General features: G+C 42.9%; 4 protein-coding genes and 1 pseudogene across 10 annotated transcripts in view; 2 read left to right on the forward strand and 3 right to left on the reverse strand.

Annotated features, from left to right (window-relative positions):
- Window positions 1-94,593: 94,593 nt before the first annotated feature.
- Window positions 94,594-388,258, reverse strand: LOC133345619 (heparan sulfate glucosamine 3-O-sulfotransferase 1-like). Of its 5 annotated transcripts, XM_061556546.1 has the most exons (4): window positions 134,542-134,556; window positions 123,769-123,804; window positions 106,155-106,794; window positions 94,596-97,229 (listed from the first exon to the last, which is right to left on the reverse strand). In XM_061556546.1, exons 3-4 carry the CDS (start codon window positions 106,689-106,691, stop codon window positions 96,783-96,785), a joined length of 984 nt encoding a protein of 327 aa, XP_061412530.1. In that variant the 5' UTR covers window positions 106,692-106,794; window positions 123,769-123,804; window positions 134,542-134,556; the 3' UTR covers window positions 94,596-96,782. The 5 variants fall into 5 exon arrangements, with proteins under 5 accessions (XP_061412528.1, XP_061412530.1, XP_061412532.1 ...); XM_061556544.1 differs by lacking the exons at window positions 123,769-123,804; window positions 134,542-134,556 and adding an exon at window positions 388,053-388,258 and having other exon boundaries at window positions 94,594-97,229; XM_061556548.1 differs by lacking the exon at window positions 123,769-123,804 and having other exon boundaries at window positions 106,155-106,771; window positions 134,542-134,877.
- LOC133345426 (procathepsin L-like) lies at window positions 174,609-175,243 on the forward strand (annotated as a pseudogene).
- Window positions 388,259-404,497: 16,239 nt separating the features above from the next.
- LOC133345621 (DNA nucleotidylexotransferase-like) lies at window positions 404,498-480,742 on the reverse strand. Its single transcript, XM_061556549.1, is given in 13 exon segments — window positions 404,498-405,804; window positions 417,222-417,305; window positions 425,397-425,522; window positions 425,524-425,685; window positions 425,687-425,812; window positions 434,428-434,530; window positions 445,908-446,040; window positions 447,186-447,309; window positions 456,744-456,815; window positions 463,689-463,859; window positions 475,242-475,352; window positions 477,819-478,005; window positions 480,308-480,742. Coding segments are annotated over 13 exon segments (1,671 nt in total). The 5' UTR covers window positions 480,493-480,742; the 3' UTR covers window positions 404,498-405,717.
- Window positions 480,743-493,688: 12,946 nt separating this feature from the next.
- Window positions 493,689-505,477, reverse strand: NRBF2 (nuclear receptor binding factor 2). The gene is made up of 5 exons (XM_061556550.1): window positions 505,236-505,477; window positions 501,802-501,886; window positions 500,579-500,619; window positions 500,004-500,226; window positions 493,689-497,386 (listed from the first exon to the last, which is right to left on the reverse strand). Exons 1-5 carry the CDS (start codon window positions 505,254-505,256, stop codon window positions 496,827-496,829), a joined length of 930 nt encoding a protein of 309 aa, XP_061412534.1. The 5' UTR covers window positions 505,257-505,477; the 3' UTR covers window positions 493,689-496,826.
- Window positions 505,478-505,952: 475 nt separating this feature from the next.
- Window positions 505,953-576,716, forward strand: part of PEBP4 (phosphatidylethanolamine binding protein 4) — a 257,438-nt gene continuing 186,674 nt past the window's right edge. The window contains exons 1-4 of one of the 3 annotated variants that reach the window (XM_061556551.1): window positions 505,953-506,103; window positions 508,916-509,045; window positions 510,440-510,572; window positions 542,161-542,259. In XM_061556551.1, the coding sequence (XP_061412535.1) occupies window positions 508,921-509,045; window positions 510,440-510,572; window positions 542,161-542,259 (357 nt within the window). In that variant the 5' untranslated portion in view covers window positions 505,953-506,103; window positions 508,916-508,920. Of the gene's footprint in view, window positions 506,163-508,915; window positions 509,046-510,439; window positions 510,573-542,160; window positions 542,260-576,716 lie in introns of all 3 variants that reach the window. The other 2 variants (XM_061556553.1, XM_061556552.1) reach the window with 2 other exon arrangements.

Raw genomic sequence — 576,716 nt, forward strand, 5'->3', positions numbered from 1 at the left:
AGCATAGCCAGTGACATGCGACTCGGTGTGTCACCACGGTGAGAGTACCAATTCTCACAATTTCAGAGTCCGTGAGAATTGGTATGGTACAGCACTTTAGGAAACCACTCGCCGCCACTTGTCTCCAGAGCTATTAGAATGCGACGAGAGTCGGAGCAGAGTCGTACTCAACTTCAGCTTAAGGGGGCGAGGTGTTTAAGTGAAGTGGCTAAAATAGTCACTGCAGTCTTTGTAGGATGTGATGAGTCGAGTATTGAGGGGCAACTCGACTACCAGCTGTTCAAATATTGGTGCAGCTTGTAGGGTAAGACAACATAAGTGTTTTGGCTCCAGCTATTCATGAGTGGTCAAACAAGATATAACAAGACCGTTTTTAATGTCATATCAGCCTTGGGAATATCTTGAGGCACACAAGCTGCTTTATAAATGTATATTTACGGTAAGAGTCATGATACATAATTGCAAAATTAAGTAATAGAACGTGTGTAATAAGAGTGATTTTGCAAAATGTTAACGTGCAATTTCTAAAATTCTTGACGGTTTAATTGGATGTCATGAAATATGGCAACAATATTACATGCATATATTCCCACAGGAAATGTAATAATACATATATATGGGGTGGAAGCTTGTTATTTCGCAAGGTGAAGTTCTCTGCCACTTAATTTGCCACATCAGCAAATGTTCATGAATTACAGCACTGTCTTTTGTATGGCTTCTGTTGCGTTATTGTATTCTGAAAATTGCACAAGTACCAGCAATTAAGTTAATATAATGGAACCCCACATTCTGTATTTACATGTGTCGTACAACAGACTTGGTAGACCTTAAGAGTATTTTTAATGGGAACTTTGCAGGCTCAGATGATACTTGAAAGGCTTAGATAACACGCTTGCTAAATATGCATCTTGTTCAGGAATCAAACCCACGCCACTGCGTTTATAGTGGTGTGCACATATGCATACATACTGTACATATTCAATACCATGCATCCATATAAATACAGTACACTTGATTATCCACGCTAATGACGGATAATCCAAAAATTTTAAATTTCTGAGGATCTGTGCCAAAAATCACTGCAGTAGGTATAAATTATATTTAAGTGAAGAAAATTTAGTTTGTTAATGAACAAAAAATTTGCAGTATTTTTTTTATTGATTTTGTTTTTAATACAAAAGTCCATACTAAACACACTTACTTAAACATGTTTGAAAATTACATATAGTATCTAGTTTCTGATTTAAAGTAAAAAAACGCTTACATTTCTCTGCCATCGGACAGTTTCCTCAATTAAAACTCACGAAATAAATTATCGGATGAACCACTCAAAATGAAGCATAACTACAATTTTGATTGTAACTATTTCAATTTATAACGATGACTATCAACACCGGTCGATGCACATGCTCAGTGATGACTCTTGCCTGCTCCCCGTGCAGAAGATGAGGCCCTCTAAGTGGACAGCAGCAGTGCCACGCCAATCAACATCAATCAAACTCCGCCCACTGTTGGAAAGGTATGCGACTACTGTACTGTAGAGGCGATCACGTGACTTGTAATACTCATTTTCAAGAATATTCTTGGGTCTTTTGGTAAAATCACGTAGATAGGTTCAAAGAAAATAACAAAAAACTACGACGTTTCGATCGCAAGAAAAGGGGGGTTAGCGTCCAAGGCAAACTGTTTATAAGGGTTTGAAATGGGCAAAGCCCAAATGTCAGCAGCCAATGATAATGTACGTGGTGGACAGCCAACCCGACGGTGGTTAGTTTTCCACCAATTAAAGGGCTGCCAGGTGAAAGTTAGCATGTTAAAGAGAGATTAGCATGTTAATGAAGATTGCAGCGCCGCAACCAAGGGGTCGACGCACGAATTGACTGTGAAAGTGTAAGTTTGAAATGGGCGTAAAGGACAACTGACATCGGAATGTGGTAGGATGGGAACATCATAGCCAATTATGACTTCAACTGGTTGATAACGTACTTCCAATGATTGCTCAGTTTGTACCCATCTTCTTGGTTGAAAATGTGTCTGTGTCTATATATATAGATGGCTTCATGAACGAATCTTTGTTGATAGCCAGTGGGCTTGCAAAGTACCTTCGTCTTAGAGAAATTAATTTCGTGTGAGCCCACCACATTGGAACAATGATCAGCCACGGCCGAGGTATTGGTCCTACCTAGTTTCAGATCTGCCTCATGTTCACGAACACGGTCCGAGACATGTCGCTTAGTTTCCCCAATGTAACTACTGCCGCAGACACAGCTTAGTTTGTAGACACCGGGTAAACCGCACGCGGATAATCGAGTCTACTGTAGACACGTATGCAATATGTCCACACATATGTACGTATAACGGGATGCAGGGAGTGGAGGGCAGTGGTTAGTTGCCGTGCGATATAAATCTGGTTGTCTGAGTTAAATCCCTGGACACTGCTAACACCAGTGGAATTTGTTGTCTGAGCTGTTCCTAACCCCTTGCCTTCACCAACCAACACTGGCCAGCGTGGAAGTGTGGTCATTCAACTGTCATGAGCGGCATCGTGTCGCGAGGTCTTAATCCAGGTATTAATTGCAAAATAGTATACTCCTGCATATGATTTGTCATAAGCAATGTGTTTTACATGTCGCCAGTTTAGGATATTTATTTGAAGTAGCTTCATGTCACGGAGAAACTGGAATTAGTATGTGATGAGCCATAATGGCTATGTCCGGATTTAACAGAGGGGCTTTAAGGGGCTTACAGCCTAGGGCCTCAGCATTTCAGGGCCCCCATGAATACATATTGATTTAGAATGGTTGCTATGCAATACTGTAGCACTATGCTATGTCCTGCAGATAATTTGTTAAAGTAACACCGATATTACTACAGTACCAAATGTGTGGTGAAAGTAAAATGGTTTTGTTATTTTTTACTTTCAATTTTATGTTTCATATCACATTTTATAAACTACCCAAGTTAAATAACAATGGCGTGTTTGGCGTCACGCATGGATGGTGGTCCAACGACAAAGAGAAGAAATGGATTACTATACTGTAATACAAAGAGGGGTCCCCCAAAAGTAAATACAACAACCCCAAGGCCCCTTCACAATTAATCCAGCCCTGCTTGACGGTAATGTACAGAGCTGGATTTAATTTTAATAAAAAATAAGTTTGCAGACAATCCTGAATTATTATCTCGCTAAAAGCTGGTCCTCATTTTTCTCATTTCCTTTTCACAATGGGCAGAGGTGAAAAAAAACATTCCAAGAATGAGTTTCATATGGGATGTCGATGGCTTCTCTCCAAAGGCAATTGCACTTGTTTGATGGTGTTTATCTGTTTATTCACAGGCCCATGCAGGGATGTTTGATTCACTCATGTGACTATTATCATTGCTTCTAAAGCGTGCAAGCATCTTCACAACAATTTTCTTCTTTCAAATAGGCGCAGTCTGGCAATAATGAGCCATTGTGTGACCAGAATCTATTGAATACGAATATATATATGTACAAAAAGAGCAGTTTCTGTGCCAAAATGGCAATGTTAGAAGTGCAATTCCCTATTCTAGATTTGAAGCTTTCGTGACTGCAAGGATTCATACTCTTTGGTTTTTTCACGTAGGTAAAAAAAAGAAATAAAATAATAAATCACGACGTTTCGGAGGCAACACAAGTCTCCGTCATCAGGTGGGACCGTCACTTGATACAGTAAATTTAGCCGTGACGGAGACTTGTGTTGCCTCCGAAACGTCGTGATTTATTATTTTATTTTTATTATTATTTATATATTTTTTTACCTACGTGCCTTTACCAAAAAAACGAATTCCCTACTCTATATTTAAACCAACCTGAATTTGTATAAAGAGGGAACGGAATGGTGAAAGGAAATGTAACTCCACTCATCAGCTATCAGTGATCTTTGGCTATGAGTGCTCTACTCGTCATCAGAAAAGAGGTAGACTTGAGTTTTGGCAATGTTGACATACTCAAGAGTGACTGGAGATTTTGGAGCAGTTTATTTTCCGTAGTTGTTTGTCCAGGAAATGCACATGCTGACATTGTGTGTGTGTGTGCGCCAAACAACTGGTAAAGGTTGTTGCGGCAATTCATGAAAATTCTCATCTCCCATCCTACCCATTCTATAATAAATTAATAAATTCAACACAATAGAGTACTGCATAAATGCAAAACTTCATGTAGATGATAAATACTGTAATAATATTTATATAAATTATATTTAGCCTGTTGTCAATTCACTACTAAATATAGGTTGGACAGGAAACACGACGAAGAAGACTACAAAATAAAGGCCAACCCATGCCGTGTCTCTCCAGCATGTTATTTGACAGCCATATGTCACAACGTTGGTCAGTGTGAAGTTGGTGAATATTGTTTCTGCTTTTGTGACTTGAATGAGTGTATTGAGTGAAGAGTGATGTCGTAAAAAAAGTATGGATCAGATAGTAAGAATAAGAAAACAAGTCATTTAATGGAGAGAAAAATACATCTTATCAGGACAGAATTGAGCCTTGCAGTGGACCAGAATAGAGGGTGTCAAATTATAATTGTGGTCATGTGTGCTGGTACTAAACTAAGTTCGTCGTCAACTTAGAAAATAGATACATTAGTTGCGTGGAAGTTGTGGCAAATGTTTCCTCCTGTATTTGTCTTTGTATCCGCACTTTTATGTGTAGATAAAATTAGTCTTTTTTGGCATGGATAAATGTGGATTATAGGATCTGCCACTACTCATCACTCCCCAATTTGACCTTGAATAAGACGTTTTACTGTAATGAAGTTAAGATGGTCAGTCCATCAGTAGGTCAGTCCTATTAAAGACTGGAGCAAAATAAGTTGCCTGTATCCTACTCATCAAGAATGCAAACCCAGATTGATATGATATTGATGGAAACGTCTTGCAGAAGTTGTTGGAGACTGCTTTGGCAAAAGATGATAGCCACCTACTGTAGACTTGATGACATTATCATGCATTTGCACTTGACATGATTATGAATCTTGATTTAAAGCTTTCGTGACTGCGGGAATCCATACTCTTTGGTTCTTTTGGTAAAGTCACGTAGGTAGACAAAATAATGGATCACGACGTTTCGATTGCAACGCAAGCAACCGTCTTCAGGTGAGAGGACCTGAAGATAGTCGCTTGCGTTGTGATCGAAACGTCGTGATCTATTCTTTTGTCTACCTATGTGACTTTACCGAAAGAACCAAAGAGAATATTTATGCATGTTATAGTTGATATGAGATAGAGGGGGGAGTGATTGACTTTAATATCATATTTGGAAGGCTCTCATTGCTTTACACAGTGCAAAAGTTGGGACGGTAGATTTACAATGTCATTGAGAGCTGAGCCACGCAGTTGCAATATGACCAGTAATGCAAAGGTAAGTGAGACTGGAAATCATGTGAACCATTATGATGTGTCTTTGTAAACATCAAATTGAGCATGTTGGTTTGCTGTTAGGTTTCAGAGTAGAGGAGTGTTTCACAGTGACTGGACAATGGTTGGAAATGATAGTTGATGCATAAACTGCAACAATGAAGAGTAGGGTCAGATTTTAACATCCAATCTAAGATAAGCTGTAGAAGGTTTGTAGCGCAGCTCACTTATTGTTCAAGGTTGCTCATGACAGATTTTTTTTTGCAACTGCAGTAAAACTATTATCCAGAAGAGGGCAAGCGTCGTTTATGTCAAGGTTGCGTGAATAACGTTATGCTCTCGTATCGAGTGTTTCAACTTTCATCAATAATGCATTCTTTCAAATGATTATGCATATTGCTTATATCGATCTGTCATGGAAGTGCTCGGGTTTAATTTGATCGCTGTGGCTTTGCCTCTAAGTGCGTACTTAATGAAAGCAACACATTTTTGCTTCCTGCACAAAGGAAACCGAGAACTGACATTAATATAATGTCAATGAACAGAATGTAAAGATATAATAAAATAGCACTAAAAATATCCTTTTAGCATCTGAGCCAGTGGTATTGCAGATGGACTATGTAGATCAACATGGAATTATTGCAGGGATAACTTAATTTATGACCTGCTTTATGTTTAAATGTCATCAAATGGTGTTGGCTTTGCATTTTATGTAAAATGTAAATAGTTCTGCTACATGCACATGCCAAGTATGTCGGCACGCAACCTTATTGATAATTCAGGGCAACAATAAGTGCATCTGAACTAAAGATAAATGACAATTTGCAGTTCAAAATATCACAATACTGCATTCAATAAATATAAAATGATCGTGCTTTTTGTTCTATGGTAACCTTTGTAGGCGCTCCCTCTCCATGTAATGCACTTGCTGCCGTATCAGCCATTTTTTTTGCTGGGTCATCATCGGAAAAGAGATTTTGAGCTCAATGGGCCTTACCCCGAAATAGACCGACTACGGTAATGTTATTACAAATAATTGTGCGCGTGTTTTGTGTAATGGGACAACCTTTATAACCCCAAAACCCTAAACATAATAGGACATTTTATTTTGACGAATGACATCCGGTTAACCATTGCAACCCACAAGGACGTGTTATTCACTGTGGGTAGCACAAGTAAATTAATCAGCATTACAATGGAACCAATTCGCAGTACGTTTTGATTCAATCATAAACCACCACACAGGTCTCATTCTACAGTGCACTTGTTCGAGGATATGTACTTTTAAAATCCACGTTCATAACTCAACTCAACCACTGCCATTGTACCTCCAACCTCACAGCATTGGTATTGGTTAAATCACTTCCAATGAAACTCCCAAAAATACCTTAGCCCCATTTTCGCAAAGCACCCAGTAAGCAGGCTAATCACCGCGTCGCTTCCTCAAAAAAAAACTCGCCGCTCGCTCCACCATCAGTCTCTAAAATCACTTGAAAATCCTCTAACACCTTGAACTCTACATTCCCACTTGACAACCACGTGCTGTATGTATGTATATGTCGAATTTTTTTCGCACCGTACGTAGCCAACCGTGCAAATCAGAGGTGTGGTCCTCAACACCACTGTAAAGGCAGGCCACTGCCATCTCAGGGCCTTGGGGCACATTCGCCCAATACTGACCACTGCCACTGATTACACTCTGGTTTGTAGCATTGTCAACACTCGCCTTGGTTATTGCAACACAATCCATACTAGGACATCAAAAAACATACTTCAGCAAATTACAGCGACTTACAAACCACCTGTCACGTACCACCTTGCGCATTAGTGACCGCAATATGGCCTCCATGATGTCACCAAAACTTTGCATTGGCTCCCCCATAAACGCTCTCTTTCAAAGTCTCCCGCCATACCTCTGCACCATTCTCACTCCACTGACCACAGCAAATCACTGCGTCCCATGGACCACATCTAAACGTATGATCGCCGTACTCAGAGCCAGGACTGTCCTGGCTGAGTGGCTTTCTCCTTAGCTGCACCGGCCATCTGGAATCCTCTCAAGCACCATCCACCTTCAAGCAACAGCTCAGGGCTTACCCCATCCAGTTTTACATGTTCAGGATGAAAGAGGCACTTGAAGCTTTGGCTCCACACCTCGGTTCACGATCCAACATTTGTGTCTAGCAATACAAATTGTGCTCGTTAATATTGTTATTAGAACCAGAGTCAATTACAAGTTCCCCATTAGGGCACGTGCAAGTTGTTTTTACTGATTAAAGTTTGGTGCGTTCACGATACAAACATGTGTGAGTTAAAATGGAGGAAAAGAAAACAAACTGCATTTGTAGTGCATAGCAATATTGCCTGGAGACAATGGTGATATTTTAATGCACATCTGTTTTTAAAACTTCTGATACCAACATCACTTTTTCTTTAAAGGGAAAATGAATGAAGCAACAGAGCCTGTTCCTGGTGAGAAGAGCTATGCACATGGATTTAATTTAGCCTGCATTTGAAAACTACAACGGTTCAGGATAAACATGATCATCTAGCAATGAAATGCTGTAATAGGAGTGATCATATGTATCATTAGTTTCCCATTACCTTGTGATTTGTTTAGAAAAACCCGAAATCGATGGGGCATGTGATTGGCTACATGGCTCCTCTTTGCAGCTTAATACCTTTTTTCGTGTTCATGCACAACTTTTAAACATTATTTAATTTACCACAAAGATGAATCTAATTTCCTGTAAGCTGGTAACGTGAACAACTTTGAAATTGAGCTGTAATAGCGTGATGATGCCCTTTAAGAATAATTCGTCCTGACTGCATCTCAGCATTCCTCAACAGCGAATAGAACTGCCGCACTGCTCTCCCCTCATTCATATGTTGTTGGTGATGGCTTAATTGGTTTGAGAATAAAAACAGAGACAGGACAACATTCGTCCCAAGAGTTTTAACAAGAATGCATCGGTGTAAGCTGCAACACACGTGTTTGCTTTATGGTACGGGTGAAAGGAATGACTTATGAAGGGAAAGTGAAACAACAATAAAAGTTAACTTTATTGTTACAATTAATTGCGCCATGTATCGGCGCAACCAATGCAATTTAGCCCTCCACAATACACGGCGTCTTTATCGCCAACTTCTCTTTAAAACGAGAAGTCTGCATGGAGTTACATCCACGACTTCACCTTCGCACGGTTATTACTTCTGAACACAATTAAGAAAGCTCGTAACAAGCCGGGGGCATTTTGTGATGTCCCAGTTCACAATTTCTCGTACCCAAACATGTTTCGCAGCAACCGCGGAATATGAAGCTTTTTTTTTCCAAAAGTGGAGGAGATTGCTTCAGAAAGGTTAGTAAAACTATTAATCAGTATATGGCAATTTGAAGGTTTGCTGGGTAAATTATTTATCGGTTCATAAATGAATTCATGAAGGTGTGCTGTTACAGTGCCAACAGGACTGAAAGGTCTGGCAGCCTTGTTCATCCACTGCTGACACCACAGCAAGCATTGCGATCTAAATAATATATTGTGATATAAATTACAACGCAATAGCATTTCAGAGTAACGCCAAGAGGACCGACCATTCCCTTCTCTGAGGTACACGAGACCTTTGCCACGTTAGCAATCTATCAGCCATGTTTCTGCTGTCATTTAAATTCAGTGCTTAGCATTGTTTAAACTTTGAACACGTTTTTTTTATTTGATGAGAGCGATTGCACTTGCTCTAAGACTTTGAAATGCTCATGAAGTAAGTGCACTAAGTGATTAGTGCCATTGCACGTAATGGCAATTTTTGGAAAGTCCACAATATATTTCTCCCCAGTGATGCATAACACGAATATCATTGTGCAATGTGCTTGTCTTTGAAAGGGGATAGAAAACTAACCTTACCAGGTACAAATTAAGCTACTGTATATTGTACAGGGAAAGATACTGAGACATATAGGCGTCTCATTAAACGTAATTTTAAATTCGGTAATAACAACCCGCATTTTACACGCGCGCGTGCAAAACAAAGGCCACGAAATAGCGCGGCTCGCAAAGCAACAAAGGCCGCCAGTCACGATATTACCCAAGTTACATTCCCATTCCAGAGCCCACTCATCCATTCATCTCGTTGAGTACCACACGGTGGGCACAGTATGAAACCACACGGCAAATTCAGACAAATATAAAAATGTACCTAACTATGGAGATGCTCGACATCCGTACACACTATTATAAGTGTGCGCTGTTGGAAATGGATATTTAATTTTAGATTTTTTTTTAAAAAGTCGTGTTTCAAAAGTTGAATGGAATGCGGGATAAAAAAAAAGATCTTTTATGGTTCATATTAATAATTCAAAGACACAACATGTTTTTAGCAGGGGGTAAAGGTGGCGTGTTAATCAGTAATGAGCTGCATCTCTGGACTCGGAGCTGGCATATCCTCCTGAATGAATAGAACATGCCAAAAGGTCATAATCGCTTTTTTTCCTCTCATGGCTCTGTGGCCCTTCGTGAGTGTCCAGGTTCTAACAGTTCAAACCAGAGGCCTGTAAAGAAACATGAGTAGAGGTGGAGAGGGGTTTAATGCGTGTCCTACACTCAAACTAGGTTCTGAGGGTCTAAAGGGACGTGCTGTGTCGAGTTATGATTTATCGCGCTTTAAACATGTGAACTTTATTTGAAAAGATTTTAATTCGAGACCATTACTAGGATGTAACTTTATTCCCAGGGGTAAAATCCATATTCCACAATTGCTTTAATAAACATCCTGTTTGCATGAGTTAACAACGTTTTCCTTTGTTTTTAGTAATGGTAAAACTCTTCTTTCATTTATTAGTAACTGTTAATGTTGCAATTTACAACTATCTTTAACTTATTAGTAGACCGAATGTATGTTTTTCTAATGGACTTCGAGAAATTGTGAAGCAAAATTTCTTATGATATCTCTTGTTCATATATTGAGCTGTCGTGATATATCTTGTGAAATTAAGCAACAACACGATTGGCCCTTCACAAAAATGCACTGCAGTATTGATGATCTCCATAATGAAGACAGGTCTAGAAATTAATTGGCATAAACTTTATTTCTATAAAAAAACATACCAATTTAATAATGCCATGAAAGTATCATTGAGTTTCAAGACTTGCATGAGAGAATAATATTCTTCACACTCGTCAATTATGTCAGCATCCAGCATAGTGTACAAAATGTATTTTACACATCACCAAATTGCCATAAATTCACCTCGTCATATCAGATCTCTGAAACCGTGCAAAGTGGAGCCCGATTAACACGTGTATGGATGACCACCAGCTCTTGGCAGATGTTATAAGGAATGAGGCTGCAAGGTGGCCCAGGAATTGACAGTGCCGAATCAATCCCTTGTACAGTATTTGTGGGTTTTCTCCAGGTACTTAATTCCATAATGTCAAACACTCATGAATGCTATTGGCCAAATGTCTCAATGCAGGGCCCTGGTGAAAACGAGTCCTGAGACTCGGGCAAAGCTTTGCTGAGGAAGTAATTGGCGTTATGTATAAGTGGTGAAACGTAACTTTTCCTTTTAATTAACACTTTCATTGGCTGTGCTGTCTCGTGCTGCAGTTCACCATGCAGACACACACGATCCAAAATTATGAACAATAAGAAGAGGTGTTACTTTGTCTGGTGATAAAATACATATTAAGATGTTCAAACACCAAATATAAACATTTTGCAAGGCATCAAGTCTACATTAACCACACAGACTTGTGGCAAAACATGCTAAACAAACATGCTCTAATAATACATACATTCTCGTCGAAAATGATTGGTCTACACCAGAGACAGCCTACTTTATGGCCTAGCCTCACCAATGTTAGACCATAGAATGCCAAATGGCGAACAGTACAAAGACAATGCAAGTTTCAGAACACTCATAGCTCGGATAGCTCGGGTCGAGCAGTTATATTTATGGGACCCTTTTGCCAGTCTCCAAAATGATGAAAAATAAGAATAGATTTTACTCTTATATATTCATATGCATATATTATCAGAGCATATTTGTTTTAATGTTTTTTTGCCACACAAAAAAACCTAAGAGCATATTTGTTTTAATGTTTTGCCACAAGTATGTTTGGTTAATGCAGACTCGATGCCTTGAAAAGGGTATCTCTTTGGCATTTGAGCATCTTAACACCTGCTCGAAAGGGCAAAACCTATTCTTATTTGTCATCATTTTGGATATTGGCAAAAAGGTAGCATAGATACACATGATCCACAATTGTAACCTCCCAAGCCTCGACATTATAGACATTCTCCACTACAGGTGTAAAGCTCTTTATGGGCCAGTTTATAGTCTCCTTAAGCCTACTCATGTCTATACTCACAAGTATACGAAGCCATAACAACCGCCGTTGGCCACTAAGTGGTGGTGATGGTATCACCACGGCACTTGTGTCGGCCTAGGTGCACGTTGAGGCCACGTGACGTGTCAAAGGCTCGCTGGCAGGATGCCATGGGACATGCTCAGATGTTATAGGTTGACTGACAGATGACTGGGAGATGCACCACCTGTGCTCCCCACTTTGCCAATCTGCTGTATTTTAACCACCCTGCACTCGTTGTCCTGAATGTCACTCCTCTGTCTTCCATTGTTGTTGGAGAACGACTGCCTCCAACTGCCCAGTAGCGTCCTTCACGGGCCTCCTCCACAGAGGCCGATCTTGACACTGCTGGTACCAGACATCGAAAAGTCCAATCAGCTCCACGACCTTCTGTACCACATCAATCCATCTCTTTTCTAGCCCATGCCACACTCATTTAGATTTAGCTCCCTCTGTCCAGCCAATCAGAAGCTGCTTGGATATTCGGTGACTAAGCATGCGGGCCACTTGACCCAGCCAATGCAGTCTCGCTTGCCGGAGGAGCTCACGAAGGTCTACGAGCACCTTGCACAATCAAGTCTAGTTAAACCCAGGATGGATCATAGGCAGGCCAGCCTGAATGTTTCAAACCGGCGTAGATGTTCCTTTTAAAGGGTTCAGCGTTGTATAATCAGAGAGGTCACAACTGTGGCTGAGAAGATGTGAAGCTTCATATGGAGTGAGGGAGCAGGTCACTTCCAAACCAGAGCTAGTCATTAGCACACTGCTAAGGTACAAACACATCTCTCGTCTCTCCACAACTGCCCCATCATTCATGGGGAGTGGGTAGGAGAGGCGGAATATTTAATGACATCAAATGCTCAGGCAGGTGTTTTGTTTTTGGGTAGCTGATGGTAAGTCCTCTTCTCTAAGCAGCATGCTCCAGATTCGGCAGTAGTGTCTCCAACTCCTCAGAGTGAGCAGACATTACCAGATCAACAGCATACATAAATAACATGGCTGACCAATAGGGAGCCATCCCTTAACCACACCCAGACATTGATCAGATTTCCCATTGTATCTGTACCATAAATAAATTCCACTAGTATAGCCATTGAAAGGTTTTCGAACTATGCGGTTAAAGCAGATGTTAAAGAGTGAAGGCACCAGACACCTTCCCTGCCACACCCCAAGATGAACAGAAAATTGGTCTGACTCCCGGCCACACGGTTTTAACCAGACCTACCCACTATCATGAAGGTCCTACCCATCATGATTGTGTGCAGCGGATCTGAAACTCGGAAAGCACAAAGAATAACCTAGAGCCCTTGCCGATGGTATCATAGGCCTTGACCAGATCAATAAAGCAAAGATGTAGGTCATTTTGGAATTCCCTATACCTCTGCTGTAGCAGACAGAGAATATGGCATCTGTGTAGGACTACCCTGGTCTGAAATAACACTGGGGCTCTGCAAGCTTCTCCTCAGCGTGTCTGACAAGGCGATGTTGAATAATCCTGGCTACGACCTTTCCCGGCACACTAAAGAGGGATATGCTGCAGAAGTTATTGCAATTAGTGTGGTGCCCCTTCTTAAAAATGGGGACCATCAGGGCATCCTTCCAATCCTGTGGAACCCATCCTATAGACATAAACCCATATCCCAGTCTATGACAAACGTTATCTGGTGGCATATTTGGTCTTGGTTACATAATGCCTTATGGGGTAAAGTTATGCAAACCTGTTCCGAGTGAAATAAGATTGACTGTATGGCCCAATAATTATCTTTTTTGGTTGGTGCTGGTCCATGAACTATAACGTTGCCACTGGTTGGGATGATTTTGCTAACTCATAAGAAATAATTGTCTGTGGTTTCATCAAATAATGCACTATATATGCAAGTTTAAAGTTTTAAAATTAACATTTAGTTTTTATTCATTTGTAATTATTTTAATGTTGTTAAGCTGACAGCTGTAAATGAGAATAAGGCATGCCAATGTCTTTGCCATAACGGAAACAGCTATCGCAAGCTATTAAAATTGTCATGCATTGATTCCCACAGTGTCTTCATAGAAACATCCTCCCAATGTGATGTATGTGACATCTGATGCAATTAATTATTAATAGTCATTGCATGGCAATGATTTTTCTATATGCAACATTTATTGCAGCCTACTAAAATGAAATCCCCATGTTATATTACAGTACTCCTCATATGAGCTTGCCTGTTGTTGGGGACATTTATGGAGCAGTTAGATTTTATTTGCCAAATTACAGCCCAAACTATGGTCTGATTATGATAATCATGAGCCACAATCAATGTACCGTTGGATGAGGCCTTCTCCCAAGCCTTCGCTATCTCTCGTGATCTTGCGACATATTAAACAAGGGGTCGGGAACCTTTTTGACTGGGAGAGCCATAAAAGCCAAATATTTCTAAATATATTTCATTGAGAGCCATATAGTATTTTTAACGTATAATAAATTAAATATGTCTTACTTTTAATGCGACTTCTGGTCACGGGACCCGTGACCCGAGACATTTTTATCTTCAAAACTAATTTCTGTTTACTTGAAAATGACACAGTATTATTAAGCAATATCACAAGTATTTTAAAATCAGTTCCAAACAGATTTTATTTTTATTTTTTTATTTTTATTTTTTTCAACTCAAAATTGTCTGGGAGCCATATGCCGTCACCGGAAGAACCATATATGGCTCGCGAGCCATAGGTTCCCGACCGCTGTATTAAACCACCTCGCACCTGCGCAACATGAGCTGATTTCATCACTTTATCTCCCCGGTAGACGGCCTCTCTGACGAATTTTTTATTCCTTGCTCTGTCATTATTCTTTACCATTGGCTGTCATTGCTTAGTGGTGTGATCTGCTCAATCTCACTTGCCTTTTTCATCGGTGTCAATTACGTCATTGCGGTCCAATTCTAGGTGTTTTAAAGCACAGAAAGTTACACAAGTACGACACATCATACCATGAGTTGAGGCTGCATATGGTATTTTAATTGTATTTGACAGTAATAAAGCGATGAGTCTTTATGGTATATAGTATTGTATTGACTATTATTAGTTTCCACAAGACACTTAGTTACAAATAAAAAAAATCCCTTCCGATATTACTACACCAAATAATTGTAGAGCAGCCATAGAGCCTTCAAGGGACTGAGGCCCGAGGAGTTACATCTGAAGTAAATTAGAGTAATGATTCCAAATGAATGACCTCATGGTATTTTTTCACAATGCTATACCAAACATGGGCACCACACTTTCTTGGAAACATTTATGATACTTTAAACGTGGTCTCCCATATTATTGTAATTGTTTTAAGATGTGCACTGGGTACTGGACAAGTGGCCACACCATCGCAGCAGTCTTTTGCAATTCCTGTCCAAAATCGGAGTATTTATTTATACTGGAGAAATCTTATGAGCTATAAGGCTATTTTTTTTACTGGTAGGAACCTCCTGGTTCCAGCAGCCCACAGGGGATTATTGTGTCCGTCCGTCGTGCAGGAGGGGCTGGGTGGGGCGGGAGGGGCTGGGTGGGGAAGGGAGGGTGGGGAGGGGCTGGGTGGGGAGGGTGGGGAGGGGCTGCGTGGGGAGGGTGTAGCTGGGTGGGGGGTGGGAGGGGTGGGGCTGGGTGGGGAGGGGCTGGTCACCCCGTGGTGCCCTTATAAAACTCAACGTTTAACCGACTCACGCCGGCTTGTGCCCGCCCTCACAGTCGGGCATATTTGCGGAATACACCACGTCGCCGTTGACCCTTGCCATTGACCGAGCAACCCAACGTTCCTACCAGCTCCCTCCTCAGGAATGTGTTACAGATGTCCAGCCGGGGAGGGTAAGAACGTTATAACAACAACACCTCAAAAACATGATAGGAGTGCAAAGTACAAGAAAGGTAAACAAATCACCTAAACACATACAAATAAAACTAAACCATCCCCATCCTGCCAAACAAAGCCCACTGAGCTATTAACATATTTTTCAAAAGTGACCTGGACACAAATAATAGCGCAACAAAGTGGCTCATCATTTGGACATTTATAAGAGCAATATAATCTAAATAGTCAAAATGCATGTTTCTAAATGTGGAGGGAAACACCGGAGGACCCGTTTGTTTTGAGTCACAGGATTTAGATAGACCTGTGGGGGTTATATTCTTGGTTCTTTCGGTAAAGTCACGTAGAATGGAAATAATACAATAACAAAAATAAAACAATAGTGATAATTCGATTTTTTTTCCCTTCTACGTGACTTTACCGAAAGAACCAAGAATATGAATCCCTGCAGTCACGAAAGCTTTAAACCTGTTGGAGTTATTTGAGCTTTGCTTCTTTTTAACCGAGTTGATTGCTATTGATGGATTTTATGCTATGTATCCTTTATCTTTAAATAGTTATTCGTACATTCAAGAAGAAAGACTGATCAGATTCACAAGGCCTGAGTCCATTGGCACATGGGGATATTATTGCAGCAGTGGGTAGAAAATGTTTGTACTGTATTATTATTTTGATAATACTATTAAGAACATCTTAAAATTAAGTTTTGAGATTATTATGTGCTGCTTTGATGCAGCTAGGGTGATATACTTTTTTATTCATTCGATGCAATACATTATCACCGATATGTTTAAGTTATGGAAATATAAATAGACCATTATACTCATTGGTTCTTTCGCTAAAGTCACGTAATATAAAATACATTAAATCACAATGTTTCGGGCGCAACAGAAGCGTCCGTCTTTAGGTGGGACAACCACAGCAAGAAACAATTGCTGAAGTGGCCAAAAGGGCTGCTGTAGCAAGAGGCTATATAGGTAAGAGAGGGGGGAGGAGCCAGGGAGGAGAGATAGAGAGGGGGGTGTGAGGTAGGGGGATGGGGCGCTGCCAAGTGATGCGCTGCGAGAAGGGATTAAAGGGCGAGTACGGCAAAATGCCTGGGGGGGGGAAGTAAGCATGCAAAATATTGACTTAAAACTTTTGTGACTGCAGTAATTCATATTCTTTGGTTCTTTCGGTAAAGCCACGTCTATATATGCGACTTTACTGAGAGAACCAAGTAATATAAAACGATTCTAAAAATATATGAATTGATATTTTTAAAAACTCACCGCAAGTAATTTAAAAAATGTTTTTTTTTTTCGAATAATCTAAAAGGACCATCGGCTGCTGGTGTTTCTGATTCATCATTTCCCGGTAGAATCTGCTTAAAAAATGTAAAACCTCAGGTTGTGTTGATTTTTCACGGACTCAAATCAGCATTGTGGCCCATTGAATAGGTTTGGTACTGGATGTCCTGATGCCATGGATAAGGTCCACAAACGTTATTTGATATTGGCCATTTAACAAGCCCCCTTATTTATGTGTTTTGGTTGTGAACAATTCACCAGGGTAGTGGATACATATTTTATTGGCGTGTGTGTGTTTATACACCACAGCGTGTTTACATGAGCCGATGTTAGGCTGTAGAGTGGCTCTTGGTGTCAAAACAAGATGGTAATTAGTGTCCATAGGTCGGCGATGGAAGCTGAATTAGTGCTACACATGCTTGGCAGGTTTCAGCATTGCTTTCAGATAGCAGTAACCTCAACTTCTGCATGACAGATGGTACCAACCTTCACATACCAGCCGGGGAATCCTAGTATCTTTCACTAAATAAATCATCGATGACATGTTTTGCCAGTCCCTATATCACACTGCTTTCTGCAGGTAAATTCTACTACAGCTATGACCACGCTCAGAATAAACAGTGACTCAGCTGGGATTATGAAACCTCCCCAGGGATAAAAAAACACTCCAATGTGTAAGGTTTCTCTTTTATTTGCCCTCCCTGAATAATTGTCAAAATGGTTTCTCTTATTTATTTTTCTAGACGTGTATACAACATTGTAATGCAAAAAAGTCTCAGTTGTTTGTGTATTTATAAATAAAACAATATACAGTATGATACATATCAATGCTGGGTTTGCAGCTGGTTTTCTAACAGCGGCAAGCATTCTATGGAGCACAAACTGCCGCTCAAATCTTCTCCAATCCCCGGTTTTGCTCTGAATAAAAATTCGAACAGCAAACCAAGTCCATAATTGGCAGCCACCTCTGCTCCTCTGACACAAAAAGGTCAACGTCATTTTATGATTTTATGTGAAATCTGGATTCTGCTACCGAGAGTAAACCTTGACGATGCTCTCAACACCACCCTTATCTTTGTGGAATGACCGTGAGTGGATGACTCCACCATTGAGTGGATTTCCTCAATACTCCTGGCCGTGGTAATGGCGACCAAGAACGCCGTCTTCATTATTAGTGATTCTAAGGACACGTTGCCAGAGGTTCCAACAGGAAGGTGTCTTCAGAGGTAAAGAGAGGTCCAGTGGGTGCTGCCTCTGACCTCGCCTGAAAAATTGCCTGCAACAGATTTGTGACTGGACTAGACAAACCAACTAATTTAATTTTTCAACTCAACAAAACAGGCCAAAATCCGCAGCTACTCTTGTCCAGAGTGAAGATGGGGCGTAACCCTCTTCTCAAAATTCTCAAAAGAGATTTACAAGATCATAGGGCTGTGACCCCTACCCTCCATTAACTGAACACCAGACCCCAAATGTGCACAAATGACTGTAGTAGAGCCAACTGGTGGGTAGGGACCCTTGCTGATTTTCATAACAAGTCCTGCCAAATCTGGCACGAATTCACATCCATGATTTCTGGAAAATGCTGACAGCTAGTCCATTGCACACTTCATAGGTTTGCGATATGTATCAAATCCCAAGCAACTAAATCAAAACATAAACAACAACAAATAGGGTTTACTCAAGGCCTTATTTTTAACAAAATTATCTCAAATAAAATCTTAGCTGCTGGAATTTGCTTTATCTGTTCCAGCATTTTACAAGGGTGTTGAGAGCGTACTGGTTAACGAGAGATTTAAACTTCGTTAATGTGTTTTGCAATCTCCGGGTAATGTTGTGAGCCATAAACGTAGCACTAACCTGAAATTATTCACGGTCGAATATTGAATGCCGTCGGGTAGAGTATACTGTACATTCAGTTTGCATCTCAGTACCGTTGTTACAATACTGAGCCAATGTAAACACGTGCAGTCGTGCGTGCACATCACATTATACTGCATGGAAGCTATGTTTATTTGTTTGTGGCGATATGAAGCAAGTGGGCATTTTTCCAGAGGGGGGGGGGGGTGGGGAGGGAGGCTTTTATTCACCGTCTGGTTAAATAAATGTCCTTTGGTGGTGACAATGAGGATGGAATGTGTTTGTGAATTAATTACCTTAATGAGACGACCATTGTCAGACAAAAACAATGTGGAGCTTGTTTTAAGTGCAACAAATAACCGTTTCAGCAATGTTGCATTGAAAAACACACAAGTGCATTGTCTTGCTACAGCAACTGTGAGGCTGTGATGGTCGTCTGATATTAAATGGCTATGAGAGCTCTTGAATATGTAAAACAATGCTGCTCGCATGTTGTCCTGGTGCTGTCATTGGTGTGTTTCGCCCTCCCACCCATCCACCGCTCCTTGAATGAGAGTGAATTGGGGCGGCTGTAAAGGCTTGATAACACGAGGTGACCATACGAATATGTACGCACTTTTATTTTTGTATTTGTCAATAAAAAAACCCAATTTATTTCCAAAATAATTGTAATGATAATGTATCTTCCCCATTCGAGTGCAAGACGTGCCTTTAAAAAAAAATTGCATTTGCAAACCCATTTTACTTGTGTGGGTTTTTTTATTTTCTCTGTTACTGTATGATACAAACAATTTGCGAAAGGAGTAATACAAATCTATTTCGAATAATTCAAAACATGATTAACCCATGTGTGTGGGGGTGTGCTACGTACGTGCACTTGCAATTACCTGATAACGGGGAAATTGTAAGTTTACTGATAGGTTAGACAGCAGAATGGCTCAACTTGAAAGTACATTTATTCTTCCATTACAGTTGATTAGTGATACAGTGTATCTCAATGGTGTATTAATTAGTTTGTATACATTTGCAAATTAAATTTATATTATGGTAAGATAATGACCATAAATGGATTAAGGTACTCGTGCAAAGCGTCTGCACATATTCATCATGCGCGTACCTTTGCAGCTTTCGTTATTAAATTACTAGCTTTACTACCCGGCTTCGCCCGGGACTTGGGTTTCATCACGCCCGGCCACCTTTGTCTCCCCAGTGGCGATGTTCACACACCACACCAGTTACTCGTTTGAGGCTGAGTCGACCTAGGGGAGGCCCAGGACCGGTTGAAATAATCGTCACCGGTGGTGGCCGTGAGCGGGAATCGAACTCGGGTCGCCGGGTTCGTGTATGGTGCACAGTCTTTAAAGTACCCGCATGGAAAATTTTAAGTTTGTTGCTGAACATTTTGAACAGACACATAATCCCAACTTTGCCTTTTACATATATGGAGATTATACCATTTCCTTCGTTGACTTTTTTTATTGGACGTTACAATGACGGAACATTTCATAAGTTGCGCAACTGTGCAGGAAATTCGCCGAACAATTGTACGTAGCGAACGTCTTGCAAACGACCTCCCAGATTTCTTGACGCAATCCATCTCGCTCCAGCGCCTTACACATGAGCTAATCGCATTTGTCCATCTCCACGGAGGCCGTTCTCTCCTGTGTGCTATCTCTTTTGGCTGTCATTCCATCTCCAATCTCATCCTTTCGCCGTCATCCTTTACAGTGATTTGTCCTGCCTAAGCCCACTTGGTCGACAGGGTGTCCCTCTAATTTGCATTTGTTTTCTGACTCACATCCGTGTGTTCTTCTTTCTACCGCAGACTGTCATTCCCAACATGGACCTCTCACTGCTTTTTTTGTCATAATTTGTCAGTTTTTTGTTGTTCCATTTTCTTTGTCAGTGTTAATGTTAGCGATCCGTGTCGTAGCGGGCAATATTGCTCTGATTGATAGCGTGAGGTAGGTTCCTTTTGAGCGGTGACATGGGCCTGCGGTAGCACTTTCGGCACTTGTTGTAGAGATATGGCCATTCCTGTGGGTGCATTAACAATAAAATATCGTGCTGGCTGCTGTACGTGTCATGCTCCATATTCGCCAATTTTCACAAAATTACCTGCAAACATTGTCCCCTTCTTGCAGACGAATACCTGATTGCAGCCTAGGTGAATAGTTAACTTCTGCCATACAGGGACAGCTGCCGCGATGGGATGTCCTTACAAATGTTTGAGATGAGATGCGATGTAAGCCAATTATTGCGTGGAAAGCGCTCTGGGTAAATGTTTTTGTTTTAGAAATTTACCAGAACTCCGTTACTAGTTTTACGACTCTTTCTTTCAATTATGATATTGTTAAATCTTGCTCTGCAAGAACTGATAATTGTGAGTTACCAATCATTGTGTATCTCCCTGTGCCTCCGTGTCTGCGTCTCTGTGTATTTCCTTGTCTGTGCATATCGGTCTCTATGTGTGTGCCTATATCTCTATGTGTTTCCATTTTACTGGTAGGAACCTCCTGGTTACACCAACCCACAGGGGATTATTGTGTCCGTCCGTCCGTCGTGCATCCAAAAATGGGAGGGGTGGGACTGGGTGGAGAGGGGAGGGTGGGGAGGGGCTGGGTGGGGAGGGAGGGGTTGGGTGGTGAGGGGAGGGTGAGGAGGGGCTGGGTGGGGAGGGGCTGGGTGGGGAGGGGCTGGGTGGGGAGGGTAGGGCTGGGTGGGAGGGGTGGGGCTGGGTGGGGAGGGGAGGGTGGGGAGGGTAGGGCTGGGTGGGGGGTGGGAGGGGTGGAGCTGGGTGGAGAGGGGCTGGTCACCCCGTGGTGCCCTTATAAAACTCAACGTTTAACCTACTCACGCCGGCTTGTGCCCGACCTCACAGTCGGGCATATTTGCGGAATACACCACGAGGCCGTTGACCATGGCCATTGACCGAGTATCCCAACGTTCCTATCAGCTCCCTCCGCAGGAATGTGTTTGTGTGTTTCTGTGTGGTACATTAAAAAAACCACTGTGGATAACTCCACTGATAATGTTTTTACCATAGAACTACTCTTATTCACAAACAATCATGATTCATATGATGCCATTCTGTAAAAACGTAATGGGAAAAGTTACCTTGCCGAGGCCTACCTACAGTTGCCGTGGTTAATAAGCATTGCAAATATAATCGTAGAAAAGAGTTATACACCAGATTGAAATGCCCAAAAAAATCAATATAATGAAAACGTGTTTATTTTCACATTATAACACAGCAACAATGGACATGATGTGTAATATATGTAACTAGCGGAAGTACCTGGCTTTGCCCGGGTGAAAAATATATTTCTTAAAAACCTTACATATATATACACAGACCAGGCTACAGTCTACATTATAGACTGCCAGTACGCTCACCCAGCTTAATGACTATTTGTACAGTCAACATTTAAAGAATCGATTCTTGGCGTGTCGGGTTAAAAAGTAATTACACAGTTGTTTTTTCATTGGTATGTAACGCTTGAAAGTTTTCAGAAGATTTTAAATGTATTTCCCCCCCGGGCAACGCTGGGTATATCGAGTTTATACCACAAAGTCGTCGCTTGACACGGGTGGGGTGTCGAGGCCTAGTACCATGCAGAGCCTCCGGCCTCACCTAAATTGCCCACCCGGCTGAGGCTGGGTACTGGGGCCGTTAACCCCCCCCACCCCGCGCTACAATAATACTGTCTAATTGCTCTAATTTTATTATCTACCGACCCTATAATAGTAATTGCACACATTGGGGTGGGGGGGGAGTGAAGAGGACGTGAAACTTTGATGAACTTACCTCAGAGTCGCGTGTTAATGCGTGCGCATATTTTTAACGGGAATTAAAAATGGCGTCCACCCCGCAGCGAATGCGTCGCTACCCGTTGCCAGGGGCAACCGCCGTGGAAAACCAAACGGACCAATCGCGTCTCACAAATCCCTCACATTTCGTCCAATGAAACTGCGTATGGTCCGGCGACACACAGACAGACAGACAGATTTGCGATTTTATATATATATGAGCGACTTCCGCGACACATCGTGTAGAGGGTACCCTTGTTTATTTCACAATTGGGCACAGCACAGGCCAACATTATCTTCTCCCTTTTCCGAAACACACACTTTGGATATTAACGTTGTTACAGACTACACACACGGTTGATCACACGGCGGGGCTCCAACCGTCCACTCCCGGCCTCGGCGCTGGCTGACGGCGTGCTGGTAAGGGCGGTGGAACTCCGTAGGAGATCCGCCACGTGGCCAAACGACGGAGAGAGATGACGGCGAGCAGCGACGCAGTCCGGATCCAAGACTCCACACACCGACCCCGAGTCCTCCTCCGCCTCCGCTTATATTTCCGCAGGCGCGGCTAAGCTCCGCCTCCGGCCATGCCCTCTCGTGGAACTTTCTAGCCGGTTCTCGGAGTTTCTCGGCCAGCCCCGCCCTTCACCTTTGGCCCAGATACCTCTCCCTTGGGGATTGGATAATTTTTATAGTGGTGCCTGTACCCGTGCTGTTGACCGACTCTCTGTGTCGTTTTACATAACATTTCGATACTTTGCTAGGTTATTTAATTTAGTGTGTTCTGTCTCCCTCTAAGCCTGCTTACCTTACTCCCCTCCCTTCGTACTCATTGACATGTAAATGTTTTCCCTACCCCCTCCCTCTCTCTGCCTCCGCCCCCCTCTGTCTATTTAAGGCCACCCCACAGAGACGATCACCTCTCTCTGTACCTGGGTTGCTCTCTCTATGTATCTTGGTGATATCTGTCTGCTTATATGTCTGTCTATAGTTTTCTGGTTATATTCTATGTCGCTATTTCATTATACCTGATGATGATTGCTTGTGTTGCAATCGAAACGTCGTATGCTATTATTTAATTTATTATTTTATTTTTATACGTGACTTTACCGAAAAAACCAAAGAATAATTCCTGCAGTCACGAAAGCTCCAAAATTAAGATTGAACCACTTCTACGGGGAAGTTCCAAGTTTACCTTTTTCTCTCTCTCTGGGTTTCTTGTTCTCTCTCTCTGCCTGTATATTTAGTGTAATTTTCTCTGTCTACACTCGTTTTGTATCGTTCTTAGGTTCTGCTCTGTGTGTCTCCGTTCCTCTTTTTTTATGTTTTGTCTTTCTTTGGAATTTTCACACTTAAATTCTAACTTAGCAATCTTTGAAATACGTAATCGACCAGGCAATGCGTTAATTGTGTGTTGACCGACTCTCTGTGTCGTTTTACATAACATTTCGATACTTTGCTAGGTTATTTAATTTAGTGTGTTCTGTCTCCCTCTAAGCCTGCTTACCTTACTCCCCTCCCTTCGTACTCATTGACATGTAAATGTTTTCCCTACCCCCTCCCTCTCTCTGCCTCCGCCCCCCTCTGTCTATTTAAGGCCACCCCACAGAGACGATCACCTCTCTCTGTACCTGAGTTGCTCTCTCTATGTATCTTGGTGATATCTGTCTGCTTATATGTCTGTCTATAGTTTTCTGGTTATATTCTATGTCGCTATTTCATTATACCTGATAATGATTGCTTGTGTTGCAATCGAAACGTCGTATGCTATTATTTAATTTATTATTTTATTTTTATACGTGACTTTACCGAAAAAACCAAAGAATAATTCCTGCAGTCACGAAAGCTCCAAAATTAAGATCAGTCTATGTCACTATCTCATTACATCTATAAGGATTTTGCGACCTTGTTATCATCTAATTGCTTTACATTTGTTATATCAGTTTACTACTAATACATTTGAACATAGAAAAACAGATGTTCACATTTTAATAGAACTACTTCCTGTGCACGGTGGCATGTTTCACATCTTGTATAGAATATTTGTCAAATTATGTCCATGGATTATGTCTATTGATATTTAAAAGCCCTTGTGATAGTGGTTTTCAGGGGGGTAAATAATCAGATGAGATGGCATTGCTTGCATTTCAATATGGTTAAGTTATGTTCACGAAAATAAGTCTGAAATATTTTAACAGGACTCTGTATTTTCATGCCCAACTTTTCTTGTTTACATATTTGAAAGCATGGTTTATGCATTGGAAACTAGATATGTTTCCGGAATCTAGCTAGTAAACATGACAAGACAACCAAACTGATATTGCATGCCCCATTTAATAACAAATGGTCAGTGATTTTAACTTCCATCCATCTGCATATTTGATTATTCATTAATTAAAGTAATTCACTGCAGCAAATAAGTCAATAAGATTTGTACCATGCCAAAGTAATTGTGAGCAACATTCTATTCAGGTAGTTACTGTATTGTAAACACATGCAATATGTGACTTAATTAAATCTCTTGTGATTAAAATATAACGTCCTTTATCAAGTACAGTATCACTTAGTATGCCAACGTATACATGTGTAATAATGTTCAGGAGGACTTGGACGCCGGGGTTGGAGGCACACTTATTTATTCAGTACAAGGTACAACACAGACCGGGACGTACAGCACTGGAAGGGGTGTCGGCCCCTTCACCCGTCTAACTGGGAAGTCACGCTCTAGGCTACACCTAGCCTACCTCTAGGTCCTCCACTATCGGGCTAGGGGAGGCTAGCTAACCCAGCCCTGGTTAAGCTGGGATTATGGCGCCCGGAGTCCCCAGACCGGCTCTGACAAGAGCATCGGCTCTGGCTCTCGGGGCCACGCCACTGGCTCGGTCCTGGTCGGCCCTGAGAAGGGCAGCGATCCAGGGGAGTCCCAGGGCTCTATCTAGTAGATCTTCCTTCTTCACTGGTTTAAGCTTAATACATACTGCCCCGAGCCCTCCGGCTCACCCCTTTATATATCCCTCCCCTGTTGAGGGGTGGGGCCGCGGGGGATCCCAGCTCCATGTCAGCCCCCCAGGCTGAACGGTGCGGACGTCGCTGTGAGCACCTCCCCGCGCACAGACATAGCCACGCCCAGTGTGTTTGTTTACCGTCCGACACAACTGTATAACACCCCCTCCGTAACACCCCTACACATGTCTGACACGTTCTGTCTGAGGGTGTTTGACCGGAGTAATTATCTTGGGAGGATATAACGAGAGTCGCAGCAGAGAAGCCACCACACAAGGTGAAGATGCGGAGATGCATGTGTTGCTGAAAGTAACTAGAGTCACATCTCACCACAATCCAAGATATCACATTTGCATTTTACTTTTACTAAATCTGTTCATTATCAACCAATATGAAATACAGACAAACGTATGTAGGTAAGTTGACATTTTTTTCGCAGAGAATGTAGCCAACCATGCTAATCGGAGGTGCGGGAAATGCACACAGTCTACAAGAACAAACGCGATAACCTTATTTTAAAACCGCAACTGTTTATTTTTTATATATGAAAAAAATGAATACTTAAAAAAACGTACAGTATGTATTGAGGCGAGTGGGCGTATGCAGAAGACAACATTTCTCAGATTTATTTCTGAAGAAGACAATTGTTTTTGACAACAAATCAAGGTGAGAGGGACATCGCATTCCCTCCGAAGAAAAGCAATGTGAACTTGGATAGGACAAGTCATTCGAAGAGTCCACGACAACCACCAAAATCGAGCAACGTTGGCGTGATCTCGATTACGGAGAACCATCTGGGAAATGGATTGATGAAATGCGGACAACATGTGGAAGTGAGATGGATCGTAGCTGCTCGTGACCTGAGGCACTATAGCGTTACCCTCTAGGTCTAAGTTACCCAGACTTTTAATTCAAGGTCTCACCCAGCCTCACTCTCGCATTTTTCAACCCTTGCCCCCTTGAATTCCTGTTGGTTATCACACTGTGCGCATAAACTATACAAAATGAAATACCGCTTTGAATACACAAAGTGTCTCTGAAACAAAGCAATGCTATCACCATCTGGAGAACCCAGCCATGATAGAGAGTTATGATAATTGTGTACATACTGCTTAATAACGGAATAAGGGTGGTTTTTATAATACTCTACCCTAGACATGTATCCTTAATACAGAACTCTGTGTTACATTTGTATTTACAACGTCTCGTTTTATAGTCATGACTGAATTGGCTGTCTATTCGCGGTTATATTTGCCCATGTTATACGCAATGAAACTAATTTGGTTTCGTGCAGTTTATTAGATCCTAGATGTGGATATTTAATGCAGCGTAGCAGCTGTTGTACATCATGAGAAGGACATTATTAGTCAACTGTGTGTGTAGATACCATCAGCATTTCTCTTATTTGTATCAACTTGAAACTTCAGAAGTATTCAACGATGATGGCGAAACATAGTCAATTACGTTTGGCCAGATGTCGACCTGGTTCTGTTATGAATTGTGCGGCAATAAAATGCAATTACGACCGAGAGTAATTTTAGAAAATGAACACTGACACCTGCAATTGATGAAAGGCATGCAAAGACATTGAAAAAAAAAACATTAAAAAGTGAGAACTCCTTTGGTTATATGTTTAAACACATTTCTAAACGTGCTTTTCAGGTGCATTAAAGCAGGCCACAAATTGTGAATATAATTGAGTTCTGAGTTGTCAGTACCAGCAGCTGAAAAAAATGTGTGACGTGACATTTTATGCTTGGTATATGCTAGAGCGGCCTCCATATGCACAACTGTACCATATCATATGAAATAATTCACAATCTATTTAGAATCATAGTAATACGGTAAAGATATAATTATTGCCTTAACAATTCAGTACAGCAAAATACATGGGTTCATTAACAATTAGTCCTGAAAATAGTGTGTAATTCGTATCACTATCCTACTTGGAATTGTATTAAATTGTTATTGTATACAATATAGGTTAGTGCAGAGTACATGTAAAATTATTAATTTCTCAGTGTGCTATTTGGGAGGAGCGGGGGGGGGGTCAGTAAGTACCTGGAGAATATAAGTTAAAAAGCAACGCATTTCAGAGACACGCTGACATTATGTGAAGGTGTATGCAGCCGTGCACAAGCGCTCGTCTGTGGAACTGACATTTGCCGTTGAGCTGTCTGCTTTGAACAATTGCAAAATGAAGGGTTTCATTTTTATCTTGTTTGTTTGAGATATTATTTCTGTCCCTGCAGGAATATGCTCTTGGAAAATTAATGACCTGAGACATGTATTGAAGAATGTGTATATAATATGCACAGACACCCATGCACATGAAGTGTATATATAATGCAATAAAATATACACAGTATCCCATTTTGTTGTTATATGATTACGTGTGTTTATATACAATTGTAGATTTACAGTATCTGGAAGTGTCCTGACATGCTAACCCGAGACTATTGTAGTATATTTAGACTTACCCGTGATATTATCTAGCTTAAAAAATAGCTACATGTTTTTTTATGATTTTAATCAATGAATAAATATACCAAATTAGACGTGGTCATAAGCTCTTCAAACACCAACTCTTTATGTGTCTCTATATTTCAACTTATTAAAATATATTGGTGGTGAAAGGTGGAGAAGTGGTGAGTGCACTGCGCTATTAATCCAACGACCTTAGTTCAATTTATGATCACGGCCAGTATCAGTGGTCATATTGGGACCAGTGCTGGTCATCACCCTCAACCCCTTTAACCAATCCACAGGAACCTGTGCGGTGAAATATGGTTAAAACACCCCCCCACCCCCTACCCCCAATGAATACCCATATTGTTTTAAACGAACAAATAATATCAAACCTTTTGTCATTGAGGACAACATGTTGTGAATACGGGTAGAAAATATGGCGCTTTTGTTGAGGGAGATTGACAGCAAGTGAGTGTCACAAATGTGATTGTGTTACTGGGAAGGAGACGGAGTGTTAAAGTGTGTACCCAGTTCGTAATCAGAATGAATGTGATGCTGCCACACGGAGCAAGCGTACACGCGATCAGTATTGCACACACAAGTGTTATAGCACTTGACCGCCAATAAACGCACGGGGTTGCATACCCTAAGCGATACAGCTGTAGGTTGATTTCACCTGAAACGGAGTTTATACGAACCGCACCTCATCAGTAAGTGGCCAGAGACAAATGGATTTAACAAGAGGGCCAAAGTGAAGAACATTATTTGGAAGCTGTCACATTGCATATGTCTGGATGTATTGTATATATACATTGTGTGGGAAATGGTAATGCAGTAGTTAGCGCTGCACTGCGCTACCAACCTGGCGAACCCGAGTTCGATTTCCATTCATGCCCGAAAACTGGCGAATATCTGAATAGGTCCTGTGCATTTTCTCAGTCGATTTGTAAACATGAGCACTGTGGAGACAAAGGCGGCCAGGCATGTTGTTGGCCACCCACCCCCTAATGGTCCAAATGCTGTCCATCATAAGTGCGGAAATAAAAGCACTTGCCTCAACATTCTTTTAAAGGTTATATGGGGAATATGCGCCTTTGTTTTGTATATTGTAGGGGAGTTGTGTCATAGGGGTTTGCACACTGCTGTACAAACCTGAGTTCAATTCCAGGTTATCATCACATTAATGGTGGTTGATATATAAACTGGTTCTCAGCCTCCCCTAGGTCATGCGAGCCTTAAATGAGTATCTAGTGCAGTGTGTAAACATGGAGTGATACTGGTGGCAAAGCATGGTCCTGGCCACAACACTGTTGTGGTATTTTGCCATAACGGTCTAATAGGTTGGACGGGGGGTCTTTGTGTGTATGTGTTTAAATAATCAACGTACGGTTCAGAAACATGGACACTGACAAATAAATTTCAAAAAAAATCGGAAGATCGGAAAAGGAAGCATGGAGAGATGCATTCTTTGATAATACAATTAAGAGACAATAACATAAACGCACGGATAAAGTAATTCACACGCACCTTAGATATTGACTCTTATGGCCAGTTAGTGCGCTTGGGCCAGACACTTTGATCGAGAGGACTTTGGTCAATGGACGAGATTGCTGGTAGAATTACAGCCAAAGGTGAGAATACACCTGAGTGGACTCCACTTGCGGAGATGGAGTGACGAGACATGCTCGTGTGCAGACCTGAGGTGGATTGTGTTATCGTCACGCCAAGAGTTATCGTGGCGGTGGGGAAGGCTGTCATCTAGTAGTAGATAAGCCATAGCCCACGACGATGTTGGCGAAACACAATTTTGAACGTATTTTAGAGTGGACTTTGTCTTCATTGTGATTTTGCTGCATAGCCACACTGCGAATTTTACTCAAGTATGGTGTCTATTCATTTGCCTTTTCCATTTAATTGCATTACAATCTGAGTGCAGTAACGAGTGACTATCACAATTACAATAAGGTTATGATTTGTATTGCATCTGAACGCAGCCACCATCTCAATGCGCGATTGTATAAAAGAAGGTGGCACGCTTGGCTATTTTGACTTATAATTTATAACAATCTGCTACAAATTAAACGATTGGAAGCTCTTGATTTGGAGTCCTTTGATGGTGTGCTCATAGGCCTCACTCAAGGCTGAAATAGAGAAAGTGGACTGCAGCTGGCAAGGATGCAGTCATTAGCTGGGTAATGGAGCTCCTCGTATTTAGCCTCCCGTTTCTACCCCCGTTGCCATTATTGGAAGATAATAATAATATGATCAATCATTCCTTTTGGATTTTATTGACCATGATGGTTATGTCAAGAATCAATTAACTGGAACTCTGCAAGCATGTATTGTTGTAAGCTGTATTATAACGTTTGACTCCCACCAACGCATTTATGTTTTTAAAGTCAGTAGATTTTTGGGGGGGGGGAGTTTTATATACAGTACATACCACCTTTTGACCTATTGAGTATATGGATAACCGTTGTAAAACATATGCCCAATGATAGCTTCGTTGTTTTAAATTGCATTTCCCCCTAATATACCAATTGTGCAATTGGTGCTGTGTCAACGGGTTCTCTACTCGTTGCAATTATAATAATAAACTTTCACTCTACGGGGCACAACTCTTATATTAGATATTCTGATCACACACCAAGCTGTTTCTGACCACCAGATTTAATCCTCAAAATGCAGCAGCCCGTAGCACCTATTAGGGCCAGCGCTCGGCACAAGCAGAATAAACAACAGCGAAGACCCCCAAGCAACTCGAAGCAGTTCATGATTGATGACAGCAAAAATTAGTGCATCAAATATCAACATTGAATTTTAATCCGGCAGAAATGCAATATTTTTTTTGGACTGTTATATAACAGCACAGGCCATACCATTTCATTGTAGTAAATTAATTTGGACCGTTAATGCAACTATCTACTTGGCCCACCATAAAAGGTTTGTAAGCCTCTTGACACGTCGGGATGGGGGGGGTGGCAAGACAAGTGGGGGTTGTGTGTGCAGCTCGGGGGGCGGCTGTGTCCACAGGGCACACACCGCGCGGTGTCCACGGGCCACCACACCACGTGGTGTCCACGGGGCACACACCACGTGGTGTCAATGGGGCACTACACCACGTGGTGTCCACAGGGCACACACCCCGTGGTGTCCACGTGGCACCGCGTGGTGTCCACGGAGGCGCGCGCGACTTTCTCTCTCCCCCTCCGTGTGCCTCATTGTTGTTAGCGAGCGCAAATTCCTCCCAGATTTGAGCTGCATATTTGCTTCAGCCTTGCCCAATTTAGTGGCAATGCTGCTAACTGCATCTGCAAATTAAAGAGCTCTGTGGTTTTTTTTTTGTAGGAACTCTGTCATATCGGTTGTTACGTGCCTACGCCCGTAGTTTTCAACAGAAACAGCTGAAATTGCACCAATTGCTGAGATGTGAACGATGCCCTTTTATATATACTTGTTATGCTCTTTCACTTTGTAATATTTTCCTTACGTCTAGTGTAATGGCGCTTTTTGTAAAATATATTGATTTCATTAAACTTAAAGAAAACACGTTTTTCCAAAGTACTTTCTCCAATAACATATAACCCGTCCTTCAAATAGTCTGCACGCACACCAGCATCTCCACAATTGTTTGCATTATCACCGCAAGCCATGTGCAATCCACTGCTCGATGAAGACTTCCCCAGGGCTTCGCCACTTCTCACGATCCTGTGATGCAATATTCCACCTAGCACCTGCACGCAAGCCAATTTCATCGATCCCTCTCCTCCGTGTGAGTGCTTTCGTGTTCCCTTCATGGTCGCCATTCTGCAATATTTCCTGACCAATTGCCGTCATCCCTTTTTAGTAGATATTTTTTTCAAAGGGATATCAGGTGCTTTTGGAATATTTTAAGCCTGGCAAGCTGGCTGGCTGGCTGGCTGCATTTATGTCAGGGCGAGCACATCTCATTTGCTCTTGCCTGTTGCACATAAAGCAGTGAGAAAGATTTAGCCACTGGGCAAGATGACCACTGCAGGCATTACGAGACACTCAGATTTCTTACCCCCGTATCGCTGAGCACAGCACTAACGGATAATGGGTCGTCAATTAAAGCAGAGCGACTGAGCGCACGGAGGATCTGGATCCCATTTCCCCAGTGGAGAATTGAGTTGCAATCCACTACAGCAGGGGCTCGCAAACCAACTTATGGCAGTCAGAATACATACATTTGCAGGCAGTCCTTGTTACCGAGAGGTTGGGGTCAAGGGTGAGTGTGGGTGGGTGAGAAAGCTCTGCGAACAGCTTGCCATTACCTTTGCAATCTCCCCGAAGCCTGCCTAAAAGCACCTGCTTTTACTTGTATTCTGCACAGACCACTGTCTGGGTCAGCAAGGGTGATTTGCCATCATTTGGCATTGCTTCATGGCACGCCGCATGTCAGGTGCAGTCATTTGCAGTCAAGGCTCAATTTGACGCAGTAAATTCTGGCAAAACACATCGTGAATGTGATTCCATGTAAAGTTAGTTTTGTGTAAATTACTATGTATATGGGGTGGAGAGGTGGTGCAGGTGGCTCACGCACTGTACTACGAGCAGAGCTACTTCGTTTTGATTCCTGGCCACGGCTAATAACCGACATCCGAACCAATCCTGGGTTCTTCCGTCACCAACACACTAAACAGCGCGATGACGTTATGGTCAATCAACCCTCGTGAGCAACACAGGGTGGGGAGGCCTTTATCCTGCAGTGGATTAACAAAGAGCTGTTAACAATAAGAATGCTTTTTAAATTGGCATGAAAATAATTGTGTATGATATCTTACACAATTAGTTTAATAACGTATGCCACGTGGATATTAATTACATATCGACCCTCCCAACATACATTTAAACACCAAAAAAAATAGTTATACTGTGAACTCTAAAAGACGCAACTGATATCAAAGAGTTGCTAATTGTAGTAAGAGAATGAAGCCTAGAACCATTGACGTGACACGGACGTAGCACAACTGTGTGAAATACAACGTTTTCTGCGCATATATATGCGTAAAATTACATCTTGGCTGCATAATAATAGATATCTCACCAAGATTTGCGAAATGAAACTATCCATCATTCAATTATCTGTGTTTGCTGCAGTAGATCTGCTCCTGACGGTGAGAAGGCACACGGTTAAATGCGCATTCATTACTGAAAGCGCTAACTTGCTTCGGGAGATGGATGGTGTCGCTTTGCTCACGGTATCAAACCAGTGCATAAATAGGACAATAAATGTACGGGGATTTTTTTACAACGTAGTATTTTCTGTTCTAACAAAAATGTATCAGCTGTCTGCTGTTGAGCATGGCCTAACAAATGTATCACATTTTCGATAGGAACACGTAAGATCAAAGCAAGCTGCGGCTGAGTTTCTTGGGGAGTTACAGGTCTTGACCCAGACACAATGATGATCGTAAAGCCCCTTTGTTCAAGGAAACTTTAATGAGTCCAAGGGTCTCCTTTTCAGAAGGAACCTGAAATGGGATGTTTGGCCAGTAATACGTTTTGCCATGAGCGTGCAAACCTGAGTAACCCGGAAAAAAACTCACACACATGTAAGGCGGTACGAGGGTAACACTTAAAGCTCCACACAGTTAGCTTCACCTCGAGTCCCGTGTTGTACTTCCATCTCCGAGTCACCTCACAGCCAAAGCCTACAGTGACAGGTATTCTCAGGTAGCCTCCGTTCCTGGGGCTATCAAAGATCAATGAATCCAGGGAATTTAATTGCTAAAATTCAAGCAGCTTTGGAATGATGATGATGATGATGTTGGGAATCAACACTGCAGTGTTATTATCAGAGTGGATTATTTCCTTTCACCTATGCCTTGACACTAAAATAAAAGTCAAATAACAATTTGTAATGGCTTTCACGAAATTCCTACTTATGTTATAAACTCATTTAGAGGATGATGGGCTGATATGACTCTCCGACGTAATTTTTTACTTGGACGCTTCCGAGTTTACCTTGCTAGATATTGACGCCTACGAGCTTTCACTTGAGTTAATATTAACATTTATAAAGCAACATGTAGCAGAATTAATAATGACTATTGCAATTTGAAGGATGTCAAATTTTATCATTTAAATATAGTTACAAAATTATATTATCAAATGTGGAATTTGTTTTTATTCACATAAAATACATATTTACTTGGTATAAAGTGTAATGTATGTTAGCTCTTTCTAAAACAATGTCACGAGAGTTTTAATTTTGTAGACTTGCCTTAGGCTATTTCATTTGTGACCGGTCATGTGTTAAGTAGATGCTTCTCGCCACCATGAGAGTTGTTATGATCTTCTTGGTTCTTTCGGTAAAGTCACGTAGAAGGGAAATAATAAAATGATAAAAATAAAACATAATAGAATACAATTCTCACGACGTTTCGGCCACAACGCAAGCAGCTGTCCTCAGGTGAAGAACAGGTATGTTGGAAAGACAGCGTCTGAATGAACTCAATGAACTCATTCAAACGTCGTGAGAATTGTATTTTATTATGTTTTATTTTTATCATTTTATTATTATTATACAATTCTCACGACGTTTCGGCCACAACGCAAGCAGCCGTCCTCAGGTGAAGAACAGGTCTGTCGGAAAGATAGCGTCTGAATGAGTTCAGCGTCTGGATGAGTTCATTCAGACGCTGTCTTTCCAACAAACCTGTTCTTCACCTGAGGACAGCTGCTTGCGTTGTGGCCGAAACGTCGTGAGAATTGTATTTTATTATGTTTTATTTTTATCATTTTATTATTTCCCTTTTACGTGACTTTACCGAAAGAACCAAGAAGATGAATCCCTGCAGTCACGAAAGCTTTAAATCGAAAAAATGTTGTAATGATGTGAGGATACAATTTTAACAGGTCTCGTGATAATTGCTGCAGAAAGTTCATGGGAATGTGGATAATAAAAATCAGATTTCCTTGATACTCTGGCCTGAATACACTAAAATGTGTTATACTGCAGACAGCACTGATCGTTAATGTACACTGCTGGGAATGTTGCCAAATTATTATGTAAAGGAATGTCCAATATTACGACTTGAAAATTCAGGACCAAACTTTACGGGATGCAATGCGGTAATGAAGCCCCAAGTGCTGTGCTCACAAGCAGCGTATTTCTTAAACCCCATCACCACTCAAGAGGTCACAGAGCACATGCACTGGCCTTTCTCATAATCCCTTATGAAGGAGTCAAATCGGTTAAAACATTTAGCAAGTTCAGATTATGATATTGCTCTGCAGCATTTCCTTTCCGTTAAGAATTGCTCATGCAGCGCCGACAACGTTACTGGTGGTGAATTAAGTGCTTATTAGTATATCAGGAAGACATATTGTCACATAAATTCTATTTATGTATTAATGCAAAGCTTGCAATTAAGTGCAGCGTTAAAGCATCATCCGTGAATTATCCTGGTTGATTGAATATTTTTAATTAAGGGCAGCTAGGGACTGCATTGTGCCCTTGGGTAGCTGCAGAAATGTGTTGAGGTATTGGAGAGCCGAAGTGGGTTAAAAAACTGACCTCATCTTTTTTATCCTTATAAATCATTGCTCTTGAAATCTATGCAGCTTTCCCACCTGACTCCCTATATTATTCACAAGGGTGACATTTGAAAGAGCATGATCTATTAATGCTCTAGCCTTAATATCCTTTGCCAATATGAGTGCCAGTGCCAAATTCTAAATATAATTATTTTCTGCATACTATGCATGCATTATATAAAATCTTGAACTGGATTTAAACTCCCACGCAGAGTAATTATTGTTTGACTTTAACCTGACTTATATTAAAAGCAATAAATCCAACGTTAAATTATCATCATGGAGCGATTATAAAGAACAAATGAAAGATACTTTCTAAGATTGTCATGTCAGAGTACCAAAGTAAAGTGTCCCTGAATTCAAAGAAGTGTTGGGAAATGATTTTCTCCACAACCCATGAACCAGAAATTAAAATTCCACGTTCAATTTATATACAACAGTATCTCCAAAGTACGATCACGGTTGACTTTCTGCATGGTGGTTACTTAAGATTATCATCTCCAGTCTAAAGAATGATGGGCTTAGCCAACCCCTGACTGAGATGTTGAAAAGCTGCTATAAAGACACGTCTAGTTTAATCTGTAACGTTGATCCAACCTCCATACTGCAATGCAACAGTTGCATTGTATGTGTCTGAGAGAGAGAGAAATAAGTGTGTGCATGTCTGGGCAGACCCCCAATATTAAGTTGGGGTGAACATAATTCTTTGCAATGCCATCCCAGTTTGACCCAAGTCTGCACTGTCATCCCAGATGAATCAGAGGCAAGCTGGGTCGATTCAACCATCTGGCTCCATATACCTCAGTGGGATTTATTTATATCAAAATCTTCGTACAGGGCAGCATCATTACGGTGTATAGAGGTAGCATAGTTTCAAAGGAAGCCAACACTGTGATTGTGGCAGATTGTTCTTATTATTTTTCTATTTCCATAGATGCCTTGGATATGGGAGTGTCATTCGGGTGCAATGTGACATCTTTCCAAATTGACTCTGTTTAGATATCTCTGCAGAGGTCAGGGCCATACATCTACCTGCTTACAATTTATACGAAGGAATGTTTGCATGTGTAGTGGGACATTAACATGACAGGAAAATCCAAACAACTGGAATATGTAAAACTAAAAGGGCCACACAATAAGTGTTTGCTATTAGGCCTTCCAGGAAACATAATAGCTGTCATAGCAATCAAGAATAAAATAGGTTTTTACTTGCAACGATATTAATGCCCGTGTTGCTCACTCACCCATCACTACACGCAAACAATGCAGTGATAATTCTGCAGTGTCTTTTTTTTATCTCTGAGATATTAATGCTTATTGTTAGAGAGATGCTTCCTGAGCCCAAAACTCTTTTATCTAAATAATGGCCGTCTTGCTTTGCTGTGGCAAAATATAACTATTGACATAGCATGAGAAGTGCAGATTCTCTTCCAATAACTTTCCTCACTATGATGCTGCTTTGACAATTCTAAAAGTTTTTTTTTTATCCTTGCCAAAGAAAATTGATCAGGTGTAAAATTAAGTTCATTGAACTGTGGGTGACTGATTCACCTCATACCTTGGACAACATTCGGAGATAGTGGGATTTTCAAAGTGTTTTTCAAAACCCTCCCAAAAAGTCTGGCAATCATATTTTCAATGTTTCCATTTTTGTCTGTACAGTATTAGTGGTCTGGCACGAGTTTCATAGCAGAGAAAGTATCATTGGCAATTGCTGGCTATTTGCACTTTTGATAGTAAATTAATTACTTAATAAATTGCAAGATCTTCTTCCATTATGGAAACGGATTGTAAATAAACATTTTGCAATGGATATTGGCTGTGAGTACAAGATAGTACATTATATATATCAGTACAGTACTGTAATACGGCAATACTGTTCAAGCTGAAACAAAATAAAAGCGGATCTATTGATGGTTTGTTTTTCTTTGTTGAGTATGCATAATGAATAATGCGAGCACTGTCAATGAAGGTTCAAAACTATCAATGGCATCTTGAGTTCATAAGGGGAATGTGCTGTTTACAGCAATAAGGAAGTATATTAACATTACATTCTGACTTCATAGCATTGTTGTTCTGATTTCCTGGATCTAGTACTGATGATGTTTGAGTAGACGCAAACAAAACAATATTCCATTGCTAAATTTAGTCGGGAGGATTGTTCTTCAACTTACGAGTGAGCTGAAATAATAATAATAATTGCCTCATTAAATGCTTGGAAATGTGGCAATTAATTTGTTTGGCTGTATCGTGTGGTGAAGGGCTCTTAACCACGCAGAGTTGGTCAAATCATTACGTCGCCTTACCGAAAAATCTTTTTTTAAACGTAAATAACGTTTTTATCGCTGAGAATCCATTGAAATTCATGATCTATTTTGCAAGAGAGACCTGGAAAGCTGTAATTACATGAGGACATACACTTTTTGGGAGGAGTTTAGATTGCGAGAGCGCCATGCAATGACTTAATCTTGGAGATGATTATTATCACAGCGTCTTTAATACCAGTTTTATTGGAAGTGTCACATTTGGGTAGTTCCCAGTGGAAATTAAAGTGCAGCTGCAGTGATTCAGCCTCCGACTTCACACACGTTTTTTTGTCGGTGGAGAAGGCTCTGGCCCACTTGGCCGTCTCACCACTCTAAGCTGAAGCACCTTGAAACAACTATTGACTTTTTGGGTTATTTTAAACAAATCTCATTCCTTCTGGCATCACGTTCACTCACTGTGTTATTCTACATCATCGTCGTCATCATCCTTCATCATACATCGTCTATTAACTCACGTATGAAAGCCTCTCGATTCCACCACCAACCCCCACGGTTCTGGAATGTCACAATCTCTTTTGCTCCTCCTGCATTTATGAACTGACCTAGTTGCTACATCTCCACAGTGGTTGTCCTCAGTGGTACCTTCTATTCTTTATTCATAATAAACGTTTTTGGGTTAGGTCGCGTTATTTATAAATGTGTCGTAACCCTCCACCACCCGACACGGCCAATCAGCAACAAGAAAAAAGTGTCACGTTGACAAAAGACAAATAGGTCACTACTTTAGCCCACCGGTGTGTTGACGAGTGAAACCACAACATTTACTATGTTTTCAGTACGACGTTTCGCTGGTGATTACATCCAGCATCATCGGGCAATTCGCCAGAATGGTGAGGCTCTGCTCTTGCTCCCGGTCTTAAATAGAGCAGCAGCAGGGTGACGTCACCATTGAACTCATCAGGTGCAATGATTTATAAATAACGCGATCTAACCCAAAAACGTTTATTATGAATAATATTGGTCGCGAAAGCCTACGTGGTAACCTTCTATTCTTTGTATGTCATTCCACTATTATTCTTGTGCCTTGGCCATAATACATTCGAGGGATGTGTGGCTTTCACGAGTGCACTGTTTAACAGGCAACAATGTCTCCACTTTGTAATGATCAAATTTTCACCAATAAAGATCACTCATGGCTTAAGAATTCCCGTGGCTGAATTCAACAGGAACTTATACATTTAACATATACCGTACAAATAATATCTTTGTCAGATGTTGGAGGGTTAATGACAATAATTTTGACATAAAACTACCACGTGGCCTAACTCAAAAACAAATGTGGACCATTGTATTAGCTACAAAAACCCAGGTTTTAAGACTCCGACGTGTGGTGTGTGTGCATTGATCTATCTTCCTTCACAATGATGTAATCTTGGGCATGCATCAAACCCAGCTTGCACTTTTCAGCTTTTATTCATGTCTTTTTCAACGTCCATATTTCATATCTATGCCACAGCTGGTGGTATGCACTGATTGAAAACATTCTTATTAAGGCATATCAGTGTGCTGCCTATTATTTTAAAGTGGACTTTTTCAAAAGCACTCCATCCTGATATGTTTCGGTCTATTAATGTAATAATTTTGATCGCAATAGATCTTCAACAATTGCCCCAGGTATATCCATTCGTGTCCAAATGACAGTTTAACTTCATTTAGCAAACTTGTGCTATGCTGCTTTTGTCTTTATTCATTTTTATCTTGAACATAACGTTGAATTCTCTCTGTGCAATGCTTGAATATTTTCTTGTAATACATCTGCATTGGTTGCTATAATGAATAACTTGTCAACAAATCTGAGATGACTGCTTATTTCTCAATTTACGTCTATGCTTTGTATTACTCTGATCTGTTTTCTGGAGCAAAAAACAAATAACGTTGCAGGTTATAACCCTAGTGAGGTTACTTCTTTGTAAACTGTATTGATATATGATTTTTTTTTCGAAGGCCTGATATTTAAAAAAAATCTTGGATATACTGCTTTAGTTTATACTGAATCAAGGAATTTCCATTATAAATCACAATGATATTTGAAACACATTGGTCTTTTCTAGGATCTGATTGATAGTATTGTGTGGGCAGTGGCAGAATATATTCCTAAATATAGCTGGCAAGTGTTGTTCGTTGTTTGCATTTAAAATGTCTAAAATGTTTTTTTATGCTCTTTGTTTAGAGTTTTTTGTATGTATGTTAGGAAGCTAATGGTCTGTTTGTCCACATAAATGCATCTTATTAAATGTGGCTCTCATCCTGATGTGCAAATGTATTACACACGACTCTCATGTTCAGGGTATTCAATTAAGTAGATTTAATAAGGTAGTAATACATTCATATTTAAAATTAATATCAATGCTCGGAGTAATATAACAATGAGGGCTTCAAATGGATATCCAATGAGTAATTTTAAAAACAGGGTTTTTTTCCTTCTATGCAGTTATCATTTCAAATGTTTTATATAATAATTGAGGTTGATATTGTTTGATGTAACTGCAACTATGATACCTGAGAATGTACACCAATTAGCCAATGCAATTGTATTTTTTTTTAAACTTAAAGCATAATGTTCCATTTGAAAATTAACATCGATTTCTTAATTAAATACTGCTAACGATATTATGTAAAAATATTTGTATTCTGCTTTCTGCTTAATTGCTTGTTTCATTTTATGAATTAGCAATTTGCATAATTAGCTGAAACACAAATAATAGTTTTGATCTTAGTAATGTGTGCTTTGTTTATAGTATTGAAATTCCGATCAGCTATACCTTCTATGGAGTGTGTTTTTTCCCCCTGCATCTAAAATGCCATTCCCTACCAGAGCAAATGGTCTGTACTCAGCGTGTGAATGCCTGAATCGTTAAAGCAACAGAAAACAGCGGTGGTGCTATTGTCAATGGGGGCCTAAAACAGAATTGTATTTTGTATGTGTCACGTGATTCCAAACATTCTATTCTGGGCAAGTTGCAACGCGTATTATATCACAATTCTGAACTAATGACGTCTATATACATATTGTTATATAAAATCACATTTTTTGCAGTTTTATTAGACTTGAGATCTTTTTTTTTATAACAATATGAGCTTGAGCTGATATTTGGTCCACACCCCTATTTTCCCATGAATCCCGGGCCCAATCGAGTTTGTTGGGGCCCTACGGTGTTGATTCGTTTGCTTAAGCCATCGAACTGCCTCTACACAGAACTATCAGTTGCTATGAGAGCGCATTATAAGCATGACCTACTTGAATTAAGAACCCTAGCAATCGTCACTGGGAGTGTAATGACGCATCCTTTAATCGATATCAATTCCTAAGGTCACAATACATGCATTAAATCTCGTGGTAATAAGTAATATTTAAAAAAACTTTATTTTACACACGCTTTAATGAAATGTACCCGTGCTCGTAATGGCAGAACTCCACGACTCCAAGAAGTGGCCCCGAAGCTTGCCATAACGTAAGGGACCGTGGTGATTACAGCCAACGTCAGTTGAGCGTGGACAATTAGACCCAAGACGAAACATAACATATGAAAAAGAGGTTTAAATGTTTTAATTTTATTTTTTATTATAGAATATAGTATTGTCATCAGTATGATATAAGTATACGAAGTTTGCTGTCGATACCACATTGGGAAGTGGGTTACAATTGAGTTACAAGATTTGAGGATACGACAACAACAGAGTGAGTTAATAGAAAGCGTGTAAAAATAATGTTTAAACATATTTTTATTTTATTTTTTATGATAGAATATTGTATTGCCATCAGTAAGACATAAGTATACGAATTTTGCAGTCGATACCACATTGGGAAGTGGGTTAATATTTAGTTACAAGATTTGAGGATACGACAACAACAACAACAGACAGAGTGAGGTTAAATAAAAGCGTGTAAAAATGCATAAGTTTCGTTTCGTATATACAGTAGTGTATTGTATATGATGGGTTCACACGACGTCAACCAACCATTGAATTAGGCTTAGGCTTCATTCCCCACAATGTAAACTAAATAAATATTGTTTCTTCAAACAAATCTTTTCCCCGAATCACAACAATTCATTGAATCATGAGAAAGAGAGAACCACTGCACCCTACTCAGGGCAGATCCTGGCATTGCCTTGCGATTATATTGTACGTTGCTACTGCGTAAGTAGACAGCATGGATATTATAATGAGATGTTAGTACAGTCGTGCACAAAGTACACTGGGAGAGACAAAACATGGAGATCACCTCCCCGCCCCCCTGTATCACGCCATTGCAATGCTCCTGTGCGCGCACACAATTTTCACGATGGCGTGATTGAGCAGTTAATGCAAAGACGATATGATGCTTTGAACGCTGGTCGCACTTAAAGCCTCTCACTCCGGCACCGGCGATGACGCATCGTGCGGATGACTCTTAATATTCAGCCTGAGCATGGCAAACTGACAGCGTGAACGCCTTTGCCCATCGCACGTTTAGGTGAGAGGACCACAGCGCTAACATTGTGATGTGCGTGCCATTGTGCTGCCGGTCGTGACAGATGAGCTGGTGGAGAGCGTGGCAGCTAGCAGTGGTGATGGTGATGATGGTGTGGATGGGGTAACAGCTGCATGATTAATGGCGTGGCCGCAGAAGGGTGTGCAATGTTACAGGGGTTGTCACCATTTCACTTTGTTTTTTCCCATTAGGGCATTTGCGTCCCACCATCGGCACGCCGAGCTGTTATCATGCTATCCGCGAATGCCTTCTGGCGCAAGACGCCCAAAGACTTTACAAATGCGGCTCTTGGCCAATGTCGTGCTGCTGTGCTCTGCCATGATATCTAGCGTGCACTCAAATGAACCCGTAGGGATGCATGACCAGGCCTGACAGAAGAAGCAGAGTTTCCAGTAGTGTGATAACAGCGTGGGATTATTGCCTTCTTCATGCCGTGGACTTGCAAGCCACAATTTCCAATTAATACGTTGGCAATGCTCTATTTCAGATATCGGCAATACACATTTAACAAACGCGTAACTGTTATGCGCTTGTTAATATCACATCAAGCCTTAACGGGGTTGTTAACGGCCACTAATTAAGCTTTTTTTTGCAAAAATGCTCACAATATGCTATCTAGCAATCTTATTTTTTTATTATTATTTTATTTCCTTTCTACGTGACTTTACCGAAATAACCAAGAATATCTAGCAATGCTTAGAGTAATTAACGTTACGGTCTGCATGTATTTATATAACCGTGCAGCAAATGTGTTTTGGAGTCTCTGAGAGTGAAGCGTGTCTAATATGTAGGGTCAAGTTGTGAAAAATGTGAAGTTGTCAACAGTTTCCATCAACTCAGCAGTTCACATCCCAAAATGTCCTCAATGTTTGCAGAGGTTAATCAGCTGCAGATGCTCGTAGCACATCACAATCCTTGGCAGGAGTAATGTTTACAGTGAATATTTCCACAATGTCTAATGCATTCTCATTTATAGTGCCGGAGCCATTGTTTGCTTTGGAAGTGCCGATGTAAGATATAATGTATAGCGATGGAATTTGCTGACGCTGCGAGACCTTTTCGAGGCTAACGGAACCATTACAGAATGAAATAATATTTGCTTTTTGATGCGCAAGATGTGCTGCTTTCAAAGAATAGCTGTTGTGATCATCAAGCTATGGGTATATCTACTCCAGGGAATAATATGAGTTTAAGTTACATTGCTTCCCTGCTAAAGGATGATGCGTGATGAATAACGATGTGGATGACTTAAAAAGATAAAAGCAGTTTACAGGTAATTTATGTCCAGTTATATCCCATTGCATATACTGTTAAATTACTCTCAAAATGAATGTCAAAAACAAAGTTAATGTCAAGCATCTCGTTAAAGCGCCAACAACATCATACATCAATACACAAAACGACGTTTCATCATCACGACTGAATTGCAACTCAAGGTCACTCAGAAGCAATAAGCAATCTCTCAAATACATCTTAACAAGTTCTTCTCGGTGTTGTCTGGCCTGCCATGGTTTGTTATTCTCTTTGTTTAAAGTGACCCCAGGGATGGTCCTTTGATGTTCTGGAGATCTGGCCAACCTTGCAAAATCATTGACTTAAATCATTACGCTGCGTAAAGTCTCCTGAGACATAATGCAGAGCTCATCAATGGACATGTCATTCCTTTGGTTTTTAGGAACCATTAAAATACTGGCCATTTGCTTTGCATCTAACTATGTCACCACATCACCATGACATCTCGTAATTAGCTCGAATTGTTTTTTAACATTGTTCAACCCATTATTGGATGGCATTAATGAGTGGCCACTATTTCAGTAACGCTTTAAGTGTATCATTAGAGCTGATATTATCGCGTAGGACACTTTTGATATTTCAATTTCACCACAGTGCTTTATTTCAGAAATATATGCAGTACGTTTTATCTACTTTAAAGAGGGTAAGAAATGTAATCTGTTGATTTATACACACGTGGTGTTGTTGGTAAAAAGAAAACAACGTGCTACTGCTGCTGCAGAATAAACTTCGTATAACAAAGATAACAAATACAATATTACAATCAAGCAAATCCACATACTGATTAAAAAAACGACAAAACATTTTAAAAAACAATTCATGTCCAGCGTTTTAGGGAGATTAGAGGGAAAATGTTTTGGGGATTGGGTCTCTCTCTTTTTTTCTGCCTCTCAAGCATGTTTCATTAGCGTCCTTTGAGGATCAGCAAGCATCTGTCCCCAGCAGATGGTCATGGCTTGCTGCAACGAAAGGGCCACTCCGCTGAGACGTCTCTCCATTACACTACCAGCGGGACCACTGCGCTCACCAACAACGAGAAAACCTGTCTGCACTCAACTCGCACGTTAGATGGATTGGCCCCTTGCACTTGCTTGCCAGATTTTTGCCCGGAGCTTCCATATCGGTGAAGTTTAGCCGCGGTATTGACTCCAAGCAAGTCGTGTCAACGCTATGGGGAACGTGCATGTTCTACTGTTTCAGAGGTATGCACAAGCTATGTTAGACACCCATTTGCTGAACTACCATATCCTGCGGTATCTTGTGGTCAGGCAGGTTTTGGAGTCTCACAAAGCGTGACCCCTGCTTCTAAAGCTATGCTGCAGGTGTGTGCTGTTAAATGAATGATTACTTTGTCAGAATTACTTTCTTTATACTGTTTTAGGACTGATTTGTTTCATATCTCTGAAAGTAACGTTTTTCAGAGCCATTTTCAAAGCTTCATCAGTCATCTTCTTAAAAAATTGTCACTTATTTAAAAAAAAACGTAAAAACAAGTAGAATTAAATATTGAAATCATATTTTTTTTATAGTTTCAATTATTTGCAAATTACTAATGAAAGGTATGTATGTGACAAAGGAATTGTGAATTCATCACGGTTTAATGGCACCCATTACAGATCGCTTATCCATTTCAAATTAACTTTTAACTACCCTAGCCCAAATCAATTCTTAACCACAGAGTAGTATCCCTTTACTACTATCACCATTGCCACGTTTAAAATGTTTATGAGGGTAAAATTTAACATAAGCTCATAGCCAAGGCAAACACAGTGCTTTCATTTGCTGAATGAGTTTGTTTTAAGCTACATATTTACAAAACTTCCAGTGCCTATTTTTCTACAGACAATAGACATTTCGCTGGTGCAGTACTAAACACAACTTTTAATTAAACCTATATATGAATATTGGACAGTTTGTGCCGTCTTTGATTCATCCACAAACTCATGTTTCTATATTTGTCTGTTCTCTGAAATAAATGTATGAAGGGCAAAGGAGTGTCCTTGCAACAGCAGCTTCACGAGGGGGCTATTGGGTGGGTGGGAGAGGAAACGATACCGTGGTTATGAGCACCAGCTCTTGATCTACAGAATATTTCGCATAGAAAAAGAGTCCCCCAGTGCGAACATGAAAGTGGCTGTTATATGCAAAAAAAATGTCTGTACCTTCACTTGTCAGGGCTGACCTTTAGACTATAACTGAGAACTGAGAATTAAGCCGACACACAAACCAACGGCATCCAGCATGCTCGCAGCCACAACCGCATCGTGCAGCAAAAAAATGTGATTAATAGTTTACGTTTGAAGGGGGTTTTAATAAAAGGTGGGTTTGATACGTGGGGAATAAATCAGATATCAGGTGATTGTAAACGAATGTGGTAAGTAGCATTCGTAGATAGTTCCTGCATAGAATGTGCACATTGAGGTTCTGTGAGCCTGTCACTTTCCGTGAAAATTCATGCATCGTGCCTGTAGCCTTGCACAGACAATCTTACACAGGCAAAGCATTCAATACTAATGTTACTAATGTACACACAACCATTTTTTCGCTATGGAAAATAATATTTTTTGATTTATAGCCACTAAAATTAGAGAATAAAATCAGATTTTAGAATTTTAGTTCAATAGAATTTATCCGAATGTAATATCAGGAAATATCATTGCGGCATATCTTCAGTAATCGTTTTGCTACCAAATAACCTCCAATTTGTCAACATTTAATTGTCTCTGTAAGAGTAGAAGCTTTAACAGATACACATTTTGTGTGTTTGCAATGAGCGTGCTGCGCTACGAATCCGAGTTCGATTCCCGTTCTTGGTCAACACCAGTGACGATGATCTGAACTGGTCCTGGGCCTCCCCCAGGTTAACTCAGCCTAAAATGAGTACCTGGTGTGATGTGTATACATGACCACTTAGAAGACAAAGGCGGCTGGGCTTGGTGTTGACCACCCACCCCCTCGTGTGTCATGACGCCCTTGACAGGTGCTCGCTAACAGCATTTGCCCCAAAAGTCTGTTAAAACTCTATGGGTGGTCTTTGTCTTTTGTAGTCAAATGGAAAGTCATTAACCTAATATAGTGAACATACATTGAATTTCCCAGAGGCCCTATGACCTAGATTACTTTTCAATGAAACAACTATCAAAAGAATGCACGCTTCTGAAATTCTTGCGCAGGTGGAGAGCACTGAAGCATTTTTGCCTTTAATTGGCCTTAATCTATCACGAGGCTAGGGGATGTAAACCTATAATCTTTTTTTTTGTATAAACTCGAGTTCACCTCCACAGTGTCACTGTGAATGCGAATATGAATGCTAAACATAACTATGCTTCAATGACTGATATTATTATTTTGTCCATGTTTTTTAGCAAAGCTCTGTTTACATACTATATTCGTTGCACTTTCCGAGGCAGTTAGACAATTATTTAAAATGAGGACACATTTCATAATTTTCCTTCATTTTCCCCTCCCTCCTGAAACAATACGCTTGACGCTGCCTCGTACTTTGTCAGTGGTTCGCATGTCCTCTTAGGCCATGGTGAAATGTAACTTGCAATCAACTGCTGGAGGAATAGTGGTGTTGTTGTTGAAGTTATTGAATATAGCAGCTTTTACTATGGTCACTGTCACTGGAGTTTTGTGTCGTCAGGAGGCTGCCTGCATGATTGCTGTTCGCGCTGTCAGGCAGCGTATCCTCACCAATCCACACCCACCACCCCATACTTTCGTGACCAATATCATCCGTACTATTTACGCGATCTAACCCCCAAAAAACACTATAATTTGTTCAGTACATTATCTTTTTATTGGTCGTTAGAATCGATCGTATTTAAAATTGTTCATTAGTATTATTTGTATGAAACAAGATAAAATTAAGTATTTTATTTATCTCTATCTGGATTATATATCCATCTTTTTAGCAAGGACTAAGAGCTGTGGCAGTAAAATGTACAAAAAATAAATCACGAATATGTTGTGCTTATATAAAAAAAATAGTTTTTACTAGTTTTAAGACTCTAGATTTTAAGTGTTCGTGACTGCAAGGATCCATATTCTTTGGTTCTTTCGGTAAAGTCACGTAGGTGAAAAAAATAATAATAATAAAATCAGGTGACTTTACCGAAAGAACCAAAGAGGATAGTTTTAAGACTCTTAGTCATGAACTGAAATACTCACATGTAAGTACTGGCTGGATTAATGTAATTTAGCATGGTTTACATATACCACGTTGCTTATGGTGGGTTGGTGATGTATTGCCACATAGCCCCCTCGCATGGACATTGAGTCTGATCCATGGGTCCATTCCCCAGCTGCTCGAGTTCCAGCATCCATGGCATTGGCTGGGTAGCTGAAGAAGCAGAAGCTGCTCAGAATAATTGAGTTCAAACAAGACACCTTCTGGGTTTAACTCTGTCTACATATTATAGGGACTCGTCTGGTGAATCGAACCCTGGTCTTTTGACGTCAACGCAAAGGTAGGTCAAAGGTGTGAAAATTCCCAATCAGCAAAACCATGGAGATAACTGTGACCCTTTATTTGAAAATTGATTCTGGAAAGGGAATGTGCACAATTGTAAATCGAGGAAATCGAAATTAAACTTACTCGACTCTTCCGCACAAACCACAGAATGTTCAAGAACTGCTTCGTAAAACAAAACATGCATAGTTAAGTGGTTAATTGGAACCTTTTATAATCACTTTACGTTGTTCTCACAAACGTATAGTAATGGGGGTCAAACGTGCAATAATATTATCTTAAAACACACTTTTTTTAAATTAATTGCAAAAGGGATATAAATGCATAAAAAAAAGAATAGGTTTGACCATTTCTGGCAATAAAACAGGAGGTGTTAAGATGCTCAAACACCAAATAGAAATTATTCTTGGGTTCTTTCGGTAAAGTCACGTATAAAGATAAAATAATACATTAAATAATAGCATACTACGACGTTTCGATTGCAACACAAGCAATCATCATCAGGTATAAAAGAAATAGCAACAAAAATCTAACCAGAAAACTATAGACAGACATATAAGCAGACAGATATCACAAAGATACACAGAGAGAAATAGAAACCTTTTGCAAGGAATCAAGTCTGTATTAGCCACACATACTTGAGGTGAGCATACAAACAATCATTATTTTTGAAACGAATTGGGTTACACCAAAGACAGCCTTCTTTATGACCTTGTCTCACCAGTGTCTGACCAGAGAACGCAAAAGGCGAAGAGTACAAAGACAATGCACTATCAGGGCATTTATAGTTCGGGATGAGCAGCTCCAAAATGGGACCTTTTTGCGAGTATCATACTGGCAAAAATGGATCAATGCACTTGCGTAGCTGTTTAAAACACACACGCACAAGTCGTACAACCTTGGGAGCAGTTACAGTGTCCCTGCTTTTCTCTCAGTCCTCTTCTTGCCATTTATGTAAGTTAATTAAAATCGTTCCATTAGTGGGGATTATCTAAATCTTATTCAACAGTTTAACACGTAGGCTTTCGCGACCAATATTATTCATAATCAACGTTTTTGGATTTAGATCGCGTTATTTATAAATGTGTTGTAACCCTCCACCACCCGACACGGCCAATCAGTAAACCCACCTGATGCAGAAGACCTGAAAGTAACCTACTGACCTCGAGAAAAACACCATTCAGCACGATTTCATTATTGTGGATAATCAAATTGCTATAGTCTTTCATTATATAGATTAAAATCACTTGTTATATAATTCAAAAATGCTTCAATACTCCCTTTAATGGTTACAATGCATTAAACGATGTCATTTTCGTGGTATTAAATTGCCTACTGAAGAAAATATGCGTTACAATATGCGTATAATAATATCACTCAGCACTCTATATTTTTGGCTTTATATCCGAAATATAATTTTACACTTCTTCCATTGAGAGGCATTAGGTTGCTCTGTGTAGTTCATGATCTGGTGCAAAGTGGAAACGTGAAACACTGAAAACTCAGGTCATGCAGATATAACAATTCCTTCTATTACACATGGCATAAGTGGCAAAGCCCATCTTCATCTCTAATTAAATTGTCTCTCCAGTTACTAAAAAACACTTGAAATTGTTTAATATTACTCCTTATATTGTATGCGTGACAGAGTGCCACGGTGGCGAGATGTTAACTACCTCGTCTGGTATACAAGTGGTCGTGGGTTCTATCCCGACCCTGGCGCGTGTGCATATTTGGAGTTTGGGTGTTCTCCCCATGGTCAGATGGATTTTTCTCCGGGTCCTTTGGTTTTCCCCTCCACATTTAAAAACATGCATTTAGAGTATGTGGCTGCTATAAATGTCCACATGCATGATGAGCCTCTTCGTTGAGCTATCATTTGTGGCCAGGTCGCTTCTGAAAAAGAGCTCAGTGGGCCTTACCTAGTAAAGAGATAAACAGACAAATATGTAAAGGTTGTACGCTTATATCTGTCCCTCAATGTTCATCCTTTCAATCGCATGTTCAGTCATAGTCCACCTAGGAATATATGACTGGAGCGCTATTTGTAAGTGAGCTGTCTGCTTGCTACATTCTTTGAATAATTGAAAAACCATAACAGCATCATGACCAAATTATCCACGAGAAAATAAATCATGTAGGATGCTTTCGTGATTGTGATCTAAGCAGCTACAATTGGCTATCTGGAAGCATCTTTCCAGGCAAGTAAATAAATAATATCACAAAAACTATGATGCCTCGGAATGCCATTTCCATGCCCTGCGGTGGTTTGAGGCTTTTCGCCAACGCGACAATTGTCTGCAATATCCCATGGAAAACTAATGGTGCCATTGAACTAACATCTCCAAAGAATGTTGGGCAATGTCATTTTAATGTCTTGTCTACTTTAAAATAGTCACGTCTGCTCAGGATTCCACTGGCACAATGTTAAGTGGCCTTTACTGTAGCACCATTCACTACTTATCTTGCATAGCGTGCACTACCTTGCAGCCATTTCAAACCACATTAAGAGCCATTTAATTTGGCCTTGATTCATACAGATGTTGGACCGATATTGGCACATATTAACAGAAACTAAATAATTTATACAGCCGTGTGCATTGTAATTTGTTTCGGAATGTTCATTTGCTCCTCTGGCCTGGCTAATCTTCCTTATGTCGAAGAGAAAATTGAAATGCTGATCATTTATCCATGCCCTGCAGCAGGTTTCAGGCCTCTAACCCATGCAATCACTGCATTCTGCCTCCTGAGGGACCCTGAGAGTGCGTTTTTTAACCCAGCTGAAGCAACCTATCCTTCACTGGTCGTGTTACATGTTAATGAGTGTAAAGTCACAGACGGCGTCATCGCTCCGGGCTGTAACTGCCAGTCACGGTGTGTGCGGCTATCGAACATTCACCGTGCGTAGAAAGACTCGGAGAACAGGGAAACAATGGCATTCTCACTTAACATGTGGTCACTTTAACTCATTGCATACAACAAATAACTTGTCTAAATATATGCAATGTTGTAATTATCAACATTACTTTAGCACATCGTATGCAAAGCTGTACGGCAACACCTCAATTTCCCGTTCATGTTTTTTTTAATGTATATAATTACTTGTTGTCTGTAGAGTTTTTGATTTAAGTCAAATAACCTCCTTGCTAAAATGAGTGTGAAACAGTGATCATCTCCGTTAGTTGCCCAGACCCAGTGGTGAAAAATGACACATTGTTGTGGTGTGGCACAGTCTTGCTGTGCAACAAACACTGTTGACTCCCAACGGAGGGGTACTGATGAGTTAACAGTCTTGAGCAGTCTCCTGACAACTCCAAACCTTCTGATTGAAAGTCCATCACTCGAACCACAGTGCTGCTACCCAGTTGAATATCTCTATTACAAGCAGAAAATGTCAGGACAAATACTTATTATATTTTTAAATCAGATAAACTATCATGTGTGATGTTAAGTCGTGATAATGTCAGGTTCATAAAAAAACTATTACCTGCAATAATGCAAAATTACAAACCTAGCATTTTACCTCGGGGGTGCAAAACGAACCACATCCTATCTACTTAGCACACCCACAGAACTAGATTTTGTATATCCGAATGTCAGGCCGTAAAGAAGCGAACAATGTAACCTTGCAAAGCAACGCATTAGTCACCTACGAAGTGCTGTATGCGTCGCCCCCTGAGCCGATCATCTTCCCAAAATTGCTTCTCCATCATCTCCCATCAATCCACCACTGAGCGTTTGAGTGCCACGCATGACAAAAAAAAATTTGTAGGGGCATGTGCATTAATGACTGCCTTTGTGAATAAGCGGGATTACAATTCTCAACCACATTTACACCAAATAACCATTTTAGAAGTTTCAATTGGTTTCCTACCAAAGACTTATGAGTGCATGTGTGGGTGGGGAGCGGTAGTGTAGCGGTTAGCGCACTGCGCTATGAACGATTCCCGCTCAAGGCCAACCAGTGACCATTATCTGAACCGGTCCTGGGCCTCCCCTAGGTCGACTCTGCCTTAAATCAGTACCTGGTGTGGTGTTTAAACATCCCCACTAGGGAGACAAAGGCGGTCGGGCATGGTGTTGGCCACCCACCCCCTCGTGTGCTGTGCCGGCCTTCATAGATGCTCCTCGCTAACAACAGTCTGTTCTGGCTATACGGGGATCTTTGTTTCTGATCTGCACTTCATTTGTGGTGTGTGTATGTGCATATTTAAAATGTGTGTTATATTCTGTGACATTGCCATTCATATACAGCATCCTCTTTGCCTATCATACATATATAGCAGTGTGTGTGTGTGATTCCCTCGATGGAAATTTACTACGTTTACAATGAGACAGCTGCATTTGGAGGTATATTAAGTATTCACATTGAAATTTCAAAATTCAATTTGATCATCTCATACTGCAGCATTGGCTCGCTCGAGTGAAAGGTGTGGGAGTTTAACATCTGCAAGCAAGCAGATGGATGGTGCACTTTTGATTACACGCATCTCTCCAGGGGACAAACGAGTAACTTTCATGCTTGCTTGTTCGTCTTTGTTTGCATAACACTCTGTAATCAAAGTTGTCTTTGATGTGCCCCTGGCTGGTTATGTTGGTTTATATTTGTTCAAAGTGTCTATTTTGCCGAGAGCATGGTTGATTCACTTTCTTCCGTGGATCTTGACACCCAATGCTGGATACTGTAATGACACGCATTACATAAACCATGTGGGTGTATCATTGATTCAATTTGGAATCAGATCAGATAATTGGATCAACTGAGCATGGATCGGAATGTGACCAAATCAATAACGGCTTTTGACTTGATTGAATTGGATTTTTTACCATATTTAATCGATAGTGGCTGCAGGGTTTCGATGATGCGATCACATACATGTTTCCATTCATTGCAAATGGTCAATGCAAAGTTTAAGGTCTGGTAGATATATTGAGAAACAAGGAATGTTTAATAGTAAACCTACATTATAATTTTGTCAACTTAAATGTGGCTTCAAATCAAGATTGTGGCTGATATTGTTGGTATTGTTATTTAAGTTTTACGGTATTGCAAAATTAAAATGTGATCCAGGCCAACCAATCATGTCTATTGTGTGGTGGCGAGATGTCAACTCCCTCGCCTGGTATGTAGGTAGTCGTGTTTTCGATCCCCACTGATGCACGTGTAGAGGAGTAGAGGCGAGTGGTGGCGTCGTGAGCGCTGTCCGGTGCGGTGGCATCACGGGACGTGGGGTCGCGCGCGCTGGGCAGTGCACGTGACGTCACCCCTCCTAGGGTATTTAAGGGAGACCCCGTGACCTAAGTGGGGTCACTGGAGGAACGGGGATAGTAGAAGGGGTAAGAGGGAACCAGGGATAGTGATACGTGTTAATAAACCCTGGCGGAAGCCCCTAACTCACCTCCGTCTCCGAGTACGTCCGTCAGAACTACTCAACAACTGTATATTTGGAGTTTCAATTTTCTCCCCGTCGTTGTGTGGATTTTCTCCGGGTACTCTGGTTTTTCCATCCACATTTAGAAACATGCTGCTTTGCCGAAAGAACCAAAGAGTAATGCTGCTATAAATTTCCACATGATAAGCCACATTGTTGAGCTATCATTTGTGGCCAGGTTGCTTCTGAAAAAGAGCTTTTTAGCTCAGTTGGTCTTACCTGGTAAAATAATTAATAAATATGAATTTTCATTTAGTTTAACTATGGCTGTGGAATCGTGGATCTAATCAGTTTGGAGTTGGATTTGCATCCTGATGGAGTAAAATTGGACTGGAAACATACATCCCGAAACACCAGGACTACTTTCATGTACTTTTTGAATCGGATTATTACAGAACAGGACATTTAATTTCCGGCTGTGGATAAAACATAGCTGATGATTATGATTACTCTTTACAATACTTTGGTTTTCAGGTAAAACATATTCTGTAATAGTTTCAATAATTGAATGCGCGTAAAATGTTAAATAGCAAGTTGATATAATTTAAGGCATGCAGAAATTGAATATGCATCTTGCATTTTTTCAGGGGAATGAAATGATCAGCAGAAATATATGACACATTAGGGATACATTTAAATATCTATCATGTAATCAGTTACATTACCGTCTTGAGTACTGAAACAGGTTATGTTGCAGAGTACCCCGCCGCAATTCCAATTAATATTAAACGGAGGATTGATTACTTGTTAAAATACCAGCCATATGCATATGATAAATACGTTCCAGAGTTGGTGTTTGGCTAGATGTGCCTTCCTAATTCCCTTGCTACAGGTGTGTACAAATAAATATACAACTATCCGTACTATATATTTTTATAACAAAACACCCCTGAGACCTACTCTGAATCCTTCAAACCCCTGCTCATTGAAAGCGTACCCTTAATAATGAATGCCCAATTGCGCCACTGAATATTACCAAGCAGAGTATAAAACGTGAATGAATAAATAACAATCCTCTTTGTTTTTTCTGTCAAGTTAAAAAGTCAGTGTCTCACTGCTGAATCAAACATGAAGCCGCACTCATCTCTCTTGGTGGCCCTGATCCAATGGTGTAAATTCCACATTCTTTTGAACAGGAGCCACTATTACTAGGGCCATGCCCACTGTTGAGTTACTACAACGTCCAGAGCACGTCCTCTGGTCTAACACCTTTTTAGACGAAGAAAGCTGTCTCTGGTGTGGACCAATCAGTTTCAAAGACAATGCAATATATTCTTCTTGGTTCTTTTGGTAAAGTCACGTAGAAGGAAAATAATAAAATAGAAAAAATAAAACATAATAAAATAATTCTCACGACGTTTCGGCCACAACGCAAGCAGCCGTCCTCAGGTGAAGAACAGGTCTGTCGGAAAGACAGCGTCTGACCTGTTCTTCACCTGAGGACGGCTGCTTGCATTGTGGCCGAAACGTCGTGAGAATTATTTTATTGTTTATTTTAATTATTTTATTGTTTATTTTAATTATTTTATTATTTCCCTTCTACGTGACTTTATCGAAAGAACCAAGAATATGAATCCCTGCAGTCACCAAAGCTTTAAATCGAAATTTAATGCATATATTATCAGAGGATGTTTTTTGTTTGCATTCTGACCACAAGTATTGTGGTTAATGCAGACATGATTCCTTGTAAAAAGGTTTCAATTTGGTTGTTTTAACATCTTAACACCTGTTTTGTTGCCAGCAAAAAGGGGAAAACCTATTCTCACATTTTGGTACTGGAAAAGGAGGTCCCATGATGTAACGTGGTACTTATTCTCATACCCTGCAGAGTCGATACTCAACCAATTGTGAGCGAATCACTCTAACCTCTTGCCTTCTGGCCAGCATTTTAGTACTCAGGTATGGTAAAGTTACTCAGCAAATGCAAAAGTGATGTTTTCATGGCCTGTCTTAATTATCACGAGCCACAGTCGATCTATTACTGGAAAGAGGCCTGTCCCCAGAGTCTTTATTCCTCATGGTCTTACATTGTAACACAACCCATATCACTCCTACACATGAGGTATTTTCAATGCCCCATCTCTGCAGTGGTCATCCTCTCTGTTGCATTAATCCTTTGGCTGCTACTCCATCACCAGTTTTGTCCATTGGCTTTCACCTACAGTCACGTGTCCTGCCAACGCCAAATTACTTTTTGCGACATTTTGAACGATGTCATCAGAATCGGAATCAGAATCTTTAGTTAGACTGGAGGAATCCGATAAGCTATGAAGCTGTTCTTCACAAATGTCCAGTATGGGTGGGTCAGCAACATTAACCTTCGTATGTTCTCTAATTCATGTGCTCCTATTTATTTCTCTGAGTGCAGGTCCAAGCATTCGTATTTCCATGCTTCTTCATTGATGCCAGAGGATAATATACTCAAATTGTATAACTTTCTTTTTGCACATACGTATTTTGCTTTTCATTATAGAATTTTTTTTTCCATAAGCACTTTCCTCATCATCTTTTTTATCCCAACCGACCTTCAAATATTACTCGAGGTATTCCACTTTGGTTTACAATTGTTGGAGGGGTCCAACAATTACTTTGTTTTGTTCAGCGAACTTTCTTTTGTGACACTGATATCTCTCAAATGTATCATGAGCTCAACATTTTCAGCCTTATTTTCTAAGTTGCTCAAACATGTCCTGTAGTTAATGTCCATTGGTTGTTACATCTGACTGTGTCGTCGGCGAAATTGAATTGACCAATACTTTTTTCCCACGTTGTATTTATGCAGATTTGTGTCGCAATTGAAAATCAAATACCATGGCTTATAGTCAAATACAATGAACTCTGTGGCAGAGTTTATTTTCAGGCATTCCAGCACCAGGTATTTCAGGCAAAATGCAGTAGGAGCTATTGCATTGCCAGACCCTAAGGTATGGTGACATATTGGGGAGGACTTCATCCAACAGTGGATTGAACTTGGCTGACAATAAAGGAGAAATGCTCTCAGTGCAACTAGGCGTCCTATGACCTCAATATTCAGAATCATAATATTTATTTATTCTGGAGGATTTTCAGGAGGGTCATGAAGTTACAACAACAAACAATACAAAAACATGATAGGAATGCATAGTCTAGGAAAGGTACAGTGAGGGAAAAATGTATTTGATCCCCTCCTGATTTTGTACGTTTGCCCACTGACAAATAAATGATCAGTCTATAATTTTAATGGTAGGTTTATTTGAGCAGTGAAAGACAGAATAACAACAACAAAATCCAGAAAATAGCATTTAAAAATGTTATAAATTGATTTGCATTTTAATGAGGGAAATAAGTATTTGACTCCCTCTCAATCAGAAAGATTTCTGGCTCCCAGGTGTTTTTTATACAGGTAACAAGCTAAGATTAGGAGCACACTTTTAAAGGGAGTGCTCCTAATCTCAGCTTATTACCTGTATAAAAAACACCTGTTCACAGAAGCAATCAATCAGATTCCAAACTCTCCACCATGGCCAAGACCCAAGAGCTCACCAAGGATGTTAGGGACAAGATTGTAGACCTACATAAGGCTGGAATGGGCTACAAGACCATCGCCAAGCAGCTTGGTGAGAAGGTGATAACAGTTGGTGCGATTATTCGCAAATGGAAGAAACATAAAAGAACTGTCAATCTCCCTTGGCCTGGGGCTCCATGCAAGATCTCACCTCGTGGAGATGCAATGATCATGAGAACGGTGAGGAATCAGCCCAGAACAACACGGGAGGATCTTGTCAATGATCTCAAGGCAGCTGGGACCATAGTCACCAAGAAAACAGTTGGTAACACACTACGCCGTGAAGGACTAAAAACCTGCAGCGCCCGCAAGGTCCCCCTGCTCAAAAAAGCACATATACATGCCCGTCTGAAGTTTGCCAATGAACATCTGAATGATTCAGAGGACAACTGGGTGAAAGTGTTGTGGTAAGATGAGACCAAAATGGAGCTCTTTGGCATCAACTCAACTCGTCGTGTTTGGAGGAGGAGGAATGCTGCCTATGACCCCAAGAACACCATCCCCACCGTCAAACATGAAGGTGGGAACATTATGCTTTGGGGGTGTTTTTCTGCTATGGGGACAGGACAACTTCACCGCATCAAAGGGACGATGGACGGGGCCATATACCATCAAATCTTGGGTGAGAACCTCCTTCCCTCAGCCAGGGCATTGAAAATGGGTCGTGGATGGGTATTCCAGCATGACAATGACCCAAAACACACGGCCAAGGCAACAATGGAGTGGCTCAAGAAGAAGCACATTAAGGTCCTGGAGTGACCTAGCCAGTCTCCAGACCTTAATCCCATAGAAAATCTGTGGAGGGAGCTGAAGGTTCACGTTGCCAAATGTCAGCCTCGAAACCTTAATGACTTGGAGAAGATCTGCAAAGAGGAGTGGGACAAAATCCCCCCTGAGATGTGTGCAAACCTGGTGGCCAACTACAAGAAACGTCTGACCTCTGTGATTGCCAACAAGGGTTTTGCCACCAAGTACTAAGTCATGTTTTGCAGAGGGGTCAAATACTTATTTCCCTCATTAAATTGCAAATCAATTTATAACATTTTTTGACATGCGTTTTTATGGATATTTTGTTTGTTGTTATTCTGTCTCTCACTGTTCAAATAAACCTACCATTAAAATTATAGACTGATCATTTCTTTGTCAGTGGGCAAATGTACAAAATCAGCAGGGGATCAAATTCGTTTTTCCCTCACTGTAAGCAAATCCCCAAAAAATGCAAATAAAACTAAACTATTTTTTATTTTAACAAGTAAAGCCCACTGAGTTTTTAGGTTCTTTTTCAGAAGCGACCTGGCTACAAATGATAGCTCAACGAAATGGTGTAACATGTGTCAACGTATGACACCAAAATCATGTAAATAATTATGTGGTAGCTAATCTGGTGAATGGGTTCAGGTAAACAGGACAGTACTAGATTGAAAACGCATATCTGTTTTTGTGTTTAGTTTGTTGTCCTTCCCCCGCACCTTCGATTATCACGGTTGGCTTCGTACGATGCGAAAGAAGTTCAACATACGTACTTGGCAAAGTCGTCTTGTCATTCACATTAAATTCCACATAATATACAACATAAAGTGCTTCAATTAAATCTTTGCAACCCTTTTTTTCCGAAGTTCTTAGCTAAACCATGGTTGGGTAGTATACGCATACATAATTATGGAAGTGAATTCAGTTTTCATGTAAAACTTTATTTCTTTTTGGCAATCTGTAATAAAAGACAGTTTGTGTAGGCTCATCCATCACTTATAATAGTGATACACTTCTTAAAGCCAGCAATATATTGCTTTTTCAGCTTCACGTGTACAGTGCATGTAGATGGAGGTGCACAGTAGTAGTCTTATACCAGGCCGGATTAACCAAGTGGCTTTCGAAGCTGCAGCCTCGTTCCTCGCATTTTGAGGCATCCCTATATACATCGCTTTGTAATGGTTGAAATACAATACTGCAGCACTACGATAAATCTAATAGTTACAGTAATTTGATCATTAAATCCATCACTATGCATGCTACTACTGAGTTATCTGCCAAAATTACAATTACAACTGGCTCATTTTCATTTTGATTTAGCTTTCCTATTCGTAAATTACATCTAAAAACCAGAACTGCATTCTTCAGGGGAGATAATTCGAGTGTTTGACATTGGGCCATGGGTGGGTGGTAAAACGCTCAAGGGAAGAAACTGAAAATAGCAAGAGAAATTCCTCAAACTCTAACAGTTCTAGGCCCCCCATCAAACTTAAGCTTTGTCCAATAAACAATTGTTTGAACATTAATTAAATTGCTGCATTTAAATATATATTAATAAGAACAATTGCCGATAATCGGTAATAGCCGTGGCTAAATGACAATTGAACCAATCCTGGGCCTCCCTTTCACTAAACCATTGCTGACAAGTGGTGTTCTTCCTGCCAGAGGACTGTGGCAGTGGCCTGAGGTCGCTGCGAACAAATGCCATGTTAAAGCACCAAGCTTGTACTCCTGAAATCCTGGATGGAAATCTGGGCAGTTACCGTTGATTAAACTGGGTTCCCGTGCACTACGAATTAATGGTCTCAGTATAGTTATAAACCAATATATAATACTAATTTATATCATAATTTATATCTATTCAATTTACGCATTTAATGTATAACGTTGTCTTGTTCCAGTTCGAAGATAAACGAAATTATGGTTTAACAGGGCTGTTCCCAGACTTAGTGTACTACACTATTAGTTACAAGAGTTTCTGAATGGAGAATTCCCCTCAGGCCATGTCATTTCGTGACGTTGATATCGTTAATGCACCTGGTTTGATTACTTAAATCTAAATTAGAAGGGTTGAGTTTAAATTATTGCGAGGGGTTGGCTCAGCTAAGAGTGATTAGATAATAATTTTTAGATAATAATTTCTGTAAAAAAAATTAGAAGCTTCACCACGACTCAGGGATGTAAACACTGGTTTAAGAACCACCCCAATGCTTGTTTAAGCAGGAGTTCTTCACATGTGAATGTTTTCTTTTTAAATAGCTACTTTGGTCTAATTGTAATAAACAATTAAGATGTGCATCACGTGCCGCATTCACGATAGATTGTAGGTAGGGGAGCAAGAACAACGACGAGATGGAAGGACAACATGAAAGGGGACTTTGGAAAGTGGCTGGAATGAGAAGAAAAGGTGCAGAGGGAGGGGGCCTTTGACGGCCACCAGTGGAGAAGCGGGACCAGTTCAGCTGAACCCATAGCAACATGGGGAGCAGCGGCCGTACGAAGAAGAACAAGAAGACAGTACGTATTTATCATGGAGAGAAACAAAACACATTCTGGAGTGGATCAATAGAGTTGGCAAGCCCACTTCATATGCCTAGCACAATTCACATTTAACCTATGTTGTCACCTTGAATGGAGATGAGAGAGAAAAAATCGCCGAGCCAAACGACTCGCGTCGGTTTTTGGGAGCAACAATTTGAATCTGGCCATTCGTGACTGCATGCATGTGGCCAGATTAGGTAGCCAGACTTGCAGTGTCACTGCAATTTCCATACAACACCTTCCACAACATTGGGGCCAGGTTGGTCATCACCCTGTATCTAATCAGTGCATAACTACACAAGGACACTGTTAGGTCGATTATGCGTGTAAAGGATAAATACTGAAATATGTGCAGCTTTTTTCCACTTAACAAAACATCCTCCACAAAATCAAAAACCGTAGGCTGCATTAGTTGACAAAACATGCCACTGGGAAGAGGCCACAGGCCGAGAGCCGTGCTTTCCTTAGCCCTGCCTTCATATCTTTGCCTGCCTATGATCCTCCTGATCCAATAGTTATTACTTGCCGCTCTTGTGTCCACGGTACTGGGTCCCACTGGGTGCTATGTCCTATAGAGTTGCTCTGTAGAGCTTTGATAAACAGCTGCACTTTTTGACGCATTGTCTCGCCTCGCTTAAACGCACAGGACACATTTGTTCAGCGCACAAAATTGGAATTGCATGCTTCCATATCAAAAAGAGAAGTGCACTTTTCTTTCATAACCACATATTGTGTGTGTATATATGTGTGTCTATACTTGTACAGACTCTATATTTATCTTATTTCGGACGTATTAGAATGCTTCACTTGCAATCAGGTTACAGGTTCAAATCCCAGTTGGGGAGAGACTAGGCCTATCTATCCTTTTAGGGTCAATAAGGTGCGTGTCACTATTAGTAAATTAAGCCGGATCCCGAAATAGGATTCTGGAATTTTCCATTAGCTAAGGCATCGGCAATGAAGATTATGACCACAATGTCCTTGATCGAATTGAGAAACTCTTCCGAATTTGACAAAAGGACATTTTATCATTAAATTCAAATATCTGAAGGGTCTCAAAACCGCAAGCATGTCTCCTTTTATGTCCCGCATATAGTTATTTTATACTCCATGTTCTTAGTCTAAAATCTTTAGCTATTGGGAAATTGATCCAGACCATAAAGCGGCCCACGCTATTTTAAATCTTTCTAACATCTCATTTAAAAATTTGTCCAAGGCTCCCCAGTCTGCCATTTTCATCTCCCAGCTCCCATACTGGAAGCTGTAAAGCTCGCGTTCCCTATAAACCTTGTCTGCCATGCTGAGTGGTAGCTCCTAACAGAAAAAATGATAGGAGCATTGACGCGGCAAATTGAACCCAGCGGCCGCCTGGGCGTTCAGGCACAAGATGCCAGCAGTATGTTGCTTCTTGGTCTCTTTAATGTGACGGTAATAACTTAAGAGCCAGGAGTTAAACGCTTGCGTTTGTTGTTATCCCTGCTAATGTATGGATAATGCCGTAATCACATAACGTAATGGCGATACCAGTGACCCTCTCGAACTACCCCCCCAACACCCACTTCCCTCCCAAGAGGTAGCCTGGTATTATTTTGCCTGTTCCAGATGCTTAATGTGGCTGTAATACCACAACGGCCGAGAGCCAAGCCACAGGGCTTTTCTGGGAAATTGGGTGCTCAAGCCCCTCACTGATCTCTGCTAATGGCTGTGAAATGTGGCAGAACCCTCAGGGAAAGCTGTGAAGCATTTTACCCTTTGCCACAGAGGGTGGGGGGGGCTTGGAATATGCCTAAACCTTAGCAACACATTTTTTTTCAAGAGCGTTACTGTATTAGTTTAAAGAATTCTCATCGTGGAACTCTCTTTACACATTTACTGTCAAGTGTGTTCATTTGTTTTTATGAAGTTATAGGTGACAGAATAATGTTTAACACGTAGGCTTTCACGACCAAAATTCACAATAATGTTAATTTTTTTGGTTAGATCGCGTAAATATTAATGTGTCGCTAACCCACCACCACCCAACACAGCCAATTAGTAAGGTTTGTCACGTACACAAAACGTACCAATTAGTTACTACTTGAGCACACCCACAACCTTTACAATTTGAATACTATGTTTCCACTGGTAATTACAATCAGGCAATTTGTTAGACTTGTGAATAAGTCTTCCTGTTTCAATCGTTAATAGAGTAAAAAAGAATGTTGTTTTGATATGCATTGCTACAGATCAAGTTATCATTACATCAACGCCATCTCAATCACTGATATTATCAAAAATTGATGCAACAGTCTAAATGTGTGTGAATCGAATGCTGAGCTTTTGTGAATTGAATTTATATCCGTGGGTTTTCCTTTGCATAAAATTACTACATATAGTATGTATAGAAAATAATGATTTTAGCATGCATGGTTTGCTTTTAAAATTCCTCTACACCCCAAAAATAAATCATTACCTCAGGGAGTCACCTACTTTGGCCTTCTTGAGAATTAACCAAACAAGTGAAATTGTATGTATTGAATATAGCAGCAAGGCGTTGGGTACATGAGGGAGCATAAAATATATTTTTTTCTGGCAACAATCATCAAATACACATCATATATACATCTGTAAGTTAGATTGAATGGGGCAATTTCAAAGGTACAATATTTTTTATAATATTGCATGTAATGCTTTTATATTATTTCAATATTTTGAATAGTTATAGCATTCATCTCCCCCCCCCCCCCCCATTTGTATTCCCGATGTGCGATTGGCATCATGTTTTGATACAAATAATCCATTTGGAAATATCACACAACAGCATCTCCCATGTGTGAAAGAATGAGCCATTGAAGATATTTTCGAAGCAGTTCTAACAACGATCCTCCAATTGGCCTTTTTGCTCCTTTACACGGGAGGGGGAAAACTTTCTCATGGGTTTTGCAGTGAGATTGTCGCACGACAGTACAAACGATATTTGTGATTTTTAGATTTGAAATTAGCTAAATCAGTAGCATATCTATTGTTATTGTTTTTTTCTTTGTACAGTCATGAGTGGTCAGGCTGAGAGCATCAACTCGCTAGCCTTAAGAACTTGTTTTAATCACGGATGATAGCCTGCCTGGAGTTAAAACCAAGATCTCAATACCAATGCGTTGGTTTGCAGGTGATGGACAGATACATCTGCAGCATAAGCAAGAAATATCACTTTGTTGACATGTTTCAGCACTGATTTGTGATTATGAATATCCATCAGGCATGCGTTTGTTGCCTTTTAACCTCAATAACTGTGTTAGCAATGTTGACTGCAGCACTTGAAACAATGTATTACAAACAGAATACCTAGCAAGATGAAATACTAGCTGTTTCTGGATCTCCACACTAGCATAGCAGAGACAATGGAAACATCTGTTGCTTGAGCTCATAACACTTGAGCAATAGTTTTCAGTCTAAATTGTGGAGCAGTACAGAAAAAAGTATATTGCATCTAAATGGAAACGTTTACGTTTATAGATTACAGATTTTATATGTAGCACAAAGCTTACCTCTGGGAGATTTGCAGGATTACAAATGTACAATGTTATTTTTAGATATATTTAGCAGATGTTACACTTATTCATATACTCGAACCCACTCAAAGACGTTAACCATTTTGTCGATGTATTTACTTTGAGTCCGTGAATGTATCTAACATAAGATATTGTAATTAGCATTGATGCTTTTTTTTTACTGACCTTTACAAATAACAGGGTGCTTTTGTTAATTCATATGTATTTCGCGTCGCTTATTTTGAAGTCATTTTTTAATGTAATGTATTAGCCACATTTCAACTGCAAGATCCACTAATTGATACTGTATATCGATCATTTCGCTCTGTACACTCACCTTGTATTTGCTACCACTTGGCTAATTTCAGAGAGGTAGCGTACTCAACCGCCATCACTGTTGGTATATCTTTCAAATGTGTTTTTCCCTTCTGCAGTTACATTAAAGGCTGTTCTCCGAGGCCAGGCGCCCAGTTTTATTATAACCTTACAATTTTCCTCATGGATTTCAAGACCTACACCCCCCCCCCCCTCTTCTGAGCAGCATCAAGTACCAAATGTTTGTAGCAGTGTGGTTTTTGTTGTACTGCCATATTCACGGTGCCATTATTTAAAACTTGCACACAGCACCACATTTTTGGTTACAGATGTGACCATTGCTTCCTCTCATCTATTTCATTCACCTTATCATCTCCACCATTGCATTCATATGTACCGGTGTTAATTATGTGTAAGGCAGTTCATGGATTCCTATAAGATAAGATGTAATGGAAAACAAATGAAGGAACAAAAACTTAATTCAACAAAATATATGGTGAGAATGAAATGTTACTGTTGTTGACAAACGGTGCTAACACCCCTTAATAGCATGGCATTTACAAGCGGGCACGGTTAAGTGAGGATGGACACATGTCGGTAAACTAATATAACTTCACCGTTAATTTATTTTCAGACCAGTCCTCACAGGGTCACCGAGGAGCAATTCTGAAACTTTAATTGATCTTGGCTCATGAACATGAAGGCAACCTTTAGACGAGTGTGGCGATTTTGGAAGTAGAAGAAAATGTTTGAGTGGAGGTGAGTTGGGTGCAATAAAACACGCTCTAAAAGGCAAGTACCGTAAGAGCTCCTGCGGGTTGATGCATTCCATCAGGGGATGACGACAGTGACACAGGAATCCCAGAGGAATGCTTTTAATCACACGTTCTCGCATAGCGAATTAATGCTCGTTGCGGTGCTGCAAACTCCCATTTGTAACTATATACTTTGGAGACTTTCCATGGATATGCCTGAGGATGCAACAGCATGGCAATGGACCGTGGCGTTTGCATGCAAATGGCAGGCACTATAAGCTGCAGATGTCCAGCCATAAAGACAGAGCTCCCCATCTGTTACACTAGATGCTGCCAAGTGCTGGAAATTATGATTATCGTGGTTTAAGAAATATTCCCACCAGTATGGATAATTGAAACGCTTATTACAGAATGTTATGCAGTATTATTTTGCCATTTATAAAGAGAACGGTTCACTGGCAGACTACAGTACATTTTTGTCAAGTCAAATTTGATCTTTCTTAAAGAAAACAAATGCAAGCAGGTGCGATCTATTTGGGCAGCATTTAAAATTGAGAATTACTGGATGTGATCACCAGGATATTATTTCAAGACAGGATTGCCAAATGGTCAGACCTCATTTTCCCATCAACTCACGATTTTGCATACAACTCCAGATAAGATTAAACTATCAAAAGATAGTTTAGAGTTGTTTTGCCTGCAGCTGTTTTGAAACCTTAAGTAATGGCAAAAGCGTTTAGTTGGCTTTCCCACAATAATCTAAACGTTGCATTATTTACTCTGCTCAGAGTGACCATTAAAGGGTGCAGTTCGGTGAAGTATTATAGGCTTGTCGTGAATAATGGTGTACAATATAAGTTCATCCATGCTGTGATCCACCTTTCAAATAATTATTTTTCTTACTTCTTTTCCTTCTTCATCATCATTATCATCATCTGTTTTTGGTCTTTCCCCCCCCCCCCCCAATTTATTCCATTTATGTTGTTGACATCATGTGATGAGATGAAGAAGTCATGCGGAAAATCCCTTAATATATTGCTGCTCTGTTTCCCATCGAAAATGGCTCTAGAGGAGATTTTTTTTGCAGGATTTCTCCAAAAAGGAATTCGTTTGGCCTGTTTATCCTTCACACAGTAGTGGCCCCACTTTCCGACCACACTCTGCTATTAATTTGTTGTAGCACGACAGTCAAACAGATATATTTAATTCTCATATCTGGAATTTAGCCGAGTAAAAATAAAAAACTAAATTTAATGTAACCATTGTTTTGTTAACTTATCAGGCTGAAATAATTAAGTTGCTACACTTGAATATGGGTGGCTGCCCAGATTTAGTCCCACGATCTCAGCTGTGCGAGCATGGTGCTGTGACCTTTGAACCACTCGACCCAACGCTCTTTTTACTATTCCTATAAAGTAATGTTAACATAAACCAACTGAGATGGGTGACTCTTAGCAGTGTTAATATTACTGGTGGAAATTCACATAGATAAAAATAAATAAATATATAAGCTCAAGATACATGCATTGGATCGCGTGTACGAATCACACTTTTTTCAGTTTGTATGTTATATGTTCGTGTTAAATTATAATTAAATCAATTTCTAAATGGAATTAATTTAATGTTGATGAGGTGTCGAATTCTGACTCCCCAATGATCACGTGAAACTTTAATCCCATGATCTGAAGAAATGTGTTTGTATATGCCTGACCATGATCTTGCGTAAAATAGGCTGCAACCAGATGGCATTCAATTTTTATTATTTTCACTAGATGTAAAATAGGTCATATGTTGGCATAGCGAGGCTTTCTTTGTTGGCACCTGCCGAGAATTATACATTTGGCTTAAATTATCTAAACGAGTAATATGAATATGTGGGAAAGTGAGTGTATGTTCTATCACATGCTACAATTTCCTTTTAAATAATAACATTTCAAATGAATGTTCAGCTTTTTTAAGGGTGGCATATGGATGCAGGGCTTAGGGCCTAAAGGCCACAGGATTCATGCACAGTCCATCTTGTCACATCAGCCAGTATCACCCATTCTTGTGTAAATTGTGCAATACATTTACACATGCAACATCTGTTCATTTGGTGCAAGTGGAAATGCTTGCTCTAAGTTTGTTTTCTTCTGGCGAATCCAGGTGTTCGTCATATGTATACAATGTGCACATTCTGCATACGCGTCACATGTATTTTAACAATAATAAAATATTTTAAAATACTTTTTAAAAAAGAACACGCTTTAATCAAATGTACTGTCCGAGCTGCCCCTTCCCCTGCCCCCTTCCCCCATCGCCCCTCCCCTCCTTCCACATCCCCCGCCCCTGAGCGTGGCTCCCCGAGGCTTGCCGTGGTGTAAGGGACCGTGGTGATTTACAGGCAACGTGAGTTGAGCGTGGACAATTAGAGCCGTAAAAAAGATTGTTTAAAAATATTTTTTTTAATTTGCAATGATAGAATATAGTATTGTCATCAGTATGACATACCTATACCAAGTTTGCAGTCGTTACGACATTGGGAAGACGATTGCAATTGAGCTACAAGATTTGAGGATACAACCGACAGAGTGAGTTAAATATAAACATTTAAAATGTTTAAAAATATATATTTTTAAATTTGAATGATAGAATATAGTCCTGTCATCAGTATGACATAAGTATACCAAGTTTGCGTCGATAGCATATTGGGAAGAGGGTAAAAATTGAGTTAGAAGATTGTTTGAGGATACGACAACAGACGGAGTGAGTTAAATAAAAGCGTGTAATAAAAATATATAAGAATCAATGCTTGTCAACTAAATCGGTAGATATGAAATGCTTTACCACCCAAACAATGAAATGAAATGCCCTGTTTTGGGATTGTAATTCAATTCAATAGTGAATTTTTGGTTCCATATTTATCATCTCATATGTATGTTTGTTTGTTTCTATTTTGTCTGTTGTACGAGGTTGTTTCTCTCACTAAGTCTAATTTAACAGTCGCATATAATTTCCATAAATTGTGAATATCAATTAAATTCCAATTCTTTAATAAGCCCTTGGATGCAAAAGCATAAAAGTAGATATTAATCAACACATTGATGCCCAGTGGATTAGATTAAATCTTCTTTAAAGGTTTTCTTGTTCCTTTTTGATTTGCAACATGTATAAATGGTTATGAAATCAGTCGCTTAAGGTTGTATTAAGAAGCTCTTGAGCTAAGGAGACCAGCTGAAGGTGTTTATCAATTCTATCGAAACATTTTTACTACTTATTTGTATATCCACACAAAATGCTCTATTGCAGTGCTGCTACACAATACAGTGCCATTTTAAAGTGTGTAGGGTCATGGGATTACAATGATTAACACACATTGTGTTTATCATGCCAATGATACATATTTTGCATGCACAGTCTTCTATAGATAATGTGTTCTGTGGATCGGATACTGAATTCATTGCAAAGATACACAGTCAAGTATAAACAGCACTGGTAGCTTCCTCTCCGTATTCCAAGATCATATTGTACCAGCCGTGTCTTTGTTCTCTTTGACGATGGCAATTACATGCATAGCTTTACTGTTGAAGCATCGCAAAATGTAACGTACTCCACCATAGTTTGATTCTGCAACCGTAGAATTTGTACAACCCTGCAGGAAGCCTCTTCACTTTGTAAGATGGGTTTTTGGCAATGTCACCAATATGCATTTACATTCTGGTGTTTCCATTTAAATGGAGGAACAACTTGGCCATGTTACACTGACTTCGTGCCCCTATGTCATTATAGTCTTGCAGTGACTCTGACTTGCCCAGTCGGTGAATGTAGACCTGAAAATTATGTATTCCTACATGCCACTCTCGCATGCTTTAGTTACTGTGGCGTTTCGGAGATGAGAACGATGCATAAAATACCATATTGGTTCGACCTGTATGCACATCAATTGTGGCTGCAGATTTTCAATTTTCCAAGGTGCAAGGAAAAAAAATTGAAAACAGAAATTATGACCTGACCCTGCCTTTGCTACAGAAGAATATCGTGATGCAAAGAGAGATTTTGATGAGATTTTATCTCCTCCCAGAACTCTTCTGAGGGATTAAATTATATGACAGTTATACACTCTAAATAAAGAAATAAAAACTAACGTTGTTATTACACTTTATCATATAACATTACTATATTATTTTTTAGGCCTTTACAGGTAGGCTTCGGGTGACGCAAAAATGGACAGCATTTTTTGGATCATAAACATCTGTAATGCACCATGATGACATTTCTTCCAATGTTATTAACCTCAGCTCCCTCATTACATGTCAAGGCATAGCTCCTCTGCACACCATCTTGAAAAGATTGCCACTGAAACATCATTGACAATATAATGGAATCAGTGTGGGGTCAGAATTTTCCTAAAGAGTTGGTTTAGGATGTGTGCTTTGATTTAGCCAAACATTTTCAGGAGAATAGTCAGGATGTACTGTATATGCTTATGTATTTGGCATAGGTTTTAAAGGAGTCCATTACAGAATGCATAATTCAGTATGTACACAGATAGTAGGAAAGGCTTGGTTTTTTTTTGTTCACATATAATAACACATTCAGGAATTTAGATATTAACTTTTTAAACTCATGATCTAAATCAGACCTGCACTTTGCATATTTTTTTTTCATGTTGTCATCCATTTCGGTCTTAAAATGGCATTTAAGTTTCAATTATGCTTCTGAGTGGGTTGTATAAATTGCAATGATATCTAGGGCAATATAACATTTATTGTGATGCATATTAAAGGTTACATGAACGTTTCACATCAACTCTTCTTTGCAATGTATGCCTGGATAGCTTTTTTAAAACACAGTTATGTGTGGAAGAGACTAAGAAAAAAAATTAAAATTGTTTTGAATCTGCCCATATTTTCAATGCTTTGCAATTTAGGTTAAACGTTTTAATGCATTCACTTTGTCCGTCTGTCTGATATCTCTCTTAAAAGTATTAAATACGCACGAAACTTGAGTCTGACGTTGTGTTTGTTTAGGGCCATATCTAGTATGAAACCAAACACATTGATCAAAGGATTATCCACTGTCAGAATCCCAGAGTTTCAGCGTGGCCTATGGATGCCTGGTCCGAGCGCTATCATTATTATCACTGATATCATACTTCGGAGGATAAATCCACGTTGGAAAATGTGACAAATTCTATGCGAATGCAGAAATGTTCTTCCCTTGTTAATGCTTTCCAACGCTGGTTGAAAATTTCGAGGACTAGTTCCGTCCGTACGTCAGTAAATGGGAGTAAAGATGAGCCAATATTAGTTCCATTTTATGAGATAGTTGTCTTGCTAATTGGGGCTTACCCTAGAGACAAATTGCAAATGTATCAACAGGTTAACCAAAAGTTGGTGATGTCATCTTGCAGCATCGTCTGTCCTGCGAGGTCATCTCGTCATCTGGCTCGAACACCAACGTTATTCGGCATCAACAGCCATGATTAATCCACTGCTGGTTGAATGCCTCCCCGAGCAGTCACCATCTCTCGGCTAATTTGACTGCTCCATCTCCTTTGTGGGTGTCCTCTTGAACGCATTCCATCTCCTTGGCTGTCACTCCATCGTTATTCTTGACTATTGGCCATCATCCTTTTTTTAGCCACGTGTCTTACCAAAGCAGACGTACTGACCAGTTTGAACGATGTCATGAACCTGCAATTTTCCCGTCTCTCAATGTATTTCAAAGCATTTATCAGTTTTTTTGTGAGCTTTCAAATTTTTGTTGCGTTTGTTTCATTAACGTACATGCCTCTCACCCGTATTTTATCGCACGTAGTATATATTAATGAACATAAACAACATTTCAAGGACAAATGCATGTTGGAAAGTGTCACATAAACCATGCATATGCATGATTTTTCTTCCGTGTTAATAGGATACAGTCTTGTTTTTGTGTGTTCACTGACGGTATGTGTGTTCAAGCATTTACTGTCGGCTTTGGATATGCTGTATTTTATTCCAAGAGACATTAAAGAGTATTCCTATTGAAATGTACAACTGCGTGATTAAACCGTGCGCACGGTTTGTTTACCAGCGATGTCCTTCTTTGGGGGGGTGGGGAGCCATGACTCGTGGTGATTAATCACCCCGTGACATCAAGGCGCAGTGGACACAATCACATTTGCATTAAGGTGCCACCGCATCCCGAAGTTAGCAGTTATATTCGTATAACACGTTATCCCCAAAAGACAAATTAATCGGTGGTATATTGCCGCAGATGTTGTACCAAGGTCTCAATAATTCCTGAGTTACGCTTACGCGCCGCCAAGATTCGGCTTCTCGTTTACGCAGCTTTGCTGTGTTGAAGCAACTGTCAACTCGAGTGAACCACTCACTCCTTTTTGGCCTCCTTTCTGCAGTGCCCCCCAAGGGTCCACAGTGTGTGTGTGTGATAGCGGCTTTGAGTTCCAGGTATTTTGCATTCCCTCTCGTCAAAGACGGCGTGCGCTATGGGATTAAGTGTGCTGCCTTCAAAATGTTGATAGTGGGCTTTGCTTTTAAACAAATTGACTTTATTCCAGAAACTATTCGCTTAAAAAAATGAACAAACTATCATCTTCAAGGGTCAGCAACGAGCAAACCATTTCATTTGTTCATTGTTTAAAGACAGATTGCCTGAAGTACAGGATTCAGCTTTACCTTTATTACGTGAATTATATTAAAGCAGTTGAATGAATGGGCACGATTCTAAAATCACTGTGCCCACACTCAATCGGCAGGCCATGTGTGGTGGGGTAAAGTGTGGGTACTCCCATCTCTTCCGAGATGTTTGACCAGCGTAAAAAAGGAGGCGAAAATTCTGTCTTTCGGGGCTCTCCTGAGCTCCCTCGAGTGGACGCCCTTTTGCCAACAGTGGCGTGAGCGAGACATTGCAGGACTGCGCCTTTACATTCAAATGCAGCTCATGCAGTATTTGCAAATGGAGTACAAATTTTTGCAACATCAGCAGGAAGACGCTGTAAACATTACACTGCATCTATGCTACGCACATCTATAAGCTGAAATAAATATACCGGTACCGGACTTTGGCCATATATGCGGTATAATACATTTTCTCATCACGCGGGGAATATTTCTTCTATGGGAGAGAAAAAAAATCCTAAATTGTGACATGGTTTGATATGCGTGCGAAGATGCCATGCAATGAATCTCAATGCAAAGTCAGAGGAACAGACTTTATATGGAGAGTTGATTTTAATACGTTTGTGGAATTCCAGTGTTAGCCTCATTAGCATCATCATTCTCGTCATCAGAATCTATTCATCTTGGAGGAATCCGATGAGCTATGAAGCTCTATTTTTTACAGATTTCCAGTCATTGTCATTCCAAGCAGTAGCAGCAACGTCAGTAACAGCAACATCATTATCATGATTAAAATCGTCCTCGAAATCAATTTTATAAACAGCATTAATATATTGAATGATATGATTATCACTGTCATCACAATCATCAATGGCATCATCAGCATGCTTATGGAGATCAGTCCCATCTTCTTTGCCTTCATCATCACTGTAACCTTGATCTTCACGGGTTCCTCCGTTCTGTCACGTAGCACGGACCTCTAAATATTACGCTTAAATGCGGACGAAATGTTGTGGTGTGCAGGTGATGCCTGAATTATGGTGGAAAGGGTCACTCTAAGTACCACCACAAGCAACATCCATCGTGTTATTGACGCAAGTCCACACGACAGCAAGAGGGTTTTCCGCTATATGCGGAAACTTTTCGCCGTCATCGACTAATTGCACCCTCACTCAACCCTGCCCACTTGGGGTCGTTTCGCAATTGCGGTGGCCGTGAGTGGCGCAGAATGGGCATGCCGGTTTTTTTTCGTGGAATTGTTCCCACGGGAAAAGCAAAATGTGCATCGGGGTTGATTTCCCCGCCAAAATATGTTGCTTATAAAGTGACGTGACTGCACAAATCAGGCCCAAATAAGCTTTGAGCCATGCTCATTTATGTTAAGGTGTCTGAAATAGTGGTACCCATTTACTTGTTTGTTTATTTATTTGATTAGGTAAGGCTCACTGAGCTATATAGCTCTTTTTTTCAGAAGCGACCTCAATGCATGTTTCTAAATGTGGAGGAAAAGAACAGAGGACCCGGAGAAAAATCCAGGCAACCACAGGGAGAACATGCAAACCTCAAATGTGCAGGTGTCAGGGTCAGGATCGAACCCTTTGTTTTCTGTATACCAGGCAAGGTAGTTAATATCTCGCAACCATGGCACCCCAACTTATGATAGGGCCATTCTTTCTATATAACCGCTATTAACAGAGGAATTATGGGTTGAGTCAGCCCCCGACCATAATCTCAACTCACGCACTTTAAATTGTGATTTGAGTGATCTGTCACAACTTACTCAAACATCAGGGTCATTACAAGTACGATAAAAAAGGTATTCATTTCAAATCCATTACATGTGCTTTTTACGCAAAAAGCGCACGGGTAAAACTTTACTTGTTTTGCATTGTCGAGGTGAACTCAAGTTGCCGTCAGTGTACACTCATTACGATCCGTCGCACTTCGGCAGATGGCAGGCAATGAACGCACGTCGTCATTGCGCTATGCTATGCCGGATTGGTGCAACAGGATGGATAGAACAATTGGTCGACAGATGCTGCCACGCGGGTGGCGAATTGCGTTTAATAAAGCAAGAAGGTGACTTGTGATATCCTACCAGGAGGGAGCCGCTGCACTCCTTTGAGGTTCCATTAGCAGCTTGTGACGCTCGCTACGGCACACCAGTAGTGGCTGCTGGGATAAGCTGCCGATGTTTGACAAATATTTGAAGCGACGTTGACTGCTTCCAGCACCTTGCTAATGGATGATTTTCGCCGAGCACGAATTGGCAAGTCGTCGCAAAAAACCCAACCGCCGAGCGATGCCAAACTCAGGGTGCGGAGAGTGAGGCAACCCGCAGGCTTGTTGAAGCAACCACTTTCCTGACTATGACAGCCCGTCACGAATCGCCAAAAGGTGCCAAGGAAATGTTTAAGGGATGAGTGTCCTAAAGTCAAAAATTGTAAGTTCCCAAAATAAACGCTGCTTGTTTTAGACGCTCAAGTTAGAACCGTCAACTCTAATTTCCTTTTTTCTTTCATGTGGCAGTCTATGAACATAACAATAAGCCGATTTCAAAAAGGATTGGGCGCTAAAGAGAACTGCACTGTATGTTCTGAATCAATCGAGATGAATTCGTTAATTTGACAGCATGTGATATGTAGCTTGGATCATCTGCAGAGGCAGATGGATGGACTGCAGAACAAGGCCAACCCTTATGAACCAATTAAAATAGCATCAGACAGAAAAAGAAACCATATTTAATATCATCATCTGAGCCACCCGTTATATCATTATGCCGTTAAAGCAATACATTCTTTTCTTTAAAGCCTATTTGATAAAGCCAAAGCACACTTCCTGCCTTTCAGACATGCAGTGGCTGTTTTTCAGAAATCAATACTTACGCTTTTGGTTCACTGAACTTATACATGCAATGTTAAATCACAACTGACAAGCTGGGTTTCGTATTTTGTGGGGTATAATCATATCATTGCAAGCAGTCTGTCCAAGGTACGGTATTGAAAGAAAAGCACATTCTACGCACAGTATACACAAGACGTGAGAACGTGATTAAAATATAATGCATTCTGTACATACCACTTTTATTTTGTATATATCGCAACGCAATGGTCACGTAGCACGGGTTTCCCGAGTGGCGTCTCTCCATTGCATGTACACAGCATTGAAGCACCGTCCTTTTGACAGCAACTTTAGAAGATATTTCAGGGAAATTGGCATGTCTATATATTTAATTCAATGTATTATTTATTACAAAAATACGATTCAGAACACAGTTATTATTACTCTTTAGTTCTTTCGGTAAAGTCACGTAGGTAGAAAAATAATAGATCACGACGTTTAAATCGCAACACAAGCAATCGTCATCAGGTGGGACAACCACAGCAAGAAAAACTGCTGAAGTAGGCGAGATATCTGCCGTGGCACGAGGTTATATAGTAGGCATCGGCTGTAGTGGGGGGAGAGAGGGGGCGGGCCAGAAAGTGTACCCCGCAGCATCACCCAGGCCACTGGAGTAAAGTGGGCCACCGCGGCAGCACTGGAGAGGTCTGCTGCAGGGGAGGAGAGAAAAGAGGGGGGGGGGAAGTGGGGCAGAAAGTGGAAGTTTACTCCAGTGACCCGGGTGCTGCTGCGGGGTCCACTATCTGCCCCGGCCCCCCTTCTCTCCCCCCCCCCCCTACTGCCGAGGCCTATATAACCTCGTGCCACGGCAGATATCTCGCCTACTTCAGCAGTTTTTTCTTGCTGTGGTTGTCCCACCTGATGACGATTGCTTGTGTTGCGATTGAAACGTCGTGATCTATTATTTTTCTACCTACGTGATTTTCCGAAAGAACCAAAGAGTATGGATTCCTACTGCCGAGGCCTACTATATAACCTCGTGCCACGGTAAAATAACTAAAAAGAAAAGAAGACTGTAAATTGGGGCTAAATATAAATATGATCGAAGCTAAATTAATTCCAAACAAGTTGGCTGAATAAAATTAAATTATGGAAGGGTCAAAAGTGGAATATGGCAGAATTCACGTATGTTTATACATCTAGGACACTTCCTGAAAGCAGACTAGGATCAAAATACATCTATGTTGAATTTGTTTCGCATCGTACGTAGCCAACCGTACTAATCGGAGGTGCAAAAATGATGAAGTATAGACGTGAGCAAGGACTTTTGAAAATGCACAGTTGGTAATGAAAGCATCAGAACAATGCACCTTCAAAAAGTTTTCAATATGTGCATGTCACCTTCCAGGACATGAATTGCATAGACGGACAAATACCGTGGAAGAAAAGTTGAAAAGTATACATATAATCATGAAGAGATGCATGCCGGGAATTACAACGTGAGATAGAATGAGGAAAAAAACACATGGGTCGTAGAACAAACCCAAATTATAGACATCATATTGACTGCTGAGAAAAAAGTGGGCTTTGGCAGAACACATGGGATTACGGCTGATGAATCACATTAGTGATGGAATGGCACCTGAAGGAGAAAACAAACCCAAGGTGGACATCCACGGCATGGTGGAATGAGGTCGTCTGGCATGCGTGAGCAAGACAGATCGTGGCACTGAAGAATCGTGAGTGACAGCATCAGCATGGGGAGACATTTGTCCAGCAGGCGTTAAGACTATGGGCAGTCTATCCGATCCAAACCATGCTGGACCGACTGACTAATCCTGATAGATTTTTTTTTTTTACGTGTGGAATTAATCAGAATATTGGAATGAGTCAATGTTCTAAATCGCAATGTTTCATATGATGTGGGCTACTCGATTATATCAAAGCCCTAGCCCCCCCCCAGACACCACAGTCCCATAAGTACATGCTGTGTAAGCAAATTGTAAGTAGTGCACATGCATTGGTAGAATGTATACGTGTGCACGTATGCAGCATCAGTGCACTAGAATCAGGGTATGAAAATACACTCAAATGAAATATAAACTGCAGTACATACTCCAATTAAGGACGCTGCTTTTGTTATTATTTGATAAAGCTGTAATCTGTGTGGAGAGAAGGTGTTGACACAAGCCATTTGAGTGGCTCAGGGGACTAATAGTGATGTTAGGGTATTGAGCTAGCGCCTCTGTGATCCCGGGGTTAAGCCGCCAGAGGCAAACAAGTAGGGGGGGCGGGAATGAACGTTGTTCCAATGTTCCCCGTTGTCTGTGACAATTGTGACACGCAGTGAGTTTGATGGCCTCGGCCTCATTGGTCACGAGAAAAAAAAAGTCAACGTTGCTGATACGTGGAAAGGAACACGTGTTGTTTTGGGATCAGGAAGAACACTGAGATCGTTCAATGAGGTGCACTGCTCACGACGCCTAAATAGAGCAGTCTGGATGCCGGTTTTGCTCATTCACATGCATTTTATTTTCTGAATGCAGCCATGTTTTGACTTGAATTAGCAGCCAATTTTGCTGCTACGCAACGTGTCATTATTAAAAATGCATTTCAGAAGCCTAATAATGCATGCTAGTTACATAACAGCCTTGTAATAAAACAAGCCGTTTTGTGTGATATGTTTTTTCAGGTCTTCTTAAAGGCGTTTGCAATATGTGCTCCCTTGTCTTGATATTTTTAACCAGTTTTAAATATGTATCAAATAAAATATATAGATTTACACAACTTGTTCACAAACACAACGGTAACTATGCTCTCAGCCAAGCATAACATTGCCACTGGATCATGTATATTTAAAAAAAAGATGTTCACACTTGCAGATACGTTCATATCGAGGCCACATATGCGATTGGTGTGTGTTGATTGGGAAAACCCGTTCCGCAAGTGTGAACATGCTGCCATACAACTGAAACATGTTGAGAACATTTTAACTAAATTCAAAAGGAGCCCTGGCTGCAATTCCAAAAAGCTCAGTGTACCAAGATCCAATAGATGTTTATTCAATCTTCACAATTATGCATGGGGACTTTGTTCTCAAATACTTATTTTAGGTGTAGAGTTACATTTATTGCGCTCAAACTCTAGCGTAATAACACAAGCATTAATGTAATGGTTGTTTTATTTAGTGATCCATGCAATTTAAACCTGGCTTCCTGTATGTTTCTGCACCGATGGCAGCACTGTGAAATAATTACAAATGTAATCACCGAACTACACGTACCGTAGTCTACTTCATGCCAAACACGATTACGCCTGAGTTTTGAAGTGTGAGTTGGTGATGTCACAGGAGTAGTCGTAGTAGTAGTCACCAAGCCATGTCTAATGTTCCTCCAGGTGTGATGATCCATCGCCCCCAGACAGGCCTCTTGTACGGGCATGGGTCAGCATCATCGGGCGCGCTAATCGGTGAGCACCAGCGAGAGCGTGGACGTCCTCTTGGGTGGTGAGCCCACGGACGGGTTGGCTTTTGTTCCGGATCTATTTTCAACACTCGACCGCAGGGCCACAAGGTGAGCCAGAAGCGTCTGATTGGAGGCGAGCAACGTACGCGAATGGAGCCAGGCGGTGGTGTCGGATGAGGTCCTAGGTGATGTACTCGAGGCTAAATATTGTACAGCGTAAAAAAAGAAAAAATAGCTGAAATATATTTGTATTCCTTTACTTTTTTTTTTCCGTAGTATGTTTAATAGTGGGGTGCAATTGATCTGCCTCAACAGTTTGAGAACGTACAGGTTGGGCTTGGCTAAAATGATTATTTGTCTGGCGTGCAAGTATATTTTGAGCCGTTAAAGATTCACAGTTTTGGACTGTTTATTTTACCTTGTCATGGCTCTTCAAGATTTGCTATTTGGTTATTTTGGATGGTGTGATGAATGATGTGCACTTTCCTGAGACAAATGATTTAACTCTGGCCAGCGCCTGAAAAAGATCGCTGGGGTTTTTTTCTTCCCTTTTTTCCCAGTAACTTTGCAAGTTTGTGTACGTTTAAATTAATTATAACACGAGTAAATCTTCAAAAACTGCGGAGATGTGTAATTATTTTAGTGCTCTGTTTTTTTCCAATTTGGCATTTAGCTACTTACGTAATATACTCCCTGGTGTAGGCCAATCAGCTTTAAAGACAATGCCCATATAATATCAGAGCATGTTTGTTTGCATGTTCACCACAATTACGTGTGGTTAGTGCAGACTTGATTCTTTGCAAAAGGTGTCTAGTTTGTCAATTCACAGTCGAGGGACTTACTTTATAAAATTATCGTTATATTTTCTATCAATTAAAGCATATGTACATCACAGAGTGTTTTTTTTGAAGGTGCTTTTGGTAGTTTAACGCTTAATTACACTTCGTGCATTTGTTTTTAATGTGTGGCGCTTGGGTGATTGATTTTGAGAATTCCTGAGCTGCACTGATCTTGTCAAAGCGGTGATGCAAGGGGTTTTGTAGCAGGGAGACACATGGCTTCATTTCAGCTGGGCCTGTACATGCAGGCTACTCAGAATAGATGTCCGTGCCTGGCACTCCACATCGAGTATACATCTATATAATATGGTTGTGGCTAATACCCGCGTGCTTACTCCAATAAACTGGTAACCCGTAAAATATTCAGTGGGAAATTGAGCCCAGAGCGTATATGTACTCATTGCGCACAGTGCAACTTTTTCCAGTACGCATATCAATAGTGCTGCCGGATATATTTAGAGGTTCGAATGCACTGCTGCAATTCAATTCTGGCATTTCAATTAGATGTTTACAACCGAAATACTGTGACATCATGTGCGTAAATTGACAACTTCATGGTGACAAAGGTTCTGCTTAGTTTCCTTTGGAAGGGTCTCCCGTGTCCAATTATCAGACATTTTCTGCATCCCAATATATGGCATGTTATATGTACCGACAACATGCCTAACTGAATAACATATACAATCCTACTTCCATATATCTTAGTGGGCTTCTGCTTAACATTCTCCTGCTCCATCGACACTCGTGAGTTATTTATGGATCTTATTGTTTAAAAATGTAGCTACATTCTGCCGTTTTGTTGCAAATGTCACCATTTACTTCCAATGCAGATGCATCAACACGAAATAAACTGGCTTTTACAAAGAGGGGGGGGGTTACTTTAGTTTATTATTTCTTCCTTTAGCACAATACAATGCGAACAAAGTATATAACATTCCACATAAATGGAGGAAACGACACAAAGGCATTTTGTTTTGTGCACAGGAATATGCAATGTATTAGGTGCCCTCTGTTGCTTAGTACAGTATTTCAGTGCTGTCACCAATACATACATATACCGAATGTGGTGTCTTAGACTGTGTGAAACCGTGGAGTTGACATTGACACCTCATGTTCTTTCCACACATCTCAACTCAGCACAATCTCATGCTTCCATCCGTGCACCATCTTCCATAGCAGCCATCTCATTACAGTGGCTGCTGCCAAGACTCATTCATTTTTTCACCATACCCGACTCGCCCTCGTGCAACTCTCTCCTCTATGGCTTCCTCAAACCCCTCATCTCTAAACTCCAGTTGATCTCAAACGCTGCTCCCAGACTTCTCACCCACACCCATAAATCCGAGCATATCACTCTCATACCCCTCCACTAATTCCCATTCCAATCCTCGATCAACTTCAAGATCACCATCGCTGTTTTCAAATTCCTCCATGGGCTGACCCTTACCTATCGCGTCTCACTCTACTCCCCTCCGTTTACTCTCCACTCCGGTAACCAAAGGCTTATTGTCAAAGCTGCCAGTCAACATTTACTCAATTGGAGGTCACTCATTCTTCTCTGATGCCTCCATAGTCTGGATATCCCAACCCCTCAGTCATCCGTGCAATTGACTCCCTGCCCCTATTCAAGTCCAGGCTCAAGACTTTACTCTTTCCTGTCTATGACTGACTACCTCTCCTTTTTCAACAATATATTCACGCCGATTCTGGACAGCGTGCTGACATGCGATCACATCTTGACGCTATATGAATACACTTTGTATTGCCTTGTTAAAATATTTATACGGGATATACTACAACAGTTAAAAACCTAAGACGCCCACACCTAATCTCACATCTTGCAGAACCTCGCATATGGTTATCACTGTTGAAACATGTCTCCTGGTCCATTGTTGATAAATCCATCAATTGCAACACCATAGAACCTTTTTTTTGGCTGCGCATTCCGTTCTATTCAACCTCTGCCCTTCTGCTGTAGCAGCTTCCGTCATGTACATTTAAACCGTGTCATGCAGATAAGGGACACAATGGCATTACGAGTTATTTTCAGATGCATTATTTACCTATACAGGTTACTGCCAATTGGTCGACAATAATAACGCTACCTCTTAAAAACCATGCATCCTTTTCGTTCCCTGACGCTAATATCAAGTGAGGCTCTCATAACATGCTGACATTGCAATCATGTCAGCCTGTTGGTAATATCACAATGTACAATTGGGTAATTTCCAGGAACACCATCTGAAGGATTCCATTTTCAAGATTATGCTAATAAAAGATTGCCAATATCATTCGATTTTGTATTGCGTCGGTATGAATTCACATTTCCACCATAGAACTTGGTCACAATGTTGAGTTTTATATGGCAAGTATCTAATAAGTTTTTATTCAACATTTACTGCCACTGAAGTCACAATGTGCGTACGCTTTTGTGTCCAAAATAACTTAAGCGCAAAATGTCTGCATTCTATATAGATCCAGTATGGATTTTTGTAATGTGTAATCCGCGTAGGTTTATGGATGGGGGGGCTGCATACCTCGCCAGTGATGTATGTCGCACATTACTTAGTTCACACAGCAAGGTGTCGTTTTTTTAAACACAAATATTATGATTTACAGACACATTAACTAAAGTACCATGTAATGGATATCTAAATTGCATTTTAATCTGATAAATAATAATCAAATTATTTATCGCAATACATCACACGTTCAGGCAGAAGTATTTTCGTCACTGTGTTTCCCCCCCCCCCCTCAATGATCTGTGCTGTCATTCCCCACAACACACGTGACCATTACACGTTGCCTCCTACCTCTGTGCAACAAGTACAACGTTACCGCGATACAGAACCAATTCAACCAGTGTGGACTTATGTCTTGGTCAAGAGTGGGGCTTTTATGAGCACTGCTTGGGGGTAACATCTTTCCTTTATTTGCGATTATTACTGCAGCCAAGACGCAGGGTCTGGCAAGGTCATTGCTGCAGTGGTTCAGGTCCTTTCACAGGTCTTTGACTGTACAACATATCCAGCTCCATCTGAACATTGACATTTCCTGCAGCCTTTGTTTTATTTCAGCTCTCGGCGTTTATATAGAACGCACCAGCACTCTGGCGAGTGAACCTTATACAAGACACGCATATCTACGATCTACAACATATGGGAATTGGTGTAATTTAAATAAATTTTACCACTTCCTCACCTCCTGTAAACATGAGTGAATGACCTCACTGAGGATTTATATTACCGCTTGTTTTTGTCCAATGAACATTACATCCTGATTGCAATTTAGCACATTTTCTTGAGCTCTTTATTTCGTCTGTTTTTTCTACAAGGAGTGCACGATGTAACGTGCAGTGCCGTTTGCTACTAATGCTCACAACCAGTAACATTATGCATTACATAGTTGATAAACGTTAGCTCGGGTAATTCGCTATTCTGTGTTAATTACAGAAAAAAAATCAACTTTGAATGAAATCCCATTGCTTTTCACTAAAACTATTCTAATTTAGTTATTATAAAACTCTGTTGATTTCCAAAACTTTTGCAATCAGAATGTTCCATGATTCATAAATGAAATATCAGCTCATTCGATCTTCATGCACCTAATATGATATAATGCAATTCGGTTTAACCTCGTAGTGTCTCAATGCAGCTGCATCTCAAGATAATGTACAAACAAACAAGACAAGCACATCACACAGAGCTAGATTTGAAGTCTTTCGTGACTGCAAGGATTCATACTCTTGGTTCTTTTGGTAAAGTCACGTAGGTAAATAAAATAATAATTAATAAAAAAATTAAATAAAAGATAAAATAAATAAAATTAAATCACGACGTTTTGATTGCTTGTGTTGGTAAAGAAAATGATAATAAATAAAAATAAAATAAAAGATAAAAATAAATACAATTAAATTACGACGTTTTGATTGCTTGTGTTGCAATCGAAACGTCGTGATTGAATTTTATTTATTTTTATCTTTATTTATTATTATTTTCTTTACCTACGTGACTTTACCGAAAGAACCAAAGAGTATGCATTGTGGTTGTTTGTTCAGCATGCCAGGTGCACACCTTTGGCTGTGTTTTCATCGAGGAGCTCCAGGCTGTGTACAGGTCCACGCTGATGACTTCCAGTGTGTGTCTGTGTGTTTGTAGAGCAGCGGTTAGCTTGCTGCGCTACGAATCTGGCGACCCGATTTCAATTCCCGCTCACGGCCAACACCAGTGATGATTATCTGAACTGGTCCAGGGTCTCTTCCCCTAGGTTTACTCATCCTCAAATGAGTACCTGGTGTGGTGTGTAAAACGTCGCCACTAGGGAAACAGATGCGCCTGGGCGTGATGTTGGCCACCCAGCCCCTAGTGTCCCATGCCGGTCTTCATAGGCGTTCGCTAACAGCACTTGCCCCAACAGTCCGTTAAGGCTATACGGAAGATCTTTGTCTTTGTGTGTTTCCCATGCTTGTACCTTGGTCATGCTCATTGGCATTGTAACATAGTGAGCTGAACAATGTTTTCCGGTGCCCTAATACACACAAGATTGTGTTTGTTGTTTTTCCCGTCCCAAATGAGTATGAATCATACTGGTGGAATTTTGTTTTGTATTGTCAATGCAGTGATATTCCATTCCCACAACACAACTCAGCACTGCTGGAATTTCAGCAGGTGACGTCAATGATTACCGACTCTCTGTAACCTGCCCAGATGTGAGCACATGTCTTCAGCGGATTGATATCCCAACAAAGGCTTGTTTTGTTTTGATTGGAGGTTTCTGAGTGGGACGTTATCTGCAAAGGACAACGCTCAACATCAGCGTATATCATCCTTTCTCAAATCCACTGCTGGATCCAGATCTCCCCATGCCGTGTCGGTCATGCTGGTCAGCGTGAGTTGGTGAAGTGGTGCTGGGGTTGGCCAGGACGAGTCCAGGTTGGCTATAAGTGGGAATCTAGCTAGGATCTATTGATTCATAGAATTTCTCCACCCAAACATCAGTGTGGGTAGATGGTCTCCTTTATAAGGAGTTGATTCATGAATCTGGGTTGGATTTTTCAAATTGATGTTGGACTTTTCATACGGCAATTCTATCACACCAATGACATACATCACATATACCCTATATATTTAAATAGCAAATGTATTGTTGGATTCATTCGGAAACTGTTTAAAAGGTGTTGGCTACAAAAAATTGTCATTTTTCACTGATTTATGCGACGTGGGCTGATTTATTTTTACAAATGTATTTAATTGGTTTACGCGTCGTCTGTGTGCTTCGAATTTGTCACATTGGACATTAATCAAGTGACAGTTTTTTTAACGCATGGTAATTATTCCATGAAGAAAACTCTGCTGAGTGGTATTCATTTCACATAACAACGTGCTTAAAATGAAACAAAGGTACATTTGGGAAATGTGTATAACATCATTTAAGCTCTTTTTGGCACAGAAAAGTGATTAAAATGCGCATGCAATAGTGGACAGATTATCCCACATACAGGGAGCTTGAATCCAGTGGGAGCTGAAACATTTGCCAACTAATCAACAGTTTTGTATATTCATTCTCAAAAGCAAGTTAATTAAGTATGTAAGCTTTGAACATGCTAATATTGCTTTGTGGTTAATTTAAGCGCAAATGCTGGATTAAAGGGCAAGGCAGCTGTGGCTCTGATATTTTAGTGCAATAGGGGCCTTTCAATTAGTTAATTACATAGCTGCACGTTTCAAGTGGATATCGGTGTTAATATTTATTTTTTATTATGCATAAACAATGTCTTTGAGTCATTCTTTTACATTCACACAGACATATGTGTAGTTTCTCTAAAATACCATATAATGTGAAAGTTACCTTTGGGTTACTGATCGCTGATTTACCAAGGGAATGCTGCAGAATGCACGACTGTGTTGCCAAATATCAACACGTGTCCCTATGGTACTCTTCTAATGGAAAATGCAAATCACACATTGCTTTTTCAGTGCAAAGTTGTAAAACTTCCAATGGGTTAATCAGCCACGACACTGTTCGCAAACTGTTTTGAAACAATTCACAATGATGCTTCTGAATGTGCTGATATTAAATCAAAATGAGATCTGCAATTTAGAGGAGATGGATGGGGGAGTGTGAGTGAAGTAATTGTGTGTACGTGCGTACATTTCTCAATTACGGTATCGATAAAGTGCCACGTAAACAGAAGCCGTGCGTTTGATGTTTAATGGTGGCGGTGATAATTCCTCCCACCGACTCTCTGCGGAGGGGAGACTTGTGTGTGCTCTTCATTGAACTCGGGACAATTAATTTTTCGTCTTTATTTTTACTCCAGCGCGTCTGCAAATTATTCCAGTAGCTGATTGCTTTTTTATTTTTCGCAGCATTCCACACGTACGTATGACCGAGGACAATGCATCGGCGATGACTATTAAAACGAAGTAATTTAAGAGCATTGTTCTGTTACGTGTATTGCCCGCCTTGTTGCTGATGTGTAGTTCAAGTTTGGATACATCAGCACAGTGTCACAATGTCAAAGTGATGGCAACAGATATATGAAGAAGTTATTCCCCTGTGCTGACTGGTTGAAATGTAATGCTTCATATCTTTAAAAATGTAAGAACTGCAGCCTTCAAATCCTGAAAGAGCAACACAATAAATCTATATTCAGCCTACATGATGGATGATGTCATATGGAACAATTTATAACCCGTCAGCCAATGTGTTCAATCTTTCGTTTTTATGCATTTAAAAAAATTCAATTTTGTTCTAAATGTGTGTTAATAATAGTAATTCTATACATATGTACAACAGCTTGTAGAATAACTTCTCATGCTGATATTTCATTTGTTTTTGCCCCATCGTATTCGGAGATAAATTGTGCCTTCGTGAAATCACATTTTAATGTTAATATTTACAGTAACTTTAGCGCAATGCTCATTCGTTAAATGTGAGATCCCAGCAGTTACGTTAATTTAATTTATTGAACAACATTTCCAAGAGTTTACGTTCTATATAACTTGTACATTTAGCCATCAGCGTTGACCAATACACAGAACTGCATTGTCCTAAGTCTGCCATTCTCCCCAAGTCTCCCATGAAAAAGAGAGACTTGTTGTGTTCTAGACTTGAAGCTTTCGTGACTGCAAGGAATCATATTCTTAGGTGTTTTCGGTAAAGTCACGTAGGTAAAACATCAAAATTAATAATAAAATAATAAAATAAAATAAAGATCACGACGTTTCGGAGGCAACACAAGTCTCCGTCATCAGGTGGGACAGTCACAGCCAGATTAGCTGCATTTATTATTTTATTAATTTTGATGTTTTACCTACGTGACTTTACCGAAAACACCTAAGAATAAGACTTGTTGTGCTCATACCTGGCTATATATGAAACATGAATGAATGAAGGAATAATATGGGTTCTCACACTGTTACAGTATATTGCAAAAGTGAATGGCGTAAATATGATTTCTTCAAAAATGGGTCAACAATACACCTCAATTCCACGACTTTAGAAAACGTTACGCTGGAACTACTGGCTTTTTTATTTGAATCTAGCGATCACGATTAATTCTGTTCAGGTTGAAGCAAACAGCAAAATAATGTGATTGTTAGATGTTATTTTAGTCCAAGATAATGTCCAATAGCAATCAGTCTGTGACCTTGAAAAGTATTTCTTGTAACAACACTTCAACATCTATTAGAGTAAAACTGTGGTCAGATGTGCCCAAAAGTCCCTAAAAGTGCTTGGAATCGTGTCTAAGTCAAGGAAATTCACTAAACTGGTCTCTAAAGCACTTGTTTCAGTGCTCACAAAATAAATAACATTTGGACGTGTATGATCCAAAACTGTGGATTACAGGCACTCATCTACTTACGAACTAGTTAGGTTCCAGAGGTCTGTAAGTTTGATCTATTCGTAAGTCCAACTTTACTCCTGTCGATTCCAAACATGTTGTACAGCATGTAGACTAAACACGGGGAATGGATTTAAGCGTTGTATAATCTCCTGGAGATGTAGATGCCACTGGTTCTTCATGTTCTGCAGATGTAGATACCCCCACTGCCATCTCATTATGCGGCAAATGAACTTATAACTCTCGATTCAAACGGGCAAATGGACATACAGACGAGTTTGTTCTTATCTCTGAAAGATCGTAAGTCGAATATTCGTAAGTAGAGGAGTCCCTGTACATTGGTAAAAGGTACAGCACTGCAATTGCATGCTTACACAACTACTGGCAGAAGAGCCTCCACCCCAAGATTGTTTTGTCGATTCTTCCACTCTACCCAGATACTTCTGAAGGGGTGACAGTACCCACATGTTATGCCACACACAACGTTGCCGATCAACCAACTGTGTGTGTACCCATGTATACTCCTCATGGGGGCTATGGCTGCAAATATTTGTACATCCATACTGTACCTGTAGGTAAAGAGCATCACCAATCTAACGGTGTCTTTATTTTTTATACATATAAAAAAAAACATTTATTGGCGTGATAGATATAATTTGGTATAGAAATTAATGGCACGTTCATAATGTGCACTCTCCAAAATCACGTTACAATTGTTAGAAGATGCGTGGGATGTTTTTGTATTGGCTTTTCTTTTTAACAACAAAGACATTAATAGGCTTAGTCTACGTTCATGGTACAGATTTATGCCTGGTTAAAGAAAAAGGAATGCCCCAAGTTCTATAATATTGAGCCCTTCTAATGGGATCATGTACCTTCCGCTAAATGAAGCATATAGTGAACGCACATTAACCGTAATGTGTACAAAAGGAAACTACTAACGGTTGTCAGTGCTAGTTTATCATACAATAATTTACAACTTTCATTCTTGGGTGGCCATTGTAAGTGTTACACAAGCGAGGATTGAAGCTAAGCTCTGTTTAAAAAAAAACTGCTTCAGCATATTCTTCTCAGTAGGTGGCTAAGTGGACGCGCGCTCAGAGACTCGCCTCAAAAGCCAAAGTTTACCGATTTAAACGTTTGGCTTGACCTGTCCGCTAATTGTGCTGTAGGTGTCGTGTGAATAATGTCGGCTTATTTTGGGGAAGTTTGCACCAATTTCCTGCCCCCCCCCCCCCCCACAGTTTAACGGGATTTTTTAAAATCCTTTATATTAAGTTCGCTTGCTTGCTTGCGTGCTTGCGTGCTTGCGTGCTTGCTTGCTTACGACCGTGCAAACCTTTCGGTCGTTTTTAAACCCACTTCCCTTGATCCAATCGAGCTGACATTTTGCACACAGACTCGTTGTGCGAGACAATTAATGTTCGTGAAAATTTTTTTCACTGTTTAGGGAAAACAAATTAAATATTTAATTACCAATTGTTTAATACTTCAGACAATCATCTGACCCATAGGTGGCAGCCATCTCAAGCCAGAGGACGAGAGGACTCTAGCCGCCACGCATATAAAGGATTTAGAGTGAAAAACTTTGTTTTTACGGGTTATACTTATATATCCAGCCAATCTGTGTGTGACTCGTGGTCAGTCACTGTCCGGGATTTGGCCCTGATTGTCAGCCAGCTCTGCAGTAGACTCGAGACAGAGAAGTTCTCTATAGCAGTGGTTCTTCTTTACCTGGGGTGCACGCACCCCCTGGGGGCGCGAGATGCTCTTTCTGGGGTGCCAGACATGGCCAGATTTTTTTAGAAGGTAAATCGTCGAAAACACAAAATTAATCATGGGCACGTAAGCACAACGACGTTGTTTCATCAAACCCCTATGTATTTATTAACATACATGCATTTATATCTTTGGATCTTGCGGTAAAATCACGTAGAGGGGAAATAATAAAATAATAAAAATATAAAACAATAAAAAAATACATGAATTTATTTACGATTGAGAACCGAAGGGGTGCAGGCTGCAGTAAAGGTTAAGGACCACTGCTCTAGAGCTTCCAAGGCGTGATCGTAGTGCCTTCAAGGTAGCCGTAGTTCCTCCTGGTATCACGATCCATCGTACAAAGCCAGGGCATCATCGAACACCACGATCCGTGGACACAAGCTTGGGCGTAGGCGTCCCCTTGGGCAAGCCAACGCACGGTCAGGTTATGTACTGTGAGAATTGGAAGAATACAAAATGTTCTTATTATTATCGCCTGAGTTGAATTGCTTTCATGATTTGTGTATGGGAAGTGTGCTCGTAACTTTTTTCTCGCCACCTAGTTTTGAACAGACTTTTGTTTTAATGAGCAGTGGGAAATCAGAACTGCTTTGTCTGGTATGTGAATATAAACGTAATGGAATTAACTAATAATAGCGATAGAAACTAATACTGTACTGCACAGATATGCAATATATATGATACCCACAGAGTGAACGTGAAGACCACAGAGTGATTTGTCATATCTTTTAAAGACCTCTCGACCTAGTGTGACAAATTTAAGTTAATTAAAGTACTGCTGTATGCCAGTGCATAGTGACCCTATTTGCTATAATTAATGTGGGAATTAAACACGTACTGAACTTTAGCTCGAATGGCTGTTAATGGGAGTTCCGTGTATTCTTCTGGCAGTAGTTACATATCACTGGCGGGATGTTGGTGCCCTTGATAATATCTTCTTCTTCTTTATCCATCAACCGTCTTGCGATTGTCAACGCAGTCGCATTGCATCTCCAACGTGCAACTCGTCTGAGCATTACGGGAAGAACAATTCTGTTCGTCATTATTTCACGGGTAATTCTCGATGGCTGATGACGGGCAATGATAATTTAATATATATAAAAAAAATTGTGAGTGTACGTTTGTGCTGAAATATAGTGCAGAGTTGTTTTCTTGTCAATTTAGGAGTGGTCCACTTCCTATTTGGATAGAAGCCATATTGGCTGTTATGCCGAGGGTTTCACTCAGGTGAATGGCAAGAAATTATCTGCACATAACGTTTAGAACTGTAGAACAGTCGGTGCAATGACAAAACGGCTGAATAATTAATACTGCCATTAACACGAACTTTTCCTCAAGTAACACAGTTCGTTCTCAGGGGTAAATCTGATCTTGAGTTTGCAGCAAACGTGATAAGAAAGTTTCGTGAATTATACGGATAGAGTGCCTATTTTACAATAGCATTTCTCAACGATTTCTAAAAGTGCAGCAGTGATTAAAATATATCTCTCCGGAGACTATAGGGACATGAACACACGACTATCTCTGCTACTTTATCCCCCTTATTTGGCCAGAGTGAAATTTGAAAAGGTGAATCTTGAAATGTTTATTATTCACAAAGAGAAGAACATTGGTGCCAAGAAACTTCCTTGACTTGACCGAGAAGCACAACGCAAGATTGTCTGTCGCTAAGCACTGTTCAAGATATACATCTGAAGTATAATAATGTGTTTTATAAAACACTGACATTGTTTGGTTGTTATCATTTGAAGTTTTAAAATACCTTATCGGGGTAAGGGTGGGTTCTATGACAGTTGCAATGAAGATGCAGCAAACTAAATCTACACTTGTATGTCGATTACTTTTATGAAGAGAGGCATGATCTGTATGCCGGGTGACGTACCTACACCCCCCTAGGTTAACTCAGACGTAAATGGGTCCTAGCTGCAGTGTACACGTGCTGCATGCAATCCATAGCTGTATATCTCTACTGAAAAATAGCAATATTGCTCAATGGGCCTTACCTGGTGAAATAAAAATGTATATATTTTAATCATCATCAGCAGCAAAAGAAGCAGAAACATAAACAAAAATATGTAACAAAACGAATATCTCGATTTAAAGCTTTCGTGACTGCAGGGATTCATATTCTTGGTTCTTTCGGTAAAGTCACGTAGAATGGAAATAATAAAATAATAAAAATAAAATCATTAAATTCTCACGACGTTTCGATTGCAACACAAGCAATCATCATCAGGTGTGAAAACCACAGCAAGAAATTTTAGAAAAAAGTGGCGTTTTTTTCTTAACGTCAGCACCACGGACAGCAACTGGCGGTTGTTCAGACGGGCGAGTCCATCTATGCTCCAAATGGAGGAGGGGGGGGAGAGAAGGAGAATGGAATGCGGTCTGAAAGTCACCCTAAGCGTGAACACAATCAATTAAGACCCGAAATGGTGTATCAAATCCTTACAATAATTGCTAAGCCAGAATCCATCTTCTCGGTTGAAATTGTCTCTGTGTTTGTATATGTGGATAGCCTCATGAAAGAATCTCTCATGGTAGCCAGATGGCTTGCAGAGAACCTCTGTCTTGGAGAAGTCAATGTCATGTGAGCCCACTGAATTATAACAGTGGTCTGCCACGGCTAAGGTGTTGGTCCTACCGTGTCTTAGGTCTGCTTTGTGTTCACGGACGCGGTCCGAGACATGTCGTTAGAATTTTATTGTTGAATTTATTTTATTTTATTATTTCCCTTTTACGTGACTTTACCAAAAGAACCAAGGAAACGAATATCATTAACAAAATAATCATCATTGCAATCAAATAAACAACATCATCACTATCCTATCATAGGCATGAATAATTACTGTCGTATTCTGCATCTGCATGTGTTCCTCCATTCCACCTTTTACCAGAAAGTTTTGGTCAACAAATGTTGCTTTTTTTTTGCATAACTCAGGCGCTGCTGAATATGCACGTGAATTTGTGAGGAACGAGCCGTCAGGAGCCATACATTTAGTACGTACGCATGGAGGGGGGTTAACCCAAATGCGTACGCTGATAATGTGCGTACGCATAGGAAACGTGGGGGGAGGGGGTGAAGCCTCGATAATAATTTGTCTACATCGGCCTTCAAATGAGTTAGATAGTCCAGCGGTGGACTGTTTGCCTAAACACGTTAATATTATTCATCCTTGATCATTTCTGCGTGGATTAAATATCGGCCGTTCTATAGGATTCGGAGGGGTGCGTCAGGCGGTACGTACGCAGGTGGGGGGGGGGGGGGGTAAAAAGTCCGCGTGCGTACAGGGAGGGGGGGAGGGGTCAAGTTTTGACAGATTTGTGCGTTACTTAATCAATAGATGGCCCCTCACACGCTCAGGGCACAGCCCAATTAACGCGGTTCTGCACACCATGGGCAAGTTGCAGTGCATTTGTTAATATGCGAAAACATTCCAACATTGTGGGCTCCGGTCCGAGCCTCGCCAACTTTGGCCAAATGTCCCACAATTGTGATGGAAGTAGCGGTGGAATGGGGTGTATTTTCGCATGGGATTGGCCGTGCATGAATTTTTATGTACAGATGTGGGCCGGTTTTCCGTGGATCAACAAACGAAGACAAATCATAGGCGCATTATAACGGCTGTTAAGGAAAGATAATGGGCTTAGCCCCGACATTCCCTCTCAATGAGATGATGGCTGATGGATGGAATAGGGGTGACGGTATGTCAGCCATTGGAGGGAATGTGGCTGAAGCGATGGGATAAGCTCACGTCCGGAACCGAGGTGCATTGCGGCTTTGCAAGATGAAGGAATTGCAATGACTTCATCCAGCAGTGGATAGATCATGGCTTGTGATTGTAAGGTAAACATTTTGTATGAAGAAACAAAAATACAGTCGACGGCAAGACCACCTTTACCACCTGAAGGCAAATTACTTGCCTGTAAACGACAGTATATTGACTGTGATGTTTGCATTTCTCCAAGTAATTTACATTTTTCTTGTTTATATTTCCTGTTTAATTAGGCCAATATCATTAGTCGTTTCTACTTAGTGTGTTAATGATTTTAAGCCGTAGCATGAAGTGAACGAATTTCCTCGTGATAAATGTAAAAGAGTATGGATAATGCCAGCAGGGTAAACATTACAGCCTTGCATCACATCCTCATTTACATGTGCTTAGTCAGCAGAATCTATCCAGACCATTAACCACGAATGTGTGATCATTTTGCAAAAAATAGCCATTAGGCAAGCAAATGCTTACAAAAGTCCACATACTATATATCATGCATTGCATGGTGATAATATGTATAACATGTAAATATAATTTATGAAAGTGAGATGCTGAGCTTCATTTTCAGTATAAAATGCATATTATTAATATGTAATCTGCCAGCCAATGCAGTTAGAATTTAGAATTTTTTGTGAACGTTAAATTTGATTTATGCAGAGAAGAACTTTCTCTTGATACGGAACAAATTTATTTTCAGTCCTACAAACGAACAAGCGTAAACGTGTGTGTGAATAATGGGGTGCTTGCATACCAATTAAAATGTGGGTGTGTGTACCTACGCGGGTCTGAGCAATAAACAATGTGGGGACGACGTGTGCAGTGTCACTGAAATTGGAAAGGGTCCTTAAAGAAAGGCTCAGATCGTGGTGTTATGCTCCACAGAGTGCCTTTGGGACACCTCTGTTTGCTACTGACTTTACTGTTCAGCAGAACTTTAAAAAAAATAGTTTGATGGCCGGTACTTCTTTTGTACCATAAGTCGTCGTGAACTTATCCTGCAATCGATTTTATTCTTGCTGATTAACTCTTTAATATGAGCCAACCATTATTATTGATGGTAATGTGAGCACTGTACAACATAGCCTAAATGTATGGTTGGTTGTACTATAAACCAAGGAGTCATAATGACCAAATTTCATATCGATATTTAATTTGCTTCATAAAATGTCTCATAATCCTTGTATTTATTATTAACGGTCATTTGAAAAAAGATCAAAACGCAAATCAGAATTTGTAACCTGCTAAGGTTTTACGGCCAAAAAAATAACCTGCACATAATTTTAAAATAACAAATGGAATATGTTTGATGGTACATTCAAACTATACATTCAGAATGATTTTAAATGTGGCAGCTGGTTAGGAAATATCTTAAGGATGCAATTGCATTTCAGACTTTCATTGTCTGTTTTTGCTGACTTTTCAAATGATGGCCCTGCCGGTCGCGTGCTATTTTCATGAATTATCTCACTCTTTATGGATATTTATCCGTTTGGAATTTTGTCGCGATGTACACTTGTCAAGTGGCGCAGTCTCTAAGAGGTTCGGGGGAGGGGCGGGGGCGGTGATATAATTTGAGGTCTTTTGTTTTTAAATCCTTTATATTAAGTTCGCATGCTTGCTTGCTTGCGTGCTTGCTTGCTTACGACCGTGCAAATCTTTCGGTCGTTTTTTAACCCACTTCCCGTGATCCAATCGAGCTGACATTTTCCACACAGACTCGTTGTGCCAGACAATTAATGTTCGTGAAAAAAAATTCCCAAAATTTTACACTTTTTAGGCAAACATTTTTTATTTTACATATATTCAAATAGAAATCATTCATCGCTTTGGCTGAACGTCACAGTATAGGAGCCCAGAGCGTGACACCTCCACAGGCCGTGGCGGAGTAGCGCAGTTGGTAGCGCCCTCGCTTCCCATGCCAAAGGTCGCGGGATCGATCCCCGCGTCCTCCACAGGCGAATATATTTTTAAATCCTTTATATTAAGTTCGCTGCCACGCATATAAAGGATTTATAGTGAAAAACTTTGTTTTTACGGGTTATACTTATTTACCATGCTACAATCAGGACAGTTTACAAATTCTGAACGGTTCAGAAGGTTACATTGCATGTAATGGAAATGGGCTGTCATAAAGTAAACCCAGGAATAAGCAAATGCAGTCGTGGGCAATTCTGGTTTCTAATTCCACTGCCGACCTTTTTATTTACTTTCAAGTACCTTTTCTGTTAATCACCAATGAGATGATCTCACTTTCATATTTGTTCAGGCCCGCACTGAATAACAATTTTTATGGGAGATTTAGTCATGTCCCCCCCCCTCTCCCCCCTTAATAATCTGAGAGTATAGAATGATATCTCTCCAACAGTGTTGCTATTACCGGTCGATGAAACTGCAGTAATTGAGATTAAAAAGGTCCTTTCCATCCACCCTCGGAAAAAATGTCCCCCCACCCCGGAATTTAATCTCATGCAAGGCTTCCCAAAAGGGACTCGAGATGGCTCAGTAAATGTTGATTGTGTGCACGCAATGATTGTCTTCCTCTTGAGTTGTTTTATGCTGTGAGATTATGTTGTGGGTGAGCAATCAAAACTTTGAATGTTGAGAAGGCATGCAGCGCTGTCATTTATTGCTTCATTCATCAACAAAGTAACTTTCAACGTCAATAGATATACAAAGCCCCCTTGTAACATGTGTCGGTACACTCTGCAGAAATCTGCTACGAAAAACATCGCTTTGGTCATAAATACGGATTGATTTTCACGTGCACGATTCCACGTGGGCATAAGCAGATTAATTGATTCTCGTTAATGAATTTTGCTAAACATCACGGGAGCTGCATGGAGTACAGTGCCTCTACTGTAGTCTGCTCATCTTGATTGTGCAGAATCTTTACGGTGGGATGTATGTTCTTTAATTGTTTTATACATATTTAAACATCATGTTAATTGGTGAAATTGTATAATCATTATTGTCATTATTGGTTTCGTATTGTCTAAAATCCAATCCAAACTTCGCCAACGGTGCCAGATCTCATCGACTGATCAATCCTGATCGATTCTGTGGAATCGTGGATCACATACATCAGTTTCACGTGGAATCATATTTTCAGTACAACTATCATTTTGTCATGCCAATTTTTTATACAGTAGTGGGCGATGTTGCGGTGTAATTCCAATTGAGTAATTTGCAGGTATTTTTTTCAGTATTGGAATGTTTAATCAATATCAGCTACATTGTATAGTTTGTTTCGGAGTTGTTCTGTGGATAAACTGGTCCCTGTTGGAATGTGGAATTTCCATCTCTGGCTCAGGGCCACGAGTGCAAGAGAGCCCTGAGAATTGAGATGCCTCCACCCTTGTTTTTTTTGTTTTTAAAATAAGTTTGTTTATAGTTTTAGAATAAAACTTCATTATATATTTAAGTTCCTTTTGTGGTCACATACTGGGCATATATAAAAAAAATTGATTGCTATGGAAATAAATGGTAGGAAATAAAACAAAAACATTTGTTACTCATCTTTTCATGTCCTTTACTGTTTTTATTTTTGATAAAAGCATACTTTGACTGATATAATCTAAAAATGTTGAATACATACAGTACAAATGAAAGAGTTATAAACGTATTACATCCATTGTTAGCAATTAAGGGATTATAAATAACCAATGTTTTTTTTAGCAAGCGTTGTACACAAAACTTATTACTTTAAGTGAACTGCATTTGGCCTCCGGTAGGAGTAAAAATATAAGGTTAAATATAATGTACATTTTTAAAACTTTTCTGGTTTTCTTTCAATTTACAATTTACAAAAGGGTAGGTGTACATAAATAGATATGGTATTCACACACACACTGACCCTCGAGATCTTCCTGGTTGTTTGGTTTCCATTTCTTTTTGCCCATTTAAGCCAAGCTGGTGTTGTTGTGATTGTGTAAGCGCAGTGCATAGGCATTGACTGCAAATCTACACCAAAGTTCTTCAGCTGTATGTCCAAAGGTGACCAGCAGGAGTCTTGGTATTTATGAGATTGATTGGTCCTTTCGTTGGTGACATCGCTTGCCACTGTGCTGTAGGCAATGGCCAAAAAAGGGCTCGAGTTTAAAGCGGGTCCATTTAACATACATTTTTTGCCTCGGGACACCATGATGAAATAATTGACACGTTTAACCTGCCCATTAACAAGAGGATCATTAATCTTGTCAAGGGGTATTGGTAAATGCACTCCCCGTGTTTGAATTGGAACTACTGGCAATACAAATAAAGCAGATCAATCACAACATTAAAAATGCTTTATCTAGCTTTTCATACCATCCAGGACACTAACTCTTCTGACATTCAAAAAATCAAACCAATTTATTCCATCGGCAGCAAATCAGTCCTGTTGTGCTTTAATAACGTAGGTATCATATTGTATCAGGGCAAGGCCCTTTCTCTAGGCTGTAGCATTGCTCTAGAAGTTATCATAAGTGAAGTGCTGCTTAGAAATAGCAAGTGCCCTTTTGCAATTTGGTCCGTTGTGTATATATATATATTTTTTCTGCTTTCGCCCCACGTCAAACGCGAGTCGAAGTCTACTGCCACGAGGGGACGAGCGTCGGCAGGAGCAAGCCTCTCTCGACGGCTCACGGCCAATCAAAGGTCCTGCCAATCATGCCGAAGAACCGCCGGTTGTGCTCTCGGAAGAAGGCGTGGAGGAGGCGCACCACATCGGGCCGCACACTCGGGTGTGGCCGCCCCTTGGACTTGTTGAGGCAGCGCTCGTGCGTCTGGTTGCGGAGGCAGTAGAAGCCACGCGTCGCGTTGAAGTAGAAGTTGTCGGGCCCAACGTGCGGCGAGAGGCCCAGGAAGCGCTCCACGCGTCCCACCTCGCGCGGCGGATCTTGCACCAGCCGGTCACCGTCCACCACGTGGATGCGCTGCGCAGGGAAGTGCGCGAGCCAGCGGAGGAGGTGCAGGTCGTACATGCTGCGCTGCACGGCCTGGTAGGCCAGATTGACGCGCCCGTCGCGCACCGCCATCTCCTCGAAGGGTCTGGTGGGCTTGCCCCTCTCCAGTCGGTTGTAGTAAACCTGTGGGAGGACCAGAGCAGTCGTTTATGAGATTCACTAGAATGGATTGACAGCGAGATCATAAATCGTTGCAATATTGGAATTCAAATTAAATCCAGCATCTTGCCGCTTCCGTGAGCCAGGATTAGAGCTTTTGCACCTTCAAGCAATTTGTGAATACAAAATGTCTGCAGTAAGAGACCACGACGACTGTTAATATCTTGGGGATTACTCATGTTTGTGTCTTAAAAGATGTGATGGGCTAAGTAAACCCTGGATCGGGATTTGAATTTGTAACCTTTTCGCGGTGCGTACTCAGCCACAGCACCAGCCATATTTTACCACACATACATTTTATATGATCTTTAAATATTCGTTTAATAAATGTCGGTACAACTTTCCAAAGGTTCCCACTGTGAGCTGCAGGACGATAATTGTTTTATTTCACATTTGTCCCGACTCATCTTGATGATGGGGATTTGTTACTTTGAGGTTGAGCCTTGGAAGTTATGCATTGAAAGTTTCTTAAAACGGTTTAAGTCTAGCTTTGTGAAATGTGTCATTGAGCACCCCAATTTATATGCAAAGGTTTTCAATCGACATGTATTTCAGATATCTGCATAGGAAACGTGACTATATTAACTAGATTACCACTTGATAAAATGATGCTATTATTGACTGCAACAGATACTTCTGAACTTAAGATATAACGAGGCAATTTAAAAGAAACAAACTACATCATTGCATAACCATTTCCTACCGATTTCCTTTTTATTCTGATAACCCTACGAAGTCTGAGGACAAATGCAGCAAATGTAATATATATTAATAAAGTGTTGCTCCTAATATGCATCAGAGCACAGTTTTATAGACTTCATATTATGCTAAGTCCTGACCAACAACTTTTTAACAACCTTATTATAGCATTATTTATTATCATCGCTGTGCTACCGAGTGAGCAAACAAGCCTTCGGGATATGTTTTTTTTTTGCTTTTCATGACCATGCGAGGAGAGATATGCGTATGGGCCCAGTGGATTCGAAAAAAATAGCGCCTCGTGCAGAAAAAAAAAGTCCCACTGCCTTTGCAATATATCACGAGAACAGCCATCGGCAAGTCGACAGATACTTCAACTTAAAAAGGTGGCGGGGGGGGGGAATAAAATTCCACGCAACATATGGTCACACAATTATTTTTGACCGGAAATATCTCACCCAGCGGGTGCGCAATTTACAGACAGGTTTGTTTGTTTATTCAGCAGTTAGTGGGCATAGATAAAATTACGTGTCCCAAAATAATCAAAGTCGCAACCAATTCACACTTTTGACAGCCGCTTCCCCATCGTAAGCTCCAGGAGAGCTGATGACTCCAAACTTTTTAAGAATCGGGTCAAGGAATTGTATTCACGTTATATTGTAGTTGCACAGTTGGTTTCAGAGTTTGTGGTGACACTTAATAGATCTGCTACAAAGCAAATGTAACTTCTTGTAACCCTGGCCAACAGTGTTCAACAGAACATACAGTCTTGATGTAAAATGTAAAGATATAAGCCATGCAATTGTTTGTTAATGTCACTGTTGGAGGAAGGACCTCCAACTAAAAGAGAAGTTCCCGGTATGGCCGCTCATTCTCCAGGAAAGAAGGGAGGCATCGCTTGACCAGGCCGCTCTGCTCGCTCATCTGGAGTCCCACGGAACGCATTATTAAGGTCACACTCATTACACACAAAGTGCTTGCCACAAATGAACCACAATACCTTGCCGATCTCGTCAAGGAGCATAAGTCATCATGCAAATTCCAGTCATTCTCACACAGGCTTTATGCTAACCATCGAACAAAGACGGTCACTGCATGGCGTGCTTTCAGACGGAACTTCTGCGGCCATCTGGAACGCTCTTCAGATATATTCGGAAGCCACTGGAGCTATGCACTTTTCAATGTACATTGAAAACGAATTTCTTTATAACTGCCTTTTGTGTTTAGTTTGTTGTCCTTCCCCTGCACCTCCGATTAGCACGGTTGAGCATGTAGAGTTGAGTATGTACAGTTGCGAAAGATGTTCTACATCCATACACATGCAGGAACTCTGTGTGTTATGACATCTCACTACATTGGGGGATTGCAATGGTATGCGGAGACCTTTGTACGTCAGTGGATAGAACATGGCTGACGATGACATTTCGATACACAGTCCTGTAGCCAGCAGCCAGGATGTAAGAGATTCGAACATCTGTATTATATCGGATCAACGATTGCTTTGATAATGCAATTAAATATCACCAAATAGCTTTTTTTAAATGCAGGCTTCCTTCGTCTATCACAAGGGGGTAGGTGGACAAAATCAGCAACTCCCTCGTACCACTCTGGCCAGACATCTCAGAAGTGGGAGTGCCCACACTTTACGCCACCATCCACGCTGCGGCGTATCCATTTATAATGCCGGGGTTTGAATGAACTTTGCCCATTGTTTCAACTGCTGCGCCAGGAGTTCAAATCGGTAACCTCTGTATTGCAAGTCCAGCGTGCTAACCATGGCAGCTAGCCGTGGGGAATTCATAATTCATTATTGAATAGCTAGGAAAATACAAAAGTGTACACTCCAGTGGAAAAAACAATATTATATCTGACTACACCTGAATTCAAATAAAGGAATTGAGCCATTGATCGGATTGGTTTGTTTTTGCTTCAACTTGGGTCTGCAGACTTTGTTAAACCTGTTGGCATAAACAACTCATGACAGTTTCTGCCCCCCCTTGCGAGGCTAACTTACAATCATTAAACTTTTTTTTTTTGCTATTGAACCATTTGTCAAAACAATTTTGATGGTAAGTGCAGACTAAACTAAATCGCATCAGCTTTTATGTACCACATTATCATATAGACGAGGAACAATAGTATTACTTTTCACGTGTGTATAACAGATATACGCAAGAACACAATGTCAGCATTTCTAAAGTGCTTAACTCATTACATGTTGCACAAAATGCCATGTATCTTTGTGATAATTTCATTGGAAATTGTTATAAAAACACTAAAGTGGAATGTTTAATGGTTTTATTGTACTGAAAAGAAATACTAATAAATAAATGCCGATGTAGTTGCTGTAAGATACAAGATTCAATTCCACTGAAATAGAAATGCATGGGATTAATGTCACATGCTTGGAATAATTCCCAAGCTCATTCTAAATATACCTTTACACTCAGTTCTGTAATGGATGGGATTTCTGTACATTTCTGCATTAAGGTTTTTTTGTGTTTTGGTCAAGTTTACAAATGGTGCCACATACATAAATAAAAACTTTTTTTTACGTAATATACATCTACCCTGTATTATAATGGAATGCATTCTAAGTATTGAGCAATCTCAAATAACATTACTACAGATCATTGTTCACTCTTAAAATAATTCCCATTAAACATGTAATATTACACTGTCCTGTTCTTTTATTTCTTATATTCTAACACATTCATAAATGCCATTAGTTATTTTCAGAAATGGGTCTTATTTTGTACGACGTGTGCAATTACATTTGAGTCTATATAGCATCTAAATGTGACTGCATCTCGAGACGCTCTACATAAACAGTGAGGATACTTATGTTATAGAGACAGGCAGTCTCTCATGGACTGAACTTAAGCAGGTGCAGGAAGTCCACAGCATAGACGGCTGCAATTCCCAGACTATGTAGTCCACGAGCCCGGACTAGATGTTTCACTTGTCTGTATCCCATGAGGTGACATGGTTACTGGGTCCAATATCTTTATGTGGCCAATAACACTGGATTATGTGATAATCATTTGACATTAGGAGATTATCAGGTACTTTGCTCGTATTTGCCGTGTAAATACATTGGTGCGAGCAAAGTTTTGCCACCTTCGGAAGTGGCACTGCTCTGGCCCATGGCCTAGGAGGCAACAGAAGGGAATGAGCACCCTCCAGGTTGTATGAAATGAAAATGTCAGTGGACAATTAAAATGCTAGCCTTTCCGTTATTTGAGGACAATGTCATTAAGGATGTAAATCTCAACGTGCGATGCCAATTACGGTGTTGTAACTGAACGAGGACAACATTTAAAAGGTCACTCGGTTGAACTCAACAGGATGACGTACAAAACATACTTTGGCAACGTTGTACACTAACAACCTTTTTCAAGAGTGGAATGCAAAGTATGGCGCTTGGGTGGCCGCAAGTGGTTAGTCCTGCATCGGATAATTGAGCTGGCACTGCAGAGTTCCTGAATTTTAATCAGGGTGACCATCCAAATTCTCAAATTTCACGTGATGATGGTCTCATTCTTGTCACCAACTACTACGATTACTATTTTTACTACTATTTGTATTTTACCAGGTAAGGCCCACTGAAGCTTTCTAGATCTTTTCAGAAATGACTTGGCTATCGCAAATGATAGCTCAAAGAAGTGCCTTAACGCGTGGAAATTTATAGCAGCCAAATACTCTAAACGCATGTATCTACAATGGCGAGAGAAAAACCGGTGGACCCGGAGAAAAATCCATGCGACCACGGGGAGAACACTCCAACTCCAAATATTACAGACGTTGAGGGTCTGGATCGAACTCACAACCCCCTGTATACAAGGCAAGATAGGTAAGATCTTGCCACCGTGGCACCTCCAAAAATGTACACCAAACTCATGACATTTCGTTATTTACATACTATAATTTCGCAAATACCAAGTGCTGAGAACTCAAACTAATTGGTTTGATGGCCATATCATCCTTATGGCGGTACCCCGGGGTACCAAATAATACAAAATGGCCGAGGCAATTAAATGTTATTTCCGGGACACTATTTTTTCCAGGGGTGTACTTAACTCTGCAACTGGGGTACCAATCAATCCGAAATCAGTGCTACTCCGCGATGTCGAAACGGAGCGAAGATGATTGCGCAGAAACCCTGAAGGCTCGCGTACGCACCATAGTGGTGCATCGTGTACAGCTCATCGAGATGAGTCGATTGCCGCATCGCCGACCATCAACAGACTAAAGATGACTGCATCACGGACATCGTGCGAGAGCCGGGGTACTATGGTACCCAGGGGTACCACCATAAGGTTCATATGAAGAAGCACTCTATGGTAAGGCACTGAGAAGGCACACCACTTGGTGTGACAATGAAGCAATGGATTTGACCTCTGAACTAGTTCTGTGATACTACTGTATCTTCCGGAGGCTGTTGCAAAACAAGAGAGATTGCCACAGCGCTCGTTTACAAATTAGCAAGATACAATTTCCCAAGGTGATTTGCTTTATTACTTTTGAATTTCCCTCCGCTTACAAGAACGAACGTGTAAATCATTACGGTATCTGGAGATAGTCGTTCACAAAAAAAAGTTTAACATTTCAGTTGTCACAGCTCTGGATTTTGCGAACCTCCTGCTATTCTGAGAGTTGTGAGAGTGCGAGGGTTCCCCGTATTAGTCAGCGGCACAAAATGTTTCAGCAGTGTAATGACCTGATGGCTCGTGGGCATAATGGAAAGTGAATTGCACTTCGAGGTCACTGACCACACACTCTCCTAGCGCTAACTGTACAGAGCTGCTTCAACCGGTCAGCGGAATAACTCGAAATGCACCGTGTTCCGTTCAAAAGAATAAGAGTTTGGCACATGTCCGCTGGGCGGATGGTGGCCACCCACATGTCTGTACGTGGGGCCCAAAAGCAATGAAGTGGCTACGATCTGGACATTTCTTCTGGTGGTCCTTGAGAGCTTTATAGGAGGCCCCCTTCCTCATTTTCAGCCGTAGTCTTTCAAATGCATTCTTTGTGTTTAAAGCCCTATCGCCAGCTAACGAATTAGTGCACGCCAGGTCCTTCGGTTCACTCATTTCCATGCTTGAATTGTTAAATGGTCAGTGTGTTTTCCAAACGTGAATAATTTTGAGTAAATCCAGAAAAGGTTTTTTTTCGTTCTCTCAAACGCAATATTGTATAACTGTATACACCTTATTTATGGACAGTATAATGTGTTTATTTATGTGCTATGCAGGGTGTATGTGTGTGCCATTTTTGATAACTTGTTTTGGAAACGCTTTGAGACATGACATATTGGTATTTGCTACAGAACGTTCACATTTTCAGACATAACAGAACCTGTCTGACATTGAAGCCATTTCATTTTCAAGGAAAACGGTGACAAACATACATCATTCCATTATAAATGTCTGCAGTTCTATATCAAAAAACAACAACAGATGTCTCGTATAAATCTCCAATATATCAAAACGCTTCATTGGGACTTTCTTTAGAAATTCCTTCCTTCAGGCCACTCGCTATCAATGCAAGCATTGCCTTCTTGTGTAATCAGAAAACGGATTCACAGTTTGAAATGTAATTTTGATTTCCATTTATAATGGTTTAATTAAATGACTATATATCAGATGAAACACAATGTAACATACGTTGATGTGTTCATTTACATATCACAACTGGCTCTTTAGTCAATTATGACACTGACGTAAATAAATTATGTGTACATATGGAGGCTGGTTTTGGGATCCCACCTTCACAAACACACACTGAACATTGTGGGTGAAGTATAGTCAAACAACCCCCATGGGGAAGGCCTGCATCACATTGAATTTGAGAAAGCTGTACATTATTATCCTCATAATTATGATTGTGAACACATGTAATTTAAATTAATTAGAACTATTGTATATCATATCAATATTGCAATGAATGCAAAAACATAGGTCTTGTTTCTCATTGCAAGATGATGTTTTTTTTCTTTATTTCGCAGATAAACTTTAATTGGTAGTAATTAAGTTAAGTTTGTATACAAAATTACGTCATCTGTGAAAAATGCACTACTGCAAGAATTAACACACGAAGATTGTTGCTCCAAAAAACTACCTCTGTAATGCCGATGGCTTTTTAGATAACAATTCCCAAAGGCTCGTTAGGACTGGGGAGGGGGATTCGACTGGGTCTCATCAGCAGCAGCTGAAAGAGGTTTTGTTCATCATAAATGCCGTTGGATTGCCATGTGTTGTTATTGGCGAGAACGATCTATTACACAAAGAGTGACCATTTGCAAGCAAAATAATTACCAATAAAGTGATCCACCAGAAAGTAAAATGCTCGCAAGAAGTTACATAGTCTGTAAAAGATCACGATTGTACTTTCAATGTCGGTACAACACAATGCAGAACTCTTGTGAAAGATTTCCACACACCTCTATTTTCTAAACCAGCACATTTGTATAACAACAAGCCCAGACTTCCGGCAAGATGGCTTTAGCACGTTCGCGTTAAATGGTCATGTTCCTCAGTAAAATAAGAAAATTCGTTTTTTAAAGACCAAACTGAAGAATAATACTCTCTCCGTCCTTGTACTCAAAACTTTTGCCGCTCAAGTTCATGTCTGTCCTACAAGCAGCTCTACGTTTTACGTGCACACTAATGTGTGTTGCACAACCACACAGCGTGCATGCCAATTCACTTTACTACGTCAACAATTTATATCAGTGGCAAATATTTCAGGACCATTAGCTTCGTGCAAACGTGAAATGCCCATTTAATGTACAAGCAAAATAAACCACTAAACAGAGTTAGTTTATTTTGGCGACTGCTGACAAAATGTTTTGCATATCTTAGGTCAGTGTTTTTTTTTTTGGACAACATGACATGCCTGTTTGTTTTTCCACAATTAAGGTCACTAGGTTGATGCTCAGGCATGGTTTATTGCATGGTGGACATACTATGAGCACCACGAGCTCAAATCCGTGATTTGAGTTCAGCTTCCTTGGGTGAAAGTTGTTATCCCAGCTCCAGTATCGGTTGTTATTTTCCAAACAAATAACAACCGATGCTGCAGCTGGGATCTTTTTGGGGCTATCGATTCTGGATACCCTTCAGAAAAAAAGAACATTCAACCACCTTGTGTTGACCAGATAGAGCTTATCACATGGACCCTGCAAGTGATGGGTAGTTTTATGTTCAAACGAGCGCCTGAACCACTTCAATCCTCCGTAGCACAAACTTTAATTAAGCCATGACTTCAAACAACAGGCTATGATAATCTCCATTCGTTCAACATCATGGCCATTTAGATACAAAGCATTTATTATTGTTGTTATTGTTATTTAGAGACGGTAGACTACATTCATATTGACCGGTACATATAGTATGTTGACCCTAATATCGAGTTCTAATAATCTGATGTGTAAACAAGAACCTTCTGTACCACGCCACAGATATAGCACAGAAAAGTTTATCAACCTTTGCCACGTGTAGGAAATGGTCAAAGCGGCAGGATAAAGATCTTACTCAAGACAAGGCTACGAATCAATTACAATCAGACAGCCCAGCAGCCCCTTCCTGGTTCTGGGTGGCAGAGTAGGCTCAAAAGGTAATGTTTGTTTCTCCGATTCCAAGATTTGCTTGTTGGAAACCGAAGCCCTGCCTTCAGGCTCAGTAGTAGCATGCCCATTACGTGGTGTGTATTCTCTTGAGGCGATGTTAAGCTGGCTGTCTAATAAAGTTTGAGATGATAAAAATCTTGCAGCCAGTCTGGATATTCTACACTGGTCTATGGGCCGCGCATTATTATGTCTGTGATGTTTTCTGAAATAAAATCTGTAAATGGAAAGAAATCATAGCATAACAGTAAAATAGTATAGGCTGGAAAACTGAGTAAAAAACACAGAAATGTGTGCAAAGAGCTCTTAGCAACTGTGTGCATTATGCAAAAAGCATCAACCGTTGCTGAAGAATTGCATTGTGGTCCTCTTGTCCGAGGTGACCATCAAAATGGAGTCAGAATCCGGTGTGCTAAACATTACACCACATCAGCATCATGTAACAGAATATGTCCGTGACGAATTCAACAGCAACTCAAGTGAAGTTTGCCCAAAACCGAACGGTGTGTGTGACATTGCCAGCGTATTTCCAGCAACTGCATTAAGCACTTACGTACACGTACCTGCGTATAATCAGAGATGACCCTCTGAGTCGGATCTCGGACGATTAGAAGCAGCCGCATGCCGGGATCCAATTCGTGGATTCGACGCGGAGCCACGGGCGATGAGAAATACGCTGGCGTCTTCTCCACAGTCATCTGCGCCTCATTGGTCAGGGGCATCTGCTGGCGGTACCACTCCAGGCCCTGCGCATAGTTTTTGTCATCGTCGAAAAAGTGCACCTCGTTGTCTGCCGCCGCGACGTCGGGGTGCAGGTTGAGCATCTCCAGGAGGGCCCGGGTGCCACCTTTCCGCACTCCGATGATGATGGCATCTGGCAGCTGGCGGATCTCTCTCGACGGCGTGTGCTGCTCGCCAGCGGCGGTCGGCTCGAGGTCGCCTTCGTGCCATGCGTTTGTGAGCGTAAGGTTTTGCAGGCTTCCCGGCGACCCAGGCGCACGCGTGTCGCCCAGGAGGTGAGCAGGCAGGCCCGTGCATTGCACGATCGCCACGAGCGCCACCACCGCCAACATGAGCAGCGTCATGATGCGCTTCGCCATGTGCACGGTCGTCCTGCCAGGGTTTCTCTGTGGCTTGCTGCGAGCAAGGATGTGGCCTCCGAGGATCCGATTTGCTGCACCTGCCGCATGTAAGTTCAGCTCACTGCAAACAATATTATGACAGGGCACGTTGCTTTGATGACAAAGCGAGACACGGATCATTTTACATGTTTTAATAAAAACACGTTCCGGATTTAATTGCCCGGTGTATTACCATTAATTATATATATTTTTCTTCCTGTAAAACGATTCTACATTTTAGAAAACGTTAAAATATTAAACATGTTTGCATGCTTGGTTCAACATAATGGTATAATGTTATGTAAAAAATGCACATAAACCTAATATGCCATTCAACTTATTTTGAAGCCGCTTTTTCACATTTGTAAATTAATATTGGATCTTATTCACCATGGCCCTTGTGATATTGTGGATCGCACAGTCTTCTATAAACACCTGTTTTAGTGATGGTAAAAGAAGGTGGTAAAATATAGATTGTTTGATTGGCCAAGTCAGCGAATTCTCGTTTACAACACGAAAATCGAATCCTGTTGGATTTTGGATTCAGATCACGGTTTCTGAAAAGTCACTCCGTATTTCCTCACCCTAGGAATTCAACAACGGTTTTCAGCAAGGAACTGCACAGGTTTGGTGGCATACAGAAGGCAATTGCATTTTGCTTTTGCATAAAATCACGCGTTAATTTATTTGTGTAAAATAGAACATTTCTAGCCCACAGTCGGATTAGCAAATGGCTTTAAAGTTGTACATTTTTCTGCATTTCTTATTACCGTGTGAAATTGTCCCCGCATACATTTTCACATCAAAATGCTTCTTGGCTATAATTTTCTTCCAGATAAAAAAATTACGTGTGGAGGAGGCACATTTAATAATTAGTAATAATGTTGAATATTAAATATATAAATTCGCATTTCTTGAATTTTACCCTATTTGACGTTAAACGTTAGTTATATGGTTTGTTCTTTTATCACCTTTTTGCTTCTATTATCACGATTCTTTTGTTAACACGGTCTAAGTTTGAAAAAGTGAATGCATCACAGCTATGTCTTTCTGTCTATTTTTTGAGAGGGGGGCGATGGGGTCACGGTAATGCCAGTAAATATGATTCACTAAAAACATTGACGTTGAATATAAAGTGGCATTTTTGTTCGGGACTTGCCCGATTGGCAACAGGGAAGAAATATTGAAGGTTCGACCAAATATTCTTAGTTGGAAGTTGGTAGCTGGCAACATTTTGTACATTATTCATGTTTTATTTTCTTTTCTTTTTTAAGCTTCACAGTAACAAAAACAGCATTTTATTTTAGCATTGTCTTAAATTTGTATGTGTATGTTAATATATATATATATAAATGTGACAATACGAAGAAAAGTGTATATATGTAACATTAGGCTTGGGCAACAAATAAATGCTCTGCTTTATAAGTCGTAAACATGTGGCAGAATTGAGGTTGTTAAGGCATAATATTGTCCCTTCCTATAAATTAATCATGGGTTTTCTTTCTATCTATCGTACACTGCATCAGCAGCAAATAATTAGCACTTGAGTACGACCACAATATACGAATATTAATCCTGGTATAAACACTATAAAATGCATTATTCGATTCTACTTTACGAAAGCAAAAGGTATAAAACACAATAAGGGAGAATATAATTGGTTTTCTCAGGCTGTTGCTTTTGCAGAAACTGCTTGCAGCATACTCTTACGCTGACACCAATACATCTTGGTTCCATTAATTCCCCAGATGTCTTGTTACTGCCAGAATTAAGGTAAAATATACATTCCAATTATAGATCCCCAAACTGCAATGCTGTTAAATTGGAAATGCAGTATACGTTTCCATCTGATAAACTACGCCTCACTTTAATTCTGTTAAATTAGTATGGAACTCTGTAAATTATGGCAAATGGGTGATGGGCAGTAAATGAAATAATTTTGTTATGTTTGAGCCAATGCACAATTTCCAAGATATTTGTCAAATTATTCACGATTGGTTTGCTGTGCAAAATTACGTAAACGTTTGGTTTCATAAAGATGGAGAGATTGGTACTATTTTTGTTCTGTTGCATAATCTATGTCCTACAGACAATGCTTAGTCTACATGAAGATATGTTCCTCTGAGGATATTAAAAGCATTTTCGCATCAATGCTTCTAAAATATAGCACCATTTTGCCTGTATCCTATATCCTTCAGGATAGAATGTAACTTGTAGAGAACAAAACCATTGAAAAGAGCGCCGAGATAGCTCGGTGAGATTATCACCGTGACAAAAAAAAGCATGTAAGTAGAATAAGTTTTGGAGGATCCGGGAGAGAAAAGTGTTTTGCAGAAATAAGACAGGCAGCCTCTGTCTCCTTTGGTCCAGTGGGATAAAGGGTGCTCACGTGATAACATTGCTAGACAGCTCACATCAAAGCAGGCAATGGCTGTCTGTCAGCTTTCTGACGGGCCCCAGGGGATAACATATCAGAAATGATCATGATGGAGAGACTCTCAGTGGCTCAATCTCTCTCTCTTATGTTGTGTCTGCCATGTTCCAGTAACCCCTTTATAGCATTTGCATTTAAATTCCATCCTACGTGTGCAAGGCCCTTGCTTGGTGGTTTGTTGGCTTTCTGTGTTGACTCTGAGCAATTTCGCAGTTTAGAAAGCTCGTCATATTGGAGGAGCAGAAATAAAAAAAACCCGGACTCATTATTTTTTAGTACACCGCGCAAATGAGTCGATGCTCATCGAGAGATTATTGAAGCATTTTCATTAATTTTCTGAGGAAAACGTAAAAAAAATTGCCCACAAGAACCATATACCACGCAGACTAGAAAAAGGAAGAATCCAAATCCAAATTTGTCCTTATTCTTAAAATGATTAAATTACAAATGCAGCTCTATAATAGTATAGGTTATTTTTCATGTTTGTATTTTGCATGTGTGTGAATCGTGCAGTAATTTCACAAAAAAGTGAGAATGTATCATATCATTATCATTACCGTTCACAGAAAAAGGAGAACCTACGTTTACAGCTCCGGGCAAGAGAGAAAGCACAGTACAAATGGGATTTCCTCATACATTGTGAGAAAATTCACTCGACGTTTTGCTTCCGTTTTGATTATCAGTGCTGATGTAATAGCAAGAAGAATCACACTTCCACAGGTATTCCCACTATCCTAAAAAAACGGAGAGCTCCGTAGAGTCAAAAAAAAATACAATTTTGAATTGCAGAATCATGCAACCACAGGGAGAACACGCAAACTCCAAATATACAGACATCAGGGTCGGGATTGAACCCACGCCCTCCTGTATACCAGACGAGGTATTTTACATCTCGCTACCATCTCACAGTTTGTTTGTGTAAGGAAACACTTTGATTTACCTTCACGATATGATATTAAATGTCACTGTATACATTCAGCCTCCATAGAGTACCGAAATGCGTAAATTTCAGTTCATGAACAAGCGGCAGTAAAACTAGTTGAAAAACATCTTTATTTTAAGGTAGTGTATTCACGATTAAAAGTTTGTAATCTTTGCTCGCATGGCCCTTAACATATGTACCAGAAAAAATTTACTGAACTTTCCCATGCTTTGTATGTAATTATATTAATATCCAGGATGTACAATTGTAAACACAACTACGATGTGCATTGCTTTGAGAAATATCCTAACGTGTTTGTCGTGACTTTCTAAATACTATTTGAAAACTATGATATGTTATAATTGAAAAAGGCTAGTAAAAAAATGGCACCATATTATGGAGGTGGAATAAGTTTAAATTTAAATGCTATGTCGCACATGTAATTATAATCATAGTGTGATTATTTATTTAATTGTAATTAGTTACTAACTGCACTTTGAATAAATTGCAACATGTTTTTTTTTTATCTACTTGAGCATTCCAGTTTCACCACCCGGCTGGATATAACTGTGCATATAATCACTGTTATATGCACACTTCTACTATGCGTAGAGGGTGCATATAACAGCGATTGACTTACAAATGGAAGGTTGCAAGTTTAATTTTACTCGGCTTATTTTCCCTTCATAGAGCAAGGATCGGGGTTTTCGGCATTATAGGAATATCATGGTTCACTTCTCTGGCATTTAATTAGTTTCACGACTCGGGACCATAACGAATTGCACGTACGTTGCGTAGCAAGTGAACCTCATGGCGGGACCCCGGGGTCCCATAAGCCCCCACTTTGCTCTTTTTCACCAATGGGTTTGAAAGATGGTGGCAAGTGTTGTCTTGTTAAACTATGCCTTTAAAACTCAAAACCACTTACCTGCAGTACCTCTATTTAAATACACTATAGAAAAATGATTTACACCCCTCTGTCAATCATCGTGTTTCTCAGTGTGGATTTGTGAACACACTTTGTAAACAGCACGTAAAATATAATATTATTTGGTTCTTTCAGTAAAGTCACGTAGATAGGAAAAATAAAAATAAAGTGAATAAAAATATCACTACGTTTCGATCGCAACACAAGCGGTCGTCATCAGGAAAAGGGGTTAGCCTCTAAAGACAAACTGTTGATAAAGGTTTGAAGATGTGCGTAGCCCAAGTGCCATCAGCAGCACCACCAGCACTGGTGGGGCGGCAATGCCAATGCAGCGGCAGGCCGCCAGGAAATGACTGCACCCCGCTCCACACACCCCACTGCTGACGGTGGAGGTTGATTGACAAGAAAACACAAGTCAAGTCATGACCCAAAGTGGTTGATGACATCTTTCCAGTGATTGCCGAGTCTAGAACCTTTCTCTCCGTTGAAATTGTGTGTGTCTGTATATATGGATGGCTTCATGAACGATTCTTTGTTGATAGCCAGTGGATTTGCAAAGTACCTTCGTCTTAGAGAAATCAATTTCGTCACAAATAATAATGAAGATTAAGAGAGCATACTCTTTGGTTCTTTCGGTAAAGTCATGTAGGTATAAAATAAAATAAATCACGACGTTTTGGGCACAACAAAACCGTCCAGACCATGCTTTCCCACCTGATAGACACTTGTGTTGCGCCCGAAACGTCGTGATTTATTTTGTACCTACGTGACTTTACCGAAAGAACCAAAGAGTATGGATTCCTGTAGTCACGAAAGCTTCAAATCAAGATAAAGAGAGCAGTTTCACCGTATTATGCATACCGTGATGACAAATAAAGAACTTAAGTCGTGTAAGCAGTTTGAGCAGCTTTGGATGAGACTTATGATCAAGCCCATACCCGAGCATGGAGGGCATTCGCTGGTTCAGCTGTTCTACGCATTCGTCCTCGCTGCTGCACTTGGACGACATGACTACAGAATGATCTGCGCGGTGGGACTGAGTCGCCAAAAATAAATTAATTACGATTTTGACTTCCGTTTATTCGGGACCCCGGGGTCCCGCCATAAGGTTAAAGTGTAGCTCAAATGCACTGCCCATGATTTATCATGGTGTGTGCCTTCTCCAGCTGTGAAGTCCGTCACTGCATTCTGGGTGGACTGGTTTCCCTGCATGTGCTGGAGGAGGAGGCTGTTACATGGCTCTGTGACTATGTGGGGGCTGACGTACACTCACACAATATATAACATTGGCAAACATTTATTTTTCATGCATATCTGGTGCTCTAACTGTACGACAGTTACGTGTAAAAGCGTTCGCTGAATAAATAAATAGTTAATGTTCAGTCCAAATTATTATGACCAATTAGGCATTAGTACCCCAATCATAGGCCCTTTAGGATGAACGAACGTTAGAGACCTGATAGACGTTTATCGCAAGGAATTAGACTTTACAAAAAGTCTGAAATCAATAAATGTGGCTGCCGTGTGGTCAACAAATAACACTGCAGTAATTTTTTTTACATTTTGAACACATGCAATGTCTTGCCAAAATGCTGGCTGTTAAATACAGTTGCTGGGATCCAGGGTCATACCAAAATCCACCAACAGGTGGAAGGAATACCCAACAATCAGACCAACCCAGCTTCAAAGAACGTCAACATTGAACTTGAATAGGAACCAGAGGCAACCTAGATTTGAAGTTTTAATCTAGATTTGCAGTTTTCGTGACTGCAGGGATCCATACTCTTTGGTTCTTTCGGTAAAGTCACGTAGGTATAAAATAAAATTAACTAATCACGACGTTTCAGGCGCAACACAAGCGTCCGTCATCAGAGGCAGTCAATTCGCTCTAAACCAACCCACTCACAAGTGCTCCAACAACGCACAAAGAACAACGTAAAACAGGTGCGAAATACGATTTCCAATGCGAATTCTAAAAACAGGACACAATCGCATGCGTGTCCTTGAATTGAAATACAAGAAAACCACCGTGCACTTGAGTCCCGAGCCAAGCTGCAGGAGGAGGACGAGGCAGCAGAATGAGGAGAGTTAAGATGAACCTCAGAATCAGAATCTTTACTTAGACTGGAGGAATCCGATGAGCTATGGAGCTCTTTATCACACATGTCCAGTATGGACGGGTCAGCAAGTTACAACAGTAAACGCTACACAAAAAACGATATGAGAGCAAAATAGAGAAAAAGGTAAGCAAGTCACCAAATATTTATATAAAATAAATCACATGATTAATTATTTAGCAATACTTGTTTTATAAGGCCGATTTATCAAGCTTGGGCAAGGCAGCAAAAAAACAACAACCTCAGATCACACCACCCAGTGGACTGGCCAAAGCACCAGCCTCAGACCCGAGCAACAAACAATGGCACACTCAGTTTGACTCTATTAATACTCAAATGATACTTAGGTATGACAACTACACACCAGAAGCTCAGGAACACTGCAGGAATTGTTCTTATGAATAGCCAACACCTAGTAATGAAGCCACGTAACAAAAGCGACGAGAAATGTTCTTTCAATTCCTACTTTGAAAACTGCCTCTCTGATGCAAAACTTTCCTCCCCAGCCACGGCCCACAAACCCTTGTGGGACGGCTCATTCATAAACATTTTTGACATCTTCTACTGCAAACAGCCATTGTGTGTCCCTTGCGCAGCCATTCAAGTATAATCTTACGCATTTATGCCAAATGAAATTGTCCTTGTTGTAAAATGTATTATTCATTTGTAGGGCTGTGTTGGTTTCCCTTGCCCGCTCTGACATGTATTTCGCTCAGACCTGCAAAAAACGTAATAAAAATAATTATTTAACAATAATACTCATAATGTTTTCACTTTAATAGAATTGAGTAACTATAATTGTTTTTTTTTCCTCACGACTTCGTGAATTCACATGTTTTGCAAGTTCAATTATTCAGATTAAAGATGATTTCGCTTATTTGTCCATATAATCACGACAACAAAAAAACGTTCATTTAAATGTTTTACCGGCTATACATCCAAGCTGTGCCGATGGAATCTACAGACCTCTGAAGTAGTCCCACACACATTCAGTATGCAGCTCTCGTGACAACACTGCCAAGTCTCATGCATGAAGATCGGCGGGACTTCTTGCGTAAAAAAAAAAACAATTGATTCCCCCCCTCCCCGCCTTCCCTCCCTCTCCCAACAAGACGAGCCAACACCACAGCACAATATTCCCACCCCGGCCGTCCACTCTCAGCACGCCCACCACTGCCACTCATCAGTCTCACTGCATGCGATGGCCACTCGCTCATTATCCATCTCCCAGCTTGAGAGGTCTGCATCTGCAGTTAAAGGAGGTGCAATTGCGAGATGGCCTGCAACAGTGGAGGCGTATCTCCGAAAATACCTGTAAGCGACACCAACTGGTTTTTACTTAACATCCATCAAGGGTTCGGTTTTGTAAAAACATTAACCCGTTAGACTGCGCTGTATTTCGATTTGACTATCAGTTGCTGGCTCGGGACCTATTTGTGAAAGTACATCTTTATTTGATGCTTACATAATTCTAATTTAATCCCAAACATTTCCCATCATTGCTCTGCCAGAAACTTTAGTACCCCACCAAAAAGCAATGCAGTTTAAAAATGTGTTCACAACTGGTTAAGCCTACTTCATTCCGAGGTGGATGATTTGACCACATTTCCTGTTCAGTGACCTCATAACATAAACGCATTAACTTTGCGAAACCGGAGTTCTGCTTAAATACAGTACAGTACATGCTTCTAGCGAGTGTTTCGCAGCAACGTGTAATTAGTTTGTATACAATGTCGCTCATGGTTAATTGAGGTGCTCTAGCCTGTAACGTTTCGCAACATCAACATTTTCATGAAATAAACCTGACTGCCACTGAAACCCTCAATGGTCAAAACCAGTCCGGAGGTTGCTAGCTTAAAATCATTATTTCATTGAGAAAGATGATACACTGGTGAATTAAAATGTTTTTCTTTTCTTTGTGGAGACACAAAATGCAATGCTGCTTATATAGTCCCACATGGGTATGCAGAGACCTCCAAGAGAGTCCACAGTTAATACTCTTAAATTACTGGTAATTGTGGATACACCATGTCAACACATGTTCTAGCTCTGCAAGGTAAATGTAACGGCTACCAATGGGCTTACACCAGGAGCATCAGTGCAGGAGCACTAAACTGTTACACTCAAGGCTCTGCAACAGCATTTGGTGTCATCCGCAGATGCATGCACGTGTGCCGAACTTCTTTCACACTGCACGTAGCCAAACCGCGCTAATCGCAAGGCGGAGGGGAAAAAACGAAACACAGATTCGATGGATCACTGAACACGCTTGAGCTGAACCTTCTCAAACAGCATATGCAATACCCATTGGGAAGAAGAGGTTTTATTATCTGTCCAGAAACTAATTTGGTCCGCTGAGCCGCATTGCTTCCAGCAAATGTGGCGATGCTCTGGAGATGCCGGTCGGAAACTCGGTCCTGCCGAAGCACTTTGTTTCTCTGCCCAAGCCGATAAATCAGCGACTGGGTGGCACCTAAAAGAGAGATTGTGCATCAGGTTGCGTTGTTGCTTTACAACTGGCCACCTTTGATTTTATCCCATCAGCAGGTGTCCTTTAGATGTATTGATGCGAAAGGTCTGAGTCTTCATGGCATTGACCTCGCAGAGATGGATTAGTGCGTTTCAAGCACTGATGATCATTGAACCCCTTACTCTGTTTTCATCTGGGATAAAACTACACTTCACACCTCATCAAGGTTTAAGCCCAGGGCGGTGTCAGCCTTCCCTGGCAACCGAGACATAGATCTGCAGACGCCTTGTCTGTGACCTTGCCGCGAGCCACCCTTGGCATATTGAGGTGGGCTCCCTCACCAGCCGTCCTCTTATCTAGCGGCAAGTCTGCAGGCAGCGCAGAGTTTCTACTCTTCGCCGCATGGTTAAGGCCGATTGTCACTTTGCGTTAGGAGGAGTGAGTGTCACCTGATATTTGTAGAGCTTGTTCCATGCACAGTCTTAAGTGTCAAAGGGTAATAGTGTGACCTTTGTAAGGCCACACTTTAAGAGTGGTGTCTCGATCAGGCTGCTGTGCATGTGTTGAAGCCCATTTTTGGCCTCTGAAGGGATTGGAGTTTTTTTTTCTCACAATGCTGTGCGGTCTAAACATCTTTCACTTTGGTTCATTGTTTGATATTTTATCTTGACCAGCACATTATGTTCTACTTGATGGCTAGTATGTTCAGCTGGGGAAGGTATTTTTCCAGATAATTTTTTTTTAATTTTAATAAAAAAAAAACATTGTGAAATCACATATCACGTGCACACAGTCATATTTTTTTCATAATATTTTTATGGTATAAATTACGTAATTCCTCTAGAATAACAGCCCATACTTCGTGTGTTAAAAAAAAACAGCATTCTGCTTTTGAAGAGTAAACACTGGAATATACTCAATTAAATGAGTTTGCAAAATGATACATTCTGACAGGTTTGATTTAATGTTACAAAGTGACAGAAAAATCCATGTAATTATTTGACCGTGCGATGCGCGTGAACAGCATGGGAGCCATGGGAGCAACTTAAACTTTATCACATATTTCACAGAGCGGCTAAAGCGGCAATCTTGTCCAATCTGATGGGATGCTGGACCCCGGCTCGTGCGAAAGGGATGTACGATGATTGGCATAGTGCAGTGATTGGCGAGTGCCCAGCGGACTGGAACAGTCCGATGGGTAAACTCAAATGAGTCTCCGTCAGGGCCGAGGTAGTTGACTGGCACTAAATACAGAGGTCCAAAGGTCTTTAATTATGCCTGGTTGGCCACTTCTGTGATGAAGCAGTAGTCGGCATCGCATTGGCTTTCCCAAACACTATTAACCCTTTCCCATTCCGAGACGTCTGCAAGTTGCAGGGTGGGTTCCGTTCACCGCTGAATCTGGGAACGCGCAAGCAGTTCAGTGTTAATTTTATTCAGAGAGCCGTAGTGCCATTGTTTTTAAAATGCATTTTATTCACCGCAGAGAACTGTAGCGACACGACCGCACTATGATAGCTCGCGCCAAACTATGCCACAAGCCCTCCAGAATAGCCTTGTGGGAGCCTCGGTACCGATGAAGTTATTTAATTTTTTTCTTCCAGTTCCGTTCTGTTGACGTACGCACATGTCATCAGAAGGGGAAAGGGTTAAGCCGCCATAGATTTTCAGAACAACAGTTAAATGGCAGCAAGAATTGGGAAGGAGGAGAAATGCCTATCGGCAGGGGATAAGGAGCGTGACTGTCTGAAGGGAAGCTGGTCAAGAGTGGCAATTTGAGCTAGGCTTCCGGTCCAAGTTTCAAAATAATAAGTCATTGCCTCTGTGGAATATGGATAATAAATACGAATGAACCGGGAAGGTGTGTTTCATCACCATCATCATCAGAACTATCGAGTCATGTTCAATCCAGAACAATACGTCGCGCTATAGTGTAAGTGGCTATCTATCACTCTCACACAGGACACTGGGTGCAACAAGAACATCCTGCTGGTAGGAGCCTCCTGGTTACACCAGCCCACAGGAGATGATTGTGTCCGTCCGTCCGTCGTGCATCCAAAAATGGGAGGTGTGGGGCTGGGTGGAGAGGGGAGGGTGGAGAGGGGCTGGGTGGGGAGGGTGGGGAGGGGCTGGGTGGGGAGGGGCTGGGTGGGGAGGGGCTGGTCACCCCGTGGTGCCCTTATAAAACTCAACGTTTAACCTACTCACGCCGGCTTGTGCCCGCCCTCACAGTCGGACATATTTGCGGAATACACCACGCCGCCGTTGACCCTGGCCATTGACCGAGCAACCCAACGTCCCTACCAGCTCCCACCACAGGAATGTGTTTTGAGCAGGCCACATGGCTCGGTGAAAGTGAAACCGCAGTGTGATATATGCCTTCGTGTTCAAGCTTTCGTAACTGCAGGAATTCATATTCTTTGGGTCTTTCGGTAAAGTCACGTAGATAGGTTCAACCTATCTACGTGGTTTTACCAAAAGACGGATATAATCTGATATGCCTTGTTTAAATTACCGCTGCTCGGATACGTTGATCCAAAAATACCAATTGGTTGAGTAAAATGTTGCATGATTTTGACAATAAAACTATTAATCTGTGAAATAAATGTAGTTTTTTTTTTATTGCCGGTCCTGGTGGATGTGTGCACAACACGTACACATGGGTCATGATGGGTAAGTGTAACTATAACGTGATGGGTATCTGATGAGCTGGTTGATGCATAGCTTTAGAGTCAATATCCTTTCTTTCTTCTAGGAGAGAGCCCACAGCCTTTGTGCATTGTCAGGGCTGAAATGAGAGGCCATGAAAAATTCCATCTCTCGGAATAGGTGATCTTGTGGGGTTTTTTGTGTAACACTCATAGGACTGCTCCACTGAGCAGTGCCACGAAAGTGATTGACGCCCATACGTCGATACGTTTTTATTTGGAATTCATGGATCGAGTGGGCTTACCATTTTTCTACTGAACCTCTTGGCTTGGGGTGGGGAAAACTGTTGTCTCGGTAATGCGTCTCATTTAATTATTATGGGTAAGCTTTGCAAGTTGAATCTTCTTTGCTAGAACAGCATAATTGAAGAGTCAAGCTAAAGAGTGGTTTCAAAGTATATTTATTGGTGTTTTTATTGGACTCAAACTTTAACTTCAACATGTCGAAATAGGACCTTATTTTTTTTTCACTAAAATTGGCAACTTCAAATAAAATGTTCATGCAGTTCAATTGATCCGATTGTTCATTTATTGACTTTAAACATTGGTTATAATGATGATAAACTGCTCCTTTATTGGCCAGAGAAGTGTTAAAATGTTGGCTGAAACCACTGCTTATTTAGCACAAGTTTATTGTTCAACATATACATAGGAGGTACCTGTTGATTTGTAGATGACATAGATGGTTAGTGGTGGGACATTTCAACAAAGTACGTATTGAATGTATCCAATATGTTCATGACTTAACTGGCAGTGAAAACTAAATAGGATTTCACTGAACTCGAGTCTGTTTAAGCGAGCATAAGGTGATGACCTATCTCCATTGATGGACCTGAGACAAATGCAACATTTCTAAGGCAGAGTCCATTCATCCACCAGAACATCCAATGACTTTTCACAAAGTGGTATTCATTTTTATCAACCCAGAGAGATGATGGGATAAGTAAAAAACAATCAAACTGGATTTGAACTCCAAATATTCTGACCACAAGTCAAGTACTCTGACCACAACTCCACCTGTAATACATTACGAACTTAAATAACGATTACAGAACAGAATGTAGAATTGCTGCAGGATATATTTTGGCAATGAAAAGCAAGTCATCAAGTAGCCAAAAACAGCATGTGTAATACATAATTCTAATATACATCCAGTAACACCTGCGAATTTCATGCTTTTATTAATAATTTGTATTAGGCTATTTAATTATTTACTTTGGAAGAGGAAAAAAAATGCCATTGCAGTCTTATTGTTGCTGAAAAATAGACACCCTGAAGAGGAGCTCATTTTAAGCATTGCAAACAGACCATTGTTAAAAAGTAATGATAAGCATTTGCCATAGAGACGTCTTAGTCTGAGAGCAGCAGCATTCTCTGCTTCGAAGCACTCAATACGTGCGCGGTTATGAAGCAGATATTTAAATCCACTTGCATCCGTGGAGCATGCCGCAAGGACCAATTTCAAAGTGAAAGCTGCCTCCACGAACACATGGTGGCTCAATTGTATGAATTCAACATAATGGCATATGTGTATTGGACAGGTGGATTGGGTTGTAATAGCAAAACATTATAGCGGCTTTTAGACATACACCAGAGCAATTTAAGTATACTTTAAGCATGTTTTTAATACAGCACTATACTTGTTTCATTGTCAGTAGACATGGGAAAGGATCCTCATCATAATATACACTACAGTTTAATGCCACCTTATTCCAATAACATTGCATTTTAAAAGGATCTCAGCACGTTTTTGTGTCAATTGTTAGGTCAAATTTACGGCACTTTCAGCATATCACGATCAATACAGTATGCGACAATGCGATATGATGGAGTGTAGGTAAATCTGTAGGCATGAGTTTATTATGTTTGATGTGCAATCACAAAGTATGCATTTAACGTCCATGGAAATGGTTGTTTCCATTAAAAATAATAAATAATCAAACACACGTGACAGACAAAAACCACAGTGTGCATCGCATTACCACATTCAGGAAAGTAGTTATGGCCTCCAAAATAAATTGATAAGAAAAGTTACACAGATAAGAACATTGCACCAATCGGTTCCAAATGTATGTAACTTTTTATCATTATTATTTTTCGCATTTCACTAAGGTGCAAACCTACATGTTACATCATGTAGGCTTTTCATGAATAAAAGCAAAGTACATTCATGATTTAAAATTTTCGCCACTCCTAATGTAATGCGATTTCCCTCTTAACGCATTATACAAAGTGTGTACCGTCCATTCAATATAAAGTAAATACTGGGTTATATTTTTAAAAAATGGAACGGATAACTTGTATACGTGACATTTGTGATTTGACATGTTGGTCTTCAGTGCAAATATACAACATTATGATCGTAAGGATTTTGTATTGCATACCAGCAAGCTGGAATCGAGTAATAGCAAATGGTATATAACAGGACACTTCACACAGAATAGAGTCAACTTAAGAGCGTTGTTAAAGTTATTCGAGAATGTTCACAATTCAGTAAAGATTTGTTTCTCTTAAATTCTCAAAACGTGTCCAGCATTGAAATGACACACGTTTAAAACTGTGGGTGGTTGCAGGACGATTCAGAAAAATAAGTAGTTTTTGCAGATTACATTTATATAAATATAAAAACCCCATCGCAGAAATTTCAATCAAATTCAGATACATAAACCTTTCGAGACTGTGAAAGAGAGGAGTTGCCATTCTTTTGTTAAACATCTGCATGGCTTGGGCTGGATCACTGCATTTGAGAAACAGTTTATATTTTCAGCCTGCAACATAAAGCTCAGCTGCTAAGCAGCCATTACCCACCGGTATGAAGAATCACGTGACCACAATAAGCATTTATTGAGTGCTACAGTGTAAATACATTACTAAACGCTATTTGCTTTGCTTCCCCCTTACGTCTATTGAACATACACTTAAGGTCACGAAGCTTGGCTTCTGTATATTTTTGTTTGGTGTGTGGAATTAATGGCTTCAATTAAAGTGCCAGATTCTCCCAGAGGTACAAGGCTATGAGTGTACACCCACACAAACAAGCAGCTATTAACCCTTATTACATACAACATTGCTCCCTCTGCACATTGCATATGGAGACGTGCATGTCAGAGTATGGAAATGAACTTTAATATTTAACTTCCATGAACAATTCCAGAAAAAAACTATATTGCCTCTTTTCATATAGGGGATCATTGTCTATGCTTGACCCTATATCTAAAATGCAGTTTTTATTTCAGCAGCATCTTTTTTTAATTAAATACTGCAGTTGAAAGTTGTAAATAATGAATCCCATTTTTAGTATTCCTTTCACATACAATTCAACCCACAGCATCTATAAGCTATTTCGTGTGGTGAATAAATAGCCTGAAGTGGCATTGCTTATGAGCTGGCACATCTAATGGAATTCTAATAATATTTACTTTCAGCCTGGTCAGGATTTTTTTGTAATAGACAGTGATAATTAGTCCTGAAGTGATTTTTTTCCCTTTTCAAAACATCACAATCAGTATTATCTTCCATTACTGAAGACTTCTGAGCATTTCATAATCTCAGCACTCGGGCTTACAAGGAACTCTTTTCTGTTTTATCCAAACGATTATGCATCGTATCATATGGCACACCTTCTTGGTTCTTTCGGTAAAGTCACGTAAAATGGAAATAATAAAATAATAAAACATAATCAAATAATTCTCACGACGTTTCAGCCACAACGCAAGCAGCCGTCCCCAGGTGGAGAACAGGTCTGTCTTCAGACAGAGTCTGAATTTCAGACTGAATTTCAGACTCGCGTTGTGGCCGAAACGTCGTGAGAATTATTTAATTATGTTTTATTTTTATTATTTTATTATTTCCATTCTACGTGACTTTACCGAAAGAACCAAGAAGATGAATCCCTGCAGTCACGAAAGCTTTAAATCGAAATATGGTACACCTTTACACTCCGCTGAATGTCAGCTGGAGGAAAGAGTGCCCCAAAATGAGAATTCTTGATGTGGTTGATAATTAATGCGTGTCACAGAAACCAAACTTAGCATGGCTGTTGCACATCCAATCACAACTTCATGTATCACATGAAGTATAACAATATCAGCCTGCAATGAAATATGATGGAAGGATTAATGCCTCTCACTTGCCTATCCTTTAATAAGCACTTGAACAATATATTGAGACCCAAACTGAAAGTAAAAATGTCGTGACAGATTTATACAGCGAAAGCCTACTTCTTAAAAGAGATTTATAAAGAATGTATCAGCGAGCTGATTAGCCATTTGCATCGTGATGCAGAATGTACATCCAAGCTCCTGCTTTCAGTTGACAACTTTATTCTCTCGTATGTCTCAATTTATTTTTATTTTACATCAAAGTGTGGAAACTAGAGCAATTTGTCGCGTGTCAGAACATACCGTAACTGAACAATATTTTTACTGTATATTTTTTTTTTTACCCAAAGGTTCAAGAACACTTAATCAATAATAACACCGATATCTATTCGGGGGTGATGCGTCACGTTGCCTTTTAAATGTTTAATGTCACGCAGATACTTTAAAATGAAAGAAGTTATGCAATATGCCCGGCATTGCAGACGTAGCAAAGTGTAGTTAGATGCTACCAAATGCTAATGCCGTACAGTGTATAATTTACGTGTAATTGCCTAATGACAGGAACCGAGCAGACATAAATATAGCTGCGATGAGAAAAGGTTTCTCCTCACCACAACTCATTATTTTAATAATGTACAATGTACATAGACTGTATTAATGCCATTTATTTTTCCATGGCCATATCTGCAACATGCGATTCGCTCACAAAAACAGGCCTAACCGCCGAAGATGAGTCAATTGTTGGATAATGCATGGGTTGCATTTGTGTAGATAAATCATTGCGGATAAATGCAGTTTACCATCAATATGCCCATTCTATTTTCATAGCCAGTGGACTACATCACGGGAGTGGCCTGTATGGCTCCCTGTGCATGAGCAAAGTAATACTAAAAACATTTAGACGGATGCACCAGTTCAGTGTACCGCAATACCCCGGTTTACGTTGGGAATGTAAATATTGAAACGACGTAAATTGAATATGTTTTCGTTCGAAATCACCAAAATACTGTACATAGATACAATAGTGTACGGTATAATACAGTAAATATATATACGCAACGCAAAGTAGCTGGTGTACAGGGTAGCTGGAGGCGAAGGCTGAGAGGCGATGGAAAACGAGAAAGGACGGACCATGATGCTGCCAGCGACGTAAGTGTGGGGTTGAGGCGACGCAAATCGGGTCGCGGTGTTGATAACAAAGTGGCGACGTAGTTGCGAAACGACGTAAGAGGGCAAGACGTAAATCAGGGTATTGCTGTATGAACGGTCATCATCGCCGTACGTATATAGTAGGCAGTGAAAGGTGAAGGTGGAACTCAACCCCGCATATAGTTGTCAGCGGATAGTTGGTTGTGCCGCAGAGAGACCGATCCTCACCTCAAGAACGCGAACTTTGCACCAACTGGCTCAGGCCTGCCAACAGACGCGAGTAAGCCGTCTTATACAACGACCTCTGTACACGGCAAAGATGTGCACATCTGCTAATGCTGGTGCACACACACACACACACACCACGGCGGCCCATGAACGAGCGCTATTCAAATCACTTTTAAGTACAAATCGCCAACGTGGTATGTGTCATTGGCATGCACACACAGCACACACTTTGTCTGGCTTCACCCGCCCTTCACAAACAAAGACTAATCGTGCATATCAAGCAAAGTGCGTCCAAAAGAAAATTCTTATGCACAAGGCCATATACAAACTCTGGCAGTTGACAATAATATTATTTAACCTTGTAATGTAATGGCCTGGCATGGTACACATCCAATGAGTGGAGGTCAGGGGTTGCGAGTCACGCAATGATGGAACCGCCATCTGCGAGACCTCCACCATGGTGTCTGTAGATGGCAGTACAGAAAGTAAGTATCTGCTTGGGATCACGTGTGAAACTTGAGTTGTTCCCTGCTTGATATGGGTGGGTTATCCACCTCAAGCAAGACCCCTCCTACAAAGGTCTTGAGATTCAGTGAGATTTAATGGAATAAATTATTAAAAAGTGTCTGACTGCGTTGGCAGCAGCTCACAAGCACAAATAACAAAAACTCACATTCATTAATTACGCTGCCCTGAAGAGAAACACATTAAATGAACTATGTTTTGGGCAAAATCTCTATTTACCTGTGGGCATTAAGGTGTGGCTGTTATATTTATTAAAATGTGCTTTATTTTTTGTTAAATACATCTAATCCAGTCTAACCGAATGTGGCCAGGCTTTGGTGAGGTCCTTTTATCAGGTCACCATACCTTTTGCGTGTCCAATAATGATGCCACACTGAAATCGAGGAATTGCTCCCGCAAGATAATTCCCACTAACGTCACTCACTGGCCATCGAACCACCTAACACTTTTTATAACCTTTTGTCACAATGAAGCATGTGCTCTCCCTCCTTGTTGGAAGTGCAACAAATTGTATAGAAATGACACCCAATGCCTGTATATAGAAGATATACAAATTCACTCAACTTTTCATATAACGCATGTATGAATGGCTGAACATTAATATATCTGAAAATGCAAGTTTGCACGACTTAGAGGGATGGTTGTTTTCTAAAAATCAGTGCCAATAAGTAGGCATTTTAATTTGTTTTATTTGACTTTTTTTAATTTAACATTTTTTACCTACCTGACTTTACCCGAAAAAACCTAAGAGTATGAATCCTTGCAGTCACGGAAGCTTCAAATCTAGAATTTTAAAAAATGTCTGCTTAATAGAAGGTCAAAGTGTTGTTGTAGTAATTGGTGTGTTAAACGGAGACAAGTTAAGAGTGCTTATCCTATTTTATAGGCACTTAACATAATGCACCTTCCAATGACTACTGTAATTATGTTTTGTATTGTGTAGTTGTGTAGTTCCCATCGATGACAGCACAAAAGCATTTGTCTAGACAAAGAGTTCTATTTAAACATTTTATAAAATCACGTAGCACTGATAGGTAATTTACGACCACAAAGCTGATCGGTTTGGGAACACGAGTTGGCAAAAGTACAAGGGTGTGAGATTGTCCGATTGTTTTCAAATATAGTTGTGCATCTTTTGAGACAGTAATGCAGGCCACTGGGCACCGATCGCAGAATTTTTCGCGCAATCTCCGTCTGGAAATAGAAGGATGGAAATCATTCTGTGAAATGCAGGGGGGCATTACGGGCAATGAAAATGCCTTTCCCACCTAAGCCAGAAAACTCTTCAAAAGGCACAAAACCTCAACAGGGCTTGATAAAAGTGCACATTCGGGTCCCTGAAGCATTCCGAAATGGCCAGCAAACAACATTTCCCACATCGATTTGTAATTACGGGCACAGAAACACAACAGACGTCCGGCTTGCCACCGGCCGCCCACAGACACTTAATCCTGTAGTGGTGTGAGGCATTGATCGCAGCGGTACACCCTGGGGGGGAGGTAGAGTGAGGTAAGGGACGTCGTCCAGCCTGTCACCACTCTGCGCTCTTAATGGAATTCTCCATATTAAATCTCCTACACCTGCAGTGGGCCTCACTATAACCTCGAGTGCAAGCACAGGTGTTGGGAATTAAATTGGAAGCATTCGGTTTTTGTGTGCGCGGGAGGCGACAACCTTGATGAATGATCTTGCTTATGGGTCAGCCACTGAATAAGACTCAATGACTGTCAAAGCGAGATGCGTGCCTTGCAATGCAGCCATTCGAGAGCCGTGGATTCATTCATTCACCTGCAGTAGCTTAAGGCAGTGTGTGTGTCAAGTAGTGGCTATATGTTCACCACAAAGGGAGCAAAAATATATGACACGAAGCATTTCCAAAGCAAAATAAAGTGAAATGTGCATTAAAGTGTTTAATGGCAGGGGAAGCACAAATGTTTTCAGTCTGTCCATTCACATTTAATATAAAATTATTTTACTTGACCTTTATGAAATCGTGCTAGCTGCCCTTAATGATCAGTTTTATTTTTACAATAAATATTGCATTATTTCTTTTTTTTTCTTCATATAATTGCTGCACTGTTCCATGTACGATATTGTATTGGAAAGGTAAAGGTGCAGCCTTGTAACATCTTCATGGGACCTCCTTTGCCAGTATCAAAATTTGAGAATAGGTTTTCACCTTTTTTTCTGGCAACAAATCAGGTGTTAAGATGTTAAAACACCAAACTGAAACCTTTTGCAAGGAATCATGTCTGCATTAACCACATATACTTGTGGTGAACATGCAAAAAAAAAACCTCTGATAGTATATGCATTGTCTTTGAAACGGATTGGTCCACACCATAGACAGCTTTCTTTCGAGCCTAGTCTCAAACAGTGTTAAACCAGAGGACGCCAAAAGGCGTACAGCACAAAGACAACGCATATACTAACAGAGTATGTTTTTTTGTTTGCATTTTGACCACGAGTATTGTGGTTAATGCAGACATGATTCCTTGCAAAAGGTTACAGATTGGTGTTTTAACATCTTAACACCTGATTTGTTGCCAGAAAAAAAAGGAGAAAACCTATTCTCAAATTGTAATATTTTGTTCACACCACTGCAAGCGGATGGGCCTCCACTGGAGGGAGATCCAGAGAGCCCCTCCACAAGGTGTTTAGCCTCCTGTTCCATGCTCGCCAGACAAACGTACTGTAAAGCATGTATATGATATGAAACTGGATGATAGTGTTGAAATTCTGTTACTCTTGGTATTCTGGTGTATTAATTCTGGTAACTCCATGTCATCCTAATGCCCTGCCTGGTAAACCAACGTGTCCGCAGAGAGTCGAGGAGTTTAATAATGAAATAAATACATTTACCGATAAATACCCAAATAAATATGCTATTTTTCGAAACCTTCACATATGCAAGCAATATTTTAATCCATAACGAACATTACAGATTCAGTAGCAGAGAGACGCATATATGGCACTATGTAATACTGGTAGGAACCTCCTGGTTACACCAGCCCACAGGGGATTATTGTGTCTGTCGTGCAGGAGGGGCTGGGCGGGGAGAGAGGGGCTGGGTAGGGAGGGTGGGGCGTGGGAGGGTGGGGCGTGGGAGGGCTGGGGCTGGGTGGGGACGGGCTGGTCATCCCGTGGTGCCCTTATAAAACTCAACGTTTAACCTACTCACGCCGGCCTGTGCCCGCCCTCACAGTCGGCCATATTTGCGGAATACACCACGCCGCCGTTGACCCTTGCCATTGACCAATCAGCCCAACGTTCCTACCAGCTCCCTCTGCAGGAATGTGTTTAATTTTCTGTCAGAAGGTAATTCCAACTTTTAAACTATTATGCTAAATATTTGTTTCCTGATACTTCACATGGGTTAGACTTTTAAGATTAAGTGCCCTTATTAGATGGTGGCAGTGTTCTGTGCTTGATAACCCAGTGGTGTTTAAAATGGGGAGATTGTTTCCATTATCTCTAGGTCTCTCTGAGCATGTGTACATTCCTGTAAGGAAATAGAAGAGTGAGCTACTCCACATTTTAATATAATGTTATTACAGTCTTATATCAGCTGCAACCAGAGAATTTCTGCCGTGGGGGGAATTATCCAGAGCCAGCCATAAGCTTGACAGATAGCTTTAAGCAGATAAGCTTGAAGGAAATTATACCACTTTCAGTTTGATGATGATTGATGATAATAGTGATGACGATGATTGGTTCTCCCGTAAGATAATGATTTTTTTAAGGAATATAACACGCCACATGCTTTTTGTTCACATTCAGTGTTGAAACATTGCGATATTAATGTTATTTAACTCGTAGTAAGGACAGACATAAATCACACACAACCATAAAAAGATACAAATCTCCCCCTATAGCCTTAACAGACAGTTAGAGCAAATGCTCTTAAGCGTGCACCTATGAAGGCTAGCAGGGCACACGAGGGGGTGAGTGGACAACACCACGCCCAGCTGCCTTTGTCTCCCTTGTGGCAATGTTTACACACCGCACCAGGTACTTATTTGAGGCTAAGTCGACCTAAGGGAGGGAAAGAACCGGTTCAGATAATCGTCACTGGTCTTGGCCGTGAGCAGAAATCGAACTCGTGTCACAGGGTTTATAGGGCAGTCTAGCGCTAACCACTGCACTGGCGCTTCCCAGATAAGTAAACGCAACAACCATTAACAAACATGGAATTACCCCAAGGGACAAGAGGAACACGTGGATTATGGAGCAAATGCAAATCAGAGACATTCACCTATTGACTAATAAGCAAAGTAAAAGGGGCCTTGGACATGACACTTCACTGGAATGGATGATGGCTGATGGACAAGACTGGTGATGAAATGGCAGCCAGAGGGAGAAGCGCACACACACACACACACCGAGGAGAAAACTGCTGTCGAGATGCGACGATGAGATCAGTTCACAGGACCATGAGGGATGGAAATGGGGGGGGGCTTCATCCAGCAGTGGATAGAGAGAAAAATGATGACGATGTCAAATATGAACGAGGGCAGCGATGTGCTGTAACGGAAATATCGTAATCTTAACACTTTGGGAATTGCCCATGTTCAGAAAAGGAGAAGGCAGGTAACATATTGTCACAATTGAAGGGTGTATTACTGGTACAACAAATGTGGAATGTTGCAACAAAAAATATTCGTAATCAAAGATGATGGGACCGAGTTGAATAAAAAGTTTGCTAGGAGTCGTATTTTAACAGGCTAACCTGGAAATGTGGGAGACATTACTTCAGTTGGCCATCTGTTGTAAAGTGTACAATTAATATTTCTTGTCAATGTGACGCAGGCAAGAGGAGGCCGTAGTATGCCAGCAACCACTTCCTGCGTTTACAAATGCTTTGTTTACTTGCGGTTTGTGTATTTTTTATTTGGCTTTCAGCTGGTTTTAAATATGCTGCATTGCTTTTCAACGTAGCCAAATTAACACAACTTGCGAACTATGTTTGAATGTGTAACAATTACGTTATATGCCGAATGGCACAGTGGAAGAACATCTGCAATCACTATGTGAAAGTTCTGCTTCTAATTTCAGTCATGGGTCAACTCAGCCCGTGTTCCTCCTCTGGTCAGAAGAATGAGTACAACTTTGTGAGAAATCAACGGAAATGGGAAAATTCCACCCCTGACTCAGAACTTGGATATGAGAACTGCTTCATGCTAATTCAAACGTTTCTACACACACACACTATTGAGCCAATTGAGAAATGTATTGTCCATAATAGAGGTTTCTGGGTTAGATCACGTAAATATAAATGTGTCGTTAAACCCGCCACCACCCGGCACAGTCAATAAGTAAGGTTTATCACGCAACCCAAAAAACTTCGAATATGGATAATATTGGTCACGAAAGCCTACATGTTAAACTGTGTCATTATTCTAAACAAATGTGCACGATGCGTGGGGGGGGGGGAGCTGTGGCACAGCAGGGGGCGCAGTTCTGGCCATCGCTGGTATCAGAACCAACCCCCGGCCCTCAATATAGTTTGAGGAGCCAAAATCATGATTGGGCTGAAAATAAACACTCCGCTACCATCATCACCATTATCTTAGTGTCACAACTGAAAAATCTGTCATTACATATATAGTGGAACAAGTGAGTGGAACGAGCAGCGACTGATATCTAAACCGGTCCTGGGCATCCCTCGCTCACTCTTTTCTCCAAACTCGCACTGACCAGCCCGGTGAAGTATGGTGCAACAAAAAAAACTCCCATGACTGACAACGGGTTTGAGGAGGCCTTCATTCTGCAGTGGATTGACAAAGGGCTGTACATTTCCATGTATTTATATTATTCATACGTACACTGTGAATGCTGTATGAAGTTCTGTCTTTTGTTTACAAGTTCCAGTTGAATAGTTTAGCGATTCCCCCACCGCACACTCATGATCAAAACAATGATCTCAGCCACACAGCGTGACAACTGCACCTTGTGGTACGACACAACACATGGAGCAGCACGCTCTTTGTGAAATAAGGCAGCGTCTTTGCTCGTCAGAGGCAGAGGGCCAATTCGACAACTTTGAAGATGAGCCTCCCTTTGAAAGTTCCGTTCCCTGACCACCAGTGGTAATAATTCAAGATATGAAGGCAGGAGGTAGAGAATGGTTATCCACCGCTGGGATTACCGGCATCACTGGGACCGCCTTTCTCTCATTACAGTTGTGATTAACAACAAGGTGCATCTTAGTCCTTTAAAGTCGATTTCCATATGGTGTTTTAGGTCTACTTGTGTTGGGATCTTACGTAACGTTTTTCAGACAGCATTTTTACATATAAAACACTACCATATGGGGTGCGTACATTTTTTTTTCTACTGGATGGTTACTGCTTCGTCGGAAGCGAAAAAAATAGGTCATCCTATAAAAAGGCTGAATGCGGATGTAGAAATGTGAATTTCCACCACGTCGCTGATGAGTGCCAATGGAGATGATTCCCACTAGATTCCCAATGGTAAATAGTGGACAATTAATTTGATAAGACTTGTGCTTAGAACTAATGCATGGGCATTTAACATTGTGATCTCGCTTATTTTAGCACAATACATTTTCGACTTAAATTATATAAATAATGTAGATGTGTACTCAGGCTTCAAATTAGGTTTATAAGTATTTTAATTAGGGCCATTTAAGGACGTACATTTTAAAGTGTATTACATTTTTCACTTCAGAACGTGATCAGGAAGCCTGCAAAGCTTGACTCAAGATACATTAGGAAAAAAATCATGTTTTGCTAGACGATTGAAAATCTGCTGGCGGAGGAGAATGAAAGTGATGAAAGAGAGGCAGAGGAGAGTACGTTGGGAGTGCTTTTGGGAAGCTGAACGTGGTTATTAAAAAGCAACATGCCATTTGTGCCGAAAGAAGGTCGTGTTGTATCCATTGTACGCCATCTTTTGCTGCCATGGATTAGAAACGTGAATTTTAACAAAGAAAATGGAAAACAAAATTAAATTCGCACAAAGAAGCATGGAGAGGCACAGGCTTAGTATTACTTTGAGAGAATACTAGCCAACCGTGGCAACCGATTAGCACGGTTGACTACGTGCTGTGCGAAAGAAGTTCAAACAGACGTACATACATGGATTCAAGTACGTACACAGGTTAAATACATTATGAACAGTCAGTGGGCTTGGGCAGGACCCACCTTTAAATGGATAATCGCCAGTGGACAAGTCTAATCGTGGAGTAGCTGCCAAAGGAGGGAACACACCCATGAGAACATTTACCATGGAGATGGAACAATAACATCAGCTTGTGTGCAGCAGTTAGGTGGATTATTACATTGCAATACTTTGAGTGATGGCTGCAGTTTGGTTTAGCCTTCATCCAGCAGTGGATAGATCATGGCTGATGAAAGATTATGAGTTTGAGAAGATAAAATGGTGGTGCTACACGAACGATCTCTAAAACAAGTGTGTGCCATGTGTGTGCCTGCACGTGCAACTCATTTCAAACACACAAAAACTGGATAAGAATGGAGTCTTGTTACAAAAAAAACATATGATGCACATAAAACATTTTCGTAAAATACATCACACTGAGAATATTCATGCTCTACATAACTTTAAAGTAATTGTACCGCAGTGTTTTATGGTTTCAAATAAGTGTGGGGAAAAATATAGAGGGTTTTGCAGCACAATATATTAAAAACGGTTATCCTTTAATGGGCATATCCTTTAGAGTTCAACTTTGGATTAAAGTCATAGATACTCTGAGCTTCCTTTTCAGGCCACTACGCTTGTATCAAAGTTATAAACACATGTTCAGTCCATTATGCAACAGAAAGAGAAAATAAACAGGGTCGTTTGGCTTTGTCTAAGAGCACACACAGCATAGCCCCCAATGCTTTAACGGAACTGGGCAAGTGATGTTTGTGGGATTCCCACGGGTCCAAGAAAATCCAGCGTGGCCTTATAGGGTTAAGACTCACAAAAGAAACATGCCAATTGATAAACCACGTTCGTGAGATTGGAAGCGACATTTTGGCAAAAACATAGGGACCAGTCAGCCTTCTTCAAAGCAACACAAAGGAAACGGGCTGCAGCATTAGGTTGTAATAGTATGAGTGATTCAATAAATTGGCGGTATGTTGGTAAATCATGCTACGTGTTGGGTTCTTATGGTCTAATGTGTTTGTAAGACCAATTAGTGCATCTGGCATGCATATGGGGTTGGCATCTGGCACGGTGTATTATTAACTTGTAAAATTTCACCGGCCGATATCAGAGAATTTAAAGCCAATCTTTTTAGTTCAGTCTGTCTGTATGTTTGCAGTTTAACTAATCGAAAGAACATGCGATATTTTCAAATCTGAAGCTCATCTGTAGCTCGTTGGAAACAGAAATGCACTCTTGCATTGAGCCTGCTGGTATGCCATGTGTAATATTGCCACATATACAGTCATTTACCTTTCATGTGCCAGCTGTTACAAATCATCACTCTCATCACTATCTTTCCAGCATCAGCTGCCTCCCAGCATCCCAACCACCTGCTGACTCCAGATTACATAATCCTTGGTGGTTTGACTCGTGTTGTGGGATCCCGTATAAGTCCAGGTTGCTGGACAACAATACTTTGTTTTTGAATCCGCAGGCACATTTCGAAATACCTAAGAAAATATTAAATAGATGGCAGCAGGTCTGGTGGATTAAATCAAACCTGACGGTTTTCAGGAAGAAGTTTTAAGCGTGTGCAGAGAATGAGGAACAAACGCAGGGCATTCAACAGATAGTTTATAGGCAGAGGCGCCGTGGCTTTGTGCTGCTATTTACGCCTCCTCGTCTCTTTCCCGTCAAAAAATCGTAAAGAAAAAAATGCTGCCGATGCTGCTGCCAGTGTCTCTCGCAGTCAGGAAACACGCGTGCAGCTTTACCGCCACAAAACTCGACGCTCATAGAATAGTCGGTGCGTCAAGGAGAAGCGTCTGTCCCTGCACTGTAATACTGGAGGCGACACGGCGCAATTGTGCACATTTCCGAGGCGTTTTATGCCAAACAATAATCTTGTGACAGAGAGTAAAATTGCAGAGCACTGGGCCTGCGCAAATATAAAATTATTTTGGAATGTTCCGAGGATAGCAGGCGGGAGCTCCGTGGAAGCCCACTGTGGCTCCTGACAGGTCATTTATCAATAATAATATGCTGTATGGGCTGCAGAGTAAAACATTTTTTTTACGTAATGACACAGAGTGACAGCCGTTATATTTTACGTGTGTGGAAATCCTTAAAGTGCAAGCTGTGCGCGCCTGCTGTTGTCCATTTAAAATGCGGATGCATACTGACGAACTCATCGGAAAGTGTAGCCGAAACTCTGGAAGTCTAATCCCCAGAATAGCGATAATGACATCACCGCAAGTCAAATCGTACATTATAGAATGAATGTGGTGCCGATGGTAAAATCGCAGTCACGAAACGCTCGTTACAATGACCGTTACAAAGTTGTAAAGGAATGACCAAAAATAACTGAATAGGAAAACATTTGATGGTAATGATGATAACGAGGAGTATAATCTTCTACCGCACACATGTGACAATGAGCCCGAACTATTCTGTCAGCTTTATTAGTAAAAAAAAAAATGTGTTGTGGCTTTAGTCATACGTCAAAAAAAATCAGTGATACTAGAAAATTGTGAATAATACAAGGGGAATTTATCTCGGGTGTTGTAAATAATAACACCGATCTCAGTAGGTTGTGTAATACTTTATGAATTGCGCGGTATTCATAATTGACCAACTGTTCATAAATACATGAGAACGTTGATGAATATGAATAGAACACTAAACTATATTTAATGCCACTCAATAGCAACTTTAAAACGTATCCTAACTACGCACACAACCGCGACGATGCTGCTTCTGGGGACAGCTGAACGAGACCATCCTTTCCCATTTACTGAAACGTGTAATTCAGTACAGCATGAGCGCATGCAAAACTGGCATTAGCAGTACTGCACTTGTAGAGAGGACGCCTCTTTTGGTGAATTAAACACGAAACAAAAACGCGCATTTTCAGTAGTTTTTTTTAAACACTACCGCTGAACTTGATCTACAGCAGTTATTCATGCAGCAGCAATCGTTTGCAATTAGGCATTTTTAAATATTTCTGTTTGCATCAACTCTTATATCTCTTACATGGAATGCTTCAACCCCAAGAACAAAATGCATAAACCGACAAAAAAAACCACAATTCTCACAGCTAGCTAAATATATAGACGAGAGAAAACTTACCCAGGTGCTGCTGTTGTAGAGTCCCCTTCAAGCCATATGGGCTGCGACACCGGAATAATTCAGCACCCCCCCCCCCCCCCCAAAAAAAAAGATGCGCCCGCTCTTGCGCTGGGGCTCGCTCGCTCACTTCACGCAGAGAGTGAGGCCAGATCGACCGCAGTCGACACAAGGTAAGAAGTGGGTGCCTGTCGTGAACAGGTGCAGCGCTCTCTCCTCCTCCCTGCGTGGCGGTGCTGCCGCTTGCCGCTTCTTGTCACTGCAGCATTTGAGAACAGCAGCAGCAGCAGCAGCCGCGCTGCGCTCGCTCGCGGCCGCGAGCCTTAGACGGGAGCAGACGCGCGGAGCGGTCGACCTATACGCCCGCACTCATGGGACGCCGACAAACCAATCAGCACATCCGTCGACTGCTCTTGCCTCCCCACCCCCTACCACCACCACCGCCACCACCACCACCTCGCTCACTCGCCATCAACCCCACCCGCCCACCCGCACGCCCGCACTCCCCCCCCCCCTGCACGCCCGCCTCGCCTGCACCCCCTGCCCCTCTACCACTTTCCATTTGTCTTCGTCTTGCTTCCTTCTCCCTCCCGCATTCTTTTTTTGACATTTGCGAGATATGCTACATTTATTGCAATCGGGTAACATTCCCCGCTTTGCATTTTGTACGATGATGTATATATGCTGATGTCCGTTATTATCATTATGTATGTTGCAGTTTGTGTGCACCCTTTTGATGCAATACGGTTAATGATATTTAAATGGTTATTTCGCAAAACGTGATTGTGTATATAAACGGATACTGTGGGGATTTGTAAGTGTATGTCAAAACGTCTCTGATGAAATGTGGGTCCGTGCAAATCTTAATTGTGTACCTGAACCCCTGGTGGAAATTCAACATTCTTGTAGCAGGGCCCAGTCTCTCAATAGGTTATCTACTGGTGGCACGTATGTGAGTTAAATAATATACTCTATATGCTTCACAATAGATATATTTGATGAGGATACATTAATAAAAGATGGACTCACGTCAACCTTTCCAACTCAGAGGCAGATCTAGCAAACTCTTGGAGGGGGGTGTGAGTCATCTCAACTTTTTAAATCGGGCCTTACATTAATAATAATAAAAGCGATCTCAGTATTTTTCTTGGTAAGTATGAATAAAATACCAATTTTAGTTGTCTCTGTGGGGGGGGGGGGGGGTCACCCCTATTTCCCCCTGCATCCCCATTGGATCCGCCACTGTTCTAACTTTGCAAATTGTATTTTCCCACTACCTTACTGACTGCCAGCGCAAGATGGTAAATGCATTAGGTTAGACTGAATCCGCTTCCAAACATTTTATCCACTTTGGAACATTTGGTTTAACGTCGTCGTCAATACATAATATTCTGCTTGGAAAGGGAATCGTGGATTTGTTTTATTTATTGCATGAACATACGTCTCGCTGTGTGCAGAATAGAAAGCATTCCATGTTTAAAACGGAAAGACGCATTGCCTAACACTTATTGACTGTGAGAGGCACATCAATGTGAAGGTAACTATGTTTTGTTTACTTCCAAAATATGAATCTGTGGCGACCTTCCACCAGCAAGAGTGATAATGGCTATTCCAGTTGGGGTAAAAAGAAAGTGCTTTTCACAAATGAACCACGATACCTTGGTGATCTCGTCAAGAAGCATAAACCGAGATTCGGTCACACCCCGCCAGCAGATTTTGGCTCGCCATCGAATAAAGACGGGCACACTTCATCGTTCGCTTACATACATACAGGGTCAATTTCCATACCTGACCGCGTGGAAACAACTGGATGCAAAAAAGTCTGCGCTGGAGGCTTTCCCCCCCTATTAAGTTGGAGGCGAGCGTGTGCTGGGAAATGCAGACCCACAGGCGTTGAGCCGGATAAAGTGCTGCAGCCACAGTGCAAATCTGCCAATGCAATTGCAGTGCTTATTCAAATCCAATCAAAGGAGCTGCTGATAAGTTCAAAAGCTCGTCCAGCCAATCAACACGTTCATTAAACTAATGCAGATGCGTCCTTCATGTCAAAAGATTGCAGTCATGAAATTGAAAGAAAAAAATGAATGCAGAATAGCCGTACAATTCAACAGGCAAACCAAATAAGATATGCGATTGGAATTAGAAAATATAAATTCTGGCTGAAAAAAACTGTATTTTTCTGAAATATTTAGTGTATTGAGTTATTAGGTCGCTAATAAAATATCACCCTTAAGAAAAACGATGATATCCAGTACAGTATATACAGTCACATGTATTCAGCCCTCTTACATTGCATGTTCATCCATACCCCAAAGCTTGTCATGCAAGTCACATTAGCCTCATAGTCCAAATGGAATCCACATCTTGTCTACAAATGCACATCCTTAAAGTGTCTTGTAAGTACGTGGGGAGAATTCATGTGAAAGGCAAAAAAAAAAAATCTACAGCAGGAACCCAATCAATGACACACTAATGGATTCCAAGGGCTTATATCATTATGGCACACATTTGAACAAACGCTATATATGTAGAAAAAAGGGAGAAAAAGTTGGAAAGATTGTGGGTTAGAATTAATGCTTATGTGTGGCACTAATTAAGCCCGTGCTAAGCTTGAACACTTCCTGTGTGTGTGTGCATGCGTGCGTGAATGCATGTGAATGCGAGTGCATGTCAATGCGAGTGCATGTGCGGTGGCATCCAGATTTGTGCGTGAAGCGGTGGTGCTGCGGTAAGAATGCGTTCCGCTATCGAACACAGCGACTCGAGTTCAATTCCCGCTCACGTCCAACATCGGAGGCAAATATCCGAACTGGTCTTGGACCTTCCCTAAGGTCAAACGAGCTTAAACGAGTACCTCGTGCGGTGTGTAAACATCAGCACTCGGAAGACAAAGGCGGCCGGGCGTCGTTCTGACCACCCACTCCTTTGTGTGCACGCGCCAGTCTTTATAGGTGCTCGCAAACAGCACTTGCCTGTGCAATAGGCTATACGGGATATATTTCGATTTAAATCTTTCGTGACTGCAGGGATTCATCTTCTTGGTTCTTTCGGTAAAGTCACGTAGAATGGAAATAATAAAATAATACAAATTAAACATAATAAAATAATTCTCACATATTTTATTATGTTTTATTTTTATTATTTTATTATTTCCATTCTATGTGACTTTACCGAAAGAACCAAGACGATATACGGGGTATCTTTGTTATTGGCTTTTCCCAGCCTCCTCTTTCACGTGTTTTTTTTCCGACACTTTTCCCCCATGCAACTGCGCTGACACGCGTGTGATCCGCGCAGCCTCCACCACCCTCTCCACTGACCAATTCACGATCACTCCGCCCACAAAACATGTTCAGCTTTCCAACAACCAATCCCATAAAAGTAGGCTAATTTACTGAACAAATGAAATTACCGTTCTCCTGGGAAATCCCTTAACAAGCTCTTTCTGGAGAATCAGGTCTTAAGGAGGATTAATTGCTCTTATTTACCATTATTGGTCGGGGGGGGGGTATATTTTTTAATAATTTGTCATTGACGTTATAGAGTGCAGCATTTTACATGCAGGGCATATTTTGTGAACTCTGGAGTAATTAATTATAGGTAATTGCGTGGCCTGTGTTTTCTGTAATGTTGAGGTTTTCTTTGTCGACATCTTTAAGAAAATTAAAAAGTAAACCGGTTGAGTAATCACTCGGACGCCCTCCCTCTGGGATGCACCTCCGACGGGATGTGAATGTCAGTAATTGTGTGTCGCAGTAAACAATGAAGAGGTGTATTTTGTTCACTAATAATCACTCCTTGTATTCAGAAAAAAAGTGATAATTAGTTGAATTGATCTGACAGACACATTTAGCTTCATGCATTCGGAGTGTCACGCTTCGCTGCTGGCCATAAATGTTTAAATCTGGCAAATTGGCACCTTTTAATTGAGTAAAGCTATATTCTCTTGCATTGTATGTCTTCAACTATGGCAATTAAAGCATGAGAACCCACTCATAAGGCACAGGGAGCGAAATCTAACGATGCAATACTTTCGCAGTTATACACAGCAACACGTACCTATACATTGCGTATGTTAAAAACCAATGTAATTGCGGAAATGCATCAATTAATAAATTAAGTAAGACCTAGAACATGGCGCTGTTAAGAAAATAGCTTGAGTCCGGACACAAGATGCCTTTAGAAGGGAGGACAGCTGATGATTAACACCGGTGATGAAGTACCAGCCACAGGAATTATTTTCTCAAAAAAAGGGGGAGGGTATACTGATGAAAAAAAACCTCAGTACATGCAGGGGGGGAAATAAGCATTACATGTGTAAGACGCTGCATATATGTCCTGCAGCGATTCCATCATCGACAGGGCTTTATCTAACAGTGCGTTGCATGTGGCTGCTGCTGCTGATGTATGCAAATGCTACAGATAACCCTGAGCTATTGTAGGCTAGTTGGAAGTTTGTGAGTTTCAATTGCAGTCGGGGCGGAGAGAGGAGGTGGGGGGGCTGACTCGACAGAGAATCCTTCCAAAGTCAGTGAAATGCATGGGCACCACTGTGTGGAGGAGGTCGTCGTGGAGTGATCATTCTATTGAGGGGCTTGGTCTGTGGCAGCGCTGACTCCGTAAGACTCTCATTTGTGGGCAGGTTGCTTTTGAAAAATAAGTTAATAGCTCAGTGAGCTTTGTCTGGTAGGATGGGGATGGTTCAGTTGTGCTTGTTTGTGTTTGGGTGATTTATATTCTTGGTTTTTTCGGTAAGTCATGTAGAAGGGAAATAATAAATAATAAAATAATAAAACAATACAATTCTCACGACGTTTCGATTGCAACACAAGCAATCGTCAGTCAGGTGATGATCATCAGGTGATGATGATTGCTTGTGTTATTTCCCTTCTACGTGACTTTACCGAATGAACCAAGAATATGAATCCATGCAGTTACGAAAGCTTTAAATCGAAATTTGGGTGATTTGTTTACCTTTCTTGTACTTTGCACTATCATGTTTTTGTACTGCTTGTTGTGGTAAGGTTCTTACCCGCCCCCCGACTGGACATCTGTGAAAGGAGCTTCATAGCTCATCGGATTCCTCGAGTATAAATACATCTTCTGATTCTGTAGTGTACGCTGCCCAATGTTTTTTTTAAGGACGGGGGGGGGGGCACCGACTTGTTTTTTTTTTACTATTGTAGACTAAAATCATTTACACTATACAAAACAGTGTAGGGCTCAGAAAGGAATTGCGAAAATCCAAAATCAATCAACAAGCATGTCAGAAAGTGGCCTTGTAAGGTTAAATGGATTTTTTTTCTACACCCAAGAAACACGACCATGTCTTTGTGGCAGCAAGATAACTTTGGCGAGCCGTGTTCCCTTTTCACGCTCGCTGAGGATCATCCGCACAAAGCCACGTGACCATTTACACACTTCACAGCATCGTTGTGACAGTGTAGTCTGCACGGTTGCATTTTCTCGAACTTTCATTGCAGGTGAGATCCCAAATGGAAGATGCTTCATCTAAGCTTGTATCTGCAGAGTAAGTGTCTGGGGTGAAGTTGAAATGGATGTTGATAACTGCTTCAGTCGAACTGTGTCCAATACTCAAAATGACAATGTTACTGTGTGGTTTCATTGTTGTTATATACACTGATGGAAAAGTACATGCTCGTAAAATCGCCCACCCCGTACAGAATGTAGCATATACTTTGTGTTCTGCCAATATGAGTTGCTGCGAGACCGGCGTGTTTTGAATCAGCTATATAACCTGTTTTTATTTCACCTCTGCTTTTAACAGCTTACCTATATTTCAGGGGTACTTCCGTTAGAAGTGGATAGAGTGATGATGGATTCAAAGGGTGGTGCCTTGCCCTGAAATATATCAATTCGTATCTCATTATAAGTTGCTGTAAAGCATTCACATGGAAGGGGTGATTATAGGCTTTTGTACAATTAGAGACGTTTCTGTTTCAGATACACCCTGACTTCCAATAAATTCTACCTTTTTGCCCCTTTTTTCCAGAGTTATTGAACCAATTATATTTTATCTGCAGTTTTTTTTATTTATGCTAACACAACTATTGTCTGTTCATTCTCGCTTGTTTTGTATAATTCAGTACTGCATTGTGCACATTGCTTGTTTATTTTTAGAACGCGTAGGCTACTGACATAATTTTAATGGTTAACCTAAGTCATACTCAAAGTATGGCCCTGCTGTCAAATGAAGATGTGAATATTGCAAGTGTATTTGGGCGGCCCTAAACCAGTGATGGACGTTCCACATCCCTATAGCTGGGACCAGTCTCATCAAAGGGCAACGTTTGTTGAATAAATTTCGATTTAAAGCTTTCGTGACTGCAGGGATTCATATTCTTAGTTCTTTCGGTAAAGTCACATAGAAGGGAAATAATAAAATAATAAAATAAAACATTATAAAATTCTCACGACGTTTCGGCCACAACGCAAGCAGCCGTCCTCATGTGAAGAACAAAGACAGCGTCCTAATGAACACTGCTAAGCTTGGCAGCGTATTTTAAAGTTTGTTGAATACCCACAGAGTGGTATTTTATTTAACAACGCCAGTTGGTGATTGGCTGAGTCGACCACTGATGGGGATTCGAATTTATTAATTTCAAATGGTGTGTCAGGTGCTCTGCAATGCAGCTTATTCAGCCAGATACATAATTGGCTTGGTGTTAATTATTTAGAAGAAAAAAATGATAGAGTACTGACGCTACTAAAACAAGTGCTATGAAATTAAATTATCCTCATTCATGTCCCAGTTTTCACACAATTCCTGTTGAATTCCAAGAACAGCAATGATCACATCCCTATGGACAAATCGGCCTGAAATGAGCACCTGGCTTTCGATTTCCGAGCACTGGAGTAGAAAAGCACCCAGGCATGATTCACCGCTTCTTCCCTTATGTGCTAAGCAGACCGTAACCTTTCAGCATCTGCGTAATTATAGAGGGAACTCCTGCTCTCAGACTCATCGTCTGGTTATATTTACCAGATATAATGTAGCGTGCACCTGCCTTGCACAGTGTACACGTATTAGTGCAAAGGTAAAGGCGCAGCACTGAAAGTGTTTGCTGGCGCCACTGCTGACGGATGCAAGGGGATTTACAAAATGTGCCTGGAGATAGAACATCAGGATTGCAAGTCCAGTGTGCTGCTAACCATTACGCGACTGCAGCGTCATCGATATAAAACAAACCTCAAATACATTTTACGGATGTAAAAAGCATCGGATAACTTCAATTAAGCTCGCTTCTCCTTTGACTGCCTTTATACATACGGGACTAATACTTTGTCATCAATTGTCAGGGTTTTTTTATTCCTTAAAATAAAAGCGGTGTTAGTGTTTCCTCACACATATCCTAGCTGTATTTTTGAACCCACTTTATCGCTGCTATAAACGATGCTAAACTGTCCTTCCCTGCTTTTTTTCTGTGCCCGCTTGTTAAAGGAATGGTGTGCGACTGGGTTAATACAGTGCATTGTTCATTATCAACACTATACGGGGCAGCATCTGTAATTGGCTTGTATAGCAAAACCATTCACACTATTTTGTTCTTCATATATGTGGTTGTTAAGACCATATGTGGTGACATGAATTAAACATGTTGCGAAATTAAGGACACCTTTCAAAAATAATAATATCACAATGCAGTACATGTATATGCATGCTAAATTATCCAAAATAAATCCATCCCTCATTGTGATTTTGGCAACATATTAAGGAGCATAGCTGTGGAGTGGTGGTGCAGTGGTTAGGACACTGTGTCATGAACCTGGAAACCTTCGTTCAATTCCCGGCCACGGCTAACGCCAGTGGTGAGTGATATCTGTACCGGTCCTAGAGTCCACGCTCTTCACCAACCCGCACTGATCAAGTGTGGTGAAGTATGGTCAAAAAATACTGATGATTGTCATGGTATGGGGATGCCTTCTTCCAGCACAAGAGATTAACTGACAAAGTAAAGAACTGTTAATAATTATTATTAAGTAACAGCATATTGCTCAAAATATCAGTTTTATTTAGAAATGTTTTAACGAAAATAACAATATATGTGTGAAGTACATGAAATCCTCAAGTTAGCCCTCGCCCAGAAGGCAAAACGACGCATCTCATCGCACCAAATTCAAACAATCAGAACACAATCTCTCTCATTATCTATTAATATGTGACCTGCATAGCCCAGGACCCACTTTGACGTGGCGAAAGTAACATTTCCTCTGCCAAAGTGTCTCTTATTCCATCAGCCTGTCAAATTACGAATGGGGGGAGGGGGGGTTAGCGCACAAATAAGATTTGGAATACATTGTCCCGTTTGATTCTCGATAAGTTCAAGAAGCCGTTAATGTTTAAGCTGGCAAGCCTAAATCTCAAGAGTAAGGTTTGCAACCATGCAGTAGGAGCAGCTTATTTTGCAGGAAATGCCTATCTAATGTCATTACTCGATACTTTACAAACTAAGGCATTACTGTCCCGTTGAAAAACACACTGTTAGTCCCAAACGTGTTCCATGGGGGCAGCTGTTCACTATCCTATAGGTGCACGTTTAGTTTTATCTGAATAGCATATTTACCCTCAATAATCGCCACACGGTGAACCCTCCCAAGACAAATTGAAATGCTCCGGTGAAGCCACATCTTTGAGAGTAGTCTTGTTGACAATAGTCTTGTTCACGCGAGCATTTTACAGGAAGGAGTAACAGCATTGCCTTTCGTGTCATCAACAGCCACATTCCTCTTGCCTCCAGTGGCCCTTTATCTGCAGAGCATCAATTAATCATTGACCAGAGAGATGTGGCCTCTATCTTCTCGGGACCAAACGCTGCCAGACATATTTTGGCCACGTGTAAACACAGACAGGTGTGGGTTGCATGAGCGTGGGGGATATTTCCCCTTGGAGTATTTTGCTAAAATGCAGCGACGGTGAGTAAGGCTGTGATAGAAACATTTCTAGATTAATTGAGAAATTAAAAATATGAATAATCTACATACCCATAATAGAGGTCTTTGGGTTAGATCGCGTAAATATATAAATGTGTCGTTAAAACACGCCACCACCCGACACAGCCAACTTGTAAGGGTTGTCACTTAAACAGAACATGCCAATTCGTCACGAGTACAGCACACCGGTGTGTTGGAGAGCCAAGCCACAACATTTACAATCTGAGTACGACGTTTCGCCAGTAATTACAACTAGCTTCATCAGGCGACAGCCATATTTGTGGAGAAGTCTTACTGTTTCGTTCCTTATATAGAGACGCAGATGTGGTGACCGCGATTCTGCGCAACACATTTCTATATTTATGCGATCTAACCCAACAACCTCTTTTATGGATGATATTGGTCGCGAAAGCCTACGTGTTAAACTATTAACATACAGTATGTGTAATGTCAAGTTCTGCTGGACTTGAAGTGTTTTGGTTTTCATGCACATTAGCATTCTCCAACATGTGAACTCACAGCATACGCACACGCCCGTTTGCCTGCCTTTTATTCTCGGCCGCGGCAAACGTGCAATTGAAATGCCAGCCAACTCTCTGGACATGAGACAAGCGGGGGGTGCCTTCTTGGTGCTTTGTTTTATTTTGTGCCACGAGTGATTCTTTGCTGTGCCTTTCTTTCTGTTCATTCCAGGTCCCGTAGTTAACCACTGCTGTAATGTTTTATGACCCATTAAATGGTGCCACTGACTCTTTAGTAAAACCAGCAGTTTTTTGTTTGTTAGTCTTGGAACTATTTGTGTACACGCGGACACACACACATTTGGCATATATTGATTTGGATGCATTTGTGAAAATGCAAATTAAGAGTGGAACACAATTCAAGTCTGCGTTGCAAACATAAATTATGCATGTATATTTTATAGCGAGATCCATATATCAATTAAAATTGACTAACTTGGGCATCGATTATCAATGTAAAAGGTCTTCAAATAGTTACGACCCAGCAGTGGAGAATAACGTTCACCATTTGCTATTTCCATTTCTTCTTTCAATATCTTTTGAACGATTTGACCAATTTTGATGAAATTTTAAGAGATGGCCCAACACCACAATATCTGACATGAAATTGGTTTTCTGGACAAGAGTTCAAAGTTCAAGGTTACAGGACGCTCAATAACTGTGGACAGAGGGTAAATAAATGTGTAGTTATTTTCCGTAAATGTTATGTTTACAGTAGTATGTATAGTACGAGTAGTACTGTGCAGTCATTGTTCTAATATGCAGTATTTTGTAGGTTATATGAAAGTTCTCATTGTTTTTTTACCACTTTCACGTCATAATATTCAATATCCATTCATCATGAACAACATTCACAAGTTAATACATGACCACAACAATCAACAGCCGTGGCCTAAATAAAATTGGTCTCTTCCTTCAAAATAAATATTTTCAGTTAAATTAATGTAAGGTAATGTGCATTATATATAAACATGCATTTTTAAACGTTTTGACTCCAACATAACATTGCATTACACGTAAGAAATATATTTTCAAATAACACAGTAGCTTCCTGTTGCAGTTTACAAATGCATAATTCTGACATTCCCAAATCGATAAGAATATTCCATCGCATAAGAGCCAGAAAGCGTCCAATTCAAGATCAAGGTATCATCATGGCCAAAGCTGTTGATGTCACCACTCCTCGCCAATGCTTTCTATCTCATCACAGAATCTGCAGCTGCTGCACCGTGGACATGCGACCTTTAAGATTTGTCTAATTGAAACAGAGTTGAAAATATCTTGCCACCATTATCATGACCAATGAGTTTGGCCCCAGCATTGTAATTCACAGGGATGACTATGAATGTTCAGTATAATTGATAAGCAGTGATTGCACCACATGGAGTGTTAAATTATATATGCGTTGCCTTGCATTGGTTAAACATGTATATGTTGTATATTAATATTTTTTCTTAGTACACTTAAGCTTATGAGCTAACGTTTAATAATGGACAGAATTCTATTTTGGGGATATAATGTATTGTTTAAAGAAAACCATGTCCAATGTGATCATAGTAGTTTCCCTTTTCTAACATTATTAAACCAAACAGAATCCCAATGGAAAAAAAAAACAATCACATTGAAAATGTTGCAACATGAGCAGTCATTAAATGTTGTTATAGACACTGATTTCTGTTATAGAAATGTTGAATTTCCACCACTGGATCAGGACTTCCAATCCCTATGAACACTAATCCATGCTCTTTTAGGCACTGAGACAGATTGGGGAAAATTCAAATACCATAGAGCATTTGCATCTTTTTCCACTGTTTTTTTTACAGGAATTACATCCATTTATCCTTACCATCGCTGTCATCACTTCCACGCTTTCATTATCATCCTTACTATCATCAGCATCGTCATCTGAATCACCATTACCACCGTCATTGCTTTTAATTAGCCCAAAGCCAAAGATGACTTAAAGATGCAACTTTATGCATTGGTCTTCTTGGTTCTTTCGGTAAAGTCACGTAGAAGGAAAAAAAAATAGAACATAAGAAAATAATAATATAAAAAAAATTGTATTATTTTATTATTTCCATTCTACGTGACTTTACCGAAAGAACCAAGAAGATGAATCCCTGCAGTCACGAAAGCTTTAAATCGAAATGGATGCATTGGCATTGTGTGTGTGTGCCTGAGATTAAATTAGCCGTATTGGTCAGGGTGGTCCACCTGCTGTCAGCACACAAAGCCCTCATTTCACTTAGCACTCATCCAGAGCTCCACCCACTCTACCCAGCAAAATTAAGCCCAAACACTTGCACATTTTATTCTTGCATATGGCAACATGTTCAGGAACTAAATGGCAATATCGAGGTGTGCTAGCCACACGGGGGGCTTCAAGAGAGAGCTCGTGTAGTGTTGCCATTCATCCGTCGAAGGAGTGCAGACTGCAGTGATTTACTCTACAGATTGGGTTGCATGGCCATAGTCGCACTACTGTGCCTTGTATCTTGCATTTTCCATACATGAAGGAGATGTACACATCGGCCTGTTGAAGGTTCCACCATTGTCTTCAAGGAATGTCCAAGCCAGGAAGTGCGATGTTTGGGTCATTAATGAGGTGTTTAATCTGGACGTCCGCATTGCTCCACTCTTTCCCCAGCATTCTTCCAGGTCTGGGTGAGATTCTAGAATGGTGACAGCACGAACCCAGAATCGGGACTTGAGTTGGGGTACATTGTCGAGGTCCTGATTGATGGGTAGGTGGTTGTCGTTTGCAAGAGCACTTGTGCATTCCTTTGCTGTCTACGTGTTTCTGCGGATTGTTGGTGGCAGAATGTTCGTCAGGGAACAGGGAGTCAGGGGATTGGTGTCAGATTTAGTGTTTCTGTTATGATGCGCATTGCATTATTTAATTGTGCATCGAGCAGTTTTGTGTATGAGCAGCTCTCGACCCTCTCATTTGCACATTAATTTGAATGGAAGTACTTTTTGTGGAATTTTTATTCATTAGTAGAATTCCGCAAAAGCCTGAAACCAAATTATACGTGAATTGTGCCCTTGAACGTTCATGATTTAACTAATTCATGTTTGTTATATAAAGGTATATGTAATTGTATGCAGAATCAATACATATTTTCAATGGTGATACATTGTGTGTGTGCATATATATCGTTAAATGTTTTTCACTATGTTGATCAATAATGCCAGTGTGGATCTTTAAAAAAAAACATTTTCAGAAATTGTAAAGAAACCAGGAACGAAGGTCTATATCAACTGTAATTCTACACCAATAACTTTATTTAAACTGTTAGTTTTATAATTAAGGCAATTCACCTTCAATTTACCAAAATTATAACTTTGGAAATGTGAATAAAGTTGAAGACATTGTAAAGGTGAATCAGTTGCCCTAGACTATTGGGTGACGATATCTCCATATTTTATCCAGAGACATTCAATGAAATTCAATTTGAGCATTTTTATTTAATTTCTGACTAAGCATTCTTTTTACGAGGCAGAGTAAATGTCTTGAGTAATGTCCCCAATAAACTCCGAAAGCCCCTTGACCCTATCCACAGAGGAAAATTCGGGCAATCATTTTCGAAGCTTCTATGGCCCACTGCTGACCCATTTTTAGAACAAGGAACATTCCTCTGCTGCAAGCAATACTACAAACTCCTATTGCATATAACGCAAGAATGTTTTATGAGGTGCTCATCTACAAAACTGCACTGAACTGTTTAAACGGGGACTTTTGAAGAAATCAGGCCCAAAGACATTTTAGGACAAAGTGTGCCTAATGAAGGGTAAAAATAAGTCTCGATCCTGTGATTTGTCTTCATGCAAATGTGCAGATTCCGCGTCCATCCTGGCTGATGCCCTGCTGCCCCATCTGCTTTCAATTCAAAACTTAGGAAGCCATTACGTTGTTCCATTGCTGCTTGCTGTAACCCTACACTTAATGGCTTAGAGTGAGTGCCAGTGCCATTGCAACCTCTGTGTACATCAAGAGCTTATTTATTGGTACCTTTAAGTCACGGTATTTAACGGACGCTTGGGTTATGGATATTTGTATGTGACCAATTCATGTTACAGCCACGTATTTCTAATGTCCAAAGTGTAGGAATGATGCTTTTAAATAAAATAAAGTGAAAGGCAATTAGAGGAAAAAAAGGCCCGACTTCAAATTAAAAATCCGTGAATTGGCTAAGGATTATGATGCAATTGATTTCATTCAGCGTTGTTTAACTTTCCGTTGTGCAAACTCGAAGGATGTTAATGGAATTTTGAAGTCCTAGAGTTTCAGACAAGCACAGCTGGGATTCCGGTTCATTTTTATTAACAGATGACCCATGAGTGCTCTCATTTCCTTGAGCACCATAATCAAAACATGCCTTTTAACCCCACCGCTAGCAGCCATTCTCCCGAACTCAAGTTGTCCGTCATTGCTAATCATTATATTTACACATTGCACTGCTATGAGCATCTCCAAACATAATTAACCCTGTTGTGGCTCGCACACTTCTCATGGATGGGTAAACAACTCCGAAGAAATTACAACTATTTAAACCGAAAACAATATTATCGATGCGTTTGTGTGAGAATGGCATTTTCTCAAGAGCCTGCTATTCTCGCAATAACGTGCCAGTGGAGGTTTCGTGTTCACTGTTGTCATTTTGAGATTCAAGTGTAAATAAATGAGGAAAGCTTCTGCTAAGCCTCTTGCTTGGCTAACTCCCTTGTATCCGGATTTTTTTTCATGCGCTACTCCTTAGCTTCTCTCCTGCTGTTACTCAATCCATAACTCATTACTTTAATTGCTTTCCTCGTGTTCTCGATGTGTATGTTCACAAGGTGGCCCAATGTACACGTGCAATACATCAATCGATAGTCAATCCAGATTGGTTGAAGGTATTTTTTATGTACAGTGATATATATATGTACTTACAGTATATAGATATCCTCGTACAGCCCTTTAGCAATCTTCTGCTGGATGAGGCTTTTCCACACAGTGCATCTCACGGGGGTTATTTCAGTATACTTCACTGCGGGAGCATAGACATATAGTACAACAAATGATGCTTGCTGATCTGTTCTCTCCGATACGCCATGGCGTCTGTTTTGCCTAAACTCCCGTTGCGCATGGTGGTCACCCATCCAAGAACTCACCGGGCTCAATTCCTGCTTAGCTTCAGAGATCTGATGAGAATCAAGCATATCCCGGGTGATTTGGTCATAGGCATACCGTGCATATAGCCTCGAATATCAAAACTGACTGGCCCATCAGCATAGCTTACACAAGCACAGTCTGTAGGAAGACATAAGCTTACCGGTTTGTTTTTGTTGTATATGTGTGTGTTAGAATGGAAAACATTTTAAAGAAGTGCTTTCAAATGTGTGGGAAAAAAATTGTACTCGACTTATATTTGAGTATGTGTTTTAATTGGTAGTTAAAATGTTTCGTGTTTTCTTTTAGCTGGTTTTAATCCAGTTTATTTTAGGTTTTGTTTGAAGTTCCGAGATGATAAAATTGAAAAAACGATGCAAAATGTTTGTGCAATAGTGGCTTTGAGTTGAAAAACACTTCAGTAGTGAACATAATACCTCTTAATAGCCTGTATTCCTACATATATATACGCAACATGTGCATTTTCATTCACAATATATCTAAATCAGACTGCCACGTTATTAAACCCACAGCAATCCCATCAAAACACATGCATAGTTTGTTATTTCATTGAATACGGTTACATTTAAGATTCTAATCATTAATGTACAATATCTGAAAAATATATTTTTTTGAATCCCCAAGTCACATCATTATCCATTATCTATCTACTGCTGGGAAAAGACCTACGTCACACCTCTGGCATCCTCTGTCTCGTGCTACCACAATCTATCTCACTCACTCATGAACTGAAATGTATGATATATATATAGTGTATATATAGTGAAATATAATACGCAAGTGTCCGTCTCGCTCTTTGCTTTCGAAACGTTACGTCGGAGGAAACCAAAAATGCTTCTCTTGCCCAGGACATTCGCGAAAAATTGCTGCCTTTCCAAAATTAACAACATTTTGCCCTCAAAATTGCAGTAAATAACGTCCAAATATACGTGTTGAACCTTTTTTGCACCATACGTAGCCAACGGTGCGGAGGAAGGACAACAAACTAAAGACAAAAAGCAGTTCTAAAGAATCTTGATTTTAAGTTTTCGTGACTGCAGGAATCCATACTCTTTGGTTCTTTCGGTAAAGTCACGTAGGTATAAAATAAAATGAATTACGACGTTTCAGGTGCAACCCAAGCGTCCATCATCAGGTGGGGGCTTTTTCTGATGGACGCTTGTGTTGCGCCCGAAACCTCGTGATTTATTTTATTTTATACCTACGTGACTTTACCGAAAGAACCAAAGAGTACAGTTCTAAAGAAATTAGTTTTCAATCTATATTTAAAAGTTCATAGCTCCAGTGGCTTCCTAATATCGGAAGAAATATGCAATGCAAAGCAGAAGGATGTCTGGCGGTTTAATGGTAGATCTTACAATTAATGAATGAGTTTTCATACACGTGGGAGAAAACCGGAGCACCCGGAGAATAAAAACCACACGTGTGAAAGGGCAACACCCAATCCCCATACAGATGGAAACAGATGGTGATTAGTCCACTTGTTTTACTGCCTTCTTTCTGGCGAGCCAAAGTATGGCACCTGTAACGCCCATGGGAAGGCAGTTTCACAACAAAATGTTACGAAACAAAATGTTGTGAAACTGCCGATGCACGTAGCCTGGATTACAAGCCACGTGCATACATCCACCACTGCCTGGCTTATATCTTTAGTGCCACATCACAGGGCCAATGGCTAATACTTTAAAACAACATAGCATGATGTTACGTCTCAACTAAATGGCATCTAAACATTGGCACCCCCGGATATTTTCACCAGGTGAGTGTTGAGCACCTACATACCACTCTCCGAGGCTAGGTTTCATTAGATATTTGATACACACTGCGAGCTGTATTTAATGTAACGTATGGAATAACCTCTGGTGATTGAGATGTTTGACATAACAAATTTATACGTGCTTCTGGAATTAGAATATTCGGCTTTTGGAGCAAGGAATCTGTTTCAAACTAATGGTGACACAGATGGAGAGATTAATAACATAGCTTCTGAAATACTATGCTATTGATGCACTGTGCTCTATCTGTCTGTTTTACGGAGTGATTGCATTGGTTTTGCAACCTACTTGCAGTTAGATCTCAACAGAAATATTATTTATTCGGTCTCCACAGCAATGAGAAATGTGTACCATATATAATTAATGTGTTATAGATGTAGTCTTAGCATATGTTCATTTAAGGGGGTGGAGTGGTGGTGGCAGTGGATACAGCGCTGCACTATGAACCAAATGATCTGAGTCTGACTTTTCTCCATGGCTAATATCAACTTCAAGTTTGACACCCCTCCTTCACCAACCTGCACTAACCAGCATGGTGATTGTATGTATGTTGAACGTCTTTCGCACTGTACGTAGCCAATCAGAGGTGTGGGGGGAGAAAAACAACAAAATAGAAACATAAGCATAATAAATTTTGATTTAAAGCTTTCGTGACTGCAGGGATTCATATTCTTGGTTCTTTTGGTAAAGTCACGTCGAAGGGAAACAATAAAATAAAAAATATATATGAAACAATAAAATTCTCACGACGTTTCGACTGCAACACAAGCAATCATCATCAGGTGTGAAAACCACAGCAAAAAAATGTTTCTCTTCTACGTGACTTTACCGAAAGAACCAAGAATATATAACCATAATAAATTACAGCAATTGTAAACTACAGCAAATAAGTAATATATAGGTTCGCACCATGGTATAGCAAAAATAAGCACAATTACACACATATCAGAGCAATAGAGTGATACATTTTTTTAAATTAATTTTAAATCTAAATTCAATATTCAATATAGCGAAATTCAGAAATGTTACGTGGCTACCTGTGTGCATTGGTCTGATTAAGGAGTGAGTCCGAGGTTGCTCTGGAGAGTCAAGACACAACAAGGAAAGTGGCGACGAAGATGGGATGTCGACTTACAATGGCTGGTCAAGATAGGAGTCCTGGATCCGGTTCCACATAGTGAGTGGGAAACACCCATAGTTCAAGTGATAAAGTGTGATGGCCCCGTTCGCCTGTGTGGAGATTTCAAGGTAACCGTTAATCTGGTACTAAAGTTAAAACAATATCCACTTCCCATCATCGAGGAACTGTTCGCTGGGTTGGCTGGTGGGAAGAAATTCAGCAAGATTGACCTAAACCAAGCCTACCTGCAGATGAATGTAGATGAGGAGTCACAGAAGTACCTCACGATCACTACCCACAGAGGACTCTTCAGATACCACCGCTTGCCTTTTGGTATTACTTCGGCACCCGCCCTGTTCCAGAGGACCATGGATCAGGTTTTGAGTGGTTTCTCTGGGGTACAGTGTTACCTTGATGACATCCTTGTCACAGGAAAAGATGATGAGGAACATCTACGTAACTTACAAAAGACTCTAGAAAGACTTGAAGTGTACGGTCTGCGTATTCGCAAAGAGAAATGTGACTTTTTCAAGCCTGCTGTGGAGTGCTTAGGCCATGTGATCGATGCGGAAGGTCTCCACACAGCGCCATTGAAGGCGACAGCCATTGCAGAGGCTCCTGTTCCCCAGGATGTCAGCCAGCTGCGGTCTTTCCTGGGTCTCCTGAACTATTATGGCAAATTTATTCCACAGCTGGCGACACAGCTGAAGCCTTTGCATAGGCTACTGAAAGAGGACAAACCATGGTCATGGGCCAAGGAGTGTGATATTGTTTTCAAGAAGGCAAAGGCAGCGTTGATCGATGAGAAAACGTTAACTCACTTCGACCCATCCTTGCCAATGCAACTTGCGTGCAATGCTTCTCCATATGGAGTTGGGGCTGTTTTGTCGCACATCACACCTGCTGGAAAAGAAAGGCCCATCGCGTTCGCGTCAAGGACACTGAGCAAAACGGAAGTGAAATACCTGCAGATGGAAAAAGAAGCATTGGGAATTATCTTCGGAATCAAAAAGTTTTATTCCTACCTGTTTGAACGGAGATTTACCTTGCTGATGGATAATCATCCTCTGACTTCCATCTTTGGTCCGTACTCTGGAATACCAACTCTAGCAGCGAGCAGACTTCAGCGTTGGGCACTCAGGAGGAGTGTTCACAACTATGACATCAAGTTTCGAAGGTCTGAAGAACACACCAATGCTGATGGCTTGTCACGACTTCCTCTGCCTGACTGCTCAAAAAGTAGTGAACGGAAGGTTTTCTACTTCGATATGGTAGAGAACACGTCTGTGACTGCTCAGCAAATCAAAAAGGAGATCCAACACTGTCCAGAGTGTTCGACCGAGTGATGAGAAGTGACTTGCCATGTGTCTCTGACACGCCGCCTGATCTACGACCTTACCTTTCTCGGGGGAAAGAATTGACGGTGACTGCGGGATGCCTACTGTGGGGTATGCGTGTCATCATACCGCCAAAGCTGAGGAAACATGTCCTAGATGAGCTCCACTCTGGACATTGTGGTATCGCCCGGATGAAAGAATTAGAGCGTAGCTATTTCTATTGGCTGGGGCTAGACCAGGATATTGAAGCCATAGCCAGATCCTGAACTTCATGTCAAATCAACAGAAACACACCAAGCTTGGCCCCACTGCATCCTTGGGATTGGCCAGCGAGCCCGTGGCAGCGTGTTCACCTAGATTTCGTAGGACCAGTGGAAAGAACGATGTTGCTGGTTGCCGTTAACACCAATTCAACGTGGCTAGAGATCTCAGTCATGTCCACCATAACATCGGAGAAGACAATCGAGATTCTGAGGGAGATGTTTGGACGTCTAGGACTGCCTGAGCAGATAGTCATGGACAATGGGCCATCTTTTGCATCTAAAGCAATGCAGAATTTCCTTCAGAACAATGGAATCAAACACATCCTCTCAAGTCGTTATCATACACCACTGAAGCAGCGACTCGACACTTTCCTGCTCAAGTATTGCAACACTCCGCATGCAATAACTGGAATGTACCCGGCTTACCTACTCATGAAAAGACAGCTTCGAACTCGCTTTGATCTATTGAGACCAACACCCACCAAAATGTTGGTCCAAGACAAGCAGCAAGATCAAGTACGAGCAAGGCAGTCTAAGTACAGACAGTTCTCTGTCGGAGATCCTGTATATGCACGGACCGACACCACGAAGGAAAAATGGGTTCCTGCAACTGTTCTTCAAAAGATTGGACCTGTCTCATACAGAGCCAGCACCCAAGATAACCAGACCTGGAGGAGACATGTCGACCAGTTACTTCCTCGTGAACCTGCGGCTACAACCTCTGAAGTAAATACGCCAGCGTTTACCTTCACAAGTGAGCTGACACCCGACTGGAACATGTCAGCAACTATGCCAGCCTCTTCTACACCACTGCCAACGGAGACCACTCCTCCAAGTACGCCTGAACCTACATCTACAACAGAGCCTGTTCCGGTGTTACGGCGCAATCCACCCAGAGAAAGAAAACTTCCAGTATGGCATCGTTAGTGCTGACCCTGGAAGCTAGGGGCAGAATAATCCCCTTTGGGTTTAGCGGAATGTTGAGGCTGTCTACCTTCTCTTCCAAGTTAGTGAAAGTTATTGTTTGTGTTAATGTGGACATTACCATCTAAGGGGGAAGATATGTTATGTTTCGTTGTTTGAGTGTAATTGTCTGCAGTGCCGAACATTGTCAAGCTTCGCTAGGAGCTATAAAGGACCACGGTCCCTGGGGTTCAGGGGCCACTTCCGGGAGTCGTTCAGTAAAGCACTCATTCATGTTGAAGTTTCTCTGCCTCTGGTCTGATTAAGGAGTAAGTCCGGGTTGCTCTGGAGGGTTAAGACACAACAGTAAGGATGGTTTATCATGAAAATAACAAGAAAAAAATGCGTGTTTTATAATGACCGGGTAAGACGCAAACTGCTCCATGAATTTAGTCGCAACGGCATTTAGAAACAAAACTTGACCAGCTGCCGCAGGAATTGACATTTTAATAGCCTGAACTGTGTCCACCAACTGCTATGTTATTGCATCTATGGGGAGACTATGAACTCTTGCATATGTGCATTGAAAATCACGGTGCATTGGAGAGAGAGAAATAGATGGCTGGCTTGGATATCTGTCAATGATTAGCTGCATATTTCCGACAGATGCATACCACAGATGCACGCGGTGCATGGGAGTAGTGTGCAATTCTGAAGTACATTCAGGCGTGTAGATTAAAGACTCCGTGATACCATGACTAGATTTGGGAAATCAGAACTTTACATAAATATCCACTCTCCAACCTAAAAAAGGCAGTCCATGGTGGTTTTCGGAGAAATTAAGTTTCAAACCTGCTGAGGTAGTGTTCAATTCTCATGTGGTGCAACACTGCCATTGTTAAAGGAGGGGTTTTTACCTGCATGAAATCCTGAAAGTTAATCTACGAATGCAAACTTATTTTTAGTTAATATGCGGACACTGTCGTCACTATGGGTTGTGATTATACATACAGACAAAAAACATGAGTGTATGTAGTTATCATACAGCTAATGTGTTTTAAAAAACAGCATGGTATAATTAATAACATGGATGTGCATATAGCTGTTTTTATTCATTGCCACTTAACCATTTAATCATATATACCTCAACATGTTTAGACCTCAGTGCAATCCAATCTCAACTCCAATTCACATTAGATATTAATTATTACATGTGCAACATACACTGTCCTGCATCTCTTCATTAATAGGCATAAATCTGTTTCCAAGAACCAATAACTTAAAATGGTGTGCCTTGTGCTGCTGACATTGGTTAGAACTCTGCTGACATTAATTGTGCAGCGAGCGGCTATCATATTTAATTGAACGATCAATAGTTATGTGTACGTGCTTTTCTAATTACATTGGTCATGAACGATGTTGGCACTCTGCTAAGCCTTCCGTAGCCAGATGGGCTCAAATGGACGACCGGGCAATTTAAAAGAACTGACTTATGGGGAAACTAATAACAGAAAATTAAAAGAAACTGCATAGACGAACAGCATGTTAATTATTAAGTTTTATTTAGCTCATGTTTAGCGAACCATTATTTCAACAATATAAAATACTTTAGGGTACAAAACAGTACAAGGAAAATAATTAACATATCTACATATGGAAATCATTCAATGCGTGGCATCTGGAACTGACTCTGGCCTAATTCTTCACAATTCGAAATACAAAAGTGTGAAATATATTTGAATACAGTTGTTTTCTTTACAACATAACTCGTAGCCTCATTTGGACGTGACCATCTGTCCATCCATCCGTCCAACCAGCAAAACTTACTGAATCCAGCATGGCGCACACCATACCGTGTTGAGATGAACATAAATGCATTTCAGACAGAGTTCATCTAGAAGGGACACATCCTAGATCCACGAATGTACACAGCACGGAATTAATTAATGGTAGGTTATAAGACGTGATAAATCGCACGTTGCTTCTTAAATGTATGTATATACATGCAGTTTGCCAAATGTTGAAGGCTTGTAAATGAAAAGGCACTCCTGGTGGGTTCCATTGATTTTTTTTACTGTTTGTATAAAGTAGGCAGGCTTTTAATTAACTTTTTTTTCTTCCTAACAGCGTTCTAAATGTGCACATGTTACTCATTGTACCACAATTAAGCAGCTAAGTTATCAAAACGCTCTGATTGTTTAACTTCAAGTAAGACTGCAGTACGTTTTAAACTTTGCCAGTAGCAATGATGAGTGTAACGATCACAAACGTGTGAAACTGCACCTTTCAATTCACCCAAATGACATACACGTTTTCTGAAATTAATTGATAAGTCTACATTGCAATGCGTCTTGCATTTGTAAAATAACTATTCAAATGTAAAATGAAGAGGTTGGTGTCCTTGAAGAAGTATAACGGCTGAAATGTAATGATGCTTGAACAAACATCACAGCTCTTTTCTTTTTGGTGTAATTACACGGAAGTTCTAATCATATACATACCGCGTGAATTTTTTTTCAGAGGAGTTTGAAAGCTGATCTTGTGTGATGGTACGAAGTTGTACAAACGTAGCATGCATACCAAAACCTAAAGTCAGTGTTGCACGTACATACATGCTTATTTGATGCACTGATTTTGTTTCCAAACCAGGCAGTTGCTAAAATGTCACCTCTTGGCCTTGAACAGCAATGACCATATTGAAAAAGAATGCATTCCTCATGCCCTTCAACTGTGGACAAAATCATTTACCTCTTTCTGTATGGGCTGTGGATTGCACTTGGCATTCTAGACGCTTTGTATGGCAAGGTAATTTTGTCGACGACATTGCTTCCCGCGTTGCACTTGGTGGAATGAATAAAAAAGGATAAGCTGTGAACTGGTAACAACTTTTGATTAAGTGGATCTTGAGGCTAAGGCACAAATAAGATAACGGAGCCTGTCTCCTTGGTCAGGGCGTTCAGACCATGAACTCGGTGTCCCGACAGCTGAGCTTCTTAATTCTATTCCTATATAACAGCACCGAGCCAGTAACATTTACATTTTGTGTTCAAATTCCAGGCCTCTACCACAGCTGTAAATCCTGTTTTCAAGTGTTCAGTTGTAGGTTCTCAACAGTCACCGTTGACCATGAGGCAAAAATAAATAAATGGCAGTTCAATAAACAAGTCACTGTTATGTAAGATGTCTGGACAGTGTAGAAGTGCAGAGCAATATTCTCTAGAGAGGGTCTTTAGAGTCCCCCATATCTGGACTTATTGAGAATATCCGTTTGGGAACATGATGTTACTTAAATAATAATCTTAGCCATTACCAGATGTCTATTTCCTGCACTTTCTAAAGCTGGCCGTAGTCAAGAGCTACACGTATAAACAAGTTTTTTACATTTTACTAGGTAAGGCCCACTGAGCTATATTGCTCTTTTTCAGAAGTGACCTCGCCACAAATGATAGCTCAACGAAACTGGCTTTTGTGGAAATGTATGGCAGCCAAATACTGTAAACACATCTTTATAAATGTGGACGGACAAACCGGAGGACCCGGAGAAAAATCCATTTAACCACGGGGAGAACATGCACACTCCAAATATACAGCCATCAAGGTCAGGATTGAAACCACGATCTCCTGTATACCAGGCGAGGTAGTTAACATCTCGCCACTGCAGCGCCCTATAGATTAAAACAATTGTATTAACTGATAGATTTTAATAAAAACATCTATTTTTTGTTCAATAGTTTCTTATTTATTGGTACACTCTTAAGAACCCACCAAAAATGGAAAAGTATTAACCCATAAAGAGACAGCCAAACAGGATAAACAAAGTCCAGTATTAACAGTGATTATTTTGTTTTCTTTTAACATTCTAAATAATATGCCCCTCTAGCAACTTGTTTTTCTCAAGGGTAGATAATAAGATGCACAACTTTCTGGGAAGCCTTCAGGATTTGTGCTCTGCAGACTACTGGTCTATACAATAAAAGTGTGGGGTTTTCCCGGCTGATATGTGTACTGTCCAATGCTTGTTTGAGCAAGGAGGCTGTTTTAGCTAAACTTTTTCTCAAGAAAACGGCAGTACACCTCACAGAAAAGCACGTATTCGTGAAATATGTTTGAAACATTAAACATTCATCTTATATGCAGACTTTTGTCCAAAAAACTCTTGCTTTTCAACATTCCTATGTTTCTGATAAACTAAATCAATTGGCATGTTTTCCCAATGTGGACATCTGGGATTTGATTGGCTCGGTTGGATAGTGGAGGGTTATAGGTAAACATTTCCATCATATTTCGATTTAAAGCTTTCGTGACTGCAGGGATTCATCTTCTTGGTTCTTTCGGTAAAGTCACGTAGAAGGGAAATAATAAAATAATAAAAATAAAACATAACAAAATAATTCTCACGACGTTTCGGCCACAACGCAAGCAGCCGTCCTCATGTGGAGAACAGGTCTGTCGAGAAGACAGAGTCTGAAATTTCAGACTCTGCCTCGACAGACCTGTTCTCCACCTGAAGACGGCTGCTTGCGTTGTGGCCGAAACGTCGTGAGAATTATTTTGTTATGTTTTATTTTTATTATTTTATTACTTCCCTTCTACGTGACTTTACCGAAAAAACCAAGAAGATTTCCATCATACTTACACAATCTAACCCAAAATAAACTAATTATGAATCATAATCATCTATTGCACGTAACATTTTGTGCATTCATTTTCAGAGGTATATATATATATTTTTAAAATGTTTATTATATTAAAACAAATTTACACACCCTGTTTTTCTATTCAAAATGTGTGATATTTACATGTTGTTTAAGTAAAATAATAATAATGTACAACTCCTTGTCAATCTGATTAGAAATATCTGCTTGCTGGATAAAGGTTGGCAGTTATCATTTAACATCTCTTTAATAGTTGATTACGTTTTAAGTTGCTCACAATAAATGAGGAATACATTTGTAATGTTAATATGGCATTCAAGAAAAATGTAACATAGCATGAAACGCGATGGTTATTCAAAATATAGAGGGGAAGAATTTTTTTTTTTTTATGAAATAAGAAAATAGAATATTGAAAGCTCCCTCTACAGCAAATAAGCAGACACACCAGTTTTACCAGTAGGGTTGAAGTATGGTCAAACATACAATTCTCACGACGTTTCGGCCACAACTCATCTGAGGACGGCTGCTTGCGTTGTGCCCGAAACGTCGTGAGCATTGTGGCCGAAACGTCGTGAGAATTGTATTTTATTATGTAGTATTTTTATTATTTTATTATTTCCCTTCTACGTGACTTTACCGAAAGAACCAAGAAGATGGATCCCTGCAGTCACGAAAGCTTTAAATCGAAATTTTCATGACCTACATATTATTTCATACCATAATGGAAAAATGATATCCTGCAATAACACGAATCAACACAATGAGAAGAGGAGAATGTGAAAGCAGATTTGATTAAGTTATGCAGAAAATAAGCCTGTCACAGTGGAGCCAAGTGCTAGGGTGCATGCTCAGAGACCTATGTTTTATTTACAATCCGTTAGTAATTATTAAATCTCCCCTTGAGGGCCTCGACCCAAGGTTTTGGCAAAGTACCGCATGACAGACGTGACGAATGGAAGCAGTGATTTGGACAGACACCGCTCAGGCGAATGCAGCGTTGGTGCCACGATTGGCTGTGGATGAGGTGAGGCGAGGAGGAGAAGGCCACGAGGGCAATGGGTGGTGAACTTGCCCGGGCCCTGAGCCTGGGAACCATGCTCGTCTGTGGGGCACATGTTGCAGGTAAGACCCAAAACTCTCCCAATTAAATACCCACAGTGTGAAGTGTGCGCCGACATGGTTGCGTTTGTGAGAAGAACATATATATGGCTTAATTACACTTTAACAAAAAAATATTTTTTGATTCCTGGGTGGTGTTATTTCTAATTGATTATGCCTCAAAAGTACATAACATGGCAATTATACTCTACAAATTTTGCTTTTGTGACCAGGACAGTGATATTTAGAAATGTATCTATTTTCAATGAGAAAACGTGGTGTGCATTTGTGTCATTCCTTCACATAAAGTCCTGGTCACAAAAGCAAAGTTTGTGGAGAATAATAGCCATTTTCTATACTTTTGAGGCATAAGCAATTCGAAAATAACACTACCCAGGAACAAAAATCGTGTTACATAGTGCTTTTTATGTAGAAATAAAAATGAAACTGCCCACGAGAAGGATAGACCCATTCGCATTGACTGTTTTTTGTAATAGAAACTGTAATTTTTGGCTCAATTTATTTTCTAAACTTATCACGTTTACTCAGCCACATAATAAGATATGTGTTGCAGGCTTTAGTCCAATCCTTTCCCCCCCCACCCCCCTTAATCCAATAATAATGTCTGGATGCCGTATTGCTGTTTCAAGATTATATTTTTTAAACATCTGTACAGCATGGCTGTTATATTAACTTTTTTCTCTTTAAATGATGTAAAATAGCTCTTAGTAATTACAGGAATCCTTTGTAACTATTTCATTGTACACTTTTACTGTCGAAATTGCAAATGCATTACATGCCATGTTGTACACTTTAATTGAGAAAAACAAACAATGCCGTGGAATACAATGATCGTTCAAGTCCGGTAATATAAACATATTTCTTTCCTTTCCAGATATAAAACATGCATAGACCTATACCTTCAGGATATCATCACCAATTGAAATAATAGCAAATATAGGTGATATTCTTAACAGTACATTATGTTAACTGTTAGTATGAATAAACAGTTTCATTATCGACTACGAGCCATTTTTGCAAAGCATTGCAACTGTTCAAAGTGAAAATTGCTTTGGCCTACATTTTCCTCTTTCCTCCGATGATGGCCTTGCAAGCGGTTTGTACTTTTTTTGTGTACAACATAATTGCGCAACACAAGCTGTCTCTATCAGAGTGGCCGATTTGCTCGGTGGTATCCTTTGGTAGGGAAGGGTCACCATTTTTCTGTCATGGCTCACTCACCATTTTTTTTGTTACCTTTACATTCGACAGTTGATGGGCATCGCCGTGCAAGCGAGAAGTATGCAGCAAGCCTCCTTTCGTGTCTCAGTGTAATCCTGAACAAACAGCGGCTGGAAGTTGTGACTGTCTCCCAGGCTTGGGCATGAAAAGGCCACTTTGAGGCTCTAACCTTGAGTTGTGCTTCAGTGACAAAAGTTATGTTACTCAAGGTCTATACTCCCCCCCCCCCACCCTTTGATTGAGACGGCAACAAAAAGAAAATGGACGTCGCATTTCAAATTGTTCGGTCGCACACAATGTGTGAATTTAAAATTTCATCGATTTCAATATGCAAAATTACACCCGTTTCCATGTATGCCAGCACAATATTATATTCTCTCAACGGTCTAGTTATATAAAGGGTACATCGTAACAACAATTTATCAAATGTCGCATGTGTGGACATGCGACATTTTAATTGCTTGGTTGCACCGTGGGACCAAGAGAGAGGACTGTAATTTCATCTGTGTTGTATGTCATGCATGTAACACACTTGACAATAAAGTGACTTTAAGACCTAAGAATTGTTACACGCTGATTAGATACAAAGTGTCTGCTTACAGGAAAATGTCAATTCAAATCCATTCATTTGTCAACTTTCTTAACACTCCCAGTTTTATCAGGGCACCACAGTTTAGCGTCTGTTCGACACGGGTCTTAGTTGGACACGAAATTTGATCGCATGGTAACATGCTGAAGAGTCAAACTGCCTCCTTGACCAACAACAACATGGAAAGGCCTGCGTTTAGCAGCGCATTGGCAAATGGCTGTAAAATTAATTTAATTCACTGGGTTTATTACACATGGACAGGCATTGTGACTCTGGTGCAGATGAATAAACTGGCTTACTCTGTTGACGTGTGTCAGGGGAATCTTAAACTCCAGTAAGCCACTCGTAGAACATGGCTCACACTGTATTCCCTTTAATGGATTGCACATATTTAGATGCCGTACATCATCACAGCTCTACTTCTAGGGAAATTAATACACAGAGGTGCAGCATTCTGTTATCAAACCTATACATACTTCCAACTGAAATACAGTAATTGCACCCCAAACAATAACTGTTTCATAAGACCAAGTACATTACGGAAACATAGTAAACCATTACAATTTTGAAAATAATAGATAAAGTTCTAACTTATTTTTAGGATTGTAATTTGGTATTGATGATTTGATATATACATTTGCAATGACTTCAGCATGGAAGCTACGACTGCATGAATCGTTGCAGTGGATCTTCATCGTACAGATACTGCAGATATGTTTGTACCAAAATGCCCTGTATATTAGCGTAGTATTATTCATACTCTTTGGTTCTTTCGGTAAAGTCACGTAGGTATAAAATGAAATAAAATAAATCACGACGTTTCGGGAGCAACACAAGCGTCCGTCATCAGGTGGGAAAGCATGGTCTGCTGCTGATGCAGACTGTTTTAAAAGGTTTAAAATGGGTGTAGCCCAATGGTCATAAAGAAGTGGCTGGGTCTAGTGATGTTAATGTGAGAATTTAGCATGTAACTGGGTACGGAAGTGGCTATGTTAATGTGAGAGATTAGCATGATGTTAAAGTGAGAAATTAGCATGTAACTGGGCACGGAAGTAGCTATGATAATGTGAGAGATTAGCATGATATTAAAGTGAGAAATTAGCATGTAACTTGGCACGGAAGTGGCTATGTTAATGTCAGAGATTAGCATGAAATATCAGCTGACATAGGCAGGTAGCATGGAAACATAACAGTCAGTTAAGACTTTACCTGGTTAATAACGTCCTTTCAATGATTGCTCAGTTTGTACCCATCATCTCGGTTGAAGTTGTGTCTGTGTTTATATATATGGATGGCTTCGTGAACAAATCTCTGAAGGTAGCTGGTAGGTTTGCAGAGTACCTCTGTCTTGGAAAAATCAATTCCGTGTGAGCCCACAGCGTTAAAACAATGATCGGCAATGGCCGTTGTATTGGTCCTACCATGTTTCATATCTACCATGTGTTCATGAACGCGGTCCGAGAGATGTCGTTTCGTTTCCCCAATGTAACTGCTTCCACAACCACAACTCAGTTTGTAGACACCAGGGTACTGCATGGCAGGAATCACATCCCTTACAGATGGGATTAAATCACGGATTTTGTCTACTGTGTTGAAACGAACCTGGATCCTGTGTTTGTTTAAGATTTTAGCAATATTTTTGGTAACGCCTGCTAAGTATGGCAAAGTGATGGTTTTGGTTGGCTCCTCAGAAGGTTGTCTCCCCATGGCTGGGAAGGCAGCTTTGCGAATTGTACGGTCCGAGTATCCGTTCATCCTGAGGGCTTGGTGTACGTGCTCCAACTCACTAGCTAGGTGGTGCTGGTCAGAGATGCAACGGGCCCTATGGTGTAGTGTTTTGATGAGGGAATCCTTCTGGGATAGATGGTGGTGGGAGTCAGGCTTTAGATAGGCATCCGTGTGAGTGGCTTTCCTGTAGACCGAATGTCCCAACGAGCCATCAGGTCTCTTCTCGATCAAAGCATCCAGGAATGGTAGCTTGCCATTTTTTTCCACTTCCATGGTGAATTTGATAGACGGGTGTACGGAATTGATGTGGTTGAGAAATTGGTTCAGTGCTGGCAGGCCATGTGGCCAGATGACGAACGTGTCATCTACGTATCTCTTCCACAAGGAAGGACGTAGGGTGGATGTCTGGATGGCATCTGTTTCAAATGTCTCCATGAAAACATTCGCTACCACTGGTGATAAGGGAGAACCCATTGGTGTACCCTCATTTTGTTTGTAGAATGTACCATTCCAGGTGAAGTATGTGTTGGTAAGACAGACCTTTTTGGACCAATTCTTCAATGATTGCAATGGTGTCAAGTACAGGTACATTGGTGAACAGAGAGACTACATCGAAACTGACAAGCAAATCATCTGGAGACAGTGAGATGTCCTTGATTAGAGAAACCAAGTGAGCTGAGTTAAGTACAGCTGAGGTGGACTTGCCCGTGATTTATTTATTTTATACCTGCGTGACTTTACCAAAAGAACCAAAGAGTATGGATTCCTGCAGTCACGAAAGCTTCAAAGCATTATTATTCGTTGCACTGAAAGTAATAATATCCGTACTACCGCTATGATGAAGGTCTATAAATACTTCCAAAAAAAGAGTGAGGCGCTACACATATATACACTATATATAAAAATACTCAACGGATTTCCAAGACTGAAGCTCTCAATCAAACGTTGAGCCTGTTGCACAGTGCACTGGCTCACCGTTGTCTTCATCTCTACAGGAGCTGGCTGTTTCATCGGGATTTCCTGCCCTTTATACGAAGCAATAAGAACATATATATACAGTACATACTCTCTGGTTCTTTCGGTAAAGTCACGTAGCGTATTTTCAGTCAAATCCCAAATTGCAACGCTCATTTACAATGGGTCGCATGCTGTTTGACTATCTGAGAGGAATTGGCATTCCAGTGTAAACAAGTGGAAGTTGTTTTAAATATAGACACAAACTCACTAATTAAAAACTAGGTGCGTTGAATGTCATAAAGAGTTTCTTGTGCAAAAACCATGACAGGGTGAACAAAAATACCACCACAATCGTGGTGGTATCACTGAAAAATATAAAAATGGCACGTACTGCACTATACAAACATGAGCGGAAGGATAAGTGATAAGGGGCCGTCTATAAATCCATAAATAACGTCACGCGATTTTGGACGATTTTTGACCCCCCCCCCCCCCTCGTCACACGGCGTCACAAAAAGTCAGACCCCCCCCCCCTCAAATATGACGTCACAAAGCTCTGCCCCCCCCCCCCCCAAAAAAAAAAACATGCTTCAAATCGCTGTAAACTATTGTCATTGTAGTGCGTATTTAATGTGGCGCTGCACTCGGATGTTGTAGGATAAATAATTTATTAAAAGTCTATTTAATTAAGTGGAACGTGTTGTCTATATTTATTTAAAGTTGCGCATTTTGATGTGACGTCACATTTCTCCCCCCCCCCCCTCGACACACATCGTCACAAATGTCTGACCCCCACCCCCCAGGTGCGTGACGTCATTTATGGACGGCCCCTAAGGCCACGTGTTGCTCGCGATATGCCAACCAATCGTGGGCACACTGCTCTCACTCGCCCTTCATCAGCATGCACTGGCCAGCGTAGGGAAGTGCAGCGTGCGGGGACACCTTTATCGAGGAGGGGATTGATTAAAGGATAGTAATTCTAGATTTGAAGCTTTCGTGACTGCAATGATTCATATTCTTGGGTTTTTTCGGTAAAGTCACGTAGGTAAAAACATTAAAAAGTAAAATAAAATAAAAATAAAAATCACGACGTTTCGGAGGCAACACAAGCTTCCGTCTTCAGGTGGTACCGTCACAGCCACGACAGCTGTATCAAGTAAATGAGAGATTGCAGGAGTTACCACTGCGTTTATATAATGGTTGGAGAAGGTGGTGGGGCAATGGCCGCATACTTATTATTAATATGGTAAGGTGAGGCTTGAGACTAAGAATAGTCTCAAGCCTCACCTTATTTTATTTTCCTTTTTAATGTTTTTACCTACGTGACTTTACCGAAAAAACCCAAGAATATAAAGGACAGTACATTATTAATTTTCTGACTCACGTAAATATGTAATGAGCCATTCAGGGCCAACTGCAAGTTAATAACGATGGCTCTGGTGAAAAAAGGGTTTTCAACCGCTGCTTGCACACAGTACCATTCGCACTGCGAGTTGTATGTATGGACGGTTCAACTTCTTTCGCACCGTACGTAGCCGACCGTGCTAATCGGAGGCGGGGCGGAAAGGGCGAACAGTTTTCCCATCGTACCCACATTCACAAATGCCACGAACGTGATTTTGTAAAGACACTGCGTAATTAATTCGCAATCAAGAAATAAAAAATTGTGCAAGATTACACGTAATTAAATTGAATGCCAGCGACTGTGCTTTGGACCTTAAAGTAAATATCAATAAGGAGACAGTCGCAAGCAAGCGCCCGCATTGCTGATTAAATTAAAGTCACGCATTAACCAGCAGTTCAAGTGTATTAGAGCGCCGCTGTCAGAGCAAGGTGCTGCGGGTTTCATCTAACAGCACGTGGCATTTCGCTGATTGCGTTTCAGACTGAGATTAGCTGTCACGCTTACTCAGCTCTGCCTGCCGTCTGCCTGCCACTTTCCGGGCGAAACAAACTTCCTATTTTTTTACCCCACGTTCCAGTGGCATTACACGTCTCTCCGATCGCACACCTTTTTTTGGCAGCGTAAGCTGTCCGAGAAGGTCCTCGTGTGTGCAACGTCTAACATCGCGTTTCGGCACAAGCCTCTTGCTGCCAAGGCGGTGCTCGAGACATGCTGGCGTTGTCGCGCGCAGCGTGTGGAGTTATTCATCTTGGCGCTGTTGGCCGCATCCGGGATCCAAATGCTGCATAGCCCAGCGGTCTGCTGCGGTTCTTTTGAATGTCACCCCATCCTCCTCCTCGACAGGTGGTGACCAACAAAGTTAACAATTATATTTAAAGCTTTCGTGACTGCAGCGATTCATCTTCTTGGTTCTTTCGGTAAAGTCACGTAGAATGGAAATAATAAAATAATAAAAATAAAACATAATAAAATAGTTCTCACGACGTTTCGGCCGCAACGCAAGCAGCCGTCCTCAGGTGGAGAACAGGTCTGTCGAGAATACAGACTCTACGTGACTTTACCGAAAGAACCAAGAAGATTAATAATTATAATGTGCGTTTATTTGTACAATGCCGCGCCTCCATTTCCTTCGCAACCACCTCCCTTATCCCCATGACATGTGCAGACGGAGCGGGGAAGATTATTGGGTAGTTATTGCCTCTGCTGAATAATGTCAGCGACGTCGAATTAGAATATCGCGTGCACCTAGCACAATTGTGGACCTGGGTTGTGATTTTGGTCACCTGATGTGGTTTTTTTTCATGCAGAGGTAAATCAGTCAATGATGTATCTCTTTCAATTCGACGATAAAAATGTATTTGTCAATTATGAATAAAAATTTGAAATAATGCTCCAACGTAGATTTATCGCTTGACATAGAAGCAATATATATTAATAGTTGTAATTCTACAATAGATTTTTTTAATGCATGTAATGGGAAAAAGCATGAAGACATTTATGCTGGCACTCACTCTGACTGAGTAGAAGGGTTTAAAGAGGTTCTTCTTCTTTGCTAGCATTTAACATCTCATCTGCTAGCATTTATAATTGTCACATTAATTGCTATAAATAGGAAGCTGCTTCTCGTCTGTCACTGTGTGTCATCATAATGGAAGAAGACACGCCAAACTCTAATTGGGTGGATCGTATATGCAATTTTTTTATTGCATACAATACTTGTATTTTTACAGATAACTTTTTGATTATTATGCTTATTCCAGACGACACATTTGTTGTCAATCTGCCAACCAGTGACTTGGGAAACCTTTATCAGGCTGGAGGATTGGTAGCGAGTGACATTCATGATGGGTAGGTTATCATGCATGCAAACACGCACATCACCACCGTGTCTCGGCATAGTAACCCCGAGCATGAACCGGCTCATTACAATGCACGATCCATACAATAAATCTAGAGCCTTAAAATAAGTGTAGCATTACACTCATCAACAGTTCAGCGGCAGGTCGTGCATGGTGGGGTCAACTGTAAGCACGCCCACCTCTCTCAAGAGGTCTGGCACCTTCGATGGGCACGGTTGGCTACGAACGGTGCGAAAGAAGTTTAATATACGCACACACATGTCTGGGCCAGTGGTATGAAGGAGTAGGGCACAGTACCCTCCATCGTGGCTGTCTAGAGCTCCCTCTAGTGGAGTAACATTGTGCCAGGAGTGGCGTGACCGCCGCAATTTAGAGGGCAGCGCTTTTTATCCACATTTGTGTGTTACTAAAATACATTGTAGAAGTGTTTTTTCTCGAGTACGGTCTCCAAATGTTCTCCGCTCAATTACCTCCTGGCTTGTCTGTTTACGTGCTATGAAGAAGGACCTGTTGGCCAAAATGCCGCCTATTGTATAGTTTATTATTTTATTTTTGGGCCACGGTGTTATTTACGGACGTGTTGCATTTTTTGTTTTACTTATTTGTTCTTGTGCACAACTGCCAATGCAGTATCACCAAATAATGCATAATTAACTATTTAGTTTATTTACTGATGAATTGGCTACTTTGCTCGACATGTTGCTGGCAACTCGTTTGGATTAGAGTTCATCAAGACGCGGAGGGAGCCAGCCACTGCCCGTTGTCTTGGTGAGAGATACATTATCGCCCCAGTTGCTCTGGCTCGTGTTACAGTGAACTGCAATCCCGATGCATGGGTAATTATTGCACATAAGGGCATCGTGCTTCACATCTGTAATCCGGCACTTTGGATGCAACGTTTGTGGATCATGGGCATACAATCACGTGCGTATGTGAAACTCAAGCATAGCTACCAACTGGCCTCTATAAGGCTGTGCAGAAAATCCGGCTGTTTTTTTCATGACATTCCAACTAGATGTAAAAACACCCAATAAGCAATTGACCAAAATGTCCAAACGGGATCCTCCTCAAAATGTATCTTGAGACTCCTCAGTTGGGTACGTAAATAGTTTGATTGTCGCCTATAGCTACCATTTACAATGTGTATAAAGACAGAGGTGCAGCCCTGTAATCTCTTGCCACTGTTGCAGGAAGAGCCTACAATAGAGGGAGCTCTGGAGAGCCCCTCCAGAAGACGTGTTGATCTTCACTTCCACATTGGCCCAGACGTCTTGAGAGGTGGGTGTACCCACACTTTATCCCACTACATGTGAGCTGCCGAACGACTATTCGTGGTGAACCCATTTTCACTGCTGGGTGGACAGAGGTGGGGAGGTTTTACTGGTAGGAACCTCCTGGTTACACCAGCCCACAGGGGATTATTGTGTCCGTCGTGCAGGGAGGGGCTGGGTGGGGAGGGAGGGGCTGGGTGGGGAGGGAAGGGTGGGGAGGGTGTGGAGGGGCTGGGTGGGGAGGGTGGGGCTGGGTGGGGGGTGGGAGGGGTGGGGCTGGGTGGGGAGGGGCTGGTCACCCCGTGGTGCCCTTATAAAACTCAACGTTTAACCTACTCACGCTGGCTTATGCCCGCCCTCACAGTCGGGCATATTTGCGGAATACACCACGCCGCCGTTGACCCTGGCCATTGACCGAGCAACCCAAAGTTCCTACCAGCTCCCTCCGCAGGAATGTGTAATAAAACTTGCCCCATTGTTTAAACTGCCACATCAGGAGGTCGAACCGACTTGCAGGTCCAGTGTGCCGACCATTACACCACCACAGCATACCAGTGTGCATAAATAAAATATGACGCTTTATATTGTAAGATACACGTCCGCAATATGCTGTAAATGTGTTAGATATAAACCAATAAAAGTTTTGACTAAGTTAAAAGGATTGAAACACATTTATCTGAGCTAATATGTTCTTGTAGGAGAGGCTTTACGAAGCTTCAGCAACCAGGTGATATCTCGGCAAATTCACACGGCAGCTATCGCTGGCAAATAAATCCAGTCGCCAGACACCAACACGCAGCTGTCCCGAGAACATGAATTAATCAGCACGTATTCTAGGGCTGCCTGCTATTGGAATAACAAGGTGATTACATTTGTGATGACATAGTGCTTTGTCACATGCAAAAACAAACCGGTGACAGTTTGTGTATCTATACCACAGGGCAGCCTTCCTGTAAACATTTCCTGAGTAGTTTCTTGGCACATGAGCTTTCCTGTCCTCTGCAGATGTTGATTGCCCTTGTAATCTGAGGCATGAGAACATGTCTTTGGTTGATGCGATACAGAAAGGTTGTACACTGTTTTATAGTATGACTTTTATTTTATTTTACACACAATCTAGCTGGTGCTGTGATGGAGCCGCTTTCTCGTGATGTATCATCATTGCCAGCCACGATCCATCTGCTGCTGTACGAAGGCGTCCCCTAAACAGCTAGCGGATCTCACGGCGTTGCGTTGCAACCAATCTACCTGGCACACGGGGTGAATGTTCTGTCATAATTAAAAGGCTGCAATTTCTTATCCTCACAGTGGGTTGACTCAGCCCATCATATGCCTAGGGGAGATAAAAAATAAGTGCCACTTAGCAAGATGATCGTCCTTCAGAGATGTCAACCCACACAAAAGGAATGCCAACAGACATGAGCTTTGCCCGATGCTCATTTTAACAAGAAACACTTGACTTGTTTTTACATGTTTACAATATTTAATAGGTCAACATTGTCATTTCATGACTCAGTACGTTCAGACCAAGGCGCATATGCAAACAATGTGTGCAATATTCACATATTCTATGCATTTCCAAATACATATCTCTGTAGGTATGATAGAAAAACAGTGTTGATGTTATCAGCAAGAAGTTGTTTAATTTGTAGGATTCATTCGCAATGCCTTGAAGTGCATTATTTGCTATCAGTTTTATCTGATCAAATGGGATGCAAGTTTTTGGATGGCTTGTAATAGGCCGTAGCTTGTCTGATCAGACTCGCGATTTGTCTGATTGAAACGACCTCTTCCATCAGAATAATCTGATTGAACAATCAATGAACATAAACTTTTCTGTAATGCACCATTTTTTCTTCCAAAAAATCTATATGATCCCACACCCACGTTGCATTTTTACGTGGGTAATTATGGAGTGTTTTTAGTTAACAAAATTGTATTATTTATTAGTACAGAAAAAAAAGATTGCTTGATATAAATGTCCTCACTATCGTGGAAAAAATTAGTTTGTGTGGACTATATATGTATTATAAATCATTGTCAATTATTAAATCTGGAGGGAGCCCATTGAGATTTGCTATCTATTTTTCAAAGGAGGCATTAGTAATCACGTAAATTCAGGTTTTTCTAAAAAAATACAATTTATATGACAATTATATATTTAAATTTAGGATTTCGGCAATGATATAAGCTTGTAATGGCCAAGAATTGTGAGTGTTGTCACATGACCTGTTTTGTACTGAGCAGAAGTTGGTGTGATTTTATGATTCCCAATGGATATTACCGCAGGAATTGAACTGTTGACTCAATATTATACCTTAGAATATGGAGCATCAAGAGACTATGAGCTACTTGTATATAACATGTCACGTGTCCAACCCCCCCCCCCCCATCTCATTCATTGTCAGGTTGTTTAACATGATGTACTCAATTCTCACATTGTATGTAATCACTGAATAAATGACACTTTGTGAATTCACTGCTGAATGAAACCTCCCGCCCCATGTCATGTTACTCATGGGGGTCTTCTGACCATAGTTCACCATACTGGTCAATGTATGCCGGTAAATGCTGTGTCCAGTTTATAAACTATATAGAAACAAAATCAAATGTCAGTCAACGTATTTTTGCATTGTTTTAGAACTCCGCAGAGGTGTGGAAATGACAAGAAAGTTGTTCTGCCATATTAATGAACATGACTTTGGTCCCATTCACCAAGAGGAATGGGTGGAGCCCCATTCCATTCAACACTCCACAGCCAATCAACAGCTGGGGGAGTGCCAAGGAGAGTCAGGGCTGTGTTATTCTGACATCATCAGCACACTCAACCCACCAGCGACCCAAGCCGACCAATCTGGCTTCGTTCATCTCACAGACAAACACGCAATGTGAAGATGATGATTTGTGTTGTCGCTGGAACTTATTTAGTTTTAAAGAAAAGGGTGTATGTCAAGGCATCACCGCCTCCATGCCGAGTGAACATAAATGCTGTCTACGGGAATGGTGGAAATGCATACCCTGCCCTGGCAGTTAATCACCGACTCAGCGCCGCACACATGGGGTCAGACAAAGATGCATAAAGTCAGACCCACATTCCAGACAGTCACCTAAAGGGATCAGACTAACGTGATCGAAACCTTTGGGTCCACAATCCAACGCCATCGCGAATGACGGCATGTAAGGCAATACAGCCAATAATAGCACCTCACAAGCGCCAGTATGCACACATCCTGGATCAACAGGCATAGGGGACTTTACGAGGTACCTGGCTCACCGCGAACTAATCAACACACGACTCGTTAAGTTTGATGACGACTTTGAGAACAATTGAGCCTGGAATGCAATAAGGAATGCAGAAATATCTGCAAGTGAAGAACTTGACCTGTTGGTGAAATGGTTAGGAAACGAATCTGCAGAGTATGCAAAGAGGATCCTGTCTCAAGCCTGCATGCGGTGTGGGAGAGGCTCGATGAATGCTATGGTAGCCCAGAAACCATTGAGAAGGGTTTCTTCAAAAGGTTGCAGAACTCTCAAAAAATCTCTGGTCGAGACAATGAAAGGTTACCGGAGCTTGGAGATCTTCTGATGGAGCTTGAGTCAGCCCAGGCTGACCCCTACTTCCCAGGTCTCATTTTCTTGAATATCGACCATGGAGTGAACCCCATCGTAAAGAAATTGGCATTCGACGGGCAGGAAAAATGGAGAACAGATACAAGTCAGAACATCAGGTTGCATCCCCCCCATTCTCGTTTTTCTCAAAATTTATCCGCAACCTGGCTAGGACCAGAAATGACCCGAGTTTCATGTTTGGCACCACGGGGATCTCCAGTCCAGATCTCCCAAAAATCGAAAGAGCAATGGCGAGACGAGGAACAGCGAGAGCGCCAATCTTCGTACACAAGACTGAGGTCTCTCCTACCACATTCGCAAACTCCGTCCACACAACCACCACAAAGAAGAAGATGAAAGAACCAGAAAGGCAATGCCCATTCCATGATAAACCTCACTCCCTCCAGAAATGCCGTGAGTTCAGGAGGAAGCCATTGGAAGAGTGGAAGAATATGCTGAAAGAATTTGGAGTGTGCTTCAAATGCTGTGCTTCTACAAACCACCTTGTAAGGAATTGCAAGGAAGATATCAAGTGCGAAGAATGTGGCAGCGACAAACACGCAACTGCTCTGCACACATTTTACTCCAAACCCAGTGGCACTAAGGCTTCCGATCCTGAAGCAGAGCACGGCGGGGAGTAAGGTGAGACTGCTGCACCCACTTCGTCAGTCACAACCAAATGCACAGACGTCTGTGGAGAAGGCTTCAAAGGAAATCTTACTCAAAGATATGCCTCGTCTGAGTGTATCCCAAAGGACATCTTGAGAGGGCAGTAAGGATGTACGCCATAATGAACGATCAGAGCAACAAGTCTTTGGCAAGGTCAGAGTTATTTGATCAGCTAAGCGTATGTGGGAATTCCTTTCCATACACGCTCAGAACATGCTCACGACTGATGGAGACAATGGGAAGAAGAGCGAGCAGCCTCATGGTGGAAACCATGGATAGCACCATGAAGCTAGTCCTTCCTACGGTGATAGAGTACAATTAGATACTGGACGACAGGAGCGAGATTCCCATGCTCGAAGTTGCACGTCACCACCCCACACCATAGCAGAGTTCATCCCACCATTGGATCACGGGGCACAGATTTTACTTCTGCTTGGCAGAGACATGCTGAGAGTCCACAAGGTTCGCAATCAATGCAATGGACCTCACAGTGCTCCCTATGCCCAGAGACTTGACCTAGGATGGGTCATCGTAGGTGATGTCTGTCTCAATGGAACACACAAACCAGACCGCATTAGCACATTCAGAACAAGTGTGTTCACAAATGGACGCACGTCGCTCTTCAAGCCGTGCTCTAACCACTTCACAATGAAAGGGAAACTCGAAGAGAGAAATCAAAGCTGTACCATGCAGACTTACAAAGAAACCTCCATGCTGGAAACACAAGAAGATGATGTTGGACATACGGTGTTCGTGACAACAAAAGACAATGACAAACTTGCTCCATCGCTGAGGATAAAGAATTCTTCAAAATAATAGACAGAGATTTATTCCAAGATGAGTCAAACAGCTGGGTTGCCCCTCTGCCATTTCTCAAAAATAGAGAGCAAGCCCTCTCACGGCTCAACTCATTGCGCTGTACCTTGGACAAGAAACCAAAGATGAAGCTGCTGCTCGTCGCTCTGCTGGGGGTCGTTGCAGTGGTCGCTGCGGCTGTGGCCTCTCCATTCATTGACCTGGAGCTGTCGTCCAAGTGGGAATCCTGGTAGGATTTCCACGCCAAGGCCTACGACCAGAAGGAGGAGGGCTGGAGGAGGATGATTTGGGGGAAGAACCTCAAGAAGATCACAGTGCACAACTTGGAGCACTCCATGGGCAAGCACACCTGGCACTTTGGCATGAATAGCTTCGGTGACATGACTAGAGAGCAATTCCAGCATACCATGCTGGGCCTCAGGGGCTGGAACAGCATCACGTTCATGGCCCCCACCTTCAAGGCTCCTGAGTCCGTCGACTGGAGGAAGCAGGACAATATCACCAACGTCAAGGACCAGGGCGAATGCAGCTCTTGCTGGGCATTCAGCACCATTGGCTGCCTCGAAGGGCAGCACAAGCGCAAGACGGGAGTGCTTGTGTCGATGAGTGAGCAAAACCTGGTGGACTGCTCTTCTGCCGAGGGAAAACGGCTGTGGTGGAGGGCTCATGGACTTGGCCTTTACCTAAAATCAAGGAGAACAGTGGCATCGACTCAAAGGTGTCATACCTGTACACGAGCAGTGCACATCGAAGTTATTGAGTCCATGGACTCTTTGAGCTTCATAAACGCACTCTGTAAATTCTTCGCCATCAGAGGGCTGGCCAAGCAACTCCGTTCTGATTGTGGAGTCAATTTCACTGGACCATGTAAAGAGCTTAAGATCAATATGGAAAATGTTGAAGATGATTCTGTATGGAAATACCTTAATGACCAAGGCTGCACATTGATCTTCAATCTTCCTCACTCTTCGCATATGGGTGGAGCCAGTGAACGAGATTGCTCGACACATTCTTGACTCCATGCTGTGTGATGTCGGGTCCACACGGCTCTCTCACAAGGTCTTGCCCACTCTCATGACTGAGGTCTCAGCTTCAATTAACTCAAGACCCCTGATCCCCATCTTAACCGACCCGGAGTCACCATTCATTTTGACTCCTGCTACAATTCGTACCCAGAATATAGACGTGCTCACAGCGCCCACCGAGGAGGTCAGCACTGCAGACCTCTACAGACGTCGATGGAGACAAGTGCAAAGCTTCGCCAACACGTTCTGGCATCACTGGAAAAACGAGTACCTTGCAACACTTCAAGTGCGCAGCAAGTGGCAGTCGAGCAGACCAGACATCCAAGAAGGTGACCTTGTCCAACTAAAGGACAACCAAGTCCAACGGAATGAGTGGCCAATGGGCCGCATCCTAAAGATGATTCCCAGTGCCGATAGAAATTTTAGAAAGGTTGAGGTTATGATAGTGAAGCAAGGTGTCACAATAACTTTCGTCAGTCCTATAGCTGAGACAGTACTACTTCTCTCTCGCAAAGATATGGACAAATAAGTTGACCCATTGAAGTTTGTTGTACATTTGTTTATGAGATAGGAAAATAAATTGTGGTATCTCCTAGATACCAGAGAGGGAGTGTTCTGCCCCATGGCAGGTATGTGGGTGTTGATTACACAGGAACTTTCTGATATAGTGTTAAGTTTGGTCACGTGACCAGGAAGTTACGATTTAAGAGTCTCTAAGCCATGCGGCATGGTGTCAGCCATTACACAGAGTACGTAATGGAGGCACAAATAGCGTCTCAGTGAAGACAGGTGCATCTGTTCATTGTGGGACTTTAAGAAGCATTGTCTGTGAGTTGTTTATGTTCTTATGATACTGGGAATGCTGTTATAATGTTAGGACTGCCGTTATAATGCTCTAAATGCCTTTATAATTATGTTAAATTGTTATGATAAATATGAGGCCTAGTTAACAACGAAGCCTGCCACTTGCATTATTGTGAATGTTATTTGTAGTTGGATACGTCGAGCCAGATTTGTACCCATGTAACTTTAATGCGATCTTGAGAGCAAGGATGAAGAGGTATCTCATCCACAGTTCAGTGTTATGAGCAGCGCTGTACATTTAGGCTGCAGTATGGTGATTACACGAAGTGACCTTATTTAACACAGTAGCTTATTCTCTTGTGTCGCTATTCAGTGCTAATGTAGGTTCCTGGTCCATCCAGGACCTATTGTTGAGTTTCATGTTATCTAAGATAATGTCATGATGCTGCAGTGTTCATTCATTGTATTGATATTCCAAGTATTACCAGATGCTGGATTTTTTGCTGTTTTTCCATCAGTTTTACCTCGTTCTATTCATTAAATACGTTTGGAGTCGGATGTTCACCCTGGCTCTGAAGGTTTATTGAATGCGAGGTTAACTACTCGGATAGTGATGCAACGCAGTGCACAGCGAGGCCGAGACACTAATATACATGTACAGTATGTGTAGTATTTACCTATTAATGTACATTTTTGTAAAGAGAGCAGGCCTTGAGCAGGATGAGCCTGGCCCTGCTGGGTTTCCCCAATATGAGGGGTTTGTAAATGGACTGAGTCGATCGCTGGTAATGAATTAATCTCACAACTTGCAGATTGTTGGTGAAATGCTTGAATAAAAGCCTCGCCGAGACAAATACTATGAATGTATTTAATTGTATTCTCACAGATAGGCTTACGTTTCGGATAGGCCATGGCTTTGAGGGTCATTGGGCAGCTTTGGAGAAAGAAAAGAAAACAGCTTGTGTCCTACACATTGAGCGCTGCATGTAAACAAGATAACTTCAGAGAGATGGAAAGAACCTGTAAAGTATAATAAAAGAAATGTAACGTAGGTATGGCTCCATTCATTCTAAACCATGCCGAGCCCGTGCCGTCTGGCCAGTGGCCATGCGTTATTCACATTCATAGTTTCAGCAGAAACGATCCCCAGGGGATCCCTTGCTTGTGCCACATTTCGTTTCGGTCATTATTCTGCTCTGATACTCGCATACGTTTCGGTAAACACTGCAGAATGGAGTGTGCAATTCATTCCATTCTGTTTCCTGTTCCTGCAAGTTATCAGTGAGTTCAAAGTAGGCTCCATTATGCACCGATTCACTTACCTAATTGAGCGTATAACCTTTAACCTTCAAGTTCACCCACCTTTCACCTTATAAAAGAGCTCTGCCTTCATTAATGCTATCTCTCCTCATGCATGTGCTTTCCATTAAGTGAGCTAAACCCAAGTAACTTTTATAACGCGATTCTCACACGTTTGTGTGTTGATGGGCATGGATTATGGAGTAAATATAAAAACATATTCTCTTGATGAAAAAAAAGCAGGTACATAGTCCTCATACGTTAGTGTCTATGCATTTATATGTTATGCATATTCCTGTGAGTATGTGTGCAGACACATATCCCTGAAGTTACTCCGCCTGCCCTCGGTCGACAGCCTTAAATGAGTACCCGGTGTGGATGTATAATCACCAGTAATGGAGAGACAAAGGTGACCAAGCATGGTTTTGGCCACAACACCCTTTCATGCGTCATGCCCGCCTTAATAGGTTCTCACTAACAGCACTTGCCCCAACAGCTGGTATGGCAACATTGGAGATTATGTTTTGTCTTCGTGTGGAGTGATCGCCTAGTGCTGAGTTACTGTGCTGTGATCCCAGTGGCAAGAACAACACCAGTGTCAATTGATATCCAAACATCTCCTGAGCTGCCTCCAAGTCAGCTCAGCTTCAAATTAGTACCTGGAGCAGTGTGTGAAAATGATGAATGGGGAAACAAAGGCAGCCAAGCGTGTTGACGGTCATACCACCCCGTTATGTGCCATGCCAGCCTTCATAGTTGCTTGTTTTTTTGTCTATAAAACTATGTAAATTGGAAATATTTGTGCGTGTTTTTGGTATATTAATATTCTAGAATCAATATTGTTCTCACACTTAGATTACTTACAGGGAAATCCGTAAGTATAATCTTTGTTTTAAGGTAACAATGAAATATAAATTGAGTGAAAACCTCTCCTTATATTCCAGTTTGTATTGAACCTAAGAACAGAACTTTGAAACAACATTACAGAATAAATTCCATCAGATGTCATTACCTCAAGGGATGCGTTTTGGCTATCGGTAGATGGAAAAGGAAAGTGATCTCCCTGCAGAAACACGGTGTTTATTTGTCCTGGCATACAATGGCATCAATGAATGCCATCCCTCAGCCACACTATTATATTTCCTTTCAAAGAGGAGGGTAGTAGACAGGAAGAATTTTAGAGTTGGAAGCTAAAGGGCGTGGAGATACCGCTCCACAACGCGCGGCATCAACGTAAAAAGAAAAATACTCCTCTTTCTCAAAGCTGTCAGTTAGCACGGCTCCCTTGGGATCCCACACAGGCACATTCATATTTTAGATTGGCAATTATCCAGTCATGTGGCACTGCGGCGGAGCATACACATCTCACAATCGGGAGGTCGCGTGATAGAAACCTGGTCAGGGGTTGACTCAGCCAGTCATCCCGCTGGGGTTGATCATATTAATACCACTTTGTGAAGTCAACAGTGGTTGTACTGTTGAGAAATTTTACACCACTGGCTCGGTGCTTGGAATTATATTGGGAGGCAGAGAGGGCAACACATATATCACATATATCAGAGAACATAACCAGTTTAAAGATATAAAACTCAAACTGTTAAGAAAAGTAAGTGGGCTTTGGCAGGACACTACGATGGAAGGAATGATGCCCAATGGTCAAGAATAATGTCAGTGGCAGCCAAGGAATGGAAACCATCCGAGAGGATGTCCCCCAAGGAGATTGAGCAATGAAATCTGCTCGTGTGCAGGTGCTGGCTGGATTATTACATCGCAGGATCACAAGGAGGCCTTCATCCAGCAGTGGATTGACCATGGCTGATGATGGTTTAATTTTGCAAACAGAGACAAGTGATGTTTACTATTTATTTCGGCATCAAGACACTTTTATTGGTGGTTAATCGTACAGCAGAACATATTGTTTTGTATGCACAATCACCAGATACCTGTTTCCATGATCCCAAGTAAAAAAAATATGACTTCGTGTTCATATTTTTGCAGACAATTGCTAGATTTCAATTACTAATTGCGCACCATTTGGAAAACTTGTGCCATCTTACCCAGATCACCGCAAAGGACGTTTTTTTTTTAATAGCACCACTCACTTGCGTTCCCAAAGCTGTGGCGTGTGTCTCACGAGTGCGACGTAAGCATCCTGCACAATACACGAATGTGCAGGGAACTTTCTTAAATGCAATGGAGAGGAGAAGGAGAGCTGGCTGCAATGCGGGTTTTAAAGTAATCTGACAGGCAGACAGCTAAATCGTTTCAACCTCCTGGAGTCAAGAAAGGGCGGTGCGTGTATATATATAATTGCGTGGTGACGTTAGCACACAACACAACGCTGCAGGAGTGGAGACACATCCAGAGGTTCTGTGACAATCGTGGAGGATTGAGCCACGTAATGTGTCTGATTCATTGCTTATGTAACCTGGAATTGAATACTTGCTGTGAGAACAACAGGATCCATGACCTTGTTTATACACGGTGGACACAATGCCCGATTATCGTAGTGGCATCTGCTACGGGCCCAACACTTTGAAGGGCACCGCGCTAAATGCTTTCAAGCTATCAATTCCGGTTCAGTGATTCTGCACTTGCTCTATTGCTATAATACTATACTGCCTTCAACTTTTATGAACGAGTGGGTGTTTAAGGTTAGCGATTTGTTGTATTATCTGGCTGCATGGCAAATGAAAATAGTACAATTACTTTACTATGCAAGTTTAAAATGTGTGTTTTAATGTTAATGTTTTTTAGGGCTCCTTTATAGCCATTCAGACGCTGTCTTTCCGACAGCCGGACGGCTGCTTGCGTTGTGGCCGAAACGTCGTGAGAATTGTATTTTATTATGTTTTATTTTTATTATTTTATTATTTCCCTTCTACGTGACTTTACCGAAAGAAGCAAGAAGGTGAATCCCTGCAGTCACGAAAGCTTAAAATCGAAAAGTGTGTTTTAATGTTAATGTTTTTTTTAGGGCTCCTTTATAACATATGCTACAGGCCCCACACTAGCTTCATCCGGCACTGGGTGGACAGTGTCATGAAAGTGAATGCCTGTTCGCATTGTTTGGCCTTGTGTTCCCATCGTGCGACATGATTTAAATGGCAGTTGGTTTGGAGTTTAGGAGTACAAAAGCTTGAGGTTATTGTGACACCAGGCCAAGCCAAAAGCAGCAGATCGTGAGGTTAACTCGTGAGCTCTTGTATTTTATAAGCAAAGTACAACAAGCTACCTTATAATGCACTTGCGCAGGATTGATTAAGCCCATTCAATACACTCAACCACAGCAGATATTTTACTTTTTGTTATATAATCGAGTGCTTATTGCTTATAATATTCATTGGATTCTCTTTCATTGGCATGGATATGTGAGTATGGAAAGTTAGACGGAATGGATTTAATGAAATTTGCATCAGAGGCAAATACAAACTAAAATGTCAAACCAGTTGAAATGTGCAATGATCATGACGTAACATACACCTAGATAGGTGTAATTAAATATATTTCATCTATTTATTGAACCAGGTGTGCTAGTATTGTACGATGTGCTCTATCAACCTCGCATGTTTGGAGCTAAAGTCTCTCAAATGCGTATGGGCATTGTGGTGAGATCAACAGTTATAAAGCACAATTGAGTGAAAAATGTGGATGTACACACAAACAACACTGGTTTGGATACAGTTAGCTAAATAGCCATTTAAACGAATGTCGAATGTTGCTGCATGGATTGCGAGCTAAAAAGCATCAAACCTGTCAAACCCGCTGCACATCATATCTGCCAAAAGACATTCGAGTGGCATTGGTGTATCAAATGTTTTTTTTGCGAGTGGCCCATTTTTTTGTTTACATCTTTTTTCCCCTCCTTGGCCCAGTGTACAAAGCGGTGAATGAGAGTGCATTGCCCACCGGTGCAGTGATTGACGCACAGTAAAGCAAAGCCAAGGTGCCGTTTTTCGAGCACTGAAAGTTGAACCGAATTGGACGGGTTTTCTGTTTTGCAATTTGCCTGTGTTGTTATTCAAGTCTCATTTGCAAAAGGAAATTGTGACTCAACAGGGTCGAACACAGTTGCAAGCGCAGGGCTTGTTTGATCGATAGCCATATCATAGCAGCAAAAATAATGAGAGGGGGAGGTAGCCGGGTGACACGGAAGGCTAGAGCACTAGGCCTGCAACCACTCGAGCCTTGGGTTCGAATCCAAGCATCTGTTTGTGATTAAACCTGCTTCTCAAGTGAACTGAGTTTGTGGTCTCGGCCCATTCACAAAAACAATTGCAAACACAAAAAATATCCGCGACATTAAAATTTGGAACCTGCAACTTAATTTGACTAAAATGCAGTTCTGGGACTATCACTATCATGGTTGACTGTCATGCTACGAACATTACCGTTGCATGCAGAGCAAATGGCAAGTGGTGCTGCCCCCTTGTGTGTGGACCAGAGGTCCGTGGAAGTAGATATCGCAAGAGTGACTTCTAAATTCCTTTCAAGTGACCTCTGGTCCACACACAGGAGAGGGCAGCACCACTTGCCACTTGCTCTGCATGGGAAGCTATTTTGCACCTCCGAATAGCACGGTTGGCTAGGTACGGCGCGAAAAAAGTTCAACATACATACAGACATACATACAGGGATAGTTGCACTGCTCTGCGAAACAACCCAATGCATGCTAAGTCTAATGTTGTCACACTGGCAGCATGATCTGAATAATGTGAGGGTCACACTCGTAGGAAGACCTAGGTAAGGCCGGTGAATTTGAATGTTCCAAAAAACCTGGATGACGCGTTGTGAAGCTCAAGTAAAAGCGCGTCTTTTCAGATGAACACTAGGGCAGTGCTCATCTCAGCTGGAGAGCTTTGAGCCAGTGGTGCAAATTCAAAATTCCCATAATCCCCGTAGCACAAACCACTGTTGAGTTCCATGGCAATGGTTACTCATTGTATCGATGGCAATGGGATGACTCGCCGAGTCGATCCCCATTTCGAATTTGAGCTCTCATTATTCCAACTGTGAGCCGAATGCTCTGCTAACAATGCGAGGTGGTAAGTATATTACGCACACTTTTTGGAGTACAACGATCTGCCATCACAACATGAGGACGCTGATATTTGCGTGGTTCCATATGCTGCGAGGTATATACAAGCAAGCAGAAAACACTGGATTTGGTCCATAAATTGTGGGTTTCTGTAAAACTAACCCAAAGACAATGATGAAATTAAACAAAGAAAACAATTTCATTAAATTAAACAATGAGTTAAAAGTAGGGTTTTAAAAAGATCAACACGCGTTCTGAAAGTATAATCCCATTAATGAATCTAGAATGCTGTAATTATCTCGTTACAATACGTCAATTCTGCTCAGAATACACGCAGTGCAAACAAGCGTGTAATGTATAGAAATACTATACAATATTAAAATAATTTAGATACAGGCTTGACATCTATACGTTTACTCCAGTGTCAGCCGGCACCGTTATTCTATACATTCTTGGCCATCATCCTTTCGATCATTATTACTGTATAACTGTGAGAGTGTTTTATTATTTTGTAGCCAATGGCGGTGCTGCATTGGTAAATGGTTTGACATGCCTCGATTTGTCCTACTGACGTGAACTGAATGAAGCATGGTGCGGACGTCTGTATGGCAGCCACTCGGAGGCAGGTTTGGTGAATCATAAGGAGATGGAACCATCATAAGTTTTAAACAGAGTTCTAGTGTTGTTCTCGCGAACGTATGGGTTTTCTTTCGATTTAAAGCTTGGGTTTTCGCCAGGCACATCCCTGATGTTAATGGTGGTGGCTCAGAGATATCAACATTACGATAATATTGTTGATACCAAGTAATGTTGGATTTTCAAAGATATTTCTACATGATGAGCCACTTCGTTGAGCTATAATTTGTAGCCAAGTCGCTTCTAAAGAAGAGCTTTATACAGTAGCTCAGTGATCCTTACCTGGTAAAACATAGTTTACAGTTTAGGTTATTTCTACTGATTCAGCTCTTGTCGGTATAATATCAAATTCTTGACAGCAATCCTCGACCACACAACATAGTCAATCTAATGAAATTGTCACGTGAGCAAACCAGAATTTTGAAATGCAAGGAAAAGTGTTGATCATTTTATACAATATTGTCAAAAACCAAATCAATTTGATTATTTTCCCACGTGATATCTTGATTGGATTGGCTCTGTCAGATGGTCGAGGATTACCGTTAAATAATGTATATCAAACGGACACGATCTAACCTAAAATAAACTAATTATTTATAATTATATTGGTAGTGGAAGCCTAACATATAAAACGTATCCGCTATGGGTCTGACTTCCAAGCCATAGAGAAGATACTGGCCATTACCCTTCTGATCCAGTAGCAGCCTGATGAGGGTATTAATAACAGAGTGCAATGTGGGTGTCTTTTGTAAAATGATGACGCACACTGAAAAAATACATGTCAAATGACCAAAAAGGCAGGGTTCATGGAATCATTTTTCAATATTTAATGAGATGCTATTGAAACATTATTTATTGACTTACAAAAAATATTACATTGCTCATGAAAAGATACATTTTATCAAGGGAGAAACTCTAACACCGTATTTTTTATATGGCAGTTTTAATATATTTCATGGTTTGATAATAAAAAATGTGATTTCAGTCTTCTGAATTTCAATTCCTAACCCCCTCGTTTTTTAAATCATACCAAATCACTTACATGTCAATATAAGTGCACTGTTATATTGCACGCAGTTTGAAATGTAACCAAATTATTTCTCAAAAATGGGGTTGTAAAAGTTTAGAGAACACCCAACCAACGTGTGCTTATATATTGTTGTATTTAATTAATATAAACCTAATCCTAACACGCTGACTACTGCATACGCACGGATATTGTGTTCGCATATTATGGGGGTGCTGCCATTGTCCAGCAGTATAAATGGGTCAACCACAGTTCGTCGATGTGTGGTCGGGCAAAGTGTGGGTGCCTCCAAATTCTCTCGAGAGCGGCTCTCTAGAGCTTACTCTGTTGGAAGGTCTTTTACCAACGGTGATACGAGCAAGATATTTCAGGGCATTACCTTAACTTATTTTTTATATATATACAATTTATGAAGCTTGGGGCAGTGGCCTAGTGGTTAGCAACGCTGCGCTACGAACCTGGCAATCTGAGTTGGCCAGAGATATTGGAACCAGTCTAGGCACACCCCAACCCTGCCCCCCCCATCGCTAACCAGCTTTGTGAGGTATGGTTAAAACAAATACCCTCACGACCGATAGGACATGGGGAGACCTTGATCTGGCAGTTGGAAGAAAAAAAGAAGGGGCTGTACATTATGTACACAGCATAATGAAAATCTCAAGACAATTCATTGTCCCTGATACTCAATAACTTAATTAAAATACCGTACTGTATATGAAAACTGGAGAACCCTGTTAATGCCCCTTGACGTCGCTTAAAGGCATTACTGTTTTAAAGCTACTGTGCTGCAGTGTATATAGCAATACATATTTATAAGGACTTGATCGGTCACTGAAGTGCTTGTATTATATAAGCAGTGGAGTCCCTGCAATGCTCTCTGGTGGTTAGGTAAAGCCTTTACTCTACATATAAAAACATCCCACGCCCTTGCTCATTCACAAGGCTCTTTGCGTCCAAGAAGCATCCTATTTTTGCCTTTTTTTTCGATGGAGGTATTTTGCAGAGGCGCTGCTGGGATGCACGAAGCCGGGTGGTGCGTTTGGCATGTGCCGCTTGTGAAATAAAATGCAGCTGGATGTGCATGCCAAAAACATGCCCCAAAGCAATCCCTTTGATGGCAAACCAAAACAAGGGAGATGGATTTGAAGATATCTATTCATGTTTCATATATGTACTGCATTTTATTATTAGCATCTCGTTCTGAAACGTAGATTATTTAAAAAATTAACCAATTGTATGTGTTTATTTTGATGGCAGGTGCTTGACAAACCGTGTAGTTTACGCATCAAAGATAATGTTGTGCAAGAACACAAACCTTTCAATATAGGTCGATAGTTTAAACAATAACTTCTAAGAAATTTGCATTCAAAACATTAATAATAATCATCATCATCATCATCCAGAATTAGGGTTATATTTAACATTGATTTTGCAATGTAAGGTTTTTGTTTTTCAATTGTCAAACCATGGGAATATTAAATGTTACATCTACTGTACATTTGTAAATAAAGAGCTTCATAGCTCACCAGATTCCTCCACTCTGAATAAAGATTCTGATTCGGAAATAAGGATTCTGAAATGTCCCTGGCAGTGGATTTTCAGTTACAGTTTCAAAGATATGTATTTTCATTTTTAACCACAATTTCGCAATGTAGCTTTTGCAGTGTTCCACGTGTTTTGATTCGAGGTTAAGGGCCACATCACACCTTCATCCAAAGGGCTCAAGATCATTTCCTTGATTTCTTGGTAAATGGGGCTGTCGACAATCCCCCCCCCCCCCCCCCCGCAAAAAAGTGTGAGGAAAATGAACATTCATCAAGATGTGAACCAGCGTGACTTTCCCACTAAGGAATAGATGAAATCGTGGGATAAAGAAACATATCTTTATATAATGCAGGAGTTGACAGTTTCCTTAAGTTATTCTAGGTTTCCATCCCAGACGAAGAAAACACCGCATTGGCCAGCCCACGTGAGAGAGCTGAGCCAATCGGTGCGTAGAACCAATAACACGAACACCAGCCGTGGCAGGCAGCAGCCACAGCAGCAGAGGTCGCAAACGGGTTTTGATTCCTTACCCGTACCCGGCCGCACCAGGGTCGCAAACGGGTACCCGTACCCGTACCTGGCCGGGTACGGGTAGCCGGCTATCCGGTAGGGTACGGGTATCGGGTACCCGGTTGCGACCTCTGTGCAGCAGGCAGCAGCAGCAGCAGTACTCGGCAACGTGATCGGAGGGAGAAAGTGAGCTTCTCAATTCGGGTCCTGAAGAAGGTCCCAGCACGCAGAGCGAAACGTCAGACATCGTGCCGAACAACGTGCGGCACAACCCGACATTAAGTCGGAGAACAAAACAAATATTTTTGTAACTTGCAATCAATTTGAAGGACAGTGCATGCATTATCGGAGTTGTGTTTTTTGTTGTGGTCAATGCAAACATGACTCCTTGTAAAAAAAAGGTGTCAGTTTTGTTGCCAGATTAAAGGGTAAAAAAACAATTATCATATTTTGCTACTGGCAAAGGAAGTTCCAATGGTTGCATGAAGTACTTCTAGAACTCGGTTTGAGAATTCGATTCTTATCAATTGCATTTTTTGATCAATGCCATTTTTCCACTTACTATTTCTAACCATTCCATTCCAGTGACATCTTATGGTTTTGTAATCTTACAGTTTTAGTTTATGGAGCTGTAATTTTTTTTCAGTTGACAATGATTTCATTTATGGTTAACAAATAATCACATTGCTGCACCGTTGCTTGGCCTCTTGGCTGACCCTACTCAATCATGATGCTGTGCCTGGTCATCAGTGATACAGGGATGCAAGCATTTTGGTAGATATGCAATGATCTGCCAATCCCAGCCTCCAAGCGGTCAGATTGCAGCTGTTTCACTGCTGCCTTTGGCTCGCAGATAAATGTCATTGATCTTGTTTTTGTGTGCCTGAAATCCTCCTCCCTCGTCTGTCTTCCTTGCCTCACACATTATATCCAGATTCTCTGACACGGGGAATATTGTCGACTTTGGCGGGACTGTTGACTTCAAAATCCATTGGCTGGTGCTCATTTCCATTCGCAGCCCACAGTGTAAATTCCACATTCACGTGGCAGGATTGGTAACTCCGTAGGAAAACCACTGCTGTTTCTGATTTTGAGATCAATCTGAAAAATATGAAAATGTACCAAGATGCTAACATTTGTGATGACTAAAAAAAAAGTTTTTTCGGGTTTTATATTAAAATGTGACTTCACTTCAATTATTACACATTATATTCCTTCCGTTACCCAGATGGCCATTACACAGTGCCCATGGTGTGCCCTTGCTCTGAGGGACATGGGCCTCCCGGTGACCTGCTCACCTCTGCTAAGTACCCTGAGTAGGGTTATTGGTGATTTGGTCTCACCTGTGCCAGGTTTTACGCGTAGCTGTGAGTCTGTGGGCGGGATGTGTGCAATTATGGCCCCAGGGAGCTGCCCATTCCTGTGCACAGCTGCAGTGGCTCAGCCGTTAATAAAGACACAGGGCAACATAGGGAGACACACAGAAGGACAGAACACACAAAGAGGGACAGATAGCCACGATGGCACGTTGCCACGAACATAGACACGGACAGACACAGAGAAGGACACAGACACATAGAAGGACACGGAGGAACGAAGAGATACAGAGCAGCAGAGATACAATTGCAATGACAAAAAGAGGGGCATTGAGAGAGGCAATAACAGAGATGGCAAGACAGATGACAAAGACACGTAGATATGATTCGGGACAAAAAATCAGACTTAGAAGGGAATATGGAGACACGTGGATATACTCAGACAAATGTATTCGTGTCTGGTTTTGGCCTCATAACAAGAGGTAGGACCAATCATTTTTATAGTGTTCAGGTCTTCGCTTGGTTATAACCTCTTGGAAACCACTACAGCGTGTGTCTTGGTACACTACCCTTCGCCATCAGGCACAATCCACCAAACAAAGACGTCACTTCTGGACTTCCAATTTGCTTACTCCGCATTGTCATAACATTTATCGCACCCTCAAGCCCTTCTACCTCAAACTGTTGACTGCATATTGCATCACCACGCCATTGCAAATGGCTTCTGACATGGGATAATATTTCTAGACTATGTTTAATTTCTTAGTCTTTTTTTGCTGTATTAAACGATCTGAAAGTATAAAACATATATCTGAAATTGGTCTTAAAAAAAAATCTGCAATCTGAAACTCAACCCAGCATTATGCATAATCATTCACATTACGCGACTGAAAATCAGCAATTGACTGTTACGATTAGGTGGCATGGGAGCCTTTTAAATAACTATGTCATGGTTTTCTCCTTCCGTCTGCATAAGTACAAATATCCAGGACTAGTACTGCTGTTTGGCAACATTTAGGAGAGTGGTGGCAAAGTAGTTAGCGCGCTGGCAGCCCTGATGACCGGAATTGATTCCAGGTCATGGGTGACATCATTGGTGAGTGATATCTTAACCATCACATGCTCTCCCATTCACCCACCCATACTTATCAGTTTGATGAAGTATGGTCAAACAACCCCATTGACTAAGATAGCGGGGAGAGGTCTTCATCCAGCAGTCAATTTATAATGGCTTTAAACCGCCCACCACTGTTTAACACTATCAGGGCCACTGCTACTGTGTAGGTTTTGGTGGTTCTACCGTACAGCTCTCAGATGTGTTTTTCAGTTGTACTGCGCGTTGTTCGGTATGATGTCCGACGTTTCACTCCACGTGCTGGGATTTGCAGAGGCTTCCTTCCTGGTTTATGCGACCAGAACATTGTGCGGACTGTCATTCTCCCACCTGTACAAGCTTATTTTTCTGACAGTTAGTTGATGCATTGTCTCTTTGACCCCTAACCATTTTCAGGCAAAAGACAATTCCTTCCAAAGTTCCCTAATTCTCGGACCATCCCTTATATGTCATCCAGATTGGTCAGAGTTCAAAAAATATGATGAGTGTACACGCACTACCTTTTGGCAATGACAGGTTTTAGTAGAATCGTGACTTTGATCTTTGACCTTGTGACTTTCAGAGTTATTGTGGGCATGGACCGTCCCTGAAAATGTCAACATTGGTCGAGCAGTTCAAGAGATATCACAGGAAAATTGAAAGAGAGGTGTGATCACATTTTCCTTTCACCTTTGGTGAGAAAACCTTATGGAGAGCCCTTTTGATTGGTTATAAGAATTTATCAATTTTCATTACAGTCCAACTGTCTGGCTCTGCACCGACAGCTATATTCACCTCAACCCAAAAATACCAGCACATATACGGCCTAATGGTGTTCATGAGAAGGAAGATTGCAGTTGTCAAGGTGATCTGTCGTTCCTTACAGGAACATTATATTTCTTCATTCGGTATATTTTGGATTGAGGTACGTAGAGCCCATTTGTGATGTGTCCTTCCGAGTCAGGACATATGGTAAACGGTAGGAAAATTCCTATTCTGGAACGATCCTAACAACTGCTCACACTGGCCTTGTGTTTGTCACAAGAATTCGTAATTGTCCATAGGTTGGAATTATCACGTCCCATCTTATATAGTACAGCACATTGGCCAGGCATTATTTCATACAAAAAATAATATATCGGTCTAGTCATATTGGAGGATTATTTTTGTTGTAAACTATTCACAATATTTAAATAATCAGATGCCGGCAAAGCTAACTTGTATTAACCAAATTGAGTACCCTGCCAGCTACGAAGGCTGGCAATCAACTTGGTTGCGTTGGGTGGGATTGCGAAGCGCTTCGTGCTACATCCACCTTCATGACGCAACTCCCCGGGCAAATGAAACATCACTTCCCACGTGCGCACGGCGTTGTGCTATAATCCCCGTTTATTCCATATGCCGCAAATGGATGACAACGTCAGCTCCACTGCAGACGCAATAAGCAACGCTTAAGATGAAACACTAAAGAGTAGAGTGCCTATTTGTGTTTTGTGCTTTTGTGCATTCGAGTAAATCACCACTTGTGGGCTCTTCACACGGACAATATGATTACGCCATCGTTTTGGGGGGGAACAAAAACCCCACCGGTAAAGCGTGCATCCACCCCTCCTCGCTGGTTTTGTAAGATGACAGATAAATTGCTTTTGGCTTTTCCATCATGCGAAATTTACTAGGCTCTTTGTAACTCTGAATGAGTCTGCCATCAGCAGAGAAAAAAGAAAAACACAATACTGACTGAAATGTAAATCCTGGTTTCTGCCGGCAAATGTAATGCCATCCATTTCACACGTCCGATCAGTAATGGCTACATACTGCTTGTGTGGCCATCTTCTGTAGAAGTGCATTTCGTTAAGAAAAGACAATAAAGATTCGAAGAATTGCTGCGAAAAGGGACAGCTGTTCTAACATAATTGCAAACATCGTACAGAGCCGTGGTTTCTCAAGCTGGTTTGAGAAATTGCTTCACAGAAGTTTAAAACATGTAGTTTTCAGGGGGAAATGGTAATTTGTCAGTGTTTCAGGCTAGGAGCATGCTGACAGGCCATTCAGGAGCTGTAATAACAGTGCGCTTGAGTGATTTCCTTATTTATACCCGCATACCGGTAGGGCCCATTCGGGTGTACGTATAAGTGCATGCAATACGAGACACACACAAAGGTTGTGTAATGCCGATCAGCCGAACGTCACAATACAGAGATTATAGCGCAATCTCACTCTTCAATTGCCCGAAGTGCTTAAATAAATGCGCGCGTAATTTGTTTCTGTTCTTCTTATATTTCTTGGCACACAATAAAACAGAAGTGTCTCCAGAATTGCTGTGCAGCATTATGCTTTTCAGGTTTATCTTTGAGAGCTGTCTCTTAAAGCAGGCACAATGGATTTTTCAATACAATATTATACCTTTTTCGTTACTGCCAGATGATGCACATGCCGGCAATTGAGTGAGTGATGGAGATGGTGGGAGGAGAGAAACTAAAATTATAACTCTGCGTGCGCAAGGTTCGTCATATTTGAGGTTTTTTTTATTTTCGTCATCACAAAGTAATAAGATGGAAGCTCATCCAACAGCACCATTTAAGTCAAATGAATGCAATGTGACCTCCAAGTCATAGAAAAGGAGTCTCATCATTTTGAGAATTGTAATTTCATTTTTTGATCATTGTAATATTTAACGCGTACATATCATTATTATCCTCAATTAATGGTATTATTTGAAATAGACATATGGAATACTGCTGAAGTATGTGGTATATATGATAACCTAACTTCATGGCATTGTGGTAAGAGTGCTGAACTTGCAAGCGGAAGGATGCAAGTTCAGGTACCTGTCAGGGGATGAATTGGTCTATCATTCTTCTGAGGTCAATATAAAGTAAATCTCCTGGTATCCACGACCTTGGATATGCGCGACTGCTATTTTCCGCCACCCGAATTGATCCGCAAAAAACGCCTGTTCTGTACATGAGTAGATTCTTACTATTTTTGGCAATTCCATTCATGACAATTCTATTTTGGAATTTCTTCATGAAGAAGAGGAGTCATGGGAAAGTGATCTCATGTACCAGGCAGTAAATTAATCCTGTTATGTACGAATTAAGATGGCTACGGTGTTGATGTTGAAGACACCAACACCGACGACGATGACCTTCATGCTGTCGCTCCCATTGCCGTTTTTGCTGCTGCTATTGCTGCTGCTGCTGCCGCTGCTGCTACTGCTATCGATGATTATCATGCTGCTGCTCTGGCTGCTGATGCTGCTGCTGCTGCTGAAGACGAACACATAATTTGTCCATCCCCAAAACGGTTCTCTGAGTCTCGTGACTTTTTCAGCGGGGTCCTGCATTGAAAAAAAAGCCAAATTCTGTTTTAAGGAGTTTTTGCATGAAAGCAGGCGTTTACACAGAAAATGTTACGCATGCAAAGTGTTAACGCTCAAAGATCTGCACAGATTACATCGGACGTACATTTCAATGGATGATGTTGTGATGTTACCACGCCAGACTTTCGGAGATTTCCATTTGTAATGGAGGCCCTTCCACCGGCAGTGCTGTTTACCAAACAATTGTAGGGCTGCACCTCTACATATCCATGTTTATTTTAGATATTTTTTACTTATCACGTACGAATGCAGATAATAGGATGGGAATTCCTCTCATCCGTACATTTGCTTATTGGTGCAGAGCACTCCACCGATTTCAACGTGGATAGGAGGCATTTCACTGCATTGAGCATCACTTTGTCAGAAGTCCGATGTCAGAATCAGAATTTGTATTTATCCTGAAGAAATCCGATGAGCTATGAAGCTCTTCTTCACAGATGTCCAATAGGGGCGGGTCAAAAAGTTACAGCAACAAACAATGCAATCCGTAATAGAGGTGTTTGGGTTAGATCGCGTCAATATATATATGTCGTTAAACCCGCCACTTCCCGACACAGCCAATTAGTAAGGTTTGTCATACTCTTTGGTTCTTTCGGTGAAGTCACGTAGATGAAAAAAAATAACTAAATAATTGTATTATTCTTCTTTTTCATCTACGTGACTTTACCGAAAGAACCAAAGAGTATGATCCTTGCAGTCACGAAAACTTCAAATCTAAGGTTTGTCATGTAAGCACAGCATGCCAATTCGTTACGAGTACAAGTGTGTTGGAGAGTAATCCCTGCTTGAGCGTATAGGATTGGGCCATGGTAAGCTTACCTTGCTATCTATGGTAGAACGAGCAATGTGCTTTGATAAGAAACACTCCTCCGACTCCTGATAATGTACTACTCATAAGACGACTGATAATATTTTGACCAATTTTGCTTTCACGCAATAACAAAGCGAAGCAAGGCCTCACTTAATGCACTGGATTTCTCGATGTTTTCCAATGCTTTTGGTATGGATTACACCATCATGAGGTCATCTGGTGTTTAATGTTAACGTGTCGATGATTGCAGAGGTTTACATCCTTTCAAAATTCACGCTCAAAATTGGTATGCATTGCGCTAAGCGCGGGTTCAGTCAAGAGATGTAATTCTTCTAACAAAGCGCGCTTTTCGTTTAGCTTGAAAAATTCGAGACATGTCGAACAAAAGAGCTGAATGGACCTCGCCTGTAATTTCGTAAAACGCTTTCTCTGAGATGGTGGAGTGGTTATCGCAGCTTGTTTGACATGGCTTGTGACTTTTGGCCACTTTTGTGATATCACGTGTATCTGCACGCAGGCACGGTTATGCGGGAAATGCACCCGGCACATCGAAGCTAAACTCGCATATGGATTTACAGCAGAAGATAACCTATTTGTTACCAACTCAATCACACGAAGAAGAAAAAAACCTCACTTTATAACGTGTTACATTATTTAACCTGGCAGCTCTGCTGGGTATATGCTAAAATATGCTAAAGGTATCATAAAATCATTACGACATAATAAAAGTGTATTTTTTCAAGTTATTATTACCAGTTATTGATTTTAAGATGGATATGCCATAAAAAAAAGAATAGTCTAATAAATCATACTACGAAGTGAGTCAACTGTTTATGGCTGGTGAAATCCACCGTTTAAAACTGAGAGAATGGGTATTGAAGAGCTTTCTGATGGTACATCCCCGTTTAAAATATCTGTAAAGACCAGCCCTTTCATGTGATCAATATTTTTTTTTTGTGAGCGAGTACAAATGAGCGCAGCGGAATTGAAAAAAATCGATCCCACATGTGCGCCGAGAGGTATAGTACGAAAAAATTTGTACTCGTAACACGATGGTGGGAAACCTGAGGTGGCCCGCGTGTTTGGTTGACGTTGCACGCCGCGGCAGAGTGGAGCGTGCGTCTCGCTCGCTCGCTCGATCGATCCTTTGTTCAAGACTCGAGAACCCGTAACACTAATCTGCTGCGGGCGCAACATCCACCGGTGTTATTTTCCTGCATTGCCATTGTGCAGAGTCAATCCACGTGAGGTTTATTTTTTTTCAGCGGAGCTGTTTGCAGCGTTAATAATATCAACGGCACTACTTAATAATAACGTCCCTTTGTTTACCCACTGCTGGATGCATCTCTTTCCACAGCACGTCAGTCACGGGCATCGATTTGACCAGACTTTACCATGCTGATTATTGCAAATTGGTGAAAGGGTGGTATAATAGGATGGGTTTTAGATATCTCTTGCCACTGTGGCCAGGAATCGAACTCAGCTTTTGCCAAGTTTAGGCCATAGCACGATAAATACCAAGCAAGTGCTCCAGCCCCTTAAATAGCAGTGTCGGTGTTGCGGAACAACCTTGTTAAGTGATGCTTTTAAAACTCGCATAATTTAACGTGTTACCTATTGCAGTCCGTCCCTTAAATGACAGCCCATGGTGCTGTATTAGTCATGTCGGCCTGTGCTTGTAAAACAATAAAGTATACAGGTCGGTTCATTTTAAGCTGAGTAGTGCTACATGAGGAGTGCTGCAATTCACAATTTTCTGTCAATCCACTGCTGGATAAAGGCCTTGCCATGCCTCTCAGTGTTCGGGCGTAGTTTGACCATACTTGGCCAATGTGGGCTGGTGAAAGGGGGGGTCGCCCAGGACTGGGCTCAGTTATCATTCGCGTCCGATGTTAGCCACGGCTGCTAATTGAACTCAGCTCACCGCGTTCTATGCAATGCATTGCATTAGCCACAACATACGAGCACACCACCCTATTTACTGCTGCATATGTTTTTTCTTCTTAAAAATAGTTCTGAAGCATAGCTTGTAAACTATATCGTAACTCAACAGGACTTGTTATGTTTATGCTACTGTAATGTAAATATAAAACATACCATTTAAGTCTGTGCGGTTACAAAGAGCTTAATTGAATGGCTATTGTACTGACACCCATGCACCAGATATGGAGACAAAACTAAAAAGCGCCATGTGCTGTCTTGCAAACAATAGTGTGCAGGTCCAGGTGTGCCGAGGCTGCTGGCTGCTGTGTATTCATGTTCGTATTTTCTACACAGACAGTATTCCATAGAGCAACAGGTCCCTGTTGTCAACCGACTGGCATCTAAGAATAATAATCGTTATCTGCATCTTCTTGGTTCTTTCGGTAAAGTCACGTAGAATGGAAATAATAAAATAATAAAAATAAAACATAAAAAAATAATTCTCACGACGTTTCGGCCACAACGCAAGCAGCCGTCCTCAGGTGGAGAACAGGTCTGTCGAGAAGACAGAGAATTATTTTATTATGTTTTATTTTTATTATTTTATTATTTCCATTCTACGTGACTTTACCAAAAGAACCAAGAAGATGAATCCCTGCAGTCACGAAAGCTTTAAATCGTTATCTGCATGTTATATGGAAGAGTTTGCGTGTTCTCCCCATGATCGCGTGGATTGTTCTCAAGGCCCTCTGGTTTTTTCCCCTCCACATTTATAAAAGTGCGTTTAGAGTATTTGTCTGCTATACATTTCTACGTGATAAGCCACTTCGTTGAGCTATCATTTGTGGCCGGGTCGCTTTCTGGAAAAGAGCTACATAGCTCAGTGGGTCTTACCTGGTAAAATACAAATAGTTTAAATAGCGTCGTAGTGTATACGTTTTTAGAGTCAAATAAACCTCACACTGAGTTGCAAGACTCGCTTCTGGAAGGTCCTGCATTGCGATGTTTTGACAATTCCGTTCATTCACGTGGAAGGTAAGTGGAATACATGGGAACAAATCATGCATATGAACGGATGACATTCAAAAGCACAGGGAGTTAATACACCAATTTGTTGTACCGTCCTAGTCCAGTGGATACGTGAGTCTCCCAACTTTTGGAAATGCCACCAATTTACAAAGTATGGGGGTTACGTGTAACAGTAATTTAAATGCATTCGGCGTCTGAATACGAATGGTGTATCGGGACCATGTACAGAGCAGTCGACGAAAATATAAATGGAAAAAAATTGTAATAAAATATCATGAATCAAGGAAAAGTTTGGCAAATTGAGCTGGTGTGCAACACACTGTACACGAGTCGCTAAAGCCATCTCAACCTTCATGCAGATGGTGATCCAAGGTCTAATTCATCATTAGCAGGCATGATCAGTTCACCACTGGATGAAGGCCTCCCCAAACCGACACCATCTCTCATGGTCCCGTGGTGCGACAATCCATCTAGCTCCTGCACATCACTCCATCTGCATGTGGAAGTCGTCCTCTCGTGCATACTTCACAATGAAGAGTTTAAGGCAAAATATGTAGGTAACTAGTCAACAGCAGGGGAGAGATGCAATATCTTAAGACTGGCCTTATCACTCGGCCTTAAGATTTGCATTGAACTACCCATATAGGACTCACTGTGATCTCTACATTGGGTCAAACTTAACATCTCTTAATGTTCGACGGCTTGTGCACCAGATCTTATTTACTCACGATGTACTTACAAAAAAATCCACAGACTACCTGCTGGATCTCCTCTTTGTTTCAAAGAACAAATTTGACCTAAGGTCTTCGCTCATGTGCCAGCTTCACATTCCTTATTGCCGTACAATACTGGAGGAAGGGCCTTTGCTATTGATGCCCCCAGGGTCTGGAATGCTATTGCCAATAAACTGCAACTTGAATCACTACCTATGAGATCTTCACTCAAAACTGCTCTAGAGGAGTTGTACACCCCTAGCTGCCACTGCTATTCAGTGGCCTAAAATAAAATAAAATGTTTCACTCCGGATGACCGCTGCAAAGTATGATTTGTGTTTTTATTTAGTGTGCTCATCTTAAAGGTGTATTGAAATGTTTTGATACTCCGACTAATGCTCCTGCTGTTGTGGAGTGACTCATGCAGCCAGCTATGGCTGCAGGGTCTGGGGGTACATGTTGTTTATGTCGTTTATTGTGAAAATTCGGTTACAGTTCCTATGATCACTGTTACATTGCTTTTATGGCTTTATTTTGGTGATTTCAAAAAGTTTTTTGGTTTGGCCATGTTTGTTGTAGTACGGAGTTAGACTGATGGCCTTAATCTAAGTTGTCTTGTGGTTGTTGTTGTTGTTTGACTTGCATCCCACTGGGATTTTTGCACACAGCATTGGTGTACGGTGCTTTTGTGGAATATGTTGCTGTCTTTTCCTGGATTTTCTGCTTGCACATAGTCATATAGTCACTTTAAGATGTTTTCTTGTTCATATTTTTGTTTCATGCTTTTGTTTTTTGTTTGTTGCAGTTGCACCCGATTCAAGAGCCGAATGGCTCACAGGGCTATACCAAATAAATGAAACTGAAACTGAAAGAGGAGGAGAAAATCAGCAACGGTGATATTCAAGAAGAGGGAGTACCGGACACCAAGGGAAGGAACAACCCCCCACAGTTTGGAGGTTGTTTTTAGGTTTTCCCAAGAGGCTTTAGTCAATAGAGGAAAGCATACGAAGGGGGGTAGATTAGACATCGTTCAAACTGTAAAGAAAAGTAAATGGCCTTGTGCAGGACACATCGTTAGAATCAATGGTGCGTGATGGTCAAGAATAATAGCAGTGGCAACCAAGGAATGGAACATGCCTGAGAGGTCATCCACCGAGGAGACAGAGTAATAAAATGAGTTTGTGTGCAGGTGCTAGGTGCTAGGTGGATTATCACGTCGCATGATCAAGAGAGGTGGTGGCGACTTGGGGAGGTCTTCATCCAGCAATAGATTGATCATGACTGGTAAAGGTTTCATTTAGATGAGATGAGCATAGAGAGCGAGACGAGAGAAAAAACCACGTAGGATCTTAAAAACAGCGAATGTGATCCCGTAACTGATTCTAGATTTCATATGGGAGCCATGCAGGACTTTTGAGAATGAAATGTGATCTCATTCGCGGGTGAGGGTCAAATGTCTGCCACCCTCCTCGAGTGTTGTTCAAAATGCTCAGGGATTTTAGTCGGGCAGAGGAGAGGGGTTGCAAATGTAAATTTAAGAAGTGAATAAAAAAATCTATGACAGTCTCAGAAGCATAGAGGCTAAGGAAATCGTGTAAGATATTGCACAGATGGAAATAAGAAGTTGTGTAAAATGAGAGTTATGAGGCGATAAATAAGCTCTGGATTGTTGATGACACCAAGGTTACAATTTTAGAGACCGATAAGTCAGAATTCATGACCAAGGGCAGACTTCTTGCTGATAAAGATGAGCTTGGATTTAGGAACATTCAGTTGTAGACACTTTGAACAGATTCAAGTTGAGATGGAGCAGAGGCAGGATACGAGAACCGATCGTGAAGTGTGGGATTAGTGGAGTCAGTGGCAACATGTTTGACTCCACAGTGCTGGAAAACCGGGGTGTGGGGGGGGTAATGGAGCATGAGAGCAGAGGCAATGCCAAGTACTTCTCAGTAACTTAAAGTAAGAGAAATTACCCGACAATTCTCATTGAAAAGACACTGCAGCCGAGGGGGTAGAACAGTGGGCAGCTTTGATTTACGCAAAATGATCACAGGTTCGATTACCTGACTCAGGTCACAAAGTGCGTGTTTAACGCGATAAAAACTAAACTTTAATTTTTTCATTATACATGACACAAACGTATTCCCCCAAGCGCGTACATGAACCCAGGTCATGTCAATTCTCCCACCCCTCACGAGCACAGCACCTCTTGACCAACGCTGTGCCATTTTATTTGAAACACCAACTCGATATTTACGGCACCCGAGGACTTGTTTTGAAGTGGCAAATTGTGCACATCAATCGGCTGTTTATATTGTGCCAGTTGTCCTTTGCCTCCTCTTCAACGACCCCTTGTTGTTGCCCTCACTATAAGTAGTGGGGGGGGGGGGGGGAATCGGCTGGAATGTTTGTCCTGTCCACTCTCCCACCACTCCCAACGCACAATCTGCAATATGGCAGTGCGAGTTTCCGCTTAACTCTCCCTCGTGGCACCAGCTATGATCACAGCAAATAGAGAAAGCTGCTGGAGCCACTTGCCCCCATCTCCACAAAAGGCGCAGGATTACAGGCAATGTGCCACTGCTCAGTTATCAATACAACAACAACAACAAAAACATTCCTTGCACAGACAACAACTTGGAATGGATAGCAAAACAAATCGACAGAAGCGAGGCATTTTTTGTATATAGCTGGCTCCCTTGCCTCCAAATGGTAATCTTGGCTCCCCTCAGAATACACCCCAGTGACATTTCCTGTTTGTTATGCTCTTTTGGAAGAGTTTATGGATTGAAGGAAATATATCGTGGTTGCTTTCATGAGAGGATATTATGTTCAACGGTATAGTAATATTTACACATTGTTTCTTTCCTATTGCCCGTGCTCATAATCCTACATATCCTAGGCCATACAAGTGAACGTTGCAAATGATAATAATAAATTACAGCTCTTTGTCAGTTCACTGCTGGATGAAGGCTTTCCTCACACCGTTTTGATCATGGGTGTTGTGACCATGATGTCTGTTCCCCCTCCTCCTTGTGCCCAATCACGGTTCCGTTCTTTCTCGCTTCTGGCCCAACTCACACTGGAACATGTCAAACAATAAGCCTCACTGTCTATGTTTCGTTTTTTTCCGTCAAAACTAATCTATTTTCCCCTCCCTTACCCAAACACATCTTCCCCCTCCTTTCCCCGTCACGAACACTGCCCCCTTTCCCAACTTTGCTACCCATTCGTCACACTCACGAACCGTAACCACGCATTTTCACTTTCACCATCGTTTATTTCACGCATCATCATATCCATGTACTACCGTCCTTCTCATCAACGCTCTCATCTCGTATCATCACACTGGACTGCTGTCCACATTTCTAACTCTCTGTTAAGCGCCTTGGTTAAGGCGCTATATTAATTTAAATGAGATAAGATGAGGGGATACAAGACAGTTCAGATATCACTCGACACTTCTGCAAGTCAAACTCAAGTCACCCAGTTCATGGCATGGTGTTGTAACTATTGCTCCCCATGCAGCCAAGTAATGCAACAAAATTATTTCATTTGGATGGGGAAAAAAACGAAATAGCTGCCCCTCTAATAGTTTTTATTTGCAAAAGGTAAGATCACCAGTGAATCCACGACCACTGCAAACATTAATAACTGCGAGTGTGGATATTAAAAAATATATAGTCTTACAGTATTGCTTTTTGGCTCATTAAAGTATTCCCATTATATTATTTTTATCGTATATAAAAGCTGGGAATAACCAATATTGTACTTCTAAAGTAATGCAGGAGTAATATAGTTAATTGTATGATTTATTATTGGCCATTCATTTTAATTAAATCAATTGGTGAACCATGACAACACAACCACTTTGGAAAACGCAAGTTATATGTGCCAGCTACATGGCTTTCCCTGTGGACTCTTCAACAACTAGCATATTATCTGTCACCACATTAATGTCTGCCAAACACATCCAAAAAAAATATGATTGAGAATGCAATGGAGAGACGCGTTTAACTCAGTTACGGTTTTTAGTTTGATAGCAAGTGTAAGGCAATGGCTATTTATTTAACGGAGAGTGGGGATGGTGTGGAATGATGGGTTCCAAGGAGAGATGGAGGTTATGGCAGTTGATCAAATCTGTGTCAGCTATTAAAGAAAAACAAGAGTGCTCTCAAGTGAATTCCCATTCCCTGAAGAGTAACAGCAATAGTGGGTACAGCTTCAGACCCCTGTAATGTATTAAATATGAAGCTTTTGATTCTGCTAAGGGGCCGCACAACATGCCTCATCATCTTAATTTAACGAGGACATGTACAACCCGGTCTCGTTATGAATTAATAACTAGAATAGGATACATGGTTCAGAAACATGGTGATTACAAAATGGACAAACACTGAAAAGTGTTCGTAGTGCTTGAAGTTAATTTGAGATACAGAGGGACGCATGGATTAAACTGGCTTGGGAAGGAAACACTGCTCAGAAAGGATGAAGGCAAATTGGAAATAATAATGGCGTGGCAGCAAAGGAATGGAACACATCTGAGAGGATGCCCACTGAGGAGATGGAGCATTGCAATCTGCTCATGTCCAGGTGCTCGTTAGATTCTTACATCGCAGGAGCATGAGAGGTGGTGGCAGCTTTGGGGATTCCTTCATCCTGCAGTGGATTTTTCATGGCTGATGGTGATGGTGACCGGCATAGAGGTAGCTATTTCGACCAGTCAGTGGGTTAGTTTCTGGACATTGAACGAATGGATTGGGCAAAGTAATCAACCAAAATATTACATTCTAATTATTGTCTCCTATAGGAAGCCAAAGGTAAACCATTGCACTCGCACTGACTTTCATGCAAACAACCGTCTGCACGTATCGCTCGCAAATAGAAAAAAAACATAGATGAGGTTCATACTCTTTGGTTCTTTCGGTAAAGTCACGTAGGTATAAAATAAAATAAATCACGACATTTCGGGCGCAACACAAGCGTCCATCAGGTGGGAAAGGGATGGACGCTTGTGTTGCGTCCAAAACGTCGTGATTTATTTTATTTTATACCTACGTGACTTTACCTGAAAGAACCAAAGAGTATGGATTCCTGCTGTCACGAAAGCTTCAAATCAAGAAAGACTGAGTTCACTGCCGCTGTAAATTAGAGCGATGGAAAGGGCAAAGCCCGTGCTTCTTTAATAATTTTTACTTGTCATTTAATCACCAGTCGTATCCCATTTACGTTGTATTCTGAGATTAGTATAATGTCTCCCTCTAACTTCTTCAGCTCGAGGAGCATCGCAGGACAACGTGAGAAAATAGCCGTGCAAGAAACAACAACTAGCAGTGCAAAACAGGCCTTTGTGGCCCATTGGTTATTACCACGTGTCACTCGTCCAATACGTGCACTTCCTCAGAGCACATGTCGTCACGGTGATCATCAGCCGTGATCTATATACTTTTGGATGGAGGTGTGCCCCATGATATTTCCACAATGCCATGAAACATCTCACTCATTTTACGCATGAGCTGATGTCACTGCTCCGTATTCACGGCGAGCATATTTTGGACGCATTCCATTCTTCGGCAAAAGTCCCATCCATTCGCCAGCGCTACTTGTAGCAATGTCCTGCCAAGGTTCAACTTAGTTTTAATAACAATCAATATGAAGGGGATAGCTTGCGCTTGTTCTGGCGATCCATGAGTTTGCTCTTTCTGTCACTCGGTGTAATTCCAAGTCTCCATCTCTCTATGCTTCTTTGCGTAAGGGGCCGTCCATAAATGACGTCACGCGATTTTGGACTATTTTTTACCCCCCCCCCCTCGTCACATGGCGTCACAAAAAGTCAGACCCCACCTCAAATATGACGTCACAAAGCTCTGCCCCCCCCCCCCCCCCAAATATAAAACATGCTTCAAATCGCTTTAAACTATTGTCATTGTAGAGCGTATTTAATGTGCCACTGCACTCTAATGTTGTAGGAGAAAATGTATCTAAAAAGTATATTTAATTAAGTAAAACGTGTTGTCTATATTTATTTAAGTTGCGCATTTTTATGTGACGTCACATTTCTAACCCCCACCCCCCCTCGTTACACATCGTCGCAAATGTCTGACCCCCCCCCCCTAGGTGCGTGACGTCATTTATGAACGGCCCCTAATTAATAACTGTGTTATTTTTTTTCTGTCACGTTTGCAACCCGTATCATAGGAGAGCAAGCAGTAGATTCCTCTTTAGGCACATTGGTATGCTGCTTTCATAATCTATATCCATTTTCCAAAAAGCACTCCACACCCCACTCTCTCGCCTGTGTATGTAATAATTTTGATCCAAGTCCACCTTCAATAACTGCCCTCGAGATACATACCCCGTTGTGTTTCCCAGTTGCTTCCCTCAAATAACTTTGTTTTGTTTTACACACTTGTTGAAGCCTTTTTTTTAAATACAGGTAGTCCCCGACTTACGATGGTCCGACTTACGATATTTGATCTTACGATGGCGATATCGATATGACAAAATTGTAAAATATTTTACATTTCGCGCGGCAGGTAAACGCAGCAGCGTACGTGGTACGGTACTGTACGCATATAGTTTATACAGTACGGTACTGTACGTTGGGACGCTGTCGGGATGTACTGTACGCATATAGTTTATACAGTACGGTACTGTAAATTGCTCTGTTTTTCTAATATATCACCATTCTTTAAGACGCCTGGATAGGCGAGGCCATTTTCGACTTACGATGGGGTCGTCGTAACGCATCTCCATCGTAAGTCGGGGACTACCTGTATCTTAAATCACCTCCTGTAGGTCACTTCATCAGCTGCTATAATCACTCCCGCCAGTGCGTCTGAGAGGGTTAATCCTTTCCCCATTCATGATTGTCTTTGTTTATCGAGTGTAACATTTTAAAGATACCTCCGTTGCTGTGCATAGTATTGATGAGAGCAACCTCCTTCTCTGGATCTTCATCTCATTTGTGTTGTGTTCCTTTCTTTGTAATACTATCCATGTTATATATATATAAAGGCCTCGGTTTGTAGCACCTTAGATGATTGCATCAGACTCCACTGAATAAAGAGTGTGTAAATCCAGCCATAACGGATTTTAATGTTTATCTTTTCTAAAAGAAAATCTAACTGATAACATGTATGTGGCAGAAATATTTAATGAATTATTTCGAGATCCAACTTGCTCGCATGATTAGTTGGCTCTAAATTGTCCGTTATCAATTATTCAAGGTCTTCATAAACAATGTATATATGCGTGATTGGAGAATAATGGGTCTATAACTGTTCAAATATAGTTTTTCTCCCTCTTTAAATACACTGCATAGGAATGATTGAGGCATCCATTCCACAATGGAGGTATTTCTTTTTTATGTAAACATACAATATATAATTTCACTAATTGTTTCAACAGCTGATTTAGTGACTTTAATGAGATGGCTATTTTGTAAAATCTATTGGTGGCTGGGATAAGACTAATAATATCGCTGCACTTGAGAAATTGGTTTAATTACAAGTGACTGCACAAATTCCAAATACGAGTCTCAGTGGTTTTGGCCCAGCAGTATAATGCATTATTCCCCTTGCCCACTGAGCCACTCGTCCACCTCCTTCCCTCTATGATTTACATTGTTTACATGTCGAGTATAACCCTGAACCACGGCGCTCTTCCTCCAATAACCTAAAGTGCCCGGGATTTCTGAGCATTCATTAAAAATTATTCAGTATCGTACATGGACGCTTCAACATAAAATCAACCTCCAAGCGATTCCACTGACAGGACATCACATGAACGAATTGGTCAGGGTCAGATTAACTAAATTCCACTATGAGAAGATATGAAGAACACATAGATCCCCATGCTTTTATGGGCCCTGTTTCTACACCATGCATATGCCTGTAGGTGACCCTTGTGCTGTATTTTCCACATTCATGCTTGAATGTGCAAAATTGGTTCTACCTATCACAAGCTACAATATACGATTTTTTGGTAATTTCCCGTCATGTTTTCTCAACAAAGACAGCCCTTAATCTGACCTTTATGAGAGATGCAATTCACATTGTTTATCTCCTCAACTTCCAGGTCACTCTTGTAAATAATATCATCCTGGTGTCTTGAGTTCTCGCCTGGCTAAACCAAATACAACCGAAGCTTGATGCATACTTTCCTTCTGGTTTAGACCTCTCTTGACGGCTCTGGTCCAGACTCAACCACGTCCGAACATCGCATGGTAGCGACCACCTCCCACACCGGTGTTAAATAAACGATGGTCCACGTTTTGTGACCGCGCATACCAAAGCAAAACCGACATCACGTACATCTACAACGTCACTGCTGCAGCGATAACATGGCTCAACATGATGTCATTGTTTGCTGGAGGGCCCCCACATTCATTTCCGAAGGTTATCCAACTAAAAGTCGGTAGCCCCCTTAATCCCCCCCCACAAAACAAAGCAATCCGTACGCCTGTGTCCAGCTCACGGGCTGCTGAGGGAATGGGGCTATTAAAGTGGCCGTGGGAATGCAGCATTAGAGGACCACGTGCTCGGAGCCCTGCCAGTTGCAACGCTGGCACTGAGTGTGGTTCCATTGACATTTCAGTAACTGCGTCGTGGTCACGTTAATTGCAGTGTACGAACTTCAAATGATTACATTCCAAAATGGGCTTGGCCACGTGTAACCCTTGAGCAATACCTCGGCTGTCCAGGTAAACATAACATTGAGGGAAAGAACATTGCGTCTGAACGGCTAAACGGGAGGAGGAGGAGTCCCTCTCTGGGGCAATACAAATGTAGTGTATCAATCTGGACACACTAAGAGTTGGAGGCACATCTTAAATTCCGTTCCATATAGTCACAGGGGATATCTACCCACGATCCGTACGCTACCTGATCAGCAACGCCGAGGATGTGAAGACGAGGGCGATGACAGCACGACGAGTTCCTTTCCCAGACGACAGCCTCGACTGAGTGTCAGAGCCTACCTTATATCCTCCCCGGCGTGGCCAGGTTCCGCCTTCGGCCACGCCCTCTTCTGGCTCTCATCAGAAGGTTCCTGACTCCGCCCACGCGTCTCACTGGCAGACCGGGCTGCTGTACCCATAATCCTCCTCTCTCCGAGAATCCCATGCTATGTACTGTCGTGACTCATTCTATGTCACTACACAAGTGTGAAATGTGACCTCCACGACTGCGCTGAATGAGAATGGAGAGGAATCTTTGAGTGAACGCTCGACTCCACTGTGCACGATGCATGCGATCATCATCTGTCTCTCCCCCGCGTTGCTTAATGACATTAGTGCACGGGCATTCATCAAGCGAAGTTTTCATTTCGCTGCCTTGCAGATCGATCATGTTTTGTTTTTCCTCTGTTGGCCGCCACGCTGAAGCGCGGACCTGAAACAGATAATAGGTTGGCAAAACCCATTCACGACTGAGCCCTACCGTCGGATCAATATTGTTGTGTGAGGCAAAACAAAGTTTACCAGCAGACAACAATGGTGTTACAATTGTAGCTCCTCAGTTTCTAAGGGAAATAATTCTACAGCGAATTACGAAACACTCGTAATTGCACACCCAATGGCCCTTACGTGCATTTAGCTCATTTAATTGCAAAATGCTTTAATCTCACATCCTTAGCGTTTCCAAACTGCTACATTTCAATGAAGTTGTCAAGATTAAACAATAGTCATTGTGAAAAATGAGTCTATGCAATGAAAGAGTCCCAATACATTTCCTAAAGAGTAGTGAATTTAAGTAATGTGACTTAAAACAAAACGGAAAAATGTAAAGTTATTTGGAAGATGTCGGTTTGGAAACAGGAGGCTGCTATGCGTAAATATGTGGAACAGATGAACGCTTTTGTAAATGCAAGCATTGGAGAAAACGAAAGAAAGGTAAGTTGCAGAAAAAAAATATTTGGCAAAAGAGAAGCTCAGCAATGAGTTATTGCACACTAGTGGTATGTGTTTAATCGAGGTCAAATTTTTATGAAAGTCCCAAAGTCTCTGTTTGAGAGAACGCTGCCCATCAATTGCAGGACCGACAAACACAATTTACCTATCTTAAAAAGTGTTAAATTAATTATTAATCACCTCAAGGTCACTATGGACGTCGCTTTAAATACTGTATTGTTTTGTTGGCGGACTATACATCTGTGTTTGCGTGTGATACCTGTACATTTGAGTGAGCGGGCCTTGAAATTTCGTGATAAAAAAATTGAAGTACAGCTTTCCAAAGAGCCTCATTGTAGCCTTGAAATGAAGCGTCAAACATTACAGTCGTAATTGTTCTCATTTAAAAGATGGTAACGTGAGTCTCAGCGTCACGTGAATTGTAAATTGAATCACATTTGTAAATGTTCTTTAATCCTCTAGAATGCATTGAGAGATTGGGGACGTTCAAGATTAAAGGGCCATAGTTAATGAGGCACAATCATTTTGGAATTTAGGTTCTGTCTCCTCGTGTTCTTCCACCATACTCAGTTGAAATGTCCTCACTGTAAGGGCCTATATCTTTGCCACAATTATCCTCAATTAACATCTGCATGCAATTAAAATGTGTGGGGGGGATGTAATTCAGAGTGACAAAACGTCAAACTAATATTTCCTAATCTAACCCATACTATTCATTGATGTTGCTAACATGTAATGAAATGTAATTTTAAGGAACTTTACATTTACTTTAGGCTAGTAATGCATAGCACTAATCACATCTTAAGCACGTATATGCAGCATCCATGTAAGTGAATGTAAGTGAATGTGACGAGCGTATCGCCATTGCTTTAATAATCCTTAAACTGCTTGAAATTTCAAAAAGTGCAGTTAATAATGTGAAAATAATACCCGGGATAATGTGCATATTGAGGTGGACTCGGAATGACGTTATTTGCAAACTGCAATGTGAATCAGGAAATTTGCGTTTGGTTCCTGGGCATTGGGGCCGTCCATGTCAGGCGATTTTGGACGATTTTTTACCCCCCCCCCCCCTTCGTCACACGGCGTCACAAAAAGTCAGACCCCCCCCCCCCTCAAATATGACGTCACAAAGCTCTGCCCACCCCCCCAAAAAAAAAAATTGAACATGCTTCAAATCGCTTTAAACTATTGTCATTGTAGTGCGTATTTAATGTACCGCTGCATTGACACATCGTCACAAATGTCTGACCCCCACCCCTAGGCGCGTGACGTTATTGCGAGCACGACTGGTCAATGATATCTGAGATCAGCTGATTCTGGTCTCTACTCGTCATTGCAAAGACAATGCCGTGATGTTGCTGTTGATGTTCTATGGGAGACGCGGAGCCTCCAGCAGCCAGGCTCCGCGGTTGTGGAATCCCCTTCCTCGACACGTTAGGGATTCTGAGTCTGTATCACTTTAAAATTTCTGTCTTAAAACTCATTAAAAAAAAAAACACTGTTCTGTTGTCTGATTTGATTACTCTGCAATTATTATTATTATTCGCTTTTATCATAGTTCTTTATTTTATTGGAATTTCGAGAGTCGTCGTTGATATTGTTATTATCAGTCTTCTATTTCACTTAGATTGTATCTGTACGTGCGAGTGTAGTTTTATTTGTATGTACATCGCTTTGATATACTTCAATACGAAAGGCGCTTCATAAAATTGATATTATAAAATAGATTTTGACTTCCATAGAATATAAAATAGATGTTATTATAAAGTATATAATAAAATAGATATTATAAAATAGATATGATATCTGAAACTGGTCCCCCCCCCCCTCGCTTCTGTCCCCAACGCCCCCCACCGCTTCCCCCCCCACCCTGCAACCCACAATGATCAACACGGTGAAGTATGATCAAACAACCCCTGTAACTAACATTGGATTGACAGAGGGCTGTAAATTGTGTGTAGAGGTGTATTTGTAAAGGTGTATTGGCACGGATGGGTAACAAACACAAGGGGCGTGGTTATGGCCGTACACAGAGAAGGTGCTCACACCGACGTCCGCACCTGCATCCCCCACGGCCCCCCGGGGGCCGATTGCTATAAAAGGTGGTGAGCCGGAGGGCTCGGGGTCGAGTGTTAGCTTTAACCAGCGAAGAGTGAAGACCAGCTAGAGTAGGCCCCGAAACTCCCCTGGCTCGCTGTCCTTGTCAGGACCGACCAGGGAAAGCCGGTGGCGTGGCCCCGAGAGCCCAGACTGATGTTCTTATAAGAGCCGGTCTGGAGATTCAGGGTGCCGGGAATCCCAGCTTGACCAGGGCTGGGATAGATAGCCTCCCTTAGCTCTGTAGTGGAGGACCTGGGAGTAGGCTAGCCGGGGTAGACGTTGGGTCTCCCTGTTAGACGGGTGAAGGGGCCGATACCCCTTCAAGTGTTGTGTATCCCCGGCTCTGTAAATACGTTGGTGTTAATAAATACGTGCGCCTTCAACTACGTCGTCCAAGCCTCCTGCAACGTACTACATATGTACGTGTACACATTGGTTGGTTGGCTTTATTTTTATACACAAGGCAAACTATAGATACAGCGATGATGCAGGTTGGTGCATCGCTTGATTTGACTCTTTGACTGCAGAACTACCATCGTGTCCACAACTTACACTCCAAAATCACCGAAGAACGCAATTAGATACAAGTGCAATCTCCTCTGCAAGATAAAAAAAGAAACCTCTGAAGTTTAATCACTTCATAATTTTTTTTCCACCTGGATGTGTTCAGCCTGATTCCTTATATTTAATTCGAAGGTCAATGTCAAGGTGAATGTAAGTATAAAAGTGAGAGATATTCCTGGTACTTGTCTAAATGGAAGTGTAACAGGTGTGAGAGTGTGTGAGCTTGCGGGCGAGTGTGCTGGGTGAATGGCATTTCGTGTCTCGATGATGAGGACACAGCACTGTCATCTCAGTGACCTGTGTTTAATTCTCAGCCATGCAAATAATTAATTGCATGTGGTATCTCAATCTGCCCTGGGCATCCCCGAGAAATAATCAACCTTTAATGAGTGATTGCTGCAGTGTGTAAACATAAACATGCTGATCATACTATCTTTCATGTTAAATGTCCGCTCCAATATGTGCTGTGATCTATTAAGTAGAATTAAAATGTGCAACTTTGCTGCAAAATTATTGCGAACAACAATGTTGTTATTATTGTTGTCTCTGTTGCTTCATTTACCATGGATTTCTTGTTGCACATTCAGCTGCTATTGTGATTGGCCGGATGAGGTCATGTGGGCCATCAAGGCAATCGAAAGGCAAGCATTTAGCATGATGGATTGTTTTAATATGTGAATAGATAGAGATGTTTTCAACTGTTTACTACTGTAAACATCTTTGTTTGTAACGGTATATAACATAGTTATTTTTACTCATATTTTCTCAATTTACCTTTTACCACAAACCACCAAACAATTTCCTTCAGCACATCTCTGCTGGTCTCTTTAGGTAACATGTCCGGGCAAGAGACGGAAAGGGTTGGTGTTATTGGCCTTAGGCCTTCTTAGCCCCTACTGTATCAATAATTAAAATATGGCCCATGATCTATTTTAATGGTTCAATAATGTGTACCGGTGTAGCAAAACAAAAGTACTTAAGTTGTGGCATTTAACATGATACGCTGCACAACGTTCGAAGAGTTTCACCATTTTAATTCAGCTTTAGGATGAATTAAATTACAAAATATGTATCTTAGTGTCATCCTAGTCTTTTAACTAGGGGTGTGTTCTGTAACCTCCTGCAAGCAGGCCTTCACCACTCCACATGGTCTCAGTGGACCTGGCGTGGCATAGTGGTTGTTGGTGGCATGTGGGTCCACGTGTGTGAACATTTCCGATCAATCTCTCCATTTACATGCACAATGTAATCTGATTGAAACGTGAATGATCAATTTTTTAAATCCTCCCTTAGTCAATCTAAATGCCTTCGGATGTCTGGATGAGTTGAAATCCATGTTGAAATCAAGTGTTGAGATCTCCGAAGCATATGTCGCACAGAGTGTTAGGTCGGAGTCTTGAGAGAAGCCCCTCCACACAAACATGAAAAAAATCCACATCAGGGCATAATTAATTACTTCCCCAGCCAATATGGATGGTGGACGATGGGCATGTGTGCGTGGATGGCGTGGACTGAAAGGCCTAGTGTCATACTTCTTGTGTACAAGGTTGGAGTTGAGAATAGAACAAAACCTACCTTGAACAGGTCTCCACTGTTAAACGTTACAACATACGTACTTGCTTCCGTATTTTGGAACTTCTTTCGCACCGTACGTAGCCAACCATGCTAATTGGAGGTGCGGGGGAAGGACAACAAACTAAACGATACAATCAATCTCATAAACCCGTTTGCAGATATTCTCAGTGTTAAAGGGGTTTCGGTAATTCGTTTTTTTAAGTCCCTGAGCTTTGACTTGTTTTTTCGATGTAACAATTTGATCCAAGACAAGTTGACAAGTATGCTGATGTGTGCATGCATCTTGAACTTATTTGGCACCGTACGTAGCCAACCGTTACAATCAGAGCTTATATTAATCAGCTTTAAGGAAAAAAAAAACCTCATTCAACGGGTTTTCAACGGTTTTATTTACCTTGATTCTTCTGTTTGTCTGGGTCAAATCTTGTAATCAAGATTTCGTCCACTTCCCGTTTTCCAATCAATTCCACATTTTGCACACATACTCAGATCCGGTGACAATGCATGCTTGTATCAAAATCGGCATCAAATAATCAATTAATTCGCTCCTTTAAAGCAATTAACATTTTGTATGGATGCCATATTATTTATATATTTTTGTGTCGGGGAAAAACGCCACGGTCCCTAAACTCTCGAATCGCCTCGCCCAAGAAGCAGGCTCCACGTGTCTCAGGCTCCACGTGTCTCAGGCTCCACGTGTTTCAGGCCACCCTCACTCCACACAAACAAAAGTTGTACATTGAAGATTCATTTATAAAATCACCAATCTATTCAAGTAGGCGTTGCTGTGGGAGCAGGCGCCGCGTCATTGACGTACTGCAGTTTGTGCTGCCTCCGAAACGTGATTTAATTAAGTAGTTTTTTGTTTTATTTATTTTAATTTTATTTTTAACTATGTGACTTTACCGAAGAAAAAAACAAAGAGTAGTACTGCAGTTCCAATGCTGGATTATATTTTGTTCTGCCTGAGGACGACCGCTTGTGTTGCGATCGAAACGTCGTGATTCATTTTATGTTATACCTACGTGACTTTACCGAAAGAACCAAAGAGTATGGATTCCTGCAGTTACGAAAGCTTCAAATCAACACTGACGTTGTGAATAAAACCGTTGTTTAAAAAAATATACTTTTGAAGGAGTTTATTTTACTGGTGAACGCAATTGACATCAGTCCCATGTAAAGTGCTGCCCATCAAGATTGTTAGCATCGTTTCCAACGCAGACGTTTGCAGCGCATGTGCAAAAGTATCAGTTCATTGTTGATAAAAGGGTACACTCAGAAATTAACCACTACTTTCCTCCTTGTTCAAAGTGTGCCAATTAAGAACATAATCCTCGCCCGGGGACTGTTTGGCAGAGGAAGCATCGTAAAGCACACTGCCCTTTTAAGAAGACGTTAGGCCACTTGTCCCATCTGCTTATGGATATTGTAGATTCTGCTGTGCATTGTGCAGGAGTAGGCACACGTGCACGAGGGTTCACTGAGTTACGTACCCTTAAGGCAATGAGGCATCCTCATAAACGCGAGCGATATAAAGCTGTTATCAACTACGTTACAATAACATAAATCGTTATCGTCCAGTTTTAATAATCATTTTATGTATCTCCCAATACATTTAGCCTATCCTCCTACGCACTGTATCTGTTATTTTGACAACCTTCTGTGCTATGATTATATCCCTAGTGAGAAATGCACAAGGAAAGCTTCATGGCAGACACCCAGAATCTGTCAGAACAGACATGAATGCAACCTTCATTCAGTTGCAGAGCAGATGGCAGACACTTTAAAAAAACTGCCATGCCTGTGAACCAACAATGCTTTACAATTGCCATGGTATTTACGTGATTACGTGGGTGTAGCTTATTAGAACTATATCACTGATTGGTAAGGATGAATTAAATTTCCATATTTGTATTTATGGTTGTATTATTACAGATCACGTTGTTTCCATACTTCGTGGAATTGCCTTTCCGTTTGATGCAAAATGTGGTCATATAGCAATGTCATTTCACGTAACTAAAGTAAGATCCTATCAATTGTCCAAGTCGGTAGCTAATGACGGTGATTCAATTGTAGATGTTCATTTCCAATGTATTTGATTAAGGAATGGCATTGTGTACATTTCAAGAGGCCATCAAGGCCAATAATAATACCATCATGCCTCTCCATTGCGTCCTTCATTCTGCTAGATCCTGCTGCTGTTGTAAAGTTGATGTGCAACCCCAAGGTCTGCTCACTTTCTGGCTTTTGGTCTTCCTATTGGTCAGTGACCTCTGTTATTCCAATGCCTGTCACTGTAACAACCTTCCTTCATCCTGCACACGTGCCCCACCCATCTCAATTTGCCCTTCCTGATTACCTCTACACTAGTTTCTTGACAACCTTTGCATATTTTACTCTGAAGTTCCTATGTTGTTCAAGTCCAGGCTCATTCCACAGACACATACACATTGTAAGGCACCGCATTGCCCAATTCTGCTTGGCAATTCCAAACGTTAGTCGAATGCAATTACAATCAAAGGCCAAACGCGTATTTTCTCTTAGCTTTGTTAAAGTCTGGCTCTCTCACCCATACATTAACACCAACATTATTCCCACTTCAAACACCTGCTATTTAACACGAATGGTGACCTCTCTTCCTATACTGCGATGAAGAAGAAACTTTTATATCTGGTTTAGATTGAAAGGATATTTTCAACGTTTTTTACATGAGGAACACTATGCTCCCGTTTTCTCAAATACAGAGTTTGAAATTGTTGCTGAGTCAGCATGTATACATAGATTGCAACATTGGTAAAATGAACAATTTCCGCTGAATAGGGGAATAGTCAGCATTAAGATCTCCAGTAAAACATTGAGGCAAAGCAATATTCGGTGTGTCCTTGATGTAATTTTATATATGTGCTCGTGTTCCCAAGTGATGTTTCACAATTTAACCATTTTGTATAGCTCTATGAGGAGAATAAAAACACACAAGAAATACAGTGCAACATACCTGTAGATAAACAAGTATTGAATTTATTTACAATTTTCACAAATAATCATATCTATCAATTGTCGTGTTAGCGTCTAGGATAGAGGTGGAACTGTATTTGTCATTGCTGAACTTACAACAATTTAAAATTAATGAATGAACCAGAAGTAAAATCACAGGCCTTCTCCAAACCATCTCAAGGGTCTACCTTCCAACAATCTCTTAAGCTGTGCAGATGTGTGAATCATCCGCTGGGTATCTATCTGCCAAATTGGTCATTGGTGTTGGGGTAACATGACACCAAATATTAATGACAGGTTTATATTTGTGTTTGTTCAGTAAATTGTGATTGTGCTGATACCACTGAAGTTGCTCCACATGAGCATATCATTTTAATTCGAGTGGGGAGATTGGGATTTCAATCCAGGATCTCGGTGGTGTTGTCACAATACTTGAAATGGGCATATCGTCATCCCCCATCTCCCACGAGTTTTTCAAACTGTAATCTCCCTTGAGCAGCTCACATATAGGCATGAATGGAGCAACAGTGGAAAGAAAAGTGATGACAAACATGCTCGCTGACTTTTAGGATTTAAACTGCATATCTATAACGACCATACTGGGATGGGGGCCACTTTTTTCGGTAACTGTCGGTGACTGATAACGTTAGGGGTGATGGCCCCTTTATCAAAGAAACCCACTGAATAAATTGTATATCTTGAAAAGTTATACGCCAGTGTTTAATGACCACCATGGTGAGAGGTGCTTTTTTTCATTAGGAATGTGGCTACGTGTTTATTTTTGCATAAAAGGGACTTGAGTGGTTAATGTTCAAAGTTTATATTGTATTATGATGTTTCTTCGGTAGCACATAAACACTCCATACAGGGCCTCCTCTGCCTACGAATATTCGACTTACGAACTTTCAGAGATACAAACAAAGCTGTCCGTATGTCCAGTTGCCTGTTCGGACCAAGAGTCGTAAATTCAACCGCAGCGCAATAGATGGCGGTGGTTATTTTGTGTCATTACCCAGGATTCCCAGCTTTTCTGCCTGGGCCACCACCATTGTCTGTTGGTGAGTTAGAAGAACCAGTGGCATCTACATTTGCAGAACATGAATCGATGGCATCTACATGTGCAGAACATAAAGCACCAGTGGCATCTACAGTAGATTATACAACTTTTAAAGCCATGTCCTGTGTTTAGTGTACATGTCTTACAACATGTTCGGAATCGACAGGATTAAAGTTGGACTTACGAACAAATCGACTTACAAACAGACCTCTGGAACCTAACTCGTTCGTAAGTAGAGGAGTTTCTGTGCTAAAAACAAACTGTTGACCAAACTAAAAAGGTGAGTGTATCCCTGTCGACTGAAAAATAGGCCAGCATACATCACCTGTGGAAAACCTAAACCAGTGGTGGAAATTCTACATTACCATGGAAGGGGCCATTCTTTCAAGGCAGCATTTCAATGCGGCTATATTAGCTCTCTTTCCACAGTGTTTCCACTCATTTAACTCGATCCTTGAGGAATGATAGATTGATTCAACTACCAACTGGGATTTAAACCCACAACTTTCCAACTGTCAGTTCAGCACCTTAATCACACAGCACGTACATGGGTCAATAACTCAATATATTTGGTGCAAGAGAGACATTTTTTCTGAACCTGGCAAAAGTGAACACGTTTCAGCTGACAAGGTCATTTGTACTTCATTAAAATAAAAGTACATTTTCCTTTGGAATTTATTTTGATAATAAAACGTAACAAAATGTGTTTCAAATATTTTGCGGCACTGCCCACCTGAAAAAAAAAAACATCCAAACCCATTTCCTTCCATTTTCACTTTGCATTAATTTCAAAGAACTCCATTGTATAATTTCCAGATTTTTTTGGTTTTAAAGGAGTAAATGTGCAATGAGTGTGCCGCTTATTGCTGGATCCCAGAGTGTTTATTCACGTGCTTGCACGGTGCACCTTGGCACAGTGACCACTCGGGCAACAGCGTAGCACACAAAATGGCACTCGCTTTGGCAGAATGATTTTGAGTAATGGGGGATTAGATTACTCACATAAATTGCAGGTGGTTTCTCAACGCCGTACCTCCAGCCCATGGCGTCTTATTCCTGCCAAGAGTATTACCGGAATATTTATGCTACTGCATTTCCAAGCAGTCGCCGGGCCACAGGCTTAACATCTCATCGACACAGCAGGACACCTGATGAGTATGTGGTGCCACGGCCGTGGAGCAACTCCGCAAGCACTGTGACTCCCCCCCCTGGCCCCACCCTGAGCACACACACGCAGTGCACACACGTAGTGTCCCGGTGGGGGATCACCTGGCACAACGGGTTTCATCCGAAGGGCCCCTAGGGGGGAAGCACCCGCGGTTTCCCGGTGCCAGGAGATTGGCCAACCCCCACAGGAAACGTCCCATTGCGGTGCCCCTAAATTGACCACATGCATACGGGCAGGGTGTGTATTTGCCAGCCGGACGTCCTTACAGATTAAACAGGCTGAGTCAGGGATTCATGAGTACGGGAGCACAGACAATAGATCAAAACGTAACCGGCTGGACGCTCCATGTAAGGCAAGATAAACGTTTGAAAATCACAGGTAGGCGCACGATTGACTGCGCAGGATAACGTAACCCTAGACTTTTTAAAGTCAAGGGACATAAAAAGGGGAGCCAAAAACTGTTCAGAGAGATCTCATCTTCAACAGTCTGGTCGCCAAGACCACCCCCCTGCCGGCCTGCCTCCTCGAGCCGCTCGCAGCATCCGTGTGATGCCAGCAAGTGCTGCTGCAAGGCAGTGATAGGCAAGGTTTTTTCGTCTTCCTCCCTCCGACTCTCACAGCATCCGTGCGATGCCGTGAGTATTGCGAGTGTCTGTGATTTGTGTGTGGAGCGGCTGCGTGGGCAGACACGCGGCGAAAGTGAGGGCAGAGCCGCAGCAAGAGCGCTCGTTGATATAATTGCCTGCAGGCGCGCGCGCGTTCGCACCGCCGCTTGAGCATTAGCTGTGGGGGCATGTGTGTGTAAGAATATAATCGTCCGCAGGGGCGCGCGCGTTCGTGCAGCTGCTTTAGCGCTAACAGTGGTGGTGTGTGTGCACGGGTGAGTGAGGGCTAACTCTGTATGGCGGTAAGCCAGTAGTTCAGTCATGTCCCTAAGACAGGGCGCTAGCGTTGGGGGGCCGATCATCCGGTTGGTGGGGGCCCAGCAGGAGCCAATTGACATGGTGGAGGAGGGAGTGGATGGGGCGGATGTTGCGCTCCACCTGCCCGACGAGGGCGGGCGGTGGGGTGAACGCCGGCCCCCACAAGTACCGTATTTTCCCGCATATAACCCGCGGGGTATACCACTTTTTACAAACAAAACAAGACCCTGTGGGGTATATGGAGGTGCGGGCTATCCCAAAACTATTTTACACGTGTAACATGTCATAACTCGTTACATTTTTTTCATGGTCGGACTATCCACTATGCATCACTTACCTTTGACTAAAGCACTGCTGAATAAACCACTCACACTAAAATTGCTGTTACCGGCGACGGGAGAGCTGGGGGGAGGGAGAGGTGGGGGGGTTGGGGGCGAGGCAACGGCGTTACCGTAGTGCCGCTATTATCTGTGCAGTGCATAATATACCAGTGCTAAAACTGTACTTATCTACCATATTCTTAGGTTTTTTTTCGGTAAAGTCACGTAGGGTAAAACATCAAAATAAATAAAAAATAAATAAAATAAAACAAAAATCACGACGTTTCGGAGGCAACACAAGTCTTCGTCATAAACGTCGTGATTTTTTTTTATTTTATTTATTTTTTATTAATTTTGATGTTTTACCTACGTGACTTTACCGAAAAAACCTAAGAATATGAATCCTTGCAGTCACGAAAGCTTCAAATCTAGACTTATCTACCAGTTATGTGTTACTTATTTAATGGATATATACTTTTGTTACTTATTTACCGTTTTAAGTTCACTCGTTTCCGGTTAGTTTGTTTTCTTTGTGCACGTTATGATTTGAATGTTAACAATTGATAGTGGAATGTATTACAAATGTAAACTTCGTATTAATATTATGGAATTAAGCTGCGGTAACGACGTTAAATATATGAATGCATGCGGGGTATATGGAGGTGCGGGCGATCTGAAATTTGTTTTACACATAACGCTATTTTTGCAGAGTATATACGTCTGCGGGTTATATGTGTAATGCGGGCGTAAACGGCCTCGCGGATATGACGTCACGGGGGAGGAGTTAGGTCGCGTGAGAGAGAGGGATGAGGTCTTAAGGGAGAGATACCGGAAGAGACGGGGGAGAGTTGGAGATAGAGACAGAGTGAGGCCACGCAGGGCGGAGGTTGGAGAGTGGCGAGATCGCCACACACACAGTAAGACTCGGCACCGTCGGCCAGCGGTGACCGAGCACGGAGGAACGGGCAGCAGCGGTGGGGCTGCAGTGAGGGCAGCCGCAGGCCTGCACGAGGGAACCTGCAGCGGAGCTGCATCGGAGTGGAGAGAGGCTACGGGAGCGACGGCAGCATCGAGCTGCCAAGCGGAGAGGCTCTGAGCGAGGGCCGTGTGGGACAAGTTGTAAAGAACCCGAATAAAGGACAACGGAGACAGACCCAATGAACGAGTCCTTTATTACATATGCGGGAAAATACGGTACTCCCGTCTGCCATGTAGCAAGGCTCGGCCCCTGCTACTGACGATTAAACTCCCGAGCTAACATTCGCTAGCTTGAAATTAGTAAATAAAATCCCCTAGATCTCTGCCTTCTATTTGCTATTCACGCTACGATGAGAGGGTCTCTCTCGTAGGAGTGTCTGGAGAGCTTTTTATTTCCAATATTTCCGAAATACTTTTATAAAACTTTAAGATGGCGTCAAGTCAAAATCGAATTGCTTCATTGTTCAATTGGAGTTTGGGAGGAGGTGTGAACATATATGTTGGCAGTCCTAATCAACCAGAATTGAAAATGTTACATTGTTATGGCATGGGCCAGTCTGGACAATCGCTGCTATTGACTTCATACAAAATAATGATAGTGTGCACTTACTAGCCACATTTTACGATGTCTCAAGGCGCAGTTTCACAACGTCTGAAGTGCCACAATGTGGTAACAGTACTAATTTTATCGAGTCTAGAGATACTGTTCAATAAGTTGCACCCCAACTGATCGGGATTTAAACTCATGACATTTAAACTGTGACCCAAAGCACAAACAACAGTCCTGATACAAGCCTGTTTAACTTCACAATGTTATTCAGTGTATGCAATATCTGCACATGAGAGAAGACGCGGTATGAATAGACTAATACGAACTGGTTTTCTTACTTGTGCACATATTTCTCTCTTCCAGATACACGCGGAATGATCAGAATTTTTTAATAACGGTGATTCTTTTAAGGCACATAGCCATATCTGCATGCAGCATAAGATAAAATTCCTCCCGGTGTTATAGGGCTCTGTCGCATAAACAATTTCAGTCTCAGAAAAACACAGCGGGCGAAGTTATTCCACGACTGAGTAAAGTTTCACCAAAAAAATCAAACGCCAAGTCAAATTGTAGACTTCATCGACATTCGTGCATTGAATGTCGAGCACATCTCGCATCCCCGGCGTAAAAAAAAAAGTCCACATTCTCTATGTACTACTGTGAAACAAAAGGGTCAGCCTTCGGGGTTGATAAAGGGGAAAGATCTACACTTTTAATAACTACGAAACTTTTTAAATCAATCGCACGCTAATGATTGTGTAAACATCTAACACCGCAGAGCACGCTAGCGTAAAGTAGATTCCCTCCACATATCGCTAGGACACATATACATTCTTCATTCTCCGCACAAACACAATCACAACAACTGAAACCACACTGTGGAATAATTATATAATACGTGTACCCGGCAGAATACAATAAACAATGATCCCGTCCCACACAACTGTGCTAATGCTTTGACTGCAGCCCATTGCTTTGAGAAATGCCCTGTTCCCTTTCATTACCCATTGCAAATCAAACAAAGAAATAACGAAACAAGCAAATAGGCGCCAAGTAAGATAGAAGTTGCTCAGTAATCTCGAACGTTTACCTCTGCGGGTATTACAGAACTGTCGTTTGGCAGCTGCAGTGGCCGTATCTAGTCCAAACCGTATAACTGCATGGCGGTGGCCTATAATCATCATTGAAAACCCAGGCATGTGATTACAACATGGACTGCAAGAGGAGCGAGCATTTGTAGGCGGTGACTTTCAGTGAGAATCTTAAATCCCTGACAGAAAGGTCATCTCCTGAAACGTTATATTATTTTTGTGGTTTGCTATGTACAATGGCTCTGGTTTGGCCAGCCCCCCAGTTTAATGACTCATTAACACTTGCAACAGTTTTATTCTTATTCTTGGTTCTTTTGGTAAAGTCACGTAGAAGGGAAATAATAAAATAATCCAAATATAAAACAATAAAAATTGTTAATAATAATAAAAGAATACAAATATAAAACAATTTGTATTGTTTTATATTTGTATTATTTTATATTTATTGTTTATATTTGTATTATTTAATTATTTCCCTTCTACGTGACTTTACCGAAATAACCAAGAATATGAATCCCTGCAGTCACGAAAGCTTTTAATCAAAATGTAGTTTTATTCTTATCTAAATATAGTATAAATCCCTGTAAAATGTGATCTATTTGCGACCGGTCCCATTCCGCATCTGGCTGACAAGAGATTCAAGATATTTAGACAGAGACATTTGATTTGAGCTGAAATAATCCAACGAACTATGGGGCTCTCTTTTTTGTAACAGGTGTCCAGAGCTATCAGGGTTCGACAATGGCAATACAATTATAGGCTCGATGAACTTCATTACAACTCATGTTCAAGGCTCGTGATGTATAATTTATGGGACCACCGAAGCATGGATGGGCACGCTTGTGTTGTATTATTTTATTATGGGGCTCCCTAATAGTCTGTAATTCGCCTGAAGAGATGCCGCAACACTAAGGTAATACCGATCGCCTTTACATTGACATCTGCTGCTGCCACTTCTCCCAATGCTAAACGGATCTTCTTTAGGGCTGACTTAGCCCTGATCTCAGCGAGAATAAGATTGCTCTGATTTGAACTAGATAATTTAGACAAGACTCTCCTGAAATCACACTGAGCATTGACAGAAAAAATGTCTACATCTGATTGGGAACATGGCGATAACAACTGGTAGGAACGTTGGGTTGCTCGGTCAATGGCCAGGGTCAACGACGGCGTGGTGTATTCCGCAAATATGGTCGACTGTGAGGGCGGGCACAAGCCGACGTGAGTAGGTTAAACGTTGAGTTTTATAAGGGCACCACGGGGTGACCAACCCCTCCCCACCCAGCCCCACCCCTCCCACCTCCCACCCTCCCCACCCAGCCCCTCCCCACCCTCCCCTCCCCACCAACCCCTCCCCACCCAGCCCCTCCCCACCCTCCCCATCCAGCCCCTCCCCACCCTCCCCTCTCCACCCAGCGCCACCCCTCCCATTTTTGGATGCACGATGGACGGACGGACACAATAATCCCCTGTGGGCTGGTGGAATCAGGTGGTTCCTACCAGTATGACAGCTTCTTCAGCTGCCTCAATGTCAGCTAAATGCAAAGGGAATCCGATTTCCAAGTTCAACCTCCTTTCCAAGAAGAAGCCAGATCCACACGTTAAAAAGTTAGATGTTGACAAGATTGTTATCAATTAGAGTAACAGTCTAATTTCCGACAGCCTATATTCAGTTCTAGCTAAAAGGCAGAATTTCGCAGTCACCCTTAAACACATCCCAGTTGATGATATCTTGCCCACCGTCACCAGTGTGGGTGTGTGGAGCGAGGTGCAATGCTTTGATTGGTGTAGACCTACTGCCGTTGTAGGGGGTTTCTCCTGCACTAACATGAGCTGTCCCTGCCCATCTCTAAACCTTTATAAACAGCTTGCCTTTAGAGGCTAACCCCCTTGTTCCTGATAACGACTGCTTGTGTTGCGATCGAAACATCATGATATTTTTTATCACTTTAGTTTAAATTTGTATAATATTTTCTATCTACGTGATTTTATCGAAAGAACCATATAATATGCTAATTTATCAATGAACATCACCAGCCCCGCCCACTTTGTTTATGACCGTTGGGCTACACCCATTTTAAACCTTTTAAACAGTCTTCCCCAGCAGCTTTCCCCCTCTTTTTTCCTCCTGATGACAATCGCTTTTGTTGTGATCGAAACGTCGTAGTTTTTAATTATTATTTTCTTTGAACCTATCTACGTGACATTACCGAAAGACCCAAAGAATACATAATTCGCCATAGGTTTTCCACCTGCAGCACATCAGAGGTTTTTTTTTCTCAATTAAAATTTCAGGGCAATCTGGCTTCCCCTCTCTATAAGCAGCAACAATCCTCAGAATAAAAATATATTCAACAATATCAATAATATAACAACATGAAAATATAACTTTTGTCTATAATTATATCACCTAAAATGCACAAAGGCAGCCACATACCATTTCTGACTGTCGTTATATTTATTATTAAGTATTGAATTTAGTTTTAAAGTTGATTTAACAAAAAAAAAGCTCGCTATTGCTCTGATATGTGTGGTATTGTTTCTTTTTGCTATACCATGGTGCAAACCTGTACATTACTTATTTGCTGTAATTTATAATAATATATTATGGTTATATATTTGTTTTTTTACCAGGTCTTGCTTGAAAAATAAACATAAGCGTGTATTGAAAATTAATTTCTTTAGAATTGCCTTTTGTGTTTAGTTTTGTTGTCCTTCTCCCGCAATTCCGGTTAGCACAGTTGGCTTTGTACGGCACAAAAGAAGTTAAACATGCATGCGCACACAATATACATCACGGAGCTCCCATCGTTGACTTCCACAATGTCATACTCTTTTTAATCCACCCAGGCCTTAGTTGACCAGAATTTGAACTTTTTTAATCACGCAAACGCGTCTTGATGATTTTAAGGATGCTGAAGACGCGCTCGGCCGTGGCTGTCGCCAAAAGGCGCCTTTTGGTGTCATCTGCTCCAACCCATGTGAGACTAGGCTCTAAGGAAAGCTGTCTCGGGTGTGGACCAATCAACTTCAAGGACAGTGCATACATTATCAGAGTTATGTTTTTTGTTTGCATTATGACTGCAGGTATTGTGGTCTATGCAAACATGACTCCTTGTAAAAAAAAAGGTGTCAGTTTTGTTGCCAGATAGAAGGGTAAAAAACCAACTATCATATTTTTAACTGGCAAATGAGGTTCCAATGGAAGCATTAGGTTGATGTCAGAACTTGCGGGCCAGCTCCACGAGCTTGTTGACATTGAACGAGGCGAACTGCTTGCGTGGAGAGATACATGCTGTTAAGGCGGAGCATCTCCATCGACTCTGTGCTGAATCTGTAGGCGAACTCGGCCAGCATCTTGTTGATCGCTGCGTAGAACAGGTCGACACGGAAAACATGATCATTGGTGTTCATGTGCCCATCGCGACGAGGCCGTCCAGGTCGGAGGAAGTTGGCGGTAATATCGGGCACCTCGATGTTGTGGGTCTCACAGAACTGCTGCACCTTGTGAAACAGGTCGTTGTAGCCGGTAAAGCGCGTCTCTGTCAGCGCTTCGACGACGCCATCGACCAACCGCAACACATTGATGATGTCCTGGTCCTTCGTTTGCAGCGCCTGCGACAGGTCATGCGTGATAAGCAGCATCTTCTCCATTATGTGTAAGATGAACGCAAACCTGAACGTGCACGTGCCATTGAGCAGGCGCGTCACCTCTACTCGCTGCTCTGACTTGCTGTCGTCCATCTCCACATGCTGGATGACTTGCATTGTCACGCCGAACATGTCGATCAAGCGACGCAGCGCGCACCAGAACGACAACCAGCGTGTGTCGCCTGGGTGCACCAACGCCATCTCCTGGTTCAGACCATGGCCCGTCTCGACCAGCAGCTCATTGATCATCTCCAGCATGATCTTCTTCTGCGTGTTGATGAGATCGTCGTTGTGCTTGCAGAAGCTCTTCGCCACATTGATGTAATTGACCAATGCGAAGAACAGGCCGATGTCGGGGATGCCCTCCTTGCAACCAGCGCGAGTTGGAGCTTGTGCGCCCAGCAGTGCCCATAATAGGCCAAATCGTTCAGCTGCTTGATCAAGGCTTGCAGGCCATTGATCTCGCCGCTCATATTGGACGCACCATTGTGGGCTTGCCCGCGGCAGTTGTCGATCAGGCGACTGTGATTGTTCTGCATGTCGACAATGGAATCGCGGAGCGTGGGGGCGCACGTGTCGGTGACATATTTCAGGTCGATGAGACGCTCGCGCAGCACGCCAGTTTTGATCTCAAAGAAGCGGTTACCGACGGTCTGTTGCTCCTTCTTACTCGCATCGCACGCCTTGTCCGCCATGATAGAAGGCGTCGGCTTGTTCATCATCGAGGAGCTTTCGGACGATCTGGGTGTGGGCATGGATGATGTCCTTCTGGATGTCGAGACTAGTCATGATGGCAGTTCTGCGGGGTGTTGTCGAGCGCGACGCGGGCCAGCTCGATGTTGCGTTTGCACAGGAACTGAAGCAGCTCGAGGAAGTTGTTGCGGTTGAATGACTCGTCCGACTAATTGTGGCCCCAGCAGGCCAGCCCCTGCTTCATCAGAAATTGAATCGCATCGGCTGATCCCTCCAAACGAGTCCAATTGTTGGTGATCGCCTGGGCCGTCTGCTTCTCCAGGCCATGCTTGCCCGTGATGATGTGCATCTCCATGTTCATCATGTCTCTGGCCTTCTGTACCGCCTGGTTGTGGAGCGACTGCACAATGCCTTGATGTTTGAGAAGGCAGCAATTTTGGCCACCCACCTTATTCCAAGACGAGAATCCGTCCGAGACGAATGCATCCGAGCGATTGCAGGACGGGAAGAGGAAGCACGGGAAGCAGTCGACCGACTCGGTGTGGAACGAGTATTTGAGCCAATCGTACGTCTCAAACCACGATGGCTGTGGGCGGCGCTTTTTTTGCCCCAGCATCTTTGACGGGTACAAGCTGCCATCCGACGAACGGGGGCGTGGAACGAACCGGCCCTGCATCAGGTACGAACGATGGATCTCGTTGACACTGTTCGGATGGTACGTCGAAATGGCGGGTTTCGTCCTGGGATCCCGATCGACGACGTGCACTCCTGCGGGCAATGGTGTTGGAGGCGGGGAGTTGGCTAGCGTTTCTGCTTCTGATTCATCAGCTGCCGCCATTGAAGACGAAGGGTCAGGAGATCGAGAGCGGTGACGCTGAGCTGGAGGACGCTCTGGCGAACGACTCACCAGGCACTTCTGCAGCCATCAATCGACGGTCGAATTCGAACCGTGTGTGATCGACTTCGTGCTCGCTGAAGGTATGCCTTCAGGGAAGTCGTGTACTGAATACGCAACTGCACACAATTATGTGAGCCACTTATAACTGCTTTGCCATTACTTATTTCCAATTATGGACTCAGACTATTGTCCTAACATCTCATAGAGTCCTTGGCACATAATAATATGCGACACAGTGGCAGTGGGGGTTCGCAAAATTCAGATTTATTACTGATAAACCCCAATGATCCGATCGAAATTAGGGATTTCGATCGAATCATTGGGGGGGGGGGGGCACGTGCCAACCCACCCCCACTGGCTCCGCCACTGGATTGCACAGTTGTGCAGAGAAGTCACAACATTTTCAACAAGTTGTACCATGGTTTGGTTTTATTACAGTGTCACAATCGGGTTACGATCCGGCCATGGTTGAACTGCCGTAGAGTATTCGACTCCCAGTTGCTATGTTTACAAGTTCACATCCTGTTTGGGGTTGAATTCAACCCGTCATTTTTTCTGTCAACAAAAGCAAATGCCACTTAGTGTGAGCTCATTGGTGCTTGTTCACTGGTTGAGGCTCACCAATGGAGATGAGCACCAACCTACATCAATTTGAGCAGGGCGCCTCTGTCACTGTATTTTGCTGTGGTGTTTGTCAATCTCGAGTGCAATTTTACAGCAAGAACACCGCGCGCCCACGTGTGTGTTCTACTAAGCATCGCGTACATTTGCAGTGAAAATAACTGCTTTGTTTTCTTGCTGGAGACGAGTAAACGCAAATGCCGAACTGCATCTCCTCCGAGTTCTCAATTGTTGTATGCTCAGCCCATGATCTGTCTGGAAATTAAGTGGAAAATTAAAGACACAAGCCACAGTCCGATTGCGGTCATGCAACCCAAACTGTGGATTGTCCAGTAAACCACCGTAGTCTGCTCTCCTTCAACAGCGGATGAATAGAAAAACTACAAGAACTCTCTCTTTGAAATACGTAATCAACCGGGCTATGCGTTAATTGTGTGTTGACCGACTCTCTGTGTTGCATTACATTATATTTCGATATTTTACTAGGTTATTTAATTTTAGTGTGTCTTTCTCCTGATTTTCAAGCTTGCGTTGCCATGCCGTGTCGTCATCTTACTTGCAGCATCACGTTGCCGTCCACTCATTGATATGCAAATTTTTTCTCTGCCCCCTCCCTCTCTCAGCCCCCGCCCCCCTCTCTATATTTAAGGCACCGTCACAGAAACGACCTCTCTCTTTGTGCCGATATGTGTTCTCTCTCTGTGTGTCCTTGTGATGTCTGTCTGCTTGTATGTCTGTCTATAGTTTTCTAGTTAGATTTTTGTTGCTATTTCTTTTATGCCTGATGATGATTGCTTGTGTTGCAATCGAAACGTCGTAATATGCTATTATTTAATTTATTATTTTATCTTTAGACGTGACTTAACCGAAAGAACCAAAGAATAATTCCTGCAGTCACGAAAGCTCCAAAATTAAGAAAGAACTCTCTCCTCGAGCCCTTAGTTCGTCGCTAGCAGACCTCGACATCGGCATTTAGCGCCTGAACATGTTGCCAAGCGCAAGAATAGAATTGTCTGGCTGACAACTCTTCAGCGTGTTTTGTCCCGCACAGTTCCCACACGCAGCCTCCTTGCTGCCTCATTTACCAACTAAAAATTACCTCGCATGCTTGATTTTTCCCTCTCTCTCTCTCCCGCTCGCTCGTTCGCTCTCACACTCGTTTGCCCGCGTAGTCACCCGACTGCTCGTTCATGCATAGAAGAGCAAATGCAAGTTCCCACACCTCCGTTATATGTTTATTTACTTACTATATGCAAATGTCACTTGTGGTCCTTGCACGTGTGTTCAACTCACGTACGTCAATCTTTTGAGGAAGGTTTCAAATATGTAAAATAGATATTTATGTTGTGATGGTATGTAGACTTTGTTTATTATACCAGTTTGTAAAATATGTCTGTATATACGTATTAGCAATCAAAATCATTGACGAGGGTTGATCATTAGATTGCATAAAAACGTAACAATTTAAAACGTAATAGAGGATGAGTGATGCTGGAAAATATTTCCCCAAAAAGTGTATTTCACAAATAAAGGCATAAACGTAAATGGGAAAAAGTTAAGCGGTTCATATAATCTGATACCATGGACATGCTGCCGACTGATGGGAGTGTACCATAGGAAATAATTGGCAAAGTATGTATGGATGTTGAAGTTTTTCCACACCGTACATCGCTAATCGTGCTAATCGGGGGTGCGGGGGAAGGACAACAAACTAAACACAAACACAATGCAAGATATGAATATGAGCTAATAAATTAAGTAGTTTTCCCTAAATAAAAGAAAACATGAGCTGGGTGTAGATAACTAGAAAATAGAACACAGTATGTATATCTTGGACAGTTATTGATCGTGGATCAGGATCAAAATCATGAAATATAGAGACGAGGGAGAGCAGGCTTCAGTTTTTGAAAAACTGAAGTTGATAATGAAAAACAACAATGAATGTGCCTAAAGAAGAAAGTTTCAGACAGCATATTACCTCCTATGACATGTATTGATTGGAAAAGTGGACACGATAACAGACAAAGTGGAGCAGAAGCTGAAAAGTATGAATTTAAACGGAGAGAAGTGCAGGTTTGGAATTTCACAAAAAGACGGAACGAGAAACACATAGATTGAGTGTCTTCTTCTTTCGTATGGCCGATGTAGATACAAAGCAACAACTCGCATTCAGGTGATCAAGCCCAGACATCTCCATCAGGAGCAGTGGAGTGTAATCGCTCTGATGTCTCCTTCGTATTTGTGGATCGGGCATTGCGTCGTTATATGTTGCACGGTCTGTTCTGGATGATCACAGTTGCACACTGGAGAGTTTTTAATTTTCGATTTGTGTATCAGGTATCTGCATCTGCCATGGTTTGTGTGGATGCAGTTAGGGTGGACCATGAGCTTTGCAGAAGATCAAACCCGGGAATCTTCTGCGTTGGGTCTTTCACATATTGACTGTGACGGTAGGTACGTGGACTTGAACAGGAGACATCACTCGAGGAGATGATGATTGATGATTGAGGCTGGCGATAGAATAGCAACCAAAGAACCGATTGTGGAAGACCACTCATAAAATGTCGGAATAAGATCATCTCATATAGGAGCAAGATGGATCATGACACTGTGGGAATGAGAGGCATGGCAATGTCATGCTTCATCCATCATCCAGCAGTGGATAGATTATGACTTATGATGATGATGAAGTGAATCTGCATAGAATCCAAAATTTACTTTTTAAACAATATCCTTAGACTTCAACACATGCCTTTACTTTTTTTGTCAGCGAATACATTGTCTCATTCTGGAAAGTTCCATTTAAAGATCTTGTTTTATTTATACCCTTTTAACATCAAATGTGGAGATAAATGCTATGTGTTTAAAAAATCTACGTGTAATGTCACTTCGCATGTGTGAGTATTCTGTGAGTGTGTGAGTATGGTGGTACGCACGTATTGAGTTAGACAATCGAAGGTACTGTATGGTTGGTGGATCGGTTAGCAGTCGTGTGCCAATGATACCCACCTACAGGGGCATCAATTTGCCTGTAGGATGCAAGTCTGTTGGTGGCATCATCATCAGCGCCGTGCAACGCACTGCTGGATGAAAACCCTCACACTTCTGCGATATAATAATAATCCAACTAGCTACTACGCACAAGCTTATTTTGTTTTGACAGATCTGTATGAATTGTTCAGTGATTCCTTTATATGCATTGGGGATTTCTTTCTCATTACAATCTCCTCTCGAATGCAAATGATTTAAAACAAAAACGCATTTTCTGAAATATCCCAGAGAAGAGCCTCTCGTAATGCGTTCTTGAGATTCTGCCAGTTTTTTTTATCGGTCTGGGTAAATTAAACATTCCTAAATGATGAATGCACTTGCTCATTTTTCAAAACTGCACTTGAGCACAATACCATCATGCTAAAATAAGCAAACCATGCAGAGACAGTGGGTCCTGACCATTGATCTCGATTTGTGAATTCGATTCCTAGCTATGCTAGTGAATCATTTAATGTTTTTATTCTGACATCTCTATTCCAGAGCTCAGTGCTTGGGACGTAATGTGGAAAGTGATCACCACACACACACATCATAATACACTGTAATTGAAACATACACGCATACACTGGGAATGAAAGTGCAGTGGTTAGTGTACTGCACGTTGAACCCAGTAACACAAGTTCGATTCCCGTTCATGACCAATAACGTGGCGATTATATGAACTGGTCCTGGGCCTCCCCTAGGTCGACTCAACCTTAAATGCGTCCCTGGGGTGGTGTGTAAACATCAGCACCTCGGAGCCAAAGGCGGCCGGGCGTGGTGCTTACCTGCCTACCCCCCTGTGTGCCATGCTGGCCTTCATAGGAGCTCGCTAACAGCACTTTGCCCCAATAGTATATAAAAAGACATTTACACACACATTAAATAGTAGCCGAGGTATACATGGGCTAACACTTGCAAACATGTTTATTTTCATAGAATATACAAAATATTAAACTTTAAGCCCTAATATCAGTATTGTGAATTTAGCTTGGGGTAACCTATTTAAATGCTGTCTATACATTCAGAACACATTTTGACCACTCTGCTTACACGAGTGTATATGTCATTTGATGTAGAGCCTTTATTTATTCAATGTAAAACAAACATGTGATTGCATGACAACCAGACATATTTCAAAAGAACATTGGAAACAATGCCACTTATGAAAAAAGAGGCTCTTTTAATTAAAATAAATACATCTCTTGTGAGCAACAGTGCCGTTATGATCCACTTACAAATGTTTAAACTTTTTTTCATTACGACGAAATGCACAGCAAACATTAGTGGATATATTTGGAAATGTTCACAAAATAAATATCTGAAGCAGAAATCAAGAACAACATAACTGCCACTTCCTGTCCATAATGGATGCATTCTGTGATTTTAAAAAATATCATTATTTTGAATTGCCTCGTATTAATATTGGATTCAGAAAGACCTTCATACTTGCACTTTGTACGTTGTAGGCTAGCATTTCTTAGGTTTGTAGTTTTAAAACTACACTTCAAAACTCTACGGTGCGTGAATGTTACGCAGTGCAGCCCAAAGAACTCATTGGTTAGCTGACCTTTGTAAGGAGCCGGGGATTTATTGCTCTTCCCTGGGAAGTTAGGTTTGATGTAATAGCTCACACATTATAGCCTGCTGCTGTAATGTTGAAAGCAGATGAACCATCCAGCTAAATCCGGCTTGAAAGACAGCTTCCAGTGTGATACTCTTCCAGCAAATACATCGTGCATATCGATTGATGATCTTAAATGGACTGAGTATTTTGTAATGTAAAAAAGTGATTCAGGTTGGTGGAAATATGTCATTCCTACACAGTTTAAGCTGAAATGAGCGTGCAAATGTGGCTTAGGGCATATGCTTGACATGCATAAGTGCGTATTTTTAAATGCGCCCCCTTGCAATGAAAATTTAATGGAAAAAAAAACCGTATCCTACCTGCCGACATTGGAATGAAGAATGTTATACCCAGTCATGCGTCAGCACTCGTATTATGAAAGTTTGGTTAAACCAAAATCCATTCATTAGTCTAGCCTCAGTAGGTTTTTTTTTTCATGACAATACCCAGAAGGCCCTCTGCTCATGTAATTGGTGGGAAAGTGTACGAGTGCGATTTTCCCCTTATCACCTAAATGACAGCATGTCAAGAGATCGCGTAACCCTCGTCCCTCGTGTGACCTATGCGCTTTACATTTCAGGGTCAACAGCTGTGCTCTGGACTCTCGTGTGGCACTTTAGGAAAGCAGCCTTGGACATTCTTTGCCTTATCACTAGCTCACTAAACTTTCTCTAGTTAGAAACTCATTAGACACAATGTAGACACTATTTGCTGCGAGGAGCATATTTATTATAAGTTCCAGTACTTCACTGCGACTCCGTTGTTTGAAAGTAATTAATGACATATCGTGAAGGATACTACGTTATACATTTTTTGGTTTTAATAATATGGCTGTAGTTATTTGTTCTAGAAAGGCTAACTGTGTCTCTTTTTAGGGTGGTGCTGCTTTTGTTTGTTTGGATATAATTAGCGAGCTTGTTCCTTTAATATTACTGTTGTAGTGGTCATCGGATAATGATCTAACATCGTAAATTGCCCATCTGTGGTATTGACTGTGCTGTGAATAGTAGCACCCACTTGCTGAAAAAAATGTCATTCTATTAAAGGGGTGGAATTGTGGTACAGCGGTTAATGCATTGCGTTGTACACCCAGAAACATGTGTTCAATTCCGGAACATGGCTAACATCAGTGGCGAGTGATACATGAACTGATTCTGGTCATTATCAGCCTTCTCCAACGTGCACTGACCAGCATGAGCAACATAGCAGTGGATGAATTAAGGGATGTACATGATGGTTTCTTAATTATTACCGTATAAAATGCAATTAATTGATGTCAATTACCTCACTATCAGTGTTATTGATGGAGAGTTTGATGAGGAGTGAGGTTCAGGGCCTTTTTCAACAGAAGCCGCTAATTCATGACCACAGTGCTTCATTATGAAAACCATTCCATGTTCAGGGTGAGACTGGCACGTCTGTAAATTAAACTGTCTCAGGACGATGTCAGCCAGGTAGGCGATTCAATGCATGGGGAAGGTGCAGTCTTTGGAGAAGGGGGGGGCGCAGTGAGAGTGGATGATGGGAAGTAATGGAGGAACAGGTGGGACCTTTGAAGGCTCAAGTAGTGATATTTCACTAGCATAATAACGGGGTATTCATACTTCAGCCGCATAGGGATGGCATGTGTGAGAGATAGGCTTACAGGCTATAATGCCCTTCTGCATTCGACACAGAAGCTGTTAAGACTGCTGTTCTTTCAAAATACTGGTAAGTATTTGCACTACTTATTTTGATGAGAAGTACACTGTATTCCAAATGCATGGTTAATAATAGTATCTTCTTGGTTCTTTCGGTAAAGTCACGTAGAAGGGAAGTAATAAAATAATAAAAATAAAACATAATAAAATAATTCTCACGACGTTTCGGCCACAACGCAAGCAGCCGTCCTCAGGTGAAAACCAGGTCTGTCGAGGCGACAGCGTCTGAACGAAACAGCACCATGCTTGGAGCATATATTTAAGCTGGGTTGACTTTACCGAAAGAACCAAGAAGATGAATCCCTGCAGTCACGAAAGCTTTAAATCGAAATAATAATAGTATGTTCATTAAAGTACTGGCTAGGCTATACAATATTGATTGCATCAAGATTTTAAGCAGATGTCTTTTGCCAAATCATGGGCAAAATAAATACAGGAGCAATACAATTGTAAACGTTTTGTTTTGGAATCGATTTAACACGTGCTAGAATATTGTGGACATTAACACAGAGCCCAATAGCGTAGCTAAGGCCACTCCCCTGGTGGCCAAAGCTACGAGTTGAGGCCCCCTAGACAAACCAACGTGAGATATGTTTTCAACAACAGTGTAAGAGAACAAAAAAACGTATTTAAATCGCGGTTGAAATTATTGCTTAAATGAAAATCCTTTCATTTACGTTCCACTTTTTTTTAATTCCAGCAGGAACGTTTGGCTTCCGAGAATTGCACAAATAAAACATTGGCCCCCCAATAATGTTAAGTCATGCCACTGCCACTGGGCGCTGTTATCAAAGCTCCAGTGGGACTCAACGAATGTCACCAGAAGGCAGTGAAGTATATCCAGTGTAAACAAGAAAATAATCACAGCCGAGGCACGAAGAACTCTCCTCTAAAATGCCGCTCCCTTTACAATGGTTCACGGACAATGGGTCAGCTGATCCAACCATTTTAAACATTCGGGGCACTAAATACACAGTTCCAGCAGCCAGTCCATGCACAACAGAGGTAGTCTGAAGTGACCTCCAAATCCTGTCCCTTGCTCTCACGCCAATACTCGGCAATGGCACGCGCTGTATGTATATTGAACTTCGTTCCCACTGTACGTAGCCAACCGTGCTAATCGAATGTTTCATTTTTCAGTTTCATTTATTAGGTATATAACCATGTGAGACATGCGGCTCTTGACTCGGGTGCAACCGCAACAAACAAAACATGAACAAGAAACACGCAACGGAAAAATCCAGAAAAAACCAGCAAAGTCTTCCAGAAAAAACACCAAATTTCAAAGCTGTGTGCAAAAATCCCAGTGGGATGCAAGTCAAACAATAACAGCCATAAGACAATGTAGATTAAAGTTATCAGGCTAACTCTGTACTACAACAAACAAACATGGCTAAACCAAAACTTTCAAAAAATCACCAAAATAAAGCTATAAAAACAATGTAACAGTGATCGACCTAGGCGAGGCCATAGCTGATTCAGACAATCATCACTGGTCTTTGCTGTGAGCAAGAATCTAACTGGTTGGCCGACTTCGTGGCGAAGTGTCTTCATCACGACACTACTGCTTCTCACATTTACACACTCGCGCAAAGGCAAATATCCCGCAGCACCTGCCCCTTAACAGACTGTTGGGGCAGGCGCTGTTAGCGAGCACCTGTGAAGGCCAGCACGGCTTGGTGAATGAGTTATTGTGTGTGTGAGAGCTTGAGAGGGTGGGTAGGTGGTTTTGTGATTCATTGGTTTTAATAAATATTCTGATTAATTTGTACGTTGGTATCTGAATTCAATATTTGGACAACAGAACATGTATTTACATTCGTATTCATGCGTGTTATATATGAAGTGTAATTTTTGGGGTGTGTGTGCACAACAGTCTGTTCAGAAGGGTGCACGAGGCCCCATGCGAGTGGTTCGTGTGCTGGGCTCCTCTCTGATTCGTGCACCACGGAGCACGTGACGCACTGTGACGCGCTGTGACGTCAGCCAAATAGCTGCGTTCTTGCCACGCTCAAGATTCCCGAAGAATGACCTCGTACGAGAAGATTGCACGGAAAGACTTTGACATGGTGAGTGGAGCGAATGTCGCTGTGTGTGTTGTTGTGTCGCTCGCGGAGTAGCGCGAATTAATATTCCACAGAAATGTATTTGAAAAAGTCATGGGCCTCCTCTACGTCCGCTCGCACTCAAAGCGATTACAGTGTCTGATTCAACGTGTTAAAACATTATAAGAAGCCTGCGAGGCGAACCCAGGTACTCAACATCTGTGAAAACGAGCTTCATAGTTCATCGTATTCCTCCATCATGAATGTAGATTGAGATGCTGATCTGACTTGGGGCAGGTGCTCATAGTGAGTACTAATCAACACCACCACTCACTTGCTTCAGTGGGAAACTACTTTGACGTGCCCGTCCTTGATCGATACTAAACAATGATTTAATACCGACGATGACATTCAATGTGCGCGTGACTCTGTGGCATGTGACCGCATCTCCCAGCAGCACTTATATGTACATTTGCCTCTTTGGGTTTTCCTCTTAAAAACGTGACGAGTCGATATCTTTTAAACAAGTAGTTTAGTAAGGATATTCTCAGTAACAATAAATACGTAAATCCATCTTCTTGGTTCTTTCGGTAAAGTCACGTAGAAGGGAAGTAATCTATATATATAAAATCGTGCATGTCTGTCTGTCTGTCTGTGTATGTGTGTGTGGATTTCGGACCATACGCACTTTCATTGGACGGTGGTTGCCCCTGGCAACAGCTAACGACGCCTTCGCCGCTTTCATTGGACGGCGGTTGCCCCTGGCAACGAGTAGCAACTTTTCGCCGCGGGGTGGACGCCATTTTTAATAGCGCGGGGGGGGGGGGGGACCGGCACCCGTACCCAGCGTTCGCCGGGTGGGAAAATCAGGCAAGGCGGGAGGCTCTGCACGGTGCTAGGCCTCGACACCCAACACGCCACTCTGAGGTAAATTCATACAAATTTCACGTCCTCTACAGAGTGGCAAGGGAGGCAGAGTGGCGAGGGAGGGACTCAGCCTCAAAACGAGTAACTGGTGTGGCGTATTAACATCGCCACTGGGGAGACAAAGGCGGCCGGGCGTGGTGGATACAAGTCCCGGGCAAAGCCAGGTCATGACTATGTGTGTATGTGTTTATGTGTATGTCTGTGTGTCTGTATGTATGTGTGTATGTATGTGTCTGTATGTGTTTGTGTGTATGTATGTGTGTCTGTGTGTGTGTATTGTGTATGTATTTGTGTGTATGTATGTGTGTGTTTGTATGTATGTGTATGTCTGTGTGTATGTGTGTGTGTATTGTGTGTGTGTCTGTGTGTGTGCGCGTGTGTTGTGTAGGGGGAACGGTAGTGTAGTGCTTAGCGTGCTGCCTGTGTGTGTGTCTGTGTGTGTGTCTGTGTGTGTGTCTGTGTGTGTGTGTGGTGTGTGGGGAGCGGTATTGTAGTGGTTAGCGTGCTGTCTGTGTCTGTGTGTGTGTCTGTGTGTGTGTGTCTGTGTGTGTGTCTGTGTGTGTGCGCGTGTGTTGTGTAGGGGGAACGGTAGTGTAGTGCTTAGCGTGCTGCCTGTGTGTGTGTGTCTGTGTGTGTGTCTGTGTGTGTGTGTGGTGTGTGGGGAGCGGTAGTGTAGTGGTTAGCGTGCTGTCTGTGTGTCTGTGTGTGTGTGTCTGTCTGTGTGTCTGTGTGTGTGTGTCTGTGTGTGTGTCTGTGTGTGTGCGCGTGTGTTGTGTAGGGGGAACGGTAGTGTAGTGCTTAGCGTGCTGCCTGTGTGTGTGTCTGTGTGTGTGTCTGTGTGTGTGTGTCTGTGTGTGTGTCTGTGTGTGTGTGTGTAGTGTGTGGGGAGCGGTAGTGTAGTGGTTAGCGTGCTGTGTGTGTCTGTGTGTGTGTCTGTGTGTGTGCGTGTGTGGTGTGTGGGGAGCGGTAGTCTAGACGCGTTGCCTAGCCAAGGCCACCCTTCTCAAGGTCATGATGATGTCTTTGGGTTGTACATGTTGCAAGGTCCGTTTGCTCCATTCGCAATCTCCCCATGCAGCCGACGTTTAAGTACAATGATAATAGAATGTTGACGTCGATGACTGAATGATAAATGTGAGTGCTTGCATTGTATGATTATTAAGGCTACTGTCCAGGTACTGCCCAGTGCTGATGGCATCCCTCCACTGTGCCCTAGGTCTCGCTTTCCCCCCAGAATCCTGTGCTGAAGGAGCGGAGTCAACGGAGTACCAGCACCTCTAGATTTGAAGCTTTCGTGACTGCAAGGATTCATATTCTTAGGTTTTTTCGGTAAAGTAACGTAGGTCAAAAAATTAAATTTAAATTAATACAAGTAAAATAAAAAATAAAATAAAAATCACGACGTCGTGATTTTTTCTTTTATTTTTATTTATTAATTTAAAATTTTTACCTACGTGACTTTACCGAAAAAAACTAAGAATATACCACCACCTCCTCCACGACGCCTGCCTCCTGACGGCCGAGCAGCCCCTGCTCGTATATGAGCAGCTGTGCAGCTGCTGCTGCTGCTGTCTGGGCCTGCACAGGCCTCAGTTACCTGAGGTCGACCAGTTCCTACAGTCGGGTTCTGGGAGGCGGCGGCTGTCAAGGACATCTGCCTCGAGGTGGAGGCGGCCATGAAGCCACCTCAACGACGGAGGTGCAGGGAAAAGACAACAAACTCCGACCAATGCGGCGCCCCCAGCCCCCAATATTGTTTCATTGGCTTTCCCTGGACTCGATCCTAACGATTGTGAACTGATCTTATTTTTACACATAAAGGTTCACGCCGTTACTGGAGGAACGGCCTCCACTAGCGGAAGCTCTAGAGACCCCCCTATAGGAATATATGTGTCCTCTTTCAAGCCTGCCAGACATCTTGGAACAGGTTGGAGTGGCCACCACTTGATCCAACCACACGTGACGACCTGCCGATCAACTAACTGTAGCGTTCCTTTTTATGCTGCCAGGTGGACAGAGGGTGGTGGGTGAGGGGGTTAATAAACGTGCTCATTGTTTCAACTGTGACAGCATTAGAACGGAATGGTGACCCCCGGATGACCAGTCCAGTGTGCTCACAATTGCATCATTGCAACGTCCCGTTATTTACCCCCCCCCCCCTCCGGCACCAGCCCATACACACATTCTGCATCTTAGAGTTCACCACTGGTCATGCTCAGTTGAACTTACCTTCTGTTAATCTCTGATTGCGTGAGGAACCTGATTCAGAACTGAGCCTTTTTTCTGCTTATATATGTTCCACTTCCATTGTGTTCTCAATAAGGAGCCATTTGTTCGTAATAAGCTCCGTAGCGTAAACACTGCTATTGATGGTCTGGGGTCGATATCCAACACTCACATAGACAGCCACGATTTTGTGTTTCATATGATTTGTTCATGATATTGGAGAAAAACACTGCTGATGGTGAGCGTATTAATACATGTTTATGACGGGAGACTGACTCAGTATTTATTTTAACTTATTGTTGGGTATCAGCTACCTAGCGAAATATGTTTTGTTAAATAAATAAACAAACACACATGCATCGGTATTGATTAAACAAATTTAGAAGCGATAAAAGTTTTAAAATCTATATTTTCTTTAACGAAAAAAACCCTATTAAACGGAGATGCAGTCACAAGTCATGCATTCACAAAATAATAGTAATAATATGTTTTTAATGCATCCACTTACAAACATTTCTACCAGTGAAAAATTATTAAGAACTGCTTGCGTGATTCAGTAAAGGCCGGTCATGCTTATCACATCTCTTGGGCTTTTATGAAAATGTCACCGTAATGACATTTAAACATGATGCAGAAGATAACATTTGTTTAGACCTGCAAAAGGTTTCTCACACGCTGCCTTATAGGAGGCTTATTTAACAGATAAGGGCATGTGAGATACTGAGGTCTGTGAAAACTAGAATGAGGAATGTTTATTAAAATAACGGCCTATTTCTTTTTCCAGTAATTGAAGTTGGGGGAAATTTTGTACATTCATGTTTTTTTTTCTGCGACTTTGATGATGAGCGTGTTGATATCTTAATTTTCGTGTTTGCATATGACACTAATATGAGTATTGATGTAAAACATCACCACGGTGGCGAGATGTTAACTACCTCGCCTGGTATGCAGGAGGTCGTGGATTCGATCCCAACCCGACGCCTGTATAATTGAAGTTTGCATGTTCTCCCTGTGGTCACGTGGATTTTCTCCCGGGTCCTCCGGTTTTTCCCTCCACATTTAGTAAAAATGCGTTGGGAGTATTTGGCTGCTATAAATATCCACATGATAAGCCACTTTGTTGAGCTATAATTTGTGACCAGGTCGCTTCTAACAAAGAGCTATATAGTGGGGCTTATCTGCTAAATAAAAACAGTTTATAGTTGTTAATTACCAAGGGTCCAAAGATGAGCAGATGTTGTGTTGGGTGTACAGCAGGCAGGTGGTATTTCAGATTAACCTGTGAAGCAAAGCTGGAGAGTGGAATGTGTGCATTGTGATTACAGGACGTCATGTAAAAGCCATGCAATATTCACATTCGGGGCGGGGGGAGTCAAATCATGTTATTTGACATAATATAAATGTAAAAAAGTCAGAGTGGCAGATTAATGTAATGTTGGAAATTACTTAAAAGTCATTGCGTCTACAGTGATTCATGTGCCAGTTTATGACCCAATTCTCCAGGCAGAATGTGGTGGAGCCCAAAATGACCAAAAACAACTTCCCAGCCAATGAACAGTTGGGGAGGAGTGCTGAGGAGAATCTGAGGCAAGCAAGTAAGAAAGCCCGCATCAGTACCTTAACCTACCAATGCCCCGAGCTGAACGATCAGATTCCATCCATTTCACACACACAAGGGTACTGTTATTTTGCGTGGGTATATCCGCTACACTCCCCATTGAGGTGCGGAATTGTAGTATTGAGCCAACGATATCTTAGTGCTTAAAAAAAACAATGATGTTGAAGATAGTGAATATTAGGGATGAGTATGAACAGTTGAGAATGATGATGACAGTGATTATGATGATGATAACGGTGCTCATGATGATGATGGTCATGATGTTGAAGATGACAATTATAATAATGGTGTTAAAGGTAATGATGTTCATGATGATGTTGAAGATGACAATGATGCCGATGATAATGGTGTAAAAGGTAATGATGATAATGATGACAGTCATGATGATGTTGACGATGACAATGATGGCGATGACAGTGGCATTGACAACAATGATGAGGCTGATGATGATCCACGAACATCGAAAGACCACGAATCCCCACCAATCCCCATCTCAATCAATGGTGGAGTCTATTCGCCAATGTTGGCTCCTCCCCCTCTCCCCCTGCTGCCCCTCCCCCACCCTACTTTGAACAATTCTGGCTGCACGGAATGGGTAGAGGTGGATTGGTTTCGATGGAAAGTTGACCCCACAGCAATTTCAAACGACACTCAAAAATGGTGTAAAAAGGACAAAACCACCGTGCACATAAACTTGCGTTGCATTTTTTCATTATTTTTCCTCCCACATGCACTATTATTCTGTTGTCTTTGGGGTTTTGTCATTATTTACAGATTTGCTTTTGCCCACATGAATAAAAAATGCAGAATGAGGCGAATTTTATCCAAAAATGTCCATCATTCTACCTAAACATGTTTTGGCAGAATGACAATGTAAAATATCTACTGTACATGATTTAGCCCAAGTGCCTCTGCTCAAACAAGAAAGCACAGTGCATGTGTTGAAAATTCCACCTTCCCGATATGAGGGGACCAGTCTATCCATAATACAATGACCGCAGACAATTATCATGGTACGGTACTACTTGATAAAAAAAACTTTGTAAAACTGTGACCGTATGAATCTTAAACATTTATAAATGTAAAAAAAACACTGAGTGTTGTCATGAGTTTTGAAAACGGTTTTATATTCCTGCAGTTAAACAAAGACATAGTGGCTTGGCCAGAATCTAGACCTAGACAAAGGGCACGAATAACGTCTGGACCTTGCACAGTATTAAATTGAATAAGAATAATTGCACATAAATGTAATGATCTATGGAGTCTATGTAGACATTTCAGTAAACTGAGATTTATTTTTGTTCTCGGAAAAAGGGGAATATAAAGGTATTTTATTTATAATGGGGTTCAATACACATAGCGGAGATGCAGTGTTCGGGAATATAACGAGTAGCAGCAAAGGCCATTCTTACCGCAAGTGTTGTAATAGTAAGTAGCACAAGGAAATGGTTGAAGAAATGTTTTTCCCCATTGGTTGAAATCATTGATATGACTGCAAAAATATATATTACCATAGCAGAATCCTCAAGATCATTCCAAAGATGTATATTTTTAGGGAATATGTTGATGGAAGAGTTGGATAAGTAGTTTGGAATTGAAATACGTTGTATGTGTCGCCTTATGATAGAACCTCAAGAGATGCATAGAGGAAGGGGTAGATGAAAGCATGATCAGTCCAAATATGCTTAGTCGTATTTTCTTGTTCATGAAATAATGATTTTTTTGCGTTGATTATTTACTATAAATGCTCAGTTCAGCAGAAGACAGGAACGTATGTTTAACAACTATGTCAGATATTGGCCACCAGACACAAGTGCCTATCTCACTCTACATGATCAATCATGCGCCAGCATTTCTAGAATCCTTTGGAGACCACCAATGCTTTTTACCAACAGGACTGTTGCTTGCCATGTAGGTAAGATGGTAACAGTGCTTTGTATGATTTTGGTGACAAATACAGTAATCTTTTGCTCCACAGAGCCCTAAATTCAACCTCTACATCGTCACTGTGGTACTTCTTGGGGTGTCATGTTGAAGTTACAAGCCTACAAAACCAGGAACCTATGGGAACCAGGGAGCACTGCTCGTTGTAAATGGATGTCAATTCTACGTGACATCTACAGAAAAGGCGAAATAAAACTGCCAGCTTAAGGAAGTTAAAGGAGGTTAAAAGAATTGTGCGTTGTGTCGCTATTCCAACTGACAGTAGTCACGTAACCCGTGGATTAAAACTGTCAACAAGTTAAAGCGTCTCCCATCTCAAATGAGCAATTAACTCCTACTATTATTTCTATTTTGCCAGGTCAGGCCCACTGAGTTTCCAGCCCGTTTTTATAAGCTACCTGACCACAAGTGGCTTATCGTGTGGAAATGTATAGCAGCGAAAAATCCGGCGGCTCTCATCTTAAACAAATCCCAAAAATCCAAGGTGGCTACTCACGTGAGAAAATTTTACCACTGAAATGTTGAATGTTGCCCTTAAAATCAACCCACGTCTGTTTTTTTTTAAAGCCTCCAACATTGTAACCTGTAACCTTAGCAACAGACATTCACCTCTACCCTTCACAAGCGCATTGTCATCGCTTGGAAAATACATTCTGAAGTCAAATGCACGTTTGGGAATCTTTTACAGAATTCATGTGTACCATGTTCACAGGGACCAACATCTTCAAAGTACGAGTCTATAAATGACGTCACGCGATTTTGGACGATTTTTCACCACCCCCCCCCCTCCTCGTCACACGGCGTCACAAAAAGTCAGACCCCCCCTTCGTATATGACGTCACATAGCTCTGCCCCCCCCCCCCCCCAAAGCATATTTCCATTTTGAAAATAAAACATGCTTCAAATCACTTTAAACTATTTGTCATTGTAGTGCGTATTTAATGTGGCACTGCACTCTGATGTAGGAGAAAACATTTATTAAAACGTCTATTTAATAAAGTAGAACGTGTTGTCTATATTTATTTAAAGTTGTGCATTTTGATGTAACGTCACATTTCTCAAACCCCACCCCCCTTGTCACACATCGTCACAAATGTCTGAACCCCCCCAGGTGCGTGACGTCATTTATGGACGGCCCCTTAGACGTATCTTTCTCCCATTTAAAAAGCCAGTGTCGTCCAGCTCAAACGAGCATTGTCATGGCACTCGCCTCTATTGGTGGCTAGAAATTCTACATTTCCCATGGGAGATGCCAGATGGCTACTGTTGACTTCCACAAAGTAGTACTCTACTCATTTTTTTAAGCCTACAGGGAGCATATGCTCAGTTCACCAATGCCAGGCTTTGAACCTTTAGCCGTTGAATTGCAATTGGAGTGTTCCATCCGCTGTGATAGCTGGTCCCATTAGTGACACTATGTAGAAGTGCACGTTGTGTGAAGTGTCAAGTAAGTGCATTGTGCAATGACAGAATAAGTAGCGAATTCTAATTTTCATCAAATAAAATAAATCCAATAAACCAACAACATTTGCAGCTTCCAAATAATAGCTTTCTGTGGAACAATGTAGTTTTGAGTGACAGAACTGTATTCTTGTTATGTTTCATCTGTGCTTAAAAAGCGAACCAACATAAGTTGATTGTTCAGCCGAACGCCCTGCAGTTAATCTTACAAAATGATTGTATTTGTAGCCAAACTAAATATGAGAATAAAAAGGGAAAAGGTTTGGATTGAAATGATTTCAATTGTGGAGGTAATTTAATGCTGTGAAATGGTTGTGTAATCATCCTCAAGAAAACATTTTTATTGTTCAGTCCACGTTTGGCTCCTTCTCAATTCTGCATATGGGAATTCATTTGTGGCAAGCGCTAATGAATAGACAATTGAATAATTTAGTAATTCTGGGTAATTGTATATTCTCAGTAATTTTACACCAGATCCAAAGGAATCGTTTGACATTCATAACTTTACTTCACCACTTAAAAACATAGCCCCGGGGTCAGTTTAATTTAAATACAAGGTATAGCATGTGCCCAAAGCTAATTAAAGATCAACTGGATTTTCCCTTTTTGCCTCTCATCGAAAATATATGAAAATTGTCATCATTATCATCATCAAGAGCCATGATCAATCCACAGTTGAATGATGGTTTCCCCACATCGTCACGATCCTGCAAGGTCTTACAATGCCACAAATTATCTCTTGCACACGAGCTCGTTCCATCTCTTAGTCTAAGTTATGTTAGTCCTCTCACACGTTTTCACTTCCAGTGGCTGCCATTCTGTCACCAGTCGTGTCCATAAGCCATCATCCCTTCTCATGAGGACTGAACTTTTGCTATCAATTGATCTTCTACGAAGATAATGGTCCTCCCTACACCGCATCCGCACAAACTATGGCAGATGCACAAATGAAACATTAAAAACTGTCCAGTGTGTGACTGTGGTCATCCAGAACAGACCATACAACATATAACGACGCAATGCCCAATCCACAAATGCGAAGGAGACATTACAGCGATACACTCCGCGACTCCTGACGTGGTTGTCTGCTGGCTTGAACAAACCTGAATGTGAAATCGAAGTTGTTGTTCTGCATCTACATTAGCCATACGAAAGAAGAACATGATGTGGCCTGGCCGATCCCAGTTATTTTTTTCCATCAATATCCATGTCTATTTTTTGTGTTTGTTCCCTAATCCATGTGTCCTTTATTCTCTCAGTGTAGTCCCCATTCTCCTAACATGCATCTCTCTCAGCATGCACATCTCCGTTTTACTTTCTATACTATAGAGTGTTTTGTTAGAATCTCTTCATTACCGGTCCATGTTTCTAATACGTATGTCATAGGTCCATTGGTGTCCTATCATCAAATACAATTTTCCAAAATCACTTAATCCTGCTCTCATTAGCCTAACTTTGAAGCTATCTTTTATGAAAAAATAAAATAAATTACATTTCTGCAGTGAATTTACATTGATTGCCATCGTTACCTTCATGAAAACTAATTAAATGTCAAAATGCAATAAAATGTAAGCTGTGGTATTTTGCAAGTAGATGAAAGTACCTAGGAAGTCAATTAAAATGTCATATTGCAAGATAATCACATGCCATCTTGCAGTGCATTGTTTAAACATGAGCACCCATGGCATGGTTTTGTTTCAGAATGTTGTTCCCTGGCTGAAGTTGAGTAACAATGAGCTATAGAACATGTTTTGTCCATTTTGAATTCGGTCACAAACAAAATCACCTGGGCATATCGAGTATCTGACCACGTGCTTTGTTAGTGAGCTTTTAAAACATCTTTAACACGAAAAAATGCCACTTGTTTCTCTGTATAGTTTAAAGGCCATCATTGTATCGTAATATTGTATGCGTGTGGAGTAATATTGTATAATTGAGAATAATTTAACACTCACTTATTGCTTTACTATATTAATACATGATGGCTACTATGGTTAATTATAAATATAATAATTGTATATATTCATAATATATAAGTTTAACACATAGGCGAAAACATGATATATTTCTGGATGAAGCCCTCCCCATACCGTTGGGTTTTTTTCAGCATACTTAATCAGACTGGTCTGCGTGGTTTCGTTTATGAGGTGGCACACCGGACTCATTCAGATATTGCTGGCTGCTGATAGTAGCTGGGCCGTTTATTCGGGGTGCTGCGATGCCGAGATGTGAACTACCTCACCTGGTATGCAGGAGGATGTGGGTTCGATCTCAGCCCTGACGGCTGTATATTTGGATTTAACACGCATGCTATCTATTATGATGTATATTTGGAATTTGCATGTTCTCCCCGTGGTCGCATGGATTTTTCTCCGAGTTCTCCGGTTTCCCCCTCCACATTTAGAAACATGCTTATAGGGTAGTTGGCTGCTAAACATTTCCACATGATAAGCCACTTCATTGCGCTATCAATTGTGATAACCATGTTGCTTTTGAAAAAGAGCTAGATAACTCAGTGTGCTTTGTCTGGTAAAATTAAAAAAAAATAGTTTAGTTTAATTAAACATATGTCAACAGGTTCATGGTATACTTCGTTAACCACTCACTGTACCAACTCTCCACTCCTATTCCTATACCGTATATTTATACTCATATTTTGTGCACTTTAAAAACCTGTTGTGGCGTTGTTGCATAACGTAGTGCTGAATTTATTTGCCAGAGAATTGGCAAGATATTATTTTCAAGGTTCTCCAACCCCCAGTCCCATACCTGCCGATTGATCTTGCATGGCATAACAATGCAATTTGTATGTGTCTGCTGGCAATGAAGATTATTTAAAGATGCTGTAACTCAGACACCATATTATCAACACACTCGATCTCCTGTAGGGTTGGATGATAAATATATTTTACAGGCACTTGCTTATGACATGGCCTACCTTTTATTACTCCTGGTATAAAAAAAAAACATTTTATGCGTGTGAACTTCTTAGCATAAAAACCCCGTGTGGAAATAATTGTCAAGTTTCCATATATTCAAACCGATAAAAATATATAGTTTTCAAATTATTATGAAACCCTGACAGACAAAACATATCATTCTTTGGTGTCCGTAACGTGGATATTTTCCACTTTTGTTTGAAAATGAACTGCAAAAAATTTATCAGAATATTTATTTTTTGTTTATGTCATGGGGTCATGGTTGGCACACCAGACTTAAAATACAGAGGTCGCCGGCTCAATCTCAGGGCGCGGGAGTTGAGACATTGGGAAACGTCTTTCAGATCCCTCGCCTCTGAGCATGAATGGGCACACCACAGTAACTCAGTCGGCAGGCCACTTTGATGGGGTAAAATGTGGGTAACGCCACCTCTTCCCACGATGTCTGCCCAGTGTGGAACAGTCAGCCAGGTTGCCCTCGAGTGAGGCTCTATGGAGAGCCCTTTTATCCAGGCCCTTCCACCAGCAGTCGCATGAACAAGCAATTGTCGGGCTGCACCTTGACATATACAGTATGTACCCATAAGTTAAAATATTATTAATAATAATAATCCAGTCTGTAAACAGATGATAAAGTAAGCATCAATTTAGAACTCTCTTTGGGGGAATGATCATGAAACGCAAAGTAAATTGATCCGTATTGCCATGAGGTTTTGGCAATGTGTGCTTGTGGCAGCTTTCATCCTTAAAGCCCGAAAATGAGTCTCGTGTCACTATCTTTTACATAATAACGAATCGCTGTTAAATAATTCATGTTTAACGATGTTTTCATCATTAACGATGTTTTCAGAAACTTTCTTAGACCTTTGTAATAACAATATGGGGATTCCACTTATATAACAGAGTGTTTATTATTGTTTACCATTTTAAGAGAGTCCAGCGTACGATGAAGAAGATTAATTTCAGTACAAAAGTTTAGAGTTGTTTCTGCATTAAAGTATTTCTGTCAGAGAAAATGACAAGCTGACAGCCAGCTATGCGCAGGGGGAGTTTGCCAATGACTTGCTCATGTATGATTGAGCTGGTTTACAAACAGACAATTTAAAAACCCCAGACACAAATGTACGAAGCGTTCCAAATTAAAGCGAAATTGAAATATGTTTCAGAGTTCTCGTGTAGCATCAATCATTTTCAATCACACGTTCGGGTCAGTATTTTTCCAAAACACAAGAAATGATTGTGTTCCATTGGCTGCAAACAAACCAAATTTACTGTATTCCGGAGAGTAATTATGAAGTACATTGTAAATTCGAAACGTGGTTATCCGTTCTTGGAAGGTTCCAGCGTTGACAAGGAAATAGATTACTAAATAATCGCGTCAAGTTATCGAATCACTCCGGGGTGGGCGGTGGTCAAATCGCCACGTCGCTACTCGGTGACATTACCGTATCTCACGTCATTATATATCGTTTCGTAAAAAAAAAATACAATGACAAGCGTCGTCTTACCTTACTGGTGATCATAACAACGTTGTGAAGCGCAACCCACAAAGATAAACGGTATAACTCCTCGTATCCGTGGCCCAATTACTCCAGAATCTTGTCATTCGTGACAGCGGTGTTGTACACGAAAACTCATTATCCGCGCCCTTATTATTATTATTTATGGTTATATTCGATTTTACCCATAATGCACCCGCGAGTGACGAGTGTTACGTCATTACTCCTATTTCCACAAAAAAATGTTCTTTGTAGATAACGGGAGTCGTGTGACAAACTCATCCCATTATTTGCAGGTTATCTGTGATTGATTTTACCCTGCGGATAAGAGCAGTAACATTACAAACAACTCTGTGGATAATGGGATCTGTTGTATTGGTCTCCTATATCAATGCGGATTAGAAGAGTTCTGTAATTTATTATATGTTTTAAGCTGTTTTAGTTGTTATTTGGCAGTTCAACATTCATTATTTACTTTTAATATCTGACTTGACTAAACCATCTAAATTTCTGGTCAAAAATATATTTACGAATGAAATACATGGACAAACAAATGCAACACATACCTAAAAACGGAATACATTATTGAGACTTATTGAGGCTTTTCCTGGATAAACGATATCGTTTTTTTAATATAAATACAAAAAAATAGTTCAGGGTGAATTGAAGATAATATTCCAATGCTTTGTTTCCGTAATTTTATTTGACATTTTAATGGAAACAAAAAATACATCAATTGTTGTCGGAAATTTTTAGATTTAAAATATGACTTACATTACATCTTACGATGTTATATATATGCTGTGTATATACATTTAAATGAGATATTGAGAGTCCTGAGATATAAAGCTTCAAGAGAGGTTATTTGAAAGATCAGATTTTTTTTTTTTTTCAAAGCAAAATTGCCAACGATTAGTGGCTTTTCGGTCTTTGACTTGAAAGAATGGTCTCACTTTGGTAATTGGTCCCAAAGCTGCACTGGTTTGAGTTGCAGTGTGTGTGTGTGGGGGGGGGGGGGTTATCGGAGGCCTGCAGTGTGCGGGTTGTACGTGAAAGGGTGAGTTGAACAATTGTTTTCAATTATGCTTTTCATGTTTCACGTTGAGTTGAGTGGTGGCGCAGTGGTTAGCGCACTGCGCTGTGAACCCAATAACCTATGGTTAATTCCAGGTCGCGGTGAACGGCAGCGAGGGTTTGCGGATCGCTGCGCAGATGTTGTGAGACTCCCTTCCCATGGGCATCAAGGAGGTGCCGTATTCTGGCTCGCCAGGAGAAGGCAGTACAGCAAGTGGACTAATCGACATCTGTTTCCATCTGTACGGGGATAGGGTGTTGCCCCCCTCGCACACATGGGGTTTCTCCGGGTGCTCCAGTTTCCTCCAACGAGTATAATAAACAGTCATCATTACTTGGCTAAAAAATCTTTAAAATGTTAAACCCATTGCAGGAGCATCCTGAAAAAGAGTCCTATAACTCAGCATGGCTCTCCTGAGTGAGTACATTTTAGATCTATAATATCTACAATCGAATTATATCACAATATATTTTTATACACATATATTAAATAAACAAAAACATCAGTGGTAGGTTATATCTGAACTAGTCCTGGACCTCCTCCTTCAACAACTCGCACATTACCGCTGTGGTGAAGTATGGTCAAACAACCCTGATGACTGACCGCGTATGCGGAGGCTTAGTCCAGCAGTGGATTGAGAAATGACTGCACAATATTTTTACCATCATCATATTTTATATATGTAAAGTACCATTCATACTGTAAGTGTGTATTTAAGAGTACAATATGAGTATTCTTGGTTCTTTCGGTAAAGTCACGTAGAAAAGACTTTACCGAAAGAACCAAGAATATGAATCCCTGCAGTCACGAAAGCTTTAAATCAAAATAGCACAATATGAGGTTAACATTTTACATTCGTGTGCGTGTGTGTCTATTACGTGTGGGTCGTGTTCAGTCCGTTCACTTGAGGGGGTTAATGACATTCAGAGCAACATGGAACAATGTAGCGGTAACCATCGCGTGCAGCTGACAATACTTCAGACCTTCACCTTCGCGTCAAGAGGTGCAAACACTTGTTCAGAAGCAGCCGGCAATGCAGAACACCGAGCGCTGGTCAAAGGAGTGCTGGAGAAAGCTAAGCTAGAGATGACGTCAATGAAGCAGAGCTGTAGCACTTTTCCTTTGGCACAAAATGTTGTTTTGCTCCATTAAAGTAAGGAAAGTCTTATGCAGCATTTAAACTTTTAATGCGGACGATATATATAGCATGTGACATTGTTAATGGCGTCTAAAACGTGCATGATAGTTGTGCACTTTCCACTTAACTGTTCTCTTACCTTGCATGCAAACAATTTGCGTCCTGTGTATATTTTTAACAAGCATTGTGGGGCTCTGAAACACAACAAGCACGTCAATCAATCCCGTAAGGACTCGATGCTAATGTTCATTGATGTGGCTTTGTGGTGTACCTCCGTATTGCTTTTTGCTAAAGGGTTAGCAGAGGTTTTGTTGTTGCATTGTTGTTAATATAAAAATCAAATCTTTGAATATACGTAATCGTTGTTAAATTAGCCTCATCAATGTAGCTGGTCAACACTGATTACGTTTTAAATGACCATCCCTATTCACAAATATTAAAGAGGCATCATCACAGCGATACACTCTGCTACGCCTGACGAAATTATCTTGCTCAGCCACCTCAATATAAAATCATAAATTATAGTTTGTTGTTCTACGTCAACATCAGCCGTACGATGTGACCGTAATGCCTAAATATCCTGGCTTAATCTTGCTGAGTACTTTAGCTCAAGACGTTGGCTCCTGGCTAATATACTGGTTAAACATGAAAATAACTTCAAATCAGTCTGCAGAAAAACTCCCAGACCTGCTCATCACTATATGACTGAGAACTACCAAATGTCTTTCAATACATTGCAGATAACAATCAAGAAATGTGATTTCCAGGCTAGCTATAGGACCATCCCTGAGATAAAGGTGCTATTCTGTCACAGGTCAGAATGCTTAAGGGGAAGATCATTAAAGAGAACTCAGACATATAGGTCAGACCTTTCCCCAGTGTCATCAATCGAATCCTGACTCGTTAATTGATGGCTCTGGATATGTTTCAGACATAAGCCTTTTCAAAAGTTAACGACAACGATTACATTTGAGCCTCCTTAACCAACTCGGCAATCCCTTGGCCAAGCTGCCATTCCACAACCAGGCTTGAATTTCCAGCGAGGGCATCTGATTTTGCAAAGAGCAAAGAGAATAATGGGCATAACTTTCGTAATGAGGCAATACCACTGGAAGAAGACCGGGCACATAGGTACAATATGGAATAAAGGGGCAAGTAGTACTCACACTCAGCAGAAGATGAGAGCTGAGAATGATATTGCATCCACAAATAACGAATGGTGAAGTGAGTTATTGGGAGAGTAAAGTGGCCGAGACTGCATTATGTAGAATACATATATTGGAGAATATGAAAAATTGAAAAAAACTTCCTTTTCAGCGAATAACCTTTGAAATTGTGTAGTTGCTGTAACTTATACGGCTGGAAAAGGGAAGGAATAGATGACATGCCTTACTGAATGCACATTTTGTACTTGCAAAAGCATCGTGATATTCATCTTCTTGGTTCTTTCGGTAAAGTCACGTAGGATGGAAATAATAAAATAATAAAAATAAAACATAATACAATAATTCTCACGACGTTTCGGCCACAACGCAAGCAGCCGTCCTCAGGTGAAGAACAGGTCTGTCGAGAAGACAGAGTCTGAATGAGAATGATTTTATTATGTTTTAATTTTTATTATTTTATTATTCCATTCTACAGTGACTTTACCGAAAGAACCAAGCAGATGAATCCCTGCAGTCACGAAAGCTTTAAATCGAAATTCATCGTGATATTGTGCCTGCTGCTACAGTTTGTGCACGTCACTGCCTCTTGAAATTTGGATACGATGATATATCGTAAGATGTGAGATCCATGGTAATCGTATCGTCTGTAACGTATCGTGATTATCATTGCTGCATTAAGTAACAAACTTAACAATTAAAGTTGTCAATAAATTGCTGTAATCGAATTAAGTCAATGCTTTCTCAAATGTTTTCATGAGTAGATACGGCGTGTCGATTATGTAGCGTGATAGTTTATGTTGTTTCTCGTTAAGTATTTCATTAGTATGAGTGCAACTGACACCGTGTGCGTTATAAACATTACACTTGCAATGAATAGCATTACTTGTGGCAGGCTTGCATTGAGCAAATGCATTGATGAACTTCTAAGTAATCTCTATCCGTACTGACATTACAAGATAGCGTGAAACTAATACAATAAAAACGTAAAATGCAATAACAAAGTTACGGGCAATTAATATCGCGATAATCTCCACATTGTGAAAAATGTATATCGTAACGTATTATGAACAATGATCATATCACGTCAACCCTAGCTGCTACCCGCTGCTGCTGTTTCTGCTAACGCTTGCTGTTGGTGCTGCCAACCACTGCGAACCCCAGCTGTGCCTCAAGATGTGCTGAGTAGCTCCATTGTGACCCTTCAAAGAAAAAAAAAACATAATTCGGTGATTCATATAAGTTGACAAAAAAGAGTGAACATCTCCCTAAAGTTAGCATTGCGAGATGCCTGCAAACCACCACTCCAATAGCCGCCTGAAAGGGGGCATTCATTACCCAACAATGCTCCACTGCGGTTCGTCAGTTAATATGATGTGCTCGTGACACTAATTGCGATGAATATGCAAGCGAGTGTGGTAGCCAGAGCTGTCTCGTAATATTCCCGCATGGCACAGTCTTTTGGGGACAGCGAGAGTTTCCACGGCGTTGTGAGCGGTTGTTATACCCTGCCAGCGATCTCTCACAACCACCAAAGTCATAGTTGTTAAAAAAAAACGTTGATTATTGTTCTCTCACTTCATCAGCACTTGTAACCGTTGGTGCTGTCGGCGTTGTTTTGATTGACCCATTAAGTCCTGTAATGTTTCGATTTAAAGCTGTCGTGACTGCAGGGATTTATCATCTTGGTTCTTTCGGTAAAGTCACGTAGAAGGGAAATAATAAAATAATAAAAATAAAACATAATAAAATAATTCTCACGACGTTTCGGCCACAACGCAAGCAGCCGTCCTCAGGTGAAGACCAGGTCTGTCGGGGAGACAGCGCCTGACGCTGTCTCCCCGACAGACCTGGTCGTAAGAATTATTTTATTATGTTTAATTTTTATTATCCTGTAATGTTGTGGTTGTATTATCAGTACCATTACAAAATACATTGCTTGTGATTACATATGTGGTTTGTTTTTTTGTTTGTGGATAGTTTAAAACGTGGAAGGACAATATTCCAGAGACAAACAACTTAAATACTATTCTTTCTAAGGATAAACATTCATAAACTGTGACACCACCCCGAGACCGACATGGTGGGGGCCCAAGCCACAGTATATCAATAATTGAGCAATTATCAATATTAAATGAGCAATTATTACTTGGCATTTATTAACATTGGCAAATTATTCATTTATAATCACGACCTTAGCATCACAACAGTATTATGTACATACATTGTTCGTAACATGTTGCTGTATTTGCTCTTTGTTAATTTTTCATACAAATCACTGTATTTACACCGATCGTGATGCAAGCCCATTTATAGCTTAGCTGCATGCCCTTCTCTCCGGAACACATTTGCAAATCTAGATAATGTCGGCATTTGGTCACACCTTAACTTTTACATCATGACATATGTCTGTTCATTTGCCGGCTGGTGTCCAGCCGTGCCATGCTGATGAGCATAATGTCAGTTCCTCTTGAGCCAAACTTTTGAGGTGAGCCTAAATGGACACCTACAAACCTGGGATTGCTCGGAGAAGTCCGTTCAATCAATGCGAAGCAATTTCCTCCATTCAGTTGTAAATTGGATAACAAGCTCTGCATTCATACATTGATTTCATATATCCTGGCAACTTCAATGCATTGCCTTCCTTGCCAATACTGCTGCACGTGACACTGTGCAGCTGTAACAGACCCTTATCTCCTTGGATAAATGTTATTGCATACAATGTTTAGCATACGGTACTATGAACCTGCCCGGCAATGTTGGCTATGGCTAACATCAGTGGCAAGTGATATATGAATTAGGATTGGTCTTCCCCCAATAATAGCAACCATTGGAACCTCATTTGCCAGTAGAAAAATATGATAATTGGTTTTTACTCTTTTATCTGGCATTTTGGCGTCATCTGGTCCAACACCATGTGAGACTAGGCTCTAAGGAAAGCTTTCTCTGGTGTGGACCAATCAACCTCAAGGACAGTGCATACATTATCAGAGTTATGTTTTTGTTTGCATTATGACTGCAGGTATTGTGGTCCATGCAAACATGACTCCTCGTAAAAAAAGGTGTCAGTTTTGTTGCCAGATAAAAGGGTAAAAAAACAATTATCATTATAATAGCAAATTTAAGAAAAGTCTATTTTGCAAACATTGGGGGGCAAAGTCGGATGGGAGCGGAGAGTAGTGGGGAGAGAGTGAATCAAACGGAGAGGAAAGGGAGAGAAAAATAAAAAAAGAAGCGTGGTGGAATGCGACGGACAGTGAGAGAGAGGATAAGGGAGAGTGAGCGAGAGAGACTGATGGAGGCCGTGTGCTCGGTGGCAGATGACGGGGAGCTCTGCATGCAGTTATGAGCTACCCGTCGGAGGCCGTTGGACTGCGAGAAGGGCTGCGGGCAGAACGAGAGAGAGCGCGAGAGAGAGAGAGCGAGCGAGAGAGTGAGCGAGAGAGTGTGCGAGAGGTGGGGGTTTACATAAAGCAAAGTTTAAAAAATAAAAATACGAAATGATGAACGAAGCAAAGTGCCGACTACACCGAGCATCTTCTTCTTTCTAACTGATCGTAAAAAAAAGAGAGACTGCGATGGGAAAAGGAGTGGTTGAAAACGAGGAAAGTGGGGATTGGGGGTGAGAGGCGAGAGAGATAGGGAGGGAGATAGGGGGGAGGCAAGTGGGAGAGATAGAGGGAGGAGAGGGATAGAGAGGAAGGGTGAGATAGGAGAGGGAACAGAGAGATACAAAAACAAAGACAAAACGAGAAATTGAGATGAATTGGGGCACACAATCCTGAGAAGGCTAGAGAAGGTGGAGAGAGACAGAGCTTTACATGAGATGAAACGTTTTGCCGGCTGACTGTAAAGGACGGACAGACGTTCACATCCGAAGGGTTTAGCAGATAGCTTTAAAACAACTATTTAAAAATACATATATTCATCGTAAATATTTTTAAAATACCTATGTGATTGTGTGAAAAACTACGTGAAAAGACTATTTTAAATAAGGTGGATGACCTTCGAAAGTTTCCCAGATTATCAGCAGAAGAATAATTTAAGAATACCAATAATCACGGATGCAACACACGTCCTCGTAATTGCAGCATCTCACGTGAAGACCTTTTTGCATTCAGTTTTGCATTTAATTTGAGACGCGGGCATTTTGAGCAACATGTCAGATTATGAGCATTTGCCTGTGTACTTTAAAATTGCTCCCTGTCCCATGCATTCATCCCTTCATAAGGACAAATTGTCCATTTTGGAAGTCATTACCATATACGTTCTGTTTTGTGTTACTATCTGTCATTCCTTCTAGAAAACATTCTGCCCAGAACAGTTTTTTTTCACGTGACTGCAGTATTTTCTACTTTTCTACTCTTTGTTATTCATTTATTTCGTTTATGTTTGCATTGTTCTGAGCGTTCACTGTTCATCGGCCCGTCGTGCAGTTTTCAGGCGTTGTAACGTTACGTTGAGCGGCCACGATTCTGCTCCTTTTGTCATTTCTGCCGATTAACATTGGCTCACGGAATTGGGTCGCATATAAAAGCATTTAAAATATTGCCTTGAACTAAAATCACAACTAAAAAAGGACAGGATTCATTTGAAATGTCCATGATTTATTACAGCTTATTTTTTCCCTTATACGAAATACTTTCTGTTGTGCAAGCAATACCTCAGACAGCCTCTTAATGTCATTTACAACGGACAATAAAATGTGCCTCTTGCCAGTCAAGCATAATATGAATTTAGCCCACAGCCGATAGCAGCGATGCCACCATGGTGATAACAGTCTGCTGCTAAGATAAGGCACTATTGACCTTGGTGATGTATGATGGGTTTAACTGGGATGAGAAGTTAGACCTGCACCATGTAACGAACGCGTGTGTGTCTCAAAACTGGGTTTGGGGCAGTTACTGTGGCTTTGTTTTTGGAGGTAATGTAGTCACTCCAGCAATGGGGGCTATAAACACAAGTTCGAGAGTTTAAATCCTGGTTCGGGTCCTGATCAGCACTGTGGTATGCCGTACCATATAATGGGAACTCACAATTATGATTATTTGTTGCACATACTCAAGTAGAAAGACAGTGGGAACGTGGAATTTTCATCAATATTATTTTCTCGGCCCTCTGCCGTGGTCATTAAGTGCAAAAAAAACCTACATTTTAGAACAATATTTGTTTGAAGTGTAATGAAATGCTAATTTCACTCAATTATTCAAGACCATGACAATACTTAAATCTATAGCGGTGTTAAATGGTACGGAATGAAGTGTTAAATATACTGTGAAATACGGAATCAGTTTTACATCGTTTCTCCACCTGATCCTGCAGATTTGTTCTTCTACATGCACTTAATGTGCACCATTTCTTTGCTTCAGAGGCCCGAAATTGCTTTGGTAATGACAGGGTTATTGCTCACAGTCTTATGAGTACTGATTCGCCATCTGTTTTTCAGAACTTTAGACAACGTTCTTAAAATTTATTTATTTATTTTGCAATGCAATTTTTTTAATGACCGAGGTGTTCTTTTTAATATTAAATATACCCACAATGCTTTTGCTCAGTGCTGTGAGCTACGTCGAGGTTTGTGTGTGGCTATTTGGTGTTGGTAATGGTGGCAACTCGAATAAGAAACATTGTTGACAAATGAGGTCGCGCACACTGCCCATTCACAGCAACAGAACGGTGGTCATTCCGCGATGAAAAGACAACTCCAAACAGGATTCAATGAGCGAGGAAGGCAGACCATTGTGTGAAGGGCCACTTTGTTGTCAGAGTCCAAATGCGCTGCGAGATTGGCTGAGTACGCCTTCAGAATTGACCATGTGTTTAAATATTTCTCATTCAATTGTCAATTCATTTATCAGTTACTCAACTAAAATATTAAATCAGAATGGACCATTTCTCAAACGAGTGCGGGCAATACTCATCTCCATTTACAACCCTCAGCCAGTGGTGTCAATTCCATATTCCTATGCAGGGGACCAGTCTTTCCATAAGGCCACCAGTGTTCATTTTGACACAGTTGTACAACTTGTTTCGACCCCCAGTTAGAAAGCGTATATGAATAGATGAATAGAGAATTGCCAAACACCTGTATATAACAGAAACATGAGGATGGCGTCATAATTATATATATTTGTTTTACATTTGGGGTACATTTAGAGCCCCTGGTGGCTGCGGTGTTCACGTGAACTCATTATATACAGCAGAGGGAAAGTGAACATATAACGAATTCTTGCACTCACAATACGATGCATGTACTGTGCGCGTAAAAACTCTTGTATTTGTCGATGAATCACCCATCGCTCTGTGCCTGCCATACACAGGCTATGAGAAATGCACGTGTATGGATAAATGCATTGTAATAAACCACAAAACACTTCAATGCGCATATAACAGAGGATCCAGTAAAAAAAAGTGTCTTTATGGAATCTGTTGTGTGTGATATACAACGATACCTCTGCTGCGTAAAACCACCATCTGCTCATTACAACCGTTGTGCTGCCTGCGGGCCAATGAGCAGTTTTTATTAATTTTATAGCGTGCATTCACTGCTTAGAGAACCCTTAGATTGTTTGGCGCTGCAGTGTCAGGTTGGCAGCTGAGAAGCTGTGATGCATTTTAGCCCACCGAAAACACCTCTATGGAGGGTGTACTTCAAAAGCACAGCTGGGTTCCTTTTGAACCAAACTATTTTTCCTTCTCAGCTGATGCTCAAGTATGTGGCTTGCGATCTCCATGGGGAACAAACAACAGATAGCTTACATATGTGATTAGTGCATTGATTGCTGCGGAGCAATTGTGCACAGCTGTGTATGAAAAGCAAGCACGTGTGAATCATCATGTCGACCAATCAAAATAAAAAATGTTACAAATTGCAAAGCCGACCATTCAAGTGTTGAGAAGTGGAAACTCCTTGTGACTGAGCGTGAAACGCTCTTTGCCAATTGGGGTGAATTGTGGGTAATGTGCAAGGAACCATATCACGTGATATGTGTGTTCCCTTCTCATCACGTACTCTTCGTATCGTTTTATTACTCATTATATTGCAAAAAATTGCAGGTGATTAAAAGTCTTAACAGTGTTCGACGGCTAAGTCCTACTGAGCTCATAAGATTACATGGCAATTGTGTGTTTATTACCTACATATATGAAGTGAGTCACTTTATATGAACCACCCTCATACTCGTGATGTTTGACAATTTAACGTATCTCTGAGTAAAATGTGTACACGAAAGAATAAAGATGGCGTTCTTGCCTTGGAAATGTAAAACTGCAAACATTTTTTTAAATTAATCACGAGAGGATTCATGACGCAGGGTCACTTTGAGGCACATGCAGAATCATCAGTTATAAATACACCATTTGGCATAACAATTTACAGATTACTAAACGCATTTTACGGGTGAAGTGGTGACACAGTGATTATCACACTACACCATGAACCCAGCCACCTCAATACAATTCTCGGCCACGATTAACACCAACGCGAACACCAATGGCGTATGGGAAGACGTAGTCCCCTATCGCTGATTATTTCCCGATCTGACTTTCTCCCCCCCCCCCCCCCCACGTTATACTCATCATCAACACTGCCATAACTAAAATAATAATGCAAATTAAACACAAATCGTAATTGGCGACGTTTCAGGCAATGGCCCTGCTTCATAGCACATTATTAGAGAGGCCAAAGACATCGAATTAACCAGGGTCAGAGACTGCACTTAATGACATGGGAACTTATGAGGATTACATTTTTTTGTAATGTTCACTGATGACCAGTTTTTAAATGGGCATATGAATGTCTCATCACGTCTCACAGTGCAGTCTTGAACCCTTATTAACTGGCCTCTCTGTGTATCCGCTATGCATGTGTAAAGGAGAGCCGACACAAGATTGCAGGGGTTTCGTCTTTTAATCCTTGTCTCCCATCCACACCTGTCCCCAGCCGTCCCAATCTCGTTCCCGCCAAAGGCCCCTTCTTCCCGCCCGTTCTCCCCTTATATCTCCTCGATCACCCCTCCCACTAACCCTCCTATTGGTGGGAATCCTTCCCCTGACACGCCTACATATGTATGCTTGTTTAACTTTATTCACACCGTATGTAGCCAACCCTACCAATCTCAGGTGCTAGGAAGAAGGACCATTGCTTAAAACTTTGTTGACTGTTCATGCGCCTTTTGGCGTCATCTGGTCCAACCCATGTGAGACTAGGTTCTAAGGAAAGCTGTCTCGGGTGTGGACCAATCAACTTCAAGGACAGTGCATACATTATCAGAGTTATGTCTTTTGTTTGTATTATGACTGCAGGTATTGCGGTCTATGCAAACATGACTCCTTGTAAAAAGGTGTCAGTTTTGTTGCCAGATAGAAGGGTAAAAAAACAATTATCATGTCCATGTATTTCTTTCAAGGCAGAGTTATTGAGTTTTTTTTTCTTCATTTTGCTTGCGCGCCACGATCACCTGGAGCTGTCTCCAAATGTCTCCCACCCATCCCCTCCCATTACGCAATATAATGCTGCCATCCTACATCTCGATTCCCTCTCTTCATTCTCTTTCTCTTAGCCCCGTCTGCCTTTCATTGTTTCCAAGATCACAGCTGGAGCACACTACGATTACGTTGCGTCGGTCATTCACGCGATGTGTAAATCCCGCGTCCTTTTTTTCTCATGCAGTGTTGCTGAAAGTAGTAATTAGATTAAAAACATCAGTGCTGACAAACTGGAAAGGAAAAATGAAGCCACTCGTTCGCTCTAATCAGAGTTTCAGGAGAACACATTTCTGGCCATGGCATGGCACAGCAGGAAGACTTTGTAGTTCCAGCCAATGGCAAATTAGGCATTTTATATTTAATTCATATATATATGGTTCATAGCAAGTAACACAAATCCCTACTTTCATGGTTTTAACAACTAGAAACAAACGTGATGCCAATATTCTAAAAAAAATTAAAAACAACATACAACCCGTTTTGTTTCACGAAAACAGCTCCAAATTTTGAAATGCAGAGTTGAGAAAGTGAGGCTCCCTCATGCCCCCCCCCCTCTAGTGAGGCTCCCTAATGCCCCCCTCTAGTGAGGCTCCCTCATGCCCCCCTCAAGTGAGGCTCCCTAATGCCCCTCTCTAGTGAGGCTCTCTCGTGCCCCCCTCTAGTGAGGCTCCCTAATGCCCCCCTCTAGTGAGGCTCCCTCATGCCCCCCTCTAGTGAGGCTCCCTCATGCCCCCCTCTAGTGAGGCTCCCTCATGCCCCCCTCTAGTGAGGCTCCCTCATGCCCCCCTTTAGTGAGGCTCCCTCATGCCCCCCTCTAGTGAGGCTCCCTAATGCCCCCCTCTAGTGAGGCTCTCTCATGCCCCCCTCTAGTGAGGCTCCCTCATGCCCCCCTCTAGTGAGGCTCCCTCATGCCCCCCTCTAGTGAGGCTCCCTAATGCCCCCCTCTAGTGAGGCTCCCTCATGCCCCCCTCTAGTGAGGCTCCCTAATGCCCCCCTCTAGTGAGGCTCTCTCGTGCCCCCCTCTAGTGAGGCTCCCTAATGCCCCCCTCTAGTGAGGCTCTCTCATGCCCCCCTCTAGTGAGGCTCTCTCATGCCCCCCTCTAGTGAGGCTCCCTCATGCCCCCCTCTAGTGAGGCTCCCTCATGCCCCACTCTAGTGAGGCTCTCTCATGCCCCCCTCTAGTGAGGCTCTCTCATGCCCACCTCTAGTGAGGCTCCCTCATGCCCCCCTCTAGTGAGGCTCCCTCATGCCCCCCTCTAGTGAGGCTCCCTCATGCCCCCCTCTAGTGAGGCTCCCTCATGCCCCCCTCTAGTGAGGCTCCCTCATGCCCCCCTCTAGTGAGGCTCTCTCATGCATCCCTCTAGTGAGGCTCCCTCATGCCCCCCTCTACTGAGGCTCTTTCATGCCCCCTCTAGTGAGGCTCTCTCATGCCCACCTCTAGTGAGGCTCCCTCATGCATCCCTCTAGTGAGGCTCCCTCATGCCCCCCTCTAGTGAGGCTCCCTCATGCCCCCTCTAGTGAGGCTCTCCCATGCCCCCCTCTAGTGAGGCTCTCTCATGCCCCCCTCTAGTGAGGCTCCCTCATGCATCCCTCTAGTGAGGCTCTCTCATGCCCCCCTCTAGTGAGGCTCTCTCATGCCCCCCTCTAGTGAGGCTCTCTCATGCCCCCCTCTAGTGAGGCTCCCTCATGCATCCCTCTAGTGAGGCTCCCTCATGCCCCCCTCTAGTGAGGCTCCCTCATGCCCCCTCTAGTGAGGCTCTCCCATGCCCCCCTCTAGTGAGGCTCTCTCATGCCCCCCTCTAGTGAGGCTCCCTCATGCCCCCTCTAGTGAGGCTCCCTCATGCCCCCCTCTAGTGAGGCTCCCTCATGCCTCCTCTAGTGAGGCTCCCTCATGCCCCCCTCTAGTGAGGCTCCCTCATGCCCCCCTCTAGTGAGGCTCCCTCATGCCCCCCTCTAGTGAGGCTCCCTCATGCCCCCCTCTAGTGAGGCTCTCTCATGCCCCCCTATAGTGAGGCTCTCTCATGCCCCCCTATAGTGAGGCTCTCTCATGCCCCCCTCTAGTGAGGCTCCCTCATGCCCCCCTCTAGTGAGGCTCCCTCATGCCCCCCTCTAGTGAGGCTCCCTCATGCCCCCCTCTAGTGAGGCTCTCTCATGCCCCCCTCTAGTGAGGCTCCCTCATGCCCCCCTCTAGTGAGGCTCCCTCATGCCCCCCTCTAGTGAGGCTCCCTAATGCCCCCCTCTAGTGAGGCTCCCTCATGCCCCCCTCCAGTGAGGCTCCCTAATGCCCCCCTCTAGTGAGGATCTCTCGTGCCCCCCTCTAGTGAGGCTCCCTAATGCCCCCCTCTAGTGAGGCTCTCTCATGCCCCCTCTAGTGAGGCTCTCTCATGCCCCCCTCTAGTGAGGCTCCCTCATGCCCCCCTCTAGTGAGGCTCCCTCATGCCCCACTCTAGTGAGGCTCTCTCATGCCCCCCTCTAGTGAGGCTCTCTCATGCCCCCCTCTAGTGAGGCTCCCTCATGCCCCCCTCTAGTGAGGCTCCCTCATGCCCCCCTCTAGTGAGGCTCCCTCATGCCCCCCTCTAGTGAGGCTCCCTCATGCCCCCCTCTAGTGAGGCTCCCTCATGCCCCCCTCTAGTGAGGCTCTCTCATGCATCCCTCTAGTGAGGCTCCCTCATGCCCCCCTCTACTGAGGCTCTCTCATGCCCCCTCTAGTGAGGCTCTCTCATGCCCCCCTCTAGTGAGGCTCCCTCATGCATCCCTCTAGTGAGGCTCCCTCATGCCCCCCTCTAGTGAGGCTCCCTCATGCCCCCTCTAGTGAGGCTCTCCCATGCCCCCCTCTAGTGAGGCTCTCTCATGCCCCCCTCTAGTGAGGCTCCCTCATGCATTCCTCTAGTGAGGCTCCCTCATGCCCCCCTCTAGTGAGGCTCCCTCATGCATCCCTCTAGTGAGGCTCTCTCATGCATCCCTCTAGTGAGGCTCTCTCATGCCCCCCTCTAGTGAGGCTCCCTCATGCCCCCCTATAGTGAGGCTCCCTCATGCCCCCTCTAGTGAGGCTCTCTCATGCATCCCTCTAGTGAGGCTCTCTCATGCCCCCCTATAGTGAGGCTCTCTCATGCCCCCTCTAGTGAGGCTCCCTCATGCATCCCTCTAGTGAGGCTCCCTCATGCCCCCCTCTAGTGAGGCTCCCTCATGCCCCCTCTAGTGAGGCTCTCCCATGCCCCCCTCTAGTGAGGCTCTCTCATGCCCCCCTCTAGTGAGGCTCCCTCATGCATCCCTCTAGTGAGGCTCTCTCATGCCCCCCTCTAGTGAGGCTCTCTCATGCCCCCCTCTAGTGAGGCTCTCTCATGCCCCCCTCTAGTGAGGCTCCCTCATGCATCCCTCTAGTGAGGCTCCCTCATGCCCCCCTCTAGTGAGGCTCCCTCATGCCCCCTCTAGTGAGGCTCTCCCATGCCCCCCTCTAGTGAGGCTCTCTCATGCCCCCCTCTAGTGAGGCTCCATTAATGCATCCCTCTAGTGAGGCTCTCTCATGCCCCCCTCTAGTGAGGCTCTCCCATGCCCCCCTCTAGTGAGGCTCCCTCATGCATCCCTCTAGTGAGGCTCTCCCATGCCCCCCTCTAGTGAGGCTCTCCCATGCCCCCTCTAGTGAGGCTCCCTCATGCCCCCCTCTAGTGAGGCTCTCTCATGCCCCCCTCTAGTGAGGCTCCCTCATGCCCCCTCTAGTGAGGCTCTCTCATGCCCCCCTCTAGTGAGGCTCCCTCATGCCCCCTCTAGTGAGGCTCCCTCATGCCCCCCTCTAGTGAGGCTCCCTCATGCCTCCTCTAGTGAGGCTCCCTCATGCCCCCCTCTAGTGAGGCTCCCTCATGCCCCCCTCTAGTGAGGCTCCCTCATGCCCCCCTCTAGTGAGGCTCCCTCATGCCCCCCTCTAGTGAGGCTCTCTCATGCCCCCCTTTAGTGAGGCTCTCTCATGCCCCCCTATAGTGAGGCTCTCTCATGCCCCCCTCTAGTGAGGCTCCCTCATGCCCCCCTCTAGTGAGGCTCCCTCATGCCCCCCTCTAGTGAGGCTCTCTCATGCCCCCCTCTAGTGAGGCTCCCTCATGCCCCCCTCTAGTGAGGCTCTCTCATGCCCCCCTCTAGTGAGGCTCCCTCATGCCCCCCTCTAGTGAGGCTCCCTCATGCCCCCCTATAGTGAGGCTCCCTCATGCCCCCCTGTAGTGAGGCTCCCTCATGCCCCCCTCTAGTGAGGCTCTCTCATGCCCCCCTCTAATGAGGCTCCCTCATGCCCCCCTCTAGTGAGGCTCTCTCATGCCCCCCTCTAGTGAGGCTCCCTCATGCCCCCCTCTAGTGAGGCTCTCTCATGCCCCCCTCTAATGAGGCTCCCTCATGCCCCCCTCTAATGAGGCTCCCTCATGCCCTCCTATAGTGAGGCTCCCTCATGCCCCCCTCTAATGAGGCTTTCTCATGCCCCCCTCTAGTGAGGCTCCCTCATGCCCCCCTCTAGTGAGGCTCTCTCATGCATCCTTCTAGTGAGGCTCCCTCGTACCCCCTCTAGTGAGGCTCCCTCATGCCCCCCTCTAGTGAGGCTCTCTCATGCCCCCCTCTAGTGAGGCTCCCTCATGCCCCCCTCTAGTGAGGCTCTCTCATGCCCCCCTCTAGTGAGGCTCCCTCATGCCCCCTCTAGTGAGGCTCCCTCATGCCCCCCTCTAGTGAGGCTCCCTCATGCCTCCTCTAGTGAGGCTCCCTCATGCCCCCCTCTAGTGAGGCTCCCTCATGCCCCCTCTAGTGAGGCTCCCTCATGCCCCCCTCTAGTGAGGCTCCCTCATGCCCCCCTCTAGTGAGGCTCTCTCATGCCCCCCTATAGTGAGGCTCTCTCATGCCCCCCTATAGTGAGGCTCTCTCATGCCCCCCTCTAGTGAGGCTCCCTCATGCCCCCCTCTAGTGAGGCTCCCTCATGCCCCCCTCTAGTGAGGCTCTCTCATGCCCCCCTCTAGTGAGGCTCCCTCATGCCCCCCTCTAGTGAGGCTCTCTCATGCCCCCCTCTAGTGAGGCTCCCTCATGCCCCCCCTCTAGTGAGGCTCCCTCATGCCCCCCTATAGTGAGGCTCCCTCATGCCCCCCTGTAGTGAGGCTCCCTCATGCCCCCCTCTAGTGAGGCTCTCTCATGCCCCCCTCTAATGAGGCTCCCTCATGCCCCCCTCTAGTGAGGCTCTCTCATGCCCCCCTCTAGTGAGGCTCCCTCATGCCCCCCTCTAGTGAGGCTCTCTCATGCCCCCCTCTAATGAGGCTCCCTCATGCCCCCCTCTAATGAGGCTCCCTCATGCCCCCCTATAGTGAGGCTCCCTCATGCCCCCCTCTAATGAGGCTCTCTCATGCCCCCCTCTAGTGAGGCTCCCTCATGCCCCCCTCTAGTGAGGCTCTCTCATGCATCCCTCTAGTGAGGCTCCCTCGTACCCCCTCTAGTGAGGCTGCCTCATGCCCCCCTCTAATGAGGCTCCCTCATGCCCCCCTCTAATGAGGCTCCCTCATGCCCCCCTCTAATGAGGCTCTCTCGTACCCCCTCTAGTGAGGCTCCCTCATGCCCCCCTCTAGTTAGGCTCTCTCATGCCCCCCTCTAGTGAGGCTCCTTCATGCCCCCCTCTAGTGAGGCTCCCTCATGCCCCCCTCTAGTGAGGCTCCCTCATGCCCCCCTCTAGTGAGGCTCTCTCATGCCCCCCTCTAGTGAGGCTCCCTCATGCCCCCCTCTAGTGAGGCTCTCTCATGCATTCCTCTAGTGAGGCTCCCTCATGCCCCCCTCTAGTGAGGCTCTCTCATGCCCCCCTCTAGTGAGGCTCCCTCATGCCCCCCTCTAGTGAGGCTCTTTCGTGCCCCCCTCTAGTGAGGCTCTCTCATGCCCCCTCTAGTGAGGCTCCCTCATGCCCCCTCTAGTGAGGCTCTCTCATGCCCCCCTATAGTGAGGCTCCCTCATGCCCCCCTCTAGTGAGGCTCTCTCGTGCCCCCCTCTAGTGAGGCTCCCTCATGCCCCCCTCTAGTGAGGCTCCCTCATGCCCCCCTATAGTGAGGCTCCCTAATGCCCCCCTCTAGTGAGGCTCTCTCATGCCCCCCTCTAATGAGGCTCCCTCATGCCCCCCTCTAGTGAGGCTCTCTCATGCCCCCCTCTAATGAGGCTCCCTCATGCCCCCCTCTAGTGAGGCTCTCTGATGCCCCCCTCTAGTGAGGCTCCCTCATGCCCCCCTCTAATGAGGCTCCCTCATGCCCCCCTCTAGTGAGGCTCTCTCATGCCCCCCTCTAGTGAGGCTCCCTCATGCCCCCCTCTAGTGAGGCTCTCTCATGCCCCCCTCTAGTGAGGCTCCCTCATGCCCCCCTCTAGTGAAGCTCTCTCATGCCCCCCTCTAGTGAGGCTCTCTCATGCACCCCTCTAGTGAGGCTCCCTCATGCCCCCCTCTAGTGAGGCTCTCTCATGTCCCCCTCTAGTGAGGCTCCCTCATGCCCCCCTCTAGTGAGGCTCTCTCATGCCCCCCTCTAGTGAGGCTCTCTCATGCCCCCCTCTAATGAGGCTCCCTCATGCCCCCCTCTAATGAGGCTCCCTCATGCCCCCCTATAGTGAGGCTCCCTCATGCCCCCCTCTAATGAGGCTCCCTCATGCCCCCCTCTAATGAGGCTCTCTCATGCCCCCCTCTAATGAGGCTCCCTCATGCCCCCCTCTAATGAGGCTCTCTCGTACCCCCTCTAGTGAGGCTCCCTCATGCCCCCCTCTAGTGAGGCTCCCTCATGCCCCCCTCTAATGAGGCTCCCTCATGCCCCCCTCTAATGAGGCTCTTTCGTACCCCCTCTAGTGAGGCTCCCTCATGCCCCCCTCTAGTGAGGCTCTCTCATGCCCCCCTCTAGTGAGGCTCCTTCATGCCCCCCTCTAGTGAGGCTCCCTCATGCCCCCCTCTAGTGAGGCTCCCTCATGCCCCCCTCTAGTGAGGCTCTCTCATGCCCCCCTCTAGTGAGGCTCCCTCATGCCCCCCTCTAGTGAGGCTCTCTCATGCATCCCTCTAGTGAGGCTCCCTCATGCCCCCCTCTAGTGAGGCTCTCTCATGCCCCCCTCTAGTGAGGCTCCCTCATGCCCCCCTCTAGTGAGGCTCTCTCGTGCCCCCCTCTAGTGAGGCTCTCTCATGCCCCCTCTAGTGAGGCTCCCTCATGCCCCCTCTAGTGAGGCTCTCTCATGCCCCCCTATAGTGAGGCTCCCTCATGCCCTCCTCTAGTGAGGCTCTCTCGTGCCCCCCTCTAGTGAGGCTCCCTCATGCCCCCCTCTAGTGAGGCTCCCTCATGCCCCCCTATAGTGAGGCTCCCTAATGCCCCCCTCTAGTGAGGCTCTCTCATGCCCCCCTCTAATGAGGCTCCCTCATGCCCCCCTCTAGTGAGGCTCTCTCATGCCCCCCTCTAATGAGGCTCCCTCATGCCCCCCTCTAGTGAGGCTCTCTGATGCCCCCCTCTAGTGAGGCTCCCTCATGCCCCCCTCTAATGAGGCTCCCTCATGCCCCCCTCTAGTGAGGCTCTCTCATGCCCCCCTCTAGTGAGGCTCCCTCATGCCCCCCTCTAGTGAGGCTCTCTCATGCCCCCCTCTAGTGAGGCTCCCTCATGCCCCCCTCTAGTGAGGCTCTCTCATGCCCCCCTCTAGTGAGGCTCTCTCATGCACCCCTCTAGTGAGGCTCCCTCATGCCCCCTCTAGTGAGGCTCTCTCATGCCCCCCTCTAGTGAGGCTCCCTCATGCCCCCCTCTAGTGAGGCTCTCTCATGCCCCCCTCTAGTGAGGCTCTCTCATGCCCCCCTCTAGTGAGGCTCCCTCATGCCCCCCTCTAGTGAGGCTCTCTCATGCCCCCCTCTAGTGAGGCTCCCTCATGCCCCCCTCTAGTGAGGCTCTCTCATGCCCCCCTCTAGTGAGGCTCTCTCATGCCCCCCTCTAGTGAGGCTCTCTCATGCCCCCCTCTAGTGAGGCTCCCTCATGCCCCCCTCTAGTGAGGCTCTCTCATGCCCCCCTCTAGTGAGGCTCTCTCATGCCCCCCTCTAGTGAGGCTCTCTCATGCCCCCCTCTAGTGAGGCTCCCTCATGCCCCCTTCTAGTGAGGCTCCCTCATGCCCCCCTCTAGTGAGGCTCTCTCATGCCCCCCTCTAGTGAGGCTCCCTCATGCCCCCTTCTAGTGAGGCTCCCTCATGCCCCCTTCTAGTGAGGCTCCCTCATGCCCCCCTCTAGTGAGGCTCTCTCATGCCCCCCTCTAGTGAGGCTCGTTCATACTCCCTTTCGTAGAGGCACCTCCGAAATAAAAGTAGACACGTTATTATTTTCTAGATTATTATTCATGCTATCAATCCAATAAATACATGTAAAACTACTTTTTATTTTATTTTACCAGGTATGGCGCACTAAGCTATTTTGCTTTTTTCATAAGCAAACCTGGCCATATCTGAATTAAATGGCTTATCACGTTGACATTTATGGCAACCAAATACTCGAAACGTTTGTTTAAATAGAACATGCACACTTCAATATACAGGCGTCAGGGTCTGGATCGAACCCACAACTTCCTGCAGACAAGGTAAGTATCATCTCGCCATCACAATAGTACAGCGATATGACTAATATCACACGTGCTTTAATCCTAACTTTTATCCGAAAACAACGTTTTGGAACCGAGTTAACAACGATTGCTTTTTTGTACTCGTGGTTCATTTTCCCACAATTCCCAGCAGGCGACCTTGTCATGCCCCATTTTGTGCCGAGTTCTACTTCACATATGTGTTCGTGTTGGGGAAAGTGGAGTGCGTTGAGTGCAGTTCTGACCCAATAGTGTTTCACGGACTTCATTGAGATCGGTGTTGAAAATTATGATAAATGTGAGGGTTGAGGGCACGGCTGTTTATTTGAGTCATTTAGCTCAATGGGCCTTACCAACTATGTCACATCAGTCTGAGTATGATATGACATAGGTGCAATGTGGAAATTGTACATTTAAATGACAAGAATATTCAATATACTGGATATGATTCACATACAAAATATATGCGCGTATACTTTGCTTTGGAAAATATTAAATATGGAACATTTGCAAAATCTATTATTTCCCAAACAAATTATGAGCCTCACATAAATACTGGTGCACTAGAAGAACTTGTAACAGCCTGAGAAGATGTGTGCTAGAGAGGAATATATTGCACGTCTACTTGTAAGGAGTGGTCAAAAGGTTCACAGAACGAAATGCTGAAATAATTGCGACGTCATATGAGGATTTTTAAGCTCTTATTTCGATGTGCAAATGTTCAAGCAGAAACCGTGCATTTGACGTGAAGCTCTCACACGTCCACACACTCGTCATCACGGACACACTCGTGCATGTTCCATGTCTTATTAAGTGACATAACAATTACATAACTGCCCTCATCTAGCACATGGAAGTGACATCACCAAATGCCCAAATGTCACTTTTTTTAGATGAATTCGAAGCAAATTTGATCTCAAAATTTCTTTCCAAATTGTATGTTTACAATTTTAGGATTGATCTGAAAATGGAAAACCGTACCTCGTATCTACTGTAGGGATGTGTGTGTATAATACACATCACTCTGTTGATATGAATAATTTTATGGGAAAATGTCAAAACTGGGTGGTTTTTAACTTTTGCCGACAAAACTGGATCCCAAATGTCAAAACTGGGTGGTCTTGGAAAACGACAGGCAAAACAGGGTGGTGCTTTTTGATATGACAAAACTGGGTGATGTTCAATGTGGACAAATGTCAAAACTGGGTGAAGAAGGTGTACGATTTAATGTATCATTTTGTACACGTTTAGGTCCTTGCGTTATTCATCCATATGTCGCCACAGATTTAGAGCGTTCCAAATGATGTTTCTCGTGGCTCATGTTCCATACCTTGCACCACAAACTTCCCGTTTGCATACTGGCACAGTGTGCCAGCTCGCTTACTTGTCATTTGTATACTGGCACAGTGTGCCAGCTCGCTACTACAGTAACACTTACTTGCCATATGTATACTGGCACAGTGTGCCAGCTTGCAACTACAGTAACACTTTCAGCTCCCGAACATACACGAACTTGCCATTTGTATACTGGTACAGTGTGCCAGCTTGCATGCTACACCTACTACAGTAGAACAACGGTAGATAGTGTTTGCGTCGAGAAGTATGGTGCTGCACACTTAGAACAAAACATGTTTGTTACATATATATAACTACTTCGACGGGCAAGAGCGCTTGTTGTGGCCCTTGGCGCGACAGAAGGAGCACCGCGTGAGGCCCAATGGGCCACCTTCGCCACGGTTGCGAATCCGACGCTTCTTCGGGCGGCCAGCCTTCTTCTGGCGAGGAGGTGGCATCATGGTGTTGTCGCGTTGCAGCTCCTCGGCAATGGGCAGCTCGATACCGGCAACCGAGGTCCATGTCGTGTTGATGGCAGAGACTTGGTAACACACCGCACATGCGTCGTAGAGCTCGGGCATCCGCCCAAACGCCATGAGGGCACAAATGTAGTGCCGACACGGCAAGCCCATCTGCTTCATGTACCCGCACGTGCACGACCGAGAGCTGAGATCGACTCGGCGCTTGGCAGAGGCGTAGGCGTCTGGATCCTTGACGTATGCACGCGTCAAGGTACTCTCATAGACCTTGTACCTCGGGGCCAACGCCTGCTGAGCGTCGATGAGTCCTTGAGCGTACGGCGTAATGACACGCCCTTGAGCGGCCCACTTCTCGGCGTCGCTGCGGTGGGCAAAGGCCGTCGTCATCATGTCTTCCATGTGGTGCATGAGGAAGTGGAAGGGGTCCATCTCGCGAGCCGGCAGGGCCTCGCTGTTCGTGGACTCCACAAAGTTCGTCGTGCGCCAGCCGTACAATGGCGTCGTGTGCAGGTGCGGGTAGAGCGCCCACGTGTGGGGGTCGATCTTGTTGTAGTACGTGGCCGCCGTAGGCAGAGCTACGCCCAAGCAGCCCAAAGAGCTGCGGAACGCGGCCTCGGAGGCGCACCCTTGGGCATCGTAGATGATGCCTTGGAGGTCGGGCGTGAACGCGGAGCCGATGTTGTCCACGCCGTTGCAGATCAAATGCCGCGTGCAGTGGATGAGCATGAGGTCCTTCCAGTCGGAGGCTAGGATGCCCGTGCCACGATCGCAGAAGACCGGCGTGCCGTCGAGCTCGCTGTCGTTGGTCGTGCAGCAGTTGAGAAACCAGTCGTAGGCCGCTGCCGTCTCGGACGGCACCAGCGCCACGGCGAGAAGGACGTTGCGGTTGTTGCCGTCGCGCCCAACGAGGACGAGCATGGTTCCGTTGTAGGCGCGCGCCTTCATGTGCGACCCGTCGATGCCGACGACGCGTTGAAGACTTGGCTGCAACGAGCGTGCGATCGGGTTGCAGATGAACGCACCCCAGAAGATGCCCGCGTCTTCTCGCACACTGCAGGTCGTCGCGTTGAGCTTGCCGAACGTCTCCACCAGCGAGTTGATGAACTCGAAGCCTGCATGGGCCGCACTCTCGTTCGCCGCGATGCACGTGTCCTTGGCGCGGTACATCATCCGGGTCGGGACAATGACGTGAGCAACGTCGGCGACCTGGGCAATGACAGTCGGTGCGGAGGTACGGGGGTTGGCGCGAAAGGCCGAACGGGCTGTCGTGTTCGCCTCCACTTGGCGCTGCGTGATCTTGGTAGTGCCCGTGCAGCCGTGGTGATCCGTGCACAGCGCCGAGACGCGGAAGCCGCGTCGTTCCCCCGTGAGCTTCGTCAGCTTCACCTTGAAGGAACAAGGTGTTGAACTAGAGCAGACGATGGCAACGTGCCATCCGCCGCTTCGCTTGAGGTCAAGGACCGCGCGCTTGCCTTGTTGCAAAGCAAAGTCTTGGATGCCGTGGATGGCCTCGCGGCGCGTGGTAAAAGTCTTCTTGGGGTGGAGGGTTGCCATTCGAATGTGAGCCGCTCCTCCACCTGTTTCGTGAAAAATGCTTGTGAAAAATCACGTTTCTACGTCTACTTTCAATTTTTCACGAGACAATATGTCTATTTTCATTGCCAGCAATTTGATTCTTCACACAATATTTCCGCCAATCACCGTAACGGTGGGCCAAAGGATTGACCAATCAACGAGATGCGCATTCGTTGGTTTGTTCCGCACCATTGGGACCATGGTCAGGAGCGTCAAGCAGGCTGGTCCATCTCCCAAGGACGTCGCCTTTGTCTCTGTGCTTGGTCGTTTGGCGGGCTATGGTCGAATGCATGGCAAATTTAAGGGTGTACAGTAGCGCGTAGCATCAACCAACAATCCAAAAGTTTGGTATTGACGCGAGTCACTAGTCTAGGTCATCACGCAAGGTGGCAGTGCGCCCGCCTGGTCGCAAGCCCGCCCCGAGCTCACTTCCGAGTCCGAGCCGTAGCTTGAAATGTTGGTCGTTGGGGTGCTGGCACACTGTGCCAGCGTACAAATATCAAGTGTGTGTAGTTATATGGTGCTGGCACACTGTGCCAGCATACTAATACCAAGTGTTTAGATGAATGGGGTGCTGGCACAGTGTGCCAGTATACAAATACCAAGTGTTTGGATGAATGGGGTGCTGGCACACTGTGCTAGTATACAATTATCAAGTCTATTTGACAAATGTCAAAACTGGGTGCACCCTGAGTGTCCAAAACTCAAGTTTTTGGCCACCCAGGGTGCACCCAGTTTTGACATTTGGGATCCAGTTTTGTCGGCAAAAGTTAAAAACCACCCAGTTTTGACATTTTCCCATAATTTTATATAACCATATTATACAGGGGAGCACTGGTGCAGTGGTTAGCATATTTTCTTTAAGGGATCCGTTAGTGTAGGGGTTCGCGCGCTACACCCAGGTTTGATTCCTGCTCATAGCCAACACCAGTGACGATTATCTGAATAGGTCCTGGAGACCTCCCCTAGGTTGACTCAGCCTCAAATGAGCGCCCGGTGCGATGTGCAAACATTAGCGTTGGGCAGACAAAGGCAGCTGGGCGTGGTGCTGGGCACCCACCCAGTGCCGGATTAAGCTAGTGCGGGGCCTGTAGCTTGTGTTATAAATGGGGCCTAAATAAAAAAAAAACACACGTAAATATTAAAACACACTTGCATATTAAAGCAATTGTATTCATTCATTTGCTATATATGCAGATAATACGACAAATCGCTAACCTTAAACACCCAGTCGTTCATAAAAGTTGAAGGCAATATAGTGCTATAGTAATAGAGCAAGTGCAGAATCGCCGAACCAGAATTGATAGCTTGAAAGCAATTAGCGCGGGGGCCCTTAAAAGTGCGGGGCCCGTAGCTACTACTACATATGTAGCTACTTGGATAATCCGGCACTGCACCCACCCCCTGGTGTAGCACGTTGGCCTTCATAGTTGTTCGCTAACCGCACTTGCCCCAAGAGTCTGTTAAGGCCAAAGGGGGAAACGTTGTCTTTGTACGGTATTATGGACCCGGCGACCATAAGTTCTATTCTTGGCCGCAGAAAAAAAACCATCGGTGGAGAGTGACGTCTGAATTGGCCGTGAGCCCTCCGTTCACCAAACCGGAACTAATCGGTGTGGTGTAGTATGGTAAAATAAACCTCGCAAGTAACACGAGCAGTGGATTGACAAAGGGCTAATTTATATTATTATTATTATTTGTACACAGTATATATGGAGAGAGATCAACATTAATGATGATCAAAAATGACCCCATGTCAGGTGTGGATCAAGGAACATGTTGTCCTAAATATGACATCCCTTTAATTTATCAGTTTGGTAGAAACAACCACAGTCTTACTCGTGATTACTTATATTTTTGCCCAAGTAGGAAACTACTAATTTCACAACTTGAGACCATTCTTCCAACCTAAATGTTGGAATTATATTAATTACATTGAATTGATTTAATTACCTCTATGTATATTTTTGTCTTCGTTGAAGAAAACCTAAGCTAATTAAATTATATTATTCTGCGTTTTTGTGTTCATTTGTCCGGGTACAAGTTTATGTCGGCTCAATTAAGCCTAAGCCTTTCATCCTGAATACTGCTTTAGTACACACTGCGCCTTATACAATGCAATTTCTTCAATATACTGCTTTCATATGTTCCGAAGAGCACGGTATAATTTCACACATTTCAAAACAGCATTTATTTTTTTCATTAATATTGTTCATATTGAAATTTGTATAATTTAAGTGGTTTTCAGATCAGCATTGCTTTTTATACAAAGAAGAGGGGAGTCAAGTGTAGGAGGTGGGAACAAATATAATTACTCTGTCCTTAGATTCACTATAACAGTAATCCGAGCTGTTGTATAGATCCAATTTAAAGTGCTTAAATTAAGCCACAATACCCAAGAGGCCATGGCCAAGCTACTGTCATCACCTAACATTTGCCAATCAATGCATTTAACTGCAGGTAATTTCATGATATAAAACCAATGTCACCGGATAGTTACGTCTTTATCATGCATTCCTTTGTCGCCATCCAGCAACCACTGCACAACAGTCAATTCACACCAAGTGCATTGTCAAAGTTGCTTTGAATGAACATCGAAGAATGATTTTGTATGGCTTACAACATTTTTTCAACAACTATAATGTCACATTTGTTATATGAAACTAAGAATTTCATGAATTACAATACATGTATGTGAATATTTATATCGAAAGAAGCCGCATTTTTCATATTTGTTATAAGTGAGTTAAGGTTATTTTGAGGCTGTAATCATCATCACCACCATCAGCCATGATAATTCCACTGCTGGGTGAAAGCCTCCCCAAGTTGCATCCACCTCTCACTAATTTTATGAAATAATCCACCTCGCACCCACACAAAAATGTATTCAATCACGCCATCTCCTCCAATGGCCATGCACTCAGACGTGTTCCCATCCTTGACTGCCACTCCATTATTAAATTTGACCATCGGTCATCAGCCATCCCTTCTAACGACACATCTTGATATGTACACATATATATAGTATGTGTGTTACATTAATTACAAGTGTCTTCCTGCTCCAATGAGCAACAAGGTACGGGACATAACCAGTGGTCGCACTGAGCCAGAAAGTTCCACATTCCCATTACAGAGGCCATTTTTTCCACAGGATTCCAATGTTGACTTGGCAGAAGGTTTTTTTTTTTTCAGATAAAGCTCACTGAGCTATGTAGCTCTTTTTCAGAAGCGACCTGGCCACAAATTAGAGCTCAACGAAGTAGCTTCTCATGTGGAAATGTATAACAGCCGAATACTCTAAATGCACATTGATTCTAAAAGTGGAGGGAAAAACAGGGGGACCCGTAGAAAAATCCACGCGACCACAGGGAGGACATGCGAACTCCAAATATACACCAGTTGTCAGGGTTGGGATCGAACTCACGACCTCCTGGATATCAGGCCAGGTAGTTAACATCCCCATGGCCTCCTGTGCTTTGACCACAGTGCTACTCGGCCAGATTAAATTATGACACAGCCGTTACTGTTCATTAATAACTTTTCAGGTGTACAAAGAAGCGTGGAGAAATGCATGCTTGGATTACACTTACAGGGGGAACGAGCAGCACTTGGATTATAGAACATATATTCAAGTTAAAGACGTCATTCTGATTGTGAAGAAAGTTCAAGTGGCCGATGGCCACAGACAATAACGGAGTGGTAGCCAAGGAAAATAACGAGTTCGAGAGGAACGTCCACCAGGGAGACGGAGTGATATCAGCTCGTGTGCGGCTGCTGGATGGATTGCCACATCGCAGCATAATGACATATCGTGGCAGCGGTTTTTGGAGGCCTTCATCCAGCAGTGGATTAATCACGTCTGATGATGATGATGATGGCAAGGGCAGCAGTGTTTAATGGGTGGATTATGAAATATTTTCCAAAGCAATTAGTCGGCAAAATTACTGTTCTTTTCCTCTTGATAAATCACGGGATATTTCTGTCTGTGGGCAGAGGAGGCGGCGAAGGGTTAACTCTCTCAACGGAAGCTTCGTGAGAGTCATTAATCACCGAAGCCTGTTTTCTGACAGCAAGTTTGCATTCATTCAGTGGCTTTTCCACGAGGAAACAAACTGTCTTCCCCTGGCAATTATCAGCAGGTACCGTAGAATCGGGAATTTCTTTTGTCATACACGGCACAAATAAGCATGCAGCGCACGAGCAACAGCGCCGTTAGCCTAAACGAAACTGCTCAAGCAAATTACAATGCCTCCGTTTAGCTGGGCGCAGCAGTTTATATAATGCAAATTACAATAAATGATGGGAAACATTCAGGCACACTTTAGCACGCATTACGGAGAGAATCCAATTCAGTGAAGCACTCGTGGTCGGGATATTGGTGAAGGTAATTGCGTTTTTTTTTATGTGCACCAACATATACGATGTTTTATCATCGTTATAAAACTTTGCGGGGACGATTTGTTTTGCGGAGGATAAATACCCAGGCTTAAATATTCAAAATTAAGTATCTAAAAAAATATATAAAAACATGTTAATTATTCATGGTATGTTAATACACACTCAAGAGAGAACTCGTCTCCATCATTAGAGGCGAGCTGCAGTCATGGGGGGAAGTGGCAGTACTGAAGACTGGTGTGGCTCGGCCCCCACGTGCTTCGCTGCATGTCTCCCCATGTTTACCACACTGCAGCATATCTTACGCTCGATTAAAACTGAACAAACCTAGAGAAAGCCCAAGACATGGGTATGACACCAGCGGCCACTGATGGTTTGCCATTTTTTTTAAAAATATCACCCGGAATTGTAGGATTACTGTGCAGTACACCAGCCATCAAAACACCACTACCTCCACAAGACAAAAATTGCAACAAAAAAAACATTCCTGCGGAGGGAGCTGGTAGGAAAGTGGGGGTTGCTCGGTCAATGGCCAGGGTCAACGGCGGCGTGGTGTATTCCGCAAATATGCGCGAATGTGAGGGCGGGCATAAGCCGGCGTGAGTAGGTTAAACGTTGAGTTTTATAAGGGCACCATGTGGTGACCAGCCCCTCCCCACCCAGCCCCACCCCTCCCACCCCCCACCCAGCCCCACCATCCCCACCCAGCCCTTCCCTGCACGACGGACGGACGGACACAATAATCCCCTGTGGGCTGGTGTAACCAGGAGGTTCCTACCAGTATAATTCATTCCACTCTGTAAGTACACGAGTGCGTGACGGCCTCCTGTGCCTTATAACCAACTGCTTTTTATATTCTTGATTCTTTCGGTAAAGTCCCTTCTACGTGACTTTACCGAAAGAACCAAGAATATGAATCCCTGCAGTCACGAAAGCTTTAAATCGAAACTGTTTTTTTGTGAACTGGTTTTTATGTTTCGCTTGCTGTCCATCCCCCGCACTTGTGATTCGCACGGATGGCTACGTACGGTGCGAAGAAGTTCAACAAACATACACACATACAGTCCCGGGGGTTGTTTGACCATACTTTATCATATTGCGGGTTGGTGAAGCAAGAAGAGACGCCAAAATCACTCGCCACTGATGTTAGCCATGGCCCGTAATTGAACTCAGGTTTCTGGGTGCACAGTGCTGTCTTAATTTATTGTGACATTTCTTTGGCATTTGTTGAATTTAAGTGTCGTATTCTTAAATAGGATTATTTAATCTCCTCTTTCAATAAAGGGTGCACCAAATAGTGCAGTGCACAATGTGAAATAACGTTATTGCCATGCTTGAGTCTTCTTTTTGACACCACAGTCAACCGCATATGGGCATTTTTCAATGTTACGTAATTATAGTGTGGTGTGTTCACCAGTGTGCCACCGCTCCAGCCCATATGTGGAATAATAATAATAACAACAATCATAGTACCACTGGTCGTTTCATATTGGAATGGCGTTGGTAACACCGATCTTAACCATGGCCAGGAATCAAACTCGGGTCGCTGAGTCCGTAGCACAGTGCCTTGGACCACTGCTCCAAACCGCAAAAGTACATCGGATGGCCAACTTTCACGAATCCCTACAGATAAAGCCGTCAAAGGTGGCAACGCCACGTGTAGAATGAATATCCAGATATGCATAAACACAAGTGATGGTGGTGGTACTGTATTAAAGTAAAAAAAAAACTTTTCCATGACCTCTGCACAAATATTTGAATAAGTAAAAGTGATATGTTTTATAATACATTATTAACATATTCTCAAAAGTAAAGAATGGTGCAGGACAGTGCATTTTGACAGTATGTTTTTTTAACGATTTTTTTTGTACTGCAAGTCCTGCCAATCTCAGACTATTCCCACGAGAACATACGCTTGTGGGGTTCACGTCAGCTGAGTAACCGACAAATGAATTCATAATTATCTGACTTGATGAGTTTGGGCTGTCCTTACACAGACGACCCAAGTGTCCACTTTGGAGTCTTTTGCTGCTGGAGGATGATGTTTGCACTTTCGCCATCGCGCTGTTTTCCCTGCTTCCTGTCCCATCTCTCATAATTTCTTGTCAAAGTCCATCACTAACACACAGTCGTGTTATTTTAGTTGCCTTTCTGACGCTGCCATTGCGTTGCGATGAACAGTTTCAAGCCCTTTAAGTACGGACCAAATTTCAAGTTTCATTTATTAGGTAAAGCCCTGTGAGCCATGCGGCTCTTAAGTCGGGTGCAACTGCAACAAACTAAAATATGAACATGAACATCTTAAAGCAAGCGACGACGCGTAACAGAAACATCCTGGAATAAACCAGCAAATATTAAAAAAACGTATTAAAACGCCGTGTGCAAAAATCCCAATGTGGTGCAAGTCAACAATAACAACCATAAGACAATTTAGATTAACCATATGTTTTCTAATCACCAAAATAAATCTATAAAAACATGTAACAACAGTAATCATAGGAACTGTGATTCAAATTTTAACAATAGACGATATACACAGCACGTACGACCAAACTTGCAGCCATAGCTGGCAGCACGACGCTCCCAGTGAATGATGTGTGAGTGAGCGTATGATGTGTGAGTCAGTGTATGATGTGTGAGTGAGTCAGTGGTAGTGTGAGTGAGTGTATGATGTGAGTCAGCGTACCAGTAGCAAGAATGCATCTTGATATAGGCTGCCGTCCCATGTGTCCGAAAGTCAACATTGATACGAATGTTTTTTTTCTGATCTTAAAAAAATCGAGAAATGCTTGCACATAGATTGAAAACTAATTTTTTTAAGAACTTCTTTTTGTGATTAATTTGTTTTCATTCCCGCACACCTCCGATTAGCACGGTTTGATATGTACGGTGCGAAATAAGTTAAATATACATAACAGAGAATCTCTCTATATATAAAATACACATGCGCAATATTATTTTCCTGAAATAAATATGCAGCCCTTTGCCAATTCACCACTGTCTACCCGTGGCATGTTGTCATGGAGGCTGTTTGACCATAATTCACCACTGATGAGTGTGGGTTTGTGAGGGAACGGTCCTTGACTGCATCAGATATCACTCGGCACTGATGTTTTACCTCGCTGATCTCGTCAAGGGGCATAAACCATCACGCGAACTCCGGTCATCCTCGCAGCGGATTTTGGCAAGCTATCGAACAAAGACGTTCACTGCATAGCGTGCTTTTGAGATGCACTTCTGTGGCCGTCTGGAACGCTCTTCTGATATTCGGAAGCCAATAGAGCTATGCACTTTTAAATCTCAATTGAAAACTCACGTCTTTAAGAACTGCTTTTTGTGTTTCGTTTGTTGCCCTTCCGCCGGACCGTCAATCAGTGGGGTTGGCTACGTACGGTGCAAAAGAAGTTAAACATAATACGATGTTAAGAATCAAACTCATGATACTGGGTTCATAGTGCAGTGCACTAACCACGATGACACCACTCCACTTTTGCTGGTGGAAATTCCTGTTGAAAATGTGTTTTTTTTTCATCTTCCTTTGAGGTATTATATGTTGTTCAGCAAAGAGTTTAACATTCACATATATTTTGAACGTAAAAGGTGCTGAAATATAATTGCGAGTCACAATGCAAACAGCGAATAAGAGCCTGGTCTCTTGGGTGTGTGTATTTTTTAATAGCATGCCAGTCCTAGAGTGTTTGATTGAAATATAAGCACAGCAAACGAAATGCTCACCTTTTCTCTTTCAGAAGCATCTGGAATGAGTATTAATAAAAGCACACACACACACGCGCGAAAGTTATTACAATGAATACAGAACTAGACTCAGTGGGTCCCAATGATTGTTCAGCTATTTACAAAAGATTCGTGAATTTACTCTACGTAAAGGAGTGTCAGGATAAAGTGTCTCTCTGCCTAATAAGCAGTGGATTGAGGTCTCAGTTGGTGGCCAGTGGTAAACATGCCATATTTCCTGCAACTAGGGCGCAATATTAAACTAAACTTTTTTTTTATTTTACGAGGTAAGGCCCACTGAGCTATATTGCTCTTTTTCAGAAGCGACCTGGCTGTCACGAATGATGGCTCAACGAAGCCGCTTACCATGTGGAAATGGATAGCGACCAAATACTCTAAACGCATGATTCTAAATCTGGAGGGAAAAACCGGAAGATCTGGAGAAAAATCCACGTAACCACGGGGAGAACATGCAAACTCCAAATATACAGCCGTTATGGTCAACATTGGGATCGAACCCACGACCGCCTGTTTACCAGGTGAGGTAGTTAACGTCTTGTTTTATGAATGCTGACCAATTGTATCTCATAGCCTCCCTTCTGATTTTGAATCAAGTGTTCTAACCAATGGCAGTGCCACGTTAATCTGGACACGATCAAGGGATGAACCTCGTGGAATGTGTTGCTGCAATGAGCACCACAAAACCGCTTCTGAGCAACATGCCAATTAGACCAAGCGTAATTTGTCCTGCAGGCAGACGGTTGCACCGCACCGATTGAGACCATGGCAACGTGGCAGGAAACGAGTGCATCAGACCTGTTGGACATCTCCAGGCAACAGTGATATGAGACAGAATAATGAAGGCAGTCCAGAGAGCCAGCAATTATTTATTTTTTCGAACAACAGAAAATGTTCTCTACTTTCTAAGCAGCCATAACACACGGGAACGTTCATTATAGAAATACCTCATAACCACATTGTGCGTGACGTTTGATTAAATTAAGTTTGTGTGTACAAATAATAATAATGATGATGATGGATTCTCTGACAAGTAATTGCACACCAATGTTGTGGAACTATGAGCATGATGAAGCTGGGTGACTGGCAAGGACCACATTTTTCCAAAATGATGGCCATATGCAGTGGTGTCACTAGGGGGGTGCGGACCGCACCGGGTGATACCATCAGAGGGGTGACACCAAGATGACTGTCTATGTAATTTTTGTGCAGTTTTTCAGCAGAATTTTTTATATATTTTTTATCAAAAAAATACCTCTGTAGTTATAACAAAAAGATGTTTCGTAAGCCCAGCTTACATGTACTGTATCAATATACCTACAAGGCTAAAACTCTATGCTCATTTACTTTTTGAACCTTCTAATGCGCTCCGGTCAGAGCTGTCATTGTTACCCAACTACAGTGACGCTTCGAGTCACGTGGTCTCATCTGCACGCGCTCCGAGCACGCACTGTTGTGTTCGTCGCTGCTCGTGTTTTAATAGTCGCTGGTTTTGTCGAATTTGCTGGTGCTTTAGCTACAATATTGTGGTAATTAGTATTTGTGAACATATATCAATAACTTCTTTAAGAATGAAGAAGTAATTAAAGGAAAAGAAGGAGAGAAATCGAAAAAGGCTTCCGCTCTGTTACCAAAAATAATGTTGTAACTAATAATGTTGTAAATCAACGTAGAACGATTTTACGAAACAATTGTGTTAGTATTCATATCATCTAAGAAATATTACATTAAAGCAATTTACAACTATATCACATATTATTCTATGATTAAAATTGATAATAAACTTACATGTAGAACAATTATTGATTATATAACTCTTTGATAACTAAATAGAGAAATGGACAATTTAAAACATGAAGTGGGGGGAAATGCTATATTTCTTGATACATGTTTAGAAATATAACTTAAACCTTAAATTCATTTTTTAAATTTTCTTTAAAAACATCACTGTCTTGCAATATATATCTGATTTTAATTTAGTTCTTAAATGTTTTTACGTTTTTTTACTTCGAAATGTATTGTTTTCTTACTGAATTTTCACTTTAACCACCGGAAACTATATAAAAGTAAATACATTTAGACTGTACGTATATATTGTAATTTAAAGGTGTAATTTTTATTTTGCTAGTTGTTTACGTCACTACTATTGCCATTACATTCAGTGGTATACGGGAATTACGATTTACGAGTAACATTAGAATAAAAAAACATTACTAAGGATTCTGTATGGTCTGGTACGGGAGGAGGTCCATGGTGGGTGACACCACGAGTTACCGCACTGGGTGACACCAACCCGAATGACGTCACTGGCCATATGTAACGCGTTTCATAAAAGTTATTGCGCGTGTTGAATTGTACCGGTGCGTTCAGTTAATAAAGGTTTTAATTCAATACACAGTGGAGTTTAGGATTGCCCATGGCTCATGATGATGACGATACCCCATTCATCATGGCTGATGATTGACCATGGCTGATGCCAATGTCTCATGCAATGAGGCATTTCTCATGAAATGAGGCATTGCTGTTTTCCATTGATGTCACTGAGCAATTCGTGAAAATTCCACATTTCCGTGTCAAGGGATGCGGTTTTTAGCTTTGGACCTATGGGTAATTTCGGCCATGCCTTTTTAATACTATTTAATCAAACACAATTACAAGGTGACAGTTAAACAATGCACGTGCCGGTGATCGTGCACATTTGCATACCTTTTACTCTGCCCATGACTCGGATTTCCTGATAAATTAATTCACGTAAACAGATACAGCTGTTGTGGCTGGGAGAGTTGACATTTTTAGGTCGTAAATACTGTCGTGCTATGCAGCCCATGGGAACCTTGTATCTCTCAGTTTACAATTCAGACGATGTTTATTGTGATATGCAGGAAAAACGCATGCGGTGAATTTATTATTTCTATTTCAGTTCAGTGTCCTTCATTTAAATGTCCTTTGAAATACGTGTTTTCTTATAGCAAGACAACCCCAGAAATCATTGTTGTTTCCGAAGTTATAATATTTTTTTACAGTTTTAGTTGTTGGACATGGGTCAATGCCATGGTATAATGGTTAGTGCACTGGACATGCAACCCAGAATCGTGACTACAACAGCAGGGACCATAGGGCCAGTATGTGGCCTTGTTTTGATTTCTGGTGGGAATGAGACCAGCAAGAGAGACAGAAGGCTGCCTCATTTAAACTGAATGAATGCCTTGCCTTCACTCAAAACACAACATTATTATGGAGTGCCAGACAAATCCTTTGTAGGAACACGTATGATGTACCTCATTTTGGAACAAACAATTGTTTGCATAATACATCTGACTTCTCAGTAGAATTGGACAGTAAGGGCTAAAATGACACTCAAATGACACTCTTTTTATTTAAATTGCACCGTGTAAATTCCTCCACACCTTTACAAGGTTCAGGAAACACATCCTTTTGATCTATTGACCCTTACATTTCTTGAGGAAAGCTTCTCTAATCCTATTGAAATGATAATTGGCCACAGGAAGCCATTACTAAGTGGATGATGCATGTGACCTCAACAGTTCCTCTACCTGTAATGCAATGTGCAAGCAACGTTTATATTTTTTACTTATAATATTAATTATTTTATTAGCAATATATTTCCAGGTTATATCATTGAAGGGTGTGTTAATTAATAGCCTCAAATAAGTAACTTCATATGCCAAGATAAAAAAAAACTGTTCATGAAGATCAGTTTGCAAATGTAATCATTAGCCCCCATGGTGTAAAGTGCAGCCTCCAACTTTTACCCACTACATCTCTGGCCTCTATTTATGTGCTATGTAGAAGGGTCATTGCCCAAAACGTCGCTTGTTCCCATTTTAAGACATACAGCGTGATTGATGACTGAGGTTTTTTTTGCAATCCAGAGTTCGCTGGTTCGATTTGATTTCCCAACGCCGCAGTTGAAGTGATGGTGCAGGTGAATTACATCCCCCCAGCAGAGTAACTGGCTGCAGCACAGTTAGTTCATCGGGAGGTCACTTGTGGCAGGGTAAAGTTTGGGTACTTGCCACCACTTCCAAAATGTACGTCTGTTATGGAAGAGTATGCGAAAGAGGGGCTCTCTGGATCTCCCTCCAGTGGTGGCCCCTCCTCCAGGGGAGGCATGGGCAAACGATTGCAGGTGTGCACCTTTACTCTTGAACATCTTTGCCCAATACCAGCACTTTCATACTCTTAATCAGATCAGAGTCTAGGGTCGATCACGTTCACTTTTGCAGGAGGTGGCACGCCCCGAAATTCCCCGAATAAAATACTGTGCAACTGTAAATTGGTTGATTGGGATATTTGATAACATTAGGAGTGTGCTATTGTTATCACTGGTATACTGTATCTAACCGCGGACAATATCTTGATTTATTCATCCAAAAATGTATTGCATTGCGGCATGAGCACTTGAGTGATTTTTAATCGGTATATCACCACGGTGCAGCATGTCTGCTGCAAAATGCAACAGCGGTGTAACTCTAAGATTATACGAAGTCGTAAATGAAACACCACAATGGGAGGTTAATGTGGCTTGCCAGCACGTGGATTTATTTAGATCAATGTAGCTTGCCAAAATTAAACAGACAACCCATGCTTTTCATCTGTCAAGTTTGAAAATGAGGAATTACATTTGCTTGCGCATTGAAATTGGTATGCAGTGAATCCATGAAAATCTAAAATAAAATAACATCGCAAGCACATTGTTAGTGGCGCCGTGAGTACCTGGTTGCTTGGGCATTTGTCTCACTTTTCGGGAACGAGTCGGCAAAACATGAGGGATTATGTTCCTTGTAAGCCAGTTGTGTTTTAGTTACAGCCATGCCACGTCCCCACACAGGAACAAGAAAGTTTGCAAATGATACCAGTGTTCAGCCTTATCTTCTATTGGCCGTGATACAAAACATCCACTACAAACACTCCCCATTCGTCCAGTCGACAGACTCAACATTAAGCAGTCTGCAGTGCAAAAACAATCGATGTGTTTCACCATTGTTTAGGATCATCGGTAAAAATCAAATCACTGTTGTGAAAAGTCATGGGTCTCTTGAAACTTGCAACGACAAGGTGGCAATAGATATTCTTAATTAGTGGCATTCAGTCTTGGGTCCTGTAGACCAATCCTCTGCATCGAGTGCGGCTGGAGGACATTCCCTCGGGACTCATCTTCGACCTTGACCTCAGTCCTATGACTTCGCTTAAAAGCAGCAGTCTAGACACTGGCCGCGGTCTAGAGCAGCGGTCGGGAACCTATGGCTCGCGAGCCATATATGGCTCTTCCAGTGACGGCATATGGCTCCCAGACAATTTTGAGTTGAAAAAAAAAAATTAAAAAAATAAGTTTGGAACTGATTTTAAAATACTTGTGATATTGCTTAATAATACTGCGTCATTTTAAAGTAAACAGAAATTAGTTTTGAAGATAAATTTCACGGGTCACGGGGCCTCAACGCCTGCATGAAGCTCAGCCTCACCACGTATGAACCAGACTACAAGACCATCAGCAAAACCATGCAGCACCAGAAGTCGCATTAAGAGTAAGACATATTTAATTTATTATACGTTAAAAATACTATACAGGCTCTCAATGAAATATATTTAGAAATATTTGGCTTTTATGGCTCTCCCAGTCAAAAAGGTTCCCGACCCCTGGTCTAGAGGATCCAGCTATGACTGGTCTTGACAATGGCCTCAATCTGAAAGGCTCTCAGCAGTGACCTCAGCGGTTTTGGGGTCTATAGCCTTGACCTCAGTAAGTCCTGACCTTGAATAGTAGACTACCATTTGTTCAGCCGTTTAGATACATTCACAACTTGTTGAAAAAAGTGGCCTAAATTACGGCATTGATTTCAGGCGTTTCCTTCTCAAGGTAGTTTGTGTAGGTCTTCAATCAATGAACATTCGAACTACCCTCTGTTGGAACTAATTCCTCATACCAAACCGTGCATACATTGTAACTCATTTAATTTAATAAAGCTTGGTGTATTTTTATTTACCACTTGCATATACATTTAGCTAACGGTATATTTTTTATAAGCACATGTTCACACTTGACTGCAGGTGCAATGGAAGAAATAGGACCTCTCTGGAATAGCTTAGTGTCATAAAGTGGTTTGGCCTTTCTTGCAATGTTGGTGTTTTAATTATCATGCACGCTTGAACTTTTATGTTTTATTTTTAAGGCATTACTCAAAAGCCATATAAATTTGAGAGCAAGGGATTAACCACTTGTTGATAAGTTCGCCACATGTTGTTTATATTGGCAGGTTTTTGTTATTTATTTAAATGTATGTCAACAATCATGGCAGTCAAACTTTAAAGGGGAAATCTGAAAGACAACGGGTATAGAATGATATGTGAGATGGAATGCAGCATTGTATATACATTTATAATATTATGCAAGTCATGCTTTGACCTATACCAACAGATACATGTGTAATTGACTACCCCTATTATTCATAAAGGTTTTTGGGTTACATCGCGTAAATATAAATACGTCATAACCCTCCACCACGTGACACAGCCAGTAAGGTTTGTCACGTGAACAAAACGCGCCAATTCGTTACTTCAGCCCACCTGTGTGTTGGAGAGTAAATCCAACATACACAACATTTACAATTCACAACATTTAACATTTACAATTGTAAACATTTATACTTACGAGATCTAACCCAAACACCTTTATTTATGAATAATATTAGAAGACTATTATTGTTCTTGTATTAAAAAATTACAGAAATGAATTGTGCAAATCATTATTGGAAATAGCTTGACATTTTATGCATTTCACTTAACAAGGAAATATTTTTTTAATTGAAAATACTGCACGATAACTAAGTCACACATTTGCTGTTAGGATGCATATGTTGGTGTTGTTAAATTTGAATTTCAAAGTTGTTTTAATTAAGGTTTACTTAAGCGAGTTATACAATAAAATCCTTGATGGTAATAGATGAAAACTTAAGACAAAATAAAAGCCTTACATATCTAATTGGTATGATCTGTTGATGAGAAAAGCTGTACCCAAATTTCCATATATTTTTCTTGTATCAATATTGTAATAAAGTTAACATTTTCAATATGATATGCCTTTGCGAGCACAAGATACTGTTTTGATAAGTGAAGGATGAATCTATCAAATAAAACGATCTACTGTATTTATGATAACATTTCCCTACATGATTAAGAGATGAACCGATAACCAGAAAATGAAAACGGTTTTAACTGTTAATTTTCCTGAACCAAAACTCATCAGAAAAAATTAACAATTAGCATTTAAAAAATATAACAAGCATTGTGTGATAATTGGATTATCAGAATGTGGTTATGAAGCCAATTTTCGTCAAGTTCGGTTATATTTTTTCAATTAATAGATGTTACACTGCACTTATAAATGACAATAATGCACTTCTTCACGTTGAGGAATATCTCGACTGGTTTTCAATATCGACTCCTAAAAGTCAAATATCATAAATGTGGCACTAGATTTCAATAAAAGTTCATTACTTAGCAATCAATGCCTCGATCTGTGCATCTGGAAAAGATACTAACCTGATGTGTTTTTTGTAAATAGGTTTTAAATTAACAAAGTAGCAAGTGGAATTGGTTTGTCTCTAATAAGATCGTCCTGCATTTAATTTACACGAGATGCAAATACGTTCAACTGATCTGTGAAGTCAACTAAGATGAATGTATAAAAAGGTTTTTTCATTTTAAAAGTTACAATATTGAAATTAAATCTGGATTTTTATAAATTATGTGATCTTTGCTTATTCTATTTGTTTTTAAAAGTGAAATGAAACTATTATCATTTTCACGAAGCTAAAATATCCACAAATAATCGATACGTGCAGCATTTCCTTGCCGCCGTGTAATTGCCAGGGGTGGATACACCGTTACTCGCTCAAGTGCGGCTCAATAGAGACCGAGCGAAGTTTTGTATTAGTTTCATGGCAACTTTCTTTAAAACAGGACAGAAATATGCGTAAGCAGGAACTGTCCAAGGGAATTTGCCCTTGGCTGCAAATCCGCGGATATAAGTACTCATCGGGGTCCTGCCGCACAGTTCGAAATTGCAAATTCCACCCCACACCCCCCCCACCCCACGTGATCATCTCAACATGCTGTTCTGGGCCATATGCATATTTTGGTATACCTCGTAGGGTCAAGAAGTTCGACCACTCCCAATTGCATAGTCTGCGATAGGCAGCAAAGCTCTTGTAAGAGTTCGTTTATCAACCTACTTGCTGCACGGACATAGTGTTTCATGTTATCCTTATCACGTACATAGGTTTTCTCGGGACGCTGCAGCTTACTCCAACCTGTAAACAAGTAAACCCGTAAAAACAAAGTTTTTCACTATAAATCCTTTATATGCGTGGCGGCTAGAGTCCTCTCGTCCTCTGGCTTGAGATGGCTGCCACCTATGGGTCAGATGATTGTCTGCCACCATTAAGCAATTGGTAATTAAATATTTAATTAGTTTTCCCTAAACAGTGTCAAATTTAGGAAAAACATTTTCACGAAAATTAATTGTCACACACAACGAGTCTGTGTGGAAAATGTCAGCTTGATTGGATCACGGGAAGTGGGTTAAAAACGACCGAAAGATTTGCATGGTCGTAAGCAAGCAAGCAAGCACGCAAGCAAGCAAGCAAGCGAACTTAATATAAAGGATTTTAAAAAAGACTTCAAAAGGTACCGAGCAAACATCCCAAAATGCTAAATGTCTTTACTTAGAGAGGCTTATTGATTTCTATTAATTACGGCGGTGTATTATGCAGTACTACTAGCGTCCATTTAATTGCTTGCGGCCAACATGAATATTTTAACGTAATTTAATGGTTATTAATGAATGAATGACAAAGCTAACTGGAGTATAATAAAACATTTCAATAGGCCAAACCCTCAATGCATTTCTGGTGGTCAATAATAAACAGCCATCTCAATGCATTAGAAATGCTGCATTGTAGGGCAAAGCAGCTGTGGAGCCTACGAGCCAAGATATTTTGAGCTTGCAGTGGCACAATTACTGCCACGTACACTCTAATCATGATGCCGACAGGTGTGCTAAGAATAGATTAGGAAGAAATGACGTTAATACCGTCTTACTTGAGTGATTTCCTCAAAGTCAGCTCTAATCAGTCTGCTGCTCGAGTAGCACATTAACACTTATTAAATGCCCACTCATGTGTTGACAAAAATGCATTGTTTTCATACCACGGATGCAATTGAAAATGAAGTTGAGCTTGCAATTTCCTTGCCAAGCTGTACAGACAAATAATCCCTGGTGGGCAGTGTGGAAACTATTGTTCCTACCTGTATAAGATTGAAATGTAATGTTTCCTCTCTGCCCTTCAAGTTTTAAAAACAATCAGTATCTGAGGTCAGTTGATTGGTAGGTCATTGGAAGGCAGTGAGCAAAACATTCTTGATACGTGTTGATTTAGCCCAGGGGTCGGTAACCAAAATACTAAGAAAAGCCTTTTTTTTTAATTGTGTAAAAAAAAAATCCTCAAAATTTTATAAATCCGCAATGCACGTGGTGACTACTAAAGGTTGGATCCTTAATAAATAACGATCACGAAGCAGTCCTTAAAGAGCCGCAGGTAGCCGACACCTACTCTAATCTACCATCCCGTAAATAAAACGTGTGCTTTGTGGAGTAAAACGTTGTTGTCCCATAGAGCAGTGGTTCAATCTTGGTTTGAAGCTTTCGTGACTGCAGGAATCCATACTCTTTGGTTCTTTCGGTAAATTCACGTAGGTGTAAAATATTAAATTTTTTGTAAAATATTATTATAATTTTTTATTTAAATTTTCATATATATATAAATATTTTATTTTATACCTTCGTGACTTTACCAAAAGAACCAAAGAGTATGGAGCAGTGGTTCTCAACCTTTTTAGGATACTGGACCCCTTGTTGAATTATGCTTCAACCGAGTAGTGCCCCCCCCCCCTCGCCTGACCCAACATGATTCTGGGAAGTAAATGTATGAATAATGAACATCAATTATTTAACCAATTGTACATTTTGTAAGGTGTCCTAACTATCTTCTTGGTTCTTTCGGTAAAGGCACGTAGAAGGGAAGTAATAAAATAATAAAAATAAAACATAATAAAATAATTCTCACGACGTTTCGGCCACAAAGCAAGCAGCCGTCTTCAGGTGAAGAATGAGACACTGCCAAGCTTGGAGCTTATATATAAGCTGGGTTGGAGGTGGAAGAAGAGCGCCTTAACAAAAGAATGTGCACATCAAGAGGAATTTAGCATATTCATGGGAAATGCGTAGGATGTGAAGGGGGGGGGGGGCTTCAAAGTCATATCATGCTCATCCTAACTAGCTAGTAACTGCAAGCGAATAAAAAATAATTATTACGGATGCTCTGCATGCGTGACGTCATTTGTTCGCGATCGCTATTTACTCTTCTAGACCACATTGTTTTTACAACGAGCTTTTGAAGGTATTTTATATCGTTCTAGGGTACTGTATGTATTAAATTTGTTTTATCATAGTTATTTTATCTTGGCAGATTTATACATGATTATTCACCAATGGCTCATGTATGATATGTCACACATTTATAAATCACATCACGTACTCCCTTGGACATTGCCACGTACCGTCAGGGGTTTGAGAGCCACTGCTTACAGAGAGAAACCGCACGAAATGCGGACTGACAATTGAGATGAGTGCTACGCAATTGTTCGTTTGAGAAGGGAAACATTTTCAGAGTGAAATGGGAGCCTTCTTTTCGGGCACGTGTCGCACACCCGCGCTGTACCCTCTGCCACCAGATCTTTTTTTTCCAGAAAGTTCCTCGAACTTCACCTGCTCCTTCTTTCCCACCACATCTCTCCTCCCCCTGTCCTCAGCCAATCCCCCTTCTTCCCGGCTGCTTTCCTGCCTCCTTTCCTTTCATATTTAATTTGGTCGGCGACCCGAGTTCGATTCCCGCTCGCGGCCAACACCCACCTGTGAAGATCATCTGGACCGGTGCTGGGCCGTCCCCTAGGTGGACTCAGCCTCAAATGAGTAGCTGGTGCGGTTGTGTAGTAAACATCGCCACGGGGGAGACAAAGGCGGTCGGGCGCGGTGCTGGCCCCCCACCCCCTCAATTGTACCGGACCGGTCTTCATAGGTGCTCGCTAACAACACTTGCCCCTACAGTCTGTTCACGGGGGATCTTTGTCTTTGTCATCTAAAGGGCCGTCCATAAATGACGTCACGCGATTTTGGACGATTTCCCCCCCCCCCCCTTGTCACACGGCGTCACAAAAAGTCAGACCCCCCCTCAAATATGACGTCACAAAGCTCTGCCCCCCCCCCCAAAAAAAAAACAAGCTTCAAATCGCTTTAAACTATTGTCATTGTAGTGCGTATTTAATGTGGCGCTGCACTCTGATGTTGTAGGAGAAAACATTTATTAAAAAGTCTATTTAGTTAAGTAGAACGTGTTGTCTATATTTATTTAAAGTTGCGCATTTTGATGTGACGTCACATTTCTCACCCCCCCCCCTCGTCACACATCGTCACAAATGTCTGACCCCCCCCCCCTCTAGGTGCGTGACGTCATTTATGGACGGCCCCTAACCCCAATACGACCCTGCATTGTCTACTTTTAATAAGTATAACCCGTAAAAACAAAGTTTTTCACTCTAAATCCTTTATATGCGTGGCGGCTAGAGTCCTCTCGCCCTCTGGCTTGAGATGGCTGCCACCTATGGGTCAGATGATTGTCTGCCAGTATTAAGCAATTGGTAATTAAATATTTAATTTGTTTTCCCTAAACAGTGTAAAATTTTTGATTTTTTTTTCACGAACATTAATTGTCTCGCACAACGAGTCTGTGTGCAAAATGTCAGCTCGATTGGATCACGGGAAGTGGGTTAAAAAACGACCCAAATATTTGCACGGTCGTAAGCAAGCAAGCAAGCACGCAAGCACGCAAGCAAACAAGCGAACTTAATATAAAGGATTTAAAAATGCAGTTACTGTTCTCTGTTTGTCCAGAGGACTTCTCCTTACACGGCTCAAACAACTTCAATGAATCTAAAGCTACTTCAAAAGACAAGAAGCGTATTTCATGCGGATGAGGTATAAAGGTTTAAAAACATTTTCCTTCGAGTTGATCATTTGCCTCTCATTGATCGGGGTGCTGCCTATCGACTCTAACGTTTACAGTAGCATTTTGCATGATGGCAGTTGCATTTAAAATCATACAGCGGACACGCATGTGCTGTTGGGGTGGAGTGTTGTGTGTGTTGTGTGTGCCTTGCCCTACTGTGTCATTACAAAGTGGTGAGTGGTGAGGGCCAGGTGAGTTGATGACCGGTGAGCGTCTGGTCAATGTTCAACGATGGTCTGGTGGGTGCCTTGCGAGTGTCACGTTTCCCTATCTGTTGGACGGGCTGCCCCACTCGTTTAAAATAAATGACGTTTAAGTCACAGAACAATACTGCTTGTAAAAAAAAGAATCAAAGTCGTTACCAGATACTACAATAACACATCAATGAACCTGATAATTTATGTTCAGACTATTGCCACAGCAGTAGTAGATCTGGCATATTCACGTGGCATCCTTCGCCTCTGTATATTTAATTGTTTTCTTCGTGCCACAAAATTTGTGACTTGGACGAACAGAAAAGATTATGTGACTGACGTGTCCATCAATAACGCTGCTGCTGAACTGCAGTCGCGGTGCTATCGTTGGCTACTTGTGGTGAGCTCTACATTTTAGTTGCATTCGGTTATAATGAATGTCGTACCACAAGTATAAATCATGTCCACAGTTTCCCAATTTACTTTGACAAAAGACGGCAACAGAGAATATGACCGAGGCTGATATTTGTCAGGACTTTCCCTTCGTGAACACTTCACATTTCGGTGAAAGTAAAAAAAAACATCTAAAACAATTTTGATCGCTGAGTCGATCATGGGTTTGCGTGGCTCCATTTGAAACAACATCAAAAAGGTTATACTTTAAACAATGATCATTAAATTACATTAACCACTTAAAGTTATGAACTTTAGGAAACATTTTACAATAACATTGTTACAACATTTCAGAATGCGAGTTCCTGTCCTTTTAAAAAACACACGTGGACATGAAAAAGGCAGTTTCATAAAAACACGTTAACACAAAAAGCTATTTCACAGGACATTCTATAACTGACGCAGTAGTTTCAGAGACCTATAAACCCCCTTGTTCAAGGTGTATAGCGTATTCTATTTACACAAAATTCCGTGCAATACTTTTTTGAACTGAGAAAATAGAATTATTCTCTGACCAAGTCACCTGGAATGCACCTGAGCTCGTCAGATATCAGAAGCTAAGCAGTTTGAGCCTGGACAGTGCATGTATTGGTGACCAGTGTGCATGCCAGGTTGCCATAGGCAGCTATTCTAGATTTTAAGCTTTCGTGACTGCAAGGATTCATACTCTTAGTTCTTTCGGTAAAGTCACGTAGGTAAAAAATTAATTAAAATTAATAAGTGAGCAGCAAATCTGGCTGTAACGGTCCCACCTGATGACGGAGACTTGTATTGCCTCCGAAACGTCGTGATTTTTATTTTATTTTTTTATTAATTTTAATTTCATTTTTTACCTACGTGACTTGACCGAAAGAATATAGGCAGCTATGTTGTGGCTAGCAGGGGGATGGTCAGAAATGTGTTTTATTGTTGTACTGTGCTCTTCTGTGCCTCCTGCCTTTATCAACCCACAACGACCAGTGTTGTGAGGTTTGGCCAAATAATCCACGTGACCCGCACAGCGTGGGGAGGCCTTCATTCAGCAGTAGATGCATACATGGGTTGTACATGAGCAGTACATAATTGGCTTATGCAATGTTTGTTTAGCTTGGTGTCTTGTTTCGTTAGCACAATGAAGCAAGGCCTAACGTTCACTGAATGTAAACTTCGGACTAATTTGTATTCTAAAAGTTATACCATAGAACAACAAAGCTCAGAAGGTTGAGGTTGGAGAAGGAGGAAGCGTTTAGGAGTGGGGATAGAGACAGATTCAAGGAGTTGAAGAACAGGTTTAGCAAGGCGGTGAGAGAGGCTAAACGACTGTACTCAGAGAGACTAAAACACCAGTTCTCTGCTAACGACTCTGCTTCTGTCTGGAGAGGGCTCAGGCAGATCACCAACTACAAGCCCAGAGCCCCCCACACCACTAACGACTCCCGCCTAGCCAACGACCTGAACGAGTTCTACTGCAGATTTGAAAGACAATTGGACTGTCCTGAACTACTCCTTCCCACCCAAGAGGCCCCTATCCCACCCCACACTACAGAGACAACTATCTCCATTCAGGAGGGAGAAGTTAAAAAACTTTTCAAGAGGCAGAACCCACGCAAAGCAGCTGGGCCGGACTCTGTCTCTCCAGCCACCCTCAGGCACTGCGCTGACCAGCTGTCTCCAGTGTTCACCAACATCTTTACCACCTCCATGGAGACATGTCATGTACCAGCCTGTCTCAAGTCCTCCATCATCATTCCAGTGCCCAAAAAGCCAAGGCCAACAGGATTAAATGATTACAGACCCATCGCCCTTACCTCCGTGGTAATGAAGTCTTTTGAGCGCCTGGTCCTGGCACACCTCAAAGCCATCACAGACCCTCTACTGGACCCCCTTCAGTTTGCCTACAGAGCCAACAGGTCTGTGGATGACGCAGTCAACATGGCCCTCCACTTCACCCTACAGCATCTGGACTCCGCAGCATCCTACGCCAGGATCCTGTTTGTGGACTTTAGCTCGGCTTTTAACACCATCATTCCTAGCCTGCTTCAGGACAAGCTCTCCCTGCTGAACGTGCCAGACTCCACCTGCAGATGGATCACAGACTTCCTGTCTGACAGGAAGCAGTGTGTCAAACTGGGATCACAAGTTTCTGCCGCCAGGTCAATCAGCACCGGATCTCCTCAGGGCTGCGTCCTTTCCCCTCTGCTATTCACCCTGTACACCAACAGCTGCACCTCCAGCCACCAGTCCGTCAAACTCTTGAAGTTTGCGGACGACACCACCCTCATTGGGCTCATCTCTGATGGGGATGAGTCTGACTATAGGAGGGAAGCTGACAACCTGGTGACCTGGTGTAGCCAGAACAACCTGGAGCTTAATGCTCTTAAGACAGTGGAGATGGTTGTGGAGTTCAGGAAGAATACAGCCCCACTCACCCCCATCACCCTGTGCGACTCCCCAGTCACCAATGTTGAGTCCTTCCGCTTCCTGGGCACTATTCTTTCCCAGGACCTCAAGTGGGAACTGAACATCAGCTCCCTTATCAAGAGAGCTCAACAGAGAATGTACTTCCTACGGCAGCTGAAGAAATTTAATCTGCCAAAGACAATGATGGTGTGCTTCTATACAGCTATCATTCAGTCCATCCTCACCTCCTCCATCACCGTCTGGTACGCTGCTGCAACTGCCAAGGACAAGAGCAGACTGCAGCGTATCATCCGCACTGCTGAGAAGGTGATTGGCTGTAATCTACCAACCCTTGAGGACCTGCACACTTTGAGGACCCTGAAGCGAGCGAGGAAGATTGCGGACGATTCCTCGCACCCTGGATACTCTCTGTTCCAGCTACTCCCCTCCGGCAGAAGCCTGCGGTCCATCAAGACCAAAACCTCACGTCATAAAAACAGTTTTTTCCCATCCGCTGTTGGCCTCCTCAACAAGGCCAAGGGCTTAAAATGACTTTTACACTTAAAATGACTGTTACACTTACTATAACATTTTATCTACATAATAACACCTTTCCATACTTACAACGTGTAATCTTATTTGTATTTTTGTATTTTAAGATTGCTTAATACGGCTAATTAACATTTTACATTCGCATTTTATAAGGTCTACTTATTCATAATTTTAAAGATTTTAGCCCTTTGGTATTACTTATACTTTGTAACGTTAGTATAGTTAGAGTGTATACCTTTTATATAAGTTAAGATTCCTACTTGTTCAATGTATGCACCGTCCCGCCATAGTGAATTCCTTGTTTGTGCAAACTTACATGGCGATTAAAACCGTTTCTGATTCTGATTCTGAACAATACCCAATGGTGTATCTGGTATTTTAGTCATTTGTTTTTTTTTCATTGTGGCTGAACATGAATTGAACAAAAAGATGCACGGTAGAAGTGCTCGAAAACACTACACGTACTAACAAGAAAGCTGTGATGTGATATTGCAGAGGTGGTTTCTTCTTTAAAACAAAATCTCCATGCTGACATTAAACCCAACAGAGATATGGTGACAGTGCTTGATCCCTAAATATGAAAGTTGCAAGCCCAGGTCAATGTCAACTCTTGCCTATTAATCCTCTGTGCACCTCCGATTAGCACAGTTGTCGACGTACAGCGTGAAGGAAATTCAACATACGTACATTACATCTGGCCAATGTTGAATAGTAGGCCAAAAATACCCCTTGAGGGGGCTGTCCAGAACTCCCTCAAGTAGAGACGACTCCAACATCAGTGATGCGATAAAGCAATTGCACCTCTACCTTTGTGGAAAGTGAACAGTGACGATCGCATGGAAATAATTGGCCACATCTTGGGAGTTGTGGAATTGCCATGCCTCTCTCTCTCTCTCAAGGCTGCAAGTGCAGGAGGGTGCTACCCCATTGCTTGTTTGAGCAGGCAGATACTTGTGCATTGGTCTATTGTGCATTGCATATGGTTACTGCAGGGGGGGCCTTTACACAAAGGTATTACCTCCCTACTGTGTAAAACTACTGACTCTCTCTGCTCTAATGTGGCCAAGCTCAAGCGCTCTGCAGTCACTGCAGTGCTGTCTTGCCTCGTCACGGATTGTCCTCAATCCAGTAGGCATAGCAGGGTCAATTTGCCATTTATTCCTCATCCATTATTGACAGCCCCCCCCCGTTCCCAGCCACGATTTCCTTATCCCAGGACGTAGAGAATAAGTGCCAATTCACATTGACTTGGCTAAAAGCGCATTGAAAGCATGAACTCTTCAACCCCCGCATCGTGAAAGACAGAGAGAGCGAGAAAAATACTCAACAATTCCACTCGATACAATTTTGAAGGCGAAGAGAGTGTTCATTAGACACCCGCTGTGTGCACTTAACCCTAGTGCCCTGCGATTAGAGAAGGTGGATTAAAAACAACAGCACAAAGAGACGACATAATTGCATTTACAGCACATTTTTGTCAGTGGAAAATGGAACAATGGCATCTTTTGTCGGTCACATTTTACGTCTTGTGATTCTGTCATTCTCTTTAGTACTTTACACCGTACCGTTATGAATTTTTTTTACAACTATCGCCAGCAGATTCCGTCTAATTGAATACATTGTAGCTTAAATATAGCAGCAGTACGATCCTTTGTAATCTGATCAGATGGCACGTTGATTATATTGCTTGACTCACAACATTCTTCTGGGGTCCATAAAATAAGGACTACGAATCATACGGAAAGTGCCCAATCTCATCAGATTTCAGAAGCTGACCAGGTTTGAGCCTGAAAGGTGCTTGCATTGGGTGTCCACCGTGAATAAATACAGACATCTTACGTTGTGGGCAGCAGAGGGTAGAGCAGCAAAATAGATTGTTGTACTGTACACTTATATGATCCCTTAACAGTACTGCCCGCCTTCACCAACCGCACGCTCTGCAGGGTGTACGAAGGTCCTCATCCAGCAGTGACTTTACAGAACTTCGTGCGCATGCGAGATGCAATTAGCAATTAGCATGCATGACGCTCTATAAAATGAAATTATTATTATTATTTAGTCAACGGAGGTCACATTGGGTACGGCCATTGGAATGTTGAATTTCCGCCAATGACTCAGCACTGATACGGAGTTTGGTATTGCCCATTTCTTAAGCCCTTTGATTTTTTTTGACTTGCTGAAGTAAATACACCTGTGCATGTTTTTGTGTACAAGCTCAGCATTGTAATGGGACATCTTAAGGCACTGACGAAAGTAAGCAGATGTGTATTTTAGTTAATCGTACTTGCGCACCACTGCCAATGCCGCATCACCAAGTAATTCGTTTAAGATGGATAGATGTGTCAGTGGGTGCATAGACAACAGATAAGACAAACATATAACGGATGTACTCGCAAGAAAACGATAGATGGGTACATAAGCAGATTTAAATGATTGGATAGACACGGCGCCTATAATAAGATCAAGGGGTGATAACATTTATGCACTGAAGTTCATGTTTTTGAAGTGGCACCATTAGTTGATGATTGAAATTTCGCGTCTGGTCACACTGATTTATATATCGCACCGAGTAGCTGCGTCTGCATTCCGTTCCTTTTCCCATTTACAGTGGATTCACGGCTGGTGACGGGGCTAGGCCTATAACCGCAGGAGCAGCTGAGACGTCAGTAGCAACACTTTATCTCCGACAAGGAGAATAGTTTAACTGGTCAGGAATTATCACAGAGCATCCAGCCATAAATAGCTTTATGGTTCACAAAGTGCAGTTTGCTCGAGCCCAACGTTGTCTAGATAAGCAAACAACAAAGGCTCCTTCCCTGAGCCAAAGGTCTCTAGAAATGAAAGCCATAAGTCAGCTCCATTTACAAGCTTGTAAAAAATATAAATTACCAGCACCGCTTCTTATTATCCGTGCGGTGCCAGAGTCGGTTTATTAAGCTTCGAAGTGACTATGGTGCTTAACCTGATTTACTCATAAGTAGGAGTAATAAAGGCTGCAAACCAAAATGTGGACTAAAAATGACCTTTATGATAACTGTACATTCAGCATCTTTGGGTGGATGTGTTTTGTCTCTAGACAATGGTGTTCATGCTATCATTGCCATAGGCAATGTTTAAGATATTTTAAATTGTGGTACATCTTCCCTGATCTCAGTGTGGCGCTAATAATCCTGTAGATGCAAGTTTGCTTTTCATCGCACTTTGGCAGTTTTATTTTGTTGCATCTGTTTTCTACAGTGCCATGCTGTTGTCACCTTGTACGCGTTTGTCATTATGGTGCTCTATTCCTGTGATTGTTTTTTGATGCTGCACACAAGTTTATTGGGCAGTATCAAGTTCAAGTGGATGTTGTTTTTCGGAGTGAGAACTCAAGAGACCAGGACACTTTGATTTGCAAGAATGACCTAGGTAATCTTTGGAAGGACTGGATCAACCAGTTAAAGTGTTAACTGTTGTGTTAGCCGACTTCTCTGAGTTGCATTACATTTTTAAATTTTGTTAAGTTTGATATCTAAGCTTCCTTGTCACATTTATTTTCTCTCTTTCACCCAAGCCCTCTTAGAATTGTATCCCCACCCTCTCACCCCTTTGCGGCCTCCCCCCCTCCCCCTCTATGTAATGCCTCGTCACAGAGGCATGTTTCTCTATTTCACCTGAGGACGATCGCTTGTTGTTGCGATCGAAACGTCGTGATCTATTAATTATTTAGTTTCCTATCTACGTGACTTTACCGAAAGAACCTAAGAGTATGAAATCCTCCAGTCACGAAAGCTTATAATCAAGGGTAAACTAACTACTAAACTATTTTTCTATTTACCAGGTAAGGCCCACTGAGCTATATAGCTCTATTTCAGAAGCGACCTGGTCACAAACGATTGCTCATCGAAGTGGCTTGTCATGTGGAAATGTATAGCAGCCAAACACTTTAAATATATGTTTTTAAATGTAAGGCGATAACCTGGAGGACCCGGAGAAAAATCCGCACGGCCATGGGGAGAAGATGCAAACTCCAAATATACAGCAAGCATCAGGGTCGGGATCGAAACCATGCACTCCTGTATACCAGGCGAGGTAGTTAACATCTCGCCAAATTTGGACCACGACGCTGGCACACAATGGCCTCCTCTTGCGAATTATGTAAGGGGATCTTTGTGATGCCGCCGCCACGAAGCCGTTCGGCAGGCGCCCAATCCCCGACCTCGCCACCACCAAGCAACGGAGCCAACCCCGCGTCCCCCTCACCTCACCTCACATGAACACACCCGCACGCATTTTCCCCCACCCATAGAGCTGGAAGGGGAGATCACCTGATCGGCCGGTTTTTATCCGAGAAACCCTTATCGGGATTAACTCTCACGGTTTCCGGCGATCATGGAATTGGACGACCTCCCCCGTGCTACATTGCGCCGCGGCACTGCGACCAGCCTTAATATGGTATGGTCGCGGCGTGGGGCATTCGGCCACCGCGGTTGAGGCGCATTTCCCCCCACACACACCCCCACGGGTCGACGAGACAGGCGGAGGAGGGACGGGGCGGCATAGTTTAGGGTGCGCAGGAGCGCGGCGCCATGCATGAGAGGGAGATTAATACAGGAGCGTGTTTGGAATCGGCGCCGCAGCACATCCGATTAGCATAACAAAAGCGCCGTGGAGGCGCCGCGGAGCCGCCGTGCTCGTGCAAGGGGGGCGCGAGCCATTGTTTAGAGTTTACGCCGCGCGAGCAGGACATTGATTAGCATATGCGCCGCTCATGAGCGGAGAGCATTCGGGAGTACGGGAGAGAGAATAAAAGGGATCGCAGCAAGGTAGAGAGAGGTCACTTCTCTTCAAGAGGCACGCGTTCAAGTCGGCTCCCAGCTCTGCCCTCCGGACGTCCGCGTGACGTGCCCCGACGGCATAGAGGAAAAGCCACAGGACGCCGAATACTTCGACCCGTGAGTAGCAAGGTGACAGGGTATCGTAAGCCGATAAATAGGGAATCGGTCCAGGGGAAGTAGGATAGGCCAGCCTCGTCGACTCACTGATCCAACATTAATTACCAGGTAGCAGATAATAAATCATTAATAGCGAAGCGTGGCCTCGCGTGATCTTGTCGAGCAGTGTGAGCGTGTGGGTGCGCGGGTGTACACAGTGGTTCGCCACGTGAGTGAGCGCTGCGCGGAGCTGAGCGCGTGGGTGAGCGTGTGTACACAGTGGTTCGCCAGGTGAGTGAGTGCCGCGGGGAGCTGTGTACGTGAGGGCAGCGTCATTCGCCCTCCGACCCCTGACCCCCGTTTAATAACGCGAGTATTCAGTGGTGAGTGAGTGCCGCGGGGAGCTGTGTGCGTGAGTGCGCATACGTTCGTTACGTGTCGGATACGGGTGCGCATTGGTAACGTGGTTATTCGACGTGGAGGCGAGTGCCGCACAGGGCTATAGTCGGGTACACGCTCGCAGTGTGCGAGAGCTGTACGTAGCGGTGTAAAGAAGGGGAGTATGGCGTTTGAGTGATGATGCTGTGCGCACGTATGCTCGCAGCATGAGAGCGCGGCGCGAGGCTGTAACAGTAGGGGCGTCGCGTTCGAATGCCGGCGAAACCTTAGCGGGTAATAGGGAGGTGGGGTAACGTAAACGGAATAGGGGATGCAGGCGGGAGGGACCCCGGGGGCCAACGGCCCCCACATATTACCTCACATCTTTATCCCCTGAGGCAGAGGGCGTGTTCCATCATGGTTATTAAACACTGCAGAGTGAACCACCTGATTCGAACCGTGAACACCGCAAACAAGCAGCAGCGAACGTGCTACCTCTGGGCCACATCACCGTCCATGGCCTGTTAGTGTCAATATTATATTATCCATCGTCAGTCTTTGTTCTCCATTTGCTGTTAAAGTCAAACTTATTGTTTTAATACTCCTCGATTTGCCCAGACACATGCCTCAATTGGGTTAAATTAATTTTAGGAGGGTCCTTGCTTTGAATGTTTGGTCAGTCAATTAAATGCTTTTTGTTGTTGTTGTTGTTATTTATTTTGTTTACTCTCTTTTAAGAAACTGAAATGTCAAACCAAGCTAATCAAGAAGCTAAAAAAAAATTACGCTACATACAGGATAGGAGTTTTAATTTGTCCACAAATGATTCTATAATGGCGTAATATTGCTTGCATAGCATGTACTTGATTATGATGCCCTTGTAATGCAATTAGCATGCTTACAAAGCTGCAAAATGCTCATTCATATACAAATACTCAGCAGGTACTGAACCAAACAGCATATGGCTAGATGTATTTATTGTTTAAGATATCCTGTTGCTTAAAAATAAAGTCTGTAATAAAAGTGTTGTTGTTTTTAACACTGGCTTATGTTTCATTTGTAATGGTTTGTATTGCTGCATAAACGCGTACGCGTGTTTTTTTTTTGAACGCTCACTTGCAGTTTAACCGTGCACCAATTGTCGGCAACGTGAACTGAGGTTGTTGTTTTTATTTTAACCCTGCACGTGAAGTGAAGGACTTATTGAAGCAAAATAAAGCCACACTAAAAAGACTTTTCTTGATGATTTATTCCCAGAAATGAACAGTTGTGCAGTACTCGTGATTATTGGTGAAGACTACATTGCTAACGAACTCGTTTATGTCAGTGTGTAATTTTATGCACGTGTTTGTTGTGTGTTTAGAAGGATTTGACGGCTATAACTGTCCACGTGATAAGCCACTTCGTTCAGCTATCGTTTGTGGCAAGATGTTAACGAGGGTGGCCAAATGATAACTACCTAGCCTGGTATACAGGCGGTTGTGGGTTCGACCCTGACGCCTGTATATTTGGAGTGTGCATGTTCTCCCCGTGGTCGTGGGGATTTTTCTCCGGGTCCTCCGGTTTTTTACTCAACATTTTAAAACATGTGCTTAGGGTATTTGGCTGCTATAAATTTCCACATGGTAAGCCACTTCATTCAGCTATAATTTGTGGCCAGGTCGCTTCTTAAAAAGAGCTATACAGCTCAGTGGGCCTTACCTAGTAAAATAAAAAAAAGTGTTCACTCTTGTGTATTTTATTCTACCTTCACGTGCGTGCGTGTGGTTGTATTTGTGCTAACGGGAACGACTGTGTAAGAGTTTACATTTCCCCTGCCATAACTTATTGTAATTCACGGAGATAGAAGCATAAAATTCTAAATACATTGAAAACTTTATGACACAATTGTAATTTATATTTTACAACAGTCAATTTCGTAAATCCTATATTAAGGGGCTCAGGACTTTATTTTATACATTTCCAAATGCTATCTTTATGAGAATATAAATTGTTACATTTTATATGGTCTTTTATCAGAAGCAGCCCCAACTCATTATCATAAGGCCAGCAAAAGTATAAAATAAATCTCTATGTATGGTCAATGCATCATCGTCAAATGACGTATCTTCACGTGGAAGATTTTTTTGGCTCGTTCGTGGTCTATGTGTTGATGTTGCTAATCTGGCCAAGTGCAGACAGAGGTCTTTGATTATCATCAGAAAAGCATTACCGCCTTGAGCGAATGATGTCCTCCTATCTACAACGTAACACCAGGATAAACAGTGACAGGTCTTCCTATACTGTGCATTAGACAACTGCTTCATGAAGGAGGCCTTTAAAATAATAGGACAGGGGGATTTTTTAAGTGACATCTCCAGTTATGTACTTTTGTCCCTGTCCTCAAACAGGCTGGAATAAAGTCACGTAGATAGGTTGAAAGAAAATAACAAAAAACTACGACGTTTCCATCACAACACAAACAAATCATCATCAGGAGGAGAAAAGAGGAAAGCTGCTGAGGCAGACTGTTTTAAAAGTTTGCTCAAGATACCAGGTTCGATTTAACACAATACATACAATTTCTAATCTGATCTCATCTGTGAAGGATGTGATCCCTGACATGCAATACCCCGGCGTCTACAAACTAATCTGTGTCTGCGGCAGTAGTTACATTAGGTGAACATAAGGCAGATCTGAAACATGGTAGGACCAATACCTCGGCCATGGCTGATCATTGTTTTAATGCTGTGGGCTCACACAAAATGTATTTCCCCAAGACGAAGGTACTTTACAAACCCACTGGCTATCAACAAAGATTCGTTCATGAAGCCACAATTTCAACCGAGAAGATGGGTACAAACTGAGCAATCATTGGAAGGACGTTATTAACCAGTTTAAATCAAAACTGGCTGTGATGTTTCCACCCTACCTTCCGATGTTAATTGTTATTTTCGGCTCTCTTATTTTACATTAACAGGTTACTTTTCTCACACTAACACAGCCACCTCACGCGCCGGCGCGGCAGAGGCTCTGCGATCTTACATTGACATGCTAATCTATCACATTAACATGATCATCTCTCACATTAACATGGTCATCTCTCACATTAACATGCTAATCTCTCACATTAACATTATCATCTCTCACATTAACATGATCATCTCTCACATTAACATGATCATCTCCCACATTAACATGATCATCTCTCACATTAACATGATCATCTCTCACATTAACATGCTATTCTCTCACATTAACATGATCATCTCTCACATTAACATGATCATCTCTCACATTAACATGATCATCTCTCACATTAACATGATCATCTCTCACATTAACATGATCATCTCTCACATTAACATGATCATCTCTCACATTAACATGATCATCTCTCACATTAACATGATCATCTCTCACATTAACATAGCCACTTCCGCGCCCTCGTTGTGGAGGTCACCCTCAGATCTTACATTGACATGCTAATTTATCACATTAACATCACTAGCCCCGCCCACTTCGTTTATGACCCTTGGGCTACACCCATTTTAAACCTCTAAAACAGTCTGCCTCAGCAGCTTTCCTCTCTTCTCCTCCTGATGACGATCGCTTGTGTTGTGATCGAAACGTCGTAGTTTTTTGTTATTTTCTTTCAACCTATCGACATGACTTTACCGAAAGACCCAAAGAATTTGAATTCCTGCAGTCACGAAAGCTTTAAGTCAAGGCTGGAATATGAATCCATTGTTTTTCCCAGCATTGGTCCTTCTATGCTGGGAATAAAATACAGCAAACCAATGTGCTCAGAGTTTAGGAATGTCTGTCAGAATGTATTACTTTACGAAAGAAAGTTTTAGTGCATTCTGCACTAAACCTAATTACTGCCATATGGAAAAATAGTTGTCATCTTAATTGGCCATAATTTGTTTTATGACTTTAAATTGAGCGTGATAATAACACACGGTAATTGCCTCTTAGAATAGAACCTTTTCTGCCATGAATGCAAATTTTTTATTGTATATTTAAGGGGTCAAATATTACTAATCGTACGCCATTTTGTGGATCTCAGCAGCAGTATTCAGTGTCACTGTTACTCGGGGGTTTTCCTGTTCTTACATCGGATCTGCAGAGGAGGTAATACAATCAGCTGCAGTGTGTGTGTGTGTGTGCGTGAGTGTGCAACTACACTAGAGTGTGGGCTTATTCCAAAAAGAGACAGACCTTTAAATCTGGGCGATTAGAAACCAGATTGAAATAAACAAAAGCTACAGTTCGATATGTAAGGCGAGCCAGCATCTTCCTGCTCAAATGAGCATGAGCCAGTGACGGAAATTCTTTCTATGGCAGGGACCAGTGTCTCTGCCTTCCTGAGACGTATACATACTGATTATGTCTTCGAGGAGTAGCGCAGTGGTGACGAGTTATATTGTTAACCTCTTCAAAGTAGGCCGACGAGTGACAAGCTCACCTTTGAACTCCTTTGTGTTTAATGATGCAACAGGCAAGCTTCATTCTCCCACTGCACTATGAGGGACATTGATTCTATTGTCCATCTCATTTGCTTATAGTCAAATAGTCTACAGAATGTATCATTAAACGCAAGCATCTGGCAACCTGGTCATAACTGCATTAAGCACCTGCTGCTTGACACACATACACATACAAACACGAACAAAAACATTTTGCTTGTTCTAAAATACATTATGAACCAGCTTTTTGCAGTAATAAAACATAACGTGGCCACATGTCCTAATTGACACTCTTCTCAAATGAGATATGTTTAAAACAAGACTCTCATGATGGCATACATTGATTCCAGTAAACATGATTGACTGTCAAAACGTTTGGAGGCAGGTGTTTGTTTGCATGAGGGAACAAACGGGAGAAAGCCGAACGCAAATGTGAGGAAGAAAACTTAATCTGCATTAATTTAAATTCATGCAACCAACTTTACTAAGCTGCTATCTCATGCTCAACTCGCAGCCTGGCGGGTTTGGGAGTTTCACAAACCTACTTGATCCACCAACCTCAGCCTCGATAGCACCGGATCACAAGCGTGCACCAACACCACCACCACCACCCCACCACCACCACCCCCACCACCAACACCACCACCACCCCCACCACCAACACCACCACCACCACCACCACCCCCACCACCACCACCACCCCCACCGCGCCCCGCGAGAGAATTGCTCAACCAAGCCAGAGAGAGAGTGCATTTGTCCGCTGATTCACTCGGAATCGCCGTAACCGTGCTTTTCAACAAAACTAATGAAACAATGTGGGTGTATTGAATTATTTGTTCCGTTTAATTTTGTAAGCCAAATAAAGTCGTGCCACATTTTCGTATCCTGCCGGGTGGTCCTGTGGCAATGCACTCCACTTGCAAACAGAAGCGTGTAAGCTCAAATCCCAGTCTGGGGCACTGACTCCATTTAAACATGCCTCAAGGATTCAGGATAATTGTGTGTAAAGTTCGTAGTGGTGGTCCTATGCCACACTGGGTCCTCAGCGTAGAAAGGAGGAATTTCCACCACAGGCTCATGGTTTTTCCAAGAGACATAAGGCTTTCTCAATGAAGGCCTCATTCAACCGTGTTCGGCTTGTTTGAACCATACTTCTCCATGCTGGGTTGGTGAAGTATGGTCCAGTATGGGGTGGAGAAGGCCGTTGGGGGGCACTTAAGACCGGTTCAAGTGCTGAGGTCAGCCGTGGCTGGGAATCAAACTCAGGTGACGGGTTCTCAATGCAGTGTGCGGAAACCACTGCAGCGCGGCTCTCCCACTGTTTTGTGATATTAATTAAAGACACGCTTGTACACGGTTTATTCAATAAAATTACGCATTGCTCAAAAATGTAACGTTACACAAATTCGCATTGAGAACCATATGGAATGCAACAGAAACCCACGAACATTTAATGTAATAAATTTGCTCGTAATACTCTCTGGCTGTTTCAGGGCGTGTTCATTTTACAAGGGTTGCGTGCGTCGTAAATCAAGTTAAACTGAGCACCATTGTCGCAATTTTTGTTACCGAATGATTTGTCAACGCACTACATTTTTCAATGCCACAAGCATGTGTACCACGAGGCGCATGAGGTTCCATAAGATCAGATGATTGCCTCACTAATTGCACCCATAATATTGCGCAAACATGCATCTTGGTTTTGTTAGTATGCAAAGAGCATGGCTTGGGACAACAACGCCATAACAGCAATTTAAAACCCAGGAGGCTGCATAATTACGGCATTTAGCAGAAAACGCCCATTCAGAGCAAGAACGAAAGACAGACTGAGTCAGGGGACTGTGTAATCTAATTTCAAACAAGGCAGACCCTGCGATATTTCCTGCAGGATTTTTAATTAAAAGTTACATTTTACGCCGAGGTGAGAAAACCTATTATTATTTTTAAATCAAGGAGAGAAAAAAACACAGGCCATATTTTAATTTGTTTTAAAGGCACCTCAGGATTAATATCCGCATCTGCTCGTAGTTTATTTTTGCCCGTGATTGATTTTGTTTGTTTTGAACAAATGAAAGTCTTGGGGTGGGGGAAACGTCTTCTCAAAACCTTTCAATATTCGTCACAAAATAGTGTTCTTCTGTCTATCACTCACATTATTTTAAAACTTGGTGAAGGTTTATACCAGGGTGAGTCATAGTGCCCATAAATAATAAAAATAGCCATTGACACGAGGGAGCTGAGTAGCTCAACGTGTTAATTTCTGTTGACAGCAGGCATAGACACCTTTGAAATCTCCATCTGTTCACGAGACTTGAAAAGTAAAATAATTGCTGCCATCCGTTAGGAGGGTAGTCACACATGCAGTCATTAAATTTGTCTTTGCATAGCCACAGAATACCGCTTAAAACTCAAATCAAAATGTCACTTTGCCAAAAACAAAAAAGGGTCAGCATTTATTTGCTGGACTGTCATTGCAAGTGTTATACTCTTGGGTCTTTCGAATTCCTGCAGTCACGAAAGCTTTAAGTCAAAAATACAAGTGTTTTTTTGTGAAAAACTGTTATGATCAGAATAACAATAATTTGTGTAATTTTATGAGATCAGTTAGCTATTTTTGAATAACTAAAGAGTCTCCTTGTACTGAACCAATTCTGCTGAAATTGTGCACTCCCAGAAGGCTGCGGGCTGATGGGTTGTCTCAAAAATGCTTTTATATTTTTTACAAGGACAGATAATAATAACAATGCTCATTTGTAACGCGCTCACAAATTTTCACTCGCCCGAAGGCAACGACCCTGAGGCGCGGAGCCCAGCTCAGAGATCCGCTTAGTAAAAGTCAAAATAAAAGATGTTTTGTGAGAAAACGCTTAAAGGTAGGTAAACAGTCATCGCTGCGAATGTGAAGGGGGATAGCGGCGTTCAAGGTGGAGGGGTCAAAAACAGAGAAACGACGCGTGGCGATCGTGGTCCTGACTCTCGGTGTCGAGATTAACTTCTGGGTAGAGCTGCAGAGAGTTCTGGTGGTGGTGTTTTGAGAGCAGGGCGTCATTGAGGTCCGAGAGGTATGGAGGCATTGTAACAGAGGCAGGCGATTTCGAAGGTGATTCTGATGGGGATTGGGAGCCAGTGGAGGGCCCGGGAAACGAAGTCGGAGGTCAGACGCGGTTGGTGCGAGGTGAGGACAGTGCGTGCGAGGTGGTTTTTCTAAACGTTGGGAGTTTATCTTCTTGGTTCTTTCGGTAAAGTCACGTAGAATGGAAACAATAAATAATAATAAAATAAAACATAATAAAATAATTCTCACGACGTTTCGGCCACAACGCAAGCAGCCGTCCTCAGGTGAAGACCAGGTCTGTCGGGGAGACAGCGTCTGTCGGGGAGACAGCGTCTGAATTCAGACGCTGTCTCCCCGACAGACGCTGTCTCCCCGACAGACCTGGTCTTCACCTGAGGACGGCTGCTTGCGTTGTGGCCGAAACGTCGTGAGAATTATTTTATTATGTTTTATTTTATTATTATTTATTGTTTCCATTCTACGTGACTTTACCGAAAGAACCAAGAAGATGAATCCCTGCAGTCACGAAAGCTTTAAATCGTTGGGAGTTTCTTTAGGCTGTTTTGTGAGGACCGGGTAAGTGCCGAGTTGCAGTAGTCGAAGCGTTAGCCGATGATGCTGCGTGCTAGTGTGTTTGCGATGTCGGTAGTGATGAGCGGGCGAAGATGATGAAGGGCTCTAAGGTGGTAGGTACAGTTTCTGATGATCAGGTTGGTGTGAGTATTGAACGGTGGAATCCATGGCGACACCTAGAAATTTCAGATGCGTGGTGAATTTAACAGCGGACCCAGCGATTAGGATGGTTGTAGGTGGTGAAAATGAGGCTAGCTTTTGTCTGGTACCGTTGAGGTTGGCTTCAGATTTGAAAGGGTTGAGTGAGAGACCGTGAGACCAGAACCAGCGCTGGAGTGTGGAAGAGCAGTCAGGCGTGCAAGCCCAGAATTGTCAGGTGGGGTGAAGGTGGCAAAAAGAGTGTCGTCGGCGTATGAGTGATGGTGAATTCCGAGGCAATCGATGAGTCGTCCGATGGGTGATGTGTATGCAGAGAATCCCTGCGGGACGCTGCAGCCTGTCGTGAAATAAGGGGATGAAAAGTTGCTATATATTGTCTGTTAATCTATTTTATTTTTTACTATTTTGTTGAATGCGTGAATTTGCATAGGCATGCATTTTTTTTTATTGATATACACCAAGCAGAAATTAAGTATTGGTACTGCAATATTTGTTTGCGCCTGCTCTAAAATAATTACAGTCAACAGTAATTATTGAAAGTTCAATAACGCAGCCTCAATGACTTACACAATAAGCGTAATTTTAGAACAAAAAGCAATTGAGTACTGTTAATTAATATCAACCCATATGTAATCAGAGGACTGTATAATCACAACCCTGTTATTTCATAAACACAGTATTTAAACATCTATAGTCATAACAATAACACTCACTATCACAATTACATCAGCAGTAATAGCAATCAAATTTACAAATGTAGTTCCAAGCTTTTTACAAATGTAGTTCCATAATTAAGCATTGTAAACGATAGTCAGTGTCTACTTGTTAAAAAAATAAACAAGGTGCCATTCATCTCCATCTATGGCCTTGAGCCAGAAAAGGAAATTCCACATTCCCAAGCCAGGGGCTCGTCTCTCCAGAGGATGACAATGTGTGACCTGTGGCCAAGTCGCTTCTGAAAAAAATATATACTGTATCTCAGTCGGCTTTACTTGGTAAAATAAATAAAGTGTATGTATTTCCTTTCAGTGATTTTCTTACCTTTCCTATACTTTGCACTCCTATAATTTCTTTGTAATGTTTGTTGTAGTAACTTTGTGACCCGTCCCTTAATGGACATCTGTTAAAAAGGGCTTCATAGCTCATAGGATTTCTCCAGGATAAATATTCTGATTCTGACTTCCCTCAAAGTGACGGAGTTTATGAGCCCCATGGAGACAATAAACCAAGTCGAGGCCCTGACCAGGACTTTATTTCACAAGCTTCCAAGATTGTGGTTCACGTCCTCTGGCCACACCACACGTATAGCTCTCCGAAGCATTATTTGGTTGTGCCACGTGTTGTTCAGCATGAGGTCCGGTTATTTTTTTAACACAACCCATCAGCCCCACAGCCTTCCAGGAGTATATCACAGCAGCATTGATTGAGTCAGAGCAAAACTCTTCGTTTATTTAAAATGAGTAATTGAAGTCAGATATTTGGCCAAATTAATGTTATTCTGGGCATAATAGTTTCTCACGAACAACACTTGTCACAACAGTAAAATCAATAAATGTGTCGACATCATGGGACCTCCTTTGCCAGTACCAAAATATGATATTAGGTGATAATTGTTTTTTTACCATTCTATCTTGCAACAAAATGTGACACCTTTTTTACAAGGAGTCATGTTTGCATAGACCACAATACCTGCATCCATAATGCAAACGAAAAACATAACTCTGATAATATATGCACTGTTCTTGAAGTTGATTGGTCCACACCCGAGACGGCTTTCCTTAGAGCCTAGTCTCACATGGGTTGCCCCAGATGACGCCAAAAGGCGCCCGTGCGCCTTTTGTTATGTTTTTTGTTTGCATTATGGCTGCAGGTATTGTGGTCTATGCAAACATGACTCCTTGTAAAAAAAGGTGTCAGTTTTGTTGCCAGATAGAAGGGTAAAAAAACAATTATCATATTTTTTTACTGGCAAATGAGGTTCCAATGATGATAATAGGTTGTTCCTCTTTTTTTCTGGCAACAAAACAGGTGTTAAGATGTTAAAACACCAAACTCATACCTTTTACAAGGAATCATGTCTGCATTAACTACAATGCTTGTGGTCAGAATGCAAACAAAAACATGCATTGACCTTGATACTGATTGGTCCACACCAGAGACAGCTTTCTTTTGAGCCTCGTCTCCAACGGTGTTAGACCAGAGGACGCCAAAAGCAGTAGAGCCCAAAGACAGTTTCAAGGACAATGCATATATTATCAGAGTATGTTTTTTGTTTGCATTATGACCACAAGCATTGTGGTTAATGCAGACATGATTCCTTGTTATAGGTTTTAGTTTGGTGTTATAACATCTTAACACCTGTTTTGTTGGGAAAAAAACCTATTATCAATAAATGTGCTGAAGAAGCTCTCAGCATGTGCACCCACCTCGTGCGAAGCAACACGCGGTAGAACCCGAAAGAAAAAAAAGATGAGAGAGCTTTACACACAACAACCTCAAAAACCTATGCAGCAGTATTACCCAGTCAGTTATTTCAAAGAGGCAAACCAACACCCTTGGAATTAACGCAAGTCTGGATATAATGCACGACCACCTTCCCTAGCTTATTGCAGCCCTGATAGTGGGAGTTAATGCCTAACCATTAGCTTCGTATCCCTGTAGCCTATAGCGGAAGCCAGGAAGTGAAACACAGATGCTCCCGATGCAAAAGTTTTATTCTCTTGTGGATTTGGGTCAAATCCCCCAGTGGCAGAATGTTCCCAATACTGCACAAAATGTGGCCAATATATTAGAAGCATTTCGCTAAGAACCAGAATTGAGGTCATAATGATCTGTTTTATATTCTTAATAATAGATCCAAAGTGTACATGTAAATTAAAAATCGTGATAATGGTGATGAGAATATTACAAAAGTTAGTAACAATTATTATTTCAATGTATGTTTAATGAATATATTTATTTGAGGTGTAATTAATACATTCAATTAATAGAAATATCACATAATTTGTCAGTTGTGGGCACATTTTGACAACAACTTTAAAATGGTTTTGTTCAAGATTAAATATGTTTTACAGAAAGATCTCGTATTTACAACCATATTAATTAAAAACACATTCCTGCGGAGGGAGCTGGTCGGAACGTTAGGTTGCTCTGTCAATGGCCAGGGTCAACGACGGCGTGGTGTATTCCGCAAATATGCCCGACTGTGAGGGCGGGCACAAGCCGGCGTGAGTAGGTTAAACATTGAGTTTTATAAGGGCACCACGAGGTGACCAGCCCCTCCCCACCCAGCCCCACCCTCCCCACCCAGCCCTACCCCTCCCACCCCCCACCCAGCCCCTCCCCACCCTCCCCCACCCAGCCCCTCCCTACCCTCCCCTACCCACCCAGCGCCTCCCCACCCTCCCCTACCCACCCAGCCCCTCCCTCACCACCCAGCCCCTCCTTACACGACGGACGGACGGACACAATAATCCCATGTGGGCTGGTGTAACCAGGAGGTTCCTACCAGTATACACATCTATTGAGGTGATATGTTTACATAATATCCAAGAGTCGTCGACGTCCTGATTGCTCCTCACAGGGGAACAAACACTACAATTTTAATTCAAGCCATCTCCACGCTCAAACAAGCATTGCATGGCACTCATCTCCAGTCCCGTCATCTGAGGGCTGTAGAGACGAGGCTACTCTGATTGGGATTGGAGCTCACAGGGCCTTACTCATGAATAATTCATTTCCTGACTTTTTAACAGCAAATGAACCTCATGGCGGGACCCCGGGGTACCGAATTAACGGAAATCAAAATCTTAATTAATTTCTTTTTGGCGACTCCGTCCCCAACGCGCACATAAAAGCCGCGATCCACCTGGCGCGGATCGTTCTGTTGTCGTGTCATGTCCAAGCGCAGCAGCAGCGAGGACGAATGCGCAGAAGAAACTAAACTTTGACACTTTGAAGAGCGCATCGTGTAGAACTCGTCAAGAGGAATATATCGCCGTGTCGTTCGCCTTCAACAGACATCGAATCACGTCGCAACGCAGTTTATGCGAGAGCCGGGGGCTTATGGGACCCCTGGAGTCCCGCCATGAGGTTCAATTGTGTAAATGGTAAATTTCCAAGAAAGTCACTGAAACCAAATTCAGGTAAAAAAAGATGTTGACCTGGAGAAATGGGTGTGATTCCATATCTAAGCAACCTTAAGCTCGCAAGAGAGACATGAGAATTCCGCTGTGCTCCATGAAGTGACAGACTCAAGAGCCGCCCACAGACGAAGTGAAGCAATTACGTATTGATTAAACATGTCTTTCTTGACCACTCAGTTTGAGCAACCTTCTTCTGCGGCTGTACCAGGCAGTGGCGTTTCCAACGTGTGTGAATAGAATAGATGTCCCTGGGCGTGGTGGAGCTCCCTCCTGGTCAGCCATGTTATCTATGCAGATCGCCTAGTTATTGCTGCTCATTGTGAAAATTAAATGGACACTACTTCTATTCCTGGAGCTTTCCATAAAGAGGTAGGGCCTCACAATCAGTTCGACAAAAAACAATACACCTGCCCAGGGTACTTTGTCTCATTAGCCAACCCACCTGACCAAGTCTCCATGGGGAATGGGGTCATTGTACAGAGGGTGGAGGAGTTCCCATACCTGGGCAGTGCTTCTACGGCCAGCTATGGTTTGGCAGTAAGGGTCTCCCTCTCAATTGGTTGAGGTGCATATTTTCATCGGCTGTGTAACACTCTAAAAAAAATCTGCCTGACCTGTCACCTCACATGAAGCTCTTGATGCTCCAGCCACAATCGTGCCTTCCCTTCTCTATGCTTGCGAAACTTGGACCCATTACAAGAACACCAATGTTGGCTTGAAACGTAAAAATGCACCTGCCTGCAGTCCATTCTTGCATTAACAGACGGATTGTGTGAAGAGCTCATGGATATTTGAAGGATGTTGACAGATTTCCATCAGCAACCTCCTCTGACTGGTGAGGATGTGGTGACTGAGTCATGTAGCAGGCATGCCCAGCCACAGTGCGCCCAAATAGCTTCTGTTTGGCTGGATAGAGGGGGCTAAATGGGCATGGCATGGGGGCTGGGTTGATGTGGTAGAGGAGGTCTTAGAGCTGAGCAGACTTCTTGGTTCTTTCGGTAAAGTCACGTAGAAGGGAAGTAATAAAATAATAAAAATAAAACATAATAAAATTATTCTCACGACGTTTCGCCTCGACGGACCTGGTTTTCACCTGAGGACGGCTGCTTGCATTGTGGCCGAAACGTCGTGAGAATAATTTTATTATGTTTTATTTTTATTATTTTATTACTTCCCTTCTACGTGACTTTACCGAAAGAACCAAGAAGATGAATCCCTGCAGTCACGAAAGCTTTAAATCAAAATCTGAGCAGACTTAATAATTACTGAGTGGTGTCAAGCCTCCGTGGAGGAGGCAGTTGGCAGAAGTTTCCCCCGAGCAACAACGGGAGGTGGTAGAGTGATGCTCGTGACAATGAGCTGAGCGCCGGGCAGCTTAAAAATTGCAATTTGACAAGAATAGGAAGTGCATGTGATACGTCTGCCAATCATTTCGATCATTTGACCTGTTCAGTGACTTCCTGCCAGCGAGTCATGGCCCCAAAGTGTACCTTGCCTGGCACACTCACCAAGATGAGGTCACTGTTAATCCATGGCCAATGGCGGGGGCATGTGTGTGCATCTATTAATTAGTAAATGCTTTGGCAGAAAGCGTTTGTAGAGAGCACATATTTGCGAAAATCTTTCCGGGCTTAGGTTTCTGGGAAATTGCAGTACGGCAAGTAGGCTTTCGGGTTAGGCTGCGTATTAAGAATTTATTCTGAAGCTTTTGCCATTCCCTACCGGTGGATTACCTTGAACAAACATTTACCCCATGGAAACCCCTACTTTATCTGCTCCTCAGTCCCTGTATTGCCATCCTCCTGTTTACCTTACGAATATCTTCCCGCCAACCCTATTTCCCGCCAAAAATAAAATAAAACAATGAATATCATCGAAATATATTGATACCAAAATGCGAATAATCATACAATAGTACATGCTATAGATGGGGGGGTTTTTCAGTCCAACCCTATTTCCATTTTTAAAAATCCTGTTACAAATATTACGTTCATTAATTGGAAATGTCACATCTCGTATCAGCTGTTCCCATATTAACAACACGAATAAAGTGATGAAACAAGGTGCAAATTTCATATTGCTCATACATTTTTATAGCAATCGCAGCTCAGGTTGTATTTCGCAATATATAAAATAAATTGTTCTTGCGATGCTGAAGCATAAGCTGTCAACTTCACCCCAGGAGCATCGTGAATCTCACCTTATTTGCAGGGGAGCTGGAACAGAAGGATCCACTGATGCGGAGACATCTAATGAGAGAGCTCACGTCCCTTCGCAGGTGCAAACTCACTCGCATGTGCAGGCTGGCGCGCTGCAGTGTGTGAGCACTCACTGCCAAAAAAGGGTCGGACAGCTCGCTTGAGGCCAACACAATCAAAGTAACAGGCACGCAAGCTAGGACTCGCGCACACACACACACATCGCTGGCGAGCTTTGCGATCGTTTCTACTCCCTACCCCGGTCACACGCTCTTCCTTCTGAAAGCGTGTGCATCATTTAGAGAGCGGGGGGGGGGGGGAATATATATACAAATAAAAGATGCTTCTCATCAGTGCTTGCTGCAAGCCCATCACATACACCAAAAAACATTCTCCCCCTGTTGGCTGGTGATGCTTAAAACAAGTGGCAGTGCATTAAACAGATGGGAGGAATGGCATCCTGCTGCGTGTTGTTCCTCCCTGTCCCTTGTGATCAATCTCCCCTTGTCTTGGCCCCACCGTGAACGTACGGAAGCAGGCGCAATGCATTGCACTGCACTTCATCAAAGGTAAACGCGCTCGCTCTTGCTTTCTCTCTCTCCTCTCGCACGTATTTTCTCCCCTCTGCTGTGGAGAAAGACATCTCTGAGTGCTTCCGCTCTTTCTCAGTTCTCCGATCATTTGCGTTGGTTTGCGTCCAGCATGCTAAACACTGATAAAAGTCAGCGGTAAGATGAAGCGAATGCAGTAAGTTAATGAATGCATAGTTTTTTCTTGACCTAAAAATTGCAACTAATAGGGAAATTTAAGGGGTGTTATTGCTATTGTATTCAAAATCGGTAAGTGCCATGCATTTTCGCGCACTTTCGGATGCACTTCTGCGGCCGTCTCGAACGCTCTTCCTATATTAGGAAGCAACTGGAGCTATGCACTTTTAAATCTAGATTGAAAACTCACTTCCTTACAACGGCTTTTTGTGTTTAGTTTTGTCGTCCTTCCCCCGCACCTCCGATTAGCATGGTTGGCTACGTACGGTGGGAAATAAGTTCGACATACATTCTCATACAAACATTGCCAACCCATTTCACTGTCCTGTAACCCTCCAACTATCATTCTGAGTCAACTTTGTCCATATTTGTCGTATGTGTAGGAAAATAAGCTGCAACCTAGTATATGTTTTATTTTACAAATGTGTAGAGATAAAAATAGAACGTAAAAAGATACATCTGGTACGCAAGTCGACATTAACAGCCCCATGGCATTCCTTGCCAGAGAGTGATTCATTGTGTGATGGAATTATGACCCAATTTTTTTAAGTTACACGCATTTAATAGTGACGTCTAAGGAGGATAATAGTTGGCATAGAGATGACTATGCTGGGCAATATTAGCACAAGCACATATGTTTACAAGGTTAAGATAATGAAAGCATCCCTGCCAATGCCATTTATGCCACCACACCTCATCATTATCAGCATGTCTTTCCTGTCATTCTCTGCCATGCCATATAACAGGGCTTTCACGCAGTCAACACGTGACCTCCAAAATAGGCTCCAGCAGTATCCCACTGCGTGGCTTTATATCTTCTCCTTGGCTGCTCACCCTCCCGGGTGGCAATCGGATGCCTGTGTTGGAGACCTGCCTTCCTCGGTCTTGCACGTGTGCTTTCACACGTCGTGACTTCCTCACTCCAGATCACATCTACGACACGTTCCTGCCACATTCCTCGTCGAAACCTCGAAGTTGCTAACCTAATCCGGCCTTGTAATTCCGAGCGCCATTATCGGACACAGATATCGAAAATCGCAGAAAGAAGCCGCTCACAATGTTACTTTGTTCTAGCGTGTAGCTCTTCTCACACACACACAAGTGAATATGAATTTACATGTAAATGCCAGGCTCCACAATTGAGATGCAACATCTGCTTTACAATTACCTTGCCTAATGTTTCACAGCTGAGAAATGGAATTTGATTTAGAATAATACGAATAAAAATAATACTAATTGTAATTATCTTCATACAAGCGAACAAAAAATAACTAAGCCTTTGTAAAAAAAACACACACACACACAAAGGTGCTTGGCAACAAGGTTACCTTGTTAATTCAATTTTGTTTCATGCTGTGCACAAATGGCCTGCACAATGGTCTGCGATGTTAAAATAATCATCCCTGAGCGTAGCGCATGTGGGAGGCTCAATGTGTGCTTTGCCTTAAATTCCCCAGTGTTTTAGGCCGTCCTTGCACAGTGCAATACAATACTTGTAAAAAGTTAATGCGTTTTAACCTTTTCGCCAACCACATGATGAAAATACCTCTTTGCATGTTCATTATATAGCCAGGGGGAATGTCAAATGAGGGTTGGCTCAGTGTTGATGTTTATTGCCCTCCAAAAAAAAAAGCGTTTACAAAAATAAAACGAAAAAAAACCTTTCCCATTGTGCATTATTCAGGCACTGAAAAAAAACGATTTAAATATCCAGAAAAACAATACAATTCAAGGGTACATGAAAGAAGTTGAATACTGATTATGTAAAACATTGTCCCATTTTTCTCCATCGAGGACCAGAACTGCATAGTATGTTTGTTCTCTTGGGAATGGAGAAAAAAAAACTACGCAAGTCACTGACACAACCTGATACACTTTCATATTCTTGGTTCTTTCGATAAAGTCACGTAGAAGGGAAATAATAAAATAATAAAAATAAAACATTATAATGAATCCCTGCAGTCACGAATGTTTTAAATCGAAATTTGATACACTTTCGCTTTAAAACGCCTGCATCACACGCGCACGGCGAATATCGTTGCACGAATGCCGGTTATTCGGTACCAAAGTGGTCCAGACATTAAGGCTGTTTGCTTCGAATGTCCGTGGGCCTTCGATGTACCATTGCACAGTGAAGTGTTGTGCAACGTTGAGCTTTGCTACGTGGGCAGTCTTGGGTAAGTGCTTGCGTCTCGTCTCCACTGAGACCGCAGAAGATTTGTGTGTGGGAGAAAGTGTGGCAGTGTCCCTTAATTAACCCTTAAGTTGCTCGAGTTTGACGTCATCTCGGCATCGCAGGTGTGTGTGTGTATATGGAGGCGTGGGTAGCGGTTAATGTGCTACACCACAAACCCGGCGACCCGGATTCGTTTCCCCGTTCACGTCCAACACCAGTAACGATTATCTGAACCGGTCCTGGGCCTCCCCTAGGTAGACTCAGCCTCCAATTGTTACCCACTGCGGTGTGCAAAGACATCGCCACTGGGGAGACGAAGGCGGTCGGGGATTATCCTGGCCACCCACCAACATCGTGTGCTGTGCCGGCCTTCATAGGTGCTCGCGAACAGCACTTGCCCCAAGAGTCTGTTAAGGGGTCGTCCATAAATGACGTCATGCGATTTTGAACGATTTTTGACTCCCCCCCCCCCCCTCGTCACACGGCGTCACAAAAAGTCAGACCCCCCCTCAAATACGACGTCACAAAGCTCTGCCCCCCGCCCAAAACCATATTTCCATTTTGAAAATAAAACATGCTTCAAATCGCTTTAAACTATTGTCATTGTAGTGCGTATCTAATGTGGCGCTGCACTCTGATGTTGGAGTGTTGTTATAACAATTAGTGTTGTTATAACAATTCTTTATTTATTTAAAGTTGCGCATTTTGATGTGACGTCACATTTCTCAACCCACCCCCCCTCGTCACACATCGTCACAAATATCTGACCCCCCCCCCCCAGGTGCGTGACGTCATTTATGGACGGCCCCTAAGGCTATATGGGGAATCTTTGTCCTTTCCACGTAAGGAGCGGTAGTGCAACGGTTAGCACACTGCACTCCGAACCCGGCGGACACGAGTTCGATTCCCGCTTACGGCCAACACCAACGAAGATTCTCTGATCCAGTCCTGGACTTCCCCCCAAATGAGCACTTGGTGCACTATGTAAACATTGCCACTGGGGAGACAAAGGCGCTTGGGCATGGTGCTGACCACCAACACACTCGTGTGCCATGCCAGTCTTCATCGGTGCTCACGGACAACACTTGCCCCAAGAGTCTGTGCAAGGCTACTCAGGAGACTGTCACTTGGCGTTGATCAGTGGCTCTGTGGTTAGTGAACCGTGAATTCCAAGATGTTGCATAGTGGCAGCTCGTGGCAGCCGTGTCTTGCCTGGTTTTCCCCTAGATCACCTCAGCCTTAAATGAGAACCGAGTGTTGTGTGGTCAATGCCAACAGTGATGAGACGAGGGTAATGCGTTGCACGAGCCACAGTTCAACTGTCTCCGACGATGAAGATGAGGAAGTCTGTGTGTGTGTGCGTATGCGTAAAAGTGTGTGTGTGTGTTAGGGTCGCCCCCTTTTCCACAGGGCAAACCAGGACGTGTTTCTCGGTCAGCCTTCGTCTATTATCTAAACTGTGAAGTATTCTGAAAAAAACAAAAAGTGTCACACAATACTGTCAGTTCATGGTACAAATTAATTTCTGCCATCAGAACACAGATGCCAATTCCCGCCGGCTCATGCCCAGGCGGGTGGCAACCCGAGTGTGTCCGTCCAAATACGTGTGTGTGTGTGAGTGTCTGTTTGTGTGTGTGCGTGTGTCAATATGTGTCTGTGATCAGTGCGTGTGTTTGTGAGTGTGTGTTTGTGTGTCTATCTGTGTGTGTGAGTGTGTCAATATGTGTCTGTGTGTGTGAGTGTGTGTGAGTGCGTGTCAGTGCGTGTGTCTGTGTGTGTGTGTAAGTGGAGAGTGGTCGTGTAGCGGTTAACACGCTGCGCTACGAACCCGACGACACCGGTGACGATTATCTGAGCCGGTCCTGAGCCTCCCCTAGGTCGACTCTACCTGAATTGAGGCGTGGTGTTGGCCACCCACCCCCTCATGTGCCATTCCGGCCTTCATAGGTACTCGCCAACAGCACTTGCCCCAACGGTCTGGTTAAAGCTATACGGGAGATCTTTGCCATTTTTTCTACTTATCTGTATACGAGTATATATATGTGTGTGAATATGTGTGTGCATGTGTGTGTGTGTGGTTGGCTGCCCGGAAATGATTTATATTGCCTGTCTTTCTGCACAGGGCTCATGCTTCCTTCACTCGCTCCTTAGCGCGGCCGCGCTGTCTCTCGGGATGGCCACGCTTTTGCTGCACCACCGATGTACAATTAGTACACTGAGCTCAGCCGTAATTTTTGGGAAGACAATGCTGCCATTGTTCCCTCGATCAGAGAGACATTACGTGAACCTTCTACTTCCATTATTCATCCTTGCGACTGTGCACCTTGGATATTGCCCTTGGCCAGGGTCATGGATAACCATGCACTGGCACGTGTCCTTAAGTTAAGAGGAGGTTGATGAAGCCCTAATGGTAATGGTGTCATCGTGTTACTGCTCTGTGCTCAATTGCGGGTTCTCTTGCTCATCACGGAGGGTATTCTTAGCTCCTGTCTCTGCTAGTGATATGTTGTCTGTGAAATGCAGGTCTGTCAATTGGACACCAATCCTCCAACCTCTTCCTTGCCATTGTCAGGGTATATAATGGGGTCTCGCTGGACTTCTTGGGGGATCTTGTGAGTGAATCCCTCTCGAGAAAGTTGAGGTGTTGTTCAAGGACAAGTTAATACCTCAGGAATTGACTCAATTTGGGAAACATTTCTTTTATTACTATTTTTCAATATGAGCATCTTGTAAGTTTATTGTGGTTTCAGCATGTTTCTTGCTCATTAACTTGCTGACATTCAGAGTGAAATGTCCTGAGGTTTTATAAACATCGGGTTCTAACATTTAAATTGTGAACAAGTAGCCAATGGACTCGAAGACTTTGTATAAAAATATTAATTTGGTCATGATGAAAAAAAATTGTAAGCGCATATCTCGGGAAAATGTACTATGTTTAAGATGCTCACGAACGCTTTTTTGACCATAAAATATATATTGCAATGGCACTCTTGAAAAAATAAACATTTAAATGGCCTCATGGCCAATGCCTCGATAGTATGTACATTGTAACGAATTGGCCATTTCAAATCTAGGCAGCAGAGTTTATAGTTAGCAACACAAGCTTAGAAGAATGGCTACCACATAGCTTGTGAAGACAAAAAAAGCACTGCAATTAATTTGTGACAATTATTTTTTTTGTAGCATGCCAATTGTTTACAATTCACACTGCCCGTGTCATCTGCTGCCAACTGACATAGAAGGCAATTAATTGGGTCAACATAACACTTAATAATATTAGTGACACGTTTCTCTAGGTAAGTCGTGATCATTAAAGTGCAAGTTTTAATACTCATTCATCAGTCACGATGCCAGCACCCACCTAGCACCATGTCAGTCAATGTCTGTACCCATTTGTGGAACGACGGCTGTAATAGTCCCAGAGAGGAAAATGCCCGGACAGCCGGGGCTAATGAACTAGAAATAAAAGGTGGTGTATGGTAGCATTGGTGGCCGCTGAATGCTATGCTAATGTGCCCGTGCATGTTAACCCGTAAAATTACAATGACCTGAATATGCCGAGGCTGAAATTTAATCACTGAAAGGCTGCATTGCGTATTTTCTTTTCTTGAGTATTTTTTCTCACGACCTGTCTGTCTGTCTGAATGAATGCTTGTCTGTCCGTCTATCTTTTTACTCTTTTACTTTTATTCTCTCACCGTGGACGGCATTTCAAATTTCACAATGTTCTCTGAATAGATATTCTATACTGCGATGCACTTTGATAGATAAGCCTCACTCTCTTCCTTATCTTTTGTGAATCAACCAACTGTCAAAATTCCAATTGAAACCAAAAGCACAGCGCGTTTTTCATATATTTTTAGAATTTTATATCTGAATTAGGTCGAAAAGTATTAATTGTTAATACAGCTTAGAATTTATATCCAGTCGAAAAGTGCTGTGGTTAAAAAGCATATCTTACAATTCCAAGATTGCAAGTTCAAATCCCAGTAGAGAGTCAGCTTTGCCCATAATTCCTTTGGGGTGCATAAAATAGATACCACTTTGTAGGAAGTCAACAGTGGATATCCTTTGGGATTTTAACTTTCCACCTTACAATTGTGAGATTATCTCTCTAAGAGACCGGTCCAACTCACCAACGTGGGAATTTCCACCATTGGCTCATGACCAATGACTAAGTTGAACGCTGCCCACAAGGCATGAAATGATTCAGATCTCCAGTGATTCAAATACAAAGAATATTTGTCTACGCCTGATTCATACCATCACATTAATATTGTTCCTCTTATTTCTCTGTCTCGCTCGTACGGTTTTCCTCACTGGATATGTGGAAATGTAACAGCCGTATATCATAAGAATGCATTCATTTTTAAGGGTTTTTTTGGTTTGGATAGCATAAATATAAGTGTGTCAATAACCCACCACCACCCAACATGATTAGTTAGTGCTTCAGCACACTGGTGTGTTGGAAAGTAAACCCACAACATTTACAATTTGAGTAACGGTGCAATAAATTGGTGATTAATTGCCACGTTTTGTTTACGTGACAGATCTTACTAGTTGGCTGTGTCGGGTGGTGGTGGGTTAACGGCACATTTATATTTACGCGATGAATGATGTTGGTCGCGAAAGCCTCCTACGTGTTAAACAATAAGAATGCAATTCACATACAATTGCAAAAAAACATTATTTGATGCAAGTATGATGAGCGTAAGAATTGGTTTTAAGTAATGGGTGAATGCATCCCTACATGCCCTACTGCCCACCGCTAATTTGAGCATTGACATACTTTGACATTTTATATCAGAATGTGAGAACGACCGAACGGCTCGCTGTCAAAGGATACACGATGCCTAATTGTAAACGGGTGACTCTTCATATCAACAAATGTCATTTAATACTCGCATGGTGCATACCGATTTTTTTCCTTCTAATTATTTTTGTGAGGCCTGTAGCTCACTGCGCTGCGATGTGTTGCAATACTATAATTCAACATCTTTGTTGGGGAATTAAAGTTTCTTTGATATTGCTTTAACACCTTTTTCTCGTAAAAAAAAAATCTTTGCAACCAGATGCAAGCAAAATCGCATTTGTTGATGTGAAATTGTGCTCCCAAACAATGCGTGCACAAATCGTTAAAACAGTAATACAAAGATGTGAAAGCAACCTGCTGGCGTGTTTTGATGGTGTTACATTGCTTTCACCAAACGGCACAAAACGCACAAATATATGAGTAAGCAGTGGCAGTAAACATTAGGATAAAATGACAACTGGCGTTATTCTTACGAGACTCTGTGCTTACCGGACTGGCACTATTCATGCCAAATTAAATGCGCCACTGTGCGGTTTGACAAGCAAATACATTGCAAGCTTGTACCAATGAATTGGGCATCTCAGTGATAATTGCGCGGCCGTTGTGCCGTAGGGAAGCCACTGGAGGCTGGGTAGCCTCGTGGTTAGAGTGCTCGCTAACCACCTGAGCTAATTTGCATAGAGGGTCAATGGTTCAATCCCTTCTGCTTCAGTAATTACATTTGCAGCATTACCAAAGCACACCATCCACTATTGAAATGCCATTAAAGACCCCGAGACATCGTTTGCAAGGAGAGGCTTTTGTGTTCTGGGGTCACGTTCCAAATTGCTTTTTTTTTAAGGAGGAACTTTGAATGAATGCAATTTGGGCACAGAAGCTCCACGAATGGTCAGTAGATGCTGCCCACTCCCGAAAACAAGATTTCATAGCAGAGTTGGTCTCCTCTGTGTAATTAAGTTTGAAGTTAAGTCAAAGGGCAGGTACAAGTATTATACCTCCATTTGATGTGGCGCATATAGAAAGTGTGACTGCAGTTACACAAATACAAGAAAACACTTTCCCAAATAGCGTCAGCTGCTTTGGTTATTGCAAATACTAAATACTAAATACTCTTGGAAGCAAGCAGTCTTTGTGATGATACAGCATTTTGCTACCGTTTTGTTACGACTGCATGTATCACGCACTTAAGAATTAACACGGTAAGCAGTCTTTAAAGTGGTTCTATTTTCTGAGGCGTGCTTATTAAGCCATGAGAGGCTCCTTTAAGAGAATCAGTGACCGTATTAAAACTGTAAGAAGTGCTGATGCCAACATTGTCCCTTGCATTGTACTTTTTAGCATCGAGGCAGTAAACAGAGATGATATGCAAGCTACTAGTACGAAGCACGGTTAGCCACGTATGGTGCGAAAGAAGTTCAAAATATTTAGCACGAAGGCTTTCGCGACCAATAGCCATAATATAGGTTTTTGTTTGTTAGATCTCATAAATATAATGTTCAAAATGCATACAGACCAACCTCTAAGAGGGCATTAAGGCCTACTTTTACACACAGGCCCTTTGGTTTATTGTTTTTCATTATGTTTATTTTCCAACCAAAATATACTTGGCAATAAAAATACACTACCTATTTAAAACACTTTACATTTCATACATTGTGGGGATATACATACGTTGCCAAACACATCAAATGAGCAAATTTATTTTATTCAGTACCATAGTGTATTTGTTCAGACAAATGACATTTGTATGAGATTTCCTGCATAGGGAGCTTCAGAGTGCCATACAGTGCAATTGTCATTAGGCAAAGCAGCCTGCAATCGTGCTACGTGACTTATGAAATAGTGAACGAATGCGGCGTGATAAAACAGATGTTGAATTGGCAATAATATGGCCTGCGTAGCCCCAGTGCAACCAATTGCATTATACATTGCATTTAATACAATAGCCTCACTCTAATATACTATCTATTTAATTCATCAAAGCATATTTAAATGACAGTGGCAAGGTGAAAATCAATTAATTCCGGAGGATCTCAAATTGCGGTTATTCAAAAAAACCTGCTGGTTCTTTCCTGCACATTTTCTTGATGTTTATTCATTCATACCCCCCCCCCTCCGCCCTCCCTCCCCTCTGCCCCCCCCCCCCCCTGCTTATCAAGCCACCACAAAAATGAAAAACACTTTGATGGGAAGGCCATTAAAATGAATGCAGCTGAAAACACTATTATTTACAGGCGCTCACTGCTCGCAATAATTCACACGGTTCAAAACGCCATGTCATCATTGACGGCTTCTAGACGTCGTTAATGCCTGTTGGATGTGTTGGGACCGAGATCAGTCAATCCCAGCGGCTACCGATGATAATCTCCTCCTCCAATAGTTTTGGGGAACGAAATGGTATGAATGTAAGGTCTGTATGTTCTACCACCAGATGAGAGGAAGGGGGTAAATAACTCTTGTGGTGGTTGGAGACATTGTGTTATTTCCTTAAATGTTCATACAATGAGAAGTCCTTGAATTTACTTTAAAATATTTATGCCAGATAAAAACTAATCTATTTTCATTGCTACAACAGTGTACTTGAAATGTACTTTACTTTTTTGTCATTCATCAGTATGATTTGATCCAATATACCAACAACTGTCATATTGTGTTGGTGATCGTGAAGTGAATCGAATTCAACGGGGTTAATTTACTTAAACATTTGCACGATATGAGCACTACTTAAACAGAAAAAAAACTTGAATTCACATTTGATAAATCTATGTTTACTTATAAAAGTGCACCATAAGGGGACGTGACATCGACAACGTGTAGCAATGCTTGCCGCTCGCGCGTTTGCAGAACATCACAATTGGGCCCAGCGGCCACCCTGGTTAATACTGACCAAACACACACACAGACACACTGTCTGCTTCACAGTGACGTTAAAGACCCTGTGCATTCTTTGAAAAAGAGTAGGTCATGTGTGCTGGAGTCGTAGTAAAAATGTAATACATTACTACAAAAAAAACGACTGTTCTATCGGCACGATGTTTCTATGTAAATGAGACAATAGACCCCCCCCCCCCTTCCCCGGGTTAACTGTTCCCCCCTCAATAATAGATGTTTTTGGGTTAGATCTCATACATATAAAGGTGTCAAACCCGCCACCACCCGACACAGCCGATTAGCAAGGTTTGTCACGTAAACAGAACGTGCTAATTCGTTACTCGTACAGCACACCGGTGTGTTGGAGACTAAACCCACGGCATTTACAATTCGAGTACGACGTTTCGCCAGTAATTACAGCCAGCATCATCAAATGACAGCCAGAGTTGTGGAGGAATCCTCCTGTTTCGGTCTTAAATAGAGGGATACATGTGATGTCGTCACTTCTGAGCCAAGCAGGTGCGAAGGCAAGAAGGGGATAATATATACATCTAAATGGCAAACATTAACAACGCAATTATATTGACACGCTCTCACCTAAAAACCTCTATTGTGGATAATATTATTCACGAAAGCCTACTACGTGTTAACCTGCCCCCCCCCCCCCCCCCCCATTATTTAGAATGCATCAGGTACATAGGCCTGGCAGATATTCGCCTGGCCTAACATTCTGCTGCGGGCCTTCGTTCTTGTATACAGCATGAAAATCTAATACAAATGTTAAAAACTGGCTTTTTGCCCATCCAAGGACGGGTGTATTGCAGCAAATCTGAAACTTGCAAGCGAAAAGCAGACCGCGACGTGATATTCATTGCATCAATTCGTGTGCAATTTGCAAGGCCGCGGTGACACAGACTTCATTTTTAGGTTATAATCCCTAGTTCATCATGACGTCCTTTTTACTTTGATGTCTCAACAGCGTGACGGAGATCACGTGACGTGAGGGTTCTGCCTTTGTAGTGAGGGTTGGAAGTGGACGCCGAGGAGGGGGGAGGAGGCGCCTCGATCCCCCATGTGGAGTGACTATGAATGGGGGGGGGGGGTGTCCACCTGTTCATGATTATTAATGAGGAAGGGGTTTTCCATGCGGAGTGACGTCACCCGCTGATGATTATTAATGAGAGGCGGGTCCATGTGGAGGACGTAATTTGTTCTTGATTATTAATGAGGGGGGCTGGTCGACGTGGAGTGACGTCACGAGCGTTAAGGACATTCCTGGGTGATTATAGTAGGTATGTGCCACATTTTGGCAGGGCCAAGTACTGCGGTGCACCTTGTATCACACAGGCACAGGTGCCATTATGGGGGGGGGGGGGCATTGGAATGGTTGAGGTGATGAGATTAGATAAAATGTGATGAGAGGTGCTTTGAGTAGCCAAGGCGTATCGACAATCTTTTATTTCCAGCCGGCATGCTTTTATTGTGCGTGTGCCATTGCCTCTGACGGAAGGGACTACTTGCCCCTCAGCTCTACCAAATGTGCCCCGACAGTGGAGGGTGAGCACTGGTTCATCGCAAGTCCCTCAGTTTAGTAAAAAAAATAAGCGTGTTCACGAGAAGATGTATGTTTATTAAAAATATGCGCACACAGTTGCCTCTTTAATAGCACCTCCGATTAGCACGTTTGTGCTGCGTACGGTGCGAAAGAAGTTCAACAAACATACTGTACGTACGAATGGCAGTAGTCAGCATTGATGGCAATACTACACTGATGAGTCCTAATTAGCATGACACTGTTATGCTACCCAATTAAAAAAAGGAAAATACCAGTCCTGTGCTGTGGAACTGTGGCTATTGAGGCTGTTTACACACTGTTAGGACGTCATCTTGACGTGCAATTGCTTGCTGAGATCCCTGCTACATTTTTTGCATTTGAAGACAACTTTTGCTTGATAAATCATCGTTTTCGAGAAAAGAGTTGTTTTTATTAGATCGCGTAAATATAAATGTGTCGTTAAACTCGTTACCACCCACAACTGGTGTGCTGAACAAGTAACGAATTGGCATGTTTGGTTTCCATGACACACCTTACTAATTGGCTGTTGGGTGGTGGTGGCGGGTTTAACGAGTGGTTCTTTCGGTATAGTCACGTAGATAAAAAATAAAGTGAATAAAATAATACAAAAAAACACTAATGTAGACTGTAGCCTTGTTTTTAATCGGAGTGAGTGTACTGGCAGTCTATAATGTAGACTGTAACCTGGTTATTAAGTTTGGTGAGTGTACTGGCAGACTATAATGTCGTCTATAATGTAACATTATAGTCTACTAGCGAGTCTTAAAAATATTTCAAAACTACTCTTAAAAATCTAACAGCAGTACATACCGACTGTGGTGGTACCTGCTATGATTGCAGCAGTGTATACAGACTGTGGTGGTACCTGCTATGATTACAGCAGTGTATACAGACTATGGTGGTACCTGCTATGATTACAGCAGTGTATACAGACTGTGGTGGTACCTGCTATGATTACAGCAGTGTATACAGACTATGGTGGTACCTGCTATCACTACAGTAGTACATGCTGACTCTATAGCAGTATTTATCGACTCTATAGCACAAAGTACTCACCTGACAGAGCGGCGTGGTGAGGCCTAGTCCCGTGCAGAGCCTCCAGCACTAAATCACTAATTAAACTAATTTAAAATTGACGGATGTGAAAAAGAAATAGCACTTACTCACGGCGGGGCTGACGGCGTGGTACCTGGCTAATTTTTTATCTAACCTAAACCCCACCAATTTTTTTGCTGTGGATTTCACACCTGATGATGATTGTCTGTGTTGCAGTCGAAACGTCGTGAGAATTTTTATTGTTTGATATTTTAATTAGTTTATTATTTCCATTCTACGTGATTTTACCGAAAGAACCAAGAATAGTAAACCCCACCGTTGAAGAGCCAAATCCTTCATAAGCGCTTGAACACACACAAAGCCACACACAAACCCACAAACAGACAATGTTTTACTTTTTCTATATACATTTCTAATGTAACATTATAGACTGCCAGTACACTCCAATTAAGAACCAGGCTACAGTCTACATTGGTGTTTTATTATTTTTTTTTATTTTTATTTAATTTTTTATTATAATTGTAATTATCTACGTGACTTTACCGAAAGAATAATATTAATTCCTGCAGTCACGAAAGTTTTAAGTCAAAATTTAATGACACGTATATTTACGCGATCTAACCCAAAAAAACCTCTATGATGGATAATATTGGTCGTGAAAGCCGAATGCGTGTTAAATATCATCGGTTGTTCGCAGCCCGCGGGCATCTTTGCAACTGCTCAATTGTCTCTTTCATTGAGACAACGTGCTTGAATAGCACGGCAGGTATGCGTTGGCACTGCAGCTTCTGGCTGGCTGAAGAGGGCAGATGCTCGCTCCTGCTGAAGTCCCAGTACCTCCCCTCCACCCACGCAACTCCCCACCCCTGTAAAATTATTTCAGTTAAGTCTCAAAAAAATTGGCACTAAAAAAATTCCCTGCGAAATGTTGGTACAAAAAAAAAATCATCGCCTTTCCTCAGATGGCGAGAGCAGTATGCACGACAGACGGAACGCGGATCGTATCATTATTCAGGGTTTAATGTTCGTTTAAAGTTATATAACACTGCACCCACACCTCCTCCCTCCCTTTGCACTGTGTCATGCCTCAGGGGTTGGTTCGAGATCTGAGGTGGGGCTGAACAATATGGGTAAAATCTGTAATTGCGATTTTTCTGACAGATAATGCGATTTGATTTGCGATTAAACTTGTTTAAGTCAAGCTTCAGTTCAAAATTGTGCAATAGATTTAAAACATGTGATGGAGCATAACCACATGATACCATCAAAATATGAACTGCTCTATATATAATGCAAGGATGAGAACTTAAAAGATATGAATTGCTTTCAACATATATTTATTTTTAAAAAAAATTGAAATAGAACAATCAAACATAGAGAAATTGTTAAGTTAAATAAATAAAGTTATAATAAAAAAAACAATTCCAACAAGAAAGTAATAGGACTTTTCAAATCGCAAAAAATCGCAGCCTTTGCGATTTGCTAATCACATTGTATCAAATTGCGATTTCGATTTGAAATCGATTAATTGTTCAGCCCTAACCTGAAGTAGACTTCAGGTCAGACCTGGTCGGGTCTGGCAAACTCAGGGAGAAACAAGAGATGACTGCTGTGAAGATGTGATAGTAGGTGTGTTATGATACTGGAAATACGTGAAGTATAACACAATTACAAGTGCCTCTAGTTCCCACAATTGAACCTTATGGCGGGACCCCGGGGTCCCAAATAAACGGAAGTCAAAATCGTAATTAATTTATTTTTGGCGACTCCGTCTCACCGCGCACATAAACGCCGTGACCCACCTGGCGCGGATCGTTCTGTTGTCGTGTCGTGTCCAAGCGCAGCAGCGAGGACGAATGCGCAGAAGAGCTGAACAAGTGAATGCACTCCATGCTCGGGTAGGGCAGGATCATAAGTCTCATCCAAAGCTGCACAAACTGCCTACACGACTTAAGTTCTTTATTTGTCATCACGGATATGCATAATAGAGTGAAACTGCTCCTCTTATCTTCATTATTATTTGTGACCTACCAATGTCTGCAGCCAGCATCAATCGATGACAATCCTATTACGTGCAGATATTTAACAGATGAGATGCGTTGCACCGTTAATTCCTCCTGTTTGATAATACTTCTCTTGTCCGTAATACATCTGTGCAGATAGGTTTTTTTTGCGGTTAAGCCATAGTCCCCACATACCACTCATATCAATGCGGATAAGAGGAGCGGCGACCCACTACTCTGTAGAGTAACATTGGTATAAACGCTTGTTATAATATGAACAGCGCATTGAAAACGCGTACTATTGTATGTTCTGTTTACAAAGTGTGTTCACAAATCCACACTGAGAAACACGATGATTGACAGAGGGGTGTAAATCATTTTTTCGATAGTGTATTTAAATAGAGGTAATGCAGGTAAGTGGTTTTCAGTTTTAAAGGCATAGTTTAACAAGACAACACTTGCTACCATCCTTCAAACCCATTGGTGAAAAAGAGCAAAGTTTTTGTTTACATTATAATATGTTGATGCGAGAGCCGGGGGCTTATGGGACCCGGGGTCCCGCCATAAGATTCAATTGCACAACGCCGTTAAATGTCAATAGAATTCACGCAAAACGTGTCCTTTTCGAAGCTACGTCTTTCGAAGCTACGTCTTTAGTTTGCCGCGGCCTCAAATGCTAAAATGAGATACGTCTGAAGTATGGACAGTCACGTGTAAATATACAATTAAGAGGTGGCACCGTTGTAGCACGTGGAGGTTACAAAGTGATACATAAATTCCAGCGAGTGGCACAGTCGCCAAGTTCAAACACACAGTGCGATAGCACTTCTCTTCGTGGAAATCATGAACCCATGGTGGAAATTCTTCATCGTGTAATAAAAGACTCCGTCAGGCACTGCTGGTCTCCGCTTGTCTTTTATTCAGGTTCTTCTCCGCACCCCACTGGTCTCCTCCACGGACCAGCGTTGTCTCGCGCGCCCCGCGCACACGCTTCCTCCTCAGCTCCTCCACTCGTCCTCACACCCCGCTGGTCCTGACAAGGGACCAGCGTCTCCTCTCGCGTGCCCCGCACGCTCCTCTCGCGTGCCGTGCACGCTCCTCTCGCGTGCCACGCACGCTCCTCTCGCGTGCCACGCACGCTCCTCTCGCGTGCGGGGCACGCTCCTCTCGCGTGCCACGCACGCTCCTCTCGCGTGCCCCGCACGCTCCTCTCGCGTGCGGGGCACGCTCCTCTCGCGTGCCACGCACGCTCCTCTCGCGTGCCACGCACGCTCCTCTCGCGTGCCACGCACGCTCCTCTTGCGTGCGGGGCACGCTCCTCTCGCGTGCCACGCACGCTCCTCTCGCGTGCCACGCACGCTCCTCTCGCGTGCCACGCACGCTCCTCTCGCGTGCCACGCACGCTCCTCCCGTGTGCGGGGCACGCTCCTCTCGCGTGCCACGCACGCTCCTCTCGCGTGCCACGCACGCTCCTCTCGCGTGCAGGGCACGCTCCTCTCGCGTGCGGGGCACGCTCCTCTCGCGTGCAGGGCATGCTACTCTCGCGTGCCCCGCACGCTCTTCTGTCAGCTCCTTCTCCCACTCCGCACACCGCTGGCCGACGGTGTGCCGAAGCCCCCATCACCCACGTGGCTGATGGCGCGGCAGCCACCCAACGTGGTCCCGCTTCTTCACTCCATCAACTGGCCTCCTCTCTTCCGGGCTCCCCTCTATAACCTCTCTCCCACGTGACCCTGACTCCTCCCTTCCGGATCGTCACATCCGGCCTTCCCATACTGTCCTGCTGGCTCCACCTCCATTCATCTCGCTTCCCATTGGAGCCGAGGTGAACGGCGGCCCCTCTCACACGCCCCCCATACCGGGCTCTGTCCCTAATACCCCGGGTCGTGTGATTGGGCCAGAGTCCAGCAGCAACCCCATTTACGCTCGCATTACAATTGCAATATTGTGAAATGCCTTTGAACAAATCACTGGAATGCACCCGATCCCAGAAGCTAAGCAGCGTTGACCCTGGAAAGTGCTTGGATGGGTGACCACGATGGCTCGCAGGCTAAATTTCGATTTAAAGCTTTCGTGACTGCAGGGATTCATCTTCTTGGTTCTTTCGGTAAAGTCACGTAGAAGGGAAATAATACAATAATTAAAATAAAACATCATAATTATTTTATAATGCTTTATTTTATTATTTTATTATTTCCCTTTTTATTATTATGTTTTATTATGTTTTATTTTTATTATTTTATTATTTCCCTTCTACGTGACTTTACCGAAAGAACCAAGAAGGCTAGCAGGCTGTTAGAGACTTCGGGGCTGTGTGGTGAGCAGCAAAGACAAAGAGACAAAGATCCCCCGTATAGCCTGAATAGACTTTTGGGGCAAGTGCTGTTAGCGACACCTATGAAGGCCGCCACGGCACACGAGGGGGTGGGTGGCCAACACCACGCCCGGCCACCTTTGTCTCCCCAGTGGCGATGTTTAACACACCGCACCAGGTACTCACTTGAGGCTGAGTCGATCTAGTGGAGGCCAAGGACCGGTTCAGATAATTGTCACTGGTGTTGGCCGTGAGCGGGAATTGAACTCGGGCTGCCGGGTTCGTAGCAGCAGAGGGCAGTGCAGCACATTATCCCATTGTTGTACTGTACTTGTATGCTCGCATGTTTATGCTACTTGCTTTCTCCAACTGGCACTGACCAGCATGAAGCATGGTCAAATAACGACCCACATGGCATGGGGATGCCCATTATCCAGCACTGGAATCACAAAGGGCCATACATGCTGCGGACTAATCTGTCCACTATATATATGCTCTGTTGACCTCCCATAATGTGGTCATGTTATTTTGAGCCCAGAGGTCTGATGTGTCAAATTGACGCCCGAAGCAGGAATTTGCAACTTTCCATTTGCGAGTCATGCACGTTAACCAGAATGCCACGAGGCCAGATCGATACAAAGTTGTTAAGAAACAGGTTCATATAATAACGTGCACTGCAGAGCCATTGACATTCTGATACATTATGAGCGATTTGAGGGCTCTCAGGAGCACGTTCTCTTGCTTCCATCTTGTTGTGCTTAGATGTGGCACTGAGACCCCCCCTCCCTGTTATAGAATGCAACACAGTAAAATATGGGCATTGCAATGCAGTACTGTACCTCCTTGGCCATGTCTCATAACTGAGAGAATTCTCATCAGTCACCAGCAACTGCCAATGGAAAAATCGAACTCAAACTTTAGGCACGCAGAAAAACGTCCGTAAGAAGCATGGCACCGTTTGTTTTCATTCAAACTAGAGCACTGCAAAAGAGTAACCTGTTTATTACGTCTCCTAAAATAGACGGCGCTAGAATTTAATTACGACGCCGTGTTTGGGAACTGCACGTGCGTTCTCTCGTTAAAAGTATCAGCATTTGCATTTGTAAAAAAAGAACTGAAGGTCAATTGTGTTTCAGAGCAAACGGTGACAATTCCCATTGCTCTCAAGTCGACTGCTGCAAGCACTTCTTGCCCTCCTTCCCATCTGATTCCAAAATGTCTCTCTCTCTCCCTTGCTTCTTCTCCTGTCTGCCTCCGTAGTATTTCTCTCATCCACTGTGCATATCTGCTGTTGACAGGACATTTTGACACTTACACCTTGATTATTTTTGCTTCAAGGACAACGCAGCCTCAAACAACAAAATCCCTCTATGTAGATACATATTGGGAAGCCACTGGAGCTATGCACTTTTAAATATAAATTGAACACTCATTTCTTTCGAACTGCACCTCCAATTAGTAAGACTGGTGACGTACGGTACGAAAGAAGTTTAACGCACATACATACATGCATTACCAGCACATGTATTACCCACGACTATCCAGCTTGAGTTTGAATTTACGTTAATTCGAAAGAAAACTGAAAATCAATGTAGCTTTTGAGGAGCACTGCCACTTTGGCCCTGGAGTGATGCCACAGCCGAGCCGGGAATCCTTTCACGATCATTCGTGAGGTGGGAGACCCACACAGCGATCCGTTTGGACTCCTTGTGGACCCCATGGTACCTTCGGGCATTGCAAGAGACAAATTTTGAAATATGTCGATGGTGGCGTGGCATCCAGTATGCAATTCGGACTCGAATTGTAAATGTTGTAGGTTTACTCTCCAAACACGCCGGTGTGCTGTACAAGTGACTAATTGGCATATTTTGTTTTTACGTGACAAACCTTACTAGTTGGTTGTCGAATGGTGGCGAGTTTAACGACCCATTTCTCCAAATCTTCCACTTTTTCCCTCCACGTTTTGAAACACGCGATTAGAGTATTTGTCTGAAAACATGTACACGTGATAAGCCACTTTGTTGAGCTTTCATTTGTGGCCAAGTCACTTCTGAAAAAGAGCTGGAATTAGAGTTTCACCTCGAGCAGATTTCAACCGTCACATAACTGTGAATGCATCTATATATATAAAATCGTTCATGTCTGTCTGTCTGTGTGTGTGTGTGTGGATTTCGGTCCATACGCACTTTCATTGGAAGACGGTTGCCCCTGGCAACGGCTAGCCACGCCTTCGCCGCTTTCATTGGACCTGGCAACGGCTAGCGACGCCTTCGCCAAGGGCTGCAGTTTCATTGGACGGCGGTTGCCCCTGCCAACGGCTAGCCACGCCTTCGCCACTTTCATAAGCTCCGTATTTAATTAAATAATAGCCATTACACAGTATTGTTGGAGCGCTGAGGGGGGGGGGGGGAAGGCACGCCACCCGTACCCTGCCTCTTCCAAGCCGACAATTTTAGGCGAGGCCGCAGGCTTTGCACGCTACTAGGCATCGACACCCACCACGCCACTCTGAGGTAAATTCATCAAAGTTTTTCCTACTCTTCACTACACCCCCACCACAATGTGTGCTATTAATATTACTTTTAAACCCAACGCGCCAACAATCGATTACTTTAATGTTCACTGTACAAATACTCATTAAGCTGGGTGAGCGTACTGCCAGTCTATCATGTACACTGTAGCCTGCTTATTAAGCTCGGTGAGCGTACTGCCACTCTATCATGTACACTCTAGCCTGCTTATGAAGCTGAGTGCGTGTACTGGCAGTCTATAATGTGGACTCTTGCCTGGTTATTATAATCGATTCTTTATATGTTCTTTGTACAAACAGTCATTAAGCTGCTTGAGCGACCCCAGTTCGATTCCAACTCACGCCCACCACCGCTGACGATTATTTGAAACGGACCTGGCCCTCCCCTAGGTCCACTCAGCCTCAAACGCGTAACTGCTGTCGTGTGTGAACATCGTCACTGGGGAGACAAAGGCGGCCGGGCATCGTGGATCCAAGTCCCGGGCGAAGCCGGGTCATGTGTATGTGTGTTTATGTGTATGTCTGTGTGTCTCTATGTATGTGTGTATGTATGTGTATGTATGTGTTTGTGTGTATGTGTGTGTGTATGTATGTGGGTTTTTTTGTATGTCTTTATGTGTATGTCTGCGTGTCTCTATGTATGTGTGTATGTACGTGTGTGCATGTGTTTGTGTGTATGTATGTGTGTGTGTATGTATGTGTGTATGTGTTTCTGTGTATGTATGTGTGTGTATGTATGTGTGTATGTGTTTCTGTGTATGTATGTGTGTGTATGTATGTGTGTTATGTGTCTGTCTGTGTGTCTGCATGTATGTGTGTGTGTATTGTGTATGTGTTTGTGTGCATGTATGTGTGTGTTTGTGTGTATGTGATGTGTATGTCTGTGTGTGTGTATGTGTGTGTATGTGTGTGTATGTGTTTGTGTGTATGTGTGTGTATGTATGTATGTGTTTGTATGTTTTGTGTGTTTACGCTCGCATTACACAAATGTGTTGCAGGTCTAAGGCGTTCCTCGCGCAGCATTGCCGCTTTATTATTGCAGTCGTTTACTGCCGTACGCACCCTGAAAGTCGTGTGTGTCTGCAGCAAGCGCGTGTATGTGTTCCTATGGACGCGCGCGCGTGTGTTGTGTAGGGGGAACGGTAGTGTAGTGCTTAGCGTGCTGTCTGTGTCTGTGTGTGTCTGTGTGTGTGTCTGTGTGTGTGCGTGTGTGGTGTGTGGGGAGCGATAGTGTAGTGCTTAGCGTGCTGTCTGTGTGTCTGTGTGTGTGTGTGTCTGTGTCTGTCTGTGTGTGTCTGCGTGTGTCTGTGTGTGTGTCTGTGCGTGTGTGGTGTGTGAGGAGCGGTGGGTGTAGTGCTTAACGCTACGCTGCGCTACCAACCCGGCGAACCGAGTTCGATTCCCGCTCACGGCCACCACCGGTGACGATTATTTGAACCTCCCCTAGGTCCACTCAGCCTCAAACGAGTAACTGGTGTTACGTATTAACATCGGCACTGGGGAGACAAAGGCGGCCGGCCGTGGTAGATACAAGTCCCGGGCGAAGCCGGGTAGTACAGCTAGTGTTATTTTAAAAATGCAATAAAAAATAACAACACGCAGTTGTTTTCTTTGTGTCTTCCTGTAAACGTTAACCCTACACTAGGTTTGGAGCAGTTATTTTACAAACTGTGCTGTAAAATATGGCAATACTCTTTGAGCTATTGGGGCTACAGCCACAAACAGGCATCTGACAAACGCTGAATATTGTGAGTGTGACTCTTCAGACGAGCTCTAGCAAATAAACACGATTGTACATAGCAGTCAGCCCTGCAGCAGACATACCCAAACACTGCAGTTCAGTGGATGTCTTAAAGACAAGTTTGTATGTTGGCTGCAGGGCTGACTCTGGTCTTTGAAAACAATGTTACTATTTCTGTCTCGTGCTATTATTTTATGAGGCTAAAACCCTGCTGCCCACAAAAATCTGTGCCTCGTAAAGATGAAAGTCAACACATGCGTATCATGAATATCGTTGCTTCCAAGGCGTGCGTGCAGTTGCAGGCATTGCTGATTGGCCATTTAAATTATTGTAACCGTTTCATGGCTTATTAAACCACAATGGACTTTTCTGTAACCCCCTCCCCCACCCCGGTTGTTAAATCAACACGAGCTATTGTTTGAAATCATTATTGCTCCAAATTTTAATTTAGATTTTTTTCTTGCAAATCTTTAATAAAATAGGCGCTTAACATGAATGGCAAATACATCTAACCGTTGTTTTCAAAGTGATGCTCAACCTTTCATCGCCTGCTTGATGTGAATTCTTGAAATGTTTGCTCACAACAGATTCACTTTAACGCAGCAATAAAAATTAGATTTTTTATTTATTTCAATTGACGAAACATATGACAGGCAAATAACTTTAAACGGAAATGCCCTGCCTCATTGGCTCTCTGCTCAAATGCAAACGCTCATATTTGAGCTCTTTCTGAATAATCGAGGCCGGAGAGTCTTCATGTTGCCACCGTGAATAAAAAAAAGATCGATCTGTACAATCCGACAGAGAAGCCGCTCGACGTGAAACGCGGCACGTCTATGGGCTCCCCTGGTGCAGGGCCTTGCGATGAGCGAACCACGGGAGAAGACCGGGGGCACGGGGACCGCTGGAAATGTGCGTATCGGTGTCACCATCAGGGCTCCAACGGGGAGTGATACTCGGCCGATTGGAGGCGAAGCGTCGCCGCAACTCACGTTTTGTTGATTTTGGGGCGAACACCCCCCCCCCGGCTTGCCCTCCACTCCCCTTCCCCACAGTGCCGGATGAAGCTAGTGCCGGGCCTGTAGCATTTATGTTATGAGGCCCTAATTTTTTTTTTTAAATACCTAAATATTCAAACACAAATGTTTAACTTGCATAGTAAAGTAATTGTAGTTTTTCATGTGCTATACAGCCAGATAATACGACAAATCGCTAACATTAAACACCCAGTCGTTCATAAAAGTTGAAGGGCAGGATAGTACTATAGTAATAGAGCAAGTGCAGACTCACTGAACCGGCTTAAAAGCATTCAGCGCGGGGGCCTTGAAAGTGCGGGGCCCGTAGCTACGACACATGTAGCTACGACACATGTAGATACTTTTTCTACTCGAATAACCCGGCCCTTCTCCCCCCCCCCCCCCCCCCCTTATTTCCTCCACCACGCAAGCCGGGGACTCCCCGCACCCGTGTGTTAAACACATCCCCTACCGCCCCCACCCCCCATTTCCCCTTTTACTTTCTCACCCCTACCCCCCTCTGCCCCCTATGTTACAAAAACACAACGATTGTTCTACGGGCGCGATTTTCCCACGTAAATCTGTCCACGCCGCCCCCCCTCTCGTCAAGCACATGGGGCCTGGCGGATATTCGCATTGCGATCCTGTCTTTTGTCACCCAACGTTCTGCAGCGGGCCTTTGTTCATGTGTACAGCAAAACATCTAATAAACAATATATTTTAAAAACTCGCAGCACGTCTCAACTTTGTGGTTGGAGTTTAATTATACAAGGGTTGTGTTGGGAATTAAATGTAGTGTTTTTTTTTATTTAAACGCTGAGATCGTGCCACTAATTATTCATGAATAGGAAGTGTTATAGCTCTCGGGTCTGCTGGTATATATCAAGGCATGTCAGTGATTTTATAACGTAAGCTTTTAATATGCACATTGAATTGCATGAATAATATAAAGTGCCACGCGGGAAATGAAAACATTATTTCAATTACTGTAAAAATGCAAATTTGCACGTAAATCTTTTACATAAACATCTAAGATATAAATTATAGTCAGATTGATTGATGATTGTGATATTGTTGTGATTGTTGTACCCTTTGATACAATTAGGAGAGGCAAATGCGAACATTAAAACAGTTGGAAATTGTAGTAGGGCAAATGTTGTGTAATAATCATTTTCACAAAATCAATGCCATTTACAATTAAATGTTACAGAAAATTCATTAAAATTAATATTGATTTATGTTTGCAATAAGTGACCCTAACATTAGCAGCGATACTACATGCAGACATTCCAGTAACCATTTCCAAGTTTTTTTTTTATCCAATGTGTATATATGTAGTGGGCCCAACTGAGTCACAGACGGACTTCTTAGAGGCAACACATTTATTTCACCCACACGAATACACAAAGGGGTAGCTGCTGCCCCTTTACCAGATAACAGCCTAGGGTGGTGGACCACCCGGCTAACTACACTAACACACTGCGAGTTAGCTACAACGGACCGGACCCTGGCTCGGGTTCCGGACCACGTGTTGGAGACTCTTCTGGGCATAGAACGTAGATCTTCGAATGACGGTAGCAACAACCAACCCCGGTCCCTGCAGGGACCCGGCTTATGTATTCCCGGGTCGGGGCCGGCTCCGCCCTTGGCCCGCCCACTTTCTAGAGAGAGCTCTGGCCCTCGACTCTTCTTGAGACAACTTTCCCAGACACGTGACCACTCTTAGCCCCCACCCGGGGGCCCCCTGTAGACTCTACCGGTCACGTGGCATCGGGGTCAACCAGAGTGCCATGGCCCAGAGTAACCCTGTCCCTGGGCTGAAGCTCTGCCACTTCCTCCTGTAGGAGTCAGCACTGCACGCCACGCGTGGTGCCACTGAGCGCTATCCCAGCGCTCACCAAGCCCTCACTAGGGCTGGTACTACACCCACCTTCGGGGTGTCCGCGATGACGGTGCATCGCACGCCGTGCCTTGCTAGAGCCGGCACCATACAGTGACATCCGCGATGTCACTACATATATATAATCACATCTCCAATTTAAAATTTAAAAAAATCGATGCAATATAGGTTTAAATGTACGTCAAAAACTTACAGAAAACTGAATACATATACTTAATTTTCCATAACAAAGTACTGTATGTGGAAATGTTTTGTTGAAAATAAGTAAAACTCTAAATGTTAAGCTGTTGTGTTCCATGCCTATGCTTGATCCATCTCAACCTGAAAAACCAGCCACACATCGTCCTCATATAAATGCACTGGCGAAGATTAGAGCTGCTATGAACGGTAAACGAAGTCGACGCCCTGTCTCCCGAATGCAGGAAACCCCCTGCAAGCCACACCCAGCGTGACGCAGCTGATGATGCTGATGACGTTGCCATCGCAGGCCCACCACCTCCCGTCCAGCGGCACACGTGGGAATAGCGGTGCGACTCCTTTTTTTCTGCCATTTGTGTGCTCGCCGATAAAGTCGAACAATTCAATCGATCATCGATAGAGTAATGCAAGATACTTGCTCTAGTCATGAAAGATACTTGCAGAGCATTTTGTTGGTTGGGTATTCTTAAATACTGTGGTTGGCAAATTAATGCCATAATTTATCAAGTTAATATAAAATACAGCTCACATGACTGGAACAGAGTTAGTTATTAAACATTTTTTTTTCTCTACAGTCAATGCAGTATTATACTACTTGTTAGCCAGCTTTTACAATGCAAGAGGCCAGTTATTAGGAGAGGGTATTATTACATATTTGACATTGTCGTAGCAATGGAGAGCACTCATAAATACACACTATGCAAATATAATTTGTGTCGTGTGTAGTTCAAATCTTGTATAAAAAAAAAAGAAACACAATTTAGATAATTGGCTTCACATTGCTCCAACGGAAATATAATCTAATGGATGTCCCTACAGCTTCAATGTACCATGGTTCTTGTATCCGCAGTAAAAGCACTACACATTTTATTTGTCATTACAGTGAAAATGGAGAGTAAGGGGGCCTTCTTAGCGAAGGTGACACTTGCGTCAGTATAAGCTCTCACTCGCTTCAAATCACTAGAGGTCCTCTGGTTAGACCCTGCCAATCCAATTCCCACTGATGCCATGTGATCGTTCCTTGCCCTTTTAAAATGTACACATCAGCCCGTTTTAAACAGTTCAGACAATTTTGCATAAAGATCAATCGGGAAATCAATACTCCCAGCCACTCATTAGATCCGCCATTAACATCAGTTTCCTGGCGGCCTTAAAGTATCAGTTGCACTCTAATTTATTGTGGCCAAATAATGATTATTTGTGTCGTGACCGACGTGTAAATAATATGCAACATAGGATAAGTAAAGGACAACAGCTATCGTGCCGGCCAACTTCACTTTATGCCATTGTGATTACGGTGCCATGATATATCACCACTTGTGTACAAATAAATTTAAAACTTACAGACACTTAAATGACTGTCGTTACTTTCTCTTCTGGCAGCGCAAGCCCGTGTGCGCGTGTGTGCGTCACCGCATGAGGCTAACTTACACCTAATAGTCGACATTACATGTTAATGCTTTTGGGGAGTAATTTATTTCGTCAATTGAAATAAACTTGTAGCACTGTGGCTTCATTGCACGAGCAATGAACAACAGAAGAGACTATGTTTAATTTTAAGCATATTTATTGAAATACAAGTCCGTCGGTTTCGGTGAACGTGTTTTTTTTTATGATTTACATTTACAACATTTTGCATCAAACGTTTCAGCATTTGCATATCCTGTGCGGTTAAGACAAAGCAAGCCGCTTGTTTATTCTCGCCAAAAGATAAAAAAAAAGTCAAATGGAAACGCAAGCACGTGGTTAAATCTTTTAGAGACCTTTACTCCAGGGATTGGGGCCAGCTGACAGTCTGGTGCATTAAGTCTGTCTGAACGGTAGTGTCCCTGACAGCATATCTGTTTTCATTGCTGCCACTGTAACTTAGTACGGATAGTGCCAGCCTGTATTATTTTTCCCTCTGATCCTCGTACGCACGACATAAATCCCATCCTTCACTCTGTGCCCGCTTTGCAGACGTTTAAGTGAATTGTTAATAAAAGGAGGGCTTTTTTTCCAAACCATAGGGGGGACACTTACATTCATTATAACGCGTGCATTCAAAAAGTTAAGTAATGCTATAATGTTTGTTAATTATACTTAATTATTGCAGCAAACCAAGAGAGTAAAGCGCTATTTTATTGGGTGACGATGAAAAAAATGGAAACGCTTAAACGTACAATTGTCATCATTCAGGCATCTAGTGTATTACCAGGCAGGGCACACCTCATTCCCCATAAAAAATATATATTTTAGCGAAATGGTTGTGAGAAAAAAATGTATTTTACCATTGCCAATCTTTTACTCAGTAGACACATTTACAAAAGGATATTGATCTACAAATTACCGAAATACTGTAACTGAAAAAGGACTATGGCTTGGAATGTGTTTTGTTTCATGCACGTTACACAATGTGAGGAGCGGTAGTGTAGCGGTTAGCGCTACGAACCTGGCGACCCCAGTTCGATTCCCGCTCACACCAGCGACGATTATCTGAACCGGTCCTGGGCCTCCCCTTGGTCGACTCAGTCTCAAATGAGTACCTGGTGTGGTGTGTAAACATTGCCACGAGGGAGACAAAGGCGGCCGGGTGTGGTGCTGGTCACCCACCCATTCGCGTGCCGTGCCGACCTTCATAGATGATCGCGAACAACACTTGCCCCAACAGTTTATTCCAGGCTATACGGGGGATGATCTTTGTCTTTTTTGTTATGAAGAAATATTTAGCATCGAAATAAGCATATGTATTTCATTGCCCTGTAATAAAATGTTCATATAATACCCACAGGATTAGAAAAAAAATCCTGACACTGAGAGGAAAGGGATATCTCAACGTTCGGCTATTTTCACAAAATATTTTATGGTGTCGAGAGAATCTTAGACAGTCGTGTTAGGTGTACAAAGTGTTGTCGTGGACCGGTGTCGAGACGACGGGCTCGCTGTTGTGCAATGAGTCATCGGCGAGTGACGAGTTTTCGCAATGCATTCCAGACGGTAATACGCAGGGCCTGTCTGAATGAAATCCAATTAGTTTTCTCATTGTGTTGACATCTAACGGTCAGTCCGTGCGATTGTTTGATGTTGTACCCCGTTGTAATGAAGGGGCAATGCAAACAATTATTGGCGTCGTTGTAGGGAATATAAATAACGGAATAGATCAGCTTGCAAGACGTCTCATTCACATATCTGCCTCGCCACATGAGGAGTAAGCAATTTCTTACGCAACCCATTGGCCCCCACGGCCTTCTGAGAGTGCATCATTTCAATAGCATTGATTGATGAGGAGGATCGTTCATGTAAATAATGCTTTGGAAGACAAAACGGCCTGCAGAGTAAGCTTCTCTCTGTAAAAAAAGAAAATCAAAATTTCCTGAAAGAGGGCAGATCGGCTGCAATGGTAATCCTTGGAGCACCTGCGCACGAGCTGATTTCATCGCTCCATCTCCTCAGAGGGCTCCTTTTCGTGGACGCGTTACATTCCATTTTTAACTCACCTGCTTTCTGAGGCAGCAACTTGGTAACTTTAATTTTGCCTAATGCCGAATAGATCCACGCGTCTAAATGCCTGCGTGCTAAAGTAAGCAATGAGGTGGAAACTCATCTCCATAACCGACACCAAGTGATAGTTAACAATTGTACATTCCCCTGGCAGGGAGCAGTCCACTGCTCTACTTATATACTTTATTTATTTAGATGTACTTCTTTTCAGTAACTTGCTTACTTGTTTCTATGTTTTGCACTCCTATCGTTATACTCTTTGGTTTCCCACCTGATGACGGACGCTTGTGTTGCGCCCAAAACGTCGTGATTTCATTTTGTTGTTTTCATTTATTTTATTTTTTACCTACGTGACTTTACCGAAAATACCAAAGAGTATGAATCCTTGCAGTCCCGAAAGCTTCCAATCTACTCCTATCGTTGTTTTGTATTGTTTTTTATTGTTGTTGTTGTAACTTCCCTCCTGGATAACGATTCGGATTCCGACAACAACTGTTGACTTCCAGCAAAGTGGTGCTCATTTTATTGACCCCCAGAGCAGTGCCGGATTATCCTTGTAGCAAAATTAGCGACTTATGTAGTAGTAGCTACGGGCCCCGCACTTTCAAGGGCCCCGCGCTAAATGCTTTCAAAGCTATAAATTCCGGTTCAGTGATTCTGCACTTGCTCTATTACTATAGTACGATACCACCTTCAACTTTTATGAACGACTGGGTGTTTAAGGTTATCGATTTGTCGTATTATTTGGCTGGATAGCAAATGAAAAAAATACAATTTCTTTACTATGCGAGTTACAAATTTATGTTTTAATCTTTATGTTTATTTATTTATTTTTTATTTAGGGCCCCTTTATAACATATGCTACAGGCACTGCACTAGCCTAATCTAGTACTGCCCCAGAGGGATGATTGAGTGAGTCGACTGCTTTGGTGAGAGCGCTTCATTGAGTAGAGCACTCTGGGCAAAGGGTGCAACCCAGCCTATTTAATTATGCGTACATGATATTCAGACCGTCGTCGGGGATAATGCAATGATGATGATAATTATTGTACAGCTAGTTGTCAATCCACAGCTGAATGTATGCTTTCCTAATGCCTGTTGGTCATGGCAGTTGTCCGACCATACTTCACCATGCTGGTAATAAGTTACTTGACTGAAAATGTTGCATGGAATGTTTAGTCAATGTCTTACAGTATTGAGTATTTTATTTAGGTGTGGGAGGAATATAACATCCATAAAAAATATAGCCACACGTATAGAGGGATGTGGGGGGGTACCACAGTGGCGAGATCTTAGCTACCTCGCCTGGTATACAGGAGGCCGTGGGGTCCATCCCGGCACTGACGTCTGCTGTATATTTGGAGTTTGCATGTTCTCCCTGTGGTCGCGTGGATTTTTCTTCAGGTCCTCCAGTTTTTCTCTCCACATTTTTAAACATGCATTTCGAGTCCACGTGATGAACCGCTTCGTTGAGCTTTCATTTGTGGCCAGGTTGTTTTTTAAAAAGAACTATATGGCTCAGTGGGCCTTAGCTGGTAAAATAAAAAAATTTTTTAGTTTATTTTGGATAACGGTCGGAACTCCACGAAATGAGAGAGTGGACTACTGAGATGTTGGAGGTGAATTAATGCAAGTTACATGTGATTAATCCGGTCTCTAAAGTGTAGTGAGTTTATGGTGTAAAACTAATTTAATTGGCCTGCACATGAATAAATAAATGAAAAATATGTTTGGTTTTCACTTAATGAAACATTCTACTTTTGAGAATAAAAGAGTGTTTGGAAGAGTGTGACCCCTATTATGTAAATTATAAAAGGCCACTTTAAGGATTTATTCAGAGAAATTTTGTGAAACTTTCTGCTGTGCCAATCTTTTCACTCCTGCATGGATCCTTCGTCTGATGACGTCATGCCGACAGCCCAACTGCTATGAATTGCTGAAATTAGAACAAATGAATTAGGGGCAGCATTTTTGTACCGTTTGGTCGATTAGAAAACAACTTCTGATATTTTATACATTCGAATGTGAAGATGAATAGTAATAAAAAAAATATCTGTAATATCTGACAAGTCTTTGTCTCTCCCTCCAGCTGTCTGTCTCTCTCTCTCTCTCTCTCGCTTTGCTTAATCTCTTCGTGTCTTTCTCACTCTTTCTCTCTTCTGTCTCGTCTCTCCGTACCTCCGATTAGCACAGTTGGCTACGTACGGTCCGAAAGAAGTCCAACATTCATACATACTGTGCTGAGTGTACTCCCTTTATCTCCCTCTGTCTCCCCTATCCTGTGTTCGTGGTGGAGGTTGTTGTTGTTGTCGTCGTCGTCACAGCTTCTATCCCCTGTCCTCATTTTGGTCATGTGACCCATGGCACTGAAAATAGTCATCTGTTTAATTTCTTACAATTTGGACGAATATTAATGTGTGTATATAATAGCTGCCAGTATGTAGGTTAATTCCAAGGAAATGAAAATATTTGGTACAAGCCTAAAAAAAACCCCGCAACATTTTTAAAACGCACTTGCTGCACTGCCCCGGAGACATGCATCTATTGCACGTAATGATTTAAGCTTTATTCACAAACTTCAAAGTGCTGGATTCCAGCGAGATACCACCACCACATCTAGCAAATGAATCATTAAACGAATAAAAAAAAAGTGCACAAACACAACCCAGCCCGGTCATTGTGGCTGCCTCAGTTATAACCCGTGCATTGCGCGCAGACCTTTTTTTATCACGGGTTTACTAAGTAGATTTATTGATAGTAAGGACCTGTTTTGTTGTGCCAGCGTGTGGTTGAGATGAGACCGGAAGTCAAGCAGGTCGTCATGGGGGGGGGGTGGGGTTAGAGAGACATTGTTCAATGCTTTGGCTTTGATGATTGTGTTCTGAAAGGTTGCAGGGGAGCAAATGAGTGGCTCGCCGAGATGAGTATTTGTAGGACCGTGTCCCCAAGCGAGACTTTTGGAATTGCAAATTGGGTTGAAAACCAATCCCTGCTCGGAGGATAGGGACCCTAAGAGGGCAACGCCACTTCAGAATACCATTGACTTTGTTGGGATCTAGAGTGAGTGCACTTACATCCGATGCACCCTGGACGCATGCTGTGCGCGTGTTTTTCATCTTGGCAGGGAACCTGTGTTAATCAGGACAACTCTCTAGTTGCACATTTTGATGTGGGTTGTTCGAGCATCACACGCGACGTTACGCCGCTCATTTAAATTATTAACTTCGTGGGAAATGTTTTTTTTATTGTTCGCTAATTGTTCATCGTGCGTATTGAGCCAGAGGGCCGCCGTCCACGCGGACGTCCGAAGAAGCGATGGATGGACCGAATAAAGGAAGACATGAAGACGGTCAACGCATCCCCTGAAGATGCCCTGGACCGAGCCAAATGGAGAAGACAATGCCGAAAAGCGGACCCTGCGCCACAGCGGGAACAACGCTAGGAAGAAGAAGAAGCTAATTGTTCATCGTGCGCTAATTATACAAAAGTGTGTGTGAACTGAGTGAAACAGCTACTCCTGTTGTGTGCTATAATGTTGTCTGGGTGTAAATGGGCGGCTGTCATTGTTAAGTGTCGAAGATTGGACATTGTGGAGCTTGTAATGTGCAGTATGTTTGCAGAAGAAATAAATACTGCAGTCTTAAATTCTTACTTATAAACCCTACTCGTTTCTTGCTCGTTTCAATTGGACAGTAGGTTGCTGGAAATAATTATATTTCCACACAGATTTCAAACCTAATTGTGATTTACATTATGCCTCATAATAAGTTAAAACGTATGATTAATTACTGGTGATTATTCTGAGGTTAATAATAGCGGTGTTCCTTTTTATTGCTGACGGACATTACATTTAAATTAAACATCATTGTTTTGATATATTTTATAAGGCACAAACATCATTCAAAGATTGTCACACAATATTATTGTTGTTGTCGGCCTTTGACGTGTGCTGGTTATCAATAGCAAAGTTAAACTAATATGGAAAGCGCATGTAAACATCGTTACACAATGCAATAGTTAAATCTGATTTCCTGTACGTTTCCAACACTACTATCACACTGAATAACAGTGGCAATGCACATGTAATGTCACGGTATGTAGCGTGTACCATCCACACATGAAATGGGGCTGCACCAGTGGTGAATTGGTGAGCACACTGATCCTGCCCACCTGAGTTTGATTTCCAGTCACAGCTAACATCCGTAATGAGTTTACATCTGAACCCACTCTAAGACCCCCTTCACATACCAGTTATCGTTGAAGTATGGTCTACTCACACCCATGACTGACACGGCATAGGAATGCCTTCTTCCATTGTTTTGGTTGACAAAGGGCTGTAAATTAGTATTATTATTAACGTGAAACACATCATAGCACACTGCACTGCAATTCATATACCGACATTAGATGCTGCTGAAACCAGTCACAGTGAAAGTAAAACGTTGCACATGTTTGGATTATTGGCCGAAACCTACAAATCAACAGACGCCAATAAAATTAATTGAACTACCTCATCAGGTCAAGCCCATTACAAGACTGGTCCCAATAACGAAAAATAGGTGCTAAATATACCGCAGCCAGACAGACAAATACAGTGTTAAATGCAGAACGTTACTCTGTCCATGTAACACTCTGTCACGCTCACGATTGGAACACTGCGTGTTTTAAATCCCGGTCAAAGCGAGACTCAGTCCATTGTTACTCCAGGGAGAGATAAAAAATGAGCAACAGTATTCGTCTGTGGAAGGGACTGGTGCCAGCGGTTCCCACCATATGATTGTTGAACGTCCACCACTGGATCAATATTAATCGACCGGGATGAGAATTTCCTCCACCTCGTCTGAGCATGACTTTGACCTGACCGTAAACATTTGCTATTGACAGCAGGGTCGGTCCAGCCACGAGATCTCCTGCCCGTGCCGGTGCAGCTCTCCTCTGCTCACTGCTGTCACCCTGCACTGCAGGTCACGGCAGAACTCTCCAGAGCAAGACTCAAAATATCTTCCTCTCAACCAGTGGTTCTTAACCTTCAATGCATCCTTGTACCCCTGTGGTTCTAAAACGTAAAACAATTAATAATGTTAATAAATACATAGGTGTGATGAAACAAAGTAGTTGTATATTCTTGGTTCTTTCGATAAAGTCACGTAGAAGGGAAACAATAAAATAATAAAAATACAAAACAATACAATTCTCACGACGTTTCGACTGCAACACAAGCAATCATCATCAGGTGTGAAAAAACACAGCAAGAAAATTTGAGAAAAAAACGTCGTGAGAATTGTATTGTTTAATATTTTTATTATTTTATTTTTTTCCCTTCTACGTGACTTGACCGAAACAACCAAGAATAGGAATCCCTGCAGTCACGAAAGCTTTAAATCAAAGTAGTTGTACTTAATTGTTTCGATGATTACATAAAAAAAAATCTGGCCATGTCTCGCACCCCCAGAAAGGGCATCTTTGCACCCCAAGAGGGCGCGGGCATCTCAGGTATTGAACCACTGCTCGACATCAAGGACTAGGATCGTCACTGCCAGAAGTCGTTTATCCGTGGTGTCGGTGGCAGACCCTGCCGGCTGGAATGCCATCCTGCTGCACATTCGCAGTAGCAGCAACAGCGTTCAATCTGCGCCGACTTTCAAGGGACATTTAAAGCTCCACACCTCTTTCACCTGGCCTTCCAAGTGACACTGAACCTCGGAGTTATGATTACGCGTGACCGTGAAATTGCGTACGCAATGCAAATTGCATCATTATTATTTTGTTTCCCACTTGTCTGAAGAGTGTCTCTTATCACCGATGCCTTAGTTGAGTATCCGCAGGTCTTCATAAGCCCACTTATGAGCACACTTTGAAGACCTTTCGCTGAGTATACATGGAATTAGGCTACCCAGGTTTCCTGTAACTTAGGCGTTCACTACACATCAACAGAAGATTGATTTCCCTTGGGTTAAACACAGTGAATCACTAAAAGAAAAATCATTGCATCTCCTTGCTCTAGGAAAGATGGAGCAGCGCTCAGCTCTGTTAGTGCCCTGCACACGTGGTGGGAATTCCACATTCTTATGGCAGAGGTCATTCTGCTCATATGATAATCACTGGTCACTTTCCACAATTATATACTCACTCTGTCGACCCTTGAGGGATGATGGGCTGAGTCGACGCACAGCAAGCATTTTAATTCACAACGATCTAATAGAAAGTGAAATGCCAAAATCAGTGTTATGCAGTCGTACACTGAATAACAATGATACTTTATGCTTGGTTGGCTTATTTATAAACTGCATTTATATTATATAACTTATATTTATTTTTGACAAAATATTAGAATGACCTATACAACTATGTATGCTAAGTGTGCACATATTAAATATAAATTCCCATAAATGCAATATCCACAACAATATAATCGATTTCTTAAGCATTATATACGGCAGTGTCTGACCACATTTGTATTCGTCCTTTAAAAATGTGGCAAAGTATTCCACGTGTACAGCAATGACATGTTCTTCAAATGAGAATCTTGATTGGCATTCGACAGCGCATAACGATTGCATTGAGAAGGGAAGCGTTCATAGCCGCCAGGCTTGTGGATGTGCATGCCTCTTCGTCCAGCACTGTGGAGGCGAGCGTTGATGTCGCAAAACTCCCTTCCCATGGGTATCCAGGATGCCAAGCCCTGTCTTGCCAGGAGAAAGCGGTAGGGCAAAGTGTGGACTCTATATCATCTGTCCCTTCCGTATGGGATAGTGTAGCCCCCTCACACACCGCGTGAGTTTAGTTTTATCGCCCTAGCTGAAATGCTGCCGAATTATACATTATTTAATTACCGACGATATCTTGTATGGACACCCTTTACTCGACAGTACGGTTTGCTTACCAGCTCTAAATCTTCTTCCTGAAGATGTTCCTAAGAAAGTAGATTAAAACGTCGGACAACCACATACCGAACAAGATGTGGTACATCTCGGAAACAATATCGCATACAGCACAATCGCAGTAAAAGTTTGCGAGCAGCGTAATATGCGGATGAAGCACTTCCATAGGAAACTAAAAATATTTCGCAAGGCGCAATCTGTTACCACGGTATACGAATCAACCGTTCACAGGTGCAGGAATTATATAAATAATGATAACATTCTTAAAACCTTTTGAAACAATGCAGCAAGTGATGAGTCAACAACAGGAAAATGTAATTAGGCTCCTCACCATGCTCTTTTCGTCAGCTTTTGTTCATGAAATGTGGGCGACAACAGCCAAGGCGAGCTTGTTTGTTGGACATTTGCAAATTAATCTGAAAAATTGCTACGCATTGTAAATATAGCTTTAAAGTATAAAATCATCCATTATACCACAACCACAACTCTAATTATATGGGAAACAAGTGCAGGCAAGACTCTGGCATTTTAAAAAGATGGTAATGCATGGGTTATAGATAATAACATAGACAGTGAGTGTGAAAAATGCCAAATGTGCTACCCAACGTTTTCTTTTACAAGCTTTCTTCTGAATGCAATTAATATTAAATGCCTTCACGAGTGCACTGCAGCATGTACAATTACAATGTATACAATGACTGCGCAGAGCACACAAGTTATAATTTAAATAATTTCTATATAACTAACAATTTTTAGAACAAATATTTCTCAAATAAAATCACACAATCTTCACTTTGTTCAAAAGAGTGGCATGGTTTTGTATTTGATATAGGGTTTTCACACGTGGAATTTTTTTTATTGTAACCCATTAATAATGTCTTGAGTAAACAGAGATATTTCTTACATAACAGTGGCATATGATTAAATGTGTGATATTTAATATCGGTGTTTTCAAATTAATGAAGACAAAACCTCAGTATCTGTTATCCCATGTTATCATCGTCAATTAGCCGTGGTCAATCCACTGCTGGATGAGGTCTTTCCCAAGTGAGGAAATGAATGAGATGCATTGTTTGAAAGCAGTGCAAGAGCAATGCAAGTCAGGCATAGAGTAAAATATAAATGAAAGCTAATCGGTGTTAAGTGAAAGGTGAAAAGTGGTTGGCCTCTAGAAACTCAGAGCCCCTGCCATAGGAATGTGGAATTATCACCTCTAGCTTGGGGCTGCCAACATTCATGAGCATGACCCTACCACTCGTTTCAACAGGGAGACACCATTTGGCCAACGACGTAGAATCGAGTTTCAGGTGTTTGTGGAATTCCACCTAAGAGGTGGAAAGTCTGCAAAAAGTCACGTGCAAGGCTTTGGCAACATTCACAGGCACAGAATCCCACAGCCATTCAGTGGCCCTGGACGGGGTCAAGGGGAATTGGGACCATGTGTACTGACGTTATTAGGAATCCACTGGAGCTATTAGAAATGTAATGCGGGCGTAAACGGCCTCGCGGATATGACGTCACGGGGGGAGGAGTTAGGTCACGTGGGAGAGAGGGATCAAGTCTTAAGGGGGAGAAACCGGAAGAGACGGGAGAGAGTTGGGGATTGAGATAGAGTGAGGCCACGCAGGGCGGAGGTTGGAGAGTGGCGAGATCGCCACACAGGGAGTGAGACTCGGCACCGTCGGCCAGCGGTGACCGAGCACGGAGGGACGAGCAGCGGTAGGGCTGCTGTGAGGGCAGCCGGAGGTCTGCACGGGGTGAACCAGCAGCGGTGGAGCTGCATCGGAGTGGGGAGAGGCTACGGGAGCGAAGGCAGCATCGAGCTGCCGAGCGGAGAGGCTCTGAGCGAGGGCCGTGTGGGACAAGTGTAAAGGAACCCGAATAAAGGACAACGGAGACAGACACAGTGAACGAGTCCTTTATTACAGAAATGCACTTAAAAATCTATATTGAAAACTAATGTCTTTAGAACTGATTTTTGTGTTTAGTTTGTTGTCCTTCCGCGCACCTCCGATTAGCATGGTTGGCTATGTACAGTGCGAAAAAAGTTCAACATACAGTGCCGACAAAAAGGTTGTGGCCCCTTAGGATTTTTACATATGTTACATAGTTGAAACCTATAATGTTATTATATCTTAATCTAAGTCCGAATAAAATATACAGATAACCTGATTAAATAAATGTCTCAATGACATGATACTCTTTCAACATTTATTCATCCTCAAATGATTCTACATTCAATAACCACGTGTGAAAAAGTATGTGAACCTTTAGATTCAGTATCTGGTGACACCCCCTTGAGCAGCAATGGCTGCAACTCGGCGTTTCCTGTAACCGTTGGCCAGTATCTCTCACATCGGATTTTAGGAATTTTGGCCCATTCCTCCTTACATGACTCCTTCAAGTCGGTAACATTTGAGGGTTACCTTGCATGGACAGCTCACCTCAGGTCCTGCCACAACATTTCAATGGGGTTTAGGTCCGGACTTTGACTAGGCCATTATAAAACTCGGAATTTATTCTTCTGCAGCCATTCTTCTGTAGATCTTGTTTAGGATAATTATTTTTCGCACAAGGCCCGCTTTTGGTTTAGCTTCAGCTCACAGATGGATGGTCTGACATTCTCCTCTAGAATCGTCTGATAAATACAGAACTCATAGTTGTGTCAATGATGGCAAACTGTCCAGGTCTTGAGCAGCAAAGCAGCCCCAAACCATCACATTCCCACCACCACCACCACCACGCTTAACGGTTGGGATGAGGTTCTTCTGTTCAAAAGCAGTGTTTGGTTTTCGCCAAACATAACTTTTCTCATTGAGGCCAAAAAGTTATACCTTTGACTTATCTGTCCAGAGAACATTTTTCCAAAAGAGTTGTGGATCAGCAGTGCTCTTTGGCAAACTTCAGGCAGCAACGTTCTTTTTGGAGAGCAGTGGTTGTGTCTTCCATGAACATCATTCTTGTTCAGACTTTTTCTGATAGTTGAGTCATGAACACTCACATTAGCCAAGGCGAGAGCAGGCCGCAGATCCTTGGATGTTTCTCTCGGGTTCTTTGCGACTTCCTTGATGATTTCCCAGTTTGTTCTTGGAGATATTTTGGTAGGAAGACCACTCCTGGGTAGAGTGACTGTGGTCTTGAACTTTCTCCATTTGTAGATTATCTGTGTGACAGTGGCCTGGTGGAGCTCCAGATCCTTAGAAATTGTTTTGTAACCCCTTTTTGGACTGAAAAGCACCAATAACTCTTTTTCTGATGTCCTTAGATTTATTTTGATCACTGCATGACTTGTTTCCACACGCCTGTATGGTGAAGGCCAAACTCACAAAGTTTCTGATCTTGATATAGGGTGGGACATCCCAAACTCACCCCTGAAGATCTAACTAATTATTTCAACACCTGAGTCCAATTATTCCCTTAATTGAGCGAATGAAACCAGAGGTTCATTTACTTTTTCACATACCCTGAACCTTAATTACCCATTGTTTGTTTAATTCATTCATCATTTTGTTTCAAAAGACATGGGATTGATTAGTATAAATACTATTGGATATTTAAGAAAAGACCGATTTAGATTCAAGAAGGCTATCATGGTAAAACGAGATAATTTCCATAATTCTCATGGGTTTCACAAACGTTTTCTAGGCACTGTACATGGCAGCACATACGTCTGTCAATGGACCAAATTAACCAATCAGGCTCCATCTGTCCCAGACACGAACACACACTCATGTGTGCGTGACAGTTGCTTCGCCCTCCTCTGTCTGTGACTCGGTGCTGCTAAACGAAATTACGTTGTGATTATGACAACTAATAATGCTGCTGCAGCTGATGATGGTACACAGTTCCCCAATCCGCCAACCCACACCTACTCCTCTCTCGCTGCGATCTACAAAACCCTTTCATCGAAAACACTGGATTACAGATGTGTCCTGACAATGTGTGCACACCGCACCAGGCCCCGTTTTATGGCTGAGCCGACCAAAGGGGAAGCTCACCACTGATCTTGGCCATGTCCGGGAATTTAACCCAGCTCTCTGGGAATTTTACCCAGCTTTCTGGGAATTTAACCCAGCTCTCTGGGAATTTAATCCAGCTTTCTGGGAATTTAACTCATCTTTCTGGGAATTTAACCCACCTTTCTGGGAATTTAATCCAGCTCTCTGGGAATTTTGTCCAGTTTTTTGGGAATTTTACCCAGCTTTCTGGGTTAAATTCACAGACATGGCCAGTGCTGAGACTTCCCCTCAATGATGCAATTCTATGTAGCCGAGAGGGCTTCATGGTACCTATTTCGATATACCGAGAAGACGAGAAGAGGAGTGCCTGGTATGGACGCCATTGAAGAGATGCATGCTCGTTATAAAGTTGGACTTAAAAGAGCGGAATATTCCGATGAAACGTGGAGGGTTGGGGCTTCGCGCACGAACGAAGTGTTATTATCAGACCATAACACAGAGAGGTGGGTGCCCCACGGCACGGCACACCAGTTCTGCCCACCAGCGCTGGTATTTGCAGCAGCGTGCTCTAATTTCAGGCCAAGTCGGCCTACGGCAGTGTCCTCTTCGACTGTAAGAAGCCAATTAGAAACTAATTGAATTCGGAGAATGAGGAACCCAGCACGGATCACCGGGACTGCAGCACATTGCAATAACCACCAGCCCATATCCCCCACGGGCGCTCATTATGCAAGGCTACAAAGGGTAATGGGCCACGGGCCATTCTGCCATAATAGCCTTTGCGTGTGTTCCATCCCAGACCGCGTAACGCACGCAGTCCCACTCTCAGGCCACGGATCCTGTTACGTGTCAAGCACCGACTTGGTGAGCTCAGCTCATTTTTTGCATGTTTACAGCAGCATGGTTTGTGCACTGTGATTAGACGTATTGTGATATGCTCCGTTGAATCGCGATTGTCGACGGCGGTTGTTTGGGGAAAGAGAGAGAGAGCGAGAGAGAGCGCTATAAAGGTTCCTCTGTGCTTTCACTTCGCCGCAACAACAACGTTACAAAAAAAATAAGGAGAAACCGCTGAGGCTTGGACGAATGACTGACCTAGCCGGTTCATTGTGGCGTGAAAACACAAACACACACGCAGTGGCGACAAGAACATGGGGATATGACCACAGGGCACACATTATTGCATAAACAAGGGAACTGTTGTCACGACGGCATTGGCATTGCAGGGGGAATCGGAAAGTGTTTTGCTGGTATTGTTTTCTCAACAGATGGAGGCACGCAGCAGGGACACGGGAGGGGACATTGCCGTTATTCAGCAGAGGCAATCAGTTAATTTTGTACCCATTTAATCAGTATTGGTAAAGAAAATAATTGGCAACGTGTGAACGCATCCTGCTGGTTTGGTAATACGAATATTATTTTATCTAGAGTTGAAGTTAAGCTACGTGAGTAACATAATCTCTCGATAAATTGTGTTTTTTTTCTAGCATTGTTTGTTTAACACAGTTCGGTAAGCGTAGCTTGTATGTATGTTGAACTTCTTCCGCAAAGTAAAAAGCCAACAGACTCAACACAAAAAGCAGTTCAAAAGAAGCGAGTTTTCAATCTAGATTTAGACGTGCATAGCTCCACTGGAAGGAAAAATCGAAGGGAAAAAACGACCAGGACGGCCAAAAACGACATGGCTCAGTAACATCAAAACATGGCTACAATTAACAACAGCACAAACTCTACACTCCGTGCTAGACCGGGACCAATATCATCGTGAAGTCGCACACGCCGTTAGGCAGCACTCAAGAAGAAGAAGCTCCACTGGCTTCCTGATATCGGAAGGAAGAGCATTGCAGACGGCCGCAGCAGCACATCTGAAAGTTCTGTGCGATGCGGTGACTATCTTTGTTCGCTGGCTTTGTTCTTGTATACAGACCAAGACACCGAGTTCCGTGCCTAGACAATCACATTTGTCTTGGCCGCCGAGAGGGCAAGAGTGATGTTGGTTGGACTTGTGGTAGGGGATGGAGAAATAGAATACTGCATCAAACCAATACAGTCAGGGCAAGCACAATTTTTATTATCTCCCATGGACTCAATGCGCTCACTGCTGTGCAGCTGGAAATTATTTACAAGTTGTAAACATGTCCGCTTTTGCTCATGGCAACTTTGTACTTTTTTGTCGAATTCCAGTTTTTAAATTACAAACAGTGCAGGCTCTGTCCCGGTGCATTCCTCTTTCCTTGATTCACCCATGCGATTCAAATTCAGTCGATCAACGTGGAAACCAAGGAATGCATGTCAACAAAATCAACTACGATATCCTCCGGATTGTAAGCTGCTCTAAAAAGTAAAACGGATCCCAAACTTGTGTCTGGTGTCAATGAGGTTATGCAAATCTGGTGACGCGCACACACACATGTCGACCGGATAATAAGATGCACCCCAAACTTTTGCGTCTCTTGATACAGAGAATTTGGTACTTGCTGACAATGTTGGCTACGCCATAACTTAATCACCAATTCTAACATCTGACCAGGTGATATCGTTAATAAAACACTTAGCTTACAATCACATGATGTCGAGTTGAAACCCAGTTCGGCGGTCTACTCAAGACGTCATTACTCTTGGGTTCACAAAATGAGTTAATTTCCACATCTAGTTTATCAACCAAAATGAGAACCATGCTTTTCTAGTTTGGTTGTATATGCTTGCAATCCAGTGACATGGAGGTCAGGGTTTGTGGCTCATGTTTGTTCGTGAATATCTCAAATCCGCGACGCTGTGAGGTCAGCAGGACCATGGCAGGGTAGCAAAGCGTTTGTAAACCCACCTGTATTGCCACGAGTACTCTCGCCTATGTGTTCTCCCGTCTCCTACGACTTCAATTATAATTGCTCATCCCGATGCAGAAGCCTCCTGAAAGAGATGCTTAAGACTCAGTAATTGATGTTGTTCTCATTAGGATATTGTAATTTAATGATACGTCTGTGGCTGATGTGACACTTTAGGAATGGATCACTCTTTTAATTATTTCCTCGTGCAGCAAGAGAGTAAAGTGTGGTTTTGTGAAAGGCCTTACGTGCTGTGCAGAACATCGATGCACGTGTGTATACCAGCATGCGATAACGGAGTTGGGCCTGTGGGTGGCTGGCAGGGTTATTGATTAACCAGACTTGTACACCAGTCACGTGGTTAATGGCGACTCGGTTGAGGATTGCTGCGTGTGACACACGTGTTGTTGCATTTTACAGATTATAACCACAATAAATGTGTTTGCCCTCGATTTGGAGCACCTGCCCACGTCCTTCATTTCGAATGTGCAACACTGCGGTTTCATAATAACAAAATAAGACCATTTGTTGGAGACGATTTAAAAGTACCAGTAGTTTGATATAGATCATGGCTATTGTCCAATGACATCACGTGTCTGTTGCACAACATAGTTTCAATGCATAGGTGGTTTGGTAGAATCTGGAAAGAATAGTTTATGGCAGTCACTGATATTTCACAATTAAAAAGGTGAAAATAAATGTGTTTGTCCTCACTAGCCCTGAACACAGATACGTCATTTTGATAAAAAAAAACTTGACAGTTTTTCCATTCAAAAATAATACATATATACCATGAAAGATTCTGTTCACGTTTGCAGCAGGCGCATGGGAAATGTATACACTGTCTATAATGGGTCAATATTGTACTGTTTTACAAATCTGTTGATGTCCTTAAATTGCTAAACAGAGCAGTTTAAGGTACTTGCTAATAATGCACTACGATGTACAAAATCTATAAAATCGGCAGCAGTGGCAGTGCAGAGGATTAGGGGGGTAGCAGGAGCTTAACTTTCCCAGAAGGGAAAGAAAAGGCACAAGTAGACAGTGATCGTTTTCGGCTGTGGTTTTTTTTTGCAGTGGAATTAGCTTTTATTGGTCACATTCAGAGTGAAATAAAATATTTATTTTCTTAGTTCTGTCGGTAAAGTCACGTAGAAGGGAAATAATAAAATAGGAAAATTTAAACAATAAAATTCTCACGACATTTCGATTGCAACACAAGCAATCATCATCAGCAAGAACATTTTCTTGCTGTGGTTTTCACACCTGATGATGATTGCATGTGTTGCAATCGCAACGTCGTGAGAATTGTATTGTAAAAAAATTATTTTATTCTTTCCCTTCTACGTGACTTTACCGAAAGAACCAAGAATATGAATCCCTGCAGTCACGAAAGCTTTAAATCGAAATCAAATATCTATTGTTATATCTAGCCAGATGTCGGTATGGCTGAGCTTTCGACTGGCAATCAGAACATTACGAGTTTGAATTCCCTCCCAATTGAAGGTCGACTCAACCGCATTTATGGCACTGGGAGATTTAAAAAAAATGATCACGTTGTGGATAGTCAATAGTGGTTGTCATATATAAATAAGGGCCCTTTTTACCACTGGCTTAATTCTGCCAACCAAGATGAGTGTTGCACCAACGTTCATTTGAGCATGGGGACACTTTGGACTGTAGTTTTTTTTTTACATATAAACAAGATTAGGGTACTTTTAGATAAATAATACGTGCCTAAAGTTTCCAAATCAGGAAATGCCATTGGAGCTCTTATGAAAGCAAGCACGTCAGTGTAATTTATCTTTTCCGAATCTCAGATTGTGGGTCACTGATGTATGGAAGCATTTCTAAATGCTAAATAAATACATTACCATTGCTGCTGCTGTTTTGTTGCTGCTAGATTTTGCCCAAGATATACAACTGAAATAAGCTAAGGCAGTTAAATTTATCGAGGACCTCTTGTTTAGATGAGCATTAACACTTACGGAATTATTAGTTGAGTGTGCGCAGTATAAATTAATGCACGAGTTGAGTGAGTTACTTCGCCATGCCGCAAAATACTGAATAATAAAGATCTACATGTGATGGCATCTCCTTTTCTGACAGGCGAGATCTCCCTGGCATACCAACTTTCCTGTTACAGGGCTGTCTGGGAAGAAAGCATGCGCAGTTTTAAAAAATGCACTCCCGCACAGATGTGTACATCACTTGTTTTGGACGGATTTTTCCATCAAAATACGTTGCGTTTTTTTACGTACAATTTACACAAAAGACATCAATGAAAACTATGTCTGTAATATGATCGTGTATTTATAGTTTGTACATAGAGAACATATATTATTTAGAATAATAATAATTTACAGCCAATTGTCAATCTACTGCCCATTCCGTGTTTGTCACGGCAGCTGTTTTACCGTCCGGTGTTTTGCCGTACTTCACCACGCTGGTCAGTGCAGGTTTTGGTTTCCAGGATCGGTTACAATTTCACTCGCCACTGGTATCCATCAGCCTTAGCCGGGAATCACACTCGGGCAGCAAGGCTCATAGTGGAGTGCACAAGCCACTGTGCCACCAACTCCACCCCTTGTTTGTATGTTGAACTCATTTCGCACCATACGTAGCCAAATAACTATTCACATGTTGTGTTTGACAATAACCTGTCAATGCTATGAACACACAAAGATCCCTGGTTTACCCTTAAATATTCTTGGTTCAATTGCTTTTAGGCAGTATTTATTAAGACCAGCACAGTGGTGTGATGTGACTTCATCAGCATGTCAAACCACCTTTGTCTCCCCACATCAGGTACTCAATTAGGACTCGATTCACTTTCCACTTGCCATAGATGTGAACGACGAGGAATCGAACTCAGGTTGCCAGGGATGTAGTGTAGTGCCATCACCTATAAGGCGAACTGTTGCCCACAACGACGCAAGCAAGCACACACACACACACTGTGCTGCTACGGAGGCCAACATTCACTCAGCATCACAGTGTAATTTACACCACGGCCATTAATTTTTCCCAGGCCACACGTGGTTTAGTTAATCACGTTATTTGTTAGAACAACTAACCGTTTATAGCAATCACCATCGCCGCTTATGGGGCATACGACAGCGATTATGGTGTGATACGCACGACTGTACATTTCACAAGCGGCCCCTCGTGGTGCATAAGATGCGGTTCGTGTTGGGCCCTCTGTTGTTGTTTTAACTCTCGTGCTTGTTATGGCATTTCCTGGCCAAAAAAAAGAGAAAGACGAAACGGTGCTCGCAAGCTATGCGGCCAAAATTACCACCCAGATCGGCACCGGTGGTCTGGTAAAAGAAGCAGCGAGGGCAGATTGGAGGGGAGGAGGCGGGCAAGCCCAGGCCCTGGCAATAATGAGCGAGATTATTTATGATGGGCTATGTTTGTTCAAGTGGAGGGAGTGACCAGAGCAAGAAAGTTAAATCCTTACGGGTCTGCGCAGAGTCGGGGAGGCCTGGCGTTCCATAATGATTTGCTTGCAATTGCCTGCAACCCCCCCCCCCCCCCCCCCACAGTTGATGATTGCACGAGGATATGTTTCATCTTATTTGTTTTTTTAAACGACGGCTTTTTGAATCCCATTCTCATGTATTCTGACCTTTTATAAATGCACATTATTACTCCATAACTGGGACTCAATTTGCATACGGTTTCCAGACGCTTATATAAGGCTCAGGTATAGAGTGTCTAGGTTACTGTTTGGGCACATGAAGTCTGGTACATTATTCACCAAATACACTTTAAACATTTATATAAGCAATAAACGTCTTTAGGGTAGGGAATTGTACGAGTGTGTATTCATAACTGTGCATGCGAATAAATACTGTAAATGCATTGACGAATAAAACTTTAGTTTGGCGATTATCGTCATCCAACCTTCAGGTTGCCCTCCAAAGACTGAGTGGCATTTCTCGGAGACAGGTTCAGTCGATACACCGTTTTCTATATGGATCTGTAAATTGCCGGCAGCCGTTCGAGCCGGAGAGCGTTACTGAAGTGGCAAAACTTCTCATCGTTTGGTACGATTTTAGTGCAACTGCTGCATAGAGATGGCACAGAAGACTTCGAGTCAAGGCAACGTGCACCTCCAGCGAATGTGGGGTGGTGCTCTTATTTATTGCCCTGAGCCAGTTGTGAAAATGTCCCCCCATGTCCATGGCAGAGGCCAATATCTCCACAGGATGACAACTATTGATGTTGTCGCAAGGCTGTCATTTCCCACCGCTAGAAAAAGGGCCTCACGCGTTTCTTCCATGCCTTCCTTTCCCCAATTGTGACTTTGACTTTGTCTCACTGCCACCATCTCTCTCACTTGTCTTCCTTCGCTTATCAGTCTCCCCTGCGAAGTAAATTGTGTCCATCACCTGTCATCAGTGCTCCTAAACTAAACTATTTTTTGTTATTGTTTTACCATGTAAGGCCCGCTGAGCTATGTAGCTCTTTTTCAGAAGTCACCTGGCCACAAATTATAGCTCAACGAAGTGGCTTATCATGTGGATATGTATCGCAACCAAATACTCTAAACGCACGTTGATTCTAAATGTGGAGGGAAAAACCGAAGGACCGGGAGAAAAATCCACACGACCACGGAGTGAACATGCAAACTCCAAATATACAGCAGGCGTGAGGGTCGGGATCGAACCCACGACCTCCTGTATACCAGACGAGATAGTTAACTTCTCGCCACCATTGCTCATTTACACTTAATTCCCTTTGGTTTAACAACAGCATCGATAACACGTGTTATATTATTTATCTCTTCAATCTCTTAACCGTGCTTCGACAATTTTAACGACCCCGCAGAGACGATGGGCTGCATCGACACCTGACCAGGATTTGAATTTGCAACCTTATGATTGTGAGAGAAGAGTTCTTGCCAGAGTGCCACCCACCCATAGCATTATCAGCGTGTTACAATTTGCCTCTACATTGGCGCGTATTCGCCAATGGTGTGCTCCTCCAAAAACTCAACATACTTCCCCGAGGACATATGTCATGATTATACCCCTCCATGTTGAAAGCAGCGGCCCAGGATTACCTTTCATACGTCTCTTTAAATAGCACGGTAACCACGAGTGGTATGAGGCAGCCCAAAGAATCCATGGTAATGATTGAGTATTGGCACGAAAGGGCACATCGGAAAGCTGACACCTGGAGAGTGCAATGCACGGCAAGGGACTTCACTACAAATTCAAAGCTTCGGCCAGACATTACCAACAAAACTGTTCAAATGCTGCATCATTCATGAATTTCAACAATATTTGCAAAGTTTGGTCTGACATTGTAGGTATAATTCTTCATATACATGCGGCGCCATGGTGTCGAAATGTTATCTCACTCACCTGCTATGAAGGAGGTGGTGGGTTTGATCCCGATCGTGAACCTGATGATGCCTGTTGTATATTTAAAGTTTACATTGGTGGTCGCGTGCATTTTTCTCTGGGTCATCGGGTTTCACCCTCCACATTTAGAAACAGTCGTTTAGATGATTTGGCTCTGCCTATAAATTTCCACAAATTATGATATCAGTCACTTTGATGAGCTGTCATGCGTCACTCGGTCGCCTCTAAAAAACATATGTTAGTTCAGTGAGGTTTTCCTGGTAAAAAAAAATGTGTTTAGATAAGTTTAAGATATTATTTTGGGACTACAGTTATCATGCTAATTGTGTCAGTTACATTTTGATTCAAAAATATTCCTTAGCATTATAACAGTTGCTCAACATTCATTAAAATCTATAAGAAATGTTTAATACCATTTGTTACCATTGCAGCGTATTTGTTTAAAAATATCTGCGTAATACATTTGGTGATATGGCCTTGACAACAATATTCATGTTTTCGTTTCAGTTACTACTATTTCTGCCATTCGCTTTGTTTACACTCCTATGATTTGGTTGTCTTTGTTTATTATTCCCTATATCATTGTTTTCTTCTTATTTGTACAGAGGTCTAGTTAAAGATACCGGTGTGTCAGAGGGCTCTTAACTGGTTACAAACAAAGCCAATTGATTGGATGATGGATTCGTTCCAATTTAAAGTTCCAATTAAACTTGGACTGTCTGTAAATGACAGAATACTTTTTTCCATGAGTTTACCCTGAAGAAGCTGTACTATTAATACAGATAAATTCTTGCAAGCAGCCAGGTAATGAGATGCTACCATCATCAAGCCTTGTAGTGTTAAAAGGGCATCTACAATGCTCCACTTGATTTACCAGCTCATGACGTGCTGTGTTTTACACATGGGCACTAGTGGAAGGTAATGCAGTTTGTAAGTGTTTTGCTACTAAATATTTATGTAAAATTAAAACTGCAGCTATGTGGGTCAAACCCCCATTGTGCCAGAGCGTCTGTTTAATTATGCGTACACCTCCATTCCATTATCCCCTCCAAAAATGCATCGTTGTCCACGAGACACAATACACACGCCGCACTGCGGTAAATGCCACAACATTTAGCATCCGCCTGCGGAGAAGAGAGTCGTCTTGTGAGCGCAAGCAAGCGAGTCTCCGTGCAGGTATTTAATGAACAAATCCACGGGCAAGAAGACAGGGAGATGGTGACACTGCCAAGGCGTCGGGCGCGTTTCGCTACTCAGTTCGGGTTTTTGTTGTTGTTGCCAATCTCCCCCCCTCCGCCTGCACCCCTTTCGGCACTCGCCATTTACATATCGCAGAAATGGTCTGAAATAGGCACTGATTGCTCGTTAAAGATCCACCACGGCGCGCTTGATGAGACGAGGTCAATGGCTTGCCGGTGTCGTAGCCATTATCCCCGCCGGGGCCACTAAGTGGACAACGTTCACTCTGACGAACGGCAGAACCACCTCGTGCGCAAGCCGCGTGCCACCTGAAGCACGCAGGTGCGATTTAAAAGAGGCGACCTGTGTGTGCCGATCTTTTTTTTAATAAGCGCAACATCTTCTCGTAAACACGCTTTTGCTTAACTGAGCCACCACGCGCGCATATTTTAGTGTCATTTGGAAATACGCGCGGCACAGTATCGTGGCACCGAGCTTGTTGAAGGCACTGTGGTGACATCACGTCCATTTTGCGGTTAATGCTGACTGTTGTTATTTTGCATCTCGGTTTACAAAATGCTGCTGTGTACATGAAAATATAAAGTCACTCTGCGGAAAGCAATCCAGTCTTAATATACAGTGGCCTGTATTTAATGAGCTTGATGACCGGACACGGCCGCTGATATGAGTGGTGAGTGATATCGGAATGGGTCCTGTTCTCCCCTGCCTGTCCATCAACCTCATGGCATACTGAGGATTTCATCATCCAGCAGTTGATTGACAGAGGGCTGAAAATTACTATTATAAAAACAAATCTTTACACATGAACAACATGTCTGCTTACTATTTTCTGGCTAAATGGGGCAACTTTCATATCTGTTGGCGAGCATAAGCCAATGGCATTCCACATATCTAAGGTATTGGTAAATATTTTCATAGGATGGCCACTGTTGTTTTTTTTTTGCAAAGATGAAACTTGTTTGATCGACCCCGTACCAATGAAAGGCGTATTAGCACCTGACGAGGTTTTGAACTGGTTACCTTCAAATTGCATTCCAGTGGTCTGACTGCCGTGCCACGCAGCTGGATACAATACGTGATTGATATATGAAGTTTAAAAATTATGTTCACATTTGAAGTGTCTTGTTGGTAAAAAACAGTTTATGATTGCCTCCCATATATATATATGACATGGCATTGGGTTAGATGTGAAAAATGTCCTATTTGTTTCTAAATTTGCAATGTTTATTTTGCCGCGCTTACATATGCCAGAATTCGATAGCAATTAGCTACATTTGCATTCTAAATACTTGAGAAATATCATCTGTTTTATTTCAGCAATTTGAACACTCGAATGCTTTTTAAAACACATTCGTAATTTTAATTTTGCGTGGATGCACCTGGCTTCATGAACAGCAAGATATGCTCACACGAGGAATACACCCAAACAAAGGAAAAGATCCCCCCCTCCCCCATATAGCCTTAACAGACTGTTAGGGCAAGTGCTGTTAGCGAGCACCTATGAAGGCCGGCATGGCACACGAGCGAATGGGTGGCCAGCACCACGCCCGGCCGCCTTTATCTCCCCAGTGGCGATGTTTACACACCGCACCAGGTACTGATTTGAGGCTGAGTCGACCGAGGGGAGGCCCAGGATAGATTCAGACAATCGTCAATGGTGTTGGCCGTGAGCAGGAATCTAACTCGGGCAGCCAGGTTCGTAGTGCAATGCGCTAACCACTACACCACCGCTCTCCGCATACACACAGGCACATACACGGGAAGATAACGTGTGTTTGTGTAATAGGTATGATATAGTTTATGTAAAGATTAATTTTGGATTACGTTTTTTCAGATATAAAATTTTATTTACTGGGCCAATTTTATATTTTCTTTTACATATTTAAATATACTACATTGGAATACATTAGATTACTTACGCATTTAATTTTACCATAATAATTTTCTTAAGTTGAAATATTAATACTCGTGTTTTTTTTACGCTCCTTAAATAGAACAATATTGTCACATTAATGTAGATTTAGTTTTTTTATATTCTAATATTTTAAGTCGAAGAAACACCTGATGCCACTTTTGCTGATATAAAAAAAAACTGTTTTGCCATGCAAACAATCCGAATTTTCTTTTTCCACATCATCCGAAATTTAAAATCCAGACCCAATTTGGGAATTTTTCAGATTATACTGAAAAGAGGGAATACTTCGCTAGTCTAATGTGCATGCTATGATTTAGTTTTTTCATCAACTGCAGAAGAAAATATAAACTTTAAAAAAAAATCTTATCAACCAAAATTATTGCATGGATGTTTGTTGTGCATTCTTCCAACATACAAGGATTTTTACAGGAATTTTGGTTTACTCCCACACGCAAAAATAAGCTAGAAATATACTAAAAGGTACCTATGATCAAGTCACCTGGAATACACACCGATCTCATCAGATCTAGGAAGCTAAACAAGTTGGAGCCTGGAACGTGCTTGGATGGGTGACCACCATGCATTAAACAGGTGTCAACCAGGCAGTGATTCTAGATTTGAAGCTTTCGTGACTGCAATGATTCATATTCTTAGGTTTTTTCGGTAAAGTCACGTAAGTAAAAACATTAAAAAATAAAATAAAAATCACGACGTTTCGGAGGCAACACAAGCTTCCGTCTTCAGGTGGTACCGTCACAGCCACGACCTTCTCCAACCATTATATAAACGGAGTGGTAGCTCCTGCAATCTCTCATTTACTTGATACAGCTGTCGTGGCTGTGACGGTACCACCTGAAGACGGAAGCTTGTGTTGCCTCCGAAACGTCGTGATTTTTTGCAAAAATGTAGACACTACCTCTTCGGTCTCTATGGGATAGAGTGTTTCCCCCTCGCACGCATGGGTTTCCTGCATGTGATCCAGTTTCTTCCTACATGCAAAGGGTCATTAAGTGGCCGATAAATCCTTAGTATATAGAGGACAGCAGAGCTTGGGCAATTGTTGGCACCGGTTCATCACGTGGCCGCCACCCGCTTGTCTGTGTTTCCTCGTGCCTCTGAGTCGTTCTCTCTCAACGGGAGTGAGCAAATACTGTGCACAGTACAGGTTGCATTTAGTTTTTTTTGTTATAGGCTGTTGTGTGGCTATGTTGCGGGCAACAGACAACAGTGCAGCAGCAACCTTTTATGCTTACTACCCTCACCAACCCACACTGAGCAGCGTGGTCAAGTATGGTCATATAATCCCGGTGAACCGCGTGTTAGAGGGAGGCCCTCATCCAGCAGTGGATTTACAGAATGGCTGTACATGATGTACACAGAAAGGAATTGGCCATCGAGCACAAATGACATCTTCCTCAAAACTGTCCTCCAGGTTCATTTGATACTTTTCTTGTAAAATAATTGGATTAGTTACATCTTTACCCACCACGTCTAGCGAGAGTTTGGCGGGTTTGATTTTCAAACATCGACGTGACATTTCAACGTTTTATTTTTTTATTCCAATGCCGACGATTAATGATTTAACTTGATTTGTTTAGCGATGCTCCACACACACACACACAAAATATAAAACAATTGCGCGTGCCGCTCTCTTCAAGTTCGCATGCACAATCACGAATCAAAAGGATATTTTTACGCTAGCGATGAAATCATTAATGCGGCATTTCCAAGGGAGTGAATCAGAGGTAGGATCGTCACCCACAGAGGGTGGTGCTGGGTTAGAGCGGAGAAGTGTGAGTCGGGTGATAATAACAGAGCGACCTCGATATTCTGATTGGGCTCGTGCCAGTTATATAAAACTGGCACCCATTATTTACCTCATTATTTACGGCATTTTTCAACTTTGCTCAAATGTTTGGAATGTGAGGAGGGAGGGAGGGAGGGAGGGGGGGAGGGGAGGGGAGGGAGGTCAGGCAGGTGCCTTTCGCCGCTATGGTGCTGGTAGCGCAGCAGCAGGGGATCTGGTGATGGGTATTTTGAGGGTGATTTGTTTTTCTTATTGGTGTCTATGAAGACAGTAACAAACAATGGGACTAATGTTACACGGGAAACCCGCGTTAAATCTTTGATTAAAAGAAAAATACAAACAAACGACATGATGAACGAAGTAAAGTGCCGAAAGACTGAGCATCTTTCTCGTCTGATCGTTTTAAAAAAAAAAGGAGGGAAGGAGGGAGGGGGGTAACGGAGGGGAGGGGATGGAGGACAATGTTAATTAAAGCAAAGCAGAGCTTCTCCTGCCGCATAAACACATTCAACGTTTTTCGTGGCATCGCATTTGATGCTTTTGGACAAGAGCCCGCGCCGCGGATGTCTTCCACCACAAAGAGCGCGAGCGTAAAGGAGGCGAACGCGTTCACAAAGTGTAATTGATTGACACCGTCACCTTCTTGTTGCGAAGGCGCGCACAACGGCCTAACAAGACTGTTATCTCCAAAATGTAAATGAGCGTACGTAATTAAGGCAATTGAACAAGGCACGCCAGGCCAACATCAATGCACTTTGAGATGCTGCCATGGAGTTTTGCCAGTGAATCCAATTTAGTGCATTCGGCATGCAGTTATGACTGAACGTTAGACTTTATTGATGTTTCTCATCAGCCCACGTGCAGTAAATGGTGTGATTGTCGTCTTTGTGATACTGCCGATGACTGCCTACATGAGCATATAAGAAGCAAATTGAATGAGGACCAGTGGAGGAGTTATGGACTTCAGTCTGCTACGTTATTCCAGGTGTGTAAAATTGACATGTATGGTGCCTAACAAAATGGTTTTTGTGATTGTATGGCCCAGCCCTGCCTATCTTGAGGCAGTCTGATTTTCCCAGAGCGATCTTATGATCCGGATCGAATCTATATAAGACGCTACAGTATTCCTGTCCTCTTCACCACCTTGCCGAGACGGCCGAGTCAAAATAAGCTCACCTTAAAATGGGGCTTGCGATATAGATAATGCATTATATACCAACGAATGCTTGTATGGGTGGTAAATGCTGAATTAATAATGGAAAGCCACTGAAAAAACGTGGACGAGAAACGTGTTAAATATTATGTATATTCATGCCAATGTGCCTCGTAGGTGGTCTTGTTGGTGGGTAACTCCACTTTCATCCCACATACCAAATACCCATTCGTGCAATTGGCAAAACATCCCAGTGCAATATTTTCCGGAAAAATACTATTGATACTTAGGCTTGGGTATACAGAGAACATTATTGTTAGTATTCAATATAGGAACGTTAGCTTGAATATGTTACAATCGTTTGTATAATTATTGTAATCAGCCTATTATAGGAAGTAACTTACAAACACCATTTGCCTTGAAACTTATCGTACCATATAGATATTTTACGTGAATAAATATTAATTTAAAGTAAAATTCCTTAAATTGTATATTACACGAAATATATATTCATTTCAACACATGTGCAATATCATTATCATGTACACACTCCAAGGTGAAGCCCAAGACAAACAATGATTAATGATGGTTACTTACCTGGGTTCAATTCCTGGCCATATACATCAATGGTATCTGACATCTGCACCTGGTATCGGCTTGCTGCACATGGAAAACGATCAAGATACAGCCCTTCAATTTTAAATTCATGGCAAAACGCCTGATGATTCTGGTTGTAATTACCAGTGGACACGTCGTTTTCAATTTTACATTTGGTGTGTTTGCTCTCCAATTTTACCGATTGCCTGTGTCGGATGGAGGTGGGTGATACGAGACTTTTACATTTACGCGACCTAACCCACAAAAAACGTTGCCATGAGCCCTTCAATTGGTCGCTCACTCTGCTCCTTTGTGGGAGGGCTTCAACTCGGCGGAGCCCTAGAAAGCCCTTGTACCATGGTATTTGGCCTACTCTTCCACACAGACCAGATGTCTTGGAAAAGGTGGAAGTTACTCACACTTTACCCCACTTGCCAATCGACTGACTGTATCTTCTTGGTTCTTTCGGTAAAATCACGTAGAAGAGAAGTAATAAAATAATAAAAATAAAACGTAATAAAATAAAATAATTCTCACGAAGTTTCGGCTACAACGCAAGCAGCCGTCTTCAGGTGACGGCTGCTTGCGTTGTAGCCGAAACGTCGTGAGAATTATTTTATTATGTTTTATTTTTATTATTTTATTACTTCCCTTCTACGTGACTTTACCGAAAGAACCAAGAAGATGAATCCCTGCAGTCACGAAAGCTTTAAATCGAAATCGACTGACTGTGGTGCACCCATTTATACTCAGGGGCGGTTTCTTCATTAGGGCGATTGGGCGACGCACCACCAATGTCATTCAACCACAGAGTCACGCTAGCCGTCACTGTGCCTCTGGATATAGTCCAATCAGCGTCATGTCACGTTCTGTGGAGTACCGCCTCTTTTTGGGCGATTTCACTCCGGCTGAGAATCGCCCCGAGTGGCCCCATAGACTTACATTCAAAGATGTTATTTTTTCGAACGGGGGCGCTCCAATGCATTCTCTATGGCTTCCGGGAGGGCTCGCCCTAACGTGCTTACGTCATCATACGTAAGCACGTTTCATCCAACAATATAATTTATCGCCACCGAGTGAAATCTTTAATAAAATAAACTTGAGTGGTTTGTTTTAATAGTGAGTATAGAAACAAACAAGATGTATTGTAAGAGTCACTTTATTTTTTATTAATATTAAAGAAGTGAAGTTGCCTTTACATGCTTAAGCTGTTAATTTATCCATTGCATGGGTGGACCTTATCCTTATCAATCATCCAGACATTTGCCCCCCCTGAGAGATTTTGCAGGAGCCGCCACTGTTTATACTGCTGGAGGCACAGGGCGAGGTGTTTAAGAAACTTGCCCCATTCATTGAATCGAATCGGCGATCTCTGCATTGCAAGATCCAGTGACGCTAGCCCTCCCATCATGGCAGCATCCCTCAATAACTCACCATGAACGTAAAATAACGTTATCTTCATGTGACACTGCAATAAAATATATACAATTGAGTTTCAGAGTACGCAAACATTGGGATCCTCACTGTTGTTCCATTACAACTTGTTCATTTATTTGGTAATTTGCTCTTTGTAAATTTGTTTTAATGATGTGTACTTTACATTTAACTTTAACAGACGCAGAATATATATCCTATTTGGTTTGTATTTATTTCAGCGGGAAGGGCCCAATGAGCTGCTTGTCTCTATTTAATGGGCATTGGTACGGATGATGCACGGTACTGAACGTACACAAGGATGGTTATAGAGGTATCAATATAAAAATTAACCCGTAAAAACTAAGTTTTTCACTATAAATCCGTTATATGCGTGGCGGCTAGAGTCCTCTCGTTCTCTGGCTTGAGATGGCTGCCACATATGGGTCAAATTATTGCCTGCCACCATTAAGCAATTGGTAATTAAATATAATTTATTTTTTCCTAAAAAGTGTACAATTTTGGAAAACATTTTTCACGAAAATAAATTGTAACGCACAACGAGTCTGTGTGCAAAATGTCAGCTCGATTGGATCACGGGAAGTGGGTTAAAAAACGACCGAAATATTTGCACGGTCGTAAGCGCGCAAGCAAGCAAGTGAACTTAATATAAAGGATTTAAAAACAGCAAGTACGAGTGCACGCTGGTCGAAAACGCGAATAGTTGAATAGTGAACTGTCATTATGTCGACATTTACGTAATGTAAACAATGCATATCGTTGGAGTGCTGTGTAACCCTGCCTGCCAGCAGACTTTTAGAGGGGTCATAACCAAACGCCGGTGAAGAGGTCGCCACCACACACGTGGATTCCCCATCCAGCTTTCCCACACAGCGAGCGCTGCACCCTGCGCTGCACATCAACAATGCATTGAGTGCATTGATGCACTCAGTGGGTTAACAATAAACGTAAACACAAAACATTTGCAAATTTGATGTCGCTCAGATTGTAGATGTTGCGTTCATTATGTATTCCGCAGCTTTGTGAGCTTGTATGCTGCGTGAACTTTGTGTTTTAGCGGTATGTATTTGGTTGTATCTGCGGCTCGAATGTGTATGTGACTTTGATGGCATTGTGTTTCGCCTTAAAGTGCACATAGCCTGGCAAAAGCGCAGTGGTGATGTCACCACCACTTCATGGCGAATGGCGCTTGTTATTATTGTGGTTGGCATAATGTGGCTGTGATCCTGACTGTCCAGCTCCAACAATGAGTAGCATAACTATTATCACCAGTGGCAGTTGCCACCTGAAGCTGGTGTAGGCCTCTCCTAGGTTAACTCAGCCTGAAATGGGTCCCTGACTACCTGGTACAGTGTGTCGACATCAGTGATGTGGATACAAAGGCAAGCCACTCATGGTTCTGCTTACACTTACACCTGACCTTAATAGGTGCTTGCTAATAAGATCCATCTCACTGTGGCTATATTAAGGAACTGTCTTTTCCCAAAAGCTGAAACGGATCTTCAAGCGTTTTATTCTTAGGCCAGTGATGACTGCAGTTGCCCTTTTTTTCAACACTGTGGTCCTCTGAACAAGTTGACTGTGAATTGAAAATAATTATAATTGCAACATAACCATTGCGTACAATGAAGCAGACATTCTAATTATAATTTTGCATCAAGTCACCATAAGGCTTTTCACTGCAAATTTCAGTGTGAAATAAAATGCTCTTCTGGATTAATACAAAGCATCAGTATGCTTAGTTGAGCAATAAGCAAAAGAATGGATTATTTAAATGTAACAGCTTTGGGGAGATTTATTATGAAAAGTTAAGAAAATAAAATCTTAATTATACGGAATATTTTATGCTTTGGTTAGGTTCAAAATGAATATGGTAATGCTTATATCCTGACTGGCATGCATGCAGTTTTCTAATTTCAACAAGACTTCGGAAACCACATTAACCACAACTGTTCATTTTATCAGCAGCTCAGACCTTTTGTACAGTAACCTCTATAAATGCAGATGACTCAACCCATCATCCATCTGCCCTTGATAAATGAGTATCACATTTTGAGATGTGGTTGTCCTGTAGACAGACTGCTAGCTTAATGAGAACCACCCAATTTTTGTTGAAGCACTTGAACTTTTTCTGAAAGTAACATCAAATAGTTTATCGTGTTTTTGTTCTTATTCCAAGCCAAAGATATCCCAATTTAAATTCCTTCAACAAAATTGCATTTCATAACTTAAAATAGTTATTTGTAATGACCTGGGAAGGTAAATTATTATAATCATACTGGTAATTATTTTCTATTTCCTGTGTTTTTGTCGATGTTGCATTGTATTGCACTCTGACATACAAGTCACAAAAAAGTCCATAACTACTTGTTATGCAGCACAAATGATAATTTCTCTACTGTACTTGAAAACTTACTTTAAACATGTGTAAAAAAAACTCATTAGTCGGCTTCAAGACTCGAGTTATGCTATGCTTAGGGCCCACAAACATAAACCTGTCGGTTAATTTGGAGCCATGGAGATCAACACAACCAAGTATGATAAGAGGGTTTTCCCCTTTTTTCTGGCAACAAAACAGGTGTTAAGATGGTAAAACACCAAATTGAAACCTATTACAAGGAATCATGTCTGCATTAACCACAATGCTTGTGGTCAGAATGCAAACAAAAACATACTCTGATAGTATATGCATTGTCCTTGAAAATGATTGGATATGTTGTGCTACTGGTTATGTGTTTAACGCAGTGTTACTTACCATATCACTTTGAATAAGCTGACAATGTAAATAATTTAAATATTATAGGTAAAAAATGTATAGTTAATTAGGATCTAATTAAGGTGTTTGGTTTAATTGGGCATATCATAATAGAACACATTACCTATTCCCGGTCGTTATTAAACTGGGTAACCGTATTCTTTTGAGGAATCGGTTGAAAGTAATGGTTCTCTGTAAATAGTCATCATATTAACTCAGCAACTCGGCAAACCATCACTATATGACGTTTATCTTTCTATAATGGATGCCTTTTATCATTCGATCATTTAATTAATGTCGTGCAATTATATAATTGAATTAATGACAGTTACAACGTCCGTTCCATATTCAAGTTAGTTTTTTTTTAAATAAGGACTAAGAGATTTACCCAAGTGTGTCAGTTTGTCTGTGTGTAGTCACTTTGGTATCTTTAAAGCCCCATTGGTATATGCAACAACAAAACAATCACAAAACAGCTGCCATGCCCAAAACTGATTGAGTTTTTTTTTTATACAAATAGACAATTGTTATTGGTTTAATGAGGAAAGGCAGATCAAGTTTCAGTTTATGAATGTCTCCAACTATGCATTCACCATACAACACGTGCCAAATCGCCTCATATCTGTCCAGTGCAAGCGCATTGTTCATCTGATTACTGTGTAGCCAATAGCAATGAAGTTTACTAATCGTTTGTAAGCAATCTAAAACAAATTTTGATAGCCAATGGCAATGAAGTCTTCTTATCCTTGAAAACACAGCTAAGTACTCGTACTTGAGCGGTACTGTTTCCTCAGCAAGGGACCACATTACACAATTCTACAACCGTGATACTTTTATCACCATAATGATTTTCAGCACTTTTATAAATGAACCGCTGAATGAAGGCTTCGTGTTGTGTATTGGTGAAGTGGGAAGACCAGGACGATTTCAGATATCACTCAGCAGTTCATGTGTGCCATGGGGAGAGGAGTCGAAATCAGCTGGCTGGGTTCATAGTGTAGTGACATAGAACAGTCACTACTGTGTCGGCCCGTACGAGGGCTGGGGGCCCCAAGGGGGTGCCTGGGGGGTCACGTGGTGGAGGGATCCGGACCTTCCCAGAGGTGGGGGAAGGGAGGCGTGGCCTGGGAAGGGAGGCGTGGCCTGGAGAGAGCCAGCCACGCCTGGGCGGAGCCGGCCACGCCAAAGCGGATATAAGCGTGGTGTGAACGCAGAGCGAGGCTGTTGTACTGTACTCCAAAGTGAAGACATCATCGGTCGTCAAGTCCCGAGTCGTCGTCCTGGGCCAGGCAGGCCGTTGCCTGCCTGGTCCAGTCTGTGTCGCGTTCCAGAGTGTTAGTGAGTTGAGGAAGGTGGTCACCACCTCATGTACAGCGTTATGTTACTGACCGTTAATAAATAGTGTTGCCTCCAAGCTGCGTGTGTGTGCACCTAATTCGAACCCACTACAATAGCAATGTGTGATAACCACTTTGTCACGGCTCAATTCTACAACTACGCAGTAAGCATGGACCATTGGGCCAACGTTTGGTCCAACGTTTGCAGCCACGTGTCAACATTGGCCCAACGTAGCATGTTTACTGGGTATAAGTAGAATGGTCTGGTTGTTCTTTATCTCTGCCCTAAATGAGGGCATTTTCTGCAATATTAGACGACATATATTTAAATTTTGTAAGGCAGGGTTCATTATGGCAGTACTGTGGTTTTTTTATATGTATATACAACAATTAGAAAGAAAGTTATGTAATATTTGTAAAAAGCACGTGCATGTTGTAATGGTTACAACCTAACACATCAGAATTAAATTCATAACAAGTACTTATAGTGCAATGTTTTGGTTTGGCTATTGAAGATTTTTTTGTCTTTTAAAATAAAAAAGGAAACACATTTATAAAATTACAAAATGCTTCACTACCATTGTTTAATAACCTGGAAAGTTTGTATATATGTTTGTTGAACTTCTTTCACACAGTACGTAGCCAACCGTGCTAATCGGAGGTGCGGGGGAAGGACAACCAACTAAACATAAAGAGCAGTTCTAAAGAATTAGTTTTCAACTTAGATCATTTTAAAGTGCATTGCTCCAGTGGCTTCCTAATATCGGAAGGAAGAGCGTTCCAGACGGCCACAGAAGCGCATCTGAAAGCGCACGATGCAGCGACCGTCTTTGTTCGATATGTACAGTTAATCTATTTGTCTGACAATCTTGAAAGTCCACTTCTCACCCTTTTCCACAGGCATAGCTGAGCTGTGCTAGCGCCGGGCTCTCGCGGTGAGGGTGGTTTATTTTTAAATCCTTTATATTAAGTTCACTTGCTTGCTTGCTTGCGCGCTTACGACCATGCAAATCTTTCGGTCGTTTTTTAACCCACTTCCCGTGACCCAATCGAGCTGACATTTTGCACACAGACTCGTTGTGCGTGACAATTTATTTTCGTGAAAATTTTTTTCCAAAATTTTACACTTTTTAGGAAAAAACATATTTAATTACCAATTGCTTAATGATGGAAGGCAATCATCTGACCCATAGGTGGCAGCCATCTCAAGCCAGAGGACGAGAGGACTCTAGCCGCTACGCATATAAAGGATTTATAGTGAAAAACTTAGTTTTTACGGGTTAATTTTTTCATTGGCGATTTGCCGAGCCGAGCCAGAGCCAAATCTGGAGAACCCTGGCACGGCTGGGTTGAACAAAGGAAGAGGTTTACACCACTGGAACCTCTTTTGCCAGCAGCAAAATATAATAATTGTTTTTTTACCCTTTTATCTGGCAACAAAACTGACACCATGTGAGACTAGGCTCTAAGGAAAGCTGTCTCATGTGTGTACCAATCAATTTCAAGGACAGTGCATACATTATCAGAGTTGTGTTTTTTGTTTGCATTCCGACCGCAGGTATTGTGATCAATGCAAACATGACGCCTTGTAAAAAAGGTGTCAGTTTTGTTGCCAGATAAAAGGGTAAAAAAACAATTATCAAAGGAAGAGGTATTCACCTCCGATTAGCATGGTTGGCTACGTAATGTGCGAAAGAGATTCAACATACGTATGTGTGGTGGTCATGTTGACACACATGCTCACCAGAACCAGAATACTTACCGGTATGGGGAGGTACTCCTGGCCAGGACCCGCCGGGGGGAGGGGGCTGTGGGCAGTGTCTGCGATCCCACAGAACCTCCCGCCCCTCGGTAGGGAGCGGTAGAAACCGGTCCGGACCAGTTGGGCCAACGGTGGCCAGGACCCCTCTGAGGGGAGGGGACTGGGGGATGCGTGCGATCCCACAGAGCCCCGCCCCTCAGTGGGAAACGGTATATAAAGCGGGTTCTTGAGAGCGCTGGGCAGTTGTAAGGGCCGGGGCTCAGTGCGGTGCTAGTGGCCGGAGGTTAGGACCCTGAGGTTTCCTCGGCCTGATGTCCTTCTGAGGGCCAGGTCCGGACGGGCCAGTGGTCAGGGACCCACCGGACCAGCGGTGGGTCAGCCTCCCCTAGGTCTAGCCAGCCGGAGGGCTAGAGAAGTCAGAGTGACTAGGTACGATAGCCCGGAGGCTGTACCTCCCCAGGTTGTGGGTGAAAGGGGACACTACCCCTTTGTGATAGGGATTAAGTGTACCTTGTTATATTATAAATAAACCGTGTTGCCTCTACGACGACTCCGTCTCCATACAAAAACATTACATATGTACAGATTGCATGCCTACCCAAATTGTTAAAGTTTAAATACATATTTTGGTCCATGAGACCTAATTTTAAAATTTTCTCCCCATATTTAATGGAAGTGCATTGGGCTTTGTATAAATCCAATCTCCAGTGCAGTGTTTTTGACAGCACAGTACTCTTTCACACTGAGATGTAATCATGTTAAGACTAAATCAAAGCTGTACTTTTTTTACTATGAATAATGCCATTTATTTGTGTCAGAAGAGCCTCATTAAATGTCAAGACTCTTCTTTTCTTAGGAGGATTCTAGCGGTGGGGGATGTTTTGCCAATTCCATTGATGACTGATGGCGATGCGGGAGGAAACTGGAGTATCCAAGAAAGCCCCACTGCATATCTGTTTAGCGTCAGCGACCTGACGAGATCCGGTGCATTCAAAGTGCTTTGCTTTTGGGCAACATTTTAAACGAGCTTTAAAGCAGGAATATCAATTGTGCTATCGAGTCACGGATACTCAAATGCAAAAAATATTGAAATATCCCATGTGTTTTTCAATTTATTTCGATCTTAAGAGAGCCCCAATATAACTCAACATTTGTGCCTGTGGTTGACTCTTGCTTCCTCTCCATGTGTTACCCACAATATCTCTCAACTATCTCACCAGCTGTATTGTTCCACGTCAGAAGTCTGTCCAGGAACGAAATCAACAATGGAGGCCATCTATCTCAATAATAACGTACAGCGTTGCTAAATCCACTGCTAGATGAAGGCCTCCGCATGCTGTGTTGGCCAAGGAATTTTTACGATCATTTTTCATGCTGGTCGGTGCAGGCTCATGAAGGAGGGCCATGATTGGTTCAGGTATTTCAACGGACTAAACTATTTTTTATTTTAGCAAGTAAGGCCCGCTGAGCTATACAGCTCTTTTTCAGAAGCGACCTGCCCACAAATGATAGCTCGCCGAAGTGGCTCATCGTGTAGAAATTTATAGCAGCCAAATACTCTCAAAGCATGAATCTAAATGTGGAGCGAAAAACCGGAGGACCTGGAGAAAACTCCACGCGACCACGGGCAGAGACATGCAGACTCCAAATATACAGCAGGCATCAAGGTCAGGATCGAACCCACAACCTCCTGTATACCTGGTGAGGTAGTTAACATCTCGCCACGATGGCACCCAATCACTTCCCACTGACCTGAATCATGGTCAGGAATTGAACTCAGGTTGTCGCCTGTCCTGGTTTGGTGGTATTGTTTTGACCTTTATTACGGTACAGAATACTTCACAGTATTAAAAGACCTGAGAAATATGTCTGGGTTAAGTCTGTCGAAAAGGTGTAAATCCTCACGCAACCCATGATGTCAGCAGCAGCAGCGGCAGCGGCAGCAGATCAGTGCTCTGACCTCTGAGCCACGGGACCACCCCGAGAGGTTTTGAATTCTCAAGCAATTTCGGGCACAACGTAATATTTCACGGGATAAACAAAAAATGTTAAAGAACACCAATTTACTCGAGTGTCATGGGTACGGTATAGAGTCTGTCGGAAATAAGTATAACGGTGTCAATTCTCACAATGCGGAAATGATTCTCTGGTGCAGGGTGGATCAGCCGTAAGCCTGCATTTGTCAGATCCTTGCAGAGATATGCCGACATTGTTTGGTGTTCTGTGTGCTGCAGTCATGGACATAAGTGCAGGATCTGGTAGGAGGTGAAGGGGGTGGTGAGTGTTCGGGACATTTGAGAGCCAGAATGTGTATTTATACTGGAGGAATCCGATGAGCTAATAAGCTCTTTTCACAGATGTCCACACATCACATAGTTGTGTGACAGCTCAGCCAAGCCACGTGCACTGGGTCAATGTGATGTTACACCTCCGGCAAGGGTGTCCTTAGCATGAGTGCATGCCTGTGAAAAGGGGTAGGCTTTTATGTGTCTTGATATGGAATTCTTTCATCTATCCGACCTAATCATTGATGACCCACAGCGCATAGTAACATGCATAGACATCGTCCTAAACGAAGATCCCTCTGCTTGAGCAAACCGCCGAGGTAAGTGTTCGCGAAGATGCTTTTCGGAGGCTGCAGCGGACATCATGCCAGAGTGGCTCAGCACCTCGAGCAACCACGTTTGTCTTGTGAATACCAAGTAGGAATTTAGAGCTGAGCAGACCTAGAGGATGCCTTTGAATGCATAAGAATCCATCCTTGGTCGCTGCTGGTGTAGGGGTGTTACGGAGGGGCTGTTGTACAATGGGATCAGATGGGAAAGAAACACAGTGGGCGTAGCTATGTCGGTGCACGGGCAGGTGCTCCCAGCGACGTCCGCATCGGGCAGCCTGGGGGGCTGACTCGGAGCGGGGAGTTTGGTATAAAAGGGGATGAGCCGGAGGGCTCAGGGAGAAATGTTAAGCTAAACCAGTGAAGACGGAAGATCATCATAGATAGAGCCCTGGACTCCCCCGGATCGCCGCCCTTATCAGGGCCGCACAGGATCGAGCCAGCGGCGTGGTCCCGAGAGCCAGAGCCGGTGCTCTTGTCAGAGCTGGTCTGGGACTCCGGGTACCGTGAGCCCGACTTACCAGTGTCGGGCTAGCTAGCCTCCTCTAGCCCATTAGTGGAGGACCCAGGGGTAGGCTAGGCGTAGCTAGAAGTGTATCCCCAGTTAGACGGGTGAGGGGGCCGATACCCCCTCCAGTGTTGTATGTCAGTGCTGTACTGTACCGACACGGAATAAATACGTGTGCCTCCAACCCCGGTGTCAAAGTCTCCTGGAACACTATTACACTAGTACTGAAAGTCTGCATAGAGTGAACCATGGACTGCTATCCACATGCTGGACCTATAAATTGCTCACGCATTGGTGCAAGCACATCGTTATATAAAGAGTGCGTGTGTCGTAGAGTAGGGTACACGCATACTTTTGTATTACACAAATGCTCGCTTTGCAGGAACACGTGAATACTTTAATTTTTACACATAGAGTTTCAGAGCAAATATTGTGGTTCATCTATATATATAAAATCGTTCATGTCTGTCTGTGTGTGTGTGTGGACTTTGGCCCATACGCACTTTCATTGGACGGCGGTTGCCCCTGGCAACGGCTAGCCACGCCTTCGCCGCTTTCATTGGACCTGGCAACGGCTAGCCACGCCTTCGCCAAGGGCTGCAGTTTCATTGGACGGCGGTTGCCCCTGCCAACGGCTAGCCACGCCTTCGCCACTTTCATAAGCTCCGTATTTAATTAAATAATAGCCATTACACAGTATTGTTGGAGCGCTGGGGGGGGGGGGGAAGGAACGCCACCCGTACCCTGCCTCTTCCAAGCCGACAATTTTAGGCGAGGCCAGCAGGCTTTGCACGCTACTAGGCCTCGACACCCACCACGCCACTCTGAGGTAAATTCATCAAAGTTTTTCCTACTCTTCACTACACCCCCACCACAATGTGTGCTATTAATATTACTTTTAAACCCAACGCGCCAACAATCGATTACTTTAATGTTCACTGTACAAATACTCATTAAGCTGGGTGAGCGTACTGCCAGTCTATCATGTACACTGTAGCCTGCTTATTAAGCTCGGTGAGCGTACTGCCACTCTATCATGTACACTCTAGCCTGCTTATGAAGCTGAGTGCGTGTACTGGCAGTCTATAATGTGGACTCTTGCCTGGTTATTATAATCGATTCTTTATATGTTCTTTGTACAAACAGTCATTAAGCTGCTTGAGCGACCCCAGTTCGATTCCAACTCACGCCCACCACCGCTGACGATTATTTGAAACGGACCTGGCCCTCCCCTAGGTCCACTCAGCCTCAAAAGCGTAACTGCTGTCGTGTGTGAACATCGTCACTGGGGAGACAAAGGCGGCGGGGCATCGTGGATCCAAGTCCCGGGCGAAGCCGGGTCATGTGTATGTGTGTTTGTGTTTATGTGTATGTCTGTGTGTCTCTATGTATGTGTGTATGTATGTGTATGTATGTGTTTGTGTGTATGTGTGTGTATGTATGTGGGTTTTTTTGTATGTCTTTATGTGTATGTCTGCGTGTCTCTATGTATGTGTGTATGTACGTGTGTGCATGTGTTTGTGTGTATGTATGTGTGTGTGTATGTATGTGTGTGTCTATGTATGTGTGTGTATGTGTGTGTATGTATGTGTGTTATGTGTCTGTCTGTGTCTGCATGTATGTGTGTGTATTGTGTATGTGTTTGTGTGCATGTATGTGTGTGTTTGTGTGTATGTGTATGTCTGTGTGTATGTGTTTGTGTGTATGTGTGTGTATGTATGTGTGTGTATGTGTTTGTATGTGTTTGTGTGTTTACGCTCGCATTACACAAATGTGTTGCTGGTCTAAGGCGTTCCTCGCACAGCATTGCCGCTTTATTATTTCAGTCGTTTACTGCCTTACGCACCCTGAAAGTCGTGTGTGTCTGCAGCAAGCGCGTGTATGTGTACCTATGGACGCGCGCGCGTGTGTTGTGTAGGGGGAACGGTAGTGTAGTGCTTAGCGTGCTGTCTGTGTGTGTGTCTGTGTGTGTGTCTGTGTGTGTGCGTGTGTGGTGTGTGGGGAGCGGTAGTGTAGTGCTTAGCGTGCTGTCTGTGTGTCTGTGTGTGTGTGTGTCTGTCTGTGTCTGTCTGTGTGTGTCTGCGTGTGTCTGTGTGTGTGTCTGTGCGTGTGTGGTGTGTGAGGAGCGGTGGGTGTAGTGCTTAACGCTACGCTGCGCTACCAACCCGGCGAACCGAGTTCGATTCCCGCTCACGGCCACCACCGGTGACGATTATTTGAACCTCCCCTAGGTCGACTCAGCCTCAAACGAGTAACTGGTGTGGCGTATTAACATCGGCACTTGGGAGACAAAGGCGGCCGGGCGTGGTGGATCCAAGTCCCGGGCGAAGCCGGGTAGTACAGCTAGTAATATATATTTGGTTAGGCCACGAAATTAATGATATGACCAAATGTGTGCCGTTAAGACCTGTCACCACCCAACACAGCCAAACAAATTCAATGTTCACTTGTACAAGGGTGTGACATCGCGCCATTTGTTAGTGTTTGAGCTCACCACCGATAAGCCGTAGGACAAATCTCACGACCCAATACAGCAATTAGATATGGCGGACGTTTAATATCAAACTACGTAAAAAATAATCAGGATGAGGTCCAGGAAGTCAGAAAAAAAATCCAAAACGTCGGAGTGAACCACACGCACACTTACAAAACTAAGTAATAAAACAATGTTACAAGTGTTAATTAGCTGCTATCCATATTATTAAGCACTTAGTGTATGCTTAAGGACCCACATCAATCTACGAGCTATAAATCAGATGGCCACACTTGTTTTGCTCAGTTTTTTTATATTTCCAGGATTTTACAGAACAATAAACTTGCGGCATGGGTTTTGTTCAGTTTTAATTGTCTTAAGCTTTTTCAGCACGTTGAAACAAAGATGAAATAATTGTGCAGCGTTGTGTTGCATCACAAAGTAAAGTTTGGCAGTGTTTGAATCGAGCACGAGATTATATATATTTTATATATTTTTTTTGTATTTCCTTCGATGACCACAGGCCACAAATGCCGAACATGCCAAGCAGCTGGCAACAGACAGCACGGTTGAAGGTTTAATATTGAATTGAGAGCATGGTCAAAATAAACTCGGGAACGAAGACGACGTTCACACCGTGTCATGTAACGCTACCAAGCGCAAAACAAACGCCATCGTCTGAGGCGTCTAAGCCAAGCGTGCACCGTTTAAGCAAAATTTGCTTCATCATCGCCTCCCAGGGTCAATGACAGCCCAGCTACCTTTCTTATCCCAGCTGACTGAGCCATATTGCTTGGTCAGCAATGAGGGCGTTTGACAAGCCATCCACTCGAGTCAATTCAAACATTTAAATTCTTAGATGGGGTGTGTGTGTGTGCAGTCTGTGCATTATACGATCATAAAAAGATGTAGGTTGACCCAATTAACATTTAAACATAACCTCAAGCGTAAACCACCCATAATAAGCAGTCGTGACAAGGCTTCGCCACAGGCTGGTGCTACGTTGGCGATTATGAATTGTGGGATTTATTGAGTGTGCCTAAGGCTACTCTGATAAAATAAACAGTGAAGTGAGATGGCCGGGTGACTCAGAGGTCACAGCACTGAGCTGGTGAAATCTGGGCACACGGCCCATTATTAAACTGGGTTTTCAAGTGTAGAGAGTTGTTGGTGTCAGTCCAGTCACCAATGACCTCACAAAAAAATACTGAATTTGGTTCCACACTTATTTCGCTGAATGCTACCTCTGGGAATTAAACGTACAGGTTTGACCATCAGACGAGGAACTATTTTTTTTTATAGCAAGGCAGAGAGGAAGGTGCTAATGTGGGTAAGACAATATAATCACGAGTGCCGTTATGATGAATAAGATAGTTTTATTTGTCTGTGGGGAGACGGCTACAGTATATGCAGGCGACATCCCCTTGTGTGTTCTCTCTCGTGTGGACAAGAGGTAATTGTGTGAGATTTCAGATGTACAAAAGTTCCCCAGATCATTCTCTGACAGTGATAAACTGTTCTCAGAGAGTTTTGATTGGCTTCTTCATCTCGTGATATGATGCTGGTAGCACCACACAAGGGATAACATTTGGTGAAAAAGGTACAAATGTGTCATAATAATAAAACATGGAACTCAAAGAATATTATGGGACGTGGTATTAAACAACAAATGATGTGTGCCCTCTATGGGAACTTCCACCTCTCTCTAATGCAGTGCAGTGTATGTGGATGTCGTGCATTCTTTTCACTTGTAACTGCTTAATGAGACTTGTAAACCAGGCAGAAGAAACTACGGGAAAATCCCTACGGCACACCCGGATTGCAGCAGAAATTGCAAGGCTTCTGTGCTTTGAGAATTTGCAGTATTTGTTGGAAGCACTTGTTAAACAGTCACGCATTAGTAATTAAGAGCAGTATTACTTATAGTGATGTGCCCAGTGAGATTACAGTAATTTCGTTTAGCGTAGCGTTAAAGCGGCATATTACAATTACGGTAATATGGCCCTTACTGTGAATGCCACATCAAGAATATACAATTAAACGAATACAGTAAATGCTCCTCAAAAATCGGATTCTAGATCCAGGTACCACGAATGTGTTATCTGCTAAAAAGTGAAATGTATTTCACTGAAATAGAATATGGCGAGAGTATTAGATAACCTTATGGCGAGTAAAACGTGGAGAGTGGCTTTATAGAAATGTTGCTCGGGCTCTGTAATGTAATATATTATAGAACAAGGGCAGATACAAATTGCCATTTTAGAGGCTAGCCACTGACCCAGGAGTGTAACGAGCGTGGGGGCAGGGGGTGCCTTCCCCCCGTGGCCAAAGCTACGAGCTGGGGCCCCCTTAATAACCACCATGAAACGTGTTTTCAACAACAGTGTAAAAGAACAAAAACTAATTTAAAAAACGCGGTTTACATGTTTACGTAAATGCTTTCATTAACGTTCCACGTTTTATTTTCATTAAATTGGAGCAGAAACGCGTGGCTTCCGCAAAATGCGCAAATCGAATAGTGGGGCCCCACCTGACCAATTGCTCCACCCCTTGAGCTCATCATGTATTTATGCCACAGGACAGACCACACCATCAACACGAACTGGATTAAGCCATGTTCGTGGGTCTTTCGGTAAAGTCACGTAGATAGGTTCAAAGAAAATAACAAAAATAGCAAAAAACTACGACGTTTCGATCGCAACACAAGCAATCGTCGTCAGGAGAAAAAAGAACGGCAAAGCTGCTAAGCCATGATGTTTTTAAAGGTTTGAAATGGGTGCAGCGCAAGGGTCATAAACGAAGTGGGCAGGGCTAGTGATGTTAAAGTGAGAAATGTGCATGTAAATGTAACATTTGCATGCAAATTCTTGCAGTCACGAAAGCTTTAAGTCATGGGTTAAGCCACTCTTCATCCACGCGCAGCACTTTATTTACTCGTTTGGTCTTTGCTAACACATTAAACACACATTTGCTATAACAGTAAACACAAGGTTGTGAGGTCAGATCTCGCCACCAGTGAGGATCTTTTTAAACACGGCCCAGCGGGAGCGCGTTCACAGCTTGATGCAGAGGTTCGCGGTTCGAATCCGGCAGGCCGTCCTCGTTATTACTTTGGGTCAGCTAACCGTAAGAATACCACGCGCCATCTGCTTCACGGTGGACGTTAAAAGTCGTTCAAAACCAAGTAGGCCATTGTGTACCAGCGTCATGGTACAAATTTGATAAATATGCGAAAATTACTAAAATACTCATTTGGGATTATACCTATGAACATTGTTCGCTACTGGCTGACTGTAGCCGTTTGCGAGACATCGCACCGTCGTGATAGTTCTGCGCTATCAGAATGGTGCCAAGAAGCTAATGTATTAAATAAAAAAAATGCACATCATCGGGATAAATTAGTAATGCCGAGTCGCTGGCACATAGTGGATGTTCAGCTGGAATCCAGTTGTGCAGCGCTGTGTCAGGATGCTCGACTCGCAATCAGATTGAGAGTCAATTTCCCAGTCAGAGGTTGACTCAGCCCATCATCCCCCCATGGAATTGAGACAATGTCAGAAGTCAACAGTTTCTGTCTTTGGCAGAGCGTGGTCTTCACCGTGGGAATGTAAAAATTTCCACTCCAAACTCAACCCGCAGAGATGAGCACCGACCCATGCTCTACACTCATTTGAGCAGTGAAACGTTTGAAATTTTCACTTTAAAAATAATAATGATGCTATAATAGTACGTTGTAAATGCTTTTGTACGAGTGTTAGTTAATGAAATGTCAATGGCGATGCTAGGCATAAGCAAATTAAGCAAAAGCTCATGAGCCCAAAATAACTCATGGGCCCCAAGATCCTAACAAACATATATGGGGGTGCACCCAGTTTGAACTTAGCTAATAAACGTAAAATATTCATCATTGTAATAACAGAAGGAAAATAATGTTTATTGAAATCCATCTTATTTATTTCACACATTTGTGACATTGTGAAGTTAAGCAGCTTGTCCGGCATATAATGTCTTTAGTCACGTGACGCACACACACACGCCATTTCTGCTGCGGAACCCCAATGGACTGGAGGAGTCGCCACTAAACAGCGTTCACAAATGAACAGAATTCACAAGTGAAAAATAGTTTGTTTCGTGTTGAATAATCCACTAACGAGCAACACAAAATCCTGTTGTGACAAAAACAAATGTTTATGAATTCATAAATAATTATCCTCAGCAATGGTTCAAAGGTCCTCAGTCAATAGCAGCTGATCTGTTGTTGGCTGGACAGCCCCGATAAGCCTTCTCAGTCCATACTTTTAACTCGCGATGCTCATACATAATGCATGGCACACCCCGTAGGGACGTGTGTGGATAATGGAAAAAGAGGCACCTAGAGCTGATCCCCCCCCCTCCCCCCGGTGCGAGACACTTGCCGAGTGCTCGATTTTAATGTTTGTCGTAGCTCTAAGGCCACGGCACTCGTGACCTTACACTTTCACTTGCACGATCGGCAAAATAACCAAAATGTTCCCCTCCGAAACAACGTGGAAGATGCCGGGAGGAGCCAGCGCACATCGTTGCTCAGCAATGCAATGACAACATAGCACTTGCCATCATCTATCCACTGCTAGCTCCTGCACGTGAGCTGATCTCATCGTGAGTTTGCCATCTGTACTGCATTTCCTAGGGTTTCCCAAGGTCGTCCTCTTTTAGAGATAGCTGACCGGGGAATTCAATGAGGCTTCTCGGGCAAACATGAGATGTCCCGGTTTATTTCAAATGCATGATTTCATGCAGTTAAATGTAATTGTCTCCTCTGCTGGTATTGTGAGATATTCTTCTTCCCATTGTGTGTTCCAGTTAGTTGTAGCTCAGAGGTTGAAGCCCCACTCTTCGCTCCATCAGACACTCAAAAGGCATGCGTAACGAGAAAACACAATACACTGAACCCAGAATTTGGGCTCAATTCCCACAGCCTCCCAGTAGTTTATCGAGGGAATTGCCTGAACAGCCACCTTCAATGAAGTGGATGTTACAGATACTGCAACTATGCAACGTTGACTTAAAGCTTTCGTGACTGCAGGAATTCATGTTATTTGGGTCTTTCGGTAAAGCCACGTAGATAGAAAAAATAAAAAAAATATCACGACGTTTCGATCGCAACGCAAGCAATCGTCATCAGGTGAAAACAATAGCGAGATATCTGCTAAGGCAGGATGTTATAAAGGTTTGAGTTCGGTGTAGCCCAAGGGTCATAAGCGAAGTGGGCGGGGCTAGTGATGAAATTTGCATGTAAATGTAAGATCGGAGAGAGCTAGGCAACCTCCACATCAACGAAGCTACGGAGGTGGCCCTTGTATTGTGAGAGATTAGCATGTCAATGTAAGATCGCAGAGCCTCCGCCACATCAAGGAAAACGAGCAACGGTGGCTGTGTTAGTGAGACATTTAACCTGTTAATGTAAAGGCATTTAACCTGTTAATGTAACACGCATGGCTATAAATAACACAGTAATTAATAATGCATCTTATTTGTAACAAAAAAATATTGGTTGGTTATTATATTCTTGGTTCTTTCGGTAAAGTCACGTAGAAGGAAAATAATAATAAAAATAAAACATAATAGAAATTATCACGACGTTTCGGCCACAACGCAAGCAGCCGCATGGTAAGCCGTTTGCACATTACGCAAATGTACGATGCATTCCTCACGTGGAATGGCAGAAACATTGTCATTAGAATCATTACTTCACCCATTCGCATTGGTTCCCTTCAAAAAGCAAAGCAGTCATGACTTGTATTGGAATAAATAAATGGCATGCACACAGACAATTCAAACCTTGAACTGATGGCAGTGCCCACCGGGGACCACATATTCTTTCTACCTTTTCATATGCCCAACTACGTGACACTCAAACGGAATACCAATCCTGAACACGCGATACGGATGCTGCAATAAAACCACAGCTTCACAATGAGTAGAGTCTGAAAATACATTATTTAGAGGGTCCGAACAAAAACGCGTGACGCAGAGCGAGACTTGTTCCCAAACTCGACCGTTAGATCATCGAATGTGCATGTTGGTGAGTAACACTGACAACTCCGAGCCAGACATTAAATCGAGTGAATGCACTTGCATCGCTGTTATCAATAACGACGTGTTAAGGAGAAGGGGCACAAGGAAACGTGAACAGAATTTTTTTTGTGTCATAACACAAGATGCTGAAAAATATATCAGAATAAGAATGTATAATGGAGGAATGTGACGAGCTATAAAGCTCTTTTTAAACAGATGTCCAGTAGGAGTGGGTCAACAAGTGGCAACATCAAACAATACGAAAACACGATACGAGAGCAAAATATAGGTAAGGTAAGCAAATCACTAAACTATATATATCTGTGTTTATTTTACCAGCTAGAGGCCACTGAGCTATTAGCTTCTTTTTCAGAAGTGCCCTGGCCACAAATAACGAAGTGGCTTATCACGTGGACATTTATAGCAGCCATATAATGAAAATAGTCTAAACGCATGTTTATACATGTGGAAGGAAAAAACTGAGGACACGGATAAAAAAATCCACGCGATCACAGGGAGAACATGCAAACTCCAGGGTCAGGATCAAACCCACAACCTCCAGCATATCAGGCGAGGTAGTTTAACATCACGCCACCCTGGTGTTTTGAAGCCTCTTGTTACTTGCGTGTTGCACGATGACCTACCTCTCAATGAAGACAGGAACGTTCATGTTGTGTGCATAGAGGTTGAAAAGACCCACGATGCCTATGTGCCTAACAAGTTCGTAGAGTAATTCTAATAGGGAATGTGAATATATATGTGTGTAAAAGCACTTTATTGTATCAGCACACTACAAAGAGAAGCAGAATAATAAGAAAATGTAGATATAATGAACATGCTGCTACCAGCAGCAGCAGCAAGCAGCAGCAACAACGACAATTGAGTAAAAGTCACCAAATTTCCTGCTTGGAGTTTTGTTTGTTTCCACAGAAAAGCATTCATCAGCATTGAGGTCCTTCAATCTGTCACCACTGGTAAATGGCTGGAAGTACCCCTGGCCATTTTCGTTTATGTCCGTGTGTGCGTGCACGTGATGGAGCTAGGGAAAATAAAATCCAAAGCTACGGCACACTAAAATGTGGCAGTTTTACGGCTGGCCACATTTAAAATCACTGTTAAACAATAGTGCTGTACAAGGCTCGTTTTATTGTCCTTCGGAATAAACTTTTTTTTTAATTGTAGTCTTTTTTTTCGTCACAAATGTCAGCGCTTCGAGGCACTGCTTTTCTTGCGTGTAGCTCGAATGCAAAATGCACAAGTGAATAAATAATACACCTTGATACTTGGCACGACAAGGGTATTGCATAGTGCCCGGATCAAGTGTAAACTGTGCTGACAGAGAAGTAGTACTGCAAATCAAGACAGAACAACACAGGTTGGCTTAAGCCTTATTGGGGTGAAAATGATATGAATGTTTGTGTCTTACTTGTAGCCTCCACTCCCCCTACCCCACACCCCACCCTCCCTGTCTCTCCTCCCCCCCTTCTCTTACCTATATGGCCTCTTGTTACAGCAGCCCTTTTGCCCACTTCAGCAATTGTTTCTTGCTGTGGGTGTCCCACCTGATGACGAACGCTTGTGTTGCGCCCGAAACGTCGTGATTTAATGTATTTTATTTTATACCTACGTGACTTTACCGAAAGAACCAAAGAGTATGGATCTGTGCAGTCACGAAAACTTAAAATCTAGAATGAGCATCAGTACAGGGAAAACAATATCCTATTTCTCCTTTCAAATCTATTCAAGGAAATGCTGTAAGTGAGCACTTATTCAGGATGGAGGGACACAGGAGGGGGTGTTGTGGCCAGCATCACACACGCTTGACTGCCTTCTTCTCCGTACGTGTGTATGTTGAACTTCTTTCGCACCGTACGTAGCCAACCGTGCTAATCGGAGGCGCACGGGAAGGACAACAAACTAAACACAAAAAGCAGTTCTAAAGAAATAATGATTTAAAAGCGCACAGCTCCAGTGGCTTCCTAACATCGGAAGGTGGAGCGTTCCGGACGGCCGCAGAAGTGCATCTGAAAGGTCGCGATGCAGTGACCATCTTCGTTTTGTAATATGAGGATATATCCGGCTCACTGATGTATCACAACTCGTCATGGTGATTGGCTCTGCCGGTCCTGGTTTACAGCCAATGGGGGGAAGCCTGGGGGCGTGGCCCTGACGTGATGGAAAGGTGACAGCTATAAGGATTGGTTCTGCTGGCTTTGGCCTCAGCCAATGGGGAGATGAGTCAGGGGCGTGGTCCCAGGAGCTGACGAGGGAGCCTGGAAGATTCGATGCAGGCTAACGAGGATTGGCGGAAACGTACCACGTGACCCGGGTATTAAATAGGGGTGGAAACGAACGACACGTGGTCAGAACGGGAACGAACAGAGGAAGGGGGCCACGTGGGAGCGGGGCTCCGAGTTGCCACGTGGTAGTGCGTCTCTCTCTGTTCATCTGTCCCTCTCACGCTGCCTATCAGCGGCGTGAAGTAACTGTAACATAAGTTAAATTAAAGACGGATTCCAGAAGACGTCTCAACGAGCTTTATTACAGTTTGATGGCCCGCAAAAAGCCGCTGCTTTTCTGCACTGCTGACGCTGCTGATTTTGACATCATTCTAAGTGCTTTAATTTGTTTACATCCACCTAGGTGACAACACCAGCCGAACACGTGCGCTCAACGATGTGCTCGCACCAGCACCTCGTCAACATCTCCACGGCAAGAAATTCCTCTCCTCCAAAGCTCAGAAGTGAAAATCACGCCGGCAATTCTGGGAGACGGCGGCCGATGTCCATGCGGCTTGCGCCGACCCAGTTATCCAGACGGACGGGACCGTGGGACGCATGCAACACAACGAGCCAACGCCTCGTCACTGACCCAACAGCAGAGGTGCCTGGCTTTGACTTCCCTCCAAGACAGTGGAGGTCACTCTACCGACCCCGTGCAGGACACGGGCGATGACGCAGCGGCCACCTGCGTCACGAGTGGACGATGAGGGATGTGACCCCAGGTGCGACTGTGGCCACGAGTCGCAGACCGTGGAACGTATCGCATCAACCTGCCCACTGAGATCGGTTGCGGGAGGCAACAGATCTCAGTTTATCACCCAACTAGACATCCCGTTGCAAGCTTCTCCCATCATATGAAATCATAGTTGACCTCGTGTGAGTGTAGATTGTAGCAACGGGTACCAATAACATACATAGTATATACTCCGTTCTGAGTATTCACATTTATACTGTACATTTCTCAAGCATAATGCGTGGTCGAGTAATTATGTAAACAGCTAAAGGTGCAACCGTGAAATTGCTTTCGCATGCCACTGCCAGTAGAAATGTCTCCATTCGAGGTAGCTCAAAAGAGCCCGTCGAGAGGCGTCTTGGAACAGGTGGGAGTACCCACACTACCCCAACACACACTACCTGCTGATGAACTGTAGTGTACTCATTTGTACTGCTGGGTGGACAGAGGTGGACGATTTAATGAACTTGTTATGCCCGGAAATCAAACAGACAACCTCTGGATTGCAAGCTTAGTTTGCTAAGCATTTAAACACGATTGGAAAGAAATTATCTCTTTGAATAGTGATCCCTTCAGCAGTAAAAACCCAAAACGTGAATGTGCAGTGTTAACATACGGCTTAATTCCAATGCTACGTGGCCACATTCTATCACAAGATAAGCTTTTGCTGACCAGCATTGTACCACAATGTCCGTTGAATTATGCTTTTCTTTAAAAAAATGTAATAAACTTTTCACGAGAACGTCAACATCGGCTGCTCAAAAAAAAAATCTCACTTGATCACACAGCAATTGGTGCATGGCAAAATCTAGATATGTCCATCTTACGATTGATTATGTGAGGGAGTGTTTAGCATTTCAGAGGAAATTGGGAGTACCCACAGAGAAACTCCACACGTATGAGTGGAGAACACTGAAAAATCGACAAACAAGTTCAAAGAACCCATTTTGCAAACCGCAATTGTCTGGCCCAGACCATGAAACATGTAACAACACAGTGGCCGATTCACAAGCATGAAGGAGGCAATTATCTGACTCAACCGCCTCAATGTAAAATAACAATAATAGTTGTTCCTCTCCATCAACATCAGCCGTACAAAGAAGAAGATTGTCTGGCCGCATCGTAGGTCAGATATGTTTTCTTATATTGCAACAGAGGATATGATCGTACAAGGGCTTGCAACCAAAAAAACAAGAAGAGACATTTTTTTCGAATTCGGGAAAAAAAATATCAATATTTTAAGAGCTGCAATGTGCGTGAACACGAGACGGTGGGTCCTTAATAAATAACGGCTACGAAGCAGTCCTTAAAGAGCAGCATGTTGCTCAGAAGCCGCAGGTTGCCGACTCCTGCCTATGGGAAACTGGACTCCCATGGTCAACTGGCCTTCCATGGTAAACCGGACTTCCATGGTCAACTGGACCCCCATGGTAAACTGGACTCCCATGGTAAACTGGACTCCCATGGTAAACTGGACTCCCATGGTTAACTGTACTCCCATGGTCAACTGGACTCCCATGGCCAACTGGACTTCCATGGTAATCTGGACTTCCACGGTCAGAGGTCGGCAAACAATATAACAAGAGCAATTTTTTTCGAATTCAGTAAAAACATTTTTTAATCAATATTTCAAGAGCTGCAATACGGTCCTTAAAGAGCCACACGTGGCTCCGGAGCCGCAGGGTGCCTACCCCTGGCGTAGCACCAGTTGTGTCTATAGCTCTCCAATGTGTCGTTAGGTTCTATCGCATGTTGTCCGACGTTTCGCTCCCCATGCTGGGACTCTTGCAACTTTACTTGCGCCACCTTGTCCAGCGAATGTCCCCCAGAAGCTGACGCCGCAGAACTGTCTTGGAAGCCAGTTCATCACGAGGCACCTTTTATCACACCAGCTGCGTATGTTTTATGTGCCCTGCAAAAGAGCGTTCATATCAACATGGGACATTTTTTTGCCAGTATCAAAGTATGAAAAAATAAGAATAGATTTGACCCTTTCTGGCCTTTTGGCGTTCTCTAGTCTAACACTGGTGAGGCTAGGCCCTAAAGAAAGCTGTCTCTGGTGTAGACCAATCAGTTTCAAAGACAATGCATATATTACCAGAGCATGTTTTTGGTTGCATGTTCACCATAAGTACGTGTGATTAATGCAGACATGGTTCCTTGCAAAAGGTTTCTATTTGGTGTTTGAACATCTTAACACCTGTTTTGTTTGCCATGAAGGGTAAAACCTATTCTTGTTTTTATCAGCGATAATATCACATGAAGCCGAAATGTTTCAATATCGGAGCTGAAGTAACTTTGCATTAAATGAAACAGCTAATGTCGTGATGGATTTCATGCAGTTGCTGGTGACTGGGCTTACACCATCAACTCACTGGAATTGAGAATCGAGTTTAATCACAGGTGACGCGGCATTGGCCTCCTGAGTCACCTGACCACCGCCGTGTGATTACAGCTCCCTTGATGTGTGTAACGACTTTATAATGTGGATTATTATTATTATTGTTACGTAGTATCATTTGTGCCACTACTGCCATTTGATTAACTTTGTTGCCCTCATTATTGTGCAAGGTGGTTTTAAGTCTCATGCTGTACATCTTCATTGCAAGGCAAACACTGTTGGTCCAATTGACCATTACGTTGGCAAGCATTGGCCTCTCATGAGGGTATGAGTTCTGTAATGTACAAAATGATACGGAACAGCAATCCCAAAAGAGTACCATACTATACAGTATCTGCCACGCCATGCCATTGTGAAGCCAATTAAATTCTGTTTGTTTCACTGGAGGTTCATTGGTCACTCCACATGCAATTACCGCGTGCTCGGATATATGTGACTGTTCTTAAGTCCGGACTGCCAACTTGGCAGCACAACAAAGCCTATTGAACAGACTGCCTGAAAAGTATGTGTGTACATATGGCTACTCCAGCTTGTATAAAAGACACTTGTTTTTTAATTGAATCGTTCACCAAAGCTAACATGGAAATGTTGATACGTCTTAGAAATAAAGTTTTCAAAATATATACTTTATACCTGCAGTTAATTTACATGCCAGTATAGGCCATGTAGGGAGAAGTGTTTATAGAGGTGGAAGTACGTTACCCTTTCTTGGGCTTTAATAAGGAAAGCGAGGTTAGAGATATGACACACATTTGCCGGGGTTAACAGCATTGAGGGATATGGAATGGTGGCATTGACGCAGATGGTAATGTGTGTTTATGTTGAACTTCTTTCGCACCGTATGTAGCCTACCGTGCTAATGTAGGGCTTCGGTTTACAGGTGGTGAGGGATGAGTCTTGTCGAGAGGATTGAGGGGACTTTTTTTTACATTTGAATTGACTGTAGAGATGTTATTTGTGGTCACAGGCGAGGCATGTCAGGGCGAGGTGGTGGGGGCATTGGGCAGTGACCTGGAGGAGAAGAGTCAAGACATGGCATTCCTATTTTTTAAATCCTTTATATTAAGTTCGCTTGCTTGCTTGCGTGCTTGCTTGCTTGCTTACGACCATGCAAACCTTTTGGTCGTTTTTTAACCCACTTCCCGTGATCCAATCGAGCTGACATTTTGCACACAGACTCGTTGTGCGAGACAATTAATGTTCGTGAAAAATTTTTTCCAAAATTTTACACTGTTTAGGGAAAACAAATTAAATATTTAATTACCAATTGTTTAATACTGCAGACAATCATCTGACCCATAGGTGGCAGCCATCTCAAGCCAGAGGACGAGAGGACTCTAGCCGCCACGCATATAAAGGATTTAGAGTGAAAAACTTTGTTTTTACGGGTTATACTTATTTTCTACCATTTCAGCAAGATTATTCAAACCTGGTAACTGATACAAGTTTCGTCATGGCTGATGGCAAATACAAATCCCCGACTAGGAATTCATATGTTTCAGAAGTTAATAACTGCTATCAATAGATTGCATGAGTACGCTACTCTCAGTGCCGGATTAAGCTAGTGCGGGGTCTGTAGCATATGTTATAAAGGGGCCCTAAATAAAAAAAAAACATCAATATTAAAACATACTCTTTGGTTCTTTCGGTGAAGTCACATAGGTATAAAATAAAACACTTTACCGAAAGAACCAAAGAGTATGGATTCCTGCAGTCACGAAAGCTTAAAATCAAGAATGTTAAAACACGTATATTTATAACTTGCATAGTAAAGTTATTGTATTTTTTCATTTGCTATGAAGCCAGATAATACAACAAATCGCTCACCTTAAACACCCAGTCGTTCATAAAAGTTGAAGGCAGTATAGTACTATAGTAATATAGCAAGTGCAGAATCACTGAGCCGGAATTGATAGCTTGAAAGCATTTAGCGCGGGGCCCTTTAAAGTGCGTGGCCCGTAGCTACATGTGTAGCTACTTGTGCTAAGGGGCTAATCCGGCACCGTGTACTCTACAGTGCTAATTGTTGCTCATCGCTTTGTGGTGAATCTCGGAGCCCGTTGAACTCTCCACCAGAATGAATCGTGGTGTTTGGTGGATTGGCCCCCGCTGTTTTAGTGCATTTCCCAGCATTATTTCTTCCATTCTCTCTCGAGTCTACAACTTTTTTTCTTCTTGCTTGCAAGACACCATTTGCATAGCTCAAGAAGAGGTACAACGTCTCAAGAGATGCGAGGATCAGTCACGGCAGTCTACATTGCACAGGTGGCGCGCAGATATTGTACGGTACGATATTCGGGTTGTACCACGTGCTGTCCGGCACTATGTCGGACGTTTTGGTGCAAGCACGTGAAGTGAAGCGTCGGGCAGCATTCCAAACAGCACGTGGTATAACCCGAAGAGGGCACAACCATCAACGTCAGCGCTGTAGTATTTTACAGGTGGCTTTTGGGGGGTATTTGAAGCAAGGTTTGATGAACAGGATATGGGGGCAGAGAAGTAAGTGAAGGAGGCAAACGTGTCCTTAAACCTTTTATATCGCATGTGACATGATGCTCTAAGGCAGTGGTTCTTAACTTGGCGTGCACGCATCCCCTGGGGGTGCGAGACGTGGCTACGTTTTTGTTAGAAGGTAAATCATCGAAACACAAATTAAGCACGGGCACATAATTACAACTACTTTGTTTCATCAAACCCCTATGTGTTTATTAACATTGTACATGTGTTTCACGATTGAAAACTAAAGGGGTGCAAGGCTGCAGTAAAGCTTAAGAACCACTGCTTTAAGGTGTGGAAACCCGTGCCTTACACATAACCCGTGCCAGGTTCAGAACCCGTGCCGTGTGCAGAACCCGTGCCGTGTGCAGAACCCGTGCCACGTGCCGAACCCGTGCCATGTGCAAAACCCGTGCCTTTTGCAGAACCCGTGCCGTGTGCAGAACCCGTGCCACGTGCAGAACCCATGCCTTATGCAGAACCCGTGCCGTGTGCAGAACCCGTGCCGTGTGCAGAACCCGTGCCACGTGCCGAACCCGTGCCATGTGCAAAACCCGTGCCTTATGCAGAACCCGTGCCGTGTGCAGAACCCGTGCCGTGTGCAGAACCCGTGCCTTATGCAGAACCCGTGCCGTGTGCAGAACCCGTGCCACGTGCAGAACCCGTGCCATGTGCAAAACACGTGCCTTATGCAGAACCCGTGCCATGTGTAGAACCCATGCCACGTGCAGAACCCGTGCCGTGTGCAGAACCCGTGCCACGTGCAGAACCCGTGCCTTGTGCAGAATCCGTGCCATGTGCAGAACCCGTGCCGTGTGTAAAACCCGTGCCACGTGCAGAACCCGTGCCACGTGCAGAACCCGTGCCGTGTGCAGAACCCGTGCCGCGTGCAGAACTCGTGCTAAGTGCAGTACCGGTGCTAAGTGCAGATCCGGGCTGTGTGGAAACCAGCGCCGTGTGGAACACTGATGTCATGCTCCCAGGTCGGGCCAGTCCTGGCAGTACGTTCTGTATCGCCACGCTCAGTGTGAGTCGCAACAGAACTCTGTCATCATGCTGTACCCGGCCATACGGTCCCATCGTCTCTGCAGGTGCTACCCATTGTCTCGTAGCGCAGCAGGTACAAACACATCCCATCCATCTGTTGGTGTCTCCATCACAGCTTGTGTTTCAGGTCAGCTTAAATCGTTTATGCAGAAGAGAGAGGGGAAAAAAACACTAATATTTTGCAGTATGCTCATATAATGTTTACTAAAGGCGTTGCGTTATGAACCAAGCCGGTGCATTGTGAAGATTTATCTCAATATACTGTACCTTCTGCAGAATAACTGCCAGCTCTCGTCACGTTATAATTACGCCGCATCCATTCGCATTCATGGTCATCAGTCAGGGAAGGATGTTTGTGGTGCACGGTGAAGCGGTATAAGTGACATTTGCACATCATGGCAGGTTTTATCTTTCCCGTGGAAACGCGGCTGCTCTAAGATTAGATTGCTTTGTGTGCTTGGACATCTGCCAGAAGGAAGTGTTAGTTTCATGCATCGATTATGATCTTCCCGAATATATCGCGCGTCTGATCTACCCACGCGAGCTTTGCGAACTAATTAATACACACTCACAGCTTTCATCGGTACTGTAATTCGAAATAGCCTTGCATTTCGAAAATAAAACTTAACGGTGGGAAATACGAGTTGGAAATTGGCCGGCTAATTCGTGCTGCCGTAAGAGTGACTGACTCACATATCTCAATTTAAATCCCAGTCTTCCACCACTCCTGACGCAAGAATCTGGCTCAACCACAATGGAAATGATAGTTGTTGATTTGAAGCTTTCGCGACTGCAGGAATCCATGCTCTTTCCCACCTGATGATGGACGCTTGTGTTGCGGCCGAAACGTCGTAAGATTGATTTAATTTGATACCTACGTGACTTTACCGAAAGAACCAAAGAGTATGGAAATGATAATTGTTGTTGCTCTACATCAATCGTTCGCGATACGATAAGTTAAAATCCCATCATCCTACCGGGTTCAGCCCGTGATCCTACCAACAAATGACTACCACTATGCGAGACATCAACAAACATTGTCGGATGTTGATCTTCCACCACTGCCTCAGAGCTGTGAATGCGGATGAGTGCCACCACACATATGTATGTTGAACTTCGCACCGTATGTAGCTAACCGTGCTAATCGGAGGTGCACGTACTCATTGCAGCCATGGATCAAGACACTGGGCCTGATTCTTGTACATTTTAGTGCCAGTTTTTCTTGAATTGCGGCAATAGCTGGACATTTAAGATAAATGAATGCTATTGGACCACATTTACGTGACATTTTAGACCCGATTCGCCGATTCGGATGGGCCGATCCCCATTCCGCAAAATAAAAACTTGCAGCGAATCGGTGGTAGCTGGTGGAGTGGCGTGGGAAATCGTGGCAATGCGTGCCGATGTCAGCTCGCTTAACCCTGTCCACGGAGCAAGTCGACAAATCGGGCTCCATCTGTTTCATGCACACACGTGCTAATGTGTCTGTGTGTGTGTGTCTTTCTGGGGCGCAGTGGTTAGTGCGTTGCTCTAAGAACCCGGCGGACCCGAGTTCGACACCCGCTCACGGCCAACACGAGTGACGATTATCTGAACGGGTCCTGGGCCTCCCCTAGGTCGACTCAGCCTCAATGTGTACAGGGAGACAAATGTTACCGGGTGAAGTGCTGTGCCGGCCTTAATAGGTGGTCGCTAACAACGCTTGTTCCAACTCCATGTTAAGGCTATATGGTGGATCTTTGTGAATGTAAATCTGTGTTTATGTGTGTATAAGATGAAGAGCACAGTGGTTCGTGCACTCCGCTATGAACCCAGCAACTTCAGTTTAATTGCCAACCCACTGCTACCATCAGTGGTGAGTGGTATATAATAAACCTGTCCTGAGTCTTTCGGAATCTAAATCGGCCTGAAATGGGCGTGTATCTGTGTGTATGTATGTATGTATAATGCTTGCAATCCGTTGCTTTGAAGGAAGGGGTTTGTGGCTTGGGTACAGATTTATGAAAACTCCAGAACCCAGGAGCTGTGAGATGGCCCGGATAAGACAGTAAAACGGGAGGTGAATTTTTTAAATCTCTCTGTGCAGATGTTTCATTATTATTTTCCCCCTCTAAGCGTGTATGAGAGCTCAGTTGCGGCTTTCACAGCATCATCGACAGCAGTGGCAATGTCATCATCATCCTCCTCATCAACTTCATCAACAAGTTGTGGGAATGAGAGCCACATTCGTCAAGCTTCCTTCCCGTTGACCTTAGCTGGTCGAGCCGGATGAATGAAATGGTTCCTGATCATAAAAGCATTCTGTAAAATCAAGTTCAGGGTAAATTAAGCCAATGCACCCTCATTGAATTAAATGAGCTCCACAGGATAAGATGGTACCACTTGGTTTAAGACTTTTCCCAGAATGTATGACTCGCATCGCAGAATGAGACATTGGGCGTGCACAGGAGAATAGTGATGTCATCATAGATGGCTAAACACATTCCTGCGGAGGGAGCTGGTAGGAACGTTGGGTTGCTCGGTCAATGGCCAGGGTCAACGGCGGCGTGGTGTATTCCGCAAATATGCCCGACTGTGAGGGCGGGCACAAGCCGGCGTGAGTAGGTTAAACGTTGAGTTTTATAAGGGCACCACGGGGTGACCAGCCCCTCCCCACCCAGCCCCACCCTCCCCACCCAGCCCCTCCTCACCCATCCCCTCTCCACCCTCCCCTCCCCACCCAGCCCAAACCTCCCCACCCAGCCCCTCCCCACCCTCCCCTCCCCACCAGCCCCTCCCCACCCTCCCCACCCAGCCCCTTCCCACCCTCCCCTCTCCACCCAGCCCCACCCCTCCCATTTTTGGATACACTACGGACGGATGGACACAATAATCCCCTGTGGGCTGGTGTAACCAGGAGGTTCCTACCAGTATAACATGGCTCCTTCGATATAGATCCACTTCCACAAGATAACCCTGACCACACATAATTGCTTTTATTTTCTTTCATCAAGGGTGTTGTTGTGTGTGAAGTTATATCACATGTTCCATGCAAATTGGTCTGTCCAAGCTGTTAAGTATTTCACACATTTTAATCAAGGATAATGGTCTGGAACACAAGCTATTGAATTTATTTGAGCAGTTTTTTTATTTCTCTAAGTGACACATTGGGGATAAAAAAATATTTGAAGGTACACACTTGAGTGTCTTGAAAGTTAACTTAGTTATACCATGGGGTGTGCAGTGGAGACACGAAGCTGTGAAAATGACAGGCAGTGGCATATTTCTTTAACGATGACAAAAGAAAACCTCAGGGACAATGGAAAAAATGATCACTGAATAGTTCTGCACACATACAACTTACGTCAATTTTAGATCTAAAAAAATACTTTAGAAGGATTTGAATATTACAAGTATTTTATCTACAAAAAAAATGTGTAGTTAATGTGCACAGCTTTTCTCATCACAAGTGATTAAGGGGCCATATTTTGGGGATTTAAATGCATATAATTTCCCGGATTGTGGTGGATATTTGATATTGAACATCGTATCTCAAGCGAACTGTGCACGTAATTTGCACAGTCTGTTCGTGCTTTAAAATTAAAAAAGTGGCAAAAAAATCTTGGCATCCAACGGAAGATGCCCCCGAAAGGCCAAGCCACACGCAGCCCCCGGCATTGTACGGTTGTGCGTATTCATCGGGATGACACACTTTAGAGGGTTATTATTCTATTCCCTCTTGGGTCCTGTCCTTTGAGCAGCTGGTGAGCTTGTGAATCTAATGCACTCCAAATCAATGCCCCGCTGAGCACAAAGCCAAGAAAAAGTTATGATTATTAAAGGTCAAAATGTCCGGTGACAATCAATGCAACTTTTCATCCTGCTTCCCACGAGTGAGCGTATTAGGTTGGTAGAATTCTAATGCTGCCACGTTTTAGCCCGACACATCTGACAGTTGTCTGTTTGCCGTTTTCGAATAATTTGCACGCTCACTTTTACACAATGCTGTTGCTACAACTCATTAATGTGAAATTGGAAAATAATTTGACAGTTGTATTGCCACTCGCAGTTGGAAAAGCCTTTGATTTTTTTTGTTCCGCAACCATGCTTTTTCGTTTGTTCATTTATTGAGTGGATTTATTTGTCAATGTATTTTGTAAAGGCTAGAACATATTTAGTTTATGAATATATTGTGATAATGGTGCACAATTGGATTTAACATGAAGAGGTGCTCCAACTTTTCTAGCAAATGTAACATGCTTTTGACAGTTAAAAAAAATAATTATCGGTTTACTTTGCAAGATGCAATGGTTATGAGGTGCATGTGTGGCCAAAGGGACCCTGGGTCTGTGATAGGGATTTCATCTGACAGAGAAAAGTATTCTGATAGTATGGATATATTTTCCTACAATTAAGCTGACACATGGATTCAATCTCCTGGTGTGGTAGTCGAAACAATGGTGCAAGCTTTCTAATTCCCCCGCCTCTGTCAACTCAGCAGTGTAAAGGAGTCCACTCCTTAGTCAATCAGCAGGGTGCCACGGTGACGATATGTTAACTACCTCACCTGGTATACAGGAGGGCGTGGGTTCGCTGCTGACCCTGACGTCTGTATAGTTGGAGTTTGCATGTTCTCCCCGTGGTCGTGTGGGTTTTTCTCTTGGTCCTCTGGTTTTACCCTCCACACTTATAAACATGCATTTCGAGTATTTGGTTGCTATAAATGTCCACATGGTAAGCCACTTCATTTGGCTATCATTTTGTGGCCAGGTCGCTTCTGAAAAAGAGCTATGTAGCTCAGTGGGCCTTACCTGGTGAAAAAATAATTTAAGAAATAAAAAAAATAGTTTAGTTTAATCGTAAAATGTGGGTTTTCAACCTCTTCCAAGACATCTGGCAAACGTGAGAGAGTATGCTAAACTACCCTCGATATGAACATCCGTGAATAAGATCAGAGCTAATCGGATTCTTCCAGGATGAATAAAGATGCTGATATGGGCTCTCTCGAGAGCTACGACTAATGGAAGCCCTTCCGCCAGCAGTGGCATGAGCCAGAAATTGCAGGGCTGTGGCTTTACCATGTTATATACACAGCCTTGCAAATAGCTGGTGCTCAGTGATGAACGTCGATTGGTAGGTGGACCGAAGTAAAATTCGTGGAAGTTTAAAGTGAGTTGTTGTGTGGGATAGGTGGTGGAGAGGTCTTTATTGCGTGGCTTTGTCCAAATAATCCACAGCTTGAATGCATCTCCAATTAAAAATTTCCCGTGGTATTATTATAACTCAACATTGTTTCTGCAGGACAATGGTAATAAGAGAAGCTGATAAAACAGAGGCTTGTATTTCAATGAATAATTAATTAATCCTCATATTGGTTTAAAACATTTATATGCACGATTTTTCTCATTGAAAGCCAGTAAAGCACTGTCATCCTTTTAATCGAGTGTTCTTCAATAAATTTCGATTTAAAGCTTTCGTGACTGCAGGGATTCATCTTCTTGGTTCTTTCGGTAAAGTCACGTAGAAGGGAAGTAATAAAATAATAAAAATAAAACATAATAAAATAATTCTCACGACGTTTCGACGTTTCACCTGAGGACGGCTGCGTGCGTTGTGGCCGAAACGTCGTGAGAATTATTTTATTATGTTTTATTTTTATTATTTTATTACTTCCCTTCTACGTGACTTTACCGAAAGAACCAAAAAGATGTTCTTCAATAATCAATATACAGTCAAGTTATGCACTCAGTTAAATATTTGCAAAGCAAATCAAGTGCTCTCATTTCATGTGGTCCACAGTGGCCCATATACGTAACGATCTACAGGATAAAAAAGAAAATGTCACCGTGCACTACTCTCAGAATATTCGATACATTGCTTCAGTTTGAGTGTTGAACTCTGGAATTGACAATGACTTGTAAGAATCAACCAGCCTGGTCCTGAAGCGCCGACAGTCCCCACCCCAGTTGTTCTGTTCCCCTCCAGAAACCTCTGGCGCATTGTACCGGGCTCGCGTTCTTGCCATAATAATAACATGAAAGAAAGCATCAACCAGCATACACCGTGCACTGCCAGACCCTTCGTCCAGCAGCACCGCCCACTTTACATAACCACGCCTTCTCAATTTCTAGCCCCTCCCACGTAGAAAGTCCATACACTCAACCACTCGCCGCCCATAGCGAGCTCTTCTCTTTGGGGCGCCACGGTGGAGAGATGTTAACTACCTCACCTGGTATACAGGATTTCGTAGCTTCGATCCCGACCATGATGCCTGTATATAGAGTTTGCATGATCACGTGGATTTTTCTCCGGGTTCTTCGGTTTTTCTTCTCCACATTTAGAAACATGCGTTTAAATCATTTGGCTGCTAGACATTTGCACATGGTAAGCGATGTCCTTCCCCCGTACCTCTGATTTGCACGGTTGGCTACTTGTGAAAAAAGTTCAACATACATACATTTGTGGCCAGGTCGATTTTAAAAATAGCGATATAGCTCGGCGAGCCTTACTTGGTGGAATAACAATTGTTAGATGAGCCGATTTTGGCAAATTCTTCGGGGCACCAGGTGCACCCCCCACCTCCTTGAGACCTAAAAAAATGTGGATTATTCATATTTACCATGAAAATATATTTATAGTTAATTGTTTGAATTCGTAATGTAGGGCCATTTTGAAAAGGTTGAAATTACAGGACCGCCGCCCCCCACCATTTCATGATCCACCTCTGGCCTGTCCTGACATCGCCAAGACGTTGGTCGCTTTAAACTCACTGCATGCTGGAGAGATGAGGAGATGAGCCCCGTTCAACATCGGCTTCATCCTCACAATAGGAAGGTTGGAAATTTCATTCCTGGTCGACTCTGCCATCATCTCTCCAAAGTCAATAAAACGAGGACTACTTTGTGGAACATCAACATTGATTATTCTTCCAAGAGAATGACCCTGTTTGAGGAATAGGGTCATTGACAGTAATGAGCAATCATCTATGGTAATTTAAATGAGAACACAAATTTTTTTTTTGAATTTTACATGACCCAAAATTCTAACTCGGATTCCCTTCCTTGACAGCTTGCTAAGCAATCGGACATATTTAAACACCAGTGTTATATGCGATTCAGCCTCCTTAATTTATCAAACTGTATAACTGTGAGATGAAAGCGACCCCATAATGATGTGCTACCACCTACAGTTATGAGCACCTGAAATTGATTATACTTCAACACTTGCCCTGATGTTTATCATTCCATCTCCCCTTTGGTCATCCCCTCGTGTGTCCTCTCTTGCCTGCCAATCTGTCACACACAATAATCCATACCAGATCATTTGTAGAGAGCATGTCATATCTATATTAAAAAAAGGCACCGCGTGCTAATGTATTTATGCTTACAACCATGCTGGTAACTTTTATGTTCATGTTATGAAACGGTTTAACTGTCGTGCATTAATTTCTATCGGGGAATAATGCTGATGCATGTTGATCTTTACGTAAATGCTCCTAGGCTCTACTGCAGCATTGTTAGAGTACAGTACAGCACTGTCACCATCCTAGAATCTCACCCAGATTCGGAAGAACGCTGGCAAACAGTGGAACAACGCGGATGTCCAGTATAAATACCAAATTCGAGACGCAAACATCTCACCTCCTGGCTTTGACATTCCTCGAAGACACCGATGGTTTAATCATCAACCACATCAGAACACCAACAGGCCGATTCGCACATCTCTTTCATGAACGAGAAATTCAAGACAAGCCACAGCAGTGTCATTGTGGTCAATGAAATCCGAACTGTGGACCGCAGTAAACCATTATAGTCAGCACTCTTTCAACGGAAGAGGAATAGCAAACCTACACAAACTCTCCCCTGAAGCCCTCTCGTCGTGGATAGTAGACCTCAACACTGACGTTTAACTCCTGAACATATTGCCACCATACACAAGAATAGAATTGGACTGCTTCCCATGGACACGACCCATGCCTCACAACAGTGACCAACTGTTCAGTTAAATGCCGAGGACATACGTTCGTACGCACGAATATATTCATAAGGGAAATATGGGCAAGGCCAAGCATGAACAAGCAGGTAGAAACATTATTTTTACATCTCCAATACACAAATACACATAAATCACAAATTGATTTTACGTATGTAATTTTATTGAAACCAACATTTGAACATCGGTTCAGTATTTGCAACGATGGCACACTCACCGTAATTACATTTAATGCTTTTATCAACAGATGTTTTTCAAAAGCAAATAGCACTCTAATTACAAAAAATGCATTTGGAAAGTACCTTCACGACAATATAAATCTCACGATATACTTTGGATAAAATTAGCAGTGCTATCTGAATAATTTAGCGCGTGAGTTATTCGCGTCATTTTTATACTGCAAGGCTGTCACGCTGGGGCGCTCTGTTTCAAAGATGGCTATGGTCTACCAAGTACAGCAATCGGTTGATTTCTTGCAAATTTGAACCATATTCGCCTTGTGCACGTGGCTTACTCGGCACAGGAGATCTGTCCGTTCAACTTGTGAAGCAGACGGGGTGCACGCGTTAGTGTCGCATCCGACGTATTTTTACCCAGGGCAGCCGCTGGGGCTCGAACCAAGAAACCTCTTCAATAAGCGGCAAACGCGCGGACCGCTCGGCCAGGATCAACCGGCAGCCAATCTCGTGTCACCGTTAAAGGACATTCCGCTGCTACTTTACCAACTGAATTAAAGGCACCGATTGATTGAACAAAGGTACACATGCGCTTCCACCGTGTTGCTGTTGCGGGCGGTTTATATTTATTTATTTCTCCTTCCAAGGCAGCCCTCGCCGCCGGCTATAATGAAGCATCACCCATTGTCACACAAGTGTAGGAACGCTCGTAAATTGCTTGTTAACGTTTTAAGAAACAAAGCGGCCGTGTGGCTCCCTGGGTAAAATGGGTGTCACAAAGGTGACAATGCATGAAAAAAAAACATATGAAGGGGATAAAATAAGAAAAATTGTAATGAATAATCTCTGTTGACCTGAATAGCGTACATCTCGTGTCTAGGTTTTGATAGGATGTCACAAACATTAACAATTAATGCTAAAAATAGCGGTGCTGCTACTCAATTTGCCGTGGATCAGAATAATTTGCCGTGCATTTCAAAGAGCTGCGCATATCTGTAACACTTGAGCTGAATTAAGGTAATGTCATTTAATGAGCACTGTAATTTAACCGCTTACAAACCTTGTACACAAAAACCTGACATTGCACAATTGTACGCATGCATGCACATCTGTGTAGAGATAATGGTTGTGCGTTGTAATTGTTCAGTGAACTTGACACAGGAGGGAAAAAAAAATCAGTTGGCTTCCAATTGAATCTTTTTCTTAAGCATTGCGGAAACAAGGCTCCACAAAAGGCAACTGCAGGTGACTGAATATCTGTTGTTCCGTTGTTGCGTTCAAAAACGTGTTCTGCAATTGCAAAAAAAGAAGACGCGATTATAATCTCTCCATACCTGCAGTATTACACAGGTAATCCAAACGAATGGTGATGCGGCGATGCCACTCGACTCGCAACCACGTGGGTTACAAATTCAGAATCAGAATGTGTATTTATATTGGAGGAATCCGATTAGTTATAAAGCTCTTTTTCACAAATGTCCAATAGGGGCGGGTAAAAACTTTCAACAACAAACAATACAAAAACATGATAGCAGTACAAAGTACAGGAAAGGTAAACAAACAAATCAAACTAAACCATCCCCATCCTACCAGGCAAAGCCCACTAAGGTATTAACTTGTTTTTCAGAAGCGCCCTGGCCACAAATGATAGCTTAACTAAGAATCGTATAACTTGGACATTTATGCAAAATAATCAAAATAATCTCAATTCATGTTTTAAAATGCGGAGGCAAAAACCGGAGTACCCGGAGAAAAAAATCCACGCGACCACAAGGAGAACATACAAATTAAAATCCCAGTCAGAGATTGACTCAGCCTATTGTTGCTCAAAGCTTCATAATGCGAGTGCTATTGTTTCTTTAAATAACACTGCTCATGCCAAGAACAGCCGAGGCCTCTGCCACAGGAACGGTGAATGTTTACTCCTGGCTCAGGGCCACCGATGTCGATCACCACTGCTCCATGCCCGTTTGAAGAGCGTTGACACTTTGGTTCTAATTTGATGTCTGGTCAGTGCGGAAGAGTAGGCCAAGTAACATCTCGAGGAGCTCTCTCTAGAGCTCTCTCTAGCAGCGACCCTCTAGCAGTGGAGTGAGCAAGCAATTGCATGGCTGCACCTTTACCTTCAGCATTCTACGAAACGAAATATTTGTAAGCAGGTGTCAAAATATCGGATTTTAATGCCATATTAGGATAGGAGATGTATTGATCATGTTTCCATAAATGTAAGATGAGGATAAATATAACAACACTTCAGGGACATTCCACCCTACTCATCTAACCGTGTAAAATATTTTCAAATGAAACCCATTGACTTTTACGATTCGTGTGGCGGCAGGCAAAATGATCCTGTGAACTCTGAAGGAAATATATATCTATGTATGTTTAACTTCTTTCACACCGTACATAGCCAACTGTGCTGATCGGAGGTGCGGGGGAAGGATAACAAACTAAACACAAAAATATTTTCAAAGAAATTCGTTTTCAATCTAGCTCCAGTGGCTTCCTAATGTTAGAAAGAAGAGCATTCCAGACGGCCGCAGAAGCGCATCTGAAAGCAAGCGATGCAGTGACTTGTCTTTATTCGGTGGTTAGCAAAAAGCTGCTGCAATGATGACCAGACTTTTGTGTGATAAAATGCTTTATACATTTGCTATGCACAACCCCAGAGACCTGCGTGCCTGCAGTTTCTCCTATCCGTAATACAGTGATACCTTGACTTTCATCGCTTCGCTGTTTCGGCCGTTTTCAACTATAACGACATTTCAAATTTTGTCCACGCGGCTTTCATCTTTCGTCCGATTTCACCCCAAACCTTCCACGACGTTTGCGCCACGCGCCGTCTTTTTCGCTCAGTCTTTGAATAGACTTCTAGATTTGAAGCGTTCGTGACTGCAAGGATTCATACTCTTAATTCTTTGGGTAAAGTCACGTAAGTAAAAAATGAAATTAAAATTAATAAAAAATAAAAAAATAAAATCACGACGTTTCAGAGGCAACACAAGTCTCCGTCATCAGGTGGGACCGTCACAGCCAGATTTGCTGCATCAAGTGGCTGTGACGGTCCCACCTGATGACGGAGACTTGTGTTGCCTCCGAAACGTCGAGATTTTATTATTTTATTTTCTATTAATTTTAATTTCATTTTTTACCTACGTGGCTTTACTCAAAGAACTAAGAGTACTTTGAATAGAAGTCGTTCAGTGAGCATCTCTTATATTTGTGTTTATTCATATATTATTAATACTGTACTTATTTATGTGATTATACTGTAAACAATTCATAGTTATTTTTGTGATAACAGTATAATACTACAGTGTTAATAGTTATTTTCGTGATTATAAAACACGTGAGGATGATTGCTTGTGTTGCAGTCGAAACGTCGTGAGGATTTTGTTTTATATTTTTATTATTTTATTATTATTTCCCTTCTACGTGACTTTACCGAAATAACAAAGAATATAGTATTCATACTGTGCTTATTTTGTGATTACTGTAAAATACTTATTTTTGTGCTTTAATATATTCACAATGGGTCCTAAGTGTGGTGATAGTAAAGCTAAAATAACCCATGAGGTTCTCAATTTACGAGAAAAGCTTGACATAGTCAAACTTAATGAGCAAGGCATGTCCCATGCTGATATGAGTCGCAAGCTCGGCGTACCTCGCACAGGAGTCAGTACAATTCTTAAGAATAAAGCGAAAGTGTTAGAGGAAAAAAAAAATCTACGCCAGTGCATACCAAACTCATTAGAAGACGGCACAGTTGCATTGCGGTTCTGATGATGAACCTCATCCTCACAAATGTTCTCCTTCCTATATTCTGAATCTAGACTCCCCCTAAACCACCGATATATTCATCGTCCACTTACGCAAGAATACAAATATTTAAAGATATCATTTAGTTTTTTTAGATTTGCTTATTTATTCTCATGTTTATTTTATTTCTGTTTATTTAGGTTTCGCACGCATGTGTTCTATAGTTACTGTAGTTATACAGGTAGGAACAACAGTTCCACACTGCCCACCAGGGATTATTTGTCTGTCGTGCATAGCCCCTCCCAAACATGTACACTCCCGGATTGGTTGAAGTGCGTCACGTGACCGCGAGCTTTCTTTCGTGCACGAATGCGCTGTCCAACCAAGTTCCTACCTGCCCACTCCGAAGGAACGTTTTTTGCATGTACGTTTTTTGCTGGCCCAAAATGAATTTGCAAGCTAAATAAAGGCTCTGCTTTGACATTCTTCCACTTTTGACATTCGTCCATGCTCTGGTCCCTAACCAGACGAAAGTGCGAGGTGTTCCTGTGCTCTGTATTAGTTGCTTTAATGGGCTAGACTTTGCAAAGGACTAGATGAAGTCAAAGCTGTACAGCATAGCCATTTTAAAACAAATGTTAATGTTTACATTGATCTGTCAAACCCTTAGGCATCTGGGGGGGAAAAAACGAGAGAGCAATTAAACTGTTTTTGCTTTTTTATCGGTATTACTATACTAATGCACTGAAGCAACAACCATTCATTTATACAGAGATCTATAAATGTTTTAGATCTCAATAAACCAAATATTGGCTTGGAAATGTTTAATCCAGAGATGCTTCTCCTAACTCGGGACGGGGGGGGGCATCAGCCTGAGAGAAATACTTCAACGAGGCAGAGTTTAAGAATTGTAATTAAATCTGTTTGGACAAAAACGTCAGCACACAATTGTTGCTCTTGAAAAGAAATTCACTGTTGTCATTTGCTTCCATAAAAATTAGCACGCAGCGTGTACTTTCAGTAAAATTCACACTTTGGGTTTGATTCACGTACGGTTTTTTTTTTCACACTTTTGAAGAATTTTGGTGTTAGTTGGAGGTTCCGCAAAAGCAATTGCGCCGAATGTGTGAAGCGGTTTGTGGGCCGTTTCCTTGCAAAACATTTCATAGCCAATCAGTGCACACGTTTGCGACCGTGTGATAGCTGCGCCAGCCTCCGCCAAAGTGTGGAATGGCTTAGTGCTTCTTATAAAAAAGATGATGATGCAGACGATATTAAAATGACGAAGATAATTGGAGTAATGATGGCAATTTGCAATGATGATGGTGGTAATTATAACTGAAGATGATGACGATGATAACAGTGGCTCTAAAGATGCTGAAAAACACATGACGGTAATGATCAAATAAGTTGATGATGAAGGTTAATAATGGCAATAATACTTATTAAAAAAAGAATGTTCAACAGCCATTTGTCAATTCTAGATTTGAAGCTTTCGTGACTGTAAGGGTTCATACTCTTAGGTTTTTTCGGTAAAGTCACGTAGGTAAAATTAAAATTCATAAAAATTAATTTATTTTACTTTTATTAATTAGAAAAAAAACTTCCTACGTGACTTTATTGAAAAAACCTAAGAGTAACCATCTGTCAGTCTGCTGCCTAACGAAAGTCTCCCCAAGCCGTGCTCGTCACGAGCGCTGTCTGATCATATTTGATCATACTGGCCAGTGCAGGTTGGTCAAGGGTGGTCAGGGCTGGTTCAGATATCAGGTGCCACTGACTCATGTTAGCCGTGCTCAGGAAACTAACACAGGTGACGATGTTCATAATGACAAAGGGTTGCATAGTTGTTGGGCAAAGAACGCTCGGGCCTAGAGGCTAGTGAACTCAACACACCGTGTAACTATTGCAGTTTTAAATGCAGAGATGTGACTGCTAGCACCAAGTGTATTACATTTGAATTGCATGACATCAGTGTCTTTTGTTTTGCTGGTTGCCTAAAGCCAGGGCTGGACATTCCATAATCCTATGGAGGGAACTGGTCTGCCTACAGGGCAACCAGTGCCGACAAAGTGGTAATCATTTTATTGCCCCCCTCCCAGTTGGATTTGAAATAACTGGCTTGTATGAGGCAGGCAAGTTGCCCCACCTGGATCTGTGCAGTTGTATGAGGATTCAATTCAAATGAAATAACAAGGGGTTAAGACAGCTCATTCCACTGCAGGCAGGAGGCCTTGTATCTTTCTGAGGGCAGCGTGTAACCTTTTCTTTCAAAATTGGCCAGACAAGCTTGTCTGGAGGCTAAATTCACAAAGCAGTCACTGTCAGCAGTATGTACCGGTGAAAATGTTTACGTGCTTGGCAAGGCCGAAGCAATACTGGATGAAGTAACTTTGACCAAGCTTTTTTTTACCAATGCCTGGACACAAATTGTTGAAGTACTTCTAGAATGCACGTTCCAGTTTCAGTTACAGGAAAACCTCACCCAACGTGGCTATATCGGACACGTGTTTCGGCTATAATACGCACGGTTTACCGAATGAGGTAAGTTTTCCAGTGCACGGGGTTATGCTTTGGCTAGACAGTAGTCCCTTGGTTAACGTTTTAAATCCATTCCACGAAAACTACTGTTAACCGAATTGACTGTTAATAGAATTCACTCGTGAGTTGAAAAATAAGTAAAAATCACTTAGTCTGCAAGAGAGCTGTTCCCACTGCTAAAACAGAAAACATAATGTAAACAAAGCCAGTCGAGATCTAAACGCTCATAAATGGGCGTCGCTGATTGGCTGAAGCGTGGTTCAGCCCCACTTGCTAGCGCTTGGATCCGCCAAAATTGTCGCCCGCGTGCATATAACGTAAACGTACCGTTAATAGATATGTTTACATTCGTCGAAACCATGGGGTCCTATGGGAGATGGAACGTTAACCAAAAAAACATTAACCACTGTTAACCGCCGCGTGATGCTGTTAACATTCTCATCTCCGGTCGAAAAGTGCCCTGGGAGTGCCGCATCTGTTGGAAGGTGTGAATGGACCGACTGTGAGAGCCATTTATTTACCAACACGCCCAACGGCACAATGCAAATGTTCACACAATGCCGCATGCATCTCTAGCCGACCAGTCAATGAGGACATTAGCAATACAGACGCCTAGGTAGATAATAATTCACGTTCAGTGCCTTCGGCCTGGCAATTCAGTATTAGGGGAGCATTGGGCGTGAGTGCAGCTGTGCGCGAAGAGTACTGCAATGGCGACGGGGGTTTTTGTGTCGAAGCGAAATTTTAAAAAGTGACTCGGCATCCTTGAGTACAATAACAATTTTTACCCAACACGGCATTTTTCAGGAACGTAACCCCTGTGTTTGGCAAGGTCTGCCTGCAGCGTGAAAGCTTTAAGCAACTCAAATGAAAACAAGTTTGGAAAATCGTGCACACTAATGGATATGTAACACCTTCCCATACCCGGTTGGTTGTATTTGGAAATATTGAATGAGCGGAATGAAAGCCAACGGGTATCCGTAATACTTGCAAATAGTTATGTTTGACAAAGCCAATGCATTAAACAGTGTCTCCCTGGTCAAATTAGCAACAGACAGTGCTCATCCCACTTGGTAGCCTCTGAGTCATTGGTGGAATTTGTTGTGGCTGAGAGCCAGTTTATCAAAAGACCAGCCGCTTTTGGATTTCTAAAAAAGTTCTACTTATGTTATCAACTCCGCACAGAGCTGACAGGCTGAGTCGCACCCCTGCCAGGAACGTGAATGGGATTGCGAGCTGAGCAACTCTGCCGCATTACCACCATCTGGGATTTAACAACATTGACAAAGACATTTATATATATGTATGTTCCAATTATAATTTGTCACGTGATTGAATTTCAAGGAAGCGCTGTGGCTTACAAGTTTTTTTTTTTTATTAAACTGCGGTAATCTAACAGTGTCTATTAAGCGAAGGTTTGTAGTGGCTGAATTGAGAAGCAACTTAAGCCCTTTGCTGGCTGGAAATTGTGTCAGTGCAGTATTTTCACTTGGGGCTGTGGTGCAAAAGTGTGTTAGATGGCAGTTTGAACTAACTTCCACTATCACCAACCAAAAATGGTTCTGACTGTGCCTTCCCGCTGGCATTTTGCGCTGTTTCATCTCCTCTTACCAAAGTTGGACACAAATTGAAATGAAAATTAAGGTAAGCATTCAAGATCTTAACTCGGCATGACAGAAATGCCTCATGCACAGCTGTTTCAGAGTAAAAACGACATTAATGCTTGTGGTGGGGGTTTGTGGTGCGTGGGTGGATGTGTGATGGGGGTGTGTGGTGGATGGGTGTGTGGTGGGGGAGTGTGGTGGATGGAAGTGTGGTGGCGATGCGTGGTGGATGGGTGAGTGGGTATGTGGTGGGTGGAAGTGTGGTGGTGGTGTGTGGTGGATGGGTGAGTGGTGGGGGTGTGTGGTGGGTGGAAGTGTGGTGGGTGTGTGGTGGGTGGATGTGTGAGGGGGGGCGGTGGTGTAGCGGTTAGCGCTATGTTGCACTACGAACCTGGCGACCCGGGTTCGTTTCCCGCTCACGGCCAACACCGGTGACGATTATCTGAACCGGTCCTGGGCCTCCCCTAGCTCGACTCAGCCTCAAATGAGTACTGGTGCAATGTGTAAACATCGCCACTAGGGAGACAAAGGCGGCCGGGCGTGGTGTTGGCCACCCACCCTCTTGTGTGCCGTGCCGGCCTTCATAGGTGCTCGCTAACAGCACTTGCCCCTACAGTCTCTTACAGGCTATACGGGGGTTTCTTTGTGTTTCGTGTGGTGGGGATGTCTCTGTGTTTCTGTAATAACAGCCATAGAGGGTTCACGTGGGGATTGGCTTGCCGGTCCTGCTTTGTAGCCAATAAGGGTTGAGACAGGGAACATGGCCTCTGCGTGATCGCGGCGTGTTAGCAGGGGGGAGTGGCCTGGCCATTCGGGGCCCCAGCTAATGGGGAGCCGGATCAGAGGCGTGGTCCCGGGATTGACAGGGAACCATCGAGAATGGTGAATGCTGTCTACGGAGGATTGGCTGCGGGGTACCACGTGACGAAGGGATTAAGAGAGAGAGAAAGATCGAGAGCAGACTGGGGAACGAGCAGAGCAAGAGCCACGCGCGTACGGGGGCTCTGGGTGCCACGTGCGCGGTGGGGACTTGGTGTGAAGTATGCCCGCTCTCTGTTGTCTGCCAGCAACGGAGAGTGTGTGAGTAAAGTGTATTGTGGAAGTGGAAATAAAAAGGACCGATTCCGAAGCCGTCTCAGAAGGATTATTACATTTCTATTCTTCTGTCCTCTCTTCTGCCCCTTCCTCCGTCTATATTCCTCTGCTCCCACCACTGTACCCCTCCCACAGCCCTCCCCCTATCTCCATCTTTCTCTCACCTCTCATTGTCCTCATTCCCTCCGCTCCCTTTCCCTTCTCAGTCTCTCTTTTTTTTTACGATCAGTGGAAACAAGAAGATGCTCGGTGTATTCGGCACTTTGTTTCGTTCATCATTTCGTAATTTTTTTTTTTTAAACGGGGCTTTATGTAGCCCTCGCTCGCTCACTCGCTCGCTCTCTCGCTCTCTCGCTCACTCTCTCGCTCGCTCGCTCTCTCGCTCTCTCTCACTCGCTCTCTCTCACTCGCTCTCTCGCTCATTCTCTCGCTCTTACCTCCCCCTGATCCTCTCGACCATTGCTCGTCGCTTTCCCTCACTCTCTCCTCTTTCCGTTTTGCTCTCTCTCTCGGTTCCATTTGATGCTCTTTCACTCTCTCCCAGCCCCCCCCCTCTCCATAGTTTCCTCTCACCTCTATCTCCCTCTCCTATCCATTGCATCTTCGTGGAATTCAAGTTCAGGGTGGGGGGTGGGTGGGGGGTGGGTGGGGGGTGGGTGGGGGAGAGGTGTGACGTCAGCACGACACACGGCCCGGCTCAATGCTGTGGGATGCAGGTGATGTCACCACCGCACACGTGGCCGAGTGCCAGGCAGGCAGGAATTCAGGCAGGAAGCCGCCCGGAAAAAAAACTTGTTTTCTCATAGAGTATGATATGACGTGTAATATAATTTAAAACCTGAAATGACTTCTTTCAAAGACATTCCTAATTTTAATACTCGGTGGGAAGAGTCATTTTTTCTAGTATTAAGTGGTACTCAACTGCATTCATGGGCCTGTGATGCAGTTGTCGAAATTCGACATTAATTTGGTAGGGACCAGTTTCTGCATCGGACAACCACTTTATATTCCACAAAGTCATTATCGTTGGGAGGCCTTCATCCAGCAGTAGACAACGGCTGATGATGATGTCGACTATACCTGTTGTATTGACCCCAAGAGGAATTATCAGCTTAGTCGATTGCAATTTGAATTTGTAACTTTAAAGATTTAATTCTGAGAATAGCTGACATCTACAATGGTAGACAAGACATGTGTTGTTTTGTTCCAGTCGGAACTACCTTGTCTGTGAATGGGGTAATGCTATTAAGAAGGCATTGGACAGATGTTGTACTATCCTGGGTGCTTAGCATTTACCCAGATGTCACGTGTCATCATGAAAGGGAAGAGGACAAAAGTTCAGACATTTGCGGACCATCATCTGATTTTACCGAAACTCAATAAACAAAGAACATGACAATTTAGGATCGGCAAGTGTGCGAAGAGCTGATTTGCACTCCATAGTAATAGGGGTTTACCCGTTTATCTGGTACCAAAACTGACACCTTTATACAAGGGATCATGTTTGCAATAACCACAACACAAGCAGCCAAAATGCAAACAAAAAGAGAAAACTCTGATAATGATATGCACTGTCCTTGAAATTGATTGGTCCACACCCGAGATGGCTTTTCTTAAAGCCTAGTCTCACATGGTGTTGGACCAGATGACGCCATGATCCTTTGTATAAAGGTGTCAGTTTTGGTGCCAGATAAAAGGGTAAAAACCTATTACTGTATCTTGCTCCTGACAAAGGAGGTCTCATAATTGCACTACATAGTCAAAATATTTTTTTAATTAAATGTCTCTCAATCTAGATTTGAAGTTTTCGTGACGCCCACTTCAGCAATTATTTCTTGCTGTGGTTGTCCCACCTGATGACGGACGCTTGTGTTACGCCCGAAACGTCGTGATTTAATTTAATTTATTTTATTTTGATACCTACGTGACTTTACCGAAAGAACCAAAGAGTAAATGGCTCTCACATTGTGAGCCATGTTGATTTCACTAATGCAAGCAATAAGTGTGCAATCACACTCAGAGGCGGTTCGCTGAGAGTCGGCAACATGAGCCTGTCGACAGACGCGCTCCTGTTTGCGCCTACCCGGACACAATTATCGTGGCTGCGAAGCCAGCGCAAGGGGGTGTTTTATACACCCGGGACTGCTTTACTGTTACTTTCTTTAAAGTTTTGGAGGGTGCACGTGAGTGAATTGATAACTCAGGGACCGATATTCCCTGAGGGCCGAACACTCAAAATCAATTCTAGATTTGAAGCTTTCGTGACTGCAAGGATTCATACTCTTAGGTTTTTTTCGGTAAAGTCACGTAGGTAAAAAATATAAATAATAATAATAGAAATAAAATAAGGAATTAATATATACTTACTTATTTATTTCCCCTACATTACTTTAACGAAAAAACCTAAGAGTTCTCAAAATCAACACCAAATGACCGCAGTAGTAGCATGAGCAATACAGAGACAATTAGCTACATGACGTTGTTCAATCAAGTGACGCTGCCCGACTGCACAGCGTCACTTGGCAAAGTGTTTAAGCCAAAAGCCAGTTCTACGGCATGGTGCTTGCTTAAAAGAAAGTCGAAGAAGTTTGACTCTTTTCAGGAGTTAAGTCAAGGTGCACCACGATTCTCCTCTCTGCTGATAAATGTGAATGGCAAGCTTTTGATATTAAGCTACACACTCTAGCCACTGTGCCAGCCTTTAAAATCATTTTAGGAATCCCTGTGCCTTTCATAGCTTTGCCAGACAGACTGGAATTAGAGAGCTCACCCAATACTCCACTCCACCGCAGGCGACCCCCGCTAATTGACTTGCAATTGCACGTATGTCTAATTTCTTTTTGCACCATATGTAGCCAATAGTGCTGCTTTGACTGGCACGAAATCAAATGCACGAACATTATCAAAGCCCTCAAAAACCCACCTGCAGGGAATCAAACTGCGTGTGCCTCTGGTCGACCAAGGTTGCTGTTTAAGCCGGCCCCACACCTGAGAGCGATTGTCAGTCGCGCGACGAGGTCGCTCGCGAACTTGCACAAGCGTATCATCGTCGCCCGCGACCGCTTTGCCTACATCTGCGCAAGCAGTTGGGCTGTAACGAACTGCCGTTGGCAAATGTGCGGGCAATGGAATGCGTCGCTACAAATCGCCGAGCGGACCGCGTGAGAGTCGCGTCAATCTATCCTGTGAACGATCAGTTGAACAACTGCTTATTGCACGGATGTCCACATATAAGCGATTCAGTTCCATGCAGCCAAGTTGCACCGCCGATTGCTCCGATATGGAACCCGCTTTTACATGCATCACTCCGCAAGTAGAGTCGCCCTATGTATACTTAACCAGATGTGGGTAAACAGAATTCATTGTTACGTGCCGGCTTATTTCGTCCTGACGGTGTCATGCAGTGCTAAGTTGCTGTGGGATTTGTGAGTAATTTTTCGTGAACTGGTATTTTAAACATCTGCAAAATAAAATGGTAATCCCGCAATACATCCTGTCTGGAGGATGGCACACTTATGAAATTGGGAAGACACGCTCACAGATTCAGTGCCTGCCTCGTGGCTCAGGCCCGGGTGGCCACGATTGGATTTGCCAGTGGGAGACCTCGACACACATGCCGGATTGACGGTGATCCGACGCAGAAATGTAAACATGATCCCAGCTGACTGCGGTGGCTGCAGCTGTGGCCCGTGTACCCCCGGAGCTGACCTGTGTCTGGTCGTACAGGTGGTGGCTGTTGAGACTCATCTTCTTCTCGTGGCTGGCGTATCGTCTCAAATCCCTTTCAAATTGCTGAAACACATCACAGTCGCTCACAGGGTGTGCAAACATCATCCCGCTGGTACACACGACGGTCGTCGGAAATTCTGTGTTTGCCGTTTGCTTTCTGGTGGTTTTTGACCTATCTGCAGAGGGGATGAGAACCAACATTTATCAGCTTAGTTCAGGGTGCTCGGACACCTGCCGCAAGTATACATTCATTACGTGCGTGTCCGTGTGCTACACACTGTGCGGATCGGCGGCACAGTGGCTAGGGCACTGCGTCACGAAGCCGGCAACCCCAGTTCGATTCCTGCTCGTGGCCAACATCGGGCGGCGAATATCGGAAGCGGTCCTGGGCCCTATCCTAGATTGATTGAACCTTAAATGGAGTACCTGCTGCAGTTAGCAGACACCAGCAGTGGGAGAGACAGGCGGCTGGGCGTGGGCTGGGCCACACCATCCCCTTGTGTGCTGTGGCAGGCCTGAATAGATGCTTGCTAGCAGAACTTACCTCGAAGGCCTGTAAAACGGCTATATGGGAGAAACTTTGTGATACACATATTCTTAGGTTTTTTTCGGTAAAGTCACGTAGGTAAATTTTTTTTTATTAATAAAGGTAAAATAAAAATAAAATAAAAATCACGACGTTTCGGAGGCAACACAAGCCTCCGTCTTCAGGTGGAACCGTCACAGCACGATAGCTGTATCAAGTGAGAGAAATTCCAAGAAAACAGTCCTTGTATATATACTGGTTAAAGGTTGGAGGAACCAAGGTTGGCACCTGAATATTATTTTTGTGAGGTTCGGTGTGGCTGAAGCACGCTGTTAGGAATGAGCCTTTGTTGTGTAAACTAGGTGCGGATGATGTAAAGGTGCGTGTAAAAGGGACTGAGCCTTTTTGTTATGTGATACACATTCAAGGAGGATAAACCATCACGCGAACCCCGGTCATCCTCGCAGCAGCCATCGAACAGAGGCGGTCACCGCATCGTGTGGCGCTTTCAGGTGCCCTTCTGCCACCGTCTGGAACGCTCTTCCATCCGATATTAGAAAAACCACTGGAGCTATGCACTTTTAAATCATCTAGATTGAAAATTTGTTTCTTTAGAACTGCTTTTCGTGTTTAGTTTATTGTCCTGACCCCGCACCTACGATTAACACGGTTGGCTACGTACGGTGCAAAATAAGTTAATATAAATACATGATAGTATGTGTATCATGATTTATATAATCCCTAGAATGCCAGGTTAGAGTCCATTGGGATAACGTGTCCCTGTGGGCTCTTGATTAGATCCCATAGAGAAGGAATCCTGGGGAAATATATGTAGTGTGAAAAAAATAAACTCCCCAACGTTCATAATTAAAGCTGCCTTACAACAGAAAAAAAGTTAATAGGGTAATGATTTTGGCAATAGCCCTTCACTCTGAAGAATAGGCTCACATTCTGGGCAATTTAGGGTAATGTTTTAGAGAGAATGACGATTTCCAAAACATTACCCTATAACAACAACAGTTATAAGGCAGTATGAAATAATCATTAACGTGGTGATTGTTTTAATTTTTGGTTGTGTACCACTGCCAAGCAGTCCCTTAATTTGTTATTGTTGTTGTAACATAGGGACTACAGTACATCAATATGAAGCACCTACATGCAGTAGTATAAGGGTGCAACATCCAACTGGTTGGTAACAAATTCGGCGGTGAGGGCAGCTGACTTGGCTTTTTATCTTTCCAGTATTTATATGGTGAATGTTCTTAGGTTTTTTCGGTAAAGTCACGTAGGTAAAACATCAAAATTAATAAAAAATAAAATAAAACAATTAATTTTGATGTTTTACCTACGTGACTTTACCGAAAAAACCTAAGAATATGAATCCTTGCAGTCACGAAAGCTTCAAATCTAGAATTACATGGTGAATGTGTACCACTTCGTGTGAAGCCAACATTGGTCATCCCGTGGAGAGACTATCATCTGTCACCGTGACGGTGAAATCCCCACATTTCTGTGTGTCAGGGCCCAGGGCCATCAGGAGAGATGGAGCACCATCTCCAGATGACGCTAGTTGTAATTACTGGCGAAAAGTCATACTCAATGTTGTGGGTTTACTCTCCAACACACTGGTGAGCTGTACTAGTAACGAATTGTTACGTTTTGTTTTCGTGATAAACCTTACGAATTGTGTGTGTGAGGTGGTGGCAGGTTTAATGACACATTTATATTTATGCGATCTAACCCAAAAACCTCTATTACAGATAATATAGGTCGCGAAATCCTAAATCCTACGTGTTAAACCATGCCAAGGCCCATCTCAACACAGGCACTTTGACTTGACTTAATTAATGGTAAACGGATCGTTTGGGTAAATAATGGATTATTATCCTTTGCTGCAAGCTAGCAGATAAGTGTTTTAAACCACAGGCCAATGTGACTTTGGCCGTAATATTTTCTGATGTCTATGACGAGATCTTGATTAGCTCTGCACGAGAGGGAACATTCTGAGTTTGGAAGCTTTTACATTTGCTGTGATTGTAACCTCGTGCACTTATACATCTAAGGTTGTGAGTATTGTGGTCCAGTAAGAATACAAGCTATGCTAAATATTTACTTTAATCCTTTAGGAATCTGTTAAGCCAACAGATATATATAATTAAGACATCTCTTGTTCATGGCATTCGTTGAAAATGCATTGGTCAATTATTAAAAAAACAGCAAAATAAACATCTGTCATGCACTTAATGCAAAAGATTGTAACACAATACCCAAGCGTCAATATCAAAACATACTACTTGAATGGACATTTTAATATACTTTATAACTGCAGCCATTAGAATATCAGGCTAAAGGTAAAGTACTATCTTGCATTTATTACCAATGTAAAAATATCAGCGAAATTAACCTTCACTCTCGATTACTGTATTTGCTAATAGTAAAATGATTAATTGACCTATTTTAATAAATAAAAGTTTGGTCTTGTCAAGGCACATCAATGTAAGAGAGTGCCCCTTGCAATGTATACATCTCTTTTACCCTAAAGAAGGGCTACAGCCTGAAACATACGAGTGCATTGTATTTGGTGTACACGCTTGTGAGGTGCTGCCGGTTAATGAATGACCCATGGTGCAATATATTTTCAGCCTATGCTTCTACTACACCACTGCCAAAACAATTTCGATTTAAAGCTTTCGTGACTGCAGGGATTCATCTTCTTGGTTCTTTCGGTAAAGTCACGTAGAAGGGAAGTAATAAAATAATAAAAATAAAACATAATAAAATAATTCTCACGACATTTCGGCCCTGCTTATGATGTTGTTCCAATTATTTCTGAGTGCTTTTGTACAAAAAAACCCTCTAGGTTCCTGAAGAAAACCCAGACAGTGAGGAAAGAACACTGAAAATGTAAGCAATCTACCCACTTTACTTTTAAAAAAAAAAGAACGTACATTTAATTTATTTAAATTTCTCAAGGTCATACCAGTGTACAATTTTACCTCTTATTTGCTGATTTCTTAAATATGATATAACATTCTTTGGTTTTTTCGGTAAAGTCACGTATAAAAATAAAATAATAAATTAAATAATAGCATACGACGTTTCGATTGCAACACAAGCAATCATCATCAGGTATAATGAAATAGCGACATAGAATATAACCAGAAAACTATAGACAGACATATAAGCAGACAGATATCACCAAGATACATAGAGAGAGCAACCCAGGTACAGAGAGAGGTGATCGTCTCTGTGGGGTGGCCTTAAATAGACAGAGGGCCACCCCACAGAGACGATCACCTCTCTCTGTACCTGGGTTGCTCTCACTATGTATCTTGGTGATATCTGTCTGCTTATATGTCTGTCTATAGTTTTCTGGTTATATTCTATGTCGCTATTTTATTATACCTGATGATGATTGCTTGTGTTGCAATCGAAACGTCGTATGCTATTATTTAATTTATTATTTTATTTTTATACGTGACTTTACCGAAAAAACCAAAGAATAATTCCTGCAGTCACGAAAGCTCCAAAATTAAGAATGATATAACATCTCAAAATTAATCTCAGTTTGATATGTAAGCTTGCAAAGACAAGCTCTTGGATATACGCGCGTGGTATTAATAATGAAATCCAGGGAAAACATCATCAGTCTGTATGCATTGTGCATAACAGTGGAGAAATACAAATTCCCAAGATGATGGCCTATGCTGATCATTCAATGCATAGGGGAACTGTCACTTTGAACGGTTATGTAAATTTGGAATTAATTTTTTTTAAGGACTGGACTTTTATATCTTATTATGTTTATCTTGGAATGAGAGATCTCGCACAGAATTTGGTAGCTGTGAAAATTAATTCGTGCCTTGATGCCTTCTGAATTACTTGAGGTTGTGTACCTGCTGGGAGCAACCCTAGCCAAATGACGTTACAGTCAGCACATCACCAAAGCCTCCTGGTTTTGCCCTATATATTGTCCTGGAGACCGAACAGTTATGCAGAGGTATCAAACAGAATCGGAAACTTTATTTATACTGGACGAATCAGATGAGCTATAAAGTTTTTTTTCAAAGATGTCTGGAAGGGGTGGGTCAGAAAGTTACAACAAATAATAATAAACACGATATGAGTGCAAAGTATCGGAAATGTAAGCAAATAAAAATAAATCTATGTTTATTTTACCAGGTAAAACGCACTGATCTATTAGCTTCTTGTTTCAGAAGCGACCTGGCCACAAATGATAGCTCAAAGAAGTGGCTTATCATGTGGTAATTTATATCAGCCAAATAATCAAATGCATGTTTCAAACTGTGTTTGATTCCCGGCCACGGCTAACATCAGTGGCAAGTGATATTGGAACCTATCCTGGCATTGCTACCCCCTTCCCCGCCACGACCCGCTTCACCAGCCCACACTGACCAGCGTGGTGAGATGTGGTCAAAAAGATTCCTGTGACCAACATTAACGACACATTTATATTTGCAGCGATCGAACCTAAAAACCCTTCATTATGAATACTATTGGTCGTGAAAGAAGAGCAGTTCATAATAATAATGATTGTATTATACATTGGTATTCAAGAACATATCTAATGTAATCAGAGCAGCTGATCCAACTTGGGTGGCTATGTGGTTATAGTGTTGAACTGACAATGGGAAGATTATGAGTTTATATCCCGGTCAAGTTTTGACTCGTTCACCCGGGGTATAAAATGTAATATTATTTCGTGGAAAGTCAACAGTGATTGTACTATGAATAGGAATTTACAATTTGCATCACTGGCTCGTATCCGCTGACAGACACGAGAACCACCCTCAGCTTGCTTAAGCAGGCAGTCACTCACATTGATACAAGCAGTGTATGTTGTATGTGATGTAAAAATATTCAAGTTGCTTGCTCACGCCACTACTGAAATAATGGCTTCCACTAGATGGAGCTCTAGAGTGCCCCTCTAGAAGTTGCATTGGCTTACTTTCTCAAGCTCGCCACACATCTTGGAAGAAGTGGGCATACCCACGCTTCACCCCATCAAGTGCGACCTGCTGATCGACTGCGGCGTACCCATTTATAATGCCGAGTAGACAGAGGCAGGGCGCGATTTGATGGACTTGCCCAATTGTTTCAGCAAATTACCCAAATAGAAATGTCAACCCCTGGAATGCAGTGCGCTAACCATTACACCATGGCAGTTTTCCTTTGTGCATTGTACAATAGCTGAAATAACATAATTGGCTGCAATGCAGTGGGTTTTTTTTATTAGAGTCACAGATTTCATCATTTGTTATTACACGCCAAACCTGGTCGACTGGAAGGTAAGCAGCAGACGGCAGTACAGGAAACAACCTGATGAGCAATCTGTACGAATTTGTGAGAATTATCCCCTTCATGTGTGTGGGATTCATCCAGGTACTCGGATTGTATTTTGGTAAATGATAAAAAAAAAATTGGTAAAAAATTCTACTGCAGGAGACCCTGCTGGGGGAAAAAAGTCTCAAGTCCAGTGGATCTTTTCTAGATGAATACACTACATCATCATGTCACTGTCTCAGGGCATGTCTAGTGATGGCAACCATTCAGAAAATGATAACAATTTATCAAATGGCGATTAATTATCAAAATTTCGCTTTGGAAATGGCACATGATATACAAATTCGAAATTAGTATTCTTTAATGTGCATTATGATGGCCAATGGGGCATTTATTTGCAAATGAGATTGAGGCTGTATTGTCAGTGAGATGATTCTGGATTTGCAAAGGCAAACATCCATCCATAAGACCAACCAACTGCCCCTTAAAGCTCTGGATGGCACATGCTAGCTAAGTTCACTCATCCAACGACTTGGTTCATTATAATGCTGAAGACATGGCATTGCAACTAATGGGGCATTATAATAAATAATTCAGTAAAATAAAATCATTATCTGGCTATACTTCTTGCATATTGTTTTTAAAGCCATTATTGTGCAAAATGGTTGTTAAAAATAATTTTGACCCAAAAAACTCAATTTTCCCAAAATACTCCACAAAACCATCAAGGGTAATGTGATCATTAAGCATGTCTAGACAAGCATGTCTCTGTTTAATTTTGGCAACACGTTTCAAGTAAAAAAAAACTAAAATCCGTGAAACAAATTATTTCTCCAACACATTTTGCCAGACATAGTGGGAGCACACTTGCAGCCCTGGTATTTGGTGGGTCCTGGGGCTGGTGGATCGTACAGACACCAATCTGCATGGGCAGTAAGGTGACACTCATTAGAGCAGTGGTTCTTAACCTGAAGTGCACGCACCCCCTGGGGGTGCGAGGAGATGCCCTTTCTGGGGATGCGAGACATGGCCAGATTTTTCGAGAAGGTGAATTATCGAGAAAGACAAATTAAGCAAGGGCACGTCAGTACAACTACTTTGTTTCATCAAACCTATGCATGTATTACCATTATACATGCGTTTCACGATTGAGAACCAAAGGAGGGGGGGGGGAGTGCAAGGCTGCATTAAAGGTGAAGGACCACTGCATTAGAGGCAGTTCAGAACAGTTTATGAAAAGGGTGATCTGTAAAGTAGAGTTTAAGTGTTCGCTCATTTGCAATATCCTGCAGGCATTTTCGTTTGTTTAATAACAACAAAAGAAGAATATGCCAAACATTCAAAGCAGGGACCTTGTAAAAAAATAAGTCTACAGACTAAATCAGTTTTAAGGTAAAAGATTCATCATAATCAGCCGTGATATATCCACTGCTGGATGAACACCTTCCCAAGCCATCTCTCCTTTCACAGTCCTCCAATGGACCAATTGATATCGTTCCCTTACACACGATGATCTAATTCTACAAGGATTTTTTTTTTTAGTCCATGAAAAGACTGGCTCCCACCACTCTCGGGTTAATTCTTCACTTCTGGCTCAGGTCTGGGAATGAAGATGCTTGTCTGAACAGATACTTAGAATAATCAGTTTTGTTTATTTATTTCCCACAAAACATGTATGTTAATTTAGTAGAGTATAATTCAGCATTTTATTCTAGATTTGAAGCTTTCGTGACTGCAAGGATTCATACTCTTTGTTTTTATCGGTAAAGTTATGTAAGACATTTTAAAAAAATAAACACAAGTGTTGCGCCCGATACATCGTGATTTAATGTAGTTGTTTTCATTTATTTAATTTACTTTTTTTTTTCTGCGTGACTTTACCGAAAAAACCAAAGAGTATAATTCAGAAGTTTTTAAATTGTTTCCATGATGAATGGGTTGAATCTTTTAGTTTCTTAAATTTAACGTAAAAAAAATGTATCGGCCTTTATGCTGAGACGAGCGTGGTACATGGCTCACTTCAAATTGACAAGCAAGAGTCAGAGGTGGGAATTCCACATTCATATGGAGGAGACACGTGCCTTTGTATGACACCCACTGTTTTCCTCCAAAAGAGGTGGTTATTGACTTTATTGACCATGTAGAGACAATAATGGGCCAAGTCGACCTCTGGCCGACATTTGAACTCGCAACCTTCTGGGCGATCTCACCACAGCGGCCACACAGCCGGAAAACTCTCCAATTACGCCTCAATAGTCACCCGAGCAGATGGTGCTCGTGGCAGCAGTGTGACTCACCTCTCCCGCCCCCCTCTCAAAACTCACCTGGGAGCCCGTCCAGCCCAGAAGGGCAAACGCATGCTGTCTGTGAGGGCAAACAACTAGGTCCACTCTGACGGCTCTCCAGCTCCTGCGCGGGCACCGTGGCCGCTCCGAGACAGGCGCCTCCTCCCGCTGATGCGTCGGTCTCGGCGGGGCACGCGGCCCCTCCTTCGCCATCTGCTGAGCTCTCGTGCCGAGTCGCCGCCGCCGCCACCGCCACCGCCACCGCCGCCGCCACCGCCGGATGTTCCGTGTCACGGCGCCCGCTCGCCCCTTCGCTTGCACTTTTTACCTAAGTCCGAGGGAAGTTTGAAAATGGTGAAGCAGCGCTCGAATTGATCCATGCTGCTGCTGCTGTGCATTTTAGCCTTAGATTGTTGGTACGTGTTCTTCTTGTAGTCTGCAAAAAGGATGTATCCCTGTAAGGTAAATTGAAGAAGCAATAAACAGCATCGTCTCTCGGGATAGGAATGTGGAATTTTCACCTCTGGCTCAAAGCACGACATGGAAGTGGTTTTGGTACTGTCACATGCTCATTTAAGTATGGAGACATTTTTGACTTCTTCTTCGGTGGCACACTGCCAGTGGTGAAAATTACATCTTCGTATAACAGGGACCAGTATCTAAAAAGGGCAGCCACCGTTGCAAGTCTCAGAGAAAATATTGAAAATCAGACGTTAAAAAAAACTATTTGGGGCAGAATTCTAATCATAATGGAGTAAGTTTACGTAGGTCTCGAGCAAAACAAGTTATTTATCTCAGGAAAAAAATAAAACATTTCAGATGAGGAGTAGGAGGTTCAAAATTTCTCACTTGAAGAATTAACCACTACTGTACACATTATAAAAAGAGAGAAATCTCCTTAACCAGACGGAATAGATGCAAACATCAAAGCAGATGCACCAGCTGTTGAAACAGCAATAGCAGACATCCACTAATTGTTTGCAGAGAAATTTAAAAATATCAATAATGCAAGCATGCCTCAATAATTATAGTAACAGAGAGAGAGACAAAACTGATTGAACGAATATGAGACCGATGAGCCTCCTACGAATGAATTGTGAATGAATATTGTGAGGAACTGAATAATGCAGCAAGTTGAATCAAGCTGAATTTAGAAATGTGTTTTCTACCATAGAAAATACAATTTAATTAAAATTAAATTATGCCTGCCTTTTGTGGATGATGATAAGGCATTGGATTCGGTAGAAACTGATGCAGTTATTCAAGATCTCACATACCAGGAATTTCATTAAACATATATCAACAACTATTATAACGATGGAGTAGCTACACCGACATTAAATGTAAAATTAAATAATATAATGAGTGAGACAAGAGGATACACTTTTACCCAGACTGTTGAAAGCAACTTCAGAATTGATTCTCTCAAAATTGGTTTGAAAATATGCAACAATAAATCATTATAGAACTTCATGAAGGTGGCTTAAACGTCGGCCTCAAGATAAAAAATGCGCAACATAAAAGTCCTGGACAACAAAAGTCCTGGATAAACAAAGTAAAATAATTGTAAGAGAGATATTACTGGAAATCACAGCAGGATATGTATTGGTGAATAGCAGATTGGTGAATAGCAGATTGGGATGAAATAGAGGTAGATGAGATGGGGATGGCATGCTTTTCGATAACCAATTTTATAGTGAAGAGCAACACACCAATGTTCTCTGAGAATAATATTTTCAGTCATTGCATATTACCCACCATGGCATACGGAAAGGAAGCAATGACACGAACAAAGGATATGGAACAATATCTTACAAGTATACATAGCAGCATGGAGAGATGCATGCCTGCAAAAACACTGCGAGAAATAAGACGAATGAATCGGGGAACAAATATAAATTAGACACACATTGGCTACTAATTGGGCATGGGCAGCACACATTTTCTAGGATATATTCATTGCTGATGAACAAGCCTCGTGAAGGAATGGCCAGCCAAAGGATAGCACACGACACCGCGCACGCGGTGATGATATCAGCTGTCTTCTGGGAAAAGGTTGGATCGTTATCGGGGGACCGTGCAGGTCGGCAAATGCGTGAATAGGCCGGCTGGCTAGCCATGTGGCCAGTCGGCCAGGCAGTGTCGCTGGGCAGGAATCTGATGAAGACGGCAGAGGCTGTGTGTATCACGGGCCCGGCAGTCAAAAGGTTTAACTTCTGAGGGGAGGGCACCTTCTTCTTTCGTGTGCGGCCATCGCCAGCTCATTCGTCAAAGATAAAAGTGAGGCCCTGCAATTGCTCGGGTCTCGCCACTGCTGGCAGAAGATCCTCCATTAGAGGCAGCGCTAACATATCCTCTGGAGGGCATTTGGCCTAAACTTCCAGGCAGGCCACGCATGTTGGAAGAGGTGGCAAGTACCCACACTTTACCCCACCATACGCGACCTGCCTATCGACTCAATGTGGTCTTCCTTTTTAAACTGCCGGCATGGACAGAGGCGGTTGGGGGTGGGTTTAAGAAACGTGCCCCATTGTTTTAACCTCCACAGCAGGAGATTGAACCGGTGACCTCTGCATGGCAGTGTGTTCACCATTACGCAGCGGCAGCATCCTGGGCCCCTTCGTATATTACCGAATATAATTGCCCAGAAATGTCTGTCCGTCCCGGGCGTGACGTCAATCCACATGAGCCCCCCCCCCCGCGTGACGTCACTCCACATGAGGCCCACCCCCCTCAATAATATTCATGAGTGGGTGGATTTTTACACTCACGCAGAGGAGCTGAATTAAATAATTGATTACGCAAAGTCGCTTCAAATATGACGTTTCTTTACAAAAAGTGACGGTAAAAAAGAAATCTAAGCAGCACAGTGCTACATCCATGCGTGACGTCACTGCAAAAGAGCCCCCCCCCGTCTTAATTAATATTCATGTCCGCGTGGAAATTTACACTTAGTATTGAATATTTCAGATTTTCTGCAAAATACACCCCTCCTTGGACGGGCAAAAAAGCTCGTTTGTATATATAGACAAAAACAAACCCCGTATAGCCCTAACAGACTGTCAGGGCAAGTGCTGTTAGCGAGCACATATGAAGGCCGGCTCGGCACACGAGGGGGAGGGTGGCCAGCACCACGCCCGGCCACCTTTGTCTCCCTCGTGGCGATGTTTACACATCGCACCAGGTTCTCATTTGCGGCTGAGTCGACCTATATATGTATAGACATTTACACACACATGTTAAAAAGGTGAAATTTGAGAAAGGCCGCTTCAAAAGTTGTTGCCTTTGGTCATTCTCCCGTGAAATGCATTCCGTGCAGCATAAACCTTTCCATCACATGTAAAATAATACAAGCTTGAAAGTTTGTACCAATTTTTATTATTATTATACTCTGTTACATTTTTGTTACAGTCTTAATAAAATTAATGTCTCAATGCAATCAATGGAGCGGAACCCCATCTCTACTGGTGGCCCTGAGGCAGCAATGGAAATTGTGCCTTCCCGTGATGGGGAGTGGGGAGGGGGGGAAATTATCTCTGTGGATCCTGTGATGGGGGCCGTTCCCTCCACAGGACAACCATTTTGACCTCCCACAAAGTGCAAATCATTCAATCTATTTAGGGGAATGATGGGCAAAACTGGGGATTTAAACTCAGAACTTCCCAGTTGTGAGGCAAGCACACTAAACGGAGCGCCTCGGTGGCTAGGAGATATTAACTACCTCGCCTGGTATACAGGAGGTCGTGGGTTTGATCCTGACCCTGACTCCAGCATATTTGAAATTTGCACGTCTTCCCGTGGTCGAGTGTATTTTTCTCCGAGACCTCCGGGTTTTCCCTCCACATTTAGAAACGTGCGTCTAGAGTAGTTGGCTGCTTTGAACTTGCACAAAATCCACTCTGTTGAGCTATCATTTGTGACCAGGTCACATCTGAAGAACAGCTATAAAGCTCAGTGGGCCTTACCTGGTAATAAAAAAAATAGTAATAGTCGTAATAGTAAACCACATCCAGCCAAAAAAATTACAAACATGTGTGGAACTTTAACCTGGTTTACTAATATACTTCATTCTCTTATGACCAAATTACTTGGAATGCGCCCAATCTAATCAAACATCTGAAGATAAGCAGAGATTGAGCCTCTATTAGTATTGGATTGGCGACCACAGTGCACAAAACAGATGTACTGTACGCTGTTGTGGGTCTATGCTGCAGCAAAATCCGATCCTGAACTGTCTCTGCTGCCCGCCTTCACCAACCCACGTTGACCAGCACGGAGTACTGCCTGGTACTTCATGCTGGGGGAGGCCCTAACCAGCAGTCAGCCAGCTGACAAAAATGGTGGTACGTGTACTTATATAATTCACAATATAGGTTTGCGCGCGTAACACAAATGTCTTTTTACTAAACGACTTTATTTAGCAAAGGTGACCGTCGTTGCAACGCAACGCTATGTCCATGCAATTGCAATGATTTCCTTGTGTAAGTTTGGGAAGCAAAAGCATGAATCTCCAATGTGCAGTGTGGCTCAGGAGTTGTTATAGCGCAGGCCTTTCACCACGTTTTTCGTTGCACCGTGCATTCGCGTCTTTTAATTGATTTGTGCCGTCATGTCACACCTCCACTCCCCCATCCTGCGGCCAATAATAATCTGTCTGGCTGAATTAAACAAAATGCACACATGCGAATCGCACGCACCCCTGCTATAAAGAGCAGGGGAGCATGCAAAATGACTTGGGAATTTTTTTTATTCATGTATTAATACAACAGCCGTGTGTGCACTCACACGCGCACGCTGCCAGACAAGATCATTTAATTATCAATATTTTTTGTTGGATCAATTATTTTGAGCGATCAACACTCGATAAAGGACACGATTTAAAAATGAACATAATAAATGTTCATTTCCAAACACCACCCACCTCGGTGGCGGATGTAAAATTATCGGCAGATAGATAAATATTAAATAAAAAGTGCTCCGTAGCATATATTTTCTAATCAACAAATTGCATGACATTATTAATATGCTTAATAGTATGCGGTGCACGCAAGGGCATGTTTGCTTTGGAGCATTGAGACTGAAATGCTCCTAGGTTTGGGGGAGGCTGTAAAAGAGAATACTTTTTTAGCAGAATGTTGGCTCCCTAAAATCTCACATATTGACTGTGACTGGTTACTGCTGCTAAGAGCACAGCTCTTGCAGGTGTGACTTTACTCTCGTTTGAGCCACAACACATTGATGGAACTCAGTTAAGCATTGATTTCCCTGTGTTAGGCAAGGTGGCGTGCTCGTCAGCCTGCACTGTGAATGCCGAGTAGGTGAAACATACCTACATCGCCGTGCGTTAGACGCCCAACCTGCAGCGCTATAAGGTAGATGCATCCCACTGGGATTTTTGCACACAGTGTTGGTGTACGGTGCTTTTTCTACAATATTTTGCTGTATTTTCTTGGATTTTCTATTTGCACATAGTCACTTTAAGATGTTTTCTTGTTCATGTTTTTGTTTTTTTGTTTGTTGCGGTTGCACCCGATTCAAGAGCCGAATGGCTCGCAGGGCTACACCTAATACATGAACTAGAACTTGTAGTTACGGGATGGCAGTGCATCCAGTAGGTTGGCGACCTATGTGCTTAGAATTGAGTGTTCCTCCCTCATACGTGGGGGTTTCCTATCCATATACATCACTCGATTACGAATTGGCTAAAATGTCCCTTTCAAAAAAATATTTAGCAAAAACCCTGAGAATCTCACGATTGTAGATACACCTGGTGAATGCATGGTGATGGGAAAGGTATAAATTATTGTGTTCTTGTTCGAGCCTCAATGGACTGACAATATATGGTGGCAGCATTTGGCATCTGAACTCCTGCTAACATTGGGGACAAGTGCATTGCACGTGACTGAAAAATCAGGAAAGGCAATCACAGGTGTGGCTATCGACATGCTTAAGACTTGCACTCTATAGCAATGGACCTGTGACTTAAAGTATATCCCTACGTTTTCCATGTCTCCTCCCATCACCCAAAGCAATTCAATATCAAAGTAAACAGAAAAGTAAAACGGTAAGATTTATTCATTTGACTAATAAAGCCTCGCTGAGCCTCGGCTCCTTTTATGAAGAGGGATCTGACTGGGATATTTTACCAATTCCTCTGTGGGTATTTTTGCATAAGTAATGAGCCTGGATGGTGGAGCAGTGGCACAGTGGTTAGCGCACTGCACAATTCCTGGCCACAGCTAACATTAATGGAGAGCAATACCTGAACCTGTCCTGCCCCCCCCCACGCCCTTCACCAACCCACAGTGCTGAGAATGGTGAAGCATGGCCAAAAAACCCCCATGACCAAACACAGTATGTTTACTCTTTGGTTCTTTCGGTAAAGTCACGTCGAAAGAAAATAAATTAAATAATGGAATACGACGTTTCGAATGCAACACAAGCAACCGTCATCAGGTCGACCTAAATTTGAGAGAGAGACAAAACACAGACACGGAGACACACAGAGAGACACACAAGCGGAGAGAGACAACACAGAGACACACAGAGAGAGAGACACACAACATAGACACACACGAGACCCAATGCCTCTCTGTCGAGGCCTTAAATATAAACGTCTTTACCGAAAGAACCAAAGAGTAATTCCTGCAGTCACAAAAGCTTCAAATCGCAGTATGTTTGTCAAAATTATATTCTTAGATTTGTGAGAGGCCGACAGTGGTCATCCTACGGAGAGGACTGGCTCCAAGCATGAAAATACGAAATTTTCTCTGCCGGCTCAGTGCTGTCAATGGAAATTAGTGCCGCTCTCATGCTCGTTTAAGCAGGGGAGACACTTTTGCCGTTGGCTTTTTGTCTATCACCTGCACACACGAACAGCACACCCCAAGGGGGCCCCTTTTCATCCTGCGGAATGCCACGGCAAGTGCTATAAAGTGAACACCCGTGAACACCCCACATAAAACAAATGGACACTGGGGCGCAGCGCCCCTTTCGCCTGCCGTTGACTCCTCGGCATTATTGATGTGTTCATGAACATATTACGTTGTGTTTAAGATACGTTTATGCATTGGTCGTAGACATGGAGCCTGCATGCTCAATGTGGAATTTAGCCTGGCATTCATAAAATTGCGAGAGAAGTTGCGATGAATAAGAGACAACCGCAAAATATTCCACCACAACTGATGCACACACCAGTTTCATTGCAGACTAGCCAATGTAAAGGTGAATGGAATTGTACATGAAACAGCTTGCAAAGATTTTTTTAGTGCCGAGTGGATTATGTACCTCCTCCATAAACACAGCCCTATACGACTTATAAATTACTAAAACGTTGCCATTGCAGCGTTTGTGCAGGATGATGAATGTGGAGCGAAATACGGCAGTGTAGACACTTTTTAGGGGCATTTTATTTGTTTGACATTGTACGAGTTGCATGTAAGCATGAAAGCTGAAGATGCAGCCGCTATTTTTCAGGCTTTGCGACCCAGTGAAATGGTATGATCCCTATGCACTTTTTTATCTCTTCATTGAAAGCCAGCAAAGTGGTGCTTGGGCTGAAAATCCATTTCACTCTTGCGACCAAAGAATTTCAAAGAAAAATGCACCTATATTTTACAGTTTGATTGGCAGCCGTGTGTTGTACACTGTTGCTGTTGTCATCATAGTCAAAGGGACCATTGTGACCAGCGTTATTCTGACATATTTTAATCGCTAGTTCGGAATATCAATTATATCAACGTATTTTTACGTATCAACAGAAGAACATTAAAATGAATAATTGTTTTGCTTAAAGTCCCAACAATACCTGCAGAATGAGATCAGAACATCAGCAATCGAATTCCCTCTGTCCCATCCTCTCCCTTAAATAAAGACTAAAGGCTCATCTACTCGACAGAGTGCTTCATCGATCTTTTTCTAAATCTGTCTTAATCTCTCAATGTTTTACAATTATAAATAATTATTTACGTTACCCGCAAAGAAAAGCAAACTTACATTCTTACAACATCAAGATCGCTTTATACTTTGACACTAAGTGAAATGGTATGAAATATAATATGTGCGTACATGTAGATTTGCCATGATTAAACAAATGTTACCAGGGTACTTTAATGTGGAATACCTCTTGGTTAATGGGTTAAATGTACATTTATTTGGCGAATTAAACAAACCACCCTGACAGGTTATTTTGTAATTTCCCATAATTGAAAAATGAGCACAACACAGTTAATTTTTTCATTATGCACATCCCTCTACCTACATGCCTCACAATTAAATGCATCATCTGTGTCATTGATGCACTCATTCAGTTGCTATTTCAGGCCAATCAACTACATTGAATGCCTGTCTAAGTTTATGGAATTAATTCTGCACGAGTTTCTCTATCTATGCGTCACAGCAGTCTTTAGACGGAGGCTCTCCTGGGTAAGCACATGTAATGAATGATGATGATAACAATCATAATACGACCTCCTCACACGCGGAACAATACAAGGCAATGGGCGCTGCGGCTCCAGCACTCGGCTTGCACTTGGAAGCCAGCGACTTCAAACCATGGGTGGAAAAAACCCGATTTTTCCAGCGGCAGGCATCGGGTTTTTTCTTTAATACACTTAAACCCGATTTCGGGGAATTAAAAGCTGGTTTAATGAATACGAAATTCTGATAGGCTTAGGCTGCTTCCTCGTCGGTGCTGCTATCGTACTCGGGGGGCCGTCGGGCACGGGGTAGTCGTAGAATGCGGCGGGCAGGTTGGTCTTGATGAACACGAGCTTCTCCACAATCGTGGGCGCCAGTGAGTTCCTTAGCTTGGAATGGATGGAGCCCATCGTTGAGAAGTTGGCGAAGTGCGGTTCTGCAATTAAAACCAATTAAACCGAATTTCTCCCAATCTCAGATGATCGGGTTTAATATAGAAAGACAATTAAACCGGATTGTAAAAAACCCGACTGTGCCACCCTTGCTTCAAACCCTCTAAGTTGAGTGCCACATTGTGGCAGTACGTGTGCATGGGGCCTCTCAGGACACTTGTCAGCAGCACGGTCAGGCCGTAATTCTTGCCCCGCGTTACCTGGTGTTGCAGTTCCTCCAGCAGCCAGGTCAGCAGCCCGATCTCTCGGCCCTCCTCTGGGTGAGTGATGAGCAGGTCCGCGTCATGCCCACTGGGCTTGCCTCTGCGATGGCGTGCACAAGACGGGCAGACGCACCGCCACGTTCTTTAAAATAAGATGCAGGCCAGGATATGCCTGTATAGGCATGTGCATGCATGCACACAAGTGTGTGTGTGTGTGACCGGTAGTGTAGTGGTTAGCTTGCTGCGCTACGAACCCGGCGACCAGAGTTCGATTCCCACCCATGGCCAACACCAGTGACAATTATCTGAACCGGTCCTGAGCCTCCACTAGGTCGACTCATATGAGTATCTGGTGCGGTGTGTAAAACATCGCCACTGGGGAAACAAAGGCGGTCGGGCATGGTGCGGCCACCCACCCCTCGTGTACCGTGGTGGCCTTCATTGGTGCTAACAGCACTTGCCCCAACAGTCTGCTAAGGCTATATGAAGGATCGTTGTCTTTGCCTAGCCAGGACATCTCCTAGGTTGACTGGACTATTTAAAATGTATTAGTATTTTCAACAGCAGGAAAACGCACCGCCAGATCACAGCCAGAGACCAGAAGAGGATAAACATTTGTAACAATAGGTGATCCTAGCTGTGATCTAGAAAACAATGGGAATGCAAGAGAAAGGGAGGAGGTAGAAGGGTCGACGGAGCATGAAAGTAGCACGTGGTGTGGTACCAAAATAAATAATCAGACAATGTCTCTTTCATATATTTGTATTTTCACGTGGAAAATATAAAAGTATTCTTTAGATAATCGATCAGACCCATGGCCTTCTGGGAGTGAGTAATTTCAGCAGCATTGATTCAATGCAAGCAAACCTGACTGTCTCATTGACAGAGTCAGGTTTGCTTAAATCAATGCTGGTGCAATGCCAAATGTTAGAGGCAAGGACTCTCTCTCTTCAAGACATGGTCTTCGTTTGACACGTAATTATACGATACATAACTCAAAACAATCATTAGCTTCGTTGTGGAGAATATTAATAACGAAATAGATAAACAGACAATATGTCTCCTTCACATATCTGTCTTTGAGACAGATGCAAAGGTTGCTTGGCATGGATTGTGCTGGCCACAAAAACGAAGTCACGGTCGACTGTATGAAGTGTAATCATATGCAGCTTTACTTTACCATTATCTCATTTCCCTCTATGGCCTGCAGCATTTTAACCCTTCTTTTCCTAGGCTCTGAAAAAAAAGCTTCCTGTAAATTATCTCCATGCCCCAGTTATTCCATGAGTGCAGCATATTGAGATGTGGTTTATTATTCCCAAATTGTACTGTAAATGTGGTCACGTGCAATGCCACCTTAAATAAATACTCGCTAACGGCGTTTCCTCTAGGAATGTAGATGGCTAAAAAGAGGATATTTGTCTTGTATGTATGAATATGCACGGATGTATATTTTAAATTCAGCACAGGTTTGATATCTATAAATTCACACGAATGGATTATAGCACCTGAACTCAAGATAACCCAGCCAAAATTACATGTGTGTGTTTAAGACAAAGTCAAACATGGGTTGTGATAGTTTTGCGAGCAATATCATTGCTAAATTATAAATAGACCTCTGTTCCTCTCTCCACATCCAAGTTAAGTATGCACGTTGTATTGCTGGTGCCTATGGGCTTTGCAGACCAGTACCTTCAAGGCTGACTACTGATGAGACACGGAAAGTTGAAACCAGTCAAGTTTTCTTATTTAAACATTCTTCTAGAAGGCTAGAAGGGCCCACAAGCTAATGGACTAAAATACATTTTTACCTTAACTTGGACAGATGAACAAAGGTATATTCATATTTATTTGTTTGCCAAAAATGCTGCACCACAACAAGTTGTCAAGACACCTGCCAATAAATGGTCTATAGTGGACTATAAGATGTATTACACACTTGAAGTGGAAAAGTGCTTCCCTGCTCAAATAACCAATGAGGCGGCACTGATCACCATTGATGGCACTGGACCAGTGGTGGACATTCCACGTTCCCGTGGCAGGAGCCAGTCTCTCTACAGGATGACCACTGCTCACTTCCACAAAGTGGCACTCCCTACGGGGTTTGAAGCTGCTGGCTTCCAAGTGCAACTTAAGTGCTCTGGAAGCAGTGCCACCAGCTAGTATGTTTTCACATATAACAAGGTGATATTATGATTATACTGTGTAAGAAAAAAAATCTATTTTTTTTTTATTCCTGGGTAGTAAGTATTATTTTCCAATTGTTTATGCCTCAAAAGTACAGAAAATGGCTATTATTCCACACAAACTTTGCTTTTGTGACCAGGACACAAAAAAAAGTTAATAATTCACTCCATTAATAACACTGTGTAACAAATGTATTATTTTTTGGTGGGGAATAATAGACATATTCTATACTTTTGAGGCAGAAGCAATTAGCAAATAACACTTATTACCCAGGAACAAAAATCGTGTTACATAGTGTTATGATTAATTATGTTTGATTTGAAGCTTTCGTGACTGCAGGAAACCATACTCTTTGGTTCTTTTTGGTAAAGTCACGTAAAAAATATAATCCAGCAGTTCCACTGAGGACGACCGCTTGTGTTGCGATCGAAACGTCGTGATTTATTTTATTTAATACTCTAGGTGACTTTACCGAAAGAACCAAAGAGTATTCATTATCTTCTTGGTTCTTTCGGTAAAGCCACGTAGAAGGGAAGTAATAAAAGAATAAAAATAAAACATAATAAAATAATTATTTTATTATGAATCCCTGCAGTCACGAAAGCTTTAAATCGAAAGTATTCATTATGCTTGCTTACTCAGGAAAGCCTCAGTCTCAAGACTCTCTTTAATGAGGGTCCTGCCAACTTTTTTCCCAGTTGGGGGGGGGGGCGATGTTGCTATCTGTAATCCCAGTTTTGTAATATGCAGGTAATTCTTCAGCATTGGAATATTTGGCCAGTTACACCAGCGAATCAAGAGGAAACCCATGCAGAACAGGTGAAGAACATACAAACTCTACACAGAAAGGCAAGAGAAGCCATGCACTTCTGGGTGTGAGGCATGAGTGTTGCCACTGCGCCATCCTGCCGCGCTATTGTTTGTGACGTGTTTTAGCAGCGGGACATTCCTCTGATAAAACATATCGTGGTCCTCTAAAATCAGTCGCTTTATTTATTTTCACTTTTGCGCTGTGTTCACGTTTCTCCTGATTAATGCCAACCGCAAAAGACTGCGCAAGGACCGTTGGTCGCGTGACCTTCTTGACCTATTGTCATGAACACAACCACTTAACTGCTGTCTCAATTAACCTCCAAGCACCGTGCATAGCGAGCAGGCGTCGCTTGCTAGTGCGACACGATTGGCCCAGGCACACGCGAGACATCACCAAATGCACATTTCGGCCAATCAAGCCAAGCTTAGCGGCTCGGCATGTCCCGTAACACCGTAAGATTAGATGGAATAGAACGCACATGAAGTAGCATGGGAGGTAAGTGTCTCTCAACCTTGAGTAACCGGGTTCAATTTCCATCTGGGTCCAGACTGTATGTGTGTTGAACTTCTTCTGCACCGTACGTAGCCAACCGTGCTAATGGGAGGTGCGGGGGAAGGACAACAAACTAAACACAAAAAGCACTTCTGAATAAATTAGTTTTCAATCTAGACTTAAAAGTGTACAGCTCCAGTGGCTTCCTAATATCGGAGGAGCATTCCAGACGGCCGTATAAGCGAATCTAAAAGCACGTGATGCAGTGACCATCTTTGTTCGGTAGCTAGCCAAAAGCAGCTGCGAGGATGACCGGAGTTGTGTGATGGATGAGTGGGTTAGTGAGTGAGTGGTTGAATTTGCACGTCCGCTTTTGCGTCTGATCCACGAGGGGTGGGGTGAAGCATGGGTAACTTCACCCCTCCCAATCAATCCGTTAAGCACTTTATGCAAGAGCCTACATTTCTTTTCACTTGAAACTCGACTGTGATATGCAACGTCCCTTCATAAAACCCATCATGCGTTGCTCACTGCCAATATTAAGTCTGTTACATAATGATAACCACTGAAAACACTGACGAAATACAGAGAAGTTCAAATTATATTGGGAGGAATTGTTCCATCCTTTAAAAAAGTAATAGTTTTGTTTTACACTTTGTGCTTAAGCAGTAAAAATATCCAACTGAGCCAGCCAGAGGATGAGAGAATATGTGTTTGCAGAAGCTTTTTTTTTACCCAAAGTGGACACTTAAAAGTTTTGCAAGAAAGAGAGTTCTTGAGCTACATGCCATTAATTGGGCGTGTGACTGCTGAACGTGCAGGAAGGCATTTTGCTAATCTCTGCAGCGGAAGGCGCAAGTTTTTTGCTGATACGGTGCACAAACACAGGATCGAACAGCGGCTGAAACTCCACGCTAAATCGGCAACACATGGGGGCGCGCGCTTTTTGCGGCCACATCCCTGCAGGACATGGCAGTGTAACGTAATTATTGCCGGTCAAATGTTACATTACATCCATTTCAATTGGTTCTCGGAATGCGACACGTAAACTCATCCCTTATCCGACTGCATATGTTTCCAATGTGGTGGATTGGTTATGGGAAGCTGTTAATACAAATGTGTTTTTTTTTTAGCTATACGTTAAGTGTTATGGCTACAAAGTCAAAAGTAAAAGTGTCTCCCGGCTCACGTGAGCCTGGGGGTGATGCTCATCTCCATGACTGGGCCTCAATTCTTTATTCATATGGTGTGGACCAGCTGCCGTACAGGCAAACCACTGTTGACTTCGCACAATGTAGTACAATTTAGAAGTGTTCTATAAACGAACATTCTCAATGAAGATGCCGCCAGGAAAAATACACGTCAGAAATATAGTGTATTAGCAGCAGGGTTGGTAGCCAAAGACAAATCATCACGTAAATCAAGACACTCACTTTCAGGGAAAGGAAGTCATGAGTAAATTGCATAAAGTAAATTGGTTTGCTGAACGATATGTATAATTGTGTTAGTGGTAACCACTCAAAGGGATGCTGATATAGTGCAACAGCACGGTGGACTTGCAACCCAGAGGTCACCGGTTGGATCTCCCGGCATGCCAGTTGAAACTATGGGAATGTTTCTTAAATCCCTCTGACTCAGTCCACTCAGAATCCTACATAAGTACACCACATTTAGTTAATCGGCAGGTTGTGTGCAGTGGAGTAAAGTGTGGGTGCTTCCACTGCTTCCAAAATGTCTGGCCAGCATGGAAGAGTAGGCCAAATACGCTCTGGAGCAGTGGTTCTCAACCAGAGGTACACGGACCCCTGACGGTACGTGGCAATGTCCCAGGGGTAGGTGAGTTGATTTAGAAATGTGTAAAATACATGAGTGGTGAATAATTGTGTATAAATCTGCCAATATAAAATAACTATGATAAAAATTGTATCCATTTGACAACCTAGAATGATATAAAAGACATTTCTAGACTCATCGATCCTAAATAATGTGGTTTCCAAGAGTAACCGGCGAGCGTGAACACATTTTTTTATTCGCTTGCAGTTACTTGCTATTTTGGATACCTCACAAAACAGACAACTGGTGAACATATTCGCGTTAATTATTCATACATTTATTTCTCAGAACCATGTTGGGTCAGGAGAGGAGGTGGGTGTGTGGGGGTTACCCGGTTGAAACAAAATTCAACAAGGGGGCGGCGGGGGGAGATACAAGGGATACAAACGGAAGGTTGAGAACCACTGCTGCAGAAGGGCTCTGTAGAGGTCCTTGCCTAGCAGAGGCCCTTCCACTCGCGCTCGCGAGCTGCGGCGCGACTGCACCGCGTGGGATTTTTCTCTGGGTCCTCCCGTTTTGTCCCCCCTCCATCCACATTTAGAATCGGCGTGCATTTAGAGTATCTGGCTACCAGTTTATTAGTAACAAGCTTTATTACCCGGCTTCGCCCAGGACTTGGATTCACCACGCCCGCGCCCAGTGGCAATGTTCACACACCACACCAGTTACTCGTTTGAGGCTGAGTCGACCTAGGGGAGGCCCAGGACCGGTTCAAATAATCATCATCGGTGGTGGCCGTGAGCGGGAATCGAACTCGGGTCGCCGGGTTCGTAGCGCGGCACGCTACCCGCTACACTACAATGCGTTACGCTTCCACGTGCGCGGGTCACATGACAGATTCGACGTCACAGCTCACTTGCCGTGCAAAAACTATATGCATTATTGAGCTCCCCCCCAAAAAAATCAAAAGTGTATTTTTATAATGTTTGCATGGTGTACAGTCTGGAAAGTACCCACATGGCAAATTTCAAGTTTGTTGCATGTCGGAAAGTACGCTAAACATTTTGAACAGACACATAACACAACTTTGCCTTTTATATGTATGGAGATAAATCGGCATTTTGCGACCCCCACTGCCACTGTGTAGCATATTATTATGTGCCAAGGACTCTATGAGATGATAGGACAATAGTCCATAATTGGCAATAAGTAACGGCAAAGCAGTTATAAGTGACTCACAGAATTGTGCGCAGTTGCGTACACAGCACACGACTTCCCTGAAGGCATTCATCTTCAGCGAGCGCGATGCCGATCACACAACGCGGTTCGAATTCGACCCTCGATCGATGGCTGCGCCATCGCCGCACACGCGTCGAATAAAAAGCAAGCGACAAGTCCTTACTCACTAACAACTCCTCTATCATTTTTCATTGCTGGAAGGGTTTCCCCCCCCCTACCTGAAAATCCTGGCTCCGCCATTGCATGCATGATAAGCCACTTCATTGACCTATCATTTGTGGCCACGTCGCTTCTAATAAGTATAACCCGTAAAAACAAAGTTTTTCACTATAAACCCTTTATATGCGTGGCAGCGAACTTAATATAGAGGATTTAAAAATATATTCGCCTGTGGAGGACGCGGGGATCGATCCCGCGACCTTTGGCATGGGAAGCGAGGGCGCTACCAACTTCGCTACTCCGCCACGGCCTGTGGAGGGGTTACGCTCTGGGCTCTTACACTGTGCGTTCTATTTGAATATATGTAAAATAAATATTTTGTTGCCTAAAAAGTGTAACATTTTGGGAATTTTTTTTCACGAACATTAATTGTCTCGCACAACGTGTCTGTGTGGAAAATGTCAGCTCGATTGGATCACGGGAAGTGGGTTAAAAAACGACCGAAAGATTTGCACGGTCGTAAGCAAGCAAGCAAGCAAGCGCGCAAGTGAACTTAATATAAAGGATTTAAAAAAAAAGTTACGTAGTTCAATGGGGCCTTACCTGCTAATATAAAAATAGTATTTTTTGTATTTTAACATTTCATAGCGTGAGCGAGCTATGGCGGAGCTGCACTTTTACCGTTTACAACTCGCTGCAGTCAAATGCCCCCCTCCCTGCCGATACCGATTAAGTAAACACAATAATAACATTACAGAGCTGCTTGAAAACAAACAAAACTCAATTTAAATACCAACCTTTTCAAACAGTCGAGGAAATATATTGTTTTGGTTATGACATCCAGTCAAAATTAACCTTTATTTAGCTTTACTTGTGGCAAGCCTGTAATTAGCATTGGAATTAAAGGAAGAATGGGGTAATTTCAAGCTTGTATTCAGCCTTTACAATGGCCAATCATTGCAGGGCTTGGGCGCCCACTATTATGTATTGCTCTGTACTTGATTATGGTAAATTGGGCTTCAGGCACAACGGTGCATCACACTTGAGTTATTTAATTCCTTTCATATCAAAAATGGAGCATTCAATCATCAACCACGTATTATGCATACCAAGTTTCTGCCCACAGCTGAGCAGATAATAGTCTTGAGGATAGCTTAGGCATTTTAATGTAACAGTAGCCGAAGCATTTATAGCCAGTCAATGTTGGTGCACGCCATTAATCCAGCGCTCTGGAGGCGAGGGTTGGCGTATCACAAAAAAGTTTTTCAACTTCCTTCCCGTGGGCATTGAGGTGCCATGCCTCAGCCAGGAGAAGGCGGTACAGCGACACGTGGGCTCCACCGCTCCTTCTGTACGGGGATAGAGCGTTGCCCCCTCGCACACGTGGGCTTTCTCCGGGTACTCTGGTTTCCTCCCACATGTAAACAAGACACTCGTCAATTGGCCGATAACAAGTTAATCTTTCGATTTAAAGCTTTCGTGACTGCAGGGATTCATCTTCTTGGTTCTTTCGGTAAAGTCACGTAGAATGGAAATAATAAAACAATAAAAATAAAACAATAATATAATTCTCACGACGTTTCGGCCACAACGCCAGCAGCCGTCCTCAGGTGAAGAACAGGTTTGTCGAGAAGACAGAGTCTGTCTTGCGTTGTGGCCGAAACGTCGTGAGAATTATTTTATTACGTTTTATTTTAATTATTTTATTATTTTCATTCTACATGACTTTACCGAAAGAACCAAGAAGAACAAGTTAATCTACCGAGGACCTTACCGCCTGCAGGGGATATTAATTTCTGCTTGTCTACGGTTCCTCGCCCCTCTGAGTCGTCGGTCTCTTTTCTAGAGTTGGAAAATACCGTGCGTGTTACAAGCTGAAATTACCATGAGGCTAAGTTTCACAGTAGGGAGGGGGGGGGGGGCAATGTTGCCATTCATTTTTCCAAATGGAGTGGTTTTGCAGGTACATTTTCAACTTATTCTTTGGGTCTTTCGGTAAAGTCACATAGACATTATAATCTCTCCGATCTTGCAAATTTCTCACATTAACATCAATAGCCCCGCCCACTTCGTTTATGACCCTTGGGCTACACCCATTTCAAACCTTTAAAACAGCCTGCTTCAGCAGCTTTCCCCCTCTTTTTTCTCCTGATGACGATTGCTTGTGTTGCGATCGAAACGTTGTGATATTTTTATTATTTTTTATTCACTTTTTTCCCAATTATTTTCATTATTTTATTGTTATAATTTTAAGTGACTTTACCGAAAGACCCAAAGAATATGAATTCCTGCATTCACGAAAGCTTTAAGTCAACATTTTCAACCGTTGCAGATTTGGACGATGATGCCAGCACACACGTGGCCTACTCCCCAAATCAAATCACGGGGTTGACGACAAAAAGCAGCGAGCGTGATACTGATCAGCCCATGATGCTAATACAGGTTTACAATATCGCGCAGAGTGCCCTGGATTTGATACCGAAGTGCGATGTTCTCCTGTGTTCCGGGGGCTTCGAGGAGCAAGAGTTAGGACAGTATGATAAAATAAAAAAGCTGTACTTATGGTGTTTTACTTTCACAATAGGCTGGTAACCCATCGAGCAACAGAAACGATCTTACGCAATGGTGATACCACCTGATTCTAATACTGAGATGCTGATGGACTGCACTATAGCTAGCAAAGAGCATTCGGAATCTGTTCTATAAGACGAGGGTATAATAGGCTGCAGCACCCCAGTCAACTTCCTCCGACGACCCTAATTCCTGACCCGACTCCAACGTCTCGCTCTCTATGTGCACCTAACCACATCTCTCCCCCGGCCCTACGCTGTGCTCCTCCATCAGTTCAACTATCCGGCCATCAGACCTCTCCCCCTACCACCCTTCGCCTACCCTCATCCATGCCCATTGCACCACTTCCGCGTGCGCCCCATACCCCACTACCTCTCATCCACACTGCACCCATCAGACACCCTCACTCACCATCACACTCCACCGTATTCTGCCGTACCTACCCCAGCAACATCAGCTCCATTCCCAGCGCCTGTCCCTCCATCTATTCCATCACCTCCCTCTCTGAACGCTGTCGGCTTGCATTTAAAGCACCCTGGAAAGGGCATTATATAAATCCAAAATAGAATAGAATAGAAACCGATACAGATCGCAGTGTAGTTGTCTGCTATATATGTCATCCCCCATATATATAAAAAAAAAACCTGTGCTGTCCAAACTAGACACTCCACCCTTGTGTGGTTGTGTGAAGACTTGCAATCATGCACATATTTTGGTGCTGGGGAGTCACTGTAATTGAATATATTTTACTTTTGTGCTGCTGTGGAGTGTTTAATCTCAAGTGTCTCCCATTGTTATGACAATCTGGGTGCCTGCAGCACATGGGTTCCGAGAGATCCATTTAAAATTCACTTCGATGTGCGGTACACGTTTCTAAACATTATCAGTATGTATGTAGAACTTCTTTTGCACCATACATAGCCTCCCATGCTAATCGGAGGTACGATATAATTATTCATGCGTCGAACCAAAAAAAGGTTTCAATGAGTCTTGACGCTACTTTTCAAGAGGGTTCAACGATGAGATTTTGGGCCAATCCATTGCTGAGTAATTCAGCACGTGGGATGATTCTGGACAATGGGGAACAAATCCCCGAGTAAAAGGGCAGAACACTCGAGAATTGGTTTATTTAAAACACACACCAACTTGCTGTCCCGCTACTGGTCACCTCATCGGAGTATCTCATGCAAGATGTTTTGCAACAACTCCCTACTTGCTTGAGCAATGGGGAATTGCTTCTCTCCTTTGACAGCCCTGAACAATTGGTAGGAATTCCACATTCCCATGGTGGGAAAAAGTAATTATTACAGAATAATTGAACCTTATGGCGGTACCCCGGGGTACCATAGTACCCCGGCTCCCGCATAATGTCCGTGATGCAGTAATTTTTAGTCTGTTGATGGTCGGCGATGCGGCAATCGACTCATCTCGACGAGCTGTACACGATGCACCACCATGGTGCGTACCGCGAGTCTTCAGGGTTTCGGCGCAATCGTCCTCGCTGCGTTTCGACAGCGCGGAGTGTGGCACCGATTTCGGATTGATTGGTACCCCAGTCGCGGAGTTAAGTACACCCCTGGAAAAAATAGTGTCTCAGAAATAAAATATTTAATTGCCTCGGCCATTTTTCATTAGTTGGTACCCTGAGGAACCGCCATGAGGATCATTGCTAACTTCCTGTAAAGTGAAGTGAAATCAGAGGCAGCCTCATCCTGCTTTTAGAGCAGCAGTATTGGATTGTGATCATCTCTGTTACCATCCAAGAGTAGAAATGTGCACATTCCTCACAAAAGACAATCTTCATTGAGTTCCCATAAAAATAAAAAAATAAACACATTTTAACGTTTATTGCAGGACTCAAACTCAGATGCACCTATTTATAACCAAATTTATTGGCAGATGGAACACTTTTATATGAGATTTCAACCATGGAACGAGTATCGTAGGTAGCATGGGCACGTCCAATTACCACAGCTGGCTACCTACGGTGCGAAATAAGTTTAACATACATACATATGGGCATCGCCACAATAAGAAGTAGTACAATTGTTGAAAAAGAAGAAAGCAGTGGCAGCTGATGGCTCAAACTTATGTTGGTGCGGTGCCGGTGCCGTAGCGGCAAGGGGATGGGCGCAAAGACGGCCTCTTGCTCCCGGCCGCCACACTCTTAAACTATGGCACTGCTTGGGACCTTTTGTGATCAATCGCCGGTCATTAATCTGGCAATATCAGATTTTCTCACCTGCGAAATCCACCAGTGAGTGTGACGATGGTGTCAGGAAGGCGTGAGGAACACGTGTCCTTGATGAGCTCATACACAGCCTTGGCTTCATAGCTGGTCACGGGCTCCATCAAGTCTTCGTGATGGGCCACCCCTAACAAAAGGTAAGAGACACTAAAGAATGGACACAGGCCAGAACACATTCACCATGAACAGGAAACGATGACACATTGGTTCGTGTGCAAGCGCTAGTTTGGATTGGTATATGACAGGGCCATGAGAGATTGACAGTAGCTTGGGAAGGCCTTCATCCAACAGTGGATAAATCATTGCTAATGAGTATGATGATAGCTTATTCTATAACTTTAATTATGAAAGAAAATTTCATCTCACTGGGTTCTCGTAAAATAAAGACGATACGTAAATAATATTTGAAAATAATTGCATCTAATGAAATATTTGCAATATTCTAATTTGGATATGAAAGGAATTCACAAACTTCTACATATTATGTAATTTGCTTGACTATTCCATGATTATACAAGGCTTCAAGATTAGCCCATCATAATTAGGTCTGTGAGATTCGAAGTCTCTCATTAAAAGAAAATTGGGGAAATTCTGGAAACATAAAAAGCAATTTGATTTGGATTATGGAAAAACATGTCTAGACATTGCTGTTGTTCATAACATCCCTGTCGGTGTTTAAACGCCGATTAATGCATCCCAATTACTATTTAACACCAAATGTCAACAAGTGGTGAAATAATGGAGAGACTGGCTTATGCCAGAGGAATTTTGAATTTGCATCAGTGCCTAATGACTGCCAACAGCGATGAGACCACGACCAGGGATAATTTGAGTAGAAACACAAATGTACTTCTGACTTTCTTTAGAACGTTTAACTGACCAGCCATTTCTAGATTCACCAAATTACATATGCATTACACAAGTCACTGGACATGCCCTTTATATATCTATTGTACAATAAACACCCACACATTATTGGGGCATAAAATAGTTGTTAGGTGCAGCCTAGAGTTAAAGATGAAACTCTTAAGGGGAAATAAAGTAAAGCATTGGCTATATTTTTTTTGTTGAGCACATACAAATTTTAACCACCAATGGATGTGGCAAGATTGAGCCAAAATTTCAAATATGGATCAGTGACCCTAGTCATATATGTTTTCCTGGAAGAATTATACTTTGGCTGGGTTTTGCAAATATAATCTGCAGTGAAGCAGTGTTTGTTTTTATCCAAGGAGAGTAATATAGAAGGTTTTCCTGGGTTTGTTTACTCACCTGCCTCTTGCTCCTTGGTAAGCCTTAGATCAGGCTTAGTTCTGACATCCTGCAAGGTTCTAAGTCCATTGTGAAACCACCGCTCTGCCGTCTTGACCCCAACACCCCAGATGCTGGTAAAAAGCTGTGGGAATAAGTGTAGTAATAGCTCGTTATTTATCTAGGAAGGGCTCACACTGAGTCTCAAAAGTATCTCAGATTTGTCATGAAAGGAAATATGTGTCCATCTCCTTGTCGAGAAGTGTTACGGTACGTGTGAGGAAAACCGAGTACCCGGAGAAAACCCGCACACAGTAAACATGCAACCATGGGCCAATAATCCATTTTCTGTTTATTGTTTTAGAAACCACTTTCTGTACTGACATCTCCTGGTCACAATGCAGCCCTGCAGATTTGAGTCGTGCATTTTTGTATGCAATGCAAAAAAATATATTATAATTCATTGCCCCTTGTTACTCCATTGCTGGATGAAGGCCTTCCCACAACCTGTCAGTAATGGGGGTTGTTTAACCATACTTTACCGTGCATCCCACAGCCAGTCGCTGAGGTGTGGGTGGGGGGCGAAGGGGCTGATTCAGATTTCAGACATCATTCGCCACTGAAGTTCACCATGGACAGGAGTCAAACTGATAGTGCTGTGCCTGAACCACTGCACCACCGCACCCCCAATGTGTATGTATGTGTATTTATATAAACAGGCAAGTTATCTCCACAGTTAGCGCTCACATCACTGCAGACAGAGCCGTTCCCCATTATCAAGCGGAACACGTAAACTTAATAATTTCTTATTATTTTTGGCAAACGAGTATAATGCTGTGCGGCTCGATTATCTTCATAATGAACCCAAAGGAATACTGAGCGTGAGCACGAGGTTATTTTTTTTTTAAAGTCAAAACACAGAGTGAACATAAAACAACACAAAATGTATAAACAGAACCTGAAACTAAAAAAGCTGCAAGTATGTTTAATAAACAAGCAGCTGTAGATTGCGGCCTTAAACGGATACAACCCCTCGATGCGGGCAACCCTCGAGTCCACAAAGCACTCTTCAAAGAGAGACGGCGAGCAATTCAAAAGCAACTGCTCACACGGCAGCCAGTCGCGGGCGCCCCAGATGACAGGTGAGGGAACGGAAACACTCTCTCAAAACCCGAAGGAGGCAACGAAAAATAAATAATCAAGTAAACATCAGCGGGAAATGGCACCTGGACGTGCAATACGCACAAACGAACCACATTCGAGCAGTTGGGAATCCTTAAATCTCAGCTCACGGAAGAAGAAAAAAACACATTTGAATTACACGAAGATAGTGTATGTTTACGTTTTGGGTAATACTCGAATTCAAGGTTTGTATACCATTTCAAAAGTGCGCACTGCGTGCATTTTAAAAGAATCACAACTTACGTGAGCAAAACGCTTCTATCACCAGATATTCAGTGACAAAAGGGGGCACACGTTCGTATTGCGAGAAGACTTTTTGACCAGGATTGTCACTTCAGCTGAACGTTCAAAACAGAACGTGACTTCCTCCCAGCAATTCAATGCAATGTATATACATCAATCGTTTAAGGGAATGGCCATCTCAAGACATTCCCCACAAAGGTGGGAGAACATGTGAATTACAATGGTTCAGAAAAGTTAGTTACTTTAATCATGGAATTTATGTTATACTAACCAAGAACTTTATCCACCATTATGCTTGTTTTATTATACGTTACAGCACAATGTCGCATATCTAACCGTCACATATCCGTCCTGTGGCAATTATCGTATTTTCCCGCACATAGCCCGCATACGCATATAACCCACAAAAATTGCGTTTTGTGTAAAACAAATTTCAGATATCCCACACCTCCATATACCCGCAGGGTCTTGTTCTGTTTGTAAAAAGTGGTATACCCCGCGGGTTATATGCGGGAAAATACGGTAACCGCCCACACCCAGTGCTGCAGCTGCTGTGGATGTAGTAACTGTCGTTTGTATATCTTGACCTTTTTCACGTATCTGCCTCAATATCTCAGGCCCAGGCGAGTCGGATATGCAATGTTGAAACGCACGTCAAAATCAAAGTGTTTCTCTCTGGTCAAATGATCAACTGGACGACGCTAATCTCTCGTGGCAGCCAACAGTGGAAACTCCACATGCCCCCGGAGAGATCCTGTCTTCTCGGTAGAGTGACGACTTGTGATTTCTCACACAGTCATATTCCTTTTTTCAAACCTTGAAGGAATAATGGGCTGAGTCGATGCCTGAAAGAGATATAACTCGCAATCTTTCCATTTTGTCAGTCGATGGGGTTTTTAAGACGTGCAGCATTACAAATGCTGAGCAATTACATCTTCTTTATGATAAAACGAGCAGGGAGAGCTGCTCATTGTTTGTGGTCGCCTTGAGCCATGGGTGGAAATTAAGCATTACTATGGTGGGGCCCACCTATTATACAAAGACACAGAACCCCCCGTATAGCCTTAACAGACTGTTGGGACAAGTGCTGTTCGCGAGCACCTATGAAGGCCGGCACGGCAGATGAGGGGATGGGTGGCCGATGTTTACACACTGCACCAGGTACTCATTTGAGACTGAGTCTACCTAGGGGAGGCCCAGGACCGATTCAGATAATCGTCACCGGTGTTGGCCTTGGGCGGGAATCGAACTCGGGTCGCCGGGTTCGTAGTGCAGTGCGCTGACCGCTAAACTACCGCTCCCCACATAGAGACAAAAACAACAACAACAGCAGCCACCATTCGCCACTTAGTGGTGGTGACATCACCACAGCACTTGCGCGAGGCAAGATGCACTTTGAGGCCACGTGAAATGTTGAAGGCTCGCTGGCAGGAGGTCACAAGATAGACAGTTCAGGTGTTATTGGTTGATACAAACCCATAAGGAGGGAGACGGCAACCTTCACGTGGTCCTCCTGTTAAGACAAGTTTTCCCAATTGAGAGCCCTGCAAACTAATGCTGCCAAGAAGGCGACCAAACCCCGGCCTTTGGGCTCCCGGTCGACGCAGTAGATACCCACTGGGAAATGGATTAACTCAAGGACACCAAATCCGAGACATAGGACCAGCAACAAAAATATACCAACTCTGTGTTGAAGTTTCGATTTAAAGCTTTCGTGACTGCAGGGATTCATCTTCTTGGTTCTTTTGGTAAAGTCACGTAGAAGGGAAGTAATGAAATAATACAAATAAAACATAATAAAATAATATTATGTTTTATTAAAACATATCCCGAGCAAAACGCGAGCTACTCGCAGTATAACTTTCTTCCAGGAATGTTGGTGTCGTCACCGTGCGAGAAACTCACCTAGCCAACCACTCCAGCCGCCGAGCTGACATCCACGGGTAGCAACTCATTGCAAGCGGGGGCGCCACTGTGGTGAGATGTTTACTACCTCGCCTGGCATACAGGACGGTCGTGGGTTCGATCCCAACCCTGACGCCTATATATTTGGAGTTTGCATTCTCTCCGCATGGCCAGGTCGCATCTGAAAAGAGCGACATCGCTCGAAGGGCCTTACCTGGCAACATTTAAATAGTTTAGTTTTAGTTTTGACTACTTGCCTGATCTTTATTACACGACCCACAACAGCAATGGCCGACCGCTTATGTGCTGTGCCCATCTTCCCCACTCCCAACATCGCCAAAGTCTCATTCACATCCGCCTCGAATTACCATCAATAAACTCAAAGCCAAAAGCACAGCGGAACCTGCGGAAGGGCAACTGGGAAGCTCACAGCAGATACATAGAAACCATCATTAACCGGATCCGCCCCCCCCGCCCCACCTGGAAAACTAGTCGTTTCACGCGACTTCTGAAGCAATGACTGAACTCCTAACCCTGAGAGATCCATTTTCGGTGGCATCACAACCATTCACTCTGCCTCACCTGAAGCCGTTGAATGGATCGCTAGCCTCGACATCAAGCTATACCCGATTCCCAAGCCATACGAAGAAGAAGACATGCACACGAAAACGCACATGTACATGTACGCAGATCCACACACACGTGCAACACGTGTTGATTCATGCAGCCTCCGAAAACAATTACTATAAAATGTCGCTAAATTGTAATAAGAGCAGCATTTTTGCACAAATATATCGATACATTCTATGTGTGTAACTTTCCCTTGCTCGGATCGCAGAAAACTCAAAGTGTTAACTTAATCGGTCCAAATGCGTGTACTCTGTGATCGGTGCCCAAGAGTCGTCGCATCAAAAGGTACATTCTGGTGACATTGATAAGTCAAGTAGGATTATTAAAAGCAAAACGTTACATTTGAAGTAGAATTTGAAACAACAAAAAAACAAGGGTCGTCTCTCTCGTGCGAAATAATACTCCCCATTTACAATGAAATCCAATTAAGTTGATAACACCGTGGTTTTCATGACGCGCCATATATTAGCTTAATGTCACACATACAAAATGTTACATTAACCGAGGCCCCACGTTAAAGCGGAGAGAAGTGTGAGAGCGGCATTCATCGGGAGACAGATAGGAAGGGTAAGGAAAGCGTTGACCTATATTAATCAACAAGATCCAATTCTGAAATAAACCATCGCAGAACTATACTTACATTAGCTTCACAGTGATGTATGCAGACTATTGCTCTAACCTGTCCAATACTACTTGTGCAAGCATTGCACAATGGCTGAGAAATTTATCGTGGAAGCAACCAGCCGATGAGTGGGGGGCGGGGAGGAGTGCGGGTCCATACTGGCATACACGCGACTGCGCTGTCTCGCTGCCTCCCCAATATGAAACCACTCATTGCTATGCAATCTGGAGGTCCCATGTGCGCGGGTGTTAAGCAGGCTCCGTTGCACATTTAAATCGGTGACAAATGATTACCTGCTTAATGGCATAAACAAACCTTGCAGCAGCAGGACAGATGCCATTTACTCCGCGATGGGCCATTTAAGGCATTAACTGTGGGTTCTGCGGACCAATTAGGTCAATAACCCATTAACACTGACTAATGTGACCTTGGCACATGCGGCGCAGCGTGGCTATGTCGAAAGCGAAAACACGGCAGGTGTTTAAGGCCGATCACACAGATACGTCTTTTGAAGGAACCGTTTATAAACTACAGGGTGATCGCAAACAATATATGTTCTTGGTGGATGCAACTATTTATTGCAAAGATAAAGGCAATCTGAAGCAAGCTGATAAGCCCGTCCGTCAAAGAGAGCCTTCATTTTGTTTACGGTAGAGGACATTACACAGCAAACGTTGCTGTTATACCGTACTTATATGCTCCCTACCGCCACCAGCCAGCACTGACCAACGTGGGGACGCATCGGCAATAACCCCCAAGACTTGCACAGCTTGGGGGAGGCTCTCATCCAGCAGTGGATTGACAAAAGGTTGTAAATGTTCATGTTCTGAGGGGATCCCAAAGAACGAAATAATTGTCAAACAAGTGGTTATATATATCGATGTACATCTTAGGCACACACAAACAAATGCACTTAATGTTACTGATATGTAGCATAACGTTACATTAATGATGCTTTATTGAAAATGTTTTGTTGGCAATCTTGCCAAAAAAACTGAATTGATCTGGCCACTGGTAAGTGCTAAGTTTCATATTGCAATTTAAGGATTTTCTTGCTGAGGTGAAAACATATGAAAGTTTCCTTGGACAGAAAGGACAAACATAATGTTTCCTGGGTAAAGCAATAAGTAGACTATCATTGCCTAAAATTGTATACAATTTTTTTTTTATTACAGCTAACCCTGGGAAAAGATATGATTTTCAATATCAACACTAGGGGGGGGGGGGGCAAACTAGATAAAACTGTGCTGACATTAAGTGAAATTCACTGTTTGATATTCATCTGCATCCTGCATTTGTGCGTCGCTACGTTGCATTGCCTACACCGGCATGATATCAGCATCGGGAATCGGCATTTAATGAGCATCCTTGAGGGTAAACAATAAACATGTGATGCAAACTCCATAACAGTAACTCGCAACATGACTTGTACTACACCTCTCATTGACGTTATGAATTTAAAAATATGTATAAATGTGCACGACGGTCAATAGTTCATCACAGCCAGTGCTGATGATGCCACAAATCACCAGTGCTTGGTTTGATGTATGTACGCAAGTTTAATTTCTTTCGCACTGTACGTAGCCAACCGTGCTAATTGGAGGACAACAAACTTATCATAAAAAGCAGTTCTAAAGAAATGAGTTTTCAATCTAGATTTAAAAGTGCATAGCTCCAGTGGCTTCCTAATATCCGACGGAAGAGCGTTCCAGACGGCCACAGAAGCAGATCTGAAAGCGCGCGATGCAGTGACTGTCTTTGTTCGATGGCTAGCCAAAGGCTCCTGCGAGGACGACCGGAGTTCGCGTGATGGTTTATGATGAGATCAGCAAGGTATTGTGATTCATACGTGGCAAGCACTTTGTGTTTAATGAGTGTGACCTTATAATGTATTCATTGAACAAGTGGAAGCCAATGCAGCTCAGTGAGCACGGGACGGACATGGTCGGATCTTGCAGTAACCGTCACGACACGTGCGAGAGAGTTTTGTACACGCTGCTGCTTGGTAATGTTTTTGCCAGATGTCCCGTAGAGTAGTGAGTTTCAATATTCAAGCCTTGTCGATGCTTTGCGACACGCCACGGTGTTGGCTATGTCACGACTCAATAGTGGTCAAATGTGTTGTCGAGTGAATAAGTTGATATCCCATTCATTCAAATGGTTATCTTATAACAGTGGATTATTGGCCACATTATGAAATTGCAACCGCGAAAGATATGTCACCTCGAGTGGTACCGACAGGCGACGTACTGGGCCTGGGCACATGGATTGACATCTACAAACATTTTTGACCATGCGCTATTCCGAACCTCTAAGTTACTTAACCAATACTGATAAAAAAAAACAATTCCCGCCATTCTTCACATGAGCTGATACTGAAGGAGCAGAAGATGTGTTTTTCTTTGTTGCTCTTTACTGATTTCCAATAAAGGTTGAAAGCGTATATTCATTAGCCCCATCTGTCTGTCCATAGCACGAGGGCACTATAATTCTTGCAAAGATAATACGATATGAACGAACCTGTAGCAATAACTTTTCGTTGCTATTTGGGACTTGCCTAACTAAAAACTACCCGAACTGATCACAGGGTTGCCCAATACTTGGAGACATAAACCAGAGGGAAAAAAGGGCCTTATTTGCAAATAAGCACATGTGCTTTGGCCTGCCAAGCTCGCTACCTATTGGCCTCCATACCACTGATGAAATACTTTTGAGGACAAACACATGTCGTAAAGTAGAACATAACCATGAATGATTTTTCTTAACTTGTTTATTCTAGGTGAGGGGCATACAGATTCTCCAGAGGAAGAGGTGCTGGAAAGACTTTGCGGATGAATGTAGATAATCGTCAAATTGCTTGCGTGGGTCACCATTACAAAAGGACATCAAAATGAATTTTGCACAGATAAAAAAAGTGGCACGACGCTCAAAGAGACCGCACCGTTAACTGCACTCTTTCCACTCCACAGCCGAGCAGAAGCAACGCCAATGTAGCAATGAGCTGTGTTGGACTTCGCGCTTGATTGCTTACAAGTGACAACATCGCATTAATCCCTCTATTTAAGAGCGAAATAGGAGGATTGTTCCACAATTCTGGCTGTTGTCTGATGATGCTAGTTGTAATTACCAGCGAAACGTCGTACTCGAATTGTAAATGCTGTGGGTTTACTCTCCAACACACCGGTGTTCTGAACTAGTAACCTTACTAACTGGCTGTGTCGGGTGGCGGCAGGTTTAACGACATATTTATATTTATGCGATCTAACCCCAAAAAAACTCTTTCATGGATAATATTGGTCGAGAAAGCCTCCTATGTGTTTCACTGCTTGAGCACAATGCATGTTGTTAACTGCTTCTCAATGGACGAGCAGATGACATGCAAAAATGCCTAAAACATTAAGCCACTTAATTACTTTATTATTATGCTTTCAGCACTTCTTAATAAATTGCTCCAGATTCAGAGCATCGCTTGACTGTAAGCCAAATGGGAAACGGTTTTCAAAAGGCTGTTTGTTTCCGTTCTGGCATTAACGGATGACATGTCGTGGCTTTTATTTTAACATTCTTTAAATCCCCAATTTTAATCCATTTCTGCAATTGGCATCATGTGCCAAGATGAAGGACTGTCTTTCCAGGTCGCAACACAATGAGCAGTGCATCACATAGCAATGAGATGATGTCAAGGAAGATAACATCCCATGAGATGATGTCTCGGGAACTACTCCTGTACTAGTAAAGGACTCGATTAATCGACTGCATGTTGACCTTCCATGCCAGTGATTCTCAACCTGCTCTGGTCTGCGGACCACTGGTCTTCCGCAAGGCCCTGGGAAGTGGCCTCCAGGAATCTTGTCAGAACCTGATCTCTCTTTCACAAAACGCTCCATCGTGGTTCACGAAATGTTCGCTTAGGGTTGACGGTGGTCAAGTGGAGCCAGAGGTTGGCAACCACCAAACTACGGCGCCACACAGAGTGTTCGTCATGTGAGAAACAACATTTATTTAAATTGTCTCCACTGAAATATACGAGTAGAAAAAAAAACATTTTAGAAATATACAATTAAACCTCTTACCTGTGAAAAATCATCACAATTTGAGAGTATAAAGATCCACTTTTTTACAAATCGTATACAATAATATATCTTCCGCATACAATTATGTCACCGCACATGAGTTTGTCCTGTGTGTCAGTTACTACCAACTCTATTGTCAAAAATGTTATTGGTTGTCTTGGAAACGTTTTATGATCATAAGTTCCATGTGTGCTACCCATGTGAAGTGCACTATTCAAATGTGATTCCATTGGCCCATTGGGATTTGTTTTTACTTGGGTGAGGTGCAATATCGAGTGATAACATGGCGGTGGTGTTGATGATGATGGGCCGGGGTGGAGGGGAATTTCTCTTAGCAGTGTGGCCATGGAAAAATGTTGATAATAGGATAAATGTAGCTCTACTTCCAGACGGCTCTTATGGCTCATGGAAATCCCCAAGTAAAAGTTATAAGAGCTTTTTGGGTTAGATCGCGTAAATATATAAACGTGTCGTTAAAACCCGCCACCACCCGACACAGCCAACTAGTAAGGGTTGTCACATAAACAGAACGTGCCAATTCGTCACTAGTACAGCACACCGGTGGTTTGTAAATGTTGTGGCTTGGCTCTCCAACACACCGGTGTGCTGTACGAGTGACGAATTGGCCACGTTCTGTTTACGTGACAACCCTTACTAGTTGGCTGTGTCGGGTGGTGGCGGGTTTTAACAACGCATTTATATATTTACGCGATCTAACCCAAAAACCTCTATAATGGATGATCAATATGATACTTCTTTTGTATAGTGGTTGATAAATAGGCTGAGATTATCAACTCATCACACTTGTGAACCTACTTCAATGATGGGGGACTGTCTGGAGTATAGCCCAGGATCTCAGTTGGCTGTGTGTGTCTGCGGCATGAGCTCTCCGAACAACCCGGTGTGGTGTGCGTCTCGCTTTACCTTCATCGTTCTGTAGTGTTCATCGCAAAGCACACGGTTCACCTCCGGACAGGATTGTTCTTCTAGAAGCTCCTGTGTGATACATCAATACAAATTAAAACGTACGAAAATAAAATCTCAGTTTTCGGCTCCAGCTCTCAAAACGGTGTTAGACCAAAGGACGCCAAAAGGCATCCTCTGGTCTAACACCGTTTTGAGACGAGGCTCAAAAGAAAGCTGTCTCTGGTGTGGACCAATCAGTTTAAAAGACAATTCATATATTATCAGAGTATGCTTTTTGTTTACATTTTGACCACAAGTATTGTGGTTAATGCAGACATGATTCCTTGTAAAAGGTTTCAGTTTGGTGTTTTAACATCTTAACACCTGGTTTGTTGCCATAATAAAGGGGAAAACCTATTCTCACTTGCATTGTCTTTGCTGTAATCGAGTTGTATGTGCTGTAAACCTTACAATTCAAAATGTGTCATCAGCAAAAAGTCTCAGGGATGGTAACACATGGATTCGTAAAACACAAGTGTGTTTTTTTATCACAGGAAATTAACATTACACGTAATATATTACTTCGCTTGTTTTACAATGGAAAGCCTCACCCGAGTCTCAAGACTCTTTTTTTAGGAGGGTCCTGCCAAGTTTCCACAGTAGGAGGGTGATGTTGCTATTGCGTGTAATCTCAGCTCAGCAAATTAGCAGGTTATTTTTCAGCACTGGGATGTTTTTGGTCAATATCAATTTGCTCGGTTAGTTAGAACGCACCTCCGGTTAGCACGGTTGGTTACGCATGGTGCAAAAGAATTTCAACATACATACAAGCATACATGAATTGTGTTAAAAATAAAACATAACAAAATAATTCTCACGACGTTTCGGCCACAACGCAAGCAGCCGTCCTCAGGTGAAGAACAGGTCTGTCGGAAAGACGGCGTCTGACAGACCTGTTCTTCACCTGAGGACGGCTGCTTGCGTTGTGGCCGAAACGTCGTGAGAATTTTATTATGTTTTATTTGTATTATTTTATTATTTCCCTTCTACGTGACTTTACCGAAAGAACCAAGAAGATGAATCCCTGCAGTCACGAAAGCTTTAAATCGAAATATGAATTGTGTTGTTGTTTTTTTGCTGTGGCATAAAACCGGAGAACACGAAGGAAATTTGTGTAGAACAGGGGGAGAACATACAAACTCCACACAGAGAGCAAAATCGAACCCAGGATCTTAACATTTCACCGATAATATACAATTACGAAATAATCAATAAGAAAAAGACTTGGACTTGAGGGATGCAATAATACTCGCTAAAGAAAAAAAACCTCGCCGGAAATTAGTTTGCTATTGAGCCAACAGAAAGGACAGATGACGATGATACCAGTATAGCAAATTATTTGGTGATATTGGGTTGGCAGTGCTGCTCAAGCACAAATAAAAACTCAACACATTCATCAATAACAGTGCCTTAAGATGAAAACATATTTTAAGGCAGTGTTATTAAAGATACTGATGTGGGGGGACTTTTTTTTTCACCTGATAAAACTTAAGCTCAGTCACAAGATTACTTGAGGGACCTGACTGAGGTGTTTGGCAAAACTCCTTTGCACGTGAGAGAGAACCTATGTTCTCAGAGATAATCCATGCATATGTATGATCAAGACACATCCACATAAGTACTCTGCAGTCTATTTGCTGTACGTTCAGGTGGGTGTCTAAAGTTGTAGTCGTCAATCAGTGCAACTTTCCTGCACCGACCTTTGTTGCGATGTTCAAATGTTGCACAACATCCCATGTTAAACAACGCAACAATGTTGCTGCTTCTGTTGTGCATTATATGTGCTTACTCGTGAGTCATTCAACTTCATCAAGGCCCAAGTATTGACCGTTAATAAATTACAGGCAAGGCCCTGCCCCTGCCCTCCCCTCTTGTCTAGGTAGCTGAGCCCAGATAGCCTGGCATGGTATCTAGGCAAGGAAAGACACCTGCTAAAGGGAAGGCACATTTTCGATAAGTTAATTGAAAACGAACGCATGCGGGGAGAATAACTAACGTGCCTCCTCGAAACACTGCCGATGCATTCATCTGGAGGTGATAATGACTCTCTATGGGCGTGCAGCAAAAGAGCAGCTTCATTGCCAACTTTCCTTTCAAACTTCATGCATCAAACTCATAAAAATTCAATGAACATTAGAATCGTGCGAGCCAAAGAAAACATTAAAATCCCTCCTGTTTTAAATCAGTATCTCAAGTCTGTGCCAAGCATTTAACTTTTCAATATATTCTTTGCAGAGAAACGTATTTCATTATTTATTTTTCATTAGCGACACTCATTGGTTATGCATTCACGCGACCAGTCATTTCACGCCCGGGAACTCCGCGGACACATCTGACAATGACCCCTTGGCTCCGTCACTTGACGGCAAACGGAGAATCGCGGACCACACTCCTGTCAATTAAAATTGCGCGGAAAAAAATCCACCGTTGAGAAACGTTACCCTCGAGGTGACACTGTGCTCTCCCGTGCACTCCGACCCTTGTCAGTGCCCACAAATTCAACCCAGTTCGCTTACACAGAGAGCCTTGGTTGTGCCGTATGCCGAGCTGAACGGCGCAGTGGTTGCGGCGTTCCACTTATAATTGGAAGGACACGAGTTTAAATCCTGCTTGAAGGCTGACTCGGCCTATCGTCCCAGCGTCAATAAAATGTGAACATCGTGGCTGGATGTCAATGGTGGTTGTCCGATATAGACTGACCACTGCCATATAAATCTCACCACCGGCTCAGGGCCTCAGACTTGTTTGAGCGCGTGTAAGCACTTTTACATTTTTAGTTGACTTGATACACATCTGCCGAAATGTAATGAACAAAAATGAAATATTTGTTTATTTTCCTGCTCATAACGTGACCTGAACATTAAAGAGAAAGTGCGGGTATCCATCGATATAATACATTATTATGGAACAGATACGTTCGTGAAAAGTTGTCGTAAAGTGAAATTCTGTTTATCGAAACCTATTTTCCTATTGATTTCCATTATATAATTGGAGGTGCGTTCCTACGGAAAACATTTCAGCTCTAAGATGTAATAAAATCACACTCATGGAAGTAGAAAACCTTTTAAAAGCACATTTTTAATGGCAAACTAACAAAATTTCAGAATGAAATATTCGTAGTCAAAATAAGTAACGAAATAAAAAAAACTAATGCTACACAGTACTATCCACGAACTGTGGTGATCACTGTGTGAGGTTGGAGGTTCGCACGTGGCACTGTGCTACACAGTAGGTGCCAGGTGTGATGAGCACAAAGGAGTGCACCAAAAACAAGCTTCAGCTTAGGCAGCACAAAGAGCATGGGAAATCGGTACAATACGAAAAGCACGCCACGCATATGACCTGGAGCGGCAAAAAATGGAGACAGGGAGAAATGACAGACCGTGCATCTTTCTATAATTTCGAGCATTAAAAAAAATGCGTTAATGCTAATTTAATAGAGCGCACACGAAACATGTTCTCTAATTTATAAGTTACGTTATGGCGAAATTCCATATACTGAGTTGCTGTATAACAAGGGATGCCTGTATATTCAAGACTAAATCAGAATGAATATAGTTGAAGGTTATAACTAAAATTATGCATCTCCAGCTACGGAGAAAGCGCCAAGGAGCTTTGATTAGTTTAGTTTTGCTTTAGTCGCCCGTGTGCGAGCGTTTAAAATAAAATTCTCTACAATTTCACGTTACATTTCCACTACCATTGTTTGTTCCAATAAAAAAAAATCTCTGCATTCACTTCTTTTAGAAATGTACAATTTTAAGAAAAATAGCGATGAAATCTATCACGAAAAAATTCGACAAAGAATGACCAATTTCGTTCTGTGTTGTGCTGTTGCAACGGGTAGTTTTTTCTCTCCTGTTCTTTATCTGACAAGGGAAGGCCAGTAATGCTGAAAATGCCACAATATGACCACCCGCAGAGTTAAAAGCAATTGTTACATTGGCATTGCACTGTATTGCCATGAATTATAGATAATCTCTATTATGGTTATTTCTTGGCCAATGTGTTTGACTCAGAGGTGGATCCAGGATTTGCATTTTGGGCGAATGAGAGTAGGAAGCAAACCCTTTCCTTCTCCATTCCTCTCTCATTTCTCCGCTTTCCACCTGCCAACCCCAACATCGGTGCTTTTAACTTTCCACACTGCAGACCGATTAATTGAATTCGAATAACCTCTCGGGTCCTTTCTTTTCTTACTCCCACCAAGCTTGTACCATTTTCACCCCTCGACCCACTTTTCCGTTCAATATTGTAGTCCAACTCAAACTGTGCAACGCAGAACCCTCAGATTAATTATTTACGGTAACAAGAAAAGATCCAGCCTGGGTGGCGCTGTCGTTAGAGTGCCAGCCTCTCAATCGGAAGGTTGCAAGTTCAATTCCTTGTTGGGAGCCAACTCAACAGCGGTTGTCCTACATAAAGACTTTTCCTCCACTCGAGAAATGCAGAATTTTCTGTGAATGTCTTCGCTGCGGAGATGGATCCATGAAATATCAGCTGGTGGCTGGAGCGTTGCATTGCAGGACTCTGAGATATGGCAATGGTTTGAGAAGTCCTCAATCCAGTAGTGAAGTGATCCTGGTTGGTGATGATGGATCAGATCTACCAATAAAATGAACACAGCTCCACTGAATTAAGCATGGACGCACTCTGACTTCGAGCGTACACCTATTACATGACAAACAGTGGCCCACATCGAGAGACCAATTAAACAAGACATATTTAATAATCGTATGCAACACTATGAGAGCTGCTGCATAAATCACAGCCGCTTTATTGCTTTTCCGCCACATGCTTGGTTATGCTCTTGTCCTGCATGTCCCCATCGTAAGCGTTGATCATATTGGTCAAATGTTAACAAGGACGTATTCAGCACGGCATCACGTTGCTGCTTCTATGAAATGGTCAAATGAATTAGGGGTTAATTAAAAATAGTAACATCTTTTTTTTTTTACTCCTGTAAATATTCAGCTGACTGGCCTTGTTCAGAAATTTTATTTTTCTTGAAGAAGGCTTGAAAACAAATTCCAAAAGACGAGTGACCCGAAACATAACAATAATAACCATCTACTGCATATTTACGTATATATTTATTGTTAAGCTGTTTCCCAATAAACGAGACAGGACAAGTATCTACACTGCAGGCGGCTGGCAAATTCCAAATCATACCCACAAACTGGATATATTCAGTTCAGTAGCCGTCTGTATTGCCATCTCGAGAATGGACCTACTGTGACGTGTGGTGACGTGTGGGTTTGCCTACTTTTCCCCTTTGCTCCCCTATCTGGTGAGAATGGAGTAGTGGATCGCCTGCCATGTGTCCAAGGATCACTTTTATCTGTAACTTTTACCGCATGACTGCAAATCCACTTTCAGCAGTGAAGCACTTAGTCTACGTGTGTTTGTTATGGTTTTCGTGATAGACGTTTCTTTTTTTATTTCTGTGTCTTGATGAAATTTAATGGTACGTTTATTGCCGAAAGTACAACAAGAATCGATGGCAAAAATAAACCCTTTACCTTCCACCTATTACATATATATGAAAAAACATAAAACACTGAGATTGGATGACCATCACATTGTTGTATGCCAGCAATGATTTTTCTTTATCTTGGCTGCACAGAACGGGTGGCTGCCTAAAGCTGGCTTCACTGAAAGTACCCACGTGGTGCATTTAGGGCTTTTGCCTTTTTTGCAGTCACCGGGAAAGTTGTGGAATCTTGTTTACCGCTTAAAGGCATTTCTGGGATCCAAACCTAACCATCTGTTTGGAAAATGACGAATAATAAATTAATAGAAATGTCCCGCTTAGAATGATGAACTCTTAATTTTTGGCACCAATCTCGAATACAGTTCAGTATTATCCTACCAATAGGATATCAGTAATATGTTGCCCTCAACTGGCCAATTCATGGCATTGAAATAAAAAAATAACCCCACACTCAGTTGAACGTGGGGCTGTGGTGGCTGTGGTGGATCTGAGTCAGCGGTGTGAATCCTGCATTCCTAAGGTGGGTGCCAAGATGGGTCTCAGATTACCATTATTGACTTCCTAAAAGGTAGCAATAGTTTTATTGGCATTGGTGGGATCATGGTCTGAGTCAACGCCCAACTAAGATATGAACTTGCAACCGTCCAATTACTGCCAATTAAACCTACTAGCTTTCGCAGTAAACATTACTTCTTGGTCAGACAAAATTTTACCAGGAGCACGAGATTATTTTGTTATGACCATTGCATAGTAGCAAAATAATAATTCAACTTGTAACACGCACAATATTCACTCACTCTCAAAGACAGAATGACGCGAGGAACCACAAATAGGAAGACAATCACCCAGTGAGCCGGCACCAATAATTGACCAAGCTCAGTGATGTGCTACATAGTAAGGTGTTATTGGCCAATTTACATGTGAGAGGAAACCAGATTTGTGCATTACTTTTCACGTACGCTTTTGTCACTCAAGACTGTTTAACAATTTATTGCATGGAAATCCAACCAAAATATTAGCATCCAAATCAGCAATATTCCAAAATGTGTTTTTAGAAATTACAACACAACGGTCTATTTTTTAATTGGTTTCTGAGATGAGATCACCATTCATAGGAGTGGCTGAAACCGGGATGTGAACCCACAAACCTCAGCATTGCTGGCCCAATGCACACCAGCCCCTAAGCCACCTGACCAATTATATTGAGTACTACCACACAGCTACTGCCACCTTTGCCTAGAACACTTGATTAACTTGGAAGTGTGCTTTAATTATAAATGGCTAAGGGACCAAGGTTCGAACCCAGTCTCTCAGCATTGCCAGTTCAGTGTGCTGACGTGGGCATTAGCCTCCCCCCTTCCCCGAGTCAGTCAGCCGCCCAACCTCTACTCACCGCATCCTATCCTTACCTTGATGACAGCGCGCGAGTGCTCGCCCACTCCCGGCAGCCCGTCCAGGTCCCGCACACTGCTCAGGGGGCTTGGCAGTGATTTGAGGACACATGCTGCCCGTGTGAAGGCCAGGGCCCGTCCATCACTCTCGCCGAACCTGGCATTCTCTGCCAGGGTCTGCAGGGCATCCTGAGCTCATGCAGAGGCATGTGGGCGCATGGACAATGGCACACAAAATCACAATCCAAATCAATCTAACTCCGTTTAACCGGGGCACACCCCCCCTTCGTCCTCAAATACAATTTCAGGGATGACTTTGGCAAGTGCTAGCTAGAACTCTGCCTGAAAGTGCTATTGTACCACTGGCATCATTAACAAATGCTACCTTATCGAATCCTGACAGCAACGAGTGCTTAAAATGGGTTCTCGTGTGGAGTGAGTTTGGCAAGCATCAACCCGGTAACCAATGACTGCACAAAGACCAATCTTAATACGTTTGGTTTTGAACTTAATTTGGCAAAAATTCCAGCTCTGAGAATTAAAATATCAGTTTGCGTATCACGCGGTGAACATTCCGATCAATTGCAGAGCGGCTGCAAAAATTCTGCCCTCTACCGTGTGGACCAGAGGTCAATGGAAGGGATGTCAGCAGCAGCTCTGCGATGTCTCCTTCCATGTGTTGAGTAGTTCCTGACGTACGTACTCGGAGACGGAGGTAAGTTAGGGGCTTTCGCCAGGGTTTATTAAAGCGTATCAATACTACACAGGGTACACAACTCCCAGGGGCTAGGGGTCCTACTCTGAGTCCGGGTCCCTGCCGGCTAGCTCCGGTCTCTCTCTCTCTCGTGTCGGATCGTGGAGTCTACCGACTCCACCGACCGGAGAGAGAAGCACCTCTACGGCTACCACCGGCTTCTCCCCAGACTCCCTATTCGACCCCTCTCTCTATCCCTGGTTCCCTCTTCACCCTGTTTACTTTCCCCGTTCCCACAGTGACCCCGCTTACTTCACGGGGTATCCCTTAAATACCCTAGGAGGGGTGACGTCACTGTGCACTGCCCAGCGCGCGCGACCCCACGTCCCGCGATGTCATCGCACCGGACAGCGCACACGACGCCACCACTCTCTTCTACTCCTCTACACATGGACGGTCGTGCGGCACTGCAAGAGAGCCAACTGGATTCATGATCACATTACGCCACAGCAGACGGGATAAAATGGTGGCGGGGTGGGGGGGGGGAGTGAAAATAACACCATCTTTTAACTTGATCATGTATATGTCCAGGTATAACGTGAAGTATGAGATCTGGTCATATGTTCTATGAAAATACTGGACCCTGTTTCAAGAAAGTGAAATTTGCACTATTGGTTCAGCCACCAACAGGCATGAGTATGGCCCCATGCTCATCTCAGCAGAGATATACTTTGACGTAATATCTAAGATCTAGGTATATTATTTTCGCTGTCTTGAACATTGCTGGAGTAATACATTTTGAAATGTATGTGTTAAGCAGATATTCCACAATAAATCTTCATTTTGAATCCCATTATGTAAATAAAGATTGCCATATATGAGGCCTTTACATTTTGGGCAAACATACGTAAGAAATTACATTGATTCATCACTTTAGCCAAATGACCTCCATTTTGCAAATTCAAAATCCAATTCCTGCATCAATTCCATTGTAATGGCCATCAGTCAATGTCATAGGGTCACCATCATTTGGGACTTCCTGAATTAGGTTTCCAAATGACAAATGTTTGAATGTGCATGTGGAGTGAATTTGTAGGTGACCAATTTACACACAGTTGTAAACGTATTTTAATTTGGCATTTTATGAAGATAGCAATGCTGTTTGTTTATCCAGTCAAGCCTCACTCAGCCTCAAGACTCGTTTTCGAGAGGGCCTTACATTTGGACATTTTTACATACAAATGCAAGAAATTAGAATGCCAGAGAAAACTCAACATATACGAGGCGAACAAACTCGAACATCCGCACGTTTGGGTTAGCGAAACCAATCTCTGACCTGATATCTGCTGGTCACAACACAGCCATGTAAGTAGGAGAATTGAAGACATCAACGTGATCCATAATCACAATGGTTACAAAAGCAATCGCTTGTGTTTTGCTTGTATATTTTCCATATTAATAATAGGCTGCAAGGCATTAATATGGGATATATGATGAGTATGTGGTATTCTTAGGTTTTTTCAGTAAAGTCACGTAGGTAAAAAAAATTAAAATTAATAAAAGTAAAATAAAAAAAAATAAAAAAATCACGACGTTTCGGAGGCAACACAAGCTTCTGAAACGTCGTGATTTTTATTTTTTATTTTTATTTTACTTTTATTAATTTTAATTTTTTACCTACGTGACTTTACCGAAAAAACCTAAGAATATTAATCCTTGCAGTCACGAAAGCTTCAAATCTAGAGTATGTGGTATGTGATGTATATGTGTATTAGAGTTGAGAAAATTCTCAATTCCTAGCCAAAAATTGTGATTCCATGTTTTTATTTGAAACACAGACTTTCACGGAATTTTAGGATCAGCAGAATCGTAGAATGTTGGGGAGGAAAGGCATTGCGGACCCCTTCGTGAAATTCGGGCAACGAAAGAAAACAGAGGGCCCATGGGGCCAGCACGGCCTCACGGAGGTTGGCCCATGCGTGGCCGAGATGCATGGGTCAGCTAATTGTAAAGCCATGGCTTCATATAAAGGTAGCTGCTCCATGCATCCCTGCCACGCATTACCTGGGGTAAGACCCCATGGGGTGTAGGCAATACATTTTTGACCAATTCAGGGCGGTCAGGCTGACATTCCAACCGCCCATTCTATTGCACGAAAGTGCCATAGCAGAGTCCCTGTTAGAATGCTAATCAAATCAAGGGAAATTTTTACTTGGAAATGACCTGCAAAATAAGCATCATTTATGCAGGAATCATCCATCCAGAAAGAATGATTCCTATAGAAATCTCCCAGTTCTACCTTATACAAAAAATAAATACACTTTCTGCATGTAACATTGGTATGTGCTTGGCAGTAATGACCATCCTGAATGAATAGCGCGCCTTAAACCCCGAACATTTCCTTTAATTATTTACTACTGATATATTATTGTTCTATATCAATGTATCCATCACTTTCATTACACTTCATCTAAACTAGATGATCTCATTTTTCCTTTTTGCAGGACAACATCTTGCAATTACCATTTTTCACAGCCGTCATTTCTTAACACTGACAAACTACCTGTAATTGGGTCCCTCTCGACAACAACATCAGCAGTAGCTGTTAAAAAACATTTGCTTACATGAAGACTTAAGACTCTAGTATGTACACACACAATGACAAAAATATTTATAAGTTGCTGTTCGCGAGCACCCAAGGTCGATGTGGCACGTGAGAAGGAGTGGTAAGGGTCGAAACTACGTACGCCCAAACGCCTTTTTCTCTGCCAGTGCCAAGTGGATAACACCACAACCATGTACTTGTAGAATAAACTCAAACTGGCCGAACATCTCAATTCTGAAAGAGAGGCCTTGAGTCACTTGAGATTAAACTGCAGCGGTGGAGAAGACATTGCCTGTAGCCACATGAGACCAACCACCACAAAATGTCTGGTAAACAATGTCCACCCATCACTGCAAGCATTTTAGTTGCACTTATCTGGTACTAGAGAAGAACATTATGGTAAAATCATGGCAACACTGTATTTCTAAATTTAGTGCATTCAGTCCCTTATGTTACTGCTAGTGCATCATGCAATCACAGGACTGACTGAGGTGTATGTTAAGCTGTGCCCCACCAAAGGTTGTTGAAAGTCCTATTTGGCCCTCAGTAAGGAAAAGGTTCCCAACTCTTGCTTTACAGGATAAACAATCAACACAATATTAAAAGTATGAGCGGAGTCCAACTAGGAGATATTCAAAGCCGGCTTCAATGGTGTTCAACATCGTCAGGAATTGAATCTATACCACTGCCATCTTTGGCTCTATTTTATATGAACACACAAAGACAAAGATCCTCATTTTCGCCTTACAAATCATTACGGAAATTGGTTTTAGCTGGCACCTGTTAATACCAGCTTAGCACATGCAAGCCTTAATGGTGTTGTACTGCCCAGCGCTGATGTTGATCTAGGCGGTGCCGAGGACAGGTTCAGATAACAATTGAACTTAGGTCACTGGGATTTCAGTGCACTAACAACCACTACATCAAAGATCTCCTGCATACCCTTTAACAGACTGTTGGGGCAAGTGCTCTTAGCCAGCACCTATGAAGGTCGACACGGCACATTAAGGAGTCGGTGGCCAATACTACGCCTGGCAGCATTTGTCTCTCCAGCACTTGTATACACACCGCACCAGTTACTCATTTAAGGCTCAGTCGACCTATGAGAGGCCTAGGAACAGTCCAAATATTAGCTGCTGTAATTGGTAGTGAGCAAGAATCGAACTCGGGTTGTGGGGTTGGTAGCGCAGTGCGCTGACCACTGCGCCACCGCTCCCCATACATACACAACAACAACCACCATTCGCCACTAAGTGGCGGTGACGTCACCAGGACGCTTATGCCAGGCTATGTGCACGTTGAGGCCACCAAGTGTCGAACGCCCGCTGGCAGGTCATGGGGCAGACCCAGGTGCTACGGGTCGACTGACTGAGATGACTGGCTGATGCACCATCTGTGCCCCCTACTGTGCCAACTTGCTGTGCTTTAGCCACCCGGCACTCTGCTTGTTGTTGTGAGTGTCGCTCCTCCGCCCTCCGTTGTTGTAGGAGGACGACTGCCTCCAACTTCCCAGTGGCATCCTTCACGAGCCTCCTCCACAGAGGCCGATCTTCACACCACTGTAACCAGTCATCGGCAAGTCCACTCAGCTCCACATCCTCCTGTACCACATCACTCCATCTCTTCTCTAGCCCGTACCGCGCCCATTTAGCCCTCTCGATCCGGCCGACCAAAAGCTGTTTAGGCATGCGGTGGCTGGGCATGCGGGCTACATGACCCAGCCAACGCAGCCTTGCCTGCCATAGGAGCTCACTGATGGGACTTTGTCCAGATCTTTCAAGGATTTGTGAGTTCCTCACACAATCCAGCCTGCTTAAACTCAAAATGGATCGTAGGCAGGCCAGCTTAAATGTTTCTAATCGGCGAAGATGTTCCATTAGTGGGGTTCACATTTCGCAAGCGAAGAGAAGGGAGGGAATTACCGTGGCCGAGAAGACCTGAAGCTTCGTGCGGAGTGATAGACCAGGTAGCTTCCACACAGCATTACACAACCGATGAAAAAATAATGTCGCTCGACTGATTCGGAGTGAGACCTCCGCTGTCAAACCGGAGCCGGTCATGAACACACTGACCAGGTATGGGAAACCCTCCACTCTCTCCACAACTGCCGCATCACCAATTGGGAGTGGAGTGTCCGATGGTACAAAATACCCAGGCAGGTGCTTAGTTTTGGTGGGACTGATGGTAAGGCCCCACCTCTTAGTGGCAAGCTCCAGCTTCAGCAACAGCGCCTCCAACTCCTCCTCTGAGTGAGCAGCAATTACCAGATCATCAGCATATATAACATGGTTGAGCAATAGGCAGCCATCCCTTGACCACACCTGGGCATCGATCAGTCTCCCATTGTGTCTGTACCAGATGGAAATTCCTCCAGTACAGCTATTGAAGGCTTCACGAACTACGTGGTCAAAATAGATGTTAAATAATGTGGGAGCCAGAGGACATCCCTGTCGCACCGCAAGGTGTACAGGGAATGGCTCCGACTCCCAACCACGTAGTTTTACCCAGGCCCGCTCACCATCATGAAGGTCCTTAATGATCGTGAGCAGAGGGTCAGGGACTCCAAAAGCACGAAGAACAACCCAAAGCCCAGGCCTACTGATGGTATCATAGGCCTTGACCAGGTCAAGAAAGCAGACATGTAGGTGTTGTTGGAATTCCCTACACCTCTGCTGTAGCAGACGGACAGAAAATATGGCATCTGTGCAGGACCGCCCTTTCCTGAAACCGCATTGGGGCTCTGCAAGCCTCTCCTCAGCGTGCCTGGCAAGCCGATGTTGAATAATTAATTCTTGCCAGGATCTTTCCCGGCACACTGAGGAGTGAGATGCCCGTGTAGTTGTTACAGTCTGTGCGGTCCCCCTTCTTAAAGAGGGGGACCACCAGGGCATCCTTCCAATCCTGCGGAACCTGTCCAATGGTCCAGACTGTTGTTATGATATCATGTAGGGCAGTATGTGCACAAACGCCACCCTCCCTCAGCATTTTGCTTGGGAAATCATCTCTGCCTGATGCCTTCCTGGTCTCAGACTCTGGATCGCCTTCAGTACTTCCTCAACAGATGACACCTCAGCCAGCCACTCACAGGGGGTGACTACTTCTTCCAATATTTGAGGTACCGCAGCCTCTGCAGGGTCATCACCACTTTTCCCCATGACGTTTTCCAGGCTGCAGGATTTCCTCTCCCCCAAGACCTCACAGAAATTCTCAGCAAATCTGCAAACCTGTTCCTGGGGCTCGGAGATTGGATCACCATTCTTTCCCCTAATGATGGTAATAGGTGTGGCGCTGCAAGTTACTCTTTTGATGGAGTTAAAGAGTGATTTGTGATCGCGGGCCATTGAGGCAGACTCCATCTCCTCAGCAACCCGCGATCACCACCCATCCTTGCAGCGCCTCACGGCTCTCCGAACCTCCGAGCAAAGGCTGGGGTAAGCCTCCTCCTTCTCTGACATGGGACGCTGTAGACGACGAGAGTGGGCCTGTCGCTTTTTCTCAGCCAGCCTGAACACCTCCTCTGTCAGCCAGGGTCTCTGGGGAGGTCTGGACCGTGTACCCAAAGCAACCACTGCAGCTGCATGAGCCACAGTCCTAAACCTCGCCCATTTCCCCTAGACATCAGGAGGAGTGGGGGACGATGCCAATCCCAGCCGCAAGCGATGATGAAATTCTCGCTAGCAACTTTTGTCAGCTAGCTGAGACCATGCCACTATGGGTTTGAATGGGGTCCTGTGTGTACACGCACCACCGGAGTGGAAGAATGTCAGGCGCATCTACAGATGACAAGTCGATGGTTAGTGACCAGATCAGCTCCACGGTAAATCCTGGTATCAAGGACATGGGCCCGCATCCGCTGTTCCGTCACTATGTAGTCCAACAGATGTTCTTGCTTGTAACCGGCATGCATTCATGATGTTGTGTGGATGCGCCGATGCCGGAACAGCATGTTGATAATTACAAGCCCATGGACTGCACAAAAATCTAGCAGCCTCCTACCGTTGTTATTGAGCTGATCTGGCCCATGCCTTCCAATCACTCAAAACCAGGTGCCAGCATCATGACCAACTCGGGCATTGAAGTCACCCAACAAGATGACTCTATCCTGAGGGGCCACTTTAGCTCGCACCTGTGACAGGAGGACATAGAAGGCATCTGAATCATCGGCCTTGCCTGCATCCCTCCACGGATGGTCGTCTTTGGTGGGGGCATAAGTAACCACGACCACCACTCCTTGCCTCTGGTTGATGAGAAGGCGAGCCCAAAGTAGCCTGGGGCTAACAGCTTCCCACACCTCACCGCCATGCTCCCACGCCCCCTTCATTATTTTGTTCAGAAGAAGAGCCTGTTGTTTGGCAGTCTCCTGCCCCGCGTAGATGACTGTCCACTCCTCATGGTGGCAGGAGCCAGAGCCGGTCTACTGGACCTCCTGAATACCACAGAGATCCAGGCGGTACCGGTCCAGCTCCCGACAGGGGAGTGGCAGCCTCTCCTCCGCAGTGAGCATTCGAACATTCCACATGGCCACCCGCAGTGTTTTTTTTGTTATTTTTGGAGGAGCCCTGAGGGTAAGGTTTCAGTCGACTGGCTCCGCCAAATGGGGTTTCGCCAGGAGACATTATAGACGCCTATCCCCCCGGGGCCTCCGGCACAAGCTTAATTAAAGTTTTAAATCGTGGTTTAGTGGTAAGTAATTGAAGGTGGAGGGGTTACCAGCCCTGCGCACCCATCCAGAGCCCCCATTTGGCCGCTGTGGTGGTTACAAACGCCATGAAGGGAATGGCCAATCTAAATTGGCCCTCCCCCCACAGCACTGCTCACCACAGCGTTGCCGTCCGGCACCAACGAGGAGGTAGGGGGTTGTTTTTGCCGGATCATACATACACACGTACATACACACATGCACGCACACTCTTGCATACACAAGCCCGCGTGTTCAAACATGCGCACACAACACGTGGGCTTATTTAGCTCGCCACGCATGCCAACCACGTAGGCCTTGCAGTCCACTGAGAGGGTAATACTGAAAAACAAAGAAAACCCCAACCCAGCACAAATGTGTTTTTTATGACATCCTTATTGTTGATGAACAGATGCATCCATTCAAAATAGCCCATTCATAACGGCGAAAACCTCCCACACAACAGTGTTTGGACGTGTTGCGCAGAACGAGGCGAGCTGGAGTAATGCCTCCGGCTGGTGGTAAACATGTCAGTTTGCTAAAGAAGCATGTCCGCTTCCCACTCCTTTGTGCAAATATAACCACGGTTCTAAAGCATTTATATTTTCAAACTCTGACTGTGAAAAGTAATTCTCGGGTGAAACAGTCTGTTACGGGTGGCAAAGATATTACGTTGTTTTTTTATGCACATTTTTTTGCCGAATTGGATTGTGCTGAAGGATCGTAAAATTGTACCCCCATTTTCTTTACAGTATCTTACTGTACTTGACAGAATTCAACATAAAGTAGTCAGATTAATGGATGATCCAGCATTCACCAAATTCACTCCAGTTGCTCGCTCACCAGCGGTCAGTCGCCTCCTCGTGGCTCTTTTATCACTACTACCATGGTCAGTGTTTGCCGTGAACTTCTCCCGTTGACTCTTCCACCCACGTCGAGAACTCGGTCTACCAGACTGACTCTGTCGTCTCACACACACTGTGTTCAACCACAACACTTAGAGGCCACAACAGCGCTCTTTCCCACGTCTTCCCTCACACTGCTATCACACCTAGTCGTCTCATTTCCCAAGCTCCTTATGACTTTGCTCAATTCAAGAAACGTAATCATGCTTGTTTGTCTATATCAGGGGTCGGGAACCTTTTTGACTGGGAAAGCCATAAAAGCCAAATATTTCTAAATATATTGCATTGAGAGCCATATAGTATTTTTAACGTATAATAAATTAAATACGTCTTACTTTTAATGCGACTTCTGGTGCCGCGTGGTTTTGCTGATGGCCTTGTAGTCTGGTTCATACGTGGTGAGGTTGAGCTTCATGCAAGCGTTGAGGCCCCGTGACCCGTGAAATTTATCTTCAAAACTAATTTCTGTTTACTTAAATATGACACAGTATTATTAAGCAATATCACAAGTATTTTAAAATCAGTTCCAAACTGATTTTTTATTTTATTTTTTTCAACTCAAAATTGTCTGGGAGCCATATGCCGTCACCGAAAGAGCCATATATGGCTCGCGAGCCATAGGTTCCCGACCGCTGGTCTATACCAACATTACTCATGATGTTTGTTACTGATCGCTTAACGCTTTGGGCCTTAAGGTCTGCCCTCAGTAACTGCCCCCCGTGGTGTAAATTCCACATTTCCATGATGGGTGTCTGTCTATCTGCAGAACAAAAGAACGCCTGGCTTTCCACAAAGCAGAATTCACAAGCTTCTGCGATTCTCGCGTTCAAACCACAGCATCACTCATCCAGATGCAGTATATATCCACACACACACACATTGTCCATAAGCTGGGCTTAATTTCAGCTGGAGCCGTCAGGGGCTGAGCCCAGGAAAATATTTATCTGCCCCTACCCCTGCTGTAGGGAAGGGGGTGAGATCTGGGGGATGAGGGATTTTGGGGGCTATGGAAAATATTCCGTGAGAAATTAATCGCTGTCCATAAGCTACGCATTTTGTCCATAAGCTACGCATTGTCTTGTGGCAGCCTGCCCAGTAAGATCCATTGGGCTCAGTACAGGGATGTTTTACATCAGCCTGTATTATTTATTACAGACACAGAATTTGAGAATGTACGTGCCGTATATAAGTGAAAGAAAGCATGTGGGAAACAATGCAACTGTTGTCAGCACACTGTACAGACATTTTTGGCAACCTGAGTTTGTTTTTTGCCCAAGCACAATACCAATGGTAAACTGACATCTGAACCGAGCCAGGGCTATTGCTGTTGTTTCATCGAAAAGTGACCACCTGGTGCAGCTGTAACAACAACAGCATTGCGGAGACAAAAATGGTTGGGAATTCATGGTAATGACCGCACAACACCCACGTGTACCTTTGTCGGCCTTAATAGGCGCTCACGAACAGCACTTGACCTAAAAGTCTATAATGCTAAATGAGGTATATGTCTTCATGCACAGGGTGCAAGCACGAACATGGCATTACAAATTTGTAATCGATAGGAAATGATTTATACAAATTATTTTTCATTAATGGTCAGCACCATTACACGATGATCAACTCTTCACTAAAGCATATCGATAAACACCAAAGCATAGACGAAAACAAAGACAGCAATTAACCACATTTGCAATTAATAAACACTCGCTCACAAATGAAAACATACATAATCTGTTGTAGCCGACCTTCAAAGTAGTCCAGGTATTGTTAATAACAAAGACATTAAACTCTTTTCTACGTGTGCAATTTCATACCACCTGCACAGCCCTTGAAATCATGTTTGCAGTGCAGCACATCTAACAGCAAGACAGGCAGACCAGGAATTTGTATTAGCTTTCTTCTCATAGTACTTAAACATGACTGATGAGGTGGTAAAGCTGCATTAAGTGGGTAAAAGTGGGAAGAACTTGTGACTCCAGGCAGCCATATATTCTTTTCCCCCAACAGGGAGACACTAATGTGGCAGCTTGGTTCTACACACGCTGCATACAGTGTGTGTAGCGTTTGCTTGCGCGCGTGCGTGTTTCTTGAAGGCCACTTATTCGAAAGTGCGACAGAGAGAAAGGAGAAGAGCAAAAGGCAGGAAGCTCTGGGAAAGTGCCGTTGCAATTAACAGCCGTGTCTGTGACGGTGTTTTGATTTTGATCTTAATTAAGAGAGTTCAGTGAAACAGAGGTGGGCCTGGTGGCTTAGAGTTCAAAGTGCTGAGCTGACATGGCTGACATCCTGGATTCGGATCCAGGCAGTTGCTTGTGATTAAACGAGGTTCTCAAGTGTAGCAAGTTTATCTTATCAGCCCAGTCACCAATCCCATATCTAAGAATACATTTTTTTGCTTGACTGAACATTACTGTCATATTCAGAGTGGGTGGCAAATTGCAGCCCACTAATATGTGGGCCAGAGGTCACTTGAAGAAGGGATCTAAGAGGCTGCTCTGTGATATCCGCTTCTGCGGGGCCGTTCTCTCACACAAAGGGTAGCACTGCTCTGCAAGAGATCCGAATGGATGCTTTGCCTCGTGACATGATGCCAGTGTGGGTGTCACTGCATGAGTGGAGACTGAAGCCTGGCTGTCAAGGTGGCCGCGTGCGATGCACGAGGCACAGTGTGGCAACCGGCGTGCGTTACCGTGAACCGTTGATTCGGCTGCTCCAAGGGGGTCCTCCTCTGGCAGGCGTACGGAGCAATGGTTGATAGCTGCGCGCATTGCGGCAGAGTTGAAACGTCAGTGGGGCTCACCTGTGACAACAACAGAGAGGAAGACGTAATAATTTTAACGTCACAGTTGGCCAAAGCGGCTCTCTGGGCTATTGCCTGGGTCAGAGTGCTAAGTCGATACCACTCAGATCATGGATCCAGATCTAGGATTCAGCCACCTGTTTTAGCATTGCCTTTACTTCGACTGAAATGTCTAGTCGTGTGTGCAAGCAGTAATACAACAATAATACAACAGTAACGCACTCAGAGACGTACACTTTCACAACGTAACATTTAAAACTGTAATGAATTTAGTTTTCATATATTTACATTTTGTGATCCAAGAATGACAATATATTGTGTGATATTCCTCTCCGTTTGGTGGTCCTGAGCCTGTGGTGGAAATTCCTCTATCATATGATGGGGACCAGCCTCTCCATTGGATAAACAATGTTGATTTGACCACAGGGAAATTATAGAGTTGAGTCAACCTTCGGCCAGGATTTGAACTCGCATATTTAAAATGTGGTTTCTAACCCCGGCCTCTTGGCTAGATTCAATAAGATCATGAACTCCAAAATGTAGGACTTATGCTATAACAAAAACGTGATCTTAACAACAACCAGTACTTGGAAATTTGACACACTTTTAAAAATAGTTGATGCTATAAAAGGCAAATGTGGGGCTGCTCGAAGTACAAAACCTTTGACTTGGGAATGAATGTTCAATCTCCGAGACCTTCCTCGCATTTCCAGGATGTTACAGAATATAGGTTTCCACTGAAGGAAATTCACGAAAAGAAATCAATTACGAAAACAAGTACCACATGCTTCAAGGTGCATTGCAGTTCAGCACAACACGCTGAGCTTATAACGCAAAGAGAACATACGAGCATGGGTCAAACCCAGGTGAGCTGTATATAGTCACTAAAAGTGGTCTTTGCCCCACTCATCACAACCTTAAACCTATACACAGTGGTATTGCCATATCCGCAAAGGGCTTAAACAAAAATCACATGAATGGACTCGTCAACCCAGGGTACAGCATGCCACCCCTTATATCACCACATTCAATTATTGTCTTAAATTTGATCCCAACCATAGAACTATGGAATTTTCAACTTTGGCTAAAGGTTGCCAATGGAAATGAGCACCAACCCAGCAGCGAGACACTTTTGACATTATGTAGTTACTTAGCACAAAAGTGATGCAACAAATCTAAAACATCTGGCGAGGTGGTGCTGTGGTTAAAGTGCTCAGTTCGCAACTGTAAAGCAAGAGTTAAATTCCCAGTCGGGCATGAACGAGCACATGCTCGTTTTAGCAGGAAGACTCTCTGACTTGCCTTAAATCATGCAACTGATTACAGTGGACAATCACTGGTACTCTATTTATCCATGATGATTTTATTATATTAAATAAAAAGTCAAAATGTCTCTCCTGGTTAACATGGCTACGTACTTGATCGGTCAGAACACTGAGCCTGCACCCCTGACATCCTGGGATCTAAAATTCAGACAGCCACCCTTGTTAAAACTTGGTTCTCAAGCATAACTAGTTCAGTTTTCATGTATTAGGTATAGCCCTGCGAGCCATGCGGCTCTTGACTCGGGTGCAACCGCAACAAACAAAAACATGAACAAAGAACATCTTAAAGTGACTACGTGCAACAGAAAAATCCAAGAAAAAACAGCAAAGTCTTCCAGAAAAAAAACACCGCATATGAACGCTGTGTGCAAAAATCCCAGTGGGAGGCAAGTCAAACAATAACCATAAGACAATTTAGATTAAAGTTACCAGGCTAACTCTCTGTACTTCAACAAACAAACATGGCTGAACCATACATGCTCTCAGCCAAATCACTAATAGCTGCATAAAAGACCCACCAAATTAATGTCATTCAATTCCTGAGAAGAAAAAAAAAGTACGTGCGTTTAACTTGTTTCACACGGTACGTAGCCAAACGTGCTAACTGGAGGTACGGGACAATATCAGTTTAACAGGCAATATTAATACTTTGCATGGTATATAAAAGTTATGCCACTCTTCGAGTTTGATCCCTACTAAAGTGACTAGTTTGATGCCTACTAAAGTGACTAGCTTGATGCCTACTAAAGTGACTAGTTTGATGCCTACTAAAGTGACTTCAGAAGTGATTTCATCCTCCATGGTCATTCTAAATGGAAATGTATCCACCTCAGGATGATGCTGTGAACAAAACTGTAATATGTGCTAACAAAACAAATGCTTACCTAAAACCGGTGTTGGGGGTGGTGCTAATAACTTCAGGAATTATCTCTGATGGAAGGATTAAAGGCCAAACATGAATACCTGATTCAGACACATCAGCACCTAGGAGCCAAAATTAGTGGCTCAAGCACTCTTAAGCCAGCATAATCCAGCCAAGACAGATTATAACACTGCAATGAAAAGAATACGATTCACAACTTTGCACTTTGCAACTCTTTATTGCGGTCATTTCTTTTCGCTGGCAGCCACTCGCATTTACCTGTAATATGTGTGTTGGCTGCACTGAGACGGGATGGTTGGCTTCCATGCTGGCAGTAAGCCAAGTGCTGTGAAGCAACGTCGGCTTTGCAGAGGCGGCAGAGATATCAGCACCCCCGTTCTGCCCCAGCCATTTCAGCACCTCGTCTGCAGACAGGCCCTCAGACACCACGTGTGTGACCGCGCCGCTGAGAAACAGCAAGCATGGCCATTTTTATGGCGGGCACAGAGACAGTGGTTATTTGAAGGCTATGACGCAGTGGATTTACAGCCTCTAAGCTCGTGATCAACCGTTCAGCAAAAATACATTTCCCTAGGTAATAAAGCAATTTATTCAACTAGAAACGTCTTCATTTGAAGCAGTTCATGAAATAAAATGTCTGGCCAATTCCATAGTATAGATTGTCACTTCCCTATTTTGTCAATTCCTTATAAATAAAATAAAAAGCATAATCCCACTTACTTTATTTGCCATCTCCTGGCCATTTTGAAGCCCAGGGGATTTGAGTTTCCCCCAATCTTTGTCTTATAAAGTTCTGGGTTACAGGCGCGTGCCACCTGAACCGCATCTGCACAGATTATACGGTACTCCAAAACCTACGTTTGCCATTAATGTGAGTAGGCTAAGGACTAATCTTTGCAAATGTTTGATTGCTGTACCCTCATATGGGTTGCTACTCAGCATGAAGTCCAGTTTTCTCCCATACAGAGACTGGCCAAACCTCCCAAGAAAAACTCGACTGGAAAACACGTGGGACTTATTCAGGCTTTTCTGGAAGAGATAAACGACTGTTATTATAGTATTACTGTGCGATACTTCATGACATTCTCTACCAACTGCTGGATTAACCCTCTCCACACGCCACCCAATATACACATTATCCTCGATTAAAAGTACCATACTAAATTCCACACTTGCATCTCCGCATCAACTTTGGTGGTCCAAAAATATTTATAATCAGCATTATTATCTTACTCCTACGATCCAGTCTTTTGTATTTAACAAAGCATCAATCCTCCCCTTTCTTTGAATGGCCTCGGTGCCGACTTAAGCCTGTGGCATTAGTGGGGGATAACATCAGGTTTGATGGTGGTGGTGGTGGCGACTCCAATCTCATGCTTTGCTAAATGAAGTTACAATCTGACACAAATTGCTGGCATTGGCTGGTCATATTCTCAGCAGCTATACACGTATATTCGCATCGTGTGGATGTTTCTCCTGGTCTTTCGTGTTTTCCCCTCCACATTTAGATACGACATGCGTTTAGAATATGTCAGCTCATATACATGTCCACATGAGAAGCCACTTCATTGAGCTATCGTTTGTGGCCAGGTCTCTTCTGAAAAATAGCTATATAGCTCGTGTGGGCCTTACCTGATAAAATGCACGTATATATATATAGTTTGATACATCAGAGCATCATGGCGTGTGCTAACAACCCTATTCAGGAGTAGAGCCCGTGCATTGCCATGGATTCTGGGTTAAAGGATCAGTTTCACCCGCAGAGTTCAACATCGCAGCCATGGATAAACCAGCAGGGGCAGCACACACGACGACACGGATTACACTGTCAGAAAAAAAAATATTTTTTGTTCCTGGGTAGTAAGTGTTATTTCCTAATTGGTTATGCCTCAAAAGTACAGCAAATTTATATTAATCACCACAAACTTTGCTTTTGTGACCAGGACATTGATATTTTGAAAGTTACCAATGTTCAATGAGAAAACGTGGTGTGCATTTGTGTCATTCCTTCACGTAAAGTCCTGGTCACAAAAGCAAAGTTTGTGGGGAATGATAGCCATTTTCTCTACATTTTAGGCATGATCAATTAAAACGTATCACTTACTACCCAGGAACAAAAATTGTGTTACAAAGTGTGAAAATTCCGTGTCTCCGGGGACCTCGGTTCGACTCCTGCTACTCAACACCATTCACGCTCGCAGAGCAGCAGCAGCAGCAACATTTGCAACCGTGGAGACGAGACGTTCGTCAATGTGAATGCATTTTTTTGTTAAGGGGCCGTCCATAAATGACGTCACGCGATTTTGGACGATTTTTGACCCCCCCCCCCTTCGTCAAACGGCGTCACAAAAAGTCAGGACCCCCCCTCAAATATGACGTCACAAAGCTCTGCCCCCCCCCCCCAAATAAAACATGCTTCAAATCGCTTTGAACTACTGTCATTGTAGTGCGTATTTAATGTGGCGCTGCACTCTGATGTTGTAGGAGAAAACATTTACTAAAAAGTCTATTTAATTAAGTAGAACGTATTGTCTATATTTATTTAAAGTTGCGCATTTTGATGTGACGTCACATTTCTAACCCCCCCCCCCCCTCGTCACACATCGTCACAAACGTCTGACCCCCCCCACCACCCATAGTAGCGTGACGTCATTTATGGACGGTCCATAACGTGAATGACATTTTTTTGTCAAATAAACCTTTCGTTGACATCGCTGCACGTAAAAACAATACAAATGCGGAAGTACCTAAAGCGGTTATCCACGCGGAAGCCTTTGCTCCTGGCCAGAGCCGAGAGAAACTGGCGTCTGCTGGCACCCAACCTCCTCTCCACCAAATACACGACCACCTCGTCGAACTTGACGTGCGAGGACACCTCGCTCGCGTCGTCCCGTTCCTTCCGTCGTTTCTTCCTCGGGTTGAGCCCGGCCATGGTGGGGAGACGATCGGACGGACGATAAAATGGGCACGCGCGGTGTTTCGTCGCGGCAGGGCGTTCGACGCTGCACGTGGCCTCGACGCGCACGTGGCCTGGCACGAGCGTCGTAGTGAACGTCACCGACACTTAGTGGCTGAATGGCGGTGGTTGTTGTTGTTTTGTCCAGTCGTCGGTTAATGTTCAACAACGGTGGTGCCGCGTCTCTCTCGTCATCTTCTCCGCCTTGCAGCCTCCGCCGTGTCGCGACTGCCACCCTGTGGCAAGGCCAGTGGGCGCTGGCGGCTTTTATACTGGTGAAGTACCGTTGATGACGCTTGGACGCCGTTGTTGGGCACACGTATTTATTCGTACAAGTAGTCACACTGCGGACATACAATACTAGAGGGGTGTATCGGCCCCCTCACCCGGATAGCTGGGAATACTCTACTAGCTACCCCTGACCTACCTCCTAGTCCTCCACTAACGGGCTAGGGGAGGCTATCTGGCCCGACACTGGTCAGTCGGGCTACGGTACCCGGAGTCCCAGAGTACTAACTCTGGTTCACTGGACCACGCCACTGGCTCGGTCCTGCACGGCCCTGACAAGGGCGGCGTCCCAGGGGAGTCCAGGGCTCTAGCTAGTCGATCTTCTGTCTTCCCTCCTTTTACTCTAAACTGAACCCCGAGCTCTCCGGCTCATCCCCATTTATACCCCCCGGAGGATCACAACCCCCCGGGCAGCCCCCCAGGCCGCCCGGTGCGGACGTCGTTGCGGGCACCTCCCCGTGTACTCACGGAGCCCCGCCCACTGTGTTTGTTTCCCGTGTGATCCTATGCATACAGCCCTACACATACAGCCCCTCTGTAACAGCCCTACACTGGTAGGAACCACCTGGTTCCACCAGCCCACAAGGGATTATTGTGTCCGTCCGTGCGTCGTACATCCAAAAATGGGAGGGGAGGGTGGGGCTGGGTGGGGAGGGGCTGGTCACCCCGTGGTGCCCTTGTAAAACTCAACGTTTAACCTACTCACGCCGGCTTGTGCCGGTCCTCACAGTCGGGCATATTTGCGGAATACACCACGCCGCCATTGACCCTGGCCATTGACCGAGTAACCCAACGTTCCGATCAGCTCCCTCCGCAGGAATGTGTTTTAACTCTGTCCGTCTGTTGTCGTTGTTGTATCCTCAAATCGTGTAACTCAATTTTAACCCACTTCCCAATGTGGTATCGACTGCAAACTTGGTATACTTATGTCATACTGATGACAATACTGTATTGTTATAACAAAAAAAATTACATTCGTTTAATATATAAGATGTTTCTTTAGGTCTAATTGTCCACGGTCAACTGACGCAGGCTGTATTTGGCCACGGTCTCTTACGTTATAAACTTCGGGGCCACCTCCTAGAGTCGTGGAGTTCTGCCATTACTAGGACATTTCTTAAAAGCGTGTTTAATTTTTTTTATATTACTTTGAACAACGGATATATGACGTGTCTCATGTCCAACATATTCCCCTCCTCACGGACATACATCGCAACATCACGACGATCTGGACGGAATCAAGCAGGGACTGTATCAGACTCATCAGAGCAGGTGCGGTGGGGGGGGGGATTTTGTTTGGGGAAGGGGGAGGTTGGCCAGGGCATTGCCGTTCTGGGCTTAGGCATTCATAGCTGTCAACCCCTTATCAGTTGCCTTTCTTGTTACAGACCAATTCAGACCTTATTGGTCACCCCGTGCCCCTTGTTGTTGTTGTTTGACTTGCATCCCACTGGGATTTTTGCACACAGCGTTGGTGTACGGTTTTTTCTGCAATATTTTGCTGTCTTTTCTTGGATTTTCTGTTTGCACTTAGTCACATATTCACTTTAAGATGTTTTTTGTTCATGTTTTTGTTTGTTGCGGTTGCACCCGATTCAAGAGCCGAATGGCTCACAGGGCTATACCTAATAAATGAACTTGAATAAATCTCAACGTGCATCCTACAGAGTCCCATCACAAGGGAGAAACACGAATTGAAACGGCTGTACGCCGTGGGGACCTGAACACTCAATTTCCCTGTACAAGAATACGAGGTAAACCGAAAAGGTTGACAGGTATGGTGGGTATTTAAGACTGGTGTCAGGTTTGGGAATGGCCCCATGTCCGTGTTGTGTTTCTCTTCCTTGGCTCTGAGCTGATCGCTCAGGTGCTCCAGTGCTGAGATTGGGCCTCATGAATTCAGACATTGAGGGAGGGTTGTGGCATTTTGTTTTCACACACAAACAATTGAGGGTAATCGCAATTAAGCGGTGGGAATTTGCTATAATTGACTTTGCCTTTAAGGTCAGAATAAGAATATGTATTTTTACTTGAGGAATCCGATGAGCTATAAAGCTAGATTTGAAGTTTTCGTGACTGTAAGGATCCATACTCTTTGGTTTTTTCGGTAAAGTCACGTAGGTGAAAACTAAATAAAATAAATAAAAATAATATATAAAAATAAATTAATTTAGTTGTTTTATTTTATTTAGTCTTCACCTACGTGACTTTACCGAAAAAACCAAAGAGTATAGCTAACACATTCCTGCGGAGGGAGCTGGTAGGAACGTTGGGTTGCTCGGTCAATGGCCAGGGTCAACGGCGGCGTGGTGTATTCCGCAAATATGCCCGACTGTGAGGGCGGGCACAAGCCGGCGTGAGTAGGTTAAACGTAGAAGTTTTATAAGAGCACCACGGGGTGACCAGCCCCTCCCCACCCAGCCCCACCCCTCCCACCCCCCACCCCACCCTCCCCACCCAGCCCCTCCCCCCTCCGATTTTTGGATGCACGACGGACGGACGGACGGACACAATAATCCCCTGTGGGCTGGTGGAACCAGGTGGTTCCTATCAGTATAAAGCTCTTTATTCACAGGTGTCCTGTAAGGGGCTGGTCAGAACGTTACCTAAACAACAATATAAAAAACACAATAGGAGTGCAAGATCTAGGAAAGGTAAACAACTCACGTAATAAAACATACAAATAAAACTAAACCACAAATGATACTTCAACGAAGTTGCTTATCATGTTAAAATGTAGAGCAGCAAAATAATCAACTCTAAACGCGTGTTTATTTGACAATACAACAAGCTCATTGGGACAGTATATTATCAATGATACTCGAATGCATGTTGTATTTACATAGCGCCTTTTGCAAACCTGGCGTTATGTTTAATGTATAAAGAGAAATAAATAAACAGACAAGACGCCTCCTCCGTGTATGTCCCTCCACAAACTAAATTTATTTTTTAAAGGTAAATGTAGCCACACAGATGGCCAATCATCAACGACACGTGCATTTGTTTACACATGCTGTTTTCGTATAATTGGGCACCGTACAATTGAGCCTTTGCATTACACCAGTTTGTTCCAAATGTAGCAATGTGAGCTCATGCATCCTGCAATTTGTTACCATTACCGAGTAATCACATCGAAAATAAGAAAATTACATTTCCATATTATTTGGAATATGTAAGATCTGACTGGGTGATACTCAACTCGCAATGGGAAGGCTGTGAATTCAAATTCCGTTTGGGGAGCAACTGATGCCTCTGTGTTAATTAAAGTTATACCACTTTGTTGGAAGCCAACAGTGATCATCATCCTTGCCATGAACGTATTAAATTACGTGCCACCAATGGTTCAGGACCACTCAGATAGACACTGATCTATTGTTGAATTCGGGATATAGATACATTTTGTTCTGCCTGGACCTCTATCTCACATTGATTTGTCACACCATTTCTACAGTTTATTGTGAATTTATATTGTAAATTATCAACGACTCAGCTTGTTGATCTCAATGTTTCCATTGCATCGGCATTTTCTTCTTTACTCTTTGGTTCTTTCGGTAAAGTAACGTAGGTATAAAATAAAATAAATCATGTTTCGATCGCAACACAAGCGACCGTCATCAGGTGGAACAGATACAGCAGGAGTACTGCAGAACCAAAGAGTATGGATTCCTGCAGTCACGAAAGCTTTAAATCATTTTCTTCTTTCCTTATTCATAACGTTGGCTTGACATTGATATATTTTGTTCAATTGTGAGGCACAGTAATTTTGAAAGAGGGCACTCGCCTGCCCTTTTTTCTCACTTGTGGCAACTTGTCAGTTAAGTGCAAGAACACAGCAAAAGTAATAGATCTTAATGCTGATCATTTATTCAAGTTTTTGGATAACATACAATTTGAGAAGCTATTGGGAAAAAGGGAGAAGCTATTGGGAAAAAGGGAGAAACATGCCACTTTTTCAAGTTTTAAGAGGAGTAACAAAGAGCACAATAAAAGTAATGAGTTTAAGTGTATTCCTTCTCCCTGATAAATACACATCAGGTAAACTTGACACATTACATAGATTTGGACAATTACTTCTGGACCCATACATATCACATTAAGTATTGATACTTTACCATAGACAACCAGTGCGAGATGTATATTTAACTGTCTGCATGTTTGTTACTGTGTACTCACTTTGGTATACATGGTACGTGGGAATACATTGGGAAGGATGACTAAAGAACAACACTCTTGAGCGAGCACATTTCACCAGTAATTGCCAACAAATGCATCCCTATTTTATGGAAATTGCATGGCACACAGGTGTGGATATTACATATTCTTTGGGTCTTTGGGTAAAGTCACGTAGATAGGTTCAAAGAAAATAACCTATCTACGTGACTTTACCGAAAGACCCAAAGAATATGAATTCCAGCGGTCACGAAACCTTTAAGTCTCGATATTACATGCTTTACATGACCATTTGATACACCACTTACACATCATATATGAGTATTAGTAAAAGAAATGACAACAAAGTAAAATATATATTTTTTAAACACATTGTTGCCTAATGGGTTATTAGGAACTTCACCCGGCAGGATAGGATATGGAGATGTTTGCCCACTTTCAGTAATTCTAATTTGAATTCACAACCAAGTTCTAGAAAAAAAAATACAAGGTCTCAGTAAAGGCACCAACTGAATGAGCTCCACATTGCCACTTTGAAGAAGCCATCGACATTTGTTTAACATTTTTATCGTATACGTTTAAAATAAGCCAACAAGACTTCATCCACATATTCACAATTCCACTATTGTAAGTCTTTTGCTAAATTCCTCATAGGTGGTGGGTGCTTTAATAAAAAATGGGTAATTTAGATACACAGGCTGTGGTTGGCACACTTATGAGAATGCTGCTCCATATTCTGTGTGTAGAGGTGATACGCGCTGGGATTAGGGATCGTAGGCCAGCGCGTAATGATTGGCTGTGTATGTGGTGACACGCGCTGACGGTGGAGGATCAGGGGTCAGCGCGGGGTTGTGGGTTACGGGGTACTGATTGGCTGTGGGCCAGTGACGCGCTGAGAGGGAGTGACCGGGTGGCAGCGCGGTGTGATTGGTGGAGTAGTGTTAACACGCGCTGGGGAAAACGGATCGTAGAGAGAGTGTGTCGTGATTGGTTCACTAAGGAGCGATGCTCACGTCGACGTCCGCATCAGCTCCGTCTCTCGTGAGCAGGGGCTATAAAAGGGGATGCACACAGGCGTAAGGGCAGTATGTAACCAGCGAAGAATGAAGACGGGGATGAAGACATAGGGCCCTGCGGTACCTAGTCCCGCTGTCCTAACGGGACCGGGACTCTGTGTAACCCAGAGGCGAGTGTAGTGTGTGTAGCCATAGGCACAGGGTCTACACGAGCCGAATGCATTGTGTGTAGCCAGAGGCATAGGGTCTACACGAGTCAAGTATATTGTGTAGCCAGAGGCATAGGGTCTACACGAGTCAAGTGTATTGTGTAGCCAGAGGCATAGGGTCTACACGAGTCAAGTGTATTGTGTGTAGCCAGAGGCATAGAGTTTACACGAGATTAGTGGAGTGTGTAGTCGGAAGAAGGGAGACCACACGTTGTATTGTGACACGTAAAGATTTAATAAAAGTGTGTTACCCGTCAAGAAGTTCCTGCCGTCAATTCCAATACTTCAACTGGCGTCAGAAGTGAAACGGTCTTCCAAGCATGGAGACAAGGAAGACCCGTCGGACCCATGGGATTGACCGCGGGGACAACCTCGACGACTCGGGCCAGCTGGCATCGGGGGGTGAGGACGAGGAATTGCCCACGCTGCAGGATCCGCCGACGGCGCCGGACGAGCGACGGGGGACCGACGCCGTGCTCCGCGAGGCGCACTCCCGCCTGGCGGAGCTGCTGCTCGCCGCCGCGTCCATCCTGGCGGAGATCAGCTCGTCGGGAGGAGCGGGGACGGCGGCGGACGTTCTACAGGGTCGCCCCGCAGATTCCCGCCAAAACGACTTGGCGATTCCCGCCATTTCATCTGCGCCGACTTTTGGCGGGAACGGCCATCACCACGTGGCAGCGGTTCTCCAAGCGCGCCCGCTTACGTCACCAACGCGCGCTGCGGACCGCCATCAGACACCCGCCACTGGGGCCGCCATCTTACACACCGACGGGGCGGCGGAGAGGAAGCACGAGGAGGAGGACGACTTCATCTTTCAACAGCGCCTTCCTACGTTGTCAGCCTTCAAGGCGGAAGGCGGGGATTGGAGCCAATTTCAGCGCAGGTTTTTGGCGCATCAGGAGATGTCCGCCTGGTCCGACGCTACGGCACTGCGGGCACTGCCTGCCATGCTGGACGACAACGCGCTCGCGGCCTTCACGTCCGCACGCAGGTCGGACCGCTCCACGCTCAAGGACGCGCTGGCTCTCATGGCCAAGGTCTATGGTCCTCCCTCGGCGTGCCGCCATCATTTTTATGCAAGACGGAAGGCGGACACGGAGACCGTGCTCGCCTACCGCACGGCGTTGCTTGCTCTCGCCGACGCCGCGTTCCCTCGTATGGACGAGGAGGGCCAAGATGCGATGGTTTTGGAGCAACTGCTCATGTTGGCGCAGGACCTGGGGGTCCCCATCAACACGGCCGACGAGACCGATATTTCTTCCTTACGGGTCGCTACGAGCATACAAGCGCACGAGGTCCTCCAACGTAAACAGGGGGTCGTCTGCAACGCTGCCGTGGCCTCAGCTCCGGGCCCGGTAGTCACCGTGCCCCAAGTCGTCAGCCCACGAGAGGAGGCGTTCATCGCGGGACGACCGGGGGACTGGAGGTCGGGGGGTCGTTCGCCTCTGCGATCGGCCCGCAAGCTGGAGCAACCGAGATCTCCGACGACCCTCATCACGTGTTATAACTGCGGCCTCCGGGGCCACGTGGCGTCCTGCTGCCGCGCCCCACGTCAACGCGCCATGGGACCTCGGCTGGACGACGAACAAGGCCCCAAGTCATCCCTACAAACCCTGGCGAGTCGCGGCACCTCACATGCTCGGCCTGCATACTCGACACGCATGGTCCGTCGCGTTGCGGCGGAGGAGAGCCGGTTAGGGTTCGAGGATTCGGTTCGGCGAGGGGGGTTCGGCCGGGTCCGGGGAGACATTAAATGGTCGGAGTTGGGGCACAGAATAGTGGCTGCCAGAGCGGGTTCATCCGTCGTTACGGGATCTATTGATGGGGTCGAGGTCAGGGTGTTAGTGGACACGGGGGCATCGGCGACTATTATATCGGACCTCATTTATAACATTCTCCCTGTACAATGTCGTCCGCTTCTTCCGGTGGATGTGCCATTTTACGCCGCTAACGGGGGATCGTTGGGCATTATCGGTCAGATTAGGGCGTCCATTTGCATTGGTGATATCAAATTGTCGGGACCCGTTTTCGTTTCGTCCTCCCTGGCGGTTCCTTGTCTATTGGGCACTGATTTTTTGGCAAAAATGCCCATCAAAATTCTCATTGATCAGCGTTGCATTGAACTACCATCGGGTCGCCGTATTTCATTTTTGACGAACCCTACTGAAATTCGGACGGCGTGCGCTACGATACAAGCGTTAGCAACACAGACCGTGCACGTGCCCCCGGGTTCACAAATGTTAATTCCCCTCCGGTTGCGGAAACCATGGGTGAGGGAGACCTCGGATCAAGGCACGCTTTTGGGTCCTTCAAATAGGGCTGTTGGAGGTCTCGATTTGTCGGTGGCTCACCCTTTGGTTGGGGCTGACAGGGATCCGTTTGTCATGGGTTTAAACGCTGGGTCGCGGCCGGCCGTCATTCAGCAGGGCACCGTGCTAGCTCACGCGGCACGGGTCCCTGCGGAAGAGCGGCTGGTTGCGCAGGCTGATCCGAGCCCCACGCAAAACGTTAATATGAAGGAGGACCTCGAAGGGGTCGATTCGCTGTGCGCGCGACACACAAATGCCGATGCCCTGTCGCGGTTGTTGCCTTGTCACAAATGTGCGTGCTTATCGGGATCGGCGCGCTGTAAACCGCCAGTTACGGAAGGTATGGAGGCGTTGGTTGCGACCGCGGGCACACCAATTGGGGATGTTCCCGCTACCCCAGGGGGTCAGGACTCGCTGCTCTCACTGTCGCTGATTGAGTGGGGCCGTCTCCAAATGGCGGACAGCTCCCTGCTAGCATTGCGCCGCAGGACGGGGGGTTCCGAAGGTGACCATGAACGAACTGGCTCCTACGTACTTAGGCAAGGCCTGTTAATGAGATGGGACAGTTTGTCCCGGCGGCACGCGATTGTGGTGCCTTCTGCTGTGAGGGGGAAGGTTGTCTTGGCCGCACACGAACGCCTCTTGCATTTGGGAGTTAACAAAACGCTTGCCCTGCTTCAGCGTGACTATTATTGGCCGGGAATGGGGAGTGACGTGGTGAATATTCTGAAGGGTTGTGTTGAGTGCGCCAGACGGAAACCACCGCCCGTGGCAGCTAATCCACCGCTGCAATCTATTCAGGTCTCGCGCACTAACGAGCTCGTTGCACTCGATATTCTGGGGCCTTTTCCAGTCACGCCTAGGGGTAATAAGTACCTGTTGGTGGGGGTCGAATATTTTACCCGGTGGCCTATGGCGTGGCCACTCGCCAACCAGTCGGCGGCTGTGACGGACGCCTTTGTCCAGGGCTACGTCCTGGACAAGGGGGCTCCCGAACGCTTGCTGACCGACCAAGGGAAAAATTTTTCGAGTAAATTACTGCAAGAGGTGTGCGACCTGTTGGGTACTAAGAAGGTGCGTACCTCCCCGTACCACCCGCAGACGGACGGGATGGTGGAGAGGCTCCACAGGACATTGACTTCTATGCTGTGCCAGCAGGTGTGTGAGGCACATGTTGATTGGGACCTGCAGGTCCCTGGGGTCCTCGCCGCGTATAGAATGGCCCCCCATGCAGCTACGGGATTTTCCCCGTTTTATCTGATGTACGGTCGGGAAGCCGACCCGCCCATGGAAACGCAACTGGGCCTGCCCGCACCACGAACTAATTCAAAATTGGCAGAGCATATTAAATTTAATATTCATAAGCTGACAGAGGCAAGGGAGGCCGCACGGCTTAATTCGCGGGCTCGCCAAATTGCAAACGAGCGGTTGCATGCACGGAAGGTGTCCGTGCACAACTGGGAACCAGGTGACAGGGCCTGGCTGCATTGCCCTCAGGCACCTTTGGCTACGTCGCCTAAATTGTTGAAGCCATGGCGGGGACCCGTGGAGGTCGTGCGGGTTGCACGCCCCCAGTGCGTTCAGATAAAATGGGGAAAACGCCGTTGGTACGTCCACCCTTCCCGACTGAAACCGTTCTCGCCTCCGTATGGCCTCCCCTTGTGTCGTGAGGGCCGAGCATGTGACGTGACCGACGACCCTAAGGGGGAAATGTCTTTGCCTGATCCTCACATGTCTCCGCCTGATCCGCTCCCAGGTGTCTCGGAACTGACAGCTGCCGACCACCGGCGGCCGGATCTTCGCGGCGGGGCCGGTCTTTCCAGGCCCGATCTGCGCCGTCTAGAGCTGCCGGAGCCACCGGACGGTCGCCAGCGTCCCGTCCCATACGACGGACCGGCCAGACGGACTCGCGCTAGGTCGCGCTACTTTTTATGACCTACCACGTGAGGAGTCGAGGCAGCCGGAGCGCCTCGTCACTGCGTTTAGTCACAGAGACACTTGGCGCGTTCGTTGTCTGGTGTTCGCTTTTATTGTGTTGTTCGTCGGGCTGTATATTGCTTCTTATTTAAGTGTTGTTGTTGTGTTGTTGTTGTTGCGTTACGGGGCACACTGGGGGGTGGAGTTTCTTTATTACTGCGTTGACGTTAGGTTGTGTTGTTGGTTAACAGCCGGGCCGGCTGCAAGCTATGTGGGAGGGGGTGATGTAGAGGTGATACGCGCTGGGATTAGGGATCGTAGGCCAGCGCGTAATGATTGGCTGTGTATGTGGTGACACGCGCTGACGGTGGAGGATCAGGGGTCAGCGCGGGGTTGTGGGTTACGGGGTACTGATTGGCTGTGGGCCAGTGACGCGCTGAGAGGGAGTGACCGGGTGGCAGCGCGGTGTGATTGGTGGAGTAGTGTTAACACGCGCTGGGGAAAACGGATCGTAGAGAGAGTGTGTCGTGATTGGTTCACTAAGGAGCGATGCTCACGTCGACGTCCGCATCAGCTCCGTCTCTCGTGAGCAGGGGCTATAAAAGGGGATGCACACAGGCGTAAGGGCAGTATGTAACCAGCGAAGAATGAAGACGGGGATAAAGACATAGGGCCCTGCGGTACCTAGTCCCGCTGTCCTAACGGGACCGGGACTCTGTGTAACCCAGAGGCGAGTGTAGTGTGTGTAGCCATAGGCACAGGGTCTACACGAGCCGAATGCATTGTGTGTAGACAGAGGCATAGGGTCTACACGAGTCAAGTGTATTGTGTAGCCAGAGGCATAGGGTCTACACGAGTCAAGTGTATTGTGTAGCCAGAGGCATAGGGTCTACACGAGTCAAGTGTATTGTGTGTAGCCAGAGGCATAGAGTTTACACGAGATTAGTGGAGTGTGTAGTCGGAAGAAGGGAGACCACACGTTGTATTGTGACACGTAAAGATTTAATAAAAGTGTGTTACCCGTCAAGAAGTTCCTGCCGTCAATTCCAATACTTCATGTGTATTAAATCCAGTTCTTTATTTAGTATGACCAAGGTGCCTATGCCATCAATAGTATACTTGCACATTTAATCCACTAAACTCCATATCAGTGCATTACAACTTTAATGTTTTTCCTCCCCAAATTCTTCTGTTCAGGTAGTATTGCACACGTGCCATTGCATTGCTTTCACTATCGTATGCCAGTTGAATATTCACTTGTGAAAGTAAAATTTAAAAAGGACTAAGCTGACAATGGTGAACCACAAATAAAAAAAAACACACAGGCCATTAATGCTTGTAAAATTAAATGTTATGGTAGGACAGCATGGCAAACAATAATCCTTTCAGGCAGAAATACCGACTTGCAATTAGAAACCGCACGATGCAATGTTTACATTGCCCCATAAGTGGAGTTTCCAATTGTCAGTCATGTATACTTAGCTCTGATGACTATTACAAAAATGAGTCTACTGTACATTAATCCATTACAAGCAGCGGTGTTCATGACAAATGTGGTCATTTTTAATAATTGTAAATGTGCAAGAACTTTGTTTTTATATTTAAATCATTAACTTAATTGGAACAATGTGACATTATTGCAAATAAAATCAGTTTGAAATTAGCTTATTCATTACTCCCAACAGGCAAAATATCAACACATCGTTGACAATATTTATAGAAGCTATTAAACTGGCATTTCTCCACCTTTACAGCTACTTGTTGTGCCCTTTCACCATAGGATTTGTTGAATATGGGAACTGGGTGAAATAAAAGTAAGTGCTATGATTAAATTCATACGATTGGTATTTTTGTGGAATCATCAGTGATTTGAGACCATAAAACTCCCTCCGCATGAACCCTTCGACCTCAATGTAACAGGGACTCAAGAGGTCATAGTTAAATGTGGACCTTAAATCCATGAATCCGCTTAAGCATATACATAACCACTTGCGTATTGACCAGTGGACATTTTTTTCTATATCACCGATTTTAATGAGTTTCATTTTTTTCTGCAGATATGGTAATGCTGCAAAATTATTTTTGCAAAGGAAATTACTGTACACTTATAATTCATACAATTTAAACGTGTTCTTTTCCTGCCTATGTATCAGACTCGCTGATATTGGACCCCACTTCTCTAACCTGCGACTCAAAAGTCTATGTGCAGGCTGCTGCTGAGCTTTTGATGATATAAAGTGCTACGGTTGAACACATCCTCACCATAGGAATGTGGTATTTTCACCACTGACATATTTTAAGCAGGAGATGCGCACATTCCCCATGCTCGAGTGGGAAACCATTTTGAATCTTACTTGCGCATTAAAAAACTATTTGGACTCCGGAAACCTGTGAATATGTTGAGGTTTATCATGAAACTACGGTTGTGCTGCTGTTTTGCTGTCTGATGTGTTTTCGGGTTGTACCGCATGTTTGGCACGACGTCCGAAGTTTCGCTCCATATGCTGGGAGCTTCATGCTGGGACCACACGAAAACACAGCATACAGGTTTAATTTTGATTTAAAGCTTTCGTGACTGCAGGGATTCATATTCTTGGTTCTTTCGGTAAAGTCACGTAGAAGGGAAACAATACAATTATAAAAATATAAAACAATAAAACTCTCACGTTTCGACTGCAAACACAAGCATTCATCATCAGGTGTGAAAAAACACGGCAAGAAATTTTGAAAAAAGTGGCGGTTTTTTCTCAACGTTAATAAAAAAAACGCCACTTTTTTCAAATTTTCTTGCTGTTTTTCACACCTGATGATTGCTTGTGTTGCAATCGAAACGTCGTGACAATTGTATTATTTTATATTTTATTGTTTCCCTTCTTCGTGACTTTACTGAAAGAACCAAGAATATACAGGTTAAATGTTAAACACTTGGGGGAATAAAACGACTGATTTGAGGCAGGTTGTAAGTTATAACGCTTTTGAGAATAGATAATCACACCTGGTCTCGAATTCATGGCTCAATCCAATTGGCTGTGCTACACCAGCTGTTTTCCTTCATGTAAAGAAGGACTAACGAGTGGTCTTATACTGTAGATTTAGGTGTCTGGGGTGTTCACTAGCTTCAAAAGATAGTAGGTGTATTAACAGTGCAGCCACCTAATCGTTTTAGTATGTCTATCATACGAGTTTTAACATATACCATACCATTATGTAATTTTCTAGTTGAGCTAATAGCTTGCTCAGCTTAAGTAAACTGTTCTACTACCTTATGGGCGATCAATTCTTTATTTGGAACCACACCAAAAACCCGTCAAGTTAGAATATCTCTCTCAGTGGAATAATGACATTTCAAATAAATACTTTAAGCCAGCAATAGCGGAAAAAAACGAACATAAAATGCGTTGCGAGTATATGAACAATCTCCAAAAACAAAACATTTCCACGACTGCGTTTGCTCCACACCAGACACCACACAGAAACATGCAACTTCACCAATGTATACAACATTGAACGAGCATGTGTTTAAACTTCTTTTCAAAACATTTTCATGAGGTATTGTGCCAAGTTCTACACGTGTGCACACACAAAAAAGAAATCACTTAGCTCCATGATGGGAGTGCTGTCATATTTCACAGGTGAACAAGCTGGGTTCAATCAGAGTTCAAGCTGACCGCGTGACAACACACGCCCCTATATTATTGCCTCTAAAAAATGTTCACGCAGATCCACAGCAGTTGGCTTTGTACTCATGTGCTGAAATAAAACACACGCTCTCAAGCAAACATGTACAATGTCACGTTATTTTAGACATAGAAACACACTGGTAAACAACTACTGTGTGTATTCTTGGTTCTTTCGGTAAAGTCACGTAGAAGGGAAATAATAAAATAATACAAATATAAAACAATAAATCAAAACTACTGTATCAAGCTTTTGCGTAGACCACTTACATGTTCAATATTTCGATTGGAAGCACAATACAATAACATGAAAAAAGGAATTGTATGAAATGTAATGAAGCATAAAAAAAATTTCGTCTATACAATAAGACACGAGTTGATTTTGAAACATTCTAAATTGGGTATACAGAACCAACCTGTGTGAAGAACAAATTAAAAGCACAGACATACTTTAATATATGTAAATGTGAACAATTTTAAGAACAATTTATCCTGAAAAAAAATAAATACAAGCTCACAACATGCACCTATTATGGAATACAAAGCAAATTTCTTCTAAACATCAGATGCACAAAAAAATCTTACAAAACATTAACAATATTAACAGCAACATTTTTTCATTACATTTCAATGTTCATCAAACAGTACACATGATACGTAGTACTGCGATAGAGAGAAAGCATGAGTGCAATGCCAAAGTTGGTAATGTGTTACTCAAGTCACTTAAAAATAATCACAATGCATGTTAGCCTTGTATTTTATAAATTGGCTAAAGGTCATACAAAATAACATTGTAAAGCAAACAATAATCCACATTATCTCTCTGTGGCTATAGCTTGACCTACGAAGTTAAGGATAACGAGGGTGTATCAAAATGTGTATTTATTATAATGCTGTAACCTATAGCAGCGCCATTCAATGGTGGAACAGCTGCAATTCGGACGTAAGCATTTTTCTAATAACGGCAGAAGTGGTACACCAGTTAAAGAGTCACCTCCAGGCAATGCTGCTCACATTTAGAACTTCTGAATTGCAATGACACAAGAATTATGCACATATCAGTGGTTGGTGGGATGTGTAAAAAGAGTTCACTTAATAATTATGCGTGACAATTTGAATTCCTGAAAAGTGCTTGACCATTGGGTGCCATTAATGTTATTGGAAATTCCAAAAAGTAAAAAGCACTTGCATATGTTGTGCCGTATCAGCCAGATTTTAGTGTCACGGCCAATTTGAATGCAGCCATTCCACCAATTTGTAATTGTTGCCATGCCTCAGTTGTCAGCATATCGCAGCTTCATTACGCAATAGATTTCACTTGCATTTACATCCCCAGAGGCCAAAAAACTAAATAAATGATTGCTGCTCTTGAAGGTTAGTCATCCAATGTACCATATTTGATCATGCGATACATCTGCCATAACAAGTAATAATTTCAACTTGTAACATGCACAGTATTCGCTCACTGTGGAAGAGTGAGAATGACTCTGAGGCACGAGGAACCATAGACCATTGGAAAAGGCCACCAGAGGGGTGAGCCGTTGCCAAATTCCCCAAGCTCTGCTGTCCTCCATATATGAAGACGTTATTGCCCAATTTTACGAGTGTTTACATTTGGGATGAAACCGGAACACCCAGAAAAAACACCCATCTAGCCACTACAAATATTGCACATGACTACCAGGGGGTTATGCCCTATTAACTATGCAAATTATACCTACATCGCACTGACAGGGTGCAGAATTGTTAAAAGTATGTTTACTTATCGAAACACCCTTGCTTGTCAGCACAGCCTACATACAGAAAATATAACATAACTTTTTGCACTCACAAAGTGTAAGGTTCTAGCTTACACGGTTGAATATGGTCTGCATAACATGTTTCATCAATTATACACTTCCAAGTATGAGTACTTTACTCTCAGTCCCAAAAAATGCACATGCTTACAGGTGTATTGGCATACTGTTGAATATACATAACTCAAGGTGGCATTTTGTAGGTCCTTACAAAATCAAATATTAAATTACTTTCCCACAAACCCTGGCTAAATACCTCGCTCAAAGGTTTCAAACCTATGAGTTATTGAGGGCTATTTTCAGTGGACAAACATGTGTATTTACTCATGAGTTAATATCAAGTTCATACCCCAGCAGTCATACAAATGTTTGGCCGAATAAACCTGTGCATAGTCTGTACCGCGCACTCTTATCAAGGTGACTCGACTTCGACAAGTCAGAACTGGTGAATTATTTCAGGGTCAGCACATCCCACAGGAAATATTTCAATATATTTTGAATTAAGAATGCTGAATTGGACCCAGATAACTTTACCAAGTATATGGCCCCAAAAATACCCATAATAATAGTTGGTAATATATAACATAGTGTTTGGACACGTGTTTTCTTTAAGCTTAGCTTATATTACATCTAAGTGTCTCAATGTTCAAAGAACAAAAGGGCAGTGTTAATCTCTGTTGCAGGCCTGAGCCAGTGGTGGAAATTCTACATTTCCAAGGCAGGGGTCAGAATATCCAAAGAAAATGCAATGTGTTCTTTTCACAAAGCAGGACTTGTTTTACCAACCGAAGAGTGATGACAGGTTGAACCAGTCCCTGATTATAGGTTGCTCATGTGTTAATTAACACATGAGCAACCTGATCAAGTCGAGTGATAATTCATCCCCACTACTATAACATAATTCAGGCTCAAGATTCATTGCCACCTCTCAGCTCCGCCCACTGTTGTCCTCCAGTTCCCTCAGATCAAACCCTTCCACCGTAGGCAACTCCAGCGGGGGCAGCTCTCCCAACGGCGTCAGGGCGTGCGGGAAGGCCGGCCCCAGGCCATGCTGCGCGACGCCCATCCCAGCCAGACCCCACACCTCGTGCGGGTCCACAAAGTGCGTGTCCGAGTCCAGCCCGCACGCCGGCAAGCCCAAGCCTGCTCTAACTCCCGGTGAGGCCGCGGCATCGGCAGCTGCCGCCGCCGCCACCGCCGCCATGTGATGGCACTCGTCGGCGCGCAGTGCTTCGTTCTCGGCGCGAAGGCGCTCGTTGTCGGCCCGCAGGCGTTCGTTGTCGCGAAGAAGGAGGCCGAGCATCCGCAGCAGGTCTGCCGTGTGCGTGCGCTGCTCCTCCAACACCGTGCACGCGTCCTTGGGCACCTTGGTTCCGGGCAGCGTCGATTGCTCCATGCCGCCGAGCAGGTAGTACAAGAGCGTGTCGGGCTCGCGCTCCAGCGGGTCCCGGCGTGCGCCGCACTGGCGCAGATCCCAGCTCATGTGTGCTGCGGAGAGAGGTTTGGCATGGAGCCGTTAGTTTCCATCACTGCTGGCTTTAATTCGTTAGTTTCCTGTAGCTCACCTCTCATTATCATGGTTGGCTACGTACGGTGCGAAAGAAGTTCAACATACATACATATCCCCGAATTTGTCACCAGCAAGTTGAGATGGTTAATACTTTCAAACTGTATCCTAATGCCTTTCCTCCAATTAAATTTTCATAAAATATCTTATGAGGTCAATGTGAATAACCTTGGTGTGAGAGTATATCTCCTTGTTACGAATTATCTTTTTATTTGTATTGTAATACTTTATTTTTCCAATATCAGCAGAGATATACCATCTTTATAATTGGTTTTGATAATTGTTCTTTTTTAAGGCCGTAGTTTGTGGGAGCGTGGATGACTGCCTCAGTTTCCACGAAATCAAATACCCCGATTAAGAGTTTACAAAAGGTAGGTATCGTATTTTATATCGATTTTCTTTTCTAGATTCTGACTGATGATGTAGTCAATGGTAGAAAATCCTTTTTACATGCTTTTATTTAACTCACTCTGTCTGTTGTTGTTGTATCCTCAAATCTTGTAACTCAATTTTAACCCACTTCCCAATGTGGTATCGGCTGCAAACTTGGTATACTTATGTCATACTGATGACAATACCATATTCTATTAAAAAAATAAAGTATTTTTAAACATTCATTTTTATGTTATGTTTCGGCTTGGGTCTAATTGTCCACGCTCAACTGACGTTGGCTGTAAATCACCACGGCCCCTTAGGTTAGTTATGGCAAGCCTCGGGGCCACTTCCTGGAGTCGTGGAGTACTGCCATTACGCGTAGGGTACATTTCATTAAAGCGTGTTTAAAAAAAAAAGTAGTTTTAAATATTACTTATTATTATTAATGAGAAACCAACTTTCCAAGACAGAAAACTACATTGACCATTATTTGGTTTCTGATCTTCATAAACATTTGATAAACGTATGCCAAGAGGTGAATAGGTTTGTAATTCTTAATATTAGTTGTATCTCCCTTTCCCAACAGCATGATCGAGGCATTGTTCCACAACTGAGGTATTTTATTTGTGTAAATGGAGTATTTATGTCCACTAATTTGTTCCAACAGCTAGCACCACCTTACTTATGCTTTTTACTTTTGTTTTATTTAGCTCTCGGAGCTTCCCCTTTCTTAATACTGTGAATAAGGTGGTTACCTTGTCACTTAAACTTCTGGGTTACTAGCACTGCATTTGCATAAGATACATGGCCAGGGTGGAGGGTGGGTGGGGAAGGGAGGCGTCATGTTAGCGAGACGCACAAATGCGGCTCAACGCTGTGGGTTGCAGGTAACGTCATCACGCCTATGTGCGCAGTGACATCACCACCACGCAATTGTCTGCCCACGCACCAGGCAACAAAACTTGTTTTTGTAATATAGTATGATATTGCACAACTGAATATGGGGTTGGTGGCTTACTCGGAGATCCTGCAAAAGTACAGGCAGACGATGCTTAGCGCTCAAGATGTGTTCCTGAAGAAGTGAGTGCGAATCAAATCAGCACTAAAAGGATTCTTTACACCATTGTATATATGGTGATGCATTCATGACATCATTCTTTATTTCCTATGAGCAACATATGAAGGCTTCATTTGGGGTATCGGTAATAGTGCTAATAATATAGGTGGTAAACGTTATTTTAATAAATAAAAATAATAATTTATTATAAGTTCATTATTATGTACTATACTCACAAGTGCATTCTACTGTACTCCTACAATGCAGCGGTGGGAGATAAGGTTGGAGCTGCTACGCTCCAAATCCGGGTCACTCAGAGAAGAGCTCCAGGAACTTCATGCTCTAAGTGATGCCCTCAGCCGAAATTTCTGTGGTGAGGTGTCTTTTAAGTGGCACCCGACACTCTATATCCTGGTCTCGTGAGTTCTCACCCGGCTAAAAAAATCAACGTAATGTAAATGTAATCGTGACCATGAATAATCGAATCGCGGGTGGTGGGGTCAGGTTGGCTGAGAATGTGTCGCTCTCATAGGCTGCTCGTGTGATGGGGGCAGATACATTTCCTCAGCCAGAACTGCTTGCGTGTTCTCACTTGTAAGCACTTTGCAGATGTTTTACTTTCTTATATTTTTTTCACATAAAATGTCTCCAGGACAAAGAGCTCGATAACAAATGAGTGTTCTATAGGGTCGTGCTAAGCGAGGTCTGCCTGCATAGCCAGTAGGTTGCTGACATGTCCTCTTATGCATAGCTCATCTCCAGCCATGCAGAAATTATATCTAAAATACATTTCTTTACATAATGAATCTGTAAAATCACTGCTGATGGGTTCTCGTCAAGATATTTCCTTTGGATGGTACTCCTTCCATGCTTGTGCTCTGTGCTCAACCTCCAAGGTTGAATGTAGAGTATCGCACCAGATGGCTTTAGGCCGTTTACCTTGAGGTGCCACTCCAATGCTCATCTGAGTAACCCACTCTGTTCCATCATGCCGCAACATCCCCTTCCCGATTAAACTTTCCCATAACATACAACTGCGACCTTCCAAGTTTCCCGATCATTAACAAAGTCCGTGTTAGAAAAAGTATTTTTGTCTGCACGCTCACCATTCGCTGTCCTCACGGCGCCTCTGGTAGAAAGTGGCGCGGCAGCGCTGTCGCACACGTCTGCGGCGCTCATGGCCGCCGTGACATCTGCCGCACGCTCCCTGTCCCTCCTCTGGAGTTCTTCCCGGAGCCGCTGCTCCCGCTGGGCTCGGCGCCACCGCTCGCGCACCAGCCGCTGCTGGGTCAAGTGGTCCTGCTGTTGCAGGCGCATGGACAGCAGTGCCTGCGCGGGGAGTGACCAGGTTTCAATTGTGAGTGTGCACTGGCCAGGTGGTGCGCTTGTTACTTATTGCCAGCACCATTAACATATTGTGGTCGACATTTTGCAGTTTTAAAGGTGGTGTTAGGGGAGTAACTTCAGCCTAGGTGCTTTTACATGGCGATGTCATGCAAATGTAGCATGTTTATTTTGCACCGTGTTTATTATGGAAATACATTGTGATCTTATCATCGAAAATGCTACGCACCATCAACTGTTAGATCCAATATGAACGATGATTGAGATGCATTGCAATATATTAAAAGTACACCACATTCATAGCATCATGGACACAGTGATATAATCATTCACGTACCTGTTCAGAGTCTGTAAGCTTCATGGCCTCATCGAGAAACCCTAAAAAAACAGATAAACCTTTAAGAATAACAATGCAACTTGAATCTTGAATTTTACTTGTTATGGAAATATTGTTACACTTTTATTGACATTAAATTAGAATGTGGCACAAGGCTCGAAATATAAAGCTGATAACTAAATGAACTGACTTGCCAACCTGGATTAAGTTTATAAAACAAAATACTGTACATTTTCACCATCAGCCATGATCTATTCCTTTCTAAATGAAAGCCTTTTCATGCTCATGCCATCTCCGATGGTCCTGCAGTGCTACAATCCACCTCACTCTAGCATAAACTGATCTTTCAAACTCTTGGGTGTTTTCTCTTCTTTGTCTGCGATTCTGTCACCAGCCTTGTACTAACAATCATCCATTCTTGGATGTGTCCTGCCCACAGTCACTTTCCTTAAGTCAGCATATTGTTTCAAATTTGCATGTCTGGCACATGTTTCTCTTTCAGCCTAATTCCCAACATGTATCACTTTGTGCTACATTCTGTACTTTTGAGATGCTGTTGCATGTCCTTTGTCATAGTCTATGTCGTAATATGTAATATGCACCTAAATAAACACCGAACAGCTGTGACACCAATGTAACTGTTTAAAAAGTTTACCTTTATTTCACATCTACATTTATATATTAAACACAAAAAAAAACATGATACATAACTGCCTGGATGTCATCAACGATCCAAGTTATCCAACAAGAATCTTAGGATGTGTTAATGATAACACTTAATATTTACATCATTGTGGCCTTGAGGCACACCACCTGAAGCATCATTTAGTGACATCAATGCTGAAATCCCTCCACCTCATCCAAGCGATAACATGCACAGTGGGAGTATATGCAGATGTCATAAGTTAGAATAGAAACACAGAACACTGTGTCTGGGAGCCAGAATTTAACAAGCCTTTTCCAGATGCACATTTCAACAGCATCATTGCTGTATATCGATTTTATTTTGTATAACTGAATCGTGCATAGTTGTGCTTTGGCTTGCATCTTCTCTTTGTTTTATTATATGGCAATTATCACGTGTATTCTATGATAATGCAACTATATGATAAGATACACAAAGATATGTGGCTTGCAACAAACTGTTTCACAAAGTCCTACAATTCAACGGGCTAAAATGTGTGCTGAACTGCAGTGTCGTGCATGACCTAGCATGCCCTCACCAGCAGCTTTGATATGACAGGCAATAGCATCCTCATACTTGCCAGCTGCCAGAAACTTCTCTGCCTTCCTGGCTTGCAAATGGGCCTGCGGAGCCAACATAAGTCAAATCAATCACAGTGCCATTTCAAAAGGGACATCAGATCCATAGTACAGGTTATTTACATGTCATTATGCATTCACATTTACGACTTCTGCCTACAAGGACATGATTTGTATATTTTGTAATATATTGATTAGATCGATCAACTCCCACTTTGCAGTTTGTTGGTCGTTACTTTAATAATTTCAATATATTCACGGATAATTAATTCTGATTCTATTCATGCTTAGGTGTTGCTGCTGTGCCTTAAACGCCTGTCCAAATTCTATCCAAAATGGAAACGTATGAATAGCCCATTAGTCTAACAAGGTGGGTATAAAACACAGCATGTACAGACTATATTGTCCTGAGGATATCAGAGCACGTATTAGACATTACTTAGGCCACTTGTTCGGGACAATTTTGGCTGTTCCCTAAGCGCATTGCTGCCCTCTAGCCAGCACCGGAGCATCTTTGATGCAAATTCTGTTTTCACTCTAGTCTGTAGACGTTGTATTCTCCTTTATAAATATATTTTCTGTTCTGGAGAAATCCAGTGCCCAAAACACGACCTTGATCGAAGTTTTCATCGAAGAATGGACTTGCCCATATACCGTCTCTGCCTATAAACAGCTTCCATATATCAAAAATATATTTACGACTACATGTCTCCCCGACTTGACCATTTGCTATTAAATGAACATTCCTTCAACGCTTTCTTTTAAGATATAATTTGGTACATTTTAGCTTGAACAGTCTGAAATAACATTTTGACGCTGCGACAATTTGCAAAAGCAACGTACAAAATTAACAACTCCTCGAGATGAGGCCGAACATCCCCCGTTTGCATACATTAACGAACAATAAGGGGCCATCCATTTAGTAGGTACGCAAATATCTATCAAAACGTGACCCCCCTGCGTGCGTGCGTGCGTACGTCTGACGCACCCCCCCCCCCCCCCCGAATCATATAGAACGGCCGATATTAAATCCACGCAGAACCGATCAAGGATTAATATTAACGTGTTTAAGCAAACAGTCCACCGCTGGACTATCTAACTCATTTGAAGGCCAATGTAGACAAATTATTATCGAGGCTTCAACCCCCCCCCCCCGCACGTTTTCTTTGCGTACATTGTCAGTAGACCCCCCATACGCAAGCGTACGCGTTTGGGTTAATCCCCCTCCATGCGTTACGTACTAAATGGATGGCCCCTCAAAGTGAAAGAGGAACTCGCTAAACGTCTTGTGCATCACGTCTAAAGCACGTTTTCACATCCTTTGTGAGATTAGCTAATTTCTGAGCCTGGATCAGCACCTGAATCGAAAGCACGAAAAATAAACCTCTCAAATAATGTACAAAAGCCTGCTTACTAGCCAACTTCGCCTCTGCCCAGAAAATAATCTCACCTTGTGCCACATGTCAGCTGTATACATGTGCCCATCATTGACCCTGATACTTTACAAGTCAACTGCGGACCCGTTTCCTCCGAAGGTGATGCTAATGCATACACACTGTATACACTGTACGTGTTTTGTCTAATGGTATAAACATTTTAGGCAGTCAACCTATAGGCGGAAGCCAAACATTAATGTTGACAGTTATTCATTGAAATATTGTACATTATAAGGACCAATAAACATGCGTTCCTCTACTTTGATTACTGTATTTCGCAGAAAGTAGTCAAAGGCAGCAATCACCCACGTGTACTCACGACACAATGCACCATCATGTAGTGAGTATACATGGGTGTTGTTAGAGACCCAAATGCAGAAAATCCCTGTGTTTGATCTTCAGCGAAGCTCACGGTGTCACCCCAAACCGCATCCGCACAGTGTCAGATGCGGACACCTGATGCACAAATGAACCTTATGGCGGTACCCCCGGCTCTCGCAATATGTCCGTGATGCAGTCAATTGTAGTCTGTTGATGGTCGGCAATGCAGCAATCGACTCATCTAGACGAGCTGTACACGATGTACCATCACCATGGTGCTTACGCGAGAGCCTTCAGGGTTTCAGGGCAATCGTCCTCGCTGCGTTTCGACATCTCGGGAGTAGCACCACCGATGTCGGATTGATTGGTACCCCAGTCGTGTAGTTAAGTAACACCCCTGGACAAAAAAGTGTCCCTGAAATAACATATTGCCTCGGCAATTTTGTATTAGTTGGAACCCCGGGGTACCGTCGTAAGGATCACATTGAAAATTTAAAACTCTCCAGTCGTAGTGTGCGTCCGTGGTCATCCACAGCAGAACGTCACGTACACAACGACGCAATGTCAGTATCAGAGCGAAGACTCTCCGCTTCTGGCTGGCTTCACCACCAGAGTGCGAAATCGTAGTTGTTGTTGTTGCTCTGCACCATCGTCAGATTGCTTAGCAACGCCGAATTAAAACTAAAAAAACTACTTATGCGAGTGTACGCAGTTAGCAGGAGACAGCAGAAGAGTACAACACTCATCTGGGATTCTTAGAACTCGTCGTTAAATGTCCAAAGCCGTGGACACGGAGACTAACAACCGAAATAATTAGTTTGGGTTCGTTTATTCAATCACCAAAGGCGTAATTGTGCCACACCGAGGAGGAGTGAAGGCCCCCACGTTGGCCCCCGTTACGTTTCGCTGTTATAGTTCATTGATTAGGTATAGCTCTGTGAGCCATTCGGCTCTTGAATCGGGTGCAACCGCAACAAATAAAAAAACATGAATAAGAAAACATCTTAAAGTGAATATGTGACCAAGTGCAAACAGAAAATCCAAGAAAAGACAGCAAAATATTGCACAAAAATCACCGCACACCAACGCTGTGCGCAAATCCCAGTGGGATGCCAGTCAAACAACAACAACAACCACAAGACAACTTATATTAAGGCAATCAGTCTAACTCCGTACTACAACAAACAAACATGGCCAAACCATATTCTTAGGTGTTTTCGGTAAAGTCACGTAGGTAAAACATCAAAATTAATAAAAAATAATAAAATAAAATAAAGATCACGACGTTTCGGAGGATTTTTTTTTATTTTATTAATTTTGATGTTTTACCTACGTTACTTTACCGAAAACACCTAAGAATATGATTCCTTGCAGTCACGAAAGCTTCAAGTCTATGGCCAAACCAAAAAACTTGTCGAAATCACCCAAATAAAGCCATGAAAAGCAATGAAACAGTGATCATAGGAACTGTGCCGGCATATTGTTAAAACCCCGAGGGCTCCGCGAACACTTTCAACGAGGCAACCCGCACCTAAAGAACACGTAATCGCGGTAAAACGACGAGGAGACACAACACGAACCATCGCTACGACAACACGCGGCGGACGAGGGGGCAGGCAGGGGGACGGGGAGCGCACCATGTTGAGCGGACTATCCATGAGGCCTCGCTGGAGAGACGCGAGGCCTTCTGCACGACCGACGACTCATGCCGCCATCGCGACGATCACTAGCGAGTCGGTCACACGCAGCAACAACAGCAGCAACATCAGCCTCACAACAACAACAACACCGTCACCAACATCGTCGTCGTCGTCGTCATCGGCAAGCCTCGCAATTATCAACAAGCGGCCACAACGGCCCCTGCCTGACCCGGCTGTTGTCGCGAGCGGCGCGTGACGTCATGACGCAACGTGACGTCATGACGTCGCGAGGAGCGCGTGACGTCATGACGCAACGAGCTACGCCGGCAGGAGTTGCCAACTCTGTTTCGGGTTGTTCGTCCGGCGGGTTCAGCGGGAACTAAACGACGCGATATTAACATCCTCGCCGAGGAGATGTCTAAATTAGACTAAGTTAGCGTGCGGGAGCGGTCCGCGAAATGTTCGCTGGTTGAAAAAGGATCTCCGCACGCGCAACTTAGTTGGTAACCGGCGAACCACGCACGAAGTGACGTCACCGCGCAACGCAACGACGTCACCGCGCGCAACGCCGGCCGATTGTTTGCGCGCAGCAACGGGGGGGGTGGGGGTGAGCGCCGTGACGTCACGACGCACAAGTCGCGGCGTCTGATTATCGACGCGTGACGTCATCGCGTACACGCCCACCCCTGCCCACGTGCGGTGGGTGGGTGTTTGGTGGTGTCGGTGGTTGTTTGGTGGTGTCGGTGGTTGTTTGGTGGTGTCGGGAGCGACGAAGGGGCGGGGGACGCGGAGTTGACGTTGCCTCCTCCTTTTCCTCCCCCCCCCCCATTGCCGCACGCACACAGAGAGGAGAGACTGCGAGCAGGTGAGACGCGGCGTTGCTTGTGCCGGTTGCGTGCTGATTTGTCTCGCGTGACAATTGCGGTAGGTGTCAGTGCCTGGTGCATACACACAGCCCACACACACACACAGCCCACACACACAGCCCACACACACAGCCCACACACACACAGCCCACACGTGTGTGTGTGTGGGCTGTGCATATACAGTTGTGCACGTACCGCTGTGCGTGTCTGGATGTCTACATGGTGCTCCAAATGTCTTGTGACCCCCCCCCCCCCCAAAATTAACTGACCCCCTAAATAAATATATTTCCATATTCATTTCTGTTTTAAATGTGCCTTACGTAAAAATACTTTTTTAGATAATTAAATGGGTTGTGGTGGGGGTCACGAGACATCTGGACCACCGTTTACAATGCTTGGGCATTGGTGATTTGCTTTAGCTTACCGAAGCGCGTCCTAAAAATGGAATTGTTTTCGAAGACTAATTAATTGATTCTAGATTTGAAGCTTTCGTGACTGCAAGGATTCATACTCTTAGGTTTTTTTCGGTAAAGTCACGTAGGTAAATAATAAGAATAAAATATTTTATTATAATTTTTTGTCATAATAAAATTATAAAATATTTTTTTTTTACCTACGTGACTTTACAGAAAAAAACCTAAGAGTACTAATTAATTGCATTGTGATTAGACTGTGCCCGTGCCGCAGCTGCTGATCCTGCGCTTGACTTGCCCTGAAACAGCTGCGTCCCTGAAATAATGTTCGTAAGTAGAGGACATAGTAATGTTCGTAAGTCGATAACCTCCCAGCGATGTTCGTAAGTCGGGGAATGTCTCACGCGCTTTGCTCAAAGAGGTGCAAAGCCCTCCCAACTGCGTGCTGAAGGGACAACGTGACACGCGTGTCGCTTAACTTCTGCCGGAGCTGGAAATTAAGTTAAGATACAGGCGTTGTACTTCGAGTCGCAGAGAAGAGCTAATACTGTGTTCATTGGTGGTGGCAAAATGTATATGTAACGCTTTTTGGTGAATGCACTCTCCGCCTAATATTATCCGCAACAGGATGCCCGTAATGTGCATCGCTAATCAATAAACTACGATCACTGTACAGGTAGTCCTCGATTTACGATGGAGATGCGTTACGACGACCCCCATCGTAAGTTGAAAATATCGTAAGTCGAAGATGGCCCAGCCTACCCAGGAGTCTTAAAAGAATGGTGATAATTTAGCAAAACAGAGCAATTTACAGTAACGTACTGTATAAATTATATACTGTATGTATTTATTGATTACAATACTGTATTGCACAGTAAAATGTAAAGTAAAAAAAACAAGGTAAATTCTTAGCCTACCTATATGAACTTCAATTTAATAGAAAGTTTTTTCAGGAAAAAATCCTATCTGCAATAACAACTTTTAACATGCATTGAATGTATCGTAACGTATCATATTGTACTGTACTCACCAAGATTATGTCCGTCGTCTGCATACTTGAACGATGTTTGGTTGTTGATGGCAATTTTGTCGTATCGCTATCGCCATCGTAAGATCGAAATATCGTAAGTCGGAGCATCGTAACTCGAGGACTACCTGTAATTGTAGATAACTATGGAAGAGTGCTACGCAGTTGTGGCCATTCCACACATGACAGCGAAGACTTAAACCGCGGTTAACGTTGGACACTATCTAACAGCTGTTCGAACAACGCTGTTAACTTACCGTGAATTAATGTTAATGTGTTTTGACACGAAAGTTAATGAGTGTGTAATAATGTCACCGTGTATAATTTAATACAGGGAAGTTTTGCTGAGCCTTAACGCTTTTTTTTCAGAACTTTTCTTGCTTGGTACGTTGAATTTGTTTCTTATTGAATCGATTTACTTGTGTGAATCGTGTCTGGATAAAACCCCATACACGCGAGGGAATAACATTCAAACACATATCCACATCTAGGGCACAGTCAATTGACCACATTTAACAAGAACCTTCAGGGTTTGCGCATATGACATGTCAACACAAATGATGTGCAATGTTCCAATTTCGACGTTCCCTCTGCGCATCATCAGCTGATAGGCTCTGAAAGATGCAGCCTTTGCACTTACCTCGAACAACCCAACCCATAGACCAGCCGATTCATGTGCATTAGGCACCACTGCGGCGAAATGTTAATGACCTCACCTGGTACAGAGGAGGTCGTGGGTTCGATCCCGACCTTGGCGCCTGTTGTATATTTGGAGTTTCCGTGTCTATCTCCACGTGGCCGCGTGGATTTTTCTTCGGGTACTCCGGTTTTCCCCTCCACATTTAGAAGCATCATGCGTTTAGAGTATTTGGCTGCTTACTCTTTGTTTTTTTTGGTAAAGTCACGTAGGTAAAAATGTTATATAAATTAAGTCACGACGTTTCGGAGGCAACACAAGCTTCCGTCTTCAGGTGGAACCGTCATAGCAAAATTATTTTACTGTATCACATGATATAGACGGAAGCTTGTGTTGTCTCCAAAACGTCGTGATTTAATTTATTTAAATAAAATTTTACCTACGTGACTTTACCGAAAAAACCAAAGAGTATGAATCCTTGCAGTCACGAAAACTTCAAATCTAGAATATTTTGCTGCTATACATTTCCACGTGATAAGCCACTTCGTTGAGCTATCATTTATGATGGCCAAGTTGCTTCTGAAAAAGGGCAATGTAGCTCAGTGGCCCTTACCTGGTAAAGTAAAAAATAGTTTAGTTCACATGTAGAGCCGCATGGCTCACAGGGCTATACCTAGTAAATGAAATGAAATGAGGGTTGTTGTTTACTCGCTGTTGTAAAACTTGAATTTCAGGAATCATGTTGGTGACGGCCGCAGTACTGCTGATGAGTGCCTTGTGCTGCACAGGGCAACAAATCAATGTCAACACATTCGATCCGGACTGCATTGACATATTTCCACAGGATGAAATGCACATGTGCCAGTAAGTAGCAATGTAAATTTAGTTGTTTATTTTTAGAATTAACTTTTTTTCATGTTTGCACTTGGCTACATTTATCTTGTGCCACCGGTTGTGGTGCTGGAGTTGCAATTGGAAGGTTCTGGAATCGCATCCGAGTTGGGGGTTGACTTGCCACAACATCCCTTTAGGGGGTCAATAAAATAAGTTCCATTTTGTGGGAAGTCAGATGTTATTGTACATGGATATACTGGCCCCAATTATAGGAATTTGAAACTTTCATCACAAACTTCGAACAGCCAATGGAGATGAGTTCCACCGTATTTCTTGATTGAGTAGTGAAAGTAAAACGTGTAATTGAATCAGCCATTATCAATCCACTACTGGATGAAGGCCTCTCCAAACTGCTGCCCCATCTCCTGAGATTCCACCATGCAACAATCCACTCAGAAGCTGCACAAAAGCTAATTTCGTTGCTCCATCTCTAGGTATTCGTCCTTGTGGATGTACACATGTGAAATTAATATATATTTTTTAAATCACGTTTATTGAAATATTTTTAATTAATAATTTTTTAAAACGTCACGTTTTAATTATATATAGATGTTCATGAAAGTATATTTCACTGTACTATAATTGAAAACCTTTTTTTAAAAGGAAGTGAAGAATTATGGCATGATATTTGTTGCTATCTTTGGTTCTTTATATCTGTTAGTTTTTCAACAAAACATGATTATGGTAATAAACTTATTTGATACGTCCTTAATTGTTGACAACGTATTAAATAATTTTCGAAAATAAATCAATGTACATTTAAGATTAACTTATAAATGCTATGTTTTATTATTAAGGAATATTTTGATAATCGAGGACAGATTAAGTCAACAGGTATTAACCAAGTTCAATAATTAAGCATCTATAAATATGCAGCATTTAAATATGCTGTCGATGATCAAACATTAATAAATATGCTGCATTTAAATATATTGTCTGTTATAACACATATGTTTCAATCAATAGATTTTGATTAACCATTTATTATAATTTGGCGATTAGGCTTATCCTGAAAAATATGACGACGCTGATGCAGCAGTTACAGTGCTGAAATGGAAATTAGGTGTTTCCAAGTAAAAATTCTGGTCAGGGGTTGACTCCCGTTATCCTGCTGGGATTTAAAATGAGTGTACTACCTTGTGGAAGGTCAACAGTGGTCAGCCTTTGGAAAGGTTGGCCTAGGTCATAAAAGAGTGGCATTGGCACTCCTGGCTCCAAGCACCTCCGGAGCACCTCCCCCATTGCTCACTTGAGCCGAGAGACAAGTTCACTGGCAAAGTGTTGCACGTGGCTTTCACGTGACCGTGTTCAAATTACCGAATGCTAAAAGCATTGCTTCACGCCCCATGTTCCATGCATTGCAGAGGTGGTCTGAAAGTGGACTACCCAGAGGCTGGTGATGTCGCCTGCAGCGTCATTACAAAGTGCTACAACTTCCGCTCCTTGATTACCAACAAGTGGCCGGCTCCTTCCATTGTCTTTCCTACAGCCACGTTGGTAAGGCGTTTCAAGCGTGAAGTTTTGTTGGTTCTACCCCTGACTATATCGGTACAGCCACTTGCTTACATTTTCCTTTTTTACCAATTTTCAATGAATGCAGCATCAGCTTTTTACTTACTTTATGTTTAGACTGGTGGCAAGCACTTTGTGTGTAATAGTGCAACCTTATTTATTTGTTCAGCATCCAAAAACCAATAGAACTCATCGAGCAACGAATGGACGTGGTTGGATCTTGCAGTACCCATCATGACACGTGCCGAAGAATGTTGTACACGCTGCAGCTTGCTAATGTTTTTGCTAGACGTCCCGTAGAGTAGTGAGTTGAAATTATCGAGCCTTGTCGATACGATGCTACACGCCACCGTGTTGGTTATGGCACAACTCAATAGTGGCCGAATGTGTCATAGAGCACTTTAATGAAAATTGCAGGAACTGACTATAGTTTGCATACGATGATCAAACGACATATTCTGGTCGAGTATGGTGCCAAGGCCCTTTAGATGAGTATTCAACTGAATACTGGAGTCTGTGGCCACCACACCGAATCCTCCCATAATTAGTTTGTACCTGAGCCCAAGTGCTAACCAGCAGAACCTCCGATTTTAGTTTCGTGAAAACCACACGAGCGCCGCTCACGTGCAATCTTGGAAGTTACCGAGGCTCTCCACATCTTACTTTGACTTCACTACGGAACTTGATGTCATGCGAGACGCACGTTCAAAATAGGAAGGGCCCGAGTACGGCCCCTTGTGGCACGCCAACTAGGCACAGCGTAGGCGATGACTGTTCGTCACCCAGCTGGACCAACTGTAATCGACCATGTAGGTATGACTCAATCTACCTTAGTACCATACCCAATACACCGAACTTTGACCTTAGCCGCCTGATGAGTATCTCATGGTCGATGGTGTTGAAGACGGCTAAGAGATGAAGACCGATCAAAACTGCAGTGCACCAGTCATCCATGATCTCATAGATGTCATCAGTGATCTTTAGTAGAGCCGTCTCAGTATTGTGGAACTTCTGGGTATGCCAACAGCAATAGGTTGAATCTGCCCATCGTAGCGACGCGGGGAAGTAACCGTTTCAGACAAAACCGCTCTATGATCTTTGAAATCGTAATCAGGTTTGAGATTTGGCGATCATTTTGCGAGGTTACTATAGCTCAAGCCAACTTTTTTCAAGAGGTGTGTTACCTGTGCCATTTGGAACCGGTCTGGGAAGCGGCCGTCGCTGAACTAAATATTTGCTAGGTGGCCAATCAGCGTCGCAAGCACATTTGAGTATTATTTGAGAATCGACGTGTGGATGTAGTCAAGCGCTAAAGTCTTATTTGGCAGCCGTGCGATGAACATCGACACCATCGTCTGATGTATATATTCTGTGTTGGTGGTAAATGGCAGATCGCTTAGCCTGCTGTTTCAAAAGACCCCGGGATGCCTGTGAATGCACATGTAGATATATAAGAAAATAACATTTCAATAAACAATTTCACATTTAAAATTAATTATTGGAAAAGGGAGAAATACAACTTGGTACAACCAGAAAACACATTGCAGAGCTATTTATTATATGCAGCACAATGCAGTAGTATAAACTTCGATTTTAGCACCAACATTAAATCTGGTTTTCATAGGTGGCCACTGACACGTTCTGACTTGAAACAATTGCAGACCATCCAGTAGCCAGCACAGGATGGTAACCAAGGATGTGTTTTTGAATCAGGGTAAAAGTGGCGTTGTCGTCTCAACCCAGGAGGTTATTTTGTGATGTGAAATGTAATCTATTCAGAGTATACCTTGCTAAGAAATTAATGGATTTCTTCCAGACAGGCCTTGATTGCTCGGCATTCCCAGAATGCATGTGCCAGGTCTTGTACATTTCCATGTGGACCCTTGGAGCAATCCTGAGAGTAATGTGTGTACGTAAGCTTGGTAAGTCACCGATGAGGGAAGTCCCATGTAGAATTAGGTATTCGTTTTGTTTTAGAGAGAAAGCTGTAGCTGGACAGATCTGCATCCACTTTCCAATTCCATTTAACTTTGCACTGTGACTCGTGAGCGTTCGGTCTTCTTTGCCTTGTTCAGAAGTCATGAATGAACAGCGACAACTTTGTTTCTAAAAGGATAACTAAGCGTGCAGCATTTGGATGTTCACTGGTGAGAGTTGAAACATTTCCTGTTGGATTGCGTGACATAGTTGACGTGAGATTATTACTGTATCTTGAAAATCGAGGGGAGAATTCTGCTTCACTTTTTTTGTCAGTTTCTGTTCACATTTTTTACCCAGTCTGACCGGCTTTTCATTCGAAAACTTTCTACCAATTTCCACTTTGAGGTCTTTCTTGTTCCCTGATGAAAATTATTTTAACTTAGTGCACATTCTTTACCAGAGTAATTTTTGAAATTGCACTCTGACTATTGTTAATGTTTTCGTGGCGTGTGAATACATTTTGTATGCACTTTTACACCAAACTGCAGTCTTGTTGTGCTAAACTTTTAGGTTAGTCCAAGAAAATATAATTACGAGTAGAAAAAAAATACATTTCTAAAGCGCAGTAGCTGTCAGCAAAAAGTACAGTGGCATAATAGGTGCACTTAATAAGCACGGATATATTCCATCATCATCTTCAAGTGCTTAAGCAAATCCTGAGATCCGTATGCCTCTTGAGAGCAAAAGGCACTTAACATAGTTTATTCTGTTTATTTATTACAGAGAAGGGGCATAAGATCCTGCTGTCTACAGTAACACTCGTTATTAGCTGATGAAGTTCAGACCACTCACTGTGAACCTCCTGAATCAATATTGTTCACACCCCGAGACCAATATCATTAAACGAAAGATGATGGTGGGCTGCAGCGGTGGTGCAGTGGTTAGCGCACTGACCTATTAAACAGGCAGGCCTGCATTGGATTCCTGGTCATGGTTAACGACAATGGCGAGTGATTTATGAACAAGTTCTGGGCACCCCCACCCCCCCCCCCAGCAACCACTCCTAACCAACCCAAACTTAACCAGAAAATTTCAACACATTCCTCAATTAACACTGCCTTAAAATAAAAATATACATACTTTATAAGACGACGTTTCGGGCAATAGCCCTTCTTCATAGCACACATGCTATGCTAGCACATGCTATGCGATGAAGAAGGGCCATTTCCCGAAACGTCGCCCGTTATATATTTGATTTCTCTTCAGGCAACAGTGTTATTGACGAATGTGCGTTTTTATGTTGTGTTCGTGCACCGCTGCCAACACGGCATCACCAGACACTTATCAGAGGCATGTTCAAACAACTGCAATGACAGATAGGAACAGGGATTCCTTATACTGATAGGAACCTCCTGGTTACACCAGCCCACAGGGGATGATTGTGTCCGTCCGTCGTGCAGGGAGGGGCTGGGTGGGGAGGGTGGGGCTGGGTGGGGAGGGGAGGGTGGGGAGGGGCTGGGTGAGGAGGGGCCGGGTGGGGAGGGTGGGGCTACTCACGCCGGCTTGTGCCCGCCCTCACAGTCGGGCATATTTGCGGAATGCACCACGCCGCCGTTGACCCTGGCCATTGACCGAGCAACCCAACGTTCTGACCAGCTCCCTCCACAGGAATGTGTTGAAATATGTCTGTCATCACCATCGTCATCGCGTCGCGGTGGCGATATGTTAAATCCCTCGCTTGGAATGCAGGTCGTGAATTCGATCCCGACTGACGCATGTATATTTGGAGTGTGCATGTTCTCCCCGTGATCACCTGGATTTTTCTCTGGGTCCTCCGGTTTTTCCCTCCACATATAGAAACACGCGTTTAAAGTATTTGGCTTCTATACATTTCCACGTGATAAGCCACTTCGTTGAGCTATCATTTGTGGCCAGGTCACTTCTGAAAACGAGCTATATAGTTCAGTGGGTCTTACCTGCTAAAATAAAAACGTAGTTCAATGTTTAAACAAGGCTGTGTGGTAGTACTTCTCAAACTTTTTCATTCCACGTACTTTCGAGCTTGCTCAACTTGCACGGCACATCAAACCAAAGAATCGGTGAGACCAGGTGACTGGGTCGGAATGCATTGTAGCTTGAGACAGATTTCACAATCCCTTGCTTATGCTGATCTTATCGAGAGAAGGGAAATCGAGTGGCCCTTACAAATTCCTTGACGACAATGTGTCCAACTGCGTGTCTCCGTGTTTGTGAGTAAATGTGTGTCCGTGTCTCCACGTGTGTGTGTCTGCGTGTGTCCCCGAGTGTGGGGAGCGGTGGTGCAGTGGTCAGCGCCACGCTGCGCGATGAACCTGGCGACCCGAGTTCGATTCCCGCTCACGGCCAACATCAGTGACGATTATCTGAACCGGTCCTGGGCCTCCCCTAGGTCGACTCAGCTTCAAATGAGTACCTGGTGCCATGTGTAAACATCGTCACTAGGGAGACAAAGGCGGCCGGGCGTGGTGTTGGCCACCCAACCCCCTCGTGTGCCGTGCTGGCCTTCATAGGTGCTCGCTAACAGCACTTGCCCCTACAGTCTGTTAAGGCTATACGGGGGATCTTTATCCTTGTCCCAGAGTGTGTTGCTGTGTCTGTTTGCCCAACTGCGCATGCGCGGCCGAGAGAGTGGAGAGGGCCCCATTGATCAATGGGGAGGGGAGGGCAGGAGTTTGGGTGGGGGTCCTTGATGTTCTCTACCTCTACTATAATAAAATAAGTAATATTTATTTTTAAAAAAACGCTTTAATGAAATGTAACATACGAGTAATGGCAGAACTCCAGGATGTGGCCGCAAAGCTTGCCATAACGTAAGGGGACGTGGTGATTTACAGCTGAGCGTGGACAATTAGACAACAAGCCGAAACATAACATAAAAAAATAATGTTTAAAAATATTTTTTATTTTATTTTTAATGATAGAATATTGTATTGTCATCAGTATGACATAAGTGTACGAAGTTTGCAGTCGATACCACATTGTGAAGTGGGTTAAAATTGAGTTACAAGATTTGAGGATACGACAACAACAGACATAGTTCATAGAAAGCGTGTAAAAATAATGTTTAAAAATATTTTTTATTTTATTTGTAATGATAGAATATAGTATTGTCATCAGTATGACATAAGTATACCAAGTTTGCAGTCGATACCACATTGGGAAGTGGGTTAAAATTGAGTTACAAGATTTGACGGATACGACAACAGCAACAGACAGCGTGAGTTAAATAAAAGCATGTAATAAAAAAACGCAGCAGTCCTGGGGCTTTGTAACGGCTCAGCTGGTCCATCAGTGTCCCCCCCCCCCTTCACTAATCGGTACTGACCTGCACAATGAAGTACTGTATGGTCAAACAATTCCCATGACCATATTGGTGTGGGAAGGTCTTAATCCCGCATTGAATAAGATTATGTCTGTAAAACACATTCCTGCGGAGGGAGCTGGTAGGAACGTTGGGTTGCTCGGTCAATGGCCAGGGTCAACGGTGGCGTGGTGTAGCCCGACTGTGAGGGCGGGCACAAGCCGGCGTGAGTAGGTTAAACGTTGAGTTTTATAAGGGCACCACGGGGTGACCAGCCCCTCCCCACCCAGCCCCACCCCTCTCACTCTCCCCACCCAGCCCCTCCCCACCCAGCCCCACCCTCCCCACCCAGCCCCTCCCCACCCAGCCCCTCCCTCCCCACCCAGCCCCACCCCTCCCACCCAACCCAACCCCTCCCCACCCAGCCCCACCCAGCCCCACCCTCCCCTCCCCACCCAGCCACTCCGTCCCCACCCAGCCCCTCCCTGCACGACGGACGGACACAATAATCCCCTGTGGGCTGGTGTAACCAGGAGGTTCCTATCAGTATAAGGAATCCCTGTTCCTATCTGTCATCGCAGTTGTTTGAACATGCCTCTGATAAGTATCTGGTGATGCCGTGTTGGCAGCGGTGCACGAACACAACATAAAAACGCAGATTCGTCAATAACACTGTTGCCTGAAGAGAAATCAAATATATAACGGGCGACGTTTCGGGAAATGGCCCTTCTTCATCGCATAGCATGTGCTAGCATAGCATGTGTGCTATGAAGAAGGGCTGTTGCCCAAAACGTCGTTTTATACAGTACTAGCTGTACTACCCAGCTTCGCCCGGGACTTGTATCCACCACGGCCGGCCGCCTTTGTCTCCCCAGTGGCGATGTTAATACGCCACACCAGTTACTCGCTTGAGGCTGAGTCGACCTATGGGAGGTTCAAATAATCTTGACCGGTGGTGGCCATGAGCGGGAATCGTACTCGGTTCGCCGGGTTGGTAGCGCAGCGTAGCGTTAACCACTACACCCACCGCTCCTCACACACACAGACGCACAGACACACACACAGACACACACACATAGACACACGCAGACACACACAGACAGACACAGACAGACACACAGACAGCACGCTAACCACTACACTACCGCTCCCCACACACCACACACGCACACACACAGACACACACACAGACACACACACACAGACACACACACAGACACACACACACAGACAGCACGCTAAGCACTACACTACCGTTCCCCCTACACAACACACGCGCGCGCGTCCATAGGTACACATACACGCCCTTGCTGCAGACACACACGACTGTCAGGGTGCGTACGGCAGTAAACGACTGCAATAATAAAGCGGCAATGCTGCGCGAGGAACGCCTTAGAGCTGCAACACATTTGTGTAATGCGAGCGTAAACACACAAACACATACAAACACATACACACACATACATACACACACATACACACAAACACATACACAATACACACACACATACATGCAGATACACAGACACACACATAACACACATACATACACACACATACATACACAGAAACACATACACACACATACATACACACACACATACATACACACAAACATACACACACGTACATACACACATACATACAGACACGCAGACATACACATAAACACATACAAAAAAATCACATACATACACACAAACATACAAACACACACATACATACACACATACATACAGACATACACATAAACACATACACAATACACACATACATACAGACACACACATACATACACACAAACACATACAGACACATACATACACACATACATACAGACACACAGACATACACATAAACACATACACACATAGTCATGACCCGGCTTTGCCCGGGACTTGGATCCACCACGCCCGGCCGCCTTTGTCTCCCCAGTGGCGATGTTAATACGCCACACCAGTTACTCGTTTTGAGGCTGAGTCCCTCCCTCGCCACTCTCCCTCCCTCGCCACTCTGCCTCCCTCGCCACTCTGTAGAGGACGTGAAATTTGTATGAATTTACCTCAGAGTGGCGTGTTGGGTGTCGAGGCCTAGCACCGTGCAGAGCCTCCCGCCTTGCCTGATTTTCCCACCCGGCGAACGCTGGGTACGGGTGCCGTTCCCCCCTCCCCCCCCGCGCTATTAAAAATGGCGTCCACCCCGCGGCGAAAAGTTGCTACTCGTTGCCAGGGGCAACCGCCGTCCAATGAAAGCGGCGAAGGCGTCGTTAGCCGTTGCCAGGGGCAACCGCCGTCCAATGAAAGTGCGTATGGTCCGAAATCCACACACACATACACAGACAGACAGACATGCACGATTTTATATATATAGATGTATATTTTTATTTTAAGGCAGTGTTAATTGAGGAATGTGTTGAATTTTTCTGGTTAGGTCAGGAGGTTACTACCAGTAAAACTAAGCGGTACCATTAGTATTATCTCATTCTATTGTCCCCCCCCCCCACCCTAATCGATGCAATTACTCCGTGGACGGATTCCCATGATGGAATTAATTAGTTCCGTGTGAGTGCACCGATTCCATTATCTATTCTATCCTGAAAATTAATAACATTTTCACCTGGACTTTGCTTATGTAATGTAATATGTACATGTACAGTACTTGTACATTTGAATGCCCGCTGATGTTGACACAATTCTTTGTTTTATTAAATGAATGAACAGCTACTGTACTGTCTTTTACATTGTATAACATTTACGGAATGTAAACATTTAGTTTTATGTTCTCCTTTTAAGCATTGCAATTTTGTTGCATTAAAACTATCTATGACAACAGAGCTGAAGATATCGAGGTAGTAGAAGAACATAAAAACAAAGTTGAGCAAATGTGACCGAGTGACAGCAGCGTCGGTCACACTCCGCACCTCCGATTAGCACGGTTTAGCTATGTACGGCGCGAAAGAAGTTCAACATACATAGTGCATTTTCTTAGATTTGTTTTGATGGCGACCTAAAACGAGGGGACCACAATGCACTTCTGTAGGAAATACTGACTGCTCTTTGCATAATCCACTAATGGATACGTTTTCTTTACACATTTTGGTGTCTCATTTGAAACATATATGGTCTTGCAGCCTGCAGTATTATTCTGATACTATGGGTGGTTTTTTTATCATCATTTACAGATTGGATTATAGGCTGACAACAACTTTTCTATTGTGGTGCTGTGTACGGCAATACGGAATTACAAACAGTAGAGGGCGATCTGGTATTAAAATTGTGGCTTGATTTGGCGCTTTCGTGACTGCAGGAATTACTCTTTGGTTCTTTCGGTAAAGTCACGTGGAAAGAGAAAATAAATGAAATTAGGTAATAAATAAATAAAATTCTTTATTACTTTCTCTTTCTACATGACTTTACCGAAAAAACCAAAGAGTAATTAAAATTGTAACTGTAATGCTACCACGAGTGCATTTGTCAATCTGTCACTTTCATATCCTGCATTAGCGGGTGGAACACATTGAAATTTATTCGTAAATATTTTTTTTAATATTAGATTTTGGTCATACATGCTTACATTTCTACATATTTTCATGCACACATGCATATGCTGATTTTCAGCTACATATAGTGTGCCAATTTCATCCTTGATTAATAGCCACCTATTCTTTGAGGTTATTCATTGTGGGCATAGACGAGAATTCGTGTAATTAATTGAGAAAAATTGTTGATGGAATCGTCAAATATTTTTTCTTTTTTTCAAACCTCATCTTACAAAAATTTGGATTTTTTTTTGGGTCCGGATGGTGTATAAATGACGATTTTAAAATGTCGAATTCTACTCTATTTTCACTTTACGTGTGAATGTTACGCGTGTTTGGCCACTCTAGCTCCTCTTGATGATTTGTTATTCTTCCTGCGTATTATTTAATACAAATAGGCGTTACTGTACAGCGTCTGAAGATGCGTCCAGTATTAAGAATGCAATATAAATGTTAATTATTATTTTTATTATAACTGTTAGTGTTAGTTAATATCGCAGGCTATTTTCAAACCTCCGTAAACTTTGGTTCTGTTTTTCCATTAAAAACAACCCCACACCGTCCCCGTCCCCCCTTAAAATTAAAGTTGTAACCTATCACTTAGCTCCAATTCACAAAGGTCCCTTTAGCCAGTTGCAATACCCACACATGCATTGACTTTCATCGTCCACGAGAGGGCAACCACTCCCCATTGTCTTCCAGCACAACGAGTATTCATCACGTAGACCAACTGTGCCAGTTCGTTAATTCATCTGTGATGCATTGCACTCCCTTCAGCATACGTGACATGGTTGGAGATAATAAATGATATTCTTGGTTCTTTCGGTAATGTCACGTAGAAGGGAAACAATAAAATAATAAACGTCGTAAGAATTGTATTGTTTTATATTTGTATTATTTTATTGTTTCCCTTCTACATGACTTTACCGAAAGAACCAAGAATATGAATCCCTGCAGTCATGAAAGCTTTAAATCAAAATATAACAAATAATGTTTATTTTCTTTAAAGTGCAGAATCCCGTTTTGCAGAGTATTAGGGGAGAAGTCTGCCTTTATGTCCGTTGATACGTCTACTTTAGTTTCTGTTCCAGTATACAGTCGTGTAAACTTCAATTTTTACAACAACATTACATTTGGTTTTTATAGGTGGTAACCGACACACTCCGACTAGAAATAATTGAAGACCATCCGCTGCCCAGCACAGGATGGTGACCATGGATGTTTATTTTTGTTTAGCAGAGTAAAGTGGTATTGTCATGTCTACCCAGGAGGGCATCTTGTGATGTGAAGGATAATCCCTGAAGAATATGGCTTGCTAAGAAATTTATGATTTTTTTACTGGTAGGACCTAATTGCTGGGCATTCTCAGAATGTGTACATTTGTAGGTGGACACTTGGAGCAATCTTGAGAGTAATGTGTGTGGTACATGAGCTACAGTAGATAAGTCGCCCATCAGGCAAGTCCCTTGTGGGAATCGGTATTAGTTCTGTTTCAGAGAGAAAGCTGTGGCTGGCCAGATTTGCTTCCACTTTTCAATTCCATTTAACTTTGCGCTGTGACTCAGAAGCGTTCGGTCTTCTTGTCATTCTTTGCCTTCGGAAGTAATGAGTGAATAGGGACAACTTTGTTGCTGAAAGGGTAACTAAGCATGCAGCATTTGGATTTTCACTGGGGAGAGTTGAAACATTTACCTGCTGAATGGCGTGACATGAGATTATTATTATCTCTAATCGTTCAATAATGCAACAATCTCGGACCTGCGCATGATGTGATATTATTACTCCATAGCAGTGGTCATCCTCTTGGCCATGGCCTCTCCTCTGACTGCTACTGCATCGTTAGACTCGTTCATCGTCAGAATTGATTGCAACCATTGACAAGTCAGTGCCTCCTTACTCACGTGTGCATTAGCTGATGCTCATGTTTGTTGGCAGTCTTGAGCCCCTGCTGACAATTCCACAAAACCATCATGGTTTGTTCATGAAGCCATCCAGATATATAAACATAGACATAACTTCAACCGAGAAGATGGATACAAATTGAGCAATCATTGGAAGGATGTTATTAACCAAGTAAACCCTTAACTGCTTTGTATTGGTTGTCGTCTATCATATCTGCCGGGTACTACTACACCACAAAACGTTCGCCCTCCCCCTACTCCACACCCACACCCCTCCCTCTCCCCACTTCCTCCTCCCCCTTTCTGACCTATATAACCTCTTACCACGGCAACTCTCCCACTTCAGCAAAAAATGTTCTTGCTGTGGTTTTCCCACCTGATGATGATTGCTTGTGTTGCAATCGAAACGTCGTGATTTATGTTATTTTATGTTATTTTATACCCACGTGACTTTACCGAAAGAACCAAAGAGTATGGATCCCTGCAATCACGAAAACTTCAAATCTAGTTTAATTCCACATTCTCCTAATGGGGGCCAGTCTACCCAAAGGATGATCATCGTCAACTTGCGTCAAAGTGATAGACATTTTATATTCCCCAATGGATGATGGGTTGAGTTGATCTCCAAGAGTAGAATCAGATTGCGAATGGACTCATTTACCACGTTTCCACACGACCGAATTTAGCAAATGAAAACACTTGCATCGTCTTACAAACTACACACAACAGGCACATTGCGCACACACACACACGTGGGCGGATGTATATTTCGTTCACCGTTTTAGCCACATTCCTGTAATTTGCGAATAAGTTCACAGTCTTGATGCAGCGTCCCTTTGCCTTTAAGCGTGCTTTGTGTACAGTAGATGGTGTGGTTTCATTGCATGGAGCTGCAGGTTGACCTATTTGACAATTGGGGGACATTTATGGAATCCCGTGGAATGTTATTTTAGCTTCTGTTGTGATGAGTCATCTCGAGGGCGGGGGAGGTTATTTCACTGCGGAATATGCACATGTACTGTAATGCCGATATGCATGCATCAAATGCAGTGTTCAAAGGAAAGCTAAATATTCAGTCAGGTTACGTTGTCAAAAAACTTTGGTGTAATTTTTTTTAATATTTAATCACATATTTCAGTAGTTTTATTATTGTCGGAATTGAAATGTGTGTTTTTTGTCCATAGCTTTGTAATAGAATCGCTCTTGCTGCTTAGCTTTGTTAATGGCCCTTTTTTTCTGCACCATTTTTGGGCCAGGGCTGCCGAGTTTGTAATTCAAGACAATTTTTCTTCGACGGGCTTGGGGCTAAATTGTGATAAAGGGCTTGATATCTTTTGTGAGCCTTGAACATTAAAGTGGACTTGAGCGATTTCTTCATCAAACTTAATTGCATGAAGCTGGGAAAATATCAGATCCGCGCAATACTTTTCCATAATCACCATTGCGTCGAGGCGCTTGTTTTAATTAAACAGGCGTATGCTTGGAGCAGACAGTTATGCAATACAAGGGCAAAATTATGTTCTGCATTAAGGAGAGGAAAAAAAATCACAGTCTGGATTGCTCATTGCTGGAATTTAAAATCAGTCGGTGCACGGATCTAAATTGAAGTGACTTACTAAAGTAATGCCAAGAGTTCTAACGAGAAAAATTGAGATGATGAGAAGATATGTACGAGAGGTTTTCCTTGGTGCAGGAATACGTTTCTTGGCGATGGTTTTATCGCTTTACGTTAAGTAGAGATCTAAATGGACACAAGGAGCCATTACTTATTCCATGACATGTTACATACTCTCATTTGGTAAACTGTGCTGGAATAGTTTGGGCTAGATACGTTTTCCAGTTGTGGATAGGAAATGGAACCCTTTTATGGATGCAATGTCCCTGTTCTTAACCTTTGGTGCTTTTGGATTTTAATACTCAAAATATTACTCGGCAATTGTTACAGTATCGTGTATTTCCACTGCCATCAAATAATGTTTGTAAAGCAAGTATCAACGTAGAGGATTCTGCCTGCTGTGTAGTGGACTTTATAAAGACCACGTGGTCTTGTCGTTTTAGGGAGCAGACCCATTTGTTTTCGCCTGAAACACGACATTTCATCGCCATAAGTTCAGCTCCATGAGTCATGTTTTAAATCGCTGTAACTTAACGCCAGTAATACTTTACGATTGCCCATTTGGCAATGTATTTACTTAATTGGTAGTGGATTCATAGTGCGTGGAGGATTAGGGAAATCTAATTTGTGTGTTGGCGATACCACTGAAAAATTATAGTCCACGTTTGATTCGTACTGCAGACTGACATTTGAGATGACATTTTGACTAGATGGACCTGGTGTCACATACTCTTGGGTTTTTTCGTTAAAGTCACGTAGGTAAAAATAAATAATAAATAATACAATAATAGAAATACCCACTGCCCACTTCAGCATGTGTTTCTTGCTGTGGTTGTCCCACCTGATGATGGACGCTTGTGTTGTGCCCGAAACGTCGTGATTTATTATTTTATTTCTATTATTTTATTTATTATTTTTATTATTTATTTTTACCTCCGTGACTTTACCGAAAAAACCTAAGAGTATGAATCCTTGCAGTCACGAAAGCTTTGAATCCTGGCGTCACATACCTGTAAATCAGTATTTCCATTGCATAGGTCTGTCTCTCAATATGATGAGGAATATTGACTTATTACAGAGTGGTAGTTGTTTTATTGCCTTTAGGAGGGGGGGGGGTGATAGGCAAAGTCGACCTCGGATGCAGACTATGAACGTCACTTTTTTTCTCCATACAGATGATTAATCACTTTGAATAATTGTGAGGTTGAAATATGTGAATTTTCGGGTCCTACTGTTTGACTGTCCTGTTAGGCCAACTACCAAATCGCTGTCTGTGGTGCTAACGATAGGAAAAACCGCCACTTTTTTCATTTTTTTTTGCTTTGGATTTCACACCTGATGATGATTGCTTGTGTTGCAGTCGAAACGTCGTGAGAATTTTTATTGCTTTATATAAATATTATTTTATTATTTCCCTTCTACGTGACTTTACCGAAAGAACCAAGAATATGTCCTGTTAGGACTCTATGGTATTTGAACTGCCCTAGGAACCCGGTGACCCAAGTTAAATTCCCACCCATGGCTAACAGTGGCGGTGAGGGATATCTGAACCAATTCTGGGCGAGATTGACTCCGTCTCAAGTGAGATATTGGGGAGACAAATGTGGCCAGCCATAATGCTGGCCGCATGTGCCATGTAAGCCTTAACAGGTGCTCGCTAACAGCACCTACCCCAACAGTGTATGTGGGCTTTTAGGGAGTTCTTGAAAAATAATGTCAGAATCAAAATCTTTATTTAGACCGGAAGAATCCGATGAGCGATAAAGCTGTTCTTCACAGATGTCCAGTATGGGCAGGTCAGCAAGTTACAACAGCTAACAACAAAACAAAGTTATAGGAGTGCAAAATAGAGAAAATGGTAAGCAAGTCGGTGTAAATAAAAAAAAAATTGACATTTTTTTGGGCATAAGCTAGATTTATCATGATTGGGAAATGCAGCAAAACCAACAAAACTGTTTCAGAACACACCAAGATAACACATTCCCTCAATAAAATGGCACATTAACATTGCACTATGGAGACACAGGTAACGATCATAGTTACAAATCACTTTTATCAAATATATATTTGCCAACAGCTGCGCTTTATTATATATGTCTGGAACCAAAAAAAAGTTGCGCAGAAACTCCCCTCCCCGTCCTTCCTACGTGCAGCGAAAAACATTCTTAAACCGCTTTCCGTGCTCGCCTCTCGGTTTGAGCCCCTTGCGCGCTCAGCTCAGCTCAGCTGACTGAGCGTTGCCTTGCGCACATGCCGAACAGCAGTGCGGTTACATGTCACGAGCTGTCACCGGACCAGCTCCTGCCAGAAGGAGTCCCAGCCGTGTCTGGTACAACCCCGAGAATACCGCTTGGCTATTAACGCCGAACACCGCCGGCGCCCTGGCTTGTGCTTGTCAGGCTTTTTGAGAAAATGAAGGAATGCCTCGGCATGCCGTGTCCTACCTGTGTAATGAGCAGCGTGCAGTCACACGCTGCTGCTGCTGCTGCTTCTGTCCGCGCAGCACAAAACCCTTTAACCCTTTCCCTTAAAATGTCCAGGTGATTTTGATATTATCTTCACTTCTCCGCTCCTGTGGCTGTGACTGTTCGTGCAACATTTTTACTCATTTTCAAGGATCTGCTTTTGCATTGGCCCTCTTCGGTGTGCTTTGTTTTTATTTCGATTAAGTATTGCAGCGCTCTCCTTCGGAGGAAACGCAGGTGGAAAAGACTGCAGAATATTATTGATAATTAGTTACTTTCGGGTTAGACCATGCACGTAGGTTTATATGTTTTTATTATTTGGGTTTTTTGGTAAAGTCACGTAGAACAAAAACAATTACAAAAAAACTACAACGTTTCGATCGCAACACAAGCAATCGTCATCAGGAGAAAAAAGAGGGGGAAAGCTGCTGAGGCAGGCTGTTTTAAAGGGTTGACATGGGTGTAGCCCAAGGGTCATAAACGAAGTGGGCGGGGCTAGTTATGTTAATGTGATAAATTTGCATGTCAATGTAAGATCGCAGAGCTACCTCCACGACGAGGGTGCGGAGGTGGCCATTGTATTGTGAGAGATTAGCATGTCAATGTGAGATCGCATGCGGAGGTGGCCATTGTATTGTGAGAGATTAGCATGTCAATGTAAGATCGCATGCGGAGGTGGCCATTGTATTGTGAGAGATTAGCATGTCAATGTAAGATCGCAGCGCCGCCGCCACATCGAGGACATGAGCAACGGCGGCTGTGTTAGTGTGAGACATTGAACCTGTTAATGTAAATTCAGAGAGTCGAAAATAACTACTAACATCGGAAGGTGGGATGGAAACATCACAGCCAGTGACGTTTCGATCGCAACACAAGCAGTCGTCATTGCTTCGTCGTTTTTTTTGTTTTACGTGACTTTACCGGAAAACACAAAGAACATGAATTCCTGCAGTCACGAAAGCTTTAAGTCAAGATGTATATGTTTTGTTACTAGAACTCTCCACCACCTGACAGAACCAACGTTTTAGTTCAAAATCGGCATTATACCTACACAATCTAATGCAAAAGGAACGAATTACGAATCATAATTTTGGTCGTGAATGCCTACGTATGAAATTACAGCAGACGATTTATTTGAATGAAACACGAACTTGTAAAATTTAGGAGAGCGATTGAAAGTGGGCTGGGAACGAAATGCACTTGATAATGAAAAGCATCATCCTAATATGTGTGGTGGTCAAACCAAATGTTTCATTCTCAGAAATGAAGCTGCAAGAAATTGAAATACCAAATTGACTGTGATTGGGTTTTTTTTTTTCTGTGAGCATTCATTGACTGGGCTGAGGCCATCAACACCAACTCCACTCTTTGCATACAGGGTAAGAGGCTAATATTGAAGCACCTAAAATTCATGCAATTTTCCTCTTTGTTTTAATGTAACATTAACTTGTAATTAATATAGTGCGTTTTTGTATAAATATCATTTTTATTTTCACCTACGTGACTTTACCCAAAGAACCAAAGAGTGCATTGCGTGTTTCTTCAATGTTCACGAGCTGGTGGTGAATGCAGCGCTGCGTACACAACACAGCAGCTCCTGTGCATTTCGTTGGAATTAGTAACAAATTGAAATTTTCTTTTTTTATTAGCGGCAATGTTACGTTGTTATCTTTTCTTTGCTTGACTCTATTGGCGCTCCTTGTAACCGTTTTAAAGTTCGGTCGTGAGCAGGTTGTGTTCGGGGTATCTTGTTCTTTTGTTTAACATTTCGCTAATGTGCCTTTCCCCCTGTGCTCGTAATGTACTCGGCAGAACTGCGCCTTCGGCTGCTCGGTGTAATGTTCAAGCAAGCAGCAAAAGAGAACGTTTAACGGTGTTAAAACATTCCATGGAAACACAAGCTCGTGCTTGTTGAAATAGAGTCGGCCACGCTACATTATGCTGTACTAATATGTTTGCTCTCGGCATTTGTAAGTACCATGCTAAATAGTAATAGTAGTATCAGGAGAAATCAAAAGTTGCCAGCGGGAGCTCTAGCTCCCATTGCTCATTCGTTTCATTTGAAAGAAAAATACCAATAGACGCATCATGCAACGTGTGTAGACTTTGGGAGTAAATAACATTTTCTGGATGAACAAATTTCAAGTGGCCACCTTGCAGTGCCACAACTTCAAGGTAACTAAACAAGTGGGTGGATTGAAATATTTGCAATAGTTTCATGTGGCTCATTAATACATTGTGCGCGTTGTATAATGATGGAGGAGGAGGAGGCCAAGTTATCCACGAGGGAAGCTGTGTAGAGATCTCTGGAGTGGAAGCCTTTCTGCAAAACAGTGGACAGAGCAAAGGATTGAAGGGCAGCTCTTATATAGAGGATGGCCACGATCACGTGGTATTTGCAGCACCACTGGCTCAGGACTGCCAATGGAAATCAGCACTGCTGCCTCATTCTAACGTGGTGATAAGTTAACTTTTAGTCCCATTTAGCAGTCCTCCAGAAATGCACGTAATTCAAAGTGCGAGGAAAGTTTTAACAACACGTTACAACAGTGCGCTGCGTAACTTCAAATCCACGAATCACTTAATGTTCTGTACAAATCTCTTAAATGTCTTGCCCATAATAACATAGCATAAGGACTAAAGGTACGGTCTCCCTATGGTTGGCGCTTTGATGCAAAGGATCTGTGACCCCCTCATAAACACACGTGGTTTTCATTATCTGCCCTCGCGTCTTTAAGCCCTTCACCGCGCTACTGCGGTGTTCTTTGCACTTACCAACTGCTTCCTTGTGGTTGACGGACTGCAGCGTTCTCTGCGGTTCTGTTTTAACAAGGTACTTTTCTCTCCTCCACCCTCCTCTCGGTCTTATCTCCAGACATGACCTGTTCTTTTTCTCTGGCCTGGCTATTGCGGCCCGCTTTAACATTTCAAATACCAGTTTTGTTGTAATTTCTCATCTTCTTTGGCCTTTTTTACATTTTGTGCATATGAAGATTTTATAACATTGGGTCAGAAATGGAATTTTTGGGATGAATCAAAAATGCATGAAGTGTGCAGAATTTTAGGTGACCATATTAACTTGCCAAATGCTGCTCGAAGAATTTGCCATTTCTGTGGAATTCCTATCGGATTCAAATGGAGAAACCTCAAATGTTTCCCCTTTGCTGCAACGGTGGAGAAATACGTTATTATTAATATGCAAATGGTGTAGTATATAATTTATTTAAACTTCATTACATTTAAAGCATTTATCTAAAACAGCATGTGATTGATGTTTTAGTGGGTCATGATGAAAAGTACTTGCCTGTCTTTGAATCAACCGTTGAACTGATTTTTTTTTGACCAATTATCTTTCATTTTAATTAGCTTATTATCACAGCAAAGTGGACATCTAAAGCAAACATTACTGAGTTACAGGCAATTAACACAATTGATTAAATGTGAGATTAGATGTCTTTATCTCATCGTTCCGTGGCAGTTTATTGTCATCTGTATTGCCACGGGAGGTTCTACAGCACGAATGTGAACGGTTTACGGACTTCGTAAGCTACTATTTAGGGGTCTCCCCAAGGCCGCACTTTGCTTGAGTTGGTGCGAGACTCTGTTACTTGATTACATCGTTGCACAAGTAATTGGATGGTATACGTTTGGGCGGCGGCTCAAACTGTCTTGAGTTCAATAAATTAGACGTTTAATTTACACACCGGATATTAAAGCCATTATTGACACGTATAAATGGGCAAGTTCCAGACTTTATTTCTAAAAACATTCTAGCACTAGTTCAAAGTGTGCTTGTGTTGCAATGAACACTGCAGCAGTATCTTACCAAAATGTTAATGTTTCCAAATACGATATAAACTTGATTATCTTAAAACCGTGAAGGATGTTTTTTTTTATCAATTACATTTTTATAGTTATGTAGTGGATCTATCAATTGATCGATTAATTAATTACTTAATTCAAATTGATTTTCATACTAGCGATAACATGCATTTTCACTGAAACATTTTCTGCTCATCAAAATCAATATTCACAGCAGGTGCTAACTCCCAGCATCACCCAAACGCAAAGTGATTTTCAGCTGGTTTCTCAAAAGTTACTACTTCCCCTGGTAATGCTGCAAGCATGGAGAGGTCTGGCCCACGCATTGGGAATGTGGAAATGTCCACCCATGGCCAGACATCAGGACCGATTAATTGAGTATGAAGACGAATTGACACATGCATCACTTTGCATCCCTCATCACTGATGCGCCACAATTCACATGCCTTCCTGTGTGCACCACAAAAGCGAACATATCAAAACAAAACAGATTACATTTGGGACTTAAAATAAATGTTATGTCATTGTTTATTGCTGCAATTAACTGATTTTCAAGACAGGCTCATCATAGTTAAAGCCAAAATTAATTTTATTGCTCTTAACAAGCGGAGTCGTGCGATCGTTTCTGATGATGTGTGTTACCTTATTTTCTATTACTTCTTAATTACGGCAGAACTATTTCTGCTGTAATTAAACAAGAATGTTAAATTGTATTCAGCTCCAAGCCATGATAGCCAGGCACTAGCTATTTTCAAATCGCTGCTGCATGTGTGTGTGTGTGAGTACGATAACATAAGTGGGGAGCGGTAGTGTAGCGGTTAGCGCGCTGCGCTATGAACCTGGCGACCCGGGTTCGATTCCCGCTCACGGCTAACACCAGTGACGATTATCTGAACCGGTCCTGGGCCTCCCCTAGGTCGACTCAGCCTTAAATGAGTACCTGGTGCGGTGTGTAAACATCGCTAGCACTGGGGAGACAAAGGCGGTCGGGCGTGGTGCTGGCCACCCACCCCCTCGTGTACCGTTCCGGCCTTCATAGGTGCTCGCTAACAGCACTTGCCCCTACAGTCTGTTAAGGCTATACGGGGGATCTTTGTTTGTACGATAACATTACATCATATGGGGCTGCAGTAGTGTGTCGTTTAGCGCACTGCGCTACGAACTGCGTTCAATTCTCGCTCATGGCCAACACCAGTAACGATTATCTGAACCGGTTCTGGGCCTCTCCTAGGTTGACTCAGCCTCAAATGAGTACCTGGTGCGGTGTGTAAACATCGTTACCGGGGAGACAAAGGCGACCAGGCGTGGTGCTGGCCCGCTCACCCCCTCGTGTGCCGTGCCGGCCTTCATAGGTGCTCGCTAACAGCACTTGCCCCAATGCGGAGGGTCTTTGTACGATAACATCACTGCACACAAGGCCCGTGACAATTCACATCCCTAAACCCTTCCCCTCCCCAACCCTCACAAATCGATCATCTGTAACAATTCGGAGTCAAGAATAATTTCAGAAATGCATTCCTAATTTTTGTCTCGTGCCGTTTTATCTTGTAATGTTTATCTAGTATCTTGTGTCTCGTTAATTTAATTAATTTAAGCCAGTATATCATTCACATGCAAATGAATATTGAATTATTATGTGTATGGCCGAGTACATATATCGTGAGCATTTTAAATGATTAAGTTGTACAGGGCTACTGGCTGTAGGATCTGCGTGAAATCAAACTACCTTGCTTGCACACGTACCCCTGATTTCATCACCCCACCTATACCCTGGTGGCTACCTGGTGTGTTTACCATTGTCGTAGTGTAAAGAAAGATAATGAGGGGAACGTTATCAAATGCTCGTGCTAAATCTCCACAAGGATAAATTTGATTCTGGTTAATTTCAATTGGTTGTGTCTCTGAAGAATAGAATGTGGTTTATTTTTCGACAGGTTTGCGTTTGTCTTTTGGGAATCTTTGATAAGCTGTAACATGCTTTTGAAGTTGAAACAACTGATTTCCTCATGAAATATTAATGGAGAGAATAGAGAGTAAACAGCTTTTGGGTTTCTGGTAAATATTGGACAAAAAGGAACATTCGGAAGCACGTGCAGCGGTGCGTGTATAATATCAATTTTTTGCGATTTTGTTATTTAGTTAGATTTTATAATTATAAGGAACGCTTCCCATTACCTGGCAAGATGGTGCTGTGGTTAGGGTCCACCGTGTGTAATTGGAAGGTTACATATGGGGGGGGAGTGGGACTCGAGTCGGCTCCTAATGTTTCCGACCAATAAAATATCAAACAGCATGAGTACCATTTTGTGGAAGTTTGACAATGGTTTGACCGTTTAAATCATTGGCCCTTGCCCTAGAAAATTAAAATTTCCGTCCATAGCTCAGGGCCATCAACAGTGACAACCACTGACGTATGGCACCACATCTCACACCCCACCACGATCTATCCTCACTGTATCCCACCATTTGTTGCTAGTTCATCTCCTTGGTCACCAGACTCATGGAGGCTACTCCAATGCCTGTCTTTGTGACTGGCACTCCTCAATCCTGTACACGTTTCACCCAGCACAATCTGTTTAGCCTAATCCTATCTACAACACTCACCTGCCATGATCTCTTCAGAACTTCAGCATTGCTTTTACTATCTTGCCAAGGAATTCTCAGCGTCAATCTCACCACTTTGCTGACAACAATTTCCTTTAATTTTCCTAGTTAGAGTCCAGCTCTGTGATCAATGTTGTGAATTTTAGCAGGACTCGCTGACTTGCTGATAAAAATCATTATGAGCTGGCAGATAATAGGAGCTATTACTGGAAAATGTTGAAGGTTAATGGATTGTATCTGCAAGGATCCGAAGTGCTGAGGACTCCTTGAAAATATTATCATCCAACATTAGACAGAAAATGGTTCGATAATGATGATACATTATCGTAAATGGTTACACTATGTAACACAATTTTTGTTGCTGGGTACTAAGTGTTATTTTTTTATTGCTTATGCCTAAAAAGTATAGAAAATGGCCATTATTCCTCACAGACTTTGCTTTTGTGACCAGGACTTTATGTGAACGAAAGACACAAATGCACACGTTTTCTCATTGAAAAGCAAAGTTTGTGGGGAATAATAGCCATTTTCTGTACTTTTGAGGTATAAGCAATTAGGAAATAACACTTACTACCCAGGAACAAAAAATGTTGTTACAGTGTTATTACTACTATAATAGCCCAGAAATGTGTGTCCTGCGTGTGACGTCACTCCACATGCCGCACCCGCCCCCCCCCGTGTCATTAATAATAAAACAATCATGAGCGAATGGATTTTTACACTCACGCAGAGGAAGGTCGAGCAGAAAGATATATATTTTTTTGTCGCAAAGTCGCTTCAAATATGACGTTTCTTTACAGAAAGTGAGGGTAAAAAAGAAATCTATGCAGCACAGTGCTACATCTGTATGTGACGTCACTGCAAGAGAGCCCCCCCTCATTAATAATCATGAGTGGGTGGATTTTTAAATCCTTTATATTAAGTTCGCTTGCTTGCTTAGGACCGTGCAAATATTTCGGTCGTTTTTTAACCCACTTCCCGTGATCCAATCGAGCTGACATTTTCCACACAGACTCGTTGTGTGTGACAATTAATGTTCGTGAAAAAAGTTTTTCCAAAATTTTACACTTTTTAGGACAAAAATATATTTAATTACCAATTGCTTAATGATGCAATGCAATCATCTGACCCATAGGTGGCAGCCATCTCAAGCCAGAGGACGAGAGGACTCTAGCCGCCACGCATATAAAGGATTTATAGTGAAAAACTTTGTTTTTACGGGTTATACTTATTACACTCCCGCAGGTTGAGCGGAAGTGAAAAAAATTCGCTTTAAATTTGACGTTTCTTTATTTGAAGTTGATCAAATAAATAATTATACGCAGCAAAAACGTGTATTTGGTGTCTTTATTTCTTCAGCGCTTGCAACAAAAGGTAAGTCTTCCCATGGACAATTGCACGTGGCTCTGTCTAGATCTAAACATCCTCGGCGGATCAAAGTGTTCATCAAGGATAGTCAACTGCAGGGAAACCTTTTGAACATTTATAAGAGATTCACACAAAATTATCGTATACCGAGAAATCTTCCAGTCCTTAATTTAACTTTATAAGTTAAGAACATTTTATTTACGTGCAACAATTCCTAATATAATTTACAATTACACAAGAAAACGTAAATGTACATCTTTAATATTACAGCTTCCGTCCTAAGATGGGCAAAAGGCTCATCAATTATAATATACTTTCTTAATGCATTAATGTGTATCATTTTCAATGATTTTTATTGTCACCTACTATCAGTTACTGCTAATGTTCAATCAATCTTCATACTTTTTTCATCGCAGATTGTAATTTTTTTTTATAAGACACCCGTTTTCCAGCCAAGTCGCCGTTATGCTCGCCGTCATTGCATGGGTGAAATGTGAACTACCTCGCCTGTTACGTGAGAGGTCATGGGCTAAATTCTGACCCTGACACCTGCTCATTTAGAGTTTGCATGTTCTCCCCGTGGTCGTGTGGATTTTTCTCCGGGTCTTCCTGTTTTCCCTCCACATTTAGAAACGTGTATTTAAGAGTATTTGACCACAATACATTTCCACGTAATAAGTCACTTCGTTGAGCTATCATCTGTGGCCAGCTCGCGTCTAAAAAAAGAGTTATGTAGCTCAGTGGGCCTTACCTGGTAAAATAAAAAAGTTCAGTTTTTGTTACTATGGCAATAGTACTAAGTTGTTATATATTCATGATACATTTTCTTTATCCTAAAAGCACAACACGGGCCAACTGACTGCATAAAGGAATGAGGCAACAGATGTTCACAGACTGATCGCCTGTCTTTGCATGAAGCGGTGTAGGATGTCCTCTAATGTATTTCTTGACAAAGTAGTCCCAGTGGCCTTTAATTTGGAGCATTAGTCTGTTTGACTAATGGAAGTGTAAGAAAAAATTAACTTGAATTGGGATATGTTACAGATGGACGCATTAGGACCCACTTGTTTTGGAGCTCTGCCGTTTGACAACCAGACCCTACTCTTATCTGTACAGGTTCTGAGTGAGGCTTGATGAGCACATGCTTGTGCCATTGTTGGAAGTGCGCTTCGTGAAGATGTGTCTTATATTCTCCTGCCGGAGTTTCCTTGAATGGGTCATGCGGCAGCTGTCAAGTCTAAGCCTGCCAAAACTACCTCCCAACAAATAAATGAAATACAACGTGTTGAACAGAAATGTCACCTTGCAATATATTTCAAAGTCAAATTGACTTCCTACTCAAATGGATAATCGGGGGTAATAGGTGGCCCTTGACCAGTGGAGAAAATTTCCTTTATTCTTTGGTTCTTTCGGTAAAGTCACGTACGTGAAAAATAATAATAATTAATTAATTAACTTTCGATTTAAAGCTTTCGTGACTGCAGGGATTCATCTTCTTGGTTCTTTCGGTAAAGTCACGTAGAATGGAAATAATAAAAATAAAAACTTTATTTTATTATGTTTTATTTATTACTATTATTAAAAACATAATTTTATCTTGTTTTATTTTTATTATTTTATTATTTCCATTCTACGTGACTACCGAAAGAACCAAGAAAATTAATTAATTAATTCTTACATTTCAACTACGTGACTTTACCGAAAGAACCAAAGAATATGGATCCTTGCAGTCACGAAAACTTCAAATCTAGAATGAAAAAATTGCACTTTCCAATGGCCGGGGCCAGTCCCTCTAAAGCAGTGGTCCACAACCTTTGTGGCACCACGGACCGGTTTCGTGGAAGACAATTTTTTCACGGACCGGGGGGGGGTTATCATTGGGTCTTTCCCCCTTTTCAAAGAAGCTCTCCAGCGACGTTTGTTTTTTACTCATATTGGCTCGGGATTAGATTTTGTGGGCTTACCAAAACTGTGACTGAGACAAGTGCGCAGTGCGGAAAGGGGTGCGGACGGAAGTGGTAAATAAAACAATTGGGGCGGGACACGCGCGGACTCACCGCTCACCTCCTGCTGTGCGGCCCGCTTCCTAACAGGCCACGGGACCGGCACCAGTCCGTGGCCCGGGGGTTGGGGACCCCTGCTCTAAAGGACAACCAATGTTTCTTCAAGTTTGTTTTATTATGTTTAACCAGGTGAGAACTCAATAGACCAGGAGTCTCATTTGCCAGAGTTACTTGGGACATTAGTCTGCCAGTAGGGGGCAATGATTTCTACGTATAAATACAAATTTAGTCATTTGCGGTGTAATTTCAGAATTTGGCCAATATGGACCCTGATGCCAGCACACAGTGGCCCACTCTTGCTAATGATGTCGGGGGATCTGTAATATGCACTGCGAAGCAGACGGCACATCATCTTGGTTCTTTCGGTAAAGTCACGTAGAAGGGAAATAATAAAATAAAAATAAAAAATAAACATAAAATAATTCTCACGACGTTTTGGCCACAACGCAAGCACCCGTCCTCAGGTGAAGAACAAGTCTGTCGGGAAGACAGCGTCTGAATAAAACACCCCAGGCTTGGAGCGTATATTTAAGCTGGGTTGGAGGGGGAAGAGCGCCTTTGCACAAAAGAATTTGCATATCAAGAGTAATTTAGCATATTTATGGGAAATGCAGATATCCCAAATTATTTTGTCAAGGCGCTCTTCCCCCTCCAACCCAGCTTAAATATACGCTCCAAGCCTGGGGTGTTTCATTCAGACGCTGTCTTCCCGACAGACTTGTTCTTCACCTTAAGACGGCTGCTTGCGTTGTGGCCGAAACGTCGTGAGAATTATTTTATTATGTTTTTATTATTATTTTATGATTTCCCTTCTACGTGACTTTACCGAAAGAACCAAGATGATGAATCCCTGCAGTCCCGAAAGCTTTAAATAGAAATTCAGACGGCACATCTTATCATGGTTATTACACCCACAGTATTAACCAGGGCGGCCGCTGAATTCGCACCGCAAACCTCTGCAACAAGCAGCGGACGCGCTACCACTGCGGCACGTCGCAAACGTTACTCGTTGCAAACGCCTTGTGAAAGACCCAACACAGAAGATCCCTGGTTTTGATCTTCCATAAGTTTATGGTCCACCCTAAACCATATCTGCACAAACCATGGCAGATGCACAAATGGAAAGTGAAAAACTCTCCAGACTGCGGGGTTCGCCATAATTCACCAGCCTGGCTCGATAGGGAGCGGCAGAGGTCGCAAACGGATTTTGATTCCTTACCCGTACCCGTACCCGGCCGCACCCGGGTCGCAAACGACCTCTGGGATGAAGCCATGTTGCAGGCGCGGGTGGGTTGATTCTAGGAACTTGAATTGTGAGAAGAGACAAGACGTTGGGAAATGAGTGACAGTTACTCACCAGTGACTCACGGCCTACCCGTACCCGGCCGCACCAGGGTCGCAAACGGGTACCCGTACCCGGCCGGGTACGGGTATCGGGTAGGGTACGGGTATCGGGTACCCGGTTGCGACCTCTGGGGAGCGGGTAAGGGGGTGTGGAATGGGCCAGCCTGGATGGTTCCCGGAACCGATTCAGAAATCACTCACCACGACTTTTGCTGTGGCTGGGAGTCGAACTTGGGTTATAACGCAGCGCGACATTAACTGCACCACTGCTAATACTAATACCACTACTGAAATAGTATTTTTTTAATGTCATAATTCAGAAAGATGTAGTATACAATATAATACCGGCTCTAAATTAACATGCCCATTCCTATCCTCTACCCTAGATTTACTGTGTCCAGCTACTGGATAAATAAGTATCATCTGATTATGTAAAACGGTCAAATAATAACGTTTTTATTGTTTACAGCACGCACGTGAATTGTGCAATACATCCTCTGAATGTTAGTGCTGTTTATCCTGTAGAATGGATGTTCAAAGTGGTGATTTTTTTTGCTGTAATTCTGCATGCGGTAATGATTTCAGCAATTTAGGCAACGGCAATGGGAAATCACGTGTTCTTCACATTCACTATCTAATTAAAAAGCGGACTCACAACCCAATACTCATCCACTTAGTAGTGATGTGTAGAGATATCGGCGATTGGCCTTTTACAGCCACCGTATTTATGATAATAGGTACCGACTGATTTACAGATTCCATATGCTTTCAACATTCCGTTTTTTAGCCTTTATTTTGTTTTATCTTGTTCTGCAATGCCGGTCTTAACGGGTGCTCACTAATAGCCCCTGTATGTGCTATTGTACGCGCTTGTCTGTGTAAGTGAGGAGCGGTAACAAAGCGGTTAGCGCGCTGCGCTACGAACTCGATTCCCGCTCATGGCCAACATCAGTGACGATTATTTGAACTGGTCCTGAGCATTCCCTAGGTCGACTCAGCCTCAAATAACTAATTTGTGCAGTGTGTAAACATCGCCACTAGGGAGACAAAGGCGGCCGGGCGTGGTGCTGGCTACCCACCCCCTCGTGTGCCGTTCTGACCTTCATAGGTGCTCACTAACAGCACTTGCCCCAACAGTCTGTTACAGGCTATAGGGGGATCTTTATCTTTGTACTCCGAGTGTGCATAGGTACCATATGCCAGGGGCGCGATCTGTAGAGGTCAGCAGCCGAAGCAATGTCTCCTCACTTTAATCACAAGAAATACCTGGGTGATCAATTGATTAATCAGCCAAGCGATCGATTGCTTAATCACGGCTAATTGAAAGCTCAATGCAATTTTAAACACAATTATACGGGGATGCTCACACACGTGGAGTTGGGGTTATTTTGTTGTTGCTGCTGCTGTTGTTGTTGTGAGACGTTAACAGCTTCTTACCGGGGTGCGTCCAGGGAGCCCGAAGCGAGAGCTGGGTGACACGAGGCCGCACGGACACGCGCGGTGTGAATTGTCATCAATTCTAGATTTGAAGCTTTCGTGACTGCAAGGATTCATATTCTTAGGTGTTTTCGGTAAAGTCACGTAGGTAAAACGTTAAAATTAATAAAAGTAAAATAAAATAAAAAATCACGACGTTTCGGGGACTTGTGTTGCCTCCGCAACGTCGTGGTTTTAATTTTATTTTACTTTTATTAATTTTAATGTTTTACCTACGTGACTTTACCGAAAACACCTAAGAATATGAATTGTCATCGTCTGGCGGTGGGGGGCAGATCTCACCGCCAGCATGGTGGCAGTACGCGCACAGCCAACCCAGTAGCACCCCCCCCCCCCACGGAAAACACTGCAGAGACATAATAAAATGCAGCCCGCCCCCCCAGAGTGAACATTAAGGAGCTTTATGACACCGGCTGTAACTGTTCCAGCACGGGGTGGTGCTGGGGTTAGAGCAATCACAAGGTTGCGAGTTCAAATTATGGTCGGAGGTCAACTGAGAGGCCCATTATCTGTGGGTAGTCAAGTGTAGCGAGCGAGCTATTTGTATTCATTTTGTATGAGTAAGTTTTTTTTGTTTATTTATTTATGTCCTACGGCTGGACTTGAAACCTCTCTTGCAGTCCCGTGGGGCGGTCTGTTATTCTGGCAGTACGACAGCAGCCTCGTGCACGATCACTTCATTTACCTGACCTTTTACGGTATTTTTGTTTTTTTTTATTAGGTCATGGAAACAATGCGCCAAGGCGGAAATAAATGCATTCATTTTACTCTCCCTCGGGAGCCCTGCGCTTACCGGAACGCTGTATTTTTTTTCAGGCCGTTGTCACGTAAGCAATTTGGTTATCTCAGCTGCAGTTCCCACGGGATATCGTAGCACTGGCGCGGCACAAAGTTGCTCTATTGGCAGGCGAGAGCAGCCGATGATGACTGAACAGGCAAACAAGCTGTGCAAAGTCCACTCGTTAGTGAGCCTCATACGTTTGGTCATGGAGTCAACGTAATTGGGTTATCTCAGGTCTAATTTGGCACAAATGCGGTGCTCAGTTGCCGCATTGTCAGATACTGTCATGGGAGCAAATTACTGAATAGGCATAACAAGCTGGGCAAGTCTGTCCAGTAAGTGAGCCTCATACTATTGGTTATAGGGTCATGAAAAAAAATGTTACCCAACAATAATGATATATTATGATTTGAAGCTTTCGTGACTGCAGGAATCCATACTCTTTGGTTTTTTCGGTCAAGTGCTTTCCCACCTGGTGATGTGTCGTGCTCGAAACGTGATTTATTTTATTCTATACCTACGTGACTTTACCGACAAAAACAAAGAATAATGATATATTAATTTAGTTCAAACAAAGTAGATTTTATAAATTCATATTGAAATAATTTGTTTTGTATTTATTCTGAAATTTTTCATTGCGTCTCCAGAATCAGCATGCCACTCTCCTGAGATGTTAGGGCATCTAGTGTGTGTGTGTGAGGAAACGGGCATCCCCAGAGAAAAGAAACTTGTGGGCACATGCACCGGTTGCACAGACAGATTGGTAACCTCTTCCCGTGCTGCCTCCAGAAAGGAACATTGTCACGCATGTGGCTGTGTCACACACGCGAGTGTGAGGTCCACAAACCCCTGTTTTCCAGCTCACTATATTACGAGCACATGCAAGTACTGTGCACCTATCCACAGATAATAGACCGAGACGATGTCACCGAATACCTTGTAAAGTAATGCCACACATTCAGAAGTTAAATCTATGGAAGCAAACGTTTTCAGAATTGAAATGGGTCGCCTACCGCTACATTCCCTTCATTAAAATGTTCACTGGTTTATGCGTGATAATTGGTTTTTTACCCTTTAATCTGGCAACAAAACTGATACCTTTTTTACGAGGAGTCATGTTTGCATAGACCACAATACCTGCAGTCATAATGCAAACAAAAAACATAACTCTGATAATGTTTGCACTGTCCTTGAAGTTGATTGGTCCACACCCGAGACAGCTTTCCTTAGAGCCTAGTCTCACATGGTGTTGGACCAGATGACGCCAAAATGCGCACAACTCAAAGACAATGCACCATCAGCAGAGTATGAGAGCTCGGGGTAAGCATTTACACCATTGGTACCTCATTTGCCAGTCTATGCAAACATGACTCCTCGTAAAAAAGGTGTCAGTTTTGTTGCCAGATTAAAGGGTAAAAAACCAATTATCATATTTTTTTTTACTGGCAAATGAGGTACCAATGGTTTATGCGTTTTAATCGGTGGCGTGTTGATCTCTGGGGCCGTGAGGTGGCCACAAAACGGCAGTGCGGCAGCAATTGGGTTTTTTTAACTCATCGGTGTGGATCTTGTGAATGCAACGTCCTCTGCTTATTCCGGTTTCATCTTGCAAACCGCTCTGGGAAACTCGTTGACTAAACTTCCCAATGCAGGACCCGACTGGATATGGATTATTTTGTTGGCTCAATTTACCATTTGTTGGACAGAGACAATAGCTTCTCTTTGCATACAACCACAAAACGTCCCCCCCCCCCAAAACAATCTAATTACTTACTCTAGATGCCCGTCTGTCGTGTATCACAAATTGTAATATCTTAATTGGATTAGATTTCATTTGGGAAAAAAGTGTTATCTTGTAAACAGGAGGAAATGAGTGTTTGTCAGACGCACACATAAACACTTACCAACGTCAAAATAAAATGTGTGTCTTGCATGGCAAGAGTCGCACGTGTTCATATAAAAAAAATGGCTCGATCTGAAATGTGAAAATGGTTCCACGTATGAAATGTAAATATTTTGTCCACAGGGTTCCCCGAGGCAAAAGCGTGTCCATTGCACAAACGTCCATTAAATGTGAGCTTCGTTCTGTTCATACATTGTCAGGAACCAGTGGGCAGTGTTACTGGGTAGTTGGTGAAAGCAGTTAATACTGGTAGGAACCTCCTGGTTACACCAGCCCACAGGGGATTATTGTGTCCGTCCGTCGTGCAGGGAGGGGCTAGGTGGGGAGGGAGGGGCTGGGTGGGGAGGGTAGGGTGGGGAGGGGCTGGGTGGGGAGGGTGGGGCTGGGTGGGGAGGGGAGGGGCTGGGTGGGGAGGGTGGGGAGGGGCTGGGTGGGGAGGGGCTGGTCACCCCGTGGTGCCCTTATAAAACTCAATGTTTAACCTACTCACGCCGGCTTGTGCCCACCCTCACAGTCGGGCATATTTGGTGAATACACCACGCCGCCATTGACCCTGGCCATTGACTGAGCAACCCAACGTTCCTACCAGCTCCCTCCGCAGGAATGTGTTCACTTTCTCTCTTTCTAATGGAAATCTCTCTAAATCACAACAGTCAATATTCGTGCAATTATATGTCTGGATATCATTGTGATTCAAGTGCTTGACCCACAATCAAAAGGTTTCGATGGTAAATTTCGTTTGTGGGCTCGACAGTGATTAAGTTAATATCTTTTTCAGAAGTCCACAGTTGTCATGATACAGAGGCACTGATCCCACCTTGGGAGTGTGGAATTTACAGCACTGACTCAAAGCTGCCAATAGAGATGAAACGCTGTCCGATGGCTCGTGAAAACAGGCAGATACTTTTTTCACTTCTTTCAGTCCTGACGTTTTCATGAGAATTTTTTTTTCCGGTGAGACAAACCGTGGGCTCTGCCACATAACAGTTGACACCACCTGGCTGCAAGATGTCTGCACATGTTCAAATATCAGAATTTTTTTTTATATACTTACACCACCGAGCACTTTGTGATGCGCCCTCGTGAAAACATTACGTATGCGTAAATAGTGCTGACGTCTCGACAACGAATAGACTGCACGTATCCGATGTGAATTTAGCACGTAGGCTTTCACAATTCTGGCAAATCGCTGATGAAGCTGGTTGTAATCACCAGCGAAACATCATACTCAATTGTAAATAGTCTAGGTTAACTCTCCGTCACACCGACGTGCTAAAGTAATAGCTCGTTAGCACGCCTTGTTCACGTAACAAACTTCATTAATCGTTTGTGTCGGGTGGTGGTGGTGGATGAACACCACTTTTATATTTACGCGATCTAACCCTATGAATCATTTGTGACGTTGTGCACAGGATGCAAAATACGTGCTGGTGATGGTTGATCCCGATGCTCCCAGCCGTACCAATCCAATCTGGAAGTACTGGCGACACTGGCTCGTGTCCAACATCAAGGTAAGTCCTTGGAGAGTCACTTACATTTCTGTCTGTGTTTGAACAGTCATCTGGCTGCAGTGAGTCTTGGCTTCTTTGCCACACATGCCTTTCCAATCACAGGTGACTTTCAGTATGTTTGGTGAGAAATGTTGATGTGTACCCAGGCCTTCGGTGAACGACAGGTTCTACGCAGTGAGAGTCTTGTGGGTACAAAGTGTTGGTTGTGATAATGATGTACGGCTTCTGTGTGAAGCTACATTGACCGTTATGTACAGAAGGTGGTTTGATGGCATGTCTCCATGGTGTAATCTTATAAACTACTTTGTAACGTAAGTGCATATTACACCATGCATGTATTGACTTTTCCAAGCGGATGAGGTGGCGGTAGGTCGTAATGTATGTTAATGTGTGTGTGTGTTTATATGCAAGTATATGCCCTGTGTATGTGCAAAATTGTTTTAATTAAAGTCTTCTCACGTGACATTTCAATGCACATGGCAGAAAAGGTCACTTCATGATAGTTAACTTTGCAGCATATTTGACGTGGCATTATAATATTAATAACGTGATCGTGAAAAGTTAATAATAAGGATGTTTTGACACGGCAATGCCTCTGCCAGCTTGTATAATGTGCTATAATTATGCTTGTAGGCGTCAAATACAGTACCACACATCAAATGCAATTCAAGCACTCTGCAGTTTGTGGACATTTTACTTCGGATATACTCAAGACAGACTGAAGGACTTGGAGATTCCAACTGCAAGACAACTTTTTTTCTTTTAAATTTCTCTTGAGCATGTCCTCTAATTTCGATATTTTTACATGTCTTGATTTTAGGGGTGAAGTACTACCTTTGTTTAATTTATACTCTAAAGTATTGCGATGCACTCATTAGTGGGGGCCAGTTCTTATTCAACAAATACGTTGAATGGATGAGTATGTGGAAAGATATTAAATTTTCTCCCGCCATAGCAATGTGGAATTTCCACCACTCGCTCAGAACCACAGAATGAGATGAGCACCTGCCTATGCCCATTTGAGGAGAGAACCACTGCGACTCTAAAACGACTGTTCAACACATCGTGGGCTCTCTCGACCAATATTATCCATAATAGAGGTTTTTGGGGTTAAATCGCGTAAATATAAATTTGTCGTTAAAACCGCCACCAGCCGACACAACCAATTAGTAAGGTTATTGCCACGTTCTGTTTACGTGACAACCCTTACTAATTAGCTATGTCGGGTGGTGGCGGGTTTCACGACACATTTATATTTACGCGATCTAACCCAAAAACCTCTAAAATCACTGTGTGGAAATTAATTAAAATAGATGTGCTGGCTAGTGTGGGACGAGGGCCGACCCAAGCCGCGTGGATCGTGGGGGATTATTTGTCCAGATGTCGCCACGCTGGTCACTGTGGTCTGGCGTAGTCACGGGGTCATAGAAGTACATCGCAATAATGACACCCTTATATCCACATATGCCCATCGTGACTACAGGTTTTGATAAAGGTTTGTGCGAGGTACTCGCATATTCATTGTCATTCTCATGTGTAAGCACAAGTACAAGCATTACTTTTTTTGGGTTATAATTGTGCAGCCCAACTTTAAATGTTTAACTAAAGTCTGCTGTTGCTCGTATGCTCGGCAGATTTTGATGATCAATAGCTTAATTGAAAGAGCTCTGTATGTTTAAAAGTGCAAGGTTCTTCTGTGTGAGGTTACACTTCTTGATTGCTCATGATGCTTAAAAATAAGTTGGCACATTTGGAGAACACTCAAGTGAGATTCGCACAAAACTGTTCACAGCGAGTAATTGTGCGAGATCCTAGCTGTAGTTTTATATGTATTTTTTAATGCAGCAGCGACATGTCTAATCCATTGCTTAATTGTCGTGACAACATTTCAGCACATGCACACTCTCTGACAGATGATCACACAGATACGCGGAAAGCTACACGCATAGCAGCTGTGCCAGATGCCTGATGTCCATAACATCACCGCCACATGAAAAGCAAACGTACATTTTTATTCAGAACGATGCCAAGTTGCCGTGATTGGACCTGCAAAACAAAATGCATCTCCATACAAAGCACGATGAAGGTTCAACGTTTGATGTCTTCTGCTGTGACAAAAGATTGAACTTGGCCACCGAATCTAAATGCTACAGCCATCGGTATTCGCCAAAACAGTTAGCCATTATATATAACGTGCAATTTAGCCAATGCCACTTTTCTTAGAGCCTACATCATTGCCAAAGTTTACATCCCTTAGCTTTCCAAAACAGATTGTCCACCTCAAGGTCATGAGGCCTTGGTCATGCTCTCGGCTAATGGCGATGCTGATTAATCATTTGTACACAGCACAACTTTCCACATTTAAAAGGTTATTGGGCACCCGCCTCTAACTATTTGTTAAACAGACAGTATCCCCATTAAGCTCAATTGGCACAATGACACCATATATCTATTTTCACTGGCTGTCATATTGTTTCGTCTATTGTTTTCAAAGCACGGTCGAAATGCAGAGCATGTAAATGTTGTTCCACTATTCAGCGAAGCGTTATCTTAATTAACATGCAGCAATCGGGTAGGGCAATTGCATGATGATGCTGAACATTTTAATGGATATTGATTAATAAACAAACACACATTAGTTATTATATTATATCATTTTACTGGGGGGAGGGGGTGCTCTGGGTAAAGCACTCCACTCTTGATCGCATATGAAAGGGTTGTTATTTATGATTTCCTCATATTCTTTTTTCCAAAAAAGTAACATCAGGCCTCAATACAAAACTCGAATGAAGCGAATTGTATGTGTTTTAAGGTTAATTTGAACACGTGAAGTGGCATCACCAAATATGGTATAACTTCCACTCTTGGCCCACCATAAAAATGTTGTCACATGGCATCGGGGGCTGTCACTACTCTTTGAACCCGATGTAAACCATCCGAGATTCTGAAAAAGATCTGAAATTGTTCTTCAAAATTATAATTCCCAAATGTTTGAAGGCAAAATGTATCCACAGCTGCGATTGCTAGCCGTGCCGTGGTGGCAATGCAACGGGGCAATACTGTGGCTCACCAGCAGAAAGGAGTACAGCAAGTGGGCTAATCGCCATCTGTTGCCATCATGTTGATTCCATCTGTACAAGGAAAGTGTTGCCTCCATTGCACACACACGGGCTTTCACCGGGTGCTCTGGTTTCCTCCGGCTGATAAAAAAAATAAGCGCAATTAGGCAGAACCCTCCTGAAAAAAGTGATACGTCCCAGTGTGGCTCTCCTGGGTAGATGAATAAGTAAATATACTTTCAAATTTCTGCTGTGGGTCGACTCAGTCTATCATTCTTCCCGGATCAGTACATTGACTACCACTTCATGAGAAGTCACTGGTAGTAGTTTTATATGGGGACTAGCTGTACTACCTGGCTTCGCCCGGGACTTGGATCTACCACACCCGGCCGCCTTTGTCTCCCCAATGGCGATGTTCACACACCACAGCGGTTACTCGTTTGAGGCTGAGTCGACCTAGTGGAGGCCCAGGACTGGTTGAAATAATCGTCACCAGTGTTGGCCGTGAGCGGGAATCGAACTCGGGTCGCCAGGTTCGTAGCGCAGCGCGCTAACCACGACACTACAATGCGTTACGCTTCCACGTGCGCGGGTCACGTGACAGATTTGACGTCACAACTCACTTGCCGTGCAAAAAATATATGCATAATTGAGCTCCCCCCTCCCCCCAAAAACACAAAAGTGTATTTTCATAATGTTTGCATGGTGTACAGTCTGGAAAGTACCCACATGGCAAATTTAAAGTTTGTTGCATATCGGGAAGTACGCTAAACATTTTAAACAGACACACGTAATCACAACTTTTCCTTTTATATATATGGAGATGAGCTACCATAGGAATTTTGGAATTATCTCCAATGGCTAAAGGCCATCAATCTGAATGAGCATTTGTTCGTGTTCGTTTGGGCATAGAAGTACTTTGACTTAATAGTGTATATATTCTAAACATAAACATTTTGCACTGGCTTGAGAAACAATGTGAACTCCCCAAAAACAAGTTACGTTTCATCAAGGGAGGATTTTTATTTTGCCACAGGGTCTCGTAAAGTCTGTGAGATGAAAACGATCTTTTTAGATTTCATGAAAAAAGGGCATTGCCCAATACGTCACCTATTTCATATATGTATTTATTTCCATTTTAAGGTAGTGTGTTGGACAAAACAACAACACTAATTCGGATCATACAAAATTTAGCCATCTAAGGCCTGCTTTTCTGATTTTTCTGATTAATCTATCAACTGGAAGCATGAACCCATTATTTTGGTGTTTTGTTGAAACCACACATAGTCTTGTGAGTAGAGAGATTGTCAGAAATCCCACCATGAAAATCTAAATACAAACTTCCTTTCCATCATTTGATTTTGATCCATGGGAAGGCTTTCTTGAAACTCTTTAACGTATGTAACCTCACTATTAAGCCCAGCAGAAAAAAGAAAAAAAACCTTGCCAAAGAATTCCTTTTATCAAGCAGAGTGTTTCAAAAGGCCAAGCGATACGTAATTTGGTTAGAGGATGAATTATTGATTTTGCCGTTGAAAGTCTGTCATTGAAAAAGTCATCATTTATAGCGTGTGACTTTACTTTTTGATGCCTGAAAGAGTTTTAACTCATTCTCCGCTCTAAGGCAGACCACGTACCTTTTGATAATGATTTGGAAGATAAGCCACTGACTCTGCATCGCGGATAACCTGCTTGAGAGCTCACAGTCTTCGCTGTAGTTATTTTTTTGTGAAATCTAGTATGAAGGCTTAAACACTTGGTCGTGTGTCTACTGAATGGCCCTGGCTTCATTTGTTTGTTTTTGGTGAGGGACAGTTAGGTGGCCAAGCGTTCATGCTTTCACCGTTGGTTGCAGAGATTCGCGGTTCAAATCCAGCGGCTGCTCTGGTTATCGCTGAGGGTGAATTAACTGTAAAAATACTCCATGCCGTCTGCTTCACAGTGAATGATGAATATCTCCTGCATCATTCGCAATAGTCGACCATTGTGTGCCGGCCATCATGGTCAAAACTTGAGAAATGACCCACGACGTACTGAAGCGGGATTACTGTGTACATAGCAACCATCGTGCCCTACTGTTAAACCACTGCAGACTACGTCTGTGGAATACGGCATCTTCGTGACAGCCCTGTGCTCGAAGAATGGCACGAATACCCAGTGTACTAAGTCATTATTATTATTATGCCAAACAATGTCAATGAACTACAATAAGTGATTGATGACCGTAATAAAGTCGGCTGCAAAGTTGGGCTCAAGATAAATATGAGACAAAACAGGGACGCACAACACGTTCACTGAACATCTGAAGATGTCTGTGGGAGAAACAAAACTGGGAAACACAAGGGAGAGTGTGTACCTCAGGCATTTAGTGAAAAATGTAGAATCGAGAACAAAGTGATGAAATAGTGGGTGGGCAGGAGCTGGTTGGAGCACTTTTGGAAAAACTCAACTTAATAATCAAAGACAACAAGCTAATGTGCCAAAAGGAGGGAGTGCTGAATCAGTGTATTATTACCTGCTATGGCACGTGGATCAGAACTGCTGTCACCGACAAGGAAAATGCAACAAACGCTGAAAGTGCCAAAAAAGAAACGTGTGGTGGAAATCACATCGAGAGACACAAGGAGAAACCACATGGGTCACAGAACAAACGCAAGTTAGAGACAACATATGAACTTTAAGAAAAGTACGTAGGCTTGGGCAAGACACGTAGCCAAATGGGATGATGGATTGTGATGTTATGTTATGCAAAAACACATTAAGGCAAAATAATTAGCCATTTGTTTATTAAATCATTAATATACAATTGCTTTATTCACATACAAATAATAACGTCATGAATTTTCTCACAGAATCCTCGCCGAGTTTCATGATCGTACGTTGAACTTCTTTTGCACTGTACGTAGCCAACCATGCGAATTGAAGGGTTGGCCTGCACCAGGATATTTTCCTCGTGTCTTTACTGAGCATGTGGAAGGAAAATTAAGAGTTTTTCAGTTTTCAATTTCATTTATTTGGTATAGCCCTGTGAGCCATTCGGCTCTTGAATCGGGTGCAACCGCAACAAACAAAAAAACAGTGACTATGCGCAAACAGAAAAATCCAGGAAAAAACTGCAAAGTCTTCCAGAAAAAAAGCACCGTACACCAACGCTGTGCAAAAACCCCAGTGGGATACAAGTCAAACAACAACAACAAGCACAATACTACTTATATTAAAGCAATAGCCATACACATGGCAACGCTCAAATCATGCACAGGGAGGTCAGAACCCACTTGCTGTACTGCCCTCTCCTGACTACCTTCAAAGCTCAGCAAGTTAGAAGTCTCATAGCCCATGATGATCTCCGTGTGATCCGCCAACCTTGCCACCCAACAAGCGCACACACCAACGCTTTTGAAAGTTGCGCCGTCCAGTCTGTAGACCCCTGCGCTCAGCGTCAATGAATGCCACACAACGGGGCGTGTCTCACGTGCCCCGTTGAGTGGCAAGGGGTGTTGTGGTGGCGAGGTGTTATTTCCCTCGCCTGCCATGTCGTGGGTTCAATCCCACGACCCTGACGATGCTGAGATATTTGGCGTTCGCGTGTTCTCTGTCTCTCCTCGGAGTCCCGCGGATTTGTTTTTCTGGGTTCTCCAGTTTTGCCCTCCACGTTTAGAAACATGCGTTCAGGTTCTTTGGATGCTACTGCAAAATTCCCACGTGGTGATATGCACAACTTCGATGAGCGATTTTGTGTGGCCAGGTCGCCTCTGAAAAAGAGTGAATAGCTCAGTCGGCTTCATCTGGTAAATATAATCGTAATTTTGTTTATTTTTTTTACTTTATTATTTCCCTTCCACGTAACATTACCGAAAGAACCAAGACTATGAATCCCTGCAGTCACGAAAGCTTTAAATCAAAGTTTAATTTGAGTTTAACATTGCACGTGCAAATTGCCACATGCCAATCTTGGACAATGGTCAAAAATTCGATTTCGAAGTTTATCTGATAATAACTATATAATGGACTGCTGCATTTATTTGTCTCACAGCACCCTTCAGCCAGTGACTGATGGCCGTAGGTGTCAACAAGTGCGTCGTCACAACGACCGATTGCGGAAAAAAAAGCTTCATAGCTCATCGGATTTCTCCAGAATAAATAAAGATTCTGACTGATTGTCACGTGCCCACCGGGTGGAGCAGCTGTCCCGTGGCACGGTGCTGCGCGATGGACCACATGCCCGCGGCAATTTTCGAGCCTCAGTTTTCGATTCGCGTGGAGAGCCGTAATTAAGAAGCGGAGTTTAATTATCACAGGCTCGGTCATATGCGCGGTCTTTGTGGCTGCAGTGTGCATTTGGAGCACATAATAACCGCTCTCACGCGAGGTTATTAATTTCAAGACAAAATACTCGCACAGGTGTTAGGTTCGCAAACATCTTCACGCTAATTTTTTTCTTCATCTCTCTCGCTCTATTTTCTTCCTTCATTTTGCTGTGCCTTTTTTACACCTGATGACGGAAGCTTCCATCAGGCTCAAACCAGAGGATCCATTATTATGTACCCATTCACATAGTCCTGAAGCAGTGGTGGACTTTCAACATTTCTCTGGCGGGGACCAGTCTATTCGTAGGACAATTCGGGTTGCTATGAAGAAGGGGTATTTCCCATCAACGTTGCCTGTTACATACGTTTCGTTGTTAGGCAGTGTTACTGGCGAGCGTCTTGATGATGTTTGTTGATTGTGTTTGTGCAGCACCACCGCCAACGCAGTAGCATCGCCAAATCATTTGTGAAACCATGCAAGGCATGGTGAAGATAAGGCGTGATATCAACATGGACATGGACAATTTAGAGCCCAGCCAACCATGCCAGTAAACTGGATTCAGAAAAGATGTTTTCTATCAGACTGATAAAGCACCCATATTATAGAAATGCAACATAGACTACGCCGTACGATTTCATAACATTCAAATCGTGCATTTAGAATCGATCATTGCCTATTACCCATGCACATCCCCGTTGAGATGCATTATCTCCTTTCCCAAGGTAGAAGGCCTTGTTAATTATTTGCAAAGTTTTTTTGTCACGGGTCATTTTACGAGGTGGAATTGTGGGAGCGACGTCGCGACGTTGGGGCTGCTCAGCGCACCACAACTGCCTGGTTGTATCTTAATTTTGGAGCTTTCGTGACTGCAGGAATTATTATTTGGTTCTTTCGGTTAAGTCACGTCTAAAGATAAAATAATAAAATAAGTAATAGCATATTACGACGTTTCGATTGCAACACAAGCAATCATCATCATCAGGCGTAAAAGAAATAGCAACAAAAATCTAACTAGAAAACTATAGACAGACATACAAGTGTGATGTCTGTCTGCTTGTATGTCTGTCTATAGTTTTCTAGTTAGATTTTTGTTGCTATTTCTTTTATGCCTGATGATGATTGCTTGTGTTGCAATCGAAACGTCGTAATATGCTATTTTTTAATTTATTAATTTATCTTTAGACGTGACTTAACCGAAAGAACCAAAGAATAATGCCTGGTTGTTTCCCTGATTAATCCCCCCTGCCCGCCCCACCCTCGGCGGCTATAACATTGACACGCACTGGCTCCATGTCAGCAGCTCCGCTCTGTAACCGAACGGATATTACGCACAACTCACTAGCAGAGACCCAACACAATCTTTAAACAAATTACCACGGGGTGGTGGGGTGGTGGGACGGGGGAAGGGAAAGTTTGTTGTTCGACAAAACCACATTAACACCAAGCCAGTAATAGTTTTGGGATCTAGTAAACAGCGCAGTGGCTGATGATTAATGGTGTTGCATTGGCGATGCAAGAGGGGGTTTCATGATGGGTTTTCTCCCAGCCACTTGGTAATTTTCCAACCGCGTGTCGTCTCTGTTTGGGGGAAACCCTTTTTTTTGGCAATGACCCTGGCTCTCCTCACCAGAAAGTAGGGAGATGGGCCAAGGGCGTGCTCTGCGAGCATCTATTCACCACGCCCGCACGGCAGCCTTCACAAATCTCATTAACCGCCCGATCTCAGTTACCCCACGCGCCAACCCAACACGGGGGCTGCTCTCCACCACCCCCCCGCCCCCCCCCCCCCCCCCCGTGATTGATGCCCCCTCGTGCTTTCTGTCTGCTCGCAGACTGCCACTTACCTTGCACGGACACTTTTTGATATCGGGGTGAGGGATGGAGGTGGGAAATGAACTTTCAGCTTGGACTATGATTCACTCGTTGTGAATGCTGATTATAATGTGTCTTCTGTTTTTTTTAAGTTTTGCTCTCTGTGGAATTGTTTCGTGATACAGCGTCTCTCGCAAATTCGTTTGCACTGGCGTGTTTTTCTTGTCCGTGAAAATATCGCGACGTCAACTTTGGCTTCGCGTCGAGTTCTTTTGTTTCATGTAAGTAGCTTACTTTCAAAAGATCCCTGAAGAATAATTCACAATCTATACATCAGGCATTGGCTTCCTACATTAATCAGTGGTGTAAATTCTATATTCCTATGGTGAGGGATATCTTTCCAGAGCACATCAACTGTTGACTTCCCACAAGTTATTAATTATCTGAGGGTTGTTGTTCTTGATGGGCTGCTTTAATTGCCAACTGGAATTGGAACTTGCAAACTTTCCGACCGTGACTCAAGCAATCAAACCACAGCGTCATCTACTGACATTGTTACTGTCTTATGATGGCATGTCTCATGCTGTTGACTGTGAGGAATTCGTTTAAATGAAGATAGAGAGAGAGAGATATTATTTATTTCAGCAGGAACGGCCCAATTAGCTGTTCGGCAATGTTTCATTTGCGTCCTGCTACGGTACAGATGTTACTACGCGGTACAGATCTTAGTCACAATCATGGTTACATAGGTTGCAATACAAACAGCAAGTATCGGTTCGTGCTTTAGACGTCATGGGCGTCGGGAACCAGGCAAAACACATTTTTTAAAATACTAATTGCAAAGTTGAAATACATGATCATTAGAGTTGTTTAAAAACATTTAGTGAACAACAAAAAATCGGTGACCTTGTCTAAAACATAACAGAAATAAATGGTTATGTTTAAATTTGTTTCTGTACGCTTGAATTTAAACTTTGCACCACCGATTCAACTCCCGTATCGAGAGATTGATCTTTGACCTCTGAATTGCAAGTGCAGTGTTGCTAACCATGACACCGCGGCTGCATCCACCAACACCCATGAGTGTTAATTGTGACTATGACAAAATTAAAAGCGTTACTTTTTGCTTGTGCATTTACATTTGTGGTATTGGAAAACACCCATGCAGTTAAAGTATTTAAATCGTTTATTTAACTGCGTTGTGTCCATTATAACCAACATTTGCTGCTAATCCTGCATAATGCACGGGCATGAGTAGTACTAATCACATACCTGCATTTCCCATAAATATGCTAAATTTCTCTTGATATGCAAATTCTTTTGTCAAGGCGCCCTTCCCCCCCCCTTCCAACCCAGCTTATATATATGCTCCAAGCACGCGTGCTGTTTCATTCAGACGCTGTCGCCTCGACAGACCTGGTTTTCACCTGAGGACGGCTGCTTGCGTTGTGGCCGAAACGTCGTGAGAATTGTTTTATTATGTTTTATTTTTATTATTTTATTACTTCCCTTCTACGTGACTTTACCCAAAGAACCAAGAAGACAACATTTACCTTTCTAGAATAGAGTGACTTGCTTGTTAATAAATAGCAGTGGTGAGATGTTAACGACCTCGCCTGGTATCCAGGAGATCGTGGGTTCGATCCTGACCCTGACTCCTGTATATTTTGAGTGTGCGTGTTCTCCCCGTGGTTGCGTACATTTTCCGCTGTGTCCTCCGGTTTTCCCCTCCACGTTTAGAATCGACATTCAAGTATTTGGCTGCTATGAATTTCCACGTGATAAGCCACTTCCTTGAGCTACCATTTGTGGCCAGGTCGCTTTTGAAAAAGAGCTACGTAGCTCAGTGGCCTTTACAGGGTAAAATAAAATATCGTTTAGTAGTTTCGTTTATCTGCAAAGGAGAGCTTGCAAATCAATGGTTGAACTATTATATATGTGTGTGTACATTGAAATATACTGTCTGTGAAGGTAAACAGCCTGCAGCAAAATATTACAACAATGGCAAAGATGTCAGTGTGTTTAATTTCCAATAATATCACATTGTTAGAACATATGGTGCGCATGGCTGAGAGGAAAACAATAAAATGTAAAACCATTTTCGGTGTTATGTTCTCCATTGTCAACGATTGCGCATTCTCTTTCTGAAACCTCAACAACGCACGCACGCTGCTTCAACGATGTGTCGCGCTGGAGATTGACGCCACATTATTTTGGGAAATATAATTAACTATGCGGAGAAGTGAGCATCAACAGAGCATTCCCCAGGACCCCACACTACAGCATGGGTGTTGCAGTGTATCCGCGTGTTTATTTAGGAAGTTCATTAAAGCATTTAATTCCCCCTCTACCCCCAACCCTGCCACCGTTCAAAAAGAAGATAAAAAATATATATATATTTTGCTAATGGGCATACTACAAAGCATTTCAGGAAATGTTTTCATACCCGTGTTGTTATTCCCCACGATTTGAAATACTGCATTGTTAAACGCTTTTAAGAACCTCATGGCATATAATTGAAATGGCTTCTTGTTTACTCTATTAATAATGGAACTGCCCGCTCAAACGAGAGTGGGGTTCGTGCTTATCTCCAATTGCTGCCCAAAAACCAGCGGTCAATTCCACATTCCCACAGTGAAGGCCAGTCAAGTGTCTCTTATATTTTGGAAGTATTTCATCATCATCTTCAGCCATGATAAATCTGCTGCTAGTTGAATCCCCCCCCCCCCCCCCAAGCTGTTGCCATCTCTCACGATCCTAAGATGTAATATTCGCCCGAGTGCATGAACGCTTGTCCGATATTATGAAGCCACTGGAGCTATGCACTTTTAAATCCAGATTTAAAACAACATTTTTGTACAACTGCTTTTTGTGTTTAGTTTGTTGTCCTTCCCCCCCATGCCTCCAATCAGCATGGTTGGATATGTACAGTGGTAATCAAGTTCAACATACATACACGAGATTAATTCATCCGCTCAATCTCCTGTCGGATGCGTTCCATTCCTCGGCTGCGGCTCCGTCATTATTCTTGACCATCGTCCATCATCCCTTCTAGCTGGGCACATTTACATTTCTTAACAGTTTGGATAATGCCATTAACATGCGTATGTTCTCTCACCCGTGTGCTCCTCTTTCTGTCTCTCAATGTAATTCAAAGCGAACGCGTTATTATTAATATAACTTTAGATCCATACACGTGTACCGTAAGTGCTGTGCTAAAGGTCAGTTTTGCACAGAAGCAGATGGCCGCGCTCAATCAGTTTTGACGGAAGGTCTAAGTCGGATGCAGCTTAGTGGCAGCAAATATATCAATATCACTCACAGTCAGGAAGAGTGTAATGATTTTATTTAATCCACTTCACCAGCGTAGGGAACCATTTTTTTTTTCTTTGGGCCACGGCACTGCGTTTGCTTTGTGCAGACTTCATGAAACGGAGCGATCAATACCAACTGTCGGACGTGGGCTCAATTGGCATTTTATGCCTGTCAGATAAAAATAAGAGAGAATGGCAGTACGAGAGCGTGAATGAGCGGACATGGTGGGATCTGATCGGATGTGTTCCCATCAGAGACAAGCAGCGTTGAAGAGTAATGGTGATAAATGGTAAACGTGTTGCGTCCTGTTTGTGGTACTGGCATTCTCCAGATTATTAGACACTCCGGGAAAGGACTCTTCACCCAAACCAAGTGCTACCTTTTACCAGTCTGGCCACATGCACACACCTACCGGCTTATAATATGCACACCCAAATTTAGCTCGATTATATATAGCGAAAAAAGCCGCGTCGTAATCTTGAGAATACGGCAGTGACATTTTTGGTATACAAAGTGTCTATCGAATATGTATACTACTCTATATTAAGTAGTGTGGTCGCCGATTTTTTCACACAAGTTCACGATTCGATTCCCGCAGCCGCCCGGGATATTTCTGTGCGTGTTTTAACAGCAGCAATGCAACAGTGGATGTTCAAGATCCCGTGACGTCATTCGCAAGAGTGGGCCATTTGTGTGTCAACGTCACAGTCCAAATTTGCCAACGTGGAAACATTCGCTGCAAATTGTTCCCCCCCGCACCTCTGATTAGCACGGTTGGCTACGTAGGGTGCGAAAGAAGTTCAACATACAGAAATACAAATGGTTTAATACGTAGCGATCATCACTACCCTACTGCGAAAACTTGGCAGGACCTTTATGAAAAAGAGTCTTGAGTCTCCAGTGAGGCTTCCCCGGGTAAACCAGTGTAACGATAATTATTCAACACAAGCCTCTTAACACTTGCATTTCACAGTGAAGTTAAGCTTATAAACAAAACATTAATAAAGTAAATTACATATTCTTGGTTATTTCGGTAAAGTCACGTAGAAGGGAAATAATAAAATAATAAAAATAAACTAGAAAATTCTCACGACGTTTCGATTGCAACACAAGCAATCATCATCAGGTGTGAAAACCACAGTAAGAAACTTTTTAAAAAGTGGCGTTTTTTTTTTCAAAGTTTCTTGCTGTGGTTTTCACACCTGATGATCATTGCTTGTGTTGCAATCGAAACGTCGTGAGAATTGTATTGTTTTATTTTTATTATTGTATTACTTCCCTTCTACGTGACTTTACCGAAAGAACCAAGAATATGAATCCCCGAAGTCACGAAAGCTTTAAAATCGAAAAGTAAAATACGTTTCATTTTATGCTCTGTAACCTCATGAAGGGTAGTATATTTTGCTCGATAGAGATAACCTTTAAACCATTAGGAACCGACTGAGAGGGGAGGCCTTGCGAGATGTCCAAATGTACAGAGATAGGAGAATATGTTTCAATTGGGCAAACAGGGGCAGTTTAACCAGTCCATGGACGAGTATGAATGTTATCTGTATCATAGTTAAGTTATGGCTGGGACATTAGGTTGATAAATGTGACCTTTGATATGACATAATAGAGTTTCACTGAATCCTTATAATGCCCTCAACTTGAGTTAAATGATCTATCGTTTAAATACTACCTTGTGCAGTCACAGCACATCATAGTATTAGATGGCATTTGAGTAGAAATCGTAGAATGAGTGTGCCCTCTACTGAACACTTGTAGACAGGAATGGATTATTCCCTGCACAAGTACTCCTTGTTCACAATCAACACATCCATCGAGCTGGAAGGTGTCGTGGCAGTCGGATTGCACTCTAATCGCATCTCGTTGCACGCGAACGTCAACGCAGAATTTCACCTTTCCATAAGAATAAATGTTATCCCGTCTGGCAATAAACCAGGTGTTAAGATGTTCAAACACCACATCGGTAGCTTTTTGCAAGGCATCAAGTCGACATTCAGTACACATACTTGTGGCAAAACATGCGAACAAACGCGTTCCAATGATGTACGCATTGCCTTTGAAACCGATTGGTCGACACCAGAGACAGCTTTCTTCATGGCCTTGTCTCACCGATTGTTAGACCAGAGAACTCCAAAAGGCAAACAGCACAAAGACAATGCAGCAGCACAAAGACAATGGTACAAAGGCAATGGACTGAAGCTCCTATGGATACACCTTCTTTCTGTGTGTGCGCAGCGTGCGTCTTAATGTGCGAGCATCCCAGGCTGCACCTTTTAGATGATTCATTCTCGCAGTGATATCAATGTCCTCGCTCGAATCCGTCTCACCTCCTCCTCGCATCGGCACGTCCTTTCCCGGTCCGCCCACACGCCCGCCACCCCCCCTACCCCACCGCGTAAAATTGTTCAAATTGTTGGTGCGCGCTCTAAAATAATCTGCCAAGGTTGGAAGAGGTGACTCGTGTGACCCTAAAATATCAATAAACTCTCCTCGCAATGTCATGTGATGAATGAATAAATGGCATTGGTTGGGTCGAGAGATGGCATAATAAGTGCGCGTAGAAAACATCAAAAGTGAACGACTTTCGAGTCCGCGGGGACCTCTTACATTTCCTTGATGACATTTTCCATGATGAAGAGTTCTTATTAAGTTTTAAGGTTGCTGACATTGTGAGGGCATTTTTTACGTGCAGAGTGCGCTTTGCTTCGAGTTATTTTTGTCACCCGTTAGTTGTCATACTTCAAAATTCATGTTGACCTCCCCACTCAACCCCACCATATCATAAGGTTGGAGCACTAATTTTTTATTACATTACAGATACCAATATTGTTATGTCCTGCATTTGGTGTTGATATATTTCGTGCGGAGCGGTGACGCAAGTGGTTCACGCACTGCGCTCACGAACCCGGCGACGTGAGTTGGATTCCCGGTCGAGGCACACAGCGGTCGGTAGCTGGTAACTGAACCTGCTCTGCTCCCTTCATCATCCCGCACACTGACCAGCATGGTGAAGTATGGTCAAACAAATCCCTGTAACTTATGCAACAGTGGATTGACAACAGCAGTAAATCATTTATTATACACTATGTAACACAATTTTTGTTCTTGGGTAGTAAGTGTTATTTAGTAATTGCTTATGCATAAAAAGTATAGACAATTGCTATTATTCCCCACAAACTTTGCTTTTGTGACCAAGACAGTGATATTTTTAAATTTACCTATTTTCAATGAGAAAACGGGTGATTTTGTGTCTTTTCGTTCACATAAAGTCAGAAAAATGTATTTATACTAAAGTAATACAAAAATTACTACAAAAGATTTAGAAGTGAGTAGTTTTTCGAGATTTACGATTATACTGTAAATCACTTTCACGAATCAGCCCCCAAATGTAGTCTCCCATCATGTTCTCGTTATACTGTCCTTGTTAGCTTCGTTCAAAGTCCAGTATATCCTGGTGGAAGCGCTCGCCTTGCTCCCCCGAGTATGCTCCCATGTTCTCCTTGAATTTATCAAGATAAGCATCAAGGATATGGACTTTGAGGGAATATCCTACAGCCCATTGTGCCGTAGTTCTTCACTAGAGTCTCAACCAGCTCCACATAGTTTTCGACCTTGTGATTGCCCAGGAAGCCACAAACTACTGCGACAAAGCTGTTCCAAGCCACTTTCTTTTTGCTAGTGAGCTTCTTGGGAAATTCTTTGCACTCCATGATCATCTTTATCTGTGGTCCGACGAAGACACCGGCTTTGACCTTTGCCTCATATAGCTTAGGGAAGAAGTCTTGAAGGTATTTGAAGGCTGCCAACTCCTGATCTACAGCTCTGAAAAATTGTTTCATAAGGCCCAATTTGATGTGCAGTGGTGGCATCAGCACCTTCCGGGGGTCCACCAGTGGCTCCCACTTGACGTTGTTCCTCCCCACAGAGACTCGGTCTGCTGTAGCCAGTCCCGTCTGTGGATAGTGGTGTCCCTGCTGTCCCAAAGGCAGGGAAACTTGGTAAAACCGCCTTGGAGACCCATCAGGATCGCCACCATTTTGAAGTCTCCGATGACCTCCCAGCCATACTCATCATACTTCAAGGCGTCCAGCAAGGTTTTGATGCTGTTGTAATCCTCTTTGAGGTGCACCGAGTGAGCCAGGGGAAGAGATGCGTACTTGTTACCATTATGGAGCAGCACGGCTTTGAGACTCCTGGATGGCTGTCAATGAAGAGGTGCCACTCATTCTGGTTACAGGCGATTCCGATTGCCTCGAATAGGCTGCTCACATTGTGGCAGAAGCAGAGCCCATCTTGATGGGTGAAGAAGCTGCAGAAAGGTTGGTGACACTTCCTCTGATCTGCGACTTGCACACTGCTTGAGCCGAGACGTCAAAAGCTCAGCATTGGACTTGGTGAGACCAAGATCTCTGAGTACGGGGAGCTCATGGCAGGGTGGCACTGGGGCGATGGATGAAGGAAGGTCCAGATATGTGATAGCAGGTGCATTCTTGCCAGTTCGACGTTTGGAAGGGTCCACCATGCAGAAGTAGCAGTTACTTTAGTGGTCAGTGGGTTCCTGCCAAATTATTGGGATAGCGAACTTCATGGCTCTCTTTTCCCCTCTGTACCATCCTACAAAAATAAATTTATTTCACCCATGACTAATGTGTAAGAAATTCTCGCAACATTTTTCATATATGATTGAAAATTGTAAAACATTTAAAAATAAAAAAACTTTTACAATTGAATTTTTGTTACAAGTTTTATAACAAAATTCCGAGCAACAATTGTCCATCTTACCTTCCAGAGTTTGTATGCATTGCTTGCAGGTGAAATGAGGTGCCCAGGGTTTGTCTTGATCCCTGACAGGCATGCCGAAATATGCCTTGTAGGCCTCACACATCTTAGCAGATGCTTCCACAGAGTACTTTTCGCTCTTGTCCTGATAAATTGGCCGCAGACAGAGCAAAATGTGTCTGCCGGATGCTTGCAGCCTCTTGATGCCATCTCAGAAAAATGCAAATATGTATCTACTTAGGCAGCTAGAACTAAACTGAACTGGTGGGCTTAAGGCCCTTGCATTTTCCTACTATTTATTTTACTGGAACGTTCTCGAATGTTCTAGATGTTACTCAAAATTTACTCAGCACTGAATCTATCTGGAATGTTCTGGAATATAGGTAAATTTCAAAATATCACTGTCCTGGTCACAAAAGCAAAGTTTGTGGGGAATAATAGCTATTTTCTGTGCTTTTGAGGCATAAGCAATTCAGAAATAGCATTTACTACCCAGGAACCAAAAAAAAATGTTACACAGTTCATAATAATAATTATAATTTTTATAACAATTCTACTCCAGCACACAAGCGAATGCCAGGGCATGTGGATGAGATGTGGCTTGTGCATACATACGGAACACACAGTGACAGATTTCCTGCATCTTGGCAAGCCGCAGGATACCCTTTTTAAATCCTTTATATTAAGTTCGCTTGCTTGCTTGCTTACGTGCTTGCGTGCTTGCTTGCTTACGACCGTGCAAATCTTTCGGTCGTTTTTTAACCCACTTCCCGTGATCCAATCGAGCTGACATTTTCCACACAGACTCGTTGTGCGAGACAATTAATGTTCGTGAAAAAACTTTTTTTCATAATCTTACACTTTTTAGGACAAAAATATTATATTTAATTACCAATTGCTTAATGGTTGCATGCAATCATCTGACCCATAGGTGGCAGCCATCTCAAGCCAGAGGACGAGAGGACTCTAGCCGCCACGCATATAAAGGATTTATAGTGAAAAACTTTTTTTTACGGGTTCATTATTTTTTATTATGTACGGACAAATCTGACACCTTTGCTGGTGCAAACTTTATCTGAGGGGGACCCACAGAGGACAGAATTAGCCAACGCGTGTTCTAGGTTCAAAGCTATGTTTGTTCAATTAAACATAACTGGTGTCCTAACTTCAAAAAGAATTTTTGCGGCTGATTAACATCTTTTGGGACATCACACCAGTGAAGATTTGAAAATGAAACGGCAAGTCTGTTGGGTAAACTTTGGTTGTAGTTTGAAAAATTACATTGAGCGTTTATTTAGCTGCGAGTATTTTCAGTTCTTGAGAACATCACATTATACACGTTTGGTGAAAGGCGTGAAACCAAGAATACTGTAATCCAGCACTGCGGGGGCGCGGGTTGGTGCATCGCACAAATGTTGCGAAACTTCCATCCCATGAGCATTGATGTGCCGTATCCTAGCTTGCCAGGAGAAGGCAGTAAAGTACACACTAATATTATCTAATATTATGGGATAGAGTGTTGCCCCCTTGCCCACACGAGTTTACTCCTGGTGCTCAGGTTTTCTCCCACGTGTATAAACACTCAATTGGCTGAAAACATCGTAATATATGGAGAGCTTGGGTCATTGTTGATAGTGTCGGCTCAGCGCTTAGCTGCCTTCTAGCTCTTCTGTGGATGCTCAGACATTTCGAGATTTAATTTGCATGAATGATTCTACGTATAGAACTGCGTCTTGTATTATTATTACTGTTCATTGTAAACACTGAAAACCCAAAAAATACCTAAATAAACCTAAAGCTTATGAAAACCAGTCTCATGGTTAACTCTGTACAAGTGACCAAAGCTATTCAATTTTTTAATATTTATTGCATACAATCAAAGAGATTAAACATATTTTAAAATAACTTTAATGTAGAAAAATTGTATTGAGAACAAAAAACTGCAATGCAGTATTAATCACTCGGCAATGCGCAATGAAAACGGCCGCTCAGTTTCATTTGAATTGAAGTTATTTATTTAAATGTTATGTAACTGAGCAATAACGTGTGGGTCGTCTCTGTTGGTGGCCCGGAGCCAGAGTCTTCAATTCCGCATTTCTGTGGCAGCGACCAGCTCCTCTGTAGAGGATGAGCAGCTTTCGATTTAAAGCTTTCGTGACTGCAGGGATTCATCTTCTTGGTTCTTTCGGTAAAGTCGCGTAGAAGGAAAATAATAAAATAATAAAAATAAAACATAATAAAATAATTCTCACGACGTTTCGGTCACAACGCTTACCAAGAAGAGGATGAGCAGCGTTGACTTCGCACAAACTGGTGCTCAATTTAACCACACCGGAGAAATGATGGACTCCGAACCTCACTAGTCGAGCACTCTAAGGGGCCATCCATTTAGTAGGTACGCAAAAATCTGTCAAAACTTGACCCCTCCCCCCCCTCCCTGTACACACGCGGACTTCTTACAGCCCCCGACCTGCATACGTACGCTTGACGCACCCCCCCACCAGAATCCTATAGAACGACCGATATTCAACCCACGCAAAAACGATCAAGGATTAATCATATTAACGTTTTTAAGCAGACAGATAGTCCACCGCCGGCTGCATTAAATCATTAAGTTACGCACCTTTAAAACTGTTCAAACGCCGACTGAACCCAGTCGAACAGGTTATAGGGATTTCGCCAACACGCGCCATGTCAGGCTGAAGCGTTGGTGTACGGTGCTTTTTCTGCAATATTTTGCTGTCTTTTCTTGGATTTTCTGTCTGCACATAGTCACATAGTCACTTTAAGATGTTTTCTTGCTCATGTTTTTTTTTTGTTGCATTTGCACCCGATTCAAGAGCCAAATGTCTCACAGGGCAAGTAACACCTCTCCCACAGTCCCACTTCTCCCGCTAGTATTTGATGTTTGACAGCTGAAGAAACTGAATTGTGGCTCATTTGAAGGCCAATGTAGACAAATTTTTATTGAGGATTCACCCCCCCCCATCCCTATGCGTACGTACATTGTCAGTAGACCCCCCATACGCAAGCGTACACATTTGGGTTAACCCCCCCCCCCCTCCATGCGTACGTACTAAATGGATGGCCCCTAACCATTTGTCAAGGTCATCTCTTGTATTTCACGTATTAACAGTATTGTGCGCTGTACAGTGCAACTAAAGATATGTTTTGGAATAATTCATTTGCTCAATGAGACGAATGGAGAACATCATTCGAAGCCTAATAAAAGGGGTTTTCCCTCTTTTTTTCTGGCAACAAAACTGAAACCTTTTTACAAGGACTCATTTGTTTGCATTTTGACCACAAGTATTGTGGTTAATGCACACATGATTCCTGGTAAAAAAGATTTCAGTTTTGTTGCCAGAAAAAAGGGGGAAAACCCTATTATTATATTTTGGTACTGGCAAAGAAGATCTAATGATCATTCGAAGCCGTTTATTATTAAACAGCTTCTATCAAGCAGCATTAAGACATCTAAACCGAACACAACCATTGTCACTGGATAATTATAAATGCATATCGTTGTGCCTGAAGGTCAGATCATGTCTGTTATCGAACGCTCCTGCATCTGCACCGTGCTTCATTGACAGAGGTTGCGAGTGAAAGGAAGCCATGCGAATGCCGTTTGGTGTCGGTAGTGCCGATCATCATCGCCGCGGGCAGCTGGCACGGTGGCGCATGCCCACAGTCCAGCATTTTGATTTGGTGGCAGTGCTGCTGCTGCTACGTTGGTAGTGGTACCCGAGCACAAATTACAACAAAAACTCAACGCGTTTGTCAATAACCACGTGGATACGCCAAATATGTAGGGCTCCCAGGAGGCCGATAGATGACTGTACAAGCGATGGGGGGGGTTTTACCGATTTCTATAGACTTTTGAGTGTAACGAAAAAAATCTGGATACTTTGATTCTCTCAGACACGCGCAGTACCCTTTACGGAATTGGCTCATCATCCCAAAGCAGAGTCAACGGTTGTCGAGACGCAACGGGCTTCTTCGCCGCTCGAATGAACGTTGGGCAGCGGCGCCCTTCTGTGTTGGGTGGGTTTGAGCCCCTTGGTGGTAATTCCACATTCCCGTGGCGGGAGCAGTTTATCTGTAAAACAGCCATTGTTGATTTCATGCAAAGTGGTGCTGAAGGTGCTGTTTACATCATTAGATAAGTATTGCAAGCATCTGCTCGGCATACTTAACAGCAACAGACTTACATAAATGGTCTGGTGGGATTGTGTTGTCGTGCATGTCTGTAAGTGTGTATGTGCGTGAAAGGAGTAACATTTTTCTTCTTGGTTCTTTCGGTAAAGTCACGTAGAAGGGAAGTAATAAAATAATAACAATAAAACATCATAAAACAATAAAACATAATAAATTGTTTTATTATGTTTTATTTTTATTATTTTATTACTTCTCTTCTACGTGACTTTACCGAAAGAACCAAGAAGATGAATCCCTGCAGTCACGAAAGCTTTAAATAGGAGTAACATTGTGTGTGCGTGTGTGCACGTGTGTGTGTGCACGTGTGTACGTACAGGTGTGTTGTGTGTGTACGTGATCCTGTCCGTGTGTGCACACTATTGTGTGTGCGTACATGTGTGCATGTTTTTTTTGTGTCATGTGGGGAGCGGTGGTGTCGCGGTTAGCGCACTGCACTCCGAACCCGGCGACCCGAGTTCGATTCCCGCTCATGGCCAACACCAGTGACGATTATCTGAACCAATCCTGGGCCTCCCCTAGGTCAACTCAGCCTCAAATGAGTACCTGGTGCGGTGTGGAGTAAACATCGCCACGGGGGAGACAAAGGCGGCCAGGCGTGGTGCTGGCCACCCACCCCCTCGTGTGCCGTACCGGCCTTCATAGGTGCTCGCTAACAGCACTTGCCCTGACACACTGTTGGGGCTGTCTTTGTTGTTGTGTCTGCCTAAGTGGGTGCTTTATATCTGTAAATGACGAGAAACCCCAAGAGAACCGCGAGTTCAGGATAGAAAACAAATATTTGTTTACGTTACGCCTGTGTACCCAGCCTCGCCGAGTCTCAAGGCTCGTTTTGAGGAGGGTCCTGCCAAGTTTTTTTTTTTGCGGTAGGGAGCCACGTTGCTCCGCGTAATCCCAATTGCCGAATTCTTTGCAGCTAATTTTTCTCAGCATCGCGATCGTTGACCAAGCCCAGTTTCATATCTTGGGCGGAAACCCGTGCAGGACAGGGCGGCGGGCGGCGGGCGGGTGTAGAACATACGAAGCGCACACAGAAAATCCTCCCGAGTATGGAATTGAACCCTTCTTGTCGCCAGGCGCGAGCCCTAGCACAGCACCAACCACCTCCCGAGGCCAGATTGCCGTCACGGAGATACGCACGCGTCGCACGTACGGCGGACAGGGCACATTGAGCTCGCCACAATGGGTTTGGGCGAGCGTGGTGGGGGCGGCGGCGGCGGTGGTGGTGGCTTGGATCCCAACGCGTGGGATCTGGGGGATTCCCGTCACCTCGGCTGGCAGCGCCGCTAAACCGCCCCCATGGCACGCCCACGGCCACTCGCGTGAAGGCTTCCCCGCAGAGGGTGGCGGAGAGCCGGGGAGGCTTCCCCTCTCTCTGTACCCGCGCTGCCTTGCGAGGCGCTGGGGGGAGGCGGGGGTCGTTAACCCTTCACGGCGGTCAGCGCCCTCGGGAAGGCTCCTGCGGATCGCACAGAATTTATGTTATAAAGGGGCCCTGGATTAAAAATAAAACACGTCAATATTAAAACACATCAATGTTTAACTCGCATAGTAAAGCAATTGTATTTTTTTTCATTCGCTATACAGCCGGATAATACGACAAATGGCTAACCTTAAACACCCAGTCGTTCGTAAAAGTTGAAGGGCGGTATAGTACTATAGTAATAGAGCAAGTGCAGAATCGCTGAACCGGAATTGATAGCTTGAAAGCATTCAGCGCGGGGCCCTTGGAAATGCGGTGCCCATGGCATATGTAGCTGCTACATTATGTTATAAAGGGGCCCTGGGTTAAAAATAAAACAGCTACATACGTAGCTACTTTTGCTACTCGAATTATCCGGCACTGCACAGACGAGCGCGTTTGTCGAGGTGAAGGCGTGCGGCGTGAAGGAGCGGTGCGTCGTCGGCACCGTGACGACCGGGGGCTGCTGGAATCTCTGCTGTGCTGGAGTTTGAGTTCGTAGCTTGACGTGTCGTCGCATTTCACGGCTGCATCTGAAAAAGCCTGCGCAGAAGAACATTGCGAAATGAGCGTGCTGTGTAACAGGAGGTGTACTTATACTAATAGGGTTTTTCCCCTTTTTTCTGGCAACAAAACTGACACCTTTTGCAAGGAATCATGCTTACATTAACCACAATACTTGCAGTCATATGCAAACAAAAAAACAATACTCTGATAATTTATGCATTGTCTTTGAAACTGATTGGTCCACGCCAGAGACAGCTTTTTTTGGAGCCTAGTCTCGTTTGGTGTTCGACCAGATGACGCCAAAAGGCGCACAGTAAAAAGACAACACACTACCAGAGTAATGAGAGCTCGGGGTGAGCAGCTACATCATGGGACCTCCTTTGCCAGTACCAAAATGTTCAAGACCCCTTCGGGTGCAGCAGAGGAGAAAGAGCAACCTCCGACATAGTGAAGGTTTCGATTTAAAGCTTTCGTGACTGCAGGGATTCATCTTCTTGGTTCTTTTGGAAAAGTCACGTAGAAGGGAAGTAATAAAATAATAAAAATTTAACATAATAAAATAATTCTCACGACGTTTCGGCCACAACGCAAGCAGCCGTCCTCAGGTGAAGAACAGGTCTGTCGGAAAGACAGCGTCTGAATGAAACACCACCAGGCTTGGAGCGTATATTTAAGCTGGGTTGGAGGGGGAAGAGCGCCTTGAATGCAAATTATTTTGTTTGCTTGCGTTGTGGCGGAAACGTCGTGAGAATTATTTTATTATGTTTTATTTTTATTACTTTATTATTTCCCTTCTACGTGACTTTACCGAAAGAACCAAGAAGATAGTGAAGGTTGTTCGGGGGCTTTTGACAAAGGCTTTGGTTGCCATCGCATAAAGCACATGGTCGGGGCGCGGAGGTGGGGGAGGAGTAGTAGAGTGAGATGAGAGAGGAGAGGTCGGCAGGGGTGAGTCCATGGAAGATCTTCAAGACTCCCAAGTGCAGTGTTGAAGTTAATCTGGGATTTGGAGCCAGTGGAGGGATCGGAGTGCGAGAGTGATGGTCTCCTGTTTATTGGTGTGCATGAGGAGTACTGGCGGTGACATTCTGCAACCAACTGGAGTTTGTAGATGAGGGATTTGTGGAGGCCGTAGAGGAGCAAGTGGCAGTGGGCGAGTCGGGACGTGATGAGTCCATGGATTAGGTACTCAGCAGCAGTGGGAGTAAGGAAATGATGGAAACAGACAATGGTGTGTGTACAGTATATGGAGGAATGGGGTCCTGCAGAGTTGGAATTTTGGAGGAGAAGGAGAGCTCACGGTCAATGATAACTCCACATTTTGACATTATGTGCCGGCATAATCTTGAGGAGTACGTTCAGGCTGATTCCATGGAATCCTTTAACCCTCACGCCATGAGAGCTGCTTTCAAGTCTTGTCGTGTGGCAACCATTTCCACTGAGTTTTGATGTTATTGATTTACCATTTAATGCAGCAGTGCATCTATTAAACGGGTTATTAAGCACTGTGTTATTCGGAACCAATTCCATAAAAAGACACACTCCAGTATCAAAAACGTATGCAGTGCATTGCACATTGATATTAATAACAGTCTGCGGCATACGGTTGTAATCATAAGTCCATTACTTATCTGCCAATTCAGTGCAATTGCCTTTCGTGCTTTACGCGTTGTAATGGCCCTGGTATGGATAATACATTTGCTATGTACTGACGTGAGTCAATTAGATGTGTGCTATAGCTGCCGATTCATTGCTACCCAGGCATAATGCACCACGCTCCCTTTAACCAAATACGACGTCTCAGTGGGGAATGCTAATCTAACAGCAGGTGCAGTGTGCGTTGTAGGATGCTTCTGACCTCACCATCGTCGGCAAGGCTGCAGAGGAACTGAGAGAGATCATTTTGTGGGGAGGCTCCGTGCGGGAGCGGCACTTTGCCAAATCTCACCACCGCCTGGATCACGTCACATTAACACTGAACCAATGAAGCAAAACAAAATCTCGACGCGCCTTGCGCTGTTCCATCGCAGCGTTCGCAACTGCGCTCCTTGCATCGCGACAAAGCTGTGACTCTGCGTGCGCTGAGCTAGCGCCCTGAACAGACTGCAGCGCACGTGCTGTTCGAGGCTGGATTGCTCGGTTGTGAGACACATTTGCGTCTGGTTAAGCTTCAAGTTCACGTGTTCAACCTAATGAGAAATCAAGAGGCAGGGATAAATCTCATTGGTGCAGTGACACCCGACACTGTAGTCTTCAATAATAGGAGTCTTTATTTCTTCCAGCACGAGACACGATCTTAAAAGATGCCCTTTTCTCAAAGATAGCCGAACTTTCTTGCTTCCCCTTTACATATCCCTCAAGCCGCTTGCCCGAAGGTTCCTTGACCTTCCGCTTCCCCTCCAGCCAATCACCTTCCATACTCTGGTTCTTTCGGTAAGTCATCTTCCACTTTTCGGATTCCAACCGTACTTCCTGTCAATCATCCCGCTCTTTCCATTTGTGTTTCTCCTCCAATCCCTTCAACACCTCTCGCCAATTCCCCTTTCAGGCCCGTTAAGAGCCAATGAAAGGGCTTGTTGTTCTCCTTCCTGACCGTCGGTGTCATGCGCGCCGTGTCCATCTGGTCGTTTGAGTATTTTCGGTTGTGATTGAATCATTGCATTTGTAAGAGTGACCTGGGTCAGGTCGTCAAAATTCTGAAAGCAAACCTAAATGAAGTACAAGGTAAATCGGGGCAAAAACAACTGCGTCGTGTGACGAGTGCGAATATGTGGTTACCCTCAAGGTCTTCTTATTCTCTTTCCGTGTATAGAGATGACTCCGTTTCAGCTTTCATAATGTCCGTATGACTTCTCCTTCCAAAGAACCACTATGTTCCTTGACCTCAAGGCCAGCAAATGTTCACAGTGTACAGACAGTCGCACCAGAAAATACCGTGACACTTTTTTTTTCCCATTGCAGCGTTAGTGCTGGCCAATAATTTGTGAGGAAAAAAAAATATGTTCGACTCTTAAAGCGGGCAGCTGTGTTTTTATTATCACGACTATGGCTCGTGTTGGGTGATGTAACGCTACAATTAACATCAAGTTATGCCAACAAACTGAGCAAAGTAAACAACATTTGTGCTTGGATTTCATTTCCTCTTTATTTATTTTTGCCTCGCTCTCGTGTTCTTGTTGCTAAACTGTTTGCCTTCGTTGTATTTTTTGTGCGTCTTGTTTACAATCCTGATCGCCCTTGGAGAGAAAAAATACATCATCTCATCCAACATATTGGCCTGATTGATAAAGCACATGAGTGGCAGGTAACTGTAATCCGGTATTGTTAAGAATTAGGTCACCTATTGCTTTACCCTTACCTCATATCAATTGATTAGCATTAACAATACGTGCTTGGTGATGATTTTACGAGGCGAAAATATGATTTGAAAACAACCACCAGGGTAGAATGATGATGTCAGCAGCGTGGGATAATGTGAGGCCTGCAGGGGTCAATGCTTATGGGTCAGGCAATAAATATATCCTGAAATCATAGGGATTGAATGAATCACATCCCGCTGTTAAATCTACAGCTGGATGAAGAACTCCCCATGCCATGGAGACCGTTTGGGTTGTTTCCATACTTCACCAGACTCGCCCGTGCAGGTTGCTGATTGGAGGGGACCCAGAACCCTGATATTCGCCGCAGCTGGGAATCAATCTCGGATGACCGGGTTCCCCCCGAGCCACCGCTGTCCCCACAGTCCGATGCCCATTAGCTTCAAGGGGGTCATTCAAAACCCTACAAATTTGTTTCATTACGAAAGCAATCGGATGACTCCACCTTGACAAGATCAAAACAAGGGGTTTGTGCGGTGCGTTACGTCTAACACGCGGCGTAATCAGTCAGCGGGGGGCTTGATGACCTTTCAAGACGTCGTTCACCGCTGGCTTTGGGTGGGGGGGGGCATTGTTGAAAAGTACATTTTGCTCAGATGTCAGGTTAGTTAACGTGTCTCCCTTGCATGTGTTCCAGCGTGGGTCAAACAAGCAGGGCTGGGATAGGGCCTGTTGTAATGGGGGCCACGGAAAGGTGTTCCTTGTATGTTCGGGGGGGGGGGGGGGGTACTAAGCTACAAATTATGAAAGTGTCTCGTGTTCACAGTGGCGGGCGGCAACAGCGTTGAGGCGCCTGGGATTGATGGTGTGTTCACTACTGGCATAATGAGTTTCATGGTTGCAAAAAGGCAACAGTAATTTCATCCCCTGCCTGCAGAGGTGAGGCGGATATAAATTAGAGTAATGGAATTTGTACATGCCCTGAATTTAAATATATATACTCTTGTCAATCAGGTAAATGTTGTGCTTGTTTGAAAGTGCTTGTTGTTGCATTTTTACGCTTAATGGGTAATGAATATCAATCATGCCCCGGCTTAGACTTACTATTTGCCTGTTGTTTTGTTGTTGTTTGTGAGTGTGTCTGTGTTTTCTCTTGGAATGTTTGTGCTTGTTAATTGAGTGAATATAAAGCACAATGGAAATTGCGAATCTGTTAGGCCTCTGGCTGTGGTCAAAGTTGACTTGTTTATGGAGAACAATTACTGTGCCAGCAATGCTAAGCCATTAACAGCGCAAGACATAGGGCCGATTATTCATGAACGCCAACGTGGTTTCATTATAGATAACAAAGTTGTTTGCTGTAGTTGATGAGTCACATTTTCTCACTGCTCAGCAGAGCACGGGGCATTACAATCTACATTGACGGCGCTAAATCGGAAGTGGAAATTACACGTTCCTATGGCTAGTTTTGTCTGGCAACATGAAAACCATTATTTTCGTATCATGAGGTTGTCCTCGTGTTATCGCATCAGAAGGATGAGGGGATGAATCATCCCTAACCCAGGAGATTGAACTCGCTACCTTCCAACTCTGGCTTGAGCACCACGCGCATTCGCGTCAACACCATCTGCCCAGATAGATGGGCAGAAGGAGGCTCTTTGAGTCACCGGAGAACCTTCACAGAATCGCATTGAACAACGCGACATTATTATTATTATTATTGCTACAACTACCACGGAGAAGTGTCACCTGTCGCCTGCGCCCTGTGCAGACTGACCCTAAATACCATATTCACACACGAGTCAACGTGTGGGTGGTGGCAAATGTGAATATCCCGAGTCGGGGGGGGGGGGGATTCCCTTGCAAACAGCACACTGACAGCTGTAATAAGCAAGTCTCTAACAGGTCGTTAGCTTTGCTCCCTGCTAAGATGCCAGCTTTATTTGCGAGAGCTTATCTGTCATCGCATAATTGGACACTTGGATTTATTGCACTGTTGTGTGTAATTAGATAGGTTTTATGGCTTTTCTTAATCTGCAATGGATCATATCTTTAAACCATTTTTATGTTTTTCAGATGTCATCTGCGGTGGAATATAATTGATGTCCTCATTTGTTCTCGTTACGAACACCTTGGAATTGTTTGCCTGGCTTTCCAGATGTAGGATTGTTTTCTATGTAATAACATGCAAAACAAAAATACCATAAACTGCCTTGCACATTTTCAAATTGAACCAGTATTTATGGAATTGAACATTCGTTGCTTCCTCTTTTTCGTTTGATTAACATCCATTTACTTTGTTTCGCGATAAAGACTGACACCCGTAACTCTTCTTACGGGGTTTAATGTGCGTGCTATTTAATGCCCTTACTTCCACATTCACAGAGATGCGTGCATATTAAACGTCAGCAGAATCTCTTGCCCCTGAAACTTCTGGAAATAATGGCATTTGGGAAACGTAAACAATTGTAGGCACACAGAAATGTAGTTCATTGCCGTTCTGCCTTGGTTCTCAACCACGAGCACGAGTTTCTCTTTGCAAAATGTCCAGCCGCGTGGTGCTGCGCTGACAGCGCTTTACTGACACAGCTCTCTACGTGTTTGTCGGCTTGTGTGGAAACGACATCTGACGTTTCACTCCTCGGTTTGTGGCGGGGGGAGGGGAGCTTGTTCAGGAACTGAATTGAGAAGACGAAGCTCCCAGCACGTTGGAGCGAAACGCCGGACATCGTGCCGACCAACACGATGGCGCAATCTGAAAAAGACGCACCCGTACTTTACTCACAATTCAGCGGTCGTGAGTCCAAGTCTCATGTTAGGGTCGACCGAGCCCAGGGGGTCGGCAACCTGCGGCTCCCAAGCCGCATGTGGCTCTTTAAGGACCGCTTCGTGACCGTTACTTATTCAGGACCACCACCGTCTCTCGTATTCACGTGATTTGCGGCTCTTGAAATATTGCCGGGTTTTTTATTTTTTACCGGAATCGAATAAAATGGCTTTTGTTGTTATTTTGGGTGCCGACCTCTCACCTAGCCCATTGTACTTCTGGGGTTAATTTCCGTGGTTGATGAAGTGAGATCAACTTACTGTGGGAATGTGGAATTTCCACCATTGGCAAGGTTGCCAATGAAGATAAGCATTGCTCCATTGCTCATTTGTGCAGAGAGACACTTTGACTTTTGTTGAGTTCCTTGAAAAATAATGTTCCCAGTCAGATCTCACCCCTGCAGAGCTTGTGCAGAGCTTTGGAATAAACGGAAAACCTTGGCAATTTAGCAATATTTTTCATGTTAGTTTTCACTCTCTAATTTGTATTACATGTCACGGGTGGAGTGGTGGTGCAGGTGGTTTGTGCACTGCGCGATAAACCCGGCAGCCTGATTTTAATTCTGGGCCTCGACTCACAGCAGTGGCCAGTGATATCCCAACCAGTGCTGTTTTCCCTTCAATCGAGAATGACCAAACACCAACCCCTCTGACCGACATGGCATGGTGAGGCCTACATCCAGCAGTTGATTGAGGAAGGGCTGTGACAATGATTATATATCATATGGCATGACCCAAGTAAATTATTAGGTGTTAGAGAGGCAGGCTGACAGGGACACATTAATGGCAGTGTGGTTAATTGCCTGCAATGGTTCAGTTTTGCATGGTATATAGGGGCAGGAGTCACAGTTGTATGGGATATGAGGGCCTTATTACTCGGGTGTTACTTGCTGTGAGATCTGTCATTTTTTCCTTGGAAACCCGTATTCTTTTTTACAACGGGAAGAAATAAAAGGTTACGCTTGCTGTCATCTTGCTCTGACCCGATCGTTTACATCGTCGAGGTAATTGCGGCAGGGATGGACGGGTGGGGGAGGGGGGAATACTTGGAAAAAATTCATTCATTTAGATGCCTACACGGCAACGTGTTGACTTGAGCCGTCGTCGGCGAGTAGTTTTTGGTGGAACCGCACCAGTTGACAGCTTGCCGTAATCGCCCAATTACCGCTGAACGGTGATGATAAGGTGAATGCTGTGAGTGGTCCACAATCCATAGGAGTGGTCTTGCTGCAGTGCTTTCTCTGTGAAGCAGTGGCGGATCCAGGAGGGGGGGGTGATAGCCACCCCTCCCCCCCCCCTCACACATCCTTATCATCCCAGAAATAGTGGGGGGGGGGGGGGTTATTTATCAGAGAAAATACATTGCATTGCTTATGATTAACGGAGGGCCATATTAATTGTAGATTTGAAGCTTTCGTGACAGCAAGGATCCATACTCTTAGGTTTTTTCGGTAAAGTCACGTAGGTAAAAAATAAAATTAAAATTAATAAAGTAAAATAAAAAATCACGACGTTTCGGAGGCAACACAAGCTTCCGTCTTCAGGTGGAACCGTCTCTCTCTAGTCTCTCAAAACGCTCTAACATTTCTGGATCCATTCCCTGCCCCCCCCCCCCCGCCCTTCGGGAAGTTTCCAGATTCACCTCTTGACGTGAGGCCACGCGGCTTTTCGATCACCCACCGTCGTAGCTCTTGGCGATGAAAGCCGCGGCAGCAGCGGCGCGATGCTTCGATGTGCTTCCCTCTCGGTAATTTTCCACCGCTCGTTCTCGAAATACAGAGCGGCGTGGAGCCCCGGAGAAGGTGGGTGACGCGTGGGAGTGACAGGCGACGTTGTAATTTGTGAGCTGCAAACCTATAAATGGCACGATGCTTCGAGCAGGTGTCCCGCTTATAAGGAAATTGCCCCGCGCTGATGTTATCTATAGATGCAGGGGAACGTGTAACAGCAGCCTGTTATTAGAAGCCACGATCCCAGCTCGGTGTTGTAGCCTAGCTGGGTAATGTAAAACATCGTTACCACGTAATGAAAATGCCCGTGTTTGCGACGGCACGCTGCTGCTGCTGCTGCGTGATACCTGTGTTGCTCGTGAGTGGATTGTTGCGCTGTGGTGAGAGAGCGAAGCTCACAAGGGGGAGGGTTGTGAGTTTAAATCCTGGTTGGTGGTCGACTTGGACAATCAGAAACTCCGAACACATTTGACCATTTTCCAACTGGGAGTTGACTACCTCTGCCACAGCACCACCCTGCCAGATGCTTACGGTTATAACTTGGCCAGTTGATTGTCAGTGTTGCCTTATTTGTGTGTAAATGACATTACGTTTTGTTATTCCGCCTTTAAATGAAGAACGCTACGGTTACCGGCATCACTATCAGAGATAAGTATATATTCCACTCAGGTACAATGCTTTGCGTTCATTAGTCAGTTTAGCAAACTTCTCACCCATACCCTTAATCAAGCTCAGTCTACAGATCCCAACTCTTTTCTGTTATGATGGTTTTTCCTCATCATTTTCAGATTTAAATTGTGTTTCGCTGGCTGTAAACCCAGTGCTGGATCAGCTACGAGGTCACCAAATGCAGACTTCGAGATTCTCTGCAGATGAATCCTCACCGACCGCTCGCCTCATCCTACATCCCTCATCCTACATTCCTCATCTTCCTGTGCCCTCTTGCTCCGATGAGCAACGCCTTCTGCGAAAATCCCCAGTAAACATCCACTCAGTGGTGGGTGACTCATTTTTTGCTGCCTCTTGTAAGGAACTTGCGCTGTTTATTCACACCGCTTCCTCCCTCCCCCTGGTTAAATCTGAGCTCAAAACTTTCCTCTTGTCTCTCTGGCTATGACTTTGTGTGTGTATTCCAGTATATCTACGCCCACCTACTACGCAGTGCTGAAATCTCCCCCAACCAGTTCCCTCCCGTACCTCCCCACCACACCCCCCAAATATCCCTCCTGTGCCCCCCCATATTTCGTGATACACGAATTATACCCTTGGACGCAGCATCTTGAGATAGTTTAATTTAGACACTTCTTCGTCACCATCATCATCAGCCATGATCGATCCACTGCTGGATAGAGGTCCTTCTGCAAGCCTTGGCCATCTCTCACGATCCTGCGATGTATCTTCACCTAACACCTCCACACGAGCTCATGTTATTGCTCCATCTCCTTGGTTGGTGTCACCCTTCGGATGTGTTCCGTTCTCATTCTTGGCTGCCACTGTAGCTATTCTGGGCCAATGGCCAGCATCCAGCCTGGCCATGATGAGTCCTACCCATGCCCATTCGCTTTCCTTAACAGTTTGAATTATGTTTATTTCGCTGCGTATGTTCCCGCATCCACATGTTCCTCGTTCTGCCTCTCGATGTATTTAAACACTTGATGAATCCAACTTGTATTCCGTTCGTGTGTGTGCGAGACATGGATGGGTTAACACTGCTCTACATATTTTACATTTTCTCGGCTGAAAGCCGCTCAGCTTTTGAAACATTCGCAATGGCAAGCCAAACACAAATCTTACCCCTTAATCTTCTGCACAGAAGGCAATCGTTACATCAGATTAAGCGTTATTAAGGGAATAAATGAGATTTCGATATCAGTGTTAAATTGCTATCCACCTAGCCCTGGTAAATTCCTCAGTGTAAATTAATGCCAGAGAAGCTGCTAAGGTAACGTAATTATAAGGTTTAATTGTAAAACAAAAGAAATCCGAGAACTGACATACTGCTGGTGTCGTTGGTCTGGTAAAATGTATCAGTCTCTATAATGAAAATATTTCAAGACGAGATACTCTGAAGTATAGCAAAATCATCATCTTTTTTTTTCTGCCAAGTGGTACTCATTTGTATCAACACTTGAGAAATGATGGGCTGAGTCGACATCCAACAACAATGTACACATCCATACGAGCATTTGTCCTGGCCTTGTTTGGAGGAGGAAGAAAACAACCTAATAATACATTTAAGGTGTTTTTACTAAAAAAAAAAATCATGGGCCAGCTTAAGTTCTCAGGAAGCAAATTGAGTCCACACATTTCCCCAACAGAATATTGAATTTAAAAAAATTCAGGCGGCGGAAAGGTAATGAAGTTTTGTGTGCGCCTGATTGATCGTGTATCCGTTTTGTTCGAAGAGAAAGTAACGGCTAATCCAATTGCTTCACCGTTGCTCCTGGCGCGATCGTCAGAGGAAGGTGTTCTTCTTGTGTAAACACATTGCTAGGATGGCAGGCTGATTCCCACGTGCGTTTGTCAGGGAGCCCTTTTTTCCCACCCACTTCGCTTTAAAATTCTCTCGCGTCGATCGGTCTCATTTCTCAGAATTTAAATAACCCAATGGGGTTGAGCACATTAGATGTAATGCAGTGTGCGCCCATAAATATTGTCTTACCACCTCACTCTTTTTCCCACTTCGCCACGTCCTCCTTCTCGAAATGCCCCGTGATGCTGTCACGAACACCGTCGTTTTGGGGATTTCTCTGTGATTCATTGTTTTGATGTTTCGAGACAAGCCCGCGATGTGTGGATTAAGACGTCGCTTTATACTTTCTCCAGGATGTAGCATTGTATATTTTTTTTGGTTTGTTTTTGCAGTTGAGCTTCTTTTGTCCATTAGTTGTGCACTATACTCCGGTTATCGTAGAACATGAGAAGTGAGTTTGTTAATGGGCGCGCATTATGTGAATGATGATTTACAACGCTGTCGTATCACTCTTCATTGTAAAGGATCGGGTTAACGGATGATTTATTGGTGATATGCACATTGTAATAAGCTAATTAAATAAAGCCTAACCAATTGTGTTTACACAAAATTTTAAAATAATGTTGTCTCCGCGGATGATATGTA

The sequence above is a fragment of the Lethenteron reissneri genome, chromosome 22 (assembly GCF_015708825.2).
Source record: "Lethenteron reissneri isolate LAM-NWPU_2019-01 chromosome 22, ASM1570882v1, whole genome shotgun sequence".
Taxonomy (NCBI): Eukaryota; Metazoa; Chordata; class Hyperoartia; order Petromyzontiformes; family Petromyzontidae; genus Lethenteron; species Lethenteron reissneri.

What these genes read in the sequence shown, in the direction of transcription:
- LOC133345619 (XM_061556544.1), bottom strand. Translation starts at nt 388,078, where the DNA reads ATGAACGTTCCTGTCTTCATTGAGAG. An exon ending in GTTCCTGTCTTCATTGAGAG is followed by an intron (nt 106,795 to 388,052) that starts GTAGGTCATCGT and finishes TATTGTTTGCAG; the next exon opens with TGAGCTGAACTTACATGCGG. An exon ending in TCATCTCTGATTATACGCAG is followed by an intron (nt 97,230 to 106,154) that starts GTACGTGTACGT and finishes GTCCTCCCACAG; the next exon opens with GTTTACTACAACCGACTGGA.
- NRBF2 (XM_061556550.1), bottom strand. Translation starts at nt 505,256, where the DNA reads ATGGATAGTCCGCTCAACATG. An exon ending in TGGATAGTCCGCTCAACATG is followed by an intron (nt 501,887 to 505,235) that starts GTGCGCTCCCCG and finishes TTGGCTCCGCAG; the next exon opens with GCCCATTTGCAAGCCAGGAA. An exon ending in CTGTCATATCAAAGCTGCTG is followed by an intron (nt 500,620 to 501,801) that starts GTGAGGGCATGC and finishes CTGTTTTTTTAG; the next exon opens with GGTTTCTCGATGAGGCCATG.